Here is a 556,399-nt window from a genome sequence, read left to right as displayed (position 1 = left end):
CCAGCAATCCCATTATTTGGTATATACCCAAAGGACATAAATCATTCTACCATAGACACATAGGCACATGTATGTTCACTGCAGCACTATTCACAATAGCAAAGACATGGAATCACCCTAAATGCCCATCAATGGTAGACTGGATTAAAAAAAAAAGTGGTACATATACACAATAGAATACTATACAGCCATAAAAAAGAATGAGATCATGTCCTTTGCAGCAACATGAATGCAGCTGGAGCCCATTATCTTAAGCAAAATAACAAAGAAACAGAAAACCAAATACCACTTATAATTGGGAGCTTAATTTTGAGTACATATGGACACAAAGAAGGCAGCCTATTTGAGGGTGGAGGGTAGAAGGAGCATGATGATTGAAAAACTATGTATCTGGTACCATGCTTACTGAAACCTGGGTGATGAAATAATCTTCACACCAAACCCTTGCAACACAGTTTACCTATATGTCAATAACAAATCTGCACATGTGCCCTGAACCTAAAATAAAAGTTTAAAAGTAAACAAATAAGAAGTAAAAATAACAACCATAAAAAGGAATGAAAGCACGTCCTTTTTAGCAACATGGATGCAGCTGGAGGTTGTTATCCTAAGTGAATTAACACATTCCTATGTGGGAGCTAAACATTAGGGACTCCTGGACATAAAGATGGCAACAATAGACACTGAGGACTATTAGACACGGGCATGAGAAGGGGGGCAAGGGTTGGAAAACTGACTGTTGGATACTATGCTTAGTACCTGAGTGATGGGATCCCTCATACCTAAACCTCAGCATCATGCAATATAACCAGGAAATAAACATGCACATGTACCCCTGAATCTAAAAAAATTATGCAATATTCATACAGTGGAATGCTACTCAGTTACATAAAGAAATGAACTATGAATACATGCAGCATCATGGACAAATCTTAGAGATATTAAACTAAATGAAAGAAACCCAACAAAAAAGAGTATATAACTGTATTATTATGCTTACATGAAGTTCTAAAACAGGCAAAACTCATATTAACTACAAGGAACAGATCAGTGTCTGTCTGGGGTTCAGGGTGAATTAGGGAATTGTTTACAGGAGACAATGGAAATGTTTTATGTCTTGATGGCACACACGAATATTCTTTTGTCAAAACTCATTGGACCATACTCTTAAATTGGGTTCATTTTCTTAAATGTAAATTATACTTCAATAACAGTGAAAACACTACATACCCTACCCATACTAAGTGCTCAGAAACTATTTATTAAATTGAATCTTATTAAGGGTGACTGGCAACTGGATAATTCTGTCAGTTAACTTGCTCTTGATATTTCGATCCTGGTAATTCATTCATTCACTCATGCCTTCTTTCATTGTCAGGTGTATATTTTCTATATGACTTCTAGCTACTGTCATAGGTCCTATGAATAATTAAGACCCAGAACTCTCTCATGCTAAAAACAGAAATGGTGAGAATCGTCCAGATTCTAGATATATTTTGAAGACAGGACTGATAGGATTTGGATGGGAGTTAGGGAAATGAAGATGAGTTAAGGATGTCCCCTAAATTTTGGCTTGAGCAATGGGAAAGGTGAAATTGCATTAACTAAGATGGAGAAGGCTGCATATCAGTGGAGCAGGCTCAGGGTGGAGATCCAGATTTCAGTTTTGGTAATGGTTAAAATGAAATGTCTTTTCAGAGTCTAAATGGAGATGGAGGGTTATTCTGTAGTTCAGAAGAGAGGTCCGCTTAAGAAATATCAACTTGGGTTTTACATAAAGCCATCAGTCTAGGTGAGATCTCTTAGAAAGATGTTTCTAAGTACTAACTACTAAGCCCTGAGGCTCTACAATGTTACAAGCACAGGGAAATGAGGGATTTCAAAGGAGCATCCGGTGAGGACAGAGGAGAAGCAAGAGAAAGTGGTGACTTCGTCGAGACAGGGAGAAGAAAATGTTTCAGGGAGGTGAGCTGATCAAAAGACTGAGGGGTGAGAAAGGTAAGAAAGGAGTTGACCATAAGAATGAAGAACATGAGTGACAACAATCATTTGGGTAGGCAGAGACTGCTTAAGAGAATATTATTGAATTTACCATTTTCACTATGTCTTTTAGCATTCAATCAGGAAAATGAAACATTTAGTTGATCATCAATTAGTCTCTAAGATTTAGAATTCTCTGCCACCTTTTATATCTTAGCAGCCACACTCTTCCCTGATGCAAACACAGTTGGGGTTGTATCCCTGTGGATCCCAGTGCCTTGTTTTCAGTCTGTGTTATGGCTCACAAAACAATGCTTAACTGTGAAAATTCAATGATCAAGTAGACCAAAAAAAAAAAAAAAAAAAAAAGAGTGTAAACCACTCCTCCTTGTGCCATGTGTGCCAGGAACCAATTGCAAGTCTGCACATGAGTGGGGCCATCCAACTGTAGTGTGAGACATCTCTCCAGCACACTTAGGATAGTAATTTTAAACAATATGCCAATAATACTAGTAACATCTAAGGTGGTTATCTGATAAAAGAATTTGGCTGATAACTCATTCTTCATTTTCTCTTCCAATACTGTATCATTATCATTTTGGCTGCTTTTCTTTTCTTTTCTTTTTTTTTTTTTTTTTGAGACAGAGTTTCTCTCTCCTTGCCCAGGCTGGAGTGCAATGGCATGACCTCGGCTCTCCGCAACCTCTGCCTCCCAGGTTCACGTGGTTCTCCTGCCTTAGCTGTCCCGGGTAGCTGGGATTACAGGCATGCACCACCACACTCAGCTGATTTTATAATTTTAGTAGAGGCAGCATTTTTCCATGTTAGTCAGGCTGGTCTCAAACTCCTGACCTCAGGTGATACTCCTGCCTTGGCCTCCCAAAGTGCTAGGATTACAGGCGTCAGCCACTGTGCCCGGCCTTGGCTGGTTTTACAGCTTCTGTGTGATAGCATGATTTGCAACAGTCTCCACACAAGAAATTTAGGTTTGAATAATGCCTGTGTACTCTTGCGTTGATTTTCACCATTAGCCACAAAATTAATCAATGTTATTAAGCTTGGGGCCCTTCCAAACCTTGCCCTGTGTGTCTCTTCATTTAGCTGTTTCATTTGTATCCTTTAAATTATCCGTTGTAATCAGTGGGTAAACTAGAAAAAAAAATCTGTTTATTTTTGCAAAGCATTATTTGTTGCTTGTTCCGGAAAAAAAAGGTGACTAAATTTATCTATCTGAACAGTCTCTGGTATTATTCAAAATATTATGAAAACAGCAGCAACATCAACTCCACTTAGGACAAATACTCATGACAAAAGCGAGGTGGACTGGGAGTAGAGGGCAGGACACTACAAGACAAACAAATGTGGATCTAGCATCAGCCAAGTTTAGCTCCTCATTGCTGTGTACCCTATTAGCACCATTACATCTTCCGCTTGTTTCAAGACAGAGATTCATATGGGGGATTCTCCTTTGAGTCTTGTCCACTATTTAGGTTATAAACTTATTGTTCACTATTTAGGTTTATGACTTATGGTATTTTTGTTACTGTTTTCATCACTGTTTTTCACTTTCATGAACCGCTTGAAGCCATTGATCCTTTTTTAAAAAATGCCCCAAAATGAGACTATAACTCAGGATAGGTAGAATATAAAACAGAAATTTGACAAATGTGAAGGAGCCAGTACACAAGGGTTGTGAAAATACATTGGACCACGAGAAATGTTCTCAGGTAAGGAAATGGTGCTAAGGCAAACTGTCAAGGACTTCTGCACCAGGTATGGCCACAATGATTAAGAAGGGAAGGCCGGGCGCGGTGGCTCAGCCTGTAATCCCAGCACTTTGGGAGGCCGAGGCGGGTGGATCACGAGGTCGAGAGATCGAGACCATCCCGGTCAACATGGTGAAACCCCGTCTCTACTAAAAATACAAAAAATTAGCTGGGCATGGTGGCGTGTGCCTGTAATCCCAGCTACTCAGGAGGCTGAGGCAGGAGAATTGCCTGAACCCAGGAGGCGGAGGTTGCGGTGAGCCGAGATCGCGCCATTGCACTCCAGCCTGGGGTAACAAGAGCGAAACTCCGTCTCAAAAAAAAAAAAAAAAAAAGAAGGGAAAGGGATTTCTGTGGAAATCATAAGAAATTTCACAACTCAGATCTGTCAAATGTAGGTCAACAAAATGTTTTCATCGCATTCTCTACTAAAATTGACAAGCCACCTAGACTGATTACAAAAATGCTCTAATTGCCTACCCCTCTCTCTATCCTTGTCTTTTGCAATATGGCTTTTTCACTACCCTCATCAATAAGTAGAATCTACTTATCCTTGAATTTGACCCAGCCCAGTGATTTCTTTGCCCAGTAGAATGTGGTGAAAATGACACTTTGCTTCTGAGCCTGCGCCTCAAGAGGTCATTCTTATTTATATTCATTTTCTTAGACCCTGGGAGTCTGAGTTCAATAGCATAGACTAGCATGCTGAAGGATAAGAGGTCATGCGGAGGACAGTCAATGTATACAAAGCTGTCCTAAACCTTCCAGATCCCTGCCAACCTGCCAGCTGACCACAAACACATGAGTGAGACCAAGGGAGATCAGCCAACCCTGAGCCAGATCAGCCAAACAATCTAGTTGACTTATGGAACAATGATAAATAATTATTTTTCAAGTCACTGAGTTTTTGAGGTGATTTATTATGTAGTGCTAGTCAACTGATTCATCATCTGTCTTCTGTTTGATGGGCCACACTTTAAGAAACATCAAAGAGGCAGGAAACTTCAAGAGTATAGGGATCATGTCTACATTTCAATTTTTAGCTTTCTGATATCTAGATTAGGGCTTGGCACATCGTCAATACTCTCTAAGCACTCATTGAATTAATGAATCTATCAACTCTCTGCCATCATCTCTACTGCCATTTTACATCATGTATTCTGAACATTATCAACATCCTTTCAAACTGACATAGAGCTCATCTCTTAAGGGAGGAAGAAAATTTGAGTTAGGGCTCTAAAAACAGTATTTGCAAAAAAAGTATCAAGTTCAGAAATAGGTAAATAATTTTAGTAAACCATTCATTGTAAATGACTTCACTATCATAAAAATTGATATCCCTCTTAATGAAAGGATTTTTAACTGATATTTAAAAAATTAATTTATATTCCTTTGTCTTATTAAATGAGAAAATTTGCACATAACCCTATTTCTTTATTGATTCTTATTATTCATTTTTCATCATTATCATGAATGCTTAGGAAATATCATGGGGTCTTCAAAGTAATTATAATTTCATGTGTTACTGTGCTATTCTCTGCAGAGAAATACAGTGCTTTAAAAAAAGCTACCTACAATCTTGATTCTCTTTTTTCCATGTAGCATGACATATTCACAGATTCTGCAGATGAGGATGCTGACATCTGGGCAGAGGGGGCTGTTATTCTGCTGACCACTGCCTTCAAGTACTGAAGGGGAAATCAGGCCTCTCTTAGTAGGGGTTGGGAAGTTTCTTTTTGAAGCTATTAGGATTTTATTAGCTATAATGACTTTTTGAGTCCATTATGACTGATTTCTCTGAAAAGATAGGGGTTGTCTTGCTCACACATAGCTTTACATAGGGTATCCAATAAGGCATTTGCAAAAACAAGAGGCACATAAATAAATAGCTCCAAATCTGAGGAACTTGCGTAAAGTTTGGATTCTTGGGAGGTACCCTCATCTATCACATATAAAGAAGACCTCTTCCAATAATTAGCTGGGGCTGATGCTAGAATGATACCAGAAGTTCAGTGAGGTCTATAGACTTGCCCAAATGTTTGTTTACTCGGTTTTTATGTTTGTAATTAAATATTCAATTAGATGAGTTATTTTATCATTGCAAAGTGGTTTCTTTTATTGACTTATCCAGCAGGCATTCAGCAACATCAACTCTAGATATGAAGTAAGTAGTTGAATTAAGCAGAGTAGTTAATGACGTAGGAAGAGACACCTTTACGGTTTACTTGAAATAAATAAGGGATGTTTAGGCAAGGTAAGTAGATGCTCAGAACTGCGCAGGAGAGGAAACCAGTATCTAGAGCTCCTACAATAGATTATCTAAAATGTCCAGTTTTCAACAGCAAACTCACACCATTTAGTCCCTTTTCACACTGCTATAAAGAGCTGCCTGAGACTGGGTAATTTATAAAGGAAAGACGTTGAATTGGCTTACGGTTCAGCAAGGCTGCGGAGGCCTCAGGAAACTTTCAGCCATGGTGGAAGGTGAAGCAGAAGCAAGACACCTTCACAAGTTGGCAGGAAGGAAATGTGCAGAGCAAAGAGGGAAGAGCTCCTTACAAACCATCAGCTATTCTGAGAACTCATTCACAATCACGAGAATCAAGCACAGCAAAGGGGGAAACAGCCCGCATGATTCAATTACCTCCACCTGGTCTCTTCCCTGACACTTGGGGATTATGAGGATTGCATTTCAAGAAGAGATTTGGGTGGAGACACAAAGCCTGACCATATCAACTACCTGGAAATTCCAAATATCAAATATCTCTTCTAGGATAGCAGAAGACAACCAAATTTCCTGAAGAACTGATGAGTTTTAGGGAAACCACAGAGAAATAAGTGACTCCCATTAGCACAGAGAGGATGTAACAGAAAGAGTGTTGCTGGTTCCTGAAGTGCCCCTCATCCATTTGGGGATTATGGGAGTTGCATCCATGTGATTTGTATCTATAAAGCTGACATCGTTAGCCAGAGTAGCAGGTAACAGGTAGCCCTCGGTAGCTTACAGATGGCCCAGGAATTTTCAACCCAAACCACTATAGTGTCATTATTCAGGGAATAAGAACCAGAGGGGTCTGACCTCCTTTCCTTCCTTCTTGAGTAATTGACACTACCTGGAGTGCAGCTGGCAGCTCTGCATCCATGAGTGATTGCAGTGGAAGCTGGCTGTGAAGAACTATGCAATTTTTAGCTCTACAAGTTTAATTCCGCTTAAATTGCATCGTGGAACTGGGACATGTTTCACACATAAATACTACCTGAGACTCAAAAGTGCTTCTGGGACCTTGCCTGCATCCACACCCACTCAGTGCCCCAGAAAGCAGAGCCTGTGGGTTCCCATGTAATCTGCGTATAGTTTCCTGGCAAACGCAAGAAATGCCACATCGTTTCCCACCACTTTTAGCTCCAGCCCACACACGTGCTCATCTTTTTCACCTGAAAAACACAGGAATCGTCTACAAAAGTGGTAAATCATTCAGAACCCAAGTGTTTTCTCCTTGAATGCATTTTTGAGGTTAAGATAAAATTTCAGCTATTTTATACATTCTTACCCACAAATCTAAAACTAACAGCAACAGCCAATAATCGGGATGAAAATAAATTAAATGTCATAATCCTATAGATGTATTCTGTGATACATTTTAATACAGAATACGAACTAGATGTTTAACCTGAGTGAGAAACTGAGTATTGAGAATTTTACCGTAGGTTTTTTTAATGAATAAAATGTATCATTGACTATTAAATGGGTAAGCAGCCAGTGTTGTCATGCTATATGCACCTTCTTCCACTAGAGGGCCCCTCAACTAAATATATTGAAGGGATGTGAAATTCTTTTTTATGATGAAAAGATCAATATTCTTTTTAATCAAAAAGGCTTTTGAATCTATACCATTACAGTACATCAGTGGAAAGTTATTTCACAGAAAATTATGCAGATACTCGATTAGAGCTTTATAAGGCAGAGAACTATGAACAGAGGACAAGGTCAACAAAAAATAGAATGTACAATGCTAATGCTGAATGGAACATTTTAAAATAATAATAAAATAACTTACAAACACTCTGACCTATTTGAATATTATATTTTTAAGGGAAAGAGTCTTAGAAAAAATCCTAAACACTCTCAATTTTATAGATGGAGAAACTGAGGCTCAAGGAGGGGAAATAATTTGCCCAGGACAAGATCACCAGCTACTCTGTGTGGGCAGAGTCAGGCTCCCTAAGCCCCAGTCCCATGCTTTCTCCACTATTCTTTAATATAACAGTATTCTCTATCTCTACCTATCCACGTGTCTACCATCTACAATAAGTAATTTTACCTCTGATTCTCAAGTCCTGGGAAAAGTCCCTGTATCACCTGACTTTTGGGTAGTACTGCAGGTAGGATGGCCATTTTCTTCACTGTTAGGTGGAACTGTGTTCCTACTGCCACACACCTCTGTTCTTCCACTATGTCCCTGGCTTCTCCAAATGTCCATCAACAGAGAAGAACCAGTGAACAAAAGTGGCACATCCATACAAGGGAATAAAACTCCACAATATAAAGGCATGGTCTACTGTGAAATGCAACAACATGGATGAATCTTGAAAGCATGATGCTGGGAGAAAAGAGCCAGACATATAAGAATACATACTGCAATTCAATTTATCTAGAATCCTAGACAATGGAAATGAATCTTTTTGCCCAAAAAGAAAATCTGTGGTTGCCTGGAGCCAGGTGGAGGAAAAAAATGGATGGCAAAGGGGGCAAGAGGACACTCCTGGGGGTCTACCTTGATCATCGTGATGGTTTCACAGGCTAATACACTGCAAGAACTCATCAGATTGGACACTTTATATGGGTGCCATTTATTTTAAATAGTTTATAACAAATTTGATTTAAAGAAATAACCCCATGAGACAGGTGCTATTATAGTCGCTATTTCACAGAAAAAAAGCAACTAATAATGGAATATATTTATTAAATGGGAAAACAAGGATAATATCAACTTAATAAAGAATAATATCAACATAATAAGTCAGTTAAAATTAAATTAAATTATATAACATAACATTTGGGTTTACCAATTTTAAAGATCTCTAAATATAAAATCTCATTATCTAAAGCCATCTAGATTTTTAAAAATTAACGTATTTTAAAATTGAGGGCTAAGCACAGTAAAGTACCCAAATATTAAATGTATCCCTTGATTAATTTTTATGCATGTACACACGCATGTAACTATCATTTAGATCAAGATATTGGAACATTCTAGCAGTCAGAAGACTTCCTTAGGACCACTCCCAGTCAGTAACCACTCCCAGGAGTCATGATTCTGACCTACATCACCTTTGATTATTACTTTTATCTGTTTTTGAACTTCATCAGGTTGGACATTTTAAATGGATGCTGCTTATTTTAAATAATAAAGTTTATAACAAAGCTGATTTAAAAAAATAACCCCATGAGTCAAGTGCTATTAAATCCCTATTTTATAGAAAATAAAGCAATTAATGATGGAATATATTTATTAAATGGGAGAACAAGAATAATATCAACTTAAAAAAGAATATCAACACAATAAATCAATTAAAATTAAATTATATAACAGGATACTTGAGTTTACTGATTCTATCTGTTTGATAGCATCTTACTCACAGAACTTTTTTCAAAATTTAAGTAAGTCCTTTCAAACCCTGCTGCTGCATTATCCACTCAGTTTATGCAATATTCTAAATGTTTTGTTGCTATTTCATTACTGTTCACAACTCCTTTGCCAGGAGTAGATTCCATCTCAAGAAACCACTTTCTTTGCTCATTTATAAGAAATTACTGATTCGTTTGAGTTTGATAATGAGCTTGCAGCATTGTTGTGTTTCAAACTAATGTAATCAATTCAATTACATCATCAGGCTCCACTTCTAATTCTAGTTCTCTGGCTATTTCCACCACATCTGCACTTATTTCCTCCTCTAAAAGTTGAACCCCTCCAAGTCATCTGTAAGGGCTGGAATCAACTTCTGAATTCCTCATTATGTTGATATTTTGACCTCCTCTTATGCAGCATGAATGTTCTTAACGACATCTAGAATGGTGAGTCCTTTCTGGAAAGTTTTCAATTTACATTGCCCAGATCTGTTACAGAAATAGCAATATCCATGGCAACTATATCCTTAATGAAATGTATTTCTTAAATAATAAGACCTGAAAGTTGAAATTACTTTTTGATATAAGGGCTACAGAATGTATATTGTGTTAGCAGGCAATAAAACATTAATCTTCTTGTATATCTCCAACAGAGCTCTTGGGTGACCACACACATTGTCAATGAGCAGTAATATTTTGAAAGGAATCTTTTCTTCTGAGCAGTAGGTCTCAACAGTAGGCTTAAAATATTCAATAAACCATGCTGTAAAAAGATATGCTTTTTATACACAGGCTTTGTTTTTTTTTTATTTTTAGAACACAAGCAGGGTAAATTTAGCATAATTCATAAGGGCCTAGAATTTTTGGAATTATAAATTAGCATTAGCTTTAATTTCAAGTCACGAGCTGCAATAGACTCTAACAAGAGAGTCGGCCTATCCTTTGAAGTTTTGAAGCCAGACATTAACGTCTCTCTAGCTATAAAAGTCATAGGTGGCATCTTCCTCCAATAGAAGGCTGTTCCATCTATATTGAAAATTTGTTGTTTAGTGTACACACCTTCACCAATTACTTTAGCCAGATCTTCTGGATAACTTGCTGAAGCTTCTATATCAGCATTTGTTGCTTCACCTTGCACTTTAATATTGTGGAGGTATCTTCTTTCCTTAAATATCATGAGTGAACTTCTGCTAGCTTCAATCTTTTCTTCTACATCTTCTTTCCTTCTCTCAGCCTTTGCAGAATTGAAGAGTTAGGAACTTGTTCTGGATTAGGCTTTGGTTTAAAGCAATGTTGTGGCTGTTTTGATTTTCTATCTAGAACACTCAAACTTTCTCTATATCAGCAATAGGCTATTTCACTTTCTTATAATTTATGTATTCACTAAAGTAGGACTTCTAATTTTCATCAAGAACATTTTCTTGGAATTCAAAACTTTGCTGTTTTGTGTAAGAGGCCAATCTTCTGGCCTATCTTGGCTTTCAACATGCCTTCTTCACTAAGCTTAATCATTTTTAGCTTTTGATTTAAAGTGAGAGATGCACAACTCTTCTTTGCACTTCAACACTTAGAAGTCATTGGAGGGCTATTAATTGGCTTAATTTCAACATTGTTGTGTTTCAGAGAATAGCAAGGCCCAAGAAGAGAAGGAGATACAGGAATGGCCAGTGGATGGGACAATCAGAATACACTCAACATTTACTAAGTTCACCATCTTCTACAGGCATGATTTGTGGTACCCCAAATCAATTATAATAGTAACATCAAAGGTCTCTAATCTCAGATTAACACAACAGATGTAATAATGGAACAACTTGAAATATTGAGAGAATTACCAACATATGACACACAGATACCTGCTATGGAGCACACATTATTGGAAAAAATGGTGCTGATAAACTTGTTCAATACAGAGTTGCCAAAAACCTTCAATTTGTAAAAATTGCAATTATTTGCAAAGTGCAAGTGAAGCTTAATAAAATGTACTATGCCCGTATTTGTATTTATCTGTCAGTGCACCCAACAGCAGCATCTACCACAAATAGATGCTTTAAAAAAATGAAAAAAATAAAAACTGAAATAACTCAATTTTTAAAATCATGCTAAAATATACAACATAAAATTTACCATCTTAACCATTTTCAAGTTTACAGTTTAGTGGTAATTAAGTACATTCACATACATGCAATTATCACCACCACCCTTCTCTAGGACTCTTTCATCTTTCAAAAGGGAAACTTGTTACCCATTAAACAATCACTCCTCATTCTTTCCTCCTCACAACCCCTGGGAATAATCATTCATCTTTCATTTTGTTTGTTTGTTTGTTTGTTTTGAAACAAAGTCTCGCTCTATCACCAGGCTGGAGTGCAGTGGTGGGATCTCTGCTCACTGCAACCTCCACCTCCTGGGTTCAAGCAATTCTCCTAAGTCAGCCTCCAAAGCAGCTGGGACTACAGGCGCCTGCCACCCTGCCTGGCCAATTTTTGTAATTTTAGCAGAGACAGGGCTTCACCATATTGGCCAAGCTGGTCTCGAACTCCCAACCTTGTGATCCGCCCACCTCGACCTCCCAAAGTGCTGGGATTACAGGAGTAAGCCACCACGCCTGGCCCCTTTTCAAGTATATTAGGTTGGGGAGTAAGTCATCTTTCATTTCTATGAGTTTGATTGACTACTCCAGGTACTCCATATAAATGGAATGATACAACATTTGTTAAATAACATTTGAAATAAACACTGTTTTATTTCAACACAATGTCTTCAAGGTTCATTCATGTTGTAGCATGTGTCAGAATTTCCTTTCTTTTTAAGACTGAGTAATATTCTATAGTATGTCTACACCACATTATGTATTCATTTACTGATGGACATTTGGGTCGTTCCACGTTTCTGGCTCTTGTGAGTAATGCTGCTATGAATGTGGGTATAAATATCTGATTTAGTTTCTGCTTTCATTTCTTTGGGGTATATACCCAGAAGTGGAATTGCTGAGTCATATGTCAATCTTATCTAATTCAATTTTTTTTTAGACTTAAAAATTGTAATAATATTGTATGATTCATGATACAAAGGCTAAGAATGGGAAAAAGTACCTTATGATGATTAAAGTCAGAAAAGTGCTTACCTCTGAATGGGGAAAGGCTGTCTACATATGGACAGGAGAGAACTCTCTAGGGTGATGGAAATGCTTGACATCTTGATCTGGATAGATGTTACACATTATATATAAAGAAGCACCAATCTAGACATTTATGTTTTGCATGCCCTGCTATATGTAAATTATACCTAAAAATCCTCCATTCTCAAAGGATGTTTAACAGTGAGATTTTTAAGTGGCTTCAACTCAGAAAACTCAGTGCCATGGTAATCAGTCAGCCCTTCATTTTGGTCAGTGCCACATTCGCAGATTCAACAGATCGAAAATATTTGAGAAAAAAAACAATAAAAGTGACAATGTAATAACAATACAAATAAAAGCAATAAAACATAGCAACTATTTACACAGCATTGACCTTATGTTAAGTATTTTGAGTAATCTAGAGAGGATTTAAAGTATGCAGGAGGATATATGTAGGTTACATGCAAATACCACATCATTTTATATAACAGACTTGAGCATCTGAGGATTTTCATATCCTGGGTGGGGAGAGCCTGGAACCAATCCCTGAGGATACCAACAGACAACTGTATTTCAATTTAATTTGAATATAAATAAGTAGATATGAAATAAATTTTATACATTATACATTAAAAAATTGCTATTATCTAATTAAGTACGACACATTTTTTAACTCACCATAGCTCCAGAAGGCTTCAGATATCATGCCAGAGTATAAATGCCCTTTTATAGGCAAATGTTTGCTTTTTCCTATAATTCTATAGAAAAGGAACAAGAAAATAGACAAGGATTCCAGGATATATTTCCAATTTAAGTCACTGGAAATCTTACATAAATAACAATTGAAAAAGATCATAAATGCACATATAAAATTTATTTTTAAAACTGGGTAATCAGTGCTTAAATGAGTCAGTCACTTTTTCAGTGTGGTTATTTTTGTATTCTACAATTCCAAGCATATACATCCTTGTGGCTGAAAGAGCTTTGTGACCCCAAAGCTTATTAGGGTTGCCTGGCAAATAAATATGAAAAAATTACCTGCCCATACTTTTTCTATGAACAGCTTGTCTAACTCACAGTAAGGTCAAAACCAGAAAATTAGCAATAGTTCTTCACTCACTGCTAACCCAGCAAGATCATTCAGTCATTCTAGAAAAATGGGTGTTATTTCAGCTTCGAATATCATACAACTAGTCCATTTACCTCTCAGCACTTAATGTAGGGGAAAAAGTGAGCTAACAGAAGGAGCTGTGGTCAAAGCATAAAGGAAAAATAAGTTACAGGTTGCCCAATAAAATGATGAGAAGGAGAGTAAACTGAGATTCAACTTGGAAAATTCCATCTAGGAAAAGGAGTCAGAAAAGATTTTCTGGAAGAGAATTGGAGATTGTGTGTACAGGATCTGTCTTGTCCAACAGCTCATGAGTTCTGTGAGGCCAGAAGCATGGTCTTGTGGTATGTTAGGAAGAAATAGTGTCATTGAGGCTTGCCTGTGTGTCCCTCAAAGAGATATGCAGTGCCCAGGTAAAATGGCAGGTGCAGAAAATAGAAAGCAGGACCAATAAGAAGGCAGAGACCTTTGTGTGTAATGACCAAGATGCCCGAGTGATGTGCTTATAATGATGCAACACAGAGAAAATGGCCAGTTCTCATAAAAATTAGATTAGTTATGGATATAGAAGAATACATTATTTTGTCTAGTGGGCCAGGTCACATCAGCTGTTTGTAAAATTTTACACTGGGACTTTAATGAGCTGTCATTATCTCAAAACTGGGCTAAAACATTGGAGAACAGAAACTTCTGAGAACGAGAGTGTAGGGTCCAGCCCTACAGGGTCCTGTGAGTCCCTCCTTGCTGGTGTGGAGATGAGAAATTAGAAATAAAGACACAATACACAGAGATAGAGAAAAGAGAGTTTGGGCCCAGGGGTCCACTGCTACACAAAGCACAGAGACCAGCAGTGGCCCCAAGAGCCTGGATACTCTGACTTTTCTTGAGTACAAAGCAGGGTAAAAGGCAGGTAGGATGAGGTAATGGTGGTCAGTGATAGGGTCAGGTAAATCACGTGTCTTGGAGATGGGGGCCCAAGACTTTGAAGAAGCCAAGGCAAGGAGAAAACCTAAGGTGTCAGCACTTTTTTCGTATTTGTCAAGAAATAGCAAGGTTACTAAGATTTATGTTACTATCACTAATTCTTATCTTCTAAGAAAAAAAGGAACCAGGTGCAGAAGCAGAACTTGAAAGTAGCCATAGAATGTGACTGCTGAAGCACAGCACCACATAGAAACAGTTAAGTCCCCAGATGTCTGTGGACTTTCCTGACAGCCGTCAGGCCTGCCGCAAGAGCTTGGAGAAGCGAAGTTTTCTCCTCACTCCCCTGAGGAAGGATATGTCTTGACCATCTTGGATGTCTCCTTCCCTAGCTGGCTAAACAGCAGGTGCTTTCACAGCGCTGGTGCTGCCGCATAGCCAAGGTGTCCTCCAGCAGCCCTTATGCCAGCATGACTTAGAGCATCTTGCCTTAGGGTCACCTCTTTTCCAATGCCACTTCAGTCCCATACCTCTTGACCTGAGACTTACTAGTAAGATTAAAAATTATATGATTATATAGATGTATATATTTATGATTACATATAAATAGCTATGTGATTATATATGATCGTATATAGGGATAACTATGTAACTGTATCTCTAATTCTTTTCTAATTCTATATTTATATGAGAACATGCTGAGGCTTCAGACCCTTGCCTCAGCTTTTGCAGGGTTTCCCCCGAACACGAGAGTCCTAATTCTTCAAGGCATGTGGTCATACCAGTGTCAAGTCAACCTTCTGGTCACAGCTAGAGACTAGGTCTGCACAGCAGCTCCTGGCTGCTCTGTAGGAAACACAACATTGAATGCCTAATTGCTGCAGCTTTGCTGTTTATACTCGAATTCTAAGCTTATTTACTAATTGAAACACTTGAATTGTAAGTTCACCTCCTTCTCTTCTCTAAACCCATGGGAATAAAGCAGGCAGATGGAGGTGGGAGAAAAGCCCACTTCAGTCTTTAAATAGCTTTATAACAAATTAATGTTGAATTGTCAGAAAAGAATACTTAGTCCAGTCAGGCTGCTAAAACAAAATATCATAAATTGGGTGGTTTTCAAACAACAGAAATCGATTTCTCACAGTTCTGGAGACTGGGAAGTCCAAAATCAAGGTGTCAGCAGATTCTGAGTCTGGTGAGGGCCCCTCTCCTGGTTCACAGATGCCGTCTTCTTGCTGCATTACAGAGTAGAGGAGTGAGGGGTCTCTCCCAGGCCTCATTTATAAGGCCTCTAATTCCATTTATGAGGCCTCTGCCCTCATGACCTAATGACCTCCCAAAGGCCTTGGGTCCTAACACCATCACCTCGGGTGTTAGGATTTCAACATATGAATTTTCCAAGATGCAAACATTCAGTCCATAGCAAATATGGCTAAGCTATGTATAGGGCAGAAAGAATCATGTTGCAGTGACTGTGCTTTTTAGCTGACCTCCCTATAGTGTCACATATTCCTCAGAGGAAAAGCCAAAGTCTTCATCATGATCCACTCTCCAACCCACCACCTCAGACCTGGCCTCCTTCTCACCCCTCCCTGACTGGGCTCCAGCCACCCACCTCCATTCTGTCCTTATGGCAGAGCTGACCGCTGCCCCCTCCCCTGACCCTCAGACTCAAGGCCTTTGCCCTGGCCCTGACTCAAGGCCTTTGCCCTGGCCCTTCGTTGGCCTGCAGCTGTCTTCCCCACACAGCCACAGGGCTGAGCCACACTTCCTCCAAAACTTATCTCAGATGCCTGCTTCCTTTGCAGTGAGCCCTTCCCCTGCCACCAAATATAAAATTTCGGTACCCATCCCAGCCAACACTTCTTTCCTTCTTCTATTCTTTATTAAAAAGCCTTTAGCATTTATTACTATGGAAAATATATTATTTATTAATCAATGTGTTGTCCATCTCTCAGCATCAGAAATCAGCTCCAGCATGTAGAACATCTGCTTTCTCTCCTGATACAGGGGAGGCTCTGAATAAATATTTGTTAAATGCGTGTATGAACACTCACAAATCTACCACCGAGTTGAAAGATCAGGACAAACCCTCTAAATGACCATCCTCTATTCTACCCACTTCCCTCCCCCATCAGAGATGGTCACAAATCTAAATGTGTTTATCTCTCCCCTGCTTTCTTTATATTTTGTGTGCTTTATGATATGTTTGTATCTCTAAAAACATACTGTTTGGTTTTGCATGTTTCTGACTTTCTATAAATGGAATGAACTACATTCATTCTTTTGTGACTCAGCTTTTTCATTCAATACAGTATTTTCAAAATTCATGCATGTTGTATGTCCATGTTATGTGTAGCTTTGACCCAGTGTTCACCACTGTATAGTAGTCTGTTGTATGATTATGTCACAATTAATTTATCTGGGCATATGTGGACATTTGTAGTTTTCCTAGTTTTGGCACAAAACTTGTTGCAGTGAACATTCTTATACATGACCCTGTGCAATTGCGTATGTTTTTTAAGTTACCTATCTAGGAGCAAACTTGATATGTGGGTTGAAGTTAGTAAGTTGAGTTAGTAAGACTAAGCCATAGGTTGGCCTTAGTCTTTAATGGATAGTGTCAAATTACTTCCAAAGAGGTTGTTCCAACTTACATTCCCATCAGAACTGTATAACTGTTTTTCAGCTGTTCTACATCGTCGCAATAACTTGATGTTATCAGACTTTTAAAAATTTTGGTAATCTGTTGCCAGTAAAACAGTCTGGTCTTTTCATGTAGTTTTCTTGATTGCCAATGACCATATGAACTCCTTTTTTGGGATATTTGGATTTATTCCTCAATCAAGTGCCTTTTGACCGTTTATTTATTTACTTATTTATTTTTGAGATGGATTCTCGCTCTGTTGCCCAGGCTGGAATGCTGTGGTGAAGTCTTGGCTCACTGCAACCTCTGCCTCCCAGGTTCAAATGATTCTCCTGCATCAGCCTGCCAAGTAGTTGGGATTACAGGCACCTACCACCACATCTGGCTAATTGTTTCTATTTTTAGTAGAGACGAGATTTCACCATGGTGGCCAGGCTGGTCTCGAACTTCTGACCTCGATTTGCCAACCTCAGCCTCTCAAAGCACTAGGTTTACAGGCATGAGACACCATGCCCGGCCTGACCATTTTTTATTGGGTTGTTTTCTCCTTTTTCTTAATTTGTAAGCATCCCTTATATATTCTGGATATAAATAATTTGCCAGTTATATGTTTTGCAATATATTCTTCCAGTTAAAGGATTGGATTTTCATTTTCTTTATGTTTTCTTCCCATGAACAAAAGTTCTTAATATTGATGTAACTGTATATATAATGTTTCCATTTATGGCAGGGGTCCCCAAACCCCGGGCCACAGACTGGTACTGGTCCATAGCCTGTTAGGAATCAGCCTCACAGGAGGTGAGTGGTGAGCAGATGAGTGAAGCTTCATCTGAATTTATAGCCATTCCCCAGTGTTTGCATTACTGCCTGAACTCTGCCTCCTGTCAGATTAGTGGCAGCATTAATCTCAAAGGAGCACAAACCCTATTGTGAACTGTGCATGCAAGGGATCTAGGTTGGGTGCTACTTATGAGAATCTAAAGCCTGATGTTCTGTCACTGTCTCCCATCAGCCCCAGATGGGACCATCTAGTTGCAGGGAAGCAAGGTCAGGGCTCCCGCTGATTCTATATTATGGTGAGTTGTATAATTATTTCATCACATATTACAATATAATAATAATAATAGAAATAAAGTTCACAGTAAGTGTAATGTGCTTGTAACATCCAGAAACCGTTTTCTTGCCCTGGTCCATAGAAAAATTATCTGTCATAAAACCAGTCCCTGGTGCCAAAAAGATTGGGACCACTGTTTTAAAGTATATATATTTTTATGTCTAAAAAAAATCCTTCTAAATTTAGAAATTGTACAGATATTTGATGTTGACTTTGAATTGTTTTATAGTTCTTCCTTTTACATTTGACTCTCGAATCCACCTACAGTTAGATTACTTTAGGTATCATATGGTGTAAGGGATCCAACTTTATATGTCTAAATGGCTGTACATGCACTATTTGTTGAAAAGCCCAATCTGCTCCCACCCATTTGCATCTGCCAGTTCAATAATGTGTCATTCCTATATTTGTGTGGGTCTGTATCTATTTTGTTTCATTGCTTTCCTTGTCTGTTACTGAATATAGTTTTTAAAATTACTATATTGTGGCAAGAACACTTAACATGAGATCTCCCTTCTACACAGATGTTTAATTGCATGATACAGTACAGGCACAGTATTGTACAGCAGCTCTCTAGCATTTATCTTGGGTAACTGAAACTTCATGCCCACTGATTAGCAAATCCCCACTTTCCACAGTAGAATGGCAACCACCATTTTACTCTCTGTCAATATTGATTCTTAATTTAAAAATGAATAAATGAAACTTTTGAAAGGAAGAATACAAAACTACTTGAACAGAACAATAATACTTCTCAGGAACCAATGTTGGTTTTGTTTGTTTGTCTTTTTTTTTTGAGATAGAGTCTCACTCTGTTGCCCAGGCTGGAGTGCAGTGGCACGATCTCGGCTCACTGCAACCTCTGCATCCTGGGTTCAAGCAATTCTCCTGCCTCAGCCTCCTGAATAGCTGGGACTATAGCCGCATGCCACCATGTCCAGCTAATCTTTGTATTTTTAGTAGAGACAAAGTTTCACCATGTTGGCCAGAATGGTCTTGATCTCCTGATCTTGTGATCTGCCCTCCTTGGCCTCCCAAAGTGCTGGGATTACAGGAGTGAGCCACGACACCCAGCCAGGAAACAATGTTTACTGATGAAAGGCTAGAAGCATTTTCATTTGCACCAGATGAAGCAACGATACTTGTCATTTATTATAATTTAAATGGTTCTGAAAGTGCTAAATAATGCATCACTTCAATAACAAGCAGTTAAAACCAGCTGGAAAGAAGGAGGCAATATTCCCTTATTTCCAGATGCTATCACTATTTTATACACACACACACACACACACACACACACACACACACAGAAAACCAAGAGAGAGTTCTGTAAGGTGGTTAGTTATAAAATTTCTATGCAAAAATCAACAAACTTCATTCTACAGAAACAATTCACATCATAAAAGAAGTTCTACTCATAAAAATAAGACACAAAATATCTAGGAATCGCAATGGTAGCTAGTAACAAGTTCCTGTTGAAATGGGGACTTTTTTTTTTTAACATTATCACTTAATCTACAAGAAAAACTATGGGTTGGCATTAACATTATGACAATCATTTTGTAATAACTAAAAAAATAAAGTTTCAAAAAGCATACCAACTCACCAAAATCATTTCCAGAACACAGGGGAGTCAGGATTTGCACCAAAGGTTGTGGTCTTAATGGTTAGAGGCCACAGCTCGATCTTTAAAAAAAAAAAAAAAAGCAAAAACTATAGTACTCCACTAAAGTATCATAAAAGCACCTGCCTCAGTGGAGATATGTCTTGAAGAGGATGGCTGCACATCATGAATGGTGCCAGTTCCTATCAAATTATATTGGAATTAAATGCAAACCCAATAAAATGCTGACAGGATTTTAAAAATATGACAACTTTATTGATAAGCAATTTACATCAGGATTTTTTTCTTAGTTCACCGAGTGATTCTAAATTTTGAAATTCTAAATGTGGAAATTCTGAAAAATGGGGGTGACTTGCCCTACCTAATACCAGGCTATGCTGGGAAACCACAGCTGTTATTAAAATAATGAGGTAAAGGCATAGACATAGACCAGGGATCTCAACTGGGGACAATTTTGCTCCTCAAAGACATTTGGCAATGGCTGGAGGTATTTTTTTGTTACAACTGAGGGATGCTTAGTTGTGTGTTACCGACATCTAGCGGGTGGAGGCCAGGGATGCTGCTAAGTATCCTACAATAATGCACAGGACAGCCCCCCCATGCCCACCTGCCAATGAAGAATTAACTAGCTCAAAAATGTCAATAGTGCCAAGGCTGAGAAACTAAAACAGACAAATGAACAGCACAAAGTAGTGAATCTAGTATTAGGCCTATGCATCAATAGCAATATAAACTAATATAAAGGCATCATTAAATCAGTGGGAACTGATATATTTAAGGCAATTAGTGAAAGTTTTTTTTAAAAAATAAAGTTAATCTTAATCTCAGTTGAATGATGAGTGCTTAAAAAATCAAAAGCATCTCCACAATATAAAAACAAAAACAAACTGCAAACCACAACCTGAGAAAAATATTTGCAATATGTATGTGGATCAAAACAATTAATATCCATGATATACAAAGAGTTTTTACAAATCAATAAGGAAAAGACAAACCATCCAGATACAATAAACAGGTAAAGAGGTAAAATACACAAACAAGAAATTCAGAATATAATATATATATGAAAAATTACACATAAAATAGAATTAGAGTATTGAAAATGCAAATTAAAATGAGATATGATTTTGGCAAGAAATAAAACTTAAAGCCTACAATAACGGAAGGCACAGGCTTTTGAATCCAATTTCCTGGGAACAAATCTTACAATATCTTCTCTCACTAGCAGTCATATCTATTACCAACAACAACATAAGCCTTCTCTTCTCTAGTCTCACAGGAAAGCTAAAAAGGGCATCTACTGAAGGTGTGGTTACATAATGAATAGTCTGAATTTCTGTTGCCCACATCCTGGATAAACAGCTTTCCTTTACATAGACTGACCTTGTTTGACTGTATAAATCTCTATAAATTCAATCTTCCTGGTGAAAATTCACTAGAGGCAATATCAGGAAATTTTATTAGCTGTAATGATTTATTTAGGCCTCTACAGTGCCATTTATTTCCCAGTAGAAAAATAGTTTAGAGTATTTCAGTATTTCATTATTCACTGATTTCCTTCTAAAGTCCATTAAAAGTTTAAGTAAAAAAAAAAAAATACTGGGCTGCCAACATCCTTAACGGCTTGGGCAGTACTTACGAATATTTCTCAAGATATAGTATTTGTGCCTAACCATAATATCCTAACACATATTTTCTACATTAGAAAAAAAATCCTTCTCCATTTGCTATCCCTAAATTACCTAAAATTCATGATTGAGTAGGGTACTTGAATATATCCTTCATTACTTATCATATCTATGGGAATTCTGATTTCTAGGCAGCTTGAGGGCAACTGAAACCCAAAATCCCAGTGCAGATTTACCCAGTACTGCTTGGGTCTCCAGACATCATTTATGTGAGGTTGAAGTTGCCCAGTGGGCCAGTCCACAGAGGGCACTCACATACCATGGGGAGCCACTTGAATTTGCCACCCAATCATATTCTCCTCCAGTCTTCACAGCATATCACATCTCAAAATAGCTCAACTATGGACACCCTTGCCTTGCTTAGGTACCCATCAGTTACAGGCACCCATAAGAAGCAAGGAAGGCAGGTCTCCGGGATCTGTTCTATCTGACTCTAGGGATCTTGCTAATGCCTGCGTGCTGTGTAGAAGCAATACTTAGGAACAAAAGCGCTTAGGAAAGAAAAGACTCCTTGCAAAGAAATGGCAAGAAGGTACTTCTTTAGAATAACTTGTCCACTAAGTAAAACACCCAACAGATTTTTTTTTATTTATATAAATGTATGGGGTCCAAGTGTAATTTTGTCACATGCATGGATTGCACAGTAGTGAAGTCAAGGCTTTTAGAGTATCTATCACCTGAATAACAAACATTGTGCCCATTAAGTAATTTCTCATTGTTCACCTCCCTCCTGCTCCCTTGCTCTTTCAAGTTCCCATTTTCTATCATTCCACACTCTATGTCCATGTGTACACATTATTTATCTCTCACTTATAATATGGTATTTGTCTTTCTGTGTCTGACTTGTTTCACTTAAGAGGACCTCCAGTTCCATACATGTTGCTGCAAAAGACGCAATTTCATTCTTTTTAATGGTTGAATAGTATCTCACTGTGTCTATATACCACATTTTCTTTATCCTGTCATTCCCAACAGTATTTAAACACAAGATTGCCACCAGGTTTACATTAGTCTTTTAATGTCAATCACATTCACAAAAACGAGAATGCATCTTTAACGAACAACTCTGCAAAAGTTAAGGGTAAAGGCGTTCCTCTTAGGGAGTTGACTTACAGGACGTGCTCAAGATCTTCCACTGGTCTCCCAGCTACCTTGGAATGTGTTCCAAGTTCTGGTTTACCATTGCTTGCAAGGTTGGTCGTTTTGCTCCTTGATGTCAATCCTTCTTACTTTGCACTCTGGCTCTGGTCACGCTGCTATTTTTCAGATAAGCCGAAGAGGCTCCAACCTCAGGCAAACTTTTGCTGACTGGACAAATGAGAATGAGTTTGAAAGTCTGAGAAACAAGGACTTGCAGAGAAATAGTTGTTCCTGTGTCTTCCCATCTGGACCCCAGAGAGGTAATAAAAAAGATTCCAAGAATGACTGGGTAATGGAATCCCCCATGGGCCCTTGGGACTCACAACAGAGTTGACTTTTCTTTTGCTCAGTCAGGAACATTATTTCCTCCCCACTACCCTTCCTACTCCAATAGCCCCCTCCCCCACACACCTGGCACCACTCACCAATGGCCCACCCAGTGACACTGGCATTCAATGGGTATCTTTCTACCTGTATTGTAATTCCCCCTGAGCATGAAATTTTGCCCTTTGCTGCTGTCCTCAAGCCCTGTCTTCACTGTGCTATTTTTTTCCCCAACCTTCTTTTTTTTTAAGAGAAAAATTTTTACAGCACTGTCTTGCTATGTTGCCTAGGATGGTCTTGAGTACCTGGGCTCAAGTAATCCTCCACATCAGCCTCCTGAGTAGCTGGAACTATAGATGCAGGCCCTTGTGCCTAGCTTCAAACTTCTGTTAAGTAGTCTCTATCTGCTTAGTGAGCTATTAAGATGTCTGAATATGCCCACACATCCAGGACTTCATCAGGATGGGAGGTGCCAGGGGGTCTTTTTTTAAATATCTCAAAAAAAATTAGTTGCAGTTATATAAAAGTAGGCTACAACCTAGAGCCCTAAAATGGCAATGTCTTCTCAAATGCCATTACTTAGTGAAAGGAACCAAAAAAGGAAAGAGATAAAATTCCTGAGAATCTATGAAGATATCTTGGTCATTTGTGAGCTATGCTAAAACAGAAGAAAAAATAAAAAGTCTTAACAAATTGTTTGTGCCAACTGTTTCTTTTGTCTTATACCCAAGATAGCTTGGTAATCAATCTCTGTTTCTCAGCCTTGGCTGCACATTGGAATGACTTGAAGATCTCTAAATAAAACACTGATGCTTGGGACCCATTCCCAGGGATGCTGGTGAAATTGGGCTGGAGGATGGCCTGGGATTTTTAGTGCTTCCCAAGACAGTCTGGTGTATATCTTTATATCATCAGCTAGTATGTTTGATTAAATTATACACCTATATTAAAAGCATAAGTGGTAAATACGCTTGAGAGCACACTGATGTAGAATCACTGTGGAATCACTGCACTGCAGACACCCGTTGATCTGTTTTACAAAGAGAGTGCCGAATATCTGAGAATCCAGCCATTCTTAACATCTTCAATTGAGGATGTTAAAGTGGTTTCTTGTTTATTCTTAAAATGCCTATTTGGCAGCAGGGCATAAGGGTGGAGGGAGTGAATGGGGAAAATTATCAAGTAATGAGAAAAAAACAAATCTTGGGCATCAAGCTGTTTCTCAACATAGTTTGCTCTTCTTAAAAGTTACATTATTTTTCCCCTCAGCATTAAAAACTGTGATGCTTTATCCAAGAAATGGGAGGTTCAGTCTATTTAAGAAAAATAAATCTATTGCTAAGATCCTTCATTGGAAATAATGGAACAGACATCATCAGCGGTATTGAACATGCTTTTTTCCCCTTCAACATGAAAACGCTTCCCCTCAGAACTGGAGTTCTTTTCTTCATACAGCATGCTAAACACATATTCCGTGGCCACAATACTGTCATATTGAAAATTTCAAAATCTTTCTGAACACCGTTTCAGGATCAGAAGGCATTTTGTAGACCAACTGTTCTTTGTGCATTCAGCCATGCATGAACTGGCATTCTGCTGCCACATTTTTCAGTTGTGTCCTCACAGCCTCTTTGCTGTAAACACAGCTGGCATTGTCTGTACTGATCCCAGTATACCTCTTCCAGTTTATCTTATGGCTCACACACCAACCATAGAGCTGGGTGGAAATCTTTACTCCTTTTGGCATGGGCTTTCGACAACACAGAAGACAAAAGACCATCAAACACTTCTCCCTTGTACTGCTTTACATATCAATGGTTTTGTCCAACTGTATAAGCCTGATGGCATACACAAGTGACAGTAATTCCACATGGCATGCTAGTGATATGATGCAACATCCAGCAGCGTCATATGCAAAGACATTTAATTGATAGAGCTTATTCTGTTTTTTTTTTTTCAAAAATATTTGCTGTTGACTTTGACACTGGTGTTACAGACTCCTCTGTGATACTGTGACTTGCACCTGTTTTTGCCATAAGTGCTGCAACATTGAATGCCTACGTGTACTCTTAAATTCATCTCCTATTTATAAACCTCATGCTGAAAAGTATTATTTTCTGCTTGTTTAAAAAATGTACTTAATAAAGAGATCACCATATTTTGCTTAAAAATATAATGAGAATGTCAAAAACTTGACGCTACTGCTGGAGAAATGTTTACCCGCTACAGACCTGACAGAAGATGGAAAAAGTTTTGCTTTTCAGTTTGCTCCTCTCATGCTTTCAGATTCATTTGAGCCAGGGATGGGCTTCGGTTTATTTATGCTTCTGTGCCTGGTACTTATACTGCTGTTGTCATTTTTGATTTCCCTTCTCAGTGAACAACTTCAGAGCCACTGATTCTTTCTAGTGAATTGGAGATGCAACAAACACAGGAGTAACAAGAAATTGTGCAAATTAACAAGCTAAGTTGAAGAATAAACCCAGAAATGGTGTGAGAAGACATTAGCCGAGAAGGCTTGCTGCTAAATAAAATGTTTGCTGAGGCCAAAGGATGGATTCCATCCTCAGAGCACATGCTACCATTGTTAAGAAGAAAACAGGAGTTCCAAGGAAATCATACTAAATGTTACATTTCATATTTGTCAAGTGCATTCGAACAGCATTGTTTCATCCCTTCATTCCTCTGAAAATCCAAGCTAAATGCTTACCTCTTGATGGAATCCTCTCTGACAAGTATGGGACAGTGAACCCCATGAGGCTAGGGACCATGTTTCTTCTTTTGAACCCTGCTGCCAAACATGGGACCTGGACATGAGCAACTTTATAAATGCTTGTTTAAGTAATGAGGACATACCCCATTATCAGCCTCAGATACAGGAAGTGTTCATGATTTCTCACTTTATCATCACTTGCCACTCTCAGGCCCATAGTGCATGTTAAAAAGTACATGCAAACACCTCACATTTTTCCACCTATTCAAAGTGCACAGGGGATGATAGTAACGCCCAAGCCAAGGATGACAAATCGTTTTTGCATGTCAACAATAACTGGTTGTGACTGCCTGGATCACTGGGGTGAGAAGGATTCTAAGGTCACATTTGATTTCATTGGGAAGAGGATGTTGATCAATTAGTCATAGGGCCATTGGTTGGCAGTAAAAAACTGGTATTACATTGGCTATGTGTTTTCCATTCCCATTGTTAGTGAGTTATCTTGACAGTAAAAAGCTAAACACTTTAAATGCTGATGGTGGAACTGAAGGTGCCAGCAATAAGGTGGAGGAGCGATTGAAGATATCAGCCTTTTTTGATGGATTCTCCAAAAATCCCAAGGCTTTACCTGCCTACAGTCTGCTCCATACAGGATATTAGATGAGGCTTTGGGGACAATAACAGACAGGCCAATGGTTCCCTTATCTGGATGAACATCAGAAATACTTGTGAAATTTTCTAAAGTCAATTCCTCAGCTGAGACCTATTGGATTACATGATAGGGGCAGTATTTGGGGTTCAGTATTTTTTAAAAATTATTTGATTACTCAGATGCACATAGAAATTTGGGAAACAGTGATAGACATCTACTGGGGGGAACTGAAATCTGAATTGTTCCCAGTAAGATCACTAGGAAGCTGTATGCCAAAGCTGCTCCTTAGGGATTCTATGCAGCAATGCTAGGTAGTGTATTTCTGGACTCTGATATCCAGATATCTGGTTGTGTCTTTTTTTGTCATGTTAGCAGCCAATGATAATGATTGCCTAGACACTGTAATTCTTTAAGGTTTGAAAATAATCGTATCCTAATTATATAATTTTATTTCATGTATTAGCTAGAATACTTCTATAAAGAGGAATTTGCCTCTACTATTACTTGCCTCTTTAATAACTAATTACTGCGAGTTACAATTCATATAGGAAAGGCAGGATCAGCGACTTACCATTTACTTGCTAATTTTCAAAGTAATGAGTTTATCATCCTCCAAAGGTGATCAATAAACTTCCTGTTTTGTTTTCTAGTATTGTTTTGAACTCACGAGTAAGCAAATTTTTTAAATGTTTCCATGCATGGCCATTGCCGTATAACTGCTGTTTATTGATGCTCATAGTGTGCCATCTGCAACAAGTATGAACCTCTTTAAGTCAGCTCCTTAGTCTTTTTACATGACCCTGTAATTCTTGACAGTTTTTTTGCTTTCAGGTCAGACAAGATGTGGATCATGAGGTCAAGAGATTGAGACCATCCTGGCCAACATGGTGAAACCCTTTCTCTAGTAGAAATACAGAAATTAGCTGGGCGTGGTGGCACATGCCTGTAGTCCCAACTACACAGGAGGCTGAGGCAGAAGAATTGCTTGAGCCCAGGAGGTGGAGGTTGCAGTGAGCAGAGATCCCACCACTGCACTCCAGCCTGGTGATAGAGCCAAGACTCCATTAAAAAAATTTTTTTTAAATTGAGCCTTACACGTATGATTTGTGCACTTTCTTGTATGTTACACTTCAATAAATTTAGAAGTTTAAATTAAAGCGAACTGTGGCAGCCCTCTCCTTAGGGGCTTCCTTCCTTCCTCAGTGTAATTGAGAAGTTAGCCTTGATTACACTGAGTATATTAGTGTCATACATTTTCCAGCTCTCACTGTTTTTGCTCACCTGTGGTTCATCCACTGTCCCCATTTATCCTCCTTCCATCCTCCTCAGTGGGGTAGGAGCCTATCCTGTTGTAAATGGTAAAAATAGAAAAAGAGGATATGAAGTGTTAGAATTAAAGATGTAGGGAACCTCTGGAAACCCGAGTTACTCAGGTGACAAAAGCTAGGGAGATGGCAGGATTTTGCCCTGTTCAATGCAAGAATTTTCAGCACACCAAAGATTTATCACTCATGGATTTTTCCATAGTTACATTAAAAAATGGAAATGCATCTAACTTTTAAACCAGTTGACATAGAACTTTTTATTCCTTTTGCTATGAGGAGTGATCTAAATTTAACATGAAGAGGTGTTATAGAAACTAATCACATCAGATGTTGTCCTATAAAGTATTAATTAAGGTAATTATTCAATCCTATGGCATTCAAGTTACTATATCTCTTTTTAGCTTTCTATTTACTCCATAACACTCTCTGTACATACAAACCAATGTGATATTTTGGATAAATTGTTATGTTGATATGTTAAAATTGAAATCAATAACTGGAGAAATTCTATTTTAAAAATCATCTTTGTTGCTTGACTATAATGCCTTTGTCACTTTTTAAAAACAAAACTGATCAGTTAATTGTGTGAAATTGGTTTGTAGACAGAGCTTAAATGTTTCCCTCATATGCTTTCAGTTGCTGGTCAACCAAGGGGAAAGTTCAATTTCTAGAGAGAAATGTCTATTGATTACTACCACAACAGCAATTACATTGGGGCAGAGGCCAGTGAGTAAGACGGTAAGTTCCTATGTAACCTGATGACATATAGCTCAAGAACACCCACGGTATACGTGCTCCATGTGCTCTCACACCCTACACAGTCTGTGAGGCTAGGGCTTCTTCATCCTGGTGCTCCTCTTCTCCGTTCCACAGGTATTGTACCTGTCCCACCTGAAACATATGCCAGAAAAATACAAGGTAAACCAGCAAAGAGTTCAGGATAGCAGAATAATTTTTCTTTACTGGTTGTAATTCATATATTTGGTGAACGCAGTGAGGTGTTGTTCTTTATGTTTTATATAGACCAACATACACTTACTCCAAGAGCATCCGTCAATAACCAGGAGAGGGTGTTTTTTTTTTAAAAATGATGTTCTACCTTAATACATGTTGTCGTTGTTAAATTTCAAGATTGGTTATAAACAAGAATTTTAACCCAAGTGAGATAGTGAGAACTAAAAATTTCACTGCAAGGAGCATAGAGGTTTGATTCATGAAAAATGTGTGAAATGTACAGAGGTTTGTTGATTACTAAGCAGTCCCCGGATGACGCAGTATGCTCATTCTTCCACTAGAGGGCACTGTATAAACCTATTAAAGTCAACTAAGGCTTTCCACAATAAAAAGACAAATCAAACTTTTGGAAAATTGGAGTTTATTTGCTTCAATCAGTAAACATCATTAAAAATAAAAATATATAATTATAGCTGCATATGAATGGGGAGAATTCTGACCACACATGAAAATCCAAAGCTTCTTTTGTACTGATTGACTGAGTCATTCATTCATTCATTTATTCATTTATCCATCTATCCAGTCATTCTTGTACACATACCCTAACCTAATTTTCCTGAAGGATTTCACAATAAGACACCCCAGAAATCAGGAATGCCATCTTCATTTTACAGATGGATACACTGAGGGTTAAAAGGGAGAATAAATTTGCTCAAGTCCACTTCATTAATTGATGCTGGAGTCAGAACTAGACCCCAGATCCTCTAATTCACAATTTTATGCTCTATTCACTATATTAGATTCTAAGATATTGTGGAAGTTCAAATAGAAATAAGCTTCTGTTTCTGAGATTTCAGAAAATGTCATCTGCATTGCTCGTACAAAATATCAACATGCTCCATTTGTCTTCTGCATTTTTCTTTTTTCAAGTTTTGTGTTTTGGTTCCTTTTTTCTCTCTGTGATAACCAATGGAATTACAGTTTTTGGCCTGGAAAATTTATGGTCCTTTGTAAGTGCTGGTGGAAGAAACTTCTGTAAATAAGACAGAAAATGTTACGTATTTCCCCTGCAGCTTCAGAGAAAGAGTAAACGGCATCATGCATAATTAAAATGTTGCTGTAAGTGCTGTTTCCAAATGCTAAAAAGAGTTTGGTAAAACACCTGGACTTCAGACATTGGCGTTATGGTCTATGAATGTAGCCGTCATCTTATAAAAGCACTAATTCTGATTGGTTGACTTAAAAATGTTTTGTGTAGAAATAACATTTAAATTCCTTTCTTCTCTCCAGAAGATATAAATATGCATATATTTTCATTTTTAAGCCAGATAAGAATCACTCTCTTCTCTTTTCCAACACTTGCAATATAGTGACTTGGATAGAGTTCTTAGTTGAATAAAGAGCTTGAGAGTCTTGTCTCACGTAAATGAACTGTCCGGAAGCACTGCCTGCTGCCAAAAAGCTCTTTGAGATGAGAGATAGGAAACAATGGTGTTTTCTTTATTTTTAAGTGACACTTTTTCTTCCTTCACACAACACACTCATATTTCTAGCCTTAAGCTATTTTAAATGTTAGGTTTGCTATGGTTATTCCTAAATGATAGATTAAAGTTTGGTAAATGCATCTGTCTTCATGGTCAATGAGCACTGTTCTGCAATTGACACAGTTAGGGCCACTGGACTGTTTCTGAGAGGAGCCTGAGATGAGTGGATTAGTCATGCTCTGGTTGACTTTGTCCTACATCTACTGGGCATGGCCTTTGCTCCCTCGGTCTAGGACCCTCAAGGAAATTACTGCTCCTCTGGCTTCAGATGACAATCAATACATCCTTGAAGGACAGATGTATGTGTGCACAGATGAGTGAAATGTTAGTTCTATTCACCAGGACAATAGCTTCCAGAAAAGTAAGGTACTCTGAATTCCAAAGCGTGATTGCTTATGACAACATATGTGTGGTAAACACAGAATTTAGAAATGAAAACACACTGGTTTCTCTCTCTGTAGTTACTGTTCCCATAGGAGATCAATGTGTGGAGGACAAAGGTCTTAAGAGTAGCTGAGAAAGCTGGGTTCTTTTCTGTGCTTCTCTCACCCCTGTGCCTTCTTCTGTTACAATCCTTGTCATGCGATACTATAATCCGTGATCTCCTCTCCTGTGTCCTCTTCAATGCTGTGTATACCTTGAGAACAGGGACTATACATATATTTATTTCATATAGCCTCATTATTTAGCAAAATGCTTGGTATGTAAGGATAACTCAATAAATGTTTGTTAAATAAACGAATGGGGGGAAAGCCTATAAAAGAAAAGAGAAATATATGAGTATGTGAAGGCTAAATGTCTGCAAAACTCAAACACAGAAAATAGGCTGTATACAAAAGAAAACATTTGCCAAAAATCTTTGACCCAGCCTATGTAGACATTCAGTCTCCCTTATTAGAATGAAATCTAGTAGACTCCACTCTCCTCAGTATAAAAGTCAAATCATGTAGGGCAGAACTCATAGAAAAGCATGCTTAAAATAAAGAAACCCATCTAGTATTATAAGTACATAGTTTTGGGAAAAATGTAACACAGCACAACACAAACTACATCTATCATTTTTATTACACAATCTACAGAAAGTGAAGATTTACAAAATCATCTTGGCCAGAGGGTCTATGGAAAAAAGATTGCTTTTACCAAGTGGAGAAGACCCCAGGAGGGACATGAGAATTTTTTGTTTATCTAACACAAGCTTAGGTTTTAAATGGCTGGGAAACAATAACTTGGCACAAATTATTATTCTCCTGTTCCTAAGGCCCCCTGCTTGTTCTGAAGAGTTGCAGAGTCAGCAAAATCTGAAGGCTCTATTGAACAGGGTAATTTCTATTATTCACTGCTATCTGATGAGCCTGGGGAAATGAATAGCCATGCAACTCAACCAGGTGTAAGAATCTTCCTTTAGCTTCTGCTTTACTTCCCCAGCCCTAGGCATAGTGCAGAGGTCAGTGTTTCTTGCACAATTCGATCTTTATACAACTGTAATATTTGCCCCTTTCCTCCAGTCCTGGAGCACAAACCCTTGTAAACCTTCTCCCAGTTACTTTTCTCCTCTTAGCCTGCCATTGAGCACTCAGATTACAAGCCATTCAATATTCTATTTTACCTACAACTCTTTCAAATGTGTAAAATGCTATTACATACACAGTCCTTTAAGAAAAGAAGAAAAGGATCAGTGGTTAACTTGAGAGCAATAAGCAAGGTGTGAAAATTACCCATGCTGTAGGCTACCAGACATGTGGACATTCCCCACTGTCTAATGAACAAGAACCTGAATTTCACCAAGTCTCTCAAATGAACTACTAGTTACAGTACATATACAAGATACAGAAATACATTAAAGGATACCAGAGGAATTCCATCAGTTTTATGTGAGCATTTTTATAGGATGAGTGACCTGGTTTATTTAACAATTAGTGTGGAAGAAGTGGGAGGGGAAGCTGCTACAGACGAAGAGATTTAGGAATATGTCAATCAACCACAGTGTGTGGATCTTGCTTGGGTCCCAGTTTAAACAAACTAACTGCCAAAAGACATTTTTGAGACAATCTGGGAGATTTTAATACAACTTTAATATAAAATGATACTTTAAAATCACTATCAACTTTTCAGTTAATCTCAAATTCACTTAAAAATGGTTATCATCAATCTTTATAAAATTCATTTTGTAGTTAAAGTAAACAAGGTTATTGTTTGCCGATACATACTAAAGTATAAATGGGAGAAACAGCATTATGTCTAGGATTTGGTTTAAAACACTCCAGTAAAAACAAACAAAACAAAAATAGGGAGTGTGTTTGTGTGAACTCAAAATAGGACTGGCGATATTTGAAAATTGTTAAACTGGTTGACAGGCACCTGGGGATGCTAGTTTACTACTTTGTTCGCTGTTGTGAAGATTTAAAAGTTTCTACAAATAATTTTTTTTTTAATTTTTAAAAAGAGAGAGTGGAAAGGAGTTGACAAAAGTGATGAACTCTGATGTGGGATGGAGCAAATGAGTAGAATTTCCCATTTGACTTAGTGACTGGTAGTCATTCGAAATCTGGGTAAGAGCTGTTCTAAAGTCGGATGGGAGCAGAGAGGAGTTAGGACTGGGAAGGACTTTTTTTTTTGTTTTGTTTCTAATAGCAGGGACTTCAAATTTTAAAAACCAGATGCAATGAGAAGTTGAATATACAAAAGAAAGAAAAAGTAACCGGTAGGGCAGTGTTCCCAAGAAAGCAGGAGAGGATGGAGTCCACTGTGCAGAGGCAGGGATTAGCCTGGGAGAGAAGAGGCAGCTTCCCTATTAGAAAGAAAAAGGATAGAATGTGTGCAAAGGTAGGTAGTTGTGTATGGATCAAAATGAGTAGAGATCGTTATCTGATCATAGCATCTGTTTTCTATATAAAGTAGGAGAAGAGTTTGGGGCTGGAGAAGTCAAAAGAAACACATTTCAGGACAGTGCTGGTCACAAGATGTATCATATGATACACCTTATAATTACATCCGTCTTCTCTGTGGTATGACTATCCCAACAGCACTTCAGGTGCTCACCCAGAGAAAGGAAATCTGAATGCATTCAAGGTTAAGGTTTTGCCTAACGATTAAAAAAAAAAAGTCACTCAGCAAGCCTGAAGGGAGGCAACCATGGTCAAAGAGGACAATCCACTTGGTGAGTTTGGAGGTGAGCATTTGTGGGTGATATGATGACAAGGCATGAGAATGAGTCAATAGTCACAGAGAGTGGAGGAAGTAATGGGTAATCAGACTGGAATTCATTTTCAGCATTCATTCAGGAAGCAGAATGATTCCCTAATAGTCCTTGCCCAAGCAGTAGTAGACCAAAATTTCTATGCTACAATAATGCAGGGCACTCAGAGGGAAAGGGAATCATATATTATTTTTTTAGTGCTTCCTTAGGGAATAGCACACACAGAAAATAATGGCATCACCTTGAACTTTTGGAATTCCTTTGCCTAGATAGTTCATGCACTGTTTTTCATCCTCACACATTCTAATAATGCAAAAAAAGACAGATATTAAGAACTATCGGACAGTAAGTCTATACTTTATTAAAATAGGGTTCTTGGAAGTTAATTGACTCCCATTAGTCTTTTCAAGCCTGGAAGGAGCCAGCCTAGAGACTTCTTGGGCAAGGAGGCCACTAGTATTCAGACTGCCTAATGCCACGGCCGCCTCCCTATCTCTTCCTCCAACTGCGGACCTGCGCAGGCTCAGGACAGCTGCTCTCAGGAGGACTGCTCTCCCCTAGGGTCTGTGCTGACTCCACCACCAGCTTGCTAATGAATGCTGGACTGCGACACAATTATTCAGTATGGGTCAGTCCCTTCTACTGAGCTTACTCAGAGCCACTCTGTTCCTGGGGTGGCCTAGGTCTGAATATGTGCAACCCACTCTTGAGAGTAGACTCCACCGGATCATACCAACTGTGCTTGAACCTGCTTTCCTCCTCCCCGCCGACAATCTTCCAACCCTCACTTGCAAAATGAGTCACCCACTTGCTTCTCTGCTTTCTGCCACAATACAGGTTTATTTATGTACACTCACAGGTCCTTCCAAAGGTTCAGCTGGCAGGGAGGTGCCAAGGAGAATCAAGAAGCCCTTTGCAGAGTATCTGTCGTCATTTCTTTCTAACAATATTTATTGCAAAGGCCTATAGGCTAAACACTGGGTGTAGTGATAGAAAACAGAACAAACAAAAATATAAATTTCTCCCTTTCTCTGGCTAAGGACAACTGACTTAGAAGAAATTGAAGCAAAATAAAGAAAAAAGAAACACAATTGGCACATTTAAATATTATAATATTGTTATTGCAAGAACAAAGTGTTATTCAAGTGCTTTATAAATGAAATGCTCCCTTGAGGCTAAATACAAATTCATTATAGAGCTTTCAAGGCCTGGGGGAGAGGAATAATTCTCCTGTGGCAGTGACTTTTGGAGGTAGGGGGCTATACCCTGGCTTGTTGAACTTCAGGTCCCATTGCTAACTGATGAATACATAACAGATAACCTCCAAAATCTCTCTTATGCACACCCTGAACACCAAGGAATACCTTGAAAATACTAGTGCAATCTCATTAGTTTTTATTATTAGATAGACACATCAACCCACAAGGTTATAATCTACTATATATCATGCACTATAGTCATAATTTATCTCAGTGAGATTTAACAGCATAACAGTTTTATATAATTTTAGAACAATGATTATTCTACCTGTAAATATTCTAAATGTACTTCAAAAACTCAGCAAACCAGAGGCTCACTTTTGTCCGGTGACTTTATATACTCACCATACATTTGCATCACCTCCTCTTAGTCAGGAAAATTCCCAAACAGCTCTATTTTGTCACTGATACCCAGATTCCTACAGATCATGGGAACTATCTTTAGTCCCAGGGTTTGGTGTGTTTTTAAGGTGCATGAATGAGATGAACATTCTGCACAGAAAGGAAACAAACCTGTTCTTTTCTGAGTATTTACAAGAGTCAAGTTTGGTCTGGATGCCAGGTGGAAAGAAACATTTTTCTTCATTGCTCCTTCTAAAGAAATCCATTGAGACTGTGTATGAGATTAGCATGGTTTCAGGTTCTGGGCAATATTAGGTCCCACAATGTCCTGGCTACAGAATGTAGATCTGAAAATTTTTTAAAGAAAAAAAGGAATTTTAACATGATGCCAGGGAAGAAAAAGACACTGGTAGATCCCCCGATTTAATGAGTAATTCTTATTTTCTAACACTTCTGCAAATATAGCATTGGTTTCTTAAATTTTCCTCCTTTAATTGCAAAATTTCAAAGTCTATAAATTTTTATACTACTTGCACATTTCAAATTATCTATGGACTTAAACATCATTTATAAAATGTAAACTATGAAAAGGAAAAGGAAAAAGTAATACTTACTTATATCCATATTTCCCAGATACATCTGTCACCATTTCTGCTCCCAACTTATTCTGAGAATGTTCAAACAAATGTTTTTTCCAGATGAACTGAATACTTGTAATGTTTCCAACGTTAACATCTGCATCAATTAATTTTGTGTAAGTCATGCCTGGCTTAAGCTTTCCACTGCAAATAAAAATAAGACTTCTAAGTTTGCACTGGGTATTCACAATGCTTAATGAAAGAAAACACAACTGGGTATGTACTAAGGAAGAGACACTTGTATTTGCTAGCAATTGCTTGTAGGAGATTTATACTTTCCATGTGTATTGATCAGCATCTCAGAATAGCATGGTTCTGAAGTTTGAAAGAAGGGTATAATAAATGGAAAGCTTGGTTGGCTAGGTGGTTTTTAGAGAATACCTAAAGAGGTGTTATTGTGATTTCTCTGTAGTGAAAGACCTGGTGATGGCTTTGTAGTATCAGAAACCAGATAATACTGACACCAGTAAATCAAGAAACTGTCAATAGTGGACTAAATTTACATAAAGCTTATATATAAACCAGGAGCCTGCTCACCAATTCACAGTAGGGAAATGCCTCCCTTTGATTAACCAGAATGCTCCCATGCCCTTCTTCTGGTACCTTCTTTAACAATATAAAAATAATTCGGTAACCAAACTAGTGATCAAAAGACATTTTGTTCATCATGGCAAGAGAGAGAGGTGCTGTCTCTCTAGGCATAAGGTATGCTCCATCCAAGGCAAAGTGAGACCAATGTCATATTTCTTCTTCATCACACAAAAATTCTCCACTGTGACTTAGATTGGTCGTGGCACCCAAACCAATATCTCTTACCTCCATAAAAGCTTTCTGACTCCAGTTTCCTATAGCCATTGCTAATATTCTCCTTCTGATGAAACAGTCCCTTTTTTGGTTGTGTTGGTAACACAAATTAAGGTATAGTTTGTAAATGATTAAGTTACAATCCAATCTAAACTTGTCCCCATGTTGCTCCATACTATATCACCTTGCCTTATTTCTTCATAACTTCTAACTATTCTTCTATTAATGTATCATTTGTCTACTCAAACTCCAACATAAGCTCTGTGAAAGAAGGACCTGTGACTGTATCCCCAGCAATTAGAACAGTTCCTGGCACAGTGTAGGGACCTACATATTTGCTAAATGAATGAATGTTGCTATTCCTAGGGTCTTTCTTACTTTATTACTAGTAGAATTAATTGATTTAATGACTAGAGGCAACTTTCCTTTTGAGACAGAGTCTGACTCTGTTTCCAGGCTGGAGTGCAATGGCATGATCTTGGCTCACTGCAATCTCCATCTCCCAGGTTCAAGCAATTCTCCTGACTCAGCCTCCCAAGTAGCTGCGATTACAGGTGCATGCCACCATACCCAGCTAATTTTTGTATTTTTAGTACAGATGGGGTTTCACCATGTTGGCCAGGATTGTCTCTATCTCCTGACCTTGTGATCTGCCCCCTTGGCCTCCCAAAGTGCTGGGATTATAGGCGTGAGCCACTGCACCCAGCCAAGGGTAATTTTTCTGTTATTCCATGAACTATCTTTACCCAGTGCCCATACAATGCAGCCCTTTATGTCATTAAAAGCCCAGTTAGCTAAGATATAACCTACAGTGAAGCTGGAGGCTTTTTTTTTTTTTTTTAACACTAAGATCAGGAGTTCATGAGCAGGTATATAGGTAAACATGTGTCATGGGGGTCTATTGCACAGATTATTTCATCACTCAGATATTAATCCTAGTACCGATTAGTTATTTTTCCTGATCCTCTTCCTCCTCCCACCCTCCACCATCTGATAGGTCCCAGAGTGTGTTGTTTCCCTCTATGTGTCTGTGTATTCCCATCATTTAGCTCCTACTTATAAGTGAGAACATGTAGTATTTGGTTTTCTGTTTCTGCATGAGTTTGCTAAGGATAATGGCCTCCAGCTCCATCCATGTCCTTGAAAAGGACATGATCTCATTCTTTTTTATGGCTGCATAGTATTCCATGGTATACAGGTACCACATTTTCTTTATCTAGTCTACCACTGATGGGCATACGGGTTGATTCCACATCTTTGCTATTGTGAACAGCGCCGCAATGAACATAAGTAGGCATGTGTCTTTATAATAGAACAACTTATATTCCTTTGGGTATATAATCAGTAATGATTGCTGGGTCAAATGGTATTTCTGCCTTTAGGTCTTTGAGGCCTTTGACAAAGCCTCACCAGCATGTTATTTTTTGACATTTAATAATATTCATTCTGACTGGTGTGAGATGGTATCTCATCATAGTTTTGATTTGCATTTCTCTAATGGGCTTTTTTCATATGCTTGATGGCCATGTGTATGTCTTCTTTTGAAAAAAGTGTCTGTTGTTCTTTGTCCACTTGGCAATGTAGTTTTTTGTGGTTTTTTTTTTTTTTTTGCCTTGTAAATTTTTTAAAGTTCCTGATAGATGCAGGATATTAGACATTTGTCAGATGGATAGGTTGCAAAAACTTTCTCCCATTCTGTAAGTTGTCTATTCACTCTGTTGACAGTTTCTTTGGCTGTGCAGAAGCTCTTTAATTAGATCCCATTTGTTAATTTTTGCTTTTGTTGCAATTGCTTTTGGCATCTTCATCATGAAATCTTTGCCTGTGCCTATGTTCTGAGTGCTATTAACCTAAATTGTCTTCCAGGCATTTTTTTGTTTGTTTGTTTTTGTTTTAGATGCAGTCTCCTTCTGTTGCCAGGCTGGAGTGCAGTGGTGTGATCTCAGCTCACTGCAACCTCCACCTCCTTGGTTCAAGTGCTTCTCCTGCCTAAGCTGGGACTACATGCATGAGCCACCATGCACAGCTAATTTTTGTATTTTTAGTAGAGATGAGGTTTCACCATGTTCACACGATGGTCTTGCTCTTCTGACCTAATGATCTGCCTGCCTCAGCCTCCCAAAGTGCTGGGATTACAGGCATGAGCCACTGTGCCCAGCCATCTTCCAGGGTTTTTATAGCTCTGGGTTTACATTGAAGCCTTTAATCCATCGTGAGTTAATTCTTGTATATGGTGTAAGCAAGGAGTCCAGTTTCAGTCTTTGGCATATGGCTGGTCAGATATTCCAGCACCATTTATTGAGTAGGGAATTCTTTCCCCATTGCTTGTTTTTGTCAGGTTTGCCAAAGATCAGATAGCTGTTGGTATGCAGCCTTATTTCTGGATTCTCCATTCTGTTCCATTGGTCTATGTGACTGGTTTGGTAGCAGTACCATGCTGTTTTGGTTACTGTAGCTCTGTAGTGTTGTTTGAAGTTGGGTAGCATGATGCCTCCTGCTTTTTTCTTTTTGCCTAGGATTGCCTTGGCTATTTAGGATCTTTTTTTTTTTTTTTTTTTTTTTTTTTTTTTTGGTTCCATATGAATTTTAAAATAATTTTATCTAGCTCTGTGAAGAAACTCAATGGTAGTTTAATATAGATAACATTGAATCTATAAATTGCTTTGGGAATCAGATAGCCTATTAGAAACTCAGCAATTTTTCCAGACATGGTGGCTCATGCCTGTATTACCAGTACTTTGGGAGGCCAAGGTGGGTGGATTACTTGAGGTTAGGAGTTCAATACCAGCCTGGCAAACATGGTGAAACTCTGTCTCTACTAAAAATACAAAAATTAGCTGGGCATGGTGGTAGGTACCTGTAATCCTAGTTACCCAGAAGGCTGAAATAGGAGAATCACTTGAACCTGGGAGGCGGAGGTTGCAGTGAGCCAAGATCGCTCCACTGCACTCCAGCCTGGGTGACAGAGTGAGATTACATCTCACAAAAAAAAATAAAAGAAAAAGAAAAAGAAATTTCACAATTTATATAAACATCTTATCTGTGAGTTGCACAAATAAATATATGCTTATATTTGTATAACATTTAATGGATGGGATTAAAAATATACCTTATATACTATCAACATTTTTCCAGATCTGTCTTTTCATGTCATTGATATTGCCATTTTAAGGATATTGATTCTTCCTATCCATGAGAATGGAAAAACTGGACTTATAAAGGTTGTCTGAAGAACAGAACTAGACTAGCATAGAAATTCAGCTAGCTGACTTCATTTCAAGATGAGAAATCTGTTGTGAACTTTCAATGCTCACTTATTTTTAAAAGAGGATTGGGTAACTATGCAGCAATATTACAAACAGCTTCTTCAGCTATTACTGAAAGAAAAACAGAGATGTGGAAACGCTCTCACAAATCTTAAAAGAGGCAGAAACTGCATATTCATCACCAGCTGCCCCAGGTTAGGTGCTCTGTCCAGGCCACAAATCACACAGCTTTATCCAGTGTCCTATGAGCCTCCAAACCACAGGCACATGATTGCGCTCAGCTGCTCTCAGAGGGATGCTTGATGGAGCCATGAAGAGCAGGCAAAAACAAAACAGCAGACAGGAAAAGGTATTTGCAACAAAAGAACAGCATGGGTGAAGTCCAGAAGAAAGGTGAGGGTGGGATCTATTCAGTGCTGGGTAGTGCAAACAGTGTAACCTTGCTGAACTGAAGGTGGAACAAAGCCAAATGGTGGGAGATACGGCTAGAAGGGTGGGCTGGAGCCTGTGCGCCAACCAGGATCCAGATCATCACTTACTGAGCTTCTATTTACAGGCAGTTGCACCAAGGCAAGAAGACGTGCAGAAACTCTGCCAGTGATAAAACTGATGCATCTCTCAACTGACAAAATATCCACAAATCTCTGCTTTTCGTGCCTGTGCCCAGTGTTTGAGGATGATGGAAATTACAGAGATAAAACACCTAATCCATTCATCTGGTTGCAAAAAAGATTGCATCTAATTAGTATGTATAATGTTAATTCTGACATAAATTACAGAATAAAATAATAGACATGAAATACACAATACAAAAATGCTAAGGCTAAACAAATAAAAGATTAAGAAAATCTCAAGATAAAATAAGCCTTTAGCAAAAGATACAAAATGAACTGTTATTTTTACCTCTGACTGAATTATTTTTACCTCTTACTATTCCAACACGTGTCCTGTATCTGTGGGTAATACTTAGCTCGCTTATTAGAAATCTAGCAATTTATATAAATATCTTATTTGTTACACAAATAAAAACATAAAGCTTACATTTGTATAATATTAAATGAATGGGATTAAAAATATACCTTGAATACTGTCCAATTTTTTTACTTGCTAGATCTGTATTTTCATGTTATCACATCCTAACATTTTCTGTTTCTAGTTGAAACTGTAGAGAAAATATATATTACGATTTCTACTTTATATTTGGAAAACATGAAGTAAAAAGAAAAATCAAAGATAACATGGTACCTGTGGAATTATAGAAAAAGAGAAGACTCAACAGTTTACTGAGCCAGTCTCACTGAGTGTTACTGAGCCCTCTGCCCTATGCAAGGAGTCAGTTTCTCACTCTGCTTACCTGGTAACTGTAAACTGCCCAGTTTTCCCAAGTGTCCCGCTTACATGAAGAAATATAGTCCCTTGAGTGACTTTGCTTCCACTGAGTTTGACAAACAATTTGTGCCTCCAACCTAGATATAAGGAAACAAGAAAGAAAGGAAGAGAAAGGGTTAAAAACACATAAGAAGTATGACATCCTGGGTCCTTTAATGGAAATAAAAGTTTCAGGGTTGTATTTGAACAGTACTGTACCTATTTGTGCAAATATACAACTTTAGTTTCAGTGAATTTGGTGAAAAACTACATTCAAAAATACATATTAAGGGTCACTTTTTAATTTTCTGGAACAAATAGTTTAATATTTTTAAAACAAAATTCTTTATTTTTCCAGGCATTTTTATGACTTTTAAAAATGGAAGTCCTGTGTTTTCTTTTGTCTATTTCCTTTGTATCATGTGGCACACATATAGTATGTATACTTTCTATAGCCAAGTTTTTATTTGCCATAGTGTGACCATTAATCCAAAAAAAAATCTAGAACACCTATTGGGCAAGAAGATGTGTGCTTTTATAAACATTTAGAGGCAAAGTAAGTCATTCTTCTTCTCCTGCAGGGATATGTGTGAAGAATGCCCAGTCCACATAGCTCTAGATCAAGATAGTATCTGTCAGTAGGATAATTCCCTTGCAAATGGCCAAATGTAACTTTTTACATCAAGAACTACACAGATCTTTTATTCTGAATTTTAAAATTACTGTATGCTTAATAACAAACTGAAAAATGTAATTCTTCATATGATTATTTGAAAAGAATTGAAAGGGAAAAGAAATCTACCAGAGAGAAATTTTAATTCACTGGTTAATCATTGCCAGATAATTCCCTTTCTCTTCTTAGCTCATTCTGCTGGAATCTGGTTCCCTCTGCCATCATCTCCCTACTGAAACCACCCCAGCCAAGCTCACTAAGGTTTGAATTGTTTCTTCATTTAATGAGCCTGTGTGGGCCCTTGTCTCATTTGACCACAATACAAAGGGAATAAACAAAAGAAGACACAGGACTTTCATTCTTGAAAGTTATAAAAATATTTGGTGTGATGTATGCCTTCTCTCTTCCTCCTCATCTTTCTTTCCTTGGCTCTTTTAATGGTAACCTTTGCTGACCTTCCTTCTCTCTAACCATTCTTTAGTCTCCCTTGCAGGGGCCTCCTTCTCTGCTTTCTTTCCTTCTGTTCTGGCACATTCTTCTTGGGTAATGACATCATCCACTTTCACCACTCTGATTACAGTCTGAGTGACTCCCAAATCTCTATCTGTAGACCACATCCATTTCCAGAGGCTGAGATCCATATCTCTACCTGCCTCATAGGGCAAACACTCTTCTTAAGCCATAAAGGCAGCTCCAATATAACATGTTAGAAATCAGCCCATCATCTTGCTCCAAACTAGCTTTTCTTCCTGTGTTGTCAAGCTGAGAGAATGGCACATCATCCACAGCCAGAATTGTCCTTAACTCCTTGCTTTTCTGCCTTTTTAAATCCATTCACCTAGGTCCATTTCACTTCTACTTTCTGACTATCTTTACAACTTCTCTACTTCTATTTATCTTTCCTGAATTGTTGGAACAATGGTCTAACAGGCACCCTGCTTCCATCTTGTGACCTTCTAATCCATGCAGAAACTAAAGTGATTTTTCTAAAAAAAAAAAAAGTCCAGTAATCCTTAATATGCATTCAATGGCTTTCCATTCACCCACAGACAAAATCCAAACTCTCCACATGGTTTGCAAGGATGCAAGACCCTTCCTTCACTATCTGACCCAATTTGTCTCTCCGACTTCATCTCCTATCATTGTCCTGCTGGTCTCTACAAATCCTGGCAGGGGCTTCTTTCAGTCTCTGCTCTCTCTTACTTCCAGGAATTTACATAGGTGGTCCCTTCTGCCTAGAATAATCCTCCTTTTCTTCTCCCCCTTACTCATCCTTCAGGAGTCAGCTTAGAAATCTTTCCTCGAAAGACTCCCGGACCTTTATGCTCTGCATATATCTTGATTTTTTCCTAAGAGAAAGTCTATTACTCAGGATTGGAACTGAGATTTTACTTGCTGTCTTTCCCACTAGCCTCAACTCAATTAATGACCTCACTGTGTTGTTCTTCACTGAATTCCCAGTCTGGCCCAATGCCCAGTTATTTAGTAGACACTCAATAAAAACTGTTGAAATTTTAAAGATAAGTATCTTAAAGCATTACAACAAAAGTTAGCTATAACACTTACGGGCAAATGGTGAAAGAGACCCTGTGTTTAAAAAATAATATGATCCATTAGTCTTCATATTTTTGAGATGAAATCTATCAGCAAAATGACCCATTGTTGGGCAACCTTCTTTGGGACAAAAGAAGCAATTTCCCTGATGACAGAAAGTAAGAGGTGATTACTTAATAATTAGAAATTCTGCCCTTTAATAAACTGGTAATATAATATTTAATAATAATACATCTCCAGAATTTAAAGTATATGTATTTTATAAGTGCCTAACAGGCCACTATGTCTGGTTTCAAAAATAAAAGCAACAGAGGGAAAAAGAGAAAGTCCTTATTAGAAAAATGGGTAGACAATATGAATAGAAAATCCACCGAAGAGGAAACTCAAATAGTCAATAACTATGTAAAAAAGATGTTCAATCTTATGATTTGTCAGGAATATGTTAATTTAAAAAGGTGTAATTTCATATTCATCAGATTTGCAAACATTAAAGCAATTGGCAATACTGAATACATGTAATAGGGGAATTCTCATTCGCTTCTAATGGTAAGCTGTATTGCTCTTCACTGTATTCCCAGTCTGGAATATAATTTTTAAAATTTCAAAGATATAATCAGATCAAGTTTTTAAATTTTTAAAAGTTTGCTGTGTACACAAAAGAACAGTCCTTGAGCTGGGAGACTTCAAACTGAAAATGGTAAGAAGCCCCTGCTTACAGCAGTCACAGGATAGTTTACATAGCATAAAGGCGGAAGTATTTTGACCTTTTTTGTGATTGGCTATTATAAATGAACATTCTTCTCTAGGGCAAGTAGAGATACTTATGTTGATTTTTCGATAGCTGATTGGTTTAATTTCCCTGAATCATGTTGACAAAGAGGTAAAGCTCACGTTTTTGTGTTTCATTTATGGTTAGTGCCAGTGTTTCTGGGAAATCAGGAAGACTTGTTTTTGGCTATGTGGTTTTGGGTGGTTTTGGGTGGCTTTGGGTTATATCTAAATTGTGGCCTTCATTTTTATTTTTCTTTAGCAATTGATAGATATTTTAAACAGTGATTTGGTAATAGTAATGTCTAATAAAGAAGGAAATGCATGTATGCTTTGATAATTTCACCTCTGTTGTATGCCATGAAGGAACTCCACTCAAGTACATAAGGAGAAATACAAAGATGGCAGAGTTGGCAGACATTGCTTTTCATAACAAAACTGGAAACAATCAAAACTCACATTAGTAGGAGAATGAATCAATAAATTATGGCTGATTCCTATAAAATAAATATATTAGATCTATGTACATGAATGTGGATTTCAAATTTTTTATTGATAATATTTAATGAAAACAGTAAACCCAGAACATACTTACAACATAATAGCATTTATCTGATGTATATCAAATTCAACTCTGCCTTAGGGGAAGGAATATAAGGCACTTTGCTTCTTTAATTTTATTTGTATGTTTTAAAAATCTAAAGAAAAACGAATGAAATGTGAACATTTAAAAAATCTGGGTAGCAGTGCTTGAGAATTTGCTATTTTAGGCTTTGAACTTTTAATTTAATAAACCATGGATATTTAGGCTAGGACTACAGTATCATCCTTTTTATTTATTTACTTTTTGAGAAGGGGTCTCAATTTTTGGCCCAGGCTGGAGTGCAGTTGTTATTCAGAAGCATGATCATAGCGCACTGTAGCCTCGAATTTCTGGGCTTAAGGGATATCCTGCCTCAAGCTTCCAAGTAGCTGGTACTACAGGTGCATGCCACAGCTTGCTCTGACTTACTTTAATTTAATTGCATGACTATTTGGGTATAGAACAATAAAATATGTCAAGGAAATTGATTCATTCTATAGTTCGTAACAAAAATTAGCATCCATGAGGCATGAGCTAGCTTCTAAGGGTTCTCCAACTTGGCAAATTAACTCTGTTATCTCCAAATATACAATGACTCCAAGGGCCTGCTTCCACTAGAAGTAAATGCCAGTATTCCTTGGGTGCTCAGAGCAGCAGCCGAGGCAGGAAGAAGAGAGGGGTCGGGGAGAAGGAGGATATGTAGGAAATGCTAATGTTTGACTGTCAAGCTTTCTGAGAATGGCAAGAAACTGAGAGGATGGCCTAACCATGTCCACCTGCTAAGCTCTGTAGCAGGAGGGAAATGCCTATTCCTGTCCCAGCACAGAACTTTTTCGCAAAGTGCTATTATTTACCATAAACTTCAGCTGAATAGCCCACATTTTCTACTGTGATAAAACAGAGGATTAGGTCTCTAAAACACAAGAATGAAGATCGTTTCCACTTCCCTCTACAAAATAGATTTTCTTTCTTTTACTCAAATAAAATCAAATTTTGTATTTTGTCACATATTGATCTTTGTGGAATTCCTGTGAGCTATCTATGCCTTAGTTCTGCTCTGTATAAATAATTAAAATTTAATAAAATAATTTTCATGTTCCAAGTAAATAGTAATATGTTTGGTTGTAGCTATTGATTGGTTCAGCCTTCTTAGGGCATCTTTGAATATGACATTTAAAATATATATGCAGAAAAATTTTTGCCCTAGACTTATGCCCGTTACACAGTAGCATCTACTTACTGCATAACAAATGGCCAAAAAAGCAAAATTGTATATAGTCTTCAAAAGAGCTGAAACAACCAGAATAAAAATAGTTGGTTGAATTATTTCAACCCTCCAGCAATCCCAGCTACTGTTCAGTACTCAGCACAGAAACAATCCATTATTTCCCAAAATGGTAGGTGCATTGTTTTTGCCACCTACTCAAAGCTCTAACGTTTAGCTGGATTAATGTGTTTCAAAAAATTACTTTATAATTAAATTCCAAGCGAAATGATTTACTTACCGCTTTAAAAGATGTGTAGGATCTGCAAGGATAAGCAATAAATGCATCAGGATTAAGAATGCTTTCAGCATAAAAGTGATGACTTCGAGCATGGTTACAATCAAAGAAGGAAGCCACTTCTGTGAAAAGAATTGCCAATTAACTGATAATAATTACTGATAACTGGTAGCATGAACCATTTCTTAGATAGGGTAACTGTAAGTGGCAGTCTCTTGAGTTGGGAGGGCCAGACCTTTTATCTAGGCTTAGACATTGTACAACATTTATCAAAGTTACATGTCATTTTTTTGTACTAAAGAATTATGTGACTCAAAAGGGGCATTCAAGAGATGGAAATAAACAAAAGCAAATGTGGATGACTTTGTGCTTTGACACTAATATAGTGAGTCACTGAGTCACTTCCTAGTGATAGTAGCGGGAAGCAAACAATTTCTTAGGCAGATAGGGATGGGTCCCCAGTGAAACCTGACCTTCAAGCCCAAAACAAAGTGAAGTCTGAAAACCAAGCTGCCAGTTCCAGGTAAAGTTCCTGACCAGAGTGAGAACTTCTATTCCTGTTTGTCCAGTCTCGCCTGAACAATGTTTTGGTTTTTTTCTGAACAATGTTTTTTAATCAATCAAATGTTGCTTTTTCCAAGGCTACCTACAGTGTACACCTCCCCCATTATGAGCCTATAAAAACCCCAGACTCAGCCACACTTTGGGAACTACCTGCCTTCAGGTAGGGGCTAACCAGTTTGGGTTCCCGTCTCCACCAAGAGCTACTTTGTCACTCAATAAAACTCTTCTCTGCCTTACTCACTCTTCAGGTGTCTGTGCAACCCCATTCTTCCTGGACTTGGGACAAGAACCTGAGATCAACCAAACAGCAGGTGCCAAAAAAGCTGCTATAACACTGTGGCCCTCCCACACCACATGACAGGAAGTGGAGGTGGGGCTGAGACAGCCCAAGAGCTGAGGGCCAGAGTGGAGCAATGGGACCAAACAATCTAGGACACACTCCTGTTTGATGAACTGTGCAGATGGTAGGAACAAATAAGCTGTAACACAAATGAGCTATAATATTTCCTGGGGGCTCAGACCTCAGGGTTCCCTAAGCCAGGGCTGTAACATGCTGTAACATGCCCTTTGGGGTTCCAAGGTTCCTGGCATCTCGGAATTTTTGGGCACCACCACATTTCCCTCATCCAGAAGCTGGTGCCCAGGGCAGAAGCTGCTTGCAGTATGCCTGGTTCAGCCACAGCCTCGCATGGAACCAGTGCCTGTACTGGCTTGAAGACACTCACCCTACCATAGCAGTAGGCATCCTGGCTCACCCTTGGCAGGCATGAGATCTAGGTCAGCAGAGAAAGCTGAGCACAGGCTGCTAGCCCGAGTGGGTGGAGTGAGTCTGGTGGTGAGCCCAGCAGGCACAAGTGAAACTCAAGCAGAGGCACTGCAGGCTGTGGAGGTCTCTGGCTGGCAAAGCAGCATGGAAAAAACCCTGTCACTAGGATCTCTGACACAGTATCCCTGTGTGTATAGTATTTCTACCATAGACCAATTAAGATTCTGTCTCTCTGTTTCTGCAAGAATAACAGAACTCCCTCCTATTCAACCACCAGACAGTCAGCAATGTTAACCAGTGCTAAGTTAAAGGTGTGACAGGTGGGGAGTTTTATAAAGAATGCTAAAAATGAGTTACTTTTGTCATTATCAAGTATGACATTATTGCCATCAATAATTACAATTATTGGAATAATAATATCTAAATACATCTGCACATTCCAAAATTTTCATAGCATTCTAGTCATTTCTTCTTCCTTCTTTTTTTTAAATTTTAGAGATGGGGCCTCAATATGTTGTGCCCAAGCTGATCTTGAACTCCTGGCCTCAAGTCTCAAGTGAATCTCCTTTCTCAGCCTCTCAAAGTGCTAGGATTACAGGTGTGAGCTATTGTGCACAGCCATTTATGTTTTCTTTTACCTTACATAACAATATTTTTACTGAATGGCATGGACTATTCTTTCAATGACCTACACAGCTTAGCCTATCTTTGGGAAACTAGATTTTGATTTTGGCATATGCAGTATCATTATTCTGTAAAATCACTTCCAACAAAGGCCTCTTTCCTAGGTCCTCACCCATTTGCAGTATTATGTAACAATTTCTCTCAACATGAAGACCGTGTTTTCATAATCCGGCCCCTATACAGGCTGATCTTGTGACTTGCTTTGCCTAGTAGCAAAGAACCAAGATCAGTTCTGTGGAGAAACTGACATTGGTTAAGTTCTAAGGCCTTAAGACACCTTTCGGCATCCACTCTTACTATGTTGGAACCCAGTTGCCATATTATAAAATCCAGGCTACCTAGTTGGGGAGAGAGGTCCTAAAGGGTGATAGACCACCTAACAGTGGAGAATAAGTCCCAGGGTTCCAGATATGTAGGGTCATCTCAGACCTCCACACCCAGCTTAGCTCAGTTCAGCCCCCAATTGAATGCAATCACCTAAGTTACTCCAGCCAACACCACACAAAACAGAGTCTCAGCAGAACTCTGACTGAATTCTGACCCTCAGAATGCTGGGCCATAAAATAATTGTTCTTGTAATTGCTCATTGTAGTTTGTTACGTAATAGAGAACTGAGAGAGCATAATTTCAGAAATAATGTAATACCATCAGCATGGATTAATAATTGGCATCATCTTTTTTTATTAAACAAAGACTTCTCTTACATTAAGGCTCTGTATATCTATAGATTTATATTCACAATTAATTGTGATTTAGACAAGATGTTTCATTAGAACATAGCAAACAATTAATTTGAAAAGTAATGGTTTCTTGGTAACAAATTTAATGTAAAACAGAATATCCTGAAGTCTTAAAACCCATCCAAAGATTTAGTGTGAATGATAATTGTTCTTTTAATCCAATAAAGTTGTGGAAAATCTTAAAATATCTCAAAATGATAGTTTATGATAAATGTATGTTTTAGTTGAATTAATATTTTATAGAATTTCATGTGATCTGTGCATAACAATTAATTATGTAAAGAAGTCTTCTGATCTATAGTTTGTCCTAATAGAAAGGATTCACAGTCATAATATAGAAAATAATGAGGGAAATAAATTTTATAACATGCCTTTTTTGGATGAATTTTGCTTATCTGAGCTAGGTAAAATTGGCTTTAATTCTTATTTGTGCATCTGTAAATTAGCCAGTTGTGTGAGGTTTTTTTAAATGTAGTCATTACAAATATATACTTCTGATCAAATTTACTCTTTCAGAGCAAATATTAAAGCTTTGTAATTTATTTCTTTTTCTTTTCTTTTTTTTTTTTTTTTGAGACGGAGTTTTGCTCTTGTTACCCAGGCTGGAGTGCAATGGCGCGATCTCGGTTCACTGCAACCTCCGCCTCCTGCGCTCAGGCAATTCTCCTGCCTCAGCCTCCTGAGTAGCTGGGATTACAGGCATGTGCCACCATGCCCAGCTAATTTTTTTTTGTATTTTTAGTAGAGACGGGGTTTCACCATGTTGACCAGGATGGTCTCGATCTCTTGACCTCGTGATCCACCCACCTCGGCCTCCCAAAGTGCTGGGATTACAGGCTTGAGCCACCGCGCCCGACCTGTAATTTATTTCTAATGAAGTAGATACCTGAGTTACACTCAATACTATGATCTGTGTATCTTTCCTCTACAACAGTCAAATGAAAGAGCAAATAAGTTCAACCCCTTGATATCTTGACTATATAGGATTGAGATGTGAGATATGCAGAATCATCCAGGTATCCCTTATCCATCATACATATATATTATTATCTATTATTATATATTATGGGTAATATATTATTTATTTACATGATGAAGTATAGAGATTGGGAAGAACAAAATTCCCAAATAATAACATTTTGATGCCTTATAACTAAATGCCATACAGATATTATAATTATCATTATTGGAAACTACTATAAAAAGTTACATACTACTTGTTTAATTTGATTACAGCATCCAGAGTGATGCTTTTACAAGTAACTCAAACTATGTTTCTTCTCTGCTCAAAACCCACTCATGGCTCCTATCTCACTTGAGTAAAAGCTGAAGTCTTTTCCACTATCCATAAAGTCCTGTGTATTGCCCTCTGCCTGGTTCCATCTCCAATCTTATGCCCTACTTCTCTCCTTTTACCTAGTTTCAGCGACAACAGGCTCCTCGCTGTCATGAACCTGCCAGGCTGACTCCTGTTTTCGGCCCTTACACTTACTCTTCCCTGTCGGCCTGGAATGTCCCCTGGTGTCTATAAGAATCTCCCCTCTCTGCCCTGTGTCTATAAGACTTACCCCGGTATCTATAAGGCTAACTCCTTTAGGTCATCTCTTCAGTAAGGACTCCCTCACCACTCTATCAACAATTTTCATCTTTTATTTTTACCTTCACTGTCACCAATACATCATATTCCCCTTCCATGCTTTATTTTGTCTCCTTAGCTCTTATGCTATTTATTGGTTTCCTAACAAGTTAGAAAATTAACTCCGTCAAGGAGGGACTTCTGTCTTTTGAATTCATTTCCATATTTGCTGTTTCTAGAATAATGCCTAGCACATAGTAAATACTCACCACATATTTGTTGAGTGAATAACATACCTTCCTTATTTATATTGAGTGACTCCAATATGCTAGACATTGTATAAGACATCAGGGATACAAAGTTAACTAAGACACAGTACCTGATCTTGCCAATCATAACTGTTGGGAGAGCTTCTTATATGCAACTGTGTTTTGGGAGAAAATGTATTTTATATGTCTATTATACACAGAAGTATGTGGATCCCATCTAAGGAGAGAGCTCAGTGAATATATACCAGTAGCACTCATATTTTAGAAAGTATTTACCTTTTTTTTTTTTTTTTTTTTTTTGAGATGGAGTCTCTCTCTGTTGCCCAGGCTAGAGTGCAATGGAGAGATATCAGCTCGCTGCAACCTCTGCCTCCCGGGTTCAAGCGATTCTTCCGCCTCAGCCTCCTGAGTAGCCAGGACTACAGATGCATACTACCATGCCTGGCAAATTTTTGTATTTTTGGTAGAGACAGGGTTTCACCATATTGGTTAGGCTGGTCTTGAACCCCTGACCTCGTGATCCACCCACCTGGTCCTCCCAAAGTATTTACCTTTTTTATAAGCATTGAAGTTAAGTTTAAGTAAAGGTGTAATTAAGTCTTCACATCCTGGCATGTGCTTCCCTCCATTTGGGTAAAAGTCAAGATGACCACAAGCATCAATGGTTCCAACACCTAAAATAAATAAAATCAGGGTAAATGCCTCTAAAAAATCTCCTCTATGCTTCAATGAAGCTTCTGATTCTGTTAAAAACTTACCAAGCTCAAAGAAGATGCGAGCTGCATTTGTGTGAATAACATCAACAAAGTTGGCATCTGAGGAGTCTAGCCTGACTTCCTTTGGAGTGTTGTGGAAAAATGGCCCAGCTGGGTCCAACCCTAGAGAAAGCACAATACATATGAAACCAAGACATGTTCTATGGAAGTGCACATTCATACTGTTGTGACTTTGGAACATAGATGGTGAAAGCAAAGTGTCCTTTCCTATACTATTTCTATCAGTCAAATATCACTCAGGAAAGAGTACAGATACATAACCTAAATATATAAATACAGGATCTCTATATATCGCAATGTCAGGTTTCTACAGATAAGCAATGCTATGTTGAGACAATGCCAAAACAGCTAACAAACTAAACAAATCACAGTGGCTAGTCTAGGGTCTGTATAGGGAATACCGTATATACAATAAGGTTATGAATTACGAAGGATCGTGAAAAGCAACATCTGTAGGCAAAAAAATATATTAAATTAAATTAAAAACACAACCACTCTTCAATATGTAAAGATGAATCTACAAAGCAACGGAGTTAAAATAACAGAATCTTTGTCCTCAGCTATGGCTCACTTAGTTCTACTTTTTATTAATAGTAATACAATGGAAAGCTGGAAGCCCAGAGACATGAAGTGACTTGACAAGGTTATCATATGTTGAAAGCAAACTGGACTAAGAAGCCAGGTGTCCAGACTCTCATCCCATTGCCTCATGTTCAAATGTGTAAAATAAAGGTAAGATAGAGGGGAGTCTTTAAAACGTTATGATCTTTCACGTATCTAATCATTTCTGTATTTGACAATTATTTGTCAAGCACATAGTATGTGCCAGGAACTAGGTTCAACATTCAGATATGAAGAATAAGACCTTGGTTTGTCCTCAAGGGATTTTCCATTTGGTGGGAACGGTACTCCAATCAGTGTCCCCTGTGCAGAGGCAGTGGTGAACATAAGCGTTATCCAAGCACGGAGAAGCGACATATAACCCAGTCTTGGAGAATTAGGACATGCTTCTGCAAGAGATAAGAAACACTGCCAGGCACGGTGGCTCACGCCTGTAATCCCAGCACTTTGGGAGGCCAAGGCAGGTGGATCAGGAGGTCAGGAGTTTGAGACCAGCCTGGCCAAGATGGTGAAATCCTGTCTACTAAAAATACAAAAATTAGCTGGGCACAGTGGTGGGCACCTGTAGCCCAACGTACTCGGAAGGCTGAGGCAGGAGAATCACCTGAACCCAGGAGGCAGTGGCTGCAGTGAGCCAAGATCACTCCACTGCACTCTAGATTGGGTGACAGAGCAAGACTCTGTCTCAAAAAAGAAAAAAAGGAAAGAAAAGAAAGAAAGAAAAAAGAAACACTAGCAGAGATTTGAGGGACCAGAGGAGTTAGCCAGGGCAAAGGTAAAGTGGGCAGCATCCCAGGGGAGGAGAGAGAGAAGGTACATGCCTCCAGGTGAAAGAGCAGCATGTTTGGGAAACTGTAACTAGTTTGCTGGGGACTGGTGTGTACAGTCCTAGGATTTGGTGGAAGATGAAAGTAGTATTGGTAGCAGAAGCCAGATGTTACCTGAACCATGTCAAGGAGTTTAGACAAGATGTCATCAATGGGAAGCTGTTGCAAGTTTGTAAGCAGGGGATCTTTATGATCAGGTTTATATTTAAGCACAATCCCTTTGCTGTGATGTAAGAGGCTGGGTCCCAGAGGGGGAGGATGCAGAGCAGCACTGCCATTGACCCCCATGGAAATGCGGCATGAGCAAGGAAGGAATGTCTGTATTATCGCTCTGAGATGTGTGTTGCCTCAGGACACTTAGCTTGTCATAGGATCTGCATGTTTTTTTAATTTTTCTGACTAATAAAATCATTAAAAGAGCAATTATAGAAAAAGAAGAGGAGAGAAGAGGAGCCTAGAATGGATCCTTGAAGAACATGAACATATAGGCAAAGGCAAAAAAAAAAAAAAAAAAAAAAAAAAAAAAAAAAAAAAAAAACCAGAAATTCATGAAGTAGCCTGGAGAGAAGGAGTCAGAAAAACAAAGACAACCAAAAAGATGCAAAATCACAGAAACTAAGAGGAAGGAGTGCTTCAGCAAGGTGGGAGGGGTCCACTGGGACAAATTCTGCAGAGGAGTTAAGTAAAATACAGAGTCAAAAGGTCTAGTGGAGCTCCATAAAAAGCCACTAGTGATCTGGTAACAGTGGTTTTGAGGAAAGAAGCTAGGTAGCAGTGGGTCAAGGAGAGAATGAACTCGAAGGAAATGCAATCACTCCACATTCAGCTTTTGTGGAGCTTGGATCTGGAGGGATGCAATGGGCTAGGGCATCAGTTAGAAGGAAATAGGAGGTCAGGGAGGATGGGGTGCATTTCAGCACAGCCGTTCTGTTGACAAGATCTGAGGAAAAGTGAACAAATGACTTAAGTCCACAAAGAGGGGGTGGAACTCAGAGCACAGGTGAAAAGAAAATTAGACAAAGAGATCAATGAAGTAAAACACCATACATATGAATGAAGCATTCACACTTAAGAAAGAAAGAAGAAAAAGTATTTATCTCACAATTAATCTTCAACTCTTGGGAGAGTTTTTATTTTACTAGTGTGATGACACACAACTTTCTAATAAAGTCAGGATTCCTGGAAAGAAACATCTGAAGACAGTTGTACCTCAGGTCATATTGATTGGAGGACAAGGCAATCAGATTTAAAAAAAAAAAAAGTCTTTTCAAGAGGTAGGGAAGAGGGAACATTGGATTTGTTGTAGGAGATCTCAGGAGAAAAGTCTACAGAAGGGAAGAAACTGTGAGGTTCAACCTATTAATTTACCTTAGGGAGAGAGACATGATCCCTTACTACATGAGTGAGAACTAACCATTTGGGATCTGAGTGTGTAGTATGTGTGTATTTGGGTCTGTGTGTGTGTGTGTCAGCATAATGAGAGTAATTTTTCCTCAAATAAGGAAAGCATTAGTGGTGTTTATAAATAAAAACAAATAAAAGCAGAATCAGCTGAGTAACCACCTAACTATAGTTATTATGACAACTACTTACCATTTATACATGAATACCAAAGACACAGACACTTATACATGTCTTTGATGTGTTTATCATATTAATTTTGTTTTAACTGGTTTGCCGTATAGCTAAAATCTGTTTTTGAGGTCTCAGTTCTTCTATTACTCAAGGAACATGATTGCTCAAAGTCTAATTTCTCAGAGGAATATAGATTACAACATCCACATGATACTAATTCTTTGGACATTCAGAAAGCCTTTAAAAATCCATTTTCTATTTACCTAGCAGGATAATTCACCTGATGGGAAAAACTGGAGTTAAACAGTATCTGATTTTTTTTAAAAAAAACTTAATAAAAACAAAATCTCTTTGAATTGATTGTAACCCAGTATGAATTGTAAATGCAAGTGTATGTCCTCTCTCTTCACTCAGGCTGGGTCATCTCATAGCCTGTGTGAGGCTGTGAGGACCCATGAGGTTCCTTCTTCAAAGGATGAACTCATTTCTTCTTTTTTCTGGGCTTGAAAATTGAAAGCAAAGGGGAGTTTTTGCCACATAATGACTTCAGTGTAAAAGTTCAATTTTTATTATTCTAAATAAGAATGACGGTGGTGAAGGTGGGTGAGGGGGAGTTTGGAGCAGAGAGCTAGAAGAGAGATAGATGACTTATAGCAGGAATAAGCCTGTTACATCAACAGATTGAATAGACAAAATACTTTAATTCCAATTTGGAATTCATATATATATATATATATATATATATATATATATATAAATAAATATTTAAAACTATGTTCTATATTGGGATTTGACTTTAAAGAGTGTGTGTGTGTGTGTGTGTGTGTGTGTGAGAGAGAGAGAGAGAGAGAGAGAGAGAGAGAGAGAGAGGATATACATACACAAGCACACAGAGCACAGTAGTTTAACAAAAAGAAAATGTGCTACTGTGAGCCAAGCATGGAGTCAATGTGGTAAGGGAGGCTTTCTATTAAAAATAGTAGGCTCATATATAATTATAAGATCATGTGATATAATATTTGTGTTTTCAAATACAATAGATAGAGGCACATGTCAAAGGGTATGAGAAGCACAGAGAATTAATTCCTGCCTGAGGAAGAAACATTTGAGATGAATATTGACCAATGAACAGTGAATGCTCAGGAAGAGGTACAATAGCATGTGCAAAGGCACAGAGCATGAAAAACTATAATGAAACATGACAACTCTACATGACAAGCTAAGAGGCTTTAGGCAAGGAGACACCCTGAGAGGTTTGGAGCAGTGAAGTGACATGTCCTGCATCTAGAAAGATAAGCCTGGCAGCACTTGTAGAAGACGAGGCTAGGGCACTAGTGGGGACAAGGCCAGAGATGATAGACTGAGTGAGGACAATAACCAGGGGGTAGACAGGGAAAAAGCAGATGAAGGAGACATGGGGCTTGCTTACTGGCTGTTGGTGGGGGATACAGGGGAGAGGCCAGCCCCGCCTGTCGGTAAAGGAGTTGATGCTTTCACCCTCATCCTTCTCACACAATTGGTGCGGAAAAGAGTTTGGGGAGGAGCCATGATTAATTATTATGCCCCCAAATCCAATTCATGCTGTATACTTTACTCTGCAACTTATTTTTAGGCTTAACAGTATATCCCGGGGTAATATTAAATATAGTAATGACTGAGTAAGTGGCAGTCCAGGTGTGCTGCAGACTCCCAGGACAATCAGTGGGACTCAAACTCATTCTTTTTAAAAAGTAACTTAAAAAATATATAATAGTTGTCCATGTTTGGGGGGTACATGTGACATTTTGAGACATGTAATGATCAAATCAGGATAATTGGGATATCCCTTGCCACAATCATTCATCTTTTCTTTGTGTTGGGAACATTATAGAGCTTCTCTTCTAGCTATTTTGAAATAGGCAATACATTATTGTTAACTAGAATGTATTCCTTCTAGTTAACTGTATTTTTGTACCCATTAACGAACTTCTCTTCAGTCTCCCTTCTCTTCTTCTCTTCCCAGCCTCTCATAACCACCATTCTGCTCTTTACCTCTATGTAAAACTCATTCTTTGCATTACTGGTATAAAATCCCAAAGGATGAAATGTGTTATAATTCATTCATCCATTCAATTGTGGGTGAGGGATCACTTAGTTTCTCTTACTTTGTCACCACAGACAATGCTGCAATGAACACCCTTCAAGCATATCTGCACATTTCTGCTTTGAAGATATTTCATGTTTTATTTCATCTGAATCACATTTTGTAGCATCTTGCATTGTCTTCTACAGTATTATTTGGTGTTCAGATACCTGATACTGTGTGTAAACAAATATTTAAACATACTAAAGGCCCAAAGGCAGGGCATGCTTACCAGTTATTCTTCCAAGGCCTGGGATCCTTGACCCAGCTTCCCCAGCCAGATGAGCTCCCAAGCTGTGGCCAATCAAGTGCACTTTAGAAGGGGAATATCCAAATTTTTTCTGAAAGGATTGTTTAACAGAATAAGTATTTTTAAAACAACAGTGGAATAGCTTAAATATGATTTTAAAAAGCACGAAAAGAAAAGAGCCAACATGGTTTTCCCTTTTACACCTAAGATAGGTACTGGTAAAGTCTCAAAGTGACACCTCTGCCTACATCCTTATCCAACTGAAGGAGAATAGATGGTATTGGAAGAATGGCTTCTATAGGAGTTATTCTGCTTGTGCTAAGAGGCTATCCTGTGGTCCTTGGAAGCAGGAGAACAGCTCCAGCAACTATATTTGTGCTTCTAGCTCCATGGTGATCCTTCCTGAGACCCAGTCCTTTCAGCATGCCCACAACACGCATCAACGGCAGTTCATTCCTATACTGTTATCCACCTTGTCTGTGTCTGTACCCTCCAGGTTAAAGCAGCACTAGAAAATATATGGGATAACTTTGGTTTTAAAACAGGAGCTTTTAAGAATATTCACAAATGCAAATAATCAGTATCAAGAAAGCAAATGACCCAAATAAAAAATGGGCAAAGGATTTGAATAGTTCTTAAAAGAAGAACAGCAAACAAAAACATACAAACGGCCAACAGACTCATGAAAAAATATCAAACATCCCTAATCATCAGGGAAATGCAAATCAACATCACAATGAGATATCACCTCACATCTGTTAGAATGGCTATTATAAATAAAAGATAACAAGTGCTGTCAAAGACTTAGAGAAAAAGGAAAACTTATACACTGTTGAAGGGAATGTAAATCAGTATAGCCATTATGGAGAATCCTATGAAGTTTCCTCAAAAAACTAAAAATCAAATTACTGTATGATCTATCAATCTCACTTCTGGGAATATGTGCAAAGCCATCAAAATCATTATGTTGAAGAACAGCTATTTGTGCTTCCATTTTCATTGCAGCATTATCCACAATAGCCAAATATGGAATCAACCTGTGACCATCAATGAAATAATGGATAAAGAACATGTGGTATACCTATACAATGGAAAAAGGAAATTCTGTCATTTGTGACAACATGGATGAAGCTGGAAGACACACAAAGTGAAAGAAGCCAGGCATAGAAAGACAAACACTGCATGACCTCACTTAATATGTGGAATTTTAAAAAGTCAAACTACATAAGCAGAGGAGAAAAGTTGCTCTCAAATGTTGAGGTTGGGCTGGGTGGGGAATAGGGAGATACTGATCAATGGGAGCAAAGCTTCAGTTACATGGGAGGAATAGGTTTCTGAGATTTACTGCATAGCATAATCACTATAGTTAATAATAATGCATTGTATATTTCAAAACTGATGAATAGATTTAAAATGTTCTCATTATTAAAAATGGTTTGAGAAGTGTCAGATATCTTAATCAGATTGATGTAATAATTCTACCATGTATACGTGTATATATATTAAAACATCACAATATACCCCATAAATATGTGCAATTATTATTTGTCAATTAAAAACAAAAATTTAAATAAAAAAGAATATTCACAACATAGATTATATATCTAGAGTTTAAAAAAACTGTGATGGGGAACAAAGGAGCAAGCGTTTTAAAATGTTTTTAAATATCAGAATAAATGTAACATGAAATCTATCACCTTAACAAAATTTTAATTGTACAACCAGTTTTGCTAATTACAGGCATCATGTTGTACAGTAGATCTCTAGAATTTACTTATCTTGCGTAATTTAAATTTTATACCCATTGAATAGCAACTCTGTTTCTCTTCTCTTTTCCCCACTTCCTGAAAAGAAGCACTCCACTCTCTGCTTCTGTGAGTTCACCCATTTTAGATACCTTATATGAGTGGAATAATGCAATATTTGTCCTTCTATGACAGGCTTATTTCACTTAGCATAATGTCCTACAGGTTCATCTGTGTTGTTGCATATGACAGGATTTTCTTCTTTCTTAAAATCGAATAATATTCCATTGTATATATATACATTTTCTTCATCCATTCATTTGCTGATGGACATTTAGGTTGTTTCCATGTTTTGACTATGGTAAATAATGCTTCAATGGACATGGATGTGGAGATATCTATTCTAGATCCTAATCTCAATCTTTTGGATAAGTACCTAGAAGTGTGATTGCTGGATCATATGGTAGTTTTATCTTTATTTTTTTGAGGAATCTCCCTAGTGTTTTCCATAATGGCTGCACCATTTTACATTCCCACCAACAGTGTACAAGTTTCAATTTCTCCTAATTCTCAACATTTGCAATTTTATTTTTTTGATAATAGCCATTCTAAAAGATGTGCGGTGGTATCTCACTATGAATTTGATTTGCATGTCCCTGATGGTTGGTAATGTTCAATATTTTTTCATAAACCACTTGGTTATTTGCATCTTTTTTAAAAAAAAAGTCTATTTAAGTCTTTTGCTCATTTTAAAATCAGGTTGTCTTTTTGTTATTAAGTTGTTAGAGTTCCTTATATATTTCGGATGTTAAACCCTTATCAGATATATTGTAACATATATGGTTTGCAAATATTTTCTCCCATTCCATAGGTTGCCTTTTTACTGTGTTAATGGTTTCCTTTCATGGGCAGAAGCTTTTGAGTTTGATGCAGTCCCCTGTGTTAGTTCATTCTTGCATTGCTATAAAGAAATACCTAAAGCCGGGTAATTTATAAAGAAATGAGGTTTAGTTGGCTCATGGTTCTGCAGGCTATACACAGAGCATAATGCTTGAATCTGCTTCTGGTGAGGCCTTAGGAAGCTTAGAATCATGGGGGAAGGCAAAGGAAGAGCTGGTGTATCACACAGTGAGAGCAGGAGTAAGAGGCAAGTAGGGAGGTGTCATGCTCTTTACAACCAGATCTTGTGCAAACTAACTGAACAAGAACTCACTCATCACCAAGGTGTGGCACTAAACTATTCATGAGGGATTCATCCCCATTATCTAATGCCTCCCACTAAGTCCCATCTCCAAACTGGGGATCACATATCATGATGAGATTTGGAGGGGAAAAACATTTAAACCATATCATTCCACCCCTGGCCCCCTAGACTTCATGTCCTTTTCACATTGGAAAATACAATCATCCCTTCCCAATACTCCCCCAAAGTGTTAATCATTCTAGCATCACTCAAAGTTCAAAGTCAAAAGTCTCATCTGAGACTCAGGCCCAGTTCCTTTTACCTATGAGCCTGTAAAATAAAAAACAAGTTATTTACTTCCAAGATATAATGGTGGTACAGGGATTGGGTAAACAGTACAATTCCAGGAAAGAGAAATTGGCCAAAAGAAAGAGGTAATAGTCCCCATGCAAATGTGAATCCCAGCAGGGGAGGGATTAAATCTCAAAGCTCCAACATAATCCTTGATTCTTTTATCATTATACAATGACCTATGTCACTTCTGATACTTTCTGAGTTAAAGCACATTTTGTCAGATACAAGTACAGTCATTTGTTTTCCTACAGTTACCATTTGCATTGATTATTCTTTTCCATCTCTTCACTTTAAACTCATGTATATCTCTAAAACATAAAGTGAATCTCTTGTAGACAGCATATAGTAAAGTCTTTTGAAACTATTCAGTCCTTATACCCTTCATTCTTCTTTTTATTCCCCATCTTCCTACCCCATTCCCAAGCACCTGCTTGCCCCAGCACCAGTCCAGGCGGTAAAGTGTGGTGTTCTAGTAACTTTTGATGATATGACAGAAAGAGGTGGAGAAGAGATTCAGTTGTTCCTTTAGCCATTTTATATCTTTTGATTAGAGAGTTTAATCCATTGACAGTTAAAGTAATTATTGATGGAGAAGGACTCACTATTGTTTTTGTTTGTTTATTTTGTCTTGTTTTGAGACAGTCTGGCTCTGCCACCCAGGCTGGAGTGTAGTGTCAAGATCATTATCATAGCTCACTTCATCCTCAAACCTTTGGACTCAAAGAATCCTCCTGCCTCAGCCTCCTGAATATCTGGGACTACAGGTGCATGTTACTATACCCAGCTAATTAGAAAAAAACTTTTTTTTTTTTTTTTTTTTTTTTTTTTTTGAGATGGAATCTTGCTCTATTGTCCAGGCTGGAGTGTAATGGCATGATCTTGACTCACTGCAACCTCTGCCTCCCAGGTTTAAGCAACTGTCCTACCTTAGCCTCCCAAGTAGCTGGGATTACAGGCACCCACCAACATGCCTGTCTAATTTTTGTATTTTTAGATGGGATTTCACCATATTGGCCAGGTTGGTCTTGAACTCCTGACCTCAAGTGATCCACCTGCCTTGGTCTCCCAAAGTGCAGGGATTACAGGCATGAGCCACCATACCTGGCCCTCAAACAACAACAAAAAAACCTTTTTATACAGACAGGGTCTCACTATGTTGCCCAGACTTGTCTTGAACTCTACGCCTCAAGTGATCCTCCCATCTGAGCTTCCCAAAGTGCTGGGATTACAGGTATGAGCCACAACATCTGACCATTATTACTATTCAAAAAAATGATTTCCTACCTGTCTTATAGTTCTTTTGTTCCTCTTTTCCTCTATTGCTGTCTTTCTTTGGGTTTTGTTGATTTTTTGTATTAATATACTTTGCTTTTTAAAATCTTTAGTGTATTTTCAATAGGTACTTTCTTTGTGGTTATCACAGGGTTTACATAAAACATGTCATAGTTAGAATGGTATAATAGTGTATTTTAAGGAGATAACTTAATTTCAATTACATATCCCAAAATCTACACTTTTACTCCTTCACGTCACATACTTCATGTTACTGATGGCATAAATACATCTTTTAAAAATTGTGTATCCATTATTATATTTTTATAGTTATAGTTAATCTTAATACTTTTGTCTTTTAACTTTTATACTAGAGTTAAAAGTGATTTACCTACACATGTTACAGTATTTTGTATTTGTCTATAAGTTTACCTCTACCAGAGGCAGAGGTAATATATTTTATTTTATATTTCCACGTTGTTTCCTTTTTTGTTTCTGTTTTTGTTTTTGCTTTTGAGATAGAGTCTCATTCTGCTGCCCAGGCTAGAGTGCAGTGCAGTCTGTCACCCAGGCTGGAGTACAGTGGTTTGATCTTGGCTCACTGCAACCTCCATCTCCTAGATTCAAGCGATTCTTGTGCCTTAATCTTCCATGTAGCTGGGATTACAGGTGTGCACCACCATACCTGGCTAATTTTTTGTATTTTTAGTAGAGACAGGGTTTCACTATGTTGCCCAGGTTGGTCTCAAATTCCTGATGTCAAGTGATCTGCTTGCTTCGGCCTCCCAAAGTGCTTTGATTACAGGCATGAGCCACCACACCTAGTCTTCAGTTATATTCTTTTGCTCCAAGATTTGTTTGGTACTTTTTATTTATTTATTTTTAATCTTCTTGTTGAAATTCTCACTTTGTTCATGCAATATTCTCCTGACCTCATTTAGCATTTTTATGATGGTTATTTTGAATTGTCTGTCACGTGAATCACATATCTCTGTTTCATTAGGGTTAGTTTCTGGAGATGAATCTGTTTCTTTGGTATACATTGTTTCTTCATTTTCCTTGACTCTTTATATTGGTATCAGCACATTAAAAAAAACAAACAAAAAAAAAAAAACAGCCACCTCTGCTAGTGTTCATAGATTGTCCTTTGTGTGAGAAGATTCTGACCAATCAGCCTAGCCAACAATTCCAGGTGCTTGTCAAAGCTCTATGCTGGTCCAAACCACTATCTTTGTTCTCAGCAGCCCTCAAGCATCTAGAGTAAGCTGAGTCTCATTAGTACTTCCAAGAGAGGCAACACAGAAGTGGGTCTCTCAGACAGCCCCTGGAAAAGTTGGAACTTTTGATTTGTAGTCTAACTCTTTAAGGGATTCTACTCACTCACTTTGTCTGTACTGAGCCAGAGGAAGGGGCTATAGTGACTGCTTGAATGCCATCTTTCTTCCCATCTTTGTTTTCATTGGCCCCCAGGTACTAAAATGTTCTGGGTTCTATCAAGGCTCCAAGACATGTGAGATTGAAGTGATTACCCTGAGCAGCCCCCAGAAAAGCTGGAACATTGAGTATGAAGTTCCACTTTTTCCCTCCACAAGGTGAAGCTGGAAGCTAGGAGTTTCCTTCAGATCATACAGTGCTGGGTCAGAAGGAGTTAAGACAAGAAGGTATCTCAAATTTTCCTCCTGCCTTCAGTTAGCTGGTTTTGTATTTACCCAGGGTGTAAGAGCCTCTCAATTAGTTTCTGAATTTCTCACAAAGAAAATTTGTCTCTGTGTTACTGAATCAGTGTGCTTTTAGGAGAAAGAAGGATCCAGGTCTTCCTATTCTATTATCCTAATAATGTCACTCCTGAGCAAGCATTTTTAGTTTCACCTGTTTCAGGTTCCCATAATTATAGTGAAAATCAAGCAACTCATTTTACTTGCATACAGTTTTCATTTGATCAAATGCTTCATTTTTTCCACCAGTTATGACAGTTTTATAAGTCACAGAACAAAGAATGTTTTCTCTCTCATTTATGTATGTGAATAACTGACAATAAATGGTGCATAGTCTTTAGGATGTCCGTTCCTCTACTGCTGCCACTATTTTAAATGTCTATTTTCTTTCCTATCTCCTTATATAGGTTGGTATTTCAGATCATTTTCAGCCCTTATCCTCTTCATTCTTCTAATTTTTCTTCCCCATCTTCCTACCCCATTCCCAAGCACCTGCTTGCCCCAGAACCAGTCCACGTGGTGAAGTATGGTGGTCTAGTAACCTGCGATGAGATGACAGAAAGAGTGGTGGAGAAGAGACTCGGCTGTTCCTTTAGCTGTTCCTTTTTTTTTTTTTTTTTGAGACGGAGTTTCGCTCTTGTTACCCAGGCTGGAGTGCAATGGCGCGATCTCGGCTCACCGCAACCTCCGCCTCCTGGGCTCAGGCAATTCTCCTGCCTCAGCCTCCTGAGTAGCTGGGATTACAGGCACGTGCCACCATGCCCAGCTAATGTTTTGTATTTTTAGTAGAGACGGGGTTTCACCATGTTGACCAGGATGGTCTCGATCTCTTGATCTTGTGATCCACCCGCCTCGGCCTCCCAAAGTGCTGGGATTACAGGCTTGAGCCACCACGCCCGGCCTAGCTGTTCCTTTTTAAAGGTTGAATCCTGAATTACCCCCAGGGGCCCTGGAGCCCACTCACCCTCTTTTCCCACTCCAAAGTGGCCTGTTAAGTTCAATGAACATTTAATTCAACAAACATTTTTCCCTTCAGTTCTGCAAACACCTCCTGTCAGCTTCCTATAAACCACATTATTTATTTACTGAACATAGGAAAGACCACAGCTCAGACCCTAAGATCAATAAAGAAATTCATGAAAGCTTACAGATGGCTTTTTTTTTTTTTTCCAAAGAGGAGGTGAATCTGATTTCATCCTTTGTACACAAAGACTTTCTCTAAATATCTTGTACCCTAGTCTCCCCTGCCACAGTGGGAAGAGAAGATAGAGAAGTGTAAGGGTATAAATGAGTCTTTGGATCCCTAATTCCTTCTTCAGGATGTTTTCTGACTGCGGTCAGTGTTCAAATATCACCTAACCTTGCTGCTCATCCAGTTCATTTCTGCTCCTGCCACTCTCCATTCTATTGCCTTGCATTTTCTTCACCCAGTACTTGTTGCTAACTACATTTTCTTGTCCATTTGTTTCTGTGTGTGCCTCCCTCACCTACTGGAGTACATACTTTGTCAGAGCAGAAACACTGTCTTACTCTTAAGTCATATCTTCCATTCCCAGAATTGTGTCCAACCCACAGTAAGTACAGATTGAAATATGTATTTGTTGAATGAATGAATGAACCTTCCTTAAAAATCTGAAAGGATTATGCATCTTTAGATTTTACTACACTGCATTTTAGGGTGGGAAATTACTTTTTGGAAAGCATTTGGAGATTCATGAATGTTGCAGCATACAGGCCTAATAAATAGCAAGGTCTATTTTATTCTTTTAAGGAATATGTGGGTTAAATAGTTGTTAGGTCTGGACTGGCCTGCAGACCTAACTAATTCACAGGCACAGAATCCTCTTTTTGTGTGAAAATGTATGTCATGATCTAAACAAATAACATTGTAAGATGGTAACAGTTTATAATTCTAAGGATAGATATACAATGTGATGAAATTTATTGAGATAGTCCAACATGCTGACCAAGGCAGTGACCTTGAGGGGGCAGTTTTTAGTGATGAGCCTGTATAGACACACTGCCACCAAGTGGTACTTCAAATAACCACCTTTACTTCAAATAACCACCTTTACTTCAAATAACCTTCTTTACTACAAAGAAACTTTCTTTTCTGTTTGCCATATACAAATGCTTATTGTTTCACGGTCTGTACTTGCCTAAGCTAATAAAAAAGACATAAAATTGTCCCAACTTCTGAGTGTTACAATCCAAAACCAAATCAATATAATTTTAAAGATTTAACTCTTCTTACCATGAGAACATCAATAAAATAAGCCACCTCAGCACCAACAATACGGAGATTGTTTACAGCATGGATGTATTCCAGTGAACCGTTGATCCAGTCTAAATTAATGCAGTTTATATCTTCCACCTGGAGCAACACCTGGAACAAAGATTCATGTAAATATTCAAGAAATAAGTGTTATAAAAAACCAAAGTTCTCAACACTTGATTCCATAATAAGAAATTATACTAGTAGGTTGATATGGTTAGGCTTTGTGTCCCCACCCAAATCTTATCTTGAATTGTAATTCCATTAATCCCCATAATCTCCACATGTCAAACGAGAGACCAGGTGAAGGCAATTGAATCATGGTGGCAGTTTCCCCATGCTGTTTTTATGATAGTGAGTTCTTATGAGATATGATGGTTTTATAAGGGACTCTTCCCCTTCACTTGGCACTTCTCCTTGCCTTGTGAAGCAATATCTTCTGCCATGATGGTAAGTTTCCTGAGACCTCCCCAGCCATGCTGAGCTGTGAATCAATTAAGCCTCTTTCTTTTATAAAATACCCAGTCTAGGGCAGTTCTTTATAGCAGTATAAAAATGGGCTAATACATAGATATTAATAGAGAACCTACTACAAACTAGGCTCTGTCCTAGCCCATAGATAGATAGATAAATAGATATTAGTAATTAGTACCTATCTCATTAACAATTAAATAAATTTATATATGTAAAATATATAAATGTGTATTCAATATATATTAAATACATATATATAAATTTACTTCTTACTTAATGAGATAGGTACTAATGTTGTCTTCAGCATATGGCCTTATAAATAATTAATTGCTTATGATGTTAGCAGTCTATTAATCTTAAGTATAAGAGAGAAAGATTAATTTAGTGGAGTTAACTTGGAAATTGTTTTTCTTAAATTAAATGAGAAATTGATCACACCATTTAATCTTCTGTCAAGAGAAGAATTTATTTAAGAGTGATTATACACATTTGCTCCCCTTGTGACCTGTGGAATTTATAATAAAAATAAATGGGAAATGGATAACTCATGTGAGGCCCTGGAATGTGGATAACTGTGGATAACTAAATGGAAGATTTCCATGAATATACATCAATGCCTTGCAAAGTACATTCATGTTAAACATAAAGCTCTCATGCTAGTGTAAAAAGGAGTTTATTCACATCATACATTGCACATGTCTCTCTGCCATTTGCCATCTGTTTTCCATCCAGCTATGTTGATACGGGTGATCTTGTCTGTTCCAAAATATGAGGCTTGGATAGATAAAGAATTGACCGCACTGATCTCCTGTTTCAAGCAGAAGGAGATTAAGGAAAAATGATAACTAAAAATTATGTAATAGTTAGTAGACCTATTCTAAAGCTACTCAAAAGTCTTTTACTAAATTTGATTTTTAACAACTTTCTTTAATATACTTTTACTAAATAATTACTGCTACATATAAAAGTCCAAACATTATTATTATTATTACTTAGAGACAGGGTCTAACTCTGTTGACCACACTGAAGTGCAATGGCTCCATCATAACTCACTGCAGTTACAAATTCCTGGGCTCAAGCCATCTGCCCTTCTCAGCCTCCTGAGTAAGTAGGACTACAGACCCATGCCACCACACATGGCTAATTTTAAACAAACTTTTTTAGAGACAGGGTCTCATTATGTTGCCAAGGGTGGTCTTGAATCCTGGCCTCAAGATCTTCCTACCTCAGTCTCTTAATTTGCTGGGATTATAGGAACAAGCCACCACATCTAGCTCAAAAAATTAATGCACTTATAAAATACAGTATACAAATTCAACACAAGGAAAAAAAAATCTTTGATTTTTAAAGAAATGTTTGCAAGACAATGTTGGGAAGTTTAAATCAGAATTTCAGTAAATCTTACTTTTGTATAACATTTCTCAGTGATCAATGTAATTTCTGAGAATTAAAACATGCCTAGAAGCATGCTGAACGCATGGCAAAATGGAGGTTGTCCACTCAACTTTATGAGTAAGAAATTGAGGTTTAATCTCATCACATGAAATATAACAGCTTATTGGAGACAGTTTTATATGACTACGTAAAACATTCTTTCGTATTTCTTGTATTTTGCTGGGTTGCCTTAATAACTAAACTCTCAAAGACTTTAGGATTCTATTAAGTGATTTTGTTATAAAAAAAATAAAAGACACATGTATAAGCAATTCGATTGAAAAAAATGAATACTTAAATCAGCAAATAACAAGTCTGACAATGGTGAATCCTATAACCGGGAAGCAACACATTTAGATATTTACGAAATTCAAACAAAGAACCTATTTCTAGCTACCTGTGTTTAAAAGTAATGCAATCGATCATACAATTTGCTGGCTAGGTGATGTGCTCCAAGACTGTAAGCTAATGGCTATGAGAGTCATAAGTTGGCTTGTGTAGTAATTATAACAGCTAACACTCCTATCTATTTGCCAGGCATCGTTCTAAGCACTTTATAGAGTAGTTCATTTAACTCTCACAACACTGTGAGGGAGGTAGTAATTTTAAAAATTAAAAATGGGGACACTGAGGGGCCAAGTAACTTGCCAAAAAGTATTGCAGCTAATACATCCTGGAGCCAGGGTTCAAATCCACATGGTCTTTGAAGTTATGTGCTTAACCACTGGGGTCTCAAGTCAAGTTCTGATTATAGTGTTCTCTGCTGATAGGGCTCAAACTAGACATGAGATTTGCTGAAGTGGGCAATAAAATCAATTGTCTTCAGGCCTTCTAGGAAGCATTTCTCTGACGAATAATGCAATCCGCATACAAAAACATTCCATCTATGTATGTATCTAAGAGATCCAGATGCTCACTCATTTCAACTCTCTTAGGCCCAGCTGGAGCTCCTCAAACACCCACTATAGCCCTGTTTCTACATCAGAAAAACATTTTGGAGGAAATTTAGTCCATGTTTATTCTTTTCTCATCATGAGAATAGTTTGAATAAGTGAGACCTGGAGCAAATCTCCAAGTGACATTCTGACAGGTATTGTGGGATCTGAGCATCTCCTGTTGTCATGCTAGTATAAAAAGGAGTTTATTCAGATCATACATTGGACATGTCTCTCTGCCATTTGCCATCTGTTTTCCATCTAGGGTGATCTTGTCTGAGATCACTGAGGAGTTTAATTAAGTAGAATAGGTAGAGAAAACACTTTCATTCACTTCACATTCACTCTGTCACAACCCTGTAAAGTAGCTTTTCAATATAAACATGGGAAACTCCATACAGCATCATGGGATCAAAAGAAGACAGCTTGGATTCTGCTGCCGCAAGGATAGGAACCAGAAAATGATGTTAATACCGTACAGAAGAGGGTATTGAGAGGAAAGGTTAATTAAAGTAGCAGGGTTTATCTGGGCCTTTTAGCATTCTTTGACTGAGTAGACATGAAGCCTAAGAGGTACAAGATCAACCCATTCTGATGACTACATTTCCAGTGATATCATCTCTAGCAAGTAAAAAATAGTTACCAGTTAGGTAGGTTCTATCCTTGACTAATGCAGCAGACACAGAAACTACCAGAAGTGTGCAACACGTCCATCACCACCATGGCTGCATAAGTCACTCTAGGTTAAGGACTCATAGATTTATGGAGAAGCAGGTTGGTTTTATTCTTACAGAAAGGTAACTATAAAGATCTGTGAATTACGGAAGACCAAGTTTATTGTACCACACCACATTTGCCTTTGATAATTCCTCACTTGGAGAAGAGAGTATGTGAATTGTGTAGAGTTATTTTCATAAGTGAGTCAAATCCATATAGCATATGAGTCAGGTCTGTGGAAATCCTTATTTTAATTATACACCTTGACTCATCCTACATCATAGTTGTTAGAAAAACACTTTAACAGCAAACAATAAGCTTCTATTCATTAAAAAATCCAGATACATATCTGGTTTAATTACATATGATTCTTTCCAAATGGAGAGAAGTGGGGAAGGTGTGAAGAACATTATTTAGGGAAGTACTCACCTACAGATGGCAGATTTCAGTAAAGAGTAGTGTGTACATATGTATGTGTGTCTGGTGAGTAGGCAGCTACAAATCAGATAATATTTGTATCGTAGGAAGGCATAGAAGAGGACTGTCTTGGCTAGCAAGGCCCAGCAGTATAATGATGGGCCTGATGGAAAGTTAGCCCCAAGGTTACAGATTCAGGTAAAGACTGGAAATGATCTTCTCTGGCCCCCTTTTTTTGCTGCTCCCTAAATATAGATCCTCCACCCAGTCCTAGTCCTGCCCTCATTTCTCGCTTCTGAGATTTCATGTACTCTTCGGGTTTCATTTTTCCTTTTCCTTTTTTTTTTTTTTTTTTTTTTTTTTTGAGACAGAATCTCACTCTGTTGCCCAGTCTGGAGTGCAGTAGTGCTATCTTGGCTAACTGCAACCTCACCTCCCGGTTTCAAGCAATTCTCCTGCCTCAGCCTCCCAAGTAGCTGGGATTACAGGTGCCCGCCATCATGTCCAGCTAATTTTTGTATTTTTAGTAGATACAGGGTTTTACCATGTTGGCCAGGATAGTGCCAATCTCTTGACCTCATGATCTGCCCACTTCAGCCTCCCAAAGTGCTGGGATTACAGGTGTGAGCCACCGCACCTGGCCAGGTTTCATTTTTCTTTTTCTTTTTTTTTTTTTTTGAGACAGAGTTTCACTCTTGTTACCTAGGCTGGAGTGTGCAATGGTGCGATCTCGGCTCACTGCAACCTCCGCCTCCTGAGTTCAGGCAATTCTCCTGCCTCAGCCTCCTGAGTAGCTGGGATTACAGGCACGCGCCACCATGTCCAGCTAATTTTTTGCACCTTTAGTAGAGATGGGGTTTCACCATGTTGACCAGGATGGTCTCAATCTCTTGATCTCGTGATCCACCCGCCTCAGCCTCCCAAAGTGCTGGGATTACAGGCTTGAGCCACCGCGCCCGGCCTCAGGTTTCATTTTTCAACTCTAGATAGAAGACTTTTGAATCTCTTTCTCCTGCTCTGGACTGCCTGCTTAGCTGTCAGACTAACATCTCCAATAGCCTGCTCAAGCCTCACCTGTCCAGAATCTAACTCCTTCTCTTTTATCCTCAGTTTTTCTGCTAAGAGGGTTATCATTTTCCCAATCATTCACATGTGAAATCTCAGGATAGTTTATGATGTTATCATATTGATTTTCTATTATCATACTCACATTCATTACTCTAGTTCAGGCTGGTTTCTCATGTGTGATCCAAACTGCACTACAGTTTTCTATTTAACATTGTCAAATGGAACTTTCTGTGATGATGGAAATAGTCCATATTTGCACTGTCCAGTATGGTAGCCAGTAGCCATGTGTGGCTATTGAGCACTTGAAATGTGGCTGGTGTGGCTGATGAACTGAGTTTTTAATTTTATTTAATTGTAACTTTAATAGTCACATGTGGTTAGTGCTTACTACGTTGGGCTGCACAGTTGTCTTATATTCACTTGCTTTCAGCTTCAGACAAGAGAGCACACTTCAGCCAGAGTAAATGCCCTAAAGCATCTCTGGAAAGCTCTCAATGGGGCCTCATGGCTCACAGGATGAAGTACAAACTCCACAGGAAGGAACTATTAAATTGTTCTTCAACTACTTTTTTTAACTAACTTTACTTTTGAAGACTTCTTCTCTGCCCCCAGACTAATCCAACATGTCATTCATCAGACAGGCCTGTGGTTTCTCTCCGTTATGTTCATTCCATTTCCTTTGCTATTACCCTGCTTATCTCTGCTTGTGAGAATCTTGCTCACCCTGAAGGATACACTTCAAATACATGACCTCCTCAAAATGTTACCTGGTTGCATGACTGACCTCAAGGTGAGCTCTTCTCCACTTTGTTCCCAGAGTCTTTCAATTGCATCTTACGTCACAAACCATAATTTGTGTTGCAAGAAAGGTATTTGTTTATATGTGTCATTTCTTCTACTGTAATGAACTTAAGACTGTTCTGTTTATTCAGTTCAATAAATAATAGGCATTCTTGCTTATTCACAGTCTTACAGATGGAAAGTTCTCAATAAGTACATTGACTGAACATAATATCAAGTTTATCTCTTATGAAACAACGTAAGAGCAATCTTCATATTTAAATTTTAAACAGATAACAAAATCTGACTCATAATACTGAAAAGAAATGTTTGCCTTTAAGTCAATAGCATATGTCAGAATAGGTTACTGTATCTATGTCTTCTGTGTCCATAGCCACATCTTGTATTTTAGAATAATCCGTGTGTGAAGGCTGCAAGTTAGCTTACCTGATAGGCATTGGGACTGCGTATGGTGTAGAGCAGGAAACGAGTGTTTATCTTCTCTGGAGACCAGGGTAAACCTACCAAATCTGTTGAGAAAGTCCTGATCCATGGTAAACCATCTTTGAAACACCCTAACCTTTCATAGCAAACTTCTTTTCCTGCAGCAGAAAGGTGGAGTGTCAGTAATAGAGGAACCAAGCTTAGAGAGAGGCTGTTTCTTACTATGAGTTAAAGTAGTCTTTAATTTAGGATATTAAGCCCTTATAGGATTTATGGTTTGAAAATATTTCCTCGCATTCTATAGGGTTGCCTTTCCATTTGGTTGATTATTTCCTTTGCTGTGCAGAAGCTTTTTCGTTTAATGCAATCCCACTTGTTCATTTTACTTCTGTTGCCTGTGCTTTTGTTGTCATATTCCAAAAGAATCATCGCTACAGCCAGCGTCAAGGAGATTTTTCCTATGTTTTCTCCTAGGAGTTTTATAATTTCAAGTCTTACATTTAAGTCTTTATTCCCAGTTAATTTTGTATATGGCATAAGATGAGGGTTCAATTTCATTTTTTGTATATGGACATCCACTATTCCCAATACCATTTGTTGAAGAAGCCCATCATTTCCTCATTGGATACCCTAGGAACCGTTGTTGAAGACTAGCTGACCATAAAAAAAAAGGGCGCATAATTTTGTATATGGCATAAGGGTTCAATTTTATTCTTTTGTATGTGGATATTCAATTTTCCCAACACCATTTGTTGAAGGAGTCTATCATTTCCTCATTGTATATTCTTGGCACCCTTGTCAAATACTAGTTGACCATATACACATGGGTGTATTTCTGGACTCTCTATTCTGTTCCATTGGTTTATGTATCTGTTTTTATGTCAGTATTACACTGTCTTGATTACTATAGTTTTGTAGTAAGGATAGTTTTGAATCAGGAACTGTGCTGCTTCCAGCTTTGTTCTTTCTTAAGATTGCTTTGTTATTTGTAGTCTTTTGTGGTTCCACATTAATTTTAGGATTGTTTTCTCTACTTCTGTAAAAAAAAAAATACCTAAAGAACTCATACAACTCAATAGCCAAAAAGCAAATAACCAAATTTAAAAATAGGCAAAGGACCTGAATAAACATTTTCCTTTAGAAGATACACAAATGGTCCACGGGTATATGAAAAGATGCTTAACATCATGAATCATTATGGAAATGTAAATCAAAACCTTAATGGGATATCATCTCACACTTGTTAGGATGGTACTGGCCACATTCCAGCCCCAGCAAAGCTCAGCCAGAGGGCAGGCTTGAAGCCGAGAGATAACAGCTCAATAACCCAGCACATCCCACTCTTCACTTTGTCTCACTTCTTCCTCCAATGTGGTCAATAACACTGTATTTTTTGTTGTTGTTCCTGTTTGTTGTTTGTTTTGTTTTGTTTCCTAATTTATTGGCTTCTATTATAAATTTAAACAGTAACCTTCTATTTTCTGATCCATACATCATACTTTTTAGAACCTGACTTCCAGTTTACTAAGAGGAAGGTTTTAGTGACACTACCTCTCCCTCTCTTCTTCTCTTCCAGCTTCCAAGGACTGTTAGCTTTATAATGTTGCTTTCATACTGCCAAGACTGATACTATTCAGACTTTGCTCTATAAGCATAATTAATCCTTCTATGTTTTGTCAACAGGCTGATTCCAAAAAGTTGAAAATCAATAAACAGAATTCATATTATTATGACTAGATAAGTATTTTTGGCTTCAGCCAACTAACATGCTATAATTACATTTCCTTTTCTGCACTTACATTGTTCAGACACTCGTTCCCTTCAAAGGAGATGATTCAAATAAATTCTCTTTTCTACTATTTGAATTACTCAGGATGAGTGTCATTGTAGTTTACTCCATATTTACATCATATCTATCTTGTACTGTTTGTGTTTTCCTATATTCTCTGGTTGCCTTTTTTTTCTCTTCCTGGAAGAATGAACATGTGTCTTCATCAATATATCCCTAATATATTGCAGCTTCTTAATATTTCCCTGCCTGGAATCCATTCTGATCCTGTTCTAATTTGAACCAGTGACTTCATATTTGGATCATGGCTTTCTAAAACAGCCTTCTGTTTTTCCTAGAATGCCCAGCTGCCTTTATTTTTTGCATTCTGTTGCTTTTTTCCCTCAGGTTCTCAACCACATTATTCAGTCTATGGATTTTAAAATGAAGATTTTTATAACTAGTCCTTATTTTCTATGTGTATCACTTACCAAGGTTATCTGCCACAGTGTTCTTTTTTCCAAAAGGAAATACTCTCAGAGAATGTAAAGTTAAAGGAAAACAGATGTGATAAAGCAGACTAAACAATATTATAAGGTATTGAAGCCAATTAAGAAAAAATGGAAAGATTAACAGTTCTGTAAAAATAACATTTGCTATAAAATTAATACATTGAAATTGGGTCAATAACTTCAGTGGCCAATAATAAACGATATCATTTTAAAATTATGGTATTGAGGAACATTATGCTGCCCTTAAAATGTTTACAGAGAATTTGTAATAATACCTGTAATGGAAAAAAAAATTCAAATAAATTGCACCAAAATATTAATGGTGAATCACAGTGGTTTTTAATTTCTTATTAATACTTGTCTATACTATCAAATTTTCAATAATGAATATGAATTACCTTTATAATAAAAAAGTCACAAAAGGACAAAAAAAGTACTTATGTACCAAATTATGCCCAGTTTTTTTTTTTTTTTTTTGGTCTTACTACTACTAATAAAAATACCAAAAACAGATTTAGTCTTATGTGTCATATATAGATGAAAAGATGAAGACTTAGAAAAAGTGATGGTCTAAGTTAAATGTATTGCTATTTGTGGCAGGAAAGTAATTGAACCCTTATGCCAGTCACTCTATTACTAAGTGGAATTGGGAGGTATAGCCTAGCTTTTCCTAGGTTATGCTGTGGTAATAAACAGTGCCCCAAATCTCCTGGGCTTACAAAAACTAAGGTTTATTTCTTGCTCGTGTTGTCCTTTGGCTGCACTGGTTTTAGGTTGGCCCTATCTCTGATATACCAGTCTTCTGCATTGCAGAATTCAAGCTAAAGGAGTAGGCCCTCTTTTGAGCATGTGTCTCTTGGGGCAAAGGAAAAGGATGTAACTGTGGAACCATGCAAAGGCTCTTAAAGGTGTCTAGAATTGGAATACTCTCTTCAGTGTCATGTGGTCAAAGGTAAATGTGTATAGTGGTCTTACAGGGAGGGAGAGTCATCTGGGGAACAACAATACAATCTATCACAGAAGGGTATATAGATTTCAGTTCTTATAATTGCCACTAGTATGACAACCTTACATGTTCTACTAGAATGAAAACCTGTTGTTATTTTAATTTGCATTTTATTTAATTATCAGAAACTTTGAATATCACTTTGTGCATTTCTGGCCATTGGTACCTCTTCTGTGGATGAGATCATTGTGTCCTGTGCATATTTTTCTAAAGTTTGTTTTTGCTTATCTATTTGTAAAAACTCCTTGAAGAGTGCAGAAATTTGTCCCCTTTTAGTCAGATACCTGGCAAATATACTCAAATTTGTTGTTTATATTTTTGTTTTATTTATTTACCTTTTGCCATTTAGGAGTTTTGCATTTATGCAATTGAAATTATCAAGCTTTTGCTTAGTGGCTTTGGGATCTTGTCTTGTTTAGAAAAGCCTTACTCCAAAACTACTAACAATTACACTGTTTTCTTTCATTCTTCTATTGTTTTATCTTCTACTTTTGAATATTTACTCACCTGGGATTTATTTTGGTGTAAGGAGTAAGATTTTCATCTAGAATTTCAATTCTTCTATCATAAATTTATACAAAATCTAGTCATTTTAAGTTAGACTACATCTAAGGTTATTTCACTTTATTTATTTAAATTTGCCATCATGTTTTTCTGTTTCATTAGTTTTATTAAGCAACTGTCACGTAGGTTTATGAATTCTAGTTTTCCTGTTTGTATAATTTACTTCTACTTTTATTTTTATTACTTAAATGCTTTCTCCACCTTTACCTAATTTTTTTCCAGTTTCTTCAGTTGTTGAGTCATCATATTTTAATATATTCTCCAGTTGAAATGCTTTATTTCTCCTTTGGCCTAATAGTTCTTTAGAGAAACATTTGAAAAACAGTACATTACAGGAAGCTAGTGTTAACTGGTTAAGAAATCATGTAAATTGGCATATTAGTTAATATCTTTGTAATTTCCAATTAATATAGAAAGGAGTCATTTTTCTCTCTTACTGTGAGCAGGCTTTTCTGATGACACAGAAAAGCTGGCAATTAGGTTCGATAATGTATTCAAGAAATATTTGTTTGAGTGCCTGTTATTTGCCAGATGCTATTAGCAAAGGAATTCAGCAGTAGAAAAAACAATTGCAGCCCTCATGGAATATATAATCTAGTAGGGGACATAGAGACAGACAATAAATAAGTTTTTTAAAAAAATGGCTACGTTAAAACAGTGACAGGTGCTGAGAGGAACCTAAAGCAGGGAAGGGATGAGGGTGTGTGTGCATTTAGGTGAAGAGGGGTTTGCAGTTCAAATAGGGTGTTCAGGGAAGGCCTCACTAAAAAGATAGCAATTGATTCAGGACCTGCGGGAGTGAGGAGCAAACCACGTGGAGATGTGTGGGACAGCATTCCAGACTGAGGGAAGGAAAGTACAAGACTCTGCAAGGAAGCAGGGAGCCTATTGTGATTGAAGAATTATGAGGAGGCACCTGGACTACGGCCCAGGGAATGGAGACAGGGAGAAGACACAGCTCCACAATACCTTATTCTATAATTTCAAAATCTAAACATCTCTGTGGAAAAAATGGTTGCTTTTGGGTTTCTTCATTTATTTGTTTTCTAGTTTGCAGTAAGTAATTTGGCAGCAATAACAGACCTAAGGCTATTTACAGTCTTTATCCCATTTAATGTGGGATTAAATTATGTGGGATAATAGTCATGTATTTTACCACATAAATATTTATGTGATTAAATATGGAGTGCTCGCCCAGATTTTTCTGGAGATTATATATTACATACAGTATATTTACCATAGCACATTTCTAAAATAAAATAAAAAAAAAAAAACCCTAACATTTGGAATGTATCTGGTCCCCAGGAGTTTGAATACGGGTAGGTGGACAAGTAGCTGGGGACAATATTAGGAGGTATCAGAGGGCTAAATCATGTAGCACCCGGAAGATCACTGGGAGGACTTCGGCTTTTACTCTGAAGTGAGACGGGATGTCACTGGAGGACTCTGAGTGGAAAGTGACATGGACTGACTTAGGTTAGCTTCTGTATTGAGAATAGACTGAAGCAGGGCAAGGGAAGAGCCCAGCCAGGAGACTATTGTAACAAACTAGATAAGAGACTATGGTGGCTAAGATTAGGGAGGTAGCAGCGGAGGTGGTTACAAGTGGTCAGATTGTGCATAGATTTTGAAGGAGGATCCAGAGATGTGCTGACTAACTGGCAGTGAGGTATGACAGAAAGAAAAGTCAAGGATGATGCCAAGGTGTTTTGGCCAGAGCACCTGGAAGGCCATTAATTAAAAATTTTGAGATGAACATATTTGGGGGTAGATATTGAGAGTCCAGTTTTAGATATGCAGATTTGATATGACTTAGATACCTAAGTGGAGCTGTCTCAGTGGCAGTTGTGTATATGAGACTGGGATTCCAGGGAGAAGTTCAGCTGGAGATATCACATTTAGAAGTCATTAGCAAAAATGGTCAGTACCAGAAGACTGAAGGCAATGGACTCTGTTACAGATTTAATAGATGTGATATAGGTAATAATACAAATGAATGTAGACTCAATTGTTAAATTTATGGCAGCTGTGTAATAGATATGCGGTGTGTAGGAGAAATATATGTATTATCTAAATTTTACATAACTATGTATTTTGTCAAAATAACTTTATTAGGCAACCATTTCTCTCCTGAATTCCCTTCTTACACAGTTTAAATCCTACAGTCAATTATAACCACACCCATATACTCTCCTTGAACTTCTCTTCTTGCTTCACTTGGCTTAACCACAACTCTGGTTAAACCCAACACTTCACCTATTTCCTGCCTACACCTGTGCAGCTGAATGTGCTTGGAGGGAATCACATACCGTACTGACTATCTCACTTTTAATTTGTGGTTATTATATTAAAGCAAATCCTAAAGCTGTCTCACCATTATATCACAATTTCTTAGCCATACATTTTCCCAGGCTCCTGGGCTATTTCATTATTCTCCCCTCTACTCAAACCTCCAACATTTTTATGCCCACCAACCCTCTTGGCTAATGACCTTGTTTCCTATTTCAATAAGAAATCAGAAACAAAAAGCAGAGACCTTTACAAGTTCCCAGGATGTCTATCCAGCTACCTGCAGATACCTGCCCTTCTATTCTGCCTTCACTCTGTCCACAGGAGATGAACTGTTTTTGTTCTTCATAAAGGCAGACCTTCATCCTATTAAGACTCCATCTTCTCTCACCTACTGAGGAGTAAGGCTCAACATTACTCCCCTCTCTTTCTTCTGCTTTACCAACCTTCTTCCTCTCTAATGGATCATTCCTAGCCTTACACAAACATGCTGTTATTTCTTTCATCTTAAATTGACTTCCAGGATCTAACTCTCCTAGTTTTCCTGCCACTTCACTGAGTACTTCTTGGCAGTCTTCTTTGCTAGTTTGCCTTCATCTTCCTGATGTCTTAATGAGGAAGTCTCCTAGGACTCATAGTTCCATCTTCCTTCTCTACCTGCAGTCACTCCCTTGATGATCTTGTCTGTATTCATGACTTTAAATACCATCTCAGCAGATCAGGGTAGACTGCCTATTTCTTAATTCTGCCTTCACCAGTCTAACTGCTTTCAACACTCAATTAGGACTGTCCTAGGGCAGGAGAATCACGCAAAATAGAATATAGTTCTTGAAACCTGAAAATTAATGGTAGCTCTATCTCCTTCATTTTTTAGCCAATAGAGAAAAGCTGGTGGTCAGGGACTATAAACCACTGAACTGAAAGTCAATGTTGGCCAATTCCACCAGCTAGCACCAAGATGGTGCACAATGAATCTCTCTGTGTTTTCTTCCTCTGTGTAAATAAGAGCTAACATTTATTGATTGCTCACTACTAATATGTCCCAAATCCCATGCCAAGCATTTTATATGAATTGCTCATTAAGCACCCCTTATCCAAAATGCTTGGGACCAGAAGTATTTCACATTTTGGGTTTTGGAATGTTGGAATATATACTATCAGGTATCTTGGAAACAGGGTCCAAGTCTTAACACAAAATTCATTTATTTTTCATATATACCTTATACACATTGGCTAAAAGTAATTTTATACAGTATTTAAATAATTTTGTGCATGAAACAAAGTTTGTGTTAAGTATTTATATGTAAAATTTTCTACTTGTGGGATCATGTTAGTGCTCAAAATGTTTCAGATTTTGGAGAAGTTCAGATTTCAGATTTTTGGATTAGAGATGCTCAACTTGCATCTTATTTAATTTGCACAACTCTATAATGTTATTTTGGTTAGTGTCCTGTTTTTACAGATGAACAAACTGAGGCTAAGAAAGGTTAAGTGCTTGTTTAAAGTTAAGCAACTATCAAGCAGCAGAATGAGGACTAAAATCCAAGAAGATTCAAAATCCAAACCAGTGGTTGAATTGAATGTTAAAGACATAATGACTGTCTTCTTTCCACCATACTATCTCAACCATCTACATGATACATTACAATAAAGGGTTGATATCTTTCGACATTGAAATTATTTTATTCTAGTTTGGTGAAAACAAATCAACTACCTTTAGTGTTTGCTTATAGGTAAAATATTAAACAAGGATGGTTAAAATAGCCAAAACCACTAACTCCTTACACAGTTATGTCTAGAAAGTCCACAGTATAAAGATCAAACATGTCAATGAATATTGTGTTAATGTTTGAGAAATGTCCACAGACCAATATCCCTCTGTAAAATTGTGATTGAAATGGAAAAAATGGACATTCCAATTGATATTAATAATTAGTTAATTCATTCATTTATTATCTACTGTGAGTCAGATACATGTATTTTCTCATTTATTGCTACCTACTCATCTTAGAAATGAAGAAATTGAGACTTTAATGTCTAATCCCATATGACTAGTAAGAGGCAGAGCTAGAAGTCCAATACAAGACTGTCCAGGAACTCTTTTATATTGTTGGAAATAGATGCTTCTTTATGTTCATAAGGCTTATTCAGTATTAAGTGAGGCATTTTACATTGATAATTTTATGAGAAATAAAAATAAATACAAAGATATATAAACAGCCAATATTTCAAATATATCTGTAAAAATAAGAAACAACTTCAGAATGAAATTAGCAATGGTAATTTCTAAAGAATAAGTTCGTGTCAATTACATTTTAGATGTAAATATATTCATTATTTTTAAAGAACTTATTATAAATCATGAACCTTACCTCTTGATGTGCCAAAGAACAAGAATGCAACAATCCAAATTCCAAGCATCTAAGCTGATTTTTTAAATCACATAAAAATCTTCTTAAAGATCTTTACTTGTAAAGTCACCTCGCTGTAAAATACTAAGTGGTTTTCTTCACAATGATGCAACTCCGTGTTTAAACTCTGCATTTAGAAGAACATGTTATTCCACCTTATGCCCTGCAAAGTAAATAAAATTATCAGGGTGTGCCTTACATCTTCTGATTGGTTCTGGAAACGTCCAAGGTTTTGCTGTTTCATTATTAGTAATATTTTGGTAAAGCACAAACTGAGTCACTCTTGAAAGTTACTTTAAGGTTTCAAGACACTAGATAATAAGCATTTAAAAGTTAATATTTTTCCAAACCAGGATTAGACACTTTCAGGATTTCTTTTTCCTAACACATTTCTGTGTGTAAGCATCCCACTTAATAAAAACAGATCCTGATGAAAGATGTTCTGAGTTCGTTAAGAAGCATAGCTAATCTTTCCCTCTTACCTGTGTGGCAGTATAAAAAGGCAGTTATCATTATTGTCTTCAGAGCCTGAATCTGGGTCCAAATTCTGCCTCTGCTACTTATTAGCAGTGTGACCTTGGGCTAATAAGCCTCACTATTCCTTTCCTTACCTGTGAAATGGGGATGATCATCGTTTCTAAATCATATGCTAAATAAGATGATTTAATTATTTATTGTCTGAATAGCACCTGGTACATAGTAAGTCCTTTATTAAGTGTTAATTTTGGTTCTGTCATTTTTCAACTATGCTAATGGGTTTACACGCAAATTTATGTTCACATGTAGCTAAATACACCTTTACATGATTATACATAGGCTTCATGATATACTTTAATGTAATAGAAACTTGCCATTTTGGCTACTATGTTAACTTAAAAGTGATGAGCAATTCAATCTACAGATATTCTTAGTCAGTTTCTCAATTTTTAAATCTTCATAGAAAATAGCTAACATTATTTCTTAGTTTTTCTGAACTTTTTCTTTCTCACTATAATAATATTTAAATTCCAAAGATTTATGAGACATGGCCTTTTCATATAAACTTTGTTACATTATGCAAGAAGTAGACAAAGAAGAAATTATGAACAAGAGTACTTCCATGTCCTGGATGCTTTACTTGGTTGAAACATTTCCTGGTACCCATAGCAGCCAGTCCACACTGGCATACAGACCTGCAGTAATTAGAGAATTAACTATTCAGCAGCAACAAGCAGTGTGCCAGGCATGCTGTGAGTGCCCATATCATGGAAAAAGTACACTCTAAATGCTTCACTAGTTACAACTGGTTGTTTTTTTTCCAAGCAACACTTCAAGAATCAATGTTTTCAGCATACCTGTAAGGTAAGTATGAATAACATCTAATACATTCATCAATAGAAGCTCGCAGAAGACTGCATCTTATTTATATCTGCATCCCAAGTGACAAGCACAAAATAGATACTTAATAAGCATTTTTAAACTAAAAAGTACACAGACCTACATTGATAATAAAGGACATTTTTTAAAATCACCCCCTTTTCTATATTTTTAAAGCAATTTTTAATGAATCTCTTCTAATAAGTAGGATATTATAGAATTGTTGGGTATTTACATTTATTTTCCTCCCCCAGGTCAAACTATTCTGAGACAAGCTGGGTTTTGTTCATCTCTGGGCCCCCAGCACATAGCAATAGGTCCATTATAGCAGGCACTTGGTCAATATTTGTTGAAAGAAAAAAAATAGCATTAGATTTCATTGATCTCATATCATCCAAGGAAATTCTTACCCTAGAGAGATTATCATTCTGAGAGGTGAAGACCCATACTTTAACAATTGTATTTAACGAGGATCAGATACTAGTGAATCCATATATGCTTGCTGCAATCATTGTAGTTCTGTCTGAAAAATGTCACATAGAGAAGTTAACAATAGCTTTTAAAAGTTCATCACAAAATCCATTCTCTTTCCAAAACTCCCAGCCCTGCATTATGAATGTCTCCTGGGCCTTTCAGATACTTTATCCGAAGCATAAAGTCATCATATCCAAATCGTAAGAAACCCTTTTCTCTCCAAAGAGCTCTTCTTCATGCCTTCCCTGTTTCTGTTGTTAGAACTACTATTATTTGAGTCACGAGCTGGAAATATTCACATGATCTTTGACACCCTTAAGGTCCCTGCCACCCTCATTCTATGAGTCAAGCCAGGCCCTGCTGATCCTCCCTCAGTGGTGTCACCCTCATTCATTCCCTCTTGTCAGACTCACTGTCAACATCCACACTCAGAACTTTCTCTTTTGCCTGGAACATTGTTGCTGGCCCAGGTTTCTCTCTTCCCAATGAGGCATTGCAGACATTGTTCACAGGTAAACCATCTGGAATCACATCTCTGATCATGCTTTCCTCAAATTTCCCTCTTGAATAAAGCTCAAAGTACTTAACTCAGATCAAGGACTTGCTTGTTTTCTCCTCGGTCTACCATCTGAGCTGTAAAGTCCATGCCCTTCACATGTATTGCTCCTGTCCACCTGCTTAGTGTTTTGGGTATGCTGTTTCTTCTACTTTGATGGTGCTTCTTCATCTTTCTCTATATATCTAAAACCCCCTCATAAATTCAAGCCCCAGTTCAATGGGACAGACTCTTTTATAAATATTTTTTTCTGATTATCCTCAGTCAGATAAGATGTCTCCAGTTTCTGAATACTCACTGTATTTTGTGTTATTTTTAATATTTTATAACTTAAACAATTTCATATTCCTTTTCCCCTTGAGATGGAGTCTTGCTCTATCACCCAGGCTGGAGTGCAGTGGTGCAATATTGGCTCACTGCAAACTCTGCCTCCTGGGTTCAAGCAATTCTCCTGCCTCAGCCTCCCAAGTAGCTGGGACTACAGGTGTGCACCACACACCTGGCTAATTTTTGTATTTAGTAGAGATGGGGTTTCACCATATTGAATATTACTTATTTTTTTATCTCCTTTAGTAAATTGTAAGCTTGAAAGTCAAGAGTGTACATTTGTATGCTTGTTGGTACAGGTTTTTTTCTAAAACACAGATCTGATCATTTTCATAGGAGATAAAATCTAAACTCATTAGCATTCCTGCATGGCCTTTAGCAAACTGCCCCTACGTGCTTCTTTTACCACTTCCCGACTTCAAGCACCCTTCAAGCTGAACCACTTACAACAGCAGTCCCCAACCCTTTTGGCACCAGGAACCAGTTTTGTGGAAGATAGTTTTTCCACAGGATTGGGTGGGAGGATGGCTTTGGGATGATTCAAGCACATTACATTTATTATGTACTTTATTTCTATTATTAGTACATTGTAATATATAATGAAATAATTATAAAACTCACATTAATTCAGAATCAGTGGGAGCCCTGAGCTTGTTTTCTTACAACTAGAAGGTCCCATCTAGGGGTGATGGTGAATAGTGACAGATCATCTGGCATTAGATTCTCATAGAAAATACACAACCTAGATCCCTAACATGTGCAGTTCACAATAGGGTTTGTGCTCCTATGAGAATCTAATGTGGCATGAATCTAATGTTCTCATTGGTACCTACTCATCTTAGAAATGAAGAAATTGAGACTTTAATGTCTAATCCCATATGACTAGTAAGTGGCAGAGCTAGGAGCCCAATACAAGACTGTCCAGCAACTTATCTGACAGGAGGTGGAGCTCAGGAAGTACTGCAAGAGATGGGGAGTGGCTGTAAATACAGATGAAGCTTCACTTGCTCACCCACTGCTCACCTCCTGCTATGTAGCCCAGTTCCTAACAGGCCAGACCAGTCCCCATCCATGGTCTGAGGGTTGGGGACCCCTGACTTAGAACACTGCAAACAAACTAGTTGTGCCTATACCCCCATGCCTTAATTTGTGCCATTTCGGCAACACCTTTCCTTCCATCTCATACCAGGTAAGCTTGAGTTCATTTACTACCGACTCTGCAAAATCATCCGCAGTCCCTAAGTTGGAAATTATCACTTACCCTTGGCTCACTCACACATTAGACATATCTCTCCCTCTGATGCTACTGCATGGTAATCAGTTACATGATGGACTGTTCCAAGGGGGATTGCCTTCTTGAAATTAAGGAAACCATGCTTCATAGTCATCTTTATATCACCCAGTACCAGGTAAGGGGCCTGTCACATGGACATTTTGTACTTTTTGAACAAATGCTGTAATAAATAAATGAGTGGGAGAGAGAGAAAAAAGAAAGAAACCTAATTAAATATTAATAAACTAATCTTAATTTGGCAGAACAATTCAAATTATAAAAGTACTAGTCTGTGAGTCTAAATCTATGGGAAAGGAAGTAATCCTAAGAGTTTATTCATTTCATTTTTCATGTTTCTAGCATATCTAAGCACTTATAAAAAAATTAACTTCAGGCCTGTTTCCCTTTTTCTTAAATTGAAGGAGTATGTATTGTTCTCTCTGATATATTAAAATATTAATATATAATAAATATATAACACACATAATATATATTGTTATACCATGATATATTATATTATAATATGATTTAATATAATGTGTAACATATATTATATAATCAATATATTATGTATTTAGTATATAATATATATTAAAAGTTATTATACCCCAATATAAAAAATAAATATTCCCACAAGTAATGCCAAGTATTCAGTGTTGGAACTGACAAACATTTACCTTTAATCAGGCCAAATATTGAATTATCTCATCAGCTAGTTCAATTTTATTTATTTATCCTTTTATTTATTTATTTCCAAAATGGCTGGTTCAATTTAAAAGCATTTAAGTTTTCTGAGGAAAAAAAGACTTAAGGGTATGATACGCTTTGATTGTGTGTCCCCACTCAAATATCATGTTGAATTGTGATCCTCAGTATTAGAGGAGGGAGCTGGTGGGAGGTGACTGGATTATGGGGACAGATTTCCCCCTTATTCATTCTAATAGTGAGTAAGTTCTCATGAGATTTATCTGTTTAAAGTGTGTAATACTTCCAAATTTGCTTTCTGTCTTGTTGCATGTGAAGACGTGCTTGTCTCTCCTTCATCATTCTGACATGATTTTAAGTTTCCTGAGGCCTCTCCAGCCATGCTTCCTGTACAGCCTGTGGAACCGTGAGTCAATTAAACCCATTTTCTTCATAAATTACCCAGTTAGTTCTTTATAGCAGTGTGGGAAAAAACTAATGCAGGGTAATTTGAAGACAACTAGGTTTTCTCATTTCACGAGAGAGGGCTGAAATAGAATGACATGTTATTTCAGGTTTATTGAATACATATCCTTAAGTTCTTTACATGATAAATCACAAAATATCTTTAAAAGCACTTATTTTTCTCTGGCAGATTTTATATTTAAATTTTACATGATAGGACATGATATAGAAAAGACAATCCAATTTGTCATCTGAAGAGGGTGGCGTGAAAAAAGGGCTTTCGGAAATAAAGAGAAATAAGGGTCTTGGTCTCCACTTCTGATGCTTCCAGTACTCCCATGATCTATGACAATACACTATTTTTTAAAATTTCTTTTTAACAGACAGAGTCTCATTATATTGCCCAGTCTGGATCTGAACTCCTGGGCTGAAGCCATCCTCCCACCTCAGCATCCTGAGTTGCAGCAACTACAGGCACATGCCACCATGCCTGGCTTAGAACAAACACTCTGAGTTTTGACTCGCTTGTCTACAAAATGAGGAAGTCGAAATTGGTTGTATATCATCTTTTATGGTTGTAAAACAGTCTATGCTTTAAATTTTAAGGATCACTTTCATAGATATTCAAATAAACTTTTTTGATAATAAGAAACTGGCCAGTTTGACTTCCTACCTCACAATGAGTCTGATGCCATGACCATAAAACTACCTGAAAGTGGCATTATTTCCTGTGACCTATGCTGTTCCAGGGTTTATCACAGTCAGGTAACAACTCTTGGAATGACCCAGAAAGATGTTCCTCTCTTGGAGTAGGATATCCTTAAACAATTTTAGGAATAGAGACTGACTTGAATTGCAACTAAATTAAAGAATCAGTGTGTCTTGATGAGTAAAGTGATGATTTGTGTCCAGTAAAATCTGATACCTTGCCATTTCATGAATACCAGTTATTTTAAAGCAACAGAAACAGATCAGCTCTTTCTCACGTTGTCAAAGGGTTAATGAAAGCAATAACAAGCAGCCAAAGACCTGTAAACATCACCTTAAAGGAGGAGGTCCCACCCTTGGGCTAAGAGGCTCTTAAGAATGGAATTGGATCAGTTGACAGAAAATAAAGGGCTCAATTTAAAAAGAAATCTTCTACTAGGAAGAATGTTCCCAAACTAGAACTTACTGATTCTTTCAGTAATATTATCATAGGGACATCACTAGTTATAAACAGGGCTTTAGGGATTTAAATATAAATACCTTTAAAGATATTCTTTAAATACATTCTTCCCTCAGGGAGACTACAGTCTAGTAGAAGCTGTATGGCATATATTTCATAAATAAAGAACTCTAAAGCCAGATAGAAGGTAAAATTTATGAGCCAAGTAGAAAGGTAATAAATCCAATGTCATCGGCAATGTTCAAGGAGAAGCTGTATGACTATTTGGGATGATGTAAGAGAGATTTATTCATTGGGTAGAAAGTTAAACTATATGACCTTCAAGATTCTTTCCAACAAATGCTTTGTGGTTTCATTAAGACTATCACTACTGTAAGGATTTTTTAAAAAGGACTGTCTGATTTTTTTCTTTCATTGACATCTAAGTTTAATGTTTGTTTTTTCTTACAGAAATATAGATGTATCGTATACTATCATTTCCCAACAGTAGCTCTTAGAACAAACACTGTTAATTAATTTGGTTAAAACATGTCTGAGGATTCAATCAGGTAGAAAAAGCCAATAGAGTATATTCAAAATTGTTTCTAAAAGGCAGACACAGATTGTTTTCAATATAATCACAATAGACTTTTTTAAAGAAAATTTTAATTATTGGACTAATATAATAAACGTACATACAACTATAATTTCTATTCACTCTTCATACTATTTTAGCTCTAAGATTAATTGTTCAGAATCTTATTTCACAGTCACTCAACTTTTATTAACTTCAATATTGACGGACTTGATACAAGTTATAAAGCCTTATGTGGCATGATATATAATTAAAATACTTTGTCTCATAACTTATATTAATGGGTGCATGTCAGAGAATGCCTATTCACCTCTGAGAAGAATGTAAACCCACATTAATTAATTGATTGTGGAAAGCCTATCAGGGCCATTAACCACTTTGTCTTTGCCTTACCTAGCAAATTGCTGGCAGCCACAGGCCGAGGTTGAAAGCATGGGCACTCTAGGCTTGGCCTAATCTACTCTTATGAAGATGTCTGTTAAATATTCAGCTAGCCTACTGTGTAATTTTTTCAAGATGGAATCCCACTGGATCAGCTTAATATAAAAGAGAAAAAATGCATCAGTAGAAACTATCTTTTCCTTAAATTACCTACTAGCAACTTTGATGAGCACTTTGAAGAGTCCCAAATTTCTCCAAGTGTATTCACCAATGTTTAACTTGTTTACATAAATTAATTTTTTTTTTACTTTCAAAGTAAAGGTAATAGCAATTTTATTTCTAAATTATTGTAGTAAGGGATTCTCTCACTATTATTCCCAAATACTCATACATCATTTCAGTTGAACAGCAATGGGTATGATCTAACAGTTTTTAGAACACTGAGTTATAAATACAGACAAGTAGCAAGATCTAATTTATTGTTTAGAGGTCAGGATGCTCAAGAGTGATAAGGCTCTAGTGACTTAGTTATCCAAACTGACAAGAAGCTGCTACTAAATAAGCCAGAAAGCAAATGTAACAATGTATAAGAAAAAAATTCACTTCTGAAGAGACTCAAGATACTCTGATGCCTGGTAATTATGGTCTCTCCTAAGGCCAGATCAGTAACGTTCCTGTTGCTTGGTGACTGTCTTATCTGATCAAGGACAGCTAGTTGAATGATATTTATGGTCACTGTTACCAGTCTAGGAAAAGACAATGCATCTCTCTCCACAATAACAATATCCTTGAGGCCCTTGGTCTGGGTACTTTTTCCTCTAAACAGTGTGGGAGACACTCTGACAAATTCTTGCCCTTTGGACTCTCTATTTATAAAAATCATATAGATTATTTTCTTTAATATAGTCTTTCATCAAAGGATGACAGAGCATCATATAGAGGCTTATGTCAAGGCAGAGGTCATTCATTCAAATGCCTACAGGAGCCAGCCAGTCACATAAATGAGTGGAGCAGATTAGATGTAGTCTAGTCAAGTGCCAGTAAACAACCAAAATTATTTTATGATCTGTATGTTCTCATTTATGAGTGGCAGCTAAGCTATCAATATGCAAAGACATACAGAGTGATATAATGGACTTTGGAGACTCAGAAGGGGGAGGGTGGGAAGGGAGTATGGAATAGAAGTACTATATATTGGGTACAACATACACAACTCAGGTGACAGATGCACTGAAATATCAGAATGCAACACTATATAATTCATGCAACTCAAAACCACTTGTATGCCAAAAGCTATTGAAATTTTAAGAAATAATATATGTTTCCTGAAGAATGAAACAAGCCTATATCATAGCAAAAACATATACGACAAGAGATATTTGAAATTTTAATGTGAAAACAATATTGAAAAAATAGAAGTATTTCATTGCTGAAGTTTTCTTTCACATTTTCTTACTCCTTTTCATTGTAATCTATCATTAACATCACTGTCAGGTCATGAAAACTAAACCACAAATTCTTCAACTTGGAACAACAATTTGATTGACTTAGTTTCATGTGCAAAAACAGAGTAGACCAACATTGATGCTATTTAACATGTATAAACTCTTGTACAATCATTATTATCTAGAGATACATGTTCAACTCTTAACATGTATCTAGAGATATATTTTCAAATACAACCCAGAGTTGTATTTAGTTTTTAGTTATTCACTGCTTTTCAGTTTAAAAACTTCAATTTGTATCCTTTTGTTCATAGTATCAATAATAAACTAGAAAGGTAAACTTAAACAATGTTAGTGCATTGTCATAAGGCTGAAAATCAGAGTAACCTTTTGGAATTTTGTTTTCATCACTACATTTTTGGTAATGTAGTTCAGGCTATGACTCTCATTTCAGAAAAATGACTATAATATAGGCTAGTGAGCCAACTTATGTCTTGACAAATTAGTTTCTCTAAAGGTGTATTAGTCCATTCTCGCACTGCTAATAAAAACATACCCAAGATTAGGTAATTTATAAAGAAAAGAGGTTTAATTGACTCACAATTCCAGATGGCTGAGGAAGCCTCAGGAAACTTACAATCATGATAAAAGGCACCTCTTCACAGGCCAGTAGGAGACGGAATGAGTGTCAGCGAAATGCCAGACACTTGTAAAACCATCAGATCTCCTGAGAACTCACTCCATATCATGAGAACAGCATGGAGGAAACCACTGTCAGGATCAATTGCCTCCTACTGAGTCCCTTCCATGTCAACTGGGGATTATGGGGATTACAATTCAAGATGAGATTTGGGTGGGGACACAGACAAACCATATCAAAAAGCATTATCTGTTTGTGAATGCTTTTGCAGGGAAATATTCGAAGTCTATAGGTTCTCATTTCAGCCAAAAAAATAAAATACTTTGATTCATTTTTCATCATTAGGGATTGCTTGGGGATTTTCTCTTGAATGATATAAAAGTGTCCAGAAATATCTCACCGCATTCAACCACAGAAGGTCATGTACTACAACAGGCAACCATACATGTAATTCATAAAAAAAACCCCTGGAATATATGGATTTCAGCATGGAATTTTATTCTGTTCACACTGTCAATTACTACACATTCATAGTATATTATCTTTTAAATCCTTTGGCACAAGGCACTTTCTGGAAAATGACATAATTAGGAGACCTGAATTCTATGTCTCTTGGAAAATGTAGCCTTTTTGAATTTAGGCTTTCACATTAACACTGTCCATTGCAGGAGTTGAGTCACAGTGCTTGGTTTTGACCAATTTATGTTGCATTTTGCAAAATGTTTCTAGCAACAAAGATTAAGTCATTTGCTGAGTTCCAGTTAGGGCCTCTCACCTTCTGACACACAAAAATTGTGTCACTGATTATGTATTGCTAACTAGGTGATATTATTTATAACTGTGCTTTTATCATCTGCAGTAGAAATGCTGCAACCAATTTAATTGTTTTAATATGACTTGTCTGTAAGTCTTCAGATGTAACTTCAGTATACTGCTTAACAGTATTTCCAGTAAGAATGAAATTTACAAATGCTTATTTCAGTGTAAGACACACAATTTCTGCTGTATTCTATGATACTCTTTTACAAACTTGCTATGTGGAAATGCTTTTGATATCTGGGGATTTTTTTCACTTAATATATAACCTAATTTATATTAGCATCAGATATTTTATTCATAGTTTAAAACAATTCCTTGCTGAAATTCCATCCTTTTTTTGGTCTAAGTTCTTCATCCCTCATTTTCTCCATATCCTAGACATAGTATTATGGTTTAGTTCATAGTTGCCTCTTAAATTGTGGTTCTTTCATTACAGTCACCTTTTATTTGCATATGACACATGGAGGAATAATCTTTACTTCATCTAAGAAAGGTGCTCTTTTCCACTGTGCCTGAATCAAGCTTCTTTTCTCCACATCCAGTAGAGATATGAGTATACAGAAGCAATTCTCTATTCTAGGAGAAACAAGTGCATGGGGGAAGTGAAATCAGCCTCAGCATTACAGACAAGAGGGAGTGATGGTGCTTATGGCTAATGAGAGCAAATGAAGCATCTAAGGGAATAGCTGCTGCTGCTGCTGCTCCACATAAAAGAGATGGTGATAGTATCCATGCAGGAATGTAGTGTCAGTATTGTCAGAATTGATTTTTTTTTTTTTTTAAGAAAAGAGAAGCTAAAAATTGTTCAGTTAAAAAAAAAAAAAAAAAAAAAAAAAAAAAAAAAAACAGCCTGGATACAATGGCTCATGCCTGTAGGAAGTCAAGGTGGGCAGATTACCTGAAGTTAGAAGTTTGAGACCAGCTTGGCTAACAAGGTGAAACCCCATCTCTACTAAAAATACAAAATTAACCCGGCATGGTGGTGTGTGCCTGTAATCCCAGCTACTTGGGAGACTGAGGCAGGAAAATCACTTGAACCTGGGAGGTGGAGTTTGCAGTGAGCCAAGATCCTGCCATTGCACTCCAGCCTGGGTAAAAAGAGCAAAATTCCATCAAAATACAAAAACAAAATGAAACAAATAAACAAAAAACACTACAGATCAATAGGAGAGATAGAATAGGTTGGCAAGTTAGATTAGCCTTATTAAGTAATCAGTATGCAGTCTCTGCATTAAAATGTTCCATAATTTCATAGAACTTTACTTTTCTAAAATTATGTCAATCACTTTGAATGGAATGCTATATATTCCCCAACACTTCAAATGTTTACAAAAATTTGTATAGATGGCATAATATGAATTTATTTTTGTTATTTCAACAGGTTCTCCCTACTGGTAGAGATGTCAGTGGCACAACCCTGCATCCACCATGATAGAGATGATGTTATGTAGATGCCACCTCACCACAGATTTGGGACTTACGGATGGGCACATGACCCAAGCCAGGCCAGTCAGAATCCTACTAAGATTTTTGTTTAAACTCTTGAGGGATACTCTCTTCTCTTAAGGCTCACTACCTGAAAGTACAATGAAGTCTAGAATTGTTTATAATCATTTTTGCCAACACACAGGAATAATTTACTTTTTTTTTTTTTTTTCCTGAGACCAGAGAATAATTTACCTTGTTTTGTTTGTTTGTTTGTTTTTGTTTTTGTTTTTGTTTTTTCTTTTTTCCCTGAGCCTCTGTCACCCAGGCTGGAGTGCAGTGGCATGATCTTGGCTCACTGAAACCCCCACCTCCCAGATTCAAGCAATTCTCCTGCCTCAGCTTCCCAAGTAGCTGGGACTACAGGTGTGTGCCACTATGCCCAGCTAATTTTTGTATTTTTAGTAGAGACCAGGTTTCACCGTATTGGTCAGGCTGGTCTTGAACTCCTGACCTTGTGATCCACCTGTCTCAGCCTCCCAAAGTGCTGGGATTACAGGTGGGAGCAACCACATACAACCAATAATTTACCTTAAAATTGTGCCAACATGGAGGAAGAGAGCAAAGCCAAAAACCAGAGAAAAAGGTCATAATAACATTCAAACTGTGGAATCCAGCCATTTCTAAAGCCAGAATTTTTCTTGATCTTCCTCATTACATAAACCAATATATTTTCTTTTTGGTTTAGGCTACCTGCCCATGAGTTACACAACTCCCATCTAGATGATCAGGTCCAGTGTCATGGTATCACAGTACTTGTGTTTAAGTAACCTTTATTATACTTAATAAAGGCCCCATATCACAAGAGTACTATTCCTAATTTATGAATTAAACTATCATAGGTATATTTGTATAGGAAAAATCATAGTGTGTATAAAGTTCAGTACTATCCAAGGTTTCAGGCATCCATTGGGGGTCTTAGAATGTTTCCTTGTAGATAAGGGGGGGCTACTATATTCAGAAGCACAGAGGGTTCTACTCTACAGGTTGGGTGACCAACTCTTCCAGTTCTATTATTGACATTCTCAGTGGGTAGTCTCAAGCAACTCACTGAACTGCTCATTTTTTTCACACATAAAATGGAGAAAATATTATGTATCGAACCAACTTCATGTTTTTTGAAATATCACATGAAATAGTGAAGATGTAGAGTACATAAGCTTTTAAAATTTCTTAACAAATTTAACACATGATGAATAAAGCTTTTAGTAGTTTTCACAATGATCAATGTGTGGAAGAAATTAGCCTACTTAACAAATAGACCAAATTTGTTTTAGGAGACTAATCACTGTATTGGAACTTCTAATCTTAAAAATAAACTAGCTTAAAGGATTTCTGGGAAAAAATCAACTACAACCAGGATAACTTTTATACTATGTATTTTTCTTAATTGATAGCCTCAGATTGAACTAATTTTAAACAATTCGTGAAAATGGAAAATGATGGCATCTAAATGTTCATTGTGTAAAGACAAAGGAACTTAGTCAATCTAAGCTAAAAAATATGAAAATTTACACTTTTAGTATATTCTGCTCTAGAGAAACAGGGGTATTTCTGATTTCTGAACATCTTTTAAGTGATTTTTTTCCTTTTCATTAACCTCAAGGATAAACTTAGACTTTTAGTTAAAATAAGTACCAAATGAATAAAACAGTAATTTTTCATCAATATATAAGACATTAATCTTGAATAATAGTATTTTAAAATTTTTAAGTCTTTCATACAGCAATGAGCAGGTCTGTTTTTCACAAAATCGATGCACTCTTTAACGTGTTGCTTAGCTACTGCTGCCAAGTATTTTTTTCTGTTTTATTCTTCTTGAAAAGGAATATTATATCATATAATCTTTGGGCTTCTCTTTCCTTTCCTTAACTTCTGTTCTATCTATATAAATCTAAGAATGTACACACATATATATTTATTTTAAATAAAGAATTACATATGAAAGTGGTTTGAATTTAAATTGATTCAAATGTTTATATTATGTTTCAAATTCTCACAAATGAAAAGTTTGGGTTTATAGCCCATACTATTCAGTTATTCTGTCCACTTTTGCATTTATGTCCATATACAAAATATATAAGTAAAACATGACATAGGCTAAGCAAAGGTGATTCCATCATTTACAAAATACAGAACTGTAATAACTTCTCCCAATTATCTTCTTCTGACTCTTCCAAATCAAGTGTAGACCTAAAATGGATCAGTCTTTCCTCAACTCCATTACTGTAGAAGAATATGACTTTCCATCACTTATTTCAAAAAATAATAATGTGTTCTGGTGACCTCTCAGTTGTAAGCTCCTAAGTGGTAAAAAACAAGGTTGTGCACAAGGCTAACTCTCCTATTACACTGTGAGTTCTTCAAGGGTACAGCCTTGTTTTGCTCATCCTGTCACCTCCAGCACCTAGAACAGTGCATGAGAATGAGGAGGAGGAGCTCAGTAAGAGTGTAAAGGAATTAATGAATGATGAAAGGCCAATGGTTAAGATTCTATTTGCAGAAATGGCCAGAAATCCTCTAAGAAGGGAAATAAAGATATCACCTCATTAGCTAGAACTGCAGTGTAACCCCTAAGGAAAAAATAAGAGGAATCATTGTTACTAATTATTTTAAATACAGAAAATAATTAAGAAAAATCACCCTAAAGTTTTCATCTATCTATTGAGATCTCAAATGTTGTGTATGTATGACTGACTGTGGGATAGGATGAAAGAAATACTATGAGATTAGAAACTAAAAAAAAGTTTGCATGCCAAGGACCATTTCAACCATTTTTTGGGATTTTTGTTCCTTTTGAATTCCTGTGTTTTATATATATGGATATTCAATATTTTGGAATGAGGTAAGGTTAGAATTGTTTTCTCTCCAATGAAGGGCTACACAGAAGCACAGGCTTATCTCCCATCAATTTTTCAGACCCAAAGGTAGGATTATATTGAAAAGAAAACCGGGCCAGAAAGGGCAGATAAACTCATTTTCAGTACTCCTGATCTTCATCCTGTACTCAGATAGATGACTTGGTCTAAAATTAGCACTTTGTGATGCACTGATGAGTCTGATGTTGATCAGTATATGCCGCAGGATTTCCTTGATGACTTTCCTTTGTGCAAAAGGAATGGCATTCCCTGAGCAGTTTACAGAACACACTCGTGTATTTTAACAAGTAAGAATTTCCATCATCATCATTTCACTACAAGTAGCATCACTGAGTATTACAGCAATAATAGCAGACATTACTTAGAGCATATACCTTCTAAAATGGAACCAAGAGCTGTGTTGCCTATGTTAAAGACCTGTATGTCTCTTTCAGCATTTCATTATTTTCCATTTCTCAGATGACATAGAGCAAAATCTGATGTGAAATTACCAATAAAATATTCCTGACTGAACTCATCCCAAGTAATATTAACAGCATGTGAGTCCACACAATAACTAACACACCACAATAGCAAAGAGAATTCTCATACTAATTTTGTCCATATTACACTGGCAGAAAGCTGTAGCCCACATTCAGCAGAAGGAAGAAAATGCATGCATCAGAATACAAGGAGATGAGCTAAATCTGGCTCTGGATGCGTGGTATCTAAAGTTTTACCTATAAATAAGTGTACAATGTGTACATCTTCTTAGGAACTGCTACTTTAAATGTACCCGCCATTAGGGTGAAGACTCAGCAATATTATAATGTTCCTGACTGGATGTGAATATTCATGTAATCTTGACTATAAGATTATCTTACTCAGGGTGTCTAGACAAGGAATAGGCTTCAGGGCAGGAGAACACTGCAGTCGTTCTCAGAAATGGTCATGCCTGAGCTAGGAATACTGTAGTTCTTGCGAGTCAGTCAACAATGAACACTGTACATGGTCTATTGCACTGATCAATGCCATAGCTGATATTGTTAGAAATGGTGTAGAGAACAACAGCAACCTAGGCAGGGGACAGCTTAGAAAAGTGTCTTGGAAAGAAGTGATTCATACTATTAAGAATCCAGATCCAATAAACTGTTAATAATACAAGTTCAATAAGCAAGCTGTCAACAATTTTTCTAAAATTAATCTGAGAAACTAAGAGTTTATACATAGAAGCCAGTCTAATTCCATTTAGATTCAGACATTATGCAATTTACTTGAAAGCTTAAAAGTATATGTCTTGTTATAAGAAGAAAAAACTGAAAACCAGCCAAAGTAATGAACAAGTGAGAGCCTCACACTAGTGGGACAACCCCAGCAGCCTACACAAATCCCTTCAAAAAGGTTTCAAACCTAAAATTGCAGGAACATTTTGAGAGAAAACCAGTGACCCATCAAATAAGAACCTAAGCACCCATATTTACTGTTTACAAGCTACTCAGTTTTTACTATATTTTTGCTCAATAAATGTGAATTACTGCTGAATTATTTTACAGTTCACTAGAAAATTTTTGTTCCGTGATTTTAAATTCACCATCACAGAGATGAATTCTGGAATATCAAGCAGGTACTGAGTTGTGAATTTGTGCCAGAACATTAAAAACACAAACCGCACTTTCTTCTGCTTCACATTAAGAAATCAGTGCTGAGAAAGCAAATGCTTATCCCTAAAGGATGATGTCATCTACAAAATGCAACCCCAAAGGAAGCCCTGGAGTCTATCTCAGAGTCAAGAAAGTATAGATTTGTATCTATAATTATGTCTATACAATTTATATTGATTACAAGCTTCTTTCTGGACTATCAGAAGGATATGTGTGTTTTGGACTTAAGGACAGAGTGAAGTGATGTGAGAGGTTTAATGTGAGTGGTTGAGCCTGGGTGGGGAGAAAAGGGTGACTGGATGGATAGGACTTGACCTTTCTGACAGGAATGTCAAGGAGAATCTCAGTCTTATTCACATGGAATCAGATGTCAGTACCTTACTAGAGAGGAGGGATCCAGAAGAGAACGTCCAAGTTCAGGGATATATCCTTCAGTGGCCTGGATTTCAGGACAGGACCCAGTGTCCTCCCTCCCACCAACTAGAAAGGAGACAAGGGAGAGGCAAGAGAACAAAGCTTTAGAGATTTACAGGGAAAAACATTAAAAAACAGCAAACAAAGATACAGCAGTATAATCCATACCTTCCTACAAGAGCACAATCCAAAAGTGTGAAAAGTAAAATAATTATCTTTGGTTCTGAGCAATCAGCAAAAAATAGATCTTTATGGCACAATCATACTTGCTTGCAATTCACAGATCTCTAGATAAAATAGTGTCTGATGCTGGGTTCTAGTGAAAGAATCCATTTTTCTCAGTTGATATTTGGCAGTCAGTGAGCTAATGGGTTATCTGAATTGCCCTCACAATTGCCTCTAGGAGATGGTCAAGCAGACAACAAAAATTATCAAGTGGAAGAAGACTGGCATTGACACCATCTTTCTCATCATTCCACGTGCGCATGCATTCCATGTTAAGCATCAGAATCTGTCCAGTAAAAACAAGTGGGATGATGCCTCATTCCTACTTCAGCTCCAAACAAACTTAGCAAATTCACAAGACATTCTGAAGGCTGCTCTGCCTGTACCTATCTTTCACTCATTTTTAACAAATTGGTCTTTGAAAAGAAGCCTGGATTGGGACAAGGCCTGTTTTCTGCAACAAATATAGAGAAATTCCACTTTGAAATACACAGTACCATGTGCAGATGGGCAACAGCTCTGAAGTGGCCAACTCAAAAATGTCTTTCCAAAGCAACTCAGTAATACCAGAACCAGTAAGAGTATTTTTCAGCCTTAGCTGACTTCTGGAATTATTTGGGGAGCTTCAGTGCTTTGGTAGCAGTTTTTGTTTGCTCTTCTTGTTTCATTTCATTGTTTGTTAAAAATGTGCATGAAGATGTTTAAAGATGGAATAAAATATATAAGGATATAGATCATTAGAATGCTAACATTCACCTAACTAGAAATAGATGGGAACTTCCTCAGTTTGATAAAGAGCATTACAAAACAAGCTACAGTTAGCATCACACTTAATGGTGAAACATTAAATCTTTTTCCCATAAGATTGGAAACAGGGAAAGGATGTTTGCTCTCACCACTTGTATTCAACAGTGAACTAGGAGTTCTTGCTAGTTCACTAAGACAACAAGAAGAAACAAATGGCATCTAAATTGGAAAAGAAGTTATAAATTTGTCACTAGTTACAGATAATGTCAGTGAGTATGTAAAAAAATTCTTTGGAATTTTTCTAAAAATCTAGTAGGATTAGATTTCTACTAGAATTTAGCAAGATCACAAGGTACAAAAGCAATATTAAAAATTAAATCTATTTGTATACACTCACAATGACCAATTATAAAATTAAATTTAAAGTGAAACTATAAAGCCATCAAAATCACAAAATATTTTAGAAAACATCTTACAAAAAAGATGTGTAAGATTTCTACAAAGAAAAGTATAAAGTGTTACTAAAATTATGAAACACCTATATAAATGCAGATATGTATTATGTTCATAGATTGGAATGTCCAGTATTGACTACTGATTTTCTCCAGTTTAATCTACATACTCAATGAAATCCCTTTTAAAATACTATTAGGGCTTTTGTGAAGAAACACATATGCTGATTCTAAAATTTATATGAAAATACAAAGGATTCAGAATAGCCAAAACAGTTTCGAAAAATAGAAGACAGAGTTGGTAGAATTGCACTGCCTGATTTCAGGGCTTAGTGCTTAAGTCTACAGTAATCAAAACACCATGGTATTGACACAAAGACAGACGTATAGATCACTGGAACAGAAGAAAAAGGCAGGAAATATATATGACTAATTGATTTGTTTTACTATTACAAAAGTTTATTTTTAAAAAGTTTAATATAAAAATGTACATGACCCAATTTTTACATCAAAATAAAAGGGGCCCCTTGGAGAGGGGGCATGGATTTCCCTGCTGAACAGGCATTGTTTATATTGGTCACAAGACTTCTAACACAAGAATACTACTTCCTCATATTACTACCTTTCCAATATTGTTCGGTTGCCTGCTATTCACCATCTCCACACATTCATCTATCACTGTTCTCCAGTTAACTGGGGCCATTTTTCTTTCCAGTGTCCCACATCTCTACAGTAAGCACACTGATCATGTTGCAAGCACAGGCAAGCAGACTGGGTGGCTTCCCAGGAATCCCCCTTTCCCTGCCCTCTTGGGAGCATGACTTTAATAGCGGCAGCTATCAAGTCAGCATTTTGTTGAGTCTGATGCTCATTTTCTCTATGACTTTCACTATGACTCACTGCTTCTTGGTTCACAAACACCTGGTTAGCTATTTTCAGTAACTGTGAAATGTTCATGCCTGCAAATCCTGCCTGTTTCTGCAATTTTTGTCTAATGTCTTCTGCATACTGAATGCCTAATGGAATATTTATCATGTGTTGGTTTTCAGGGCTTTCAGGATCAAAAGGAGTATACACGCAAAATGCTTCACACAGCCTTTCGTCTGTGTTAAAAAGATACATAAGCAGCTGGTGGCAATCAGCCCAAGTGGGGTTATGAGTCTGAATAATAGTTTGCAGTAGGTCAATGAGAGCTTGTGGCTTCTCGGTATAAGATGGGTTGTTATTTTTCCAGTTGAGAAGATCAGCCAAGGTGAATGGCAGTTACGTGAAAAGATGCCTTTCTACCATATGGCCGTTTTCATCCACTCCCGTGTACCTCTGCTCTCTTCAGGGCATCTGCACTCCTGCCTTGGGTCACAGGCAGGCTGGAATGCAATGGTGCAATCATGGCTCACTGCATCCTCAACTTCCCAGGTTCAAGCCATCCTCTCACTTCAGTAGCTGGGACTACAGGTGCATGCCACCACAGTCAGTTAATTTTTTTTTTAACCTATGACTTTTTTATTGCATTTTAGGTTTGGGGGTACATGTGAAGAACATGCAAGATTATTGCATAGGTACACACATGGCAGTGTGATTTGCTGCCTTCCTCCCCGTCATCTATACCTGGAATTTCTCCCCATGCTATCTCTCCACAACTCCCCAACCCCCATTTTCCCTCCCCTATTTTCCCCCAACAGACCCCAGTGTGTAGTGCTCCCCTTCCTGTGTCCATGTGTTCTCATTGTTCAACACCCACCTAAGAGTGAGAACATGTGGTGTTTGATTTTCTGCTCTTGTGTCAGTTTGCTGAGAATGATGGTTTCCAGGTTCATCCATGTCCCTACAAAGGACACGAACTCATCGCTTTTGATGGCTGCATAATATTCCATTGTGTATATGTGCCACATTTTTCCTGTCCAGTCTATCATTGATGGGCATTTGGGTTGCTTCCAGGTCTTTGCTATTGTAAACAGTGCTGCAATGAACATTCGTGTGCATGTGTCTTTATAGTAGAACGATTTATAATCCTTTGGATATATACCCAGTAGTGGGATTGCTGGGTCAAATGGAATTTCTATTTCTAGGTCCTTAAGGAATCGCCACACTGTTTCCACAATGGTTGAATTAATTTACACTCCCACCAACAGTGTAAAAGTGTTCCTATTTCTCCACATCCTCTCCAGCATCTGTTGTCTCTGGATTTTTTAATGATCGCCATTCTAACTGGTGTGAGATGATATTTCAGTGTTGTTTTGATTTGCATTTCTCTAATGACCAGTGATTATGAGCATTTTTTCATATGTTTGTTAGCGTCATGTATGTCTTCTTTTGTAAAGTGTCTGTTCATATCTTTTGCCCACTTTTGAATGGGCTTGTTTGTTTTTTTCTTGTAAATCTGCTTTAGCTCTTTGTAAATTCTGGATATCAGCCCTTTGTCAGATGGGTAAACTGCAAAATTTTTTTCCCATTCTGTTGGTTGCTGATTCACTCTAATGACTGTTTCTTTTGCTGTCCCATTTGTCTCTTTTGGCTTTTGTTGCCAATGCTTTTGGTGTTTTGGTCATGAAGTCCTTGCCTATGCCTATGTCCTGAATGGTTTTGCCTAGATTTTCTTCTAGGGTTTTTATGGTGTTAGGTCTTATGTTTAAGTCTTTAATCCATCTGGAGTTAATTTTGGTGTAAGGTGTCAGGAAGGGGTCCAGTTTCTGCTTTCTGCACATGGCTAGCCAGTTTTCCCAACACCATTTATTGAACAGGGAATCCTTTCCCCATTGCTTGTTTTTGTCAGGTTTGTCAAAGATCAGATGGTTGTAGATACGTTGTGCAGTGGTTTGTAGTTCTCCTCGAAGAGGTCCTGTACATTCCTTGTTAGTTGTATTCCTAGGTATTTTATTCTCTTTGTAGCAATTGTGAATGGCAGTTTGTTCCTGATTTGGCTCTCTTTAAGTCTGTCATTGGTATATAGGAATGCTTGTGATTTATGCACATTGACTTTGTATCCTGAGACTTTGCTGAAGTTATTTATCAGTTTCAGGAGATTTTGGGCTGAGACGATATACAATCATGTTGTCTGCAAATAGAGACAATTTGACTTCCTCCTTTCCTATTTGAATATGTTTTATTTCTTTTTCTTGCCCGATTGCTCTGGCTAGAACTTCCAGTACTATATTGAATAGGAGTGGTGAAAGAGGGCATCCTTATCTAGTGTCAGATTTCCAAGGGAATGCTTCCAGTTTTTGCCCATTCAGTATGATATTTGCTGTTGCTTTGTCGTAAATAGCTTTTATTATTTTGAGATACGTTCCGTCAATACCTAGTTTATGGAGGGTTTTTAGCATAAAGGGCTAATGAATTTTGTCAAAGGCCTTCTCTGCATCAATTGAGATAATCATGTGGTTTTTGCCTTTGGTTCTGTTTATGTGGTGAATTACATTTATAGACTTGCATATGTTGAACCAGCCGTGCATCCCCAGGATGAAGCCTACTTGATCATGGTGGATAAGCTTTTTGATATGCTGTTGCAATTGGCTTGCCAGTATTTTATTGAAGATTTTTGCATCTATGTTCATCATGGATATTGGCCTGAAGTTTTCCTTTCTTGTTGAGTTTCGGCCAGGTTTTGGTATCAGGATGATGTTGGTCTCATAACATGATTTGGGAAGGATTCCCTATTTTTGGATTATTTGGAATAGTTTCAGAAGGAATGGTACCAGCTCCTCTTTGTATTTCTGGTAGTATTGGGCTGTGAACCTGTCTGGACCTTGGCTTTTTTGGGGTGGTAGGCTCTTAATTGCTGCCTCAACTTCAGACCTTGTTATTGGTCTATTCGGCATTTCAACTTCTTCCTGGTTTAGGCTTCGGAGGATGCAGGTGTCCAGGAATTTATCCATTTCTTCCAGGCTTACTAGTTTATGTGCATAGAGTTGTTTCTAATAATCTCTGATGATGGTTTGAACTTCTGTGATCTGTGGCGATATCCCCTTTATCATTTTTTATTGCATCAATTTAGTTACTCTCTCTTTTCTTTTTTATTAATCTGGATAGTGGTCTGTCTATTTTGTTGATCTTTTCAAAAAACCAGCTCCTGGATTTATTGATTTTTTGAAGGGGTTTGTGTCTCTATCTCCTTCAGTTCTGCTCTGATCTTAGTTATTTCTTGTCTTCTGCTAGCTTTTGAGTTTTTTATCTTGCTCCTCTAGCCCTTTCAATTTTGAAAATAGGGTGTCAATTTTAGATCTCTCCTTGCTTCTCATGTGGGCACTTACTGCTACATATTTTCCTCTAGAGACTGCTTTAAATGTGTCCCAGAGATTCTGGTATGTTGTGTCTTCATTCTGGTTGGTTTCAAAGAACATCTTTATTTCTGCCTTCATTTCATTGTTTATCCAGTCAACATTCAAGAGCAAGTTGTTCAGTTTCCATGAAGCGGTGCGGTTCTGAGTTAGTTTCTGCATTCTGAGTTCTAACTTGATTGCACTGTGGTCTGAGAGACTGTTTGTTATGATTAAAATTCTTTTACATTTGCTGAGGAGTGATTTACTTCCAATTATGTGGTCAATTTTAGAGTAGGTGTGATGTGGTGCTGAGAAGAATGTATATTCTGTGGATTTGGGGTGGAGAGTTCTATAAATACTAGGTTTGCTTGTTCCAGGCCTGAGTTTAAGTGTGGGTATCCTTGTTAATTTTCTGTCTCATTGATCTAATTTTGACAATGGATGTTAAAGTCCCCCACTATTATTGTGTAGGAGTCTAAGTCTCTTTGTAACTCATTAAGAACTTGCCTTATGTATCTGGGTGCTTCTGTATTGGGTACATATATATTTAGGATCGTTAGCTCTTCTTGTTGCATTGATCCTCTTACCATTATGTAATGTCCTTCTTTGTCTCTTTTGATCTTTGTTGCTTTAAAGTCTATTTTATCAGAGATGAGAATTGCAACTCCTGCTTTTTTTTGCTCTCCATTTGCTTGGTAAATCTTTATCCATCCCTTTATTTTGAGCCTTTGTGTATCCTTGAATGTGAGATGGGTTTCCTGGATACAGCACACTGATGGGTTTTGGTTTTTTATCCAATTTGCCTGTCTGTGTCTTTTGATTGGGGCATTTAGTCCATTTACATTTAAGGTTAATATTGTTATGTGTGAATTTGATCCTGTCATTTTGATGCTAGCTGGCTGTTTTGCCCGTTAGTTGATGCAAATTCTTCATTGTGTTCATGCTCTACCATTTGGTATGTTTTTGGAGTGGCTGGTACTGGTTGTTCCTTTCTATGTGTAGGGCCTCTTTCAGGAGCTCTTGTAAAGCAAGCCTGGTGGTGATGAAATCTCTGAGCACTTGCTTGTTCACAAAGGATTTTATTTTTCCTTCACTTATGAAGCTTAGTTTGGCTGGATATGAGACTCTGGTTTGAAAGTTCTTTTCCTTAAGGATGTTGAATATTCGCCCCCACTCTCTTCTGGCTTGTAGGGTTTCTGCTGAGAGATCTGCTGTGAGTCTGATGGGCTTCCCTTTGTGGGTAACCTGACCTTTCTCTCTGGCTGCCCTTAGCATTTTCTCCTTCATTTCAACCCCGGTGAATCTGATGATTATGTGCCTTGGGGTTGCTCTTCGTGAGGAATATCTTTGTGGTGTTCTCTGTATTTACTGGACTTGAATATTGGTCTGCCTTCCCAACTTGGGGAAGTTTTCCTGGATAATATCCTGAAGAGTATTTTCCAGCTTGGATTCATTCTTTTCGCCACATTCAGGTACACCTATCAAACGTAGATTAGGTGTTTTCACATAGTCCCACATTTCTTGGAGACTTTGTTCATTCCTTTTTACTGTTTTTTCTCTAATCTTGCCTTCTCATTTTATTTCATTGAGTTGATCTTTGACCTCTAATATCCTTTCTTCTTCTTGGTCAATTTGGCTGTTGAAACGTGTGCATGTTTTGCAAAGTTCTCGTGTTGTGCTTTTCAGCTCCATCAATTCACTTATATTCCTAAGTTGTCCATTCTCATTAGCATTTCATCAAATCTTTTTTCAAGGTTCTTAGTTTCTTTGCATTGTGTTAGAACATGTTCTTTTAGCTCACAGAAGTTTCTTATTACCCACCTTCTGAATCCTGATTCTGTCATTTCATCACACTCATTCTCCATCCAGCCTTGTTCCCTTCCTGGTGAGGAGTTGTGATCCCTTGTAGGAAGAGCAGTGTTCTGGTTTTGGGTGTTTTCATCCTTTTTGTGCTGGTTTCTTCCCGTCTTTGCAGACTTATCCACCTGTCATCTTTGTAGTTGCTGACTTTCAGATTGGGTCTCTGAGTGGACATTCTGTTTATTGATGATGAAGTTATTTCTGTTTCTTAGTTTTCCTTCTAACAGTCTGGCCCCTCTGCTGTAGGACTGCTGAGGTCCACTCCAGGCCCTGCTTGCCTGGGGATCACCTGCAACAGCTGCAGAACAGTAAGGGTTGCTACCAGTTTCTTCTTCTGCCATCTTTGTCCCAGAAGGATACCCGCCAAATGTCAGTCTGATCTCTACTTTATTAGGTGACTCTTTGGATATACAGGGGTTAGGGAGCTGCTTGAGGACACAGTCTGTCCTTTATAGGAGCTCAAGTGCTGAGCTGTGAACTCCGTTGTTCATTCAGAGCTGCTGGGAAGCTATGTTTAGGTCTGTTGCAGCAGAACTCATAAACTGCTTTTTGTTCCCAGGAGCTCTGCCTCTGGGAGTTAGGGCTTTATTTATGAGTTTCCATTGTGCTGCTGCCTTTTTTTTTTTTTTTTTTTTTTTCAGGGCTGCCCTGCCCAGCTAGGAGGCAGCCTAGTCACTGTCTGCCTGCAGAGGCTTTGCTGAGCTGCTCTGGGCTCCGCCCAGCTGCCATGTGAACTTCCCTGCAGTCCTGTTTATATGAGTGTAGTTAGAACTGCCTCAGCAGTGGTGGCCCACCTCTGCATTGGTGGACTCTCTCTGTAATGGCAGGTTGCCTTGGCAACAGTGGGTTGCCTTGGCAATGGCAGGCTGCCTCAGGAATGGCGGACTACCTCTGTAGTGGTGGAGTGCCTCAGTAATGGCGGATGCCCCTCCCCCACAGAGCTGGACCATCCCAGGTTCAGCTGTGCTTGCTGTGAAACTCTCACTCCAGAGAGTGTCTGATTGCTGTTCTTTTGTGGGGGTGGGACCAGCCAGGCCTGATCACCTGACTCCCTGCCTCAGAGCCTTTTTTTTTTTTTTTTAGTTGTATAGTCAACTCTCTCCCAGATGTTCCAGTCACCTGATAAAAAGGCACCGAGATCTGTGTGATTTCCCATGCAGTGACTCACTGCACCAGCTTAAACAGCGGTGCTGAGATTCATGACACTTTTTTTTTGCCCAGGAATCTCCTGGCCTCACTCCCTGTTCAGTCCCCTTTTTAATCAGATGAATGGGTGACTTCCTGGGGCTCCAATCGCCAGCTAAAAAGGCACCCGGACCAGTGTATTTTTTATGGAGAACCACCATGCTGGGGCGCCGGCAAAGCAGCCATGCTGGGCAAAGCAGTCGCACCGACCACAACAACTGCCCGGACCAAAACAGCTGCGTGGGCCAAAACAGCCACATTGGTGACCCGTGGGGCTCCTCCACCTGTGAATCTCCTGGTCTGTGGGCAATAAAAATCTGTCTGGAAATGCAGTGTCCACTCACCCTCTGCGCTTTCACTGGGAGCTGCAATCCTGAGCTGTTCCTAAACGGCCATCTTGGATTTTTCCTCAGTTAATTTTTAAATTGTTTTGTAGAGTTGGGGTTTTGCCATATTGTTCTGGCTGGTCTTGAACTCCTGGGCTCAAGCGATCCTCCCACTTTGACATCCCAAAGTGCTGAGATTACAGGCCTGAACCATGGTGCTCAGCTTCATTTTTGGATAAATTTCTGATTTATATGAGACCTTCATTCCCACTACACCCACTAGTCCTGGAGAGCTACCTCTTCCTTACCCCTACACTCTGTAAACAAAACAGTTAATTTTAAGCCTTCTAAATAAAGTTGAGTTTTAATTAAAGTAATTCACAATAAAACTTTACACCATTTTTTATGATAAACAGCAGAAAACAATATAATGACCCATCCTTGAGAACAAAACCTCCACAGCCAATGGAACTCAGGTGTAACAGGTGCCAGTCAGCCTTGTAGGCATGTCTCATGCTCCTGGGATGAAAAACAATGTACCCTGGACAAGAAATAAAGATGTTTAATAAACATTCATTTGACAAATAAATATATGAATGCAGTCAGGTTCTGCATTGGGGAGTATGGACATGTGTTAGTCCTTACGTTTCTTGACGGTATTTTAAACAGTTTGTTCATTCCTTCCTTCCTGAAAGCTGTATTCCTAGAATTTTTCAGTGTCATGCTCACCTGTTTTTTTTTTTCCTTATCTCTTCAGACAATATTCACAGTTCTTTGCTGGTTATTTCCTCTACTTGATTCTTTGTTTTTGGTTGTTCCTCTACAGCCTGTTACAGGCCTTCTTCTGAGTTCATTCATTCTTGCCAGGCCATTTCATATCCAAGTCTTTTTTTTTTTTTTTTTTTTTTTTTAATTTTACTTTAGGTACATACTATATCTGGCATTTCACCCCATGTTATCCTTCCCTACCCTCCTCTCCCTCCCCATTCCCCACTTTCTCTCTCCTACACCACCCCCACGACTGCCCCCAGTGTGTGATGCTCCTCTCCCTGAGTCTACATGTTCTCATTGTTCAACACCCACGCTGAGTGAGAACATGCAGTGTTTGGCTCTCTGTTCTTGTGTCAGTTTGCTGAGAAAGATGGTTTCCAGATTCATCCAAGTCCTTAAAATGGACACAAACTCATTGTTTTTTATGGTCGCATAGTATACCATGGTGTATATGTACCACATTTTTTGTCCAGTCTATCATTGATGGGCATTTGAATTGGTTCCAGGTCTTTGCTATTGTATACAGGGCTGCAATGAACATATGTGTGCATATGTCTTTATAGTAGAATGATTTATAGTTCTTTGGGTATATACCAAGTAATGGGATTGCTGGGTCAAATAGAATTTCTATTTCCAGATCCTTAAGAAATCGCCACACTGTCTTCCACAATGGTTGAACTAATTTACACTCCCACCAACTGTGTAAGAGTGTTCCTATTTTTCCACATCCTCTCCAGCATCTGTTTTCTCCAGATTTTTTAATGATCACCATTCTAACTGGTGTGAGATGATATCTCAGTGTGGTTTTGATTTGCATTTCTCTAATGACATGATGAGGAGCATTTTTTCATATGTTTCCTGGCCTCATATGTGTCTTCTTTTGAAAAGTATCTGTTCATATCCTTCACCCACTTTTGAATGGGGTTGTTTTTTTCTTGTATATCTGTTTCAGTTCTTTGTAGAGTCTGGATATTAGTCCTTTGACAGATGGGTAGATTGGAACATTTTTTCCCCATTCTGTTGGTTGCCGAATCGCTCTAATGATGGTTTCTTTTGCTGTACAGAAGCTCTAAATTTTAATTAGATCCCATTTGTCTATCTTGACTTTTATTTCCATTTCTTTGGTGTTTTAGTCATGAAGTCCTTGCCTATGCCTATGTCCTGAATGGTTTTGCCTACGTTTTCTTCTAGTGTTTTTATGGTGTTAGGTCTTATGTTTAAAGCTTTAATCCATCTGGAGTTAATTTTAGTGTAAGGTGACAGGTAGGGGTCCAATTTCTGCTTTCTGCACATGGCTAGCCAGTTTTCCCAACACCATTTATTAAACATGAAGTCCTTTCCCCATTGCTTGTTTTTGTCAGGTTTGTCAAAGATCAGATGGTTGTAGACGTGTGGTGTTTCTTCTGGGGTCTCTGTTCTGTTCCATTGGTCTATGTTTCTGTTTTGGTATCAGTACCATGTTGTTTTGATTACTGTAGTACTAGCCTTGTAGTATAGTTTGAAGTCCAGCAGTGTGATGCCTCCAGCTTTGTTCTTTTTGCTTAGGATTGTCTTGGTTATGTGGGCTCTCTTTTGGTTCCATATGAAGTTTAGTGTTTTTTTCCAGTTCCATAAAGAAGGTCATTGTTAGCTTGATGGGGATAGCATTGAATCTATAGATTACTTTGGGCAGTATGGCCATTTTCACAATATTAATTCTTCCTAACCATGAGCATGGAAGGTTTTCCATCTGTTTGTGTCCTCTCTTATTTCACTGAGCAGTGGTTTGTTGTTCTCCTTGAAGAGGTCATTTACATCCTTTGTTAGTTGCATTCCTAAGTATTTAATTCTCTTTGTAGCAATTGTGAATGGGAGTTCACTCTTGATTTGGCTCTCTGTTTGTCTGTTATTGGTATATAGGAATGCTTGTAATTTTTGCACATTGATTTTGTATCCTGAGACTTTGCTGAAGTTGCTTATCAGTTTGAGAAGATTTTGGGAAGAGATGATGGGGTCCTCTAGATACACAATCATGTTATCTGCAAATAGAGACAATTTGACTTCCTCCTTTCCTAATTGAATACCCTTTATTTCTTTTTCTTGGCCTGACTGCTCTGGCTAGAACTTCCAATACTATATTGAATAGGAGTGGTGAGAGAGGGCATCCTTGTCTAGTGCCAGATTTCAAAGGGAATTCTTCTAGTTTTTGCCTGCTCAGTATGGTATTGGCTATAGGTCTGTCATTTATAGCTTTCATCATTTTATGATATGTTCTGTTAATACCTAGTTTATTGAGAGTTTTTAGCATGAAGGGCTGTTGAATTTTATTGAAGGCCTTCTCTGCATCTATTGAGATAATTATGTGCTTTTTGTCTTTGGTTCCATTTATGTGATGGACTACATTTATGGATTTGCGTATGTTGAACCAGCCTTGCATCCCTGGGATGAAGCCTACTTGGTCGTGATGGATAAGCTTCTTGATGTGCTGTTGCAATGTTTGCCAGTATTTTATTGAAGATTTTTGTGTCAATGTTCATCATGGATGTTGGCCTAAAGTTTTCTTTTTCAGTTGAGTCTCTGCCTCATTTTGGTATCAGGATGACGTTGGTCTCATAAAATGAGTTAGGGAGGATTCCCTCCTTTTGTATTGTTTGATACAGTTTAAGAAGGAATGGAATCAGCTCCTCTTTGTACATCTGGTAGAATTCAGCTGTGAACCCATCTGGATCTGGACTTTTTTTCGTTGGTAGGCTATTGATTGCTGCCTCTACTTCAGCCCTTGGCCTATTCGGGGTTTCAACTTCCTTCTGGTTTAGTCTTGGTAGAGTACAAGTGTCTAGGCATTCATCCATTTCTTCCTAGTTTACCAGTCATTGCAAAACCAAACCAGTTGGCAAAGACCAAAAATGCAATGAAGAAAATGAGTCAACTACTGGGAAAGAAAACCAGCCAGTAACAAAATGGAAGAATCTAATTCACACATAACAATATTAACATTGAATGTAAATGGCCTAAACACCCAATCAAAAGACACAGCCTGGCAAACTGGATAAAAAGTCAAAACCCGTTGGTGTTCTGTATTTAGGAAACCCATCTCACATACAAAGATTCACATAGACTCAAAATAAAGGGATGGAAGAAGATTTACCAAGCAAATGGAGAACAAAAAGAAAGCAGGAGTTGCAATCCTAGTCTCTGATAAAATGGACTTCAAACCAACAAAGATCAAAAGAGACAAAGAATACTACATAATGGTAAAAGGATCAATCCAACAAGAAGAGCTAACTATCCTAAATATATGCGCCCCAAACACATGAGCATCCAGATACATAAAGCAAGTTCTTAATGACCTAAAATGAGATTTAGACTCCCACACAATAATAGTGGGAGACTTTAGCACTCCACTGTCAATATTAGACAGATCAACAAGACAGAAAATTAACAAGAATATCCAAGACCTGAATGCAGAGCTGGACCAAGTGGACCTAATAGACATATACAGAACGCTCCACCCCAAATCCACAAAATATACATTTTTTTCAGCACCATATTGCACTTACTCTAAAATTGACCACATCATTGGAAGTAAATCACTCCTCAGCAAATGCAAAATAACAGAAATCATAACAAACAGTCTATCAGACCACAGTGCAATCAGACTAGAACTCAGGATCAAGAAACACACTCAAACCTGCACAACCACTTGGAAACTGAACAACTTGCTTCTGAGTGTAGACTGGATAAACAATGAAATAAAGGCAGAAATAAAGATGTTCTTCGAAACCAACCAGAATGAAGACACAACTTACCAGAAATCTCCGGGACACCTTTAAAGCAGTGTTGAGAGGGAAATTTATAACAATAAATGCCCACCAGAGAAGAAAGGAAAGATAAAAAATAGACACCCTATCATCAAAATTGAAAGAGCTAGAGGAGCAAGATTTTAAAAAAACCTCAAAAGCTAGCGGAAGACAAGAAATAACTAAGATCAGAGCAGAACTGAGGGAGATAGAGACACAAAAACCCCTTCAAAAAAATCAATAAATCCAGGAGCTGGTTTTTTTAAAAGATCAACAAAATAGACAGACCACTAGCCAGATTAATAAAAAAGAATAGGGAGAAGAATCAAACAGATGCAATAAAAATCAATAAGGGGAATATCATCGCTAATCCCACAGAAATACAAACTACCATCAGAGATTACTACAAACAGCTCTATTCACATATCCAGTCTTTAATTATTGTCTACAAGTGGATAAAAAGTCCTTATTTCCAACTCAAGGCTCCATCTTGAATGACACATCATATGTCCAATTATCTCTAGGTTTCTCCATTTGGATAGCTTGCAGATACCTCATATTTATCATAATGAAATTAGAACTCTTTGCTTTCCTTTCACAGGCTACTGCTTCACAATACCTGATCTCAATGAATGGTACTGCTATGCAATCTAGTGTTCAAGCTAGAAACCTAGAAGCCATGTTTAATTCCTCTGTCTCTTTCATTTCTCCCTTCCACTTTCTTCCTTCCAGGCCATCATGAATTTCTCTTAATTCTAACAATTACATTTTCCCAAATCTGTCTTTTTCTCCCTGTCATCTCCACATAACCTTGGTCCAAGCCATTATCAATTTTCACTTCTTACTACTACAGTATCCTCTGGTATCTCTGCCTTTAGCCTTGTTCATCTTCTATTTCCTTCCCATACTGTACCCAGAATGATCCGAATATAAATATGACCATGTTTTTCCCTTACTAAAACCCTTTGTTCACTGTCCTTAAGGTAAAATCCAAACAGCCTACACAGTTTATAATGCATTCCAAGGTCTGGCCTATGTTTACTGTTTCTGCACTATATGAGTTTCAGTTCCTTGAGAACTCCTGGTAGCATCTCTTGCCTCAAGGGTTTCATAAAGGCCCTTTGTTCTTCCTGAAACAGCCACCACCTACCTCCACTCCCCCTTCATCATGCTAACTCATTTATTCTTTAGGTGTCAGCTTAAATACTACTCCCTTCAGGAATCATTCCATCCCATTTGTTCTCACAGTACCCTTTTAAAATGTGTATTATAACATTCAACACACACTTTGTAATTCCTTCCGTATTAATTTATCTTCCCCACTAAAAATCAACTTTGTTTCTACAGGGACAATGTGTATGTATATTGGACTCTACCATCTTTCTATCCTTAACACAATGACTGGTACATAATAAGAACTCAATAAACATGATCATGTACTTCATAAAGACATTTTGGTCAATGATGAACTACATATACAATGGTGGTCTCATAAAATCATAACAGCTGAAAAGTTGCTATTACCTAGTGAGGTCCTGACCAACATAACATTTTGGTGCAAGGCATTATTCACTTATTTGTCGTGATGCTGATGTGAACAAACCTGCTGCTCTACCAGTCCTAAAAAAGTATAGCAAATACAATTAGGTACAGTACATAGTACTTGATAATGATAACAAATACATCTGCTACTGGTTTATATATTTACTATAATATGCTTTTATTGTTATTTTAGAGTATACTCCATCTATTTACACATATATGAAAGTTAACTATAAAACAGCTTCAGCCACGTCCTTCAGAAGATTTTCCAGAAGAAGGCATTGTTATCATAGGCAATGATAACTCCATGAGTATTTTTGCCCCTGAAGACCTTATAGTGGACAAGATGTGAACGTGGAAGCCAGTGATACTGGTGATCCTGACATTACATAGGCCTAGGCTAATGTGTGTGTTCGTATCTTAGTTTCTAACAGAAAAAGTTTTTAAAAAATAATTAAAAAAGGATTACAGAATAAGGTTATAAAGAAATATTTTTGTATAGCTGTACAATGTGTTTGTGTTTTAAACTAAGTGTTATTTAAGAGGAAATTTTAAGAAATTAAAAAATTGATAAAGTAAAAATGTTATGGTAAGCTAAGGTTAATTATGAGAAGAAAGAAAAATATTTTTAAACAAATTAAGTATAGTCTAAGTGTACAGTGTGTTTCTAAAGTCTATATCAGTCTACAGCAATGTTGTAGGCCTTGAGATTCACTCACCACTCAGTCACAGACTCATCCAGAGCAACTTCCAGTCCCGTAAGCTCCATTCATGGTAAGTGCCCTATACAGATGTACCTTTTAAAATCTTTTATACCATATATTATGTACGTTTCCTATGTTTAGACAAATACTTTCCATTGTGTTACAGTTGCCTATAGTTTCAGTACAGTAACAAACATATTGCTCCTAGGTTTGTAGCCTAGAAGCAATAGGCTATACCACATAACCGAGGTATGTAGACACTATACCATCAAGGTTTGCATAAATATACTTTATAATGTTTGCATGCAAATGAAATTGCCTAATGGTGAGTCTCTCAGAATGTATCCCCATCATTAAGTGACCCAAGACAATATTTGTTAACTAAATGAATGAATAAATGAATTCAAGCATAAATAAAATAGTCTTTACCCTCAAGGAGCCTGAAGGAAACAGAAAGGCAAAATACTGATTATAATAAAAGAGGAATGATTTGTTGTAAAGTAGATATATGTAAAAGTTAAAAGGGAATTAAAAGATTGATTAATGCCGTCTATAGTTGAGTAAGGCACAAAAAGGCTTTACAGAGAAAATGACCCTTGAACTAAACTTTGAGAGTGCTTGGAACATAGTAAGTACTTTTACTGGTAATGCCTAACATTCCTTCTTCCTGCTTGTGGGAATAGCACTCCCATTTTCTTTTGGAAAAATACGCTTCCCCTTAGTGCACGAGGTTTGCATTAAGCTGATCTTATTTCTTGCCCCTTCCCTGTAGCCTGGCCTGGCCAGGTCAATCAGAATCCCAGAGATCATTCCAGCATAGGCACCTAGCCCAAGGCAGGACAATGAAAGTTCAGATACTTGTTAGAACTATTGAAGAAATGTGCTTTCTTTCTCTGGGGACAGTTAAACTGACACGAGAAAAGCTGCAGCTGCCAATCCCATCTTTGCCACTATGTAGGCAGAGTGTGCCTGGAGGTTAAGCCAGAGAATCAGCCTAGGATTGAAGAGAGAGACCAGTCTGATACCTTTGTTTGGATCCAACTGTGCCTAAGGTCAAGTTACAGGTTAAAAAGCCAAATCATCCTACATGATTCTAGAATTCATTCTTCCTGTCATGACAGAGTAATTGGCACTGGACTTGCTCTCACACTGAAAACGACAAGTAAATGGACATTTGTGAGGCAACTGTTTTCAAGCACTGAGGACAGGAAAGCCAGTACCGTGATCCCTAAGACAAAGAAGCCATGTGGGGTGATCCTGGGACAAGTTTCCTCCCATTGTACAGAGTGGTGAGACCTAGGCTGTTATAGGTGAGACAGGTGTTCTTCCTAAGCAGAGAAGGCAGATACGCACATTTCAGGCAGCTGAAGCAGCTGGAATTTATGGGGCAGGGTACAGAAATCATTGATAAAGACTGTCTGCTTTGACTAAGATTTGAGTCAGGCTCCTGAGCCCTTTCTGACTAAGCCTAACCTTGGGCTCCACTCTCTATTCTTGATGAATCCAGTTTGAGCAAAAATCCTGCTAAATTAAATTAGCTAAAATCTCCACTCTGACATCTGACTACCCTCAATCTTTAAGCACCCTTGCTGGGCTTCAGCAATAATCCCATCAAGTCTGTTCAGCCAGAAACCCCTATCATTGACATTTACTTTCAGCCATTTTCCATCAACTAACTCCCCCTGCCCACCACCACCACTCACACATACCCTGCTTCCTCATTATAAATCTTCACCTGCCCTTGTTGGAGTTAAAGTTGATTCTAGTATCTCCCTAATTACAAGACCTCATTGCAATGGTCCCTATACCTATGGCCATGGCAGCCCATGAATAAAGTCTGCCTCACCATCTTTAACAAGTATCATGAATTACTTTTTCTTTAACAAGAGGCTGCTACACAACAGGAGGTTGGGGTGGCAGTGAAGACTTCAGTGGGAGTGGGGAGAGAGGCATGGCTGCAGGTCCTTGACAGAGGCTGTACTAGGAGGCCTAGCCCAGATCACTTGTTGTAGGGCTGACAGCAGAATGAGAACACCAGAGGTGGTGGTGGGCTGCAATACAGTGGTTCCAGCCCAGCCAGAGTGAAGAGACCTTGCTGAACACAGCAAACATTTAGCTGAGATTCACAGAAAGGTCACAACTTGGGATAGAAACTAGCCCCCTAGAGTACGGGCCCTCCCCTAAGACTATGTTCAGAAGGAAACCAGAACTGCCCTCACAAAGAATAAAACCAAGACTAACAAGATCAAAAGGATTCTCCAGTAATCTAAATGTCTGTCAGCCAAAACTAAATGCTCTTTAAAGGAAGATATCATAATCCAAAGTCATTACAATGAATCCTCCACAATATCCAACATAAAATCATAAATACCAAGGTCTATACATACAGTGAAATACTCAGCTCAGTCAGCTGCAGGTATACACAACAACACAGCTGGATCTCACAGACATTAGTTAGGTGAAAGATGCCAGATTCGAGTATACCCTGTTTAATTCACTTACATGAAGTTTAAGCATAGGCAAAACTATAATGAAAAAAAAAATCAAAACTGGTTACCTGAGGTACTTGCTCTGGTGAGAGTGGGGAGTGGCTGCACAGAGGCATGGGAAACTTTCTGAAGTGATGAAAATGTTCTATTCTTTGGTTTGCATGGTAGTTCCATGAGTGTACACTTGTCAAAGCTCATCAAACTATCCACTGAAAATCTGTTTTATTGTATGTAATTCACATCTCAATAAAAGTGATTTACATTTAAAGAAACAAAATAGAAAGGATTTTTTATTTTTTTGAGACAGTCTTGCTCTGTCTCCCAGGCTGGAGTGCAGTGGCGCATTCTTTGTTTACTGCAACTTCTGCCTTCTGGGTTCAAGTAATTCTCCTGCCTCAGCCTCTTGAGTAGCTGGGACTACAGGTGCTCACTACCACATCTGGCTAATTTTTGTACTTTTAGTAGAAACAGGGTTTCACCATGTTGGCCAGAATGGTCTCAATATCTTGACCTCGTGATCTGCCCATCTCGGCCTCCCAAAGTGCTGGGAACAGGCGTGAGCCACCATGTGCCCGGCCTTGAGAGGACTTTTTAACTTTAAAAAATCATGTCATATTATTGGAGTTGTCAACTAAAAGGAAGAAGCTTAGGCAAAATTAACATAAGCAGAGTTTACTGGGGCCAAGCTTGAGGGCTGCACCTGGAAGCATAGATGCAAGTTGCCATGAATATACACTCTGATTAGCAACAATTACAAGTAGATATTTTGTTTTTGTATTTGAGACAGGGTCTTGCTCTGTCGCCCAGGTTGGCATGCAATGGTGTGATCATAGCTCACTGCAGCCTGGAACTCACAGGCTCAAGCTGTTCTCCCACCTTAGCCTCTGAGTAGCTGGGACTATAGGCACATACTACCACAGCTGGCTAATATTTTAATTTTGTTGTTGTTGATGTTGAGATAGGGATCTCTCCATGTTGCCTAGACTGGTCTTGAACTCTTGGGCTCAAGTGATCCTTCCACCTTAGTTTCCCAAAGTATTAGGATTATAACAGTGAGCCACTGTTCCTAGCCTACATGTAGATTTTTAAAGGGAAAAAAGAGGCAGTTCCAAAATTGTTTACCAGAAATTCACATTAAAGGAATACAATCTATTGATTGCCTATAACTTGTTCTTTGTATCACAAATTCCAGGAACAGGAAGATAATGGGTGTAGCAACTAGTTAGGAAAAAAATGACTTCAAATTATTTCCTTCAGGCATGGGGGTAGGGGTATAATTAAAGTTCTATACTCATGTCTGTCTGGGCCTACGTACTTCACAAAACTCAGTGTGCTATGGGCTATTACTCTTTTCATAGACTGATATAATCTGGTTCATATTGGTTTGAGAGAGCCAATTATTAAATTTCAGGAACCTTGCAATTCAGCTGTTAAACCACTGTTGCTTGAAACTGGCCATGGTAGGAGTCTTTTCAACACATTACAAATCATGATTCCCCCCACTCCCTGCCCCAAGAGATGGTTTACTAACAGACCACTGGATTTATATTAAAATAAGGACCGCTTTGCATGTCATGTTTAAAGTTATTGCTAATAAACAAGCTAACATTCCAAAAAAAAGTTCTATACAGATTATTTGTATTAATGAGCACCATCAGTACCTCCTTTTCTACTGCTTTTCTCTCCAGCATCCCTACTTCCAAGCAATAATTTCACCTCCTTTACCTGTTTATTTTTATTTTATTTATTTATTTTTTCTTGAGATGGAGTTTTGCTCTTGTTACCCAGGCTGGAGTGCAATGGCGCGATCTTGGCTCACCGCAGCTCACCGCAACCTCCGCCTCCTGGGTTCAGGCAATTCTCCTGCCTCAGCCTCCTGAGTAGCTGGGATTACAGGCATGTGCCACCATGCCCAGCTAATTTTTTGTATTTTTAGTAGAGACAGGGTTTCACCATGTTGACCAGGATGGTCTCAATCTCTCGACCTCGTGATTCACCTGCCTCGGCCTCCCAAAGTGCTGGGATTACAGGCTTGAGCCACCGCGCCTGGCTACCTGTTTATTTTTAAATTCGTCTTCATGTCACTAAATAACATGCTCACGCTACTACCTTTTCTTTTCAGTTTTGGCATTATCTACTGATTTCTTACTGTGAAAGATAAGAATTTAGTTTCCTTTCCCATTAAACATCTGCCACGAACACACACACTTCTCACACAACTCCATCTTTCCAATATAGTGTTATCCTTTTGATCAAATCCACAGTGTCTGCAATATTACAATGATGAAAATGAAACTGGGGCTAACGCGATTAAATCCACCAAACTTAACCTGCCTTGCTTGCTTTTAAGTGCTTACTTATGGTTGATCTTAAAAACCAGACAGCTAAAAGTCATGTAGCCAAATAACACAAAACAAAACTCCTACTAGCTTCCTTAGAGATAACACTTCTGACTGTGAGGCACTATAGCAATGGTTGCTTAAAGTCGCTTTCCAGGAACTAGTGGGCAGCTCTTGTCCAGTTCAAACCAGTTGAGACTACCAATCCTCCAATTGGACCTGCATGGGTGCCCAAAGAGTGACCTTTTGATACCAAAACTTCTCCCTCTGATCATGCTAGTGTGCCATTTTCTAAACATGTGCCTTATGAAGAGCCAGGTATCTAGATTACACTTGCGCAGAACCCTGACTACCTCACCTTCCCTACCTGCTCTTCACCTTTCCCAGTGCTTTAGACCACTCCTATATCCCGTAAGTTCCCCTAAGCCTAATTTTCAGAAAGGCAGATTTGAAATTTGTTCTTTCATCTCCTCACTCAGCAGCCTTGTGATTAAAATCTTTTCTCTTTTGCAAATCTGTCATCACAGTGATTGACTTACTGTGCACAGGAAGAATGAACCTGGTTCCGTGTCAAAAATGTTAGCAGCTGAGCCATCCTGATACTAGGATATTATGTTTCTTTTCTTGCACAACTTTTTGTTTCCTCTGGAGTTGATATTCTTATTTATTTTTTCATTTCCTTAGTTTGCTATGTACTTATAATGGACTCATACCAAAACCCTATCCCAATTGTTTAAAATTCCTCTCAATAGTTCAAACGTATCATGTATTCTAGCTATTTTATCTTCTCAAAAGCATCTCCCTTGAGGCTGCTCTTGTCTGGATTAGTTGTTCTCTAGGCTTGGTGCCAAGCTATGATTCTGGGATTTATCTGCCCCATATCTAGGAGAGTTTGATCACCTCCCTTGCTAATTGGTAAACCAATTGTTGGACTGCTCATCCTACTACTGCTGTTGGGAAGACCAAAGCTATTCTGATTCCTGGTCCTTTCGAGGCGACCTACTTTCTGAAGTTTGTAGGTTTTTTGATACAGAAGGGAAGTGCTGGGAAGGGCATGGTCCCTTCAAATGATACAAAATGGGAAGAGAAGGGCATGGTCACTGGCTAGGGCTCAACTTCCAGGCCTGTGTCCACAGACCTAAGAAGAGACAGTCATTTTTGTTTTCCTGCCCAAATGTTACATTTCCCAAGATCTCCCCTGGCCTGCCACACCCCTATCCTGTGCCTATAAAAGCCCCTAAGACCCTAGCAGGCAGACACACAAGCAGCTGGACATTGAGAGGAACATATCCTCTGAAGAAGACACAAGCAGCTGGACGTTGACAGGACATGAAGGGGAGTATACCAGCGGAAAAGCACACCAACAGATGCCCGCAGGCCACTGACCAGCAGAATGATGGGGAATTTGGCTGGGGCAGTCAGAGGAGAGACCTGATGCTGAGCAGCCTGACTCTAAGGGAAAACCAGCTCCCTCTGGCTCCCCAAACTGCTGAGAGTTACTTCCACTCAATAAAACCTTGCATTCATTCTCCAAGCCCAGGTGTGATCTGACTCTTCACCAGAAGAATCCAAGGCAGGAACCCAGGATATAGAAAGCCCTCTGTCCTTGTGACAAGGTAGAGGGTCTGATTGAGCTGGTTAACACAACTCGCCTATGGATGGTTGAACTCAAGGAGCAAAACTAAAAGAGCACACTGTAACACAGACCCACTGAGGCTTAAGCTGTAAACATTCGCTCCTAGACAATGCCATGGGGTCAGAGCCCCACAGCCTGTCCATCTGTATGCTCCCCTAGAGTACTGAAGAAATGAGTCGCACACCCATTACATGCCCTGTGAGGCAGACAAGGGTACTTTTCCCATTTCATTATCTTCCACATTTTAAATTTGTGTGATGATGTCACTTGGACAGAGAGCTAATGCATCAATGCCACTGGGCCCTTAATGGTTTCTCTGAATCTAAAAACCTGTGTCCTTTAATTATTGAAAATTTTCTTTTCTCTGCTTTTTCAGCTATCTCTTTCTAAACTAGTAGTATTCAAACAAGAACAGAATGAGCTAATTCTTTTATGTTTTTCTCCCATTTTTACTTTTATGTTTTTGCTCTACTTTGTGGGAGATTCTCTCAACTTTCTCTTACAAGTCTTTTATTGATTTTTTAAAAAAACTTCTACTAACATATTTTAATTTATTAATCACATCCTATAATGGCAAGTACCTTCTCTTATCTTTCTGAGGACATCTTATTTTTTTCTGAAGTTTTAATCTCCCTGAAAAATGTCCTTCTTCTAAATTGCTTCCCCCCCCCTTTTTTTTTTTTTTTTTTTTTTTTTGTCAGGTCTTCTTCATGTTAAAGACATGTCTTATCAATGCTGACTGCTTCTTTTTAAGAATGAGGCTACGTTAAGTGAAAAGTTCCACATGGATGGTACTTGTCAGTTCTGGGCTTCACTCTGACTGGACTGCTTCATTGAAAACTTCCTTTTCTTAAGTCTTTTCTTTTTAGCTTGTGAGCCTCTTCAGAGAAGGGTATGTCTGGAGGGCTTGTTAAAACACAGATTGCTGGGCTTTGCCCATAGAGTTTCTGATTCCGTAGGTCTGGGGTAAGACCCTAAAATCTACATTTCTAACTAGTTCCTAGATGGTTGATTTGAGAGGCCTGGAGAACATAAATTTGATTGCCCAATATGAGACCCAAGTTAAAGGGTTAGGATTACAACATTCAGAATATAAATTTTTCTTGTCTCTTTTTTTTTTTGACACAGAGTCTTGCTCTGTCACCCAGGCTGGAGTGCAGTGGCGGGATCTCAGCTCACTGCAGCGAACTCCTGGGTTCAAGCAATTCTCCTGCCTCAGCTTCCCAAGTAGCTGGGACTACAGGCATGTACCACCATGCCCAGCTATTTTTTTGTATTTTTAGTAGAGACGAGATTTCATCATGTTGGCGAGGATGGTTTTGATCTCCTGACCTGGTGATCTACCCACCTTGGCCTCCCAAAGTTCTGGTATTGCAGAGATGAGCCACCATGCCTGGCCAACTTCTTTATTTTTAATAATGATACCCCATCCTCAGCAGTATCTGCTGTTCTCTGTCCAGAGACCTTCTGTTTCATATTCCATAGAAAATAAACATAAAAATCTCCTGCCAAGGTTAGGAAGAAGCTGTTCCCCAGCTGGAGCGGGGAATAGGGTCCGAGGATCTGAATGCTTCTTAAATGTACATCCAACCGGTCCCTTGGTCTTCATTCTCACCTTCATCTTTACTTCTACTGGTACTTAGTGCTGCCACTTCCTGTGTTTTCAGGGTTCTATAGGGGCAAATCAAGATGGTTTTTCTTTTTCCCTCTGCCAGTTTGGGGATCCAAACTTTTTCAAGTTAGCTAAGTAATTTCCCACTCATCCCTCTACTACTCAGCTTTCAAAATCATATTGCTATCAACTCCTCTATATCATTTTCTCTTTGCCCTTTAGGTTTCTAGAATAAAATAATTTTACTATCATAGTAGCGGGCTTTGAGGAAAGGAATTGAGGTCAAGGTTTCTGCCACCTTCAACTAGAATTTAGAAGAGTATTTAGTGTTCAAAAAAACATGTTTCCAGATTCTGATTATATCTGAGAGTATAAAACAAATAGGATTGTCTCGAAAGAAAATTGAACCATTCCCAAAAGTTTCTCTAGGTGGGTCAGTTCAGTTGTTTTATGTTTGGCAAAATATGCCAATTATGTTTGCATAGGAAACTCTGTTTCACAGCTTGAGATTGCACCTCCACCACAGCCAAGTGTATCATGGGTCTGGGAAACAAGCCACGCATATGAAATTCTGGTGATTCAAAGCAAGAGATCAAAGCATATGAACTAGTAAGTTCATTTTGTATATAAAGAGCAACACTAAAAAAAAAACCAAAAAACTATGCTAAGGTATTTTATTCCAAACTGTCTTTGCCCAACAATAATTAAAATGATCATGATTCACTGAGCATATACTTGAGAATTATGCTACAGCTTTCACAGTTCAACAAAATGGGTTACATTTTATTTTTTTGTTACCAATTAGAAAACTGAAATACAGAAGACTTAATGGAACTATAAGTCTGCTTCATTTGAAAGCCAAGATATGACCATTTCGAATAAGGCAAAGTAATGACAAATAAACATATTAATATTAACTCTGAATGCAAAACTCAAGATGATTTCATAACACAATTTAAGCTTTTTACAGATTTGGACTTCTTTCTTCCTCCTCCTCTTTTTCTTCTCTTTCCTTTTACTTCTCCTTCTCCTCCTCTTCTGCCTCTATCTCCTTCCTTCTCCTCCTCCTCCTTTCTTTCCTTCTCCTTCTTCTCCTCCTTCTCTTCTGTTCCTCTTCCTTCTCCTTCTCTTCTCCCTCCTCCTTATTCTCTTCCTCCTCTCTTTCTTCTCTTTCTTCCCTTCTCCTTCCTTTTCCTTTTCCTCCTTCTCTTCTCCTCCTCCTCTTCTCCTTCTTCTCCTTTTCTCCTTACTTTCCCTTCTTCTCTTCTCCTCCTCCTTCTCTGCTCCCTTCTCCTCCTTTTCCTTTTCCTTCTCTTCCTCCTTCTCTTATCCTTCCTTCTCCTTCTTCTCCTCCCCCTCCTTTTACTTCTCCTCCTTTTTTCCTTCATTCTCGTCTTCCTTCTTCTTCCTTTCTCGTCTCCTTCTCTTCTCCTTTTTCCTCCTCTTTCTCTTCTCCTCCTCCTCCTTATTCCTGTTCCTCCTTCCTCCTGCTCCTTCCTCCTTTCTCCTCCTCCTCTTTTCCTTCTTTCTTCTCCTTGTTTCTTCTCCTCCTTCTTTGTCCTCCTCCCTCCTCCTTTCTTCTTCCTTTTTCTTCCTACTTCTTCTTCCTCCTTGCTCTCTTCCTCCTCCACTTCCTCCTCCTCCTTCCTCTTCCTCTTCTTCTTTTCTTCTTCCTCTTCTTCTTCGTGACTCATATAACATCTATCAGAAGAAGACTTCTACAAATACTCATTAAATGGAAGACGATTATATTTAATAGTTTGTCAGTATTGCATAAGAACAAATTCATTCAAAATTACTATAGAGAGGTAGGGTAAGTCACTAGATGGATTTCTGCCAAGGGAATCAACACCACAGAAAACCCTTCAGAGACACAGAGAAGTCGTATTATTTCACAATATCCTGTCTTTTAAAATAAAAACAGATTCTTAACATTTGAACCCACAAGATGATTTTCCCAAAGGATATTTTGAGGGTGCATATTCTTGCTTTAGTTTATAGACCACTCTGAGGTTTTGGATTCTCTAGGGAAACTTCCAAGTAAAGATTTTTCACCAGAAAGGGGATACTCAGCTAGGGAGTAATCATCATGTTTTAACATTTAAAAAGGAGAGAAACACAGCTTTACTTACAACCCAAGAGTGGAATAAATTCAGTAAAATAGATAAACAAGATGACTGAAAAGAGTGGAGGTAAAAAAAATTAAAAATCATAAAAATGTGTTTGGGAGAAGCTCAGAAAGAAAAAGAGAGACTTTAACAATTAGAAGGTAGAGAAGGAGAAGATGGGGCAGAGGAGAACAACACTAACTTAAAATGCCCCATGAAACGTTTTGTTTTTGTGATAAGTCTCTGTAGCCCCTTGCCTCCTGGTAGTGGGGAAATCACTCAATTACATCATATGTTTACTTTATTGCAGGCTTGGAGATGGGTCAGAGAATCATAAAAAGTAAAGTATCATGAACTACTATGGATTTTTTTTTCAGTAAATTTTAAAGGACTTGCTAAAAAAAAAAAAACCTAACAATATATACTGCACAATATAGGAAGACAGCTTAACCTATTTTGAAGAACACAAATATTTCATTGATGTGGTAGGCAAAATAATGTCCTTTCCTAAGATGTCTACATTCTAATCTCCAAAACTATGAGCACGTTCTATTGCATAGCAATGAAATTAAAGTTGCTCATCAGCTGACCTAGAGATGGAGAGTGTCCTGAATTAACCAAGTGGGCTCAATAATCACAAGGGTCCTTATAAATGGAAGATGGAGGCAGAAGATAAAGAATCAGAAAGATGAAACATGAGCAGAATCAGCTCTGGAAATGCATGAAGGAGCATTAGGGAGTGCTTGTAGCCTGCAGAAGCTGGAAAAGGCAAGATACAGATTCTCCCCTAGAGCTTCCAGAAGGAATCCAGTCCTGAGAACACCTTGCTTTTAGCTCAGTGAGACCCATATCAGACTTCTGGTTTTCAGAACTGTAAGATAATAAATGTGTGTTGTTTTAAGCCACTAGGTTTGTAATAACTTGTCACAACAGCAATAGGAAACTAATACAATTGCCTTTAGCAAAATTTATGGTATTAATAAATTCATTGTTGGTCTTACTCTTTAAAATAAGCCTATTCACTTAACTAAGAGTTCAAGTAAAAATAAAGTATCACACTTTTTTTCTTAGAACAAAAACTGATTCCGTTTTCTACTATTTCAAATAAGTATAGTCTAATATTCTCAGTTGAATCTAATGAGGTTTTATGAAAACAGAAATTAGAACTGAATTAAACAAGATATAACCCATTTAGCACATCATTACCATGGGAGAATAGAGTGTTATTTTAGCCAAGTCTATATGCCTCTATCTACACTTGCAGGATGAAGTTAACCAAAGCATGCTTTCCTAACAAGAACTTCTTCCACTGACCGGAATGTATGTATTAATTAATTCTGGCCATCTGTCATCAGCTATTCTTTCTAGACTCTTCCATTCTTTTTAAAATGTTCCCACACTAGTAATTATTTCTATTTCCCCTTTAACATTATCAAGATGCTACTGTGAATCTCAAATAGCAAATGGTTGTACTGCGTGCAAATTTGAATTTAAGAAGGGAGTGGAAATCCAGAATGGACATTTGAGGAAGAAATAAAGGCCGGTGCTTGGTCTTCGAAAGTTAATGTAAGTTAGGTTATTTAAATCTTAGAATATGCCTCCTCTCACCAAGGATACTGAAAAATAATTAGGTTTCAGGCCAGTCTAGAAAACCTGTTCAACCCATTAAGTATATGATGTGTAAGTTAATCATATTCATGAAATGTGTTCTATATTTATTGGGTATCTGCTATGTACAAGTTATTTTGGTGAGAAATGCAAAGATAAATGAAAAGTCTTGCCCCCATACAGTTCCCAATCCAGAGGAGATTAATAATTATACCACTGCAGGATAATACAATAATGTACATTCAGAAAAAGTTCAGTGGGGCACAGAAGACATGAATTTGCCTGGTGGTACCAGGAGACACTTGGCACTATGTGTATAAAATAGGAATGAAATGGATATTCCCATTCCAATTATTTACACACTTTCTGATAGGAAGGAATAAGTAGTGGCCTTCATTTGGGAACAATGGAGTTGAAACATCCCTGGTACCTAACAAACTTTTCATCTGTGAAAGAAATGAACTTTCAGTGCCTTTCCAAACCCAGAGAAATCAATCGCTAGGTATTCTGAATTGGGAAATATAACCTTTATTGGATAGTACTGAGTTCAGACAATCCTAGTGTCAAATTTGCTTTGAAACTGACAGTGTATTATCTTGGTAGTTTACTTAGCCTTACAACTTCTGTTTCCTTGGCTATAAAGTAGTCATCAATATTCCCATCTTTTAGGTTGATGATGAACATAAGAGACGATTTATATACAACACTTAGCATGAGAGATCAAGAATGGAATTCTGAATTTGGACTCTCTAGTACCAAACATATACATGCCAATACGTGTAGAGTGTTCACACATCAGAAAACACACAGAACTTCTCCAGAATCACTGCCAAGTTTAACTGATGCCCTTTGGAAAAATGAAGCCAAATGCAACCAAACTAATCCCACCTCTGATTTCACTGAAGAATAAATCTAGTCCTCTGTGTTCTGTCATTTTGCCATTCCTTAACAGTCTTCAAGAAGAATAATGGAAAGTTCCACAAGCACAAGAACCATGTCTTAATCACCGTTGGTCCCATATCACAACTATCATGATATGTTGTTTAGTAGGTGCTCATTTTTCACCTTAAAATGTAGTTAGCCATAGTGAAACAGTGTAAATATAAAGAGATTTTACTGATTTGAACATCATGGAGTTCACAGAAGCACAAAGAGCATATTCTTACTAATATAATTGAAAATATTTTATTTGAGAAAGAGGAAAATCATTCAAGGATAATCTGTTCATTCAAGAAATGAATTTTTTGAGTACATACTATGTGTCAGACACTGTTCTGGGCACTAGGGATATGACAATGAACAAGACACAAAAATCCCTGCCCTCATGAAGTTTACATTCTAGTCTGAAAGACAGACAGCAAATATGACAAAACTGATAAATAAGATGAGAGTAATAAGTACTAAAAAGAAAAAGCAGGAGCGGAAGACAGGAAGTATCAGAGGGCCTACCCAAGGGTGGTGGTTCATGACATTATGAGAAGAAGTCCCAGATTCCGGACCTGTTTTGAAACTAGAAACAAGATTTGCCAATGGGTTGAACATATGAAGTACCGTCAATTATTCAATGACTAGAAATTCTTAGAGTAAACAGAGAGTCCCAATTTCCCTTCATCAACAGAATTGCCCTAGGAAATAATTCAGCCACTTAACTCATTAAACAATATGAATTCTGTAGATGTTACATGATAAAGAGATGGAGCTTTTTAAATAAAGTTTTTTTTTTCATTTTCTCTTTTTTACATATATATATATATATATATATACACACCTGGATATATATATATATATATATATATATATATATATATATATACACACACACCTGGAGATATATATATATATATATATATATATATATATATATATACATACACATACCCTGGAACATATATACATATATACATACATTATGCACACACACACCCTGGAACCTAAACCTAAAGTGTTTTATATATATATATATATATATATATATATATATATATATATATATATGTGTGTGTATATATATATATGTATACACATGGCAATGTGGTTTGCTGCCTCCATCCCCCCATCACCTACATCTGGCATTCCTCCCCATGTTATCCCTCCCCAACCTCATTACCTCCCACTGTCCCTCCCCTATCACTCCCAAGAGACCCCAGTGTGTGATGCTCCCCTCCCTGGGTCCATGTGTTCTCATTATTGAACACCTGCCTATGAATGAGAACATGGCTAGCCAGTTTTCCCAACACCATTTATTAAACAGGGAATCCTTTCCCCATTGCTTGTTTCTGTCAGGTTTGTCATAGATCAGACAGTTGCAGATGTGTGGGGTTGTTTCTGATGCCTCTGTTCTGTTCCATTGGTCTATATCTCTGTTTTGGTACCAGTACCATGCTGTTTTGATTACTGTAGCCTTGGAGTATAGTTTGAAATCAGGTAGCATGATGCCTCCAGCTTTATTCTTTTTGCTTAGAATTGTCTTGGCTATGTAGGCTCTCTTTTGGTTCCATATGAAGTTTAAGGTGGTTTTTTCCAATTCTGTGAAGAGGGTCCTAGGTAGCTTGATAGGGATAGCGTTGAATCTATAAATTACTTTTGGGCAGTATGGCCATTTTCACAATATTGATTCTTCCTAACCATGAGCATGGAATGTTTTTCCATCTGTTTGTGTCCTCTCTTATTTGACTGAGCAGTGGTTTGTAGTTCTCATTGCAGAGGTCCTTTACATCCTTTGATAGTTGTATTTCTAGATATTTTATTCTCTTTGTAGCAATTGTGAATGGCAGTTCGTTCTTGATTTGGCTCTCTTTAAGTCTGTTATTGGTGTATAGCAGGGGTCCCCAAACTTTTTACACAGGGGGTCAGTTCACTGTCCCTCAGACCATTGGAGGGCCAGACTATGCAAGGTGTGACACCCTTCACAGCCAGCGCTGCTGCCTCCACTTATCCAGACAGTGGTATACAGTGTCACAGTCCCAGCACCACCTCCAGTGCTGTATACAGGGATGGCGGTGATCAGCCTGTGACACTGTGTATACAGCGTCCTGGACATCTGCAGCAGCAGTGGGCCTCTTCTGTGGGAAGCCCGCTGCTGTATGTTTCCCCTATTACAAGACACCTCCTAAAAATAAGACAGCTCCCATCTTTTGGGGGTAAAATTAATATAAGACAGGGTCTTATAATAGGGGAAACATGGTGTGTAGTAATGTGAGGGGAGACTTTTGGGCAAAGGGAGATTATAGGGGCCATTATGTTGTTGTACATTTGGGGGAGTATGGGGACCACTGTACTGTGTAGTAATGGTTATAGTGCTTTGCCTTTCTTCCTACTTCTGCTGTTATTTCACACTGCTTCCGGTGATGTGGGGTGCCACAGCCACAGACCGGATGTGTGTCATATGACATGCTTCCGGAGCCGTGACGTGTGCATCCCACATCACCAGAAGTAGTACTGTACGTAAAGCGACGCCGCGCTTTGTGGCACCGCCACATACAGTACTCCAGCATCTGCATCCTGTGCTCCTCTCGCTGACTACCAATGAAAGAGGTGCCCCTTCCTGAAGTGCGGCAGGGGCTGGATAAATGGCCTCAGGGGGCCGCATGCAGCCCACAGGCCATAGTTTGGGGACCCCTGGTGTATAGGAATGCTTGAGATTTCTGCACATTAATTTTATATCCTGAGACTTTGCTGAAGTTGCTTATCAGTTTATGGGGATTTGGGGCTGAGATAATGGGGTCTTCTAGATAATACAATCATGTCATCTGCAAATAGAGACAGTTTGACTTCCTCCTTTCCTAATTGAATACTCTTTCTTTTTTTTTTAACCCATCTTCTGAAGCCTGTTTCTGTCAATTCATCAGACTCATTCTCCACCTAGCTTTGTTCCCTTGCTGGTAAGAAGCTGTGATCCCTTGGAGGTGGAAAGGCATTCTGGTTTTGGGTGTTTTCATCCTTTTCGTGCTGGTTTCTTCCCATCTTTGTGGATTTATCTACCTGTGTTCTTTGTAGTTGGTGACTTTTGGATGGAGTTTCTAAGTGGATGTCCTTTCTGTTGATGATGAGTTCTGATTTTGTTTTCCTTCTAACAGTCAGGCCCCTCTGCTGTAGGAACTGCTGGAGGCCCACTCCAGACCCTGCTTGCCTAGGGATCACCTGCAATGGCTGCAGAACAGCAAGAGTTTCTGCCAGTTTCTTCTTATTATCTTAATCCCAAAAGGATACCTGCCAGATGTCAGCCTGAGCTCTCCTTTATGAGGCATCTCCTTGGATACACAGGAGTCACGGAACTGCTTGAGGAGACAGTCTGTCCCTTATAGGATCTCAAGTGCTGAGCTGTGAGCTCTGTTGTTCTGTTCAGAGCTGCTGGGCTGGTACGTTTAAGTCTGCTTCAGCGGAACTCATAACCATCTTTTTCCCCAGGTACTCTGTCCTGGGAAGATGGGGCTTTATTTATAAGTTCCTGATGTTCTGCTGCCTTTTTTCAGAGATCTCCTGCCCAGCAAGGAGGTAACCTAGTCATAGTCTGCCAGCAGAGGCATTGCTGAGCTGCTGTGGACTCTGTCTAGCTGCTGTGTGAATTTAGCCTAGTCACAGTCTGACAGCAGAGGCGTTGCTGAACTGCCATGGGCTCTGCTCAGCTGCTGTGTGAACTTCCTTGTGCTTTTGTTTATAGAGGTATAGTTAGAGCTGCCTCGGTAATGGTGGACTGTTTCTGTAATGGCAGACTGCCTCAGTAATGGTGGACTGCCTCGGTAATGGCAGACTGCCTTGGTAATGCAGACTGCCTCAGTAGTGGTGGACTTCCTGAGTAATAGCAGACACCCTTCCCCCCAGAGCTGGACCATCCTGGGTCCAGCTGTGCTTGCTGTGAAACTCTCAATCCAGAGTATTTCGGACTGCTGGTCTTTGTGGCGGTGGGACACGCCTAGCCAGATCACCTGGCTCCCTGTTTCAGCCCCCCTTTTTTCAGTTGAATGGGCAGCTCTGTCTCCCAGGCACTCCAGGTGCCGGTTGACACCACCCAAATTTGTGTGAGTTTTTGTGCAGAGACCTGCTGCTGGAAACTTGGTGCTTTTCAGCCTGGGAATCTCCTGGCCTGTGGGCAGTAATAACTCGTTTGGAAATGCAGTGATCACTCACCCTCTGCATTGCTCTCACTGGGAACTGCACTCCAGAGCAGTTCCTATTTGGCCATCTTGGATCCGCCCTCTTCTTTTTCTGTTTTTAAGATGGAGTCTTGCTCTGTTGCCAGGCTGGAGTGCACTGGTGTGATCTCAGCTAACTGCAACTCTACCTCCTGGGTTTAAATGATCCTCCTTCCTCAGCCTTCCTAGTAGCTGGGACTACAGGTGTGCACCACCACACTTGGCTAATTTTGCATTTTTAGTAGAGACAGGGTTTCACCGTGTTTGCCAGGATGATCTTGATTTTCTGACCTTGTGGATCTGCCTGCCTCAGCTTCCCAAAGTGCTGGGATTACAGGCGTGAGCCAGCATACCCTGCTGGGAATGCCTATTTCTTAAAGATTTTTTTTTTTTTTTTGAGACGGAGTCTTGCTCTGTCACCCAGGCTGGAGTGCAGTGGCACAATCTCAGCTCACTGCAACCTCCACCTTTCCGGTTCCAGCAATTTTCCTGCCTTAAATAAAGTTTTAAAGGAAACAAATATCTTGTGATAAAGCTGATTGGCAAGTCACTTATTAAAGATCCTAAGTAAAGTGACTTCACTTCATTTGATGGACCAATAACTCAGGAATGAATCTCTGAAAACTGAAGACTAACATTTAAAAACAAACTGAAAGTCTATTATTACGGTTTTTATTCAAAAATGAAGGAAAGGTACTGATTAAACCAATTTGGCTCCTTTAAGGTTATTAAAATAGGAAACTACTATAATATCACAAAATTTCATTTTTAGATTCCTTAGACTATTTCTCTAGGATGCATGTGATAGGGAAGAAGGAAGGAAGAAAGAAGGGAGAGAGAGCAGGAGGGAGGGAGGGGGGAGGAAGAAGGAAGGAAGGGAGGGAGGGAGGGAGGGAGGCAGGCAGGCAGGCAGGCAGGCAGGCAGGCAGAGACTTTTATAAGAATTTGTCATTCTCTTCGATGTGGTACCAGAGAAATCCAGCAGATGGCCCTCATATATTTTTCTAATATGCTGAATTTAAAACAGGATTGCTTATACTTTGTATTTCAGACCACAAAGACTGAATATATCACAGAAGCAAACACATTTCAAAATTTTCTATTACCATGGAGAGATAATGCTTTTAAGGTACTCTAATGCACATTCATAACTTGCAAGTAACTTACAATTTTCACTTCCTATTCTAGCAGGTGGTGGAAAGAAAGCATTTATAACCATTATCTGCCAATGAACAGCTTGATAATAGAAAGCTGTAAGTGACCACTGAGAGACCTACAAACTTTTCTATGATGGGATGTGGGATCTTACTTTCTTCTGGTTTATTTCCAATGTTTTTATTGGTTGTTCAACATACATAGGTTCTAATTAGCAAACATAACTACCATTTTCGAGCTAAGTAAACATGCTTAGAAAGAGTAAGAAATAAGACAGGATAATTCAACCAAGAAAGATAAACAATAAATGAATCCAGTTTCTTTAGAGAATCAATAATAAAGACTTAAATCATTAAGTAATAAATATAGGTTAAATGAACAAGTTAATCCAAACCATGTTTCAACACATTCATTAGACACTTCCTATATACCAGACAGTGTTCTAGGCACTGAGGGATAAGCAATGTGCAAAATAAGGAATACCCTGCTTTCATGGAACTTCTGCTTTAGTGGTGATAAGTAGAAAAGAAAAACAAGAAAAATGTCAGAAATTATAAGAAGTATGAAGATAATTTATAAATAGAATATGTGATAGTGTGACTGTGTGACTACTTTAGACTGATTGTTTCAAAGGAAGGCTTCTCTGAGGCAGTGATATTTCACTTCATATCTGAATGACAGAAGCTGACAGCCATACAGAGATCAGGGGGTGGAGCAACCCAGGCAGAGAGAACATAGCACATTAAATGATCCTAAGGCCAGAGCAAGTCGGGCTTATGTGGGGGGCAGAAAGATCTGTGTGGCTGGAGAGGAGTCTACAAGGAGGAGAGCTGGTATGGCACGAGTTCCGAGGGGTAGGACGGATGGAGAGATGGATAAAAGAATGGATAGAAGGAAGAATACAAGGAGAAAGGAAATGAGCAAGTGCGCTAATTTCGGGTTAATCAGAGATTCTTTTATATGTTGATCTTTCTGGATGTTTTCTATTAGTCACATTCCTGCCTCAGCAAGTACTGAAGAATAAATATAACCTTTATGATTTGATATTGTAAAAAGGTGCCAACCTTCAGGTTATCACTTTAAATATCAATGACCACAGGGTAGTGCTAAAAAAAAACTACATCTGTAGAAAGTGTAATAAAGCGGGATGAATAGGTGTTACTTTCAGGAGATTGCCAGAGGTGAATTTTCAATAATACTTGATTTGAGTATGTTTTTATTCTAATTTGCCTCTTTCTTCTCAAGGAGTGTAGAAAGATATTCCTAGTTAATTAAAGATTCATATTTGCTGATTCTGATTAATCAGTGTTTTCTGATACCAAAGGGTGATTTAAATAATTCTTAAATTTTTCTTATCTTCTAGTATTTACCTGTTGTGTAATATTTTATTGTAAGCAAGTTTTCAAGAGCAATATATATTTAAGCTATGTTAGAACTGAAACCCAAGCAATTAAACTGTAAATAAAGAGGCCCTCTGCTCTCTGTGACCTCATGCAAATCAGATCATCAATCAAAACCTCAGTTCCCCCTGAAAAGGTGGACAGCTGATTGGTCTACAACTAGAATCCTGATAAAGAGTTTTTATTTTATAGAATAAGAAGAGTTTTATAAACATAATCTTGATGTTTTACAAATTTTCATTAGCTCCAGATTGCAGAGTTGACATTATGCTGACCCTATGACTACCCTCATGTCACCCATTCCCACTCAGGAGCTTCTTTGTCCAAAGTCTACAAAAGCTGTTTCAACAACCACACCACTTAATGGAGGCTTAAATTTGTAAATACTTTCTCTCAGTAATCACAAAGCCATATCCAGAAATATCATTAGTAGTTGTATTTGCATCTATTAAATGCAGATTAAGAGGATTTTATTTTAACAAGATTTTATTTACCAACTAATTAGAATGACAATTTATTACAAGTATGAAAATAATTAACTTAGAATTATTCAAGTAGTATAGTTATGGTTGTAAGAAAAAAATAAAATCATTTTCTCCCTTTCAATGGGCCTCGTTTGGAAGAGCTACTTATATCACACATTGTTATTAATTTCACATATTCACCTATTCTTTATTTTCCCAGACATCTGAATTCTGGTGCTGTTTATTTCATAGAAGCCTTAAAAACAAAATCACTCTGTATCAAAAGCAGTTGTTTAAATCAGCATTCAATTCTGACAGTTTTGCTCTTGATACCTTTCACAGCAGCAGCTGGGAGAGTATCTTACCATCAGACATGGCTTTTTTTTTTCCTCCAATCAAAATATATATTCTACATAAGCAATGCCCTGCAAAATTTTTTCCTCATGTTTAATAAATGTGACCTTACATATAATTATCAACAAACAGATAAGATCCTGATTCTCCCTTTTAAAGCAGAGGAAGTTATTACCTTATTTCCCTCATGTGGTAGTCAATGCTGCCTTGATATTAGTCTTTTGCCAAGTGTCAGTAAAATAACAAAGCTTCTTTACTGCTATGATGATTTGACTATCAGCAAACCAAGAAAAAGCTTAACTTGAAAATATAATGTTTAGAAAGCACAAATGCAACTGACTATACATTCCAACCTCAAATATTTTCAAAGATAACTTCATCCTTTCCATTCTTACATTTAAAAAAAATCCATTGTCTTAAGATAAAAGGACCACAAAAACCCAAGACGTAATCCCTGCTTCAGGCTAATGACAAAAAATATTTTTTATTTTTAGTTCACATCCTGAAAAAAAATTCCCTTGACAGAAAATGTTCTGAACTAGATTCTGAGAGGCAAACATTTTCTTTACTAAAGTTTTTCCGGATGACAAAAGAGAAAAGAGGAGTCAAAAAAGAAATATAAAAGTTCACCTAAAATAGATCAGCTTCAAATGTTAAAATACTTTTTAGTACGTTAAACAGCTTTTAAATTTCAAATTTTATCCTATAAATACTTGAATCACAGAACACCTTACCCTGATACACCCGGAATTAAAATAGTCTCATATTTATTTCTAATCATGTCACTGAACTGCTACTGTTTCCTGGGCTACAAATAAATGATTTATTCATAACAGTGTGACAAAGTTATGTATGATTGATTGGTATAAAATAGAAAGGGACTTTGTCCTCCACAGGAGCTTTGAACAGGGGCTGTCCAGTGCAGGCTGTCTGTCTGTCTGCAGCTACCCAGCTAAATTACTGCTTGCCCTTCTGGTAATGGACTCAGTGGATTTTTCACAGCATAATCTTCATTCTACAAAAAAATTACTAATCCCAGTTGACTCTGTTTTAAGACATTTCTAGATTCCAATTCATTATAATACAATGACCTCTACCTTACCTTAGAATCTCATCATGGTTTCTCAAATTCCGAGAAAAAAAAAAAAAAAGGAGGCAGGCAATTTTTTTGTTTGTTTCTTTTACAAAAGCAACCACTACTATTGCCAAAACAATGATAGAATAGAAATCATTCTGATTGTAGATACCTTAAAAGCTTTTCTTTACTTTTCCTCCCATTTCAATAATTAGGCCAGGGAAGGAAGAAAGGAATTTCTAGGCCAGTGGTCATGCTCCACATCCTATGATTTTTGTCACTGTTTTCCCCCTAGAGTAATAGCACCATTCATCAGCAGAAAATTTCACAGCAAATTATCTATACATTTTAACACTGTCCTCAGTGAAGAACTGAGAATTAGAAAGTTGCTTCTCAAAGAACTTGTGTTACGTTATATAACTATGGTGGCAAGCCACAAATCTCAGAACAGTATCAGTGTTACTTTGGGTTAGTTTGCATTTTTATCACAACCAAGTATATGGAAAATTTAATGAATTTACTTAATGATGGACATTCGTTTAAAAACTGTCTTCTGTGTAGCCAAAATCTTACTTCCAGGGTAATTGAATTCAGTCTGAGACACATTTTTATCCAGATAAGTTCAGTTAATTTTCCTACTTAAGAGTTTTATGACTTATTACTTCTTTAAAAAAAAAACAAAAAACTAAAAACAGACTTAATCTACTGCTAATCTTTTATCTTGATGTGCAGTTGTTTCATACACTGTGATTTCTATTGACTGCTGTATTTCCTTTGTTTCAGAGAATTTCTTTTAATTACATTGATTCTAATCATTCAGTCATTTTGATTGGTATTACATGGATACTGCTTTGTATTACTCTACCATGCAGTGCTAATATAATTATTTGATTATATGAAAACAAGTTTAAATCTTAAATGATGCATTTTAAGCATTTTAAAATAATGAAAATACTGAACCTTCAGTTTTATTCTCAAATTCAATTCATCTGAATACTGATTCTATTACTGAATATTTAATCTAGATATTCTATATGACACACGTGAAAGTACAGTTGTATTGGCAGCAGTTTATTCTGCATATATGCTGTTGTGTTAGTAATTCAAATGGGTAGTTGATCTGTAGTTCACATTAATATTTCAGCTACAAAACCAATAATGAGCAAAAATTACTGGTAAGTGAAAAAGGCTTTATGTGTAAACTCTGCATATTAAATATATATAACAATAAAGATTCACAGGACTTAGAATGTGGGTAGACAAATATACTAAAATAAGACGAACTGAAGTCATGACAAATCCCAATAACCATTTCCCACTCTGCATTTGCATATAAGATAGACTGCAATTCTCTGCCACCATTAATTTGTTTCTTCCTAAGCAAAAATAATTGATTACTAATTTAGATATTTAAAAAATAAAAACAGAAATTACTTTTGAAAATTGCAAATGATTTAAACATATGGCAATTGCTATGTATCCTGAAGGAGAATGTTTCAACTTTGCTAATTTCTGAAAAATAAGGGTGTTAACATATACAAAAAAAGCTATGTCTAAATAAGGATTGCTTTGAAATATAAGACTTGCATAGGCCCTGCTCTGAGATTTAGGTAAACCCAAGTACTCTGCCTTAACATTAATAGATAAAAGGATTTCATAAATATTTGATATTAAAGGAATTCAATTAAAACCACAAAAGAAAACGTGGTTCTAAAATTAGCCTTCAGTATTTTGAAACATATCCCAATAAGTTTTCTTCCTTTTCTTAACCTACTCCAATCTAGGATCTTGTTGAATTGTTTCAATACATTTTTATTTTTATTTTTATTTTTTTTTCCATACGTATATTGGGGAACAGGTGATATTTGGTTACATGAGTAAATTCTTTAGTGGTAACTTGTGAGATTTTGGTACACCCATCACCTGAGCAGTAAACACTACACCCAATTTGTAGTAACTTAACCCTTACCCTCTTCCCTTCTTTCCCCCTGAGTTCCCAAAGTCCACTGTGTCACTCTTATGCCTTTGCATCCTCATAGCTTAGCTTCCACTCATGAGTGAGAACATACAATGTTTGGTTTTCCATTTCTGAGTTACTTCATTTAGAATAATCGTCTCCAATCTTATCCAGGTCATTGCAAATGCAATTAATTCATTCCTTTTTAGGCTAAGTATTCCGCTGAACATATATTCCACAATGTATTTATCCACTCATTGATTGATGGGCATTTGGGTTGGTTTCACGTTTTTGCAATGGCAAACTGTGCTGCTATAAATATGTGTACAAGTATCTTTTTCACACGACTTCAGGAGTCATATGAATGGAGTCATATGATTCTTGTATTAGTCAATATTCTTTTAGACAATAGACTTTCTGTCTAGTCAGAAATGGTAACAGAAGAAAGACAAGTAATTTTGGAAATTTGGTAGCAATACCAAGTATCATCCTACCCTAACTACGCTGTTTTCAGTTGCAGTGTTTCAGGCCACCAGAGAAAATGAATCTTGATGTCTGTAAGGAGATTATGTACCTCATAATCCACTGGGATTCTATCCCCATGGACAATTTATTTCATTAAAACCAACACTGGCATTAACCAGAAAATGGCTTCAGGTGCTCCAGACTTTATAGAAACAAAGGGAAAAGTAAGAAAACTTTTACAGATGAAGGTCCTCAGAGAAACTCTGTCAACAGACATTTTATGATTATAGAATAATTAAAGTGAAAGCACGCACCTTTGTTAGTGGAAGTGGCACCAACACAACTGGGCAATAAACTGAATGTTTCTTCCTATGTGTGTTTCACTGGACCTTAGGCAAGCTACAACAAAAAATGAAAAGTATAGTGTATCAGTCCATTCTTGCATTGCTATGAAGAAACACCTGAGACTGGGTAATTTATAAAGAAAACAGGTTTAATTGTTCCATGGTTCTGCAGGCTGTACAGGAAGTATAGCGACTTCTGCTTCTAGGGAGGCCTCAGAAAGTTTCCATCATGGCAGAAGACAAAGTGGGATTGAGACATTTCATATGGTGAGAGCAGGAGCAAAGTGGGAAAGTGCTATACACTAATAAACAACTAGATCTTAGAAGAACTCACTCAGCAAGGACAGTACCAAAAAGAATGGTGCTAAGTTATTCATGAGAAATCCACCCCCATGATCCAATCACTGCCTATCAGGGCCCACCTCCAACAGTGGGGATCCCAATTCAACAGGAGATTTGGGTGGGGACACAGACCCAACCCATATCATATACATTAGAAAGGATAGGTCAGCTTGAGGTTCAGAGGGATGTAAGAAGCTTGGGAGCATGGTATCTACTTCTCCTTTTCCTTCCTTTAGAAACAAAGTCAAACCACAGAGGAACTCTTAAAGTTTGAGTAACAAGACGAAAAATTATCTTAAAGGGCTAACACACCATTTCTAGATATTAACCATTTGAATATTTTAACCCCCATATTCTCCACAAGAATCTGTTGTAATGGGTACCATTCATATATTTATCACATCATATATTTATCACAGATTTGATTCAAGATGCTCTGATCAAATCTCAGATGGCTGATCAATTCTCTGTAAGTTATTTGCTTTCCTGAAGATCTTTCTGTGACAATGTCTGAAAAGAAAACAATAATTATTCATGAAGAAAACTAAATTCTTAATAAAAGAATTACATAAATTGTATCTAAATTTAACATAACAGTAATTTGGGACATTTCTCAATTATATTTTTGAAAGATTTTATAAAAAACATAAATTCGTAAAAACCCTAGAAGAAAACCTAGGCAATACCATTCAGGACATAGGCATGAGCAAAGACTTCATGACTAAAACACCAAAAGCAATGGCAACAAAAGCCAAAATAGACAAATGGCATCTAACTAAACTTAAGAGCTTCTGTACAGCAAAAGAAACTACAATCAGAGTGAAAAGGCAACCGACAGAATGGAAGAAAATTACTGCAATCTACCCATTTGACAAAGGACTAATATTCAAAGTCTACAAAGAACTTAAACAAATTTACAAGAAATAAACAAACGACCCCATCAAAAAGTGGGCAAAAGATATGAACAGACACTTCTCAAAAGAAGATATTTACACAGCCAACAAACATAAGAAAAAAAGCTCATCATCACTGGTCATCAGAGAAATGTAAATCAATACCACAGTGAGATACCATCTCACACCAGGTAGAATTGCGATCATTAAAAAATTAGTAGAACAGATGCTAAAGAGGATGTGGAGAAATAGGAACACTTTTACACTGTTGGTGGGAGTGTAAATTAGTTCAACCATTGTGGAACACAGTGTGGAGACTTCTCAAGGACCTAGAACTAGAAATACCATTTGACCCAGGAATCCCATTACTGGCTATATACCCAAAGGATTGTAAGTCATTCCATTATATAGACACATGTACACATATGTTTACTGTGGCACTGCTTGCAATAGCAAAGATTGGAACCAACCCAAATGCCCATCAATGATAGACTGGGTAAAGAAAATGTGGCACATATACACCATGGAATAATATGCAGCCATAAAAAAGGATGAGTTCATGTCCTTTGCTGGGACATGGATAAAGCTGGAAACCATCATTCTCAGCAAACTGACACAAGAACAGAAAACCAAATGCCGCATGTTCTCACTCATATGTGAAAGTTGAACAATGAGAACACATGGACACAGGGACGGCAACATCACACACCAGGGCCTGTTGGGGGATGGGGGGCTAGGGGAGGGATAACATTAGAAGAAATATCTAATATAGACGATGGCGTGATAGATGCAGCAAACCAACATGGCACATGTATATCTATGTAAAAAACCTACACATTCTGCACATGTACCACAGAACTTAAAAGCATTATATATATACATACATAAATTCAAACATAATTTATTGAAACATTTTTGAACAAGAAAATGTTTACATAAAACAAACGTGTAACAATATGCAATATATCAAATTAAAACTATATTTTAAGATAAAGCTATTCATGTCTTTCACTAAAATAGAGTATGACAATACTGTGTTCATTTTGTAAACAACCAAAGAAAGAGGTTAAAGCAATTTAAAGTGCTCCCACACAATCTGAAAATACTTCCAATAATTAAATTCAAGGTTTTTGAGATAATACAAATATGCAATAAGAAAGTTTTAGGATTAAATATAATAAAAGTATAACTTATGCCTATCGAAAATAAAAAGCTTTTAAGGCATTATGATAGTTAAATTTCCTTCAGTGCATTAATCCTCTAATAATAGTTTCAGTCAAGGAAATGTTATGAGGTCAGATCTAAAGTTTTTTTAACTTCATTTGAAATCAGACATATTCTCTTTGAATATAATTTGCTTCATGTAACAAATTATATTCAAAAATATACCTAACTCTCCAGGAACTCAAAACACTTCACAGATGTATAGCCTGATCTTTGTTATCTTCATTATTGTTTTCTGTTTTTTGCAGAGGGATGAAACACTAGTTCAGTGATTTGTACACCAGTAAAACTATTCTTGCCAGTAGGTAAAATAATGCTGAACAAAAGTTAAACAATCAACAATAACTTACCAACTCCAAAAATTCTATTTCTGTTTGAAGAGCTTCATAAACACTTTCCATGTCATCTTCTTTATAAAGTTCTAATTCTTTTTTAAGTCTATTTGAAAAGAAAATTTCACCTATTAGTTCAATAATAAACTATAATTTTATTACTGCACAGAGAGGGACAAGTTTGTAGCTTCTATAGCCAGAATTTCAAAAGTTAAAACTAAAGAATTTGGATATTTTAATTCTCTATACTTTTGCAGTAAAAATCTTCATAAAGAAATTAAGGTTGACGGACTAATACATATTTAATAATTTTGTTCGTTTTATTTTTTTGAGATGGAGTCTCGCTCTGCCACCCAGGCAAGAGTACATTGATGTGATTTTGGCTCACTGTGACCTCTGCCTCACAGGTTCAAGCAATTTTCCTGCCTCAGCCTCCTGAGTAGCTGGGATTACAGGCGCCTAGCAATACAAAAATCATACCCAGCTAATTTTTGTATTTTTAGCAGAGATGGGGTTTTGCCATGTTGGCTAGGCTGGTCTTGAACCCCTGACCTCAGATGATTCACCCACTGCAAGCTCCCAAAGTGCTGGGATTACAGGTGTGAGCCACCACACCCAGCTGACATTTAATAATCTTATCATAACTAAAAGAGGAACATCAGTTGGTGGAAAAAATATATAGTACTATGTCTTAACATTTCTGTTTTAGTGCTGGCCACTGAATGAGCTTAGTTAAAACATTTAGCTTCTCTGAGCCTCACCTGAAAATTTTTAAGTATAGAAAAAAAAATGATCCTTGAGATTTCTTTTCAATCTAAAATTAAACTATAACTTTATATGTGTATAATTAAAATATACTTTAATTTGGGAGGAGAAAGCAACATCTTTCTTTTTCCCAATTAAGTTTCTTTTCCCCATTAAGTCTTTAATCTTTTGAATATTTTGAATTTTTTTTTAACGTGAAAAAACACATAAATTTTATTAACATGCATTGAGAATCACAAAAAAAAAAATAGGTTGGTTAGAACTTAAAAGGTTAGATTCTGGTTTATTACCCTCTTAATGAAAGAAAAGGGATTTGGAATTGCTAAAGTTTATGAGAGACTGTTGTTTGAAACAATCAAACCAAAATGGAGTTTCTGGAGTTAGGTGCTATGTGATCTATCTTGAAAATGGGCCAGTTTCCCAAAAAACAGAGGAGATTCACAGCAACCAATCAAAGGGGCCCTGAACCAGCATAAGACAGTCTCCTCTGAATTATACTATAAGAAGTTAACTTTGAAATGATTCTAGAAAAATCCAATTAAATGTTTATACTGAATTTTTTTTGTATTTTTGGTTTTTCCTTTTTATCAGATTTTAAGGAACTAGAATATATGGAAATATGTGCGTATAGTAATAGAAGTGCTACTTTTGTTAAAATCAATTTATGCATACTCATCTTGGTATTGGCTCTGTCTTCAACGATAACAGTACCTCCTCTTTCCCTGGTATTAGAGTGGCACCCTTATCTTGCCTTACTTTTAGGCAGATAAAGCCTAAAAGGGTAGAGAACTCTTCCTATATCTATTGAGTTTCAATTGCCGAGATAATCCTTATGACAACGTGGCATAATTTCAGGGTAGTATATTTGGGTCCCTTCAAAGCAAGCTCAGAGAGGCAACAGAAACAGTAAGTCTTAAACAAAGAGCCAACAATTGTACTAATATTATACAAGCTTGATGATTATAAATGTAATCTGGAAATTTACTGCCAAATCAGCATGGACTTTGAGGAATTTTTTAAAAAATTATTTGATGCCTGTATTTAATGTGGAAAATAGTAAAAAATAAGTTTTCCATTTCTGGCATTATGACTAACTTTTTTTTTCTCTGAAAAGAAAACATAAACAAAAGCTAGGAGCTGTGGCTGAAGAGGTAGAAAGCCAGAGCCCGGAATTAGGCAGCTAGGAGCTAAAGCTGCCCGGAGGGGAGATAGGAGGAACAACACTGCTCTCCCAAACCTAAGCAACTCCTGGGCCAGCAACAAGGTGAGAAGAATAAATCAATTTGAACTTCTGCTGAGCCCTGACCCTCGAGGGGAAGCTGAAGGAGTTGTAAAATCAGTGACATTTCCTGGATACCAGCAAATGCAAAAGAAAATCTCTAAAGGAACCCTTAACAAATGTAGACCCACAGGACTCTCAGAGATTGAGAACAATGTGTTTGCAGCAAAAAATTGTGAAGCACCCAACAAGGAAAGCCATTATAAAGTAAAAGCAGAAATAAGATGCAATAGATTACACCCAGGTTATTCACAAAACAACGGATTAACAAAATAAGATGTCCAATGGCTAACAAAAATAGGAAACAGTATTAAATTTCATTCACAATCGGGGAAATACAAAGAAAAACACAAGGAAACACCATTAAACATTCACTAGAGTAACTAAAATGAAAGATAAGCAATACCAGGTGTTGACAAGGATATGAAGAAACTGGAACCTCCAGATCACCAGCATAGGATATTGCTTTCCATTTTGTTTGTAACCTATGTATGTCTTTATATTTAAAGTGAGTTTCTTGTGGAAACCATATAGTTATAGTTGTGTCTTACTCTTTTATCTAATGTAATAACATGTCTTTTACTTGGTATATTTAGATCAGTTTCATTTAATATAGTTATTCACATGGCTGGATTTAAAATATAAGATTTTTCTAATCATTTTCTATTTGTTCTATCTGTGCTTTGCTCTCTTTCCCTCTAGACCTGCTTTTGAACCATCTTCTTCAACTGCATTTTATCTCTTCTATTGACTTATTATTTATACTTACTGTAGTCCCCCTTTATCCAAGAGGGATACATGCTCGAATGCCCTCAGTGGACACCTGAACCTGTAGACAGTACTAATCCCTGCATATGCTACGATTTTTTCCTCTCTATATATACCTATGATAAAGTTTGATTGATAAATTAGGCACAGAAAGAGATGATCAACAATACCTAATAATAAAATAGAAAAAATTATAATATACTGTAATAAAACTTACATGATGTGGTCTCTTTCTCTCTCTCAAGATATCTTAATGCACTATAGATCTCAGGAACCTCAGCATGCAATTTTTTTCCTTCCCTTATTAAGTCAAAAACTTTTATCTTTTCACTTACAGGAAGCACTTGACACCTTCTTTTTGGCATATATGAATTGCCAGCATCACTACTTTTGTGCTTTGGGCCCATCATTAAGTGCAATAAGGGTTACCACAAAGACTGTGATAGCACAACAGTTGATATGATAATCCAGATGGCTACGAAGTAACAAGCAGACAGGTAGCATATAAAGTGCAGATACACTGGACAAAGGGATGATTTATGTCCAGGGAAGAATGGAGTAGAACTGCACAGGAGTTCATCATGCTACTCAGAATGGTGTGCAATTGAGAATTATTTATGAAAAATTTCATTTTATATTTTGGAACCATAGGTGAATGTGGGTAACTGAAACTGCAGGAAAAAACTGCAAATAAGGGGAGACTACTGTAATTTTTAAAGTTGTAATGCCTGCATTTGGATTAGTACACATCTTCAATTTATTACTGTGTACTCTCAAATAATGTAACACTGCTACACTTGTCCAGGTCGCGGTGGCTCATGCCTGTAATCCCAGAACTTTAGGATGCCAAAGCAGGCAGATTACTTGAAGCAAAGAGTTCAAGACTGGCCTGGTCAGCATGGTGAAAACCCTTCTCCACAAAAAATACAAAAATTAGCACATGCCTGTAATCCAAGATACTTGAGTGGTTGAGGCATGAGAATAGCTTGAACTCCAGAGGCAGAGGTTGCAGTGAGCCGAGATCGAGAGCCATTGCACTCCAGTCTGGGTGACAAAGATAGACTCTGTCTCAAAAAAAAATAAAATAACACTTGCTACACTTACAAGGTAAGAAACTTTAAACAATTTATTTCTAGTTTCTCCCTCCCATTTTTTGTTCGGTCATCATCATAGGTTTTTCTTTTTACATATGCTATAAACCTAGAATATATTCCTACTTTTTTGCTTTAGTCACCGTTTGTTCAGCAATTCAAAGTGTAATATAAATTCTATATTTATCTTCATTATCTTTCATTTATTTTCACATTTTTGAGTAGAGATGGGGGTCTCTCTATGTTGCCCAGGGTGGTCTCAAACTCTGGGGCTTGAACTCCTGGACTCAAGTTACCTGCCCACTTCAGCCTCTCAAAGCACTGGGATTATAGGTGTGAGCCACCATGCCTGGCCCATTTGAACCATTTCTGAAATTTTACCATTTCTTTGCATAGCTCCAAGTTTCTATCTGATATAGTCCTTCTTTCTGAAAAACATATACAGCCCTTTTTTGTAGGGTAGTCTGTTGGCAAGAAATTCAATAACTTGAGTTTGTCTAAAAATATCCGTATTTGCCTCCATTTGTGAAAGAGATTTGACTGACAATTCTGAGCTGGCAGCTTTTACTTTCCCTCTTTAGGATATCATTCCCCTGTCTTTTGGTTTGCATAATTTCTGATGAGAAGTCTTCTATAATTATTCTCTTCATTATATATAATGTGTCTTTTCTTTCTCTGTCTTCCTTCATGATTTGCTCTTTACCTTTGTTTTTCAAACAAAGGTAAGATGTGTATAGATGTTTGCTTTTTTTCTTTAATGCAGCTTGGGGCTCTCTGAGCTTCTTGTATCTGTGCTCTAAAGTATTTTGTTATTTTTGTAGAATTCTCCACTATTATTTCTGACACATGAAACAATATAATCGCGAATACATTATGCTAAATCTAAAAAGCCAGACAAAAGAGGATACGTATAATATTATTCCATTTGTATGATGTATTGGAAAAAGCAAAACTAAGAAAACAAATCGGGGCTGTGAGTGAAATACAGGCACTACGTATAAATAGGCAGGAAGGTTCATTCTAGGGTCATCAAAGTATTCTGTATCTTGATTGCAGTGGTGGTGACATAACTGAATACTTTTGCCAGTTCACTGTATTCTAAAAGGTAAATTTACTGCATGTAAGTTTTTAAAAAGTCAATAACAGAAGTCAAGTTTCCTATAAAATGACAATTAAAATTTTTTAATTAAAAATGTTTAAGTTTCCAAAAGGAAAAATCATGTTTAAAAATAACCTCTCAATACAAAAACCAAATAAGACCATCTATTAAAGGTGATGGGGATGAAGGCAGCAAATTGCACTTCCATGTGTGTACCTATGCAACAATCTTGCATGCTCTTCACATGTACCCCAAAACCTAAAATGCAATTTAAAAAATAATAAAAAAAGAAAAAAGAAAAAAACCCTATCTATTAGTTATAGATACAAACTAAGAAGAAAATAGAGAACTTCACAAAACTTGAAATTACTTGTAAGTAGGGAAATAAACTTCTAAATTCAGCTCTGAGGCCTACACCAATGCAGAAAGTGTTAAGTAACAATTCAATGGTAGAGAGAAGAAAGGAAAAAGGGGGCTTAAGGGCGATGAAACGCAGATTAAATGGCCCTCAGAAAGTGAGTCCTTCCCCATGTGGGGAAACACTGAGAAAAGGTCTGAGGCCTCAGAGTTGAGAGCCCTGGCTTCTGTAGGGTGGAAGGAGTTTGTTTAAATCAATGGCTCTCTTATCTTAGGTAAAGAGGGTTGTGGTGTTTTTTAATTTAATGATCTTTTTGTCTTTCCAGGGCATTTCATTTCCATTTCTTGATTCCTTCTTGTCTTTAAATGTTACAGCCCACGCAAAATTGTCTATTTCTCATCCACTAACCATAGCTGAAATGAAGAAAGTTTCTGTTTTGTTTTGCTGATGAGGTTTATTAAAAACTGTATTATGGACAAAAAGCAAAACCACTTTGATACGCCAGATAATCAAAAAACTACATAAATTGATCTAAAGTATAAAGATATAAGAAAAACAGTGAATTTATTCTCCCAAAGCAAGCATAACATTGATACCAGACCTGATCAATAGTGAATACTTATATACACACATACATGTCTATGAATACTAATGCAAAAATTATAAATAAAATATTAGTAAAGAGAATACAATACCACAATAAGCAAATAATATACTAAGATCTATTAGAATTTGTTCCAGGAATGAATGTATGGTTCAATATTAGAAATTCATTAATGTAATCAATCATATTAATATTTCCAAGGGGAAATATGATTATCTTCAGAAGTGCCAAAAGGCATTTAAAATATTTAAAACTTATCCCTGATAAAAACTTTCAATAAAATCAGAATTAATAGATACTATTTTTACCCAATAAAAAAATACATATGTCAATCCTAAAGTAAGCATCTCATTGCTTGGGAAATACTAAAGACAATCTCTTCAAGGTCCAGAACAAGGATGCCTATTCCCTTTACTACTTTTTAATACTAAGTTGGAAGAACTAGCCATTAAAAGTAGTCTAGAGAAAATAATTAGAGGCATAAGAGTTTGAGAGACAAAGTTATTTCAATTTTCAGGTAATATGACAATGTAACTGAAAATTCAAGCATATCATGAATAAAAAAACAACTCAAACAATAAAATAATTTGGTAAGGTGGCAAGATATAAAATTAGCATACAAAAATAGCTAGCCTTTATTTTTAATCAATAAATAACGTAACTTTCTCTTTCATAGGACATCACAAAAATATTAATTATTTCTATATTAAATCAGATTGAATATAATCCTGATAAAAATACGAGTTTGTTTCCTTGGTGCTAGGCAAATTGATCCTAAAGTTTATATGAAAAAAATAAACATTCAAGTAAGGCTCTTTAATGTTATTCTTTTTAGGAAAGCCCTGAGAAAGAAAAACAAAGAGCAGTGACTAGCCCTACCAGCCATTAAATCCTACTATTTATCTTTATAATTAAAACAGTGCAGCCCTGGCATATAAATAGAACAGTGGGATATAGTAGGAGACAGATAGAGTCAAGTATAAATGGAAATCTAGTAGATGATAGAGGTGACACCTCAAACCACTGGGGAAAAAAAGATAGACTTTTCGTTAAATTGTGCTGGAAAAACTGGATAGTCATTTGCAAATGGATGTAAATGGACTGCCAGAGCTAAAACTGAATCTACATTACACAGCATACACAAGAATATCCTTTAAATGGATCAAAGATTTAAATATAAAAAATGAAACCATACAAGGTCAAAGTGAAAGTATAGATAAATTATTTGATAAGCTGGGTGTAGGTAAAGACTTTTAAACTATGGCTCAAAACACAAATGCAATAAAAGAAAAAAGTATTAAATTCAATTATGTTTAAAAGGTTGTGTGGCAAAAACCATCATAGGTAAAGTTCAAAGATAAATAACAAACCAGAAGAAAACATTTGGCACATATGTTACAGATAAAGAACTAATCTCCATAATATATAAATAAATTTTGGCAAGAAAGACCAAAAGCCTAATAGAAAAATAGGAAAAAGTCATAGAAAGGTAGTTAAAAAAACAATTTACAAATGATCCATAAAGGCATAAAAAACACTCAACTTCACTCATAATAAAGACTTAACAATATACTACACAAGAATATTGTTTCTCATCTATTACACTGGCAAAACTTCAAAAACTTGACAACAAATTCTTCTGGCAAAATTATAGGAAAAATATGCTCAAACATTGCTAGAGAAAATTCAAAATGCTACATGTAACCTCAACGGAGGAGAACGTGGCAAGATCCAACAAAACTACATTTGCATTTTCCCTTTGACACTGCCTCTTCATATCTAGTAGGATACTATATAAATACAAAACAACATAAACTCAAAATTATTTATTGAAGCATTATTTGTAATCACAAAATATTAAAAACAACCTAAGTGTCTATTTATATGAAACTGGTTGCATAAACTACAGTACATCTATTACAGTGAAGTATTATACAGCTATGAAAATGAAAATAATCTTTTAACTAATATAAAATGAATTCCAGGATATACCGTTAAATAAAAACAGAAATATACAAAAGATTATATACAGTGTGCTAACATTTGTGAAAGAGAAAGTGATATAACAATATATAATTAATATCTAATTATATTAATTAGAATGGAAAAGAAAGACAGGAAGGATGAATCAAAAACTAGCAAAAATGGTAACCTACAGTAGTGAATGAAAATTCAGTAAGATAGAGAATGGAATGAAGCTCCTCTGGATGTAGCTTTTCATATACTTTTGCTTCTGAATTATGCTGATGTTTTACTTATTTATCAAATAAAATTCAATCAATAAAGCTGAGAAAAAGAGCTCAAAAGTTAGACAAAAAGAACACTTGAGTTAAACACAAATAGAAATGCATAAGCCTAACTGCATTTCAAACTTATTATCATAGGAAAAAGTAAAAAAGAATTAAAGTAAATTTTGAACACAATAGTCTATATACCCTCAGTGGGATGTGTAGTAAGGCATTAAGGATTAAAAAGGAGCCTTAAATTTTATTTAGTAGGCTTATCGTTAGTGGGGGCACACAGCTGGTAATTCTAAAATTATTTTGTGATATTTTGTAGGATTTAGGAAATTAATAATTACATTGATATAATTGAGAACCAGAGCTTTAACTAGAAAGAAGAAAGATGTACATACAGAACGGAGGCAGGAGAAGAAAACCTAGTCATTTGGATTTGAATTGGAGGACACTGTATAAATTTACCATTTTAAAAACGGTAATTTTAGTTCTGTCCACTTAAAGTACTTGGAAGCAATGACATCCAGTAGCAATGACCACATCTAGAACTGTGGTTTGAGTTTCTAAATACTATTGCCAACTCAAAGATAATAGGGTTTCTTGAAGAAATAACTGGTTCCAGGATTGAGGGAGGTAATATATAAGAAGAACCTGGGACACCTTCTTGCACCAGAAAGAAAGAAAGTGATTTTTAAAAAAACACACAGAAATCAATTTCAGAGGGATTGCCTCTGGCCAAATTTGGAACAGTTGGGGCATCAAAACTAATAATGACAGGAATAGATTATGACACATGTAATTTTCAAAAATGCATGAGTACATAGACAATTTTTCTAAAGGAGAAATAAAAAGGGTGGGGAAGGTGGAAAGGGGAAACAGAAACCTCTTTTTAAAAGAATTTTACCAATAAATAAATAAATAATTACATGATTAGAAATTACCATCTTGTCATCATCATTATAATAACTGATTCAGGAGGAAATCATTAGCGGACAATAAATGGTTAAGAGAAGGGTTACTGGGGAAAGAATATACACAAGGTATCAGAGAGTCACCCGATATATTACTTAGTACTACTAATGGAAAATAGTGCTTTGAGAAATCTGACAGACACGATCTTAACTAAGGGATAAAATTAACATTACCAAAAATGAAACAAACTGACATTATGCGCCTCATGATATAATGCTCTGAAAAAGACACAGTATCACATAATATTCTTGCCAAAAAAATTTAACTTGAATATAATCTCAAAGGAACAAATAGGTACAAACTGAAGAACATTCTAGAAAACAACTGGCCTTGACACCTCAGAAAAAGTGTCAATGTAATGAAAGACAAAAAAGTGTCAATGTAATGAAAGACAAAAAAGGAGAGAAATTTTCTTGACTAAAACAGCTTAAAAGAAAACATAATTTGTAATCCTCATTTGGTTCCTAGATATAAGAAGGAGAGAGAGAGGAGGAAGGGAAAAGAGACAGAAAAGAAGAGAAAAAGAAAGAAGAAAAATAACTATAATGAACACTATTAAGGTAACAAGGCAAATAAGGCAAATATTAATATAGACTATTAGATAATAGTACTGCACCAATGTTAAATTTCCTGTTAATTTTCTAATTTTGTTTTTCATCGACATAATAATTGTACATATTTTTAGGATACAGTGTGATGTTTTAATACATGTATATAATGTGCAACAGTCAAATCAGGGTATTTAGTATATCCATCACCTCATACATTTATCATTATTTTATCATAAGAACATTCAAAATCTTCTCTTGTGGCTATTTTGAAATACACAATAGAATATGGTTAACCAAGAAACAAAACTGCTGACTATGAAAAATGATTAAAATTTTCAACCACAGAAAAAGTAGAAATTCTTCAGCTAGAACAGCCTAAAGCAAACAACAAAACCCTATAAACTTGGAAAAGATATTTTTAATTCGTTAGCAGACAAAATTCACAACTATCAAAAAGACCAACTATTTAAAACTTCTGGAAATTAATATGAAAAAGATAAATGACCCAAAAAATCTAGTAAAAAAATAATTCAGTTATTTTACAGAAAAAAAAAAAAAACGTATGGGCCATAAACAGACGCAAAATATGCTCAACCACATATGTAGTCAGGACAAGGCCATTAGAGACCATGAAATACCGTCTTATGTCTGCAAGATTGGCAAAAACTAAAGTCTTTTAAAAATCACTGAAGAGGATGGAGATCAACAGGAAGTTTCATAATGTGCTAATGAGAATATAAACTGGCTTAGTCACACTGGAAAATAGTGTGTTGTCATCTTGTGAAATTCAACATTCATATACCCTACACTCAGCAATTCCAACAGGCATATATCCTGGAACAACTCTTGCATATGTGCACCAGCATGTACACAGCAGCACTGCTGGTGATAGCAAAAATCTGGAAACAAACCAAATGTCTATTAAAAAGAGAAAAAAATATGCTATATTCACACATCTACACTCACTGACATGGGTAAATCTTAGAAAAAAATTGAAAAAAATACAAATCCCAGATAGCATAATTTTTACACAACTCAAAAATAAACCAAAATAACCAATAGATTGTGCATGCATATATATGATTGATGATAAATACATGCTGTAAACTAACGTTATATAATGCAATAAAGAAAATTATATATAAGAAAATGAATCACATTATATAATGCACATTCACAAGAAAATGAAATACAATATAGGACATCAACGATATCTAGGGTAATGAAGGGAGTATGGATTAAAGGAAGAGCCATAGCTAATGCCAAGTATTGGTAATATTCTAGTTTATTTCACAGATGCTCATTTTAAGCTCATATTTAATGCACAGGTGCTCATTATATTCGTATCCTTTAGAAATTACATACAGTTTACATATATTATTTTAAGGACCACTGGGGAATAAAAACAGAGTATTTATAATAAGGGGGGGGTGGTGAAATACTCTATTCAGTCATACATCACTTAACAATGGGAATATATTGTGAGAAATACACAGTTAGGTGATTTTGTCATTGTACAAACATCATAGAGTGAACTTAGACAAATCTAGATTGGATAGCATACTACCTAAGCTATAGAGTACAGTGTATGCTCATAGGTTACAAACCTGTACCGCATGTTACCATACTGAATACTATAGGCTACTGGAACACAATGGTAAATATGTGCATATCTAAACATAGAAAAGGTGAAATTAAAAGTGCAGTATTACAATCTTATGGGGCTACTGTTAGATATGTGATATGCTGTTGACTGAAATGCCATTATACAGCACATATATATATTGAAGTTCATTGTGTTCTGTCTCAACTTTTAGGAATCTAAATAAGAAATCTAAAGGAATGCTTAATAAGAAAAGATAACAAGTTACTCATTTTAAGCATCAGATATTTACATATTCATAAAAACCCATGTAATAAATATTTTTAAAGACAAAGTGGAAACTTAAGTGGAGAGTTAAAAATATACTATGGATGCTGCTACTGAAATGTACACAAGCCTTCACTTTAATATATTTACTTTTCAAATAAAATGGTAGAGATATTCCCACCATACCATCAACACGTGCTCATCCACCTCTTCAGTTCAAATGGACTACAGGTTCTGCATGACCTCTCATGCCTATCAGAATTAGGTGGTGACCACTTACCCTTTCAGTTACCTAAAAATAAGAATGAGAGACTACTGGAATTAAGGAGGGCATTCAGAGCAAATTATAGGAAGTATTTGCCTAGTTAGCATATAATCAAGCTGTAGAATTTAGATCTGCACTTAAAGAAAAGATTGCTGTTGCTAGCTTCAAAAGAGGCCAGATGATAATGGCATGAATATTAATACATTTGCAGCTATCCAAAGCAATATAATGGTAAGTATATCTCATGCTTCAGTGCATAGACTGATTGCCTACAGGAGTCAAGAAGGACTTCCCTCATCCACTGAACTAAGGGCACTTTGCACTGGTTATTGTCACCTTTCTCTGAATCATCAAACAATGACCATGATAGGCCAACATTGCTAACTAGTTTAGCAAAACTTATGTTCCATGTTTTTTTAATAATTTCCTGCACCATTATAAATTTTTTTCACTTACCTCTCAGAGACATAGAAAACCATTAACTAACAGCATACTCAGTTTAGCCACAGAATTGTACACACTACTATTTAAAGTATAAAGGATAAACTTCACCCAAAGTCCTAGTTCTCAAATGCAATGCTGTTAAAATTTATGCATATATCATTGCAGCCTCTAGTTTTCATATAAATGATTATACAGTTTTGCTTTTGTGTGTGTATTCGAGTGTGTGCTCAATGTTATTGCATACATTTCCCCCAGTTAACTATTAACAATTAATGCTATTTAAGATAAACACGTAGTAATCCCAGTGGTTACACCATAATTAACATAATCATTTCTTATAACAGGGCATTTCAATTGTTCCTATTTTTTTCTAACATAAATCACATTACTATGAACACCATTGTGAGCATAAAGCTTCTTCTGTACTTAGCATTGCCTTCCTTAGAATAGAACTTATAAATGGAATTATTGGGTCAAACAGCATAAACATTTTAAGATGCTTATAATAATTTGTAAGTGTTAAATTTCACTCCAAATACATCTAAGCATTTATACTGCTACCAGGCATGTACAAATCATCTCCGTACCACACACTTACCAATTTTAATTATGATTATCTGATCTTTCAAAAATTTTTAGAATAAATAATATTTAGTGGTTTTAATCTATATTTCATTGATAATCAGTATAGCTGAATTACACTGTCTTACTCATTTTGGTATCTCCGGCAACTAGCATAATGTATGGTACAAAGTAGGTACTTAATGCATGTTTGATATATGCATGGATAAAAAAGCATTAATCTGATGTTTTCTAATGAATTTTTATCAGTTGATTATTTAATAAACTATTATCCTTTATCATAATGACTATAATTGTATTCCAGTTTGCCATTTAATGTTGATGACTTTTATTGACACATGAAATTTTAAATCTTACATGTTAATTTATTAATCTTGTCCTTTTTGGTTTTCTTAATCACACTTCAGTTTAATAAATAGTTATTTTTACTTTCCACTAGTTTTTCCATGGACTGATTTTTTAAATATTATTTCCCTATCTCTATATTAATTCATATAAAACATTTTAGTGGTATTTAATTTTAAAGTAATATCAGTAGTCTTTTTTTATATATAATTTATTTCTGAAAGTGGGTGTGAAAGTTATGTGTAACTGTAGAAATATCAGTTTTTCTAATTCTTCTTTCCTTCAGTCTAGGCCACCAGCAGATAGGTAAGAACCTTCACAGGTGTGTGAGGCTAGACCAGAGGAATCTGCTGAGAAAGGGCTAGAATCCCTTCCTCCAAATCCTGGGTTGGTTGGGGTAGGCATCTCCTTTCACCCCATACCTTCTGTCATCTTCCCTAACCCACATCAAACGGGGTTGATTTATAAAGATGAACATATGAAAATGAAAAAAGAAATTTGTATTATATCAAAGATGCCCAATGAATTTAGAAAATAATCACTGTAATATTTTGTATTGCTTGTATAATAAAATTTTTTCAAAATTTATGGGACAAGCTACATTTATATCAGAATATAACTTTTAAAATAATCAATCGAGTCTACCATAAAAATTTCCTCTGTATTCGCTTTGAAGCTTTAATAAGTATGGTATGTGCCAAGGATTCACAAAACAAGGGATCTCTATTAGCTTAAAGGCCACATAATCAATGCTGTAGAGACACTTCTGGTAGTGAATAAATGATGAAGTTTTACCAGAAAAGATGCAGAGTCAACAGAAATATTCAGCAAAATATATAGCTAAGAACAAACCTGGAATTAAATGGGGATTTTCATATTTTATAAATGTTAAAAGGGAGATAATATAGGTAGGGTAAAGATACACAATTGTTTGACTAATATTTTGAAGACATTGTAGAACTGAGATCTTGTTACTCTTGTCTACTTTGAGCTTTTTTTTTGCTGAAAACAAAGAGCAAAGATAATGTAGACTATTTTATAAACGGAGCCTGGATAACCATTCGTATTACTCTACCAAATGCTGCTTATTCTAAAACATGTTACAGAAAGACTCTTGCAAGTATTTAAGAATACATTTATAAAAGTGTGTCTAATTATGAACATTTAGAAACTATCTTATACATCCATTAATGGGAGACTGGTTATATAAATATAACATCTCCATATAATAGCATTAAAAAGGATGAAAATTAGTACAAACTAAAATGAAAACATCTATATTTTAATAAATAAGCAAACTTCAGACCAGTAAGTTTGATAATCAGGATTTTGCTAAACACACACAGACATACATATGTACATGTGTGTACATACACAAACAAATAAATTATGACAGGATACACATCACTTTTAACAGTAGTCATATTTGGGGTGTCAGAGCAAGGGTATGGAAAAGGAGATTTTTGACACTTCACATCTTTGGAGTGTTTGAATTTTTTATGCAATCAACATAGCCTATTCTCATAATTTAAATATATATATATTTGGTAAAATTCAAAATACATACATGTGTAAATATACATATTTATCTGTGTATCCTTGAAAGAGTTTGAAAGCATGTTAATACCATACTGAGTTTATGCCTTCTTACAAATCTGAGGACCAACAGTGTTACCTCTATGACCAACTTAACTAGATGACTTTTTCACTGAAGAGGTCACAGGACTGCTTTAGGACATGACATTAATGCATTTAGAGTCTCTCATAGCAGGTGTATATTAACTTTCATGCAGTTTACACTGCAAATATGCTCTTTGCAAAACCATATTACCTTTTGTTCTGTTCTTTTCTTTCCTTTTTTGTTGTTGTTGACCTGTTTTGTGGTGCTGAAACAAAGCCACACCATCTTTAAGTGCTCGGAATGAAAATCTCATGCTGTTGCCTATGCAGATCTATTCCCAGAACAAGCTTCCTATTGCATTAAACAAGCACAATATCAGTAACACAGGACATACAACCATTCTAGAAAGAAGTTTTGCAGTGAAAGAAAATGCCTAAAATGGCAGTAGTTCATGCCTGTAATCCTAGCACTTTGGGAAGCTGAGGCAGGCAGATCACCTGAGGTCAGGAGTTCGAGACCAGCCTGACCAACATGGAGAAATGCTGTCTCTACTAAAAATACAAAATTAGCCAGGCATGGTGGTTCATGCCTGTAATCCCAGCTACTCGGGAGACTGAGGCAGGAGAATCACTTGAACCCGAGAGGCAAAGGCTGTGGTGAGCCAAGATCATGCCATTGCATTCCAGCCTGGGCAACAAAAACAAAACTCTCTCGAAAAAAAAAAAGAAAAGAAAGAAAAGTAAATGCCTGAAATGTCTGAAGTTGTTTGTTGTGTTATTAATTGAAGTAAATTAAAAAAAAAAAAAAACATGATCAAGAATTGTGCACTTCGGTAACCTTGGTGCTGGGTAATAGTAAAAAATAATAGGTTTGTGGGTGGGTGCAGTGGCTCATGCCTGTAATATTAGCACTTTGGGAGGCTGAGGCAGGTGTATCACTTAAGGCCAGGAGTTCAAGACCAGCCTAGCCAACATGATGAAACCCTGTCTCTACTAAAAATACAAAAATTAGTCAGGTGTGGTGGCGTATGCCTGTAATTCCTTACTCTGAGATACACAGCAAGACTCTGTCTCAAATAATAAGTTTAGGGTTTTAAAGAAGCCCAATATATAACAGTCCTGCCTGAAATCTGCCCAATCAAAAAATAAGGCAGGCAGAAGGCAAGCAAAAATGTCACATTTATTACTGAGATAGTAGATACTGGAGAATGTAGATTAAATCTGTAGGCAAGGGTTTGCTAATATCAAATCCCAGAATTAGACTGATTTAACTTACATCATTAAAGGTAGCACTGGACCCCACAGGCTTTCTCTTGTGGAGTCCAGCAATGATCAAACTTAAGGGATGGAGAAGCAGACTGGAAAAACACTCTGAGGCAGGCCATGTTCCAAAGAAACAGAAAAGAAAGGGGCTGGTCTTCACATTGCCCAGTTTGCCTTTCCAAATTCACTGATCAGACTGAGTCACTCCTCTCCACATTAGGATAAGAGAATGAGGGACTAAGGGGAGGTCAGCATGGATAAAGCTTTTTCCACATTGCAGAAAAAGACAGAAAAGAAAATAATCCATTCCAAAGTGGCACTATCCTAGTGGTTAGAATACACCATGTCTTTGCAAATAGCACTGAAAATATATGAAGAATTTTAATCTTTTTGTAGTGAAAATTCAATTATATGTAGATTCAATTACTGGAACAAATATTTATTGAACACTATATGCCCTGGACTGGGCAAGATGCAAAGACTGAAAGAAAGATAAACCCGAAGTGGAGGGAGATGTGGGATTCAAAAGGGTTTAACCACTATGCTTACTGCTTTTTAAGAGTCTGATCTCTGTTACTTTTTTTCTCCTTACACTGTATGAAAAAACCAGCTCAGTCATAGTTACACACCTCTCTGGGAGGTTTCTGATGAATTAACCTAACCTATGGCTTAAGTATTAATCATAGCAATATTTTACAAGTTAGCTGCTTTAATGTGTGTTAGCTACATACTTACTCTTCAAACAAACTTTAAATAAACAAACATCTTGATATTTATAAATAAAGACCGATTATCTAAAGCAGAAACTATTAAATCATTCTGAATTTGAATCATTAAAGCACTGTGAATGTTAAGGTTACCTAAAATAGAGACCACTAAACCACTGGACTCTACCTTGAGTAGAACACTGGTTATCTATGTATAACATCAAGGTAAGAGTCCAACAAATAATCTGAATATGGTAGATTAAGTTTTAAAATATGAACCATCATCATCATAAAGAATTTCAATAATATGGATGAAATAAAACATGTACTAAAGTTGTCTAATTACTAAAACTAGAAACAATAAGCTCATAGAGATGAACTAATATTAAAGATTTCCTCTGTAATTGCTTTCTCACTGGTTAAAGTTTAACAAATGTAGAAGTCATAATAACCTTAATATAAAGCTGGTTCTCAACTGTGGGTGACTTTTCCACCTCCCCATTTTGCCAGGGGACATTTGGGAATGTCTGGAGACATTTTTGGTTGCCGTAACTGGTGAAAGCAGAGTGCTACTGTGTCTAGTGGTAGAGGACAGGATTGCTACTAAACATCTCACGATGCATAGAACAGCCCCCCCATGACAAAGAATAATCTGGCCTCAAATGTGAACAAGGCCAAGTTTGAGAAACCCTGCTATAAAAATAACATCTACTCCAGTAGAAGTCAAACCTGAGAAATTAAGAGAAATGCAACTATTATGGAATTCCATATACATTTGAACACAGAGATGAAAAAGACTATTGTAACCTAAAATTTAATAATAAAGTCAACTTAGTTTTGGTCTTCATGATGAAGCTGAATAAATATCTTATCATTTTTGGCATCATCAGCTTCTTGTTATTACACTAATTTTAAGACTGACAGTCCTCTTTCCCAAAATCTTCATACTCATTACTTTGACTTTACTCTTCATATGTGGGAAAACTTATGAAACATGCTAATTGGGAAACTAAGTACACATATCAATGAATTAAAAGTAGGAATAAATACTGACATTTAATTTAATAACTGCTAAAATGCAATGAACAGACTAAATACATGGATTGATATTTCTTTCTTTCTTTTTTTTTTTTCTGAGATGGAGTTTTGCTCTTATTGCCCAGGCTGGCATGCAATGGCTTGATCTCGGCTCAGTGCAAACTCTGCCTCCTGAGTTCAAGTGATTCTCCTGCCTCAGTCTCCTGAATAGCTGGGATTATAGCATGTGCCACCACTCCCGGCTAATTTTGTATTATTATTATTTTTTTAGTAGAGACGGGATTTCTCCATGTGGGTCAGGTTGGTCTCAAATTCATACCTCAGGTGTCTACCCGCCTGGACCTCTCAAAGTGCTGGGATTACAGGTGTGAGCCACTGCACCTGGCCTGATATTTCTATCCAAATTTCCTAAGTCATCATTTGTGAAGGAAAAAGCATTATCTAACAGACTTTGTGTGTTTAATTTTAACCCAGAGCACATTTTTATGACTAAGTGATAAGCCCACAAAACTGAAGTTCATATTGGAAGCCCTCACACTACTAACTATAATGATACTAGTGGGCATCACCATTTTTAAAAGTGTAAAAAAAAAATGTATGCATGAGCAGATTAATTAAAAACTCATTCTGCCTCACACAAATCACCCAAGAGATTGATATTTTATGCTTATAAAACAATATAAAATTAAATTGCAAATATTTTCTCACAATCTACTAAAATTATGGCCTGAGGTAATACACTGCTAATATGAAGCATGTTTTTCAGCTCTAGTGGACATATTTCCTATGTGACTTATGTGAAAGAAGGCTTCATTTGCTTCTTCACAGATCCAGTAATGAGGTTTCTTTTCTTAGATGAAACCTAGAAAGTATAGGTACTTCTTTAAAATTAAGCCAGCAAAGGTAACACTAAATTATTAATCAAAAAATTTTAAAACTTGAGCTCTTTTCTTCTTGTGTTTATGACTATGTCATTTCAAATATCATACACTCATTATCCAAATGCAAAAAGCATCTAACTATTCCATACAGAAAATACATTTTCACTTTTTAGGAACAAAACCAGAGTAACAAATATCAAGTAAAATAGCAGACTGATTTCCCTCCCTGGAATCTAGAAAGATGAAAAATAATTTCAATGATTTTCCCCTAAAAGTTAGGAATAACAGAAAAGAGAGTTGTATTATATCTTGGGATGTGAAAAATACTGAGTCTCAAGAAAAGATAAAATTAATTTCACTATTATTAATCATTGACCCAATGCATCATGAACTTATGTGTAGCACTTTCTAGCCCAAGCGTTGTCTTATTAGCATGTGACAGAAAACACAGAGAAGAAAATAGTGTCATCACCTGGAACTTTATATTAATAATTGATGGACTTAGCTTTATACCGAAATCTATTAAACTTTTACTTGATTTTTACCAAAATATAATAGGAAACTCTTACCTTAAACATTCTGCATCATTTTGAGGCTTTTCATTGATTTTTATTTTTTCTGCCTCTAGATATTTGGTAGTACAAATGGATTCATTCTCTTCATCTTCAAAAACTAAACAATTTAAAAAATAGTTTCAATATTTTGAAAATCAAACATAAAGATTATTCACTCATAAAAACAATACTCTAATTTTTGGTGCTTGCATATACAATTTATATACTAACAATTTTTATTTTCTACTTTAACAATTAAATGTATAAAAAATCTTTTAAAAATTTGTTACATTAAAAATAACAAATCTCACACTGATTAGTGTTTTATCTATTTCTTTTTATATCAATAATAGCATTATATCCCAGTTAATATATTTTAAAAGAATAATATACCCTTACAATGCATATATAACTATATTTATCAGTAAAATAAATTAACCCATGAAGGTAATACCTTTAAGTTTTCTCTGGAGAGTAAATAATTCTTCTATCAATTCATTCTTTTGTTTTTGAAGTTCATTTAACTGGCTACTATCATGTTCCATTGATTTCATTTCTAGAAACAGATACAAAAGCATCAAAAATAAAACACTCAGAAATACATTTAACCAAGGAAGTAAAAGATCGGTACACTGAAAACTATAAAACATAGATAAAAGAAACTGAAGACAACACAAATAAGTGAAAAGATATCCTTGTCTATGGAGTGGAAGAATTAATACTGTTAAAATATCCATACTACCCAAAGTAATATACTGATTCAAAGCAATCTCCATGAAAATTCCAGCAGTATTCACAGAAATAGAAAAAAATCAATCCTAAAAAGAAGTAGAAAAACAAACAAATCTATTTTAAGTATGTAGGCTTTGCCTTATATGTCAGCAATTATTAACGTTTTCTCATGTAGTAAAAATCTAAGCAGCATATGGTTAATTTTCAGCCCCAACTGGCTTCCCCTGGCCAAGTAGAAACTCTTTAAGAAACTGACCAGAACTTATTAATCACAGCTGGATACAAAAAGATAAGTTAGTAGATGATTAGTCTACCAAAAGAGAATTCAAAATATGTAATATCGCTTAGTGAAATAAAGTTCCAAATAACAAAACTATCTTTCATGACTAAAGGACATGAAAAATGACATTGCATAGTACTCATGATGTGGCTACAAGCTTTCACAATATTGCTAATATTGTTTCTTCTACCTAAAATGCGCTTCTTCCTTTTATTCTCATGACAAATCCTAATTCACCCTTTAAGACTCATCTCCTAAATTTTCAAACATTCTTTCTCTCCTGCCATAACTTCTGGTACTCTACTTACACATTTATTGGATTGTTTTATATTGTTCTACATGTCCCTGAGGAGTTTTTTAGGTTTTTGAAGTCTTTTGTTTCTCTTTGGGTTTCATTTTTTAAAGTTATCTCTAAATTCTCTGGTTTCTTCTTCTGCAGCCTCTGATCTGCTGTTAATCTCTTCCAGGAAACAGGTACCCTTCCCTTCCCTCCCATCCCCTCCCATTCCCCCCCCTTTCTTCCTTTCTTCCTTCCTTGCCTCTTCCTCCCTTCCTCTCTCTCTTGCTCCCCTTCTTTCTTTCTTTTTCCGAGACAGCGTCTTGCTTTGTCACCCAAGCTGGAGTGCAGGGGTGCAATCTCGGCTCACTGCAATTTCCAGCTCCCATTCAAGCAATTCTCTTACCTCAGCCTTCCGAGTAGCTGAGATCACAGGCGCCCACCACCACACCTGGCTAATTTTTGTATTTTTAGTAGAGATGGGGTTTCACCATGTTAGCCAGGCTAGTCTTGAACTCCTGACCTTGTGATCTGCCTGCCTTGGCCTCCCAAAGTGCTGGGGTTACAGCTTGAGTCATAGTGTCCAGTACAGATATTTTATTTTCTAACCTTTAGAGCCCCTTTGGTTCCTTTTACAGTTTTGATATTTAATTCACATACCACATAATTCATCCTTTTAGAGTGTACAATTCACTGGGCTTTAGTATTTTCACAGATATGTCCATCCAATTGCCATTATATAATTTTGGAACATTTCACTCCCCCACAAAAGAAATTCCATATCTGTTAGCAGGCAGTCCCAACTTCCTCTAGCTCTGCCAGCCCTAGGCAACCACTAATCTATTTTCTGTCTATACAGATTTGCCTATTATGGACATTTCAGAACAACAGAATCATACAATATGTAGTCTTTTGCGTCTGACTTCTACTACTTAGCGTAACGACTGCAATACTACCCATTTGGTAGCATATGTCAGTGTTTCATTTATTTGATGCCTAAATAGGATTCCACTGTATAGATATGCCCATATTTTGGTTTTAGATTCCATAGCTGATTGACATTTGGGTTGTTTCCACTTTTTCGCTACTATGAATAATGCTGCTATGAACATTCATGTACAGCCGTGTGTTGTTTGACAACAGGAATACGTTCTGAGAGATAAGTCCTTACACGACTATGTTGTGAGAACATCAAGTGTACTCACACACACTCAGATGGGACAGCCTACTGCACACACAGGCTACACTGTATAGCCTATTGCTCCTTGGTTACAAACCTATACAGCATGTTACCATACTAAACACTGTAGGCAACTGGAACACAGTAATAAGCATTTGTGTATCTAAATATATCTAAAACTAGAAAAGTACAGCAAAAATACAGTATAAAAGATAAACAATGGTACACTTGTGTAAGTTACTCCCCATGAATGGAGCTTGTAGGACTGGAAGTTGCTTTGAGTGAATCAGTGAGTGAGTGGTGAGTAAATTTGTAGGCCCACAGCATTACTCTACACTGCTGTAGACTTTAACAACACTATGCTTAGGCTACACTAGGGAGTTGGGGAGGGATAACACGGGGAGAAATGCCAGATATAGGTAATGGGGATGGAGGCAGCAAACCACATTGCCATGTATGTACCTATGCAACAATCCTGCATGTTCTCTACATGTACCCCAAAACCTAAAATGCAATAAAATACATATTTTTTTTAAAGTTTTTCTTTTTTAAATAATAAATTAACATTCGCTTACTGTAACTTCTTAAATTGACTTTTTAAAAACATTTTGACTTACAACACTTAGCTTAAAACAAAAATATACTGTACAGTTGCACAAAAATATTTTTTCCTTCTTAAACATTTTTTTGTAAAAAACTAAGACACAAATGCACACAATTAGCCTAGGCCTACACAAGGTCAGAATAATCAATACCACTATCTTTCACCCCCACATCTTGTCCTGGAAGACAAATACCTACTGGAAGGTCCTCAGAAGCAGTAACATGGATGGAGCTGCCATTTTTTTTTTTTTGAAATGGAGTCTCACTCTGTCTCCCAGGCTGGAGTGCAGTGGTGCAACCTCTCTTCCACATTGCATCACAAGCTCCTTGGAAACAGGAACTATGCCCTATTCATCTTTAAATTCCAATTTCTGTACAGTGCCTGATGTACTATATACAGTAGATACTCAATAAAGCATGTTGAACAAAACTAAAATAAATCATGCAACTGACTTTAAATGTTTATTATTCACAATGTCTTTGTCCACTAGTGCAGGTAACTGAAAGTGGACAATTCAATGAAAATATGTTTACATTTATGCTTCCGCTCCCTTAATAAACAAAAGTTTAAAATATAAATATAACTATATGCTAATACTTAATAGAGGGAATCCAGGATATGATAACATAAGTTTCAAGAAATTTTAAAAGATATATTTTATTCATTATTAATCGATTAATCAGACATTCCATAATTTAAAAGAATCTTTGTAAAACTTAGGCAAGAATGACAGAGAAATATTGGATTTAAATATTTCTGAAATATTTTTTTCTTAATCCTGACATGTTAGGCTAAATAAAAAAGATAAGTCTAAAGATTAATCCTTTAAAGAAAAAAATAAAGATGCCAATTTCTTATGAGGCTTATTGAGCAGAAAAAAAATAAGCACTGTGGCGGAAACTTTTTTCCCACTTGTTTATTGCCTGTTATTAATTTATTATTTTTATTTACAGCTTTATTGAGGTATAATTGATGTGGTAATCACTTTTTAATTTCTTCTACTGCCTTAAACCCATAATGTTCTAATCAATAGCTAGGTTTTATGGTTATAAATATTAAACCAACTAAGACAATCAAAATTAATTTACATTTTTTAATATGCGAGTTGTCTTTCTCATATGTACGCTGCCAATCGTTAAAGGATATTGCCAAGCAAATAAGTTGTGTAATACAATTTCTTATCTCACATCTAAGAAAAATAAATTCAACAACTGGGAGAAATGAGCAAGAGGAAAATTCTGAGAAAAACATTATGACAATCATTATTTTGAAGCCAAATATGATGAAGTGTTTTATCTATGAATTAGCAATGTTTAAAGTAAATATTCAGATATTTCACAAACAGATATACTGAATATCAATTATTCCATACTTCTAGTTTCTGAGGCCAAAAACCTTAAAATCAACTTTAACACTTCTCTTTCTGTCAATACTCTGCATCAAGTCCATCATGAAATCCTGCTTGCTACCTTCAAAACATACAAGAACCTGAACACCACTTACCACTTCTATGCTGCATCCCTGATCCAACTGCTCATCATCTCTCATCTGGATTACTGCCACCATCTTCTAGGTTTCCATTTCTGCTTTTACCTCCCTTAAGTTCTCAATAGCAATCAAAGTAATCCTATTCAAATGTCAGACCCCTTCGCTCCCTTTCCTTAAGTCCACCAATGGCTTTTGATCTCACTTCAGTAAAAGTCTTTAGGATGACCTATAAGGTTTTGAAAGATCTAGATTCCTGTCACCTCTCTGATCTCAAGACCTCTCCTTTACTCAAAAGGGATTAGGCTCTGCTTTTTCTCAAAAATGGGTGAGGCACAATCTCCCTTCAGGTGATTTGCGTCAACTATTCCTTCTCTGTGAAATGCTCTTCCCCAGGTATTCATTTGGTTTATTCCCTTATCTCTTTCAGGTCTTACTCAAAAACTCAGTTTATCAATGAGTCTTTCCCTGGACATCTATCTAAAACTGTACCACACACCCCACTCCAACCCCACCCCTTATCTATCTATCCTTCTTCCCTCCCTTATTTTTGTTCCACTCCCTCTCTCTCTTTCTTTCTTCTGTCTCTCATACTGGAATGTAGGCTCCACAAGGGCAGACTTTTTTTCCTTTTCTTAGTCACTACAGTAATACTAGGTCCTATAACAATGCCTGATACACAAAAAGTGCACAATAAGTATTACTGAATGAGTGAATAAACTAAGTACATTTCAGAAATACATTTGTAAGCTAAATGCAGTTCTTCTCTCTGTGAAAGTTTATACTTTAGTGGAAGAAACAGACAGGAATCAAATAATCATACAAGTGTGTAATTACAATGCTTTGAAGAAAAAGCACAGAGGGCAATGAGAGAATATAAGCAGAGGAGCTGACCTAATATGTAATTGGGAGGGTGGAGTATCATGGGAAGATTTTCCTGAGGATGTAACATTTGAGCTGAAATCAGAAGAATGACTAAGTTAACTGGATCAGCAGTACCCAACTTTTTTTGGCACCAGAGACTGTTTTTGTGGAGGACAATTTTTCGATGGCATGGGAAGAGGGGAGTGGCTTCAGGATGGTTCAATTGCATTACATTTATTGTGCACTTTATTTCTATTTTTATTACATTGTCATCTATAATGAAATAATCACACAGCTCACCATAATGCAGAATCAGTGGGAGCCCTGAGTTTGTTTGCCTGTAACTAGATGGTCCTATCTGGGGGTGATGGGTGATGGGAGGCAGTGGCAAATCATCAGGCATTAGATTCTCATAAGGAGCATGCAACCCAGATCCCCTGCATGCACAGTTCACGAGAGGGTTTACACTCCTATGAGAATCTGATCTCACTATATACCACTGCTGATCTGACAGGAGGTGAAGCTCAGGTGGTAATGTGAGTGATGGGGAGTTGCTGTGAATACAGATGAAGCTTTGCTCACCCACTGCTCACCTCCGGCTATGCAGCCTGGTTCCTAACAGGCCATGGACCAGTACTGGCCCAGGAGTTGGGGACCCCTATACTAGATAAAGGAAAAAAAGTATTCCAAACAGAACATAGTCAAAGATTCTGAGACAGGAGGAAGCAGGGCATAATCTAGGAACACAAAAGAGGGCAGCATGCCTTTCACACAAAGAAGCTGCTGGGTGAGACTGGAAGGTGGAGAAACACCAGAAACTGCAGGGATGGCAAAACATGTTGAAAAGTTTAGTTTGCTATTTAAACAGAACATAACCTAAGAGGCTTAATACAAAAGTATAGTACTAATAATATCTTTTACAAAAATGGATGTTAACATTTTGGCAACTCAAGGAAGAAGAACATAATCCAATCCTGTGGTTAAAAAACAATAAATCAGAGATGATGGCTGGCAGTGGGAAAAAAACATGGAGTAGCAGAAAATGTTTTTTAAAAAAGAATAAAAATAGCTATGAAGTTAAAAATGGAGATTATTCAAAACCCAAGGAAACTTGCTGACTAATCATAGCTATGGGCTAAAAGCTCAGTGGGCAAGGTCAGAATGAAGAAAGAAAAAGGAGAAAAGTCAAGTGTCAGAAAATAACAGATATGGTGGCACGAATTAGAAGTGAGAATGGAAGAGCAAACACTGACAGGTAAGAAGACAAATGGAAACTACACTGCTCTGGGAAGGAAACAGTTCTAATGTCTGCTTAAAATTTGAACAATTTTTTTCTCCACCACCACCACCAAGAAGAGTCACCAGAAACAATTTCACAGGGTAATTCTTTTGAACCGTGAAGGAACAGGTAACTATAGTATATACATTTTTCCAAGTAGGGAAAGAAGCAAGCTTCAGTATTCTTTTTGTAAAATCAACATAATACATACACAAAGATTAATCTCACATATACTGATGCAAAAATCTTAAAGATCATATTATTAAATAGAATTCAGTAATACATTAGAAGACTAAGTGTGCACAACTAAGCAAGGTTAGTGATAGGATATCTATAAATAAAAGTCATTAGGTTAAAGATTACAGTTAGAAAAGCATATGAACATCTCAAAAAGGAGATGTAGGGGGAGGAAGGGAAGAATGGTGGAGGATACAGCTACACATAGAAAACTCAGTGAAATCAAGTTGTATCCGCTTCAACTAATTACAATTTTGTCTTTGTTTCCCAATATATACAGCATTGGCTGATACTTTTAGAACACTGTTAAAATAGTGATGATACTGGATACCCTCCCTTATTACCAACTTTTATGGAGATACTTCTAGAGTTTCACTATTAATCATGATGCCAGATTGAAGCTCACACTCTCCTTCTCCCTTTACCTCTCCTCCACCATTCTTCCCTCCTTTCCCCTACATCTTTTTTGAGACAATCATATGCTTTTCCAACTGTAATATAGTGACATAACAAACCTTATTAACAGATATCCCATTTCTGCCCTTCCGTCTGCTCAGCTCCTTACAACTTGGCTTCTGCCCTGCTTATTACCTCAATCTGCTCCTTTTCTTGAAGGTCACCAGTCACCTCTGACTGCTGCTTCTTAGTCCTTATTCTAGTTGACTGCTCAGCAGCAATCAACATGGGTTAATCATGCCTTCAATTACTCTCTCCCTAGGTAACGTCAACTCCACTCAGCTTTCTTAGACCCTTTGCTCACTTTTTTTGTTCTTCTTGCCTTGAAAATCCTGGTGTTCTGTAGGTTTCTGCCCATTTTCTTTCAATACTTCCTCTCTAGGAGAGTCCCAAAATTTAATAGCTCCAGCCCAGAACTATCTCTGATGTCTTGACTTAAATTACAACCATCTAATTGACATCTATACTCAAGTCTCTCACTTGGCTAATCAGTATCATCCTTCAGACCTCAGTCTAAAGGCAACTTGCTCTGGGAAATCCTCCTTAACTTCCTAGTCCAGTTTAAGTTTACTTATATATGTTCTCCTATCATCTTGTGCTTCTCCTTTTGAAGCAGTCATCAATTTATTATCTCATTCATATTGTTGGGCCGAGCAAATTAATCAAAATAAAGTCCCTGCTATTAAGGAGATCAAAGTTTTATATGATGTTATAAAATACCTAAAACAGACTTTTTGAAAGAATAAAAAACAATATCAGGTATTCTGAAAACACATCTTTTTAAACCAATCCGTATTTCTGGAAAAAAGGAAACCAAACTAGAGGGCTCCTACAGTATTTGTGATATCAGGGACATTTTCTTAAACATTTCCTCTATAAAAATTTTATAGAGGAATAATTTACATAAAATATATTCATTTAGAGCAAACAATTCCATGCCTTTTGACAGTCACTGACACGTATGAAACCCCCATAAACAAGAATCATTTCTACCAACCACAAAAGATTCTTTGTGACCCTTTACAGTTCATCCATTTTGACCCAGGAAACCATTGAGCTACTTGTTATTACTATAGATTAGTTTACATATGTCTAGCTTCTTTTAATAACCACATTATTTTGAAATAGGTCCAAGTAGTGTGTCAGTAGAATTATCACTTTTATTGCTGAGTATCCCATTGCACAGATATACCATTTTTAACTATTCAATTCTTAATGGACACTTATGTTCAGTTTCTGACTACTGTGAATAAAACTGCCAAAAAGTTAGGAAATAGGTTTCACTTATCTAGAGTATCTAGTTGTGGAGTGGCTGGGTTGCATGGTAAATGTACATGTAGCTTTTTAAGAAACTGCAAAACAATTTTCTAAAGTGATTGTACTATTTATTTTACATTCCCATCACTACCATATGAGTTTCAGATGCTCCACATTCTCATCAACCCCCAGTATGGTCAGTTTTTTTAACTTTAATTAAGTGAATATACAGTGATATATCACTGTAGTTTTAGTTTGTATTTTCCAAATGACTAAAGATATTGAGTATCTTTTCACATGTTCATTGGTCATTAGTACTCTTTGGTGAAGTTCAACTTTTGCCCCTTTTACAATTGGCGTTTTTCCCTTCTTTTTTTCTATGTTGTTAGAGTTTATTATATTCTGGATAACAGTACATTGGAAGATATATTTGGTGCAAATATTCTCTCCAAGATTGTTGTCTTCTAATTTTCTTAAGTGTCTTTTCAATTTATTTTAAATCGAATCTGTTTTTCTTTTTACAGTTCATGATTCTTATGTGTCCCATCTAAGAAATCACTGCTTATCCCAAGATGGAAAATATTTTCTCCTATGTTTTCTTCTAGGAAATTCATAATTTTAGCTTTTGTTTTTAGGTGTATGCCTATTTTGAGTTAATTTATAATATGGTGTGAAGAGTTCAGGATGATTGTTTTGCAATGGATGTCCAATTCTTCTAGCACCACTGATTGAAGACTTTCCTCTTTTCACTGAACTGCCATTCCATCTTTGTTGAAAACTAGTTGACAACATGCATTTCTATTTCTGGATTAGCTTATATTCCAGCCATTTACATGCCTATTTTAAAGGCAGTGACAAGTTATCTTGATTACTGTAAAATTTTAGTAAATTTTGAAATCATGGAGTATAAATCTTTAAATTTTATTCTTTTAAAAATTGTTTTGGCTGTTCTAAGTAATTTGTGTTTCCATATACAAAGGCATTGTTTTCACAGGAGATGACAGCTCCATGTCCCTGAAGACCTTCCAGTGGGACAGGATGTAGAGGTGGAAGACAGTGATACTGATTATCCTAACTCTGTGTAGGCCTAATGTTCATGTCTGTGTTTTATTTTTAAAAAATTTTTAAGTAAAAAAAAAATTTCTAAGGTAGAAGTTATAGAATAAGTATATAAAGAAAAAAATTTTTTGTATAGCCATCCAATGTGTGTTTTAAAACTGTTATTAGAAGAGTCAAAAATAATAAAAGGTTTATAAAAGGTTTATAAAGTTAAAAAGTTACAGTAAGCTGAAGTTGTTATAGTAAGCTGAAGTTAATTTTTGTAAAAAGAAAAATTCTTTTCACAAATTTAGCATAGCCTAAATACATAGTATTTATAAAGTTTACAGTAATGCACATTAATGTTCCAGGCCTTCACATCTATACACCATTTACTTGCTGACTCACCCACAGCAACTTACAGTTCTACAAGTTCCATTCATGGTAAATGCCCTATAAAGGTGTACCACTTAAAAAAAATCTTTTATATTTTTGCTGTACCTTTTCTAGGTTTATATATATTTAGGTAGGCAAACACTTACCGTTGTTTTCCAATTGCCTACAGTCTTCAGTATAGTGTATAGTAACATTGTGTATAGGCTTATAGCCTAGGAGCAATAGACTATACCATATAGCACAGGTGGGTAATAGGTTATCCCATCCAAGTTTGTATAAGCACAGTCTATAATGTTCACACAATGATGATATTAAGAATGCATTTCTCAGAACATATCTCCAGTACTAAAGTGATACACAATTATAAATGGATTCAGATGTATCATTTTATTATTTGTTTTCTGTCTGTTCTCTGTGTTTTTGTTCATCTCCTTCCCTTTCTCACTTTCTTTCAGATTAAATTTATATTTTAGGCTGTCTTTTAATTTCTATATTGTCTTTTTAGCTATTTGTCTTTGCATTTTTTCCTTAATGGTTGTTCTGGAATGAAAATAAACAACTTTGGTAGCCTTTCTACAAGATGCCCTCCCTGCCTTCATTCTCATCATTAAGAAATGTCTTGAGGGCAAAGACAAAATGTAATATTCTTAAGAAATCATAGTCTAAAGGCTAAATACAGCATGTAATTTAAAAACCGTTTCCTAAGACCTCAGAAAAATCCAAGGTGATGCCTCAGAGAACCATTCAGTCAAACTAAGGGCCATTAAGAAGTTTAAGAATATTGTCTCAGAAGTTTTAGTGGAAGCCCAATATATAAATGGGCTTGCCTCAAAGAGATTTGTAGTTGTGGCTTTTCTCTAATGAAATGAGCCTCAGTATGATTCATGTAAGACCCACAAAGTTTTTAAGAGAACTGTATGTACATAAACACAGTGAGCTTGGACTGAAATGGACAGAGGCAGTGAAAAATAAAAAGAATGATACTCAACTTTTACAGAATGGAAGCAGGCAGAGGACAACTGCAAACACAAGCTACCTTTTATTTATTTATTTTTTTAAAGGAATGACTTAGAGAAGAGAAACAGGAGCACAGAAAGTGGTGCCAAGAGCCATGGAGAATCATTCCCAGGCAGGAGGATGACTGAATCCTAATCAAAGAACATCCAATACTTGCCTGGCTCAATTTCAAAATTGCTGTGGAACAATGACTCCTTTGTTTCTGCTTTCTGAACAGAAGTGTTGCTAATGATTATCCTAAGCCTATCTCACCATAGTATATTGGGAACATGAAGGGCAACTGTTTCTTTGGCTGAGGTCCTCAGATCAAGAGGACATGTACCCAAGGGGTGACATAAGGAACCACATCCAAGGAGCCTCATGTGCAATTGAACCTAGTTTAGTTAAGGAAATACTGGATGTTAAGCTGATGCTATAATTGAATCTCTGAAGTTTGAAAACTATGGTTTATCCTAGACTTTCCCTATTTTTGTTCACATTAAGAGCTGAAAAAGTCCTGTCACTTTTCCTAAACAACTCTTTAATTCACCCCCTCCCTCTTTTGGCAACTACTTTAATTGAGGACCTTTTCAGAGACTGAAACAACCCACATACTAGTTTTATTAGTCCATTCTTGCATTGCTATAAAGAACTATCCAAGACGGAGTAATTTATAAAGAAAAGAGATTTACTTAGCTCAGGGTTCTATAAGCTATAGAGGAAGCATGGCTGGGGAGGCCTCAGAAAACTTAAAATATTGGTGGAAGGCAAAGGAGAGGAGGAACATCTTACATGGCTGGAGCAGGAGGAAGAGAGAGAAGTGGGAGGTGCCACATACTTTTAAAGAAGCGAATCTGACAATATCACTCAATTTCACGTGAACAGCACCAAAGGGGAAACCTGCCTCCATGAGCCAATCATCTCCCACCAGGTCCAACCACCAACATTAAGGATTACAATTTGACATGAGATTTGGGTGGGGACACAAACCCAAACCTTATCACTGGTGTTCCCGAAATAAAACTCTTTCCTCTCCACTGTGTAAACTTACTTCCTAGCTTATACTGGACTGCTGGAGGATTACAGCACCAGTCCTAACTCCTACCGTAGCTTCCATCACAATGTGCTGTAAATGTCTGCTAACGTATTTGCTTCCTCCACTTTTTACTTTTATATCTTCAAGACCAAGAACAGTGCCTATCACATAACAGATATTTATTAAAAGAATAACCAAACGCTCATGTCACATGTACTTATAAATCACTTGAAACTGTTCACAATGGAAGATCTTCATTAGAACACTTAAAGTAATATAAAACAATAGCTATGAAATAACCCAATTTCACTTATGAAAAAGTAAAATTTTTGGAAAATTCATCCATTCAAAATAAGTTATTTTCATTAATACAAGACAAATGAGGTGATAATACTTATTCATACCACTTTTCAAAATGTTTGCTTGGTTTTCTAAGTCGGATATTTCAATCTTGACATTTTCTTTCATCAAAAGCTCTCTTTTCTTTGTTATTTCATACTCATTATTAAAGTCTGTAATTTCCTTAATAAATTTGTCCTCCTCCTCTATCATCTGTTTCTTTATACTCTCCTGTAAAACATAAATAAAATATCAAATATAGGTGTTAGCTGCAATAGTATTTTCCTTATTTAAGATATAACAATTTGGAATTATTAACAATGAAAGTATATAATTATACTTTCTGGTATCAAGGCAAAAATGTCTTTTCTTGTAGTAATATTAATAAAAAACTGAAGATATTATATAGTAACAACTATCTTCAGATGAAAGATTTAACCTTAAAGTTTTGGGAGAATTATTGAGGCAGATATTCTACCACTCACCATTATGTCTGTTTATTTGTAATTTAAACTTCAGAATCATATTCTATTTTATAATTATACTATGAAACTGGAGAGTAAAGTAATTAAATGGTAGAACTGAAAAGATAAAATCTACACTTAAAGGAATTATTGCCTTACAGGAAAATAAACAAACAAACAAGGATAGCCAAGAAAACCTTTTAAAATGTGGATGATGATGGCAAAATTATATATTCACTTCAAAATCAGTTATAAATAATAGTTTCATTTTATGAAATATCAATATGGCAGAGAAATAAGAATTTCCTAAAACTATGGACAATGTAAGAACCTAAACTCTTCGACAATGCTAGAATCTAAACATTAGCATATTTTTCTAAGCTATGTCAATAAATTTTGAGCCACATTTTGGAACTGGCCATTTCATTTGAAACCACCAAGACTGTTAGTTCTGACTTCAGATACGTATTTTTAATATCTTTCAATGTATTGTATTTAAAATGTCAATTAATCACAGTCGTATTTCTTTTTTTTTTAATGTCTGATCTATTTATTCAGGTACTTTAGTGACATAGTAGTAAGCCTGATTTCAGAGAAAGGATTGTATTTATAATTCTCCACAATATTTTGTTGGGTCAGAGTAAGTATAGGTGAGCAGAGCAGAGCTCTTTAACATCCAGATATATCTTTGTACATAAGAATAAAATTAAATTCAATGAATTAAAAAACACAAACCACAGATCATTATGGGATTAAGAGCTATAAAATTGGAATGTTTATGCTGTTCTTTTGCTTTGTCTTATGTATGTATATATCTTTTTCTGGTGAAGGCACTGCACAAACCACAATGTACAATCTTTTGTCCTTATGAATTTCAACTCATTTCTGTGTATCCCAGTATACTACTATTCTTCCACCTGAAATATTGAAGTTTATTTATTTATTTTTTCCCCAGGCACTTGCCCATCTGTGAATTATTTATTTATTTATTTATTTATTTTGCATTTTAGGTTTTGGGGTACATGTGAAGAACATGCAAGATTGTTGCATAGGTATACACGTGGCAGTGTGATTTGCTGCCTTCCTTCCCCTCACCTATATCTGGCATTTCTCCCCATGCCATCCCCCCCCACCAACTCCCCACCCCTTGCTGTCCCTCCCCTATTTCCCCCCAACAGATCCCAGTGTGTAGTGCTCCCTTCCCTGTGTCCATGTGTTCTCATTGTTCAACACTCACCTATGAGTGAGAACATGCAGTGCTTGATTTTCTGCTCCTGTGTCAGTTTGCTGAGAATGATGGTTTCCAGGTTCATGCATGCCCCTACAAAGGACACAAACTCATCGATTTGATGGTTGTGTAATATTCCATGGTGTATATGTGCCACATTTTCCCTGTCCAGTCTATCATTGATGGGTATTTGGGTTGGTTCCAGGTCTCTGCTATTGTAAACAGTGCTGCAATGAACATTCGTGTGCATGTGTCCCTATAGTAGAATGATTTATAATCCTTTGGATATATAGCCAGTAATAGGATTGCTGGGTCAAATGGAATTTCTATTTCTAGGTCCTTGAGGAATCGCCACACCGTCTTCCACAATGGTTGAACTAATTTACACTCCCACCAACAGTGTAAAAGTGTTTCTATTTCTCCACATCCTCTCCAGCATGTGTTGTCTCCAGATTTTTTAATGATAGCCATTCTAACTGGCGTGAGATGGTATCTCAATGTAGTTTTGATTTGCATTTCTCTAATGACCAGTGATGATGAGCATTTTTTCATATGTTTGTTTGCCTCATGTATGTCTTCTTTTGTAAAGTGTCTGTTCATATCCTTTGCCCACTTCACAGTCATATTTCTACATTGGCCCTGTTATTCAAAACTATTGCTCAGACTGTTGGCTCTGAGTTAATATAAAAAGATTAACAATATCCATCCTTTTAGCCACATCCATAAATATGCCTAAAGTGTTAAACTCTCTGCCTTTCAAAAGGATTTTATCCAAGGTCTCAATGCTTGAGCAATGCAAATCAGTTCCACTGTTTCTTTTGTGCTTATTACAACTGCAAATAATTGCTATATTACATCCCCGTCCATATACTTCTTTCAAACTATTAATAAATAGTATTAAGTACTATTTAAAACCAATTGGTAGAGTAATATCAACTGGTTTTAAATAGTACTTAGTATTAAGTACTATTTAAAACCAGTTGATATTACTCTACCAATTGGTTTTAAATAGTACTTAATACTAAGTACTATTTAAAACCAGTTGATATTACTCTACCAATTGGTTTTAAATAGTACTTAACACTTTCCTGTATCTAAGCAGTACTACCTGCTAATATGCACATGGATAATTTTCTAAAACTACACTTAAGTATATTTAAATGCTTTTTTACATAATTAGTGAAATAGATTTTTCTAGGTGGCTGGAAACTTACAAAGGTTTGAAGAAGCATATTCCTTTTGTTTGTAATTTCACTGTACTGTTTTTCTAATGCATTTTCATGAGTTTTCAAAAGTTGTAAGAGGCAGGATTTTTCAAAAAACTGTTGAACCTTCAAAGTATAAAAACAAATCAGAATGAAACAATTAATTAGACATTTTAGGATGCCTTAGGTAACAGAATAGATTTGTCTAGTAAAAAATATATTCTGTATTAACCTATAAAATGCAAAATAAAATTCATATTGAGCATCTTATTTTATATACACTAGCTTGTATTATTTTTAAGTACTTTATAGTTACAATTCTATAATCTTTTTCCCCAATAAGACTATAGGTTCCTCAAGGGCGGTGAATGTGTCTTCTTTTTCCTCTTGATACCTAGAAGAATTCTTAGCTTAGGTACTGAAGCTTTTTGAATACACACACTGAAATCTGCTTAAAGACTGTCTGTTTTAAATAACTTTCTATTTTCACAGCGTATAAGGATGATATAAATGATTAAGTCATGTACATAATTTGACTAATAAAATAATAAGATAAAATCTACAAAATAGGGGCAAAAACCCAGTCCCACGATTATAGTTGTATCAAATAAAACACGAGTCTGCTAAAGACCTTAAATGGGTTTTGAGAACTCATTTTTTATTTTAATACTTCATTTGGTTCTAAGCAGCAAAAAGTATAATAAACATTAATGTTAGACATGCAACTGTTATTTCATTTGGACCTTAAAAAATAACATCTCCTGAGAGATTAATATTGAAATGAAGTCAGGAAGCTTTAATATATAAAAGCTAAAAATGATGTTGGACTGGAAATACTGTAATTCTACTATGTTCAGTACTAGCCCTCATCTGAAAGCATCAATTCCAGTTTGGGGCTGTTCTCATCTCTATAGAGAAAAGAAAAAGGATACAAATTCAACTTAAATTGCAGAAAGTAAGATTTATGGTAGTTATAAGAACTTCCTCAAGGTGAGAGACAGGTTGTGAAATCTCTGTCCCAGAAGATACTGAATAGTAAAGAGCTTAGAAATAGTCTAGTCCAGAGGCAAAAGGGTTGGCTTAAAAGACACTTTGAAATATGGCTAAAAAGTCCTAGAAATATTGACATTAAAAAAAGTAGCTGAAATAAAACAGAAAGTATGATCTTACATTTATATAAGATCATAGCACATCTGACCATATCTTCAGTACTTGGTACTGTTTTTATCAACCCAATTTTAAGAAAGGCATTAATAGAGAAAGATTAGAGAGGTACAGTTCATATGATCAAGGGAATTAAGATAACATTTTAAAGAACAGGGAAAGAATAATGGTGCAGTTAGTATTTTTCTGTCTCAGAAGACAGAAATTAGAAAACATATGGCCAAATCTATAAAACCATATGGAAATTTATAATCAGGGTAAACTATAGAATGATCATGAATTCAACCATATTTATTCAGAATAAAAATGTTTCATGACTATTTAATACTTGTTATGTAAATGAGAATAAAATAAGGTCCAGAGAAGTTAAACACCTTAACAAAGGCTATATAACTTATTAGAGGCAAATCCAGGACTAAAATCCAGGTCTTCCGCCTTTCTTTCTTCTAAACCATGATGTTAACATGGAAATGTCAGAACTATTTCAAAGTAATGAAAAGGTAATGCTACAGATAAAAAGGTACTTCACGGTGTGATAATGAGTGGAAAATAATATACATTTAATAAACATTTAAGGAAATTACCAAATCCTAGATCCACCAGAGCTCACTGAGAAGGGTGTTTGCAGTACATACCTAACTCTGAGTTACTGTTGTGGACACTGCACAGGAATGTTCACAAAAAATACTTTAGAGACAAAATAATGCACTGGATAAATGTGGGTTTAATCTACTAAAGTATTTCAAGTATTATGCCCTTCAGAAAGCAATTTATGAATTCTAAGACTGTTGTAAAAGATCTGTGTCAAACCCAAAACCCAAAAAGGAGGAAAATACTACTTATCAAACAAATTCCTAAATGAGACTTAAGCAAATTCTCCAAATTCAGAAAAGCCTTATGTTAAGCACTCACAAATTAACGTGCTATGTTTCAGCTATCAATAACTAAGAGCTTAATTTACCACTAAGCCCATGTCTTCTTTCTTAAAAGAGAGAATAACCAATATTAAGAAGAGCTATGTATGTGACATCTTGGCACTTAACCAGAATGTTTTACCATTACCTAAAAAATGAAATTGATATACCAAAAACTAAAAAGTAGACAGCTGTTCTAAAGATTTATAAAAAGGGTATATCCATAATTTTCCTCGTCCCTAAAATTCTATGTATATCATTCATTTTAAGTTATCTGTTTATTTGTTTTTACTATGTTTATCTCTTCATTCCCTTTCTATCTTACCTTCTGTCTTTATCATTTATTCCATATTTGCCTCTTTTAATACAGATCTAAAAAGTCCCAGAGAGTCAATAACAACAGAAAGATTATGGTACATTAATCTTCAAATTTACATAGGAGCTATGGTTAAAAAATTTTAATCCAAAAAAATTTCTTGGTAAGTATGAAAAGTAGAATGATGGAGAAAGTGGCAAGAGTTTGGGAAAGTTAGTCAGGAAGGACAAGAATAGAGGCCTATAATATACTGATTTACACTGTTAAGGACATCAATAGATCAAGGTTCCAGAAGCTAGACGAGGCCTGTATTACTAATATATTGCCTTTATGTTTTACTGAAACTAAGGAAACAAAGTTTTGAATCTGCCCATTTCCTCTTTGTTAAGTATAAATTACTAACTCTTCAGAAATAAAATAGCTTTTCACAGTTACCTATTCATACAATGTTTCAGATTGTTTTTTTTGCTCTTATTGTTGTCCCAACTGATTTAAGTTATTTTTTATGTTCCTGTGTTTGAAAACCAGACTTACTGGTATGTAAAATTTAAGTAAATATTCCAAATATAGTCCTGAATGTACTGATGTGATTAAAAGATGAATAAATAATCATCAGAAAAACCTCTTACCTGTTTTTTGTTACAAAGGTAAAGAGTGGGGTTCAGAGTCGGGAAGATAATACGTAAAATATTAGACTGTGACATAAAAATATTTCTAAACATATCTCTCTGAGTCAGATTTGAATTGAGGCACAATCTTACATCTATGCAAGCTTAAACCATTTATTTTATAGTAAATAAAAACTTAAAAATCCATTGCTTCTGTGTCCTAAGTTATCCACTAAGATCCCAAAAGGATACAGATAATATGAAGAAAAGGGTAGGAAGTTCCTAATGGTAGTAATACAAATTTCTCTTTCTCATCTCTAACTGTCCTCTGACTAGAAATGAAAAAATATATTTGCATGCAGCCTTAAAGTTATAGGCCAACCACGGTGTCTCACACCTGTAATCCCAGCACTTCGGGAGGCCGAGAAGGGTGGATCACCTGGGCAGGAGTTCAAGACCAGCCTGGCCAACATGGTGAAACTCCCCCCTACTAAAAATACAAAAATTAGCCAGGTGTGGTGGCTTGCTCCTGTAATACCATCTACTCAGGAGGCTGAGGCAGGAGAATCACTTGAACCCAGGAGGCTGGGGAGGCAGTGAGACAAGATCACCTCATTGCACTCCAGCCTGGGTGACAAGAGTGAAACTTTGTCTCAAAAAAATAAAAAATTTACATTCTAGAATCAAACAGCCAAGCTTTGTCAGAAAATATTGCTGTTTCAGAAAATTCTAATTTATAGCAGTGCCAACTCCCTGGTTAATTCTGCTTCTCTCAGCAATAAAGACTGTTTTCCTTTCCTTGTTTTATTTCTCTTGGGATATTTTATTTTTTAATGGAGCTTATAGTTTTCCCAGTGAGCTGATTTATCTGGTCAACTAGGTCAGTTTCTAGCAAAGCCATGATTTGTGACTTTTCACTACTCTTGCTGCCTGGGTGCCTTTAGGTATTTTTCTGCCAGAATAACTTAAAAATTGAAAATGACTGAGAATTTAAAATTAATGTTAGGGTACAAGAAAGTAAAGTACATAGGCACTCTTTGTTGTGGCTGCTGTTGTTAAAAATAATCTCAGCCTTGAGGAACTGACATTTTGCTGATTAAATACTCTGCCCAATAGCATAATAGGCAATTTTACATTAAAAAACAACAACAACAACAACAACAAAAACCCCTAAAAGTTATGTAGAAATTTTCATATTCCTAAAATCATAACAATTTGGAAAATATATCATTGTTATGACTATATGATAAAAGACATTCTGAATACTGAGATACATTAATGGATATTGTATTGATAGCAGATATTAAGGTTTTTGTAAAAAAGATCTATCTTTATACTTTTCCAAACTACAGAGGCAAAGCTTAAATAACTTGCAATGACATAGTAATCCCCATATAGTTAGCAAGGAAGGAAATAACCACCTGACAATGGCTTATAAGGCTTTACATGATCTATACTCCCTCATTCCCTCTCCAACCATTTCTCCTATCAGTCATCTCCTCACTTGCCCCATTCCAGCCACAGTGGCTTAATATTATTATTACAGATTTATAATATATAACATTTATATACTACATACTATTGTATATAATACATATATAATAATATATTAATGCATATTAAACGTTATATATGTATAAATATATGTATTTTGAGATGGAGTCTTACTCTGTCACCCAGGCTGGAGTTCAGTGGCATGATCTTGGCTCACTGCAACCTCTGCCTCCCAGATCAAATTATTTTCCTGCCTCAGCCTTCCAAGTAGGAGGGATTACAGGGGCATGTCACCATGCCTGGATAATTTTTGTATCTTTAGTACAGACGGGGTTTCATCATGTTGGCTAGGCTGGTCTCGAACACCTGACCTCAGGTGACCCACCCGCCTCAGCCTCTCAAAGTGCTGCAATTACAGGTGCGAGCCACCGCTCCCAGCCCCATTATTACATATTAATCCAAGAAAATATACGGAGAAACAGTCAAGAAATAAAGAAGGGTTTAGTAAAGAAGCTAGTAACAAAATAAATACCAAAATCTATTCTAGTCACCAGCAATAAACAGAGAAAAACATGGAAAATATTCCAATCGTGATAGCAAAATCAAGACACACAAAATACCCAATAAACTTAAGAAATATCTGCTACCTGCATGAAAAACTTCTACTGAGGAACATAAAAGAAAATCTGAATTAACAGAAAAATATGCTATATTCTTAAATATGACCCAGAGTTACAAATGTTATCAATTCTTCATAAATTACAATATGAAATTAGTGCAATCTTAATGAAAACCCTAATGATTTTGGTTATTTTTTAATTTGACAAAATATTTTCGAATTTATCTAGAAATATAAACTGTGAGAAGAACCAAAAAAATTTTGAAAAAGAAATTACCCTTCTAGAGTCAAATTTATTTTAAACCTAATATATTTAAGCCAATAGTATATGGGTGCCAAAACCAATAGATTAATAAAATGTATAAAATATATAAAACAATTACAAATATATACACATGCACATGTATACTACTGTATCATAAAGACAGTGTTTCTGATCAATGGGAAACATGTGACATTTATTCAGGTGACAACAGTCATTTTTCTTTAAAATATTAAAGAAAAGAAAACCAGTATAAAAGTACTAGGAAAAAAAATTGTTTAAAATATTGGAATGGGACAGGCTTTCCCAAGCCTAGAATTGATCTGGAAACCAAGTAAAACATTAAAAATTCTAGCAACACAAACTCTAAACTTTTACTAGAAAATCATGTCATAAAAAGCCAAGATACAAATAATAAAGTTCGAAATAAATTATAAAGAAAGAATATCTGCAATAAAAAGCTAGATGCCAATAATAAAAGACAAGGACAGGCTAGAAATAGGTAAACATACATATAAATTTAAAATACTAGTTTAAAAATTTCAAATTAAAACTATAAAAAGATGCCATTTTTATATTTGTAAAACATTGATTTCTAGCGTATGAGTAGTAAAACTGTTAGAATAAAACTGAAACAACTTTTCTAGAGGACAATTTAAATATAATCAAAGCCTTAAAAATTACAGACCCACTGACATAGCAATTTGATTTTTAAGACGTTACCCTGAAAGCTAGGATAAATGCACAAAGATGTATATATAAGATAATCATTGCAATGACTGTAAAAATAGTAACTTATTAATACAACAGTAAATACTTATCAATAGGAAATTAGTTAAATAAAATATAACGTTTAATGAAACACTATGCCACCATTAAAATTGCTTTATATATATATATATATATATATATATATATTTACTCAGATGTCTACATTACAGTAAATAGAAAAAAGCAAATTATTTCAGAAAAATATAAGTGCATTTAAACAACTTTGAAAGAAAACCTATGAAAATGTTAACTGTGTGGTGGAATTACAGGTAATTTTTCACTCTACTTGTTGCCAATTTCTATTTTTTGAATAATTTGCAATAAACAAACACTACTTTTATAAAGAGCTAAAACAATAAAACTATTTTAATTTTGAAAAGTAATCTGCATGTTCATCAAATATAATGGTAGAAGGCCTCAGAATTTCCCAGGAATAAAACTCACTCTTCCAGTAAGAACATAATCAAGAGATCGTAGTAAAATGGGGAGGAGCAGGAGCTCAGAATGAAAAGAACATTTTAGAGTAACAATCTGATCCATTTGCTCACTGTGGTGGTCACATCTCTCCCTTCCCTTCCTGTATCTCTTGGGAGGAACATTTTTTTGCCTTGGCTAGAGTGCAATGGCACGATCTCGGCTCACAGCAACCTCCGCTACCCGGGTTCACGTGATTCCCCTGCCTCAGCCTCCCAAGTCGCGTACATCACCACACCCAGCTAATTTTTTGTATTTTTAGTAGAGACAGGGTTTCACTATGTTGGCCAGACTGGTCTCAAACTCCTGGCCTTGTGATCGGCCTGCTTTGGCCTCCCAAAGAGCTGGGATTACAGGCATGAGCAACAGCACCCAGCCAGAGGAGCTTTTAACCAGAAGAAATTAGACTCTATTTGAAACCACTCATCTGAATAAAGAACACTGAGATATCAACTTATCTTGAAATATTAATTCAGGCAATAACAATCTATTAGACCATATATGCAGCAAAGCTTACATGAGAAATTCTTCCTATGAGCATCAGATCACAGGCACAGCTGTAAGTTGCCAGTTGCCTTTTTGATCCTTTCTGCTCACCTTTTCAGAACTCACCTCCTGTTCCAAAGTCCACAGCAACCTAAATCTACTCTTCTCAAAATAACCCCTATACTGCAAAATTATTCTTCCTCTTTTTCTCAAATAAAACTCCTATTCCTCCAAAGCTGCTCATCTCAGCGAGATAGTAATCTGATTAGGGAAAAGACCAGCAAAGCACAAATACTGATTAGTCAAGAACATTGTGTAATGATACTTCTTAATCTGAAAGACTCTTCCTGGGGAGCTACTTTAAAGTAAGATAACTTCTGTGTTATTTGAGAACTCGGGTAGCAGTATCTTACCTTACCTATCACCACACACCTTAGTCAGGATATGAAACAAAGGGATGCTGAGGTAGTGTTTATTCATGCACTGCTTTTAATGGAGGAACTATAAAATATCACACATTCTTTAAAACATGTATCTTCCCCATCAATAAGAAAGCTTGGCACATGTGCAAGAAATAATCATATCTCAGTCAAGTAAAGCTATACTACAAGAACACTAAAAATGGGGCTGGGGATACTCACATCAGTTTGTCAACCAGCTTTAGCTCTAGGAATTCTACCAGTATTTAAGAAAATGAGAACAGGACAAAAAACAACTTATATATTGTATTTAGAGGCAAATTGCAGGTCTGAACAAACCTCACAGAATAACAACATGAACCCTGAAAAATACTGTTAAGAGAAGAGAAAAAGAGAATCAACAGATTACAGTGAAGAGCACAGGATGAAAAAAATTGTAATCAATTACTTAATGTTCTTAAGAGGATGCAAACAAAGACATGTCCACTAGAAAATAACAGCAAGGAAGGGCATAGGAGAAAAAGATAAAAACAAAACAGGCCAGGCACTGTGGCTCATGCCTGTAATCCCAACATTTTGGGAGACCAAGGCTGGCAGATCGTGAGGTCAGGAGTTCGAGAACAGCCTGACCAACATGGTGAAACTCCGTATCTACTAAAAATACAAAAACGTAGTAGGGCGTGGTGGCACACACAGGAGGCTGAGGTGGGAAAACCACCTGAACCTGGGAGGCAGAGTATGCAGTGAGCAGAGATTGTGCCACTGCACTCCAGCCTGGGTGACACAGAGAGACTGTCTAAAAAAAAAAAAAAAAAAAAAAAAACAAGCTGAGATTTTTAAAAAGGCAGAAAATTAAAGTGTTTACAAAAGAGAAGAAAACACATAATCTAAATTTGCAGAGAGCATTAAATAACTAAAATAATGCTAGAAAAGATATAATTAGGGATATAAAGTATACAAAGTTTTCCCAGGCTTCTGAGGATTTGATACGGAGAATAAAGGTCTTCTAAATTATAAGAAGTGGATGTACTGAAAACAAACTCTATAAAATAACAGCTGAGGTTAAAATGAAAGGCTCACCCTTGTTCCAGAAAAAAATTAATAGATATATCTGTGCCAAATTTGGAATTATAGACTTTAAAATAATAAAAGCAACCAGGGAAGAAAAACAAAACCTAACAGGTTACCTTAAAAAGGGATTTTTAAAAACCAGGTTGACTTCAATATTTCTCTTCTGCATTAATAAATTTCAGAAGATGATAGTGCTAGATCCACAAAATTGTCTTAAAAATAGGTTTGACTCAATAATTCTATACAGACAAGTTTCCATGCAAGTGTGACTATAACAAAAATTTCAGATATTAATAGGTTAGAAGATCTATCATTCACAAAATCCTCCTACAAAATTAAACAATTACACAGACTCATCAAAAAACAAAAAAATACAAATAAATAAAAACAAAAAAATACAAATAAATAAACAAGAATGACAATTTGAAGCATTGAAGGAGTTTATAGTGCAGAATTACGGTTAATTCTTTCTACTCTACTCCAAACACAGATAAATGCTAGACAAAATCCATCTACGTTTACAATATTTCATTTACATACCTAAGCAAAAAGGAAGAAAGGGAAATCTTCATGCAAGAAACAAAGAGACAGCTCAGGTTAAGGATGGTGTGCTAAAATTCGAGCCCACAGGAGCATCTTACAAAAAGGATACAGTAATGAGGCTTTAAGTGCCCACATAAGAACAAAAATCACAGGCAAAGAGAGCCAGGGTTGGACTCGCATTGTCAGGAATTGAGAAATATCTATGCCAATTTTGAAAGATGGGTAAGAAAACTCTACCTGTTGCCCTAGAGATGTGGGGTATAAGTGAGCTATATCCCATTGAGCCGTGAGTGGAAAAGGAGTCATGTCCTGAGAATCTGAACTCTGAGCCTAATCTGTGGATGGCTGTGAGATTCAAAATCTCTTATCCATACAGTACAGAAATCACGAGCTCAGAATTTAACATAAAAACTGGTCCAGAACATGGGAAATCTGTGAGGCCCTGGCAGCAGGGGTGAAACTGCTTCTTAGGGACATCTTTTCTATCAAACGAATGTGTTGAACTGCCAGGAAAGATAAGGTCTGCTAAAGATAAGTTCAGTAAAATAAAATCAATAAAAAACCTTAAAAGTTCATAAGAAAATCTACCACCATGTAAGAAAGGCATCAAATCAAACAAGAAGAATTCAAAGCAGAGGAAACAGAAAATGGATAATTCTATGAGAAAAAGTTTAAATTAATTTATTTATTCACCAAATGTTTGTTTAATAACTACTAGTATTCAGGCACTGTTCTAGATGCTGGGAATAACAGCAGTGAACAAAATAGATTAATTTCTATCCCTTGTGGAGTTTACACTCCACTGAAGGGAGACAAATAATAAACAGGTCAATATGAAATATGCCAAGAGGTGGTATCACACAGCATAGAGACAGAGAGAGATGGTAATGCTATTTTATTTAGGGAAATCAGGAAGGGGCCTCTACAGAAACAGTGGTCTCAAATGTTTGGGTCTTTTCACCTCTTCATAGTCTAAAAAATTATTAAGAATTTCTCTTTGTTTGATTGTTTTCTTGAGTTATATCTAGTAATATTTTCTATATCAAAATTAAAACTGAAAAATTTTCAAACACTAATTTATGAATAACAACAATAATCCTATTGCACTTTAAAGATCACATTTGTATTTTAAAATGACTTTCCAAAACAAAAATAAATTTTAAAAAGGAGCTGCATACAGACTTTTTACAAATCTCATTAACACCTGGTTTAACAAAAAACAGCTGGAACCAGATGTGGTGTTTCATGCCTGTAATTTCAGAACTCTGAGAGACTGAAGTGGGAGCAGCACTTGAGGCCAAAAGTTTAAGATCAGTCTAGGCAACACAGCAAGATCCTGTCTCTAAAAAATAATTTTTTTCAATTAGCCAGGCAGGGTGGCACAAGCCTGTAGTCCCAGTTACTCAGGAGGCTGAAGCAGAAGGAATACTTGAGGCCAGGAGTTAGCTGTTATTGTGCCACTGAGCTCCAACCTGAGTGACAGAGTGAGACCCTATGTTGTAAAAATAAATAAATAAAAATTAAAAATTAAAAAGACTATAGCTGAACTCTCATTTCTGCTTCTATTCAATCTTTTGTATTGCTTTTCAGTTGGAGAATATGGAACGCACAGGTATGTAGTTGGAAATGATTGTGCATATTCTTCCTTGATACTACATCAAAATTCACCATGTGGTAATTCCTTAAAGATTAGTTGCACTGTGGAATCTGAAACCATTTTAATGAACTTTTCATTTTAATGAACTTTTCATTATTTTATTTTAAAATAAAATCTTTTGGTTTATCTTGCATTTTAAGTCTCTCTGTCATCCATGCAGTTTTGTAACTTTATACATTACTTACTGCTTCCCTGAATTACGTAGATCCTCCAAATGTTGATATATTTCATAATATGCTTTCAAAAGTAACAATCTGAAACATTTTGAAACATAATGTTTCAAAAGTACCATTCCTATTCATTAATATCACTAACGAACTCACCAGAAAAATCTTTTAAGTACCAGGATGCTGCCAAGCTATGGTAACAGATAGATAGTAATCCTCCAAAATTCTAATTTTTGTTTGAAAGCTTGTATACTATCATTCGCAAAATAAGGAGAAGAATGCCAGATGTTTGCCTTTCCATTTTAGGCTTACTTCATTTATTTTTGAGAGAATTTTGCCAAACACCCAAATCTAAACAACTATAATTTGACTGTCAGTTATCTAAGTAAAAATGGTGTTTCAGAAAAAGAATAGCTAGCTCATACTGCATCTCAAACAACTGCACACATGCTCTCACCTGAAACAGTCATACTTCAGAATATAAAAGTACTTTAGGTGTACTTCCCATGGAATTGTACACAATGTTAAAAACACACATACTCAATGATCAGTTTCAATAATATTAACATTTTTGACACTACAATCAAAGCATTAAGTAAAACCAGAGGTTTTTGTTTTCTTACTGAGAATGCATGGCAGCGTAGAATACAATGACTACTAGTACAGTATGGTGCCAGTGCCTTGATTTGTGTTAAGGTGCTAACAGTGTTACTCACCACTGCTTTTGCACTGTCCATGTGCGCATTAGCACAGTGAAAATGGCACATGGTGCCTTTGTATAATATTATCATGAAAATAGCTTCACCTTACAAACTCCCTAAAAGTGTCCTGGGGACTCCTTTGAATTCAGAGATCACACTTTAAGAATAATGCTCCAGGGTGACAACTGAGACCTAGGCTAACAACCATCAAGATTTGCATGGGACCATCCTAGTGTTAGCACTAAAAATCTCACATGATTCTACTGGGAGAGCTCTAAATGAAGTGAGTATGCATGACAGAATAACAGCTGTGGGAATCAGCATTTCAATTAGAGGAAACAGCAAGTGCAAAGGCCCTGGGGTCAAAGAATGATTGGCATATACCTATATTTTAAAAAGCCCAGTACAATGGTTCACACACCTAAAACCCTGACTGTCCTCAAACTGCTGAGCTACTGGACAATGTCTAATAAAATACTCAAAGGACACTCAGTGACCTCTTTTGCCTGTTTCCAAGTTTTGGATAATTATTCATGACAAATGTGATAAGCTTTCTTTATAGAATTTCATAGAAAAAAATGGAAGCAAGTTTTTTTCTTTAAATGAGAACATCAAAAATTTTGAGTTTACAGATAGGTTTACACAGTTGAAGTTGCTTGATGTCAATCCTGTAATTCAGGAAGGAAGGTGTCATATAATTTATTTGCCAAGTGTTCATAGTGTGATTTAGCAGTTGCTCAATGAATGTTTGTTGAATGAATAATTGTCAACAATAAAATTAATTTTAGGTGGGGTCTAAATTTTTCGATTAAGTATAAAGAAAGAAAAAAGCTCTCCAATTACAAAACTCCATTTCAGTACTATAAATGATAGTAATTTGTGATTTTGTTCTTTCTCTAATTAGGTAACACAGTACCAAAGGACATGACTTTGCCTGCTGTTCTGGGAGGTTTCCTAAATTTACCAATCAAAAAAAAAAAAAAAAAAAAAGAGGCCGGGTGCAGTGGCTCACGCCTGTAATCCCATCCCAGCACTTTGGGAGGCCGAGACGGGTGGATCACGAGGTGAAGAGATTGAGACCATCCTGGTCAACATGGTGAAACCCTGTCTCTACTAAAAATACAAAAAATCAGCTGGGCATGGTGACATGTGCCTGTAATCCCAGCTACTCAGGAGGGTGAGGCAGGAGAATTGCCTGAACCCAGGAGGCGGTGGTTGCAGTGAGCTGAGATCGCGCCATTGCACTCCAGTCTGGGTAACAAGAGCGAAACTCCGTCTCAAAAAAAAAAAAAAAAAAAAGAACACTTACATATTGAGGTAAAAAAGTAAATGGAGCCACCTTAAGTTACTTTTTTATTTCAAGATAATTTTCCTTTACAAATTCATGAAACATTATTTTATTATTGTTATGGTGTTTATACAACAAGTTAAAATTGGAAACAGAAAAAAATAAAATATTCACAAAATAGCCTCAGATTGTCCTCCATTTACTCCCTCTTAGGGAATACGGCATTATATTGGGTTTAATGTAATATGTTTATAAAAATTAAATGTCAAAATTATAATTATATGCCATTTTTAAAACCTCTTTTTAGATGTTTAAAAGAAACTACCAATGTTCTTTGAGTCCTTAATTTTGGTTTGCCTGTCATCAATACTACACAACTTTTCCTCGACTATCAGAAGTTTTAGGTATATTGGTAAGCATGAATGCAAATCCTGGGCATGTTCTCATTTTCCTGTTTTCATATTACCAAATCCAACCAGGCATAGTGTAGCTGTCCATTTCATAAAGTACTAATACTATATAACTTGAGACTTTTGCAACCATATATTTTAAAAGACTCATTGAGCCCTGCAAGGCAAATGCTATCATTCAAGTTCTAATTACATGCTATCCGGGTTTTACAGAAAAGAAAAAATGAATACTGTACTTCCCAAATACATTTATTGACCAGAAGCAACATCCAAAATAAATGCCCCCAAAATTTTCTGAATGTATCACTGTACCGTAGCTCAAGTACTGCTGTATTCAAATTAAGTTCTACTAATAATTTTTCCTTGTGCTGCTGCCATTTGATAAATGGGTCAATAAATGCCAAGTCAAATATTCAAGTAAATATATTTTCATTGTTATTGGCAGACATATAATTAACTCAGAATAAAAGAAACAAGAAATCAATTTAGGATTACATCTTCAGTTCTTCCCATTAGTCATTTGCATTATAATTGTGGTTCCACTTCTAAAATCTTTATGCACATATACATACCATCTTGACTATAATTATAAATCAAACTATTCAATTATAAATTGGTATTGTATGAACTGTGAGCCTCATATGTTAATTTTGTTAGATACAAATGTATTATTACCCACATATATGAGCCGTTTAAAAAGCAATGCATGCTTATGAACCTATATTAGAAATTTCAACAAATGTTTCTAAACAACGGTAGGCATTTTCTCTGAATGATAGCTACAAATTATATTTTAAAAGACTCTCCCTATTATCTATCAAACTATTAGTACTAATTAATTCTTCCAACACACTACTGTATATGATATACTAAGTGTTAGATAACAAGCAGTGGGAATAAAAGATGGATAAGGAAAAAATTCCAGATATGTTGCTCACAAAATAGTAGGGGATGCAAACACAAATACAAGTATGTATCATTTTACCAAGATGTGTACGGGAAGGCTTTATCGGTGATGTTTGAGCAACACCTGAAAAGAAGAGCTGATGTTCACCAGATGGAGAAATGTTCTCTGATAATTTCATTCTCAAAGACATCTGAAAATTCCCCACAGTGATAAGTTAAAATAGATGTATTTGAAGCAAACAGACTTCCTCAAACAGACTTCACATTACACATTGCTTGTTTAGTTCATCATTGGTTATTTAATAAATAATTTTGAATAACTCTGTCCCTACCCATAGCAAGGTCTTCATTGCTTTCTAATTTTTATTCCCATCTTGCCAATCAGAGGTCAGAAAGATCTTCCTAAAGCTACCTTTTTTTTTTTTTTTTTTTTTTTTTAAGATGAGGTCTCACTATGTTGCCCAGGATGGCCTTAAACTCCTGGGTTCAAACTGTCTTCTCACTTTAGCCTCCTGAGTAACTGGCACTAAAAGCATGTGCCACCAAACTGGGTTACCTAAAACCAGTTTTACTGTTCCCTGATCAGAAATTTGCAATGGTTTTCTGCTATTCCCAGATATCAGCCCTCTGGTTTGACTAGATTCCTTTAACAATATGCACTGGACTATTATTTGCCTCCTCTCTCTGTTTGGAATGCTTTTCTCCTGCTACTTCCTTCTGTTTGCCTCTTAAAAAATTCTACCCACCCTTCAAAATCCTCCTTCAAGAAGCCATCAGACTCTTTTGCTTCTATTTAAAATAACAGAACTTTACAAACGCTGCAGGAAAGAGAGAAATGCTAGTGGAAAACGTATACTTTGGATGCAAGGCATGTCTAAAATGTGGCAGAGAATTTTAAAACAAAAGGCAGGGGCTTGTTTTGAAAGTGACATACAATTGTTATATCAAAGTAGCACACAAATTATCATTCAAAATGTACACACTGCACCAACTACTTTTTAAGTAGCATAATGATTCTTCTAATGACGTGGTCTTTTAAAACCTTAACCATCCCACTAAATAAACAACGAATTCTTCGTTACCTTAGATTCTTTAGGGCAAATTCATATTGGAACTGAAGGTGTCACTGGATTCAGAACTTTAAACATCACCAGGCAACATGGAACTAAAGCCAGCACAAATGTAGTGTGCTACCTACTTGAAGGACCACTGGTTAAACAGTGAAATATCCCCCAAAAGTCAAGTGAAGGCAGGCTTTTTCAAGTAATAATTAGTATGCTCTACGTTTCAATACCTTAGATTCCAGCTTGATTTTCTCTTCATTCAGCTCCTCCGTTGCTTTCTCAATTTTTTCACGACATCTGGTTATTTCCGACCTCACTGTAACAAAAATTAAATTTTTAAACACATAGATCTTTCTAAAGTCCGACGTTGGCGGCGTTTGAGAAGCCACCGCTCAGCTCTCTTTCCCTCAGCATGGCAAGCAAGCTCCCCTAAGGGCTCCGATCACTGCCTTCGGGATTTCCTTCTGCTCCAAGCACCCAGCCCCAGAAGACCAAAGTCCCCATGCAAAAGGACAGAAATCCCCCCACCTTCTCGCATCAGACGGCGACTCTCCTCCGCTCGAAGCTCGGTGAAGATGATGTGCTGAAACAGGGACTCCAAGCTCATCTCCGGGCCTGGCTCCTGCGATCCTCTTCTCACCCTTAAATATTTTATAACCAACCCTGAGGATCCTGGAAAGCACAATCAAGAAGATGGAGTCGCCGGGCGCGGTGGCTCACGCCTGTAATCCCAGCACTTTGGGAGGCCGAGGCGGGTGGATCACGAGGTCAAGAGATCGAGACCATCCTGGTCAACATGGTGAAACCCCGTCTCTACTAAAAATACAAAAAATTAGCTGGGCATGGTGGCGCGTGCCTGTAATCCCAGCTACTCAGGAGGCTGAGGCAGGAGAATTGTCTGAACCCAGGAGGCGGAGGTTGCGGTGAGCCGAGACCGCGCCATTGCACTCCAGCCTGGGTAACAAGAGTGGAACTCCGTCTCAAAAAAACAAGAAGAAGAAGAAGAAGACGGAGTCTTCTAGAACGATTCCCAGACAGACCTGTCTCCAACTCTCAGTCGCCGGCCCAGCAACAAGATGGAGCCGACGCCGGACGGAGCCTGCGGGGTCTGAGGGTCCCGGGACGCCGGCCGCCGCCGCCGCTTCCTGCCCTCAGCCTCGGCTTCCGGTGACGGTTCACACACCGGGCGTTTCTCCCTCGCGCCCGGAGGCGGGGGGCAGGTTCCCTGGTGGAACCCGTGACGCAGGCCCCCGTCCCCCTATGGGTTTGTCTTCGCCAGACCCGGGCTTTGGAGGGCGTGTGGGCGGCAGCCCTTTCTGCAGTCAGCCTTTGAATCCCAGTCCTCTCTCATTTTAGGGATAATGTCCTCAAAGTGCTCTGTGTTTCAGCAAAACGATACTTGCCAACAAAACCGGGACCCAAAACCTTCCCCGGGCCGAGGGCGAGCGCTGCAGGTCCGGCTTCGCCTGTGAGAACCTCAACTACGGCGGCTCGTTTGGCCCAGCCTGCGGTCGGCGGGTTTGCCCTGGGCATGTGACCCCGAAGGCCGTGGGCCCGGTTGGAGCTGAGATGCTCGGTATCCAAGGCGCAAATACCCAATATGTTAAAGCACAAAGTAACGATGGTTCTAAATATAAACTTTCACAAAGTCTTTTCCTTTGACGATGGCAAAGACTGCTAGAAATGTGCAATGCCTGACATGCCGCCTTAATCATTCCTTTGTAATCAGGGCATATCTTTTTTGTCTGCTTTAAAATTAATCATTGCCTTTTGTAATCAAGCCGCAGTAATATTAACACTTCAATATCTGCGCAATATGTGTCAGAGACCAAAGTGGTTGCTAATTAAAGCTTAAACATGAAAGGCACCTTTGGGACTTTTGCGTGGGATTTTTTAAATCAAAAATTAAAATATTTTTAGTTTTAGTAGGTTGAAATACTGACATTATAATAAACATTTGACTTTCTTTTTGAATGTAAAATTGACATTGGTTGAACTTTAAAAAGTAATTTGTTGTTAGAATTTATTTAAAATTAAGTAAAATAAACGTTTGACTTTTTTTCTGAATGTAAAATTGACATTGGCTGCACTTTAAAAAGTAATTTGCTAGAATGTATTTAAAATTAAGTAAAATAAGGTAAATGTTAAGTCTGCCACCTCACAATAGGCTTAATTAATGTTTCATTAATGATGTAATCTAATCAATTATACATTTTTAACTTATTCCAAATTTCCACCTAACTTCCATCAAGCCACATATGCATAAAACTTAATTATTTGACTTTATTTTAAAAGAATAAATACTGAAAGGTATACACAGCAGAAAAGAACTGCCCATAAGCATATTATTTAGAAGTACATATTAACAGTTTACCAATTCTCTTCCAGGTAGCCTTCCTCACTCTTCACTTTTCTTTTATAAACTTGAAATCATTGTGAATCAGTAATAATAATAATTTGTTACTGATTATTTGCCAGGCACTATTTTGAACAGTCTATATCCTTTTGAGATGATTTTTGCTATTATCTTCATAGTGTAGTTGAGGAAACCGAGGCACAGAACAATTAAGTATCTTGCCATAGTTGCATACATAATATGTGGCAGTGAGAACTGAAACCAAGAAATCTGGAATCAGAAGTCATTAATTTAATTTTGGATTCTGTCTTTTTCCCTCTTATTACATTTCAGGCATTTTACCATTTCATTAAAAACTCTTCATAAATGTATTTTTATAACTTCACAATTCTCCACCATAGAGAGGCATGTGTAAAATTTAGAGATACCAAAATAAATTTGACTCATCTGTTCAAGGGTGGAAAACAAAGCTGAAATTGTGGTTTGATCCATTTCCTTTGAGCACTTGTTTAGAGGCTTATAAACTGTACCACAGCGGCCATCAAAGGAAAGGGCTTCCAGAAGATAAATTATATTACTAATTAATATCACTCCCTTCAGAATTATTTCCCACGGACTTGCACAAGGAACATCCTCACAAGGAGGCTGGTTTTCAAAAGCATGCTGCTATTTAACATTCCAATTTTATTAGTTACACTCAAATTCACATTTATTATTTAACATGCACTTTCTGTGCTGAAACTTGGCAGAGTAAAGTTTGGGCAGCCTTTGGGGAGCACAACTGCCTCGCTTACATAGGAGTATGGAAGAGAGAGCTGACGGAAATTCAAGAAAGTGGGTATGGGGGGAAATCTTCTACAATCATCTTCTTCACATAACAGAATATTTTGGTGCTTTTAAATCCAAAGTCACAATCTTCGTAGACGTATCAAACTATACACGTTAGCAATTTTAAATTTTATTTTGTTTGTTGAATCAAATATGATTCATGTGAGCTCACAACTCAAAGTTTAAGTGTTCCATAATAACAAAAGAGACATATTAAGAAAATTAAAAATATTTCTATTGTTTATCTAGGTTTATTTATACATTTTCTGTAGTGTTAAGATAGTTTTTCTTACAGATATCCATGCTCATTACATCTTATAATGTTCAGAGCAAGAGTAGCATTACTTAAATTTATGCCAGATAAAAATGGTATACAATGTGGTAAAACTTGGGCATACAGTTTTCTGAAAATGTACCTTATAAGTCTACAAAAAAAAAAAAGATTCATTCAACAACTGTTTAATGAGTTTCTGCTATTCATTCAACAGATATTATTGAGCATCTCCTATGTGCTGTATTAGAGAAATAACAAGATTTAATAAAACAGAGCTACATTAAAAAGTATTTTTTTCCCCTGGATATTTCTAACCTCACTGGAGAATTATTATATTTTTTAGCATTTTGGCAGCCATATAAACAACTGCTTTCAGATGTTTCAACAGATGTTCTTTAGAAGGAAAGCCAATTATTTGCATTATGATACACAGATATGATTCTCAGATCTAAACTTTCCATCTGTACAAGTTTCATTGAATTGCATACCTATGAATATAAGAGTTAAGATCACTCATTGTCTCTCAGCCTCAGACTTTTGTTTATAATAACAGTAGCACCTGGGTTATTGAGCCATTGATAATCACTTTGCTAGAAGGCCTTATATAAGGCTATATTGCTCTTGTGATTTAAAATGAATTTCCTCTCCTTTCCTAGATTGATGACTTCCCTAAGTTCTAAACCAGGCTTGCAAATACTCACTAGCCCAGGGCATATATATTGCAATGGAGAGAAGAAAAGTAATTCATTTATTTTATGTTTTGTCTTAGGGCATCTGCCACAAAGAAAAAAATTATGTGGGTTCAACCAAGTTTAACAACCATTTATTGAGGATCTACTAAGCGTAAAATTCTCTGCTGGATACTATGGGGGATACAAAGTTGAAAAGATACAGACCCTACCCTCCTGGAGGTGACAGTCTGTCAAATGGGACATAGCATGCACAAATAACTCCGAGGCATGCTGTGTTTAAGAGCTTCACCCTTGTGCTCTGGGAACACAGAGGAGGGAGTGAGAAGTCTGATGTAGGTGATCTAGGAAGACTATCAGTAGGATATAAAATATAAGCTGAGTTTTAAAAGAGGGTGGTTCTTCAACAAATACAAAGTCATGGAGAAAAGAAGCAGAATGTTGGTTGGGGTCAACATTTTGATGGTGTTTAACATATTTACATACACGTTGGAGGACTACATAATGTTTGTGATCAGGTAAGTGCTGTGTCAAGACTTGCTTTATGCATCCTATTCACTGTCAAAGTCCAAGGGTGCTATAACAAACAAAATGCCATAAACTAGATAGCTTAAAAACAATGGAAATGTATTACTCATAGTTCTAGGAGCTATGAAGTCCAAGATCAAGGTGCCAGCAAATTCAGTATCTGGGGAGGGCCCATTTCCTTGTCCATAGAAAGGGTCTTACTGTGTCTTCATATGGTGGGAGGAGCTAACTAGCATTCTGATGTCTCTTTTATAAGGACACCAATCCTAATCATGAGGTCCTTCCAAAAGCCCCACCTCTGAATACCATCACCTTAAGAGTTAGGATTTCAGTGTATGAATTTGGTGTGGGGTAACACAAACATTCAGGCCATAGCAGTTGCTATGAGACAATAACCGTGTGAGACTTTGACATGTATTAATTCTTTTGATTGACCCAACAACCATACGAAATTAATGCTTTTATTATTTTGGAGACTGAGGAGACATAGCCAAGTAACTTGTCCAAGGTCACATATAGTAGCTAGGAAGTAGTGGAATCAGAACTTGAATCCTGATAGTCTCTTAAGGGCCTTACCAGGTGTCCCGCTGGCAGCATGCGGCCCCCTGAGGCCATTTATCCGGCCCCCTGCCGCACTTCAGGAAGGGGCACCTCTTTCATTGGTGATCAGTGAGAGGAGCACAGTATGTGGTGGCCCTCCAACAGTCTGAGGGACAGTGAACTGGCCCCCTGTGTAAAAAGTTTGGGGACACCTTAACCACTTCACCTTACCCACTCTAAAAACTAGAGGCAGGAGAAAATAAGACTATTTAAGTAGCTGTGTTTTGTTTCAAGGGAGACATATTTTCCAAAAAATGCTTATTACTAACAAATTAATATTTTTTCTAAAGAAATTTCAGACTTCTAGAATTTGGATTAATAATGCAGAGCATTTGTAATGAATTAAAATAATATGTGATTTAAGGAAAATAATTGAGACTGGATTATGCCTTGTTATAAATGCTTATTCCACCAATCATATGTCTAATACATAAAGCTAAAAATGCAACTCATATGCAAAATATATTTGTTTTCTTATATTTATATTTGTTTCCTGGGCTGCTATAACAAAGTACCACAACTGAGTGTTTTAGAACAGAAATTTAGTCTCTCACAGCTCTGGAGACTGAAAGTCTAAAATCAAGGTGCCAGCTCAGTTCGTTCCCTGTGGGCGCTTTTAAGGAGAATCTATTCTTTGTCTTTTCCCATCTTCCAGTGCTTACTGGTCAACCCCAGCATTCTTTGGCTTATAGGTACATCACTCCAATCTCAGCCTCTGTTGTCACTTGGAATACTCCCTGTGTGTTTCTGTCTCTTTCTCATTTCTCCTCTTTTTGTAAGGACAACAGTCATATTGAAAAAGGGCCTAAACTACTCCAGCATGACCTCATGATAATTAATTACATCTGCAAATGATCCTGTTTCCAAATACAGCCATGTTTGGATGTACTGGGACTGTTGAAGTTAAGACTTCAACATTTCTTTTGGGGGGACATAAGTCAATTCATAACCGACCTTAAAAGATAAGTTGTGGGAAATACTTATGATTTAAAAAAAAATAAGCAAGACTGATTTATTTCTCTTATGGTCAAAGCATTTTTAGTGATTTATGGGACTTTAGAAAAAATCTTGCCCCATCCATTTCTTTTATAGGTGTTAACATAAGACCAGGGAGGTTGATAAATTTCCCCAGTGTTATACATGCAGTTAATATCAGAGCTAGGTCTAGAACCCCCACCAGTATTTTTTCTGTTCCAATGAAAGATCTTTTTTGCTCACCAGTGGCTTTGAATGACTTCAATTAAAGTAACTCCTCTTTAATCTGTTTTCTATGGTGAACTTTCTTATAAGAGTTTGAAGTAACAGTATAACAACCACAGTAAAGGGCCGGCCTGGAGCAATTCACCCTCTGTAGGGACCTTTCCTCATTAAGGGGATTAGAGAGATGATAATACTACTAGACAGACAGAGATATTGAGAAACACACATGTATGCATACATATATACATACAATCATGTATGATAAAATACTATATATAAATGTAAATGCTTAAAAGCATCCATTTTTATCTTCAGTATTATGCTTCTACAATAAAAATGAAGGTAAACTGTCAATTCCTAATCATTGATTGATTAAGAAATGCAATCTATTTTGGATCATGAAATACATTGCATGAAGAAATTATATTCACTTTAAGAATCATTAAATATCAAAATCTTTGGAAGAAAAATCTACAGTGTACCTGATGAACTTGGATTTTTACATTGTCAGAGCTCAGAGCCCAGCACAGAGGTCAAGAAGGCTATCTCAGGTATGGTAGCCAAGGGAGTAGATCGTCAGCCCCAGAAAACAAAAATAAAACAGAGTTTGGAAAACAAAATTCTCTGCCATGTATAATTCATGTGTTTATTCAATAAATATGTATTGGGTATATACTATATGTACAGCAAGTAAGAATTGGCATTACGAATATTAATAAGACAAGGGGCTTAAAATCTAGTTGTTATCAAGTTGTAGTTTACATGACAATAAAGTGGTTTTAGATGATTACATAAGAATAATTAAAAGATAATTTTAAAACAGTTTTTATTTCTTACCAGTTACTTATTTTAGTCATTAAATAAGAAATGACATTTAGTCATTATCTGTCTATGTAATTAATACATAGTTACTTACCCACTAAATAATTGACTCTTAGTTGTTGAGTGGGTCTAAACTTAAACCAACAGTTAGCGTATTCTATTATGTCCAATCATGTGTTACTATTTCTATGAATGAAGATTTCTTCTATTAATTTCAGTGAATTAGTCATACCAACTATTTGGATATTTGGGATAAGCTGTAATATTCCTACTACTTTCTATGAGTTATTTACAGTGACTGGAAAGTTTGAAAAGAATTTAATGTACATATACACATATATGCATAGACGGAGTGATCCATAATTCTGTTTTTTAAAACATTCTGCTAAATTGCTCATTTATCAGGATGAAACTACTTTATGCTGTCAATGTTTGAAATGACTTTCGTGGCCTTAGTACAATAGTATTACGTTATAAAAACCAGACACTGCCATTATTTTCCCTCCAGGATGTCATAGACAGTTCAAAATGTTTTATCATAGTTTACATGGCTCATAAACCTTATCTTTTATTTGACATTGCAGGTGTGCTGCTAATAGAATGTAGAAAACCCCTTAAGAAGCTTAAAGGTAATAATTAATTAGCATTTAGATAAAAGAGCTCACTAAGAAACATTTTAAACAGAAAATAAGCTGATTATTTCATAGGTAATAGGAAGCAGTTCTGGAAAAGAATTAAATGGAATGAATAAAAAGTGGAAGGAAATTATCTGAAGACATGTAAGGAAATATTGCAAAATCCTAGAATTATTGAAGACGTGTATATGTCATCATCTGAAATTTGCCCACCTTATAATTTTGTGCTTGTTATATCTCATTATTCTACTGAAAAATTGTGTACACGCACAGTTTCTTAAGCCATTAAACAGTCTACCCTTTAGTATTTCCTTTTTCAAGGTGTTAACACAGAAAAAAAGCAGGAAATGGGCTGAGATCCCACACTCTTTTGTGCCTTAGCCTCAAGTGAATAAATGCAAGCATTGTGTATGCAGGATCCAAACACTCATAAAAAAGATACATGGTGATATTCTTAGAAGAAATTAATAATACCTAAGAGAACTTGTCAGAAAAATGTCCTAAAGATGATTTTATTTTGGTAATTGTTGCATTTTAAATGCTTTCATTTTCTTTTGTGATGTCTTTCATCTTACTTACAGATGCTATTACTCATAAAATATGATACTTTGGTCCAGAAGGCCATAACTGTAAATAAGACATAATATTCTCATCTAGGAGTAGATAAGGGGATTCAAATCTCCTGCTTCACCGTGTAAGCTGATTACCGCAGAGGTCAGAAAGCTAGTTTCCACGTCCTTTAAGTGCCAGCTGTGATATTTAATGTAACCAACCAGATACCCTTTCTTTCTTTTTTTCACTCCCAGCACCTGATTGGCAGCCTGTCTCAGTAGTTTATAAAATGGACTGGGAATTACGTGTGCTAACAGTTGTGTTAGGGCTTGAGGGTGAGTCTGTAAGGAGTGACCACAAACATCACGTAGTGTTTATTGAAGATCTACTGTGTACTGGGTCCTGTGCCACAACAATGAACAGGAAAATGAACTCTCAGAACTCAAAGAGCATGCAGGGGCAATAGGAAACAAAGCATAGTAGTCCATTCTCATGCTGCTAGTAGTAACATACCTGAGACTGGGTAATTTATAAGGAAAGAGGTTTAATTAACTCACATCACACAGTTCAGCATGTCTGGAGAGGCCTCAGGAAACTTACAATCATGGTGGAAGGGGAAGCAAACACATCCTTCTTCATACAGTGGCAGGGAGAAGAAGATTGAGTGCCCAGCCTAGGGGAAATCGCCTTATAAAACCATCAGATCTGCTGAGAACTCACTATCTTGAGAATAACATGAGAGTAACCACCCCCATGATTCAATTTTCTCAACCTGGTCCCTCCATGACCCATGGGGATTGTGGGAACTTATCCCCATGGATCATGGAGGGGGAAACCTCATGTCTCCAAACCTCATTAAATCAGTTACATGGGCATTTAATTGCAGAGGACATTCAAATTGTCATCTTGATAATTGAAGATGAGATTTGGGTGGGGACACAGCTAAACCACATCATTCTGCTTCTGGCCCCTCCCAAATCTCATGTCCTCATATTCATTAATTCACACTCATTAATTCCATACAAGTGGAGTAAGTGTAGGCATAAATGTAACAGCATAGAACAGAGACCTGCTGTGAATGATGTGAACAACACACGTATGCTTCACAGTCTCTCAGGCTGGAAGAACTGGTATCTGCAGAACAGAGAGGAAGCCAGTGGAATTGGGGCACAGATAGAGTTGTCAAAGGGGTCAAATCATGCAGGGTCTTGAAGGCAAAGAAAGGAGTTTGGATTTTATTCAAATGCAGTAAAAGGCCATAAAAGGGTTATGTGGGAGGAATGGCTACGTTTTAAGAATAAGATGACCACTGTGCACTGCTCCCTTGGTGGAAGAGTGGCTACACATCACAGTGGACTGGCTAGAGTGTGTCCACCTGGTTGCAGGGCTCATTTGACTGTTAACTAGCTAAGTGACCTAGAACAAGTCATTGACTCTCTTTCTCTTTTATTTCACTTGTTTTCAAATGGGGATGGGAGAGGCAGAGTAAAAGAAAGGAAGTAAATGGGAAGGAGGAAAAAAAATAACAATACTTACAAATGGAAATTTCGGATAGTAAATTGGAAAAAAAAGAATTTAGTAATATAACCAATAAAATAAAACAAAACTAAGAATTTTGTAATAAAATCCCTTAAGCAAGAAGGAGTCATCTCACCTCACTCTCTGTAAAAGCCGCAGACAGGAAACAGAAAAGAATCTAGAAATGTATCAGGAACTGGAAACCATCATTGTCAGCAAACTGACACAAGAGCATAAAATCAAACACCGCATGTTCTCACTCATAGGCAGGTGTTGAACAATGAGAATACATGGACACAGGGAGGGGAACACTACACACTGGGGTCTGTTGGGGGGAAATAGGGGAGGAACAGCGGGGGCTGAGGAGTTGGGGAGAGATAGCATGGGGAGAAATGCCAGATATAGGTGAAAGGGAGGAAGGCAGCAAATCACACTGCCACATGTGTACCTATGCAATAATCTTGCATGTTCGTCACATGTACCCCAAAACCTAAAATGCAATAAAAAAATATACACACACACACACACAAAAAAGAAAGAAATGTATCAGGATCACTGCCTTCGATGAGAACACAGGGACACAGGGAGGGAAGCATCACATACTGGGGTCTGTTAGGGGGGCAAGGGAGGGACAGTGGTGGGGTGGGGAGGTCGGGGAGGGATAACACGGGGAGAAATGCCAGATGTAGGTGATGAGGGGATAGAGGCAGCAAACCACATTGCCATGTGTGTACCTATGCAACGATCCTGCATGATCTGCACATGTAACCCACAACCTAAAGTACAATAATTTTAAAAAAGAATCAATATTAGGGTCTTAGGAAAGAAAAATTCAAGATTTATACCGGAATTCTGTTTTTTAGATTTCATCGTGTGTAAGTGTGTACACAGTAGAAATTCACTGTACACACATTCTGCCTATAAATATATTGAAATGCTCCCACACAGGTTGACAAATAATTGCTTCCCAGTCCTCCAAGGCCAACCTCATCACTCTGGCTGTTCTACTTCCACCACCAGGCAGAATTACCCTGACACCTAACTGGCTAATGTCTGGCTTAGCAAAAGGCTTCTGCTCAGTGTCAGTTTTGACTGCTTAGTGTCTAGGTCTATAGATGTATTAGCATTTTATGGCTGCTGTAACAAATCACCATGTTAATGACTTAAAATAATACAAATTTGCCATCTCATAGTTTGGCAGGTCAGAAGTCTGAAATAGGTCTTAGTAGGCTAAAATCAAGCTGCTTCTATTCTTTCCGGAGGCTGTGGGGGACAATTCCTTTCCTTGCCTTCTCTAGACTACAAAAGCTGCTCGCATCCCTTAGCTCCCGGCCTCTTCCTTCTTCTTTAAGCCAGCAATGTAGTATCCTCGAATCTCTCTGCTGCTCTGACATTCACACTTCCCTCTTAGAAAGACCCTCATGATCTCATTGGGCCACTCAGATTATCCAGGATAATCTCGCCATCTCAAAATTCTAAATTTAATCACATATTCGAAGTCCTTTTTTGCCATATAAGGTGACATATTCACATTTTCCAGGGATTAAGATGCAGATATCTTTGGGAATCTTTATTCTGTCTACCACAGTGGTTACACACTTTAAATATTGTATCTGAGTATATACAGTAAATTACATGGAATTTTCTTAAAAGTGTGTCACAGTCAAAAGGTGAGATATGAAAGGAATCTGAGTCATATAGAAAAAAAAAATAGGTCCATGTCTCAAGAACTTTCTGAAACACTATAGATCTTTAATTCCCTCCTCTACTTTAGTAGCTACCAGTACCAAATGGATGAAATAGTTCAAAAGAAAAAGGAGCTGGGGCAAGGCAGAAAGAGGAAGAAGGAATGGAAGTATTGCTTTTAAGTTCCAATCTTCTGTCAGGACTCCAGAGAAGAGGACAGAGGATAGATCCTGGTGAGGACAAGAAGGGACTCCAGAATCTATCCAAACAATCCCAGCAAGGACAAGAAAAGATTCCAGAAACTGATAGTGATTTCTTACTAGGTAATCACTAAACCTTCGGGAGTCAATTTTCTCCTAATCTAGACTATTAAAGGAAAATAATGTAAAAAAATGATCAAAGGAAATAATGACAATTTGAATGTTCTCTGCAATTAAATGCCCATGGGATTGATTTAATGAGGTTTGGAGACAGCTAATCTATCATAGTTTATCAGCTCTTGGAGGGCAGGAGCCATATCTGATGGGTCTTTGTATATCAAACAGTGGTGTGTATGTAATGGGAGTAAATATCCTGAAATAAAATCTAGGAGCCACAATTAAATGTTAGCTTCATGAAGTTGGTCTTGGGCACACTACTAATTCCCAGCCCCTAAACAGTGTCAGGGAAAGAGCACTTGCCCAGTGACTCTGCGTCGAATGAATGAATAAAGGAAAATGAATATATGCAAGGGTTGGCATGAACAATAGTTTTTGGTTTAAACAATGAATATTTAAGTGTTCATTTTAATAACTAGAAAATGCTGGAAACCAAACTGAATTCAGTGTATTGGCAATTTGGTATGTTGTATCAAATCCTAAGTGATCAAAAGAATTTAAAAGTCTATATTCCTCTCTGTAAATAAGATTGCCAAGACTTAGCAAATAAAAATATAGAATTTCCAGTTAAATTTGAATGTCACGTATACAATGAAAAATTTTTTTGTGTAAGTTTGTCCCAAATACTGCATGGCAACCTATCTATAATGTTGTATTGTACTGTATTTTAGATAAATTATAATTTGGTAAAGATATTATGTTTGTAATGATGGCATTCTTAAGGAAGATAAAAGAAGTGCTTTTACTAGCTTGTGTTCAAGGTGAGGGTAGGAGACGGTGGAGACCTGCTGTGTTGTATTGTGTCGTTTTAAAAGCTTGCTTTTCTATGAGCCAGGGCTCATGGAGGAGGACTGAAATTTAGCTTGTCATAAATTCTGCACAGCTACCAGCAAACAGTAATCAGCAAGGATAAAATATGAAGGGAAGGTCAGTGAGGCAGGTAAGAGCTGATGCATCCGTATTACCTAAAACACACACAACTCCACGAAGCAGGACTGGAAACATGAGCAAGGGAGGAAGACAAGAATTATCCCATGAGAACAGTGCTAGATTTTCTGTAGGAAAAACAAAAAAAACCCTTGTCAGTCCCAACAGCTACTTTAATTTTATGTGCATGTTGTGCTAGCTTAGTCCATAAAACAGAGTTGAGCATGTTCTATGTACTTTGCAGTTTCTCTTCATAATACCCTGTTGCTGGCAAAGTAATCCACTATTTTTCCTAGGAAAGACATGGTATTGCTGTGTTTATTTGTGCCTGATCCAAAGAACCACTATTGATGCCTTTTTTTCTATTAGGCATTTACACGCTACCTGGTTGTTAGGCCTGAAAATACCAGATGGAGCTTGGGAGCAGAGCAGACACTGTTGTCATAGAAACGAGATGCTATCCCAACTCTATGCAGCTACCATCTTTTTTAAAAAATTTTTTTCCACTGTGAGGCTTTCTGATAGGAGCAAATGCTGATAAAATTCCCCAACCTGCAACCCCCCCACCACTTATACATCCCACCCGCCTTGGAATACAGGCACCATTAGTACATCCTTCAGCTTATTGAGAGCCTAAAATTACAGGAAAATGATTTGATATCTAGGTCTTTTAGTCAGGGTGTAACGGATAAGCCCAGACTTTGACATCATCTTCTTCCCTTAAACTGGGATGATGCATTTGTCCTGTCCCAAGATGAGACAATATACTTTGTAGCCACGGGAGCCTCAGCTTTGACATTGCTGGAAATGCAATCTAAGTGTTTGTAATCACTGTGCAGTGTCAGTACTCAGCGGGAGAGAGGGAAATGACCTCTACTGATTCTCCAGATTCCCCACAGTGGCTAGCAGAATGCTGATCACACAGGATGGCTATGATGAATTCTGTGGCTTGATGTTCAAACTTGAGGGATGCAGTTATTGGCCATGGTCCCACACTGCTGCCCGGCCTCTTCTGGTAGCTATGGCATTCCCAGGGGAGTGTAACACTGGAAGTGCTCAACACAAATAGCAAGAAGGGGTGGCAAAATTTCCAGCAGGCAAAGCTGCTTTTGTGTCCCTCCACAGTTGGGAAGAGGTTAAATTCTAGGGCCTTAAATCTCTGGCTTAAAGAATTGTGTTTAGCAATAAAGGGATATTAAAATTGATATAATTTTGGCAATGGTTCATGTCTTAGTTTCCTATTGTTGATGTCACAGACTGCTACACACCCAGGGCTTAAAACAACACACATTTATTCTCTTACAGTTCTAAAGGTAAGAAGTTCAAAATCAGTTTCACTGGGCTAACATCAAGATATCAGCAGGGCTGCTTCCTGCTGGAGGCTCTGGAAGAGAATCTTTTTCCTTGTCTTTTCCTGCTCTTGAGTTCACCTACCTTGATTGGCTCATAGGCTCTTTCTCCATCTTCAAAGCCAACTTCATAGCATCCTGCATCTCTCATCACTTCACCTTCTTCTTCCACAGTCAAATCTCTCTCTGCCTCCCTCTTTCACATTTTGATTACTTTTAGGGCCCACCACGATAATCCAGGGTAACCCCTCCACCCCAAGATTCTTCATGTAATCACATCTGCAACCTTGCTTTTGCCATGTAAAGTATTTTGCCATTCACAGGAATTAGAACACAGGTATCTTTGGAGACCATTGTTCAGCCTACAACAGTTCCCAAACCTGGATGATCGCCACTTGGAAAGCTTTTCAAAAATAGATTACCCAGCCCTGCATGAGATTCATCCTATTAGAATTTCTTAGGATGATGGGGGACCTGGGAATCTCTGCTTGTAAGACTCCTGGGAGATTCTGTGGAAAACCTTTGTTAAGAGCTTTTTCAGGCTCCTTCCCAAACAGGTGCAGGGATGATTTAGTAACATTGTGATTTTGTTCTGTGTATCATGTTGAGGGTCAGTGAGTGTGTAGGGGAGGTTTTAAAAAGGCATTTATTTAGAAGCTTGGAAGGTCATACCACCACCCTCTGAGGTTTACGACACTCCCACAGAATAGCTTTGGCAAATGACTCTGTCACGTGAACTGAGCCTAGCAACCCTTCAATTTAATGGTAAGGATACCAAAATTGTTTGCTAATGCCTCCCTAGACCTTCAACCATATGAAATATGTATCTTGATAGCTGGGATCAGCTGGCATTTCTTTTCCTCATGGAGACTTTTCCAAATATGCTTTGGAACATTCTCCTTCGTAGATGCTTCCCTGTCGCTCTCAGAGCCCTTGAAGTTGCCTATTTTGCCTACTTCAAGAAAAATGGCTGTGACAGAGGAAAAAACCCATACAGTATCTTTAGAAAAACTGTAAATATTTTATCATTTCTTACTAAACATACATTATTTACTCTATAATGTAAATATTTTATGGCCTGCAACTGGCAATTTTGGAATATACTGGTAAGTTTGGAGAATTGCGGTTCAGTTAAAAATCCTACACCGCACACCAGCTCATATTTAAGTTACACAACTCTTTAAAAAGCATTTATCTCTCAGAATTGGGGGGTAATAAAATCTATTTTTCAAAGAAGACTTAAGGACCAAACTGAGAACCTGAGACAGCACATTTGTGTGAAAAGCGAAAGTTGGAGGCTGCAACAGCCCAGGATTTCCATCCTCTGTGGGATGGCAACAAGATACAATTACCCATGCTCAAGAGTCTAATTTCATCCAGTGACGGGAAGGGACAAACATGCCCATAACCAGCCCATTAGAGAAAAGGAGTTTTACCACACATAAAAAGGCCGAAAAGCTTCCCCAGCATTAGGAAAAGCACATGGAATTGTGCATAGGACAAGAAAATTATTTCATAAAATAAAATGGCCATATATCAGACCATTTAAACCAGGTTTTCAAATATAGACCTCAAGTGTTTGGAGAATGTTTTTCTGTTTTAATTCCAGTGACTCTCTAATACAGAGGTCATAGAAGCTGCCATCATTCTAAATTACAGCCCATTTCAGAGGTTGGCTGTAATCCAAGAGGTTGCATTATTCCAAATTGCCTGTCAAAAACTGTCAAAACACTGCCATTATCCAAAAGTAGTCCTTTTAAATAATTTTCTCACTCTTTTCCCTGAAACTTTACTGGCATTGAGCCTCAATATCATAGCTTATAGGCATAGTAAGTGAAAGCCTTTCAAATGAAAAGTGGCCAAAAAAAAAAAAAAGAGAGAGAGAAATACCCATATTCTAGGCATATAACAACAACATACAAAATTCTAGATGGAAAATTGAGTCAAATTTGCAGATGTGGTCTGCCTCCAAAGCAATAGCCATAGCTAATCTACATGTGAAATGGTAACCAAAGAATAAAGAAAATATGAGCCCTAGCAGTGCTATTGATTTTTCACATTTAACATGTGGAAAGAATTCTATAGTTGCTAAAGTCTGTATTTTTCCTTTTTGTTCCCTCCTTCTATACCAAATTTCTAATGAAAACTGTTTTATCTTACAGTTTACTGATGTTTATTTTCTTCACATTATAAATGAAGAAGTGGACACCTGGACAGCTGCCTGATTTCCCTAAGGCTTCATGGTGAACCTGGACCTAAATCCTGCACTCTTTTCCCCCAGCTTTATTGGCATATATTAGACATATACAAATTGTGTATGTTTATGGTGAACAACATAATTGTGTTCACATTTAATAATGTGACATAACTACTACAATCAATCTTGTTGACACATCCATCACTTTCTATAGTCACCTTTTGCATGTTTATGGTCTGAACACTTAAGATTTACCTTCTAAGCAAATATTAAGAGTGTATATAGTATTATTAACTATAGTCACTGTGCTGCACCTTAGATCTCCAGAATTTATTCATCCTGTACAACTAAAATTTTGTACCCTTTGATTATCATCTTCCATTTCTGAAATGCCCAGACACTGGCAACCACCATTCTACTCTGCTTTTATGATATTGACTTTTTTAGATTCCGTATATAAGTAAGATCCTGAGGCATCTGTTTTTCTACCTTTGGCTTACTTCACTTAACATAATCTCCATCAGGCTCATTCACATTGAAGCAAATGGTAAGATTTCTTCCTTTTTAAGACTGAATAATATTCCATTTGTATATATTCTTTACCCATTCATCCATTGGTGGACACTTAGGTTTTTTCCATATCTTGACTATTGTGAATAATACTGCAAAGAACATATTGTAAATCAGTACAGACATTATGGAAAATAGGGTGGATGATCCTCAAAAAATTAAAAATAGAACTACCATATGATCCAGCAATCCCACTTCTGGGTATATATCCAGAGGAAATGAAATCAGTATCTTCCAGAGATACTTGCAGTCCTTGTACTCTTTTTAATATGCATTCCAGCTCTCTTTTTGACTTGGAAATCCATCTCCTTTATCTTCTTTTTTACATCAGGCTTAACTCCAAAATTTTATGCTACCTGGATTAGAAACATCTCCCTCAAAATGAGAAATCTTTGCCACCTACGTTTTCTCAAATATAGACCTTGATATTAAAACTTCAGTTCTACAAAGAATTTCAGTAACTATTCCACTTAAGACCATTTATCTTTCAAACAGTATAAGATAACAAAATATTATAAAGAGGCTGCTCTTATTTTGAGGAATTACAATTCAAAAAACAAATTAGGAAATCAACAGGATCATTCAGTCCTACAATCATTGTGACAGTTGTATTTGTCAACAACTATTTTTCAGAAGAAATGGAACTCAAAGAAAATGCATATCTTCCAAATTCCACCAAACAGATATGCAGAAATACTTTTTGAGACTATCAGTGGTTTATTATAAAGAAAAATTAATTCACAGGTGAAGTATTTTCACAGAAAGACAATATTTTGAACAAATGTAGCATAAAGATGCTTCAAAATAGCACTGCAGCTTCTGAGAATGCTAGTAATGTACGTAATGGTGCTTGATGTCATTAGCAAGCAACTCAAACACTTCAGCTACCAGAAAATACAAATCACAATCAGCACATTCTCAGGAGCAGTAGATCTGTCTGATCTGACTTCTGCTCCGTAGTTAACAATTTTGTTTTAATTCATAAAAAAGAAATGACTATGACCTCTAAATTGTGCAAGTGGGTTCCCAAACGATCACACTTAGGTCCAATTTCCACATTGCATGTTGCTCTATGTTCTACAGCAATCTCTATGGCTTGGAAAATGTTAAATCACTGATAAGCCATAATTAACTCGTTATCAATGAAGACAACCCCACGATCTTCCAGTGAAGGATGTAAAACTCTAAGAAATCCTCTTCCCAAACAGTACTTCATTGAATACTTTTGGTTCTTTACCATCCTGTTATTTAAAAAAAAAAAAAAAAAGTACCTGGCTAAAAACATCTGAACTTGAGAAAAATTACACAAATAAATATTCTCCAAGACATGTCTTAAAGAATACCTAACATTCCTCAAGATTTTCTCATTTTCTTTAAAAACTAAAACAGCGATTCCATGTGAACACAAGTTGGGAAACTCCATTCTTTAGTCCCCTTGGGGACTCACAATGCACATTGGTTTATTAAAGATTCTGAGACATCCTGAAATAAAGAAACCTGATTCATTCCTTTTAATATGATATTCCCAAATTCATTTGGTCACAAAGTCCTTTATTTTATGAAGCATACTTAACCGTGTTAGGATCAATGATGTTCTGCAAAATGCTATTTGTTGTTCAAACCCTGGTCTGGATTTCTGTTTAGGCAGCTACTGAGGTCTTGGTCACAGGCCAGTTAGCTTTCCTCTGGCCAGAAGCTCCAAACTGTGGGATTGTGGTCTAGGTTAGCATTCTGCTAAACTGTTGGCCACTATGGGGACAGACCATGAGTGCATGTCACTATTTTACAGATCAAGAAACTGAGGTTCTAATTTGCTCAAATGCAGAAGTGATAGAACTGGTTCTAGACTCAAAAGCCCCCACTGTTTTTTTCTTTTTTTAAATTATGCTTTAAGTTTTGGTGTACATGTGCAGAAAGTGCAGGTTTGTTAAATAGTTATACATGTGCCATGGTGGTTTGCTGCATCCATCATCCCATCATCCACATCAGGTATTTCTCCTAGTACTATCTCTCCCCTACCCCCAAACCCCCAACAGGCCCTGGTGTATGATGTTCTCCTCTCTGTAACTATGCACAATGGGTAAAAAACATGATTTCTATTCACAGTTAAATATTGGTTTCTTAGGTCAGTTTTCCATGTGACATTACAACAGTCTTTGGCTATGATTACACCAAGTTTTCCTTAAAATCATGCCATTGAGGGAATTTTCTAAATAGACAAAGAAGCTGTATGTTTTTAGGTTTCTCAGCTCAGAAAAGGCCCATGAAAAGTTTGGTTCATGAGGTTTATGAAAAGCAGCTATCTTCATAACATAAAAGTACAATGTGAAGTGCTGAAGGAGAGGCTGCAGCAAGTTATCCAGAGGATCTAGCCAAGATAATTGATGAAAGTGGCTACATTAATCAAGTGATTTTCAATGTAGACAAAACAGCCTTATATTGGATGCAGATGCCATCTAGAATTTTCATAGCTGTAGAGGAAAAGTCAATACCTGACTTCAAAGCTTTGATGGACAGACTGATTCTTGTTAGAGGTTAATGCAGCTGGCCGCTTTAAGTTGAAGCCAATGCTTACTTACCATTCCACAAATTCTAGGTCCTTTAAGAATTATGCTAAAGTAACTCTGCTTGTGCTCCTAAAATAGAAAAACAAAGCCTAGATGACAGCATATCTGTTTGTAGCATGGTTTACTGAAAATTTTAAGCCCAGTGTTGAAATCTACTCCTCAGAAAAATGATCCTTTTCAAAGTATTACTGCTCATTTTCAATGCACCTTATTACTCAAGAGCCCTGAGGGAGATGTACAAGGGGATGAATGTTGCTTTCATGCCTGATAACAAAACACCTATTCCACAGATAAAGGACTGTGTAATTTTGACTCTCGAGTCTTGTTGCTTGAGAGATACATTTTGTAAAGGTATAGCTGCCATAGAGAGTGAGTCCTCCAATGGGTTTGCGCAAAGGAAATTGAAAACCTTCCGGAAACGAATCACCATTCTAGATCCCACTAAGGACATTTGTGAATCATGAGAGGAGTAAAAATATCAACATTAACAGGAGTTTAGAAGACATTGATTCCAACATTCATGGATGACTTGAAGGGGTTGAAGACTTCAGTGGAGGAAGTCACTGTAGATATGGTAGAAAAAGCAAAGGAAGTAGAATTGGAAGTGCAGATTGAATATGGGACTAAATTATGGCAATCTTATGAGAAAACTTGAACAGATGAGGGTTTCTTCATATGCGTGAGCAAGGAACGTGGTTTCTTGAAATGAAGTCTACTCCCAGTAAAAATGCCATGAACACTGGTAAAATGACAGCAAAAGATTTAGTAGAATATTCCATAAACTTAGTTGATCAAGCAGGGGCAGAGTTTGAGACAATTGATTCCAATTTTCAAAAAAGTTTGACTGCGAGTGAAATGCTACCAAACAGTACCAAATGCTACAGAGAAATCTTCCCTGAAAGGAAGACTCAATTGATGCAGCGAAGTTCATTGCTGTCATATTTTAAGAAGTTGTCACAGCCACCCCAACTTTCAGCAACTACCACCCTGATCATTCAGCAGCTACCACCCTGATCATTCAGCAGCCATCAACATTGGAGAAATACCTTTTTTAATCAGCAAAAAAATTTTGACTCACTGAAGGCTCAGATAATTGTTAGCATTTTTTGGCAATATTTTTAAATTAAGCATTTTTTAGACATAATGCTATTGCACACTTACTAGACTACAGAATAGTATAAACATAACTTTTTTTTGAGATGGGAGTCTCACTCTGTCACTCAGGTTAGAGTACAGTAACATAATCTCAGCTCACTGCAACCTCTACCTCCTGGGTTCAATCTATTCTCCAGCCTCAGCCTCCAGAGTAGATGGGACTACAGGCGTGCACCACTATGCCTGGCTAATTTTTGTATTTTTAGTAGAGATGGGTTTTCACCATGTTGGCCAAGCTGGTCTTGAACTCCTGGCCTCAGGTGATCCGCCCACTAAACATAACTTTTATATGCACTGGGAGACCAAAAAATGTAATATGACTTGCTTTATTGAGGTGGTCTGGAATGGAATCGGCAATATCTCAGCTGTATGTGTCCATGCCATTGGTCTGCTGATTTTAAGATAAAACCGTCAGTCAGGAACTGTGGGAATCATTTTTGCATGGGTTATTCCTTTCAGTCCCCAAAACGACTTTATGCTGTAGGCACTCACATTATCCCCATCTTAAAACTGAGATTTAAAGAGGTGAAGAGACTTGCCTAAAGCAAAACAGCTTAGAAATCATGGCGCTGAAACTCAAACTGAGTTCCGTTTGGTATCTCTTCATTTGCAGTGCATTTTGTGGACTTGAAGCTGGCATTTCTCCCTCTGTCATCTTTCTGCATGCTGCCTTTCTACCAATGTCTTGTTTTCACATAAATGTATAGTCTCTTTCTTGCAAGGCAAAAATTTAATGTTATTTAAACTTCAAAGGAAGCATTGCAGCTAAAAAGCTTCCCAGACATTTGGGGAGATGGGATAATGGAGAAGAGAATATGGGGAACAATTCCTGGAGTTGCACTTAGTGAGTGTGTGTGTGTGTGTGTGTGTGTGTGTGTGTATTTTTTGAGATGGAGCCTTGCTTTGTCCCCCAGGCTAGAGTGCAGTGGCATTGATCTCAGCTCACTGCAACCTCTCCCTCCTGTGTTCAAGTGATTCTCCTGCCTCAGCCTGCTGAGTAGCTAGGAGGACTACAGGTGCACACCATCATGACTGGTTATTTTCTGTATTTTTAATAGAGACAGTGTTTCACCATGTTATTTGTATAATTGCATCATCCTACTGCAAGTATTCATTAAGCTTTCACAATGCAGTAAATGCATGTATACATATGGTTCTTGCTGAATGAACTTGCTATCTCAAGTCAAACTCCCCACTACCATTAAACAAGGAAAAGGGAAGAATGAATTGAGAGAGAGACAGAGAGAAAGACGAGAAAGCTTTTTGTTTTCCTTTCTCATATAATCTAGTTTTCCCAGTTGAATTCAGGTGTTGGGGTTTTTCTCCATTCTGTCTAAAAAATAATTTTTCCATCACTTAATATTGTGTGGTCTCTGGAATCAAGTCTCTTTCTCTTACAAAAGTGCAGCAGTGGCCAAATTTCCACAGCCAGAAGAGGAAAGATTGAGACAGTTTTCTCAATAATTGCTTCAATCCTCCCTCTGGTCTTGGAAACTTGGCCAGCAACTACTAAAAAGATGTTGGATTGATTTTCACCCCTCCTTTTTGTTACTGTTTCCTCTCCCTGAAATGCTATTCTCCTGGTTCTAAGTTGTCAAACTCCCTCTCATTCTTCAGGTCATATGCTACCTCTCCTGGGAACTTCCACCGATGTCCTGCAATCTCACTTTCCTGATAGTGTTCATTCCCTCCACCCCTGGAAAAACGAATCACCCCTCTCTCTGCTCCTTTAACACTTTGTGAGACCATTCTCATAGCAGTAATCACATTGCGTTGTAGTTAGCAATTTACTTTTCTGTGATTCCCTACATCTGTGAATTTCCTGAAGGCAGGAAATTTTTTAAAATTCATGACTATGTTCCCATCTTGCCTGGTATATAGAGATGCTCAGTGCATCTTTATTTGACAAGGTGGGTACCAGAATTGGCATATCCCAACTTAGCCAGATTCCAAGGTAAGAGAATTTTCCCTATGATGGACCTTCCTCTCTTGTCCTGCCATAACCACCAGCTTCACTGCCCCAAAGATCGGTGTCTTGTTCACATGTTGAAGCCAGGTACACACACAAGTTTGAGCAACATATTACTAGTGAGGCTGAATCTAACGCCACAGCATGAGGAAGAAACAGCCTTCTTTTCCCCATTTAGCTCCTAGTTTCCAGATTCAACTCATTTCAACTGATTTTATGGCTCTCAGCTAGGTCAGAAAACTAGGCTCAGAAAATCACATAAAACAGCGAGTCCTGATTCTTCCCAATCATTTCAATAGTTCAGGTGGAGTTTGTTTCTTGCTTGTATAAGGTAGAACACTTTCTTTTGGCCATTGCTTCCGTTGTGTGTGTAATTGGTGATGCTGCCTATCAAAATAGACTCTACTTCCCATGGGGGTGAGCACATCCAAGGCACACTAGGATATTCCACCTTGCCAGCCATAGTGATTGGCCAGAGTTAAGTATACCCAATCAGGACCAGTGGGTGTACTGCTTTGAAATTTGATATAAATTGGGAGGGGCATGGGAAAGAGACAGCCAGACAGAGACAGAGATGGTGAAATCATAAGTGCAGGACCACGCAAGCCTTTGAGTTAGGCCAAGGAGGGGGATGGAGTTGGGAGCATGTGGGTTGTGGGGAAGAAGGGGACAGGAAAATAGTACCTGTTACTGGGAGAAAGAGTACAAAGGAATGTTCTGGACTCCAGTGTATAGCTCAACATAAAGTCAGTTAGAAAGATTGTTTTAAGCCGGTTAACCCTTGCTGGAAATGCCTGAAAACAAAACTTTCCTCCAAATCTGCACCAGCTCTCAGCAGCCCTGCCTGTCAGGTGTTCTCCACATGGCTACAGCCAGTTTGGGAATGAATCCATTACAGAGGAAGCACAGCTGAGAGATGGAAAGAAACAGAAACATTCCTGATGATGTCATCTGAACCCCTAGATCCAGCCTACGTGCACTTTCTGATAAGCTGCGACAATAAATTATCTTTTTGGCCTGAGCTGGTTTGAGTTTGGTTTCTGACACTTGCAACTAGAAAAGTTCTGACCAATAGGTCTTTTCTAATACACAAATCTACTTCTTATTTCCAGGTTTGGGAAGAAGTATTTCAAGTGCAATGACACAGGACCATTGACTTAATTTTGATGTGGTACTGAACTGTTATTTGTGGGAAGATGTTACCTAACAACGATTTTGAACGAGTGGGCAGGTTGAGAGAGCTCAGATTCACACTCTATTGGAGCATATGTCTCACCTATATGTCAGAAGTTAGTCCCCAAGAAAATTTCTTGCTTGCATAAATACATTCTTGTCCCTCAAGAGTGATTGCTCTGGCCTGCTAGGATTTCCATTAAGGGATGTCACTGACTATTGATTTTGCCCAAATGTGCACTTCTTCTAATGCAAAATGAGTTTATATTCTGGCTGAACATCTTGGTACTTTTCAAACTACAATGAAGGTTCTTGGTAAAAAAGGCTCAAAGTTAATGAGATTTCATTTAGTTTGCATTGTATTTTCTATAACCTCCCCCCCAAAAAAATCCCACCCTGAAACCCTAATAATTTAAAATGACCATTGACCAGTCAAATAGTCCCCATATTTTCAATTTTCCTGTAATATATTATGTCTCTGTTGAAGTGGACTATTATAGCTGCCTGAAAAAGTATTGTCTGATGTCTGTAAGCGCAGTCAGCAATCAATAATTTGAAATTTGTACCATTTGTACCTTTAAGTCCTGGCACATAATTTTTTATTTCATTCAATCTGCTTACTGTTGAAGAAAAAGAATTTTGAACTATTGCCACAAAGCACATTTATGTGTGAAAGAGAGTTCATTTATATGGCAGGAAGTATATCATTTTGACATTTATTTTCAATATTAATTGTATATATTGATTTCATTTTTTCAGAAATTGTAAATTTATTATAAATACCACCACTGATGACCTTATTTTGGTTAGACTATTCTTCTGCAACTTGAAAAGATTTGGCATCTTCACGGCTTTTTGAATTCAGAAAGGTAACATATGCTGTAATATTAAATTAAAATTCCATAATCAGTTGTTAGTTCAAGGACAAACTCCAGCAGGAAGTGTGTTTTTTTTGTTTTTTTTTTTGTTTTTTTTTTTTTTTTGTTTTTTAAATGTTGCCTCTTAGCTGTTAGATTAAGGATGAATGACCTTTCATGATCAGCTCATATTTACTTGTCTCTCTAACTCATTTCTCGTGTTTGATCTTAGCCCAAATATAAATATAGTGTGGAAAGTTATCTTTAGCTGTTTCTACATATCACCAGTGTTTTCAGTTGGTAATCATAAGAGCAGCCTATGATTACTTTCAAAACCTTTCTCTGCCCTCATCAAATATACCGTCCTCTGCACAAACATACAGGGATAGTATTTTTTTAAAAAAAGCCTTCTTCCCTACAGGTTTGGGGTTTGAAATAGCTGAGTACTCTGAGTAATGAACCCTTACAAAGGACACATGAGTTTAGCATGCCCAAGGGAAAAAAGAAGGTCAAAGTGTTGCCACCCAAGAATCCTGGAAGTTTCTGCAAAAAGAGGAAGGAAGACCTTACACTCTTCATGAGGGATGAGATGTTCTCAGGCTTTTCAAAGGGATATAGGATTTAGGATAGGCAGGCCTGCTTGTCCCTAATAAGTCCTGCCCGAGAGAGAGAAACACCCTTCCAAAAGGATAACTACGCTTTGGGAGAGAGAATGGTAGTCTGGAGTCTGTCCTTTCACTGACTCAAAAGTACAGGTCAATCACTTTACTTTGCAGACATCATTTTTTAAAATTACATCGAGCAGTTTAGTATTCACATTTTTATTGAGAATCTAGTGTATGATGGTGTGATAGACATATGAAAGGGTCATTTGAGTTGGATCTTGAAGGATTGGTAATGATAGATGGAGAAAAGAACATGAAGCAAAGGGAATAACATAGACTAAAGGTAGAAATAGAGATACATATGCAGGAAGCATTGAAGTGAGTAGTCCAGTACATGTGACATATCAGATATATGGAGTGGAGAAGTGGAAGGTAGGACTGGAAAAGTATGTTGAAGCCAAACAGAATTCAGACTCTCCTCTAGAAACAACCAGAAGCCACTGAATGCTCTCTGGTAGGAGAGCCAGAATCCTGGTTAGAGTCTAGGAAGTTCATTCCTGCCAGGAGGGTAAAGGCCAACTGGAAGGAAAAGGCCAGGAGGAAGGGAATGAGGGCCTGATTGGAGTGGGCAGTTGGAGAAAAGGAAGGGGAGCAACAAAGGAGGTGTGGCAGAGGTGAAATTGTCAGGCTCTGCAGCTGCCTGAGTGGGGGATGCAGGAGACATGAGAGAGAGCATGCCTGTGTAATAAGAGGATGGTGGGAGGCAATGAATTAGATTCTGGACATCATGACTTAAAGTTTCTGGTGTGAGATTTACAAGAGTCTGGCAGACAGCTGGAAATTGAGGCCTGGACCTTGGAAGAGAAAATGCAGAGAAGGTAAAGATCTGGGAGCCAACTACAGAAAGGTGAGAGTTGAAGCCTTGAAAATGGATGAGATCATTAAGGAAGAACCATATGGAGGGAGAACAGTGGTTGAGCACACAGGAAGTTGAACAGGAGGGAAACAAGAAAATAAAAAAGAAGTACTCTGAAAGGCGAGGGAGTGCCAGAGAAATGCTATGTATTTCGGAGAATAAAACATAAGGAGATAGAGGGGCCAAACTTTGAGTCCAGGCTGTATGGCTCCAAAGTCTTTAAACATTACAGTATGCTATGTTTCTGAGAAAGTGCTCAATAAATGTCACTGCTATTAATGTTTTAATAAATAATACAGAAAAAGAGGACAGGTCTGGGAAAAAGAGGTGGGAGGACAGGGAACAGCTTTACTTACTTCTCAGTTTGAACTAAGGGCAGCCCAGAACCCAGCTGTGGGCCAGCTGTAATGTAATCTTTTTTGAGTATCTGCCTCCTGTCAAATGTAAAGATTGGACCTGTCACTGGCTGGGTGCGGTGGTTCACGCCTGTAATCCCAGCACTTTAGGAGGCCAAGATGGGTAGATCACCTGAGGTCAGGAGTTTGAGACCAGCCTGGCCAACATGACGAAACCCTATCTCTTACCAAAAATACAAAAATTATCCAGGTGTGCTGGCGCACCCCTGTAGTCTCAACTACTTGAGAGGCTGAGGGGGGAGAATTGCTTGAACCCTGGAGGTAGAGGTTGCAGTGAATTAAGATTGCACCACTGTACTCCAGCCTGGGTGACAGAGTAAGACTGTCTCAGAAATAAATAAATAAATATTGGACCTGTTGAGTGCTAAGGTCTCTTTCAGCATAATTTGAGGGATAATATTAGAACCTACTTTCTGAGATTGAATAAAATAAAATATACAAACTACTTAGCAAAGTGTGCGGACACAGTACACACTCAACAGATAGTGGTAGCTCTTTTTACTATGTAATGCCTCATAGTTATATAATATCTATATGGGTAGTTGAGCTCTCTGATGTTTTTGGTAGTTAACAGTGTTTGTCCTATCCAAATAGCAACTGTTTAAGTTTCAACTTACAACTGATATGATAATTAGAATATTAGATCAAACCATATGAAACTGCCATTTGGGAGATCAGAAATGGTCACGTGTTGGCAATTTCATGTGGTTCAAATTAATCAAAACAATATGTTCTTGGCAACATTGAATTAATTCAAAGGGCTGAGTAATTAACAATTGTTATACTGGGTAATCATTTCACATGGCCAATTGCTTGCTTCACAAATTGGAAAGCTTTCCCTAATTACATGTCATGTAATAATTGCATAGTATCATCGCACTCCATTCCACAGTTATGAAGCTTCCGTATTGTGCCAGGTATGGAGAGATACATGAGACCAGATGCCTGTCACAGCATGGCCTTTCTTCAGAGCAGAGTGCTCTGGTGACTGAGTTTTTACCTCAGGTTGTGTCCTTTTAAAAACAAGAAATCGGCTGGGCGCGGTGGCTCAAGCCTGTAATCCCAGCACTTTGGGAGGCCGAGGCGGGTGGATCACGAGGTCGAGAGATCAAGACCATCCTGGTCAACATGGTGAAACCCCGTCTCTACTAAAAATACAAAAAATTAGCTGGGCATGGTGGCGCGTGCCTGTAATCCTAGCTGCTTAGGAGGCTGAGGCAGGAGAGTTGCTTGAACCCAGGAGGCGGAGGTTGCGGTGAGCCGAGATTGCGCCATTGCACTCCAGCTTGGGTAACAAGAGCGAAACTCCGTCTCAAAAAAAAAAAAAAAAAAAAAAACCAAGAAACCACTGTAAGTAGATTGCTGCACATGGTCATTTTCTTAGGTTGATAATTCCCAGATTTTTTTTTAAATTCATTTTTTTTAGGCCGGGCTTGGTGGCTCATGACTGTAATCCCAGCACTTTGGGAGGCCAAGGCAGGCAGATCACAAGGTCAGGAGTTTGAGACCAGCCTGGGCAATATGGTGAAAACTCCATCTCTACTAAAAATACAGAAATCAGTCGGGTGTGGTGGTGGGCGCCTGTAATCCCAGCTACTTGGGAGGCTGAGGCAGGAGAATAGCTTGAACCCAGGAAGTGGAGGTTGCAGTGAGCTGAAATTTTGCCACTGCACTCCAGCCTGGGCAACAGAGCAAGGCTCCGCTCAAAAAAAAAATTACTTTTTTAGCAGAGCCAGTGACATACCAGGAGTGATAGCTGAGGGAGCAACAGACAGGGGAGGAAAGTTGTTGCACTGCTGGCTTCAGTCCTGGTTCCGTAAGACACAGCCCAGAACAAGCTGAAATGAAGCCTATGCATTTGATTTTGATTTGCCGACATACGCTGTGAATTCCTCCTGTCTGGACATCTCAAGTCATCCCCATAAGAAGACAGGATTTAAAAATTTATATAGCATTATCCTCACCAGAAACAATATGGTTTAAGTTACAGTATGTCAGCTGAATTTCATTTTTGCATTTGGGGAGAATCAGAGGACTGTGCAAACTCTTCTCTCTGTCTTTCCAAGTCTTCTCTCTTGACTTCTTAGCCTCTCCATTCACTGTGCTCTTTCTGTTTCCCCTAGTTTACAAAGAATTTGGCTTCCACTGAAGTTTCTCTAAAAGTAAGTGTTCCAATTAAATGTAGGCCAAAACCTGGGAATCACTGGGCCATAGAGGAAAAGGCGCAGGAAGTCAGTTCCCAAGAATCTATAGAAATAAACAGATTCGAAATTTGTCTTGAACTCCCTCCCATTAAAGCCAGTGAAGCAAGTAACTGGGGCATGATTTAGCTCTTAGAAATGGTGGATGGGAGATAAGCAGGTATATGTGAGCTTCAACATAAACAACTTTAATTGCAAGAATTTTTCTCCCCAAAATGACCACATATGAAATTATTTTCACAAAGATTATTCCAGAAGATGTTTCAAAGTCATTGAAAATAATAGTTTGAGGCTCATCTTTTGTTTTACTGGCAGCTTTGTTTAAGTTGTGCTCTTTCTCTGGAATAGAAGAGAAAGAAAGAGCCTTTTAAATTTGAGTAAAACTTCCTCTTTCTTTTTCCTCTGCATCCCTTGTCCTCTACCTCTTCCTCTCTCCTTACTTATCCCTGACGAAAGCACTGATTAGGTGTCAATCTGAGTCACTGGACTCTTCAATACACAGACTACAAAATATGTTTGTTTACTAGTCTTCTTGGATTGCATAGCTCACTCCAAGCAGTCTCTTTTCCAAGCAGTACAGGCTACTCAACTTCTCTCTGTCTGATATTTAACCTGGTTTGCCCTTCCAGATTGGAGTATTCACACTTCTGAAAAGGGCTTTTTCTGAAGAATGAACAACAAGCTTCTCGAAGCTTCCTCAAACTCCTTTCCTTTGAAAATAAATGTTTTATTGGCAATATTTTGTTTCCATATTAAAATAATTATTTTGCCACCTACCTGCTCTGACACAGAAGTGTGTTTATTTTAAGCAAATGGTAACTTATATTTGGTTATTTCCAAATTGCTCTTCCATGAATCATGTTCATTTATTTGTCCAATCATTGAATGTTTATTGAGTATCTATTTTATTATGGAGTGTTCAGTACATAATATACTGTGAATTAATCATTTCTGGGGGTTACTCAGTGCTGATGCTGCGAGCTATTCAAAAATGACTAAGAAACAGTTTCTACCTTCAAGAAACTTGTACTCTGATAAGGTAAATTAATAATTTTAATACAAGGTAGACTATGATAAATATCAGCTGAGTTAAGTGCTGTAAATATTCAGAAAAGTGTTCTCCTGAATTTCTTTGAGACTTCTGCAGTCTAAACCTTTTATCTTTGACTTGCACTTTGAAATTATGTATCATTAGACATTCTTTTCTTAATATCAGGCTTTAAAAAAGTAATTTAGTCAGAAATGACTTCCTCTACCTTCCCTCTCAAAGAACCACAACTTTCTATCAATGTGTCAAGATAACTCTTACAGCTTTGGTGAACTTTGGTAAATATGCAAGTCATTCTTAAAAGTGGAAACCCAGAAATCAATGGTAGCAAAAGGATAGATTAACAGTTGAAATTTAAAGAATGCCCTAAAAACTCAGCAATAAATTCTATCACTTAGAATTAAGAAAAAAAATTATAATGTCATCAGCTCAGGAGCCTACAGATACGTGTATAAATATTAGATAATTCTTTGATGTTCTCAGGGATCAGCACAGAGAAAAATTACTGATAAGTGATATATGTGGATTGTGTAAAACAATTAACAAAATTATATAGTACAATAATTCCTGTAAGTTTTCAATATCTAGTGCAGCACCTGGCTCACTGTAAGTAAATAGATGAATGGACACATGATATTTCTTGTACCTAACGAAGTGCCTGACATATAGGAGCCACTTAGCATATAATTGTTTTTATTTTTGTTCTGATATAGTGTTTCACTCTTGTCACCCAGGCTGGAGTGCAATGGCGCAATGTCGGCTCACTGCAACCTCCGCCTTCCAGGTCAAGTGATTCTCTTGCTTCAGCCTCCTGAGTAGATGGGACTACAGGCATGTGCCACCACACTGGTGTAATTTTTTGTATTTTTAGTAGAGATGAGGTTTCACTGTGTTAGCCAGGATGGCCTCGATCTCCTGACCTTGTGATCTGCCCTCCTCAGCCTCCCAAAGTGCTAGGATTACAGCGTGAGCCACCATGCCCAGCCCATCATTATTAAAAGAATGATTGATTAGTAATACTTGGTTTAGATATTCAACTAAGTTATGACACTTATTTGCAAACCTTGGTGCTGATGAATGTTTCCGGGGCAATTCCAATATCTCAGTATTTCAGGTGAAGTTCAAAATCCACATTTTCAGGTTTCCAGCATCAGTGCTGTTACCTCCCTTCACTTGGGCAACTCCTACACATGCTTTGAGACTCAGTTTCAATGTCAGTTTCTCAGAGAAATTTCCCTGACCCTTAGATCATCATTTATCAAAGTCTGGCTTATGACCTACCTGTATAAGATTCACCTGGGTTATTTGTAAAAGTGCAGATTCCTCAGCAAAAGAAACTGTCATCAGAGTGAACAGACGACCTACAGAATGGAAGAAAATATTTGCAATATATCAATCTGACAAAGGCCTGATATCTAGAATCTACAAGGGACTTAAACAAATTTGCAAGAAAGAAACAAACAACCCGATTAAAAAGTGGGCAATGGACATGAAGAGACATTTCTCAAAAGAAGACATTTATACAACCAATGAACATATGAACAAAAGCTCAACATCACTGATCATTACAGAAATACAAATCAAAACCACAATGAGATACCATCTCACACCAGTCAGAATGGCAATTATTAAAAAGTCAACAAACAACAGATACTGGTGAGGCTGTGGAGAAATAGGAATACTTTTACACTGTTGGTGGGAATGTAAATTAGTTCAGCCATTGTGGAAGTCACTGTGGTGATTCCTCAAAGACCTAGAACCAGAAACACCATTTGACCTAGAAATTCCATTATGGGTATATACCCAAAGGAATATAAATCATTCTACCATAAAGACACATGCATGTGTATGTTCATTGCAGCACTATTCCCAATAGCAAAGACATAGAATTAACCTAAATGCCCATCGATGATAGACTGGATAAAGAAAATATGGACATAGATACCATGAATATTATGCAGCCATAAAAAAGAATGAGATCATGCCCTTTGCAGGAACATGGATGGAGCTAGAGGCCATCATCCTTTGCAAATTAACACAGGAACAGAACACCAAAAGCTGTATGTTCTGACTTATAAATGGGAGCTAAATGATGAGAACATATGGACACATAAAGGGGAGTAACACACACTGGAGCCTGAGGGGTGGTGTTGCAGGGGTAGGGAGAGCATCAGGATAAATAGCTAATGCACGGTGGGCTTAATACCTAAGTCATGGGTTGATAGATTTCGCAAACTACCATGGCACACATTTTTCTATGCAACAAACCGCACATTCTGCACACATAACCCAGAACTTAAAATAAAATTTTAAAAATACTTACAAAAGAAAAAAAGTATAGATTCCTACTTTAACTGATATTGCTACACCCATGTTCATAGCAGCATTATTCACAGCAGTGCACATCAAGAGATGAATGGATAAAACGTGGCATATACATACAATTGAGTATTATCTAGCCTTAAAAAGGAAGGAAATTCTGATACATACTACAATATGAATGAACCTTGAGACATTATGCTGCTGGCAAGCGTGGAGATGGGGAGTTTTGTGGTGTTTCTGATTCAGAAGATGAAAAAAGTTCTAGAGATGGCTGGTGCTGATGGCTGCACAACAATGTGAGTGTATTTAATGCTGTTGAATTACACACTCAAAAATGTCTACGGGGTAAATTTTTTGTTGTCTATATTTTAGCACAATTTTAAAAAGTATACATTCCTGGCCACCCAAGCTTAGGTAATCAGAAAACTGAGAGAGAGAGAGAGAGATAGACAGACAGACAGAGACAGAGAGACAGACAGACAGACAGACACACAGAGAGAGAGGCAGACAGACAGACAGAGGCAAAGAGAGAAAGAGAGGGAGGGAGGGAAGGAGGAAGGGAGAGGGAGAGAAGGAGAGAGAAAGAAGAGGAGAGAGGGAGGGAGAGAGACAGAAAGGGAGGGAAAGAGAAAAAGAAGGAGGAAAGGAGAGGGAGAGAAAGAAGGAAGGAAGAAGGGGGAGAGGAGAGAGATCTAAGATGGCTGATCACTAACAGCTCGGGATTGTAGCTCCCACTGAAAGCGCAAAGAATGAGAGGACGCCACACCTTCACATGAATTCTTGTTGCTCACGCACCAGGAGATTCCCAGCGGAGGAGCCCCACGGGTCGCCAGCGCGACTCTTGTGACCGGCGAGGCGGTTTTGCCGGCGCCTTGGAGCGACGGTTCTTGGTGCAGAGTCGGAAAAGCACCATCAATCTTAACGCCGCTGATTTGGTCGGTGCAGTGGGTTGCTCAGATTTCGGCGTTGAGAATCAGTAAGTTGGACGTCCACTCAGAAACCTAATTACAAAGACGGTGAATTCAAAGAGCACAAATGGATAAATTTATAACGAAGGGAGGAAAACGGCCAAAAAAGGCTGAGAATGCCCAAGACCAGAACGCCTCTCCCGCAGCAGGGGATCACAGTTCCTCATCAGCAACGAAACAAGGCTTGATGGAGAACGAGTGTGTTCCAATTACAGAAGCAGGCTTCAAAATGTGGATAATGAGAAACTTCTGTGAATTAAAAGAACTTGTTTTAACCCAATCTAAAGCAACTAAGAACTTTGAAAAAAGATTCGATGAAATGTTAACAAGAATACACAATTTAGAGAGGAATATAAGTGAATTGATGGAGCTGAAAAACACAATAGGAGAACTTCGTGAAGTATGCACAAGTTTTAACAGCCGAATTGATCAAGCAGAAGAAAGGATATCAGAGGTCGAAGACCAACTCAATGAAATAAAACAAGAAGACAAGATTAGAGAAAAAAGGATAAAAAGGAACGAGCAAAGTCTCCAAGAAATATGGGACTATGTGAAAAGACCTAATCTACGCTTGATAGGTGTACCTGAATGTGATGAAGAGAATGAATCCAAGCTGGAAAATACGCTTCAGGACATTATTCAGGAAAATTTTCCCAGCCTAGTAAGGCCGGATAATATTCAACTCCAGGTAATACAGAGAACACCACAAAGATATTCCTCAAGAAGAGCAACTCCAAGGCACATAATCATCAGATTCACCAGGGTTGAAATGAAGGAGAAAATACTAAGGGCAGCCAGAGAGAAAGGTCAGGTTACCCACAAAGGGAAGCCTATCAGACTTACAGCAGATCTCTCAGCAGAAACCCTACAAGCCAGAAGAGAGTGGGGGCCAATATTCAACATCCTTAAAGAAAAGAACTTTCAACCCAGAATTTCACATCCAGCCAAACTAAGCTTCACAAGTGAAGGAAAAATAAAGTTTTTTGTGAATAAGCAAGCACTCAGAGATTTCATCACCACCAGGCCTGCTTTACAAGAGCTTCTGAAAGAACCACTACACATATGAAAGGAACAAACAGTATCAGCCTTTCTAAAAAAATTGTCAAAAAGAGCATCAATATAATGAAGAATTTACATCAACTAATGGAAAAATAGCCAGCTAATGGCAGTATTAAACTCACATATATTATTATTAATTCTAAATTTAAATTGACCAAATCCCCCAATCTAAAGACAGGCAATTTGAATAAAAAACTAAAACCCATCAGTATGCTGCATCCAGATCCATCTCACATTCAAGGATACACAAAGACTCCAAACAAGGGATGGAGAAAGATTTACCAACCAAACAGAGAGCTAAAATAAATAAATAAAAAGCAGAAGTTACAATTAAGCAACAAAGATCAAAAGAAGCAAAGAAGGACATTATATAATGATAAAAGGATCAATGCAACAACAAGAAGAGCTAAAGATCCTAAATATATACGCACCCAATACAGGAATACGCAGATATACAAGACTTATAAAGAGACTTAGACTCCCACATAATAATATTGGGAGACTTCAACATTAATATTAGACAGATCAATGAGACAGAAAATTAACGATATTCAGGACTTGAACTCAGATCTGGAACAAATAAATGTAATTAATATTTATAGAACTCTCCATTTTAAATATACAAAATATACACTCTTATCAGTACCACATCATATCAACTTAGAAGTTTAAACGAAATCTTGGTTGGCTCCTTGTTTGCTATTCTCTTCCCTCATTTTCTTTCATGTCTCCATTATTAAGGACAATTATAGGCATACCCATATTTAGACTGCATTCTAGCCCGGGCAATAAAGCAATACCCCCATTCTCTCTCCCTCTTCCTCTTTCTCTTTCTTCCTCTTCTTTAAAAAAAAAAAAAAAAAGGAAGAAGGGGGAGAGACAGAGGGAGAGGGAGAGGGAGAGGGAGAGGGGGAGAGAGAGGGAGAGAGAGAGAGAGAGAGAGAGAAAGAGAGAGAGAGAGAAAGAGAAAGAGAAGGAGAGAGAGAGAGAGAGAGAGAGAAATGGATGTATCCCCTAACAGGTAGGGATGCTGCTGGAACCTGCAAGCTCTCTGAGTGACTCTAATATAAATATTTGAGGACACTGATACATAGCACATTAGATCCCCCTGCTTCATACCTTCATAGCAATCTACACATTTACTTTGTAATCCTGCTTGTAATTCAACTGTGAGCTCCATGAGAGCAGGGGCTCTGGCTGCCTTGTTCAGTATTTCATACACAATATTTAGTACAATACCTGGCTCAGGATGGCACTTTATATATTTTTTTAATTTGAACATATATCTCATATTTTTTATTTACAAAATAAATATAATAATTCTCTTGAATGCTTGATATGAAGACTTGAGATACGGAACATAAAAGACCTTCCACTGTGCCTGACTCGTAGAGTTTAATCATTAGAAGCTTAATTATTAGTAGTAAGAGGAGGAATATAATTATTCACAGTTTAGACCAAGAGTTACAGACTTAGATGTCTATAGGCTCCAAGCAGATTACATAATTGCATTCAGCATGCTGGTTTTTTTTTTTTTTTTTTTTTTTTTTTTTTTTTGAGACGGAGTTTCGCTCTTGTTGCCCAGGCTGGAGTGCAATGGAGCGATCTCGGCTCACCGCAACCTCCGCCTCCTGGGTTCAGGCAATTCTCCTGCCTCAGCCTCCGGAGTAGCTGGGATTACAGGCACGCGCCACCATGCTCAGCTAATTTTTTGCACCATTAGTAGAGACGGGGTTTCACCATGTTGACCAGGATGGTCTCGATCTCTTGACCTCGTGATCCACCCGCCTCGGCCTCCCAAAGTGCTGGGATTACAGGCTTGAGCCACCGCGCCCGGTCAGCATGCTGGTTTTATATTATCCAATATAAAGTGGTGAGAACTGTGGTGGACTAAACTTTTATGCACCACAAAAGGGAGGTTACCACTACTTAGCCTATTGGTCCTATATGAGTACTCGGGCCCCAGGTTACCAGACCTTTTGATTTTTTCAAGAGAGGCTGGAAATATAAATTTTCATCTGAAATTTTCCAATCTGTGTAAATTGCCTTTAAAGAGAACTATATAAGCTATTTAATGGTTTTAAAAGCTCTGTGCAGGCTGGGTGTGGTGCCTCACACCTGTAATCTTAGCACTTTGGGAGCCTGAGGCAGGTGAATCACGAGGTCAAGAGATCAAGACCATCCTGGACAACATGGTGAAACCCTGTCTCTACTAAAAATTCAAAAATTAGCTGGGCGTGGTGGCACATGCCTGCAGTCCCAGCTATTTGGGAGGCTGAGGCAGGACAATCCCTTGAACCCGGGAGGCAGAGGTTGCAGTGAGCTGAGATTGCACCACTGCACTCCAGCCTAGCGACAGAGCAAGACTCCTCAAAAAAGAAAAAAAAAATCTGTGCAAACCAAACAAAACACATTTGACCATGGGCTGAGAGTTTGTAGCCCCCCATTTATTTCAAGGCTCAGAGCATTTCAGGTCCCTGGGATAGACTCTCCTTCTACTGAAAATGAAATTGAAATTGTCTCCTTTGACTGAACTCATTGCACTTCTGAGTTTAGGACACCATCTAGTTCAAACCAATCAAAACAATAGGGTGATAATGGTGTCCTTACAATTGATACGTCAAAATGTTCAGGGTTGGTGGGAGTGAGGGCCCAGGACAGATATCTGTGGATGCTCACAGCTGTGCTGACATTGCCACCAGCCTGAAAGGTGGGGCAGTAGTGGAGGATCATGTTTTATGCTCTTGTTAATTGTGTTCCACTAGATTTCTTGGCGAGCTACTTACTGCCTTTGCAATTAGGCTTTTTATCTGTACCTAGAAGGACAGAATTCATTCCAGCAGCTAGGGGGCTCTAGCAGTCCACCTTTCAGACACAAATAAATTTGCAGGTCTAAACATGAATGATTCTTTTCATTGTTATCTCTAAATATTACTAGATTAATATAATCTAAACATTTTTAAAAATCAATATGCAAAATTACTGATATTCTTGGTCAAAAATTATTTTCTTTATTTCAACTTTTTTCCTCCTTTTCATTAAAACTTCTTTTCTACATAAAATTAAGCTTCTTGATTTTCTGTTTAAATTGTTCCAAAAATCTAAATTAGAAAGTAAATTTCTATTCATGGCAGAAATTATTGACATGCCTGGTAATCATACTAAGCATTTAGGTTGGTAGATGTATTTTGACACGGAGTCTGGTTTTGTCATCCAGACTGAAGTGGTGTGATCTTGGCTCACTGCAACTTTCACCTCCCGGGCTCAAGTGATTCTTTTGCCCTAGCCTCTTGAGTGGCGCCTTACAGACAAGGCGCCTGCCAGCACAACTGGCCTATTTTTGTATTTTTAGTAAAGATGGAGTTTCACCATGTTAGCCATGCTGGTCTCGAACTCCTGACCTCACTGTTCCACTCACCTTGGCCTCCCAAAGTGCTGGGATTACAGGTGTGAGCCACCATACCCAGCTAGGTTGGTATATTTTAACCCAATATTTATCTAGCACATCAGGGTAAAACTGTTCATTGATACTGATACGATAACAAGCAAAATACATTCTCACTCCATTATATAATTTGATTACATAAAAACCAGAACAACGTTTCAGCTTTTTGGGATGCTCAACAAAAGAAGATTTAAGTGGAGCATCTGAAGTTGTATCTGCTTGGCACTCCTGCTATTTTTTCTGACATTTCTACTGTCAAGACTCTTAAAAGTAATAATTTTGCTTTAATTCCCAGTTTCTCTTTCTTGTGCCCTCCATTCTGCTCTAGGACATGTTTTGAAAGCACTTAGAGGCACTTAATGGACAGATTTAGCAAAATCTTCATCCTGTTTCCACAGCTCAGTCGCATACAAAAGACTGAATAAACTCTTTCCTCTCCTGCCTTCATCCCCTAAAAGTATTGACTGTGGTCAAGTTGGGAGGCAGAGGGAGGGAGATTTCTCTTGTGTCAAAGCTACACCAAAAAAAAATTGTGGTGTTGTTGAATTGGCTCTTTTCAGATGCTAAATGCCCACTTCCGCTTTCTTATCAGCCACTTTGGTGTAGTATTGGAAATAATATTACTTAAACAAGTACCCGCACATATTTTCAGTTTCCTGAATATCTCAAACATCACTGTCTCCCAAGTATACTGACTTCAGGAAAATAGAAAATGGATTTTCTTCCAGATCCTTTTTTCCAATTTGCAAACCCAAGAGAATTTAAGGGAAATGCAATCCACATGTTTCTGACCATTTCTACTCAAATAGCTAAAGGTTTTTTTTTTTTTTTTTTTTTTTTTTTTTTTTTAATGAAAGTGATTTGAGCTACTAGAAGGCGCTTCCAAGGTGTCCAGGCATTGGGCCAGTGTTCTGCGTATTTGGTTTTCCATCACTGTGCCACTACCATGTCATTCAGCAGTATCCATTTATCAGCAGTTAAAGGGATAAATGCTGCACAGATGTCCTGACCCATTTGGTCCTCAGCTGGCCATCATCAACTGAGACATACCTGACAAATCATCTGATCCACAAAGGTGATTCCCAGCGGAGGAGTCCCACGGGTCGCCAGTGCGACTCTTGTGACTGGCGAGGCAGTTTTGCCGGCGCCTCAGAGCCTCGATTCTTGGTGCAGTCAGAAAAGCACCATCAATCTTAACACTGCTGATTTAGTCGGCGCAGTGGGTTGCTCAGATTTCGGCGCTGAGAATCAATAAGTTGGATGTCCACTCCGAAACCCAATTACAAAGACGGTAATTATAAAGACCACAGATGGATAAATCTACAATGAAGGGAAGAAAACAGCCAAAAAAGGCTGAGAATACCCAAGATCAGAATGCCTCTCCCTTAGCAGGGGAACCTCATCAGCAACGAAACAAGGCTTGATGGAGAACGAGTGTGTTCCAATTACAGAAGCAGGCTTCAAAATGTGGATAATAAGAAACTTCTGTGAATTAAAAGAGCTTGTTCTAACACAATCTAAAGAAACTAAGACCTTTGAAAAAAAGGTTTGATGAAATGTCAACAAGAATACACAATTTAGAGAGGAAAATAAGTGAATTGATGGAGCTGAAAAACACAATACGAGAACCACGTGAAGTATGCACAAGTTTTAACAGCCGAATTGATCAAGCAGAAGAAAGGATATCAGAGGTCGAAGACCAACTCAATGAAATAAAACTAGAAGACAAGATTAGAGAAAAAAGGATAAAAAGGAACGAGCAAAGTCTCCAAGAAATATGGGACTATGTGAAAAGACCTAATCTACGCTTGATAGTTGTACCTGAATGTGATGAAGAGAATGAATCCAAGCTGGAAAATACGCTTCAGGATATTATTCAGGAAAATTTTCCCAACTTAGTAAGGCAGGATAATATTCAACTCCAGGTAATACAGAGAACACCACAAAGATATTCCTCAAGAAGAGCAACTCCAAGGCACATAATCGTCAGATTCACCAGGGTTGAAATGAAGGAGAAAACACTAAGGTTAGCCAGAGAGAAAGGTCAGGTTACCCACAAAGGGAAGCCTATCAGACTTACAGCAGATCTCTCAGCAGAAACCCTACAAGCCAGAAGAGAGTGGGGACCAATATTCAACATCCTTAAAGAAAAGAACTTTCAACCCAGAATTTCACATCCAGCCAAACTAAGCTTCACAAGTGAAGGAAAAATAAAGTTTTTTGTGAACAAGCAAGCACTCAGAGAATTCATCACCACCAGGCCTGCTTTACAAGAGCTTCTGAAAGAATCACTACACATAGAAAGGAACAAACAGTATCAGCCTTTCTAAAAAATACTAAAAAGTAAAGAACATCAATATAATTAAGAATTTACATCAACTAATGGGCAAAATAGCCAGCTAATATTAAATGGCAGTATTAAACCCACATATATCATTATTAATTCTAAATTTAAATTGACTAAATTCCCCAATTCAAAGACAGACAGGCAATTTGGACAAAAAACTAAAACCCATCGGTATGCTGCATCCAGACCCATCTCACATTCAAGGATACACAAAGACTCCAAACAAGGGATGGAGAAAGATTTACCAACCAAACAGAGAGCAAAAATAAATAAATAAAAAGCAGAAGTTACAATTTTTGCCTCTGATAAAATAGTCTTTAAAGCAACAAAGATCAAAAGAAGCAAAGAAGGACATTATATAATGATAAAATAATCAACACAACAACAAGAAGAGTTAAAGATCCTAAATATATACGCACCCAATACAGGAATACCCAGACATGCAAGACTTATAAAGAGACTTAGACTCCCACACAATAATAGTGGGAGACTTCAACATTAATATTAGACAGATCAATGAGACAGAAAATTCACAACGATATGCAGGACTTGAACTCAGATCTGGAACAAGTAAACATAATTAACATTTACAGAACTCTCCACTTTACACAAAATATACACTCTTATCAGTACCACATCATATCAACTTAGAAGTTTAAACGAAATGTTGGTTGGCTCCTTGTTTGTTATTCTCTTCCCTCATTTTCTTTCATGTCTCCATTATTAAGGACAATTATAGGCATACCCATATTTAGACTGCATTCTAGCCCGGGCAACAAAGCAATACCCCCATTCTCTCTCCCTCTTCCTCTTTCTCTTTATTCCTCTTCTTTATTCTTTTTCTTATTATTCTTTTTTTCTTTCTAAAAATAAAAAAAATAAAAAATAAAAAAAAGAAAGTGATTTGATATCTACAAAGCTTTTAAAATAAATCTTGGTTATCCTCTCTTTTTCTCTAAGAAAGAAGTTTCTTTGGATAAGATTAAATTAACATAAACCCCTGAAAATCTGACTTTGTCTTTAAATTAAAAAATCATTTCAGTAAGGGTGGGTTCTAAAGTCACTTCTAAATGTATCATGTTATCTAGCCCCTCATCTATTTTTATCATTTTCTTTTTTAATTCTTTCAGTCCTTTTCATACAGTAAATCATTCATTCAACTGAGATAAACGCCTACCTGTGCTAGGCTGTGCTAGGTGCTGGGGATACAACAAGAACATGGTAGACATGCTCCCTGTCTTCACGGAACTTAGAGCCCAGCAGAGAAGAAAGAGATTGCACAAGGGTTTGCTCATCTGTTGAGAGAATGCCAGGGATAACAAAGAAGGTCTTCCAGAGGAAGCATCCTGCATGCAGCAACCCTTAGCCAAACAAAACAGGGACCATGTCAAAAGCGAGACCAAGGGAACAGCAGGTGCAAAGCTCTGGGATGGTACACACAGAGGGTCCGTAGGGCTGGAGCTTAAGAAAATAAGCAGGGAGGGGTATAGGATGAGGCTGGGGCAGACCATGCAAGACCCTGTTTGCTCATCTGTCTCTTCGAATACAGAGCACACTCAAGGCCACTAACCGGGACAAAACAGGATCCTCCCAGCCTGACACATCTCCAGACTAGCCCTCAGTGAGCATTTCTCCCAAGCACAGAGTCTGTACTATGTTAATGTATATCCCAAAATCACCAGCAAGGCAAAGCAAAGTCCCTCTTCTGAGATTCTTTTAATTATATGTGGGTATAGAGATAGATCTTTATTATATATTCATATCTATGTATATATGCATATTAGGTTGGTGCAAAAGTAATTAAACCGCAATTAATTGTGCACCAAGCTAAGCTAATACGTGGCCATGAATGTGTGTGCACATCTTTTGCATTTTCTATCTTTTAGGCTGAGCCCTCCTCTCTTGCCACTGCCATTACATTGGCTCAGGCTTCCTTTTCTTCCCCTGCCAGATGTTGAAATGACCTCTCAGTCTTCCTATCTTTAGTCTCTCCCCTCTCCAATCTCCAAGCTGCTGCCTCTTTTTATAATGCCACTTCCCTTCTTAGAAATCCTTGAGAAGGGCATAGTGGTTCACACTTGCAATCCCAGCACTTTGGGAGGCTGAGTCAGGTGGATCACGAGGTCAGGAGTTCAAGACCAGCCTGTCCAATATGGTGAAACTCCATTTCTACTAAAAAATACAAAAATTAGCTGGGCATGATAGTGGGCACCTATAGTCCCAGCTACTTGGGAGGCTGAGGCCAGAGAATCCTTTGAACCCAGGAGGCAGAGGTTACAGTGAGCTGAGATCATGCCACTGCACTGCAGCCTGGGCAAGTGAGACTTCGTCTCAAAAAAAGAAATCCCTGAGAAGTCCTGTGTGAATCTCTGATGAATCTGCTTTGCCCAAGTACAGAATCTAGAGCAGTTTCTGGCCCAGTCCAACCTCAGCGGCCTGCCTCCCACCCATCATCTCCCAACCCTTCCCTACCTCCCACACCCTGTACTGCAGCCCCCCAACCACATGGACTTCTCTCTCTTCATCTGATAGAGGATCTCTGGTTCTATGCTGTGAAACACTGGTGCCATGGGATGTTTATGGTAATTAGGCCAGCCCCCAACAGTCAAATGGGAAATGGGGAAAATGTAATAAAATTGAATCGTGTCAACCCTCATTTGCATGTTGAAATCCTAACCCCCCAGTAACTCAGAATGTGACCTTATTCAGAAATAGGGTCTTAATAGAGGTAATCAAGTTAAAATGAAGTCATTAGGGTGGGCCCAGGTCTCATATAACTGGTGTTTTTAGAAAAAGATAAAGCTGGACGCCAAGACACACACACACACACACACACACACACACACGCACGTCAGAGTGATCATCTGCAATGATTGCCAGCAAACCACCAGGAGAGAGGCACGGAACAGATTCTCCCTTGCAGTCCTCAGAAGGAACCAACTCGACCAACACTGGCTTCCAGAACTGAAACAGTAAATTTCTGTTGTTTAAGCCATAGAGTTTACGGAGCTTTGCTATGGCAGCCCTGGGAAACGTATACAAAGTTAAACAGCTTATTTCAGAGCAAGACTTTTCAGAGTGTGTACTACGCTGATGTGCCCTAAAACTCCTAGAGAGGGGACAAAGCACCCCAAGCTTATTTGACAACATCCCCTCCCCGCTTACATCTCACAAGGATTATTATTCTAAAGAACAGACTTTGGGAAGTACTGACCCAGGGCCCTGAACTCAGCTAAGGGTTAAAGACTAGAATATGCAGTGAGGGAATGAGTAAACAGATTTACCCTAAGTTGGGCATAACTGACACCTATCTGACCTTGCCGGTACATTCTCCTCCACAAAGTGAATCTTTAATGGGTAGACTTTTAGGCTCTGTGGAAAGGTGAGTGAAGAATTCCCAGCAGAGACAGAGTTAGCATCTGCGGCAGTAAGATGCTCCACTCTTTTATCTCGAAGTATCACCATGACCAGGCATCAGTTTTATAATTTTCATGGACTCAGTGCAAAATGAAAATGCAGTATCCTTTGTTCACAGCTTATTAAGAATTTCAAAATGGTGACAGCAGAGCATGAAACCAAGCTCAGGGACCTTCCAAGTGTGGGATGCTGTGTGATGGCACAGGTCTCACGTTCTTAAAGCCAGATACGCCTTGGCCAGTCCAACATAATCCTTTACAATCTTACACCACTGTCTATTTGATGAACTATTTTAAGACTATTTCTGCTTGGGGTCCCCCAAACCACCCCAAGATTTGATGATTCTCTGGGAGGACTCAGAGAAGTTGGGGTATAGTTGCATTGATGGCTATGATTTATTATAGGGAAACGAGCAAAGCAAGCTCTGCAGAGGAAAAGGTCATGGTGCAAGGTCCAGTGAAAACCAGGTGCAAGCTTCCCAGAGTCCTCCCCAGAGGAGTCACACAGAGTGTGCTTCATTCCCCCAGCAAGGAGTTTTGACAACATGTAAACTGTTATCTACCAAGGACACTCATTAGGTATTCAGTGTCCAGAGTTTCTACTGGTGGCTAGTCATAGAGTCACCCTGTACTTGGGACATGCCCAAATTCTAATTGTGCTTGTCAATGTTGACACAAACAGGAAATAGCCATTTCAGGCACAAAACAGCTTCTCTGACACTTTCTCCTGCTCAGGCTCAGTGGATGCACTCAATCAATTCAGTTTTCATCTGTTCAACAATTTAAGGTGATTCTTCCAGAAAGCTTGCAAATTTGGCAAAGAAAGCTTTCTATGTCTGCTTCTACAATATACTTGGGCATGAAGTGGAAGTGGGAGTTCAATGCCCCTTTGTTAGAAGTGTTACCTTTAAGCATTCCGATGTTGTGAGACATGGCTCTTGCACACCAATCCAAGCCTGACCACTAGTTTCCAGAAAGGAGCGTCTTTCACGGAGCTCAGAGCTCATTCACTCTAGAGCACCGTGTACGGGGGTGCTGTAGCCCTTTCTCCTTCTAACTAAGGGGCTAGAACCTCGTTCATGGCTAAAGTGTGATTAACCAAAAATGCTTCTGCATTAATTGTCCCAAGGATTATTATGTTTTGGCAGAGGACATTAATTATACCAAAGTTTTAAAGATAGATGCTCAGCCTGCAAGGTAGGGAGTCATTTTGGTAGGACAATCCTTAGGTAAGCCCCTCAATGTGCATTCACTGTGGAACTGGAAGCACTCAACAGAAGTCTTAGTTAAGTCTGTTGAAACGCTGTAATTGATTTGACATTCTAAATTATGTCTTAGTCTTCACTGGAACTAGAGTGAGAATAACTCAGGTTAAGTCAAATGTCTACTAATATTTTGGAGAGGCAAGGAGGGAAAGGGTCTGTGATAACTCTGTAAATTATCTGGATTTCTATTTCTATAGATCATGTTTGGTTTTGATCAACCCATACATATAAGTCTACTACCTGAGAATTTCAAGAACACAGCAATTAGACAATTCAATAATTTTTTCAAAGATAAATTGTTATTTATTCAACATTTATCAATCCAATGTGCTAGCTAGGGAACATGGAATCTAAAAACCTGGCTTTTGCTTTTCAGGATATTGGGACTCCTGGACAGACAGTGTGGCACACAGAAAGGGACCCTGGACTTGGAATTTGGCTCCTTGACTAAGAATCTGCATGGCCTTGGGCAAGTAAGTAGACAACTCTGGGCTCCAGTTTCCTCATCTGTTCAGTGAAGAGAGCAACCTCTCCTTCATCACAGAGTAGGTATAAAGATCAATAATGTAATGGGATTGATATGAAAGTGGTTGATAAAGTATAAACCATCTGTGTGTGTGTGTGGAGGGGGGTGTGTGGGTGTATGTGCTCAAAGAATAAGGGAAAATGACTGCATTTAAGAAAGCCAGCACATTTAATAAATTATGGCAATAACCCAGCCCCATTATGGGGAGCAGTTACTGTCATCCTCTGCATCACTGATGGCACAATTAACTTAATTAACACATACCTCTGTGGCGAGTCTGCTGAAATAACACTTTTCCTTTTAACATACCCCAGCCTTGCCAGCAAGGCATCTCCAAGTCATGCATCTTCCAAGGAGGGAGGCCCGAGTGTCAAATGGCTTTTAGCTTGTATGCAGAAAACTGAATTCCAGAATATCCATATCACTAGCAGCTCAAATTACCTACAGAAAGAAATACTAGAAGCCTCACCAAAGTCTTGTAGGAAAGGGCAAAGACCAATGCATCCTCAAACCAAGGTGTGTCTGGGTAGATGGTTATAACTCCCCAAGGAAGCCATTCTCACCAAATCCAGAGTGACTTCTCACAGAGAGAGCATCCTCTTCTGCATAAGATTCTTATGAAAGAGGCTTGGGCCTTTGGTCTGTCATGGTGGTGACAGGGTTTTTCACAAATGAGCATGAGTTCGTGTCTAGGTGAAGAGCATGCCTATAGATTGCAGCATGCCTATAGATAGACTCCTGCTGATCACCTTGATTGAGTGCTGTTTAGGGCCGGAAAGGGGAGACCTGGGACAGCGTGACATATCCCTCTATTTCGGAGGCCTTCAATTTTGTTTAGCTCTCAGGAATGTTCCTTCTACTCTATTACTCTCTCTTTTCCCTTCTCTCAATGCCATGGATCCATTTCACTTTCCACCTTTCTTCTTACCCTCTCTGTTATTTTTATTTCCACTCATGTTGACAGTTGTTGCTACACTTCTTTACAAGACGGTTTATTTCAGATATGCAGTTCATCTCCTCAGTGAGACTGTACTTTCTTTCAGAGTCAATATCCTTCTGCATTTTTTATAGCAGCCTAACAGAGGGCTGGTCCACAATAGATATTCAATAAATACTTGTTTTTTGAATTTATTTTCCTTTAATTCTCTTTCATTAGAATCTGGGTGCACGAGTTCTACAAAGATTGTCTGCATGTATTGAAGACCCAATATAATAGTGGCTTATATATGACAAGTGTATTTGTCTCTCAAGTTATAGTATGTGACACAAGGTCCTGGGCAGGCAGGCAGCTGTGCTCCAGGCAGTCATCCTGGGACTCAGGTCCCTTCTATCTTGCTGCTCCACCATCCCTGCTGTGTTGTTTTTGCATGCCTGGTCCAATGCAGCCCAAGGACGGAGGGTGGTGGGAACGTGTAGAGGGAGAACACCTCCTCAGAGCTTCTTCGCATCCTTTCTGCCACATCTGATTCATCACATCTGGCCACATGACTATAACTGGCTGCAGCAGAGGATGGGAAAAGTAGTCTTAATATTGAGTGGCAAATGTTTAAATTAAAAAAAAATTAGAATACCATTAATAAAAATGCAGTATCTTTCAAAATTTTAAACCATGATTCACAATAATATATTTTACATAATGACTCAATATAGGCACCAAGCACATATAGAAAAATGTTATGAAACAATACTTAATGCTACTTTGAGTGATGAATTTAATATTTTTATTATTCATTTATTTATTTGAGACAGGATCTCTCTCTGTCACGGGCTGCAGTGCAGTGGTACCATCTTGGCTCACTGTAACCTCTACTTCTAGGATTCAAGTGATTCTAGTACCTCAGCCTCTTGAGTAGCTGGGTTTACAGGCACGTGCCACCATGCCTGGTTAATTTTTGTATTTTTAGTAGAGACTCAGTTTCACCATGTTGGCCAGGCTGGCCTCAAACTCCTGGCCTCAAGTGATCCGCCCACCTTGGCCTCCCAAAATGCTGGGATTACAGGTGTGAGCCACCATGCTTGGCCAACATATAATATTTTTATAGTTTATAAAATAAACGTCATTTGTGACTGACAAATGGGGATGCCTGCAATTTGAAAGGCATTACTACAAAAGGATGAAAGAGGAAATCAAGAAAGTAACCAGGGGTCTCTACCATGGGGAAGGAAGTACTTGACCATAGGCAAGATGATTTACCTGCGTTCCTTACAGTGCACATCACAGTATTAGACACTGGACAGATACAAGAAAATGAATCAACCAACCAAAGCAATCAGTCCATAAATCAAACAATCAATGAAATATTACACAGCAGAGGTAAAATCTTTACTGATAATTCAAGACAAAAAATATATATATATATATATATATATATATATATATATATATATATATATATTGAAGGCCAGAGGGACCTTTGCCAAGAGATCCTCTAGAGCAGGTGTCCCTAAACTTTTTACACAGGGGGCCAGTTCACTATCCCTCAGATCGTTGGAGGGCCGCCACATACTGTGCTCCTCTCACTGACCACCAATGAAAGAGGTGCCCCTTCCTGAAGTGCAGCGGGGGGCCGGATAAATGGCCTCAGGGGGCCGCATGCGGGCCGTAGTTTGGGGACGCCTGCTCTAGGGAAATGAGTAGAAGAAATTCTCTGTCTCTTAATATGAGCTGTGTGTAGAAAAAATATGCACAAAAACATCCATCCCATTGATCCTTCTGTACTTTAAGCTTAACAGATGATTAGATCAAAACCAAATTGATCTAACTTTAATTCTTTGTCATGGCCTCAAATTTATGAACTATGTCAAGGGAAACCTCATATATTTATTGTGATAGTGTATCTCCTAGACTTTCCTTATTAGCTTTTGTGCTGGAGCAATCTATATAACAGATTTGTCATTCCTTCTATAGATTTCAAATTTGAGGAAAACCTCATATTGTGTGATGTTTTTCCTTGACAATTTCAACTGACTTTTGTCAGATTTTTGACAGCAGAAAATAAAACCAACAACTCTAAGAACATTATACTGCCTTTGTTTTCAGAGGAATAGTTTTGGACTTTGGAGGAGTTTGAAATGACTTCTAAATGATGTCACAATAGATGCTTTAAAACAGGCCCCAATCTTTTGTGCTACAAGCACCACTGGTCTAATTAGTTCTGGCGGGGCAGGGGCGGGGGGGCATCATCATTAACTGCAAGCTAATTGTGTTATCGGGTTCATACTATAGCGCTTCCAGAGGTTTTGGTTTTGGTAAACAGTACATTTCCATGGCATTTCTTGAAAGACGCTGGGGTAAGTGGCATGACAAGAACAGTGCTGTGTTACAGAGCCTTCATTGTTGCAGAGGGGCCTCGGGGTCACTCATCCCCACGTCTTTGGTGATCTCTGCTTCTTCTCCTGCTTCATCAGCAGTTGGGAGAGGCCCCATTCCACCACTTAGACCAAATGTGCATCAGTAGAAATCAGAGGTTGTTGCTGTCTTCGAAGCTGCTAAAAGGCTTCTGAAGAAGTGACTCAGTGTTTTCAGTCTTGTTTTCATTCCACATCCCAAAGCTCATCTGGATTGGCATCTGTGTTTGCTGCCTCCAGAGAGAGAGAGGCTAATTACTGGACAAAGCTGGGGATTAAGCTTCCCTCTTGCCCTTATGAAGGAACAATCCCGTTGGAACAGGTTTAGGGTTTATTAGGAAAGTGGTGGAGAGAAAAGATATTTTCTCCATGCAGGCGTTCCCTGTCCTTCCTGGATAAAGAAGACTGAAATGTACAGGGCTTTTAATCCAATTAATCCAACACCTTTGGCAATCATGAGAAAACCCTTGCAAGTTCCCTGAAGATGGGGTATCTTTTGCCATATATTCAAGCAATAAGACATGACAGGCACTTTATTTCATCAGGGCTGCACACCTTGAATGCATTTTGTGGCATAAGGCCAAAGTACAAATGACTTCAACTCTCACGAAATGCAATATCCTTCCACTAAGGCATTAAAATCATTGCACTGGCATATTAGTACGAAGAAATAAAAATTACTTGAAAACTAAGGAGGAAGAAAGATTTCCTAAGATAGGTCCTGGGGGTCAGGCGTCCTGATTGCCAATAAGAAACTTCCGTTTGCAAAAAAATGTTCAAAAGACACTTCTTAATATAGTCAGACTGGAAAAGGGCTCTGAAATTTGAGAGCAACTGGTTCTTCCTGCATTGCCAAAGGGCAGATGTCAAAGTACTGCATCAGGAGGTGAGATCTGTGTCAGCATGCGGACCCTTATACCAGCTTTCTGGAAGTATATGATTCTTATTTTCTCATTTCCCTTAAAAGATTGCAAGAGGACCCGTGCGCTTCTAAAAAAAAGTTTTAACACTTTGGGACCAATTTGCCTTTTAAAAATTTGCCTTTGTGGATGAATGCTCCAGGGTAGTCATAATCTAGCCCTTCTAAATCCCTGCCTCCCAGCCAGAAAGAGACACACTTCTAGATGATTAGAGAACTTCAGGTGGGAACGTTACTGTGCTTCTGGCTTTATGCCTTAAAATATGACCTAAGGCAAGCTATCATTTCCCAGCAATGAAATATGTCATATGTTACTATCAAAGTGAACCAGAAAAAGAGCATTCTACTACAATAATGGATTTTGTTTAAAAAAATTCAAATGTCAAATCCCCAAAGGAATAATACATATTTGATATTATTATTGGAACAGCAATACCAGTAATTGTATGAGGTACTTATATTTTGCTTTGTTCATCCAGTAAAGGGATTTTGTGTAAACCTTTCAGTAAAATTATTGTGTCAGAGGAAAATGAGAAACAGTATTACTCATTATTCATGCAATCAATATACATTTATTGGGGGTGACTGTGTGTTGGTTATCAGTCTAAATGCTGGAGATGCCATAAAAAGAAAAAGAACTAGAACAGCTTCCTGCCTTCAAGAGGCACACATTCCAGATGAGGAAACAGATACAGCAATAACTACAATGAAATGTTACAATAGATAAGGTAGAGACTTTAAAGAGGCTGTGGAGTATATCACAGGGAATTATGAATTCTGACCAGAGGTCCATACTATCCTGATGTCCTGTTTGAGCTGAGCTGAACTGTGAAATATCAGGATGAAGCACACATTAGGCAGATGTAAATGAATAGGCAAAGGTATAGCAGTCAAAAATGCCATGGCACACTTAGGGATTGATGAGTGTTTTTTTTTTTTTTTTTTTTTTTTTTTTTTTTTTTTTTTTTTGCAACTCCATCGGTAAATCTGTCAAGCTGTCTGATGTCAAATGTTGAATTTTCATGGACTAGAATGAGTTAAAGAAATTTGAATGCTTTTTGAGCAGTAGAATTTTACAAAATGAAGGGCCAAGGAAGGCAATGAGAGAAAGAGACAAAATGCTGCATGGAATAAAACTGTCATTCTCATCATGACTCATCTGCTAACTTATGAAAATACACTTACATCAAGAAATACCAGAAAATTGCTCACTTCACATGCTTACGGGTAGATTGAACCTAATTTTATGGCATTAAAACCAATTTTCTGCTGAGAAAACATGTCACAGAGGATTACATGAACCTTTATAATTATTACTAATATTTAATACTTTGATGTCACCTTTCATCATGAGATCAGTCCCATACACACAGGAACAGATAAGCTCCAAGGAAACAGAGATAATATTAATACACTAAGTCACAATGCTTTCCTCTCTTCCATATTCCAATGGCTTTCTAGCTATGTGTTTCTCTCGCTGTTAGAAGTTAGTGGAAGTTGGCTGCGCGTGGTGGCTCATGCCCATAATTCCATCACTTTGGGGTGTCAAGGCAGGAAGATCATGAGGTCAGGAGTTTGAGACCAGTTGGCCAACATAGTGAAACCCCATCTCTACTAAAAATACAAAAAAAAAAAAAAAAAAAAAGGTGTGGTGGCGGGCACCTGTAATCCCAGCTACTGGGGAGGCTGAGACTGAATCACCTGAACCTGGGAGGCAGAGGTTGCAGTGAGCTGAAATCATGCCACTGCACTCCACGCCAGGTGACAGTTAGAGAATCCATCTAAATAATAATAATAATAATAATAAGGTAGTGGATATAGTTGTAAAGCAGTGAATGTTTAAAAAATTAGCTCCTACTACAAGAAGTCTTAGGTTACAGTACGGGCCATATCTTTCTGTTCACAGCTCTCCCTGCAAGATCAGCTTTTGACATATCAGTTCTCCTACTCCTTGGCTTCTTTGCCTGCTTATCTCATCCTGACATATCAGGAGTGGGCCGTGTCTTCATGGATTCTTTGACTTCCACAAGAGACTAACAAGGCATCATCATTTTTATCTACATCTTCATCATTGTTGTCATCATTACCCTTCCAACTACAAGCCCCCTACTGCTGCTTATGAACTAAGCACTCTATGCACTATTCTACTATTCTAAGAACTTTATATAAATAAAATAAAAATTTATTATATATATAATAAAAATTATACCATATTAGTTAATTTCATACCAATATTATAAGGTAGTGCTATCCACTAGAACTTTCTGCAATGATGGAAATGTTCTATATCTGTGTTGTCCAGTATGGTAGCCACTAGCCACATGTAGCTATCGGGCAGCTGAAATATGGTTAATGCTACTGAGGAACTACATTTTTCTTTTATTTAGTTTTAATTAATTTCACCGACATGGCCACATGGCTAGTGACTATTATATTGGACAACACAGTTAGAGCCTCTGGGGGTTTATTGTTATCTTTTTAAAACAAACCTCTGTTTTCATCATCAGCATGAAGTTAATAAGGACTAGTGTGAGTGACTGATTCTGAAATATATTCTTGAAGCTAAAAATACAGATGCTTCTTGACTTCCAATGAGGCTTATGCTCCGATAAACTCATCATAAGTTGCAAATATTGTAGGTGCATTTAATACACCTAAACTACCAAGCATAATAGCCTAGCCTAGCTTACCTTAAACATGCTCAAAACACTTACATTAGCCTGCAGTTGGGGAAAGTTATCTAACACAAAGCTATTTTATAGTAAAGTGTTGAATATCTCATGTAATTTATTGAATACTGAACTGAAAGTGAAAAACAGAATGGTTGTATGGTCCATAGTCAAAATACAGTTTCTACTGAATGTATATGGTTTTTGCACCATGGTAAAGTATAAAAATATACGTAGAAGCATCATAAGTTGAAGATCATCTGTGTTTCAAAAAGAATTCCCATATTCTACATTTGGAGAGCTTTTAGTTCACCCTTCCCCCACTCTGTTAAAATTTGATTCAAAAGAATTCTGTGGAATATATAGGGTAACATGAAGTCATTTCTAAATAAAGAACATTTACAAAAGATGTGGATGATGTCTTAAACCTCATTGTAGTCCAGTGAAGTAGTGGTTGTCAGCCAATGAGTTCCAGTGAGTACCCAATGAGTCCTTGTCAGCACTGGTAAGCACTAGTCCCTCTATTGGAAATTGAAATTCCAATTATTGATTTTTCAAAGGAAGACATTCTCCCCCACTTATGAAGTGGAACAATGAAAGAGGGCTTTCTGTTTTGGGTGACCAGGGAGAAACAGAGTCTTCACACAAAGTCTTGGTTCATATTCAGCTGTCCTCTCCCTGAAACCACATCCCCAGGATTTATCTGGTTTGTATGTGAAAATATGGGAATACGCTTCACAGCGAAGAAACTGATTGGATGACTTAATTACATTTCCGCTTAGTCCACCCTGTAACTTAGACTGTTATCACTGTTAGAGAGAGGGAACTTAAGTAGCCCTTGGTTTGAACCATCTGTCGCGAAATGTGACATATGTTTGCTTTGTTTACTCAACAACCAAGTGTAAACTGATACACTGAACTAGAGATCAGTGAATGGTGTGGCTGTGGGTGTGTTTGTGTTGGAGGAGGGGTGTCTGATGAGGGCGTCGGTCTCCTCATACCTGTCCTGGAGGAACACGCGTACTACAAACGAGGGGTGCGGATCCGTAGGATGTCCCCCCAGGGTTTGGGGCGCGCCTTGAGGCGATGACCCTCTTTGGCGACTCCACACAATGCTCAGCTCGCCCGCAAGCAGCCGCTGCAGCCTAGGGGCGCTCCTGGCTGATGTCTGGTTGAATGGAGAGCGGCCCAACCCTCCTCCTTTCTCCTCTTCTTCTCCCCGCCCTGACACCCGGGCCTCAAACTTCAAAGCCCGTGCCCTTTTCAATTAACCCCCCTGGATCAAAACCAGCCATTCTTTTCTGTCCTCCGCGGTGGCCCATTGTCTGGCGTAATAGGTTTGGAGATTTGACAGCTGGGCGCACACAGATTTGATTCAAACTCGGTCTCCCCGAGAGATGAACTTGGACATCAGCAAAGATCCCAAACACAACCCCTGAGCCATCGGACGCCCACCCAGTACTGCAGCTGGCTCCCAGACCCGGTCTCCGGACCCAGTGTAGACTTTGGTGTCCCTAGCGCCCCCCGGCGTGCAGGAAGGGGAGCGTGTGTCCGGGATGAGGGGCTGGAGGCGAGCAGCACGACTGGGAACCAGCGGTCCCAGGTGTTGGGGCGAAAGGCTGTGTACACGTTGGGCTTTTTTTTTTTTTTTTTTTTTTTTAAATTTACTCTCGAAACAGCCAAGATGGAGGTCAGCTTATAAATTTCCTAAAGCCAGGTCTCGCCGGGTTTAAATGCAGTGGGCTAGGGGCTCCGCTTTTGTCTGCTTGCCAGAGCCCAAGGAGAGAGGTCGAGACTGCGCGTGCATGCGTGCATGTGAGCGCGGGTGTGCGCGCTGGCGTGGACTAACGGGTGGGCGCATCCCGGGATCGCCGCTCCGGCGTCCTGGGTCTGAGTGTGTCTTCTACGTACCAAGTCTTGAGTCACAGCTACTAGTGACGTGGGGGGAAAACTTTGTGTTTTCGGAAGAAGGATCTGGCTCGATTGCCCTAAGAAGAAAGAGCCCTTGTGCGTTGTGCCCTTCTGTGTGTGTGTGTGTGTGTGTGTGTGTGTGTGTGAGAGAGAGAGAGAGAGAGAGAGAGAGAGAGAGAGAGAGAGAGAGAGTGTCTGGAAGTACCCGCGGCCGGCTGCAGAACGCTGCGTGTCCTGTGCGCGCGTGCGGGTTCGGGCGCGGGTCCCACCGCAAGCGATCGTGTGCAGCTGCAGCGACCGGGAGGGCGAGCTTCGGAGAGGGCTGGCGTTGCGGGGCGAGGGGAGCAGGAGCAGGCCGAGGGTCCGCTGGCTAGAATAAATCTGGCCTCGGAACACGCCATCCTCGCGTCGCTTCCAATAACCACTAATATCCCTAACGAGTATCCGAGCCTGAAGCTCTGCTCGGAAATCATCCTGACCCAGCTCGGCCTTTGGAGCTCTTAAAGATTACCGCATCTTTTTTTTTTCCCTAGCGCGGAGAAAGTGAGCCGGGAAAGGGAAGGAGGGGGCGGGGACACCACCCCCCGAAAGAATAAACAAGTAAATAAACAAACTGGCTCCTTGCCGCAGCTGGACGCGGTCGGTTGAGTCCAGGTTGGTGGCATTTGAAGAGTTTTTTCGTTCTGTTTGGGAACCCATGGCCGTTTCCCGTCCCTCATCCCCACTCCTACTTCCCCTTCCCCCTTCCACCTCTTTCGGTTTGCAGGCATCTCCCAACTTTGGAGCCCGGGGGGGGCGCTCGTGGCTCCGGGCAGCACCTGCCGGGACGCTCGGGGACTGCGGACCGGCGCGCTTGCCCGGGGTGGGGGTGCGGAAGCGCCCGAGTCCTGGGCACCGGGCGAGGGTGTGAGAGGCGCGGATGCCCGTGAGGGAGCCGAGGACGCACGGAGGGTAGGGGCGCACCAACCGGGTTTCAGCCCCAGTCCGGACATCGGTTCCCGCTGGCTTGGCGGCCTCGGGAAGGAGAAGAGTCCCGGGGAGGGGGGCGGGGTGGCCACAGGGGCTAGCGATTGGCGATCTGTGTGGGGAGGATTGGCGGCTGAGGGAGCTCACTGGCGGGCGCGAAGAGGGGGCGGCCAACTTCCCGGGAAAGGGGGCTCTTTCGGCGCCAGGGCTGGCTAGGGAGCTGCCGCCGCCGCCACTGAGGGCTCGGACTCCAGGCAGCCGCTGGCTTCGCTCACCGCGCTCGGAAAGTACCGTTTATTTATTTATTTGCTTGCGTTCAGCCTCTCGGGTTTCATCAATAGACACCCCCGTGGACTTTAAGAACCCTCTTCAGACCTCTGCAGCCCTCACCCTCATCCCCGTGTCAACGGCCCCTGGAAAACACGCACATGCACCCCGACCCGGGTGGGGGTGGGTTCTCACCCCGGCGTTGGAAAGTCCCCAAAGGAGGGAATGGGGGAGGGGAGAGGGGCAGTGGGGGGAGTCTCCGGCGCTCTCGGCTCTCCTCTCAAAGCGCGCTCTCCATTCCAGGTTGGGTCGGACCTGAACCCCTAAAAGCGGAACCGCTTCCCGCCCGCGCGCCCGCCGCCCTCCCGGAGCTGAGTCGCCCGCGGCGGTGGCGGCGCCGGAACCGGAGTTTCCTCTTTCACTGGATGGAGCTGAACTTTGGGCGGCCAGAGCAGCACAGCTGTCCGGGGATTGCTGCATGCTGAGCTCCTTCGGCAACATCCAGCAGCGACTCAGGATTTTTTTAGGGGGGTGGGGACCAGCCGCGCGCGGGCACCATGTTCCTGGCGACCCTGTACTTCGCGCTGCCTCTCCTGGGTAAGTCGAGGCCCGCCGCGGGCTTTCTTACTCGCTGAGTCTTTCATAGGGTCGCTTGCAGCAGCCCACCCCGGCCCCCGCACCAAAATTGGGGCGCGGGTGCCGTGGATGTGGGAGGAAGAAGTTTCGTTTTGGGGAGGAGGATTGCGAATCCCCGGACTAGGGAGGCGGTGGCGGCGCGGCGCTGGCCGAAGCTTTTCGGGTTTGGTTTTGGTTTCCTGTGGTTTTTAATGACCCAGCTCGGTGGGGGACTAAGTAGCCCTCCAGCCCAGGGCCCTGCACACCCAGCGAGTCCCCGGGAGCTCGCGGAGCCGCGGCGGGCAGGTGGAGTTGGGGAGCATTGGGGCCGGGAGACCAAACTTGGAAGAGAAAACTTTTCCCCGGAGTAGCTTCTGGGCGCTCCCCGCCCGGCCGACCGCTGACCACTGCTGGCCTGCTCTACGGCCGGCGCGGCGGGTTCCAGTCTACCGCCGCGCTTCTCCTCGGAAAGCCCCTGAGTTTTAGCCGGGCGGAGCGGGTGGCTGGAGCCGGGGGTGGCCCTGGAGTCCGGGTCCTCGCTCGGGCCAGGATGCCCCGGGGCGGAAGGCAGGCATGCGCGGTGGGCAGGGCAGGCTCTGGAGCAAACCCTTAAAGCCCGAGAGCTCAGCCTGCGCCACCTTTCCTCGCGGGCCGGGGAGGAGGGGAGAGGAGCTGGAGTTCCAGGGGGTGGGAAAATGGACTCCCGGATGGTCGAGAGGTGGACCCGCTCCCTGAGCAAGGCGTCCCCGCGGGCTGGTCAAGCATCCCTGACCTGGACGCGCGCCCTCGCCCGAAGCAGGGAAGTCCCGGGTCCCCGCCCGCGGCACTCAGGCTCCCTCCCCTCCACCCCGCAGACTTGCTCCTGTCGGCCGAGGTGAGCGGCGGAGACCGCCTGGACTGCGTGAAAGCCAGTGATCAGTGTCTGAAGGAGCAGAGCTGCAGCACCAAGTACCGCACGCTGAGGCAGTGCGTGGCGGGCAAGGAGACCAACTTCAGCCTGGCATCCGGTCTCGAGGCCAAGGATGAGTGCCGCAGCGCCATGGAGGCCCTGAAGCAGAAGTCGCTCTACAACTGCCGCTGCAAGCGGGGTATGAAGAAGGAGAAGAACTGCCTGCGCATTTACTGGAGCATGTACCAGAGTCTGCAGGGTACGCGCGGAACCTCCCCAGCCCACCCGGCGTCCTTCCCAGAAGGCAGGGGGCCCCTTCGTCCTCGGGCCAGCTGATCTCATTCTCCACTCACTTCTCCTCAGCTGCGGAATGAGGACCTTTCATTGGCCCCCAGGGACAATGGCAGCTGGTGTTTGTTGAGCTGATCAGCATTGTTGGGCCTGGTTGTTGGAAAACTCAGGAGGAGGTGGAGGTGGGGGGGCACCCTGGGACCCCGCTGACCTCTCTGAAACCTGGTCAGAGCATGGGAGGAGGATCCCCCTAAAGGCGCCCAAGGAACCCACAAGTTCTTTCCAAGGAAAGCCAGCCAGAGGCTTTCGCTGGCCTCAGAATAATAATAGGAGTGCTTGCCAGCGTCCCTGCATCTGGTCTGGACTTTCCCCCTGTCCCATTTCCTTTAACCTGCTCTGACATAAGATAAAGAATTATAAAAGGTCCAGGAGAATCCATTCTATCTTCACCCCATCAAACGTGATCAGAGGCAGATGTGTGAAAAACCGTTTGCCATAATCTTGGATTAGCGGAGTCTTGAACCAGCTGGTTTGGTTCAACCTTGGTTACCACAGAAGTAGCTCAGGGAGAGAAAGATCCACTTATCCCACCATCCAGTCCAATGAGAATGTTTTGGTCCTTGTAAGCCAGAGGTGGTTCGTGTCTGTAAACCTAACACAAACACTTGGTGTGTTCATTCTCGACTGAGACTCACACTGGAGATTTGTATTACACAGATGTGACCTGTCAGCTCCCACTTCCTCCAGAGCCTATCAGTGGAAGTCTCTTTCAGAGGGGCTGGTTAATAGCCATGGTACCTGCTTTCCAACTGTATGCCAGGTTTTGGGAGTAAGCAGAAATGTGGGTCTCTCCTGGGTCACCTTTCTTCTATTGGCTCCTGAAGGCAAACAGGGCTTGTGACGTCACCGGCTCTTTCCTCTCTGATTTCTATCCCTTTGCAAAGAGTGGGAGAGTTTTCTGGCAAGATTGGGCTGAGTTGTTCTCCAGTGTTTTCATGGCACTCTGGGGAGAACAAGGACAACAAAGGCAGAGAGAAGGAAAAGAAACCATAGCCAAAGGGATGCATTTAAAACCAAAGTTTTTGTTACACAATCATAACAATTAGAATTCAGATTCAGCAGCAAAAACCTGCTTGAAATATATCTGTTTTTCAGATCTGAGCCCGATCTTTCTGTTGTTTTTAGGAAATGATCTGCTGGAGGATTCCCCATATGAACCAGTTAACAGCAGATTGTCAGATATATTCCGGGTGGTCCCATTCATATCAGGTAAGCAGATTTATACTTCCACTCTGATGCCTTTGTGTGCTTGAATTCGTTGGCTTGCATTGTCTTTGGCACAGTGTTTCTGGGAAATGAGAAATAGGATGATGATAATGAAGAGGCAGAATGCCTAGAGATGATTGTATGACTTGAAAGTAATTCTAAATGAAGTAATGTGATGTGGTGGTTTGGTAGAGGTTCGAGGGAGGTGACTTGGCTGAGGTGTTTTTTTTTTTTTTTTTTTTTTCCATGTTAAAATATGATTGGCCAGCTCTTGCAGAGGGAGTGCCACTTCTGTCTGTAGGTGGCAATCGTATTCTCTTCTTGCTGCATACCTTCATGGTGCCTCCCTGGAAATGGAATCTATTCAGATTATGCCACTTACTTTACAAGAGGCCTGAAGATAATCTTAGATTGTTGAAAAATTTGGGATGAATTTACTTGTCTGCCTTTGATTTAAAAGATTAAGCTCTGCCATTTGTTAACAATTCTTTTGCTTCTATTTTTTCCTGAGCAAATGTGTGCGTTTAAAAGAGAATGTACTCCTACCCCAACAGCCCTTTTAAATGTAGTCTCACTTCCAATGGTTTGTTTTGTCTCTCTTCACAGTTCTCAGGGTGGTTTGGAAATAAACTTAGTTTTAGAATTAAGGTTTTCATAACATCTGCAATCAGACAGCCCATAAATAAGCAAGGCAGTAATTTATCTTTATGACATACAGATTCCAGACTAATGTTGTCTTTATTTACAGTTTAGACATTTTCTCAGGTATATATAGCCACCACAAATTATATATCTCTCAGTGGTTAAACGTGATGGTTAATGTTGAATTTGATTCTATGAGATTATGGTTTGTAACTGGTGAGAGTGTTCTGGTGTTCTAAATGTTTTTATGTTTTTTGTTTGCTTTTTTTTTCCCCCCCAGAAAAGCCACCGAATCAAGGGAGTGTGTAAATACTGATACTTTATTTGGGTGTATTATACATGCATTCATCCATTCCATTGAGCACCTACTATGTTCTAGCTATTGTGGTTTTGGCAGTGAGCCAGTCATCACTCTTGCCCTCATGAATCTTAGAGATAGGCAGCAACTGACATTTATTAAGCCTTTATTATTTGCCAAGAACTCTTTTGAGAGTGTTATATCACTAATTTATGTAATCATCAAATGCTTCTTAGGTATTATTATTTCCATTTTGTAGATGATTAAATTGAGGCATAGTGAAGTTAGGAAACCATCCCCGAATCATAAGGCTTAAATGGTAGAACCAGAGTTGAAACCCAGATTTGTTAGATTCTAAGCTTTTGTAACATCTACCCTTTGCTACTCAGAGTGTGGTTCTTAGATCAGCATCATTGACATTGCCAGGGAATTCATTAGAAATACAGGATTTCATTTTAACTACTGAACCAGAATACACAATTTAACAAGATCCCTGGGCTGGGTGCTTCATATGCACATGAAGCTTGAGAAGCACTCCTCTACATTATTCTGTCTTTTCCTTCAGAGGAAAAGTGTGTGTGTGTCTGTTTCAGCATAAGATGTAAGGGTACAAGTTTAGTATAAGAAGAATTCAAATGTTTCCCTGAGTAATGCTGATAATTTTCACTCCATGTCACTTCTAGTGCTTTCTGTCCCCTTGATCCAGCCAGGACAGTGGTTTAAGCAGTGGAGAGGAGATGTACAGACAAACGTTTGTGACCACCTAAGCTCTCCTGGGAGCAGTTCTGTAGAAAGTATGATGGGGTGTGGCCAACGGGGTGCCAGAGGCAAACCTGACCTTCATCCTGCTGTTGAGGGACAATGCCTCTTGCCTACTGCCTGCCCTGTGGACTCCTCGGTCTTTGTACTGATGCCTAGAAGGGTATGAATCTCTCTATGGTCATTGATAAGTGAGAAAGCAGGCAAGGAAGAAGGGTTTTAATTTCAGAATTTATGTAAGCAATGGGTTTTTTGGTTTTTTTGGAGACAAAGTCTCACTCTGTCACCCAGGGCCCAGGCTGGAGTGCAGTGGCACGATCTTGGAGCACTGCTACCTCTGCCTCCTGGGTTCAAGTGATTCTCCTGCCTCAGCCTCCAAAGTAGCGGGATTACATACATCTGCCACCATGCCTGCCTAATTTTTGTATTTTTAGTAGAGAAATACATGTCACCATCTTGGCCAGACATGTAGAGAAATACATGTCACCATCTTGAACACCTGACCTCAAGTAATCTGCCTGCTTCTGCCTCCCAAAGTGCTGGGATTACAGGCGTGAACCACTGTGCCTTGCTGCAATGGGGTTTTTAATAGCTTTAAAAAAAAACTTTTTTAAAGACAGCGTCTTGATCTGCTGCCCAGGCTAGAGTGCAGTGGCCTGATCACAGCTCACTGATGCCTTGAACTCCTGGGCTCAAACGATCCTCCTACCTTAGTCTCCCGAGTAGCTGGGACTACAGGTGTGCCACTACACTGGCTAGCAATGGAGTTTTTTTTTTTTTTTTTTTTTTTTTTTTTTTTTTTTTTTTAAGACAGAGTTTTGTTCTGTCACCAGGCTGGAGTGCAGTGGTGTGATCTTGGCTCACTGCAACCTCCACCTCCTGGGTTCAAGCAATTCTCCTGCCTCAGCCTCCCAAGTAGCTGGGACTACAGGTGTGTGCCACCATGCCCAGCTAATTTTTGTATTTTTTAGTAGAGATGGGGTTTCACCATGTTGGCCAGGATGGTCTTGACCTCTTGACCTTGTGATCCACCCACCTCAGCCTCCCAAAGTGCTAGGATTACAGGCATAAGCCACCGCCCCCCGGCCCAATGGAGTTTTTTACACTCATTTTCCCTCTCAGAGTAGCTCTTTCATTGGTATAATGAGGCAATCGGAGTAAATAATCTGCAGTCGTAACAGTCCTTGGATCTGAGGAAAGGTTGGGCTCATCTCTAGAATTCCTCCATGGTGCCCTTATATCACCGTCTCCATCCTTGCAGTCATTTCTATTCTTAAAGAGGCCTTGTCATTCTCAGATACCACTGATTTGTCTGAATTTATGAGTACTGGACCTTCTTCTGCACCGGCCGAGTTTCACTTACGCATTCCTTGGATCCCATTCTCAGGCCAGGTTTCTTTTCATAGCAAGTCTGATCTGGAGTTTGTGAGCCCTGTCCTACCTAGAACCCCCAAATCATAATGAATTGGCCAGAGCCAGAAAGACCTTGTCTAGAGCTCCATTTTCTATCTTAAGGGCATTGGCTTTAGGTTCCAGCACTAATGAGCTTTGACCTCTGACAGTGACTGTGTTCCTTAAGTGGGATAGTAAAGCCAAATGGAAGCTTGAGAGGCTTTAAGTCGTTGAATAATGCATATTATCCAGTTTGGCCTTTGTAGGATGGAAAAGGATGGAGGAAGGAGATGATAAATGTTGCTTTTCACGATTCGAATCTGAATTTTCCAGAATATCTCTTCTGTCTTGAAAATTTATCTGAGGAAACCAGGACAACATTGTCTCTGCTTTTCACAGATATGGTAGCAATCAGTTTCCATATTTGGATTTCTCTGCCCAACATGAAGAGCATGTTTATCCACATACATTAAGGGTGAGCTGAATCTTCCCACTGAACAAGACATGTTTGATATACTTGTGTTTCCATTTTCCTTGGATTCCTCAAACCCACAGTCTTTTTAGCTGTTGTTTGCTTGCTAACCACATAAAAGGCCTTACTGAGGTATTATCAGTGGCCCTTTGGGAAAAAGAAGAACAAAAACAAGGTGGAATGTACAAACCATTCTCTCTGTTTTGAAGCTTGAACTGCAGAAGGGAAACCAAGTAGCCAAGTCAGGAGAGAATTGCAGAGGGAGAGTGGAGGGCTGCTCTCCAGAAACCTGAGAATGAAAGCTTTTGGCCCCTGAGGCACGATTAAGGGCTTGAGGAGGTGCGGTTCCTGTGGGGTGAGGCTAGTGTGGTTTTAGGGGCCTGGAACATGAAGTGAGGAGGAGGACACACAGGAAAAAGTAAGCCAGTGCAAGAGGATGTCGGTGGAGGGGCGGGAAAACAGAAGAATGTCCTGGGATCCCAGAGGGCAGTGCTGTGTGGGTGCTCAGGGGCTCAGAGGCGGAAGCCTGCACGCATATTGCACTGTTTCCCGTCTGATCTCTCCCAGCCAAGCTCTCTGCTCTTGCACCTCTGTTCTGCCTCCGCTTTTCTTCCTCACAAAAGTTCAAGACACAGCGAGAAGTAAATAGCGATTTGAAAGAATGATGAACCTGTTGGCAATTTATTTTTTTTTAAATTCTTTGGAGGGGGTAGAGCAAAGCTGTGAGAAATTTTGAAAATACAGTGAGTGCCAAGAAAAGCCAGAGGATGGGGATCAGAGGGAGGTTAGAAGCACCTCTTCAGCAGCAAGGTTCAAAACTATTGATTGAGAGACGACTTTTGTAGAGAAGTAAGGAGATGCTAGGCTTTCCTTAAAATACAATCACAGTTGATGATATGGCATGCAAGAATCAAGTGGATAGATTGTAGGGAAAGAGTAATGTTAGGTTTTGAACATCCTGATTTGCTGAAAGAATATGTCTCAGCTTCTGGTTCTCCTCATTTTCCTACCAAGTCTTAGGAGTGGCTTTGACCTTTCTGGGAAGCCTGAGGATCTGCAGATTGGTTCTTCAGTAATTGGAAGTGGTTTGCTCCGGGATGAGATATGTCTAAACTCTCCTTTGAGTCTTGCCCCTTTTTTTTCTGAGTGATTCTGTGAATAATTAGCCATGTTTAGCATTTCTGTTCAAATGCACCATCATATATATATTATTATTTTAAAAAGTTATTACAAAGTTTACATGTTGGAGAAGAGCCTTGCAACATCACCTGCCTTCTTGTGAGATCATGACAAGAGAGAAAGCCTTGTAAATACCAGCTATTAGGGGTCGTGGTGGTCCTTTCCTTGCCACTTAGCTCATCATGGTGTTTCTATATTTGAGGACCCCCATTAGTTTCCTGTTATCTACTCTGGCATATGGTAAACTCCTTAGCAGGCCACTGGGGGCCCTGCTCTCCCTCTTGAAGTTCCCACACCCCCTCTCCACTGAAGCTCACCGAGCCAAATCATTCCCCAAGTATTTCATGTGCCTTCATTTTCCTGTGCCTTTGCATGTGGCCTTGCCTTTACTTGGAAAGTTTCTATCAGTTCTTCAAGATGAAGATCAAATTTCACCTCTGAAGACCTTTGCTGGAATTCCCCCAAACAGGCACTTCCACTCAGGACTCCCTCATGCTCTGTTGTGCTCTTGCCTTTATGGTAGCCATTAATCACAGCGTATTGAGAGAACTTATTTATGTGTCTGTCTTTCCCCCTGGAAAGTCGGAGACTTGCTTGCTATGCTGGGTGTCAACTCAGCACCAAGCATTCTTCTTTATCCTGAGCCGGCATTCTGTCAATCATGAGTGGTTGAATGTTAGGGAAGAAGGGTCCCTAGAGATGTAGTCCAACACTCTGTTTTATAGACTTGAAGCTCAAAGAGGGGAGGGTATTGGACAGGGTCACAGTGCTTGAGGGTAGGTGTGGGTTCCTTTGCCAGGACATGGCACTGGTGTAGGGGGAGCCAGTGTTGGCTCCTTTCTGTCTGCATACTCTCTGGACCAGCCCCATTCATTCTGGAGACCTCAGCCACCACTTACATCAATGGCTCAGAGCCTTCCTTCCTACTGCAGCCTCTCTTGAGCACTAAATCAGCATATCCAGCTGAGTCCTGAACGACTCCATCTGGCGGTATCTCAGTTAACTCAAATTCAGCATGTCGAAAACGGATCTCATCATCTCTTCTTTGCTCCTTACACCCTCTCTTCCTGGATCTCCAGTTTTATTTAATAGCATTATTGTCTACCTAGTGATCTGCACTATAAACTGTGGAGTCATCTGCATCCCTTCTACCGTCGTCACTCCTTCAGCTGGCTCTATCACCAAGTCCTGCTGAAACTACCTGCTGTCTTTTGAATTGCTCTCCTCTTTCCACACCATGGATGTAACTGTCTTATCTCTCACTTGGCCTTTGCCTGGGCTTTCCAACTGACCTCGCTAGCTTCTCCCAGTCCAACCTGACCTCCTCATTCCCAGGTCTTACACACCTTGGTGATTTCCAGGAACAGTCTGGCTTCAGTCTTCCTTCATTCTTTTACTAACTGGCTTTTGAACTTGCCCCAGCCACCATGTATCATAGACCAGACAGGTTGAAGATCTACTGTTCTACCAGCACTTTGGGCAGCTTCATCCTTCCATACCTTTGCATGTGCTGGTGCTGGGAGAAAGAACATATGCTCTGGAGTTCCACCAGCATCAACCTGAATGAATGAATCAGGCTCTGCCACTATCTTATCTTGAGCTCAGTGTGCCTTAGGTTCCATGGGTGTAAAACGGGATGACGATAATGTCTACTTGACAGGTTCTTGTGGATTAAAGATGCTATATGTAAAATATCCAGTATAGTACCTGAAACACACTTGGTCCTCATTAAGTCTCAGTCCTTTTTAAAGCTACACTAAGGCAATGTTAGCTGTTGGCTTGCTCCTGACTGAAGACTCGGAGTCTTTTCAGCAGACCCATTGCCCCATCAGAGAATGTTGAGTCAATGTCTTGCAAAGGGTAGTAAACCCAAGCCTTCAGGAAGGCTGCTTATAAACTACCTTGAACAAGCAATGAAAAATCTGTCCTCTATCCAAAAGACCCTAGAAAAAGTCCTGTCTCTTAATCACCTGTCCTGAGACTTAGCTACCCTATGGGGGACCTTATTCCTGCACTGAGTCTCTCCTTTTCCCTTGGACCCCTGTCCTTATGCTCTGTGGTCGGAAGTAAGTTGGTTGCAGCTGGTGATCACCTGGGGTCGGAGCTTTTCCTGTGAGGATTCTTGTGATCAGCCTTCCCTTCCAAGCTTGGCTGATTCCTATTCCTCTAACCTCTACCCATAAATCTTCTTTCCAGTGCCCCTCATAGCGGCAAGAATTACTGCTCCCTGAGAAGGGCACGTCTTAAACCTGGGAGATGCTTCCGTCTGCAAAGGCTCTGCTAAGTACACTTACATTTCACTTTCACAGACCACTACTTTTGGTTTTTATTCTCTCCCTCTCCTGCCCCTCAGCAATCCATTTTTATTGTAGAATAATAGGAAATTGCAAACAGGTTAAAAAAAAAGGAAAATAAATTTCTATCACCCAGAGTCCTATCACCCCAAAATAACCACTGTAAACATGCTAATAGGAGACTTTTTCAGTATTTCCTATATATGTAAATATACATAGATGTGTATGTATGTGCATGTGCATACATGTATGTTTTTAATAAAAACGGTATCATAATGTACATCTACTCTCTGATTTCCTGCTTGATTATCTGAAGAAACTGTGTTTTTCTATCTCACCACTTCCTAAAGGCATGATTTTATTATTTAGATTAAATGTCAACCTCAAGAAGGTCCATGAATAAAGCAGTAAGACATGCTAGTATCTGTACACTTGTGGCAAAGACCCAAATGTTCCAGTGAAGGCTGTGAAGGTACAGACAGCTCAACATTTTGCATAGAGTTACTGTAGGTCCTGTTACCAGAAGAAGGGAGATAAAACATCAGTGAGTGACAGGTAATTGCATGAACTGAAGATTGTTACAAGGTGCAAATTATTTATAGCCAATATGTCTGTCCTCATTCCTTCTCCTTAGTCCTCTGAAGTATTTCTTTTTGCCATCTCTTAATTTTTCTGTTGTCGGAGCTTGTTCTTTCCAAGTGATGTCTCTTTTGTTTTTTGTTCTGTGGGATGCGGTAGCAAATTCTCAGGAGGCGGTATCAAATGGAGGCTTGTTTGGTAAAAAAGTATGGTTCTAGGAGTCAGGAGATCTGTGTTTTGCTTCTAGCATCTTTTACCCCTAACTAGCTGGGTGACCTCAGGCCAGTGTCTGTGGGTCCTGAGAGTCATCTGCTACTTTTGTTATTTGAGGGCAGTGGCCTAGGGTGATCTTTAACATATTAGCTTGGTGCAAAAGTAATTGCTTCGTTTACCATTACTTTTAATATTTTCCTTCCTTTTTGAAGGTTCTTTATATGGAATCTTGTATCGTTATTCAGTTAGTTATTCTGAAACTATTTTCTTTTCTAGCATTTTCTTTATGCCAAGGAAACTTGTGATCTTGGCATATGTCTTTCATGTTAATAACCTTGATAACATATGATTTATTCAATGTATACCTTACTTAGAACTAGAATGTATTTAAGGCATCTTATTTGAATACGTGGAAGAAGGTAAAGTACAAAAGAAAATAAGTCAATGGAGAAAATGGGAAAAGAGAAAATGAGAGTGGGAAAGAGAAAATGAAGGCAGGAGCGAGCTCAGTAGACAAATACATGCTATAAGATTATATTTCAGTAAATTAAATGATCAGAAGTGCTGCTCTTGTTTCACAAAGGGATAAATAAAAACACTGGATCTGCAGATGCAGTAGGACTTTTGGAGGTCATTCTAGCCCTTTCCCTTTATTTTACTGATAAGAAAGAAGAATTCCATAAATTGTTAGGACAATGGAACATAAATTGTCTAGGACAGCGATGACAAGTAAAATGAGGTATGCATTTGTTTTTAAATGGGTATTTGAAACTCTCCATGTTCTGGGATTTCCCCACCTCAGTTCAGTTGTCTTTCACCTGTTTAAATCAAATCTTTATCCTTAGGATACCACACTTTTTGTTTCTTTGTTTCTTTTAGCATGAGAGCCACAGACATTGACTAGTTAAGGAGGTAGCTGTCCATTGTTTTGGAACAAGCGTTAATTAATAGGCCTCTGGCAACAAGAACTGGTGGCTGGAATGCTAATTTTCTTATTTCTTGGCACCCTTCAGGGTTGTCTGTAAGGAAAAGTGAGAAATTATTTGTTGCTTTAAGCCCTCTTAGCCCTCAGATTTTTTTTTTAAAAATCGTCTTTCATTCAGAATTTTTTGTTAAAGGAGCTAACCACTTCCTGTAATTTAGAGACTCCACTAGCTGGGTCAGTGATGAAAACGAATGAGTAATTTGCATAAGGGGCTAATTTATTATGTCTCCTGGGCATTTCTTTCATCTCTCTTTCCAGTTTAATTAATGTTCTAAGAGGGTCTATCACCATATCAGAAATTAGGGGTGAACACAGCTATTGTTAACCTTTATTATTACGATTTTTTTTAATCTTCTGTGATCTTTTAACCATTTTCTTTTCATGTCCAGGATTTACATAGACAGGGCTGTGGGGTATACGGAGAAATTGTAGGGGTGTGCTCTTTTACGATCTGTCTTCAAATAGTAGGCAGTTGTAAAAATAAAAATGACTCGGGATAGCTCTCCAGCCACAGGAGGATTTACAAAGCATATAGGAATGTGCAGCCATGGGGGCAGAATTGTTTCTAAATACAAGCTCTCAAAAACATCTTTATAAACACGTATGCAGACACACAGACATACATATACTTGTATATCTGCCTGCTCATACGGGCATGTTTTTATAGTGTGTTTTAAGTGTGGGTATGATAAAGTATTTTGCCTCAAAAAGATCTTCCTTGATGTGCGTTTCAGTTGGTCCTGGCTATTACAAAGGCAGCTGTGTGTGCAAGTGTCACACAGCTGAGGAAAGGCAAGAGAACAAGCAATTTCTTCGAAAATCAATTGCAATTTACTCCTGCTAAATTGGCCGAGGGTCCGCCCCATCCACACATTAGCATATGACAGACTTTTAATCATTTGGTCAAGTGGCCTATTTTTGGTCAAGCCGCAGTTCCCTTTGGAACTCTGCCCACTCCCAGAACTGTATATTCTCTGCATTGAATCCTCACTCTCTTTTAAAGTGGGGGTGAGTGAGTGAAGAGGATTCCTGCTGGGGAACTCCCTACCCTGTGTCCCCTTCCCCTGCGAGTGTCCTGCACTAAGTTGCCTGTTCACAGACTTGCTTTCTTCTGGTCCCCCACCATGCTAAAAGGTACCTGTCGTGCCCTCTGATTTCTGAGGAGGAAAGCTGGGCTCAGAGAGGTTGAGTAACTTTCTTAAGGCCACATAGCTGATACCTGGAAGAGTATCTGAAGATCCACATCTTGTTCCTGTGACTCCAAAAACTGTGCTCTTTCTACTGTTAGGTGACGAAATTTTAAGCACAAACCAGGATCCTTTATTTAGAAGGAGCTATCTACTCCCTTCTCTCCCTCCTTAATTCCCAGCTTTCTTCTTGGTCTTCCCTCCTAAAACACTATTTGACAAAGGGCCTTTAAAGTTGCAGTATACACCACTACCTATTATTTTAATATTTGGGCCTGCATTCTGATGGGTTCTTAATTGACAACCAAAATCCAGAACACGCGTGCTATTAAAACCATTCCTGCGGAACTGCAGAAATATTAACCACAGAAACAATTTCTGGATTGTATCTTTTTTCATTTCAGTGTGAGATGGAAGGCTTCTAAAGTGGAGCAGAATGCCTAGGGCCATTTTTTTGTCATGTTGTCGTATAAATAGCATTACACAGTGGTTTAAAAAAGGAATACATAGTTTAGTCCTGCTTTAAGGTGACCTAATGTGCTATTCATTTGTCTTCCACCATGCTGGTACCACTTCCCTCCAGTCCCTGTGAGCTGTGGAAGGAGCATGCCAGCTGTGCTTTCCATTGCCCTTTGCACATGATTGTTTTGTGTACAGTTAATAATGTATGAAAATAAGTATTGATTGCATTCTTTGTGGGGATAGGCCAGCAGGTTTCTTAAAGCCCATGTTTATGAAGTGTTTCATTGATCCTTGTTAGTACGAGTTCTGAATAAAACACTTGATGAAGAAGATGCTAGGAGATCCCTGAATTCCAGAGAGTTCTCAATGGAACCACTATATTCTTCTAAGCTTGGGAATGGCAAGTGGCATTTGAATGGGAAAAGGAGTGACCAGGCTGAACATAGTCCCAATTCGAAATGGTTGCCCTCCCCATGATACTTAAAGAGAAGTGAAAATAGTAGAGCAGCTGTGAGTTGCAGAGAGCTAGGTGTTTTATGTGTCATAACTTGCTTAAGCCTTCCTTGTTCAGTAGAGGTCCTCTTAGTCCTGCTTGGTTGGTGGATAAAGGAACTGGGGCTCGAATGAGAAACTTGTCTTGATGACACACACCTAAGTGGCGGTGGAGCCAGGATTCTCATCCAGGAAGCCTGGCTTCGGAACTCATGCAGCAGCTTCCATTTACATATATATATAACATGTATGGAAGAAATATCCCATGAAAGCCAAGTGCACGAACTGCATAAAGGATTATTAGCTATTTTTTACTGAGTATATGTATGTGGGTATATGATATATATCATATATGTAACATATTTAACATTACATATTATATATGTTACATATATTGATACTTATTTTACAATGAAGAGAAGAAGAGATAAGTTTTTATGGTCTATCAGTTTTCAGTTTTTCATTTCTGCCAAATTCATTCATCAGATATTTATTAGGAACTTACCATGAGCACAGTAGGAGGCCGAGGTGATTCAGAGGTAAATAGGAATTGTCCTCTAAGAATCCCCTTTTTTGCTTTAGAGATAGATATACACAAGATAAATTATGATGAATAAGTAGAGTGCTGCAGAAAGCTCAAATGCGGTCCTAAGGTGGAATAACGGACTGGGTAGTATTGTGGGTCAGAGTAGCCTTGCAAAAGGGGACTTTTAAGCTGGGGTTCATGGAATGGATAGGAGTTTGCTGAGTACAGCTGACTGGGGAGAGCATTCTAGGCAGAGGCAACAGCCTGGGCAAAGGCATAGTGTGTCTGGGTTTGCCACGGCTGGAGCAGCAGGTATGAGGAGTGGTGTGAGGAGAGCTGGGCAGAGGTAGGTTTGCCACACTCAGGAGCTTGGGTTTTGTCATAGTAGAAGATGGGGAAGAGAGATGGCTAATTTGTCTTAGCATTGCTGAAATTTTTGGATAGAATCACATGAAATTGCCATTTTAGTAGGTCAACATGGCAGAATAGCAATGATTTCAGACAGTTCAGCTTAATAGAGTTTTGTGTCATACAAGCACACAGAGGAGCTCTGAATGCTTCTAGACCAGAGAAGGACATAAGACCTGCTGTGGGTGAGTAACCCCTCTTCACAGAAGATGCCTTCTGGGAAAACAAAAAATGAAGCTAGGAGCACTGCACTATTAGCCTCAGCTCCAGGTAGAAATGGAGCAAGAGCATGTGTGGGTCAAGTTCCAGCTCTTTCCTTCGAGATGTACCTTCTTGAGGAGAAAGCATGCACAGGCTCAGAAGGCAAAGGCCAAGTACACAGAGCCCACTAGGGCAGGGAAGACAAAGGAGCAGGAGTCCCTGAGGCTGGCTGACTGCGTCTCTCTGGGTGGTCCTGGGAAGGTATGTGTGTGTGTGGGAGCGGGTGAAGGGGTATAGGTAAACAGAAAGACAGCAGAGTAGACAGGGGCCAGCAGGAATCTATGCAGAAAGCTGGGTCATCCTGAAGGGCCTTGGCTGCTAGGAGGCATTTTGGCTTGTGGTAGGAGAAAGGTGGTCTCTGACAACTGCTCATTGGGACCCCTGTGGATGCTGAGTGCCATGGCTGGTGATAGGAAGCCTCCCCTGGTGGGCAGTGGACAGTCTGCATCCCTGAGAGGATGGCTCCCCATCTGCCTTTCTGCAGGGCCTGAGCCCCAACCCCAGCACTGCCCTTTGTCCTGGGCTCAGGCTGGACTTCTGCTCCCTCACTCGGGGGTGGTGGCTCAGGTGTGAGTGCTTGGCTTCCTAGGCAGTGCTGCCTCCTGCCTGGGAGGGATGGTTCTATCCAGCCTTTCTTGGACCTCTGGAACCCTGCTGGGTAGCACCTGCTTGTAGGACCTGAGGTATGGGCTTGTTTCTTCATTTATTTTGTATTTACCACTTTCTTCCTCTGACTCCCCAGTCTTCTGCCTCGCCTAGCTGTTTTCTGTGTCAAATTCTCAACTTGATTCAGAACATTTCACAAGAGAATGTCTGACTGAAAACTCAAAGGTTCTAAGTTAAGAGAGTTGTGATCACTGAAAGCAGTGCCCACTCACCCCAGGGAGCACATGCTTGAGGGGAGAGGATGGGGAGAAAGGGAGGGAGGGCCAGGAGTGTCTGTGCAGCCCACAGAGCTGGCTCCTAAGAAGATACTGACCCTTCTCTGTGTGTCTTACTCTGCACCCACACTGTGCTCTGACATTGTTTTAATGACATCAATGGAGCTGAGATGGGGAGAGGTGGTGCTGCCCTTTTCAGCTTCTGGTGATCCCTGGGAGGAAGGGCAGCATGTTCCTAGGGCAGGACCTACCAGGTGGACCCTCTGCATTCATTCCAGAGATTGGGCTGGGAACGGAGAGGGGCAGGGGATGAGGTCCTGATGATCCCAGAAAATATATGTGCTAAAGAATAGCACAGTGGCAATCAGCAAAAGCCTTGGAGTTAAGCACCCCCGAGTTTGAATTCCATGTTCCAGCACTTAGTAGCTGTGAGACCACAGGTAAATAGTTGCTTACAACGTTCTAGGTCCTGTAGGTGTAAATGGGGCTAATAATAGTATCCAGTTCATAGGGTTGCTAGAAGTAACACTTAAAGAATGTTTCATGCATTTTTGGCACTCCTGAACTGTGCAGGAAACAGGGGTGGGTGGGTAGGTGACTGCCAGCACCTTCCTTTCCTATGCACGCTCACTCTCTTTCTCCTCCTCCATTTATTAGCATGAAATGGGAATAGTAAATGATGTGAGTGCACGCAGATCTATTCTGCTTTGAAAAGAAAAGAAACACCAATAGCCATACCCGAAATTACAATTACCAGTCAGTCCAAAACATTGATTTTCTACTCTACAAATAAGCAGTAACTGAGGTTTTTTGCGAACTTACTGTGCGCCAGGGAATGTGCTAGCTGCTGGGGAGATGGTGGTGAGCCAGAACATGCAGAGCAGAGTGCAATGCCTTGTAAAGGGAGGGGAGAAGGAGAGAGGAAGAGAACGAGGATGCAGGAAGGAAAGTTCTGGAAGGGAATGGCAGAGACCAGAATGCAGGGATGTGGGGAGTGCATTCCAGTTGAGCTAACACACGTCAGTGGAAAAGGAAAGAGCATGTGCTTAGTCAACACAGAAAATTAATACTGAATATGCTAGCCCTGTGTTGAGTGGATGTGTACATGGTGGAAACCTGGAGTTTTTTTCCTGATGATTCTCAAGAATATTTTAAAAATGCAATGTTTGCAAACAAAGCAGAAGTAGTTGAAGCATTGTTTTTTATTAGCAGTAGAAGGTTCACTGGGTATGGATATCTTTTCCTTCTTGCTTTCCAAATTGTAATTTTAAAAGATGAGGCATTTCATATTCAAGAGTTTCCTTTGAAATAAATTATTCATTTCTACTCAGTTTCAGAAACAATGAACATAATACTTAATGCATCACAATTAAACGGGTGTAGCTTCATATAAAATTATGTTCTGTGCATTTTGGTGGCAAACAGAGCAGCGTATCCTATATCTTGTCGACATGTGTTCCTCATAAGCAAAATATAAAGAAGCCGAAGCCCAGAAATGTGTTTTCTTTCCTCTCGCGGTGGAGGAGGGGTAACTTTAGACCCAGGCAGCCTTGCTTTTGACATTCCACAGCTGTTGGTGGCTTTTTCAGTCTGCAGAGAAAGTGAACTTACTTCAAGTATCTTGTACATGGGGTCAGGCGAGGGTCAGAATTCTTGAGCACCATGCATTTATCTCAGTCCCCTTTGTCTGGGTTTGAGATCCCTTTAGAATCCTCTCGTGGAAGAGCATTGCCTGGAAATGACTTCCTTTGGGGTTTGGTGGCAGCTGTTTTTTGTTATTGTTTGTTTGTTTTTGTTTTTAATGCTGACTGGTTGGTCGTGTGGAGGTTTTCTGAGGATCTGGCCCTGAGATCTTCTTCTGGTGACAAGGTTCCTCCTTAGGAAAATAGGCATTGCCAGCAAGGATGAAGGTTTCCATGGACGTCCTCTTCAGGCTTGAAGATTTAGCGGTAGCGGTTTCCAGGAGCATTTTTTTGGGATGCCTCTGACTCAAGTCCCAGCCATGAGGTCAGAGTCAAAGCTGGCTGTGGTTGCCAAAGAACAGTTGTCAAAGACCATTAATTGTGAAATGTCTGCTGCGCGCCCATCAGTAGGGTAGGAGGTACTTGCTTTCTTTTTCTATTGTATTTTTATTTTTATTTATTTATTTATTTTTTTTGTAGAGTCAGGGTCTCACTATGTTGCCCAGGATGGTCTCAAACTACTGGCTTAAGCAATCCTTTTGCCTGGGCCTCTCAAAGTGCTGGGATTACAGGCATGAGCAACCATGCTAAACAGGAGATGCTTTCATAGGTTTTTTTTAAAAAAAAAAAAAAAAAAAAGACTGAGTCTTGCTCTGTCACCCAGGCTGGAATGCAGTGGCATGATCTTGGCTCACTACAGCTTCTGCCTCCCAGGTGCACAAGATTCTCCTGCCTCAGCCTCCTGAGTAGCTGGGATTAGACACTCTCTACTAAGTCTGGCTAATTTTTCTATTTTTAGTAGAGATGGGGTTTCACCAGGTTGGCCAGACTGGTCTCAAACTCCTGACCTCAGGTGATCAGTCTGCTTTGGCATCCCAAAGTGCTGGGATGACAGGCAATGAGCCACTGCACCTGGCTTTACATAAGAGGAAACCAAACCTCAGAGAAGTTAAGTACCCTGCCTCAGGCCACACAGCTAGTTGGTGTCAAATCCTGGATTCAAGTCAAGTTTGTCCAGCTGCACAGGCCTAGCCCCTTGCAAGCTATCCCCCTTGTTGCCTTCCTGATTGTCAACAAAAGTAGCTAGATGCGAGATGGATCCTCAGCTACCTCTGGTTGGAGCCCTGGTTTATATATGAACAGAAAAAAACTACATGTTTCTTATTTTAGAGAGGTTTAGGAAGAAGGCCCTAGACTTCACCAGAAGTTTTCCTGGTTGCCTCCTTGTCCCCTTGACCCTGGTTTTTGTTCTTCTTCTTTTTTTTGGTGAGACAGAATCTTACTCTGTTGCCCAGGCTGCAGTGTGGTGGTATGATCTCGGCTCGCTGCATCCTCTGCTCCCAGGTTCACGCAATTCTCCTGCCTTAGCCTCCCGAGTAGCTGGGATTACAGGTGTTTGCCACCACACCGGGCTAATTTTTGTATTTTTAGTAGATGGGGTTTCACCATATTGCCCAAGCTGGTTTTGAAATCCTGACCTCAAATGATCCACCGATCTTGGCTTCCTAAAATGCTGGGATTACAGGTGTGAGCCACCCCGACTGGCCTTGACCCTGGTTTCTGTCTGGTGCCTGTCCTGGCTGACTGGACTCACTGCAGAGCCCTCCAGGGATCCTGGTGCTCTGCGTTTCCACCTGGGTGCCCATGACCTGCAGTTCTGCAGTTTCTGTGGCGTCTCTTGCTCTGGTGTTTCCTATGTGGCAGAGGCCCCCTGGGAACTGGTGGATGAACTCTGGTTTTTGCGAGGCCCTCCTTTAGAATAGGTCCATCCAACTGCATGCTGGGTAGTCCCACTTAGATATACTGGCCATAACTCAAACCTGGACTGTATTGAACTTGCCTTCTTTTTTAAACCCATGGACTGAGGAAGAGACATACTAGAATCTTAGGGAGATATTTTTAAATTTTGGGGGAGAGCAGTGCTATAGTAGAAAGGATGTGAAGTTGGAGTCAGACTAAGTGTGCATCCTGACTTCATCCTTTCATAACTTAGGCAAGCCATTTAATACCTTGAAGCTTCAGTTCCCTGATTTGTTAAATGTAGACAGTATCTGCTGTGCGGTGTCATTGTGAGGACTGGATCTGTTGTGAGACAGCATGTTGAAGCCTATCACCCAGTCACGGTGATAGAAGTTCTTAAAGACAAGAATGTTCACTGGCCTTGAGACATTGTTTAGCACCCAGGAAGGGCAGGTAGTCCTTGTGCTGGTCCTTCCAGCTTTCAGGGTGTGAGGGTGTGTTTCAGACTTCGTGGCTGCTCTCCGGAGATCACTCAGTACATTCATACTTGGCACCCTGAGATGCATGACCACAGATAGCATGGTTTGCCTATAAGACAAAGCAGCCCCACCATGCAGTAGGCACCAGCTGTATACCTCTCTTGGTATCATCTGCAGCCTTGCCTTAGGATTACTACATTTCCCCACACTTTCCGGCAGCCTGGCAGAGCTGACATAGGCGCACCTGAGTGTAAGGGCAGCCATTGACCTGTTCCTCCACGTCCTTGCCCTTCATTAAGAGAAAGTACAGTTGACGTAGATAGAAACAGCCTCTCAGAAATGGCTCTTATGCAGATCCGGCTTGCTGCTCATATTGTGGGTGAGCCTTGGAGGCTGAGGGAAGGCAAGTGCTTGTGGGTTCCTAGGCAGAGTGAGTACCCTGCTTTGAATGTAGAATTTTGCTATTAAGAGCAGAACAAAACAGCTTTTTAGATAAGCACTCTGACGTGGGCCAGAAATGCCTGGCAAATATTTGTCCTAGATGTAAAACATTCACAAAGTCAAATGTTGTTTAGAGAACCCTAAAATAGAAAATTTATACTCAGGATTTTATATTTGGTAATTGTTAAAAAAAAAAAACAAACTATTGTTGTCTGTGTCCTCTAAGCTGGCTTTTACAACGTGGGATGACGACAAAGCCTCCCCTGCCCGCCCTCCTGCCCGTTTCTGCTCCTCTGCCCTCACTTGGTCAGCCTCACGTCTGCATTTCCAGACCCTTTTCAGACGTGTACCTCCTCTGCCCATCCAGGTGACTGGTGTGTTTTGCTTGGTAAGCCCCGATGCATCTCACCTGCTTTTCCTCTTGAGTGGGATGATGGAATTGGCAGATTTGCCACCCCACCAGCTCCCAGGAGTAAAGAAACTCTACTGGCTGAAGTGTTTAAACTCCTAGAGGGCTGGCTTGGACTTGAGATATTCTTTGTATGTGTCAGACACCTGAGTTAGTCTCTGAATGTCCCATTAGACATTTTTTTGCTAGACTCTTCTGTTCTTCTCTGGCAAAGCAGAGTGTTTGGAGCATCCCAGTGGTTCTAGTGTGGCAACCTCACACATTTTGTACGTCAGCGTCTCGTGAGGGAGGTGTATGATATTCTGAGACACCCACCCCTACCCTTACCCCAGATGTGCTGTCTTGGGTGAAAACTGCTGTGCTATGGTGGATGATTTCCCTGGGAACTTCTGACTCTGACCTGCCATGTGGTCTTCAGAGCTTGGACAAGGATCTTTGGATGACTTCTTCCTTCAGTCCATCAACAAATATCTACTGAGCCAACTTTTGTGGGCTGGGCATTGTGCTATGGTCCTGGGGACATGGGCATGGACAGGACAGATGAATTCAGGACTAGAGGAAAGCTGTAATATAAGAAATACATTTTCAAAGCATACATCTGAAGTGCAACAGGGCAAAGCTGGCCCCTCCAAGTCCCACTCAAGCACAAAGTCTCTGGTTCAGGTGCTGTTTTGCTCGTGTCTCAGAATTCTGGGATAGTGAAACGCAGCCACAGATACTGGGCATTGTATCATGAAACTCATGAAACTTGTTGTCTAGTAGAGGAGATGTATGAATTAAAATGCACATGTTTTGATGGCAGTCAGTACTCTGAAGAACACTGACCAGTATGATAGGAAACAGAGGGCAGAAGGGAACCCCTTCACACGTGGAAGTCAGAATGCGCCTCTCTACAGAGGTGACTTTGAGCTGGGACCTAAATGACAAGGGTGAACTGGCCATGTGGCAGAGCTCCAAGGACCCCATGTGGGCCAAGCCTGGTACATTCCCCAGAAACAGTGGGGCTAGGGAGGTGGGAGCCTGGTCCCTTTTTACCCGTAATTATCTCCTCCTCCTGCCCTGGGCAGGGGGCCAGCAATGGGATTAGGCCACCACCAGGGCTCAGGAGGGAGCTATGGCCAGGGATGCTGAGAACACCAGGAAGCTTCAGGGCTGTGGAACCTGCTCTTTGGGTGGTGAGACTTCTGTACTATACCCAGAAAAGTATCTGTGGCTGCGTTTCACTATCCCAGAATTCTGAGACACGAGCAAAACAGCACCTGAACCAGAGACTTTGTGCTTGAGTGGGACTTGGAGGGGCCAGCTTTGCCCTGTTGCACTTCAGATGTATGCTTTGAAAATGTATTTCTTAAATTACAGCTTTCCTCTAGTGCTGGGCTTATGTTTTGTATTGATTTATCTCATGCTTTTAAAAAGATAACACAGAGGAAGATAATTGTAGAATATTGATGTTGAGTCTTTTGTGATCATCAAGTTCATCATCAAGTCCTTACTTGATGGATGGATAACAGAATTAAAGACCAGAATGGTTGAGAGCTGTACTAGGAGACAAAATGGGCCTGGAGTGGGGACCCAGCACACTGTGTCCTGTCTCCTCAGTTGACATATTTAGCGTCCACATAGGACAGGCCTGAAGAATAGCAACGCCCCAGGAGATGAAGGTTCAATCCCTGCATGCATCTGTACTATCTTTGGAGAAATTCTTAAAGAATCAGGTCCTTGCCCACTTTTCTGGCCTCATCGGGCCCCATTCCACATGAAGGATGACAGATATGAAGACACTCTGCCTTTCTCCTGCCTAGCACATACATCCCACTTGGTCTGCCTTTGAAGCCTTTGCTCTCGCCTTCCCTGTCATCTGGAATGTTCTTCATGATCTTCACTTACCTGGCTCCTTCTTGTCATTTTCAACCCAGAGGTCTTCCATAAAAAGAAGACCACTTTGTTAAATATCACTCCCTCCTCATTCACTCTTTATTACATTTTCCTGTTTCAGTATCTGCACAGACCCTACCACTGTCCTCAGCTATGTTGTAGATTTACTTGTTTCTTGTGTCTGTTTTTTTAACTAAAAATGTTAGTTTGTGTACAAGCAAGGACCCCATCCGGCTTGTTCAATTCTCTGTACTTGGGTAGTTGTCTCAAGAAAACTACATAGTAGGTGCTGAGTAGATATTTGTTGAATATATGAATGAATGAATGAATGAATGAACACATACATAGTAAGTGGGAGCTAGGTAGGTAGAAGATGCTTACTAAATAGCTATTTAGTGCCCAGTGCTTAGTTGAAGCAGGGCAGAGGTGTACAGGTCATGACATGAGGGAGCCTACGGTCTTGCCAGGGAGGTGTACCTGTCAGACCTTTCTTTCATGAATGAAAGAAAACTCACCTCAAGCAGACTTGGATGATAAAGAGAATTTGCCAGCAGTTAGGACTTATCAGAAGGCCAGAAGTAGGACAGGCTTCTGGTAAGTTGCTGTCACCAGGGCCGTGCCTCCTGGACCTCTAGTTCTTGGATGTGCTCTTTGTGTTGGGGAATCATCTGCAGTACCAACAGGGTGGGACCTCCTGACAGCACCACGTTCGTCCCTTGTGTTCAGTAATAGACCCAAGCAATTGCAGGCTAATTGTCTCACATACACCATCCTGGACTCAGTACTTGGCTGTAGAATGGTGACCAAAGACACTCTGCCTTTCTCCCCCCTAGCACACACATCCTGCTCGCTCTGCCTCAAAGCCTTTACTGTCACCTTCCCCGTTGTCTAGAATGTTCTTCATGATCTTCACTTACCTGGTTCCTCTTTGTCATTTTTAACCCAGTATACTAGACTCAAGTATTTTTATAGTGCCTTCTGTGGGCCAAAGTCAGATTGGCCCCTGCCCACCTGGAGCTTATAGTCTAGCAGAGAGGAGGGACACAAATACATAGAAAATCCAAGTGTAAAAAGTGATCCCAAGGAGAAACAGGTGGCGCTCTGAGCACCGGTGATGAGGCTCAGGGTGGGAAGAATGTTCCAGCAAAGGAAAGGCCAAGGTCGTGTGGGGCGAGGGAGCAGGCCAGAGAGCCAGTTTGAAATGAGACCAGATGTGTCATTGTGAGCTGGTTAGGAACTGGGGGAGGGAGTGGGGCCGTGTGGCAGCCCAGGAGCTGGCCTGAAGACTCAGCCTGGACGCCTAAATCTTAGAATTCACCGTGGCAGGAACTGCAGGGCGTGTGTGGTTTTCTCAGTGCATTGTCGTCATTGTCACATTTGAGAAGGACCAAATACACCCATCTGGGGAAAAGAGGCTCCTGGAGCATTAGTGCTAGAGATGTAATTTGCTGGCTTTTCAAACAGCTCCCATTCTCTTAGGCCAGCTCTTTCATCATCCCCACCAGCCTCAGTTTTCTCAACTGTGAACAGGGGGTATGGACTTATTAGCAGGCTTACAGGAGCTGACACCTAACAAAATGCTTTGCAAACTCCATAGCTGAAAAACAAGTCACTTTTGGTTGTTTCGATTTTTCTTCAACTGTGGGAAGAGATTGGATTCAAGACAATTAGAAACAATGAGCCCTAGCACTTTGGAACTGGGAGGAGCCTGAGGGACCTTCTGGCAAAACTGCAGAAGGTGAGTTGTGACTCCTTGCCGGACCTGTTGGAAATTTGAGGTTGTCTGGAGATCAGCCACTTCTCCTCCCCAGAGCATCCCCTTTGTGCCACTTGAGGCTCCAGGGAAAAAGAATAGTGCTTCCCTTCCCACCTGATTGCAGCGAGCCTGGCATGGTGAAGGTGCAGCTCAGGTCTGGTGGGCGTAGGCCACTATGAGACTTGACCCAGCCTCATAGCAAGGGGCAGGCAAAGCCCCATGAGCCGGTGATCTCCAGCTCTGAGGCTGCTCCCTCGCTCTCCCCTTTTGCCCTTGTCACACCCAGGCCACATTCTGGAAGACGTGCAGGGCCACAGATCTGGTTGGTTTCAGCCTGTAGAACACACAGTCGGCTCCCCAGTTGGCGACCATAATTCTCCACAGTTTGCGGGGAATTATGGACTTATGTCAAATACACAAAAAGTCAAGAGGATAGCAAACCCTGGTGTACCCACCACCCAGAATGAACCAGTGTGACCGTTTACATTTTAAAATCATATCATTTAAAAAAAGAAACTATTATAGGGAAAGTTGAAGTCTACTTAAAATATCATTGCATAAGTGATTCATTCTACAAGTATTTTCACAGTGCCTTCTGTGGGCTGAGTATATTGGAGATACGATAGGGAAGCAGGCATTAAAAGCCTTTGTCCTCAAGGAGCCTGCAGTCTGTATAGGGGGAGACAGATAATACATGAATATATAATGAAGGCAAATAGAGGAGGGTGGGGATGGAGAGTGATGGGGGTGGGTACCATTTTGGATAGAGGAAGTCTTCTCTGCTGAGACATTTGACACAGTGAAATAAAGGTCCCAAGCCTTGTGAAGTCTGGGAAAGTGCCTTTGACATGGAGGTACCAGTCATGCCCAGCCTCAGAGGTGGGAAGAGGCTGGTGCATCCAAGGAGCAAGCTTAGCAGTGGAAATGCACCCCAGTGAGTGAGGGCTGGGAGAGCCAGTCAGGGGCCCCAACACGTGGCTGCAGGGCCTTAGAGACCACAGGTTAAGGATTCTGGGGTTTGTTCAAAAACTGATGAGAAGCTTTGAAGGACTGGGGGGTTTTGAAGAAGATAATGCTGTGATCTCACTTAGGTTTTAGAAGTTTTACAATCTTACGTTTTACAATCTCTTAATTGTAAATGGGCAAGAGGAGAAACAGGAAGTCTTTGTAGCATCATCTCTAGAGCTGATAGGGGCTTGCACTTGGGTTAGTGATGAGAAGCAGTTAGATTCGGGGGACCCACAGGTCATACTGATGGATTGGGGACAGGGAGTGAGAGAAGGAGAGAAACCAGGGATGGCTTGTAGGAATTTTGATGTTGTCAACTAGCTGGGTGAATGACAGTGCCATTTTCTGAGATGGGGCATGGGTGGGGGACCAGTGCTATTTTTGCATACAGGAGTGTGGACTTAAGAGTTCCATTTCTGACATGTTGAAATACCTTTGGAAATCTGAACATCTTTGCCTCTCCAGAGCTATTGTTCATGCTATCCCCATTTTACATTTTACCATATGTGCTTCCATGAACAATATTCCACTCTTGATGGGCATTCCTTGTTTTTGAAATTATGAATAATACTGCTGATTTTATTCTGGTTTCTCTGTGCATATTGAGGAAATTGATAATTAGAAATAGGACTGCTGGGTTATGAGGGACGCACATTTTATTTTTTTGGTAACAGCTTTATTGAGATATAATTCACATATCATACAAAGGGATAGGCATTTTTACCTTGTTTTTAAAGCCTTCAAAATTCACTTTTGCTTTGAAGTAGTCAAGGCATCTTTTAATTTACTAATTGCTTTTTTGCTTTTAATTTACTATTTTCATTTATTAGCCTATTTCTTACGTCTCTGTGTTGTCTTTTTTGCTGATGCATATCTTTTAATTATCCAATGACTATGCACAGTAATCAGTCTTTTTCCTTTCCTTTTCATTTTTTTCTAATTACTAGACTATATTTTTCAGAACAGTTTTATATCTACAGAAAAATTGAGCAGATAGCACAAAGTGTTCCCATATACCTCTGCCCCAACAATTTCTATTATTGTCATTATTCCACTTTATTATTATTATCATTTGAGATGGAATCTTGCTCTTGTTCCCCAGGCTGGAGTGCAATAGCGCAACCTCATCTCACTGTAACTTCTGCCACTGGGCTCAGGCGATTCTCCTGCCTCAGCCTCCTAAGTAGCTGGAATTACAAGCACCTGCCACCACACCTGGCTAATTTTTTGTATTTTTAGTAGAAATGGGGTTTTACCATGTTGGCCAAGCTGGTCTCAAACTCTTGACCTCAAGTGATCCACACGCCTCGGCCTCCCAAAATGCTGGGATTATAGGCATGAGCCACCACGCCCAGTTTCTCCTATTATTAACATGTCTCTTTAGTATTGTGCATTTGTTGCAATTAATGAGTCAATCATGATACATTATCATTAACCAAAGTTCGTGGTTTACAGTAGTGTTCCCTCTTTATGTTAAACAGTTCTATGGTATCCATGTACAGTGCCATGTATTCACCATTATAGTATCACACAGAAGACTGTCACTGCCCTAAAACCTCCTGGGCTTCCCCTATTTATACCTCCTCTTCTCCTAAGCCTCTGGCAGCCACTGATCTTTTTCCTGTCTCCATAGTTTTCTTTTTCCAGAATGTGATGTGGTTGGAATCATACAGCCATGTGGACTGGTTTCTTTTGCTTAGTAATATGCACTTAAGGTTTCTCTATTTGTGGCTTGATAGTTCACTTTTTTCAGCTGCTGAATAACTGTTCCATTGCATGTTCCATTGTTTATCCATTCACTTACTGAAGGATGTCTTATTTCCAGTTTTGGCTGTTGTTTGTTTTATTACGAATAAAGCTATAGACATTTGTGTTCTATTTTCTTGTGTGGATCTAAGTCTTCAACTTAGTTGGATAAGTACCTAGGAGTGTGATTGCTGGATCATATTTAAAGTCTGTGTTTAGCTTTGTTAAACTGGTCTAAACCATCTTGCAAAGTGGCTGTACCATTTTGCATTCCCACTAGCCTTGAGGGAAAGTCCCTGGTGCTCTCTGCCCTCATCAGCATTTGGTATTGTCAGGTTTTTGGATTTTAGCCATTTTAATAGATGTGTAGGGGTATCTCATGGTTGTTTTTGTTTTGCTTTATAGCTTCCTCATGGCATATGGTGTTGAACATCTTTTCATATGCTTATTTGCCATCTGTGTCTCTTCTTTGGTGAGATGTCTGTTCAGATCTCTTACTTATTTTAAAAATTGAGTTGTTTTCTTATTGTCATGTTTTAAGAGTTCTTTGTATATTTTGGATACAAACTCATTTTTGGATACGTATTTCACTGGGTGTTTTCAGCTTGGAAATGTCTTTGTTTAGTCTTAATACTTGTATAATTATTTACTTGGGTATAATAGTCTAGTTTGGCAATTATTTCCTTTTAGCATTTTTACAATATTATTCCACTGCCAGCTGATGTCTGTGGTTGCTGATGGAGTCTAGAATGTCTAACTGTTGTTTCTTTAAGCTTTCTTCTTAGCTTTCTTTCTCATACTTTAAGGTTTCCCTGTTGGCTTTTGTTTACTGATTTCACTGGTGTTTAGGTGTGATTTTTAAAAAAATTCCTCCTTTTTGGCATTAGGTCTGATTTTTTTTTTTTTTCTGTGTGAATACGTGTGTTTTCATTCAGTTCTCGAAAATGCAATTATCCTCTTCTAATACTTCGCTATTCTTTCACTTTTCCTTTTGAACTTTTATTAGACAAAGCTTCTTCCTCTTTCCTCTATTTCTCTCAACTTTGGCATCTGATTTTCAGTTTCTTTATTTCTCTGACATACATTTGGGGTCAAGTGTTCAGGTCTCTCATCCTAGTCATTAATCCTCTCTCCTTCTATGTTTCATTGAACCCATATGTTGAGTTTTTAAAATTTTAACACCTATATATTTTAGTTTTAGAATTCCTATATATATTTTTAAAATTTTTCTTTTTTTTTTTTTTTGATGAGATGAGTTCTTGTAATTTCTATTCCTTCTCTATCTCACTGAAGATATTTACTATAAGGCATTATTTCAGATTAATCTGTAATAGATCTGTAATAGATCAATAGATCTGTAATAGATCAGTCTGAAAGATTCTCCTATATCTTGTTCATATAGGCTCTGTCATGACTATTTTTTTCTTGTGTGTTTTATTATTTCAACTGTAAGTTCCTCTTTAGTAACAGTGATCTTCTCTAGCAGTCCTACATAGGGTCTTTAAGGCAACCTTACGCAGTCATCTGTATTTTCTTTGCCAGGGCTTTCAGGTTTCATGAGGGCTGGGCTATTTGTAAGTTAATTCCTCACTCCATGGAGGAATATCTTTGGAACTCTACTCTTACAAGATTCATGTTTCTTTCTGTTTCTTGTCTCCAGGCCAGTGAGCAGAGATACTCTGGGCCTGCTTTCAAGATAGGTGTCTTCTGGGCTGCTAGTTTTATGCAGGGAGCTCTGTGAGAGTTTCCTTGACCAGGACCTGTGGCTGTAGTGCCTGCTCTCTCTCAAGGCCTTATGGCAGGGGTTCTCAAGACAGGCTGTACATTGGAATCAACTGGAAGCTCTAGTGCTCTGATACCTGAACCCCACCCCGAGAGATTTTTTTTTTTAAAGCTTCTAGATGTTTCTAAACAAATATGCAGCCCAGGTTGAAAATTATTGCCTTATAGACATGTGCCTAGTTTCCCAGTTTTTTGTTTTTTGTGTTTTTGTTTTTGCTTTCAAAAAAAAACAAAAACAAAAACAAAAACAAAAACCTTTTTGTTATATCAGATTTACTATTCTATTTTTTCTCTCCTTTTTTTTTTTTGGAGTGGGAGGGTTGGGGGAAGGTTGTCTATATACCTGTATCACTTCAGGTTATCCTACTGACCAGAAATGAGAACTACCAAATTTTACCCTTGGATAAAAGGATTCAAACAGAAGGTTTCTAGATGCCTTCCTGAGTTATTGAATTCTTCCTGTGATTTTTAATTTCTCTGTAAAAGATAACTCTTTTTTTTTGGCATTTTCCCTTCCCCCTTCATTTCTTTCAGCATGGGTGCTTATCAAATATCTTTAATTAAAATGAATTTATAGTTTGGGGCTGCATTTGAGTCAATGGCATTCTCTGCTTCTCCTTTGTGATACAAATACTTGAATATATTCTATAGTTGGAGGATATATTCAAAAATAAGTTAAATTTGAGAGGCATAAATGTAGTAAGATTTTAAATGCAATGTAAGAAATGACAAAATTTTTTTCCTTGATGGAGATAAAGTAGGTCATTCAAAAGTGAAACTGAAAAGAAGTGATATTTGGAAGGGAGGTCGTTTTTCTAGTTGATTTAAGAAAACATATTAGATGGATAAACTTTGCCGAGGCAGGCAGATCACCTGAGATCAGGAGTTCAAGACCAGCCTGGCCAACATAGTGAAACCCATCTCAACTAAAAATAAAAACAATTAGCTGGGTGTGGTGACAGGCACATGTAGTCCCAGGTACTTGGGAGGCTGGGGCAGGAGAATCGCTTGAACCTGGGAGTTGGAGGTTACAGTGAGCCGAGATGGTACCACTGCTCTCTATCCTGGGTGACACTGAGACTTTGTCTAAAAAAAAAATCTGTTTTTGTGGGTACCCCTCTTCTCAAAATCAAAATAGGGCAATTTTAAGGAAATGATTTAGTGTCTGCAGTTTAGTTTTTTGGGAACAAATCATTACCTGCTTATGTGACTTTTTATGGAATGTTGCATTTAAAAAGATGTATCTCTGCTTATGGTCACATTTCCAAGACAGGCTTCCAAAACTTTAAACTTGGCGCTGGTCTATGCTGAGTTACATCTGCACATAATTGTAACCATAGACACCTGTGTCCCTAAGTATGTGCATCCGCAAATAATTGTGCCTTCAATTGCCACTGCACAGGGTTTTAGACTGTATCTAAACAAGAATAGTGGAGAGATGAAGCAGTAATCTGAATAATTCAAGCCAAAAAAAAATAAGAATGCCCCATATTATATCTTCAGTTTTCTGGATATTTCAGTTGAGGGGATGTTTTGATTAAAATCATTTGGGTAACTGCCTGAGTTTTCTACTTCACATTGTATGTGTAAACACAGCTGTTTTATGATTGACAACTTTAAAAAAAATAGCTCCCTTTTTGAAATGACCATTTTTTTCAAGATCACAACTCTTGCTTAGGGTTTGTGTATGTAAGCTCACTCTTGGGTCCTTGGCTATTATGTGCTGCCTTCTAGTGAGAATGGCTGGGTAGCAAGTTGGTTCTCCTGTTCTTAGTGTTGAAACTTCCTTCTGGATCTAGTGATATTTCTAGCTAGCCTGCAGAACAAATACAGCAGCAGTCCAGCCAATGCAACCCAATCCGGTACATAACAGCAAAAGCATCAGTCTCCACCTGTGCCTGAAAATCACAAGTAGCATGGCAAATGTTTCCATGTTTAAAAAAATACCGAATTTGACCATCCTATCAGTTCCAGATGAACCTTTGTTTCTTGCCAAAGTGGAACCTCAGCCAGTGCATTTTGTTTCCATTCCCAAACTCATCTACGTCATGTGGCAATACGTATTAATGCTACTACTTGGATCACATGAGGATGCTCAAGTCGGGAAGGAAGACAGTGCAGAGACAGTCAGCCGAGAGGCTTCTGAGAGCATGCATTTTTATGTCGGAATGAAGGAAGAAGCACAGGACTGTGAAACTGTGTGGTTGAGATTTGTTTTGACAGGCTTGGTTCTCCAAAGCCTCTCTTTTTTTCTCAGTTGCTTCCAGGAAATTTGAAATGCTTGCAAGATAGTTGGATGAAAGTATGGGGACCATGAACTTCTTGTTGACAGGTTCTTGGACATGTGTGAATTGGTTTTCTCCCCATGTTGTTGATTTTAAAAGTTCTTTAAGCTCTGGCAAAAGACACTATCACTTCAATATCTGAGAGCACTGGCTTGCAAAAACACACATGTTTTAGAAACATAATGTATTAGGAAATTCAGAATTATCCACTATGTAAAAATAGGTGAATCTTAAATAAGGGCTTATTTTCGAGTATTGAGATTTGTCTATTATGCACTTTAGTACGGTGGTTGAGAGCTGAAGGTCTGGAGCAGATGATTTGGTTTCTGATGTCATCTCCGCAAGTCGTAGCTGGGTAACTCTAAGCCTCTGTTTCATTCTCTGTAAAATGGGATGATTGTATCTGCACCTACTTGATAGGATCGTTTTGAAGATTAAAATTCTTCGTATCATCCCTCACATAGAGTGAACACCCTGTGTTAGCTGCTCTTCATTCGTTTATTCCTTTCAGTCTGCAGATGTGTGTGGAGACAGCCCACTCTCTGCCAAGCACTGCGTGGAATGCCAGGTTGCTAAGATGCCTACGGTTTAGCTTTCCTCCTTCATCAAGCAGTTGAGGGGTGGGTGAATGGGTTAGAGACTGTGATGCCATGTTGGAGGGCAGATCATTCCAGGATTCCTTAGACAGAATCCTTTCTAGTCATTTCCCACATATTTGAGGGCCTTCATTTCACTCTGCTCAAGTAAAAAGTTGAAAATGATTCATTTTCTCTTTGGATTCTTTGGTTTTTGGGAAATGGTGGAACTCACACCCTTCAAAAGAAATCCATTTCTAGAAAATGCTTCTTTGTGAATGCCATTTTGTTAACAGCTTATGAGAAAGAAAATAGTGGGTGCCAAGGATTCAGTCTTCATTTTTAGGGCATAGGGAGATGGGTGGGGCGCTAGCTGAGCTGCAGGAAGGGTTAAGCTAGGATGAAGCTCAGCTTTGGAGCATGGCATCAAGAAGTCTTTTCCTCCAGCAAGGACCCAAGCTGTGGAGTAGTTGGGTCACTATAATGGGGGTAAGAGGCGGGTGCCTTAGGTCAGCCTATGGAATGACAGTGGGGGCTTTGTCCTGAAGATTTAAGATTATACCAGCTGCTTCCTAAAGCTCAGCAGTCACTTGAATTTTCTTGGTGGCTTCATGAACCAGATACGGAATTTGAAAATGCGGTGGTTTCCGTTTTTAAAGTAATATATCATAGAGAAATCGACGAGCACCTGCTTGTAGATATCCTTCCTCCCTCAGTGAATTGCTGTGATTTCCCGGATCCAGTTAAGCTCTGAGGGACATGTTGTGACCTTTCAGTCTGATGAACCTCGACTCGTGTAACAAGAAGCCATGTTAACAGGGCACTATTGTGAACATGTTCAAAATTGCTTTGACAGTTTTGCTCAAATTTAACTCTCAAAAATTTTGGTAAATTCTAGGAGACTTAGCTATCAGCTTAAGGCTTTTGTTGTTAAATTTTTTAAAAACCCAAGTATCAATTATCTTTTAATGAAGATTAGCAACCTCCTTTTGTTGAAGATGATACGTGTCTATCATATGATAAATAATAATTTTAATTATTACTGTGGCATGGGAAACTACTTTTTAAAAAGAATTTCATTTTAAATGTATGACAGATGAAATGAGTAGGATGTACTGAAAGGAATTCATGGTTATGTTTTTATCTTTCATCCTATCTGGCTTTCTTTATTTAATTGAATGTTATTGTTTTGGACCTTATAATATTTGCTGTGGGTAGAATAACAATAATTCATTAGGTTCGCTGCCTCTGCGTGAGATCAATAACAAAATTTCCATTATTTATTTTCCCAAAAGACCTTTAGACACTGCACTTCCAGCATGGTATAAAGGAAAGGGATTTTATAATGATTTACTTTAAAAAGATTTTTACTTCTGATATATATCTGGCAAATACCCACTGGAATTTCACTGTGATAATAATAATTATAAAACAAAAATGTCAAGGAATTTTTCCATCGTGATCTACATTTTAGACTGTATTTGAGAAATACAAGTCATGCATTTGCCTAACTGTTGAGATACCGACTTTAACAGAATTTATCAACATGATGTGTTAGGAAGAACCATAAATATAAACGTTTTAAAGGGAAACTGAAAAATTAAGATGAGATTTTTGTTCGTTAATTGGCTAGCTGATGTCTTTTCTCTCTCTCTCTCTGGTCACCTTGGTAAAAATACATGTTTGCTTCCAATATAGCTGGACATGGTTGATGATACCCTTGCTTTGAGATTTCTGTTTCACATATTTCAGTGTGAACCCAGCCGAGGGAACTGAAAAACAAATATACAAGCTTTAAAAATTTCTCACTTTAGGGGAATTGTAAATACTATACTAATCCTATAGCTAATAAGCCAGCCTTCAACATGGGCAAAAATTATCGATTTTTTTTTTGGCATTGTAGCATTTAAAAAAAAAAATCACCATTTGTTTTGCATGTCAATAGTTGAAAGTTAAATATGGAGGAAGAGATTTAAATATTCTGTCTTGGAAAAATCTGTAATGTCCCATAGATTTTAGATTAAATGGATGAGATTAGAATAATTGCAGAGGACGTTATTCCTTCATTGAGCAGATTACAACCAATTAAGTTGTAATTCTGAGCCCTCGTTAAATAAATATTGCTTATTATCCATCATGACAGCAAAATATCAGAGGAAGACAGGTGTGCATTTTCTGATCAGTCCCTTGCTCTCCAGAAATTCCATATATATGGATCATTCACAGACAATGTGGACAGGGAATGGTGTATATTGCATGTGTAAATATATGTGACATGCACGTTCTGAGTTGTTTTAAGTCTGGCCCTTCAGAAAGCAGGCCTTCCATGTCTTTTGAGGGATCTTGCAGGCTGAATGCAGATGGTAAAGTCTGCAGTGTTCTTCTAACACTTAGAAGTCAGATGAAGTAAACCTTTCTGATACCTTGGGGGGTCCCTGGGAGGTTACCTGGTGGGCAGCGTTCCCCAGGGCCTGCCACATTGAAATACATGAGTTTCCTGTTGTCAAATGCTGAACCTTCCTGGCAGCTGTGCACAGAAGAGCTTGTGAAGAAATCAGCTGGGTTTGCATGCACTTAATGTTGTATATAATTCCGGTGTTAAATTTATTGGAAGGCTGAGCCTAATGTAAAACACAGAGTAAAAACGAGGCTCCATGTGTCAGCTTTATGGCACATTTGGAAGGAGTTGAAGGTTTTCAGGATGTCTGCCTGGTCGAGGAAGAGCCGTGCTGCAAGCCCCCAAGAAAGGAGGGAGTTGGCTGTCTAATCAGCCCTGACGCTCAGCTTGGATGTGTCCCTGGGATGGCTGGGGATGGAAGCACAGGTGCTATTTGCCCCTAGGAATCCTTTTCTCCACTTCCTTATGACCTTTTTGTGCAGAGCTTTGGGGCTGTTGGCCAGCAAAGGCAAAGCTTGCGTACATTCTAGGATGTCCTTTTTCCAGGGCTTAGTTGGGATTAATTAAGTGTGGGTAATCAGGCAGGACCCAGGTCTTTGCAGGCTGCCGAATGGCTGTAAACATCTTTGCTCTACTGCTTTGATAATATACAGGGGGTAAGTGCCTGTGGACGTAGCTATCTAGAGAGGAAGAACAGGAAGTATAGAAGAAAGAGAGCTAGAGTCCTTCTTGCTTCTTGTCTTTTTTTTTTTTCTTTTAGTTTATTGGTTCATTAATCTATTCAAGTATGTACTCAATGTCTGCTGCATAACAGGCATCGTGCCAGGCAGTAAATATAGCAAATTGCTTAAGAGCTTCAGCTGGAATCTAACCAACTTCAGTCTCAATCCTTCCTCTGCCACATACCAGCTGTGTGACTTTGCACAAATCACTTAACTTCTCTGAGCCTCATTTTTCTCATCTGTAAACTATAATAACAGAAGCATCCATGGGTTCATCATCAAGAGGTGTGGTTAAATGTTTTATGGTTCAACCACGAGCAGAATACTACACAGGTGTGTAAAGGTGTGAAATAGCTGTCTATGTAAAGACTTTCAAGACAAGTGAACATTTCAAAGTGCAGAGCAGTTTGTATAGCTTGCTACCTTTTGGAAATTAAAAAGAGGCTTTATATATACACAAAGAAGCTGTGGATGGATACATAAGACACTAATAATAATGCTAATTGTATGTGAAGGCAGTGTGGAAACTTGGCATATGTATAGTAATACATATATTACTTCCTATAAAATAATAATAGTACAGTCTTGCAAGTTTGTTATGAGTATTCAATGAGATAATGCACTTAAAGTGCTTATCTGAAGACCTGGCTCAAAATAAGTACTCAGGTTATATTTTTGCTATTATTGTTTTGGTGGTAGTAGTGAAACAAAGTTGCATATAAGAAGTAACCTTTTAGATCAAGGAGAGAAAATTAACGAGGATATCCAGGACTTGAACTCAGACCTGGAACAAGTCAACTTAATAAACATTTACAGAACTCTCCACCCCAAATCCACAAAACATACATTCTTCTCAGTACCACATCACACCTACTCTAAAAGTGACTACGTAATTGGAAGTAAATCACTCCTCAGTAATTACATAGCATTTCACAGGTTTAAATGAAATACTGGTTGGCTGCTTGTGTGTTATTTTCCTCCCTTATTCCTTCCTGTCTCCATTGTTAAGCACAATTATTGGCATAAAAGAGGTCTTTAATACCCATTTGTAGACTGCATTCTAGCCTGGGCAATAAAGCAAGACTCCCGTTCTCTCTCCCTCTTTCTCTTCCTCTTTCTTTCTCTCTTTCGTTTTCTTTTCCTTTCCTTTCCTTTCTTTTCCCTTTCCCTTTCCTTTCCTTCCCCCCTCTTTCTTTCTCTCTCTCTCTTTCTTCCTTTTTTCAAAAAAAAAAAAAAAAAAAAAGAAGTAACTTTTTCCTGTTTAGTGGAGAAGACAGATAATCACAGGATGTCACCAAGGTGGTTGCAGAGGAAGGTACAAAATGCTGGGGAAACCCAGATGAGGTTGTACTCCAGCTTTTGCGGGGAAGACAGGGAATCTTTCTGAGGGGTGGTGATGAGACTGTACCTTATGCTTTCTGTTCTTCTTCAACTCTTATTCTTGGTTGAATGAATATGTCCTTTAATCCTCACAGTTGCTCCTTCTCTCGTGTGGAGACACATGGCATATGTTGGATTTGTATATACGTTAGGGGTTTATTCAGTATTTTTCATCAGTTGCCTACTTCTAACCTTTTTCTTTTTTTCTGGATCTGTGTTTTCTCAGATTACCTGCTTCCTGGGAGGCAGGGACCATATTAATTTAGTTCTTATTCACAGTGTTTTGTTCTTTCTGGGCGATTTTTATAAATATGGAACTTTCCTCCTTTTGCATCTGAGAAAGCTTTGGTAATCTTTTTGAGCATGGAGGGGAAATTTTCTACCTCAGGCACCTTTCTCTGCTGAAGGGGAGTCATTGTTTCCAGTTCTGTGGTTCCTGGCAGAGGCATTGTCTTCAGGGCCTGTAGGAAGTGATGTGGGCAGAGCAGAGTTGGCGAGGCCTGGGAGGTGGTGCAGGTGCCCCTTGGGCACCATGGACTGGGGCTGTTATCCTCAGATGACACTGGGGGTTGTCCATATTCATGGCCGGTTGGTTATGTGCCTGTAGCAATTGCCAAAGCAAAGGTGAATTTTGGTCAGAACAGAGATGGCACCTTTGTTTTTCTCATCCTTGAATTATTCTCCTGTCTTTGTGCTGAGGGTAGTGACAAAGCTCACAGAGACAGGTCGTGTCTTAGTTCGCTCAGGCTGCCACAGCAAAGTACCATAAACTGGGTGGCTAAAACAACGGAAAATTATTTCTCATAGTTTTGGAGGCTGGAAGTCCAAGACCAGTGTGCCAGCAAGGTGAATTGCATTCTGAGGCCTTTCCTACAAGATGGCGGCCACCATCTTGCTGTGTGCTCACCATGACATCTTCTTCATGTGGACTTAGAAAATTGAGAGACAAGTCAAGCTCTCTGGTATCTCTTCTTATAAGGACACCAATCCCATCTTGATAGCCGTCCCCTTACGACCCCAAGGCTCCACTTCCAAATACCACCACATTGGGGTTAGGGCTTCAACATATGGCTTAAAAAAGGAAATACAGACCTCTAGTCCATAACAGGAGGGATGGACATTTGTCAGCTTTGGGGAGGGGCAGTTGGCTGGAGTTGAATTATGGTGGACCACCTCCCACACTCTCAACCCAATTTGGGGTAGCCATAGGCAGAATCTTCCAGGGGTGGGGGTGAGTGGCGGTGGTGGGTGGTGATGGTGGGTGATTTCTTGGTGCTTGGAGGTGCAGCAGCTTTGGTGCAAGACTTTAGCAGGGTATTTGGATTTCTAATCAAACATTGTCAACACCATTTTATTCATCATTAGGCAAAGAGGGAATAGGCACACCAAGATTCATTTCCTGTGGAAAGAAACTCATGGGTCAGAAAACCAAACCTTAACAGCCTAGGAATACTCTAGCTAACCATAAGTTTCAGGAAAACCACAGTGGCCATTTTGGCCACATGCGTCTTCCCTCTGACTGGCCTTGGCAAACCAGTCCAGGGATATCACTGGGTTTGGTTGCTCACTGAGGGAGGCATAGATATTCCTGACTCAGTTGATTTGGTGCTGTGCTAGTCCATTCTCATAGTGCTAATAAAAACCTAACCTGAGACTGGGTAATTTATAAAGGAAAGAGGTGTAATTGACTCATAGTTCAACATGGCTTGGGAGGCCTCAGGAAACTTACAATCATGGAGGAAAGGGGAAGCAAGTGTGTTCTTCACATGGCGGCAGCAAGGAGAAGTACTGAGCAAAAGGGGGAAAAGCCTCTTATAAAACCATCAGATCTCATGAGAACTCACTATCATGAGAATAGCATGAGGGTACCACCCCATGATTAAATTACCTCCCATTGGGTCCCTCCCACGAAATGTGGAGATTATGAGAACTACAGTCCAAGATGAGATTTGGGTGGGGACACAGCCATACTGTATAACTATATCAGGTGCTCACGTATTGAGAGTGTCCTAGTTCTGCTCCAGATTAGTGGCACAGGTCTATGTTCCACCCCAGGGCTCTGTGCAGTAGCCCTGAGTAGTACAGTTTTGAGTGTATGTAATGCAATTTACATTATAGAATGTTCATATATACTAGAGAAACATTAAGAGGCCAAATGTGCTGCCGAAGGCCATGGAGTGATCAACCAGAGGGCCATGACTAGGTTTACAGGCCCGTGTCTATGATGAGTTGGATAAATTGGATCCAAATGAATGGACCTTCTTTGAGAGAGGTCTCTTTTGCTGTGTATCCTCAGTTTAAGCTATATTCCTTAGATTCAGAAACACCTGTTCCAGGTGAAGAACACTAGCTGCATGTTTAGGATTCTAGGCCTTATTTCCCCACACCAGCTGAAGCTGGTTTCTTCTTTTTACTTGTCCCTTCATTTCCCTGGATCCCCAAGATGCTGTCCAGTTAAGAGTAGGTTTGACCTAAGCCAGATGAGAATTGAAAAGGTTTCCATATCTAGTTTTTCCAGGGACTTTAAAAGTTTCACTTAAGGGGAAAAAAAGGCAAACTGTTTTAAGTACTTTCCTTAAAAAGGTAACAACAACAAAGACAGTTGAATTGTCTGAGCTCTGTTCTGGTTTAGCACAAAAAGCCTGCATTCATCCGGATTGTAAGCATAAGTACAGTTCAGCCTTCTCCCAAAGAGTAGAGAGTTTTTTTTTTTTGAGACGGAGTTTCGCTCTTGTTACCCAGGCTGGAGTGCAATGGCACGATCTCGGCTCACCGCAACCTCCGCCTCCTGGGTTCAGGCAATTCTCCTGCCTCAGCCTCCTGAGTAGCTGGAATTACAGGCACGTGCCACCATGCCCAGCTAATTTTTTGTATTTTTAGTAGAGACGGGGTTTCACCATGTTCACCAGGATGGTCTCGATTTCTCGACCTCGTGATCCACCCGCCTCGGCCTCCCAAAGTGCTGGGACTACAGGCTTGAGCCACCGCGCCCGGCCGAGTAGAGAGTTTTAAAGTGCTCATTTAACCCAGGGGCTGAGGAAAGTGAAAAAAAGGAATCATATCCAAAAATGAATCGATATGCAGCTGCTGGTTCCTGATATCCCTGGCAAGAAGCGTCGATTATAGTAAATGACAGAGTCTTCCCCAAAGCCATGTTAAGCGGATCTAAGGAAAATCATTTATTTTTTTCCCTTTTATATAAGATGGGCCTTTAGACAAAATTTGTGTTGGAGGAAAAATGGAAAATCAAGTGTGTTTGTGTTTGTTAAAAGAAATGAGGCAAAGTATTTAGTTCACCCACTTTTGAAAGAGTAAACCAGTTGAGCAGAACAGATGACCTTGAAAGTGGAAGACACTGACAGATGGGGAGCACCTGATGAGTCTGGTGAGCAATGCAGGGAGCTGGGACAGATGACTGAGGGAAATAGGCAGGCTCTGCCTCCAGGGAGCTTCTGATCTACCAGGGAACAGGGAGAGTGCGTTGGGGAGAGGGCCGTGAACTGTGGGTGCTCAAAACAAGGGTATTTGCATCCAGGCTGGACCAGGCCAAGCTGCAACAGTATCTGTCCAGGGTGTCTGTGCAGGAAATCATAAACTCGATTGCTCTGAGATGCTGGGAATTAATCCTGATAACTCCCTAAGGCAGGGAATCCTTATATTTTAATATGCTTACACATTTCCAAGTGTACGCACAAAGCTGATTAACTCAATTAAAAATAAGCATTTTTTTTCCCCTTTTTGAGATGAAGTCTCACTCTGTTACCCAGGCTGGAGTGCTGTGGCACAATCTTGGCTCATTGCAACCTCTGCCTCCCAGGTTCAAGGGATTCTCCTGCCTCAGCCTCCTGAGTAGCTGGGATTACAGGTGCACACCACTACACTCAGCTAATTTTTTGTAGTTTTAGTAGAGACAGGGTTTTTCCATGTTGGCCAGGCTGGTCTCAAACTCTTGACCTCAAGTGATCTGCCTTCCTCGGCCTTCTAAAGTGCTGGGATTACAGGCATGAGCCACTGTGCCTGGCAAGCATACCTTTTAAATAACAAGAAAGAAGTAAAGGCGGCTTGTTAGAATCCCGATTTAGGCCTGAGCTTAAAATAACTTGTTCATGGGCCTGAACTAGCAATCTATATTTAATTAAAGGTCAGAGATCTCTGTGGCCCCTGTTAAGGGTTCACAAAGCAGAAAAACACGTGAGAAGTGGGCTTCTCTGCGTTTATCTCTGAATGGGCTTATCAAAGATGGGGCCTCAGCCTGGCCAGCTGCTTAGCTGGAGACCCTGGCAAGATCTGAGGCTTTGGAGCCCTGGAATTGGAGGTTATCACATAACTGTTCTGATTACTTTTTAACACCTCTGAGGGGTTTAATCATTAAAATATGTTCTACTTCAGAAAACTTCAGAACAAGCTGTAAAAAGTAATTTGCAATTCTTTTCTCTATCTATGCTGAATGTGGTGTTTAATTACTCCATAATAGCTTTTTGTTCTGGTGATTTGTTACAAAAACAGACAAGTCCTTTATCATCATTAAACACCAGGATTAGTATTATTTTTTGGTATTAGGAATCATTAAAATATCTTAAGACATTCAAAGAAAAATGGCCGAGAACTTTTTTTTTTAGGTATAAAAATTTAAACATGCTGCCTTGATATTTACAATAAATGGATTCATTCAAATGGTGTATATTTAAATAGAAGTCAAGGCACTAAAATACTCATCCTTTAAGATCACTCAACAGCTATCTGAGATAAGATTCTGGAGGGATGCCAAATTATACCTTGTAATACATATTCTCTGGGAGGATGAAATCACTGGTGTTTTTGCTCACATTAATTCTGAATAGTATGGAATATGTTTAATTTCTAATGTGTTTTAGTAGGTTTCAGAGTCCAACTATCCAGGTATGGATGGTTTGACATATAAGGGCAGCACTCTTACCTGAAACTCTCAATAGTTTGAATGATCAGATTACTTGTTGGAGAGAAGAGAAGGTAAGCCACTGACGAAGGAAAAGATCAGTTTGCCCTCTCCTTCCTTTCTCTCTTCTTTGCCCTTTCCGTACTGGGCTCTTAATTTGATCCCAGGAATAACATCTACTTGTTCACTTTAGACAGGGTCATATTTTAAAGAGATTCTTCTGCAATAGGTCCATTTGCAGAAGGAAGTGCAGTTGATTCACAACTTGGTTGAATTCGTTTTAAATAAGCTTGTGTGCCCAGGTCTTGATTTAGGTGTTGTGGAAATGTGAAGTAATGCCTGTCACAGAGCATTAGCTTTTATATTGTAGTTAGAATTTAAATTTATGGTGTATTACAACAGATTATTTTTCTTCACTAAGCAGGAGAGTACAGAAAAGGCTGGCAGCTGTTTTTAGTTAAAACAAAAGACAAAGGTCTAGAATTTGGGAAAAGGAAAAGGAGAATCCTTTTTAAGACTGAGAATGGAAAGCATTATTTAATCTAAATCTAAGGTAGAATTCAGGGAAAAAAAAAGTTTTACCTTGGATTTACGTAACATAGGCACACTTCAAAAAATGTTTTATATCGATTTAGAATGTGAATTCAAAATGAGATTCAAGTAATTTTAGGAGTACTTATCCCCATGCCTTATATAATATAAGGTCACTTTTCTGTCTTGTGTATACATTTATGACTTGGAATCATAACATTTTAAAGGAAGAGATGATTTGAGCCACTATTTAGTTTAACCTTATCATGTAAGGCATGAGGAAACTGAGGCTCAGGAAATGTGTATAACTGAATTCATGTCACAGAGCCAGCCTAGAAACCTAGGCTGTCTGTCAGACCTGGCTGACTCCTGGGACAAAGTCATTAGGACAGGTCTCGTGCTTGGTTGGTTGTCTTCTCATGGACGCATCTGCCCTTGCCAATACCTGCATCTTTTTCAGGAATTGGCTTAAAACCCAGCTGTGAACATTTCACTTCTCTGCTAAGAAGTGTTCATGATCCCTCATGACATGATTTTAAAATATGTAGTAATATTTTAAAAATAGAAAATAAAATCTCAACTTTCCTTAACATGATATTCAAAGTCCTTTTCCCCATCAGTGAGCTAGTCCAGTCCTACCCACCTTTCCAGGTTCCTCCTGACACTCTTCACTCCTAAGAACACTGGGATGCTCCACCCATCTAGAAATGTTCTGTTTTTCCGCAGCCCCATGTTTTCCTTCTGCTTCTACTTTGAGTGTTCCTCCTCTCTGAACCTTGCTGAAATAATTGCTGTGGCTGCTACTTATTTCCATAGAAGTATGCTTGTTGATAGCTTGGGAAAAGTACTTACTCTTTTTCTTGTGTTAGGTTGTGTGTATGTGTCCACATGTGCCTAGTTTCTTTAATAAAAGGGGCCACTGACCTGTTTATATGTATGGCCTCTGTCTAATAGTTGCTCAATAAATACTTTCAGAGTTGAAACCAGTCTTATTTATGTCATCAAGAACTCTTCCCTACACTAGCTGGAGAAGGTAGAGTTCTATGGAGGATTGACTTGTAACAGCCTTTATATATGTGTGTGTTTTCACTGTAGCATTTTTCCAGGAACTTGCAAGGAGCAGATAATTTCCATCTTGGAAAGCCACTGAACATAGTGAGAAGAGCTTGACCTTTGGTATGAGAGAGACTAATTTGGAATCCAGTTCCTCCATTTGCTATCTCTGTGATCTTGAACAAATTGTCAGTGTCAGGTTCCTCAGCTCTAAAATGAGATAACAGTACTCATCTTTCAGGGATAGCATGAGAATTACATCAGAAAATACATAGGAGGTGCTTGAAATAGAACAGGCACTAACACCATCATAATGTATCAGGTATCCTTTTAGTTAGAAACCATACTTTAGAGAGGTTTCCAAGTCCTCAGTGTAAAGTTTATTCTCTGAAGGTTTATCGCTGAGTTAAAAACGAGGAAACTGAGGCCAGCACAAGAAAATTAGATGCCAATTCCAATTTATTTAGCTCCCGGGCGAGGTTCTGTGGTCCCAGGAAGAGGGACCAGGGAAGTCACCCTGCTTCCTCTCAGGAATGGGGTTTTATAGGGAGTGAAGGCGTTCGACTGGATTTGGAAAAACAGGATGTGGACAGCGGGAGCTGCTATTGGTAGGTAGGTGGGACTTCCGGTGAGTGGGCTAAGTGCTGAGTGCAGAGGGGATTTCCAAGGCAGAGCTAGATGATTGACATAATGTTAATTTTCAAGGGGGAAGGGAGATAGGTGTGTCCGAACTCCTGGAGAGGCAACCAGCCTTACACTCAGAGTACCCTGTTTCCTTTTTGATGATGCACTTTGGGTTGATGAGATTAAACACTGCCGAGACCTCCAGAAAGTGGTCAAATGGGTGGGTGATTATGCTCTCGGATGGATACTTTGGTAAAATAGAAAAGGGTAAAAAGAAGCTCCTTGGGAAGCCTCAATCAAAGACACAGCAGGGATTTGGTTAGGGAAACCCATGGAGAGGGCAACTTCCCAAGGGGTAACTGATAGGAATACATGAAACTGTAGAACAGCCTCCTTTCCAACACGATTTCTTGTACCAAGTGAGAGCTGGTTAAAATAAACTTATCATCTCATCTGTCAGGTAAAAGGAAGGAGAAGGATGCCCAGCCATCCCTTCCACCACCCTGCCTTCCATCATAGACTGAGCCCCAACAGTGTAACATATTTGCTTAAAATGTGAATGTTTTAGGGGAAGGACAGTCCTGTGGCTGACTGTCCATATGGAAGCAACATAGGTCTGTGTTTTAACCTAGTAGGGGAGCCACCTCCTCATCTTCATGTGCTCCAAATACCTGTTCTTCACAGAACATCATGCTGTTCCTAAGGAGGGGTGGAAAGGGTTGCACTCTTAGGAATAAGATGCTGGGAACACTACCCTTCCATTCCCTAATCTCCTTCCACCTGAGAAGAATTCTTTCTGATGCTATTGTTGGTATCAGGTGAACCCCAGATGAAGGAGGACCGAGGATTCTGTAGGGACTACAAGAAAAAAATAAAAAACAGAATTTCTATGGCCCAGTGCTTTGATGCAATTTGTACTTGCAATCTCATTTTAGGCTGGGCCATTCTATAGAAATACCTGAGTTTTCTTTTGGATAAGATTGACTAGTTAGTTCAGCTGGCTGTTTTCACTGTGTATTCACTTTCCTTGTCACTTGCCCTCATTGCCTGGCCACCCCACTGTTTGGTTGTGTATAACCAGTGTATTAATTTCCTATTGCTTCTGCAACAAATTACTCTAAATGTAGTGGCTTAAGCAATACACATTATTAGTGTGCCATTCTGTAGGCCAGAGGTCCAACATGGGTCTCACTGGACTAAACTCGAGGAGTCAGCGTCAGCAGGACTGTGTTCCTTCTGGAGACCCTGGTGGAGAATCTGTTCCCTTGCCTTTTCTGTCTTCTAAAGGCCACCTGCCTTTCTTGACTTGTGACTTCCCTCCCCATCTTCAAAGTCAGTAACACATCATCTCTCTGACCCTTTTTTCACCATTATAATTCTCTGGGGGAAGATTCTCCAACTTTAGGGATTCATATGATTAGGCTGGACCCACCTGAATAATTCAGGAAAACCTCCTCAGCTCCAGATCCTTAATTTAAGCTCCAGATCCTTAATTTAATCACATATGCAAAGTTGCATTTGCCATGTAAAGTAACCTATTCACAGATTCTGGGGATTAGAATATGGGCATCTTGGGTGATGGGCATTGGTCTGCCCACCATAGCCAGAAATAGAGAGTGGGTTGGACCTCCTGGCCATCTTTTGGAGCAATACTGGCTGTCTTCCTAGGCATCTCCAGCTGGAAGATGATGAAGAAACCTTTAAACATCTTTATCAGAGGCCTCCAGACTTTTGGTGGTTTGCAGTGACATTTTCATCATAATTCCCTTAACTTTCCAAATCACACCATGTGGGCTTGCTAAGCCAGCCAATTGCTTACTGACTACCAGGCCCCAGAGATAATGGGAGTGGTGGGAGGAGAGTGGAAAATGAGAGCTTTGATTACCCAGGCCCTGAACAAGTCCATCTCGAAATAGCCATGTTACAGCCAGTTCTTTTGAAACTCGAAGTCAGGTACATTTTGTAACAACTGCTATAATTTGAAGATGCCTCAAGCCACAAACTGGCTCCAGAAATGAGCTTTGTTCTTTACAGCACACTTTGCTCAAAACATAGGCACTTTAAAATAACTTGATAGCCTCTAACTGAGGAACATTCTGGAGGGCAGAGATTGTGGTATATTCATCTATGTATATGCCCAGTAACGAGCAGGTTGCATGGCCCATTCTAAGTGCCAGCATGAGCATGATACTTGGTACACTCTCTCATTTATGAGCACATGGAGAAAATGGATCTGATGTGACAGGAGATGGAATTAAGTTCTATTTCCCACCTGGATCCACTGTGTGTCCAGAAGAGATTAAGAACTCTTAGATATCTTGTCGCTGTTTCCGTAACGTACAGAACAGAGACAAGCTAATGAGACTGCTTTCTACTTCAGTTTACTGGAGATACTGAACACAAGTAGGTACAGGAATTTAAGATTGTCTCATTTGAGAAGGCAGGAGGCTAGCTTATATATCTTTTTAAAAAATCTCTGTAGCCTTCCATTCCCGCAGCACCCAGCAGGGAGTAGTGTTTGTAGAAGGAAATAGTGACAGTATAGGCCTGTGCTTATGAAAGGCATTAGCTTTGGGATCAGGCAAATCCAAGCTTGAATCATGGCTGTATCACTTGCCAGCACTATGACTCTGGCCACATTACTTCACCTCCACATCTTCTTTCTTAACTCCAAAGAGTAAGATTGAGAAAGGCAGTAAACATAGTTCCTTGGGTATTGGCTGGCTACCGAAGCAACCAGATGGTTTGGTCGGGGTTCTTGGCCCAGCTACTTAATGATAACAGTTTGATCCCTAGAGCCTGCATCTGAGGTCCATTTCTGTTTCCTCTCTTTGGATACAGACATACCTGTGGATTCTTTGTAAGATTCCAGCTGAGCCAGAGGTTTAGCGTCTGCTGCTGTCCTATAGGCCCTGTTTGCCTTGCCCTGGACATGTTGCTCAAAGAGTAATTTAGAGCAGGGGTTCCCAACCCTGAACAGTAGTAACAGGGCTGCACAGCAGGAGGTGAGTAGTGGGCAAGTGAGTGAAGCTTCATCTGTATTGACAGCAGCTCCCCATTGCTCACATTACTGCCTGAGCTCCACCTCCTGCCAGATAAGTGGCAACATTAGATTCTCATAGGAGTGCAAACCCTTTTGTGAACTGCATGTGAGAGGGATCTATGTTGCATGCTCCTTATGAGAATCTAATGCCTGATGATCTGCCACTGTCTCCCATCACCTCCAGGTGGGACTATCTAGTTGCAGGGAAACAAGGTCAAGGCTCCCACTGATTTTGTAATACATTATGATGAGTTTCATAATTATTTTATTATCTGTAAAAATGTGATAATAACAGAAATAAAGTACACAATAAATGTAATGCACTTTATCTTCCAGAACCACGCCCCCCAACTCACACACCCTCTTCCTCAGAAAAATTGTCTTCCATGAAACCAATTCCTGTGCCAAAAAAGCTGAGGACTTCTGATCTAGGGAAGGAGAAGCAAAAGCCCTCTAAACCATACAGAGTTCACAAATGTGGAGCTAAAGGGGGAAGTCCTCACAGGTGGCTTGCAAAGCCCCTTCTTGATGAAATCCTTTTTAGAAGAACTTTACTTTCTGTGAATAGTGGTCTATCATCTCAGCCTGATTTTTCATCCTTTTCAAAAGGCAACCCTTTGATCATGACTCTTCAAGGGTACAAGCGAAGTTTTCTGGGACTGCCTTATTTGGGAGACATTTGTGCTTTGTAAAGACTTGGGGCATGCCAGTATTTAAAAGGCCACGCAGACCATCTTCCACTCTAGTTCAAGGAACCAGTTGGCAGAGGGCAGCAAACAAGGGACCGTTTATGCCTCCATAGTTACAGAGCAGGGGGGTATTTTATAACTGCTGAGTGGACTTCAAAGTTAATTACGATTGAGAGGTCTGAATAAAAACCCCTATTTATTTATTTATTTTTAAAGATCAGTACTAGATCTGAAAGTACTTTAAAGATTAATACTAGACCAACACTATCCAAGAGAAACATAATGTGAGCCACATTTTTAATTGAACATTTTCCATTACTACGTTCAAAAAATAGCAATAGCACAAGTGAAATTAATTTTAATGATAGTATTTCATTTTGACTGGGCACAGTGACTCACACCTGTAATCCCAGTACTTTGGGAGGCTGAGGTGGGTGGATCACTTGAAGCCAGGAGTTCAAGACCAGCCTGGCCAACATGGTGAAGCCGCATCTCTAGTAAGAATACAAAACTAGCTGGGCGTGGTGGCGCATACCTCTAATCCCAGCTGCTTGGGAGGCTGAGGCAGGAGAATTGCTTGAACTCAGGAGGAAAAAGTTGCAGTTTGCTGAGATCACATCACTGTACTCCAGCCTGGGCAACAGAGTGAGACTCTATCTCAACAAAATAATAAAAATTTTGTCCATCTCATTCAAAGAATCATTTTAGCATGTAATTCAATATGAAAAATTATTAACAAGCAATTTTACCTTTTTTGGTGACCCAAATTTTTGAAATCTGGTGTCTAATTTTTACTTAGATCATATTACAATTCCTAGTCACCACTTTTCAAAGGCTGAGTGGGCACTCATGGCTAGGGACTACTGTATTGAACAGCACAGATACTCATGGAGGCACCAGGAGGAGAGGAGATGCTGTCTTTCATCTGAATATAATTTTCTCTAGCTGTAGCATCTATCCTCTGATAATACTTAATTTCAGTTGAGTGCAGTGACTCACACCTGTAATCCCAGCCCTTTGGGAGGCTGAGGCGGGTGGATCACTTGAAGCCAGGGGTTTGAGACTAGCCTGGCCAACATGGTGAAACTCCATCTCTACTAATAATATAAAATTAGCTACTACAAATACAAAAATACAAAATTAGCTGGGCGTGGTGGTGCACACCTCTTGAGATGTGTTCATAGGTTAAAGAGCTGGATGCGTTTGTGAGACTGGCTTGCCTAGCTGTGGCTAAGAGAGGCAGAGGTTTTTATTCCTAGTTGTTTGAAGTGTATTCACTACTTAAGACTTCACACACTGTACAATTTACCCATTTAAAGTATTCGGTTAATGAATTTAGCATGTTCAGAGTTTTCTATTCATCATATTGTCAATTTTGGGGTGTTTTCATTACCCCCTTAAAAATTTGGCACATCCTTGGCTGTCACCCCCTAATCCCCTCCAGCTTTAAGCAACCATTTACTCTATTTTCTGTCTCTTGATTTGCCCATTTTGGATATTTCATATAAATTGAACCATACAATATATGGTCTTTTTGTGTCTGGCTTCTTTCACTTAGGATCGTGCTTTCAAGGTTCATCCATGTTGTAGCATGTATCAGTACTTCATTTCTTTTTATTGCCAAATATTATTTCATTGTGTGGATGTGCTACATTTTATTTATTCATTCATCAGTTGATGGACATTTGTATTATTTCCACTTTTTGGCTATTATGACTAATTGCTTCTATGAACTCTTGTGTACAAGTTTTTGTGTGGACATGTTTCATTTCTCTTGGGTATATAACTAGGAGTGGAATTGCTGGATCATATGACAAACTCTGTATGTAACCAGTTGGGGACCTGCCAGACTGTTTTCCAAAGTGGTTATACCATCTGACGTTCCCATCAGCAGTGTACAAGTCTTCCAGTTTCTCTACATAATCACTAGCACTTGTTACTATCTTTTTGAGTATAGCCATCTCTCTTTGTTTGTGCCTCTCTAACAAAAATACTTGAGGCTGGGTAATTTACAAAGAACAGAGATTTATTTCCTCACAGTTCTGGAGTCTGAGAAGTCCAAGATCAAGGCGCCAGCAGGTTCGATTGCCTGGTGAGGGGTGCTCTGTTTCCACAATGGCACCTTGTGGCTATATTCTCCTGAGGGAAGGAATGCTGTGTCAACTGTGAAGCTTGAGGAAATATAATGTATAAAGCACAATTAACACTTTTTAAGCTCTGTAAAATACTGGAATCTTTTTTTTCAGGGAACGCCTGGCAAGCCTGCCACCCAAATCCTTCATAAAAATGACATTTACATTTCATGATTGTGTTGAGCCAGTGAATGATATCATACAGATTTAAAAGAATCTTAAACTGCCAAGGGAACTTTCCCTTCTGTTTTGCAAAGGCACTCAGTGGGGTATGAGCTGTGGTAATCACATTTATTGCTTGCTGACTGTTCTTCACAAGGATGGAAACGTTTGTGCTGGTGGTCGTCCCTGTGCATTGCTGTGGAGGTTTCTGCAAGGTGTTCTCCGCTCTCTGGTTACTCTTCGTTTCTGAAATGCTTGGCTTCAATGGAGAGGAGCCCAGCCCAGTATGTGATCCTTCCATGCACAGCTATGACATGGGATGATGGAGAGAGAGGAGCCACATAGGCTACCTAAGCCTGTGAGTGGGTGACTCTGGAAAATGTACTACCTTCTGGCAGAAAGGCCCGTGCTCTGAAAGATTCATGAAGTACCTGAAGTTCACAGTTAATTACTTGCTTCCAACTACCTCTGAAAAATACTAGCACTTACGTGATATAGAGTGTAAGGTAATACGTCTAGTTTTAGTGTTTGTTCACATGGTAAACATTGATCCTGCTTTCAGAGAAACAAATATGACTAGGAGAATATGAGTGTTCTATTGCGAGAGATATTTTCTCATATTTTTTTTTTCCTGAATGATGACATTCCATGATGAGGGCTAGTGGGCAGAGGGAGTAGGCTGTGATATTTTGCTGCGCACCTCTGATTTCTTAGTTTTGAGTTTTAGAATCCAAGCAAGTATAGCCATTCTTTGGTATCCACGGGAGATTGATTCCAGGACCCCTTATATAAAATGGTGTGGGATTTGTATTTAATTACTTGCATATTCACATCGTTCTGTATACAATTAATTTAAATCATCTGTAGGCTACTTATCATACCTGATACAACATAAATACTATGTAAATGTTGTTATACGGTATTGTTTTTTTAGTTTATTATTTTATTGTATTATTAATTTTACTTTTTATTTGTCTCAAATATTTTCAATCCATGATTGGTTAAATCTGTGGATGCAAAACCTGTGGATATGGAAGGCTGACTGTATATTTTATTCATCACAACAAGCACCGTTGCCAGCATGCCAAAGAATTTGATCTCGATGATATCCTGAAACTTGATTTCTTATGAATCTCTGTCCGATTGCCTGCTTCTGTGAAGTGCCTTCTATGTGCCAGACACTGTATGAAGTCTTTATGAGCTTGATTTCCTGTAATCTTTACAACAGCCCCATATCACTGTTGCCCCAGTGTATTAGATGGTGGTGTTGGGGTTTAGAGCAGAAAGATTGCTTTCCCAGTGGCAGAGCCAGGATCAAAATGCAAGCCTTGACTGGGAACAGTGGTTCATGTCTATAATCCCAGCACTTTGGGAGGTTGAGGGGGGCGGATCACCTGAGGTCAAGAGTTGGTGACCAGCCTGGCCAACACGGTGAAACCTCCTCTCTACTAAAAATAGAAAAATTAGCCGGGCATGGTGGCAGACATCTGTAATCCCAGCTACTTGGGAAGCTGAGGCTGGAGAATCGCTTGAACCTGGAAGTCGGAGGTTCCAGTGAGCCGAGATGGTGCAACTGCACTCCAGCCTGGGAGACAAAGCGAGATTCCAAAAAAAGCAAGCCATCTGGCTGCAGTGCCCATGTGTGTGCATTGCCTGCACTGCATTACCTCTTACCTGTCTCCTCCCTCTTCTACCACCTCTTAGACCCTCCTTTTTGTGAACTGAAGTAGGATGGCCCTGGATTAGGGCAGCAGCATAGATCTTTGTGGTTTGGTCATATTTCCTTGTTCTCCCCTCCCTTACTCTCTCCTTGGAATTCTCATTTTTTAATCCAGCGGGACATCCTTTCCCCATGTCCTTACCTCACTTTAGCAATCACCATAAACCTACTAAAACAGTTGCAATTTTTAGAAGGAGAATTTGTAAAGTTTTAAAAAAGTAAATGTGTATCAAGGCAGTTTCTGCAATTAAATCCAAAATCCACAGATAGTAAAGTTACAGAAAAAATGTAACTGGGGATCTAGAAACATGGGGATTATTATATTAAAATATTATGAACACATATATTAAAATATTATGAACCATTGTGCTTTAGAACTGGAAGAGACTTTAGAGATCATCTAGTACAAATCATTTTGCAAATGAAGAACAGAATCCCAGAGAAGGTGAGTGGCTTTGCCTGCAGTGCAAACGAGAACCCAGATGTTTAGACAACTGTGTTTGGAGACTTCTTACAATGTAAAGCTTGATATCCCGGGGCTCACTTTCAGTATTTTACCAGTGGTGGTTTTATGTCATTGCTAATCACAGCTATAAGGTAATTTCTTCTGGAAGATGGACCATCTCTTCAGCCCTTTGCATATATGGATGCTTATTTGTGACTCTAATTAATGCTTCAATTAATACCCAATGATATAAGTTTAGGGAAATTAGAGCAATGTTACTTGTCAATGTCTTTTGTTTAGGCTCTTAATGTGGCTTCTTCTGATTTCTCAGTTAGCTGATTCAAAATAATTCAGAGAAGGTCATATATGCGGCTCTTTTCAAAGAAAAACACTGGTTGCTAGAGGGATCGAGTTTAATATAGTTTCATATAGAGATTTTAATAATGCAGTCTAAAATATTTGTACATGAATTCATTAAGCCCAGATTAGTCTTCTTATAATTACTCAAAAAGTAATTCAATTTCAGAGAAAACATTTTAAATGGATATAAAATACACTGTGAGCTGGGAAGCCATACTGTTCGACTTTATCAGCTCTATAAAGTACTAGCAGACTCGCACATAACTTTCATAGTATACAGAATGCAATCATAAAAAGTATTATTCCTAAATCTATGTTTTTATGTTCTTTCAGTAGTTAAGAGCTTTATCCCTCTGTGCTAGGAGTGAGTTATACTAGGGATAGGATGTCGTAAAAATGGTAGGGGCTCACCAGCTCATGGCTCTTGCTCTGTCTTTCCAAGTCAGTGCAGGCTGATGGGTTACAAGCACACAGCCCAAGATTGATGTTGATAGCACATTCCCTAGAAAATGTAGCAGAAAGATTTTTCAGGGCTTAAATTTTTTTTTTCCCTTATCCACAAATAAAAGACATTTACTGAGCGCTGTGTGCCTTCGGAGGTACAGCAGTGACAGGCAAAGTATTGGTCTTCGTTTCTAACATGATAAAAGGTGAAGGGAGGCCAGAAGCAAGGAATGTGAGAGTCTTCTCCCGCCTACATCCAAAACAAGACAGAGAAGAAAAGGGAGAGTGAGATAAAAGATCTTGCAGCATTAAAGAGCGGTTGTCACTTTTGCTTCAAGGGCTGGAGATGCGGAGTGAGGCCTTCCGGTTAGTCCTTAAAGCTATTACCCAGGCTCACCCAGGCTCTGTTCAGTTTGAGCAACCTCAGTGTGCCTGGAGGAAGTGGGAGGGTCATGGTATTGGCCGTGTGACTACACGGTTGCCTGAGCCGTCTGGCTTTGGAGACACAGAAAACTAATCACAGCCCCTATGTGGTGCCACTGAGGCTGAGTGTGGACTCTGGAGGAGCTCTGGACTCGGGCCATGCTCCGGGAGAGACAGACCTGCACCTGGGCAGGAAGGGGCTCTGCTTAATTGTTGTGCTCAAACTTTATTTAATAAAGCTGTCCAACCCTTTTCTCAGGCAAATGCTCCATAGAACCCCATTCAGGGAACAAGAACGGTTCTCTTTGCCGAGCTAATAGTAAATTCAGCTCCTACCTCTTCTAACCCTTACCCACCAGGGAGTGTGTCTTGAAATACTGACCAAAGCCCACAGCAGGGCTGACTGAGCCCCTAAATGGTGGTCTTGAGAAACAAAGACAAGTGTGCAGAGGAGACAGGCAGTGTTAAAGGAATAAGTGGTACCTGAAACAAAGGTCAGGGCTTGGGTTTTTCTGGCACCTCTGGGTTCTACCCACAACCTCTTAGATCGCTGGTGTTTGAAGGTAGGATGTCATTGGATCACTGATGTCAAGCCTTAAAAATCATTCATTCATAGGTAATATCTGAGAATTGTTTTGGGGCTTCTGAATGACATATAGCTACAGGGTGACAAGAAGGAATTAGAAGGATCATTTTATTTTCATGAATTTTCCTCTCATGATTCCTTTGAAGTCCTATGCAAGTCACAGAGCTTTGCCAAATAGTAGACAATCAATAAATGATTTTGAATAATAATACTATAATTTATAGAAGACTTTCTGGGTATCAGTCTTTGTGTTCTCTTGTAGGCAATCTCTCATTTAGTATCCATAGCAATTTGTGAGACAGCACAAAAATGACCTGTTGTTACTGTCATGCTGCTGATGAGAAAGTCAAGGCTTGGGGAGATCAAATAATTTGCCCAAGATCACACAGGCAGATATAGGACCAGCTCTGACTTCAGAACCTGAGTTTTTATGACCCTTTCTCTATTGCTTATTATTATAACATTGACTTTCACCTATTGAACATGTAGCATAAACCAGCCACCATGTGCTAAGTGCTTTACATATGTGCTTTTGACTGTCCTCATAGGCTTTCTGCAAGATACATTTTATTACCCTCATTTTGCAAGTGAGGAAATGAAGATTCATAGAGTTTAAGTAGCTAGGCCAAGATGCCTAGGATGCTGGTCTTTGCCAGGATTTAACCGAATATTATTTGGCAGCAAAGCACTTGTGCTCTGTGCTGATTAAATGATCCCACTTGATCCTCATGATATTCCTATGATAGGGAAAACGTTTATTCCTACTGTTGCCGTTTTATGGATGGGAATGTAAGCAACAATATGTCGAGTGATTACTTTGGGTGTCTACTTGGTAAGGGGTTGGGACTTGATCCCAGACCACTGAGATCCAGTGGCCATAATCCTGTGGTGGCACGGCACTGGGTCATATAAGGACTAATCCTGTCACCTTTGGAGAGCCCACATGCAGGTTTGGACCTGGGCTTTGTCAATTGAAAGTAGAGCTTCCCTGGAGTGCCGTTGAGTGAGTACTCAACAAATAGGGAGGCATTGATGGGCCCCACTGTTCAACATAAAAAGAAAAAATTCACTCCATTCACAGAGATTTACAGAAGAAATGGACTGACTGAATTCTTGTTACTCTTCGTATTTAGGTACAGAGCTTGCTGGTTTTTAAAACTTGGTGAGGGGGGCAGCTCAGCTGATTGTGAAACTGACTTTGGTTAATGGTGAACGTGACTCCATTGAAGAAAGCAGTGTTCATTCCAGCTGTTCCCTCCTTCAGCCCTGGTTAGTTGGGTCCCAGTAAAACTCACAGCACTTTACTGTAAAAGCACTTGTACTTGAAAGAGAATTTTCTTTCTGTAGCTCAAACCACAGGAGGACTCACAAGACAGCTGTCTCCCCAGGTGAGACTTCTTAAATGGGAGTTAAGTGCATGCATTTTCAAGAAACTAAACTCCCCTCATATATAATTTAACCTAGAAAAGAAAGCAAAATTGAGAGAGTAGTATGATTACATTGTTTGAGAACTAGTAACTTTACCTCCCCCAGTTTTATGGAAGTCATGCACAGTTTCACCGTTTGCCATACCTTTAATGCTGTGGGGTGTGGGCTAAGTGTGATATTGTAATAATAGTGAGGGTTTCGCTAACCACAGTTATGGACTATGGATTGAAATAGTAAATTATTCCTAGCAGACTGAATGGGCAATAAGACTGCCATCCAGTTCTCCTCATAAAACAAAGCAATAGATAAATAAAGCGGAACCAACTCACTTAACCTGCATGGCTCTGTGCACTGCTAATTATTAACCCAGGCACAAGAAAGGGGTTCACCCAGAGTGTAGTTAAGTCATTTTTAATAGAGGTAAACACTAGTCATGTGGATGAGTAGCACTCAAGAAAGTTTAATCAGCAATGTTTAGGAATCACCCAGCCGAATTGCCATAACTTAATAATAATAAATAATCGAGTCTTTTTATGGCCCCTGTCTCTGGAGGACTTAGTGCATTAAAGATCTCTAGGGTGTGAATCTCTTAGTAGCTGTGGGGGAAGGGGCAAGTATCCTTGATGCTCCTTCCTAACTGAAGAAATTGGACAGCAGGGCTAAGAAAGGCAATCTGAGTTCCTTCTTTCTTATTTTCTTCTTCCCACATCTGAATCACCAACTTATACACGCCCTTTCATCTATCTATAGGACCAGAATGGCTCCAGGGGCTGGTGGGGCAGGGGCAGGGGGCGGGCAAGAGAACAGGCTTTCCTTTGTTCACGTGAATGATTGGGGTTGGGGTTTTTTCCCTTGGGAAGTGAGTATGAGCAGAGCTTTGTCTGAAGGAGTTTATTTCCTCTGTACAAGTGTCCCTGGTGTCCTTTGGGCTCAACCTGATTGTGGCTAAGGCGGTCACTGGCAATTCACCACTCCATACTGGCATGATTTCCAATTCCTGCGAGAGTAGAAAAGATGGCCCCGAGTCTTATTCTGAAAGTAATTCCCCACAGCAAGGGATGGAATGGGAAAGCATTTGTATAAATCATGTATCTTTACCTTCTCAGCACCATGACAGGGGTGTTAGAATATGCCTGGTTTTCAACAAGGAAACCTGAGCTCAGCAGGTGTAATGGATTGACTCCTGACTTTGCGATTGGTTAGACTGAAAGGAGAATATCACAGTCAAATTGGAGGCCTTTTGATTTTTATAAGTGGCTACTCCCTATAGTTTAGAAGATGGGGGTGGTGGACAGGAACACCAGGGTAGCAAATGGTAAGAATATTTCAATAGCTAATATCCTCTGACAACCACAGTTTGGGAGAGGAAGTTAAAATGTAGCCAACAGTACAGAAACCACCTTTTCCATTATTTCCCGTTCTTCTGTCCACGAATCATTTGTGCCTGAGCCAGAATCGCTGTTTCATTCTGGAAAAGTGAAATTTTAAAGAGGGTATCCAAACCATTATTAGGGCAAAAAGATAAATAATAAGAAGAATGGAATGATTTATACCCCAGACCACAAAATACATCAATTCTGAATGTTAAATTATAAGATAATTCATGTGCAAAATTGTTGCAATACTTATACTAGTGTTTATTAAAATTTACATTTGAATAACAAGGTGTAAAATGTAAATGAAACTGAAAACAGTTTTTGGAAAAAACATAAAATAGCTTCTATTAATTTTTTAGAATAGAGGATACAAATAGTTACGCTGTGCATATTTGTCTGCTAAAGCGTGAAACATACAATGGAATTGGAGGGCATAAGGACACTAAATCCATGCCTGAATTTCCATCCTCCCTGTCCACTGATACTTTTCAGTGATTCTAATCAGTACTGAATTTCTAAGGAAGTGCTCCTTGTCAAAACCACGCAGAGGAGGTTGAAGATTCTGGACGGATGTCGAGACCGAATCCGTATTTCAAAGACTAATCTTATTTCACTGATGTTTTCAGGGTTGGAGATTTTTGTCTCTATTCATTAGAGAGGAATGATAAATCTCTAATTTGTACTTTGCTAATAATACTGATGAGCTTTTGTGCTTCATTAAGGTTAAATGAATCTCATGTAGTCCTGGCTCAGCCTTTAACTCCATGTGTGATCTTGAGAAAAATCTCTGCATTGTCTGGGACTCAGTTTCTTCATCTGTAAAATGAGGGGGTTGGATCAGATGAGTGCTAAGACAGACCAGCCCTCTTTCCCTCCCTTATAGGTGGGAGATTGCCATTCCAGGCAGGTAGGACCCACAAAGGTGATTAAGACACATTGCTCTTGTCTTCAGGAGCTCATGGTCTACATAAATGACTCATTATCATATGAGCAATAATTGCAACATGCACAAATTACTCTAGGAGCACAGAAGCGGAAACAGTGAATTCCCTCTCTGGGGGAATAAACTTCACAGTGGCTGTGACATTTGAAGGCTGAGTAGAAGGGCTCCTCCAGGTGTGCTAGCTGGTCAAAGGGTGGGTTGTGCAGATTGTGGGTTCCAGGAAGCAAACACATGTGAAAGTGGTGTATTTAGGGAGCTGCACACGGTTCTCACAGTCTCTGGGCAGTGGTATCCCACACACTACTGGATCAGAATTTGTACTAATGGTAAATTACTGAGGTTAGAGACTATCATATAGAGTGTATAAATTAGAGTCAAAGTTTCCTATAATGGCACTGATAGGACCCATTTACATCCCAGTTGGGTTCGTTGCGTATAAAAGAAATGGTGGTATTTTTACCAATTCCCTGGGAATTAGGAGCCTGGAATCTGTTTTACTTGTACCACAACCACTGGTCTCAGTGTGCCCTTGGGAGTATGAATTACTCCCTATGGGGGTCATGTGTGCCCAAGAGGAGTGAAACTGCCACCACAGATCTTCTCTTCTTGCAATCTGTTAACCTATGAGGTGCGTGTCTTAGCCACACCGTTGATGGACACTTGGTTCTTTGTGACTTTGTAGGAGCTGATGTTTCTGTGATGACAGAGAGCAAAATTAGATAATTAGGTACTGATGATATAGTTTCTACTTAGTTTTTTTTTTTTTTTTTTTTTTTTTTTTAAGGTGGAGTCTTGCTCTGTCACCAGGCTGGAGTGCAGTGGCATGATCTTGGCTCACTGCAACCTCTGCCTCCCAGGTTCAAGTGACTCTCCTGCCTCAGCCTCCTGAGTAGCTGGGACTACAGGGGTGTACCGCCATGCCCTGTTAATTTTTGTATTTTTAGTAGAAATGGGGTTTCACCATGTTAGCCAAGATGGTCTTGATCTCTAGACCTCGTGATCAGACTGCCTTGGCCTCCCAAAGTGCTGGCATTACTGGTATGAGCCACCATGCCCAGCCCCTATTTAGTTTTTAAGAGGAAAATAACTTTAGTTTTAAAATTTGGGTTGTAAATATAAGGCGTGTTCATTGCTAAAAATTAAATTAATACAGAAATGCTCTGATAAAATTTAAAAAGGTGACCCTGAATTCTATCTCCTGAAAATAAGCAATATTTCTGTGACCACTGTCACAGATCTCTCTAAATACATGTACATAATTGGACTCAGGATTATATGTGCCATATTGCTATCTGATATTTTCATTCAGAAGTAATCAAGGTATTTAAATAGACATTTAAAACAGCTGCACAATAATCTATTGTGTGAGATACATTATTTTTGGCTTGATTCCTTATTGCTAAACAATTAAGTAATATCGAGTGTTTTGCCAGTATAAATAATGCCATGATGAACATCCTTGTAGTTTTCTCTTACACATTTAGTTATCTCATTAGATTAAAAGCCTAGAAGTGGTATTGTTGGGCCAAGGAATGCATGTTTATTTTTTTTATATCTATCGTCAAACTATCTTCTAGAAGTTTCATTCCTTTTTACAATCCTACCATCAAAGCAGAAACTGGCTCATGTCTGAGTGGTGCTATCTGTATCTCTGCTGGTGCTCTTTTGCCTTTAAGTTACTGAGTGGGAAAGCATGAGAAGTGAGAGTACTTTTGGAGTGAGTGGGAGGTGGTATAAGCAGGGTGAACCTAAATCCACGTGGGAGATGTCAAAAAGTACTTGGCATTTGTGCATGTATTTACAAAAAGATATGTTCAAAAATGTTCATCACAATTCCTAATTGCCAACCACTGATAACAACCCAATGTCCACCAACATTTGGGTGGGGAAATGAATTGTAGTAAAATCCGACAGTGAAATACTACACAGTGAGAATGAATGAGCTACCATGTGCTACAGATGGATGACTCCAAAAGAAGCCAGATAGAGCCCGGGCACAGTATCTCACACTATAATCCCAGCACTTTAGGAGGCTGAGGTGGGTGGTTCACGAGGTTGGGAGTTTGAGACCAGCCTGGTTAATATGGCAAAACCCTATCTCTACTAAAAATACAAAAATTAGCCAGGCATGGTAGCATGTGTCTGTAATCCCAGCTATTCAGGAGACTGAGGCAGAAGAATCACTTGAACCTGGGAGCCAGAGGTTGCAGTGAGCTAAGATTGTGCCACTGCACTTCAGTCTGGGCAATAGAATGAGAATTCGACTCAAAAAAAAAAAAAAGTCAGAAAAGAATTCATATTGTATCAGTCTATTTACATACAGTTCAAAACGAGGCAATTGAATTGATGGTGGGAGTGGTATTTAGTGGGTGCTTGTTTTTTTTGTTTTTTTTTTTTTTTTTTTTTTTCGGTAGATGTGTTTCCTGGTGCCAGAGTACTTGGCATTTAGGGCATTTAGTAGCCTTTCAATATTTGTTGAAAAACATACATTATTTTTTTTTAACCTTTCTTACAGTATTTGACCATGCTTGTTCCTCTGTGACCTTGAATAAGTTACTTAACTTTCTGGAGCCTCAGTTTCCCCATCTATAAAATGAGAAGTATAATAGAACTTACTTATAAAATTGTTGTGAAAATAATATTAATATAAATAATAGATGCCTATTTTTCTGTGTTTACTGTGTACTTGGCACTGGCCTAAGCCTTAAAATGTGTGACATAATTTGTTTAATTTTTTCAATACTATGATCTGTTTTGTGGTTTAGGGAACTGTAAGTTACAGAGTTAGTAAGTGTGAGGCCAGGATTGAAAGGCAAGCAGACTCATTCTGGAGCTGGAGCTCTTAAGCACTGCCTCCTGAATTAAAGGAAATATCACGCATAGAGTGCTTAGCAAAGTCGGCATATGTTATCACATTGTCCTTTTCAACATTGTTATTAATATTTTCTTCTCCTCTCTCTCTCCCCTTTCCCCTCCCTTATGTTTCTTCTCTCTTGGCAGATGTTTTTCAGCAAGGTAAGTTCACTGTCTCCTGCCTGCTTTTTCATTGGCTGTGCTCTTTGAGGAATATGGGTATGGTCTATATGCAGAGGGTTATGGGGATTCCCATTCTCCATGGACATGTCATGTGGACCTTCAGGGACACCATGAGGACAGTGGCTTAAAGTGCCATCAGCCTCCCTGGGCCTCTGCTGTCTGGCCTCTGCTTCTTCCTCTGAACCATGCTTGGGGGTAGGATGTGGACTGGACAACTGGGTAGGGACGCTTGGAGAGGGGTCTGTAGCTGGGATCTGGAAGGAGGGAGGGGTGCTGTGGGCCTGGTGAGGACCAAGACTCTGTAGGGGAGTCTGGGGAAAGGAGCCCCTGTTCCTCGGGGCTCCTGCCTCAGTATCAGCTGCTGCTCCTTATACCAGTACCAGTGGAGATCTCTTGGCCAAACAATCATGCCATTGTTGGAGAGGTGTGGTCAAGGCCACGGCTGGCTGGCCACTTCATGTCTTTCAACCTCGCCAGCTGGCTCTGACTGAGACAGGGCCAGGTGAGGGTATACAGTGTGGTCTGTTTTACTAGGCAAGGTCATGTGCTGTGGGGAGCTGGAGATGAAATTCTAACCCCACATTGGCCCATGTTTTAGTCCCCACTTAGGATGCAGAGCCATTGTGCTCTGGGGTGCAGCAGGAGACTCATGGGTCATAGCCTCCTCAAACCTTCTGGATACACGTTAAGGGGGAATTGCCTTTTTATCACAGCTTGACACTACTGGGTAAAAGTAGCAGGGCATCACTGTTTGTAGTCAAGCTGGGAAATACGTTGGTAGCACACATCTGCTGTGTCTTTCTGGAATCTAAGGCTGGCTTTGAATGAAAGAGACTGGTTTAAAAATAAATCCAGGCATTCCGTAAATAGCTTCCAAATAATCTTACAGGCTTGGTATTTTCACAACTGTTATTTCACCCCAAACATGCAGCATGTGTTATGGAGAATATCTGCTTTCTCTGATAGAGGTGCAGTTGTGGATAACAATGAGGGTACTGTTATATTGTCTTCTAAGAGTCTGGAGTCATAGACTTACTTTTATAAATAATTCATAAATCCCAACAAGCCATAAGTAATAAGTTCCATTTGGCTAGAGACTAAGAGATGAGCAAAATTGAAAAGGTGTCGTGACTGTTCGTGTAATGAAAGTGCTGCTGTCAGGGCCTGTTGCTGCAGTGAGTTTTCTTCCTTGACAAATTGGGGGGTCAGTGGGGCACTCTAGGCAGATAATTTTTTTTTTCTGTGAACTAGAATATAAGCAACCCCACACTGAATTGCATTTTTCCTCTTGAAACACAAAACATTTGAGTTTGGAAAGTCTTTCTGGAACCTGTGTATAGAGATACCTGAAGAATGGGGAGAAGAGAGGAGAGACTGGTATCAGATCTGGCTTTTCTACACACAATGGTGATCGTTCATTGTGGTTGTAATTGGCAGAAAAAAATGGCTTACCAGACTGCCTCTGTCAAGTTTGCTTTCTTTTTTAATCAGTCATGCCATTCGATTGATGGGATTTGCCTGTCAGTAACAATGATATGCAGAGCAAAAGTTATAATCATCTACAAATCACTGGCTAGCGAGACTTAATAACATCTGCCAGAGATGGAAGCTGCTAGTTACCCACTGCTCTGTGTGTCGGTGGGCGGCAGCTCCCTTATAAGATATTACTCGGATTTCAAATGGAAGGAACTGAACTCGCTTTTGTGAATTATTTACAAAGCTCTGGCCTTATTGGACCATTTCATCTGGAGACACATTCTCTGAAATAATGGCAAAGAGCTCACTCTCTTGTACCCCTTTCTTACCTTTGTTTCTGGCCATTCTGCTTATGAAAATATTGCTCCATAAAATGCGCAGCCAGTGACAGTCACATCAGCTCTGTGTCTTACAGACGGAATCTCAAATCATGATTTCCACAAGGTCTTCTGTGGTTGAAACTCAGGGCCAGAATTGTACCATTAAGTTGAAACATGGGGATGACAAATTGTGCTAGAAATCAACAAGCAGAAAACCACGTGGCTTCAAATGAACAGATGCCATGGTGTCGTCTGAGGCCCGTGCACTCGGTGGCAACGTTGAATGGCCCTGCCTTCCTGGACATGCCATGGGCATCCAGACCCTGCTTGCTTTGACTTGGCCAAGGAGTCATGGGCAGTTGCGGGAAGCACTACCTGATAAATGTGTGCTGCTGGCAGTGGGGGAGGGAGGACTCTGCCCAGTGGAGTCCCTGCCTGTTTGGGCTGCTGTGCACTGTGACAGGCAGAAGAGGGAAGCAGGCTCGCAGTTGACAACATCAGACATTCTCAGAGGAAACAGAAGTTATTTCCTCTGGATTGCATTATCTTGTATTTCACTACAGATCAATCTTGTTATGGTAGGTGACAGCACAGCAGATACTGCTGGGTTTTTCTCTGCTGTATCCGTGGCATGTGCACGTGGGAGTATGTTTCTACCCTGCTCTTGTGCCATTTTATAGCTTCTTTCTGTTCTTTCATCTGTAAATGTCACTTGCTGTGATGCTTAGACCACAAAGTCTGAGGATAGTCAAGGACCAGCGGGCCTGCAGCTGGGCCTTTCTGCTTACGAGTTCCAAGGCCACCAGGCCGTGTTTTCAAGGAGCCTTAATTGACCTACATTCCCTGTTGTCCACAGAGACATTGGGTGGCTCTCAGGAATTCCAAAGTGCCATAGAATTGCTCTTCACAACTTCAAATGCAATTGAGAATTTTGTATGTGCATGTGTGTCTAGAATCTTGAGTTTTAGAGCACTTTAATAACAATCGTTTACTAATGATGAAGTCAGGACCACAGAGACACACATGCACGCCTCATTTGAAGTTACTGAAGCACCTTTTGAATGCTCATTCGTTGCCTCAACCTTGATTCTGAAATCGAACAGAAACTGAGCAAGCCGCTTGGAAATCATAGCAGTACCGCTCAACAGAGCATTTTAAAGCATAAGTGGGCACAGTATAAAGATTTCACCATTTAGCTAATTCTCTCTGTGCTGTCAACTGAAGTCCCTTAAAGACTCTGAGCCCAGAGAGGCATAGCCTTTCCTCCCGCCAAGTTCTCATCTGGAGCCAGGATCTTGTTAATGGAGAGATTTTTCTTCCAGCTCCAGTAATGTGCGATACCCCTCAAGCACAGTGCATGACATGTTTATTCTGCAGCTGGTGCATATGTGAAGGGCACTTTCTAGACCTTGAGAATAAGTGAAAGACAGCAAAGTTTTTGTAGAACTTATAGTCTAGCTTAGGGGGCATTCTGTAGCCAAGTTTACAAATAAACAAGGTATATTCAAACAAGGATGAATGAAGAAAATATCTCAGGGTGATGTGCTAGTGGCTAGGAGGGCCACTCACTGTAGGAGGAGTGGCCAGAGAATGACAAGTAGGACCAGTTATTGAAGTATCTGGAGGAAGGACAGAAGGATTTACAAGGGAAAAGCCTTTAGATGTTCCAGGCTCAGAAGAAAGCCTGGGATGTGTCTGAATCTTGTGAGTGAAGGAGAAAGTTGTGTGAAATGAACAAGAACAGGACAGGCATCTGGGAAGCTACGGGAAAGGGAATTGGAGTTGGGTTTTAAGCAGGAGAAAGGCATGGTCTTATTCACATTTAAAAATGACCACTCTGGATGCTGTGAAAATGCAGAAAAACAGTGCATGAGAAGTGTAAACCAGGTCCAGGGCCGAGTGCTGAGTGGGAGCCTCTAACTACCGTTCTTTGTGTGTCTCTGCTCTCTCAGGCAGTGGGAACAGGCAGCCCCATTCCCAGCCAGCTTGCCTCTGCTGAGTGCCCACTTTCTGCTCACTTTGCCAGAAGAGGGTCTTGGGCCCTTGGCTTACATCTGCTCTCTTTAAGGCTGGCAAATTATGCTCATCAAGACATCATTAAAATATTCCTGTATGTGTCTTCAGATTTTAAAGAGCCACTTTTCTGCAATAGATACATACATGTGTGTATCATATGTATTACATATATATGAGACAAATATATATGTATATCATATATATTTTTTAGCTTCAGCTGAGTATAATGCAGAGGAAAGACAGCAAATTCCAAGGGCTCCAGGACCACTGGCAACAAAGAAAGGGTTTTTTTTTTTGTGTGTGGGGCTGTGGCCCTCTGAACACCACATACCCATTTGCCATGGGCAGCTACTCCCCAGCTCTGCAGAGTGAGTTCAGGCAGGAATTTGGACCTACAATTGCCACATAGCCAGGATTTTCAAGAGAAGCCAGGAATCTGGGATGGTGTGCCAAATCTTACAATGTTTAAGCTTTTAATTAAAGGTTAAACAAACAAACTGAACTCATCTATGGCCAGAATTGCCTCTGATCTCAGATTGCTGGCCAGTAATTAGGAGACTTTAGTTTTTCTGCAGCAGGGTTGCTGCCTTTGCAGGGAAAGTTTGGGCCAGATGCTTTGGTCTCTGGCCTCAGTTTTCTCATCTGTAAAATGAGAGATTTAGAGAGATCCCTAACCCTGCTTGTCTTTCCGTAGATGATCTATCTTGAGAAGTTTTAAGTGGACTTGAGTTAATAAAGTACAGAAATATCCCTTGTGTAGATTTTGTCTATTCACTAGATAACCTGGGTGAAAGCAGAGGCTTCCCCCACGTTGGTAAATTAAGGTTAAAAGAATGTGGTTTCAGAAGTGTAACCTGCTCACATGGCCGTTTTGAAACATCAGCGCTTTCCCACATGGATAAATGCTGAAATCCACAATGGATGGCCTTGCTTTTTATTAATTTGAAGAGAACAATAAATCATAGTTTGGGTTCTGGCATCGGAGCCAAGCTTGTTAATTGTTGGGGTGGGCTTGTGGTGACAGGCCCACTGCCATTTATAAGGAGCTTGGCTTGTGCTCTTTTGCATATTTTAAACTTACGGGTCAAACTGCTGGGGCTTCGTGCTAGGTTTTCCCAGCCACTTCTGTAAACCAATCTATTATAAAGCCGCAGCCCCTTAGCCATGAATTATGCTCCCCTGATAATGTTTTACATTGTGAAAGATTGTTTTCTTTATGAGTGTGGGATTTGAGTGAATAAATGAATTCTATTTTTACATTTTCAGGTAAACATTTTAAGTTGTTACGTGATATCAAAGTAGGAAGTGAGAAAAATGCATGAACACTTTTATGGTAGAAAGTGGTTGGTTCCCCAGTCACACTCCTCTGTGCAAATGTTTCAGCAGAATCAGTAGACTATTCGAAGTCCTGTAGGAAATGCATCCATCTTTGCGGCACAAACTGAACAACATTACCATTTAATTTTGCATAGATTCACTTTGTGTATGTGTGTGATATATGAGGAAAATGATAACCAGATTTAAATAATCACATTCTCTGAGATGCTTTATCACATTCCACGGGGGCTGTGTGAGGCTGCCTCTTCCCTGCCAGATGACCTTGGGGTGGAGCTTTCCTCGTGACAGATTCATTGTTTTTCCTCGATCTGAGAGCATGAGTTTGGGGTGAGGTTTCAGAGGGTCTCCCCGCTAACTTGTCTTTCAAAATTCCTGATGAGGAAAGAAGGAAATTTTTAGATTATTCTTTTGAGGTCGTTGCTATTAAAAGAAGAGAAGTTTGTCCTTTTAATTTTTTTTTTTTTTTTTTTTTTTTTTTGAGATGGAGTCTAGCTCTGTCACCAGGCTGGAGTGCAGTGGAGTGATCTTGGCTCACTGCAATCTCTGCCTCCTGGGTTCAAATGATTCTCCTCCCTCAGCCTCCCAAGTAGCTGGGATTGCAGGCATGTGCTGCCACGCCCAGTTAATTTCTGTATTTTTAGTAGAAGCAGGGTTTCACTTTGTTGGCCAGGATGGTCTCGATCTCCTGACCTCATGATCCACCCACTTTGGCCTTCCAAAGTGCTAGAATTACAGACATAAGACATAGCACCTGGCCCCTTTTAAAATTTTATTGGGATAATAATATACTAGCATTTGTGTGCCCCTGTATCCCAGACATTGAGCTACATACTTTGCACACATTTTCTCACTGAATCTACCCCCAAAACTTTACAAGGTACAGTCATGTTCTGCATAACAATGGTTTAATCAATGATGGCAGATATGATGGTGGTCCCATAGAATTATAATACTGGATTTTTGCTATAACTTTCCTATGGTTTTTATATATACTTAGATTCTTACCACTGTGTTATAATTGCCTACAATATTCAGTGTGGTAATGTGCTGTACAGGTATGTAGTCCAGGAACAGTATGCTATACCATATAGTCTCGGTGTGTAGTAGGCAACATTGCCTAGATTTGCGTAGGTATACTATGACATTCACACAAAGAAGGTCATTGACTAATGAGGCATTTCTCAGAACATATCCCCATCATTAAGTGACACATGATTATAGTTATAACTAATAATCCAGTTTCACAGAGGAGAAAATGAAGGCACAGTATAGAATTGGCCTAATTATGGTTAAAGAGCTAGTGAGTGGTAGAGCCAGGATTATTTTTTAATTGTTAGACGTTGTTTTATAGAAAGCTTGAAAAACACACACAAAAAATTATGAAGATAGTAAAGAGAGTTTCCATATACCCTATACTCAGTTTCCCCTGTCATTCACATCTTACGTTAGTCTGGTATATTGGTTATGATATGGACACTTTATTACTAATGTCCGTAGTTTATTCAGATCTTCTTAGTTTTTTATTCTGACATCCTTTTTTTCTGCTCCGAAATTCCATCCAGGATCCCCTTATCACATTTAGTTATTGTCTCCTTAGGTTCCTCTTGGCTGTGACAGTGTCTTAGTCTCTTCCTGCTGCTGTAACAAAATACCTAGTAGATTGGATAATTTATAAACAACAGAAATGTATTGCTCACAGTTCTGGAGGCTGGGGAGTTCAAGATTAAGGTGTCTGGTGAGGGCTTGTTCTCTGCTTTGTAGATAGCACCTTCTAGCTATGCCCTCACATGGCAAAAGGGCAAAATGGTGACCCCAAACCTGTTTTAAAGGGCACCAACCCCATTTGTGAGGGCAGAGCCCTTATAACCTCATCACATCCTAAAACTACTTCTATTAATACTATCACACTAGGGATTAACTTTCAACATGTGAATGGGGTAGAAGGAGACTAACATTCAGAACACAGTAGACAGTTTCTTAGACTTTCCTTGTTTTCAAATGACCTTGAGAGTTTTAAGGAGTGCTGGTCCGATATATTGTAGATGCTTGTCTTGGAATTTGTCTGATTTTTTTTTTTTAAGAGACAAGGTCTCACTCTGTTGTTCAGGATGGAGTGCAGTGGTGCAACCATAGCTCACTGCAACCTTCAACTCCTGGACTCACGTGATCCTCCTGCCTCGGCCTCATGAGTAGCTGGGACTACAGGCATGCACCACCATGCCTGGCTAAATTTTCAACACTTTTTTTTTTTTTTGTAGAGACAGAGGCCTCACTATCACTCAGGCTGGAGTATAGTGCATAATCATAGCTCGCTGTACTCCTGGTTTCAAGTGATCCTTCCACTTCAGCCTCCCAAAGTGTTGGGATTACAAGCATGATCCACTGTACCTGGCCTGATGTTTTTCTTATTGATCACCCTGGGTTATGTGTCTTTGTGAGTAATATCACAGAGGCAAAGTACCATTTTTGTCACATCATGTCAAGGGCACATACTATCAACGTGATTTCTGACAGCTGATGTTGATCACTTGGCTGAAAGAGTGTGTGTCCAGTTTCTCCACTGGTGTGGTTACTTTCCTCCTCCTTACCATACTGTACGCTGAAGGAAATCTATGCACAGCCTACCTTTAAGGAGTAAGGAGTTACGCTCCACCTCACTAAGGGTCATGTATCTACATAAATTATTCTTCTGCACTGCAGACTTGCCTCTTATCCCTCATTTATTAATTTATTCAATACCTTACATCAATATGAACCCATAAATATTTATGTTATGCTTTGAGTTACACTCTATTACTTTTTATTTTGTTGCTCAAATTGTTCCCGCTTTTGCCACTGGGAGCTCTTGCAGCTGGGTCTGTGCCCCTTTGACATATTCCTTATCAAAAGTAACTTTTGAGCACTTCTGTAATATTTATGGCACTAGAAGATGTTCCAGGCTAACCATTTATATTTCCTACCACAATCCTATCATCAATAGGATTGTACAATCATTTGTCCAAGGAGTCCTGGTTCTGATCATTGAAGAATGATACAAGAAACCAAGACCTGGGTGCTAGGTATGCTTATTGCTACTAGGTTGTTCTTTCTTTTAGGCCCTCCTAACTGATGGAGCAAATAAATATATGTGTGTACACTGACCTGTGTATTTCTACATCTGTAAATATTTGTATATGTAACCAGGTGTGTAAATACTAAATTAAGCATGAGTTCTGCCTGATGTGTTCAACTCTAACCCATCACAACATGGATTATTCTAGCCTCCTCTCATTGCTTCTTTGTAAATTGCCACTCCCACGGTGAGACATCTGGACCAGAATTTTGAACCCAGGTAGACTGACTTCAGGTCCTGCAATCTGTTTTCTTGACACCTAGAGAAGCACTTTCATCTATCCCCAGTGGGAAAGAGTCAAAGATCCTTGACCCTTTCCAAGGCCAGACATGACTGCTTAGATGTAGAAGGACAAGTTTATTGCATGCCTTTTTGCTTCTATGCCAGACGCAGGCCTTTTCAGCCAATTCTAGCTTTGCTACCTTCTCAGTGGGTTTACCTTATCTAGAGCAGAGGCCAGTTGCATAGTATCTTGTTTCCATGCAAAGGCATTTGTACTTTTCCCATAGCCTAGGCAAGCCAGGGACAAAACAACAGAACTGTTTATAATATTCCAGCTTTTGAGTGCTTAAACCCTCTGTACCTTCCCTAATTGATTGAGTGCTTAAACGCTCTTTACCTTTCCTAATTGAGATTGTTGCTCATTGGGGACCAGGATAGAGCCATCTTTTAAGTCTCTGAGTTTGTCCTGAAGCTAGATTATGAGGCTTCTGGGACTCTTCTGCTTGTGCAGGAGGGTGGTCCTGTGCATGGATGGTTGAGCATGTTTGTCTGTTTGGGCTGGCACCCAGGTGCCAACTTCCCCCAGCTGCCTCTCTGATGCCCCTTCCCAGATGCCTGTGCTGCACAGTCCCTCCAGCCAGAGCTGCTATTATCTGGAGACCCTCTGTGAAGGCCGCGTCTATCAGCTGGCTGTCAGGGGTGCCTGTGAAGACATGCAGAACCTATTTTCTGATTCTTTCTGCTGCCTCTGGCGCACCTGGTTCCCTTCAGCCCAGCAGTCAGAGAGTGGGGACTGCTTGAACCCCTGATGTCTGGGAGCCCCACTCCCATTGTTTTGGGGGTCTGGCTTGCTGGAAGTCACAGAGCATTACAAACGACTGTAGTTGATTCATATGAATTTTTGTTTGTTGCTGAAGCTATCTTTAAGGATGAATTTTGTAAGTCGATAGAAATGTGTGCTTTATAGTTGACAGTAGGTTTGATGACATGTTCTGCTGATGGCTGGGTGTGACCACTCATTGACAAGTGGCTTTCTCCTAGGGAATACTGGGCCAGACCTCCTTGAGCCCTGGCACCTGCCTTCATTTCTAGCACCCCTCCCTCACCTCACCCCATTCATCCCCATAAGCCTTCACCAGATTGACCCCTGTTCTTCAAAATGCTTATCCACACCTGCCCCTATGCCTTTGGATGGATTGATTCCTCTGCCTGAAGTGCTTTTAACTCTTTTCAGCACTCCACCCTCAGATAAGTAGCCAGGGTCTGCTATCAAGGGGGGTGGCCCAGCTGGGGATGTAACGTGATTTGGATTTGTGTCCTCCCCTAAATACCAAACCTCATGTTGAATTGGAGGAAGGGCCTTGTGGGAGGTGATTAAATCATAAAGGTGGATTTTCACATTGCTGTTCTTATGATAGTGAGTGAGTTCTCACGAGACCTAATGATTTAAAATTATGTGCCATGTCCCCCTTAGCTCACTCTCTTTCTCTCTCCTGCTCCACCATGGTAAGACAGGCTTGCTTCCTCTTCCACCATGATTGTAAGTTTCCTAAGGCTTTCCAGCCATGCTTCCTGTTAAGCCTGTGAGTCAATGAAAGTCTTTTCTTCATCAAGTACCCAGTCTCAGTTAGATCTTTATAGCAGCGTGAGAATGGACCAGTACAGGGTGCTTGTATCCGGTGTGTGTGGGGAGAGGCAGACTCATTTCCACATAGTCCTCTAATGTCTTATTAAGACCATTTTCACAGCCACTGTGGTATGTTCTCTTGAAATCTTTGAGAAGGTGCCACCCAATGCTCCTTATAGATATGCCACTGCTTTTGCTTATTCTTCAAAACTCAGCCCAAAGCCTTTCTCCTGGAAGTGAGGTAGCCTCTGACTCACCCCACTCCCCAAGTGGGAATTCTGCCCTCCCCTCTGGTGTTGGCATTGCCACCTACCTCCCCACACTCTATTGGCACTTTTCTCCCAGTCTCAGAATGGTCCGTCTACACATCTGGCTTCCTACACCAGATTGAGCTCCTAGAGAGGATGGAACTTGTCTTTTATTTTGAATCCCTGGTATCCAGTGTAGTGCTGAGTGCAAAGTAGGGGCTCATTAGATGTTTGATGACCGAAAATGGAAAAGATGGCTGGGTACGGTGGGTCATGCCTGTAATCCCAGCACATTGGGAGGCTAGGGCAGGTGGATCATGAGGTCAGGAGGTTGAGACCATCCTGACTAACATGGTGAAAATCCATCTCTACTAAATATACAAAAAATTAGTTGGGCATGGTGGCACGTAGTCCCAGATACTTAGGAGGTTGAGGCAGGAGAATCGCTTGAACCTGGGAGGCAGAGGTTGCAGTGGGCCAAGATAATGTCATTGCACTCCAGTCTGGGTGACAGCGTGAGACTCTGTCTCATAAAAAAAAAGAAAATGGAAAAGATGACAAGGCTCAGAGGAATCGGTGTTTTGTGTGGGCTGAGTGTATGCACGTGCTTCTTGTATGTTTGTATTTGACAGCCTAGGTCCTTTTATGAAGGTGAAGCAGAACTCTGTGTAAGTGATGGTCATGTTTGCAGTGAATTCAAATCTTACCTTATTCTTGAATCCAAAAGTCTTTCTCCATTTTGGTCCCTCACAGCCATTTTTTGGAGTGGGTTAACAGAGGCCGGGGGGTAGTATTTGGACCTAGAATGAATCAGCAGACTTGCCCAGGTCTGTACAAGGCATTAACAGGGACCCCAGACGACTTAGCTCTGTTTTCTAAGAACCAACAGTGTCACTGGAGACCCAAGGCTGGTTGGTCTGTGGGTACCGTCCTTTTCCAGTGCAGGAGGATGCTTTAGAGATAGGTGTTCCTGAAGGAGAGGCAGCTACAAGAATGGTTTGGGAGATGGTTTGAAGGAAGCTGAATGTCTAATTGGGCAGGATAAGGGCAGGAGGAGGATAGTCTGTTGGTGGTGGAGACTGAAACAAGTCCTGTGTTGTGTTTATGGGATGTTGAGAGGGCAGCAAAGCTGGCAGACTCTGGATTGGGATTGGATGGAGCCAGTTATGGAGCCTTTGCAACATGCTCACTCCAAAAACAAACAAACAAACAAACAAAAAAACCCTCTATTTTCTTGTGCTCCCTAACACTCTCAGTATGATTGAAGAGATTTTGTCTACCAAATGAGTAGTAGTGGCTATTGAGTTTTCCCATTTATGTTACTAATTTTATTACTCCTTTCGTTACTCAAAGAGTACCTGTCAGCGACTCAGCTTCCCAATCAGCATGAGTATTAGACCCTTGTGTTGGTGAAATTCCAGCTTCTTAAGAGGAAAAAAAATGATATTGTAAATAGCTTGAACAATGATTTTCTTGGTTACTTAAAAATCTAGGCAGCAGAGTTTAGACTTGTTCTACAAAACCCAAGGAAGCCACTGTAGCTCTTTAAGCAGAGAAATAATATACACTGTCAGCACACCGTAAAACTGCTTATATTGTATGTTGGGTGGCAGAAGGTAATGGTGGTTTCTACTGACTGACTGACTTAGTGTGTGCCAGGCATGTCACTGAGTGCTCCACATGTGTTAACTCACTTTCTCCCCAGAATGACCCTGGTATGAACTAATTGTTTTTGTTTCCACCAAAGTCATGTGTTGAAATCCTAACCCTAATATGTGCCTTAGAAAGTGAGACCTTTGGGGTTAATTAGGTCATAGGATAGAGCTTTCATGAAATGGGATAAACACCCTTATGAAAAAAGACTAGAGTGCTTCGGCTTTCTGCTCTTTGTCACATGAGGACACAGGAAGAAAGCCGGAAGAAAGCCGCCATCTGGAAGCCAGGAAGAGAGTTCTTACCAAGATTTCCACCATGTTGGCACCAGAATCTTGGACTTCTAGTCTCCAGAACTGTGAGAAATAATTATTTGTTCCTAAATAAATGTTTATGGTTTCTGATATTTTACTAGAGCAGATCAAGCTAACTAAGAGAAACCCCATAAGGGTTACATACTCACTAATTTCCATGTCTATCCCCAGGTCTTAGATGTTGAAATAGATACCCAAATCATAGGTAGAAATTAGGAAGCAAAACTTTGCTGAAGGTCTTCTTTCAGCAAAGGACTGAATCTGAGTTCAGACCCAGGAATCTGAATCCTTCCTTCAGTGAAGGACTGAATCTGAGTTCAGACCCAGGAAATTGGTCTGAATTTTTAATGACTACATTACCCAGTTATCTTGGAAGGACCAGTAAACTGGGTGGGGCTTGCCACTGGATCCAGATAGACAGTGCCATAATCAGGCCAGAGAGCTCACCCAGACCCCAGAGAAATGAAAGCATGTGTCTGAGAAAGAGACTTGTGTGCAAATCTTCATAGCTGCCTTATTCATAATAGCCTCAATCTGGAAATAGTCCAGGTGTCCCTCAGTAGGAGAAAGGACAGACTGTGATATACTCATCAAATGGAACACTGCTTAAAAGGAGCAAAGGAGCATAGGTTACACACAACAACATGATTAATTTTTTAATCGTGTTCATTTTTTAATGTTTTGCTCCTATAAAAAGGAGCAAAGGTTATACACAACAACACGATTAATTCAGAAACATTACATGCAGTGAAGGCAGTCCTTCGTAAAAGAGGGCAACAGTCTATATGGTTCCATTCATGTGAAATTCTTTAAACTATGATGAAAAAAACATTGTTTGCTTCTGGGAAAATGAAAGTAGAGATTGACTTGAAAGGCAAGAGGAAATCTTATGGGATGATGGTAGTGTTTTCTATCTCAGTAGGTTTGGGCTATACAGGTGTATGCATTTGTCAGAACTCAGTGTATATACATTTAAAATTTGTACATTTTCCTCTATGTAAATTTCACCTTAAAAGGAAAAAAATGAAACAAATACCAAACTCTGGTGAACGATGTGTTCACTGATGTATTTAGGGACAAGGGTACTGGTATCTGCCATTCATTTTGAAATGCATATGAAATAAGATGTATTTACTGCTGGATGGATGGAGAGGTGGATAGATGGATACATTTGTGGTAAAGCAAGTACAGAACAACATTAGCGGTAGAGTCTAGGGAGTAGGTTTATGAGTGTTCATTGTAAAATTCATTCGATTTCCTACAGATTTGAAAATTGTATAATAAAATGTTGAGGAAAAAGAGATCCCACTCAGTTGGAGTCCTTTAGATAAAGAGAGATTATATGGCCTCCATAGCCATAAATGCGGAGATCTGTCAGAGGTGGACCACCCCAGAGGAGGAGGCAGAGTTCTGGGTCTGTCTGCAGAGCTTCAGGTGAGAAGGAGGCTTAGGGCCAAAATGCCTGAGGGATAGCTGCAGAGCAGGCACTGGCCTTAGATGCTGCAGTTACTTAGGATGCTATAATAAAGGGTCACAAATTAGGTGGTGTAAAGTGACAGAAATCTACTCCCTCACTGTCCTGGAGGCTGGAAGTCTGAAATCAAGGTTTCAGCAGGGCCGTGCTCTTTCTGAAGGCTCTAGAAGAGGACGTGTCCTGGCTACTTACAGCTCCTGGGCGTTCTCAGCAGTCCTGAGTGTTTCTTGACCTGTAGCTGCATCACTCTCATCTCTGCCCCCATCATCCCGTGGCCTGTGTCTCTGTGTGTCTTCTCCTTTTCTTATGAAGATACCAGTCAGTTGGGATTTAGGGCTTACCCTAATCCATCATGACCTCATTTTAATTTAATTACCTCTGCAAAGACCCTATTTCCAAATAATGTCACATTCTGGGGTTCAGAGGCGACACGAATTTTGGAGAACTACTCAACCACTACAGATGGATGACCAGCCAACCTGGGTGGCCCAGGATAAAAGAGAAGCTTCAAGGGAGGACTGGGGCAAGAAAGAGAGTCCAGGGCTGGCAGACAGGGAGGACACCCTGAGGAAGGTAGAAAAGAAAACCAGGTTACATATGGCCATGGAAGGAAACCAGGGCTTGGGCGAGAAAAAAACAAGGCAAGTAGGTTTGCAGGAAAGGGCTGTGTCTCAACCTGGGCCTCTCTATCCATTTATCTCCTGCATATCTTAAAGAATTAAAATGTAAATCTCGGAAATTAAATCCATGGGTACAGAATAAATAGAGGAGGCTTTTACAGAACAGACAAAGCTGTTCTTTTTCCTTATTAAACAGCCATGGGTGGGAAAGCACGTCTGTATGCACAGGTTTTATTTGAGATGGATTAAGGTTCGTGATGAGTGAATCTCTGAAGGATTGCAGGTGCAGTTCTCATAAGCCTGCAAAAGTTCAGCTCCTTATCTGAGGCTTATCCAAACCTGACGAAACCTTTTAGGCCAGCGTGGAGGTTTGGGATTTCCAGCAGCTGAAAGTTAATATCCTGCATCAGGAAACCACCTGTATCATGTGAGGGCCTAGTGGAGAGAGGTCTATAAATTAATGCAGACTCTGATCAGAGGCCTGCTTGGACCACCCACTCCCTTTGGTGGATGGATTACAAGTTCAGCCCTTTTAGCCCTTGTGGAGGAGGAGTTAATGCATCCTAGTTCTTGGGATCTCTTACCACATTCAGTTCTCACATCAGCTTATAGGATCTGGCCCCGTGACCTGCTGCTGCTGTTGCTGCACTGGCCTTCCTGCAGTGTGACTCCCTCACCTGCTCACTCACTTCCTCGGGCTCCATCTGGCCTCTGGGACCCATTTTCCAAGCCCACACATGCCTCAGCACTCTGGACCAATCTGCCTGTAGCTGGCTACTCTTTATTAGGCAGTCACCTCCTCAGAGATGCTTCCTGTGGCCATCATGGCTAAAGTATACCCTCAGCACACCACCCCAGAACTCTACCCCATGTCACTTTTTAATTTCTTTGTAGCACTTGTAGTGGATTGAATTGTGTCCCCCACAAGATTCATGTCCACCTGGAATCTCACAATGTGATTTCATTTGGAAATAGGGCTGGTCAATGTCTTAGTTAATCTGAAACCCTGTGTGTGTGTGTAATACATACATACACACAGATATACACACACATAAAGATACATGAGTGCATACACACATACATACATATATAAACCATATACACAGACATATATATAAATGATATACACACATGCATTCCAAACTATAATAAAATACCATAAGTTGAGTAGCTTATAAATAACTGAGCTTTATTTCTGATGGCTCTAGAGGCTGGGAGGTCCAAAATCAAAGTGTTAGCAGATTCCATGTTTGGTAAGGACTTAATTTCTGGTTCATAGGTGGCACCTTCTGGCTGTGTCCTTACATGGTAGAGGGGGCAAAGCAGGTCTCTGTGCCTTTTTGTAGCCCTAAGGGCCCTAATCTCATTCTTTAGGGCTCTGCCTCCATGACCTAATCACTTCCCAAAGCCCCCACCTCCTAATACAATTGCCTTGGTGATTTGGTTTCAACCTGTGAATTTTGGGGAGACACAAACATTCAGACCCTAGCAATGAAGGATCTTGAGAGGAAATCATCCTGGATTTAGGGTAGGCCACAAATCCAATGACTGGTAGTTCTTATAAGAAGAGGAGGGCCGAGCACAGTGGCTCATGCCTGTAATTACAGCACTTTGGGAGGCCAAGGTGGGCGGATCATCTGAGGTTGGGAATTCAAGACCAGCCTGACTATCATGGAGAAACCTCGTTTCTACTGAAAATACAAAATTAGCCAGGTGTGGTGCCACATGCACATAATCCAAGCTACTCGGGAGGCTGAAGCAGGAGAATCACTTGAACCGGTGAGGTGGAGGTTATAATGAGCCACGATCGCGCCATTGCACTCCAGCCTGGGCAACAAGAGCAACACTCATCAAAAAGAGAAAAAAAAGAGGAGAGGACACAGAGAAGGCCACATGAAGACAGAGGCAGAGACTGGAGGTGTGCTGCCGCTAGAAGCAGAAAGAAGCAAAGAAGAGTGACTTCAGAGAAACCTTTAGCAAGGCCCTCCTGACACCTTAATTTTGATCTTCTAGACTTCAGAACTGTGAAGAAAAAAAAAAAACAAACCCAAAACCATAAATACACACACACACACACACACACACTCTCTCTCTCTCTCTCTCCCTCTCGCTCGCTCTCTCTCTCTGAATTTGTGGTAATTTGTTGCAGTAGTACTAGTAAGCAAATACAGTATTCAACAGTGTTCAAAGTCCCTTTAGTTACAATACAAGCTACGGAAGTGCAGGGCCCTGGCTGTGATATTCGTCCCCACATCCCAGTGTCCAGAACAGGCCCAGGTGTTATTGAATCAGGTATGTTGAGCCTTAAGAGTGTTCAATAAGTATTTGTCAAAATAATTAATCCTGTGAAATAGGATTTGTTGTCTCCATCTCTGCTTGATGAAACATGCATTTGAAGAGGTTTAGTAACTCACCCCAAATCAAACACTTGGCAGAGCCAGGATTCAAATTCAGACTTTCCGTTCAAGTTGTGGTGCATTTATTCATTCTACTGCCTTATAACAGCTTTTTTTTTTTTTTAAAAAAAAATTAACCTTAATATCTTTAAAACAGGTTTTCTAATATTCTCTCTTATTGCATGTATTGATTGTATGAGGATGAATCTGGCCCTTGGAAATAAGCTAAAGGTTATTCAAAGTTCATTTTGCTAAATAAAGTGAGTAAATCATCACGTTTGGTACTGCTAACCTAGATAGGAAATAGGGTTTGACATTAGGGATAGCAGACTGGGATTTCTTGTGTCAACCCTACCAGACTATGAACTTCCTGTGGGCAGGACCCAGCTAGTCAGATTTTCATATTTTCCAGGGCCTGGAACACAGGCCTGGAACACAGCAGGTATTTAATGGATTGCCTGACAGTGGGGCAATTCTGAAAAATAACTTGCTATAGAGTTTAGAAAAATGAAGATTGCTTTGAAGACACATATCAGCATTACATTCTGTTAAAGGAGGTCCTTGCTCTGTGGCCATGACTTGCCTGTTTATGTAATGAGCCATATACTAAATCCTTGTTGTCAGAGCCCTGACTTTGTTTTTCATAGGCATTAAAGTGTGATTGTCCTAAAAACTAGAAGAAGTATAGATACAAAGTAGAAAATGCACGCCATTGCATTTTCTGAATACCAGACTGGTATTCAGAGGGCATGGGGACAGTTTTGGTGCCATATCTAATCACAGTGTGACATCAGGAAAGTCACTTTTGATGCTTGAGTGTTCTCATCTGCAAAATGAGGGATTGGATATCTTCTTGAAGACTCATCCTGTACAGCCTCTTATTCTATGAGATTATGACTTCTAGTTGCCTCTGCATTGACCTTGTGTCTTTCCCCTCCCCATTTATATCTTCCCTCTTAACTGGATTTTAAGACTCTCCTTCGCCCCTGTGTCCCCGATGCTGCCTTCTGCTCAGGAGGAGCACTTAATAATGACGGCCTGGGGAGCTGAGGATGGCGTATGGATTTAACCTCACTCCGGACCAAGTGCTAGTGCCTCCGAGACTGTGCGGTGGTTTTGGAACTGCTGAGGACTGTGTCATTTCTGTGAACATACTTCACGTTTGAGGTAGTGATGTGCTGGTTTCCAAAAAAGTCAATCAGAGCTGTGGAGGAAGATTCTGAAAGCTTATTCAAAACACTTCCAAGCCACATGTTTTTATCCATGGCTGTCTTTGTGTCGGCAGAGGTTCTCAGTGTGGAGAGACTCAGCAGATAGCACACCTCTCCTTCAGAGGCTGTAATGCTTGTCTCTTTGTCCTCACCACCCCATCCAATCCTCTTAGACTTCAAAGCTAGTGTGTAGACAGAATAATGGCCTTCCAAGGTGTTTTCCTCTGAATCCCTGAAGTTATGTTGCATAGGAAAAGAGACTTTGTGGATGTAAATTAAGAACTTTTAGATGGGGCGATTATGCTGGATTATCTGGGAAGGCCCGGTGTAATCACAAAGGCCCTTATCTGAGAGAGACAGAAGGAGCAGAGTCAGAGAAGGAAATGTGATGATGGATGATGGTAGCAAAGGTGAGACAGAGAAAGAGGGAAAGAGAGCCTTGCAGATGCTACACTGTTGGCCTTGAAGATGGAGGAAGGAGCCGTGAGCCCTGGGATGCAGGAGGCTGTGAGAAGCTGGGAAAGGCAAGGGAAAGGATTCCCTCAGAGATCATCTAGAAGTCATACAGCCTTGTGACACCTTGAGTTTAGGACTTCTGCTCTCTAAAACAGCAAGATAATAAATGGGTGTGGTTTTAAACTATCAAATTTCTAGTAATTTGTTATAGCAGCAATAGGAAGCTAATACAGATAGGGACGGCTTTACTATTAGATTAAAAATACTGAAGTAAGGAGGGCTTCTTGGGCACGATGATTATGCTTTCATTCATCCAATTAATATTTATAGGGAATCTATTTTGTGCCAGGCAATGTGTAAGGCACAAAGTGGTGTGCTGAATTAAAAAAAAAATTAGGCCAGGTGTGGTGGCTCACACCTGTAATCCCAGGACTTTGGGAGGCTGAGGTGGGCAGATCGCTTGAGGGCAGGATTTGGAAACCAGCCTGGGCAACATAGCAAGACCCACCTCCACTAAAACTAAAAAAAATTAGCCGGCCATGGTGGTGGTAGTCCCAGCTACTTGGGAGGCTGAGGTGGGAGGATCACTTGACCCCATGAGTTCAAGGCTGCAGTGAGCTATGATCATGCCATCGTACTCCAGGCTGGGTGAGAATGAGACCCTGTCTTAAAAAAAATATTAGAGATACACCTGGCCTTCAAAGGAGCTTACAGTTCTGTAAGGAAGATAATACAAGGACAAGAATAGTACAACAAGGTTGAAAATGGTTTGTGCACAAATGAGGGGCAGGGGCAGGGCAGCCAAGCAGCTGCTTAGGGGCATCCATCTGTAAGGGCAGCAAAAACATCATCAAATAGGCTTCAAGAACACTATACACTTTCTATTTGAAAAGACTGTATGATATGTATGAAAAAATAACTTGACAAGCAGTTTTGAATAAGAAGTAAAATGCTAAGGATCTGTTTTTCTTGGTGAAGCTTAGGGTTTGCAGGTATGGACCTGAGCTGAATTGCTGGGAACCAGGAAGGAAAATGTGAGTGCCCCGATGCTGGTCCCTTTTATGTTTCCTTGACTTAGCAGTCAGTCTGCCTTCTGCAACAGACCCCCAGGCCATGGACTCATGTTGGTCGTGGCCTGTTAGAAACCAGGCTACATAGCAGGAGGTGAGCAACCAGCAAAGGAGCATTACCACCTGAGCTTTGCCTCCTGTCAGATCAGCAGTGGCAATAGATTCTTATAGGAAGATGAACCCTATTGCGAACTGCACATGTGAGGGATCTAGGTTGCATGCTTCTTATGAGAATTGTCTGATTATCTGAGGTGGAACAGTTTCATCCCGAAATGATACCTTTGCCCCTTGTGTGGAAAAGTTGTCTTCTACAAAACCCATCTCTGATGCTAAAAAGGTTGGTGACCACTGCTCTGTAAGAATGAAGGCTGTGAGTTGGAAGGACACGGAATTAGTAGTCTGGCATGCTGTGTGTCTCAGTCTGGCTGTGAAAGTATAACAAAAAAGATGGTAGTAAGTTAACAGGGCAATTTGAAACAGAGGGGTTCTTTCTGAATGTATTAAAGAAAGCTCAGTGGGGGAGGTTTTTCCTACACTTGGCCAAGAAGGAAAAGAAAACATTACTTTAGTGCAGGGCTTGGCAAACTATGGCCCAAATGCTGACCGACTGTTTTTGTCAATAAAATTTTATTGAAACACAGCTACACCTGTTCATTTACATATTGTTTCTGGCTACTTTCGCACTACTGTGGCAGAATTGAATGGTTTCTACAAAGGCTGTCCGACCTGCATGATGAACAACGAAAGCATTTATTTCCTGGCCCTTCATAGAAAACGCCAGGGAAACATCTCTTATTACTTGTCTGACTTCTGTGTGTTCGTAGCAGGTTTTTAATCAGAAGTCATAAAGAGTGGAAATTTCAGAAATGGTTCTCAGTCTGTGTGGGGAATTAAGATGAAGATATTGATGATGAAATGAGCTGACTAATGGCTCAAAGGTGCTCCTAAATGCTGATGTATCTTTTTAATTCAGGCATATAGCAAACACTTATTGATGCCCTGCTATGAGTGAATCAGTAAACCAAGGGATGAATCATCCAAAAAAATTAAAGTTGCTCAGTGGGTTTGTTTCTTCCCTAATTATAGAGCATTGGTAATCCATAGATGTAGGGTAATTCTATATCAACCACAATGCTTAATTATTCAGAAGCCCAGCTCTTGATCTAGCTAAATATTGTGTACTTAGTTGCATAGTGACAAAATCTATACCAGAAATTTTAATTAACCTTTCAAACTCCCTTTCGATTTCTTCAGGATAAATTAGAAAACGTAGAGTGTCTACTAGGTTTATCTGCAGACAGGGGTAGTTTACAGTTGACCCAGCAAGGTGCGAGGAGACAGGAATGATTTGTTGGAAGTGGCTGTGTTTGCTTGACTATCTGGTGGGGAAAAATTCAAGCATTATTTTTAGATATTCTGTTCTCATTTATCAGTCAACTTTGGCAATGTCGATTTACCTAACAGACTCAATTTGTAAATAGTAAAACAAATTCATGGGATATTTAGAAACTACTTTCTGCATATGCAACAGGTCAAGAGACCACAAATTATTAGTAACTCACCAGCTATCCTAAGGCTCTTCATTTAAGGTTTCATCATGAGCCACCTTTTTATAGAAGGTTGACTCTCCTTGACTCAGGTCCAGGGCTGGTGCAGGTTATCTGGGGAGGCATGGTGGTCTGGAAGTAGGTCTAAATGCATGAGTACCCCCTTCAAAGTTGGGTTAGAGAGGGTCTGAATCCCTCTGTCTGTCTTCTCAGGTAAGAGGACATAGAATTTTCTCAACAAAAGCAAGATTTGTGTCTCTTAGGAGACCAGTTCTTCTCTGCTGGCTACATCAGAAAATACAACACAGATGTGATTGATGGTGAGGGATTAGTGACATTTCCGTGAACTTGGGACTTGATGAAATGCTTTATCTTTTATTCCCAAAGTATGGTTTTATTCACCTCATCTCCCCAAAGCGTGTTTGGTTTTATTTCCCTTTGAATGGTAAAGGATATGTTAATAGCTTTTTAAGAATCAACTCAAAAACCCCAAAGTCTCAAAAACCCTTTCTGTTTCCTTTCCTTCCCCAAACTTTAATAGTCCCTGGAGTGGGTGTGAAGGTGGCAGGAGTCTTTTGTATTTTCCAAACCTGCTGTTTGCAGAAGTGGCTGTTATGACTGCAGCAACATAATTGCTCTTAAAATGCCTCAATAATAAAAAAAAATCTATTTTTATTTTGTAATCTTGAGGCTCCTTGGCTTCCATTTTTCCAGGCCACTTTAGCAACTTCTGAAAATTAGCCTGACAAATACAGTTTCCCAGCTTGACCAAGGAATAGTTCTTTGTCAGGGGAGTTGGCTGTGTGTGTGGAGGGGCCTGGGAGAGATGGAGGGGGTGGGAGTTGTAGAAAGCTGGTGGGGATTTGATTCTTAGATGGCAGCTGTTTCTGCCTTCTCTTGATCACTTCAAAGGAAGCAGAAAGTACAGAAAATGCACGTTCTGACACCCCCCGGGACTGCCTCTGTTTCCCCGTCCTTGGTTGAAAATGAAAGGGAAACATCTCTGATTCCTTTTCCATCCTTGATGCCCATAACTGCTTGCAGGGATGGGGTTTCCAGCACTGTAAAGGGTCCAGCCCCATATTCCCATTGAATTGTCTTTGCTTTTCTGGAACCATGCTTTTAGAAGGATGTGCTCAGGTTGACATCGGATGGGCAGGGACTGCTCGGCTTTGAGAGAGGGGATTGCCCCAGGGGCGAAGGTGCTCTAGGCAGCCTCTTTCAATTCTCAGAGTCTGCAGTTTGACTCTGGATTCAGCCACCAAACAAAGCCAGCTCTGTGTTTGCCTTGGACAATTCATTCACCCTTCACTAGGTCATGAATTGTGTTGATGTGATTTGGAATGAGCCTAAAAGTGGGAGCTTTTGGGGAGAACCATTCAAATGGGTTTTCTGACAGTGAGAGAGGTTTGTGGAATGCCCCTAATATCCGGGGCTCCCCAGCACCCTATGCTACCCCCTTTCTGCAAGCAAGAGGCTCACATACATACCTGTGCACACCCAAGCAGCAAACCCAAACTCTTGGTCTCTGGTAGGAATGAACATTTATTTGTGTGCATTCAGGTAGATACTCCTGGCCCACAGGGACAAGGAATGGGTGGTGCCCGTTCAAAGCTGAGGCATTGATATCAGAGCAGGCAAAAAGCCCCAAACCACTAAGAAATTAAATTGCTCCTTAAGTCACGGACAGGGACAAAAGAAATGTTTGATTTTGACTACGTAGTATTAGCCAGACCATTGCTAACCTACTTTTAACTGAAAACTCACTCAGACTTGCTCACGCTGCCCAGATCCCCGAATAACCAGGCCTTTATTTTTCTTTTACATGCTTTAGCTCACTTTAAAATGTTTTGAGGATATTTGGAGACTTGAGGAGAGAGTCTGGTTAAAGCCTTGTGTTTTTTTTTCCTATGGCAATTTCTAAGTCACCCTTTCTTGCAGACTGAAAAGGTATTGTTACAATTAAGTCAGTCTGTGTGATGCTGTACTGTGTAGAGCATCAATTGTTCACAATGTGCTGAGAAGTTTATTGCCTGGTGCCAAAAAAAGTCACTCTGATTTCATTTTCAAAAGTTGAATTTAAAACTCAGAATCTACTTTCTTTGTAATTATGCTTCTTATTTGGCAACATATGGTGAAAATGTATACGGCCTATCAATGTGAAAGAACAGAGCCTAGGCTGTAGCCTTTTATGGTGATTACATCTACCTGTATGGGGGCTTTATATACTTACAGTTTGAATCATTTATAGATGCACACTCAACAGAGTTCTAGCATAACTAGTACTGTGGGTTTTTTTTGCTGACTAAATGATAGGCAAAGCAATTTCCAACAAATGTCTCCCAGTAGGCTGTCATCATAGAAGGCTTGTAATACTGCTTTTTAACCTTAGCATTGGCAGCTATCCAGAAATTATTGCATTGATACCAAACTGCCTTGCACCAGGCAGTTGCCCTTTTCTCCATGGGAACCCGGTGAACTCTCAAGGAGGTGCCTGCTCCCCTCCCCTCGGGCTTTCTTGTTTTTTTATTTCGGGGAGATCTTTTACCTGTTCTTGTTCAGCTGTAGGTAGCCAAGCACATTGGAAGTTTAAAAATACAGCAAAATAATTCTCTGGATTGCGTGATTATGCCTTTAATGCATTCAGTTAACATCTGGAGCTTTGTCACCAAATAAATGACACAGATTGATGCACAAAGAGGAAAGGCTTTGTTCTCCACCCCTCTTAGACAAGGACAGATCTGATCTAGGTTTCTTCTTTCTCCTTCTCTTATTTTCCTTGCTTTCTCTTTTAGAACCTCTTGGAAATGGCTTTGGGGGATTGGTAGATCATGAGTCTGGGGTTTGGGGAAGGATTTGTTGAGACTTCTGGGCAAGGACTTGAATGAAGCAAATGTCCTGCAGTTGTCTCAAAGAGGAGATGGAGGGTGAAATCCTGGCAGCATTCTTCAGGCTTCTGCAGGACCTTTACTTTCTGGGCCTGTAACTTTAGGGGAGCTCTGAGGAAGGCCAGGTACCCAGGATTCCCTTCCTTCTCCTGTCTGGCTTGGGATGGAGGCTGACTTCTTGAGAGCCCTTTATACTCTTTGTGAATTTCAGCAAGTGAAGTACACAGATCCATTCTCATGTCCAGGTAGTGAGAGGAGCCATCTGGTGACTACTGACCTCTAGAAGTTTGATTTCAAACACCCTGTAAGTATTGAGTATACCCTCTCTGTGCTATGTTGAGAACTGAGCACTTGAAAGATTGGCTTTATGAGTGCAGGGGAATCACCAGCAGTTGGCACAGGGCTTATTGAAGAGAAATGCAATGTGTTGAATGAATGATGCCTTCTCAGTGGAAGAATGCCGTTGTACCCAGTGCCATGTTGGCTGTGGGCGTGGCTCATGAAGCATTCCCCAGCTGCCTCCCAATTGCTATGCTTTGGTTTTCTCCTGAGTTCTGGTCCTCCTCTCTGCCTTGCCTGGGGCTCTCATCAGGTCAGAAATGCCTCCCTCGGGAGCATTTGTCTTCTCATAGAGAGCTTTGACCATCTTCACCTTCATCAGGAAAAGAGACCTTAAAAAAAAGCCCTGGCCTAATGCATTTGCCTTGACCTTCTATAATGATGAGTGCTATAAATGGAGAAATAGATAACTATTATATATCCATGGTTCAAAGAAAATTCTGTCTTTGGCTAAGGAAAAAGCATTGTACTGGATAACATTGGAAATATAAACTGTAATAGAAAATGAAACTCAGAGCATTGAATAAAATTGTGGAAGTCAGTGGTTTTCAACCTCCTTCTCTTATTTTCATTGCTTAAAAGATGTTTCATCAATAATATGCATGACTGAATGAATGAATTTTAGAACCGGTTTATGTGATAATTCTGCTATGATGGACACTTAGAATTAAACTTAAGAAAGTTCATTTTTCTAGTGACAAATGTAAATGTTGCACCAGTGTGAAACGTGTTTGGAGCATAGCTGGAGTGGAGGTGGTGGGGGCATCAGAAAAGGAGGGAAGAAGGTATAAGCATCACTTCTCTAAGACAGGTGGGAAGAGCAACGTATGTGAATACACCAAAGAGCATGCTGGGGCTCAGGGGACGCTATTCCTCAGGTAAACGGGATATGTTGGTCAAGGAAGTTCCTTGCAAATAGTGTTTCTTGAGTTACGATTTGGATGAACAAAGGCACTATGGCATTAGGTGTCACCTGATAAGATCTGCCCTCCAAAATGGTTGCCCTTTGTGGGGGAAGAGGATGTATTCCACCTGTAAGTCTATGAAGAGGCATAACCACTTCTCTGCCTGCAGATGATTCATTATCTGGCCCAGAAAGCATGCTGCAATCACTTGCCCACTATTTTTTTTTAAGAGACAAGGTTTCCCTGTGTTGGCCAGGATGGCCTGGAATTCCTGGCCTCAAGCAATCCTCTTGGCTCAGCCTCCCAAAGTGCTGGGATTATAGGTGTGAGCCACTGTGCACCATGCCTAACCCCCACCCTTATTTTTCTTAAATTGTAATAAATACTGTAGATAATATAATATTTACATTCCCCCCCTTTAAAAAAAAAAGAGTGTCACTCTGTCACCCAGACTGGAGTGCAGTGGTGCTATCTTGGCTCACTACAACCTCTGCTTCCCAGGTTCAAGCAATTCTCGTGCCTCAGCCTCCCAATTAGCTGGAAATATAGGTGTGCACCACACGCCTGGCTAATTTTTTTGTATTTTTAATAGGGTTTCACCATGTTGGTCAAGCTGGTCTCAAACTCGTTACCTCGAATGATCCACCTGCCTTGACCTCCCAAAGAGTTGGGATTACAGGTGTGAGCCACTGCGCCCGGCCCAACATTTACCATTTTAATACTTTCACGAGTGGACAATTCAATGACATTAAGTATATTCATGCTATTGTGCAGCCATCACCACCATCCATCTCCAGGACTTTTTCATCATCCCAAACTGAAACTCTATGGATACATTAAACAGAAAACCTTCATTCTCCCGTCTACCCGGACCCTGGCAACCACTGTTCTACTTTCTATTTCCATGAATTGGACTGTTCTAGATACCTCTCTAAGTTGATTAGTAAACTGTTTGTCCTTTTGTGTTCAGCCTGTTCCACTCTTGCCCACCTTTTTGAAGACAGCTGGGAGACTTCATGTCAGGGAGCAGGGACACAGGTCCTCATTCCTTGGAACCCTCAGCTCCCACGGGCATCTCTGCATGGGGCTGACTCCCCATCCCACAGATCTCGGCTTAAATATTGCTGCTGCAGAGAGGTCCCTCCCCCAACCATTCCATCTGAACAAGTCCGCCTCTCTCTTCTGCTGCTCCCTGCATCCTGCTTGCTCCTTCATTTCCTTTGTCCCATTGTGTATTATATATAGGTTATGGTTTTCTCCTGATTGTCTGACTGGGCACCCAGGTTATAAGATCTGAGAGGCCTGGGATGTCTACTGTCTAGATTCATACCTGCCAGTTACATTCAGTGCCTGTCATGCAGTCAGTACTTAGTAAGTACCTGCAGGGTCCGGGAGTGGGGGAAGAATGCATCTCTGTCTCCGATCCTGGCCGGGGTTGTGCTTTGGGGGCCTCAGAGGTCAATGCAAACGTACTGCTGCCTTCTTGCTAGAATCCTCACTGCCTTCGTCTAGATTTTCCATGGGAGATGTTGAGATTTCAACAGTTAGATTTCAACTGCTCCCTTCTTGTAGCCTGACAAAGGTCTGGATGCTGTTTTTGTGCCCTTCTGTGGACGGGTGTTCAGGGAAGGTAAATGAATTTTAGTATCAACCGAAATAAAACACAGTTAAAAGCTAAAACCTGCTATAGAAAAGTCAACCCTTGCGTTCTTGGGCCAGATAAAATGGCTTTTGGGTGAATTCCTTCATCGGATTATCCATGCCACTAACTCCTAGATTATTGTTAATTTGGCTTTGTTAACATTAAAAATAAGGTAGCAGTTCTCAGGCCTGGGGAATTAGAACATAACTCCTTGAATAAGACTGAGGTCTTAGACTGTTAGTTTTAGAAGGGGCTTCACTGAGTACCTTGTCCAACTTACTGTATGAAGGAGAAAATTGCAGGCAGATGACATCAGGGGCCACCCAGGGTCCTCCAGAGATGCTGGCCGAGCAGACACTGGAACCGAGGGCTCCAGCCTAATGACCTCAAATGGACATTTTTGAATGAAAAAATAATAGACAAATACGAAGAATTCACAGAATATTTGCATTCAGGAGGAGTTAAACCTTTTTCTAGAATACTTGGTGCTTTTATTAACTAATGCAAGTATTCCAGTCATTGTTTTTTTTCTACTTTGTTGCCTTTAAAACCCTGTCTTCCATTCAAATGTAATGCTTTGATCATTTAAATAGCACAGTTATCTGAACATAACTGTGAAAAACCTCAAGTTACTCCTTCATTGAGTTTTAACATTAAAATTCCCAGGAACATTAGTGGTTTTTGGGAAAGGGACAGAGCATGACCCTGTGTGAACAGGTCACCTTCCAGTTTTCACCGTAACAGCTTGAAGGGGCACTAGCTTGAGCTGAGGTGCAAGAGGCACTTGACGTTTGCTTCAGGCTCACAAGGGCTGGGCTATGAGTTGTAGTGAACATTGTTCTGTTTTGGGGGAGAAAGTCCTATTCCTTATAAATACAGTTCTCTCATTTGTCAAGAAAATCTTATTTGTTTTATGTTATGTTCACCGGAAATGTAATAGGAGTTTAATTGTGATTAATTAAGCAGATGATAAATTTTACTCAAAATGAACGTTCAGCATCTCCTGCTGCCCCCTGGGTGTAGACAGAATGCCGAGGTAATTGGATGGGAAATAATATGGCATTAAACATGGGATATATATATATATATATATATATATATATATATATATATATATATTTAAGAACCTTTCCTCTGCCTTATGCAGATAGAGAGAGACTGGCCTTTCAGAATTGTATGATGTCACAGACAGATGTGGAAACCAATCAGTTGTGCCTGCCACATGCCTTCATTTTGTAAGTGTGCCCACTCAAGTGATTGTTGGCAAAACCTTGCTTAGTGGTGCATCAGTCATTAGGCTCTGCCACCACCTCAGCATGAAGTAATGTGGCTTTTCTTTCTTGTCGCTTAGTTCCCTGGGGAGGTTGCATTGAGGAGTTACATTTCATCACTGGTGAAATACAAATTTGTTTGGAAAAAGCAAGATTGTCTGGGACTGTGTTAGCCACATTAACCCCCAGAAGCACCTCTCCTTCCTGGGGACTGTCACCGGTTTAATGAAGCCTAGCACCATGTCCAGTGAGCACCAGGGCCTCTCCTCCCTGTGCTGCCACTTCTGGGCCCTGCACTGAGGGTCTGGGCAAACCACAGAATAGCTGCTGGGGGCTGGTCCTGTGTGCCAAAGCTCTGGGAAGAAATTCCTCTTGGTCCTTGCTCTTCCACCTACTGATCCCCACCTCCCCCAAAATAATAAAATTAAATTAAAAAGATAAAAAGTACAGCTTTCCTAGAGATGTACCAGACTCCAGGTCTGCATATCGGCTTGGGGTACACCAGAGTCCATGCCTAGATAGCAATCCAGTTCTGTGGGACATTGTGTGTGGCACAATTATAATTAAAACAGTGACAATAATGATGGCACCTAGCCTTTATTGCCCTGCTGGTGTTCAGCAGACTCTGAGATTAGAATTCCTGTGCCAATGATTTATTAAGGAAGTGCTCCCTGAAGAAACTAATAAGGGAGTGTGGGGGTGGAGGAGCAGGTCAGGGAGGGGGAGAAGCCACACATGGGAGCAGATTCAAATGAGGCCCCATCTGATCCTAGGAGGGCCTCCAGAGCATAAATAATCCCTGAGACGTGTCCTGCCCAGAAGCAAAGAGCTGGACTTCTGAATCTGATACTAGTCAGTCATTGGTTATGGGGGCACCTGGCCTCAGTGGGGCGTGGGAGGTGTAAACAGGCTGAGCAGCTTGATGCCAGGGGTACACCTTTGAGGGCCACAGGTATAGGCTCTGAGCAGCAACACCCATGGAAGCTGGCGAGTGGGGACAAAGGAGGTCCTTGGGGATGGGGTGTGTCTATCATCACAATTAATATTGGGCAGCACTATTATTAGCCTGTTTTACAGATCATCAGTCCAGCACCTCTGTGCATCAAATACACAGCTCCTCCAATGCCTGCAGATTTCATAAACCAGGTGAGGAAACTGAGGCTGTGAGAGGTTAGGTAAGGCATCCAAGATCACAAAGTTAGGAAGCAGCAGAGCTGGGATTTAAACCCAGGTCCTCTCTCCTGGCAGTTTCTCTCTGTCTGCCTCCCTAGCCGACTCATTCACATACCACCATGCTCGATGTTACACTGCAGTAATGACAGCCCTTCACTAGAACAAGGTTCTTTCCTTACATTCAGAACAGCTAAGCTCTGCAGGCTTTAAAAGCCTCAAGGAAAAAAAAATACTTTTCAATAGAAAAACATACCGAAAAGCTTGTATTTTGAAGCATGGAGGTGCTGGATTGATGATACCACCTCTGGAGCTACATTAGGGGCTATAAAAGGCCTGTGGCCTGCACTGCCCTGCAGCTGGACAGTGTCTGTTGGGGACATATGGACTCTTGGTGAGAGCTGTCCCACCAGGGAGACTCTACCCAGGGCTCTGGTTAAACAGCCAGGAACCTGGGTGACCAATGGGACCAATTTTCCCGGGACCTCCTGCTTTGAGAACTGGAACTAACCTCATGCCCAAGCAGAGAAATTGCCCTGGGAGGGGCCCCAGATCTCTGCTTTGACCTTCTAATGAGACAGGTTAAATAGACCCTGAGCAGCTGGCCGGGAGGCCCACCTGTAATGTTACCTCCTGTTAAGATCAGAGCTGGTGAGCGAAGCAGCTTTTTCTGGTGACCTGATGTCACCCTTGGCTTATTGGAACTTGGTTTAGGGCTGTACCCAGGGCTGCAGGTCCCTGCCAGGCCTCATGAAGGAAGATGTGTTGCTCCTCTGGGGAAGCACAGTCATTAGTCATCGCATGGAGAGAATCTCTGGGAACTGGGAAGGCTGATGGATGCTGGCATGTGGGCCCAGGAATAAGGCTGTCAGCTGCCCTCCTCCAAGCTGTGTGGATTTCTCCACTGGCAGCTGGCCAGGAAGTGACTGGCCTGGGCAGCCCATGGCATTTGAGGGCTCCCCTATGCCATCTGAGGACTTTGGGGAGCAGCTCCTTCGATGCCTAGAGATTTCATAAACCAGTTGCTAGAGGGTCAGGAAAGCTGCCTGTCTGAGTCAGTCTTGACTGTGTAGGGACAATCACAGGGTCTTTTCCTATGCATTTCATGAACAACTGGGCTGATGCAAAAGCAAATGGCTTTATTCAAAGACTTCTAGAGGGGGTGGGTACCACATTTTGTGAAAATGTTCCATGCAGCCTTGGGAAGCACTTCCAGCAGCTGGCGCCCTGGAGTGCTCCCAAGCAGTGTGGTACAGGGTAGCTGGCCGAGGCAGTGACCTTCACCTAGTAAATACCAATGAAGGCAGTGGAATGATGCGAAGAACATTCATTTGGGGAGCTGGAGACCTGCCCCAGGTCTGATAGTGAGACTGAAGCATGTCCCTGGGGATAAGGAGAGGGACTAGACACTCTCTCAGCCTTCAGGAGCTCGGACAGAAGTTGGGATCGGTAAGTGGGCAGAGATGTGGTCCTGCTGTTACAGGGAAGCCTGGGAGCAAGGTGCTGGATGTAAGAGTAGGTGAGTGAGCAAGAGGCAGAGAAGGAGGAGGAAGCAAAAGAAGAGAAAGGGCCAAGTGTCCCATCCTGCCAGAGTCTGGGACCTTTCTGGAGAGGAGGGGGCTGGGGAAAGGGAGAACCAGCGGTGCTGTTCTATACCCTCCCCATGCCATGCCTTGTTCTTCATCCATCAGGATCTGTCTTCTTGTTGCCTAAAACTACTCAGGGAGGGGAGTGGGGCCATGATTTCAGGCCAACCAGGTTTCACATTCACATAACTTGGTCTTGATTTTGAGCAGTGAACCTCCCTGAGCCTGAGATTCCCCATGGGATGAGTATAATAGAGGGACGCTCATGGGCCTGTGGAGATGATTCCCTGACAAACACATTTAAAGTCTTAGTGAGGATGGGCTGTTAGAATTGGGTTGGACCCACTTGTGGTAAGCTCCCTGAACAGGAGGTGATTTCCAGTGTGGGGTGCTGTCTTTACTCACCAAGTCTTGTCTGACTGGGGAGAATCAACCTGGAACCCCAGGCCCTGGGGGAAAACCTCCTAATGTTTCTAGAGTACATGGAGGAATGATGAAAAATGAAATTGATCAACACATGCTGTACTTGTTCCCTCTGAGGAAAAGAATACATGCTTCCCTTTAAGACTCAAGACTTGGGAAAAGTTATGAAGGCAAAGAGAAATGAAGAGGGCAAAATGTGTCCTTCCAGCCACATATTTGGGAAGGCCCTTGGGTGGCCTTGATTCCAAAAGGTCAGTTGCAGTGTGCCAAGTCATGACAGACTCCTGGGCTGCCTTTGGCTAGATGGATGCATGGGGAAACTGGCATCTGGAGATAGATGTCTTCCTGGAGCGCTTAGCTCTGGCTAATACTTGAAGGTGGATGTCACTGTTTGATATCTTAGTGACTGTAACTTTCAGGCCTAGGCTTTGCTCACTTCCTGCTGCCCATCTAAGAATGGACCTGGGCATCTCTTGGAACTGGCAAAGAGAGTCAAGTGTGTTGCATTTATCTCCTTTTCTGATATTTGGGAATGGGATTAGTCAAGTTTCTAGCACTCCTATAAATCTGACACAAAGCAGATGGCAGTTGATTGGCATCTGTGTCCCTGAGCTGCTTTTGGGTCATTTCTGATTCAGAAGATGGGAACAGCTTGATCTGGCTGAAACCAGTCTTAGCATCTAGGGAGTTCCTGAATGTAGTTCCGTGAATGCTACTGGCCACAGTATCAGGGGATCTCCAGATCTGTTTATTCTGCAACTTTCACAAGTGTTTGTTTAGGCTTTTGACTTCTGGGGGCTGGGGATATGGAAGAGAGTGATTACAGAAAGAGTGATGTTCAGTCCAAGCTCTGACACTTAAAACATTTGGTCTTAACGAAATATGCAAGACATGTTTTCTTTGTATGGTTTCTGGACAAAATATAGTACCAGCAAGTTAGTTGTGTTAATTATGATTAATGTTATTATTAGGTCAGTTAGTCATTCCTCTTGGTTTATGGAATACCATCATCATTGCACTCTGCAAGGGACAGTCCTTTTCGTTGGTTTATCTGGAATTTTCTCCCTGCATGCCCCATCTCTGCCCTCTCCACTTTTGCCTTCCCCATCTCTGTCCTTCTCACCGTCCCCAGCCCCGACTTACATGTGTTAAATATGTGTTCTTTAATATATATGCATCCTTGAGCAAGATACTCATGTGCCCATTTTAAAAAATAATGCAAATGATATTTCACTTCAGAACTTGCTTAGTTTCTTTCTATTTTTACTCAAAACAAAAAAATCAACTCATGTTTTTGTGTATATAGCTAGTTCACTGCCTCTGTTGTAGGAGGTTTTTGATAAATTCTTAAAAGGAAAAATGAATAGCCCAATGAGATATTATTGTGACTATTTTATAGATAACCAAGAAGCTCAGACGTCCAGCATGAGGACGCATGTTGAGATGGATGGTAGGGCTAGACCTTCCTCCTGACTCCTGGCCCAGGGCCCTTTCCATTGTGAGGCCAGCACATGGTGACTTGTGTCTGTTAAGAGTCTGACTTTGGTGGTCCTGTGGTTGCATCTTTTTCAACTCCTTGGAGCAGAGGCTGAGTGCCTGGGCCTTTGGGCTCTCCTTGCCCAGTTCTCTTACTCTGCACACATGACTGACTACAAGCTTTCTATACCCATTTCCTGATCTTTGCTTCTCAACAAGAGATAGCAGTACCTCCCATACACCAGGGCAAAAAATAATATCACAAGCACCTTATTATACCAATAGGCATAACAATAAATTTGTATAGGTATAAGAATAATATCTTTGCACCTGGGATCCCAGAAATGGAGTCCAGTAGGCTTATTTCAGTTTGTTATCGTCATTCACCTTACTGTAACTTCGTGGGGTGATTTAGAAGGAGGGAAAAGATTGAGCTTCTGAACCCAATGCCTTTTCTTGCTAAAATTATGGATCCATAAAAGGCTTATAGAAAGTATTCAGAAATGGAACAAAGATCTTATACAAAGGATGCTGTCTAGAAAAAGAGACTGCAGACACAGCTTATAGAAGGATGTAGAAAGAACACTATTTGGAGGGGTGGTGGAGGGGTGGCAGAAACCCAGAAAGCATGGAACTTCCAAGTGGAGTGAAGAGCTCCAACCCCAGACTAAAAACCCAAAAAGAGCACTTAAAAACAAACCATAAAAGAAAGGATTGAAGGAACCTAGAAATAGACAAAGAGAGTCCCGTGATTGGCCATGGATGGGTGTAATCTAGGAAGTGAGGTTGGAATAACTAGTTGTTGAGAAAAAGTTATGAAGTTGGTGACAGAGTTGGTAGTGACTGGATATTGAGTGAAGGTTGATACATAACTTTAATTATATCATTCTGTTATTTGTACTCTGTTAGCATCCTTTTTATTTAGTAACTGAATAATGAGCAAGAGAGTTGATATTGATGAAGACCTTCAAGGCACAATATTTATCATGGGACCCAACTTTCCTGGAATGTGTCAGGGAGCATAGATTCACAAAAGAAAATTTTATATTTGTGAGGACAGTATAAGTATTTGGCTTTTATTTATGTCCTCACACGCTACCCAAATAGGTTTTCTGTCCAGTGTGCCAGAATTTATGCTGCAGAGTCTTATTACAATATTGTAAATTGAGCTATGTCTGAATTTTCCTTTGGAAATACCATTATTTTTTCTGAATGTTCACCTCAGCCAGGTGCTTTAAAACCTTTGAGTCAAAAAGGTGGTGTCTGAATTAATTATGTATTTGTTCAGAAAGAAATATTTGCTGACTGGCATGGATTGGATTAATGATTATTAAGGAATCTAATTCATTTGATAAATTGTGGATTGCCAGAGATACAAAATTTTCAGTACGGGAAACAAAATATCTCCTTTGCCAGGTCTTGCTAGGTGGGTGACACCAAGCATCCCTGTTTCATTTCCAAGGAATGGTGTGCAGGGCCAGCCTCTCTGGGCCCATGAACCTGGACACTCTAGAACTTGCAACCTGCCTTTCTGTAAGCACAAAATGTGTACACAGATATACGGTGTCTCCTCACTTCCAAACCTCTGCTGACCCTTCAGAGCCTTCAGGAATTGGACAGTTAATCTCTAGCCACCATTTAGAGGTTTTCCTAGTTCTGTCTTCGTGTGAAGGGGCCTTTCCAAGCCCTCTCTTCCTATCAAAAACCTATTTATTATTCTCTGCCCATCTCTGTGTCCCAAACCACTCAACCCAAAAGGCCCACCCTATCTTCTGCCTCCAGCGTCCAGCTCGGGTGTCTGTGTAAACAAAAGGGAGCATATTGAGATGGTGAAGAGGATGGATTCTGGAACCAGGATGCCCAGGTTCAAATCCTGGCACTACCACCTACCAGCTATGAGACCTTGGGCTAGTCACTTCTTTGTACTTCAGTTTTCTTGTTGTAATAAGACTCTGGAGCATAAATTCTGGCACACTGGACAGAAAACGTATTTGTGTAGCATGTGAGGACATAAATAAAAGCCAAATACTTATACTGTCCTCACAAATGTGAAAGTTTCTTTTGTGAATCCATGCTCCTTGACACATGGTGATTAAAATAGTGAAGAAAGTGCTTGCATCATAGAGTTTGTATGAAGAGTCAATTAGTTACCATTTTTAAGGTGCTTAGATCACTGTCTTTCAGACAGCAGGTTTAATGTATGAAATAAAATCCAGAGAACGTAGCCATTTGGTGCTGACGCTGTGACTGGCTGCGTTTTGGGATGTATTTGGTTTTCTCATCTGGACTGTAAGTTGCTGAGGGGCTCAGCCTCTGCTTCTGCTGTGTAACTCCCTCTGCATGAACACTACATCATGTGGACCAGCAGTAGGTAAGCAGGGGAGCAGATGGGATCCAACCATGTTGTAGGTGCCTGGCTGGGGAAGAGCCCCAGGTTCCTGCAAACAGGTGCTTTCTACCACAAGACAGAGTCCTTCAGTGCACACCAGGACTTCAGAGGACTGACTGAGGTTCTTCTCTTAGTGCCCTGGAGGAGATGACCTCATCAGAGAAGGACCCTAAAAGAGAATGAGAGAGAAGGTCCTCAGTCTGCAGAAGAGACAAGATGGCATTTTTCTGTTATTAGAGTACTGCTCTTCCTTGTGGAGGATGTTTCTCTAGCCTCTCTCAGGGCTCCCTCGGTTTGAGTGTTGCAGACCCTTGCAAAGAGACACACCATGGGTGACCCCAGTCAGATCAGAGTTGGGATTCATCTCTGCCTTCTTCTGGGCATCCACTGCACAGTGTTCTCCTCTTCTAGAACTCTTAGTGCAGTGGTTCATTGGACATGAATGTGTTTTCTGGACCCAATTTTGAAAGCTTGAATTGCATACCTAAACTTCTGCTCTAGATTTCTGAAGTGGTGCCCTCATGAAGTACCTGCTTTGTAATACACAGAAAAGTGTAACTCAGTGTGTTCTTAAGGAGCTTGACATCAGGCCAAGGGACATTTAAATAATAAGAAACTCAAGACATAGTTAATTAACAGTACAGGACAGTACAGACAGGACATACTACAGGAGTTTGAAGGGAGTAAAAGTCCCTGCTGGCCCCTTGCAGGCTGGCAGGCTCCAGGGAAGGGCTCTTGGCACAGCTGGGATGCCTGTGTCTAGGGGATGCAAAACAAATAGTTCCTAATTCTGCTTTATTTGAAAACTTCACAGTTTCCCAGTTGGGAAGAAGCCAAGTCCAAACAAGATCTGCATGCAGTTCAGCCTTAGGAACATGACAGACACAACTGGCCTCTGCTTTACAAAGTGTGCATTTTTTTTTTTTTAAGATGGAGTCTCACTGTGTTGCCCATGCTGGAGTGCAGTGGTGTAATCTTGGCTCACTGTAACCTCCATCTCCCGGTTTCAAGCAGTCTCCTACCTCAGCCTCCTGAGTAGCTGGGACTATAGGCGCATGCCATCATGCCCAGCTAATTTTTGTATTTTTAGTAGAGATGAGGTTTCACCATGTTGGCCAAGATGGTCTCAATCTCTTGACCTTGTGATCCACCTGTCTCAGCCTCGCAAAGTGCTGGGATTACAGGTGTGAGCCACTGCGCCCGGCTGAAACTGCATTTTATACTAATTTTATATGTCCACTGTGTATACTCAGAGAAAGATACCAAAGTACAGGTTTTGAAAATGCCACTGTAGCAGTCACTGCTGGACTCTGCCTTTAGTGGATAAGGCAGAGTTAGCTTAGGGACCTGGGGTCTCTAGGGGATCTGCTTCTGGCCTTGAGTTGGTACCGTGACCCTGGCTCTTCGGTGGACAGTTTCATGACACATTCCCCTTCCAGCTCAGGAGTTGGGACAGTTGGCTTTGTCCTCAATGGGATGAAATGTACAAGTGTGTACACTTTGTCAGTAGGGAGAACTAGCAGGGATGGGGCAAGTTTTTTTATTATTAAGTTATAGGAGGCTGGATGTGGTGGCTCAGGCCTGTAATCCCAGCACTTTGGGAGGCTGAGGTGGGTGGAGCACAAGGTCAAGAGATTGAGACCATCCTGGCCAATCTAGTGAGAACCTGTCTCTATTTAAAATACAAAAATTAGCTGGGCATGGTGGCGCACACCTGTAGTCCCAGCCACTCAGGAGGCTGAGGCAGGAGAATTGTTTGAAACCGGAAGGCAGAGGTTGCAGTGAGCTGAGATGGCGCTGCTACACTCCAGCCTGGCGACAGAGCGAGACTCTGTCTAAAAAAAAAAAAAACAAAAAGTTACAGGGATATTTCTTGGATATTCAGGAAGTAATTTTATGTTTCTTCTGCATGTATTTCATTTTCCCAGCTAATTGCCATCTCCTTGATGGTGCCTCCTGGTCCTTTGGAGAACAGAAGTAGAGAATCTTTGCTTCCTTTCCCCATTCTTTATACGCTTATCTGCTCCTAGGGTTTCAATCGTCCACCTTGTTATGACAACAGCCAGCACTACCCCAAACCCTCCTCCCAAGCTTCAGTTCCTTATTTCTAATGCTTTTCTCTGAGCCTCCAGGTTCATGAGCACCTCAACCCCAAGGCCTGCCCTGTGGCCGTGTTTTCTTTTGCAGATGGTGATGCCACCTTGGCCTGAGCCTGTTCTGCCATTCCTGTGTCTGTCCTCTTAGCCCAGGGCTTCATTATTTTGCCTAGAACATTGTGTAAGCCTCCTAATGGGTCATTTCCTCTCTGTCTCCCACATTCTGTCTTCTACACTGTGGCTAAGGTTGCCTTTCTAATTCATAGATGTGTTCCTGCCACTGGCTAGTCAGAGGACCCGGGGTGACTCCTCACTGTCTGAGTAGGAGGCCTGCATTTCTTATTGGAGCCTGTGATATCCATCATAGTCAGGCCTCCACCTTTCTTCACAGCCTCATTTTCTGTCCTGTCCTCTGTGCTCTGGACACACCTAACTTTTTACCTGGTCCTAAACAAGCCAGATAAACTATAGCCCCTGTGTTTTTGTTCCCGCTCTCCACAGGTCTGTGTCTCCCTTGTTTACCTAATGAAGGCCAGTTCATTCTTCAAAACCGGCTTGAAAGGTCCTTCTCTGTGAAGCCATGTGCCTGGACCACTGTTGCACTGTAGCATCTGCCACTGCCATACCGCATGGTGATCCTTGCTTGTCTATTTGTTCATGGAAATAAGTCAACTTCCTGAGGACTGTCACGGAGCCTTAGCTTTTTAACTCCAATGCCTTGTCCATGGTAGCCCAACATTGCTGGTTGTGAGGAAGGATGGAAAGAAGGAAAGAAGGAAGGAAAGAAAGATGGAGGCAGGAAGACAGGGAAGGAAGGAAGGAAGGAGGGAAGGAAGGACAGAGGGAAGGAAGGAGGGAAGGAAGGAGGGAAGGAAGAAAGGAAGGAGGGAAGGAGGGAAGGAAGGAAGGAGGGAGGGAAGAAAGGAAGGAGGGAAGGAAAGAAGGAGGGAAGGAGGGAGGGAAGGAAGGAAGGAGAGAAGGAAGGAAGGAAAAGGATGTGTTAGGTCATTCTTGTGTTGATATAAGAAACATGTGAGGTTGGGTAATTTATAAAGAAAAGAGATTTACATGGTCTGGGAGCTGGACGGGAGCATGGTGCTGGGCATCTGTTTGGTTTCTGTGAGGCCTCGGGAAGCTTGCAGTCATGGCAGAAGGTAAAGCGGGGGTGGCATTTGACATGGCAAGAGCCTGAGCAAGAGACAGAGTGCTGAAGGAAGATGCCACACATTCTGAAACAACCAGATCTCCTAAGAACACCATTGCAAAGACAACATGAAGCCATGAGGGATCTGCCCCGAGGACCCAAACACTTCCCAGCAGGCTGCAGCTCCAGCACTGGGGATTACACCTCAACATGGGATATGGCAAGGATGTCCAAACTATATCAGGGAGTGAAAGATGGAAGCGAGGAATCGGGGAATGCCTTTGACAGTCCTAAGGTGTTCTCCATGCAGGCACTTCTGTTCCACCTTTCCAATGTCTAAACATGTCACATACTTTTTTCAGAGCACTGACACATAGTAGGCTCTTAGTAAATATGGGCAGATAGACACATTTGTGAAAAATGTCACAAATGTGACATTCATAGCTTTAAAATCCCTGGGCTATAAAAACATAGCTGATACTCTTTCTGCTTATAAGTTAATGATTCTGTTATGTCATCTTTTCAAAACAATACTGCATTTGCTGCATTGTTTGTGGTGGAAACAGTTGGCCTGCATCAGACATTAGTAGCCTCTATTTTTTTTAATCCACTTAGGAAAAAGCTAAAGACAGATCATTTGGTAAGCAGCTGGGAACTCCATCTCACATGCGGACCTGCTTTTTGACTTCATGCTTAGGCCCTGCAAAGTTGAAATTAGTAAGTCCCTTTGGAAGATAAGGCAATACACATAAAAGGAGAATAACCAAGAGTTTCATTTCTTCCTGAATTTGAAAAGCAGTGCAACTGAATGCTGTGTTTCCTTTTATTGCCATATTGACGTTTACCTTTTGTAACTATGGTCATGGAGCAGTCCCTTGGTGAGGGATGGGAGGACACGCTTTCCCCATGATAGGGCAATGCCAAACAAAGGGACCCTGAAGACTGACTTTTCTGCAGCTTTGAATTTAGCTCATGAAGCAAAGCTAGCAAGGAAATTCCGGATGAGGTTCCCAGGCGAGGATTGTAATGAGCGTAAAATCAACTAACATTAATCTCGCCCTTTAATGATCTATGCATGGTAATCTAACATTGCATTTTTTTCCTCCTTCTTCTGTCCTTGGCGGAAGGCAGCCTGCTGAGCTCCTGCTTGCTCAGGCTTCCTGATAAATGTCAAGCCATCTCTTGGAGCTGGCACATAGTTAGACAGCTAAGAAGTAACGTATTTCCTCCAAGTCATCCTCTTTCCCAAGGATATGGCACCATGTTGAGGGTAAAGCAGTCCACACTAGGCACAGTAAGCATTCCACACTAGGCACAAAGCAAACACTATTAACTGGAGGAAATCTGACATTTCTGCAGGCTGCTGCGGCGTTCCTATTTTATTTGCTTCCCTTGGGGTCTGACTGTATCCCTCCTGTTCCTGGTGACGTGGCCAGGTGAAGCTTAAATGCTGTGTACAGGGTTTCTAACAGGTTGCAGAAGAAAGAAGCCCCAACACGGGGTGTGCCCGAGTGAGATTGCATGTTGAGTACTAAGATAGAGGGAGCAAGAACTGTGCACCTGCCCCTTTAAATTGATGAGGACGGCGAATTTGCAGGCAGGGATTCACGGTGGGCCTTTCTTATCAGTTATAAGGAATGGTGGTGCAAATCTTTTGGAAAAAATACAATAAATCCATAGCTCACTCAGAGCCATTCTATATTATATTTTGCTTTCAACGTTGAGAGAGAAAAATCATGTTTTAAAGCTTATTAAAATGTTACCCATATAGATAGTTTTAAAAGATAATTTATGTTAGCACTGGTGCATAACCTTTTAAATTAATAATTCAGAACTGTGACTGGAGGTTTTAGAAATCTCTAGTAGTATATTATCTGACTGTTCCACTGAGAAATTAGCACTTATGGACTTAGGTATAAAATTGAAAAATCTAACCCATTTGGTAGGCTGTTCTCAGCTATGAGAGCCTGAGAGCCTTCTTAAATGAAAGCCTATTAGTGTGAGAATTCTGATTTCTAGAATCAAATCTGTTTTAGGTCATTATGGAGTTTTATAAAGAAGGGCCTCTGCTGCCTAACAACACATTGAAGTCTTAAAAGTAGGCAGACTATTGATTTTTAGCAAGAGTTTTACTGCCCCAGACACTGAAGAATGATTCTCATGACTAAAATTTATAGGTTATTAAGGAGAAGAATGCAGGGAAAAGACTAGTTGGAAGATTCACAAAATTAGCTCATTTTGTTCGTTAGATTCCACTTAGCAATCTTTTCTGAAATATAGACATATCTGAATCTGAAAAGTGTTACTTGGTTATATGGCAAATTTATATAGGCCAAAAATATACTGGAATCATATTTTAGCTCACAAGGACACAATCACTTTTTGTAGTAGGTTTGCAGAGAAAGGGCAAAGCTTTTTTTTTTTTTTTTTTTTTTTGAGAAGTTCTAATTTGTTGAAAAGATCAGGGTTGGCAGACCTAGCCACTGGCTGACTTTTTTTTTTTTTTTTTTTTTTTTTTAACCTGGAAAAAGAAAACCTGTTCAGCCCAACTAAACAGACATATATCAGAAAACTTGCTCTAGTTTGGGTTGGTACTGAAGGCCATGATTCTGTTCTGTTTTGTTTTAAATCAGTTTCTAGGCCTCAGTTTAGAATAGAAGAGCCTCTCTGAATCTCTTGGGAGTTGTAGTCTCTCTTGTGCCCTTCTGAAACAATGAATAGAGTTATTAAAAAGGCATATGGTGAAAGCAGTAGGTATACTCTTCATCATACATGGGCTAAAATATGAAGTGTACCATATTCCAGAGGCAATGTGATATAGGAGAAATGGTCGAACTAGGAAAATGAGAAGAGGGCATGTTGCCTCAGCCCCCACCGCAGGTGTGACGCTGGACACTTCATGCTTCCTTGTCTTTATCTGTAAAAGGAAAGCCATGTCATACCCCCATCAAGCCCCCAATCAGCACAGCCTCGGGACTGTCATCCAGCCTTTCCCATACAGGGATGGCAGGCAGCACGAGCTCAGCCACCAGGAAAAGCAGTGGTCCCACAGCACTGGTCCCGGTTCTGGGGTATGCCCAGTATCCCATGGCTGCTCAGGTCAGGACGAGATGGAATCATCTGTGTGGAAGTGCTTTTAAATGTCTATTGATGTAAGAAACTTAACATATAGCAATTTCTAATTTAAAAAAGGAATACTTGAATTCAATACCAGGCACATAGAATATGTACCACAAATGTGTGTGTTATGAGTGGAGAATTTCTGTATCCAGATTAGTGTTGTCTCCTTCAAAGCAGACCCCTGCGCGAAGCCCATTCAGGATGATTTCATGTCAGTTTTAGATCCTCACACCTCTGGGTGTCTGCAGCAGTTTCGCAAGGGGCTCTTGGCTTCTGACTATGCCTTTTCTTAGACCTACCTCCTCATGACTTCCAGAGATGTCCCAAAGTGCAAACTGAGCCAGCGGGTCTGTCACACTGTGAGGTGCTGGGGTGTGAGCACTCTCAGGTGGTGACTGCCCTGCTCCATGAGGATAAGGCCCCCATACTTTGGCCTGGACTCGTAGCCCTATATCTGCTGAATCCTGCTGACCCTCCACCCTTCCCCTTACACATGCTCATCTTGGAGGAAGAGTTCTCAGGGCTGAGGGTAAACACAGTGGAAGGGCTTGATATGTAGTGTATCCTTGGGACAAGGGAAGCATTCAGAATGGAGCTTTTGGGATCCGAGTGATTACAGGAGAGGGAAGAAGAAAAACCACCAAGCTGGGCATGCAGTGATTGCATCGGGGGTTCCTTTGCTGCACTTCCCTCTGCTGCTACCACAATGATACCAGCAGAGTGACCTCTCATGAAGACTTCTCTTTAATTATGAGCAGGAGTGACTCAGTAGGTAGAAGCCGTCACAACCTCGGCATTCCTACATGAATTCCCCACATGTGCCCTGCCTGGCCACCTCCTGCTTTCATACCTGCTTACCCTTTGGCCTTGCCCTCCTTCTCCTAACCCTCTGCTCCCTAACCCATTCTTCCTCCAAGAAGGGACTCAAAGTGCCATTTCCTCTTGGGAGCCTTTGCATCCCCTCTTCTGCCTGAATCCGGAGTTCCTCATCATCTCTCATTGACAACTTACTATTTGTACAGTAATTTTAGTCTCTATTTCTGCCTTCCTTAATGGACTCTGCACCCACTGAGAGTAGGGTTCCTGGACCTTCATTGCTCCCTCATGCCACTTCAATGGGGAACAGATCATAGGCTCTTGGTAAATATTTCCTGAGTAGGTGGGTATATGTAAGCTCCCTTGTCTTCCCTCTAACGTCTAGTGTGTCAGTTGTTGTGAGCAAATGGCACAGCAAAGGGATTAGGAATTGTATATTCTATTAATATTCGTAAGTAATCCTGGCTGCTGCTCGTCTTCCAGTAAAGCTCCAAAGGCTTTGTAAAGATGATAGAATTGGGAACATTTAACCAGGTCTCAGCTTCTGAAGAGTTCTCAGGGCTGAGGGTAAACAGTGGAAGGGCTTGATATGTAGTGTATCCTTGGGACAAGGGAAGCATTCAGAATGAAGCTTTTGGGATCCAAGTGATTACAGGAGAGGGAAGAAGAAAAACCATCAAGCTGGGCATGCAGTGATTGCATCAGGGGCTAAACAGAGTTCCTTTGCTGCACTTCCCTCTGCTGCTACCACACTGATACCAGCAGAGTGACCTCTCATGAGGACTCCTCTTTAATTGTGAGCAAGAGTGACTCAGTAGGTAGAAGCCTTCAGAACCTCGGAGACCAGGGGAGATGGGAGATGAAACCAATGACTCCGTGATCTGAGCAGAAGTAACATTCAAGAAAGCCACTGCCACGATGTGCTTGTGTCTCAGCAGCTGCTAACAGTCACCATTCCAGCTGTGTGTGTGCTGTTTCAGGAAGCCTAATAAATCTAGTGATTTAATTATGCTAAATTACTTAATCAGAGAAATTTTATGCTACAAATTATTACTTTAATAAACCAGAGAGAATAAAGAAAAATTTCTTGAATATCTTTGCCAAATCAGTCTAGGCATCCATTTTCAATTTAATAACTAATAGCAGAGGAGATTGAAATAGATGTTATTACAGATTTTTACAAGGCAAAATATATTTAAGCAGGATCAGAAGGTTAATTAAAATTATAGTTGGGTCTTGTCATTACCAAGCTACTCTTTTTCTTTGGTACAGTTGCTCTGAGTTTAGTGTCTGTTTGATAAAAATGCTTAAAATGGAATCCTGATTTAAAAGAGAAATACACTTCGTATTATTTCTGAGCCTGATCTCATGTACCTACGTCGGAAATAAATGCATAATTAACCCTTTTTCATGATAAATTAACATTCATTTTCCTAGGATTAGTCGGAAATAGCATAATCCAGGGCAGGGTTTGCTTTCATTCTAACAGTCCCCTGGGACCTCTAACACTCTTAAAGGATTAGTAAAGCCTGTGATTCATTGTGTGTCTATGTACATGAAAATAGGATGCAGTTCCTGACTGTCGGAGAGAGAGGTTCTCCTAATTGACAGCTTTTATAAGTAAACGTAGAAAGATTAGCCTGCAAATACTGTGAGGGTGACTTTGGAGACCTGGATGGGATGTGTTAGCAAAAGGATGTGTCCTGTGAATACTGAAAATTCCAAATGCATTCTACCAGGATTTTTAGACAGGAGGTTATAGCAGCTGTTGAAATCAAGGCCCCTGGAGAACAGATAAGCTTTCAGGGGAAGTTCTTTGTCTGGTCTAAACTCTTGGGGTTTTCTTGCTTATCTGAGCCACTTTTATGAACCAGTAGGTTTACATTTACATAAACCGTGTGGTTTGTTTTATTTGATTTATTAAGATCAGATTGAAAAAAGCAGAGGCCTATTGGAGAATTGAATCTGAGCTTCCCTGAATTTTTAACTCAAAATTCCCAAAGCCTTAATGAACATGAATAAATTTCCATGAAAAGTCGTGGGGTAGGGAGCCTGTATTTTAAATGCTTAAAGGGGAAAAAGGGAGTGCAAAGAGACTTCTGCTCCATTACTCAGTAATAAATAGGATATAAGTTTCCTTTGGTTTGGTACAAAAGACAGAAATTTAGAAGAGCAAATTGAAATACAATCTGTTAAGTAGGTATGACACCAGGTCACATTACAGGTATTTTACATGAATTATCTCAGTAGAGAACTTGAAAGTAAAGTGAAGACATTTGTGAGCAGTGTAACCTGGAGAGAGGATGGAGTTGAACACCCCACTTTTTTTTTCAATGCCACATACCTAGTAGATGTTAATTTTTAAAGCATCTCCTTGGATTTGTCCTTTTAGTCAATTCATATCAAGACAGGCTCAGTTGTCACATAGCAGGTAACCATGGTGGTGACTCTCTTCCTGTCCTAAACTTCCATGGAGCTCATACGAGGTCTTTGATTAGCAATTGAGACAGGAGAGTTCCCTTGACCCCCTGGTGGGACTTGCAACAAGAGTGGCACCTTTGCTCTTTGCTTAGTTGCCCCTGGTGATCAAACCCCTTGTGGGAGGGGGAGCATGCACTTGAGTGGGTGCAGGAGCTGGGGAGAGTGTCTTTGGGCACTGACAAGAACAAACCCCTTATGAGGCCACAGCAATGTCTAGGGGTTGCCTGCAGCCTCTGGAGTCTCAGAGGGTGTGTGTTACAATCAGTGCTCTTTTAGCATTTGCTGTCTGCGGATGGTTAAGTGTTAAACAGCAGAGTGGAGAGTCACTGTGACAGCCTCTTGTATCTGCACCTGGATCCTTGTCCAGTGCCCAAGAGGAATGAGGTCATGTGGACCTGAAGGATGGTGACTGTGGAGATTTTATTGAATGGTGGAAGTGGCTTTCAGTGGGATGGGGAGGTGGAAAGGGAATGGAGTTGGAAGATAATCTTCTCCTGGAGTTTGGCCAGGGACAGAACTCCTTTCCAACTGACCCTGGCCAAACTCTCTGACTGTAGTCTCTGACATCCAGCTGCCTCTTCTCTTGACCTTTGGACACCTCCTCTTCTCTCCTTCTCTGCCATATCACTCTGCTCCTCTGCCAGTGGAGCTTTGGGTTTTTATGGGCACGGGATATGGGGCATCGTGGGCCAAAAGGCAACATTTGGGCAGGAAAACATGGATATGAAGTTCTTGTTTAGGGCCACAGGTCCAGCTTGAGGGTAGAGCCCTCGCCAGGGACCCCACCATCTTCTGCATAGTATTTTTCTGCCTCCTGTCCATATCAAAATGATTAGGATCAGCTTCGGGGGAAGGTACTTTTTAGTTTAGGTTTTAACATTTAAGATCTAGCATTGCCTTTGGAAGGCAAAAAGTGAATTCTATTCTCAGGGACACTGGATGAGTTTGTGAGATTCTTATCCCATGAAGACAGTGGCCCCCCTTGGCAAGAGGCCCTGGAGTTAATCCTGTGTCCTGGAGTTGGAGGCAGCATTCAGGGGTGATGAGGGAAATCAGTGGGAGGTGACAGTGGGAATGGGGCCCAGCCCACTCTCCCTGCTGCAGAGAAGCTTCCCAGGGACAGGGTGTACTTAACTGCCCTATTTGGAACCCATGTCTAAATATCACTCAAGGTTTTGTTTTCAAAAATAAGCTATTAAAGTTATCTGAAGTACTGAGAAATTGTTTACATAGCAGAGTCATTGTGGGTTTTATATTTGAAAGAAAATCTGGTACTAGTGTAATCTGCATGCTGGATGCGGATGTCTTCAAGAAACAGTTGGATCAAATAAAACTAATGATGAATAAAACAACCTTAGCAGCAGACAATACATATGAAATATTCAGCAGAGCTCACAGCCTCTGCTGGACAGATGGTGGGAAGGGAAAGCTCTGTGGGGTCCCCAACAGAATTTCTTGCTCAGCCCTCTCAGGCTGGCCCTTTGTCCCCACTGGCCATGGTCCACCTGAATGTTTGGAACTTGAGTGTTAATTGAACAGGCCAGCACAATGCCCTTCCTCCTGAGGCCTGATGAGCAAGTGGAGTGAGGCCAGGCCTGCAGAGTGACACAACAGCAGGTAGATAGTTGCAGAAGGACATAGCTGACCCGGAAGGACTCTGGTCCAGGGCCAGCCAGCGTGGGAACTGTTTTATACATGCCATGGAAACTCACATGTTTTGATCACATGGAAAACTGCAGGAGCTGAGATTTTAGTGCATCCATCATCAGAGCAGGGTACACTGTAGCCAATATGTGGTCTTTATCCCTCATCCTCCCAAACTTCCCCACCGAGTCTCCAAAGTCCGTTATATGGACTCTTAACAATTAAAGAATTTCATGAATCAGGACTGAATTTTGCACTTCACGTGAAGGCTGACTCTCATGAGTATTTCATAGCAGGGGTTCTATGAGGATCACGGATGTGAAGCAGCATTCCTCAGGTTGTAGCCTGGATCCCAGGGGTGAGCATTTTAATCAAGCATTCCAAGTGACCAGGCAACTTGAGATGATGTAAGTTGGAGCTTGGAGACCTCTATTTTAAAAGTCCGGCTCTCTGGACTGTTCTGCATAGTTAAAACTGAGACCTTTGGTCTTATGCTTGTGCCAAATGAGAGTCTAATGCAGAAACTGGGAAGGAAAAAAAAAAGGACGTTGATTACAACTAATTTTGAAAACAAATTCATTCAGCGTTCTGCAGACATTACCTACCGGGCATTGGGCCCAATCCACAGGGATTTTAACGGGATTCAGATAGTCTTCACCTTCCATAAGCTTAGGATCTGGTCAGAGAGTGGTGAAACTAGGGATCACCATCAAGGAGAAAGTAAGAGGCTTATGCCAGACCGTGTGTTAGAGCTGTTCCAAGGAGAAAATATGGAGGGGCAAAGGGAAGGCCTAATGGAGCCCCATCTGCAATGCTGGGTAGGATTTAAATCATTGTTGAAGGGAGGATAAGTTTGAGTCCTGGAAAGTATTCATTTGGGTAAAGCTTTTGGAACTGTTGGCAGATTAGGAAAATCTTGAAAGTCGGATGTTGGGGAGCAAATTCCTCTGCTATTTAAAGATTAAAGAAAATATGACTTGAGAAGACACATTTGGATTTGAGGTTAAGAAAACTGTTGGGATCCTTCAAGGGAGGGAATTCCATGTTTTGGCTGGAATCAGAGTTTAAGGAGTGGAAGGAATTGGCAGGGAGGAAAGGAGACTGAAGTGCACTGGAGGCTCCTTCCTTCCTGTTTTCAGGGGGTGGTAGTGCGATGGGGTGGCATTCACAGCAAGACTGAGGCTCAGGATCACATAGTAGAGGTTGTGGGGGCCAGAGGGGGAAGGTGTTTCTGGGAAAAGAAGATCCGACTGTGTTTATGCCCAGAAGAAAACATTGTAGAGAGAGATTTGTTGAAGATCCACGAGAGAAGTGAAGTGGTCCCACAGAACGGTTGTAGGTCCAGGAGCAGCCGTGTGGTGGATTTAAATAGCCACAAGGTAAATTAGCTCAGCTGTTGTAGAAGACAGTGTGACGATTCTTCAAAGAACTAAAGATAAAAATGCCATTTGATTCAGCACTCCCACTACTGGGTATGTACCCAAAGGAATAAAATCATTCTACCATAAAGACACGTGCATGTTCATTGCAGCACTATTGGCAATAGCAAAGAGATGGAATCACCCCAAATGCCCATCAGTGAAAGACTGGATAAAGAAAGTGTGGTATACAAACACTGTGGAATACTATACAGCCATAAACAAGACAGAGATAATGTGCTTTGCAGGGGCACAGATGGAGCTGGAGGCCATTATCCTTAGCAAACTAACACAGGAACAGAAAACCAAATACTGCATGTTCTCACTGATAAGTGGGAGCTAAATGAAAAGAACACATAGACACCTAGAGGGGAATGACACACACTGGGGCCTTTCAGAGGGTGGAGGGTGAGAAGAGGGAGAGATCAGGGAAAACAACCAATGGATACTAGCTTTAATGCCTGGGTGATGAAATAATCTGCACAGCAAACCCTCAGGACACAAGTTTATGTAACAAGCCTGCATTTGTACCCGTGAACTTAAAAGTAAAAAAATAGAATAAAATAAAAATAAATCACCACAAGGTCCTGTTTTGCTCTTCCCCAATCCCTTCTTTCTGTCTCTCTTTCCCTCATGAGAGAGAATGTGAGTTTCTGTCTTCTGAGTGTGTGTGTGTGTGTGTGTGTGTGTGTGTGCGCGCACACACGCGCGCGCGAGAGAGAGAGAGAGAGAGAGAGAGAGAGAGAGAGAGAGAGAGACCAAGCCAGAACAACTAGAAACCTCATAAGTACACAGTGAGAGCCAGAGTTTCTTGAGTTTAGAGAGTAGCAGCAGTCCACCAGGTTGATTTCTGATTAGAAGTGATTTCAGGGACCAAGGAAAATGCTGGTTTTTGGCCATGATTGGGTAGCTGATCTAAATTACCAAGTGAGAGAGCAGGAAATAAGTCTCATGTGAGTTATAGCCTGGTCCTGTGCTTGAATAAGAGTTTTTCCCTTGGACAGCCTCAGTTTTATAAGGGGAGAAACGGACCCAACATTTCAAACATACTGAAGTGACTTCTTCTTATCCACAGTAGAAGGAGGATAGATGAGAGATGGAGACAAAAATGTTGCCACACAGTCTCTGTGTGGCTGTTGTTTTGAGCACTCCTGAGCTGTGTTTGGGAACTAGGATGTGCTAAAGGCAGAATGAGACTTAAGATAGAATTGCTGAAGGCACTGAGACTCTGCTTTATTCAGAATTCAGCTCAGACTCAGAGATTTCAGAACCAACCCAAAGCGCTTAGAAGCTCTGTTGTTTCCAGAGAATACAAAGTCTGAAGGATAGTTCTAAAATTCAATAACACGTTATTAGGAACCGTCTGTCCCTTGCAAGGTGGAATGAGAAGGCACAATATTGGAAAAGAGTGCTGGTTACATACTTTAAAAGAACAACAGTTATTATGAGAAACGTATTTTAAAAATCATATAAATGGTTTCTCAGGTAGAGGACAAAATGCCTGTGATACTTTGCAGTAGCCTCTCCAGTTGGGAAGAGAGTAAGAAAACAAGGGCTGGTTTCAGAGGAATAGCAGGATCTGGCAGGGCTTAAAGTCCACTAAAGGCAACACTGGGTTGCTGCTAAAGAGAAGTAAAGACCTTATTTTTCAAGTTCAAATCGTAGGTGACTTTAATAGTATGAATTCTGTCAAGTAGTCCACAGAATAAATTTGCACACAGTTTAACATAACACGAGTACATTAAATAGGATCTGGCATTAAAAGACCCAACACTGATTGAGAATCCGAAAATAAATGCCCACATTCTCCCCAGAAGACCATTCACCCTGAGGCCTTGGGCATTAATTTAACTGAATGAGGAAGCCACTGGGGCAGCTGCCCAGAGCTTATTTGATTTGTGAATAAACAATGCCTTCATTTCAAATGCTGTTCACTCTTACCCAAACCAAAGCAGGACCAAGAGCACAAAAGAGACTAATTGGTTACACAAAAACTACTGAAAAACAAAACAATCTGAGATTTTGGGGGTCAGTGTTGGATTGGATTTTTTTTTTTTTTTTTTAAGGAAAATGCAGAACTTGGAAGGTACTTTTGGTATTTAAGCTCCATGAATGGTAGGATACTGCAGGTTATGTCTCGCTGTTAATTCATACAGAACATTCAGACATGCAGCAATGAGGATTGGGGTAGGAAGGCCATCCAATAGACTGGAGTCTAGTTTGTGGGCTTGTCAGCCTGAGTTAGCCAGCATTCCATCTGTGGCAAGCAAGGCCCATGTGACATCGGAGAAGGGCTGACAAGAGTGGCTGTCCCTTGCTGGTTCCCTTAAGTATCTCCTCACCTTCTGCCACAGGCCTCCTTGGGACTGGGAATGGTGTCAGCATAAAGGAGGCACCACGTGGTTTGATGGGAGAATTTATGAAGCATGTCCAGCAAGGACTTACTGCCATTGCACAAAGTTTGGTGGCATTCCATGTCTAACATCTCCCTGGTGCTGGGAGAGACAGATCAAAGTTGGGGATGTAGCCCCTTGGAGGTTGACTCAAGTTAGAACCCCTCAATGAGTGGAACAACAGGGATGCAATATGTGGCCAGCATTTGCAGAGAGTGTGACCTTACTGCTCATCCAGATCCCCTCCCTTCGTGGCTCACAAACTTACCGTGTGTGTTCCACTCAGAAAAGGGAAGCTGAAGACCGGGCCGTGCAGGCAGGGAGTGTGTGCTCTGGGTCTGTAGCCCTGCAGCAGGCCACCCCATGCTGGGGGTGGGGGGTGACGGCGGCCTGGTGGGAAAGGTGAAGTCATGCTTCCAATGAGCAAGTTGTATTTATGCATGAGTTCGCGTGAATGTCAAGATGCTGCTTGGAGTTTGCACTTAGCAACTGACAGTCCAAGATGAAATGCGCCTTGAAGGCACCACGGTGACGCCGGAAATCTGAGTCTGTGGATAAATTGCTTCCCAACAACATCTTCAACGTGTTGAGAACAAAATGGCTTGTCTGCAATGTTGAGCTATGCTTTGGCCTCTGGTGTTTCTCCAGTAAGTACTGGCATGTAGGCACTTGGTACGGACAGAAATGAGAAAGGAAATGTTGGCATGAGCACTCATGAGTTTCTTTCCTCCCCACATCATATATGTTAATGGAGCATGGGGTTATGCCCTACCCATAGATTTTTATGGTATTTTCTTTCCTTAGAGCCAGAGAATAACTAGAGGTGTTTAGTGACCTTCTTTATGAACAGGTTCCTCTTATGGGTCATTACATCGATTTTCCTCAACCAGGCTTGGGGTGATTAAGAGTGAGGCAGGTGGCCTTTCCCACACTGTGGACCAGGGGTCGCCTGCCAGCAGCAGCATGTGACATTAAAATGGTTAGCAGCACATGTGACCGTGACAGAGAATGAGGTGCCGGCTTCCCATCCTGTTTTGCATGCAGGTATATGCATAGACAGTCGACTGAAGCCCAAATCTGTCCTTGTGACTCAAGTCGTATTGCGCATTCCGCCAAAAGCATGCGCAGCTCTTGCAAGGAATTTTTTCTAAGTCAAAGTCCTTTTATTTTCTTTCTTTCAAACTGAGGTATCATCTACATACCATAGTATCCACCCTTTAAAGTGTTTTTTTGTGTATATTCAGAAGGTTGCACAACCATCACAACATAAGAGTTCTTTGGAATAACATATAATTGTCTTTTAAACAATCTGGTTTTTGTTGTTATTTGTTTGTTTGTTTTGAGACAGAGTCTCACACTGTCACCAGGTGCCAGGCTGGAGTACAGTGGCGTGATCTTGGCTTACTGCAACCTCCACCTCCCGGGTTGAAGCAATTCTCCTGCCTCCGTCTCCTGAGTAGCTGGGACTACAGGCACATACCACCACGCCCAGCTAATTTTTGTGTTTTTAGTAGAGACAGAGTATAACCATGTTGGCCAGGATGGTCTCGATCTGTCGACCTCGTATTCCGCCCTCCTCTGCCTCCCAAAGTGCTGGGATTACAGGCGTGAGCCACCGTGCTCAGCCTCAATCTGTTTTGTTAGTGGAAAGTTTTCAACATGAATTTTTGGCCACAAGCTCCTCCATTAAGTACAGTGTCCGAGTGCATGTGTTTGTGCACACACATGCCTGTGCATTCACATGCTCTAGAGCCTCTGCAGATGAACCTCTTTGGAATGGGCTGTGAGGCCTGATCACAGGAGCTTGGCAAGAAGGGACCCCAGAGCCAGCTGAGGGTGGGAAGTCCTGCCAAGGATGCAAGTACTGCTGGAAGAGGTGGTCATGGAGGCCCCACTCCTCTGGCCACCCCATGACCACCGTTAACATGGCTTCATCCTGTGGAGAGATACATCCCCTGGACTCTGAGACTAGTTAATGCGCTTGTGGGTCCTTTCTGATCTCTGGTCTCTTTCTCCTGGACTCTGACCACTGACTCTTCTCCAGCTTGATGATGCCTGCTTAGATCCATGATATGGGTCAAATCAGGCCTGGCTTGGCTGCCTCCAGGTCCAGCTACTGCTGGTGCATGCAGTGTTTGTGCCTTTTAGATTCTGGGAGAGCTGATGAAACATGATGTGGGCTGCACTTGGGATAATTCCAGCAAACAAAGTCAGGAAAGAGAATGTTGTTCAGAAAGCTTGAGCCTGAAAAAGAGCTGGCAAATAGAAAACACTCCGGAAGAGTATCCTTTTCTCAGCCAAGGGGTTATTATCTGAGATTGGAGCCTGAAATAATTCTAAATGTTATAAACGGCTGTAAATGCTGCTTCTTGTGTATACGGCCAAGTGGCCCATTTGCACATTGGCCTATAATTTTTGTTTTGGACAAATTGTAGTAAAATCGTATATAGGTATATTCATCTGTTTTCATGCTGCTGATAAAGACATAGCTAAGAGTTAGTAATTTATAAAGGAAAGTGATATAATGGACAGACAGTTCCACATGGCTGGGGGAAGCCTCGCAATCATGGCAGATGAAGAACAAAGAGATGTCTTACATGGTGGCAGGCAAGAGAATTTGTGCAGGGAACTCCCATTTGTATCTCATGAGACTTATTCACTACCAAGAGAACAGTATGGGGGAAATCGCACCCATGATTCAGTTATCTCCACCTGGCCCCGCCGTTGACATGTTGGTAATTATTACAATTCAAGGTGAGATTTGGGTGGGGACACAGCCAAGCCATATCAATAGGTTATACATTTTCATGCCAAGGTTGTAAGAAGTTTCCTATGCTCTTTTTATTATGGAAATGCTGCTGCTTCCAAATTGGTTCTTGAAGAACATGGTGGACCTCATGATCAATGAGAATCTCCACATTTGGGAGTTAGAAAGTGAGGATCTTGGAAAAACATGGCATATCAAATATTGTGTGTTGGGGCAGAAGCACTGAGCTGGAGAACTGACCTTCTAGTGACCATACTGAGAAAGCCTAGAGTTTCAGAAAATCGTGGAGAGTATTTCCCAGACTGTGCTTAAAGATGCCTGTCCCACCCTTCCTCTCTAGCCAGTCACCCTCACAGATGAAGCTCGGCAGCAGGGTGCTCACCTCTCATCTCCTGGCTGGCAACCCAACTCTGATTTCCACACCTGAGTTCTGCCTCTCAGGCTCCTCCTCCAGGTTGGAAGCCATCTAGTCTCTCTGGCTACATGAGACCATCTTGCCCAGAATTCTCCTGAGAAAAGAGTATGTCCTGGTTTCTACTTTTGCATGGATTTCCTTTGAGGAGTTGAGCAGTAAATTAAGATCCTGTAATCCACAAATTAATAATGTATTGTTGTTATTGACAGGTGCCCTCCTTCCTAAGTAGTTGAGGAACCCACACTAGCTTGCATGGAATTGGATGTGGCATGTGAGTGGATATCCAGATGTATTCATGGCTGTGTGCCTGGTGGTCCCCGCCACTTGGGGGTTGTCTAAATGCATGATTTGTTAAAGGTAATACATCCTTTTGTGAAACTTATATTGCCCATTAATTGGTCATTGATCTCCAACCCATTTAGGACAGTTATTCTTGCAGATAATTGTGTGCCTTTGTCATGTTGTATAACACTGGGTCTTAGTTTATTGCTTGTGGATTATGGTTTCATCCCAGGCACTTGAATGATGTCTGATGATTTCTTACTGACATTCATTCAGCAAATATTCCTTGAGCATCAACTGTGAGTGAGATGAAATACCAAGGACGTGAATACACAGAGATGGATAAGTGATGTTTGCTGCCTTCGGGGCATTTTCTGACTGATTGCAGAAACAAGACATACATCGAAATAACTATTATGGGAAAGTGCTAAGCACCCTTCTTTTGTCATGTTGGTGAGAATGTAAAATGGTTATACGAGTTTTGGAGTGTAATTTGACAATAACTTTTGAAATTAAAACTATCTTCCCTTTGACTCTGTAGTACTCTTTCTAGGAATTTAGTGTACAGAAATGTGGTACATAAAGACATAAATTCCAGAATGTTTCCTGCCACATTATTTGTAACAACTAATAATAAAAACTAAAAGACGAAAACCAAAAGGTGTTTATATCCTGCAGTAGGAGACTGGGGAATAAATGGCAGTTCTCGTAGTGGATTCAAGTGAAGCTGATAGCACGGATGAGGCTGTTTTATATGTTGGTCAGGAAAAATATCCCTGATACATTGGTTAGTAAAAAAAGGTAGATTTCATGTGATTCCATTTTTGTAAAGAAAAGAGCTTCCATATATTGGAATCCTTATGGTTCAGATATCAGTGGGAAGTGGGATGAATGACCATTTTATGTGATTGACAAGCTGTGGAATGGCAGGTGATCTTCAGGTTTTGTTTTCTGAATTGACGTAGGGGCAGCTCTGGTGGGTGGGAGGGTAGGGAGGATCTGCTATCCCTTGGAACCTCTGCGTGTGGTCACCTGTGGCCTGCATGCTGCAGTGCCTCCTGCTTCAGCCTCCCGTGCAGCCACAGTCTCTCACTTTGCTTGTCCGTGGAGGGGTGTGAACCTAGCAAAAGCAGTGCAGGGTGTAGCACAAAGTCTGCCGGCTTGTTTCTGGCCAGCCCTCCACATTCACAGCCAGACCCAGGGCCCAGGAAACACTGAACTTTATACTTTGAAATGAGAGCCTTGCTGTGGGGAGGGTTCCCTGACACCAAGCTGTGTGTGTGCCATCAGATCAGTACTTCCCCTGTTCTGTGACATGTCCTGTGAAGTAACAGTGGGGCACACAGCATAGTGCATGGTGTGGTCTGCATGAGAACCTATTACGCTGCAGCATATAAAGGCTCTGACACGTTCTGAAGTAATGAAAAGTGCTCAGCTTTCTTTAAACCGGAATGGCCCAGTGACTCTTTATTCGGTTCCAAGGGACACACTTGGGAACTGCTGGGTGAGGGGAGAGATGAGAGTAGAGCGAGCTTGGTCAGAGTGGGGTCCTGGTTACACTGCCCTCCTCAGAGAGGTAGGGTAGAAGGTAACTAAAGTTGCCTACTGCGGATCCTGATTTTAGTAACTCTGAGGCCAGGTGAGAAACTGCTTTGTTTTTTGGTCCTCCCTCATTGATTTTGGTCCTTAGTTGGATTGTCCATAGTTGAATATAGCCAGGATTCATGGTGGCATTTTTAACTTATGTGGCTGTATCACGCCTGATGTCTTAGAATGGCAATGCACCATTTCTTTCCAATGCAAAGCCTTTGCCTTGGAGGATGGGATGCCCCTGCATTTGGTGAGAACCAGGGTGTCCAGTCTGTGCACCATGATTGGAAGGACCGTGTTCATGGTCACGGGGGCTGAGACTGTGTTGAGGCCTCCGCACTGCTGGCAGAGCTGTCCCTGTCCCCTGTAAGCTTGCCTTGGCACCCACTGCCTTTGCAGCCAGGGTGACCACCTCTGGTATTGGGATTCAGCTTTCTGCAGAACACCTCATTGTTTTGCTCACTGTGAGTGCCTCTTGCAGTGGGGAGAATCTCCCTGACTTCCTTGTTTGTGGTGGTGGCTTTCAGCATCCTGCTGGGCAGTGGCTAGACATCACTGTTCCCAGGCTGATCCTGTCCTCCCAGCACTGCTGGCTTTTTCTCTGAAATAATGGTGTCCCTTCCTGTGGACGGGCCTTACTCCACACTCCACGGCCTTCCCCTCCTCCTATCCTGCTATTGGAGGCTTGAAGTATAACTCTAGGTTGCATAGAGCAATCTCTTTGGGGCTACAGTTTTCTCATGAATAAAATGGGGAAGCCACCTTTCTAACCATTCCTAAGGGTTTTTTTTTCCTAAATCATTCATTCATTCAATTAATAAGTATCTTTTGAGCTAGGCATTATGCCTATCCACAGTGCCACCCTTTATGGAGCTTACAATCTATTTTTAATTGTATATTTTCTCTATGTACCTGGTAATCCAGAAAGCAGGGAAACCTTCAGTTACGGGGTAACTCTCACTAAATTGTCTTCTGGGCAGCTTACTAACCTGGAATAATGATTCCACTTTCCAGACACATGGCCATTTACTCTTTTCAGAGAACATCTTCCTTCCTTTGCTGGTGAGGGGAAGTGATCTGATGGGAGTTTCGCATCAACACAGTTCAGGGACTATCCCTGAGGAAGTAGGAATGACAAGCCTTGTAGCACTTCGACTAGATCGTGAGAATAACCTAGAGATCAGGAACCTTCCGATAAGGAAGGCTTCCTGACCCACCAGGCTTACAGAGTGAGCAATGGAGGACTCCTGTGTGTTCACATTGCAGTGTTTGTGCAATGCCAGGGGACCATCAGAGCATCTAAGAGATGCTCCCTTCACCCCGTCACCATCTCTGAGGTTCAGGACAACAAATTGGACAGGGAACTCCCTTCCTTCTTTCATTCTTCTCTCAGGCTGCCATTCACTTTATACAGTGCTGGAAATAGAAAGCTTACTAAGGGAATTCTATAACAAGGAACTCCCAGTTTCACATTCAATTCATGTGAACAGATACTGTGACAAATACCACTGACCATGTGATGGTGTTGTGCACAGGAGAAGTGGGAGGAGGAGTCTCATGGGAGCAGAAGGCGGACTGGTGAGGATAGGCAGGGGATGCTTCTTTCTTCAAGGATGAATAGGAAATTACCTGGAAACGCTCAAGGCATAGGGACGGCATATTCGGAAGCATGAAAGCTTGAATGAGCAGAACGCTAGCCCTTCTGAGGGGCTGAAAGGCACAGATTTCTGGGCACTGAGGCGGGTAGGATGGTGCCTTTCACTGCCAGTCACTGGACTGCTGGTGTGCTGGGTATGCCCTGGCATTGCCAGGCAGATGGTTCCGCAAGGTACAGTCAACAGCGTGTCCGCCCCTTCTGAACATTTGATACCCAGATCTAGCAGTTTTTGAGTATTGGGCCCTTAAGAGAAGTCATTAGAATTCTACTTTGGCCTCTACATTGAAGACAATTTGATTTCAAGTCAGCCAGCAGCATTTCCTCAATAAATGACTTCCAAATGTTCTACTTCCAGACTTCACTGTCCACTCACAAATGGCACCCAGAGAGCTGATGCCAGAGGAAATATTTGGATTAGCCTTTCCTTTAACTTCTTCATGTTTAAAAAGCACCTTTTCACTGGGTTCCCACATTATTCCTTGTATCTGGAGAGCAGTGCGGGTTGCAGCTGAGTCCATTGTTGTCTGATCATTTGAAGACAGCTCTATTGCTAAACTCTGCAAAGGAGTTATTTCTGCAGTTGAGAGTAGCTAGTTATAATTAGCTGGCATTGGCAATGTTAAATTTATAAATGAGGGCACCCCTTTGCAAAGCGTTGAGGGTGGAGATAATGAACCCTCCCCCTAGTTTGGAAACACAATGGGCACAGCTCAAATTAAAGAACAAAGGGAAACAGTGTAAAGCTTGCAGTGAAATACCATCTCTAATTGGGTTTTCCTTCCACAATAGCGCAGATTAAATGCAGAGTATCAACTTAACCTTTCCGTTTGCCGCTTTTTCTAGCCAAAAACAGACGGTTAACATGATTTATATTTTTGTTCTTATTGTAGATCATCACCATTTAATTGGAATCAGATTATTTGTAAACAACCTGGAGTTGAGGTGTTTGTTTTATCACTGAATAAGATAAATAAAGAATGAGTGGGGATGGATGACATGTTTGACTGAACCAGAAACACATTGCATGGGCAATGTTGGGACCAAACAGATTTTTGAAGCAGTTCTAGTTGTATTCCAGAATTCAGGCCCCCACACTGTTGTGGGTACATGAAAGGTTTGTAAAAGCATGGAAATATCATTTGTTCCCTGAATGAAAAATGCAACATAAAATTCTGTTTAAATGCTTCACAAAACTGAAGAAAATCATTTAAACCCATAACTTCATTTGAAATGCCTCCTAATGACCTGTCATTTCCTCCTTTTGAAATGATCCTATTACATTAATCAGATTGATGTAGTGGTGATAGATTATTCTCATTCAAAGGAATATTCTTGTGTCGTCCTTCCCAATCTACCATCTAGAATTTCTAACCAGGAAGAGTTCAGAAAGCTATAGCTCTGTTCCCTGCTTTTAGGAGCACACAGTTTTGCTTGATTTGATTGGAGTTTTCTTTGTGTTGCCTCCTTTTGGTGGCTAAAGAGGCCCCTTTGTGAATGGAAATGGGCATCTCCTTCAGTACCTGCTCCAAGTGAGGCTGATTTACATGGGCCACTCAGGCCTGCATGAGACGGATCATGGCCTTCTTTGTTTTTCAGCGTTTGCTGTTGGTGGCGGTGCTGGAGAATCTGTTCTGTGAGAGGGCTTCTCCCTGTCTAACTGGCCAGATTTGTAAAGCAGAGTTGGTTTTACAACCATCTATTTTTCACCAAGCCCATAAACGTCTACGTCTCTGGCACTGCCTGTGGCCCCGGCATGCGTCCAGAGTGATGATTTGGTAGCACAGAGAGGGGCTGTTTACACCCCAACAGCCAAAACTTCCATTTTTCATGAGGCACTAGGAGAATAATTATGCTCCTCCTCACCTTCCTCAGCATTGTTTTCCAAGCTTTGCCTTTGTTAACATGTTTCGCTGAATCTGACTGTGCTTGAAGGATAAAAGGTGCTCGGAAAAATTGGTGAATTTTTCAGCAATACGTACAATGGTATTTTATAATTTAAAAAAATTCCATTAATATGTGTCATTTCCGGGCTGTGGGAGACAAGCTGTTGCCTTCCTTGAGGCCTCCTCTAGCTGCTTACAGGTAACTTGCAGCAAATCATTTTCATCTTGGGACCTTTCATCAACATCCCATGAGGAAAAACAGGTGACAGGTGGCGTCTGCTGCTTGCCTCTTCCCTCCCTCCGCTAGAGGGGGAAAGATTTAGAGGGAGGGTATGTGACTGTGTTTGGAATGGTGCTGCCAGTTGCTAACAGGATGTGAGAGCCCAAGAGACTGGATGAAGTAATTTTGCTCTGCCAGTCATTAGCTTTGTGACCTTGGCAAGTTATTTTGCCTGTTTTAAATCTATTCCACCCCCCACTTTTTTTTGAGACAGAATTTCGCTCTTGTTGCCCAGTCTGGAGGGCAGTGGTGCGATCTTGGCCCACTGCAACCTCCACCTCCCAGGTTCAAGCGATTCTCCTACCTCAGCCTCCTGAGTAGCTGAGATTACAGGCATGCACCAGTATGCCTGACTAATTTTGTATTTTTAATAGAGACAGGGTTTCTCCATGTTGGTCAGGCTATCTTGAACTCCTGACCTCGGGTGATCCGCCCACCTTGGCCTCCCAAAATGCTAGGATTGCAGGCGTGAGACATTGCGCCTGGCCTCCCTATTTTTACTATGGGAATTATAATACATAATGGTAGGATTATTGTGAGTCTTAAGTGAGATGAAGTTCTTGACACATTAGAGTTCTGGGAAGCTATTCACAGTATCATTATTTTTAAATGGGGCTAAAAATGGCAAGAATTTTTGCTTTACTATTAATATATGTGGTACATAAATACCCTCCTCCTGAAAGTAGGTAAGGTCTCAAGCAGTCCATTGTATTTTCCGAGGAAGCCCTAGCAGGGTTCCTTTGAGTAGGAGCTTCCGTGTATAAAATCATCTCCACTGATGAGTCAGCAGTGGCCAAGAGCACAGTGGCACAGAGACCTCAAAGCTGGAAGGTCCACTCTGACCAGGACCTGGTCTTATGTACAGGCAGATCCTCATTCCTCTCTGTGCCAGCCTAGAATCTGGTATACTGTAGGTGCTCAACAAGGGCTTGTTATAAAGGCATTAGGTGTCACTATTTTTAAAGTTAACTTCTATTGCCATTCACAGAATAGTGAAAAGATTGTAACTATACAGGTAGATGCAGTTTTGCAAAGGGAACACAGCTATTGAAGCCCACCCAGTCAAGAAAATAAAGCACTACCAGGATCCCGAAGCCCCCTCCTAACTCCTTCTAGTCACTTTCCCCACAAAGGTAGCCACCATTCTGCCTTCTATCAGCATAGATTAAGTTTGCCTGTTTGAACTTTATGTAAATGGAATAATAAAATCCGTACTTTTTGAGACTTGCTTCTTTTGTTCAATGTGAGTTCATAGGACTCAGCCATGTTGTTGCATGTAGCAATAGTTTCTGTTTTTGAGACAGAGTCTCACTCTGTCACCCAGGCTGGAGTGCAGTGGTACTATCTTGATTCACTGCAACCTCCACCTCCCAGGTTCAAGTGATGCTCCTGCCTCAGCCTCCCAAGTAGCTGGGACTACAGGTGCATACCACCACACCAGCTAATTTTTTTTCCTGTATTTTTAGTAGAAATGGGGTTTCATTGTGTTAGCCAGGATGGTCTCAATCTCCTGACCTTGTGGTCTGCCTGCCTCTGCCTCCCAAAGTGCTGGGATTATAGGTGTGAGCTACTGTGCCCGACAACATGTAGCAATAGTTTGTTAATTGTAATTGCGGTATATTTTTCTATCATATGACTGCATTGCAGTTTATCCTTTCTACAGTTGAATATTTGGTCAGATCCAGCTTGGGGCTATAAATCATGCAGCAGTGAAAATCTCATTTGTGTCTTTTGGTGAACATATATACACATTCCTGTTGAGTACAATTGCTAGGTCGTAAGAGAATGCTTATATTCAGCTTTAGTACTGCCAAACAGTTTAGACTTCCGAAGTGGTTCTACCAATTGACACCCCCACCAGCAGATTGTACGAGTGATGAACGGATGCACTCATGTTTGTTTTTGTCTCTTCATTTTAGCCATCTTGGTGGGTGTGTAGTGGTATCTCACTATGGTTTTATTTTGCATTTCCCTGATGACTAATGATGTTAAGCACCTTTCTGTCTGTTTCTTTGTCCATTTAAATGTTCTCTTTTGTGAAATGAATGTTTGAGTGCTTTGTCTGTTAGTTTTTTACTGGGTTACTTGTCTTTTCTGATCGATTTATAGACTGCTTATAGAATCTGGATATAAGTCCTTTATCAGATAACTGAATTACAAGTATTTCCTCCTTTGCGGTAGCTTGCCTTTTACTTTTCAAATGGTATCATTTGATGAACAGAAGTGTGTCTACTTAATGCACTCCAATTTGTCAGTTTTCCCTTATGCTAGGCATTCTTTGTGTTTGTTGAAGAAATCTTTGCCTACTCCAAGTCATTAATACAGTTTCTCATGTCTTAGAAGCTATATTGTTTATTTCCACACTTGGTCAAGCCACTACTTTTTAAAGAGTTCTCAAATCAATGGAAACTAGCCAAAAAGTGATGTTTTTAGGTGATGGCAGTTTAAAATAGCAGATAGCATTTAACCTGTCAGGAACTCTGGGTTGTTTAAGTGGGATGTAGTTGACAAAACCGGTTGCTCTGCCAAGGCTTGACCCTGACCAGGTAACCATGGTAAGTTGATCACTTTTCACATGTATTCTAGTCCTCATGTGTACAAACCTACTCCTGCTCTAGAAATTCCAGAAGGATGTGTAAAGAGAGGAAGGATGGTGAAATGGTAACCCTGGGCGCTCTGGGAAATGCATCATTCTTTGTTTAGCAGTCAGAGTGTGGTTTATTCTGTCTCTGCATCATTTGAGAACATTTGTATCCAACTTCTAAAACCACTCTCCTGGCTCTAGAACTTCATAGATGACTGGCTTTGTAGTGTTAAACAAATCCTTTAACTACCCAAGCCAATTTCTTGATCTGTAAAACTGGGATAATAAGGAGGACCCCTCGGAGTATTCATTTGTTGGATGGGTGAATGGATGGATGGATATGTAGATGATGCATGGTTGGATGAATGGTTGGTTGCACTAACCATTAAATAAGACCAGGTTTATAGCACACTTAGTCCAGTTCTGACACATAGTTCAATAAAAGCACTTGCCTTCTACATTCTTCTTAATAAGCAGTAATTACTTGCTGAATACTAAAATGTCATTGGCTTAGCAAACCTAGTGTAGCAGATACTAAAAGAAACCTAAATTGTTTTAAGAGGTTCACAGTACATCTTTGCCTGGTGATCATGGTCACAAATGTGTGTGAGTTTGAAACATCATCAAAACAAAAGATATTTAAATTGGATATTTAAATTGGAGCATACCCAGCTGCTGCTGAGGACGTGTGATGTGGTTTGGATGTTTGTTCCCTCTGAATCTCATGTTGAAATGTGATTTTCAATATGGGAGGTGGGGCCTGGTGGGAGGTGATTGGATCAGGGGGACACATCTCTCATGAATGGTTTAGCAGTATCCCCTTTGGTGATGAGTGAGTTGTTGCTCAGTATATATGAGATCTGGTTGTTTAAGTGTCTGGTACCTGCCCCCTGCTGGGCCCTTGCCCCTACTCCCACCGTGTGACACCACCCGCTCCCCTTTGCCTTCCGCCATGACTGTAAGCTTCCTGAGCCCAGTGTCAGATATTTCTTTATAGCAACACAAGACCAGACTGACATAGTGTGCATATGCTTCCCGGTGAATGTTTCTAAAAGGTTGCGAGGATGGTGCTGTGTGATTCCACAGTGCGGGGTACTGGCTTACTGCAATACATTTCAAACTCATGCTCCTGTTTCCTCTCTGGTCCACTTTTCCTCACCACACCCATCCATTTAAATTATCTCTTGAAAACATGAATCGTGATTTCCTACTGCACTTAGAATCATATCCAAACTGGTTTCCCCGCAGATGAACCAGTGCCTAATCTTGTCCCAGTCAGCCTTTGGTTTCCCACCTGGTTTCCTACCACTGCCCATTCACACGCTGTGCTCCAGACACAGCAGTCTCCTTCCTCATGTCTCCAAATCACCAAGCTTTTCCCTCCCCTAGGGCTTGCCTCAACTCTCCTCACCTCTCAGGGAGCTCTTCCCTGGTTACTCTCCCTAAAGTGGAGTGGAAAAGTTGACTCCTTGTTTTATATTATTCCCTCCATAAAATGAATCTTGTTTATTTATTTGCTTGTTTGCCTAGATTCTTTTTTCTACTGATATCTAAACTGTATGCCTCATTTCAGGAATACAGTAGATGCTCACTAAACAAAGAAATGAATGGCCATTGGCTATCCTTAAGGTCAGTGGTCTGCCAGGTCTTGACCGTGTGGTGCATATCCTTCTGCTTCCTTCCCTTGCTAACCACCAGTTCCTGGTGCCCCCTTCTATGCCATTTGCAATTCCACATGGGCTTTCCCTCTTCCCCCCATTTTGCCACGGGAGCTTACAGCTTCTTAGCTCCCTAGCATATCTACGTTTTCATTCAAGTCTCTCCTTAAATTCCATTTTATCCAATGACTGAAGTTACTGCTCTAGTCTCAAGTTAATGATCATTGGCCACCTCCCGGCAAGAGAAGAGTCAGTATTTTGTGATATAGTAGGGTACCCCCCATTTGGCCTTCTAACAGGTGTGGGGGTTCCTGACATCTCTGCCAGAGGCTTCCTCATGTCACCAATTCAGTAACATAAATTGCCAAAGTGTCCCCTCAGAATGTTTCTTAGTCACTGGTTTCTTAATTGTGGCTAACAAAAACTAACCTAACTTGCTTCATTCACAGAGAGGAATAAGAACTCAGGCATGTCTCTGGAAACCTAGGATCGGAAAGCATATCTGGAGCTGGTACAGATGCTCGCCTTGATACCTGTTCCAACTATAGGCAGTTCACAGAGAATAGCAGCACCAGGTTTCTGGGAGACAGTATTCTGTTGATCCAGGTGGTGAGCCCCAGGTTAGTCAGATGTGGCTCATGGGAAAGACTCCCAGGGGATGCTCATTAACCTTTTTACTCATTTAGGGAAAAAAAAGTGGAGCTAACTGCCAGTGCTCATTTAATTTGACATAAACATGCTCTTTGAGGCTGAAGCAAATCTGACTGATTTTCAATGTGAAAATAAAATATAAAAACTGTTCTTGGAGTTACTTCTAAACAGAACTCACATCAGAATCATCTGAATTGTCTATTTCAGAAAAAATCAGATTCATCAAATGAATCTTTGGCCAGCAACTGTTCAGGAACAATGTTACACCACATGTAGGAATTATACATTTTTTTAGGATTTGACATTTTTCCACAATCGAGAATTACTATATTTTGTAAATGGAAATGTCACTACTAAAAACAGAATGCTATAAATAAAATGATGTGTTTTTTGTTTCCAAAATCAATACACTAGAGTGATGTGAAAATAATAAAACCAAGATATTTCATGGCAAAGTTATCTCAGGGTAAACACTGCAGCCACAAGTGCCACTGGTGAATATTCTTGGGGCAGACCGAAAAATAGTTGCATGGGAAACCATTCTTAGAATGGTTGTTCAGACACCCAGAGGAGCATGTCCTATAAATCCCTCAAAACATTTCCATGATTCCCACCTAAGAGATCACATACTGGCCAGGAACTGCAGCAGGAAAGGATGACCAGCCTGATCTGGGAAGGTTCCTGAAGGAAATGAAGTAGGGCCAGAGTTTTCTTTAAGGAGGAGCAGTGGGACAGCAAGGACATTAGCTAGAGGAAGCTGAGTTATCAGGGTAGAAAGAGGAGGTGCCATCTGGACTCAGAGGGCCACTATTGGGATGACTTGAAGGATGGTGGTGGTGGGAGCAGAGGAGTAACTAAACATTCAGGAATGCAGCAGACCCAGAGGTTAGGTCTGGTGTCCATCTGCCTGAAACCAAATCCCAGCCCTACCATGTAGCCTTTCTGGGCTTCCACTTCCTTGCTTTGAAAATGGAGGAACAGTGTCAAAAGAAGAGTCCATGAAGAATGGTGAGTTAGTACTATGTTGAACACACAGTAAGCCATCAGCAACGACTAACTAATGATTAAGCTCTAGAAGAATATAACTGCATCTGCCTTCCAGGGATTCTTTGTGGAGTGCTTAGAACATGCTAAGGAGGAGAGTTTCTGCATGAATCTCTCCCAGTCCCTGAGACCTTGATTTCAAGCTTTAAAATGATAGTGGTCTTGTTTTTAATGATAATGATTTGATAATAGGAAGCCACACTCATATCCTACCCAGCCTGAGGAATTAAGGGACTGATACTTGTTTTTCCATAACTAAAATGTACATAGGAGGGAAAGTCCTACATCAATTCCTTCATTTATGTCCTCAATTAAATCGTTGGAATCTGTATCATTAAGATAGACTGAGTCCATTAGGTAGATAGGCAGGTGAAATCTACCTGAACGTATTCAAGATGCTTGGAAATTATTCATCAGTAATGATACATTGACGAAAGAATAGACTTTATATTTCTAAAATCATAGGTGTCTTCCTGCAGGGGGGAATGTGTCTTCTTCCTCCAGTGTGTAGTGAGCAGTTTGCCTGCACACAGCTTCACACCCCTTCAGCTATGTGTTCCCTTTGATCCCTAGCTTATTAAAAAATGCAAATCCAAATTGTATCTTATTAATATGAGCTTTTGTGTTAAAGCTGTGGGGGGCTAAAAATCTCTGTTTCTCTAACATGTTTGGATTTTTAATGTGCAAAGAGCTTGATTTTCTGCAGGCCATATTCTCTAATCAACTGTTATCATGAAAGATGTTTTATTGTGCTGCTATTTCTTGCTTTCTTGGAATTCAAGGAGATAAAGAGTAATGACGTCATTGTTATACCCTAAATATTCTTGAGCATGTTGCAATCTTTAATAATTGGCTGCAACATCTCCTGTTTTTACAGGAGCATCCTGGAAGCATATTTTAAAGATATGTCTAATGTTGGAGGTAGTCGATCCAGAGAACTTGCTGCTCGTTGCCACAGGCTTGTGGGGAATATGGGAGGTGACGGTGCCCAGCGGTCTCTTGCCGGAATGTGTGTAGCAGTCCTTAGACCCAGTGCGCTCTTGTTATTAGAACAATTTCTTTCCTTTAAAAAATAAGGCATTTGAAATTTAATTTGAATCAAGTTAAAAACTGATCCCATTAGAATACAGCTGCGTTTTTCTCACTTGTCCCATTTCTAATTCAGCCAGCTCCTTATTCTCTCATCCTTCTCTTTTCTTCATGCCCTGGAATAAGCTTCTTCCTTGTGTTTAATGATTATTTTTCTTAAGATCAAAGCCAATTACTTCAAAAAAGCCATCACATGGAAATGATCATTTTATATTTATGAGGCTGTCCATATGTACCCTCTAGTGAAGCTCATTTTGGAACCATCTTTTGAGCATAGGAGTCCAGGCAGGGTGGAAGAAACAAGTGACTGGTGAATGATATAACTAACAACAACCAAGACTATTAGTGCCTGCTAGGTGCTAGGCATATGTTATCTCATTTAATCCTTAAAACAACCCTCTAAGGTTTGTACTGTTATTACCATATCCCCATTTCACAGATGAGGAAATGGAGGCACAGAAGTGAAATGACTTGTCCACAGTTGCATGACCACAGGGGTCAGAAGTGAAGTACAGCCACAGGAGTCCCGCTGAGAGTCTGTATCCTTAATCACTGCATACCATGTATGTTTGACTGTCACTAGAGTGACTGTGCTGTTAGCTGGCCAGCTGCTTTCCCTCACCTTTAAATTAGAATATTGGACTGGATATCTCTGAGGTCACATTTGGCCTTAAAATTTTGTAATTCTTAGTAACTATTTTAAAATGTTGTAAGGTGAAACCAGAAGACAAAAGACAAAATTCTCAAAACAGTCCCTACCACGCACATACACACACACACTCACATACACACGTACACACATGCACACGTGTGAACACACACACAGACATGTTCTTTGCTATCATTCTAGATAGAACCACAGTGAAAAGAATCTCAACTGTCACATCCTACTGTCTTTCATTTTAGGCAGAAAATGTTACAACTTGTATTCCAAAAAAGGCTATCTTCGGCTTTTCGACAGCTCCGCTGGGTTCCCCAGGAAGCGGATCTCTGGAAGAGGAGCCTGCATGAGATTTGCGAGTGCGAACAGTGGAGGGTCTATTTTTAACCTGAGACCTTTGGCAGAGTCGCTGCCTCCTCTGTTGTCTCCAGTTCTAGGAAAGCAGATTTCACCTCCGCTCTCATTCACAGAGATGGCTCTGTGGTTCATAAAGGAAATTTTCTCTTGGTTGCTGTCGAAGTGTTTTACAAAAGAAGTTTGATGTGCTCTGTGTGAGGATGGCAGGTGGCGGCTTTCTGTGTCATTCTTTGACATGTATCAGCTGACGTGAAGTGACATGTGGTGACAGAGTCATGCTAGGCGCGAGTGCTTTCTTTTTTCTTGATAAAACAGGTAGCCCTTTCTGTGGAGAGTCAAGAGCTGGGGCATAAGCTGTTTTCTTCCGAAAAAACAAGACTCATCACCATGCGTGTTTTTAGATGTGATGGTGCGGTGTGAACCACCTGCTCCAACCAGTTGTGCAGATGGGCTTGACCTTTGATGACTGACAGCTGCCACGGGATCCTCAGGCTGTTCCTCCTATCACTCCCATTCCCCTAGTGCCAGATGGCTCTCTCAAAGCCATTTCTGCAGAACCCCCACCAGCTGTTCCACAGGAGATTTCAGGACACAAGCACACTCAGCTTGTTCTCTGTTTCTGTCTCTGTCTGTATCTCTGTTTCTATCTCTACCTCTTAATGGAACATTTCAAATATGCAAACAAGTATAAATCATAATAATAGAAATGTATATACAAGCCCACCTTTATTAAATCTTAGCATTTTGACATATTTGCATCTGTATTCTCTCTCTCTCTCTCTCTCACACACACACACACACACACACACACACACACACATAAATAAATCACTATAGATCCTTTTTCATCCCATGATCCCCAGTGGTGGATTTACTATGAAGCTAATGAAGTTTAAGATTGTAGCATCTTCTGTCCACAAGCCCTAGGAGAGGCTCTTGCAATGCATTTACATGAATATATGTTTTTGTAAAAATCTGTAAAATCTGCAAAAGTAAGAGACTTTAGCTGCAAATGGTGAACACTCTTTTCACTCTGAGCTTTATTCCATCCACGTTCCCTCCTGTCTAGTAGGATTGGACAGGTGTCAGATACGTGAGCATCTGGCTAAGGGGCAGTTGATGTTGGGGATACATTTGGTTTGGGTTTAGCAGGATAGATTTATAGGGTTCCCAGTTACTTCTATGTATTGTTAAGGTATTGCTAGATGTCCCTGTGGAGTGACGAATGACTTCCAGGAATACTCCCACTGTCTACGTTCTGGCTTACCAGCAACATGACATGGAGGAACAGGAGTAGAGGTCATACAGGGATGTGAATGTGTCCTGGGGTGCCCACACTTGATGCTTGAGGAGCAGAGTTTGAAATGTATAGAGCCATTAGTTTGTTATGGAAAAACATCAAATCATTAAAACAGGTCAAATTACCAGCAAATGATTCTAGTCTCATTGACAATTACTCAAACTAATATGGTTCTCCTATTAAGAATATACTTGATGATGTAGCATATACAGTTATAAACACATCGTATTTTTCTGTTTAAAGTTCTCTGTACTTTTTCTTAAAGAGAGTCCCCTAAATTGTGAATGCTCTCTTCCTTCAAAACCTGGGATCCACTCAGATAGTGAATTCTGTTTCCCTCCTAATTTGTTGGTGTTCATCATTCTCTTGAATGTTTTAATACCTTCATATGTATGAAAAAGATAAAGTTGTCATGTATACTTACATATGTGTATAAAAATGTTTATAAATAATACTTATTTGTACATATTTATATACAAATGTAATAGGGTGTGTGTGTGTGTGTGTGTGTGTGTGTGTGTGTGTGTGTATGTACTTTCTTTCTAGGTTTTTATTCCTTTTATAAAGTTACCATTTGGTACAAATACTTCCACAACTTGCCTCCTTTCCAAACATCATTTTGAGATTTATCCCTCTTGATGATATACTATAACTCTTGTTCATTCATTTTCATTGCCATTTGTGGTATTTCATAGTGTGAATATACCATATTTCATTTGTCCTTTCTTCCATCAGTGGGCATTTGGGTTATAATAGTGACTAATTGGAAGTAAACAACATACAGTAAAAATCTTGTACACATGTGTGAAAAGTTCTCTATAGCTGTTGCCTTTGAATTTTTTTTCTCAGGTATTCTCTAAGAGAATTTTGGAAAACTGCCTCCTCATACATTTTTACATTAACTTATAAAATGTTTTAACATAAGTTTATGTAGTTGGAAAGGATGTAATTTGCATATTATAATACAGATATTTAAAGATAAAACTAAAGCTCACCCTTATCAATGCAACCACTGAAATGAAAATAGTGTAATGATTTGACTTTCACTAGCATCCATTTAAGTAATACACTACTAAGCTTTTCCTTAATACTTAAGTTCCGTTTGTTCTGTGAATTTGAAATCCTATTCTACTGTCCTCAGAATTTTCTCTTAATGTAACATATTTTTATGCTTGACAGTCCTTTTTATTGATTAATTCCTCGTATTTCTCTTTCATATTGATTCATAGGAGTTCTACTGTGAGTCCATCTATCTTTTTCTAGTGTGTGGCTGATCTTTTTACTTTGTCTTTGGAGTTTTTTGTTGTTGTTGTAAGTTTTTAATTTTTTTTTTTTTTTAGACAGAGTCTCTCTCTGTCACCCAGGCTGGAGTGCAGTGGCGCAGTCTCGGCTCACTGCAACCTCTGCTTCCTGTGTTCAAGTGATTCTCCCATCTCAGCCTCCCTAGTAGCTGGGATTACAGGTGTGTGCCACAATACCCAGCTAATTTTTGTATTTTTAGTAGACATGGGGTTTTGCCATGTTGACCAGGCTGGACTCAAACTCCTGACCTCAGGTGATCTGTCTGCCTTGGCTTCCCAAAGTGCTGGGATTACAGGCATGAGCCACCACCCCCAACCAAGTTTCTAATCTTAAGGTGGTTAATTTATCAGTCTTTTCTTTATGGTGTGGAGGTATTATACGTCTTGTTTAAAAATTGCTTTCCTATCTCAAAATTGTAATTGCCTGTGTTTTCTTCTAAAAGTTTTAACATTTTGTTTTTCACGTTTCAATGAATTTACTCATAATTTATTTTCATGTGTGGATACCTTAGAAATCTAATTTTATCTTTTTTCAAGAGAATACTGGTTGTTTTGCAGGGCTGTTTTAAAGTAGTTCATTCATTGCCAACTGATAGTATTTGTCAATTCATACATAGAGATTATGAATATTATATATATATATATATATATATATATATAATTCCTTGAGTATATTTGCTTCTTTAGTTTTTAACAAGAAAGAGCTACATTTTGCTTACCTGACATTATCTTGAATCCCTTGTAGATAACTAGCATGGCATTTATACCATATCATTTGTTTAGTTAATATTCACTAGCTTGAATTGAATTTGAATGTGTAGTTTGGAATACCAGGGTCAAAATGTATATGGCCTGGCATGTTAGTAAACACTATGAATGAATGAACGAGTTAATGTGCTGGAATTATTGAAACATACTTGTTATAACTTAGATTATTATCTTATCACATGCTTTTATATATAAAAATTTATCTTTATCTCATTAATGAGCTATGTAGCTTTCTACGAAGTCATTTTCTTTTAGCAGTACAATATTTCTTAAAACATGGTCTAGCAGAATCAGATGCAAAGTGTGTTAAAATGCAGATTTCAAGGTCTCACCTCAGATCCACTCACTAAATCAGTCTATGTGGGAGTCAGATGCAAGCTCCCCAGGGGACTGTTAGGCTCAAAAAAATTTAAACATCACTAGTTTAATGGGATGTCATTCAGAGCCTCTATTCAGATGTTCTACCAAACCAAGCAGTGACAAAGAACATTTAGGCCAGCCCACCTCTTTTAGCAAAGCCGTCAACATTTGCAGGTCCTAACACATTAGAGTGGAGAGAACACTGGCCTAGGATCAGGATACTTGAGGCTTATATTACAGCCCCCTTCTAAGGTTGCTGATAACTTCATCGTGTGACCTCCTGCAAATTCCTTCGTTCTCTGTATGTTAATTTCCCATCTGTGACTCTTCCAGCTTGTTAGAGAGTTGAAGTTAAATTTGCCATGTTCATTGCAGGGGAGAGAGAGTATTGAACTAGGACAAGGAACCCTGCCAGCTGGTATCTTTTTCTCTCTCCATAAATCTAAATAACATTCAGGTAGCAGTTGCAGTGTATGGGTATTTTGTCATCGGCTTAGAGCAAAATGACCCTTTCAGAAATTTGGCCTGAGGTCCTAGCATGGCAACTGCCATTGCTGCTGCTTGTTGGTTGTCTTGCACACTTAGACAGTTGTTTATGCAGACTGTCTGGGGGTTAGGGGACCCAACATCCTATGCTAAAGACAACTAAGGACTTTTATTTAAACCAACCTCTGTAGTAGAGTGTTCAAGCCTTCTAGGTACTTTTTTTTTTTAATTAAAAAAAAAAAAAAAACATTGAACATTGAACTGACAGTTCCAATTTGTTTGAGAAGTGCTCTGCCCAGCATCCTAAAACTCAGCTTCAGGAACTGGTTCATCACAAGTCTCTGAAATACTCCAGCTTTCCCTCTTTGTAGTAATTCAATTTGAATAAATGTACACTTGGAGTATATGAACCGTACAACTGGTTTTAAGTAGGGACAGAGCTGAGATCATCCCCACCTCCGTCCTGTATGGCACAATCATTTTTTTATTTCATTCTGTTCAGCACTGGCAGCAATTAAAGCTCCCAAAATATGAAGTGTTTTCATCAAGTAAGGCATTAAAAATATTGGCCTGTCAGAACGGGAAGTGGACTTGTGCTTTACTGCAACTATTCTTCAGCTCCAATAGGGCATGAAGTGGTGAATAGCATTCATTTCATGCAGTAGAAAAATAAGGCCAATTTCAGCTTTAATCTTTATTATGAAGAGTCTAGTCCCTGTCGGAATGTAATGAGTGGATGCACCCCATTTAGCTTAAAGTAACAGATCTATATAGAGTTGTTAATTTGTAGATAAATATGGGTTTTCTACTGTTGATGTTTCTTGATCTACACAAAGTGGTTATATTAATACCAAAACATTATTAATCAATAGTGTGCTCTTTAAAAATACATCAGTTAGACTACCCAATTACCTTTAAGTATATATCAAAGGGCACAAAGCAATCTGACGTACATGCAAAGTCCATTAGAAGTTACCAGGCATATTAATTAAAATTTTTAGTTACAATGAGCCCTACAGTGTGGAGACACTTTGCTGCTTTTGGTAATAAATAGTTACTGGCTAATTGAAAAGCTGAAATTTGCAAATAACATTTTGGAGCACAGAAAGGTCTTGGGATTTTTGTTAAAATGAAATTCACAGATGACTTTATTTTACTTGAATCCAACTTATAAAAGGGATTTAACTCAGAACTGTGAATTGAAAGATGCATAAGGCTTTTCTCCTATTTGTTGAAGGGGAGATGGGAATTCTCATATTTTGAAATTAAACATTGTCAGAGCGGAAGTGGCTTTCAAAGAGTGCAGGCAAAACCTTCTTTGAGATTAAAACACAACACACAAAAATACCGAGATACATGTGACAAACACAGCCCTTTTTCCCTCCTGCCTCAGGGCGGGGCATTGTAGTTGTGACAAATACCCACAATGAGTAGTCCTGCACTGCTGGTCTGTGACCATTCAGCAACCATTCATACTAATAGAAGGCTCTAAATTTGTGCCCAGAGGTAAGTAATCTTTTGTGTGATCATCTAACAATAGCAATAAGCTTTCCTTCCATACTTCAATTCTCATTGCTAACAGCCCAGTTACATATATCTTGTCTAAGAAAATCCATCTAACCAACTTATTTACCAGCCTGGCACCCAGCATTCACAGATGTTCTTAGAGCTTAAAAAAAAAAAAGAGGACAGAAGTCCAAAATCTGTGAATGCTGTTTCCCCATGTCTCCCCCAAACCCCTTGCTTTCTGTTCCTGTACTTACTCATTACCAGGAGACACAGCATATTCTCTCAAGGTACAGGGATGCGATTTATAGTACTAGGCTCACTAAACAAAACTCTCAACTAAGACCTGGATGCCCTGAGGAGCTTGCTATAATGATACTGGACTCTGAAGCCGTTTACATTTCTAATTGGGTTACTTTGTCAGAAAGTGGCAGCCTCATTACATGTAAAGGAGGTGGCCAAGAAGAAACATACCTGGGACCCACATTTAAATATCACGTACCTGCATTGTTCATTTTGGAATATACTGTCCCCCTCTACCTTGGTATCTGTCACTGGGCCATTATCCAGCACAAGCCATTTACTGAATCGTGTGAAGTGTAACTGATTGTCATTCAATGCTAGTGAAATCTTCACATGAACATTAGTCACTGTTTTAGACATGTTAGCTTCAAGTGGAAGCAGTCAATTATAGACTAGAGGTTTTATGGCTACATTATTACCATCATACTATTAGGTTTTCAGCAGTAGTATTCTGTTTGATCGATCTGTGCCAGGACATTGATGGATAGCTTTGTTCTTCAAATGTCAAATATGTGGGACTTCTGTACTTTATGTATTTACTGACACACTAATCTCCTATAGATACCTTTTCCCCCTCTGCAGTGTTCAGCTTCAGCAGGTGATTGTGATTCCTTTCCTTAGAAGACCATGTAGAGCTTGTAATCACATTTATAATTTCCTTTCTATTCTCTCTCAAATGCAGAAGCACTCCTGAGTTATTGACACTTTAAAGAAGTCTTTAGCACACAAAGAGGACCTCTTGCTGGTGTCAAGAAATAGATTTAGACATTTGCTTTTTTATTCTTCTTTCTAACATGCAGACTCTATACCAGCAATGAATTACCCATTTCAGAGAATATGTTAGATTTCCAGAATTTTGGCTTTCTGTGAAATTATGCTATTTCACCTGTCTTTTCTAATGCCACATTTAATTTTCATTTTTTTACAAATGTATTTATAAGCCACATCTTTGAACTGTATACACTTCAACCAACACCATTTCAATCCCCAAACATCACTAACTATGGTCATACTTATTCTATCAAATAGAACTTCTCATGTGCAGTCCTTGAAGGGTTTGCAGAAGACTCTAAGGGATGGATTTCCTTTTAATTAAAACTAACAGCTTGTAAATCTGCCATTGAAGATCACCTGTTTCACTTAACAGATCAAATAGAAACTTTGAGAAAACCATGCCCTCCACCAAAAAGCCACTAGACTTCCTTCTTTTTTATTTAATATAAGAACATCCTGGAAGGCTCACTATAGTCCTTGGAAATGTCAGTTTCCTTCCTGAGTCAAGCCAGTCCCCACTTCCACCTTCAGGCTCCTACCTTAGGAACTGTATTTTCCCCTATTTCCTTCCTTAGGTCTCTCTCAGTTCTCTTGGGTCAGTCCATTAGCTAGTGCCATGGGAAGAAGATGACCCAATCTTTCCTGGCACTGGTGGCAGCTCTAGACACACCAGGAGAAATTTGCAGGAGCCATTTTTTGAAGGCCAAGCGGTAAAAGGCTGATTAATACCTGTGTTGGCAATATCATGGTAAGAATGCTTAAATCACAGAAATCTGGCTTCATATGAGTCTTAAAGTGAGACTTCCTGTGTCTTAAAATGGGACTTCCTGCAATACAGAAGCCTCAGCCATTTAGTGCTAGGGCAGGGACCCAGGCTGTCCTCCGATGGAGCGGGAATCCACTGCTGCTCTCAGCCCTCTATCTCTTCCCCACTGAAGGGCAGCATGGCTGGCCATTCTGAAACCAACAGTCCTCATTCCTCTCATCCCTGAATGCCCCAGCCAAAGGGCAACCCTTTCCCTCTGGCATGTCCCGGGGTGCTGCAAGAAGCCTTAGCAGCTGGACTGAGCCCAGGCACTGATGCTGAATGTGATTCTGATCTCTCCAGGCATAAAGTGGAGGGAATCATCTTGACCCCAACACTCACATTCGGCTTCAGCCTCACCCATGCTTAAATGGAACCATTCAAACAAGCAGTTCTCACAAAAACTAGCTAGGGTGGAAGTCCAAAGCTCTATTAGAAAAGGCACGCTTCAAAGCCTGGAGGAGTCCTCGTTAAAACACATGCGATTTACCTAAACCGTATACCTACTTTTTACTGAACTAATAGCTAGGTGGAAATGTCAATTCTGGATTCTGGGCTTGTTCTCATTTAGCCCTGAGATCTTAATTGATGTGGTACCCATGGAATCAGGGACACAACAACCCCGAAACCGACATGTCTGTGTGAAAACCTCAGAATGCCACATTCTATTAGGTTCGTGCAAAAGTAATGGCAAAAACCACAATTACTTTTGCCCCAACCTATAGAAGCAGCCTGAGAGTGTTGGATTACTCACCTGCTTCTACCTGACTCACCAAACTCTCAGCCACATTTGATGGACAGGAGCCAGGTGGGAGAGGACCTCCTGTGGAGAGGTGGCTTGGTGCCCAACACCACAAGAATATTGCTCAATTTACTGTGCAGTTTCTGTGGGCGATAAGAGTGGCTGATTAAGCTTCAGAGACACAATGGAGGTCCTGACTAAGGAATTTTAATGTAAAGATTCCAGGGCTTAAACTTCATTCTTGAGCTAACTGGTGTCGTCCTTCCAGTGGGGATCTAACAAGAGTTATTATACCAGGGCTCAGAAGAGTAAATGTGTGAATGCATTTGGAACCAATTTAAAGCTTGAAACAAAATGAGCAGGAAGACTTGCCAACACTCCATTAAAATAAAACACGAAGGCTCACTGAGGCATGCAGCTGGGCTGCCAGTTCTGCTGTTTTTCCTTCGTCTCAGGCTCATGAGAGGCCGTGGGGGGGGGTGTGGGGAGTTGTGGCAACGGAGGTGTGTGTGTTGGGGGGTCCTACTATCTTACTTTGTTTTAATCTACCTTGGAAGTATATGTGCTAGGTGCCCCTGGTAAATCTAGTCTAGCCTTAATTATGAAGTCACACATTGAAACATGGGCAAAGAAAACCTTCTGATCAACAAGCTCTTCATGGAATGAGGTCTGAATATACTATCCACTGGCAGACAGCTCTTAAAGACCACTGGGCCAGGTGCGGTGGCTCATGCCTCTAATCCCAGTATTTGGGTTGGCAGAGGCAGGTGGATCACTAGTTCAGGAACCATTCAGTTGGTTCAGGAGTTCAGGAGGGTGGATCACTTGTTCAGAAAATCTAGACTGTCTAGATCTGGCCATAGTGAAACCCTGTCTCTACTAAAATACAAAAAAATTAACCAGGTGTGGTGGCACATGCCTATAGTCCCAGCTACTCAGGTGGCTGAGGCAGGGGAATTGCTTGAACCCAGGAGGTGGAGGTTGCAGTGAGCTGAGATCATGCCACTGCACTCCAGCCTGGTGGCAGAGCAAGACCCCATCTAAAAAAAAAAAAAAAAAAAAGAAGAAAAAAGACCACATTCCTGAAAACCAACTAGAAAGCCAGGATTTCGTGAAAAATTAAAAGCGCAGATGGGTATACACATTTTCAGGCCAGGCGCAGTGGCTCGTGTCTGTAATCCTAGCACTTTGGGAGGCTGCGGCAAGTGGATAATGAAGTCAGGAGATTGAGACTGTCCTGGCTAACATGGTGAAACCCTGTGTCTCTGCTAAAAAGACAAAAAAACTTAGCCAGGCATGGTTGTGCACACTTGTAGTCCCAGCTACCCAGGAGGCTGAGGCAGGAGACTTGCTTGAACCCAGGAGGCCTTGGAGGTTGCAGTGAGCCAAGATCGTGCCACTGCACTCCAGCCTGGGCAACAGAGTGAGACTCTCGCTCCAAAAACAAACCAACCAACCCATTTTCAGATGGTGGCCAGGCTTGGTCACTGCTTGAGGGAAACAAATTCTGGAACATTTAAAACCTGTTTATGTGAATGAGAAATAATGTACTAATAGGTGACCCAAAAGCTCTTAAGCAAACAAAGTTTTAACCCAACTGGACAGGAAGCACCTTCATGAATGAAGCAAAGCATCATTAAAAAATATATACATACATCCCAGAATTCACATATCTGACTATTAAAATGAACATTTCTTCTCCCCTGGTCCTCTCAAGTGCAGCTCCATTTACTCTAGACTTTCTGCCCAGCTCCTGGCTCTCTCCTGACAAACTGGCCGCGCTTTTGGCTACTGTCTTTTAAGAACCCGGTAAATACGAAGGGCTGCAGTGATTATTCCTGCAGCTTTTGTTTATCTTTCCAGAAGAAACAATTGAGCTGTAGCAGATGAGTGATGGTTGTAGGGCTGTGGTGAAGGTAAAAGCCACTGCAGGTGGAGTGGCTTAATGGGGTATTAATTGGGAAGCAGGTGAAGGCAAATAGGTAGCACAGCAGGTATGTAAATAGGCTCGTGGGAGGAAAGGCATTGAATTTTATGCTCTTTAACTAAAAATAAAGACCTGATATTTAGCTTATCTTTGCTGAAATCCACACTGTGTGAGGGCCCTGACAACCGCCGACATCATCAATGATTCATTATTATCTCAGCATCATCTAGGCTACTTAATAGGATCTTCAGCCTCTTCATTTTTCATTGTTTCAGTGATTCTTTGGCTTTAGAATGCATGCTTTTCCTTCTCTCTATGCATATCGAGGCCAAAATAATTTCTGTAGATTGTGTAGTAGATGTGACATTTGGACCTGTAGCCTGCCTTCTGGTGCCATCTTTTTACTCTACCTGTTTGGAGGAACAGAGCAAATGAACAATGTGACTGTGGCTAATCAGCCTACCAAGAACACATCCATTCAAATGAATATTTTCCTTCCAAGTAGACCCCTTGAGAAGTGAAACACTTATTCCTAGACCATCTTTAGCTCAATCCCTTTTTGGGAAAGCCCGTGATTATTTTCAAAGCTGACGTGTCAGTCACCCATGTGAAAAAATCCTTACACATATTCATTCCTTATTTTCTACTCCTAAGCATTGTCCACATCACGGCCTCCTTTATTCATCACACTTAGTGCTAAATGACATTTGGCTTTTAATGTCCATCTTCAATGCCGAGGACTCGATGTTGCTTAGGGATTCCAAAGAACATGCCACAGGCTCCCAGGAAAGAGTTCCGTGAAATGTCCCAAGTGCTGGCAGCCTCTTTGGGACGAATATTGTCAAGCTACTCGGCATGGCACACACAGAGAGGATCTGAAAGCTGGATACGCTAGTTTACAAGTGCAGACACATCATTTTAAGAATACCTTTTTATTTAATAGCAACTTAGAAATTTGTTAAACAAATCACTCAGTATTTCTCTTCCAATTAGTCCTCTCCATGGCAATACATTGGTGGAAAGTGGAGGGGGAAGGGGGGGTTGGATTCTTTGTAACTCGGCTGGCTCACATTTGTTGTTTTCTCTAGAGAGAAGCAGCATTGGTTTTGAAGACATGTTTAGCCTTTTACTGTTGAAATAGCTAAATATCAGTGGAGCTTGCACAGGCTAAATATTAGTGGAGCTATAGTTTGTACCCCATAAAATGAATTAGGTTTATATTATCATGCAGATCTTTTCCTGTAGTTGAAGTACTCATTAATTTTACTGCTAATGAGATGTTAGCAATTAAATACCTTTAATTAATGAAAATCAGACAAAAGCAAGGGCTGCTCTCTGTGCCTTCATGAAAACAGGAGAAATGTTTGTAGATCTCATTGCGAATTTTGTCTGTAGAAGGACTACAAATCTAAGCTATTTTTTTTCTGGTCCAGAAAAAGTCATTAAAAGATTTCACTTTTAGAAAATTAAAGGAGTAGACATTTTTGGATGTTATAAAGATGATCTGAGATTAGAAAAAAAAAATCCATAACTGAGAGCCAAGTCCTACATGTAACAGCAAATTTCATATTTGAAGATGCAACAGGATTGAGTACAATTAATAGTTCTGTAGCTGTTGTAGAGTTCTGGGGTGGGCCCTGAACACATAATTAGATTATTAAAAATGGCCTGTCTTAAGCTGACTATTACTAAATTGAAATCCAATTATGCTTTTATGATTTTGCTGAAAAATATTTAGCTGTTTTGCTTGAGTCCTCCTAGAAGATCATTTCCTCCTTGCATCACCATTTGTACATGTCACAGTACATTTTCCAAACAAATCTGACCTCAATTATCTTGGAATCAATCTTACATTAGATAAAATATGTTTTAATGAGTGTTTTTATGCCTAATGTTATAATTGCGCCTCTCCGTACTTGAGGAATTAAAAGATGGTGATAGAAGTCTTTGGAAAATATCTTTTTAATGGGAGTCATGCATATTTTAGAAATAACTAAATTGTGCCATCTTAATACACAGAAAGGCACTATTCTCAAATATGTGCCTGAATGTGCTGCGAGACAAACTTGGTTCAGTTTTCGGTAATTGGCAATGGAACTGTAATAAAGCAGTTGTTTGCGAAGAGATGGGCTCGGAAATTTCGTGCACTCCTGCAGTGTGGATTTAAATGCTAAGTTAAATATTTATGAACCCGAGATTTTTTATAATTGATCATTGTATGATTTATACACCGTAATTATAATTAGGTTGAAAGAGATTTTAAAAAGCCAGTTTCCGGGTAGCCAAGGCCATTAAATAACACTAAGCTGCCAAAACAAAAATTAGGTGGGAACCCAGCCACCAAGTTCTAAGTGCCTGTCCCTCCATCTGATGTGCAATGAGGCACTGCACCTTACCAGGCATCTCACCTGAAGCACTGACTCCAGCCTCACCTGCGACCATTTTTCATGACTTTGTTTCAAACCTAGTTGAACATAAACAAGTAGAACTTCAGAAAATCCAATGTATAACAAAAGGAAAAGGTGGAGGAGGTTGGAAAGGTTAATTAAAAATGTAATGATCCCATTTGCTGGGACAGCAGTATTAATCATTGTGCAGCAGCAAGCATGTGGCTCACACACCACTTACGGGAGACATCCAATTTTTTAAGGTTTTGCACAGCAGAGGGTGCGGGCAGGCGGCAGTACGTGCATTAAGGAAATGGAAGCTCTAATGGATAAGGCTAGTCCATGACTTGTGTTAACATGGGGAACTATCTTCACTAGACCGAAGAATTATTTCCAAACTTACAGGTATTCAAAATAATTCAGTCATGGTGAGCCCCAGAGAATGTAGTTGTATAAGGTATGAAAAAACAGAACTAGGAGGAATTTCATCATCATGTAATACGATATGTCTGAAACAGTGTACGAACAACCAGATGGGCTCCAAATAGCCAACATGTGCCTTTTAAATGTAATTTTTAGCACCCCAGCTGGAAAAGGCCAAGATCTCAAAGGGTCAGTTACAAGGGTCACAACCTCTATGATCAAATTTGCCGTACGATCCGTGTGGATATCAGAAGACCAGACTGTTGTTGTGAGCTTCCAGAAAAGTTTGCCTACACCTGTGAAGATCTGGCATCTTTTACCCATTTTTTAATTTTCTGGGACAACACATTAGAGGGAGTCTATTAGAAAAACAGTAGTTATGATAACATAGCAATTAATCAAGTCAGAAAGAAAAAGAGGAAACAAGTTGTGAATTCAATTCTGCAGCCTTAAAATGAAAGGCAGAAAGATACCCAGAAATTGGCAAGCATTTACAAAGAAACCTTCTTTTACTGTGTCTTGTGAATTTTTGCTTAACAAATCACATCTCATGCAGGCCATGCAGCTTTTAATATATTTACTGTTTTATTCTACTTCATAATCTATAGAACTAGATTTCTAGTTGCTTGCATCTGTGTTTCATCCTGGTGTTTGCCAATAACGGTGGCATTTTCTAAGAGTAAATAATGAGGGCTGCTGGCCACAGTGATAGCCTCTTACTTGGGACAGTGTGAGGATTGTATTTCGGATAAAGGCAGTTCCTTGCTCCAGAGGAATTTAGAATATGAAAGCTTCTCCCATTACATAATTCATCCCTGACACTTCCACATCTCACTGTGTTGGAAGGATCTTTTGCATTTGCTCTCCCTGCAGGTCAGGGCTGAAATCATTGTTCCATACTCTCCTTTGGAGCAGCAGACCGCTGAGAGGCCAGTGCCTTCAAGTGCATAGAAGCTCTGGCTGGAGTTCTACATTCTGTCCCTCATCAGTACATTTTATTCTAAATATTTGATGTTATAGTCAGAAAAGGCAAATTACATTAGAACTATCAAATTAAAGATCCTTATGGCTTGAAGAGACCTTACATATATCATCTCACAAATAGGGAGACTGAAGCCCACGAGAGGAAAGCTGACTTGTACAAAAATGCTCAGATGATTGGACCACATTTAAAACCCATATGCCCCTCATTCCCAATCTGTGGCTCCATCAGCAGCACCTAACCCTTTTTAATCCAGGTTTTGGGATCTCGTCCTTGGGTTACCATGAATGTTATACCTCCCATGCCCAAGAAAACAAGAAACAAGTCATCACCAGATGTGATCACAGCCAGAGAAGCTTAGAATGACGGTAGAGAAAGAAATACATAACCTGCAAAGTAACAACATGGCTGTGTGGAATTTGAGATGAAAATCTGGCTAAATGGCATTCTCCATAATACAGAGCCGAGGCTGGAGAGGAGCATGTTAGCTGAGCACAACCCACTCGCATATGCACTCCCCCAAGAAACAAGGATTTCTAGTAAACAGCGTTCATTTTGAGAATACTTCCCATTCAGACAGCATCCCAGACATTCTACCAAGTTAAAGAATGAATAACAGCAGATGGAGGGAGAGATTAAAGGGGGAGGGGAGGGGGAAAGCAACATTTTAATGCTGAGCTCTAAAATGAGCTGTGGAGGGGATGGCAGTTAGAGTTATGGTAAAGCTGTTGAGAAGCCTTCCCACGCAGACGAGAAGGCGCTCGTGCCCAGACCGTAAAACACAGGCGGGCTCCTGATCCTCCGTGCGGTGTGTGAGCTGATGGAGGGCTGGCTTTGACTCCAAGGGTGTAAATTGAATCGTTCTCCCCTCTCCTCCCTGTGCCCTCAAGTCATTGAGGCAGTATTTTCGTGCACTGGGGGATACATTCAATAGATAGAGAGGATCTATCTTTGTACCAGGTGAAAACTCAACCCTAATTTATATATACTGTGATTTCAGCAGTGTTTATTTTGAACTTCATTGCAGTAAGATACGCAGCATCAGGGCCCCGGTGAGAGCTGGAAGTGGTTTTGTAAGGGTCTAAGTTAGCAGGCGAAAGGAGGGGAGGGGCCAAGTGATTTCCCATGTGCTGTGCGCAATTGCCCATGTGAAACTTTTTGAAAAGAGTAATGATCAGGCATGCATTTATTTTTTCCAATATTATGAACACTTTCAAACATACAGAAGGGTAGGAAAAAATTATGGTTAATGTGTACCCAGCACCTGGATTCCATATTCACATTTGAATGTGGTTGCTTTATGAGAGCCCATCCATCCATCCTCTGAATTTTTAAAATGCATTTGTCAATATACTGCCCCTAAATGCTTCAGCACACATATCACTAACCAGTGTTCAATACTTGTTTAGGCTATTTATTCTCTTTTCTTTTTTTTTCTTTGGTGACATGGTCTCACTCTTGTCACCCAGGCTAGAGTGCAGTGGTGTGGATCATGGCTCACTGCAGCTTTGACCTTCTGGGCTGAAGTAATCCTCCCACCTCAGTCTCCTGAGTAGGACTATAGGCACATGCCACCATGCCTGGGTGATTTTTAAATTATTTTGTAGAGTTAGTGCCTCCTTATATTGCTCAACTGGTCTTGATCTTTTGGTCTCAAGCAATCCTCCCATCTCAGCCTCCCAAAGTGCTGGGATTACAAGCACGAGCCACTGTGCATGGCCTTTTTTTGCCTTTTTAGGTGATATTTACATAGGCATAGACCTTAGCATACTATGCTCTGAGTTTTGGCCCAAACTGTGCAACACAAGCCCTTATCAAAGTAGAGAATATTACCATCACCCCCAGAAAGTCATCTCTTATTCCTTCCTAGCCAATCCTCACCTCTGTTCCCTGGAAGCAGCCAGTCTTTTAATTTTTTAAAATCATATATTAGTTTTGCCTATTCTAGAACCACATATGTAGAGAATCAGACTGTGTACTTCTGTGTGTAGTCTTTTATTTTTTTCATTCAGCAGAGTGTTTTTGAGATCCATCCATGCTATTTTGTGTATCAATAGTTCATCTATTCTTATTTCCGAGTAGTAGTCCATGTGGATAACTATGGATAGACCATGGTTTGTTAAGCCATTTACCTATTGATGGATGTATGGGCTGTCTCCAGGTTGATTATTATCAATATACTGGTATAATATTCTTGTCCAGGACTTTTGTGGACATAGGTTCACAGTTATGTTGGATAAGAATTTAAAAGGAGAATTTCTGGGTTATAGGGTAACTGTATGTTTAGTTTTATAAAAAGCTACCCAGCATTTTTCCAAAGTAGTTGAAAAATTTTCCATTCCCATCAACAATGTATGAAATTCTAGGAACATCACATTTAAAAAAATAACATTGATGTTGTCAAATTTTAACCATTGTGGTGAGTGTATCGTGTATCTCACTGTGGTTTTATTTTGTGTTTCTCTGATAGCTAATGATGCTGAACACTTTTCAGATGCTGCTGCACTATTCATTTATCTTACTCTGTGAAGTGTCTGTTCAAATATTTGGCTCATTTTTAATTGGGTTGCTTTCTTATATCAAAGTTTGGGCATTTTAAATATATTTTAGAAACCAGTCCTTTGTCAGATTATGTTTTGTGAATATTTTCTCCCAGTCTGTGGTTTGTCTATTCATTTTCTTAGCAGTGTCTTTTTGTGACCAGAAGTTCTTAATTTTGATGAACTCTAACTTACCAACTTTTTTTTTCTTTTGTAGTTATATCCTTCTGTGGTCCTGTCTCAGAAATGTTTGTCTATCTCCAAGATTATCTTACATTTTTCTAAAAGCTTTATGATATTAGCTATTATATTTAAGTATGTGATCCATATTACATTAGTTTTTGCATATGGTGTAAAGTAGGGATTGAGATTTTTTGTTTGTATTTGTTTTTTTTCTTTTAAAATTATTATCCAATTATTCCAATACCATTCGTTGAAAAGACTTTCTTCCCCCATTGGATTTCTTCAATGTTCCTTTCAAAAAAAAAAAGCAAATGACTGTAGGTGTGTGGGATATTTATGCATTCTGTCTTCTTTTCCATTGTTCAATTTGTCTATGCCTATACCATAACACACTGTCTTGATAATTTCAGCTTCATAGTAAACCTTGAGAAGAGTTAGTGTAAATCCTTCGTTTTCCTTGTTCCAATTGCTTTAGTTATTCTGGGTCCTTTGCATTTCCATATAAGCTTTAGAATCTGCTTGCCGGCCAGGCGCGGTGGCTCAAGCCTGTAATCCCAGCACTTTGGGAGGCCGAGACGGGTGGATCACAAGGTCAAGAGATCGAGACCATCTTGGTCAACATGGTGAAACCCCGTCTCTACTAAAAATACAAAAAATTAGCTGGGCATGGTGGCGCGTGCCTGTAGTCCTAGCTACTCAGGAGGTTGAGGCAGGAGAATTGCCTGAACCCAGGAGGTGGAGATTGCAGTGAGCCGAGATCGTGCCATTGCACTCCAGCCTGGGTAACAAGAGTGAAACTCCGTCTCAAAAAAAAAAAAAAAAAAAAAAAAAAAAAAGAATCTGCTTGTCAATTTAAAAACATACAATTTGGAGATAATTGTGTATAAGCTTATATACAAGCTTAAAAATTGACCTAGTGCATACTTTCTTTGTTATTATAATATTAGTGGCCTTTTAAAAATTGTTAAAACTATATAAGCTATTAAGTTTTAATAGTATTGAGTTTTAACAATTATAACAGTATTGAGTATTTTGATCCATGAACATGGTATGTATTTCCATTATCAGGTCTCCAATTTTTATTAGCAGTGTTTTTAGTTTTCAGTATAGAGGTCTTGTATGTCTTTTGTTAAATTCATTTTAGGTGCTTTTTTTTTTTAATTCATTGATCCTGCTCTAAATAAGAAAGTGATTGATATGCTAATTAGCTTGATCTAGTAATTCCACAACGTTAAATGTATATCAGCATCACATTTTACTTCATTAATTTACATAATTATTTGCTAATTACCAATAAAATTTTAAAATATGAAGCTTGTAAACTCAAAAAAATTCTAGTCTGATTTGACCATTACACATTTTATGTATTAATAAAAAATGCCTTATAAATATGTACAAACACTATCAATAAAAATGGTACATATTTTTCAAAGTACAATTAATTTTTGTGTATTAACTTTGTATCCTGTGACTTATTATTTCTAGTAGTTGTTTTATAGAGTCTTTAGAGATGTCTGGGACATCCAATACAACATTGACTGCAAGCAGTAAGAAGGGCATCCTTTGTTCTTAATCTTAGTCAGTATTTTACCATGAAAGATGACTTCAGTTATAGGTTTTCCATAGCTTCTCTGTATCGGATCGAGGAGATTCTTTTCTATTCTTTATTTGCTGAACTTTTTTTCTATTGCAGATGAGTATTTAAATTTATTGTATGTTTTTTCTTTGTCTATTGAAATAATTATAATTATATGGTTTTCATACTGTATTCTGTTAGTGTGGTGAGTTACATATATTTTTAAACATTAAACTACCCTTGCATTCTTGTGATAAACCCAAGTTGGTCATGATGCATTAGTCTTTTAAGATATTGCTAAATGACATTTACTAAAATCTGGGGAATATTGTTGCATCTGTATTTGTAAGCAACATTAGTCTATTATTTTCTTCTTTTGTCTTTGTTCAGTTCTGGTATTTGGGTAATGCTGACCTCAAATGTCAAGTTGGGAAGGGTTATGAAAATATTTTGTGTGAATGAGAGTCTGAAACAAAGAGGAAGTCACATGTTCACCTGTGAGCTAGAAATTAATTAACAGTTCTTTTTCCCCTTTGAATGTGACAGATTGTGTATTCTGGAATCTGTCATGGGCTCTGAAATAATAGAAGGAGATGGTGCTCTGGCAAGAGTTATACATAGATGAAAATAGAATCAGTAGAAAGTGATGCTAAGTCACACCCACTGGTATATGAAGTAAACTTTGGGGAGCTGGTTTAGACATAAAGTGATTCACCCTGTTCCAACTTTGTACAAAGCCTTTTTTTTTAAAAGAAATATTTTCTGATAACATTAAGAAGAAAAATTTAATAGCATGTATAGTTTTAACAACTTTAAAAAGGCATTATTATAACAAAGAAGGTATATACACTAGGCCAATTTTTTAAACCTCTATATAAGCTTGTGGACTACTTACAGAGAAAAATTAATTTCCTAGATGTTACGTGTTGACTTTCATTATTTTTATGTTTTTTTTGAAATTCATAAACATAAAACTGTAAGCTCTTAGTCTTGGCTTTTACACAACTATGAAAACAACACGCATAAATACGAACAGAACTTTGAAAACTATGAAATGCAGGCTAATAACATTAATTTAGTGTAAGGGATGATACTATTTTGCTGAAACTAAATTGGTGCTTACAATCTGAATGTAGTACTTGGCTTCTGCATGGGTTCTTTTGAGTTTGGCAGGCCTAGGCCTTTATTACTGGGTGCCATGCATTGACTTCATTCTTCAGGCATTTTTCTGCATTTGAACTGTTTGTTCATATATTCCTGGCCACTTCCTTTAAGTATTAATCTAGCTCTGTGCCTCTGTTCTTTCCCTTTTAGCTAGAGATTATAAAGTGCCATTCAACATCAATCCACATGTAAATGCAGCTAGTGAAATTGTGTACCAGTACCCAGCCTTAAAAGTCTGATCCAGAATATATCATATTAATTTGTTTTAGATTATCATCAAAAATGGCTAATTTAGAAATCTAGAGAACTGTCAACCTTTCAGAATATAAATCACTGCCCTTGGGCTCAATAGCACAATATTAGAAGTCTCAAAAGAGGAGAAGGCTGGAAGTGTCACCAAGGCCCAGAGGCCCTGGTAGCCCTGTCAGGGCACACAGTGAATATTTCACTCCTGAGTCCTGAGAAGCCTGAGTGTGGAAGCAGAGGAGCAAGAGAGGAGTGGGCATAGGAAGAGATAGATGGAGAAACAGGATCAGGTGTGCTTATTAAAGCCGGGATGGATGTGCAGCTGCCAACTTCCTGTACTACGCACCCAAGAAGGGCTCATGTCTTGCTTATTGAATTCTACAGCAAATTTCTTGGACTCAGATGTCACAGGAAAGCACATGAACCTGGAGCACAATAAAACCTGACTTGTGGTGCCAGGGTATAATGATGTAATTTCAGATATTTACACATGGGTTTTCTGAAAGCAAGACACATCCTCAGTAGAACAGGGAGAGTTGTTCTTTTCCTAAAATGTTGGAGTTGCTTTGTGTGCCCTTTATTTATTTATGTAAAATGTTTTTAATTGAAGGAAGAACAATTTGCATTCAATCTACCCTCTTAACAAAGTTTTAAGTGTACAATACAATACTGATAACCATTCGCACAGTGTTGAAGAGCAGATCTCTAGAATTTATTTGTCTTGCGTGACTGAAACTTTACTCCTCATTTTTTTTCATTTTCTTCTCCAGCCCCTGGCAACCATCATTCCACTCTCTGCTTCTATGAGTTTGACTATTTTAGATTCCTCCTGTAAGTGGAATCAGACAGTATTTGTCCTTCTGTGACTGGTTTATTTCACTTAGCATAATGTCCTCAGGGTTTATCCATGTTGTCACGCATTGCAGGATTTCCTTCTTTTCTAAGGTTGAATAATATATCGTGTGCCCTTTAGACATGCAGCAAATGCACTGCCCTATCTTTCAGTCCTACCCAACCCAATTGTGCCTTCTCTCTTGTTAATTCTTTAGCCTTTTGTCATTTCCTAAATGCCCTTGTCAACTGGGGGCACAGAGGCAGAATGAAAAGTGGTCATAGAATCCATGGAGGGGCTGAGGCCCGAAGAGGAACTGGGGGTGGTGTCTCATCCCACAGCTGCACAGTGATTGTCCAACAGCTCCCTGCCCACTCCAGAGAATTGCTACTACACCTCATCATCAGTACTCCATGGTATAGCCAGCTTATACGTCGTTTCTGGAAGGTTTTTCCATCACTTCCTTCTCTCTGCAGAAACACCCCTCTATTTGGGATAGGGCTGACTTCCTGTTTCCATTCATCCTTTAACTTTGCGGTTGGACTTGGCCTTAGTCTGCCTGCCCAGCCCCAAGTGGGCCCCACCTCCACCATGCTCTCTCTGCAGACAGCACAGGGCAGGTGGTGTGGACAGCACAGGCTTCTCTGGCAGTGTGAGTGCACAGGGCTTGGGCGGAAGGCAGCATTTGCTCTGTGAGCTTCCTGGAACCCATTGAAATTCTATCCAAAATACAAGCTGAATTTTTCTAATCTAGAACCTCAGTACTCATAGAGCCCACGTGTTGTCTATGCTGAGTTAAGTGGTAATTGAGGTTTGCAGATTTTTATGTGATTCATTCTGGTTTTCTTCCAACGTCCTGCGAACTAAAACTTAAATATAGCTTCGTTGTGGTTGCTTCTTCCTATTTAGAGAATCTGGCATAATATTTTGTCTTCTGGGCTCAAATAACCATGTAATTACTCTGTAATCATATAGTAATTAGCATGTACTGTATACATTTATTACATAATTATATTCTTAGAGGATTGTATGGCAATTATGCTTGCATTCAGCGTATCATTTTATGTACTACGTCATGAACAAGTATATAATTTGTTGTTTTTCTCTTTTATTCTAATTTCAGTTTGCTAACCAGGGGCTGGAAGCTTATTCTCCTGTTGCCTTGTTTGCATATAGTCAGGCAGGTGCCTGAGCTCTTTTGGCCTCACCTAGCGCCTCCCAATTCTATGTCTATAGGAATATTAAGGGCTTTTGTGCTGCTGTAGACTCCTGGCATTTGTACTGCTAGCATTTTCTCTTTGTCATGAAGTCATTAAGTTATTGGCTTCAAAACTCATTAAGTTCTAGAGCCGCTGGCAATGCCAGGTAAATGGCAAGATCTCAATTAAAACAGAGTAGGAGAGAACGCCCCAGAACTGAGCACTGAGACCGTGCCTGTCTTTCTCTTCATTTGCAGTGGAGCACTTTCCCAAAGGGAACAACTGCCTGGATGCAGCCAAGGCCTGCAACCTCGATGACATTTGCAAGAAGTACAGATCGGCATACATCACCCCGTGTACCACTAGCGTGTCCAACGATGTCTGCAACCGTCGCAAGTGCCACAAGGCACTCCGGCAGTTCTTTGACAAGGTCCCGGCCAAGCACAGCTACGGAATGCTCTTCTGTTCCTGCCGGGACATCGCCTGCACAGAGCGGAGACGACAGACCATCGTGCCTGTGTGCTCCTATGAAGAGAGGGAGAAACCCAACTGTCTGAACTTGCAGGACACCTGCAAGACAAATTACATCTGCAGGTAAGCAGGTCCTGGCAGGCGGTGATTAATGAGATGACAGGAAAAGTCTTGGTGGCTGCTTCGGCTGCCAAGCTCCCTTTTCTGTGCTTCTACCAAGGCAGAGGAGGGAGGGGAGCCCAGTTTGTTTGAATGGATTGGGGAAAATCTGACCTCTGTGTCTGACATGGGGTTCTTCAGAAGCTGTTCAGGCCTCTGTGCTGGAGAACGTTCCTACCTTTAACTCGGAAATGCTTTGAGGGATGCTGCAATGAGGTAAAACACCTCTGCGTTTCCTGGACACCTCTCAGGCGAGAGGGTCACCTGGGGTGAGGTAATCTGAAGGCACATGCCTGCTCCTCAAGTCCTGAGGGGCTGCCAGGGATTAAGTCGAGGGAAGTGTGCTGGAGCTTTGGTGGCTCTTGACCTACAGGGGCAGAAACCTGGAAGAGACCAGTGAGAGGGTTTGTGCAGTGTCCAGCCTTGGGGAGAACTTTGAATGCGTGGGTTCGTTCTGGACTGTTCTGTGGTTCTAAAAAGGGCACCCTCCCACTCCGCTCACCTCCCAAATCTCAGCCTCCATCAGAAACCTGCTGAGCCTGGACCATGTTGTTGAAAACATTCACTTCCTTTGCTTTTTGGCCATTTCTGAATTTACTTTGATAGCTGAAGAAGTCCATGAATACATTTTCTGTGTTTAAACAAACAAAAAAATGGCCGAGCATGGTGGCTCATGCCTGTAATCCCAGCAATTCGGGATGCCGAGGTGGGTGGATCACCTGAGGTCAGGAGTTTGAGACCAGCCTGGTCAACATGGCAAAACCCTTTCTCTACTCAAAATACAAAAAAATTATCTGGGCATGGTGGTGGGCGCCTGTAATACCAGCTACTTGGGAGACTGAGACAGGAGAATCCCTGGAACCTGGGAGGTGGAAGTTGCAGTGAGGTGAGATCATGCCACTGCACTCCAGTCTGGGTGACAAGAGTGAAAGAAACTCCATCTCAAAAAAAAAAAAAAAAAAAAAGAAAAAAAAAAAGAAAAAGAAAGAAAGGAAAACCATAGGCCAGGTATAGTGGCTCATGCCTGTAATCCCATAGGCCGGGCGTGGTGGCTCACACCTGTAGTCCCAACACTTTGGGAGTCCAAGGCAGAAAGATTGCTTGAGGTCAGGAGTTCGAGACCAGCCTGGCCAACATGGTAAAACCCCATCTCTACTAAAAATACAAAAATTAACCAGGCATAGTAGGTCATGCCTTTAGTCCCAGCTACACAGGAGGCTGAGACAGGAGAATTGCTTGAACCTGGGAAGTGAAGGTTGCAGCAAGCAGTGATCGCACCACTGCACTACAGCCTGGGTGAAAGAGTGAGACCCTGTCTCAAACAAACAAACCAACAAACACAGACCACAAACAGCAATATAGATGTAGGTAGAGTGAAAAGAGAAAGTTACCCTTTACTCTGTTCTGACTCATTCCCAAGCTTCAGATAGTCACTGTTAACCATTTCACGTGTGCCCTTCAAGAACTTACGGTTCAATTCAGTTGCCGATCAAAGCAAGTAGATTTGGGGTATCATATTGAAAAACAACTGTACTTTGCCCCAGGTAGAAGCCCTCAATATATGCTAAGCCAATGGACAAGCAGGTGGAGGAATGACCATGTGCTTGATTCCTTACTGGCTCCCCATTTCTAAACAGCCAAAGACAGAAAAAAAAATGTCTGAGATGTTGAAGATTCTGAATTTCTGGTCAATTTCAGTTTTTTATTCTGATAGAATGGGAACCCACTCTTTCCTTAAACCAGCTGTAATAATCACCAAAGAAAAGTAAAAGTCCTCATATAACCCTCTCATGCTGAAGATTTTCTGGGAGTAATGCTTCTCCTTTCTAAAAAAAAAGAGTTGGAAGCAAGTGACCTGCTGTATGAGAAAGGACTCGGATGACCAAGTGTCTTATGAACTGGGTTTGCATTTTGGGAAGAAGCAGGTGTTCCAGCAATGCAACACAAGGGCTTTTCCTCACTTCCAAGCCCCTGGTTCATTGAGGCCCTCTTAGCTGTGGGCTAGGAGCAGGGATGGGTGTGCTAGAAGGGTCCTGAGAAAGAGGCGGAGCCTCACCAGTCAGTTAGGCTGGAGATGAATGAGATGAATGCAGCCTGGAAGCTGCAGGGAGCTGTGCTTAGGATGCAGGGATGGGATGAAGGAGAGATTCTGAAGATCTCTGGATGTGAAACCCCAATTCTTGGGCCCCTTTAGTCTCTAAGCAGAAGGGATCCCCCTTCCATGAGCAGGACTGGATTTCTAGGGTCTTACTTGGCTTAATGCCAGACAGCTCCTTCCTGTCTCTATAATAAGATGTGATCCTGTCCCCTGATGGATCCAAGCCAGGACACCTGGTCTTTTGGTCCTGCCTCATGATGGGAAGCTGTATGGAGAAGAAATGGAGCTGTGGATGAGTCTTTCATCTATTGAATGATGGCTGGGAGGTGGGAGAGGTGGTGCTGATGGAGACTTTCCTTCTTGTTTTCCCAAGTGGCCAGAGAAGGTCTGGAACCTCCCCTACAAACACTGGAAGTCCCTATTGAGCAGATAGTTTGTGATCTCTGGCTCGTTCATGAGAGTTCATTAAATCAGATTGCTTTCCTGCTAAGCTGTAGTGAGAATAGTTGGGAGTTGAGAACTTACAGGGCTCTAGGGGAGGCGATGGGAGGAACCTGCAGGTTGCAGGATGGTTTAGGTGCTGTCTGGGGCCTCAGACTGAGGAAGGAACAAGTTCCATGAACTGTTTGCAATATCTCTGATATCAGGGAGTGGACTCAGCTGACGGCACAGAAATGTACAACGGGAAACAGTCCTTGCCTTTATATTGGCTTTGCCTGATCTTCCTGGAGAGGATAGCAGCCACCACGCAGTGGGATGAAGAATCCCTGGGCTGGAAGTGGGACTAGGGGTGCGTTTGTGCTGCTGCCGCATTTCTGGCTCTGGGAAGAACTCAGAGGCTATTTGGGAATCCAAATCTAGACTATCCTGGGGCCCTAGTGAAATTTGTCTCAGTGTGATTGATGACTTTTATACACTGTCTTGAGCCTTGGAAAGGTGAATCTGTGACTTCCCTGGTATTACCCATTGTCAAGCGATTTAGCCTATAATTTCTTTCCAGAGCCTGGATTTATTACTCATGATTACCCCCTCCCTGTCAGAGGTGGTAAATGTAATTTGAGCTGCTAGGTTGGCTAGCAGTGTTTGCTTTCATCAGATTTTATTGCTCTTGTCTTTAATTTTATGCCCTTTATCCCATCCCTTCTCAATCCATCTCTGTGAGGCTGTTGCTCTTCTACCCACAGTAGCAGCTGGTACCAGCTGGAGCTGGGGGTTCTTTGGGTCTCACATTACAGTTGCTATAACCCTAACCCCATCTCTGATGTGATGACTTGAGGTCTCATTTGAATAGCCCCAAAGGAAAGGGATGGCAAGAGGGAGACTTGCTTCCTAAAAACCATATTCTTGGAAAGTTCACATTTTCATATGCTCCATTTCCATCTTAACATCAGCAACCATCAAAGAGCTGTTCAAGCTCATTAAAAGCTCCCTGAATTTAATATTTTCCAACTCAGGGCCTACAGGTTTCCTTCCCCGGGGTCCAACAGTGCCTCTGCACAGAACCTGTCTCTCTTCCGCCTTATGCCTTCAAACAGATGAGAAGTAACATTAGCTTTTCTGTTTGACTTTGTTTTCCTTTTTCCTTTTCCCTTTTAGGGAAGCTGACAGATTCCTTTCCCCTTGAGGTGGTTGGGGAGAGTCAGAGCCTGACTGTTTGGGCCTCCAAGCTTGTCTACAGAAAAGCAAATGCAGAGGTATTATAAGGATGTGATGGAATTTCAAAGCCTCACATTCTTCCCCCAAAGCAGTGTCTCCCCTGCCAATTTTCCTCTGGTTGCTTTTCTCAGTGCCTGAAAGGATGTCAGGATTGGTTTGGGTTGAACAGAAACATAACCTTTTATTCCTGATGCAAATCTGTATAATTTAAACTTATATCTTCCCTCCTGCCTGAGTACTGGCTCAGGGTGCCACAAATATGCTTCTATCTCTTTATTGTTGTAATTAATTGCTCAAGTACCTTAGCAATTCTTCATTACCAGGCGGTCCAGCACCTTCTCCTTGGGCATGCTCCCTAATGTTTTCATCTGAGAACCACAGAGGTAGACTCCAAAACCCCATCTGCTTCCAGTGTCAAGCAAAGAGGGAACCCCAGCCGGCTAAGCAGCCCACTTGCCTGTGGCTTTAGCTGCTACCACATGGGGTCGCTGTTGAGAAAAAAACTCAGGGTGCGCTTGGTGGTTTGGTGGCCTTGCCCTTCTGGGGCATTCTGCACGTGCAGCTGCATCCTTGGGCGCCTGAGTGACAACACCTAGTTTATACTCATGTATGCAGCTTTTTTTTCCAAAGCATGACATTTTGCTCTGGGGAGCTACATCCTAAGGGGTTCCAGTCAGCTCCAACTCTCCACCTTGAACACCAGTAGCCCAGGCTGTACGTTTTCTGGCAGTGTGTTACTAGGTAGAATTGAATGGGTCTCTTCTTTCTTTTATTTGATTATTATTTTTAATAATCAAATTATTCAAATTGATCCCAGGGATCTAGGACCCAATAATCAAAGTCTTGCTCTGTTACTCAGGCTAGAGTACAGTGTTGCAGTCAAGGCTCTCTGTAGCCTCTAACTCCTGGGTCCCAGTGATCCCCTCATCTCAGCCTCACATGTACCTGGGACTACAGGTACATACCACCATGCCTGGCTAATTCAACTATTTATTTAATTTTAGAGACAGGGTCTTGCTAATGTTACCCAGGCTGCTGTTGGGCACCCGGCCTGGACTGATCCTCCTGCCTCAGCCTTTTGAGTAGCTGGAAATTGAATGCTATATTTCCATTCCTATTTCCCAACAGTGCTGGATCAAGAGTATCTCACTGCTTTTAGAAAGATTCTGGTAATGCTAAAACTCAAAAGGAAATGGGTCAGGGGCTCTATGCCCTTGGCCCCCAACGTTCTCTTGACTCTCCTGGAGATATGATACAGTTGTTCTTTCTAGTGTCCAACTCTCTGTCCCTGTAGTCTCCAAGAGTGGTGGCTTTGACGAGATCACTATATATGGTTCTATTTCCCAGCTATCGAGGACTCTATAGTGGTATCCTGGAGGCCTGGGGGATTTTTAGCAGACCTAAGAAGGCCTCCCTTGGCACAGCTTCAGGAGAACAGTACATGCAGTTTCCAAAATTCTGCCCTCACCAGCATAGCATTTGCCACGTTGGGGGTGACCTCATGACACTTAGAGGAAATGTAATGTTGTTAGTTTGTCAACTAGGGCAACTGGGGAGACGTGTCATAAAACCAGGCAGCGAATTTCTGCTCCAGTAATTTATTTGGTCTGACAGTGTTAGTGTACCTTTAAGAGGTGAGAAATGTGTTTCATTTGCCTGGAATGAGACCCCCTTCACACAGTAAACTGTAGATTTTCGAGATCAAGGACATCCTCTACTGTTTGGGCTTAAATTCTTGAGTCAAAACCTGGATTCCACATCCTCATATCCAGGCTCGCCTTAACACATAGCAAGTTCAGGAGAAAATGGCTCAGAGGATAATTAATGCCTAAAACTAGATGGGTAGATTAATTTGGCACTTAATTTTATTTTACGCTGATTCATTCACAAATGGAAATCAGCAATTAGACAATGCAAACTTTTGAACCATGGAAAGAAAGGTTCGGGAATATGAGAAAATACAAGTAAAACATTTTCCAGTTCATTTGAGCAGTTTTCATTTCAAATGATTACATGGGTGTCTTTAGCAATGCATTCGGAGTGCCGAATGGCTCGTTTTTAATATGTCCCAACGGTGCAAGCCGCCTGCCACCCTGTCTGCTCCGGAGGCCCTGGACTCCTATGTGCCTCCAGCAGATGCATCAAGACCCTGAGATAAGAGCAAGCAGGTTCTCTAACATCTGCTGCCACCCGCCTTGATCCTTTTTAACTCCATCCCGTAGGGAGGAGTACCTTTCTGCTGGCTCTTCCAGCCTTCCCCCTCTGCCTGTGCCACATCCTGATGTGTGGCCCATCAGCTCCACTCAGCAGTGGCAGAGCTCCATCAACTCGGGCTCTCAGAGGTAACCTGAGCCGTGAACCAGGCAGGAGCCAGCTGTGACCTGCCCCATCTCACCTTCTATCTCATTCCTTATCTCTGTTGGCAGAGGTGGGTGTGAAGCCATTTGTCTGGCCCTGCTGGAGCCTGTCCCTGTGTAGTGTTACTCCCCATTCTCCCTCTCACCAGCCGGTCCCCTTCCTGCATCTGCCCAAGCTCAGGGTCTCTGCCTCGTTTTCCTCGCCACATCTTCTTTCACGTGCCCAAGTCCTCCCAAAGTCACTCTTGCCACCCTTTGCTCAGAGACAGAAGGAAGCAGGGAGTCCTTTTCTTTGTATTTGCATAATGTGTTGATTCTTGGGTCTGTGTGGACAGATAAACTCTTGGCACCAGACCATCTTTTATTGTCTTTGAGTGTGAATGCGGATGGAAAAGGAATGGAATGGAATCTATGCAGGAGGCCCAAACCAAGGGCCCATATTTCTTTGGGGAAGGAGTGTCACAGTGGAGGGTCTCAGGAGCCATGTTCAGATCAGGCTTTGGTGGCCAAGGAGCAGGGAAGTGAAGCAGAAGGAGGGGAGCTCAGCTTGGAAGGGATACAGTGGTTGGGTGGGAAGTAGGGTCCTTGGGGACCATCATGGCAGCAGAGGGAGAAAACTCAGTGTGATATAAAGGCAAGATATTGGGGCCTCCTGTGTCAGAGGGGTATTGGATTTTATCCATAAAAGGTTTGGGAAACAGCATCAGAGAGGTCCCAGGTGGAAGCAGCATGGAGAGAGGGTTGGAGTGGTAGAGATAGTGGCTGGGGTCAAGTTAGGAAGCTCTTGCAGTTGACCCGTGAGAAGTGATAAGCACAGTGGCCTGTGAGAACAGGACAGGAATTTGGGAGACCCACTGGATACCATGGAGGGTACTGACTAAATATTTGCTGAATGAATAAACTTAAAACATGGCTAGATCTCAGAGAAGGGGCTGGGATACAGGAGTAGGATTACAGTCATCCACATAGAGGTTGTTATTAAAGATGCTTGGTAAGATTTGTTCTCCAGAGAAAGTGGGTGAGCAGAGAAATGGGCCAAAGGCTGAACCTTGGGAGCACCAGGTATATGATGGAGGTGTCTGAAGAGGACTTAGAAGATGGATAGTTGGAGAACCAAGTAAAGGGCCCTGCAAAGCCAAAAGGGAACAGAATCTTAAGAAGAAAAGGGAGATGGTTATTGGTGTCAATCACTCAGAGAGCAGAGGATAACTCAGAGGGACACAATTTAGTACATAGGAAGTATATCCCTCCATCTGTTTCTCTGCCCATTTCTCTCTCCTTCCATTTATCCATTCAGTTATCCATTCATCCACCTGTCCATCCATCATCCATCTGTTCATCCCTTCTTTCCTGTCTCCATCAATCTATCCCTCCTTCCATCCTCCATCCCATCATCTATCCATTCATTCATTCATCCATCCATTCACCCATTTATCTATCCACCCATCCATCCATCCATCCATCCATCCATCTACCCAGCCACCCACACACCCACCCACCCATCCATCCATCCATCCATCCATCCATCCATCCATCCATCCACCCATCCACCCACCCACCCACCCACCCATCTACCCATCCATCCACCCATCCACCCACCCCACTCATCCACCCACCCATCCATCCATCCATCCATCCACCCACCCACCCACGCACCCACCAATCCATCCATCCATCCATCCATCTGGTCCACACTTACTGTGCCAGGAATTAAAGCCTGATCTCTGACCTACAGTGCAGAGAGGAAGGCAACACATAAACAGTCAGTACAGCATGGTTTGGCAGTCTCTGGCAGGAAGGGACAAAGTGCTGCTGGAGGTGAGAACAGCCAGCTTAGTGTGGTGTTAGCAAGGCTTCCTGGAGAAGCCACCATCTCAGCTGGACTGGCCAATGACTGGCATGGAAGAGAGTCACAAGACAAAGGCCAAGGGCTGTGGGTTTGAGGAAGGCACAGGAGATAAATAATCAAAACAACAACAACAATGCATTCACTGGGTGCTGATGATGATCAGCACTGAGGTACACACCTCACAAACGTGATCTCTCATCAGCCCAGCCACCCTGCGAGGGGATGATCAGTGGAATGACCAGCCTAAGGGTCACCCTGCTCCCACACAGAGGACTTAGGAATCAGCTCAGTCTTCCTAACTCTGAAACCTGGTTTCTGTCACTATTTCCAGATGACTGTCTTTCATAACAGGAATACAATGTTCTCACAGTGTTCAGCCTTACTACCTTTAGTTCCAGACAGCCAGAATGATAATTCTGGCCAGGCTCTGAATCCAGACATTCTTTATGGCTCAGTAACTAAGACGGCATCAGTGTTAAAGACAGTTTTTAAAGAGAGGTAGAATATCATGTCCGTCAGAGGCTCTTAGCATCGTTTAAAAACTAAACACTACTCAGGTAATACAAGCTCATGAAGTTCTTTATCTAATTTCCTTTTGAACACTCATTGCTTGTTATAGAGTGGTTTCTCTGTGACAGCTTACCAATTTCAAAAGAGTCATTTCTACAAATAGGAAAAAAATACCCTTCCAGACCACTCTGGCTTTACTATTAATATTATTAGCTCAATTATTTAGTCTAGGTACATTTATTGAGCACACTCTGCTGGACAGTCAGGGGCCTGGGTGTGTGGGTGTGAGTGGTGTGCCCCTCCCAGGTATGCACACTCACCTGGCTGGATTCTTTAACTCCCTGCTGAGCCATCACTGGTGGTCAGTGTCCTCGACCCTCACCTACCCGAAGGCAGTGGATGTCAGGGACCTGGTTGTATCTCTCAGAGCAGATGAATTATTTGCTGTCACAGAGCGACAACTGGCTCTAAATAATCCATGGTTATGTCACCAGTTTAGGGTCATCCAGGTGTTTCACCTTCCTGCCTTCTCCCTGGCCTGTGGCCATCACGTTAATTATCAGGAAGCCCTCCATTTTGCAGATTGCATCTTGAGAGTACAGTGCTGTGCCTGTAATCCCGACTACTCTGGAGACTGAGGCCAGAGAATCGCTGGAACCTGGAGGTGCAGGTTACACTGAGCCGAGATTGTGCCACTGCACTGCAGCCTGGGCAACAAGAGCAAAACTCCATCTCAAAACAGAAAAGGAAAAAAAAGTACAGTGCTGGCGAAAGGTGTGGTGGATGTAAGACCTCTGGATCTTTCCCAGATGTGAAGAAGAGGAGGTGGGCCGAGGGACTCAAAGGGGCTCTATGGATCCCTGGACTTCAGACCACCTTGTTCAACAGCTGGTGGCTAAGGAAGACCTCCCCTCTACTGCTCCGCGCAGCTTGTCTCTCTTCAAAGAGGCCCCTTCTGCTCTGCCCGCCAGCCATCTCCTGCTAGCTCCCATGAAGTTCACAGGCATAGTACACCAGCTGCAGGCCACCCAAGCCCAGGCCTGACCTAACCCAACCAGATACATGTCATGATCTTTTTTTTTTTTTTTTTTTTTTTTTTCTAATTCTCGGGGAAGGAGATGTTTTCATTTTCTACAGCTCTTTTTTTCAAAGGTGTTTCATCCACAGAGCAACAGATGGGGTGCACAAAAATGGGGAGAAGGGAGACATCAATAGCCTGTGACCCAGAGTAGTCTCATCTTTGTGCGGGGAGGTCTGCCCCCTTAGTTACAGCCTGGCTGTATTTAAGGAGCGGAGCATGCCCTGTGTTTAATTAGCATTCAGTGATTTAAGGAGGACTCCATGGGGGGCAGGGCTGGACTGGGCAGTGCGACACCAGGCCACCTCCTCCAATGCGTGGGCTCATCTCACCCCAGGAGCCTGACCTGCCAGGACCCTCTGCGATGCTGCTAGGAAGGTCCTCTGGAAGTCACCTCTTCCCCCAGCCTTCTCACCTCCCAGGCCAGCGTGGGCCTGGTTCTCACACCTAGAGTCCTGATCCGCCCAGGGAGACTCCAGACTCCCCCACACCCATCCCATACATTACCCCAAGTGAGGTATCCTGCAGTCACACCAGCATTTACATTTCTACAGGGCATTTCCAACTCAGTGAATGGGAAATTGCTCATAATTTCCAAAGGCAATTAATTATGCAGAAAATTTTGCATCCAAGAAAAACAAGAATTTAAAAGAACCATCAATGTGAAAAAGTACCATACCATGCTGGAGTCTTGGGATATTTTTTTCCCTTCCCCAATAGCTGTCAGGGTAAATATTTGCGAGTTAGGCGGACCTGGGCTTGCATTGTGGTTTTGTTAGTTCTGTGACTTCGGCCTCTGGAGGCCTCAGTTTCCCATCCATAAATGGAGATAATTACTCCATCTTCCCAGGGCTGCAGTGAGAACTAAATGAGATATTTTTGTGCAAGTACATCAGCATGTGCCTGCCATCTAACCCAGAAAACTCTCAATAAATATGTCCTTCTTTCTCTTACCCTACAAGTTTTTATCAGGGAGGACAAAGTTTATAATTCCAAATGTTATGCCCCCCAGAACAGACAGAGATCTTTGGATTAGGATTTGTCAGCCTGTGTGGTGGTATGTGCCTGTAGTCTCAGCTGCTCAGGAGGCTGAGGTGGATCACTTGTGTCCAGGAGTTCACGTCCAGCCTGGACTACACAGTGAGACCCTGTCTCTAAAAAAAAGTAATAAAAATTAGGGTTTATGAGGGGGCAGATTCCCATTACTCTACCCTCCTCTGCACCCACAGCACTAAGCGTCATGTGGAAATGCCACATGGCTAAGCTTGATAATCACCCTCTTTCAGCCTTTGTACCATTAGGGAAAATGGAGGGGCGGAGGCGGGGGCACACAGAGTCTAGAGGTGTTTGGAGCATGTGTCATCTCAAGAACACTTCTGTCCAGAATATCCAATTATTGGCACACAAAGATACACAGTAAGATGTGAGCGGAGCTGGCCCCGAGACTGCTGGGCACAGAGTGGGGAGATTCACTATTGTCTGGACTGAATAGGTGGTGGGAGCCTTCTGGCAGCCTCTTGGGCACGTGCTTCTTCTGTGACCTGGAGTAACTGTGAATAAGGGGCTCTCAGAGGTGCTTGTGTCTGACTCAGTGACACGAGGGATCCAGCAAAGGGCAGCCACTGACTCGGAGAGACTGAATCTGAATCCCCTCCCTCTGGATGTCTCTATATTGTGAATCATCCCATCTTCCCCTTAGGAAGCAAGCCACAACTCGGGGCAGAGTGGCTTGTCATATGGGACTCGGGAGCTTGGAATGTGCAGAGCTGGGGACATGGTTGTAGGAATGAGTGGATAATGGTGATGGTGTTGCGGGTGATGACGAGGCGAGCAACACTTACTTGACATTTACTGTGTGCCGGGCCCTGGGCTGAGCTCTTTGCAGCAACCCCAAAAGTGGGGGCTGTCATTATCCTCTCCCTCACTGGATGAGGAGGTGAAATCTTGAACAATTTCCAGTCACCGAAGTGGTGCTGCTGGAACCAAAGGCCAATTAATTATGCAGCAGGTGCAGTCTGCTCTCCCAGTTCACAGTCAAGCAACCCAGAGGGTCTGTGGGGCTGCGGAGCCCATACTGCCGTGTGCTGTGCTGCCCGTTTCTGTACACAGTGCGCCTGTCTGTCTTGTAAACCTCCCACCTAACTTCCAGAGACACCCAGGGAGAGTGGAATTGGACACCAGGGGTGACTTTACTTTTTACTTATTTGTTTTAAAACAAAAATTTTAAAATAAGGGACCTTTGGATCTTATCAAGATAGGGCTTAAATTCTCCTTGGCAAACATAGTTCATTTATCATTAAAACAGCAGTTTTCAAGCGTTTTGGTTTCTGGAAAATTACTGAGGACCTCAATGGGCTTTGTTTATGTGGGCTAAATCTACAGGTACTTACCATACGGGATCGAAGGTGAAGAGAGGTTTACATATTTATTACTTCATTTAAAAATAACATCAAGTAGCTCCTTAAATATTACTGTAAATAACAGAACATACTTTTATTAATGATCACTGTTTTTCCAGAACAAAAAAACAATAGGGAGTAGTGTGGCATTGTTTTTACATTTTTACAAATTTAGCATCTGGCTGGAAGTGGCTAGGAGAGAGAGAAAGGTCATTAAGGTCTTAGTATGACTTGGAAAATAGTTTTGGTTTCACTGACCCCCTAACAAGCTTCTCTGAGACTGTCAGGATCCCTGGACCTCGCTTTGAGACCTGCTGTGCTAGATGGAGCAGAGTAATCTTGGGCTGGAGACCTGTGTGTGCATCAGTGCTCCTGAGATCTCCTTGAACCAAGACAGCCTGGAGTGTTTGCCTGCCTGTGGCCAGCTCGTTCAGCCACAGTGGGTCAGGATGCAGAGGCTGTGGGATGTCTGCCTGAGCCCAGCGCTGGAGCCTCTCCAGGTGGAAATGGGTTGAGTAATTAGAGAACCCTGTAGCACCTACCATCAGCTGTGCAGTTGCTCCGGGGCCGCTTGGCAGGCTGCGGTGCTGAGCCCAGCTTGATCTCTTGCTCTGAGAGATGCCCTCCTGACAGCTCCTTTGTAGATGGTTCCCCTCTTTTCTAGCATGCCAAAGGATTTCACCATCATATTCAGCTCGGTCAGACAGAACTCTAGGATGCTGTGTATAAACCCTTTGTGTCCAGAAAGGCTTGGTGGAGCTTTTCTCTTACCAAGTAGGGGTTTAGGGAGGGTGCCACTGGTCAACCTCTGGTCCTTAGAATGCTGGCTGGTGCCTTGATGTGGGATCTCAGGGGCAGCCCCGCCCCCATTCTTCCTGATCCATAATCATTGCCACAGGGAGGACTAAACGATGACAATGATGTGTCCCTGGGCTAACCCTTAGAATGGGAAAAGGCGGGAAGCTGGAAGTTTCAGGTGCCTGGGAGTGTCCAGCAGTTGGAATTCCGGTTGAAGAGTTAGCTGGCTCCATCTAACAGCTTGGAGAGGGAATGCCACCTCTCCAAGAACGTTCAATCCAGGAGCTTGACACTGTCCCAGGGAACCTTTCCATGGAAATAAGACAAAAGCGAAGGGGGAAACAGCTCTTTCACACTCAGAAATTCAAGCTGAAACATGTTTAGCTACAAATACGGCATTATGGCTTGAGAACATTTGCTTTTTGCCTTTTGGACTGTGGTGGTATGTCATTGCTGGTGGTTGTTTTGTTCACTGGTTCAATAGCACTAGACTTCCAGGTGTTCTGTAGGACCCCAAGGGCCAGGGATGAGGGAGGTGCCTGTGTGCATAGAGTGCACGTGCAGGGACAGTCACCAGTGCTGTGCCAGCCCAGGCTTTCGAGGAAGGGTGGGCTCAGGGACTTCTCAGAGGTGCTGTTGCTCTGGGGCAGTGGATCTCCAGCTTATGCCTATGTTGGGTTTGGTTTTCTTTTCATGAGGTCTAGGATACGGCCTGAGAATTTGCATTTCTAAAGCATTCCCAGTGCTGCTGCTGGTGGTCTGGGTTCACCATTCCTTGCTGCCTTAGATAATGTTGGCCAGGTGATCTAGACTGATGGCCTCACCCTGCTCCCAGCTGGGTCTGCAAAACTGAAAATGAGAATGAGTAGGCACCAGATGGGCATAGGCTTAGGAGAGGACACAGGAGAGGGCGCCCCTGCTGTGGCTGGGTGTGGGTTGGCAGCCCAGGTCAGGTATGGGGCACAGAGGGCACATTGTATCCCAGGAAGTCAGAGCCGCGGGCAGAGAGAGCACATAGAAAGCTTCCATGCTGCACTAAAGTTGGGCTCTATTTGGAAGGCTGCAGGGACCGCTGGAACGGCTCTATTGCCTGCTGACACAAAGGATACTGAGACATGCTGAGGGTATCTCTAGTCACTGTCTGGGCTGGCCCCATTACAGTTGGGACCTTGCCCTCACTGTGCATGAGAAAGTAGACAGTGTGTTGTCTCTAGGCTGACCTTGGCCTTGGGTTGGAATCCATTTGGCTGGGTTATACCAGAAAATGCAAAGCAAAACAGAGGGTTTTAAGGTAATTAAATCCTCCATCTAAAATGGTCTTTGGAGCAGTCTTTGGCCTGAGCTAGTCAAATAAGGAAGCTGCCGTGTTTATGCTGCTCTTCTTGTCACTTTTTGCATGTGGAAGCATCTTTGGTTGTCAGGAGGGAATGTGAGATGGACAGAGTTGATCCTCAGTACCTGCAGTGGAGCTAGGAGGCAGATTACTCAAGCAAGCACACATATGTGTTCAAGATGCAAAAGTACTGATTCTATGAACCAAGGTTGCTATGAACCCCGGCCTGTACAAGTACATGGTACATCTCACCGCTCCATTCACAGATGGGTCATAGAGCAAGGGTAGGTGGTGGATGCAGGTGGTAGGTTTTGGATTCCCTGTTCTAAAGGGACCGCACCTCCTTCATCTTTGTTCCTGTTCCATCACGGCCACCGACTTTTACACAGCATCTTACATTGTGGGTGGTTAGTGATTGTGGTAATTGAATGGTTGGTTGCCTTTCTTGAACCCTGAGCAGTTTGTGCCAGACATGTGCTAGGTCCCAGGCTACGAAGCTGAAGATGAACAATCTGTCCTAGGTTCCTGGATGCTGAGCTATTTTGAGTCCATCCTGGAAGCCTTGGGCTGAGGACTCTCCCTCTAGGTGGCTCCCCAGTATTCCCAGGCTTAGAGAAAGCAGGAAGGGGTATATAAGAGATGCCATCAAATATTGCCTGTGCGTGGGATTTTATTACCAATCCATGGAGGAGAGCATCCTCTCCTACTGGTGGGCAGGAGCCCTGATGTCAGACCAAATCCCAGCTACCCTGCAGGCATGTTTCATATCTCTGTATCTCAGTCTCCCTGCATATAAAATGCAGACACCAACAGCACCTCCTCCACAGGCAGTGGTGAGGATTAAAGGACAGCCTGGTGCCTGGCACAGAGTTCAGTGCCCAGTGAAGTTCCTTGTCCTTATGGGCAACAGAGGGTACTGACCTCACGTGCATCCAGAACTTAGCTGAAGTCTCATCCACCTGCTAGGTCAGCTTCCCTGGCCAAGGATTCCAGAGTCCACCTGGTTCCTCTGCACCTGTCCCCTCCTGGGAAGGAGGCAACACCTGCTGCATCCTGTCTCTCAGGGCTGTGGTTGGAGAGAGAGGCAGCGGGCACGGGAAGCACCTTGAGTGTGGTAACAGCAATATTCACGGCTAGCACTTCACTGAGCATTGAACTTTGTGCCAGGCATTGGGCTACAGGCTCTAATCCTCACCCCTGCCATGGAGGAGGTGGTGGTAGTGTCTGTGTTTTATACAAGGGGAGACTGAGATGCAGGGAGACCAGACACCCCTACAGGGCAGTTGGGATTTGGTCTGACATCGGGGCTCGTGCCAACCACCTCTGGGAAGGTTCTGCATGCATGTCTGCTCTTCCAGGGCAGACCCCCATGGGCTGGCCAGGCCAGCCCCTACTGGGTTGCTTCTGTCTCCAGCCTCAGAAATGGTCCCTGCTTTGAAGGAAAGCTGCCTAAAGATGTGGGGTTCTCCCTGTGGGCCTGGGGAACCCTACTTCCCAGTGTGTGGGGAAGACTTTTGTGCCCTCACTGCTTGACTTCTGGGTGCCCTCTGGGGGAGCACAGTCTGGGAATGGGGTACTCAGAGAGGCAAGGCCTGGGACCAAATGATTTCCCCACACAGCTGTGTCGCAGGATTGCATTTGAGCCTTACTGAACAGTAACAACAGATAATATTTTTTTTTATGTTTTTAAGCTACAAGCACTATTAACCAAAAAGAATGCCCACTAATTCTGTCATTCTTTTATTGGGCCTAGTAAAGATCACATATCCACCTAAATCAGATTTGGGCTTCTGCAGTGCACAATTCACATTACAATGGCAGCCAAAGTCCAAGAACTAAAATGAAAAGAGGGGACATTAATTCTTCTTTCAGTGCCGTGTGGGTGTGGGTGAGCTCAAGAAATTGTGGCTTCTTTCCAAAACCTGGCTCTGACTCTTGCCCGCTCCATGACTTTGGGTTGGTCTTGGACCTCTCTGGGACCCTGTATCCTCAACTGTAAAATAAGGCAAACCTGCCTAGTTCGGTTACTGCACAAGAATGACACAAGTTTTTAAAGCACTGGGCACAGTGACAGGTTCTGTGTCAATGTAGTTGGAGCATTTAGAGTTGGGCTGCTCTTTCTCCTCATCTGCACCTGTTAATGTTGCTGAACCTCCAGCACCAAGTGTCCGTGATGATGTTGATCTGTAAGTGATTAGAGCCTTACTCTCTGGCAGTCAGATTGGTTCATACATTAACTCATTCATTCAACATTATTTAAGAAATACCTGCTCTGTGCCAGGCAGAATTCTAGGTGCTCTCCTTCTCTGCCTGGTGTAGGCAAAACCATCAGCAATGTGAAGATAGAGAATAAAAAGTGATGGAGATGAGGTGTGGGCAGCAAGGCTGAAGCTGGCACCCTGCTTGGGGCACAGAGCCAGTGAGGGGACTTGCTGGGAGACCTTTGAGATCACTGTGAATGGGTAAACATAAGCCTTGGGATTACTTGGCTGGGAGATGTGGGCGGGCCAGTTTATTAGAAAATAGCTTAGGTGGATCCTAGAAATCAGCTCCTTTGCCCCCTAAAAAAAGGAGAAATGTTAAAAATGCAGCTCTGAGAGCTTTAGGTAACATGTAGAAAATGGAGTTGGGGTGGGGGTGCTGTTGACAAGAGGATGCTAAGCGTGAGAATGGGTTACTAAGAGGAGTTACAAAATTTCCCACAAGGGGGGAATTATCACCCGGTGGCAATGGAGTGATTGATTCTTTTGACGTCTAATGCCACAATTCCCTGTCTCCTGAGCAATAGTGATATTCTCAATGCACTATCTAGGAAGGGAGATATTAGGAACTAGTTGTTTGCTAAGCTCAAAGTCTCTGTTGACCTTAAAACAACTTCCCTGGAAGAAAAATGACCTAGTGTATATTTACTATCGAATATAATTTTCCTTAGGAAGTCTGCAAGCCTATTAAAGATTAATAGGGAATCTCATTTTCATATGTCTCTGTTTAAAGCAAACTTGGGCAAGTGTCGGTTGTTGGCCATGCAGAAATCTATTCATCCTCCCCACCCCTGCTTCCCTCCCAGGGCACTCAGGAACTAGGCTTCTTTAATGAGTGGAAGGTAAATTAACATTCCACAGAGCACAACTTGGGGCTCATGTATACAGAGGTATGTAGCATTTGTCTTTTGGGGACTGGGGAAAGAGGGGGAGTTTCACAAATTACTAAAGTCAAGAGAGCCCATGCTGTTTTAATTTTGCATATTCTGGGAACCTTCAATGAAGCAAAGTTTGACTGAAGAAGACCAGGTAGTGTTAGGGATACTTCCTAGAATTTACCTGGGTCTTTCTCCTAAGCTGATAGAGTTCAGTTCCTCTGACTATAAACATCAATATGCTGCAGTGCCTAACTCAACACTTCCTTCATGAAGGCCCAGACGGTACCTCCTTAAATGAACACAGGCCTGAGGCGTCAATCACCAGACCAGTAGCGGGCCCACAGGTGGTGGCCTGTAGAATTGCTTAGCCCTGTTTAGGGATTACTATTCCATTGCTCTATAAAAGGCATTGCTCTACTTGAAGGTGTTTGAAGTCTCACAGGAGAAACCTCTCTTTGGTCTTAGTGGTGGCAATAAAGCTGATATTCATCATGACTTTCCTGAACACATGCAGGCCTTGAACAAGTGGATCAATGCCCTTAGGACAAAGCACATTTAACCTGAATATATTAGGTGCGTTAGGCCATTCTTGCATTGCTATAAAGAAATACCTGAGGCTGGGTAATTTATAAAGAAAAGGGGTTTAATTGGCTCATGGTTCTGCAGGTTGTATGGGAAGTGTGGTGCTGGCATGTGCTTAGCTTCTGCAGAGGCCTCAGGAAGCTTATAGTCATGGCAGAAGGCAAAGGGGGTGCCATTGTTCCACGTGGCAAGAGCCAGAGCAAGAGAGAGAGTGGAGGAAGAGGTGCCACACACTTTCAAATAACTGAACTCCCGAGAACACTGTCATGAGGACAGCACCAAGCCATGAGGGATCTGCCTCTGTGACTCAGACATGTCCCCACAGGCCCCACCTCCAACACTGGGAGTCCCATCTCAGCATGAGATTTTGAGGGGACATCCAAACTATATCAGGTGGTGAAAGATGGAAGACAGGAACAAGCGGATTTCTTGGAAAGGCTTAAAATATTCCTCATGCAGACATGTCACATGGTCAGAGCAGAAGCAAGAGAAAGTGGAGGGAGAAGCCACACACTATTTAAGGACCAGATCTCACAGAAACCCACTTGCTATCCAAGAAGATGGTGCTAAGCCATTCATGAGATGTCTGTCCCCATGATCCAGTCACCTCCTACCAGGCCCTACCTCCAACATTGGGGATCACACTTCAGTGTGAGATTTGGGTGGGGACACACATCCAAAGGATATCACTAGGCTTCAGAGAAGTTAAAATACCTGCCCAGAACGTCATGGCTAGTAAGCAATTGAACCGAAATTGAAGGCCTAGGGCAGGCGTCCCCAAACTACGACCCACGGGCTGCATGCGGCCCCCTGAGGCCATTTATCTGGCCCCCGCCGCACTTCAGGAAGGGGCACCTCTTTCTTTGGTGGTCAGTGAGAGGATCACAGTATGTGGCGGCCCTCCAATGGTCTGAGGGACAGTGAACTGGCCCCCTGTGTAAAAAGTTTGGGGACGCCTGGCCTAGGGCATCTTCAAGTTCTGTATTAAAAACCCCTGCCGTATACTGCTTTTTAGTAGTCTTTTAGTTTTCTATTACTGCTATAACAAATTACCACAAACTTGGTGGCTTTAAACAACACACAATTATTCTCTTACAGACTTATGTAGGATCAGAAGTCTGACACGGGTCTCACTGGGCTGAAATCAAGGTGTCAGCAGGGCTGAGTTTGTTTTCTGCAGACTGCAGGGGAGAATCCATTTCTTTGCCTTTCCCGATTCATGCTTGTGGTCACTTCCTCCATTTTCAGAACCAGCAAAGGCCAGTTGAGTCTCATACGACATCACTATGACACTGTCATCTGCCTCCCTCTTTCACTTTTAGAGACTCTTATGATTCTACTGGTCCTACCAGGAAAATCCAGAATTCTCCCCCTACCTCATGACCATAATTACCTCTGCAAAATCCATTTTGGCATGTGCGGTAATGTTCTCAGGTTCCAGGAATTCAGGTCTGGATGTCTTTGAGAGCCTACCCAAAGGTAGGCATTCTGCCTGCCACAAGCAGTTTTTCTTCTGAGGATCTATCTTTTTTTTTTTTTTTTTTTTTTTTTTTAAGACGGAGTCTTGCTCTGTTGCCCAGGCTGTGGTGTAGTGGCACGATCTCGGCTCGCAGCATCCTCCGCCACCCAGATTCAAGCTATTCCCCTGCCTCAGCCTCCTGAGCAGCTGGGACTGCAGGTGCGCACCACCAGGCCCGGCTAATTTTTTTGTATTTTTAGTAGAGACGGGGTTTAACCATGTCGGCCAGGATAGTCTCTATCTCCTGACCTCATGATCTGCCCTCCTCGGCCTCTCAAATTAATTTGGGGGTATCATGAGCTAGTTGTAAAATGGTTATCTTAACTCCCTTCCCAGTAGTTGCTGGAAATCTCCAAATATGTAGGTTTCATCCAGTCACAGGCATGTTTGCATTTTGTACCAGCTGAACCACTGCCTCTATCTTACCTTTCTGTGGCCCCTAATTCTCTCACTAATTTTTATGTTTATTCTGCTGCCTCACAGTTACATCTGAATGCACTTCAAAATTCCTTCTGAAGATAGGGTGTGTGTAAATAATTAAATGAAGCCATGGTGGGTGACCTTTGCTGCCCAGGGTTCCTGAGCAGTTGACCAAGAACTTCTTAAGAGTTCCAGAATAAATACCAGGCAACTTCAGGCATTTACTCCTGAAGGTGGAGGTGGTACCAAATTCTGCACGAAGCAAGCTCACACTGTGTTGGTCTTGAGGTTTAAGGTGTGGTTCTACTCATAAAAGATTTGTTGAACATCTAGATTTCTATTTCTCCTTGTGGCCAGAAGCCGCAAAACTGATTTCTAAAGTTGGCCTGCAGAAATATAAAAGACTTATTGGATAAAGTTTACTCTTAAAGAGTTTTAACATATTTGTCACCTGCAGTTATTCCAGCAGACAGCTATTGAATATCTGAGCACTTTATGATCATTTCACCATCCAGAGAACTTTCAATTTCTTTTCTTCTTCAATTTCTTCCCTTAAAAACAAGTACCACCAAAGCTAAAGCTAGGTTTTCTGCATGAATAGTATGGATAGCATAGTATGGGTAATATAAAACAAATTTATTTGACTTGATGGTGCAGCACAGGGTTGTTTGAGATCTTTCTGTGCTCCCATTACTACTTAGAGTTTGCTTATTCCATGACCATCAGTGTGTGCATTGGGAGAAATAGGTTGAGGATTCCCAGCCAAAGGCAGCTCAGAGACATCTGATCTGAGGCTGCTGAAAGCCTCTTCAAGGTTGGAATGGATTTTCTTGCCAACTACCATGGCATGCCTTTCAAATTTGCCAGGTAGAGAGTACCTGTCAGACCCTGTCAACTGCTCTGTCGATGTTGACTGATGGCTGTCAAAGTTCATATAAGGTGGATTTGGGAGGGATGCCAAAATTGATAAGATGCCAACCTAGATGTTCCTCAGGGGGCTGCTGCAATCAGAAAAGCTAAGGAAGAATCACCTCTGTGCCTGACAGCCTGCTTTCACTGAACCATCAACCTGCAGAGATACCCAAGGCAGGACACAGGGACTGAATCAATGTGGGACTCCATCTGCATCACCGGAACTCCTTTCTTAGTTGGTGAAGCTTTGCCAGAGCCCCTGTGAGTCAGGCTCAGAGTGCAGTGATGGCAGCCTCCATGGCCCATGTGCTGGGGCGGGGGGGGAAACCTGCAAGGAGAACCCTTGCAGCCAAGAGCTGCCCAGGAGCCTGGCCAAAGAGGCAGAGGAGCAACAGTGATCAGGGAAGCCCCAGGTATCAGGACGAGGCTGCAGGGATTTGAGGTGAACAGGAATTGATCTGTACTTGGCCACCAGGACCTTCCTGTCCCGGGAAACAGAGGCATTAGGAAAGGCTTGAAGGCTGCTTGGTACTGTTTCTCACCAACATGTGGCCACAGTCTTGCTAAATTACCATGAGCACATCAGTTTGGCCAGGCTTTAATAATCACACTACCAGTGGGAACCTGCATTAAGGAGCTGATGAACGCAAGATGTTCAGAGCTTTGCGCATCTGCACCTGGGGCATGTGGACCTGCCCCAGGGCCTTTGTGTCTCCACACCGAGTCCCAGGCAGGAGGAGAATCTCGGCTCAGCTCCCCACTTTGCATCCTGCTTCTAGGCAAATACTAGGTGTTTGCTCCAGGAAGCCAGATACACAGCACAGAGAGCAACAGTGACACAAAATAACACCCCCTGCAAAATGTATTTAATACGGGCCCTGGTTTCCTGAAGGATGCTTTCCAGATGTGTTACAGCAGACTGTGGGAGAATAGGGACTAAGGTAATTTTCTAAAAACAGAAAGAGGAAAAATCTGTTTTGTGTCACTATACCAGACAATTACCATTCCAGTGTTCTAGCTTTGTCATTCCTGGTCTAATATTAGCAGCATGTTTTTCTAATTGTTTTTATTCCATAAAAGGTATTAGCAGTTTAACAAACTTAATGATATGTAGTCAATTTAAAAATGTATCTTTTTCCTCTAAGTCTCTGAGAAAAAGTAGCTTTCAAGTGCCTTTATTTTATGAGGTCATGTAATGGAAAGGCTTTAAGTAACACCACAGATTCCTGGCTTCAGATCTCTCACATTTGTTTTGGTCAAAGTTGATGCCTTTAGTTACATAGATGTAGCTTGTCTAATTATGTAATATAAGGGCCAAGAAAAGATACACTAAGACACAGTGTGTGTTTCTCTTTATTGAGCTTGTTGTGTGTATTTGCAGTAAAGGCTGAACATTAGAATGAACCAGGAATTGGGAGAAAATATAAAGGGATAGAAGAAAAATTTTATCGGGCAACTGGCATATTCTGGGTTCTGGGTGAGGAGCTTTATGTAATTGTCATTTAAGTCTCACAGCAGCCATTTAAAGTGCCTGTACATAGCATCTGATATGGCACCATAGCACTGGTGTCATTTTCCAGGTAAGGAAACTGAGACTTGCGGAAGTTGAATAATTTGCTAAGATGTAAGAGGCTGCGTGAAAAGTGGAGCTGAGATTAGAAACAAGATTGTGTCACTCCCAAGCCTGTGCACCTTCTTATCTATCACATGTTCCTTCCTCTAACTGGCCCACTGAGAAAGCTTTCAGAAACTAAATGGTTTGAACTGAAAGCCAAGACTTTGAAGCTGTCATGTCCATGTTGGGTTTAAAGAAGAACTCCAGTGACTTACACAAGCAGACTGATACCGGGATCCTGTCCCAGAGTTCTGGGTTTCTGTTGAGTGGTAGATATGGTTTGGCTGTGTCCCCACCCAAATCTCATCTTGAATTGTAGCTCCCATAATTCCCATGTGTTGTGGGAGGGACCTAGTGGGAAATAATTGAATCATGGAGGCAGTTCCCCCATCCTGTTCTCATGGTAGTAACTAAGTCTCATGAAATCTGATAGTTTTATAGTGGGAAACCCCTTTTGCTTGGTTCTCATCCTTTCTTGCCTGCCACTATGTAAGCTGTGTCTTTTGCCTTCTGCCATGATTGTGAGACCTCCCCAGCCATGTGGAACTGTGAATGCATTAAACCTCTTTTTCTTTGTAAATTACCCAGTCTCAGGTATGTCTTTATCAGCAGCCTAAAAATGGACTAATACAGTGGTGAAGCCCTGCAGTGCTGTGCAGTCCTTGGTGGGGTACAACAGACTCCTTTATAAAGAGGGGCCTAATTCACTGACAGACTTACTACCTTATCCCATCTGCATCCTCTGGCCCCTGCTGTGCTCCTGCAATACATACAAAGTGCCTGCCACATCTCTAAAGCCAGTGGAATGTTAGAACGATGTTGACGATGGTGGCAGGGGAAAGCAGGCATACACTTGATGACTGTAATACAATCCCAGAGAAATTAAAGTCAGCCCTCACACTTCTCCCCTCCAGAGCCATTATGGGTGATCTGCAGCTCCTGTTCCAGCGAATGCCATCTGTGGCCACTCGCCATGTGACTCTGAGCAAGGCTTAACCTTTTTGGTCCTCAGCTGTCTTATATGTGAGATGAGGGATCCACTGGAAAAATCTTGTTCTCAAGACTTGAAGGAAACCAAATGTCTTGACACTGAAATCATGAGTAACGGTAGGATGGAATATGGGTAAGAATAATAATGCTATGAAAACAAGTGTGTCAGGGACTGTCCGGGACAGATAGGCACGTCTGCCGGGGGTCTCTCGACCTGCAAGAGGGTCCCAATACCTGGAAGAGGGAGTGCGCCTGCAAAAATAATAAAGACAGAGAGAGAGAGAAAGCAAGGCATCTGGAGGGCTGATAGGCTGTGCCTAAACAGCATATTTTATTTTTCAAAGGCCAGGAATAAATACACTTTCTTGGCTCTGGTTTACGTCATAGCAAGAGGAAATGCAAATGTATACCTTACATGGCCTATAGAATAGAGAAGTCAGATACACAGTGGTTGCAAGAGGAAATGCAAATCTATACCTTACATGGCCTATATGATAGAGAAATCAGATATGCAATCAGTGGTTGTAACAGAATTTCCTGTGATCACAAAGCTTGTTTACATCCAGACATTATTCTTTATGGCTGCAGGTATCTCTGGTTTGATCTTGTTTTAGAACTGAGATGTGAAAAGGTTTTCTGGTCTTCCTCATCAGAATATCTTTTAACCGGATTCTCCTTTGTCTGCTCCTGACTCAGCTTATCTCAACTTCCCCATTCAGGAGTCTCTGAGTCAGAAATCAAAGCCATCCCTTATGGTGGTATTTGCTTTGCAAATATCGACAGTTAAACCATTATCTAGGGTACAAGGCAGTCAGGTAAGTAAAGAAAAGGTTTAAACTTATTTTTAAAGACAGTCATAAAAAAGTTAAAAGCAGGAACCAGTTACTGGCAGGGGGTCACTCGGTCTAGCAGCACTGCATAGTTTTAGGCCCAAACGATATTGTGGTTGATATTAGAAACTGATCATTCATCTTTCAGATCCTCTTTCCGGATAGCTCGACTGCCTCCAGTAGGAAACTGTTTGGGATCAAACTCACCGTATAGTGAGACTCACGCCTTTTGGGGGTCTCACACGGGAATGTTCCCCACACAAGTGGGTTTTCCACCCCTCTATGCTGCTTTGAGCATCCCACAGACCATATTTCTGAGGTGGAAGGGAAAGCTAGGAGCTTAAATATGAAGCAGCACACTCAGGAACTTTGATTCATTAGTGTTGGAGCCTGGATTCCATTCAAGATCTTACAATTCTTAGTCCAGGGCTCAATTCCACCAACGACATGGCTTATATCCAAGGATGGGATTTGTTCTGGAAGAACATTTAGAGGATTATGATAATCCAGGATGAGTTAAATTGGGCATTACTGGTATGTTTTTACCTGTTTTCCATAATGCTACTTTCCTAAAACTGTTGCAGAGAAAGTAGGTAAATAACTTTCCCCCCACTGTCAGCAGACCATCTGCTGTTTGAGACGAGTCTCCTAGATATTATTATTATTTTTTATTTCCAGTTAGCAGTGTGTTTCCTTTAATATGATGCTTTCTGCATAATGAGCTCTGATTGTTTTCCTGCGGCCATCTTGGTATTTTGTCTGCCTTTTCCTTTCTTTAAGGTGGGAGATTTTCTCTTACTGATAGCGATACATTTCTACATTAGCACCTATTCATTTCCTTTTCATTTTCTCAGAGAAAAACAATCAGAGCTGATCATTGCTGTCGTCATGGAGATTTCATGTGTTCAGAAGAAATCCAGTTGAGGAGTTTCTTTGTTAATCCCATACGGGACACTTAAGCTTTCTTGTTTGGATCCCAGCAGCCCAAGCAGGGAAGCTATTGACATTGATTACAGTGTAATTCATAAACCAGGGCAGGCAGGGGGAAGTGTGTGCAAAAGGAGCTGTCCTGGGGCCCTGGAGCTGTGCAAACCGTAGGTGCTCAGGCAGCAGTTGGTGACTGGACAGAAGAGGCGGCCAGAGCTCTAAAAACATGCTAGCATCTTGGCTGTCCACAGCATCATGAACTCAACACAGCCACCGCCAGCCTCACTATCTTCCCGGCAAACCTGTTTTCCCCCATCTTTACCACCAGGACCCCACTGTCTGTCCTTGTCCCAATTCTGTTTGTCTGAAGTCTTGACTTTCATTCTATTGATATCCACATCTCTGAGCATCCTCCTTTCTTTCTCCTCTTCCAGCCCTTGGTTCTTTGCTCTGGTTCATGGCTGCGGTCTCGTACAGAAGCATCCCTTCCCCTCCTGGCCACTTTCTTGCTCTTCCCATTGCTGCTGAAACAGTGAGACCACAGAGTAGGTCTGAAGCATGTCTTTGCTCAACAATGGTGAGATGGAAGAGTCTTCCTAATATGCAAATTTGATGATGTTACTTCTTGGCTTAAAATCCCTCAGTGGCTCCCCCTGCTTTTAAGATAAAAATACAAACCCTTGGGTTATTCAAAGGCTTTTCAAGATCTCATCAGCATCTTTTCCCATCACTACCCATTTGCATCTTGTGGCCTGGCCATCTGCATGAGTGACCAGTGACATTCCACACGATGCATCTGTTAAAGGTAGCGGTTGAGAGTGCTCTCTGGCTCTGGCATCAGATTGAATGTGGTCATGTTCCAGCTCCATCACAGAGCTCTACTACCTAGAGGGAGTTGCTTAAAGGCTCTGTGCCTCAGTTTCCTCATCTGTAAAATGGGCCTGTTAGTATCACCTAATAAGGTTGTTGTGAGAATGCAGTGTGAATACATGTCAAGTAGTTAAATCACTACCTACCATGTACAAATACTTGGTAGTTGTTATGCTGGTCTTACTATGGGTGTGATTACTTTATCTTTTGCTGCTTCCTTCTGTCTGGAATACCCTGTTACACCTTTACCTGACAAAGCCTACCCTTCCTTCAAGTCTCAGTCCCAATATCACAGCCTCTTGGAAACTAGCTTCTGCAGCTGTGTGATAGTAAAGCTTTAGGTGGTAGAGTCAGAATGCATGGCTTTAAATCCTCATTCTGCTACTGTTTTATTCTAATCTACCCTCACTAAGCCTTGGTTTCCTTGTCTGTAGAATTAGGATAATAAATAATAATATCTGTTATTTTGCTGTCATAAAAGAATAAAAGTTTATAAAAATATACCTAACATGTACTCAACACTTCATTCATGTTGTCTTGTTTTTGTTAGCAGTCATTCATTCTTACCTTTTATCGAGAACAAAGCACTGTATTATAACAATCTTTTTACTTGTTTTTCTTGGCATCTAGATTGCGTGTTATATCAGTTCAAGGACAGGGTCTTTTTCATCATTATATCATGGCACTTGACACATCACTCAGTGGGTTGGACAGGAATCCAGCAGTTTTTTCAATACATGGGACTATTTCCATGCATAATTTTAGGATACGTTAGAGGATTGTGATGGTAGGAGAAGATGATGTTGGGAAGGAAGGATGTCTTGGGATGGAGGAGTGGAGCTGTTTTCTTTCTTTGGAAAATACTGAAGACCAGAGGTTAATTGCAACTGCCCCATTTCATTTGGCACAAGGGTGAATGGGGATGGGAAGGGAAGCCTGTCTCGGAAGGGCTGGGACTCAACCAGAGACATGATGCATGTTTTATCACTGGGATTTACTAACATCATACTGGTTCTTAAATAGAGTTGTGCAGTAAATATTTAACAACCAGTGCTCCGAGAACAACACAAAGCCCTGATTTATAGTGTTTGCTGAGTACTGTGGTGTCAATACCCCTACCATGGCCACTTTCAAGCCACCACCACAATGTTATTAACCAACCTGCAAAATTCCTGAAACGGTATCAATTCACCAGTGATGAGCTGGCCCCAACATAGCGCTGTACAAAATTCTTGCTTCAGTGTTCCCATCTGTAACATGTGAATTCTATAATGTAAGCATCCTCTCTCCAAGTATAGCTGCCAGGGAGAAGTGGTCATATGTGATAAAACGTGGAAATGTCAGTGTTTTAACAATGCCACATGCACTTACCCTTACACTGAAACTCTCTTCCCGTCCACTGGCTTCGTGACATAGGGCCAGGATATGTGCCGATGATCTCTCAAAAAGCAGCCTGTCCAGAGTTCTGCTCTGAGCAGTATATTTTGTTTTATCCTCCCAATAGGGGCTATGCTTTCTGTAGCAGACTGACTCAATTAGCCTTTCATTCCAGCGTCCAATTGTCAGTCAATTCTGAGGTTGTTAAGCAAAATGAGTCTGGTGGCATTAGTCTCTCACCGAAGGACAGTAATCCTCATCACAGTTGTTGTTCAGTTAATAGTCTGCTGGAGAGACTGTGAGAAACCGGAGCTGTGGAGACGGGGCGACCTTTCTTCCATCTCTGGAGGACAGGCCGGGAGCGTGGGGCCGCCAGGTCAGAGAGCCATTCAGCAGCCAGGTTGCGTGCAGAACCAGAGCCCCAGCTGCCTGAACCTGCAGTTGGCCTTTGCAAAGTTAGAAACCCAGTGCCACCAGATCATTAACTTTCATGACCAGGAAAATTCTTTTGAAATTAACACTCAATCCAAGCTGGATGCCATTGGAGCCAGTTGAGTAAACCCGAGCCATCTTTAGGGATTTCCTCTGAAAAATAAATCCTTTAACCAGGCTACAGAAAATAGGCAGGTTTTATATCTTTCAGTGTGTTCAATTAAAGTCAGGAAACACCCGTGAGGCATGGACTGTGGTTGCCACTCAGGCGCGCACACATGCACAAGCCACAGCCACATTCGGGATTTTACCAATGCGCTTAGCTTCGGCACATGGCCTTGTTTGGGGAGCCTTATACAGGCGCTCTCTGAGGAATACAGGTGCTGTACAAGGAAAATAAAGCGGACTTCCAGCATCTGCGCCAGGGATTCACAGAGCCAGCCCTCCAGAACATAGAGAGCACACAAAATGGGCTCAGAGAGGGAAGTTTGAGCAAGCCTTGTTCACAAGGGTTCAAGAAGAGAACCAACCCCACACAAACACGCCTTTGCAGCGTACTGCAGACTTGGATAATTTCATCAGGCCTTTGAATGTTTGAATGCCCTTTCCAGTTAAAATTGCAGGAGAGGGATGCCTAACGCACTTCCCGTGGGCTTCTTAGAAACTTTGTGATCCCCACACATCCTACCTGTCTTGCTTGGGGAGCCTTATACAGGGGCTGTTACTTAGATGGCACACTTACTCAACTGGTGGAAAGAAGTGAAACAGCCCTGGGTATGTCGACAGCCAATTCTGAGGTGAGCTAAAGACAGAAGAAAAATGAGACAGCCTCTCATTTTCTCCCATAATCGCCAGATAATTTAAATTATTGTGAAGTCCATTGTGTTCTTCCATAGAAACAGAGCAGTTGTCTGCCAAGATGACCTCAGAGGTGGCCCAGCTCTCATTCAGGATTTCTCCAACAATATCCTCTTCAGACTAAAAAACAGCCAGTTGGCTGCAAAGAGCCCTCTTCCTCCCCACACCAGCATGTCTGTGGCTTCGTCCCTTTCTGGGCTTCTGGGTGGACTGCGCCGGCCCCTGGAGAGATTCCTGTGTGCAGGCAGCTGCCACATATTGCAGTGGCCCCTCCAGGCACAGCTTTGACCATAGGCGCATCCGCCCAGAGCAAGCCTCCTCTCTGTCCCTCTTGCCTTCCCCTTTGGTTCCCCAAAGGCAGGCTCCTCCTCAGTGCCACTCAGCTGGAATAAATCACTGCCCCCTGGGCTGGTGGATGAGAGGTGACTTACAAGACAGAAACATACATTCACAAAGCCAGTAGGAATTACAGGAGCAGATGGGCTGTAGGATCCTATTTTGATGCCAGGGACATGTTTCTGTATAAAGTAAATATTTTCCCAGTGTGGATCTCCGGTGAGTGTGTGAAGCATATTTCTTAAAGATGCAAATAAGTCTAGTCAGAAATAAATATTGAATGGAAACTTCAAAGCCTCTAGATTCCTCCAGTTAGAGGCCCTGAAGACTTCTCTCTGATAAGCAGAGACGCACAGGTGGACGAGGGCTGGGGGAGGGGACATTTGGAGGTTGCATAAGAAAGGATGCCAACAGTTCCATAGCTCACGTTTTCTGTATATTTTGTTGGGTGTGTGTGTGTGTGTGCAGAAAAAGGCATATCAACAAAGGAATAAAGGAAACATGTCTGTCCAGAGGCTTAGGATGTTTTAAAGCACATTTCCACCCCTCCCCTTTTTTCCTATTGTAGATCTCGCCTTGCGGATTTTTTTACCAACTGCCAGCCAGAGTCAAGGTCTGTCAGCAGCTGTCTAAAGGAAAACTACGCTGACTGCCTCCTCGCCTACTCGGGGCTTATTGGTAAGGAGAAGCAGGATGGGAGTGTGGCTTGCAAATACCCACGCTCTGTCCATTGCAGCCTGCTGATGTCTGCAGAAGTGAAAATCTCCCAGTAACCTCTGGGCCGGGGTTTGAATGTTAAATCCTTGAGGACATGCCCATAAAAGAAAAATGAAGAAGTAGAAAAGAAAAAGAAATGGGATAATGGATGCGTGAAAGGCACAGGCAGGAAGCAGGGATTATTAGGAGTGGGGAGACTGCAAGTGTGCAGACGGGCAAGGCGTCTCAGCTGGGAAACTGACCACGTAGAACGAAAGCAGAGGGAATAAAAGCTTGGTTATGGAAGAAGAAAGCAAGTCAAACAAAGTTAATTGAATTAGGGAACTTTGGAGAAAGGGAAGTCATTCAGGCTGGGGAAATCAAAAAGGCTGTTTCCCAGAAATGGCCCTTTGGAAAGAAAACCCCTAAATACTGGGGTCCTGCTTGCCATTAATGGTCTTGGTAATTCAACTCCCAGTGTACAGAGTGTGATTTAGGCTACATTTTTTTTTTCCTGAAAACAGACATAGCAGAAACATTATTTTCTGTCTGTCAAGACCCAAGGCTTTAGAAGAACCATGTTCTCAGCATTCAGAGCAGTGTGATTACACAGGACCACCATGAGAGTCAGAAGGGAAGCAGACTTGGACCCCTGGATGCACGGAACCAGCAGGGGGAAAGACAGGCATCCCAGTATGAGGGACAGCAGAAGCTTTGGTGGCAGGGCTCATCTCCACTGGCATTTGAGAAGGAACACGCAGTGAAGCCTGTGGAAGGGTGAGGAAAATCACAGTTGTCAGAAGCACAGTGGCTCAGCCAGGGTGTGTGTTCCTGCTGGCTGTCTGTGTCTGGGTCACACATGTCACCAGCAGGAAGAACCTCCCCCCCGAGAATGATAGCAGAGACTCTATTGTTTGTCACCAGAGCATCTTCAGCAGGTGGCTTTGGGAAAATCAACAATGGTACTTAATTCAGGGACAGCACAGGTTCCTGGCACATTCTTTACTCCCAACTTTTTGGAAGGATACCTGCCCTCCCTGGGTAATAGCTTTCCCCAGGTCTCTGAGTATTTTCTATATTTATCGATCGGGCCAATGAGAGTACCTTCCTTAAGCCAGTACTCCAAACTTACATTCGCTCCTTTTCCCAAGTAAGTTAATGTCTACTACGGATTACTTATCAACTATGGAATTGCAGAAATCACAACAGTCAAGGCATTCTTATTGTAAAAAGTGTTTTAAAAATACAGAGAAGCTCACAGAAGAAAATGTTAAGTATTTCCAACTCAACTCTAGCTGCATCTGCTAACAGTGTCTACGTCTTATGGATATAAGACATAAGGTGGTCAGTAATCCACAGGATGTATTTGGTTCACAAACAGAAAAGCAGTTTTTTTTCCAAGCTCCTTGGAGTCAACAGATATAATCCCTGTTAACACTTCAGTCAGTGCCCTTCCCAGGTGTACCTTCTCCTTAACCCCTTTGGGAGGGGACAAGGCCAGGTACTGCCAGCATTTCCATGAAGTTATTCCTAGGCTGGCAAACAGTTACACACCCAAGGATGATGAACGGAGGACCCAACGGCAGAGGCAATGCATTGCGTAGACCAAAATGTATTTCTCTGTTGGGTCTGCATCTCTCTCTCCAACTTCTTTCTAGACAAGGTGTATTCCTACTTCTACCATATCTGTCAGGAGCGCACCATGGCACCAGGCATCCAGGGGCCTTAACCTCCTCCTTTAGTGCTTAGAGTGCCTGTTCCTTTCTCAACCAAAGTTAGGAGCCCCCTCTATGCAGTAGGTTAAAATGTTCATCCCAAGCTATAATGTGATATTGCAATATTATTTGGTTTAAGTCAGTAAAGAATATAGGGCAAAGACAGTATGCCCTTGACTCAGAGAAGTTTAGAAAAAAAAAAAATATATATATATATATATATATATATATATATTTGAGATGGAGTCTTGCTCTGTCACCAGGATGGAATGCAGTGGTGCAATCTTGGCTCACTGCAACCTCCTCCTCCTGGGTTCAAGAGATTCTCCTGCCTCAGCCTCCCCAGTAGCTGCTACTACAGGTATGTGCCACCACACCCAGATAATTTTTGTATTTTTTAATAGAGACAGGATTTCACCATGTTGGCCAGGATGGTCTCCATCTCTTGACCTTGTGATTCACCTGCCTCGGCCTTCCAAAGTGCTGGGATTACAGGCGTGAGCCACCACGCCCAGCCCAAAATTATTTTTCTGTTTGTGATCCAAATACATCCTGCAGACCTATTACTTCTTATGCCCAGAAAATATATAAAAACAAAAGCCTTTTTGTCATCAGTGGGCATTGTCTGGTGTCAGCCACCCAGGAGAAGACATTTGGTTTGGATTAAGTATAAATGCTTTGGGTGTTTATGCCAGTTTAGAACTCATCAGAAATATCATGACCCAGAAGATGTAGGCAGGAGGGACCACCCAGCATTTCTTTGAGCACCACTGAGAGTCCGGAGGCAATACTCTAGGAGCTGTTGGCTTAGATAATTTCCATTGTTTGTTTCCAGTTCTTTCACAACATTGAAGATTTTATTTAAATCAGTTGAGAAGGCCCCATATATACATATATACACTCGGTGCAGGGTAACTGCTAGAAAGCTTTGAGCTTCCCTGTGTCACTCTAAAGAAATCATTTCCTTCTGGGGGAAGTGGATTCAAAGTCCTAAACAAAATGTTTCAAGGTATGTAAACCCGGTTCTATCTATTTATGAAGATTAATGACATTTTCAAGAAAATGCAAGGGATTTGGCAACTCATGCGTTCTCTAAGTTCATACTTTCCTACTCTACGACATCCACACCATTTGGCAGGAAAGGATACCCTAAGTGCAGCTCAAGAAGTTTTGTTATAATTTTCAGAGTAAACGTGTAAATTACTTTATGTGATCAAGATAAATTGCCGAGAAAATGCACTGCTTAACATAATTTCCCTCTCAGCAAACACAATGTTTGTAATTATCCACGGTATATCCACCATCAGAGGAATATTGGTTTCTTTTTAGGCTATGGAAAAGTATCATTGTACAACAATAAAATGCCTTGTTTTTATTCTTTTAGGCACAGTCATGACCCCCAACTACATAGACTCCAATAGCCTCAGCGTGGCTCCGTGGTGTGACTGCAGCAACAGTGGGAATGACCTAGAAGAGTGCTTAAAATTTTTGAATTTCTTCAAGGACAATACATGTCTCAGTGAGTTTTTAAAAAATAAGACACAAACGAGCAAACACATTTTCCTCTCGGAGCTCCAGCTGTACCTTTTGTTTCTTGTGTCTGCTTCCTCTGTCTGTCTTTTTCCCTTTCTTCTTAGTCACTGATGGTAAATCCAGTTCCTTTTGTGGCCACCCATGTAATGCAGCAGGGAACCCAACAAGTGATGAACTGGGTGCTGCCAGGACTGTGAATCCAAAGGCCTGAGAGAGTAAGAGACTCAAATAACTGAGGGTACATTATGTGGGAAAGAACACCTCTACCCTCAGATCAAATTTTGATCTTGGCAGCCAGCGGACAGTCTGTTCCAAAGGTTCTTGAAACCTGGGCGGAATATACAATGCGAGAAGCTCAGACAAATTAGATGGGGATAGGCCTCCAAGGACTCTCTGAGAAAAATTAGAATGTTAACATCAATAGCCCCTTGGATGCTCTGGGCTGGCTCAGAAGAGAAGCAACAATTCTTGAGTGGTATAAACTGGCGATGCAGGCAGGAGGCTTGGGATGCCCGTTATCTCTGGAGGCAAGATAAACGCTGGGGAAGAGGGAGGGGGGCTCCTGCTTGGAAGCAGAATCAGTTCTTATTGCAGTGTCCTTTAGGCAGTTTGGAAACATGTTTCCCAAAGGGACAGGGATAGAGAGACATGGACGGATGTGAACAATGGGCATTCATCAGACTCCAAAAGCACAGTACCAGGACTCATGTATATCCACACAGATGCGCACTCCCTAGGTGACGATGCAGCTGAGATACTTGAAAATTTCAACCCACTCTTGTAACACCCGCCATTTATTGGGTATCTTCTGTGTGTTCAAACTCACTCTGCAGCAAGTGTAAAATGTACATTCTCATTGACGATAATCTTCACGAGAATCCTTATAGACATAGGTGGTTTTATCCTGCCATACAGCTGAGTAAAGCCTGGTAATTCACACAGGCCATGCACGCCAGAGTTAGGATCTGAAGTGCAAATCCTTTTGCAGCCCCCTCTGTCCTCAGGGCTTTGTTCACCCTGATGTTGAAGGGCCTGTGGGATGAGAAAATAGGCCTGAAGTTCAGGAACCAGGTCAGTCTGACTTCCTGATGTGAGGGGTGGACTAAGTTTCTAGGAATCAAGGCTTAGCCACCCACCCCTCTGAGAGTCCTGTCTTCAAGTGGCAATTTCTCCATGATGCCTGGCTGGCAGCTAATAATTTACTATGCACACACATATGCAAAAGCTTTTGAGGATTACTCTAAAATTTCCTCATCATTTCCTTTGTTGAAAGGAAAAATCTAAGTCATTTGCTTACTAGGCACTTCAGATAATGTGGCTGTCATCAATTGGTTTGGTCCTGTTAAAAATAAAACAAGCTTTTGGATTCTTAAGTGAAATTCACCCCCAAGAAAGTAGTTTCAAGTATGGAGACATTCACTAAGATATTGGGGCATATCAAGGAATCACAACTTGGACCTTTTGTTTGGTCTTGACCGAGTGTGTGTGTGTGTGTGTGTGTGTATGTGTGTGTGTGTTTCCTCTTTTTCACATCCTGCAGTCTTCTGGCAGAATGCAAGTTTTAACTAAGATAAAGCAATGACAATGGAGGAAAGTCAGTGTTAAGAAAAGATTTTTCTCATACTGGCTGGACAACTTCTCCGTCACAGAGAAATTAAAGTTGTCCCTGCCTTATAACGTTTTTGGTGAAGGAGAGAGTCATCTGGGTATCTCATTGGTAATGACTCTTCAATAAAAATAAATGCACTTGGTCTGCATGAGGGGCCAAAGCCAACCAGAATTTTTCGCAGTCATTCCATTTCCACTGTGACTAGATGGGACACAGAGCCCCAAAGACTCAGGGCCATCAGTTCAATCTCTTGCAACTAGAAGGAATTGCAATTTGTAGATCCCAACCCAAATGTAGAAACTTAATTCTGCTCCCTTAAGATTAAGCCAAACCTCTCCCAGACTCCTCAATCATGAACGCAACTCTAGCCAATTGTTTATTTCTAAATAACTGTTTGAAAGAAGAAACAGTTGTTTCAAGCCACGTGCATGACGGATGTACGGCGAAGAGAAATGGGATGGTGGTGAGGTTAGATATCAGTGGCCTTCACTCATGTCTTTATTCAGATGACACCTTCACCAGGAGGGCCTTCCTAGATCAGTTTTTCTAGGTACCAACTCCTCTCCCCACTCAGTGCTTCTGGTGCTCCCTCACTTCATTTTCTCCAACCATTGCTCACTACTTAACCTATTATATATTTCACTTATTTACCTGCAAAACCAGAATGTGACTTGCATGAAGCATGAACTTTTATCTTTTGTTGCTGTTGTTGTTCACTACTACGTGCCCTATGCATAGTTCAGTGCCTGGCACTTAGTAGATATTATATTAACATTTGAATGAATGAGCAATTGAACAACTGAACCACTGCTGTGGCAAGGCAAACATACTGGGAAAGCACAGGTAGTTGCAAGAAACTGAGTCTCTTGAATCTTCATGTTTTAAGCAAAAGCAAGCGTAGCGGTGGTGGTGGTTCTGGGCATTTAAGGGAACTGGTCACTGTGCACCTCTTTCTCTGCCTCACACTCTCCAGTTAAGCCATGGAATATAGCTGGGAGCATAAAAAGCATTTAGATTAATTTGAAGCTGTTTCTTACAGCCCCAGAAAATGTAAAGGTGCAGAAAACAAGCTTCGAATTTGCTGAACTTAAAGGATAACACTTTTAGAACAAAATGTCACTTCTAAGAGGAAGATTAGCCTTAAATTATTCTGTCTTGTATATTGAAAAATGCCAACTAAGAGTCATATATTAACAATTTGCACATTCAGGTCCCAAATGCAGGAGTTTGGTTTTTTTTATACAATGAATATGAAATAAAAAAAAATCCTAAATCCAGGCCAAATCCCTGAAGACCTGATTAGAAACTGTTTTTTATTCATTTTGGGGAGGGAAACAACACAACCAATTTACTCTTGCCATAAAAACAATCTAATCCTATGAAATTGTAATAAGATTTTAAAGTTTTACATTTTAAACTTTTCACTTAAGAAGGGCTGCTCCTACCTAATTATGTAGATTTTGTTTGGAAGACTGGAGCAGAAAGGGAAAAAATAAGCTTAAATTTTCACTAGTTATTTAGATTGGAGTTAGATTTTTTTTTTCTTTTTAAGGAACAGATTGCATTTTGCCTGCCATATTAATGGGAATGCCATTGAATTGCCTAAATCTTATGATTAGGATTTTTTAAAGCACTAATTAGTTTGCTTTTAATAAAGAATATTGACAGAGCACAAGAATTTTCTTGGAAAATGGGACAGTTATGATCCCAAGTAACAGGGCTGAGGCTGGGTTTCAAAGGGCTTGACTGATGAGTATTTCAGGGCAAGGATCTTGCTCAGCACCTGGCACATAAATAGGAACACAACAAATAGTTGTTGTGTTCTGAGCATCGCTAAGTGTCCAGCTCAGAGTTTAATGACTGAATTGATTTTTGAGCACCTGACCCTAAAGACTGGCTTTCAGCATGTATAGGGCAAATGGATAGATGGGTTTTGTTCAGAGAAGTCCAATGCTATAATCAGAATTTCTAGTGTGCCTCTCTGGCTGTGTATATCCTGTCTGTTACATTTGCTGCTTGACTTTGAAATTGGATTTCCTCCTGTTTTACTGCAGAAAATGCAATTCAAGCCTTTGGCAATGGCTCTGATGTGACCGTGTGGCAGCCAGCCCTCCCAGTACAGACCACCACTGCCACTACCACCACTGCCTTCCGGGTCAAGAACAAGCCACTGGGGCCAGCAGGGTCTGAGAATGAAATTCCCACTCATCTTTTACCACCATGTGCAAATTTACAGGTAAGAACTGCGTCCAGATTCCTTGTTGGGGCTCCCTTCCCAGAGGGAGGATCACAGGCAGACTCACTTTCTGAAATGTATTCAGAGATAGATGATGAATGCTGCTCAGGTTTGAGTCTTAAAACTGCATTTTAAACACAAGCAATGAATATTGTGACATGTCATATAGTGGAGAAAAAGTCAGACTATGGAACCAACTCTCATTTACTGGGAGTATGGCTTGTATCTGGCCTTACTTTCTTCGCCTGTAAAATGAGGGCTCTGGGGAGAGTTGCATCTGTGAAGTTTTTGTGCGTGGGGTTGTCAAGTTGGCTTGTTTACATATTTATTATGCTGGTTCTGTGTTTGCTACAAAGCAGCAGCATAATGAAAAGAAAGGAGCTCTTGAGTTTGTCATCATCACACGACGTGGAGTGTTTAACTGTCTCTAAAGGTAAACCAGAGACAGAGATGCGGTTAACTCCCATGTGGAGTGCTTGATGTGGTGGTTCTTCAGAAGCAAAAGCAAGTGTTCTTTGGCAGTGGGAGGAGCAGTGAGGAGGCGCAGGCTGCCCTGCAAACTCCCGCATGTGGATACGGTCCAGTGAGAATGGTTAAGAACATTCTTTGTGGTTAATCCAGGTCTGTGAGGGCAGAAACACAGCAAGATACAAGTGGTGATTGCCTGCCTTCAGTCAAAAGCAGAGTGTTGATCCTGCCTCTTTATTGTTTTTTCATAGTAATGAGTACTCAGCTATTTGGCAGGACATTTTATTTGTATGTTCACAGGGTACCCTCACATTCTTTACCCCTTTGGGTGTTATCCTCCTGACGGCTGCAGGAGAGATGCTATCACTCTAGTACTGTAGCTTCTTTTGTTTGAGGACACAAGGGCTCAGAGAGGGAATCACTCTTGCTCAAGTCTGCAGAGCTAATGGATCACAGAGCCAGCACTAGGAATCCAGGAACCTCATTCTTTCCATGATTTTCCCTGTGTTTTAGAGGTCATGGTGACCACATGGTGACTTCTGCCTCCTGCTGTGCTGGAGAAGGGGATGTTAGGTGGTGTATGTGCCAAGCACCACGCTGTCACCTCATGCTCATCACTGGAGCACAGTTAGGCCCCTGGTCCCCATCAGGGGTCAACCTTGCTATTATTCTCATAAGATGCCCTCTTTTGCCAATACCACCTTGACCCACAACCCACTTTATTCCCTAGAAAGTGTCAGAAACATGTTTTGAGTTGCTTGGTATCTCGAGATCTCTCTGCATCTTGGATGTCTTCCATGCCATTCATCTGAGCTTGGGTCTCTGTCCTCTGTTCTTCTGGTTCTCCACCCCAGACATATAGTCTCAGAGACACTCTCATACACAAAACACTAAGGAGAGCCCAATAAGGAAACCACACATTCTAAGGTCAACCAGATATTATTCATACTTCTACTCCCTCCAAAGCACTGTGCAGATAAAGCCAGAACTGGGAGGAGCTTTGGGAAATACTATGGCATGGAACTGCTCCATCGTCTGTAGTGAGGCCCTGAGTTTCAGAGCAGGGAAGTGATATATTTGAGTCCTACAGCGAGTTGAAGGCAGGCCTAGAGCCAGGCAGAGAATAGGGTCTCTTCTCCATCTCAAGAAGGTGCTCCATACTCTGCTTTCTCCTAGGTCAGCTTTCCATGCTTTTGGGGCCCATTCAGATTCTGGTATCAGTGAAGACAAGTAGCCAGATGAGGGGGAGGATCCTATTATCATAAGGTGGTCACGGGAGGCCAGTGGTGGTTTCTGGAAAGAAAAGGCAAGCTCTGGCTACAACAAAACCAGCTTCTTTTCTGCCCATGTCTCTGTGCACAGAGGGTGACTGCAGAGGCAGCCTTCAGTGTTCAGCCTGTTGATTAAATCCCTTCTCTGTTTTAGAAACTTTGTGGAAACGAGCATTCAAAAACAAAGGTTCCCTTGTCAGTAAACTTAAAATAGTGGGCAAGATGCAACTTGTCAACATTTTTGGAAGTTAATGGGCAAAATCTCAGAATAGTCACCATTGGAAACTCCATGAGGTTGGAGTTTCCCCCATGATAGGTGAGGGTCCTGTCAGCCACAGGAGGTGTTCTCTGCTTCCCCCCAGATCTTAGCTCCTGACTTGGTCTCCTTGTGGTACAGTACAGTATGTGGCTTGGTCACACTGACAGCCAAAGCTTTTCCCTCAACACAGATCTGTCCGAACACCTTTCTCCGCAAGGAAGATCTGTACTGCCTCAGGGTTGCCCTGGCAACTCAGGGAACACAGGAGCTCTATCCCCCAGAAACCATGTCTTTCCTTTCCTGTTAGTGATAGCCAACTCTGCTTTCTAAACAGAAGGACAAAAGTAAAATTGGGAGTTCATGACAAGCTTGGCCAACATGGTAAAACCCTGTCTGTACTAAAAGTACAAAAATTAGCTGGGCGTGGTGGTGCATGCCTGTAATCTCAGCTACTCAGGTGGCTGAGGTATGAGAATCCCTTGGACCCTGGAGATGGAGGTTGTGGTGAGCTGAAATCCTGCCGTGGCACTCCAGCCTGTGCGACAGAGCAAGACTCTGTCTCAAAACAAAAACAGAAAACAAAAAGTAAAACTAAAGCATGATGTTTCTCTCTGGGCTGCCATTTAACTCCTTCGTAGAGGGAAGCATGAAAGTGTGGGGCCGTCGAGGAATGAGGGGTGGCTATGGCTACACCTCTCTTCCCTGTGATACACAGTCTCCACATACCCTGGAGCTAAACAGCATTTCTCTCCCAGGGAGTACTTAGGGTTCCGTGGAACCTCACTTTGACTCCTAAGATGATGTCTTGCATGAATCCCCTTTTGCACACATGAGTAAGAGAATAAGGGGTAAGGGCAGGGAAGGCAGCCAAGCCCATGTCAGACCCTGCTCTTGCCCTCACCGGTAATGGTAGCCTCTGTGAGCCAGCTAACCTCTCTGAGCCTGGGCTTCCTCATCTGCAAAGCACATGTATGGCTTAGCTACTGGAGTTGAGAGGATTAAGTAGGGCAGAGTGAATGTTCCAGAATGGTGCTTTATGAATGTCACATGTGATGTGATGTCTGATTCCAAGTCAGTGACCACTTGGTCCCTTTACAACAGATGGAAGGTGGTGCTGTGCTTCCTTGGGGGCAGGGTATTGGGTATGTGCTAGGAAACATTAGTGGGAGGTTACACTAACAAGTGTGTAGTTTATGTTTCAAAACCTTCTGTGTGCTTCGCCCTCTGCACTCCTCATGGCAGTCCCATGAGTCAGGTGTGGCAGGCATTCTTGCCTTTTATAAATCGGGCAACTGAGGCAGGGAGAGGCTTGTGACTTACCTAGAATCACACAGTAATTCTCTAGTGGGCTAGGATTTCTAACTTTGAGGCCAGGGCACTGTTGCCTTGTTCCATGACCCTTGGACAAATGGGACTCTTTCTCTGGATTAAGAATAGACAGTGAGGAAGAAGGAAAGAACAAGAAAGGAGAATCTGGTTTCAAGAGAACCTCATGTCCTAGTTCCTCCTGAGGTTCACTGATGCAAATGAGGGGAACAGATGCAGAGCTCCCACTTCAGACTGGGTTTCTTTCTTCATGCCTCAATTCCAGGAGACAGCACTGAGTAGAGGAAGGACTGAAAGTTTTCCAGTAACATTTTTGCAGCTTGCTGATTTTCTAGGGTGATCTCTATGAAGAATGGTTGAAAGGATCGTCTGAGGCTAGAGGATCAGGGGGATGAGAGAATGATGAGTGAAGGGCCTTCATCCCAAGAACGTGGTCCCTCCAGCTGATTTAGGACTCTTGCCCAGGCGGAGGACTCCCAAGAGACTCATTCTCCCCATCTGTCCCTCCTTTGCCTGCCTGGCTGTCTCCAGATGAATTACCATTTGCCGGGGAGTGGGGAGGGGGTCCTAGAAATATCTTAGAATGGCGTTTGTCCCAGCCACATGTGTCATTACTCAGAATAGAACTGACTTTAACCAGCTTGGGATCCATTGGTAACAGATTCAGAGAAAGTCAACTATCTTTGGCAGCTCTAAAGTTCACTTCCCTTGAGAAGCGCCCTCTTGTAATATTTTTAAATATACAATAATATGAGAAAACTCTTGGGGACTTGAGTTTTAGTCTTAACATTTGAGATAGATTTCCCCCTTGGAAGGGAAGAAACACGAATAAACATTTTCCAAAGTCTGCTCCAAAGTGTAATTATCAACAAACCAAATGCAGTTCTGCTTGGGGAAAATAGGTGACGATGGATATGGTGAATATAGGACTCATCAATGTTCCTATGAAAGGCTTTGCTTTAAAAAAGGCAAGTGGATTGATTAGTATAAAATGTTACAGAAACGTCCAAGTGCTAACCCCCTGAGGTGATAAAATACCGGGTTTTGGGTAACCCGCCAAGCTCCCATGTCAGAATTAATTGGCAGTCATATTAGTGACAAGCATGACACAGGCTGTGCTATTGTTGGCCTGTACCTTCAACTTGTTCAAAATGCTCACATGGAAAACAAAGAAACATTGATAATCCTACCAATTACTTCATATTCCGTGCACTCTCAGAATGGTCTGGTAGCTGGAGAAAGCTCAGGATATTTAGATCAAATGGACTGTGTGTGCGTGTCACTTACTTAAAGTAAATATCTTTAGAGCATTAGAAAAATTTTCTATTTTGCATCACTGTACACTGCTTAACTGGTAGCTTACAGTGAAGACATCTTAATGAGGTGTTTGTTGATGTCTGGTTGCTGTGGTCAAATAGAGTAACCAAGATTGGGAGCTCCAGCCTTGGGACTCAGGCCTCCTGAGAAGGTTTCATTGCCTCTGCTTCTCTTCAGCCCCTTGCCCCTGGAAATGCTGTGACAGACCATGGGGTACACAGGGTAGGTGCAGGATAGATGTGGGCAGTTGCCAGGGCCTTCAGTAAACGGCACAAACCATATTCAACGTCAGGGATTATTGTGTGTGTGTGTGTGTGTGTGTGTGTGTGTGTGTGTGTGTGTGTATCACATAATATACAGCTGTGGGTGAGATGTGGAAGACTAGCGTGACGGAGCTCATTCTGGTGGGACTTTTAAAACAGTCTTCTAGAAAGGAACGCAAAGCAGCTTTCTCAGTCATGAAAGAGATCAAGGGTCCATGTGGATAACCTTTGAAAACATGCTTCTTGTTAAAATCAACAATGCAGAAGGCAGTCGATCTGCCCCCATCACACCACCAGTTGGTGCCTGGTCTTATCTGGCCCTCAGACCATGCTAGCCCCAAGGGATTCACAGTAGAGACACTGTGAGCCACTCTTTGAGTGGGGTGGGGCAGAGGCCTTTAGGTGGACATCTGTCTGGAGCAGAGAACCTGCCACATTCACTGGATTTCAGCCTAGGCCCCCAGCCTCCCAGCAAAGCCTCAGCACATTTCCTCTCCCCGGAGTCATGTCAGGCTTAGAAAACAGGCACTTGTAGGATGCAGCCTAATGTTTGCAGAGTGGCAGGAGGGATGGAGGGCGGACCTAATCTGTTTAACTCCTATCCATTCTGTATTAGAATATTGAAAATAATCTATATTTAGATGTCCCACTCAATCCTCTCCCCATGGCCCCAGTACCTCCTCAGATCCAAAGTCCATTTGTTCCGGATGGGGCCAGACCAGACCAGAAATGATTTCAAAACTCTTCTTCATGGGGGCAAACCCCCAAAGTCTAGATGCAATGGGAAGGTAATTATCCAAACCTACCAAATACCCAGGACTCTACTGGCTGTGACCAAGTGAAAATTTTAAGTGTCGAGTTTTAAAAGGAAAGCTGCCAATGGGTGTTCTGTAAATCATTTGTGCCAGCAGACTGACCCCATTATGTCAGCTAATCCTGGAAATACAGGAGGTAAATTTCAATCTTCTAGCATGGAGCACTTAATCAATATTCTAAATGTTTTTCTTGCAATTTATGCTAGCAGAGCAATGGGGTGCTTTGGCGGCCCGTTAATCTTCCACCAGAGACGAGGTGCTTGAGAGCCAGTCCAGGGTGCTGGGATTTTGCACAGGGTGATAGACCAGGAGGAGGGCAGGCCTGGGAAGATAGAAGTGAGGAAGGAGAGGGGCTTATTTCCACACCAGACTCCTGGCTCCGGGAAGGAGCTTCACCCCCTTTCCTTACCCGACTGTGGAAAGTTGGGTGGAGCCACCTTGAGAACATTTTCTCAGCACTTTCTTTTTCACGTGTGGTTGACAGCCTAAGAATTGGTTTTCTGGGAAAAGCTTGAGCTTTGGAGTTAGTTGGCTCTGAGTGAGAATCCTGGCTTACTTCCTGTGGCTCCGTGACTATCTTGTGGTTTTTATCCTGAATCCCTGCTGCAAAACATCACTGAGCTCTTGGTTTTTTGTGAGGCTAAAGAACAATGCAAGTGTGTAAAGAGCCAGGGACAAGAAGGGGCAGACCCTTGGCACTGGGGGAAGCAGCATCCACTGCTGGCATGGTTGGTGAGATGCCTTAGGGATTTTAACACAGGACGCTGGGGCTGGAAAGGAAGAGCTGCTCTCAGGAGCTGGGGGCCACGGAGGAAGAAAGATGGAACTCTTTAGATTGTGCTTTCTTAATTAATAAGAAGGGTTTGAACTGAATGATACCCTGCCAGTTGTAAGATGTGGTCTTGGTAGAAAGTCCCAGGGAGGAGGGGAAGGGGGAGAATGATCTTTGGATGCCAGGCCAAGAAGGAAGGGAAACCAAAATTAGTCAAACACGGACTAGGTCTTGAGGGATTAGAACTGATCCAAATTCCATCTCTCTGCGGGACTCCTGGGAGCTTCATCTGAGTAATCTGCTTCTTGGAGCTGCCACTCTAGTCAGATCTTGGTCCAGCCTGGTGACCAGAGTGGGACTAGCTGCCAGCGGCCCTGCCACATCTCTTTAACCAGGGGAGACATTGGGAAGAGGTGACGTAGTTGTTAATAGGAAACATTCTTGGTTGCAGAAAAGACAGGATTTGAGTAGTCCTGCCTCTTCGCCTCAAAGCCCAGGACTTAGCAGTCTTTGCCATGTCTGCACTCCACTGATCCTATTATTTGCTTAATCTTTACCTTTAAATTCAGTTACGAGCTATACTTATTTATATGCATGCTGCTGCCTTTGAGACTCATCTGAAGCTGTTCTAACATGTGAAAGCATGAGTTCAATGTGCTTTCTCTATGTTAAAATCCAATATATAAATATTAAAATTAAAACCATTAAATAGTTTGCATGCTACCTAAAATCATGTCCTGTATCACCAGTAGTGCCCAAGTCCCACTTTGGAAAACCTTATAATCCATCGAATCCTGTGACAGATCTCAGAACAATTTGCTTTGATAACAGGTCATCCCAGCTTTTTCTAGCCAGGCATTAATAAAACAAATGCATACGCAGTGCCTCCCCAGAGGAATCCTCACAGTAACCTAAGAAGGTCAGTTCTATTATCATTCCCATTTTTCAGACGAGAGACCTGAGGCACAGAGAGCTGTGATCAGGAGAAGAGTAAGAGCAAAGCAGCATTCCTCCCCACCACCCCCCCACTATAAATGGCTACACTGTATTACCAAAACCAGAGCCCTTTAAACATTGTATTTCTGGGAAACATTGTGTTTCTGGGTAACATTATTCATCACTATAGATTAAATCAGTCCCTAAATTCTTGTTGAACATCTGGCAGACTGAAGTGTCAGATTGGTTCACAAATGAGCATAGAGAAAAGTAATGATGCCTATTCTGACACCAACTGGTAGACTGCAGTACAACTCAATTCCTAGCTAACTGCTCAGGGTTAGTATCAGACTCCGCAGGTTACGGGCATGGTTCCCAACAAGACAGCCCTTACTTCAGATGCCCGCCACACTTTGGGGTTCCCAGGCCACCTGCACTTCTGACCAACTAGTTACAAATTCAGGGGTTCCCATGGCCCTCTCAAGTTCATCTCACTAGGATGATTCACAGAAATCTGGAAAGTGCTGCAAGATTTAGGATTACAGCTTTATTATCAGGGTACAAATCAGAACCAGCGAGATGAAGAGATACCTAGGGCAAGGTCTTGGAGGTTCTCCAGTGGAGAGCTACTCTGCCTTCTCCCTCCAGATTATGGCATGTCACCTTCTTGCTGCATCAATGTATTTACTGCCCAGGAGGCTCCAGGAGCTGTCTCCAAAGTTTTGTTTGGGTTTTATTAGGTAGACAGGATTGATTCATTGACCACATGATTGGCAGTTTTCAGCCTTCCTCCCCACACTGTGGGGATCAGGAGGTCAGATTGACCTACTGTGGCTCAGAGTCCCAACCCTGTGACCCATGGTTGGTCTTTGTGGTAACCTGACCTAATCTTGAGTCATCCCATTACTGAGCCACTCAGGTGTGATCCGAAGAACTCATGAATAACAAAGACACTCCTTAGCACTGGAAAAATTCCAAGGATTTAGAAGTTATCACTTAGGAACCAAAGACAAAAGCCAGTCAAATTCTTAATTACACAACAATGCCTCATCAGACTTGGTTGGTTGTTTTAAAATATAATTTTAATTCTAGAGATGCAATGTGAAGCTCCTTCTTTTATTTTTAAAAATTTTATTTCCATAGGTTTTTGGGAAACAGGTTGTATTTGGTTTACATGAGCAAATTCTTTACTGGTGATTTGTGAGATTTTGGCACACCCGTCACCCAAGCAGTATACACTAAACCCAATTTGTAGCACTGTGAAACTTCTCTTAAGGAAGTTGGGGTTGAAATTCTGCACTCTACACTTACTAGCCATTAAACTTTGGGCAAATTATCTTTTCTGCCCCAGTTTCCTCATCTTTAACATGGAGATGGCAGAAGAGCTTCCTGGAATGTTTGTGGATTAAATGTGTTTCTGCATGTAAAGCATGCTTACAATGGTGCCCAGCTCAAAGATGATGGTACTGTGCAAGTTTTTATTAGTTGTAAGTTTCAGGGAGCTTTTGGCCCAGCACTTGGATATCACTGGCCCCCTTTGACCTGCCTTCAGGATCAGAGAAGTGCCCTGAAGGAGCAGGTTGAATAATGAGACTCAGGAGGCACTACTTTATGGGGCCCGTTTTCCAGCGGGCTTTCTGGTCTTTGTGGCCTGTGGAGCTCTGTGCCTGTGAAGTGGAACTTGTTATGGATAAGACAAACGACGAGGCCTTGTTAGAGTGAGGGTTTTGAAATGGAGTTTGAAGATAGATGCTTCTCCATGGGAAGTCACTTTCTTCCCCTGGTATTCTTTGCTGAAGGTGGGCTGCACGCCCTATGTAACCCTGTCAGTTTCAGTGAGGAGGATTGTTTAGTCACCTCTTGGCTATGAGTTGAATGGTTCCTCGAGGCCAGGCTTCCTCGACACCAGGCTTCCTCGACGTTGGCACTAGTGACATTTTGGTCGGGATAATTGTTGCAGGGGGCTGTCCTGTGCATTGTAGGGTATTATTTAGCAGCATCCCTGGACACTACCTTCCAAATGCCAGTTGTGTCTTTCCTCAACTATGACAGCCCAAAATGTCCTTTCAACATTGCCAATGTCTTCAGGGGACAGAAGTACACCTGCTTGACAATCACTGCCCGAAGTGAAGGGTGCCTCAGAGAACCCCTTTTCCTTTATACTAAAAAGGAAAATGGGGGTGTTTGAGAATCCTCATGTTTCTTCCTCCTTACATGGCAAGAAGCATCAGGAGATATAAGTGTAAACTGGTGCATTGGACGGAATCTTTCCTAGGTAGTGCAGGCAGGGACAAGGAAAGGAAGCTGTGGTTGCGATTTATCAGTCCATTTGGGCTGTCGTAACAAAATACTGTCAACTGGGTGGCTTAATCAACAGAAATTTATTTCTCATAGCTCTGGAGGCTGGAAAGTTCAAGAGCAAGGTGTGGGCAGATTGAGTTCCCAGTGAGGTCTATCTTCCAGGTTGCAGATGGCCGCCTTCCTGCTGTATCTTCACATGAGGGAGAGAAAGAGCTCTGGCATCTCATCCTCACACCATCACCTTCTGGTGTTTTTAAACATCCAGTGCCCTGGATGATTACCATGCAGGGAACATCTCAAAGGAGACTTTTGCCCAACAACCATAGTGGATAGAAGTGTTGTGCCAAACCATGGTCAGGTTTCTCACACATGGCTTTGAGGATGGAGGAGCTTGAGGAGGAGAGGGATTGAATGGGATTAGAAAACTAGCACCAAACGTGTTAACACTGATCCCTTAGCACAGGCATGGAATCTAAATGACTGTGGCAACGTGGTTACCATTGCCTGGGCCTTTTATCTAAGAGAATGGTCTTGGGGCTGCCTGTTATTTGTGGTGTTTGGTTTATGATCTTTGTGACGTTTTCATAATCTCTGTGTGATACAGACTGATTTCTAGCACCCACTGTTGTTTTTGTCACATAGAAAAAATCCAAACCTTGGCTATATCCAGTGTTTTCTCTGTGTAATGGTCTGTTGCTCTGGCTGAGTTTATTTCTCCACTCTGGGAGGAATGAGCTGTTGGGGAGTCTTCCCTTAGCAGAAGTATGAAGCTTCAGGGCCTCCCACCCACACTACTTTCTTCTGGGCCCTCCTGGAAGCTTCATTGCAGAACTCTGGACCAGGCTGCCAAGTTGTTTCAGGCCCTGTGTGGTGAATCTGCTACTCCCAGTGTGGACAGGCTACCAGTGACCTCCTAGGACTTCATATTCTGGGCTCCAACTACTATCAGAGGAGCTTAAGGGGGAAGCTGCATCCCAGAATCCACCCATGCCAGCCTTAGGAGGAAAGAGGCTGTTGTAAAAACACCTTTTATAATAACTGCTTATAGAGCATTTTCAAAGCCCTTCAGCCAAGAAAGTACTTGAATTCAGAGCTCAAAATTGGGTGTTACTCTGTTAAGGCTGCCATACGAGCCAGCATACTGAACTACATTTTCAATTGTATATTCAACTCAATTGGAAATGGACATGTTCAGGGTATAACTGGTACAAAAAATAGGAATTAAATCTTGGGGGCCAGTCCTCATGATAGGTATGTATGTGTGGCACACTACATCATAGATGTCATACATGTAAGTGGCAGCTACTCAGTAACTAAGCATTTTGCATTTTAAACACCTTACTCATGGGGAGACGTTAAGGGAAAACAGTGCTGTTACCCCAAGCCTTTTCTTAATCCATGGGGCCCTACTAAGTGTCCCTTGGGCAGACATTAACATAGGAGGCTGACTCTGAGTCCTGTGATTGCACCGACTTGGCAAAAGGCACCTCCCATGGAGGACAAGCTGTCCCACCCAGCCTGCAGACATCAGGTGCTAGGCTGTGTTGCTGAAGCAGCTGTTATCAGATTGCCAGTTTCTGCAAACTTAATTCAAAAAATGATTTCTTTGTGATTGGCATGTTTGCATTGTAGCAAACTTTGGTTCAACATATTGTTAGAATACATAATACTGTAATTTAAGATTATTTTATCAGCAGTAAAGGGTTTTATAATTCATTTTAAAAGTTGTAATGGGCTTGAGCATCTTCAGTATAGTTTAATAATACAGCATTTTATAGCTGGCTGTAAAATTTCAGATTACGGTTTTAGCAATTGTGCAATTCTATTTTATAGTTTAATAATTGTTCAAATGAAGGAGAGTGTAAAGTTCCTAAAAACCAATTTAATGACTTAGAAAAATGGCTTTTATCAAAATCTATTGCACACCTTTAATGAACCCAGATGTCACCTTTTCAACAAAGGCAGGTCATGGGATCTATTTTTCTCTACAACAATGTAGCCAGATGCCCTCTCAATTAAGCACACACAGTGCGGTATCTCTAAATTAGAATTTTTCTCTTTTTAAAAACTCTTGTATCCCTAATCTCCTATAGCTAGAATAAGCCTATTTTCCAAGCACTAGGTGAACTCCAACTTAAACAGGTGATAAATTGGTTCTCTCCAGAGAAGATTTTCATTTTACAGATGGCCTCTTGATCACACTGCCTGAACCCCAGCTCCTAACTCTTACAAAGTCTCTTATGAATGCCTCCAAATAACTCATAGTTTACTATTCTATAAAGTGAATGGCAGAAAGGGAGCCCTACATGGTAATTTCATTATATATTATCATTATGAGTAATAAAAGTGTTGTCATATATTATAGCATCCTGGAGAAGGCACGGTCTCGTTGTCATCGGAATTAGAGTTCATGTTATTTATATTTCTGGAATTTGCTACGGGTATGTTTTCAGGCAACAAAAGCCAGTGAAAGAGGTGGCCCTGGGCCAGGCACACAAACACAGTTATCATGTAGCTTAGGGAGCACACCATGGGGCATTAAGTCCCAGGACCCGTGAACGCAGTGTGGTTACTGAGCCAAACAGCTCTGGCTCAGAGCCCTGTTTCTGCTACACAGAAATGGAAAAGGTCAATGGAAGTCACATGTGGCTGGGCCGTTTCCTCTCTGAGGTGCAGTCTGGTGGCCTGGGGTTCACAGCCCATTACCATTCTGTGCTATAAGCAGTGGTACCTTTATGTGAACCAAGGGCAGGGTGATTTTGAACTCTCCACCTGGCAAATACTTTGAGAAGAGGGCACCTGCAGCACCTAAGAGCCCCTTTCTTCTATCACCCTGAAATAACACAGGCCTCCTTTTTTTGTTTCTCATTCAGTTCTCTAGTTGTCTCATCAGTCTTTGTCAGCTTTGCTCCAGGGTGTTTCTGTGGAAATTTGTCATTCCTTGAGGCCAATGTAAGGCTGTCTGTGCCAGCCATTTGGGTATCTTCTGGCAGGTTTCAGTCAGCGCAGCAAAGATCCCATAGCTGGAAGACATTCTTGCTACCCAGACAGGCATTAGCTCTGGGCTTCAGCTGTTGTCTCCTCTTATTCCTCACCCCAGAACACCCCAGTGCTATGTTATAGTGCCCCAGTACTATGTTAGTACTATGTAAGGGACAGCACTTAATGATTTTGTGGTCCCGTGGAAAGTGGAGGCAATACCATCATCCTTTAACTCCAGTCTGACACTCACTTTAAGATAATAGGGCTCAAGCCAAATCCCTCATTGATTGTACCGATGCTTGACAAGTGATCATGCACACAGTAGGCCAAGTACAGGGTGGTTAGTTTGCAAAGTTGCTTTTTTAAGAAAAGGAGGCTATTGTACTTAGGAGAAGATACTGAAGGGCCAGGCCTCTTGCTACAATAAAAATCAAACCCTTCTGAGGGCAAAGCTGGAGAGTAGCTTAATCTTTTTGGTCCTTAGATTTATCATCTGCAATATGAGAATGATAAATGCTATTGCCTAGGAGTGTTGTAATTATTAAACAAATTAAAATCCTTCATCACAGTAACTCAGCCTCCAGGACAGTGACTATTGATATCATTATTTTATTCTCCTGGATGGTCTTTGCTGATGATGACATAGGGGGAGCCTGTGCTGAGGTGGCATCTGATCTGGTAAAGGTGGCACCTTTACCCCAAAATTCATCTGAGAAATGAACTTGAGCATCATATAGGTGTGCGACCTTGCAGAAATAGACCAATTGTTTGATCACACATTTATGATGTCTTCTTCTCTTAAGCACTCTTTTTTTTAAACCACTATTTGCAAAAAATGACTTAGAGTGGGGATGGGAAGATAAGATCCTCCTCAGTGCACTGTGGGAAAAGCCATTAGCCCACCTGCACCTGTGGTCCAGAGGGCAGTGAGGCCAGCCCATCAGAAGGACAGTAATTCAACCCTTGGACAACTGCTTAACCCAATTGCTGGGTAATAAACCTGCTTAATAAAAAGGAATAGGACGTCTGCACCATCTTGGCTATAAATATGCTCTCTTGTTCTGGGTAACCTATGAGAATATCTCTGAGCACACTTAGATCACATACTATAAATAAATCCGATTTCTTATATCCCCTACTGACCTTTTATCCTTAGAACTTCTAGCCAACTGTGCTCTGGTGAATAACAGGTTCTTGAACCATGGAACACCCTTATGTGGAAGCCAACAGCCCTGGTTCTCTTATTGGGTAAAATTCAACCAAGAGCATCCCTCCCCTTTGCCCCTATATTTTAAACCCAAGAAAATGAGACTGCCTCGAGAGGAAACTCAAGACAGTGGGCACTGAGTCAACATTTGGGGAGTTTTCCCCAGAGTGGCGGTCCCCGGCCTGCCCCTCTGCTGCAGGCAGAGGCACTCACCACTGGCGTCCTGGAGTAGCAGAAACCACCTGGTCTGGCTTGGCCTGTGACTTCCTACACAAGGCGCATTTGCAGAAGTTGCTCCTGGTTTCTGGGGTCAAGCTTGGGAGGACACCCATAGGCTCTGTATTCCTGAGAGACAGCTCAGGCAGACTCTAGATTCTGTGCTGCCTGAGCTGTCTCTGAACATGCTGGCTGTGTGAGTCCAGGCTTATGAATGCACCTCTCAGAACCTTCCTCAGCTCTGTCAGCAGGATAATGAGCTATTTCTGAGAGTTGATGTAAGACAGGGGAGATAATAGGCAGTGTGTCTAGTTAGCATGGAGTCGCTATGCATTGATTTTTAGAGTCAGAGTGTCTGGGTTCAGATCTCAGTGCAGCCTCTTCCAGCTGTGGAAACTTGAGCAAGTCATACCTCTCAGAACCCCTGTTCCGAACCCATACAAAAAGGGAGTGCACTGCTCAGAAAGTTGTTTTGACCAGTGGGTGCATTTGGTAAAAGACAGGTGGGTTCGTCATCAGTGAAGGCTATTTGTGATAGTAATGATTGCAGTCATCATTATTTATCTACATGGTTTTCCTATGCTTTCTAGAATATTTTTCTCTGTTTAACTAAAAGCACATACTTTTAAAATTTTCTTAAAGGTTTTTTGCTTTTGCCTTGTTTTTTTGCAACACTAACCATGCTCCATCTTCTAAACCAGAGGATGAACAAAAGCCCCCAGTCCGTTATATCTCCAAACCGTGGTGTTTTATATCAAACCTTAGTTACCAGCATAAGTCACAGAGCCATTATGGGGCCGCACTCAGCTGCACATAAATGCACAGGAGAATGAGAGGCTTAATAAATATTATCTGATGGTGATGAGGACGCGTGTCTGATGAGATAGGCTTCATGCACTTCTCATCAGGGACAACAATGAATCTTTTCTGTTGCTCTTGCACATTTGCATTTCCAACTGCACATTCTGAGAAAACAAATGTTTCATTTTAGGGCCGTCCCTCCTAGTTGCCTTTATACCGTTAATGCTGAATGTTCGCTATACAAAACAGCCGCCCTCACCCCAAACCAAAACGTTTTTCACACATTTCTGTCATTATCTTCTTGTTAATTGCACACAGTTTTCCCAAATACAGCTCATAATTGCTTCTTGTCTGAATATTTTACTAATCAAGCAAATTAACCATGAATGAAAACAAATAGTTCTCTAACGTATTTCTGCAACCTGTGGTTGCCCCAACGTGGGGAAAAGCAAAAAAGATGTAAGGTGATCCTGTGAAGTTATGAAAAGGAGTAGTAAGCCCAGCTAGGGCACCCTGTGAAGCTCCATGCTGTAGACAGAGTCTGCACACAGCACTCCTTGCCATCTTGCCATTAGTGTTAAATTACAAGTGCAAAGCTGCAGGCATCCTTTCATGGTGCACTGCAGACTGACAGGGAAGCCTGAGGGAATGCTTAGCTAATGGAGGACTGTTGATATATCTTACTGGATTTTGTCTCTTTCATTGCATTCATGTTTAAATCCAAGGAATCACAGATGATCATAAGCCAGTTCTTTTCAATACAGTGTTCACAAGACCAATTAGCATGAAGTTTTGCATTTTCCCCACCTTTGCCTCGATCCAAGAATGACCATCAACCACAGAGAGGCTAAGAGATTGTTCACGGCCACTTGAATTTTCAAAGGACTTCCATCTAGAGTATCACATTAGATTTTCACAACCTTACAATTTAGACAGTGGGGTAGGGATTATTGAAACCATGGATGATGGTTGGAAAGCCAGGACTAGGAACCTTGTAACCTCTACTCTTTTTACCATACCATAGCAATCAAGCCAGTCCAGGAACAAGTGTGAAATTGTAGCAGAAGTTCTCTTAACTGACACTCATTTAGCCAGCTCACCATAGAAGCCAACCTGTCCCTTCCCCTGCAAACATACTCGCTGATGCACAAGACCCACTGCATGGGGGCCACACTAATGGGCTTCTCTCCTTCTGCCCACAAGTACCCCTCACTCTCTCCAGTTGGGATGCAGCCTTAACAAACATCAGATATATTTGTTCTCATGCCTTTTTGTGCTGGTCGTAGTTGGTATTTTTGCTTACATCATTTGCTAAATATTACATAAATCACTGAAATAGGAGCACAAAAAAGGGATAATTGCTTCAGTGTAAATTAAGTTGAATATATCTAAAAAGGAAAATTCTTTAAAAAAAAAAGGCGCAAAAAAAAGCAAGAGTTGCAATTCTAGTCTCTGATAAAATAGACTTTAAACCAACAAAGATCAAAAGAGACAAAGAAGGACATTACATAATGGTAAAAGGATTAATGCAACAAGAAGAGCTAATAATCCCAAATATATACGCAGCCAATACAGGAGCACCCAGATATATAAAGCAAGTTCTTAATGGCTTACAAAGAGACTTAGACTCCCACACAATAATAGTGGGAGACTTAAACACCCCACTGTCAATATTAGACAGATCAATGAGACAGAAAATTAACAAGGATACCCAGGACTTGAACTCAGACCTGGAATAAACAAACCTAATAGACATTTACAGAACTTTCCACCCCAAATCCACAGAATATACATTCTCCTCAGCACCACATCACACCTACTCTAAAATTGACCACATAATTGGAAGTAAATCACTCCTCAGCAAAGGCAAAAGAACAGAAATCATAACAAACAGTCTCTCAGACCACACTGCAATCAAGTTAAAACTCAGAATTGAGAAACTAACTCAGAACTGCAGAGCTTCTTGGAAACTGAGCAACTGGCTCTTGAATGTTGACTGGATAAACAGTGTAATGAAGGCAGAAATATAGATGTTCCTCGAAACCAACGAGAACGAAGACACAATGTACCAGAATCTCTGGGACACATTTAAAGCAGTGTCTAGAGGAAAATATATAGCAATGAGTGCCCACATGAGAAGCAAGGAAAGATCTAAAATTGACACCCTATCATCAAAATTGAAAGAGCTAGAGGATCAAGATTTAAAAAAACTCAAAAGCTAGCAGAAGATAAGAAATACCTAAGATCTAAGATCAGAGCAGAACTGAAGGAGATACACAAAAACTCCTTCAAAAAAATCAATAATCCAGGAGCTGGTTTTTTGAAAAGATCAACAAAATAGACCACTAACCAGATTAATAAAAAAGAAAAGAGAGAGTAGTAGATGCAATAAACGATAAAGGGGATATCACCACAGATTCCAGAGAAATACAAATCATCATCAGAGATTATTACAAACAGCTCTATGCACATAAACTAGTAAACCTGGAAGAAATGGATAAATTCCTGTACCTTTGCATCCTCCTAAGCCTAAACCAGGAAGAAGTCGAAACCCTGAATAGACCAATAACAAGGGCTGAAGTTGAGGCAGGAATTAATAGCCTACCACCCAAAAAAAGCCCAGGTCCATATGGTTTCACAGCCAAATTCTACCAGACATACAAAGAGGAGCTGGTACCACTCCTTCTGAAACTATTCCAAACAATCCAAAAAGAGGGAATCCTTCCCAAAATCATCCTGATACCAAAACTCATTAGAGACTCAGCAAGAAAAGAACCACTTGAGGCCAATATCCATGATGAACATAGGTGCAAAAATCTTCAATAAAATACTGGCAAACGGACTGCAACAGCACATTAAAAAGCTTACCCACCATGATCAAGTAGGTTTCATCCCAGGGATGCAAGGCTGGTTCAAAATATGCAAGTCTATAACTGTAATTCACCACATAAACAGAAACAAAGACAAAAACCACATGATTATCTCAATAGATGCAGAGAAGGCCTTTGACAAAATTCAACAGCCCTTTATGCTAAAAATCCTCAATAAACTAGGTATTGATGAAATGTATCTCAAAATAATAAAAGCTATTTATGACAAACTCACAGCCAATATCATACTGAATGGGCAAAAACTGGAAGCATTCCCTTTGAAATCCAGCCCTAAGCAAGGATGCCCTCTCTCACCGCTTCTATTCAATATAGTCTTGGAAGTTTTAGCCAGAGTAATCAGGCAAGAAAAAGAAATAAAGGATATTCAGTTAGGAAAGGAGGAGGTCAAATTTTCTCTATTTGCAGATGACATGATGGTATATTTAGAAGACCGCATCATCTCAGCCCAAAATCTCCTGAAACTGATAAGCAACTTCTGCAAAGTCTCAGGATACAAAATCAGTGTGCAAAAATCACAAGCATTCCTATACACCAATATCAGACTTAAAGAGAGCCAAATCAAGAACGAACTGCCATTCACAATTGCTATAAAGAGAATAAAATACCTAGGAATACAACTAACAAAGAATGTAAAGGACCTCTGCAAGGAGAACTACAAACCACTGCTCAATGAAATAAGAGAGGACACAAACAGATGGAAAAACATTCCATGCTCATGGTTAGGAAGAATTAATATTGTGCAAATGGCCATACTGCCCAAAGTAATTTACAAATTCAACACTATCCCCATCAAGCTACCTATGACCCTCTTCACAGAACTGGAGAAAAAACACCTTAAACTTCATATGGAACCAAAAAATAGCCTGCATAGCCAAGTCAATTCTAAGCAAAAAGAACAAAGCTGGAGGCATCATACTACCAGACTTCAAACTATAGTACAAGGCTACAGAAATCAAAACAGCATGGTACTGGTACCAAAACAAAGATATAGACCAATGGAACAGAACAGAGGCCTTGGAGGCAGGACCACACATCTACAACCATCTGATCTTTGAGAGACCTGACAAAAACAAGCAATGGGAAAAGGACTCCATGTTTAATCAATGGTCTTGGGAAAACTGGCTAGCCATGAGCAGAAAGCAGAAACTGGACCCCTTCCTGACACCTTACACTAAAATTAACTACAGATGGATTAAAGACTTAAACATGAGACCTAACACCATAAAAACCCTAGAAGAAAACGTAGGCAAAACCATTCAGGACATAGGCATAGGCAAGGACTTCATGACCAAAACACCAAAAGCATTGGCAACAAAAGCCAAAATAGACAAATGGGACCTAATCAAACTCCACAGCTTCTGCACAGCAAAAGAAACAGTCATTAGAGTGAATCGGCAACCAACAGAATGGGAAAAATTTTTTGCAATCTACCCATCTGACAAAGGGCTAATATCCAGAATCTCCAAAAACTAAAACAGATTTACAAGAAAAAAACAAGCCCATTCAAAAGTAGGTAAAGGATATGGACAGATACTTTACAAAAGAAGACATATACAAGGCCAACAAACATATGAAAAGATGCTCATCATCACTGGTCATTAGAGAAATTCAAATCAAAACTAATAGAATGGCAATCATTAAAAAATCTGTAGACAACAGATGCTGGAGAGGATGTGGAGAAAAAGGAACACTTTTACACTGTTGGTGGGAGTGTAAATTAGTTCAACCATTGTGGAAGACAGTGTGGCGATTCCTCAAGGACCTAGACATAAAAATCCCATTTGACCCAGCAATCCCATTACTGGGTATATATCCAAAGGATTATAAATTGTTCTACTATAAGGACTCACGCACATGAATGTTCGTTGCAGCACTGTTTACAATAGCAAAGACTTGGAACCAATCCAAATGCCTATCGATGATAGACTGGACAGGGAAAATGTGGCACATATACACCATGGAATACTGCACGGCCATAAAAAACAATGAGTTGATGTCCTTTGTAGGGACATGGATGAACCTGGAAACCATCATTCTCAGTAAACTGACACAACAGCAGAAAATCAAATACCACATGTTCTCACTCATAGGCAGGTGTTGAACAATGAGAATACATGGACACAGGGAGGGGAGCATCACACACTGGGATCTGTTGGGGGGAAATAGGGGAGGGACAGCGTGGGGTGGGGAATTGGAGAAAGATAGCATGGGGAGAAATACCAGATACAGGTGATGAGGAGGAAGGCAGCAAATCACTGCCATGTGTGTACCTATGCAACAATCTTGCATGTTCTTCACATGTACCCCAGAACCTAAAATGCAATTAAAGGAAAGCCTTTGGATTAGGTGTGGGTGAGACAACTGTAAAAGACTGAGGGCAATTATAAAAACGCAGGAATATTATACCAAGATTCTTCTGCGGGTGTGAAACATCACTCCTGTTTTAAGGAAACTGAAATCAGGAACTGTAGACCAGGAATTATAGGCATAACTTATGCAAAACATAAGCCAGGGAACTCCAGTAGTCTCTTTAAAAAATAATAATAAAAGAATAAAGGTGGATCCAAGATGGCCAAATAGACACAACTCCAGCACACAACACTCTGCCGGAGAGATGCAGAAATCCAGAGATCTCCTAGCTCCAACTGAGGTAACAGGTGCATTTCAACAGGTACGATCCGATGGTGAGCAGAGCCCACTCAGGGCAGACGGAGGCAGGGAGTTGTGCTGCTACACCCAGAAAGTGCATCTGACAGGTGAGTCGGAGGCTTTCCCTCTGGCGCTCTGGTCCAGATACAGCACTTCCCCCAAAGCCTCAGCCATATACAGAACAGTGAATCTTTGCCAGTCAGGCACTGGAAATTACAAGCATGGAGTTGAGTAATAATCCAGGACAGTGTCCCGGATCGGCACACAGACCTAAACAGACACATGAGCCCAAAAGGCGGTCAGGAGAGCCTGCAGACTGCACTGTCGCCCCCTTCCCCCACCCAGAGAGAGCTGGAACTGTAAGCGGGAGCAGCTGGGCGGGCCCCTGCCCCATGACCAGAGAGAGATGAATCTGAAAGGGGGAGACAGCTGGGTGTGGCTGGATGGGTCCCTACCCTCTCCCACAAACCCCAGGGAGCTGAAGCTCTGACTCTAGTGGGTTGCACAGCCAGTGCTACACTCTGAGCTGAAAACTGAATGATCCAGCCCAGTGGAGGAAAGGCACAACCCACCATTAGAGAGATGGGACTGGGCTACATGTTTTAACAAAAATATAAAGGAAGCCTATGTAGCAACTGGACGACGTTCTTGACAACCCAGCAGTGCCTACAGGTCAGCGGAAGAGGCAGACCTAATCTTCCAGTAGAAACAAAAAAGACACAGGAATCTTCCTTAGTAACCTGAAGGAGTCCCTAGAAACCCAGTAGTGCCTCCACAGGCACACAAGCGACCTCATCAAGCAGCTCCCTGACACCACAGCCAGGCAAATCCACAAAGATAATAATAATAAAAAAAAAACAGCTCAAAAAAAGATGAAACCATCAAAGACCAGAACACCTCTTCTCCTTCAAGGGATCACAACTCCTCAGCAAGACAGGATCACAACATGACCGAGAAGGAGTGCAACAAATTGACAGAACCAGGCTTTAGAAGGTGAATAATAACAAACCTTTTTGAGCTAAAGGAACACGTTCTAACTCAATGCAAAGAAACCAAAAACCTTGAAAAAAGGTTAGACGAAATGCGAACTAGAATAACCAGCTTAGAGAAGAACATAAACGATGTGATGGAGTTGAAAACCACATCATGAGAACTACATGAAGCAAACACAAGTTTTAATAGCCAAACCGATCAAGCAGAAGAAAGGATATCAGAGATTGAAGATCAACTCAATGAAATAAAAAGAGAAGGCAAGACAAGAAAAGAAGAGTGAAAAGAAATGAACAAAGCTTCCAAGAAATATGGGATTGTGGAATAGGCCTAATCTACACTTGACCGGTGTACCTAAATGTGATGGGGAGAATGAATCCAAGCTGGAAAACAAGCTTCAGGATAGTATCCAGGAGAACTTCCCAAGCCTAGCAAGGCAGTCCAAATGTCAAATTCAAGAAATACAGAGAACTCCACAAAGATATTCCTCAAGAATAGCAACCCCAAGGCACATACATGATCATCAAATTCACCAGGGTTGAAATGTAGGAAAAAATGCTGAGGGCTGCCAGAAAGAAAGGTCAGGTTACCCACTGAGGGAAGCCAATCAGACTCACAGCGGATCTCTAGGCAGAAACCCTACAAGCCAGAAGAGAATGGGGGCCAATATTCAATGTCCCTAAAGCAAGGAACTTTCAACCCAGAATCTCATATCCAGCCAAACTAAGCTTTGTAAGTCAAGGAGAAATAAAATCCTTTACAGACAAGCAATTACTGAGAGATTTTGTCACCACTAGACCTGCCCTACAAGAAGCTCCTGAAAGAAACCCTAAGCACAGAAAGGAACAAGTACCAGTCACTACAAAAACAAACTAGTTAGCAAAGACCAAAAATGCAATGAAGAAATGAGTCAACTAACGGGGAAGAAAACCAGCCAGTAACAAAATGGCAGGTTCAAATTCACACATAACTATATTAACATTGAATGTAAACAGCCCAAACGCCCCAATCAAAAGACAAAGACTGGCAAACTGGATTAAAAAGTCAAAACCCATCGGTGTATTGTATTCAGGAAACCCATCTCACATACAAAGACACACATAGACTCAAAATAAAGGGATGGAAGAAGATTTGCCAAGCAAATGGAGAACAAAAAAAAGCAGGGGTTGCAATCCTAGTCTCTAAAATGGACTTCGAACCAACAAAGATCAAAGGAGACAAAGAAGGACACTACATAATGGTAAAAGGATCAATCCAACAAGAAGAGCTAACTATCCTAAATATATACGCCCCAAACACATGAGCATCCAGATACATAAAGCAAGTTCTTAATGACCTAAAACGAGATTTTTGACTCCCACACAATAATAACGAGAGACTTCAACAATCCAGTGTCAATATTAGATTAATGAGACAGAAAATTAACAAGGATATCCGGGACTTGAATGCAGAGCTGGACCAAGCAGATATAGTAGACATATACAGAACGCTTCACCCCAGATCCACAGAATATACATTTTTCTCAGCATCACATTGCACTTACTCTAAGATTGACCACATCATTAGAAGCAAATCACTTCTCAGCAAATGCAAAAGCATGAAAATCATAACAAACGGTCTATCAGGCCACAGCACAATCAGACTAGAACTCAGGATTAAGAAACACACTGAATCCCGTGCGACCACTTGGAAACTGAACAACTTCCTTCTGAGTGTCGACTGGATAAACAATGAAATGAAGGCAGAAATAAAGATGTTCTCCAAAATTAATCAGAATGAAGACACAACTTACTGGAATCGCTGGGACACCTTTAAAGCAGTGTTGAGAGGGAAATTTATAGCAATAAAGGCCCACATGAGAAACAAGGAAAGGTCTAAAATTGACCCCTATCATCAAAATTGAAAGAGCTGGAAGAGGAATATCAAAAAAATTCAAAAGCTAGCAGAAGACAAGAAATAACTAAGATCAGAGCAAAACTAAAGGAGATAGAGATACAAAAAAACCTTCAAAAAATCAATAAATCCAGGAGCTGGTTTTTTGAAAAGATCAACAAAATAGACCACTAGCCAGATTAATAAAAAAGGGAGAAGAATCAAATAGATGCAATAAAAAATGATAAAGGAGATATCACCACTGATCCCACAGAAATACAAACTACCATTAGAGATTACTACAAACAGCTCTATTCACATAAACCAGTAAACTAGGAAGAAATGGACAAATTTCTAGACACCTGTACTCTACAAGGACTAAACCAGGAGTAAGTTGAAACCCTGAATAGACCAATAACAAGGGCTGAATTAGAGGCACCAATCAACAGCCTACCAACCAAAAAAAGTCCAGGTCCAGACAGGTTCACAGCTGAATTCTACCAGATGTACAAAGAGGAGCTGGTTCCATTCCTTCTGAAACTATATCAAACAATACAAAAGGAGGGAATCCTCCCTAACTCATTTTATGAGACCAGCATCATCCTGGTGCCAAAAACAGGCAGAGACTCAACTAAAAAAGAAAACTTTGGGCCAATATCCATGATGAACATCGAAGTAAAAATCTTCAATAAAATACTGGCAAACATATTGCAACAGCACATCAAGAAGCTTATCAATCACGATCAAGTAGGCTTCATCCCAGGGATGCATGGCTGCTTTAATATATGCAAATCCATAAATGTAATTCATCACATAAACAGAATCAAAGACAGAAACCACATGATTATCTCAATAGATGCAGAGAAGACCTTTGACAAAATTCAACAGTGCTTTATGCTAAAAACTCTCAATGAACTAGGTATTGATGGAACATATCATAAAATGATAAAAGCTATATATGACAAACCTACAGCCAATATCATACTGAACGGGCAAAAGCATAAAGAATTCCCTTTGAAATCAGGCACTAGACAAGGATGTCCTCTCTCACCACTCCTATTCAATATAGTATTGGAAGTTCTAGCCAGAGCAATCAGGCAAGAAAAAGAAATAAAGGGTATTCAATTAGGAAAGGAGGAAGTCAAACTGCCTCTATTTGCAGATGATATGATTGTATATCTATAAGACCCCATCATGTCAGCCCAAAATCTTCTCAAACTGATAAGCAACTTCAGCAAAGTTTCAGGATACAAAACCAATGTACAGAAATCAAGCATTCCTATATACCAATAACAGACAAGCAGTCAAATCAAGAGCAAACTGCCATTCACAATTGCTACAAAGAGAATAAAATACCTAGGAATACAACTAACAAAGAATGTAAAGGACCTCTGCAAGGAGAACTACAAACCACTGCTCAATGAAATAAGAGAGGACACAAACATGGAAAAACATTCCATGGTCATGGTTAGGAAGAATTAATATAATGAAAATGTCCATACTGTCCAAAGTAATCCATAGATTCAATGCTATTCCCATCAAGCTACCAATGACCTTCTTCACAGAACTGGAAAAACCACTTTAAACTTCATATGGAATCACAAGAGAGCCCACATAGCCAAGATGATCCTAAGTAAAAAGAACAAAGCTAGAGGCATCACACTGCCAGACTTCAAACTATACTACAAGGCTACAGTAATCAAAACAGCATGGTACTGGAACCAAAGCAGAGATATAGACCAATGGAACAGAACAGAGACCCCAGAATAAACACCACACATCCATAATCATCTGATCTTTGACAGACCTGACAAAAACAAGCAATGGGGAAAGGACTTCATGTTTAATCAATGGTGTTGGGAAAACTGGCTAGCAATGTGCAGAAAGCAGAAATTGGACCCCTACCTGTCACCTTACACTAAAATTAACTCCAGATGGATTAAAGATGTAAACATAAAACCTAACACCATAAAAACCCTAGAAGAAAACGTAGGCAAAACCATTCAGGACATAGGCAGAGTCAAGGACTTCATGACTAAAACACCAAAAGCAATGGCAATGAAAGCCAAGATAGACAAATAGGATCTAATTAAAATTCGGAGCTTCTCTACAGCAAAAGAAACCATCATTAGAGCAAATCAGCAACCAACAGAATGGGAAAAAATTTTCCAATTTACCCATCTGACAAAGAACTAATATCCAGTATCTACAGAGAACTAAAACAGATATACAAGAAAAATAAAAACTCATTCAAAAGTGGGCAAAGGATATGAACACTTTTCAAAAGAAGACATATATGAGGCCAACAAACATATGAAAAAATGCTTATCATCACTGGTCATTAGAGAAATGCAAATCAAAACTACATTGAGATACCACTCATGCCAGTTAGAATGGTGATCATTAAAAAATCTGGAGACAACAGATGCTGGAGAGGATGTGGAGAAATAGGAACACTCTTAAACAGTTGGTGGGAGTGTAAATTAGTTCGACCATTATGGAAGACAGTGTGGCGATTTCTCAAGGATCTAGAAATAGAAATTCCATTTGACCCAGCAATCCCATTACTGGATATATACCTGAAAAATTATAAATTATTCTACTATAAAGACACACGCACATGTACGTTAATTGCAGCCCTATGTACAATAGCAAAGACCTGGAACCAACCAAAATGCCCGTCAATGATAGACTGGACAAAGAAAATGTGGTACATAAACACCATGGAATACTACACAGCCATAAAAAAAAATAAAAAAAAAAAATAAAAAAACGATGAGTTTGTGTCCTTTGTAGGGACTTGGATGAATCTGGAAACCATCATTCTCAGCAAACTGACACAAGAACAGAAAGCCAAACACTGCATTTTCTTACAGGTGGGTGTTGAACAATGAGAACACATGGACTCAGGGAGAGGAGCATCACACACTGGGGACAATTGGCGGGGGTAGGGGACAGACAGCAGCAGGTGGGGAGGGAGGGGAGGGTGGGGAGGGAGGGGAGGGAGGGGAGGGATAACATGGGGAGAAATGCCAGATACAGTATGCACCTGAAGTAAAATTTAAAAAAAAAAATCTGTGAATTAAAAAAAAAAAAAAATGGTCCTGGTCACATAATCCAGAAATCAGTAAAAGAATGATATTCAAGATATTAAAGGGTCATACAGATGTACCATTTTTAAGTGATTTTACTCTTTCACTGAATTTCCCAATTGACCACCTATGGGCCCAGTCCCCAGTCAGGTCAAAGAGGGTTTCTGATGTAGGCTTGGCACTAAGCTCAAACTAAATTGTGCAATTCAACTCTGACTGCCCCATAGGTGCCAGGAATCTAAGACTCAATGCTAGAGCCTGTCTGTCAGCTTCAAAGCTAGGATCCCCACACCCAAATACACACATCAAGAATCTGGCTTTATTTCAACTCACTATGCACCCATTATTGGAGGCTTCACTTAAACGTAGCCCAACCTGTCTGATCTATGCTTCTTCCAAGTAAGAAAGTATAACTGCAGGTTCCTCATCCTGCAACTCGACCTGTCCAGACTAACTAAAATTGGCACCCCTGGGCATTCCTGAATTGAGTGAAATATCTTTACAAGGCCTTCTGAGAGCTTAACGTAATGAAAGCCTCTGGCTGAGGTTCAGGCAGCACAGAGACAAAGAGCCTTTGCAGGGAGCAGGTAGAGGAGACTAGACAGTCACAGGCTCAGTGGTAGAAAAACCACCCAGAGCTACTCCAGCCCCTTCTCAGAAGGATGGTTGCCCAAGCTCACCCTGGCTACCCTCACAGCCCCTGGTTTTCTTCGTGGCCTGGGCCAGGGTCCGTGGAGCTTGGCAGAATTAAGCTTGGAGAAAATGAATCCTTGCTGAGCTCAGACTCTGGAAGAAAAACATCCAAGCCCACAGACGCAGGGCAGGCTTTATGTGTCCACTTGTTTTACGCATCTGACTTTACTGCACATTATTTAGACCAGTGGTTGCAAATTATTGTTACCAAGTTTAGGAAAAGCAAACCTCCAGGAAGATGAGTTTCAAAATAGACCGAGGCAGGCGTTTTAGAAAGGCTGGCCAGCCAGGCACAGTGGCTCATGCCTGTAATCCCAGCACTTTGGGAGGCCAAGGTGACAGAATGAGGTCAGGAGTTTGAGACTAGCCTGACCAACGTCATGAAACACCATCTCTACTAAAAATACAAAAAAATTAAGCAAGAATAGTAACACATGCCTATAATCCCAGCTACTTGGGAGGCAGAAGCAGGAGAATTGCTTGAACCTGGGAAGTTGAGGTTGCAGTGAGCTGAGATTGGACCATTGCACTCCAGTCTGGGCAATAAGAGCAAAATTCCATCTCAAAAAAAAAAAAAAAAAAAAAAAAAAAAAAAAAAAAAATGGCTAGCCAACTGCTTGGGGCCAGACCAGCCATAAAACTTCTCCCAGCTCTCCCAGAAGTTAACAGAAAAGCCCCCCCCCCCCAAAAAAAAAAATCCAGACCACTGGGTGGGCCTCCGTTACTTAACTTGGATTCACTGGCAAGCAGCTTCTTTTTTTCTTTTTATATGCAGAAATTATTTTGGCCAAATCAATATCAAGTATACAATAGAATTGTTACATAGTGAGTATAAGCAGGTTCCTCTGCTCAGTTAACTTTCTCAGTCAGGTACACACTCCTTCCCACGGCTTTTCTTACAAGGGAACATAAAATATGTAGATTTAAATTGAGAAATGGCTTTGAGTTCTGGACTTTTGCTTCTGGACTGTTTTGGGAAGAACTCATACAGTGGTTTTCCCTAGCGAAGGTCCAGTTTGTGCTGCAGAAAAGACTGGTATGCTAATAAACCAGTATTGACAAGTGTGATAAATGCAGCTAGGTACTTAGTGAGTGCTGGAGAGCAAAGTTGATTGCATTTTACAGTCTGTGTATTTCTCTGTTTATTGCTTGTATTCTGTCATTAAGCAAACAGGTTCCTAATATAGCAAATCTCTCTAATCAGTAAAGCAAGGAAGAAAAGAACCAGAGCACCATTAATTATGACTATTTGGCTACAGACTGGACAGTCTGTTGCTATTGGATTGGGCAGCTTCCCCTGGTTTGATTTTCTGGAGGTAGAGCAGAAACTGGCTTTTCTTATGTGTGGAGGAGAACAGAGAAATGTTCCATGCCCTGCTGGCTGACAGCTGCCTAAAATCCAGAGATTAAATACTGGCTTCTCTACAGAAATGGAGTCCTGGGGCAGCAAAGGCCAGGCTCCAGGCGAGTGCGCTTTTAAGTCTTCAGTTCCATAATCAGAGTGAGCATGCAACTCACAAACCTGACCTGTCCCCAGAGCTTGAGGAGAGCCTGCTGCAGGCAGAACCCACGTGGGGACTGGGCTGAGAGCTATAAATGATGTGTGCCTCTCTGCATTCTGCACAGGAAAGCTGCCGGCACCATGGCAGGCTTTCCAAATGCTAATCACTGGGGTAAAAAGCAGGAGAGGCACCACTCTGACTCCAGGTAACAGAGGTTAACAGCATCTAATGCATTTATTAACCCTCTGGTGCCAGAGACTGGCACAGTCTGGCCCCCCACAATTATAGTGTCCTGGAAATTCATTTATGCAACGTGCCTGGACTTGGGGATTACCACTAGTGATTCTTTTATAATATGAGAGCAACAGCTGCTGGAGAGGCAGGGCTTCATGTGCCTAAAGAACAGGTTTGCCTGCTTTTCTAGAAAGTAGGGAAGGTGCTTGGTTTGGGGACAGGTTTCTCTAGGATGGTTTTCATCCTCCCATTCTCAAGATGAAAATCTCAAGGTACTAGGTTTCAGTGGTGATGTTTCACTTAGCTCAGAGTCAGGCAGCTTCCCCTAAACCTCATAACTGTAAATTAGATGTTAAGAAACACCCTTTCATAAAATGGATTAAATATTTCATTTTTCAACATACTGTAAGAATAGTTCGAATTGATTTTTTGAAAAGTGAAATGTATTTTCTCTTCTTAATCTCTTTTTAAAAGACATACTGTGTTAAAATCACAAACTCTTAAGTCATGGTGTCTGCATAGGTACCAGCTGGCTGAGCTCTGTGTCAGGTATCTGCATTTCTCATAATCATCAGGGCTGCAGGGCTCCCTGAAGGGCCCCTGAACCCTGTGCCAGCCCTTCTATTATTGCATCCTTGGTTTTACCAGTTGGTAACTCAGGGATTTTAAAAAAAGTGCTCTTCCAGTTTCTAATTTACCTTATTCCTTACAAAGTCTCGGGAGGTTTTTTTTTTTTTTTTTTTTTTTAATTTTCCTGGGACATCCCGATTTTCAGCAATTGAGACAGCATTTAAAGTGCGTACTTTTTTGTGATAGTTGAAAGCGGGGGACACCCTGTAATTTTATCCATTTGCATTTATCATACCTGACTAGTAAGACAGTGATAGCTTGATGATGTTTTCAGAAATGCTCAGGATAAAAGCCTTTAAAATGTGGAAGTAACAGGTTTCTCAGGCTTCCAAAGTGGGTTGTAAGACCCAGATTTTCATAAGTAGACTCTGGATCTGCAGAAGCAGATTTCTGGAAAATTCAAGTAGTTCACACTGGATAGAGAATGCATAAGCATGTAACTAGGCAGACGTTCAGAGGTCTCCATCCCAGGATCTGACCCATTCTCTGTGGCACACCCATTGTGAGAAGTATTGGACTCCCAGCCTGATGTCTGTTGTTGACCCCATCCAGTCTAGACAGCTGCCACACTGGCCCTCATCTCATTTGGTGGGAAATTTAAATAGATCTCAAACCCATATGCAATCCTTTGATTCTGCTATTCAGACTCAGAGACCTGACAGTGGCCCATGCCAGGTTTAGGTGGAACTCCAGAACCTCTCTCCTGAGTCTCTGTTTCTGTAGGGCTTTCCCGAGCACCCAGACCGCTCTGCAGCAAGCTTATTAATACCCAGTGTAAGCAGAGTCTTTAGAGGCCTGTGTGTGCAGAGTCTTTAAAGGCCTGTGTGTGGACTGCTAAGCGCCTCCCTCTGTGGGTTGGGAAGATGTTTAACGGGAGAGATGCCGTTTTCTCAGGGCGTCCCCTGTAGGGATCTGGCTGCATAATCTTACTTGGACTCAGCAGTTCCTCCAGTTATGCCAACCCGAATGGTCCTCCAGGCAAGATGAGCTTGAGAGGTGCTGCTTCCAGCTTTAGCCAATGGGACTGCACAGAGACAAGACCAGAAACTGACCATTTCCTTTATACAGAGGCCACTGGGATACCCACTTTGGGGGAATAAGCACTTAGAGACTTCACAGACTTGGAGCTGATCTAAATGCATTTTTCCTCTGTAACTGAAGTTATGCCTGCTATTTCCAGATAGAAGACAAGATCCTCGGAGTTTACAGCCATGCCTGTCTCTTGGTTGAAAGCTTATAAATTCTGTGTATAGCGTGAAACCCTCCGTGACTAATGAGGGTCAGAAATCTACCTCTGCAGATAGAGTCCACTTAAGAAAACCTGTTAAGATCGAGGCCTTTTCTAGTCCACTGATGAAAGCCTCTTTCTAATTATTTAATAATGGTAGGATTATACTCCTGCAGTATAGCTAATGAGTGTCTCAGATTGTGTATACAGTGGATTCAACACTGTCTGCTAGTGCTAATCATACCAAACAAAGTAGGAAGGAGGCCTTCGGAGCCCTTGGAACTATTAGAAGCTACTGAGGCCTAGGACATGGAGGTGCAGCTTAGCTGTGACCACAAGCACAGAAAGAACTTGAGGGTGTCATGTGTCCCAGTCTAGAAATCATGCTGCCTTCTCTGTGCAATTCAGTAAATTTGTTAGTTATGCAAGGGCCCTTAGCAAGGGTTTATGTCTTTTGTAGATTATGGCCTAGAAAAGGCAGAATGTGATGTTTTAGGGCCGTTTTGGTGTCTGGGAACAATTCCAAACTGGAACAGAAATAAAACATGTAAAGCACTACACATTACTCTCTGTAGGTGACAATACAGTGGACCAGATTTGTTATTAATATAGATTAGAAGTAGCCTTTTGAATCAGGTTCAATTCCTCTTCCAATTTCCCCTCTGCTCTTCTTATACATAACATTTAGTGACCTTTGAACAGCCCCTGGATGCTTCACAGTGTCTTATTCTTGATGCCTGTTTAAAGGTTTCTATTTCATATTCACAGCTGGCATATGCAAATATAGGTAAAGATTATGATGCCTCCCAAGTAGCATTATGGTCAATAAATTACTCCTTGGGTGAACATGCTATCATTTCAGCCTAGCATGTCTTCCGGGAGTTGCAAAAGTCACAACAGGCAGCCTGCCAGTGCCATCCACACAGAGCTGGTGCCCGGGTCCTCCTTTATTCAAGTAACGCTTAACCAGGGGCTCAGCCTGTTGACAAATGAGCTCGCTCTGTTGCTGCCAAAGAGCTCCTATTGCTGGGGATGAGGAAGGAGCATCATGGGAGTTCTTTGTGTGGATTTTGGGGAGAAACACTGTGATGCAGGAGATAGCACATTTTCATTTAGGAATTGAAGAGACTGGGTCTGCATCCTGACTCTTAAGTAAATTGCTGTATGACCTTGGATTAGTCACTTAACTTCTCTGAGCTCTGTTTTCCTTTGTAAAATGAGTGGGTTGTACCAGGGTCAGTAGTTTTCACAAGCGTTTTCACTGTAATTATTTGAGCAATAAGACCTTTCCTATAATGAAATTATCAGGTAGAAATCCAGTGGAGGTTTGTTCCAGTTGAGGAGAAACAGGCCGCTCAATGCCTTCACAGCCCAGTCCCCTTGCAACTGCTCGGGAAGCCATTTTAAAATGGCTGGATTGAGGATCCGTAATGCTCTGCGTGATTCTTTGAGGATACCCATCCCTGCCCTGTGCCTTATCCCCCTAACAGTGACTGGCAAGTGGTTTCCTCACTAGAGAGGAGCCCCGTGAACCCAAGGACCAGGTCCTTTTGTGTTCATTACCATATATCCAGCATTGGTAAACAGTAGCGTCTGTTGACTGGAGTAACAAATAATGAACAAGCAAGCAAGCCCAGGAAGACCTCTGTCTGTATGACCCATAAATGCAGATGCTTATTGCAGTATCTTTACCTAGAAGGGCGTACTTCCCCAAAATTTAAGAAACAAGGGATTACTTCAAAACGTTTTTTTTAGTAACCTAGACCTGAACTGCTCCTTCAGAAGCCACTAGGCTTTGAAATGGGGCAAGTCTGAATTGAGATGTGCCATGCCAAACACACCAGGTTTTGAAGACTTAGTATGGACAAAAAAATGTAATGTATCTTATTAATATTGAGTACATTTTGAAATGATAATATATTGCATTAAATAAAATATATTATTAAAATTAACTTCACCTGATATCTCTTTCTTACATGGCTACTAGAAAATGTTCAGTTATATATGGAGCTCACAGCTGTGGCTCACATATGTATCAGAGAGCATTGCCCTAGATAGCTGATTAGGATCATCAGTAATTACTCTCCTGTATTATGTTTGAACATTTTTTCCTTGTCTCTCTCCAGGCACAGAAGCTGAAATCCAATGTGTCGGGCAATACACACCTCTGTATTTCCAATGTAAGTATGTTTCTTTTGGAGGCTTTGTGTATTTATAGAAACATAGCTTTTGGGCCTCTGGGACAGGGTCCAAAGACCAGAAGATATCTAGTCCACAACAAATCTAAGCCACACTCCATGACCATCTGTCCTTTGAGCAAGGTGAAGAGTTTGAATTCCAGTTCACAAAGCTGGAAGTAAGCCTGGGACCCAGGATCTTTGTCCCAGGATTAATACAAGTGTCCCAGGGCCCTTAGCCTCTCTGTGATCACAGTCATATATAAACATCCTGCGCAGAGGTCACACATAGCAAATCTCACTGCTCATCAGATGTTCTCTCTCTGTGGTGCCTCTGACCTCCACAGCCCCCCATGGGGAGATGAGAGCAGGTACATTACTCTCCACAATTTACAGATGAGGAGACCAAGAATTCTGCTGTGGTAGACCCTGATTCCTTGTGGAAGGGGGTGGCATTATGGGATTAAGCAGGTACTGGTGCTAGGGATGGAGGAATCTATCCTGGGGAAGGACAGCTGTGCTGGCTGGGAATCCAGAAGCCAGAGTTCTGGTTTGGTTCTCCCAGCAGTGAGAAGAGCAAGCTCTTGCTCTCTCCAGCTCCTCATCTATAAAATCTGGGATTGAACTGGCTTATGTAGGGAGAGGCTGCTCTGCCGGTTTTGAATGCTGTCTGTGACCTATCTCTACACAAACTGTCACTTGATTGGGCAAGTTTCCTGAGATGACCCTGCTGCCCTCCTTCCCTGGTAGGTAGAGAGAGTGAGCATTCCTCTTCAGCCAGTGGCAGAAAGAGAAGAGTTCCATGTTGCACAGAGCTAACATTTAGCTGTGTAGCATGGAACCCTTGAGAGAGGGGTAAAGAATGGCACGGGTACCTGAACTCAGATATCTTCTCCTAGAATGCATTTAATAATCCTTAATGGAAGAGCAAACAGTAAGCACTGGCCAGTTTCTCAAAAGTATCTGGTTCTCACCCAGGTTCATGGTTTCTTCCCATAAAATTACAAGTTGGTGAATTTAAGTCTCAGTGGTAAAATCTTGGGTCAGCTTTGGTGAGTGGGTCAGCCAGTGGGGAGTCAGAGGGTGAGAGAGCGTAAAGTATACTGTGGTAGAATGAAGACATGCAGTGGATGATAATGAAACCATTCTTTCTCACAGGGTAATTATGAAAAAGAAGGTCTCGGTGCTTCCAGCCACATAACCACAAAATCAATGGCTGCTCCGCCAAGCTGTGGTCTGAACCCACTGCTGGTTCTGGTGGTAACCGCTCTGTCCACCCTATTATCTTTATCTTTAGCAGAAACATCGTTGCTGCATTAAAAGAAAACCAATATGGACATGTAAAAAGACAAAAACCAAGTTATCTGTTTCCTGTTCTCTTGTATAGCTGAAATTCCAGTTTTAGGAGCTCAGTTAAGAAACAGTTCCATCCAACTGGAACTTTTTTTTTTCTTTTAAGAAAGCTTCTTGTGATCCTTCAGGGCTTCTGTGAAAAACCTGATACAGTGCTCCATTCCAAACTCAGAAGGCTTTGGGATATGCTGTATTTTAAAGGGACAGTTTGTAAATGGGGCTGTAAAGCAAACTGGGGCTCTGTTTTTGATGATGACGACAATGATGATGAAGATGATTTTAACAGTTTTACTTCTGGTCTTTCCTAGCTAGAGAAGGAGTTAATATTTCTAAGGTACCTCCCGTATCTCATGTAATGACATTGATTTCTAATGACATAAATTTCAGCCTGATATTGATGCCAAGCTTTTTTTTTTTTTTGCCACAAAGAAGATTCTTATGAAGAATGGACTTTGTGGAAACAGCTGGTACTGATGTTCACCTTTCTATATGTACTAGCATTTTCCACGCCAATGTTTACATGCTGTAAACAGTTCTGCACTCTTGTACAAAACAACAACAACAACAACAACAACACCTGTCGCATCCAAACATAGTATCTGTCTTTTAGTCAAAATAGAGAGTGGGGAATGAGTGTGCCGTCTCAGTACCTCAACCCCTGAACGACACTCTCCTAATCCTAAGCCTTACCTGAGTGAGAAGCCCTTAACCTAACGAGAGTCCAATATAACTGAAATGTCACTCTAATACTCTTTACACTTATGAGGTTATATGTAGAAAAAAAAATTTACTACTAAACGATTTCAGCTATTGGCTTTCTATATTTTGAAAGTAATGATACTGTCTCATTTTTTACTGATGGTTTAATACAAAACACACGGGACTTGTTTCCCCTCATAAGTAGTGTTCACTCCAATATTCACTTCGCAAACACAGCTCTTCAAAAGCAGACTCTGAGAAGCCTCGTGCGTTAGCAGAAAGTTCCGCATCACGTGACTGTGGACAGGCAGGAGGAAACAGAGCAGACAAGCGCATTGTCTTTTATCATTTCTTGAAGCGCAAGCCTGCATATCTGAGAGGGAACTGGTGGCTGCTTGTCAATGTTCTGCAGCGTCTTGTGGCACCCTTGTCACGGTACAGTCCAGTACATTGGTTTTCAGGTTATCTGACAAAGGCAGCTTTGATTGGGACATGGGGGCAGAGGCAGGCTGCCGTTTCTTTGGCAGCACATCCATGCCAGGATGCACAGTTATTTTCCTAAGGATTGTCTTTACGCCTGACTGCAATGTCTTGGCCACCATTTAGAGCAGTTTGGTCTGAAGGTTCAAGATCTGCTTGCCTCTTGTTTTGTGTCCTCCGAGACAGACTGCAGCTGACCATGTTAAAAAAGAAGGAAGGTTTGTGGCTCAAAAGGGTTGACATTAGGTTTGGTGAGATGAGTTGGTTGGCACAGGTCAGCAGAACAGGATCCTGGTGATAGGAAATCTGGCTTTGCTAACTGCATACCATCTTCCATTATTCACTTTACTAACTAAATAGACCCTCAAGTGCACTTTCGAAGCCTGGTTTAGATGGTGAGATTCCGAATCTACTGTGACTGAGTACTGGTGGCCACATTTCTCCAACATTAAGTAAAGAAGAGGAGATTCCACCTTAATAAAGTGCTGGTGAGCACTGGCTTTCTTCCCACATTGGTAGAGAAGATGGAGGAGGAAACCAGGGTGCACATTTCCATAGATCCCCTTCGCCTGCTGTTGTTTACCTTGTAAGATTATTCAAATCACTGAGGGGAAAGGGAAATCTATGAAATCTAAAATAAAGTCATAGTCTTTTGGTGTTCAAAGTACATTTCTATCTAAATGTTAATCGACAAAAATGTACAGTATTCAGTACTGACTTTTTTCGCTTCAAAATATTTTCAAGGGAAATTCAGCAGATACCCAACTGTATTTGATTAGTTAAAAGTTCTATAAAGACTCTTACTTTGAATAAACACATTAAATGTGTCAAAATATTTGGAATGCCAGCTATCTATGAGCGGATATCTCTTACAGAGCATATTTTGTTTTCATTAAGGTATCTCTGTATATCTACACTGGACTAATTGCATATGGGTGTGATTCTATGTGATCCACTGTAGAAAACTATTGATTACTTCTGCGTTAACAGCAGGTCTAATTAGCTTCAGATGACCAAAGAGGAAATGGGTGTTTCAGTGCTAACAAGGGCACCCTTCATTGAAGAATGCAAGGGTATGCAACATAAATTAAATTTTGAAAAGCTTCATCTGTCACCAATGAAGATCTCCTTTTTCTTCAGCGATAAAAGCATATTCCAGTTACCAAATCCTCAATTTGAAAATGAGTTGCTGATTAAATAAATAGGGGGAAGCATCTTGTTCAGGGACAACACGTTGGAAAGATTCTTACAAAAGCAAGCCAAGCAAAGTTTCTGCCATTCAGTGTGATCTTGGTTTGACACAGTGACCCTGAAAATTTGTCCCAGAACTGGAGTGCAACGATTCAAATCATTTACCTATCTCATTTCTTCTTGGCATGCTTAAAAGCAAAAATGATTCATGACTTCCTGTCCTTCAGTCTGAGAATTTGGAGTGCCACAGAATACAGGGGTTATCTGCTGAGGTTTGGGTGTCTGGCAGGAAGTATCTCATTGCAGTTGATTGTGATGACACAAAACAGTAACTAAGGTCCATGCAGACCATGACTCCCTGATGATGTCAAGCCATGCCCTACTTATTTCAGAGAGAAAGAGAGGGGCTAAAAATGCAGTATTGCCGCACTAATTAGAAGCACATTCATTCCACTTTGAATATCTTTGACCGATATGTTTGAGTATCTTTTGAATAGAGCACATGAAGAAAGAAGGGCACAATGTAGAGAAGGAATTGAGAATGCCAGTTACAGATTTATTTTTCCATACCTGATTTTTTTCAAGTCTCTAATTTTAAAAAAGTGTAAGTTGAGATTAACATAGGTTATTTTTTATGAAGTATAGCAAACGATCTAGAATGTGATAGGAATGTGGTTTCCATTTCATTTTTTTAAACACACGTTTATGCTATAGTAAGAATTTGAGAAGTTGTGTCTTCGAGTTCCTCAAACACAAGACAGGGCACCCCCAGAGCTGCCCCAGACTTTGATTTGGTCTATATTCAGATGGTTCCTGTCTCACATACACTCTGAGGATGAGTGCTTCCGGCTGCTGCCCATCTCCCTCTTGCCTTCTTGTCTCTAAATCAGACATTCCCAAGCACTCCATCTGCTGTACTAGGAGAGTGGGAGAGCCGAAGCATTTTGGAGTCCCTATAAAGTGCCTGGGAAAAGAGATGGAAGAGCAGTGGGAGTTTACATAATTAGCAAATTCTTTTCCCAGAATCCAGCATAAATGTATTTCTGTTGTTATTATTTACAAAGTTGTGGCCTTAGAGGAGCTGTCTTTTGGAAAATAAGTTTTCATTCATGCAGTTAGACATGCACGATGTATTTGAATCAATAAACTGTGAACCAGAAAAGGGCTGCTTGAATGAATTCACATGTTCTAATTCTCATTCAAGGCTGTTGATGATCTCCTGGATTCATACCCCATTGATCTGTGTTACTCTTGCCTCTGCTCTTTGATAAAGCAAATTAGACCATGTGAGACCCATCTTTTCAAGAATGACCTAAAAATGATGGCAACAGGCAGGAGTGAATGCCCGCTGGCCTGGGCACAGTGACAGTCCCATCTGAACTTGGAGAGTTGAAGAGATAAGGCAAAATCAAGGTGCAACAGTGGGGTATGTTCCAAGGGTCAATGGATCAGAGAGTCCACTAATGTTCCTAACAAAACAACCAGAGTTCCTTGAATCAGGCAGAAGTTCTTTAGCGACTGGAAGCCAGAGCTATTAATGATATCTGAATGATAGAGGAAGGAATTTCTTATTAGAAATTCTAAAATAAAACAAGTGGGGATTTGGTTGGGTACCCCTAAACTATACTTTTGTCTCATCCCTAAGATAGATATCTCAAATGTGTATCTAACAGCTTTTGACCTTGACACAGCTCTGCTTCTCAAGTGACCATTTGTTTTAACTCTGTTGTCTAGAATTCTTTGTGGGGGCTGGACCTCTGAAAAAGATTCTCACTGCAGAGGCCTTAAATCTGTGGGATTTTGCCACTCCCTCTGTCCTGGGATGTATTCTGTAGGACATTTCATTTATATCAGGACATTGGCTGATTCCGTTCTCTTTCATCGTTATTATTCAGGCCTTCCTCCATCACCTTGTCCTTTATTGCCTAAGTATTGCCCCTCCCGATTCTTCATCCTAATTACTCTAAATTTAGTTCAACCCCAATTAATTTTTGTTCCAATAAATATCTTTTCAGACAGAGAAGCCTCTCTCAGGAGTCAGGTGATCCGAAGATGATGCTAATCCCCAAATAAGAAGTTCTTCTAGCTAACTCCTCTCTGAGCTCCCTCTTCTTAGCTTTGGGATTGGGGATGGTCTTATCCTTGCCAGGCATTCCTCTGTTGCTCCCAGTGTCTCTGATGAGCTTCTCCTCCCCCAGAGAAAATGCAGGGGTGGTTTTTCAGCAGAATGTGCCACCTGCACTTCTGATTGTTCTAAGACCCAGCCCAGAGGGGTGGAGAAGGCACACAAACCCTATTCCAATAAACTGCCTGCAGAGAACCACAGCCTGCTAATAGTCGTTGAGGTCTCAGCCCCCTAAGGTCTCCAAGCTCATTTGACCAGCGCAGCTGTGACTTCGGCTGTCTGCCTCTGGCAGGTGCCAATAACAGCATCTTGTCCCACTGCCACGGGGAGTTAATTTTTGCTCCAGGGCAGCTGCCAAGCCCAGCACGAGCATCAATAGAAGGTTTTCTCTGATTTTCTTCTTTTCATCTCAAGCTAGGCTTTCTTACCAATCCCCAATTTTGTTTTGTAAGGCACCAGGAGACTGGCCCGAGATCTTTGGCTTCTTCCTTAGTTTGGATACCTCTTGCTGCTCATAATCAGGCTTCTTCAGCAGAAAGCATGACCCGTTGTAGGTACTTAGAAACTGGCTGAATGACCTTGTCATTTAAGGGCTTTATCCTGTCAGATAGTAGCAAGAACTGGCCTGTTGGCATCATATTCCTGGCATTGGGCTGTACTGACACTGAACATGTCCTCCTGAGAGTTTTGGGGGTGACCTGGAAGAAAGGGTCGGAGAAAGTATTGGGATCCAAGTGACTTTGAATCTTCCCACTGTGTTTCTTGCTGAGAAACACAGACTAGCACCTGTCCCAGCAGGCTCACCATATCTGCCAGAAAGGACAAAGCCCAAAATGGTGGTAGACTTTGTGGGAAATTAGCCAGTTAGTCCTCTGAGATTTTAATCTGCTTCAAGCACAGGATGCTGACAAGAAAGGTAGACCACTCCCCCGATCCCAGACGAATGCCAGGAATGACAACTTCTCCATCAGTATCCTGAGAAGCAGAGTCAAATGCTTATCAAGTCAGCACGTTTATTGAGTGAGTACTCTGATGGAAGGAACCAGCATTTGGAGCTGAACTTGAGAACACAGGATCCTCTGACAGCAGCTTAGGGAAACACCCATTCCTTCCAGACTGGCAGAATCCTTCCATTTCACGTCCTTCAGAGACACTGTATTCTTCTTATAAATAGTTCATGAAACTTTCTCAGTCTCGCTGTCCCAGGAGTTAAGTCCTCGGCCACGTGCACACAATGGCAAATCCAGCTCTTCCATGATAGAGAAGGTAAAACACCCACCTCTGAGCCTGAAAGGCCACCTCTGAGCACTTAGGCTGCCACTCCTCTGGGCCTCAGATGCCATGAGCATGGCCAGGTAGGCACAGAGGTAAGGCAGTCACAACTGTCAGGTACCGGCCATGGTGCAGGTGGGAATAAGGGATACCAGAGCTACTTGAGCTGAAGAAAGCAAACAGTCAGCAGTGCTCAAAGGAGCAAAACTGCGAATGTGCACGATGACCCCAACGCCTACAAGCAAAACACAGATCCTAAGACTAGAGTGAAGTAGGAAGAAGAATTAGAAAATCCAGTGGGTGTCCTGAGTATAGGGAACCAGGGCTGCTGAAAATCAGTAAAGGTCGATTACCTGGGGCCAGACGGGGTGACAGTGGCAGAGCAGGTGAAGGTACTCTGGCCTTCTCAGTTCGCTGGCACATTAATAAAGCTTGGTCTTTCATTCTCATTCATTCTCTCTCTCTCTGTCACAATGATTGAAGGGCTGTATGCTCCAGCATTATCTTCTTGGTGCGCCAAGCATGCGTGATCTGGAATTCGGGTTTTCATTTTTTAGCTGTAGCTGAAGGCATTTCTCAAATGTGGAAAAAGAGAATGGAAGCCACAGAACCAAATCAGTTGGCCCTGCCGTGTTTGGCTGTGATCTTACTCTCATCAGACATTTCTGATGTGCATTTCTGGATTCAGAAAGAGCTGATTGTCCTCCAAGGGTTGAAAAAACAGTTTAGGAAACCTGAATCCAGGGCCTTACAGTTCTCCTCATTATCTATCTTCTTCTCCCTTCCCTCGCTAAGGGAGTGGGGGAATCACTGTTCACTGCAGTTTGCTTTAAAGAGTTTTCCCATCTCGTGTGCATTATCCCTTGATATTGAAATTATTTTCTCAGTTTAATCCAACTCCTGCTGAGAAGCTGTGAGAGATTTAGGTTTGTGGGATTTTTTTCTTGTACTCTTTTGGATGGTGTTGCATTTTTCACTCTTAACCCAAGGGTATGTTTCAGCTTATGTTTGCTCTGTTTCATGCAGGTTTATAGTATGGTAGAATAGAAGGAGGCTTCTGATGTTTAGGGTATTTTTAGAATTCATTCTGAGTGAGGGGTTCAGACACCCAGTCTCCTCAGAACGTGGGTGAGGGGTAGCCTCCACTTAGGCTTCGGGCAAGTCTCCATGTTCTATTGTGTGTTTACCGAGCTTCCCACTGGTAGAAGATGACACATTTGTCCCATTGTTCTGTGTATCTGCTTTCCAGAGGACACCGGGACATTCTCCTGGGGTCACTCCCACAAGGCTTCCTCACACAGCTGTTTTGCAACAGCCTTTATTGCCAACACCCATGGAAGAACATCTCCTGCAGAAGTACAAGTTTTGCAATTTGGACTTTGGAAGTGGTTTTGTGATGTTCGAATTTTCTGTTAGCCTATTGCTCAAGCACTACAGAATGTACATAGTCCCTTTGGCCATCCTTCCACCCTAGGATATCCTAATAAACATTGTTTTCTTTTTTTAAAAAAAATAATCGTGGTGTCTGTCTTTTTCTTTTATCCCATCACTGGAAAATGCTCTGGAAATTTGCAAATATAGAGAAATCTCCAATGTCAAGACACTGGAGTTTCTTCACAGCGGATCATAAGGACTAAGTATGGCTGCCACAGAAACTTCCAGATCATGGTTTCCAAACCATGGTACTGTCGACACTCAGTGCCCGATAATTATATTTGGAGTGGATGGGCTTGTCAGATCCTATACATTGTTGATGGGTAGCAGCATCGTTCGGTAGCCCCCTATCCACACTTGTGGTCAAAGCTATCTCTAGACATTGCCAGTGTCCTCTGAGCCTAGGCAAAATCACCCTTGGTTGAGAGCCACTATATCATATTCAACCTTTTGCTCATTTCTGAGCAACAAAAGGCAGCAGGGTGTAGTGTAGGAGCCGCATCTGACATTTATTTTATGTTCTCAGAATGCAATTTTAGAATTAGAGAATAGGGTTGGTGTATAGTTACCATCATATTTGTATTGAATGATTTATATAGACTTATAAATAGTAAGTATTTTGATAAAAGATAAAGACTTAGAATGAGGTGATGGTTCTTGTTTCCAGCATCTAGCTCAGTGCCTGGCCAAGAAGAATCACTTAAAATCACATGAGGCCAGATTTGATTCCTCTAAATTAGGATCATGAAGGTGGCTGCTCAAAATATGACTCCCCCATTTCCCTGAGGAAGTTGTCATCTCTGGCATCCTATGACTGCCAGGAACTTTTAAGGCAAAATGTTAAGACATAAAACATAGTAATTAATATTGCCACTGTTGTTTGCTTCAGTATGCAACTAGCAGTCCCTGAAACTGCAAGAAGACCTTGCCTGCTCTGAGACAGAAGCCTGTATTTCACTTGGGATTCTGTAGGACACACTTTTGTCCTATTGTGATTTTTCTGGGCTTTCCTATTGTCTTGCTTCCTGGCTCTGCTTTCAAATGGCCAAGTTTAGAATGATTCCCCAGAATCCCCAAGTTGGTTTGGATGAAAAGTTTGTGTGAACATTTGGACCTTGGCCTGGTGTTTTAAAGGTATAACAAAAGCCCAGATTCCAGCAGCTCACCTAGCTCTGGGCTTCTCAGGACAGCCTTTGTAGAAATCCCCAAGTTCATTCGCGGGGAAATGAACCCCAGCTGTCAGCACAGATGGCACGGGGCCCGTGGGGATGGGCAGGACTAGAACGCTCCCAGAATCATCAAGCAGAAGTGGGAGACAGAGCTGCAGCCAGCGCCCTGGGGACCTGCAGAGTCCTCCTGCCACCATCCCTTCATATTCTAATCATCTTCAGAATGCAACCAAATCCCCAGGATGCAGGTGATAGAAAATTTAGGAGCTGGAACAAGAAATGACTAATAAAACCCTGCGAGAAATGCCCAGAAAGTGAATAAAATCTGTGACAGAAACAAGATACAAGACTGCTTGTGTTTGGTGACATAAATAAAACATAAACAAGAACACAGCGATGTGAAGATATGAGCAGGGATATCCATAAAAGTCCCATAAACTGGCAGTGCTGGCTGCCCCGATGGGTTTTAGCCTCATGAAGATGTCTACCACCCAGGCTGGTAGGCAGAGAATTCACTGTGTTTAAAAGATAAGATGAGCTTTTGGCCTAAGAATACTTTGGGTGGTTATATAAATAAGGTCAATCTTTTAAGAAAAAAGCAAAACTGTTTGACAATATGTATCAGAGTTTAAAATTCACATCTCCTTTGAACCAGCAATAGCGCTGCAAGGAATTTACCCTGCATTCTTATACAGGGTGTGTCAAGATGCATCTGATAATATTTTTACCACAGAATAATTTCTAACAACAAACTACTTGAAACAATCTGAATGTCCATCAGTAGTGAGCGGGTTAAAGACCTTACAGCACATTTAGATGAGGGAATGTTCAGCAACTATTTTTTTAAAAAGTCGATGTACATCCACACTAAACCAAAAGGGGTCTATAGTGTATTAAGTGAAATGGCAAGGTACAGGACAGTGAAAAATACTGTCCTACTTGTATAGAGTTTAAAAAGACAGATGGTAGACAATTATTGATGATAGAGATAGATGATTGACAAGGAGAGAGGAATGATACAGATGTATCATAGATGTAAGTAGATATAGGTAGACAGGTATAGATAGATTGATGGTTGATAAACAGATGATAGCTAGATGTAGATAGATCAATTGATATATAGATGACACAGGTAGACAGTAGATGCTTGGTAGATATAGAGAGGTAGATATGGATAGCTATAAATGATAGATGACAGATAACTAATGCAGATATGAATAGGTAGATTAATAGATGATAGATAATACATCTCTACAGATAGGTAATTGATAAATAGATGATAGCTAGGAAGATAATAAACATGAATATTCTCTGGATATAGTTCTTACGTAGTTTTTACTCAATCCATATATTATTTGTACCCACTGTTTTTAGAGAATAAAAAGTAAAGGAAGGACAAGCGGTGCAACTCCTGGAACCCAGCTCAGATTCTCAGCCTTGCTCTTTGGAGGAAAGAGGCTGACACAGCCCTGGCTCAGAGCGCTCCCAGAGCTCGAGTTCCCTGCTGCCGCCAGCAAAGCCCTGCACAGCCTAAGCAGCATGAGTGGCTGCCCCCACCAGCACCTCCTGCAAGATTAATTGCTGCAATTTAGGGAAGAGGCACCTTAGGGGCACCTGCTGTGCAGTGTGTTGCATAGGAGGGTTTTGAAATAACTCCTCTCCCTGTGGTTGGCAATGCAAGGGTGAGTCATTTCCGTGAGGGCCTTCCCAGCTCAAGGGGAGGCCGGGTCAGCATCTCCAAGAATGAACCCCACCCTGCAGATGATACTCTCAGAAGGCTCGTGATAGTAACAGCTGTCAGTTACTGGTGCTCACCACGCTCCAAGCCCGGGGATGGATGGGCTCTGTGCACATGATCTCATTCAGTTCTCACAGCAACTCTGAGATCAAATTAATTTCGTTTTGCAATTGAAGAGACTGAGGCTCAGAGAGAGCAAATGACTGATGCAAAGGCACATAGCCAGGGTGGAACTCACATTCTGTTTTCTGATGCTAGGGCCCATTTAGACATCCTTCTCTGCTCTCAGGCCTGTGGGGAGAAAGTCTCCTGGCATCTGAGCAGGAAAGCTCGCAGGTACACCCGCACCCCACGTCCCCTCCATCCACACTTGGGGCCATGTTCTGAGAACAGCCCAAGTCAGCATAATGCAGCTTGAGTTTGTCTTCAAAAGATAATTAGATTACCTCCCTTGCCTTAAGAAAAAGAACAGCAGATTAAAAAAGAAATATGACAAGCCATCTGAGTGCCAGGACTGCTCCCCTGAGACACACACTTCCATTTCAGTCCCTCATTCCAGATATGAAACCAATTAAAGTACTTGCAACGTATACAGTTAACACCAAGTGACAAAAGCCTACCTAAGTGTTGTAAAGACCTCGTTTACCCACAGGCTGTGTCCAGAGAAACCTAGCTGGCCTGGTATCCTGCAAGTTAGGAAGTATGTGACCCAGCTCTGACTTCTGGGAGTGCTCAGCTGCCTTCCTCAGAATCCCCCTCCAGCTGTTACCCTCTGTGCCTCTTCTGTCTTCAGTCTGGTGATGGTAGACAAGGGGAGATGGTGGGGGCAGGGCCTGAATTTCTGACCCCTGGCAGGGTGGCTGGCTCAGGAAAATCTTTTTTCCCTAGTCCCTGTCTAGTTCTTGACCTCTCACACTCCTGTCCACACCTAGACAACCTGTTGGGGAAAGAGCACTGGGCTTGACGGTCCTCACCTTGAGGTCCCCCACAGAATGGCAGAAGCAGTTTCCTTTGCCTCAGCACGCTGGGACAAGGGCATCTCCCTTTGAAGTGAGCAGACCAAGAAATTCAGCTTTTAGAAAGCGACTTCAAAAACTAGGACCCAAAGTGAGAAGAAAATAAAAACCAGACAATAAGAAAAACGTGGCTCCTGGGATGCATCGTCCTGGTCTAAGTTTACTTCCCTTCCAGGCAATGGAAAATGAATCTCCAGCCCTGCTGGTCGGGAAGGACCAATATCAGAATAGGAGAGCAGCCACATTCTGACATAAACCTCATTTGTTTTCCTTCTCCCAAAACATTTCTGTCACTGGAGGATGCTTCAAGTGCTCAGATGGTGTCGCCAAGCTTGGGAGCATTTTCAAGTCCACAGAGCACCTGCACAGGCAGTCATTTTCTCCCTGAACACCCCCACTGGCAGGAGGGGAGCTGGTTGATGATCCCCATTCCAGGATGCGTCTGACCAGTGGCAGAGGGGACCTTGCAGCCCAGCAGTCCTTCCCCCAGCCCCCTTCCCCTGTGGCACGACCTCCCCTCCAGCTGCCTGTCTTCTTTCCTGGCATCTTCTCACTCATGCCAGAATGGCAAATTATTTAACTTTACTATCCACCTCTGCAGAGCACACCTGTACAGTCTACTCTATTTTTCTATTCTACTGAGTTTTTCAAGGCAGTTTGTACAGGATATCACATGTTCCTTGAATAACTTCTGCTATCATTCAGACAATAGCCAACTTCAGGTGCATATCCTGGGGTTGCCAGAGATCTCACTGCATGCTGTTCACTTGCTCTGGGGCCTCAGCCGTGGCGGATCATCAAAGGGAACAGATGGGTAGAGTGGTGGTTTCCTCACTGAACGCTTAAATGGCTCAAGGTTGCAAACCCAGGTATGGAGGCCAGGGCAATGACTGGGGTTGCCAGTACTGGCCCTGGTGGAGCCAATGACCTCCAGGTGCTAGGTGAACAGGGAGCCCCTACATCTGGTTGCACTTCACCTGCACAACTAACACCAAGCCAGCAAAGCCTAGATTTCTCAGACACTGTCTGGTACCTCCAGATCTGTTCACAGGCCCCTGCTCTCTCCCAACCCACCTCCCCCCATACAGTCCTTTTCTGTTTGGGTCTCTGCCTTGTCTCTATCTCTTCACATCTGGAGCCAAAGACTTGTTTCCAGAGGGCCCTCTCCTTTCATGGGTGGTTCCTCGTCTAAGCATGATGATTACATTGGGTCTTCCGGGCAGTCTGTGAGGCAGGTGCTGCAGTCTCCATTTTGCCAATGAGGAAGTAGAGGTTAAGTAACTTGGCAAAGTCCTATGAATCAGAGGGGACCATGGGGTTTAAATCCAGGCAGCCCGATTCAAGGGTCTGCTTTGCAACCTCTATGTCATCCTGTGACAGCCTGAAGAGGTTTCCTGCAAATTGCATCATTTTCAAAGCCACAAAAGGAAAAAATCTTTAGGGAAACATGAGGTGTGACATTGGTCATCCTCTAGAACGGTGAATAACCAATGCAGGTGTTTGGATTTCTTCTTAATTTGGAATTTACTAGGAGTGAAACAGAACTTCCTTAGGTGGTCATTTCATTGGCAGCAGTTTAAAAGTCTGACTCCAGACTTGGCCTGTCAGTCTCATACACAGTTCCACTGCTTGAAGGTAAAAAAGTAAACAACAGTCACTCCAAGGCAGTACTGCAGCAGTCAAGTGCATGTGGTTCCTTTGCAGAGCAGGGCTACACCGAGGGAGCAGCAGATCCCAGGAGCATAGAGAGAATCCCACAGCTGCCTTGTTAAAATCAGGATGCCTATGACCTCCCCAGTCCCCAGCCTTAGGTTTCATCATTCAGGTTGACTTGCTCCTCTCCCTCCCTGCCTGCATCTGATTGGCCAGCAAGCCTCTACCCTCCCTCTGTCCCTGAACCTCCACCCATGGGCTCTCCCCTGCGAAAGTATCTGGCCTTTCCTCTCCACACGGATCCTCTCAAACTCTACTGTCACCAGGCCCTCAAGGCCCCTCAGGTTCTCTATTTTCACTCCTACTTTACCTTGCACCCAAATAAGCAGCTCTCCTCACTACCTTCTCCACTGCCCCATCCATTCACCTCCCGCCCTCACCGACCCATCCCTCAGCTCCTCTGGGAAGCCTTCTAAGCCACTCCAGTTGACAATGAATTTTCCATCTTTGGAATGCCCAGCTTTCATGGCCCACCTCACTGGCTCCTATGCTCCCATGTGACCTGGCAGGTCTGTGACCATGAGCCTCCCCTCCCCAGCAAGGCTAGAAATGTTACTGGTCGATGGTGTCCAGGTGCTTAGCACTTTGAACAAAGAATTGGACAAAACACACAGAGCAAGGAAAGAATGAAGCAATAAAAGCAGAGATTTATAGAAAATGAAAACACACTCCACAGGGTGAGAATAGGCCTGAGCAAGCAGCTCAAGGGCCCAGTTACAGAATTTCTGGAGTTTAAGTACCCTCTGGAGGTTTCCTATTGGTTTCTTGGTGTGCACCCTATGTAAGTGAAGTTATGGCATATGCAATCAGTCTGATTGGTTGCAAAAAGTGACCAATCAGAGGCTAAAGTGAAGTTACAAAGTTATACTCCTATGCAAATGAAGACTTGACCTGTAACCAACCTGACTGGTTGTGGGAGGGGACCAATCAGAGGTACTTTCAATTTTTTATCTGCCATGCAGAAAAAAAGCAGGGTTACAAAGGGAGTAGCCCCTGGTCCTTTTGTTACTTGAATGTGGAAAGTGGGAGTTTTCCTTTTGATTTATTTCTAGGAAGTCAGCCTGAATCGGCTTTAGATTCTCTGCCCTCCAGACCCTATTCCCCTGCCTCAGAGACACCCCCAGAAAGAAAGGACAGACTTCTCTGTGTGTGCCCAGTACACAAACTCTGAAGACACAGATTCTGGAGATGAAGTGACTTGACTTTTCTGAGCCTCAGTTTCCCCCATTTTGTCAACTGGAGTAAATAATAGAACCTGCCTCAGGGAGTTGCGAAGTTACTGTGTTGGTAACAGCTGCTATTGTAAAGAAGATGACAACAAAAACTAACAGTAAAACTGAAGGTGACCTAACAATGGTGTCACTAACAGTAAAACTGAAGGTGATGCTGGGACCCAGGAGGGCATTTAGGGCCTTTTCATTTTTTGAGACCAGGTCTCACTCTCTCTTCCAGGCTGGAGTGCAGTGACACTCTTTGCTCACTGCAATCCCTGCCGCCCAGGCTCAAGTGATCCTCCTGCCTCAGCCTCCTGATTAGCTGGGGCTACAGGTGCATGCCACACACACAGTTAATTTTTGCATGTTTTGTAGAGATGGGGTTTTGCCATGTTGGTCAGACTGGTCTTGAACTCCTGGGCTCATGCAATCCACCCACCTCGGCCTCCCAAAGTGCTGGGATTACAGGTGTGAGCTACTGTGCCTGGCCATTGACTTATTCTTGAAAGAATAGATGAACTGGGTTTTCCCCAGGCTCATCCCTTTCTCCATTAGCAAGTTCACTGGAGGCCTATCCTGGGATGAATTCTATCTTTGGGAAACAGAGAAATATGATTCCTACCCTTGTCGAAGTTTATGCACTTTTGGTCCTTCCCTCTGTTCAGACCTCGAAGAATTCAGACTTTTCAGGGACTGGAGAAAGCCTCTCACTCTAGGGAGCCCATTCCATCTGATCTGCTTCTGGGACATACAGCAGAGCCTGTGACATCCCAAAAGACATCTGGTTCTTCTAATACACAATAACAATCTTGTGGGAGTAAGATTCTCCTGAGTTACAATGCCTCATGTACCCTCGTTTATTGATTTTGTTAGGAAAGGCTGAAGTCTTCAAAAGATTGCCAACTGCCTGCTACCATCTACTAAATTCTTGCAAGACAGGATTTAGTAACTCATAATGCCTCAGCGTGTTTACCCAGCCAGTTAAATGACATTGCTTCAGCATTTGGTAGAGAAGAGCCATTTCTGCATCTACTCACATCCTGTCACTTAATTGTCATTGTATAGGAGTTCATTAACATTCCCTTAATTTGCTATGAAGAGTTGAAAGGCTTTCAAATCTAGTCAAATTCAAAACCAGTTTATTTGCCTTTTATGATGATGGAAATGATGTGCACTGTAAATAACCTTATGTTCAACACTCAGCAATATTAATTTCACTTGATTTCATGACTTAAGGTCAAATATGTTAATCAAAGTTGCTGTCATTAACACAGTTTCCTTTTCTATTAAGCGATTATGATCACTTACTATTAATGAGTCATGAAGTTTTAATAAATTTTTGCTGGTGTGAAATTACAAAGCAGTAATTATGACACATACTGTATGGATGGCTTGTTCCTCGATGTAAATTTGGCCCAGTGTTGGTAAAATACAACAGAATTGCAAATAATTAATTAGTTGCCGCCATGGCATCAAAAGAAGCCTTTACCATGAAAGCAAATGAATGAAAAATGAAGAGCCTTTTGTTTTTATTAGTTAACTGTTAGGCAGTGAGACCTGGGCACTCAAAAAGGCCTGATCCCTCAAAAATGACATTTTGACTTAAGCCAGAGGAGAAATATCTGCAAGAATTCTTTTGGGTTGAAGTCAATTTTTCTGGCATGGGGCTGATTGTATGACAGCATGGGGCAGGAGGAGGATTTTGAAATAAAATTAAATTTTGATGCGGATGGGTTGATGGGAATGGTACCAAAGAATTAGTGTCTCAAGGCTGAGAGCACTCCTGTGAGCCCAGGAGAGAAACGGAGGCCTCAAGGATTTACCACCTGCACTGAGAGTTCACTGCAGAACACACGATAGTCCCCAGAGGATTGTGTTACAATGAAGGTTCCTGGGCACTTCCCCCAGAAATGTTGGTCCATTGAGTCTGGATTAGGGCCTAGGTGTCTGCACATACTTAGGACAATTCTGATACAGGTCGTCTCTTGTCCACTCTTTGAGAAATAATAATCTAGATGTCCTAAACCACAATTCTGCAATGCTATAGAGGAGTCAGAATTCTTACTGCAAACACTAATGTACCAGGCCCCATATTAAGCACAAGATTGTAAATTTTCTACATTGTTTACGATCGAGTAAGAAAGGGATGATATATATACAAATAACAAATATATCATCATCAAAGATTTTCTGAACATTTGCTTGCAGAGCGCCACACACAGAGCTGAGTATTTTATATTCACGATCAGATTTTACCTTACCACAACCCCATTTTTCAAATGTGAAAACTGAGTCACAGAGACATGATATAACTTGGCCAAGATCACACAGCCAGCAAGTGTCAATGCCAAGCTACGAAATGGGCTCTATTAGGCAGGCAGTAGGCAGCAACTGGACATGTTTAGATAGGGGAGAAACACAACCAGAAGGGTTAGGAACGTTTCCTGGGACTGCACTATGAAGCAGGGACTGGTGTGGATGCAGGTGAACCCCCTGGGTAGCAGTTTCGGTTGTCCAGGGCAGTGGTTTACAAACTGCTCCCTGGAGCCTTGGAGGCATTGGGGTGTGTCCCAGGGTCAGTGCTGAGGTGGGGGTTTAAGTAGAGTTCCTTATCCTTTTGCTGTCCCCTTGACACCCCCATTCACATTTTATATCTGCTGTTGGAGAATGTTATCATGACAAAATGTCTGAAAACCCCTGGCTTAGGGCAAGCAAGGAAAGGGGCAGAAGGTGGAAGTGTGGGCCCGGAGATACTTCCATGATGGGACAGGTGGGGGCCATGAGACTGAGTTGGAAGTTGGCCCCGGGTTGTTTAACCTGCTGGCACAGGGCTTGGTGAGACAGTACATCTGGAAGTCAAGAGACAAGTCCGGAGTTCGGGGGTGGAAGATCTGATATTTATTTTGGAGTCATCTGTGGCCAGGGAATTTATTCTAGAAGGAACATAGCCAGGAAGTTTCTGAGTGAGGCTGAGAAAGACCCAAGTGCCTGCCCTGTTCTGGGTACTGTGCCAGGGACAGTAAACACCTATTACTAGCCCAACGAAGTCTGCATTCCTAGGGCGGCTGCTGTGCCCACCTGGCAGAGAAGGCTTACTGAGTTGCAGCAGAGAAGGTTGCACCATCAACACAGCAGCTACGCTCACTGAGCACCCACATGTGCCAGGCACTTGAAATATCATCTTATTTACTCGTCAGGACAGTCCAGGAGGAAGACACAGTTATTTCCTCTATTTTAAAGATGAGACTAATAAACGTATCTCATGTGGGTAAGTGAGATTCCAAAGCTTGTGTTCGTTTCTCTCCACCTGTGATGACATTGATAAGACCAGAATCTATCTTAAGAATTGAACAAAAAAAGACAGGGCAGCTTCCGTTACACAACGTAACCCAGACAGATGGGACCTGCCAGTTATGCTAATTCACAACTATGCAGCTGAGCCTTGCAAACACTTTTCAAAACCAGCTCCAGCTTGGGGTCACCCCTCCCGCAAGGAGAGGCAGTTTGTCTAAATACAAAAATAGATGAAAAGGGTTCAAGAAGCAGAACTCCCACTCAAGGTGGTCAAAGTAAGAGGGAAGGGATATAAAATGTGTCAGAAACTGGGTAAGGCATTTCCTATTGCCTATCAAACACCTTATCATACCAAATAGGTTATCCAGGAAAGATTTATTTCCCTTAACCATTGGACTTGTCAACATGAAGCCATGAGTCTTCCAAGAGTTTTCTGTCATTCCTCACTAACCAGTCTCAGACCTCACAACCAGGACCACAGTGCCCCTGCCCCATGGTGCTCCATCTGAAGTCTTGTCCTGGTTTGCCAAGATCAGCGTGGGAGCCAAGCCATAGTGGCAAATGCTACTGTCTATGTTCTTGACACATAGGGTCATCACCCTTATTCTTAGCAAGACTAGTGTCATCTAGCCTTTATTTTTTTATCCACCTTTACCTGGGCAGGAGGCAAAAACTGACTTGAAGACAAGGTAAGGCCAATGTGAAAACAAAAATAAGGTTGCAGTAATCTGTAAATAGCTCCAAGGAAACATGTTTCCAAAGAGAAAGAGAGAGAGAAGCTGAGATGGCCCATTGCCCAGATTCCAGAGTAGGACTGCCTGTGATGTGGGAATCACCCCTCTCTGGCCACAGGAAAGCTTGGCTCAAGTATGTAGCAACTCACCCCCTAGGTACTATCGTAGAATAGCCACTGGTTTTACTTTAGATGGTGAAAACAAGAATGAGTATCTAATTTTTGTTGCACACTAACTGTGTACCAAGAACTCTGCTCAGTGCTTCTGGGTGCATCTCCTCTGAGGCAAGATGCATCAGCAGGGCCCAGGTAGATCCACGTTTCTCAGAATGAGAAGACCACACAGGTCTCAATATCACAGTATCTGTTGGGTTTGTCAGTCCTGGAAGTCTCCAGGGCTCCAGGACACAACATTAACAGTGATTCTTTCCAGATGGCAGGACCATGGGTGACTTCTCTCTACTTTTTCATAAATTTTAAATGTTCAATATGGAACAATTAGTTTACACATGAAAAGCACGTCAAACTCTACTTTTTAAAAGGGTGCCAATCTATCAATTTGTCAGCAATACTAAGGACAACCAAGGAGAGTCAGGCTTTGCTACCGACGGGAACCACTGAACAACTACTAAGAAAAGGGCCCCAGGTCTTACAGCGTACCTGGAACAATCGCTCAGGAGTTGCCGTGTTCTCTTTCAGCTGCTTTCCTATTCCATCTATCAGTCTATTGTCTTATTTATTTAGTTAATTCTTGCTTGGTTCCTGTATTAGTCTGTTTTCACACTGCTATTAAGAACTTGTTGCGACTGAGTAATTTATGATGAAAAGAAGTTTAATTGACTCACAGTTCCACATGGCTGGGAGGCCTCAGGAAACTTACAATCATGATGGAAAGTGGAGGGGAACCAGGCACAGTCTTCACACCTCAGAGCAGGAGAGAGAGCAAGTGAGAAAGGAAGTGCCACACTTTTAAATCATCAGGTCAGATCAGATCTTGTGAGAAGTCACTCACTATGATGAGAGGAGCATAGGGGAAACAGCCCCCATGATCCAATCACCTTCTACCACGTCCTTCCCTTGACACATGGAGATTACAATTTGAAAAGAGACTTGTGCAGGACACAGAGCCAAACCATATCCGTTCCAGAAAGGATACTGACAGCTTCCACACAATTTAGTCAGATAAAAACTTGAAGTAGATGAGAAACAAGAGGTAAAGCATGTAGACTGAGCACAAGGACCACACAAGACCTGATCACTTTCAGCTGGGCCATAAACATGGCTGCAGCTGACAACAGTAAAGAAAGGAACACTAAAGTTACACTGATGGAGAGCACTCCTGAAATCAAGAGAGAGCTTTTTAGAAGGAACATGACTATTCCTGGGACTATGATGGGAAAGTATTTGTTGCAGAGTGTCTGGTAAAAATGACACTCAGTAACATAAGAATGATCAATGTCCTCAACAACATCCCTACTTTAACTCAGCCATGCTTCTCAGGGGGATTTTCTTACAGAAACAGACCAAAGGCATCACTGCAACACACTGTTTAAGAAAGGAAATTCTAATGGGCCACGCAATTGGGTCCAAGACCTTTATTCACTAACAGTCCGAATTAGTGCAGATTTTTAGGGTATCTTGAGCAATTGTGCCCCAGGAGTTATGCAAACGTTTATTTTAAATTTTACTTTAACATCTTTTAAATACCATATTTCAAATTATATCCTAAATATAATCAAATTGCCTCCACTCAAATGTGCTGTATAATAAATTCTAATATTTTGGAAGCTACTAAATTCATGAATCATGCATCTGGGTTGATGTGTTCTTTTGTGGCCCTGACAGTGAAGCCCTTACCATATGGTTAAATTGAAGAGTTTTCTGAGATGCTCAGGTACACTGTGGAAGAGATAAATATTGCCAAGTGTACCCTCTTATCTATGTGAATTGTGGCATTCTTAACCCACATGAACAAAACCTAATGTAGTTACAAATTAGATGGGACGGTGGATGTCGGAACGTGCTATCTCCTTAACTCTCAATTTCAGTTTTGAAGTCATTAAAACAACCTCTTTGACTAGGAAGACATGATAACTAAATGCTATGTGGTTCTTGGATCCTGAAACCAAAAAGGAACATTAATGGAAATACTAGTAAAATCTAAATAACACTTTAGTTAATTGTATTATAATAATATTAATGCCAGATTTGAAAGTGTACCAGTTATAGAAGATGTCAACATTGAAAGAACTGGGTAAAGAAAATGCTTCTCTGTAAATATCTTTGCAAATCTAAATTATTTCAAAATAAAAGAATTTTAAAAATTTAAACAATCTCACTGTTTTCATGTGTTAACTTTGTAAAAGCATATTATACATCTGAGTTACCAATATGGTTATACATTACAATGCCATGTGCCTCTGTTTTATATATTGATGATCCATATAAGATTTCATCTGAAGAAAGGATTCTGTGATATAAATTTTTTAAATTATCCTTCCCCCTTACCAATAATTTAGTCCACAAGACATTAGAGGGAATTGAGCAAGGAAGGTGAGCTCGCCGGTGTGGTGGGGGAGCCTGGGTAGTAAAGGACGTGGGCAGGGTGTCAAATGCCAACCGGAGCAAGGAGGATGTCCAAACAGGGAAGTGGCTTTGTGCATGGAGTCAGGTCCAAGGCAGGAAGAAAGGCTCCCCAGTGCAGAATGTCAGAACCTGAAAGGAGAAAGGAGGGCTTCCACATGCAGAGGTGGCTCAGAATGGAGAGTCAGTGCTCAAGAGGGTTGAGCAAGACATCCATGCAGGCAGGCAGGATGCGGGTGCAGCCTGGTGTGGGGAGGCAGAGGCCACACAGAGCAAGGAGAGCTTCTGTGTAAGGGTGCAGCCAGCGTGGGGAGTCAGAGCCTATTCAGGGTGACCAGGGTCACCCCAATGGAAGACTTTTGCATGGCAGGTGCCATGGCAAGGGTGCCAAAACTTGAGGGCATTTGGAGAGGAGGCCATGTTCAGGACAGGGGTACAGTAGGCATCAGTGATGGGAGACTGGCTGCCTACAAGTTACTGGTCAAATAAGTTGATATACTAAGAATAGTAAGAGTCAAGTTTCTTATTGTCAGAGAATTACTAATAAACAGAGGGAGAAAATTAGAAGGAAATTTGTGGTATTGCATCGGAATTGAAAGTATCACTGTAAACTCTTGGTTTTTAGCATACAGATATTGAAATAAATAGAAGTGTAAATATGCATGTGTCTGTATTATGCACACATATAATCCCTTCCTCTGTCCATGAGAAGGCTGGGAACAGCTATGTCCCAACAGCCGTGAATACACCTAGTGGCCAGACCTCAGTTTTGAAACACCATCCTCCATTCCAAGAAACCAAGGATCCCTGGAGAAACAGCTGATTGTAGAGCTGAAAATGCAAGGAGCCTGGAATATTTTATCATGTCAAAAGTAAGGAAATACCCAAAGAATGATGGGAAAGTGTCAAATGAAAGGGTAACCACTGATACCACCTGGGAAAATTCGGATATCAAAATATATAAATAGAAATAAAATAGGAAACTATGGGCCAATGCTGATATAATTACAGGAATAAATTCAAAGTTTGATAAGGAATGAGTGTTTACATAGTCTCAGGAATCTCTCCGTAAATTCATACTTTTTAATTACAAGCAAGAGTCAAGAGAGTAACTTTATAGTAGAGAAGCTTGACAGATACCTTAATCTAGTGATTAAATTTAACATCATTAGAAACAGGAGATGTCAACATTGGGTGTCACCTGACTGGAGGCTGAGTAAGAACTCATTGTCACTTACGTCACTTTCCCAATGAAGATGTATCACCTAAATCTAATCATAAGGAAATATCAACAAACCCAAATTAAGATATATTCCACAAAATATCTGACCTGTAATTTTCAGAAGCTTCATGGTCATAAAAGTTTCAGAAAGACTAAGGGAAAAGACACTAAAATGACAGGACAACAAAATGCGACACATGTTCCCGAACAGAATCTTTCTGCATAAAATACATCACTGGAACAGTTCACAAAATGTGAATGAGGCCGGAGGATTACATGGTAGAAATTTAGCAGCACCAACTTTCTTATATTGTTGGTTATATTGCCATAATGTGGAAGAATGTCGTGACGTGTAGGAGATACCCACAGACGGTATCCAGGGGTGATGGAGTATTCTTGTCAGCAATTTATTCTCAACTCTTCAGGACCAAAACAATGTATTTGCCAAACTTTTCAGTAGGCTTGAAATTGGTTTGAAATTATTAAGGTAGCACAACAGAAAAGATACATGTCAAGGCCCCAAACCTACAAAAGGAAGTCACCCAATCTCTACCTAGAGATGACCATCTGAGTGGACATATTGCAGAATGAATAATAAATTGGAGCACACCCCAAAAGATCTTCTCTTACAGACATATAGAGATTGATGAGTTTCATGTCATAGAGCATAATTATGATAATTTTATCTGAAAACATTTTTGTAGTAAGAGAACTATACATCCACCTTATCCATAGGAACACACCACTGAAAGGCTGATGGTTCCACCTACACTAGCTACATGCCAAAACTGATGCCAAGAGGACTGAATGAGGTGAACTGCTGAAGTAGTGTGTTGACTATAACGTGATTATTAATGAGTTTTGATTCTGGCAATAATTAAATAGCAGGGCCAGTTGTTTATGAGATTAATTAGATGAGATCATCTGAATCCATTAATCCAAGTAAGTGCTGAGCATGGTGAATGGTAAGGAGTACATGAACACCATTGTCATAACTATCATCCTCATTATGATTATGATTACTGTTACTGGCCATTCCCTGCTAGTAACAGCAAACTATCTCCATGGCATATTTTTTTACTCTTCATCACAGGTGGGCATACTCCATGCTCATTCAAAAGTAGCATGCAATCACCAAGAAACAAGTTAACAACTCTTTCTTCAATTTTCAAAATCATTAACTGATCAGCCCAGCAAGGCTTTGTGCTGAGACGGTGATTTACATGGGGTTATCCCAGTGCATGCCTCAGTAACTGGGGGACTACATTAAGTTCACACACGTTGGCCTATAATTGGTTCCAGCCAGAGAGTCAAAGGCAAAGGAAAGGTCTGGGGAAACAGCAATCTAATAGTGCTTTTAGTTTATTTCTCCATCTGCAACTCCTGTAAAACACTGACCTAAGAAATTCAGGCTAGCTGTGTACTGGGGATAAGACAGTTAGAGTCTTAAATGGCACACCCAATAAACTAATTTGTTTGTAACTGGGAAAAGAACAAAAAAGTAACTCAATATCTATGCCAGTGAAATAATAAACTAGGTACCTTAACCAATTTTCTCACTGAAAATAACTAAAAATGCTGGCAGAAAGGATAAACACGTTCTGAAGTGCATTGAAGAGCTGCCAAGAAAATAATAAACACTAAGGAAAAAAGTGAAGTGAGGGTATGAACCCAAGAATTAGACAGAAAATGGACCAGGGGGCATTTGCAGAACCAGGAATATTGAGCTTACAGTTTTATAGCCTCACAAGGAACCAGAGACAAAATTTAAGGTCCACCTGGGAAGAGAAAGTCAAATAAGAAACCTTAACTAATAATTTTCCTCCAGCAGGGTTTTCAGAGTAGAATGGATTAGATGTAAGCTCACTACCTCTTTACCACCAGTGGGACTACCAGAAATGTTACCATTCTTGAACTTGAAAACAGAGAAAAAGTGGAAAATAGTCCCTGAGAACTAGTACCTACAGGCTGGCCCTCACTTGGATTTGCAGCCTAAATTCTTATGACCTGGGAGTCTGAAAATTCTGAAACCAACAATTCAAGTGGTCCTAAAGTAGTAGTGATCTCAGACATCCAGCAGAAGCTAAATTAAATCCTCTCTGAAGAAACCCACCTTCATCTCACAGACAATGAATTGCCACACACACAGAGTTCCAAGGAAAATAAGCAATTCTTGCTCAGCCCATGGGGAAATAAAGAGCCATAAATAAGGATCCGCAAAGTCAAAAATCAGTAACTATGATTTCAGATCCTGAAATGATCACCCACAGAACATAAAATCATTGTTCATAGAAGTTAAAGATAAACTTGAATATAAGCAGAGACAAAGAAACCAACACAAATATAAAACTTTGTAAATATGAAAACTGTAAACTAATAAAGCTGAAGAGAGGGGTAGTGAAGAAATTATCCCACCTGCAGTTCAGAGATGACAAAGGTTTGGAATACACAAATGAAACATGAAGAAACAGGAAATGTGGATTAAAAAGTTTAACATAAGCCTAAAGTAATGGTGCTCAACCGGGGCAACTTTGCCTTCCAGGAGACATTTGGCAATGTCTGGAGACATTTTTGGTTGTCACAACTGGCAAGGGTGGTGGGTGTGTGCTACCAGCATCCAGTGAATAGAGGCCAGGAATGTTGCTAAACTTTCTACAATGTTTGGATAGGTCTGCACAAACACAAATTATGTCAATAGTGCTGAGGCTGAAAAACTGGGATCCACATGGAGTTCGGGTATCAGAGGTTAGTGAAAATGGGTTAAAAAGTATTATCTGAAGAGGTGAAAAAATCAACTGCAATGAATTCTCTACACACACACACACACACACACACACACACACACACACACACTTTTATACGTCGAAAGGAAAGAGCAAATGTTTTAAGAGCCAGAGTACATTAGGGGTCATTATATCATTCCATATTCTTTAAAATTTTCCATATTAAGAAGTTAAAAATTTTTTTATAAACCAGCCAAATAACAAAGACAGATAAAAAACGGAGAGCTAACTTTTCAACAGCAAAAATGAAAACTAAAATACAATAGGATGATATTGTCAATGTACTCAGAGAAAGATTACTGTCAACTAGAATTTTATACCTAGTGAAAATAAATTTCAAGATTGAGGAAAAAAGCACTTTCAAACAAAAATGTAGTTTTTGACCATAGACCTTTAATAAAGGAAATTTTGAAGGATATACTGAAGGAAGAAGGTAAGAGATTTCACATAGGTCTCAGATGCAAGAAGAAATAGAGGGAAAATGGTGATTATTCAAAATGACAATAATAATAATAATGCCCTAAGGGTTAAATTGTCACTAAATATTTACCTGAAAAAAGCTTGTGTATAAAGCACTGCACCAGACAAATGCATAATATATATTCTTTTCAAATGCACATGAAACACTTAAAAATTTGATCACATACTCAGCATAAATAGGGTAAGATACATTGTAGTTTCAGGACAGTATCAACTTACATCTCCTGCTATCATAAATAGAGATCTAAAGACACATCATAGATAAAATATTAAAATAAAAGCAGAAAAAGAAAAGAGAATCGTTACATATAAAGGAACCTCAATGAGATTAATGGCTAATTTCTCATCAGAAATAATGGGGGTTAGAAGTCTGTGGTATGACATATTCAAAAGGCTGAAAAAATTTTAAATTGTCAAAGATTTTATGTCTAGTAAAATTAGCAAAAATTAGGGGTGAAGGCATTCCTAGATAAATAAAAATGGAGATAATTTGTTGCTAGCAGAACTGCCTTACAAGAAATGCTGAAGTTAGTTCTTCAACTTTGCTGAGAGCAAGTGACCTCAGATGGTAATTAAAATCTATGTGAAAAAAAAAAAGAGTGCCAATAAAGGTGATTATGAATGTAATTATAAAATACAGTATAACTGTATCTACTTTCTCCATTCTATTATTGACTAATATAAAATGTACTTATATAAAACATGTACATAATTGCATTGTTGGTGCTACAAAGTAAAGAAATGTAAAGTATTTGACAGTAACAGCTCAAAGAAGTAGGTGGAAACAAAGCTGCATCCGAGTTAGAAAATGACAGCAGGGAGTCAAATCCACCAGGAAAAAGAAAGAGAATCAGAAACAGTAAATAAGAAGGTTAATATAACCAACTCTGTGCGTGCGTGTGTGTGTGTGTGTGTGTGTATTTGTGCTCCACTCTTAAAGAACATATTATGAAATTATAAAATTATTACAGTGTACTGTTGGGTTTGTAAGACAGACATAATATGCATAATAATAATGGTACAAAAAGCAGAAGAATGAATAGAGCTATCTAGGAGCAACACTTCTGTATCTCATTGGAATTTAGTTAGTATATTTATGACACAGATTATGAAAAAAACGTATATTGCAAGACCTAAACAAACCACTAATAAAATACCCTTTAAAATATAGTAAAGTAAATCATAAAATGAGTTAAGATTATACACTAGAAAATATTCACTTAATGCAAAAGAAATCAGAAAGGTGGAACAGAGGAATAAAAAAGACATAAGACATTAAGACATATAGAAACAGATATTTAAATGGCAGATATGTATCCAATTATATCAACAGTAACATTAAATGAAAATAGACCAAAAAATTGAATCCAAGGGCAGAGGTTGTCAGACTGGATAAAACAAACAAGATTTAACTATTTGCTGTCTACCTACAAAAGACACTTTTTAGGTTCAAAGAGACAAAGAGATGGAAAGTTAAAGGACAGTAAAAAAGATACAATGCAGACTGCAACGCCAGCAAAGCTGGGGTTGCTATACTGTTAGGAGGCAAAGTAGAATTTAAGACAAAAAATGTTACTAGTTTAAAGAGGGGCGTTTTAGAATGTGAAAAAGTCAATCCATTAGGATTATATAAGAATTATAAATAAGGCTGTTGCAGTGGCTCATGCCTGTAATTCTAGCACTTTGGGTGGATCATGAAGTAAGGAGTTCAAGACCAGCCTGGCTAAAAAGGTGAAATCCCATCTCTACTGAAAATGCAAAAATTAGCTGGGTGTGGTGGCGGGCATCTGTAATCTCAGCTACTCGGGAGGCTGAGGCAGAGACCTGAACCCAGGAGGCAGAGGCTGCAGTGAGCCAAGATTGCACCACTGCACTCCAGCCTGGGTGACAGAGCAAGACTCTGTCTCAAAAAAAAAAAAAAGTAATTATAAATACATATGCGCTTAACAACAAAGCCCCAAAATACCTGTAGCAAAAACTGATAATAAGAAAGAAAGAACAGACAATTCAGCAACAATAGCCGAAGACTTTATTACCCCATTTTCAATAATGGATAACATCTAGGCATAGTATCAATGGAAAAACAGAAGATTTGAACAACACTGTAAATAAAATTTTAGATATAAAAGGCATCTGTAGGATATTCTAACCAAAAATAGCAGAACATAATTTTTTATCTCAAATGCACATAGAACATTCTTCAGGATAGATCATAAGCCCTGATATAAAACAATAATCAATTAATTTAAAATGATTGCAATCACATAAAATATGTTCTCTGACCACAATGGAATGCAATAAAAAAAATAAATTCAGGAAATTGATGAGTATGCAAAAATCAAACAACACACTCCTAAACAATTGATCTAAGAAACCACAAAAGAAATTTGAAAATTCTTGGACATGAATGAAAATGAAAACACAACATACTGAAATTTATGGGATGCAGCTAACTCAGTGTTCAGAGGAAAATTTATAGCTGTAAAATGCCTATATTAAAAAAGGAGAAGGACTTCAAATCAATTATCTAACTTACTACCCTAAGACATTAGAAAAAGAGCCAAATAAACTGATAGCAAACAAGAGGGAAGAAATAATAAAGATTAGAGTGAAAACTAATAAATATTTTGGAGTTACTTTTCTATTTAAAGCCTTTCTGTGTCTCCTCAGTACTTTTAGGATAAAATCCAAATTCCCAGGTCATTCCAATCTCTTCAAAATCTGACCTCTGCCGACCTCACTGACATTATCTCCCATCATTCCCCACTTTTATCCTGGGACTCAGCCATCCTGAGTGAGTTATGAGCCATCTTTCAGATACTGTATATTTAAGTGCAGTGGTTAAGTATAATTTCTGAAGAAATGAGGAGTGATTGCTAATGGATACAAAATTTCTTTTTGGAGGTAACAAAATGTTCTACAAGTGATTGTCGTGGTGGTTGAACAACTTTGTGAACACACTAAAAATCACTGAATTATACACTTAAAATGAGTGAATTGTATGTATAATGAGGGATGTGGCAGCAGATCCAGAACGGAACCACACAGTCCACAGGAATGAACTGCCAGAAGATGACTAGCTGGAGAGCCATAAGGCTCCTTCCCATGTTCTCAGAGCACTGTCTTCAGGGGCGACATAGAGGGGACGTCCACATCAGGTATACTTCAGGAGGCAACTAACTTTCCTGTAAGAGCAGGTCCCATTGGGCAGGTCTGGTTCTTCCCCAGTGTATTCCTCATTGTGGCTAGTTGAAATAATTACCAAATTAATGCAATGCCCGGTTAGATTTGAGGACTCCTGGGGAAACTGCCTCCTGCTACACAAACAGACCTTCCCTAATAACTTTCCAACCTGAGCCTCACCATAGCTCACATTTGAACACATGCTATGTGCTCCACACTATCTTAAGATATTTATAAATATCAACTCATGCAATCCTCAAAATAACTCTAGGAGCTAGTTATTATTCTGATCTCATTTACGCATGAGGAAATTGAGGCACAAAGAAGAAAAGTAACATGCCCGTAGCTAAGAAGTGGTGAATCTGAGATCTATACCTAGACACGCTAACTGTTTTTACCTCTTCACAGTGCCTGCAATTTTACTATTCAAGATTGTGTTTTCAGATTCCTCTCCCTAAGGTTTTTATTTATTTATTTTTTAATCTTAGCAATATTCCTAAATACTGACATAATAAATTGTCACCTATTCGGGTTCACTTTTTTTAAAAAAAATATGGAGTCTCGCTCTGTCACCCAGGTTGGAGTGTAGTGATGTGATCTCAGCTCAGTGCAACCTCTGCCTCCAGGATTCAAGCAATTCTCCTGCCTCAGCCTCCAGAGTAGCTGGGATTACAGGCATGCACCACCGCACCAAGCTGATTTTTTTTTTTTTTTTTTTTTTTTTTTTTGTTGTTGTTGTTGTTGTTGTAGAGATGGGATCTCACCACATTGGCTAGACTTGTCTCAAACTCCTGATGACAAGTGATCCACCTAACTGGGCCTCCCAAAGTGCTGGGATTAAAAGCGTGAGCCACTGTGCCCAGCCCAGATTTACCTCTTTTTGTTTTCCAATGACCATGTCATTCAAGAAGTGCCAGGGAGAGTGTGGGCAAGGGACCCCTGGCACAGTTAGTGGCATCTTAAGGTGGACTGAGCCAGAGGGTAATCATAAAATTCAGTCTTTAGGGGACAGGCAGCAGTCAGAAGGATTGTATCAGTTCTGAGCTTTAAAGGTTAGGGCAGGTTCAGCCTACGGTTTGGTAGGGTAGATTAAATGCAAACATGGCCCCAGCCTGCCATGCCTCCCAGGTATGTCCTTTGTAAAATGACTGTGTAGCTCCTTCCTCAAGAAATGGCATCTACTTCTTCATGAGAGCTGGTCTCGTGATGCACTTTAGCCAGCAGAGCTTTGTAGCTCAAAGTTCGGAGCCCAGGCTTTCAGAGGCCTCCAGTGCCGCAGCACTCAGCTGGATCCCTGCCAACTGCCCCACAAATACCGTCAGCTGGCCTGATGGGGGATGAGATATCATGTAGAGTAAAGCTCAGTTGTTCCTGCTGAGGCCATTCTAGACCAGCAAGACCCCAGCTGGCCTATCAGCTGACTGCATGAGCTAGCCCACCCAAGACCACAGAAGCATCCAGTTGAGGCCAGTCCAAATTACTGACTACTAATGGTAATTGTTTTCTGCCATCATGTAGGGTGTGGTTTGTAACACAGCAACATTTAATTCCATTGGTGAGGAACAAGGTTTGGAAACCAGCATATGCAGGCACAGGACAGGAAGAGAGGCACTGGCTGAGTGAGGCTTCATTGAAGACTGAGGACCCATAGGGTCCTCAGCCCCTGCAATGTCAGGTTCAGTGGGGGAGCATTAGGAGGGAAAATCCTCAGAGTCTGGGGTCACCTTTCTTCCAACTGGGTGGACTGCAAGGATACAAGAGCCTTTCCAAGGTGCACAAGAACAGCTCTCATGCTGGTCTGGAATTGTCAGGAAATAGAGAACTTAGGGCAGGGAAGTGGGAGGATGTGGATCGGGTGGCAGAAGAAGATGAACTGGCAAAGACTGAAGCAATTCCTGCTTTCCAGCTGTGCTGCCGGCAGACTCATATCAGATTAACCTCCGCCCCCCACCCAACTCCAACCCGGGCTGGAGGACCTGCTGGATACGCTACGTGGAGGCTGCAGAGAGCCAGGGGCCAGGGATGCCACCAGTCATGCATTCAAGGGCACTTTTCCTGAAACTAGTGGAATGGAACTGTGCTGCTAATAATCAGCAAGATCAAAGAAGGAGGGCTGCCCTGTGCAGGTGCTCTTCTGAAGTGCCATCTGTTGGCCCTGGCTTTTCTTATCAGAGCACAACATTCCAATGAAAAGGATTACAAAGAAAAAGTGGAACTTGTTTTTGATCTAATGCAAGCAGCAGGTGGGGTCTGTCAGGAGTTCTGGTAAGCCCTGGTGAGAAGGGGAAAGGACAGGCCAGGCTTCTCACTTGTCCCCAGACAATGGCAACTGGGGACAGGGGAGGGACAGTGGGCTTAGTCAACCTTCATGGGCACCAGCCGCAACTTCCCAGTTCTTCCAAATGCCCCTGTGGACAGCAAGCCCCCTAGGGCTTCATTTCTATCCTTTGTAACTCTGCCCACTCCCAGACACCAAGAAACCCACATCAACAAAATTAACTCAGTATTCACCCATCCTGGAGTCAGAATGAATTAGAATCTTGACCCAACCGGATATTAGCTGAGAGACACTGGGCAGGTTGCTTCTCAGGTTCTGTTTCCCTTATCCAAAAGGGCTTGAAGATGGCAGCCCCTCCACCTCCTGGGGCTGTGGTGAGAAGGTGACATGTTCAGCACAGGATCCAGCACAGAGTAAACCCACCCTTAGTAAGTATCCTTGTGATTGTCATCATTCAAACACTCACTGAACATCTGCAGAGGGCCAGGAGTTGGGGGTTGGGGCACATCAGAGGTGGTTCCTACTCCTGAAGGACTTAACAGAACAAATTAACGATTTACAAAGCAGACAAGAGCACCTTACCCTCAGAGAACCCCAGAATGGTAACCAGGCAAGGGGCTCCCTAATTCCTGGGGCAGAAAGAGCAGATGCAGCCCTTCTATGAGGCCATCTCTGTCTCTCCCCTGCCTCTCACTGTTCATCCCCTAAGAGTTGAAAAGTGGCAGAAACATCATCTCTACAAATTAAAATTGCCCAAGTACAGTATAAAGTTTCCTGCTCATTATACCCAGGGAAGCAGGTCCCAGCTGGACTTCTCCAACAGAGAGGAAGCTTCCCAAAACATCCAGAAGATTCAGCTGCTGAGGATGAGGCTATTAGGGGCAGACAGAGGCAACAGACAATTCCAGAGGCCTGGGGAGGTCTATTAGAGAAGCTGCTTCTCAAATGTGAATGTGCTCAGGAAGCACCTGGAGCTCTTCTTAAAAGGCAGATGCTGAGCTAGTAGGTCTTGGCAGTACCTGAGAACCTGCATTTCCAACAGGCTCCCCTGTGAGATCAGTGCTGCAGCTCTGGGGACCACACTTTGAGAAGCAAGTGTTTATCTAATCTAGGCCACAGGAGAATCACCTGAGAACTTTTTTAACAGCTTTATTTGGGCATAATTTATTACACACAGTAAGTACAAAGATACATAATATGCCATTCATCTACTTAAAGTGTATGACTCAATAGGTTTTAGTAGATTCACAGTTGTACATCCATTACCATAACTTATTTTAGAACCAATCTTTGGTTGGGCCAAGATTCTAACCCAGTCTGTCTGACTACACTGGTTAGGTGAATATTGGGTTAATTTTGTTGATTTGGATTTCTTGGTGTCTGGGAGTGGGTGGAGTTATAAAGGAGAGGTGTGAAGCCCTACAGGCCTGCTGTCCACAATGGTATTCAAGAGAACTGGGAAGCTAAAGCTGGTACACACGAAGGTTGGCTAAGCCCACCCGCCATCACCCATCCCCAGCTGCCACTGTGTGGTGACAAATGAGAAGCCTGGCCTGTCCTTCCCCCTACTCATCAGGGCTTCTCAGAACACCTGACAGATCCCACCTGCTTGCATCTACACATCAAGATCCAAAGAGTATCAGTACCAGGGAATATTTCTCTAGATGAAACAAATAGTCTTACGTTCAGAGCAATTTTAAGCCACTGCCACAGCCATCCTCTGGTACACTCCAAAATAAACTACCGTTTTTGTTCAAACATCTCCTTCCAATTCTCTTTCAGCTCTTGGTGGTCACTATGTTCTGTCTCTATAGATTTTCCTGTTCTGAACACTTCACATAAATGAATAATACACTATGTGCCCTTCCTGTTTTGTGTTTTTTGCTTAGCATAATGATTTCAAAGATGCATTCGTATTTTAGCATGGATCAGTACTGCAACCCTTTTTATTGCCAAATAATAATCCATTGTATGGATATAACATGTTTTACTTAACCCTTTATCAGTCGATGGACATTTGTGCTGTGTGAACACACACACACAGAGCACATGTGATAGTCCATTGTATGGATATAACACGTTTTACTTATCCCTTTATCAGTCGATGGATATTTGTGCTGTGTGAACACACACACACAGAGCAAATGTGATAGTCCATTGTATGGATATACCATGTTTTACTTATCCCTTTATCAGTCAATGGACATTTGTGCTTTTTAAACACACACACATGGAACACATGTGATTTGGGAGGCTTTGCAAGTTTAAAATCTAAAGAGTAAGGCCAGCAGGCCAGAGACCCAGGAAAGAGTTTCCATTTCAGTCCAAAGGCCATCTGCTTATACAATTCCTTTTAGCTTCAAGAAGTCAGTCTTATTCTATTAAGTCCTTCAACTGATTGGATGAGGCCCACCCACATTATGGAGGGTAATCTGCTTTACTTAAAGGCCACCAATTAAATTAGTCTCATCCAAATAACACCTTCACAGAAGCATCTAGATTAATGGTTGACCAAACATCTGGGTACTGTGGCCCAGACACATTGGCACATGAAATTAACCAATACAGGTCACCCATTCATTATGAGATAACAATGACAAACCCCTTACTGTGAACTCCCCCAGGCACTGGGGATACTGAAATGAAGATGGCCCCCACCCTCAGGAAGGGCAGAGTATAAAATGGGGACACTCATAGAGCCCACCTCACAGGCAGATCATGAGGAATAATGGAAAAATAATGCATGTGTGGCAACCAGCACCATGCCTGGCATCAGTAGATGTCCAGAGCAGCATCTATATATCAAGACCCAAAGAATATCAGTACCAGGTGGTATTCTCTAGATGATACAAGTAGTCTTACATGCAGAGCAATTTCATACACTAAGCCACTGCCACAGCCATCCCCTAGTGCAGTGTAAGACACCCTCACCCGAGGGAGATTTACTGCCATAAAAAATATTGCCCTGCTGGCCAGGAAAGCCGCAGTGCCTGCTGTACCCGTCGGAGGCCTGCTGCCCACGGCCACACACACCAATCTAAGCAGGATTATTAAAGCATAAATTCCTATCGCTTGTCTCCCTCTCACTGGGCTGAAGCATCACCATGTTCATTAACGGGAAATGTGAGGTTATATAATGTAATTTTTATAACTCTCCAAGGATAGTGCGGGTCATACATTAGGCTGAGATTTCAACCTTTAAAGATAAGGGGAATGTCATTTTTATTAAAAAAGACCACAAACCATAATGAGAATTATTACCCCAAATAGCCAAAATAACCCAGAATCCATAGAAAGGAGTGCTGATAATTCTAATACTGTGGTCTCTGAAGCAAGTGTGCAAATTAAGCAGCTCAAGGGCATTTGCCAGGGCTGCCTAAACAGCACCGGCCCCACACCTAGACAGAGGGAGGTGTGGCGCCATGAAACCTGATGCCCACTGGTCAGGGACTGCTCAGGCTCCATCTGCATTCCCTGCCTGGGCTGGGGAGGGGTAAAGCCTGTGGCTGCCCTGGTTATCCTCACCCTGGAAGACCTGGGCTGGCACCAAGGAGCACTCAGCATGAGAAACCCAGGTGGCTCAGGAGAGAAGGCTGGGCCTCTGTGACCACTCTAGACCTCCATGTTTGGGTGCTGGACTTCTCTCCCTCCCCTAGACACTCCTCTCAGCCCTCGGTGAGCTGCCAGAGCCAATGGTCGTGCTTCAGGGTCAAATCAAAGTGCTCTAGGGTTCAAAGCCACCCCATAGACATGGAGTCCGCAGCATCAGCAAAAGTCACCAGCATTTGCTCTGTCTGCCATATGTTTAAGGGATCCCAGAATAGCTTTACAAGGGCTGGGTGCAGAGGCTCATTCCTGGAACTCCAGTGCTTCAGGAGGCCAAGGCAAGAGTATCACTTGAGACCAGGAGTTTGAGATCAGCCTGGGCAATATAGTGAGACCCAATTTCAACAAAAAATTAGCCAGAAGTGGTGGTGTATGCCTGTAGTCTCAGCTACTCTGAAGGCTGAGGTGGGAGGATTGCCTGAGTCCAGTAATTCAAGGCTGCAGTGAGCTATGATCATGCCACTGCACTCCAGTCTAGGCAACAGAGAAGAAAGGAGAGGAGAGAGGAGAAGAGAGTGGAGGGGAGGGGAGGGGAAAGGAGAAGGAAAAAAGAAAAGGAATAGGCTTAATGGTGCATTAGCTGTGTAGAGTACTGGCCATGGATGACCAAGATGTTCTTGACTATATGGCTTCAAGAGATTTGAGAAAACACTGAAGAGTCAAAAGTTTTGACCTGCTAATGCAATGGCTGGTACCCCTAGTAAGCCCAGTCTCACTAGGCCCGCATACGGGCTACATGCCCCACCATGCTCAGGATAGAAGTGTTCCTACCTGGGCTGCTTCCCTCATTGACTCTTCCTGTCTCCTGACCTCTATCCTGCAAACACGGATTGGGAACTTCTGGAGTCTGGCTATTTACCCACGTATCCCTTTGCTCTAGGTCCTCCTTGGTCCTCCGCCTACCTGTCTTTGAAGCTGCCCTACTCTGTGAGTGAAATCTCATCCTGGATAGTTCCCACTGCCTGCCCTTCCCCTTCTCTAAACTTTCCTGCAGCTCGGCCTGGGGGGTGAGGTTGCTGTGCTGCCCATGGCTTAGCCCATTGGCCAGATGTTGAGGACAGACACATAGGACTCAGACCAGTGCCTAGCATCATGGAGAACGTCTGAGTCACTCCATCAGAATCCATCGCAGTTGCACAAATAGGAAGTGAGGAAGCAAGCTAAGCTCCTTCAGATTCATTTTCCACATGTCCAATTATGCTGGAGACAGTAATGACCCATCTACTCTCAAGCTCAGGGAGAAGTTCAAGAGAAGAAGAAGGGATGAAAATCTGAAGACACACAGGCCCAGTTCAGAGTGCACCTCCAGCCCCTCACCCTCACCACCAGGAGTGGCTCAGGTAGGAAGTTCTGCTTCAGCTAATCTAACTCTTTCTTGTTGCCGTTTAAGCCAATTTCCTAGGCAGCGTGATGCACTTTTCATCAAGGACTCATGGGTGGCAATTATCTTTGAGAGTGGCTATTACGGGCAAGCTTAGTGGATGACAGCCTTTTAAGTTTTCAGAAATGTGTGTCTTTATTCTATGCCATATGGACTTCCTGCTTTGTTGTGCTGCATATTTAAAAACTCATCTTCTAGCTTATCTATTTGAAATACAATTTAATTCATTGGAACAGTCAGGACATCAAATAAAACCATGTTTTATTTGCTTGAGCAAGGAAGACTGACACTCCAACCTCAGAGCAAGCCTCACTGAAGAATGTTCCAAAGCTTCACTTCTCTAACTCCCTAAAATCCTGAACTCCTGAGATTTCTGATGAAATACAGAAGCAGATGTTTATAATCAGGTTGATTTAACCTTAAAAATATGTTTTAAAAAATTGTTCAGTTTTACAGAAGTTTGTAATCAGGTATCCTAAGTTGGAACATGTTTCCTTAAGACAGCATGTGCAATTTCAATCATATCCTCTTATGTACAATTTTAAAAGTCATCCTTAGAGAATGATCATAGCTGTGATTTTGGTAGCTCCTTGTAAAGAGCTCTAGACCCTTGAACCTATACCTTGTGGAAATAAATATTGAAGGAGATGCTGGTATTAAGCAGAGCCTCATGTTATCTTTACAAAATACCTATAGTAAACCCAAGTGTTAAAAAAAAAAAGTGCTCAAAACCTTAACACAGATCTGGATTGAATACTGAAATAAGAGTTGAACAACAAGAACACATGGACACAGGGAGGGAAATGTCACATACCAGGGCCTGTCAGGGGGTGGAGGGCCAGGAAAGGGATAGCATTGGGAGAAATACCTAATGTAGATGATGGGCGGGTGGGCACGGCAAACCACCATGGCATGTGCATAACTTTGTAACAAACCTGCACATTCTGTACATGTATCCCGGAACTTAAAGCATAATAAATAATATTTAAAACACTAAAAAAAGACAAAAAGGAAGAAGTGTCTCCTCCATCCCCCATTTAGTAAGGGAGGCATTTTTCTATGTGGTTTGATTTAGGATGATATTAATTTTTTATAAAATGTGCATACAGAACGTTCTCTCTTCCTATAACCTTCCAGTTCTCATTAGTGTTGGGTATGAGTAAAATACTTAAGGTTTAAAATATCCCTTTGAGGAAGAAGGACAGACAGCTCTTTGCCGATCTGTATCAACCCTTAGCTTACAATTGCAAAACAAGGAAAATATAGACATTTCAAAACAAGCTGTGGGGTTTTGCCAAGGCAGACTCTCCATTTCTGGATGCCAGATCCAACAGACTTTCAGAACAAGGTGCTGTGCTATAAACCGTGGGGCCCCAGTAGGGATGATGACCTCCTTATAAGGGAAGGTCTTTTTAGGGTCATGGAGAAGTGCCGTGGATCATGGAGAGATGACCTGAGTCACTGTGATGGCAGGGGAGGGGCTGGGGAGTGGCTTTGGAACCCCAATTCTGGGACTTGTGGATCACAAAATGTTCCCTAGTTGAAGAGCCAAAAACACACGTATCTGCAGCTTCTGTGAATGACTGATCCATTCTCCTAATGGTTCCATGGGAACAAAATGCCCATGGAACAGTGGCAGAAAGAAAATTAATTCTAGGCAGGAAACCACTGAGAATCTCAAAGGGTTGAGGCAAAGAACGGAAATTGGTTATTTTTCTAATGGGGCAAGGAAGTATTTTTCATTCAGTTATGATTGATAAAACAGACAACCTAATTGTTATTAAAAATCAAAGGATTAACTGCCCTCTGGAAAGGCACAATTGCCAAGCTTCAGATCTGAACAAAACAGTTTGGTCTTCATCATTTCAACTGGCATGTGCTTAACTTTAGTTACAATTTTTTCAAAATATGTGTACTATCTGGATTATTATTTTAATTTTCAATGCTTTTTCTATCCTCAGAATGAGCACAAAATCAATGGATATGAGAATCCAAAATTCACTACAAAACCCCTTGAAAAACTTGATGCATTTTATGTTTGTCAACTCTCTAATAACTAAATCTATTTGTTAATAAAAATAGAATAATATTAAAAATCATTTTATACCAAAAGATTCCATTATTTCCTCTCAGACTCACCCCCTTTCATTCTACTTTATTGTCTTTATTATAATAAGCACCGGAAGATAGAAGATGTGAAAGCAAGAAATCCTGGTTCCAGGGAGGCAATTGTATTTCCAAGCACAAGAATTGATCATCCACTTTTCCTATTCATGCTGTTCAAACTCATATTGGTCTTTCTAATTTTAACAGCAAAAGTCAGCTTGGAAAGAATGATTTTGTGCATATTTTCACAATATGTTAACAATTCCAACAGTGAGCAGTCAATAGTTATAGCATACATCATAATCATTGAGACTGCATTAAGATGAGATAATTATGAATGGAAAAAATATATCTTATTTCTGTCTAATAGCATCTCTGGATGATGAGAATAGGACCTTGCTCGTGAGAACACATGTTTCGTAATTGAGCTCTCATTTTGAAGATTAATTGTTCAGTGACAGCTGTCTGAGACACAGTCCCTTATCACTGATGGAAAATGTCCCCTCTGAGTCTGTCCTTCTGGAGTCCTAGGCTGGGTTGACAGTAGAGGAAAACTGAAAAGCTCAGGACTGTGGTTTTATAAGGGTCTTCAGTCATGGTTCTGCCTCAAATAGATCAATCCTTCTTTAGAACGTCAGTCTCCCACAAGACATAGGGCTGTGATCCCCCAAAGAGTGCTTTATATCCCAAAAATGGCAGGCAAATTCATTTTAGGGGAGATAGATATGGAATTTATTTTAATCACTATGCAGTTACTTTCTTGTGCATTATTAAACATATAATTAGTACATCCAAATGTAATTTCAGAGGTAGGATTACTTAAAATGAAGCAAAGTAACAGAAATCAGTGTATTTAGGTACCTGTAAAGAATAACAATAAGTACAGTTGCCCTTGGTATATGCAGGGTATTTGTTCCAGGTCCTATGTAAATACCCAAATATGTGCATCTTCAAGCATGGCAATCAGCCCAGTGAGCCTGCATATGCCAAAGTTGGTCTTCAGTATACACGGATTTTGCCTCCCCTGATTATTGTATTTGAAAAAAATCCACATATAAGTGGACCTGTGCAATTCACACCCATATTGTTCAAGGGTCAGCTGTAAATTACAGTGCAGACATTGCTCCAATACGGCAGGAGACATGAAGATATCTTAAAAATGACTGAAGTTTGAAAACCAAGCTGTGAAATTTTATCTCTTCCTACACAGACAAGACAGAAACCCTGACTCTTTTCACTGGAAGAAAGGTCCAGAATGAGGGGAGGGGTTTTGCTTTTTTTTGTTTTTTTGAGATGGAGTCTCATTCTTACCCAGGCTGGAGTGTTCAGTGGCATGATCTCGGGTCACTACAACCTCCACCTCCCAGGTTCAAGTGCTTCTGTCTCAGCCTCCTGAGTAGCTGGGACTACAGGTGTGTGCCACTACACCTAGCTAACTTTTATATTTTTAGTAGAAACAGGTTTTACCATATTGGCCAGGCTCTTCTCAAACTCCTGATCTTGTGATCTGCACACCTCAGCCTCCTGAAGTGCTGGGATTACAGTGGTAAGGGGGTTTTGATTGTATATGTCCAACACTCAAATTGCATTCAGATACAGCAATGCTCTCTAATGGGCTGAAAAAACAACACCAGTTCATGTTCCCAGGGTTCTCCATAGGTAGTCCTCAAAATTACAATACAGCCTTCAACTTTGACACAGAAATAAGAAAAGTAGAAGCTAAACAATGTGCCCATCTTTGAATTCTATGCCTTAAAAGTCTCCCAAGTCCTGCTTTTAAGAATCCTGCTGATACGGTTTGGGTGATATGGTCCCCACCCAAATCTCATCTTGAAATGTAGTTCCCATAATTCCCAGGTGTTGTTGGGGAGACCCAGTGGGAGATAAAAGAATCATGGGGGTGGTTTTCCCCATACTGTTCTCATGGTAGTAAGTCTCATGAGATCTGATGATTCTATAAGGGGTTTCTCCTTTCTCTCATCTTTCATTCTCTCTTGCCTGCTGCCATGTAAGACTTGCTTTTGCTTTCTACCATGATTGTGAGGCCTCCCCAGTCATGCAGAACTGTGAGTCCATTAAATCTCTTTTTCTTTATAAATTCCCAAGTCTTGGGTGTGTCTTTATCAGTAGTGTGAAAATGGACTAATACATCTGTTGTCTTAGATCCAAAGACTTAGAATTACAGAAATCACTGAGATATACAACCACCACCACCACCACATCTGCACTGTCCAGAGTCAGGTCCTGTTCCAAGATCTTGACCCAAATTATCCCATTTCAGCCTCTAATACTCCTGGGGGAGGAATCATGATCTCCGTTTTATAAATGAAGCAACTGAGATGTGAAGAACTAACAGCTAGCACAAGAAGAACCTAGATTTGGATCCAGGTCCAGAAACTGACCTCTTATCTGTGACAAATATGATACTGCCTTGAACTTTCTATCACTCAGTGCATTCCCATCATCAATTGCTCTGGACTATGGAGATTCACAACAAAGACAAAGTCCAGAGAGACTGAGCCAGGAACATGAAAGTTGCTGTGACATCACCTCTTCACCCAGTTGCTTGCTCCCTCTCCTGAAGGTTGTGGCTGTAACATGCCATCTATTTTTGAGAAGAGAGTAAGGGTGCTATCACCATAAAGTGAGATGCTTGTAAGAAACTGATAGGTAGTTGTTTTCTTTCATTTTTACTTAAATTTCTGGTAGGAAAGAAATGTAATGTTGGGTGATAGCATGGTAGAAAATAGTCTGATCACTATGTCTCACTAAATGAAACACTTTAGCCTTTTCTTTTTTCAAACTTGATCTTCTCTCCCAGGCTCCATCACTTCAAGATCAGATATGCCTTGTGAGAAAACATGATTGAAGAGCGTCTACTCATCATTTCTCAGCCTTCTTTGGTTTTTCCCAAAGAGAGCGCCTGTTAGGATACACAGAGGTGATTTTTCAAATGTACTGTCAAATTGCCCATGAGAACAACTCCTCTTCTCAAGGTCAAATTAGTCTTTGAAGAATATTTGGGATCACTAAAGGAGAATTACTTTTAGGCATCTTAATGATAGGCAATAGTGTAAGAACTCCAATCCTTCTTAGGGTTATTATGAGAATTAATCAAATGCTAAACTCAGAAAATGAGAAAAATACACACTGTGTGAAGAAAGACACACATTATTTGAGATGGGCAGGGAGTGGGTGTGGATGCTTTTGCTTTTGTGGCAATGCCACTTCATGCCAAATTTCTGACGTGCATGTGGGGAAGCTGCTAGGTCAAAGGTGCTGAGTGCGTTTTACAGTGACAATAAACCCTGCTAAGTTAGGTTGCGAGAAACACATGTATTTAACTTGGGAATAAGACAGAAAGCCATCAAACACTGGAAGTGCCAACTCCTTCTCCACGTCTTAACAAAGGCAAGAAAAGCACACTTAACACTTGAAAAAAGCAAACTGTGTAGTTAAACAACCTCAGAGACATCCCCAAAACCAAACCACTCAAAAATTCAACCAAACAGCTTTTGACACTGGCATTTTCTCTTTCTCTTCTATTATTTCCTTCTCTTCTATTATCTCTGTGATAGGCCAGCACCAACCAATGGCAAACCCAGAACCACCATCTCCAACTCCAACTGGGATTTCAGGGACATCCAGCAGGATAGGCCAAAGTGAAGGGCATAGCCAAGTTCATGGCTCTAATGCTGACTGACACCTATAGACCAGTCATTAAAAGCTCCTATCCCATTCACAATGGAGTTTCAGGACAACAAAAATTATTAGCATCCACGTTCTCTAAGTCATGAACTGGAACATTCGAAGAGCCATCACTAACCCCCCTGTGTACTCTGTGTGCTGAGAGCTTACCAGAGCCATTGCGTCCACTTCAAGAATGACTAATGTTGACTGAGTACCTACTGTGTGCCAGGCCTCATGTTTACAACTCTGCTATGACTTCTTTTTGACAGTGAAGATTCTCATTTTGCAGTTGAAAAAAACTGAGGTTGGGAGAGGTCCACCTGGCCGAAAGACACATAGATAGCCCAGGCCTGGCCCCTGGGTGAGGCTGCAGACTGCAGAACTCATGTTGTCAATCCTGGCTAGTTCAAGTCCAGCTGAAACTGGGCCTCTGAAGTTGATGCTGACAGCCACCACTGTGCTGCACCAGGCCCTTGAGAGGGACCCACGCTAAGGGTAAAGCTGCCCTGAAAAGCATGCCTTTTCATTCATTCATTCTGCAAATATATGAGTACCTCCCATGATCCAGACCTGTTTTGGACACTCCAACAAAGCAGAGAACAAAAGAGGTCAACTCTGTAAGTTAAGGAGCTTCTATTCTAGTGAGGGGTGGCAGACATACCCATAAACGAATAGGAACTTAGGTGGTTAGTATTAAGGAAGAATGAAACAGAGTGTGTGTGTTGGAAGGGTGTTATTTCATACAAAATGGCCAGGGAAGTCCTCTCTGATGAGGACTGAGTAGAGACCTGGAGAAAGCAAGGTAGGGAATCAGGCAGATAACCGAGAGCAGAGGATTCCAGACAGTGGGGACAGTGAGGGAAGCCTCTGAGCATGGGTGTGCTTGGTGGAACATCAGGAAAGAATGACTGGGGTTAGGGGAGAGGGGCCAGCGGGACTCTGACAGCCACTCATTCAGTGGAACACACACCGAAAACCTACTCTGAGATGCCGGTCCCAGGGGAGACACGAAGAAGCAATCCCAGCCTTCAAGGAGGTGATAATCCCAGTGGTGATTCAGGATACAGAAACCCAAAAGAATTACTTGGAGAACAAGAGAGAAGGAGCAAAATGAGCCACAAGGGGAATGTCGGGGAGTCAGGAGAGATCTCTGTGGCCTGGGAGCATCTGAGAAGGCATGAGAGGTGCAAATGTCTCTTGGCCTTCAAGGATGGCAGGATTCAAAAAGGTAGGGGAATGGCGAAGATTATTTATCCCACAGCACAGTGCTGGGGACATAGCAGATACTCAGTGAATCCTGGTGGCACAGGCAATAAATTATCAATGAATAAGGAAGCAGTGGGAGGTAAAACCGAAGTCTAATTGAGATCAGACCTTAGAAATAGCTGAATATCACCCTACAGCACTTCATAGAGAATTAGTAGGGTGTTTCCCACATGTTCTCACTTATAAGTGAGAGCTGAACAATGAGGACACGTGGAGGGAAACAGCACACACGGAATCCTGTCTGAAGGGTTGGGGGATGTGGGAGCATCAGGAAAAACAGCTAATGCATGAAGGACTTAATACCTAGGTAATGGGTTGGTAGGCACAGCAAATCACCATGGCACACATTTACCTATGTAGCAAACCTGCACATGTATCCCAGAACTTTTAAAATAAATATTAAAAAAAAAAGAATTAGTGGTTTATGTTTATTCCCACTTTAAGAACAATTGTAAATGTACTATGTAAAATAAAACCTTATTTTTCATAATCGACCACTTTGGAATGCATTGTATGGGCTTAGCTAGAGCTAAGAAGATACATAGTACATGAGTTTAAATTTTTCTTTCACTGGCTTTGGCACCATTGAGGCTGACATTAACAAGACTGGTCTATAAAAGCTTGTCATCAAGTTGTATTTTTCACAAAGAGATGGGAGGCCAGGCAGAGTCTAAATCTCCTGAAGGAGAAACTCAAAAATTCACAGATAATTGCTTCAGTACTCCCAGATTCTTGCTAATGTTAGGGATGCATGCCAATGTAGATTTAAAGTGCTGATTGGCTTGTTTTGTTGGGAGATGTCTGAAGAATTTTCACACAGCCCTATTGCACAAAGCACTTGAAGGAGACTAGTAAATAACGTCACATTGGATGGGGAAATTTTGTTGTTGTGAAAAAAGTCTCAGGGTAGGTGAGCTGTTCCATTTTCCCTCAATAACCAGGGCAACATGTACACTTCAAAAATGGACTATCCACGTCCAACTGTCAGGAGAATCGGTTTTGGTGTAAAATTGCAATTTGAACTGAAGACCAACATCTTGCATGCCATATTAAATAAAACATCACATAAACCTTAGAAGAAGTACGATGGAGGGGAACAAAGTTTGCAAAAATTTAGCAGAGTCACAGATGCCAGTGAAACCCAAGACGGAAGCTAACTTCCCAAGACACTGTATTATGGACTATTGCTTCTAAAAATGAATGCATGAACAAGTCGAATTAAGCCACCATAGAGCTAGGAACTATTACAGGAAAAAGTGATTTGTTTATTTGATCAACAGAACTCTCTAACAGCAGCATCTGCACTGCAAGAGGTAATTCACAATCAACACCGCTTGGCACCATTGCTGAATTTATTACGAATTTTAAAAGTATCAACTTTGTCAGCTTCTTATGAGAAAACAAAGCTGGAGTTCCAAATTTCCAGCTAGTGAGGGAGGGTGATCATGACAGCTCAGGGAGAATTAGTGAGGAAGGGCACAGAAGTTGCTTTAATCCCCGCTTCAGATACACGGGCTTCCTCTGCCAGAGTTTACCTAACCCAAGCCCACCCTGGCAGGCTATGCACACCATCCCCCAACACGGTTGCATGGGTGCAGATGGAAGCGGGAGAAGTTTTCTAGTGTCTTACTTGAATCCTACACACTGTTTCCTAAGCAGCCAGTCAAGATGTGGGCACTTCTTATTCCCTGTTGTGCACCACTGCCCCGGCCACAGCACAAGGACACCTGGAAGTGAAGGTTCCCAGGTGATGGAAAGCTAGGCCTGCCTTGGAAGGATTAAGCAACTTCTATTTTTTCAAAATGTGCATAAAAAGGCCAGTCATTGGACACCTCCCCGTACCTCCTCAGGGCAATGACTCAAGCCCTGAAGCTGGGAGAGACAAGTTTGATGGATTTTCAGGAGATGAGAACAGGAGCTGCTGTGATCGATCCCCCAGAACCACGCATCGTGTGGGATGGAAATGGGCATATTTCCTGTGCTCTGATGAGGATTTTATCTTTTCAGGTCCAGGAAGAGGAAGAGAAGCTTGACTGATCTTTCTGATGACTACATTATTAAAACTTTCTATATCTCACCATTCCGTTTCTTTCTCACAGTCTAGTGACCTTTGTTATGAGATGGCGAAGAGAGAGCCTCCTTGCCTTAAGCTTATGATCCATTGCCTCGATTTAGTATTCTATTTACTCAAAAACATATCTATGGCTCAGAACCTCTGGCAATATGTTGGAAATACAGATGGGAAAAATATGACTCTTATCAGCTTAAGTGTTCAGTTTAAAAAATAGCCCAGAGCATTATCTAGCAGAAAATATGAGACAATGTATACAATGCGTTGTATCCCAGGCAAAAAGGTTAAGAAAATGGGAAGGTGGCCAGGTATGGGGCTGCTATGTTTACCAAGGACACAGGTAAAGTCCAAATCATGAGGGTACCATATTGAAGGCAAGGATTGAGCCCACGTGGGTATATCTTTATTTCCCAATTCTTCCCTCCTTGATGCGGTTTTCCCATTTACATACTGGCTTTGATGAATTATAATAATGGCTCTGAATGGTATAAGAGTGCTTGCAACATATATTTATAGCAGACTAATTTATTCATCACCCAGTCTCCAGGGAAGAGGGCTTGACCGATGGTGTATAAATCTGCATATATGAACAAGCAGCTTTCTTCCTCCTTCTAATGGAAAAGAAGCATGCATTTCCATAACTGACATATGGACTCTGAAGTCCCAGGTAGAGAAGAGCAACTTGAAAGTCCCTCCTCCTCATAAGAATATCTTCTGTGAAATCTAAAACTTGGAAATGTGTGACTTTCTAGTCAGTTTAGTTGAACTTCTGGTGACCTCAGAGAGAGAGAGAGAGGCAGCAGGCCCCGATCATCATAACATTCAGGTCTAAGGGAATCGTGGTCTTCAGGGGCAGCCATGAGGAAATGAAACCAAAGACTCAAAACTCCTGGAGGTTGTCAAGCTTCTGTTTAACATCAGCTCTGACAAGCAGGTCTCATGTTCTTCAATGCCTGCAGTAGGAGGTGCTGTGAAAACAGAACTTCACGCTTTTATCTTTGCCCTCTTGGTGATTAAAGTGTTCAAGAAAAATTTACTGAGGTTTTCCTTGGTGGTTTGTATTTATCTGAATTAAGATTCCACAAAGAGCTAGGGAAAGACTTTTTTTCTCAGACTTCCTATATTTATCTCTTTGTTTTTATTAGTTTGTTTTTAATTGGCTGGCCAACTATCCAAATCACGTTAAGATCTAAGAAGCAAGCAGTAGTCAAGAATAACCAGACCATTTTTGGCAAACATGAGCACTATTCCAAATTCAAGGCAAGTTCACAAGCCAGCTTAAAGATCAAAAAAGAAAGAAGTTAGTTCTAAGTACCAGGAGCTCTAAAAAGTGACGGTATGAAAACAAAAATGTGGCATGCAAACTAATCACTGTCCAGGGTTTGTAGTAAACCTGCACTCCATCTAAAATACTGGGTGACATCAGGACCAGTTTGGAATATTGAGCTGGAACTCCATGCCTAGACCTGAAGCCTTTGCTATGAACATTCCTTCGACAGATAAGGATAATATCTGAGACCAGAGGTTCATCTAGCCTTACCACCAAGATTGTAGTTAAATCTAAGGCCAGCGAGTCCTTCAGAAGAAAAGCACATCTGACATTAAAACCTCTTCACACAGTGGATGCATTTGAGGTGCTGCATTGAGAGATGGAGTTCAGTTTCCCTCCACTGATTTTCTAGTCCAGTTAAGTTGAACTTCCATGACCTGTGACTGCTTAACCAACAGAAAGTGTGGAGGTGAAGCTGAAGCTCCTGAGCCCTTTCTAGCCTTTAAAGGGCTGAAATCTTCAGATTCTTTCCTCCTGCAATGTGTGTGCAGCCCAGCTACCCAGCTGGAGAGAACATGCAGAAAGACTGTGCAGAGAGACAGGCCCTGAGATCACACAGAGAGGGAAAGAGGCTGAAACATCCCAGCATCTGAGGTGGCCTCCAGACAACTCCAGCACTGTTTTACTTCAACCAGCAGAAAGACCCAAGTAAGATCAAAATAACTGTCAGGTTAAACCTAATCTAACCACAGACCTGTACAATATAAGAAAATGTCTATTGTTTTAAACAGCGAAACTTTGGGGTAAATGGTTATATAACAGTGAATAACTAAAATAGAAAATCATCTGAATGTATTTTCATCCATGTATTGATGTATTCATCTATCTGTCCATTTGACAAATACTTGCTTGAGTCTCTGCAATAAACCAGACTCTCGGCTAGTTGCTTCAGGGACGTGACATATCTGGTTTTTTCTCCCTTGGAGCCTCCAGTATCAGAGACAACAATGAAACAAAGACAACCTTCAAACAAAGAATTATAGTCATGACGGATGGAACAGAGGGTTAGGGCCAGGATGCTATGATTGGAGTACAAAAAATCCGGCACCAAACAATTTGTAAAATACGCAATGTCTGGCATCCACTCACAAATTACCAAGAATGTGAAAAATTAGAAAAAAGTAACTCATAATGAGGGAAAACACCAACAATGAACAGACTCAGAAATGAGAGATGACTAAGTCAAAAGGCAAGAACATTAAAACAGCTATAATTATATTCTTTGCCAAGGCAAGACATGTAATTATGGAAGGATAAAGAAAAGATCCAAACTAAGCTTCTAGAGATGAAAACTGCCACTAGATGGAAAACACACTAGATAGTATTAACAGCAGGTTAGATGCACTTGACGATAGAGCAATTGGAAATACACAAAATCAAGCACAGAAAGAGGAGAAAAGATTAAAAACAAAACAAATGCAGTCATCTGTGGAACAACATCAAATTCTCTGGGTTAGGGGAGATGGATAAAATATTTGAAAAAATAATAACCAGTTTTCCCTGAACATGATGACAACTATAAATCCACAGATCCAAGATGCATAGGAAACCCCAAGCCCAAGAAATACGCAGATGATCTTTGACTTACAGTGGGGTTATGTCCTGATAAACCCATCCTGATTTGCAAATATTGTAAATAAAAAATGCATTTGATACACCTAAGCTACCAAATATCACAGCTAGCCTAGCCTACCTTAAACATGCTCAAAATATTTACATGAGCTTACAGTTGGGCAGAATCATCTAATTCAAAGTCTGTTTTATAATAAAGTATTGGATATCTCATGTATTGAATACCATACTCAAGGTGAAAATCAGAATGACCTTACGGGTACTCAAAGCATGGTTTTTACTAAATGTGTATTGCTTTTGCACTGTCATAAAGTTAAAAACTCGTAAGTCAACCCAGCATAAGTCAGGGACCCATCTGTATATAAAAATATATACAAACACATTTCATAATCATGTTGTTTAAAATAACTTATAACAAGAAAAATCTTAAAACCAGCCAGAAAAAAAAAAACATTATGTACAGAAAAATAAAACTAAGACTGAGGGCAAATTTCTTGTCTAAGTAATGCAAGTCAGAAGATTAGCGGATTCACATCTTTAAAGTCCTGGGAGAGGCCAGGCACAGTGGCTCATGCCTGTAATCCAGCACTTTGGGAGGCTGAGGTGGCATATCATGAGGTCAAGAGATCGAGACCATCCTGGCCAGAATAGTGAAACCCTGTCTCTACTAAAATATAAAAATTAGCTGGACATGGTGGCACATGTCTGTAGTCCCAGCTACTTGGGAGGCTGAGGCAGGAGAATTTCTTGAACCTGGAAGGTGGCAGTTGCAGTGAGCCGAGATTGTGTCACTGCACTCTAGCCTGGTACCTGACGACAGAGCGAGACTCTGTCTCAAAAAAAAAAAAAAAAAAAAAAAAGTCCTGGGAGAAGAGTGAGTGGAAGGAACAACCTCCTTACTAGTTCTATGGCCAGCCATCATTCAGAGATGAGGATGAGAAGCTGAGTCAGCTTTTTATCTCACATTTTCTGGCTTCATGATTTTATTTGGTTGTCCAGAATTGACAAGTTGATTCTAAAATATTCATAGAAATGCTAAGGACCTAGACAAATCAAAATGACTTTGAGCAAGAACAAAGCTGGAGGACACACACTAAATTATTTCAAGACTTATTATAAAGTTACAATAATTACAACAGTGTGGTACTGATATAAGAGTTAAAAAGAAATTATTTAGGCAGATAGTAAGGGTAAGAAAGTCCTTGGTAAGGTTTCCCTTTTAATAAAAGGCAACCCCAAATTATTTCTTTCCTAACAAAAAGCGGCCTGTAAAATCTAGCTGCAGACACTGATAAGCAAGCTAGAAGCGTGCACGGGTGAATGCCTGCAGGTATGAAAATAGGAAAAGGCTACATGGGGGCACGTTCAACATGGCAGCCCCATCTTCCCTTTTGTCAACCAAAGGAAATTAAAGGAAATTTTTTATAATGTATACAATAAGAAATAGACAACATGGTACCAGCCAGGTGGAAAGCTCATTTCCATCATAAAAGATCAGAGTGGGGTGGGCAGCTTCTTCCCATGCTATGTAAACATCATACCTGGTCTAACCAATCTTTGGGTCCTATGTAAATCAGACACCGTCTCCTCAAGCCGGTCTATAAAATCCCATGCACTTCACCACAGGACCAGAAGACCCACTTGGGAACCCCTCTCTCTCTCTGCAGGAGACAGAGCTTTTCTCTTTGTCTCTGTTAAACCTCTCTCTCTATTAAACCTCTACTCTTAAACTCACTTATGTGTCTGCATCCTTGATTTCTTTGGTGCGAGATGACAAACCCTGGATATTTACCCCAGACGATGACATTGCTTCAGTACTGGTGTAAAATGGAAATACAGATCAATGTAACAGGATACAGTTTAATTGAAAAACACTTTATGGCTAAAAAATTCTAACGATCATGTGAACCTTCAAAAAGTTGTAATCTTTTTGCTAGTGGAGGATCCTGCCTTGATCCTAGCCACCCTAACCTTCAGCAACTACTACCTTGATCAGTCAGCAGCCCTCAACTGCTGACTGATCAAGGTAGTAGTTGCTGAAGGTTAGGATGGCTATGACAACTTCTTAAGATAAGACAACAGTGAAGTTTCTGCATCAATTGACTCTTCCCTTTAAAAAATTTTTGTCTTTAGCATGCCATGCTATTTGATAGCATTTTACCCACCATGGAACGTCTTTGAAAATTTGTGCCAATCCTTTCAAACTCTGCTCCATTATCAACTAAGTTTATGTAATATTCCAAATATTACATAAACTTGCTGTCCTTTCAACAATGTTTATAGGCTCTTCACTAGGAGTTAATTTCATTTCAAGAAAACTTATTTTTTGCTCATTTATAAGAAGCAACTCCTCATCCATTAAAGTTTTATCATGAGAGTGAAGCAATTCAGTCATATCAGGCTTCACTTCTAATTCTAGTTGTCTTGCTACTATTTCCACTACGTCTGCAATTACCTTCGGGTCTTGAACTCCTCCAAGTCATTCATAAGGGTTGGAATTAACTTCTTCCAAACTCCTGCTAATGTTGATATTTCAACCTCCTTTCATGAATCACAAATTTTATCAACGGCATCTAGAATAGTAAATCTTTCCTAGAAGGTTTTAAATTTACCCAGATCCATCAGAGGACTCACTAGCTATGGCAGCTATAGCCATATGAAATATACTTCTCTTGAGACAGGGTCTGGCTCTATTACCCATGCTGGAATAGAGTGGCAAAATCATGGCTCACTGCAGCCTCAAATTCCTGGGCTCAAATGATCCTCCTGCCTCAGCCTCCCAAGTATCTGGGACTATAGGCTCACACCACTATGTCTGGCTAATTTTAAAAATTTGTCTTTATGTTTTTTAGAGAGAGGGTCTCATTATGGTGCTCAGGCTGATCTTGAGCTCCTAGCCTCATGCAGTCCTCCTGCCTCAGCCTCCCAAAGTGATAGGGTTACAGGTATGAGCAACCATGCCCTGCCAATAATCATTTCTTAAATAACAAAACCTGAAAGTCCAAATTACTCCTTAATCCATGAGCTGCAGAATGGATATTGTGTTAACAGGCATAAAAACAATATTAATTTTCTTGTACATCTCCATCAGAGTTCTTGGTTGGCTAAGTGCATTGTCAATGAACAGAAATATTTTGAAAGGCAACCTTTCTTCTGAGCAGTAGTTCTCAACAGTAGGCTCAAAATATTCAGGAAACCATACTATAAACAGGTGTGTTGTTATCCAGGTTTTGTTGTTCCCGTTATAGAGCACAGGCAGAGTAGATTTCGTAAAACCAGTAAGGACCCTAGGAGTTTTGGAATGGTAAACGAATATTGGCTTCAATTTAAAGTCACCAGCTGCATTTGCTTGTAACAAGAGAGTAGCTTGTCCTTTGAAGATTTAAAGCTAGACATTGACTTCCCTTTTCTATGAAAGTCCTAGATGGCATCTTCTTCCAACAGAAGGTTGTTTTTAGTTTGCATTGAAAATCTATTCTTTGGTGTAGGCATTTCATCAATTATCTTAGTTAGGTCTTCTGGATAACTTGATGTAGCTTCTACATCAGCACTTGCTGCTTCCCCTTGCCCTTCAATGTTATGAGGAGGATGTCCTTTCTTAAACCTCATAAACCAACCTCTGCTAGCTTAAAACTTTTATACTGTATCTTTATTACCTGTTTTAGCCTTCATAGAATTGAAAAGAGTTAGAGCCTTGCTCTGGATTAGGCTTTGGCTTAAGAGAATGTTGTGGCTGGTTTGATCTTTCCAAACCACTTTACATCAGCAATTAAGTCATTTTGCCTCTTATCATTCATATGTTCACTGGAGTAGCACTTTTAATTTCCTTCAAGAACTTCTACTTTGAATTTACAACTTGCCTAACTGCTGCAAGAGGCCTAGAATTTGGCCTACTTCAGCATTCGACACACCTTCCTCACTAAGCTTAATCATTTCTAGCTTTTGATTTAAAGTGAGAGATATGTGACTCTTCCCTTCATTTGAATACTTAGAAGCCATTATAGCATTGTTAGTTGACTCAATTTCAATATTGTTGTGTCACAGGGAATAGAGGAGTCTGAGGAGAGGGAGAGACACAGGTTGGTCAGTACAGCAGTCAGAACACAGGCAACATTTATCTATTAAGTTTGTTATTTTATATGGGCATGGTTTGTGGCACCCTAAAACTATTACAATAGCAAAATTGAAGATCACTGATCACAAATAACCATAGCAGATATAATTGTCATGAAAATGTTTGAAATATTGCTAAAATTACCAAAATATGACACAGAGACACAAAGTGAGTACATGCTGTAGGAAAAAATGGCACCCATAGGTTTGTTCAATGCAAGGTTACTACAAACCTTTAATTTTTAGAAAAGGCAGTATCTGTGATGTTCAATACAGCAAAGCACAATAAAATGAGTATATAAAATGTCTGTATGTTTCACCACAACAAGAAAAGGAAAAAGCTATTAATATAAGATATCCCTTGCAGTGCTACGTGTAATAGAAAAGCGACCAGAAACAATCTAAGTACCTATGGATTGGGGGCTGGTATAAAAATTATAGCACATTTAAAAAATGGAGCCATTAAAAATAATTAGATGGCTGTCTATATATGGGAGATGATCCCCAAAGCTTATTTGTAAATTAGACATAAGCAAGACACAGAACAGTGTGTGCTCCCAGTTGTGTAAATAAAAATGAAGAAGGGTTTAGGATTATGCACATACATCCAGACATCCAGACACACGCAGTTTCATATGCATAGAGTATTTCTGGAAAGATATATAAAGAACTGGCACCAACAGTTGCCTCTGGAAAGGGTGAGAGAGACACCTTTTTATTCTCTGAATTTTTACCATGAGCATGCATAACTTTTTCATCTTAAAAAGTTGTTAAAACAACTGGTCACCTACGCACTATAAGATTTCATCCTTTTACAGCTTCCTGGGAACATTGCTCCCACACTGAGCTCCTCCCTCTTTGGTAACTTATCCAGCTTATTCCTCACTTCAAAGCCTCTCCTCGAATCTGCTGCCTCCTCTAGAGATCCTTTCTCCCTTCTTCCTCCTCCTAATGAGCCTCTGGAAATGGCGGTGATGCCTGCCATCCCTGCTTCCTCACCTGCCAATCACTCCTCGGTCTTCTGCCCTCTCTCTCTCCCTGGTTGCTGTCACTCCACACCCTGAAACTGCTGCCTTCATGTCTAACACAAATGCTTTCCTCACTGCTGCTTTTCCTCACTGACCTCCTGGCAGTATTCAATAATGTGATCCACTTCCCCTTCCCCAAATTCTATCTTCTTCCCTCCCCAAACCATAACACTGTAAGTCTAAGAGCAGCTTGATCACCACCACCCTATCCTTGGTACTACACAACACCTGGCACACAGCAGGAGCTCAATACGTGTTTCCTGAATGAACCGGCCCTCCCCACCCCCTTGTCACCTACTCCTTTTCTTCCGCAGACTCCACTTTCTCTCTAACTGTGCACGTTCCTCAATGCTCACACTTTGCCTTTCTGCTGTTTCCTCTGTTGACACAGCGTACACCTTTTCCACACCCAGCCATGGACATGATAGTCCCATATGTTGCTTCCTCTCTAACTCCTACCTCCAAGGCTTTGTAGAAAACATTCCTTGGATGGCATACTTCCAATTCAGAGTCAGGAGCTTGTCCAAACTCATCTGCTCCTCCAAACTGGTCACCTCTCCACTTTTCAGGAATTTGTGACTGTTAATTCTCACTTATTCTTCTATGCAGTTGATAAGGTTGACTGGCTCTTCCTAGAAATGTGGCTTCCCCTTCCTCACCCACCTCACCCCACTGCTGCAACCCTGATACAAGCTTGAGCCTCTCAAACCCAGTGCCCAACTTGCTGTCCTGTTTTTTATCTCTTGCCTTATCAATACATCCTTCACACAGCCATCAGATTACTACTCTAAAGCCTTTTTCTCAGCCACAACTAAAAATTAAGCTACTCCCTTAAAAATGGCTAATTCTGTTATGTGTTGCTCTCTTTCACCTATCAAGACCTTGTCTATGTCCAATTCTTATCCCATCTTCTCCTGGAAGCTTCACTGATGGTCAATGGTGCTTTCCTTGGCTCAGTTCCCAGGAGACTCCATCTGCAGGGCTTCCTCTAGTCCTCAGTGAAACTGCTCTTGAAGAATGGTATCTTCTGAGCTTGTCTAGATCCGCTCTCTAGATGGTGAACTCTTGCTCGAGAATACTTTGTTCTGTTTCCTTTCCACCATCTCCTGCCCATCCTATGCCTCACTCATACTCAGAGCATGGTTACAAGACAGCGACAAAGTGACCAGATGACAACAGTGAGACCATTTGCTCACTTCTCCATTCACACTGGCCACTGTGCTGTGCAAATGAGCATGAGCTGATAATATCAGAAGACTGGCCTGAGCTTTCATATCCAGGAGGAAAAATATTTTATAATGTCACATATGGTCTTCATGTTTTTGTCCAGTGGAAGATTTCTCTTTCAGTCTAAACCCCAAAATGTCTTCAATATGTCCCACCATTCATGGCATTGGGCCATGTAAAGAAAACAAAGGCAACTCAAGGGGACCTAGGTAGAGTCGTGCATCAAGCCAAGAGAGTGAGAAGCTGTTCCTGGGGTAATGAGACAATCACGCAGTGGCACTGTGGCAGGGTTTTTTGAGAAAAACTCAGTTTCTTGTGCAATTAAATTGGTCATTCTGTACTTAAATTTGAGCAAGTTCAAACACAGAGACTGAGTATCAGCTGCTTAGTAAGATGAAGTAAAATCTGAGTGTTAGGTAGGAAAACTAAGCACAGATTGATGCATACAGAGAGAATCTGAGAACTCGGACAATACCTCAAAAGATGTACCAGGATTTGACCATAACTCTCTTCTCTTTTAGGCCATTTTTGTTAAAAAAGTATTTACTAATTCTTTAGTGAAATGAACTAGAAATTAATCAGACTCTCGCTAAATACTACTGCTAGTAACAATAATAAGGAGAAGGAGAAAGAAGAGGAGAAATTAAAAAAAGGAGGAAGAGAAATAGGAGGAAAGAGGAGGAGGATGAGGAAGGGGAAGGGAGAGGAAAAGAAACAGGATGAGGGGAGGTGGAGGAAAGAGACGTCAAACAAAAAAGACATAGTAGTTGTAGTAAATATTATAATTGACTATGATAAAATATATATAGTTTTTCCTCCACACTGGGGTTTCAGTTGTTCTCAACTAATCTGTTGGGCTGTCTTTATAAAGCCTCCAGTAAAGGAACATTTCTACTTGCTGTTACAGATAAGTATCTGAACTGGGCAGACCCTGTCTGACTTTGCAGTCAAAATTATAGTGCCCAGAGCAGATAATCGCAGGGAAGCAGTCAATTCCCCTACAGAATTGTGTCTTAACAGAGCTGATTTCTCTGTGGATAAGTGTAACTCAGGCTAGAAGCTAGTGGCTCCAGAATATAATGGATCATTCCTGTAGTCAGAGACCTATGTCATGGGTATTACAATGCCCATCCTGTGCAACTATTATGAAGACTAGAGAAAATGAACATAGCTGCTTGGCACATGGTACAAGCTTAATCAATGGTGGAGATGATAATGACAATGAAGATTACAGGGACTTGGCACCGGAATGATAAGGGCCTTTGTGGCCTTGGACCCTGGAGAAATGGCCCAGCTCTTGGCTCTGAGCGGTTTGGCCAGGCCTTCCTCATGCCCTGGGGCCAGGACCAAACTACAGAAAGCATATTCCATAGGGAGGGGGTCTGCCTCAATCTTCTTCCCTCACATCCAGGGGCTGCATGTTGGTGCCATTGTGGATGGAGACATGGGGGCTGGACCAAGCTTGCGACACAATTATAGCCCACACAAATGAGTGGAAAACTAAATTCAAAGAAATGCAGAAGAAATACAAATACTGTGAAAAATATTGTAACTCCCAGGGCTTGGCTTCTGTCTTAGAAACATGAACACACACACACACACACACACACACACACACACACACACACACAGTGATTATGCCAGAATGATCGTTCCTAACACCCCTTTTCCCTTCAGTAAAGAAGAACTGCAGGCCATACATTTCTCTAGCTGAGTTACTGATTTTTGAAGAGAGCAGTACGACAAAGGGAGGGCCTGATCAGGACTGAGGTGATCAGACATGTGGTGGAGGTACAAAATGCGGTGAGCCTAGAAGGAAGAAAGCCAGGTATCAGCTGAACAGACCAAGTGGCCCTTTCCATCCAAGCCAACAGGAGCCACCTCTGACTTGGCCCTCTCCTCTTCCCTAATTCAGGTTTAAAAACATCTCACTGTGACCAGAAAGAAGCATGTGCTGTACCCGCTAATGCTGCCTGTAACAGAAACCAACTCTTGACTTCTTTTTTCCAGTTCTGAACAATAAAGAGCAGTTAGGGGGCCAAGCACTCTGTGCAATCCTGCCAACTGCCCTAGAAGGTAGGGCATCACTATTGTCCTCATCTTTCAGGTGACACAAACCTACTTAGAGAAGTTAAGCCATCTACCCAAAGTCCACACATGCTAAGTGGCAAAGCCAGAATTTGTAACAAAGATGACTGGAGGTGAAGTCCCAGCCTGTCACCCCTAGGCTGTGCTGGATTCAAGCAATGTCTCCGAGAGCTGTGGTCACACTGGCCGAGTCCTCAGCATCTCCCTGTATGGAGAGGCTGCCACCTGACCACATGTCATGTGCCCAAGGCCTTCCCTGGGCTGCAGGAAAGTTGACTCAGCATTGGGAGTGTATGTCCTGCCTTAATTTATCTGGCACTAGAGATGCTAATGCTTCCAGCCCAGATTATAGTTTCCTCTGTCCCCTGTCTGTGATTAAATCATGGCATCTTCTGTGTCTTGTCTCCTTTGGAACTATTTTGGCAACTCTAGTCAGCAAGCCCCATCACCTTATTCATTTCTCCTAGTAATTAAATCCAGGGACATGTTGTCTACATCTCATGCTGACTCAGTACAATCCTCCTTCAACCCTCACATAGCTGTTCTGAACAATGGGTGGGTGAAGTCATGTATTAGTCCCTTTTTCACACTACTATTAAGAAATATGAAACTGGGGTAATTTTAAAGGAAAGAGGTTTAATTGACTCACAGTTCCTCATGGCAGAGGAAGCCCCAGGAAACTTACAATCATGGTGGAAGGGGAAGCAGGCATGTCTTACATGGTGAAAGGCAAGAGAGAGTGAGTGAGCAGGGAAAACTACCTTATAAAACCATCAGATCTGGTGAGAATGCACTCATTATCATGAGAACAGTATGGGGAAACCACCCCATGATCCAATCACCTCCCTCCCTCGACACATGGGGATTATAATTCAAGATGAGATGTGGGTGGGGTCACACAGCAAAACCATATCAGGTCTGTTAACTTAGACATGGGCACCCCACATGGGAGCCACCAACCACATGTGGCTCAAGAGCACTTGCAATGTGGCTAAGCTGACTTGAGATGTGCTATCAGTAATAAATGCACTGAAGTTTCCAGACTTCCTATAAAAAATTAAAATATCTCATTATTGTGTTTAAATTTATTTCATGTTGAAATATTTTAAATATATTGTGTTGCACATTTTATTAAAATAATGTCATGTGTTTCTTTTTTTACCTTTTTATACAGCTGTGAAAATATTCCAATTTCATATGTTGTTGACATTAATTTTCAACAGGACAGCTCTGACTTTGGCCTTGCCATCTCTACCATCCCCCTATGAGTCCTGGCTCCCGGTCTCTGCCAGGTGAGCAAGTAAAGACCTGAATCAGTTGTGACAGCCTTGCCCTCTACCCCGAGAGCTCAAGGGGACAGACGGCTCAAGGTGACAGGCCCCTAGGGCCAAGAAGTTAACCTAAAATACATTTAAGGAGCAGCTTCCAGGTCCACTTGGCTTATGGTCCTTCTGGAAGCTGTTTTCTCAGTGCTCAGAGCCAGAGGGGAGACAGGGGCAGGGCAGCATCTGGTTAAAAACTAGAAAAATCCACATGAGGCTCTTACAAACTTGGTCTCTGAAGGAATTTTGAATAATGAACAAGGGAAATAAAAACTTAATTTTCAAAAATAAAAAAACAGAGAGAGACAAATTAAACTAAATTGAGAAAAAATAACTTCTCGGGGCCGTCAAACACCAGAAGTGAATTTGCGAAAACATATTATTCTCGTTTCAGGGGGTTACCAGATAGATTGATTTGGTGATAAGGGGCTCTGAAAGCTATTTTCTCAGCTTCAGCAGAAGTTAACCACCTCAGAATGCCTCAGTATTTAGCTCTGCAGCTGACAGCAACCATGTCGGGGAAAAGCAAGATAAATGAATGAACATACTGGATCAGAGCCCCTAGCAATCTGTATAGCTCTGTCCCCCGTGGCCACGATTAACATCGAGGCCACTTTAGAAGTCTCACATTGTTATTCCGGGAACAGGACGGCAGCCAAAGTTCAGTGACATGGAACCTGTTGTCAACAGCCCTACAAATGGCCAGGAAACTTTTAATTGGTTTTTTAGCCAGGCAGACAAAGGGGGAAATGGGGAGTAGGGGTGGTAGGGGAAGAGGCTCTTTTTCTAATGTTTGGCTGTAAGCAACTTAGAGCCTCCAGGCTCCAACCCCCAAAACATACACACAGTTTTCACTCGTTTTTGCTCTGGGTGCAAAGCAAAGCAAAATCGTTTATTTATGTTTCTCACCGTGAGACTGAGCCAATGACACACTTGTAAACATTTGTTCTTGCAGGGAAAAAGAGAAACCTAATTTCCTGTGTGACACTTGTACAACCCCACCGTGTTTGGATATTTTTGAGACAAGCAATAAAGGCTCTATCTTCAAAGACTGGTTTGTTCCTGCTGTTTCTGAAAATAAAGGTGCTCTCAAAAACATGTCTAGAAAATGCTCCCAAATTCCAGGTGGTGCTTCCATTCTCTCTTCTCTTCCCCTGCTCAGCTTCCCTGAGTAAATTACTAATTTCCCATCACACCCCAAACCACAGATATATAATATTGCTATTCCAGCCACCAGGGAGAGGGAAATACCTTTTATTAAAAGCTGATAAACTGGAGTGACAGACTGGAAGGCCTTGATGGGATTCCAAAGTCAGAGTGTGTTCCTGGCCCAGTCATCCTGTCGGCCCAGGAAGGTTGTCATTCTGACGTCTGTCTGACCTCCAGAATATATCAGAGCAAAATTCACTCAGCTCCATCCTCCATCAATCAACAAACTTATACGGAGTGACAACTGTGTGCTGTTCTCCTGGAAGAAGACACTGAAAAAGCCAGCCAACCTCCTATGGTGGGGTGGGCTGGGCAAGGTGTGCAGGCTGGGGCCTCGGGGAGACTTGGACACCAAGAGCTCCCAGCTCAGGCTGGGTCAAGAAGTGCTGAGATTTTTACAATATAGTTGATGCTGGTAGACAAAACACACCCACACACACACACACAAACACACACACACACAACCTCCTCCATCAGCCCGTGGCTGGCTCTACTCTCTTGCTTGGAATGAAACTACACTTAGTCATAAATTTTAGCAACAGTAAAATGCAGGGGTCATGTGTATAGTGTTCAGAGCCAGACAGGCCTAGGATTAAATGCTAGCTCCTGAGGATATTGACCATGTGACCTCAAGTCATTTGTTAACCTCTCTGAGCTCAATTGTCCTCATCTACAAAATGAAAATAATACCTGTGATTATTGCTATGCTGCAGTGCTGTCCAACAGGAACAGACTGAAAGCCATCAATATAAACCATGTATGTAATTTAAAAATTTCTAGTAACTATATTTTAGAAAGTAAAAATAAAACAGGTGAAATTAAATTACATTTGTATCTAACTAAATAGATCCAGAATGCAGCCTTTCAAGTCTTTGAAATACAGTGTCTATTTTATACTGAAAGTGGATTTCAATTCAGATTCACCAGTAGTCACAAGTGATTAGTGGCTACCATGTTGGACAGCTCAGCTCTGGGGCTTAAATGAGTTAAGTCAGCACACACTCAGATGCATAGAGAATGTTCAGCAAATGCTAGTCACTACGACTGTTATTAACACAACTGCTTAGGGAAATGTGGATGAGGAAATCAGAACTTTCTTCCATCATGGCTACACCGAGTTAAAGCTTGTTCATTCACAAGTCAGCCAACAAGGGCTCATGTGGCATATCTAATGTCCTTTTCACCTGGCTAGGTCTTACAGGGTGAAATATACCCATAACCAATAAATCCATCATTCCTGCCTCCAAGAAACTTGCAGATTAGCTGATGATAGGAGTTAAAGTATTATAGAAATGGGATTAAAGATTAAAAAAAATAGAGCTAGACAGGGAAAGGGACTAATTTAAGGAAGCCAGAAAGGGCCAGGGCCAATGATCTTCATGTATGAAACAGTTCATTAAGTGCTTGTTCAAAGGCTTAGGGCTGTGAGTCAGAAAGAATAAAGTCAGATAGGGCTGTAAGACTCTGGAAAATTTCACCCCTGAGGCATGAGGAGAAGGGTAAGCGTGCTGGGAAAAGTTACTTATGTTGAGAACACATGGATTCTCCTCTCATCAAAACTCACCTATCCCAGCCTCATACTGGGGCATGTCCTTGGCAATGTATGATGAAGGACCAAATTACTTTAGCAACTATCCCACATATAAGAACATATATTTTCCCTCTCCACAAACATGACAGCCAATTAATTAGCCCCAAATCCTACCATGTTAATGAGAATCCTGTCCCTGTTACAGATCTGTGGGTAATATGTCTGGGGTGAGGGAGAGGCTATAATCCTGTACCATGGTCTGCTACTCTGAGAGGCCCAGGTAGGTCAGTAGGCAGGCATCTTGCTCCATACCTGGAAGTTTAAGTACCACCTTCAATGGGGGTCAATGCTCTCATGAATTCCTGTAAGTTCTGAAGAGCAACCAGCTACAAAGACCAGGCAAATGTGAACAGACACAGCCAGCACAAGAAGAGAGTGTAAACCATTTGTGGCACTACCTGGTAAGGGTGTATTCTGCCAACCAGCAAGTCCTTATATGTGCACAGCATTTTGTAAATTGCAAAGGATTTTATTTGATCCCAAAAAACAACTTGTTTGACAACAGCGCAGGTAATATGAGGACCTTTTAAACTCCCATATCTTCTGGCTCTGACTTCCAGTCTACTAGCCATGAGTCAAACACAGACAAGATTTTTTTCTTTTTTTGAGTCAGATTTGGGACACCAGATCTGATTTTTTATACAAAACCCTCAAAGTATACATGTGAAATTATATTGAATTATACATATAATAAGCTTTACTGAAGAGTGAGAATGATGTAAAATCAGGACTTTCCTATAATAGCCAGGCAGCAAGACCTGTTCAGGATGCCACAGGGCAGTAGATAACCATGTGCCTGACTCATCCGCCCAGAAAGTAGCACTGACTAAGAGTCAGGTGACCTCATAACTAGGGATAAATACGTTAAAAGGTGATTCTCCTGAGCCAAGGTCAAGGTAACCATTGTGAGAAGCTCAGACAGACCCAAATTCTTGGGGAGAGGTCTTCAAAAGCCCCTTTGTGACAGATCTGCAGGCCTACCCTGCCCTCCCTCCTCTTCTCGTCTCTCCCTATTTGTCAATTAAAGGGAAGAGGCTAAGACAGGAATAAGGACCTCAGAACAGTGAGGTCTCCTTTTGAAGTCAACAGATTAAACAGAAAAACCAGAGGAACCTAAGCAGAAGTGCTGTCCAGTCACCACCTCCCCTCACTGGAGAGTGCATAGTGGCCTCAAGAGCTCAGCAGCAAAGTTCAGGCTAGACTCTAGATGATGATAACCAAGGGGTCCTGAGAGATCCCTGCTCAGAGGCCAAATCACTTTTCCAGCAAATGTTGTGCTCTAAGCAAGAGCAGGCTCCTGAGTGACTGGATGTATGGCTGCTCTGGCCCAGGCTGAGTGACTTGAGTTGCCTGGCATGTCGACCATGTCTAACCTGCAGCTCCTAAACAACTATGAAACCCAGTCCTTCTCACCCTCTCTGACTCTTCCTATGCATTGACTGTCCCACCCAATAGAATTTACTGGACATCAACCATGGGGGCCCAGAATTGTGTTCCCAGAACTTCTGGGCTCATTTCTTCCCCATCTCTTCTTATACCAAACACATTGCACAATACCAACAAATAGATTTCCTAAAATACCTTTGTTTTGCAACTATGAAGTTCAAATTTTTCCTATGCTCTGCTGTAAGAGTTCTTTAAATACTAGAATTCCTTTTTCAAACAACTTCCTGTAGAATCCCAATAGATGATGAACTTGTAACTTGAATCTCCACCCTTGTGCTCAATTCTCTTGCACATTTCCCTCATGGGCTGACCTCTCCTAGCCACAGGGGCTTTGATCCTATATAATGGGCTAGGTGGGTGACAGATGCAATGACAACTCTATCACCTACAAAATCAGCCCTGGCCTACTCTCTTGTGTCCTGGAGCTTGTGTAACAAACAACACAAACTAAACAACTTAACAGATACATGTTGGAGGCCAGCAGCCTGAAGTATCAGCAGAGTGATGCCTCCTCTGAAGACTCTTGTCCTAGTTTCTGGTAGTTCCTTGGCTTGTGGCAACATAACTGTAATCTCCACATGGTGTTCTACCTGTGTGTATGTCTCATTTCTGTCTCCACATTTCCCCTTTTCAGGTAGAAGCCAATCATATTGGAATGGAACCTACCCTAACAATCTGACCTTAACTTGATTACCTCTGTCAGAGGTGTTTAAACCAGAGCAAGTCCATCTTGAATAGGGTCTGGGTAAAATAAGGCTAAGACATGCTGGGCTGCATTCTAAGAAAGTTAAGGGATTCTAAGTCACAGGATAAGATAGGAAGTCAGCACAAGATAAAGGTCATGAAGACCTTGCTGGCAAAATGGGTTGCAGTAAAGAATCCAGCCAAAACCCACCAAAACCAAGATGGCAATGAGAGTGACCTCTGGTTGTCCTCACTGTTACACTCTTATCAGCGCCATGACAGTTTACAAATACCATGGCAACATCAGGAAGTTACACTATATGGTCTAAAAAGGGATTATATGCTAAACAATAATCCCATGTTTAGCATATAATCAAAAAATAACCATAAATACGGGCAACCAGCAGTCCTTGGGGCTGCTCTGTCTATGGAGCAGCCATTCTTTATCTCTTTACTTTCTTTTTTTTTTTTTTTTGAGACGGAGTTTCGCTCTTGTTACCCAGGCTGGAGTGCAATGGCTCACCACAACCTCCGCCTCCTGGGTTAAAGCAATTCTCCTGCCTCAGCCTCCTGAGTAGCTGGGATTACAGGCACATGCCACTATGCCCAGCTAATGTTTTATATTTTTAGTAGAGACGGGGTTTCACCATGTTCACCAGGATGGTCTCGATCTCTCGACCTCGGGATCCACCCGCCTCGGCCTCCCAAAGTGCTGGGATTACAGGCTTGAGCCACCGCACCCGGCCTTCTCTTTACTTTCTTAATAAACTTGCCTTCACTTTACTCTATGGATTTGCCTTGAATTCTTTCTTGTACAAGATCCAACAACCCTTTCTTGAGGTCTGAATTGGGATCCCTTTCCAGTAACATCTTTCTGGCAACCATAAAAAGGACAATACTGAGAAAATCCCCAACCCAAAAGCAAACTTTGGGTAAGTGGTGGGGTCTGGTAACACCTTTGTAAAACCCACGTTTTTTATTGCATTTTAGGTTTTGGGGTACATGTGAAGAACATGCAAGATTGTTGCATAGGTACACACATGGCAGTGTGGTTTTCTGCCTTCCATCCCCTTGCCTGTATCTGTCATTTCTCCCCATGCTATCTCTTCCCACCTCCCCACCCTCCGTCCCTCCCCCATTTCCCCCCAATGGACCCCAGTGTGTAGTGCTCCCCTCCCTGTGTCCATGTGTTCTCATTGTTCAACACCCGCCTATGAGTGAGAATATGCGGTGTTTGATTTTCTGCTCTTGTGTCAGTTTGCTGAGAATGATGGTTTCCAGGTTCATCCATGTCCCTACAAAGGACGTGAACTCATCAGACCTAACACCATAAAAACCCTAGAAGAAAATCTAGGCAAAACCATTCAGGACATAGGCGTAGGCAAGGACTTCATGACCAAAACGCCAAAAGCAATGGCAACAAAAGCCAAAATAGACAAATGGGACCTAATCAAACTCCTCAGCTTCTGCACGGCAAAAGAAACAGTCAGTAGAGTGAATCGGCAACCAACAGAATGGGAAAAAAATTTTGCAGTCTACCCATCTGACAAGGGGCTGATATCCAGAATCTACAAAGAACTAAAGCAGATCTACAAGAAAAAAACAAACAAGCCCATTCAAAAATGGGCGAAGGATATGAACAGATACTTTACAAAAGAAGACATACCGGAGGCCAACAAACATATGAAAAAATGCTTATCATCACTGGTCATTAGAGAAATGCAGATCAAAATCACATTGAGATACCATCTCACACCAGTTAGAATGGCGATCATTAAAAAATCTGGAAACAACAGATGCTGGAGAGGATGTGGACAAATAGGAACACTTTTACACTGTTGGTGGGAATGTAAATTAATTCAACCATTGTGGAAGACAGTGTGGCGATTCCTCAAGGACCTAAAAATAGAAATCCCATTTGACCCAGCAATCCCATTAATGGGTATATATCCAAAGGATTATAAATCATTCTCCTATAAGGACACATGCACACGAATGTTCATAGCAGCACTGTTTACAATAGCAAAGATCTGGAACAAACCCAAATGCCCAACGATGATAGACTGGATAGGGAAAATGTGGTACATATACACCATGGAATAAAAACCCTATTTCTAAATTAGGTCCTATTTGAAAGTATGAGAGGTTAGGAATTCAACATACCTTTTAGAGGACATAATTTAATCAATAATGTCTACCCAGAAGCATCTATGCATCTGCCCCTACCCCAACCCAGGCCAACTTCCCTCTTTGCTCCCAAAGCAGTTTTTAGCTTCTTAAAGCCACAGCTTGAATCTCAAGCATTTCCATTTCAGAAGAGGGTTCAGTCTTTGACATTTCCATAACTAAGGGCTCCAGTTTCGTGTTTTTCCCAAAACAAAGAAACCATAAGCCCATCACCACTTCTCACAAGATGGTAAGTTTTGGCTTTTTAAAGGTGAATTGGGCGTCCTTGGTTGCTTTTTAGCTTTAGCTCAATAAGATTTCAATAATTTTAATGTCTGTGTTTCTGCTTAGGTATCATGCAACATTAATATAAATTTCCTTCATGAGTTCAAATGATTAAATGTTTGTGAATATAATGAAGTCAGTCAATGAGAATAATGAACCTAAAACTTTGAAATCTGTGTATATGGAAAAAAATGGTAATCTATCAGCCTCGGCAAGAAGTTTATTTGTATATGTGGTTTAAATTGCACAAAATGGAAAAAAAAAGTCTTGATTCACTCCAGTCAAACTGGGACCATTTACAGTTTAATAGCACATACTGCAATCTCAGAAGAGCCTTCCATTAAACAGCTATGACCAGAGTTTTATTCAGAGAGTTGATCTAGTAGCACAAGTTACCACTGGAGGTCAACAATGTGCTATAATTTAGTGTAAATCAAATTTGTGTGTGCCGGTGTAATTGTATTACTGTATAAAATATGTAATTTGGAAAATTAAATTTAAATTATTTACAGAACTCCTGAAGTGCCTCTGTGGTGCTCCGGGCTTCTTTGGAAGAGCATAATTAGAACATCTCTGACCTACTCAGTCAGATCCAAGTTCCTCTGAGTGTTACCGTCCCCCAACATGCAGTAGGCATGTCTAGCTTCAGGCAGACCAACTTCTTAAGGCTTCTGGTTCAAGTTCAGTGTTGAGTCTTTTTCATGTGTTTTTTTTACTCTGTCACTATCTCAGCCCCACCTACATTCCCAACTCTTACTTGACTTTTGAGTCCTTTTTACTTTTCAGGCTCAAATCACCTGTCCACTTACTACTCCGTCAGACATCTGCTGGAAATTGTGATGTACACAGTGTGGTTATAAAGACAATCAGACCACAGTGCTATCCTGTAGAGTTCCGGGGCAGGAACAGAGGAGACACAAATGTGAACAGGACATTAGAATATAGTGAGGTTGCTGGGGGAATGGAGGGATGTGCAGGCATCTGCAGGATGACAGAGGAGCAAGGAATTCACTTGGAGGCCTCCAGTATACACTGGTTTCTGTCATTTCTGAACATAAGGTTGCTGCCAATTTTCATTTTATTGTGCATGAATGTGTTCATAGGCATTGGCTCTATTTCCCCAATCTCAATTCCATTAGAGACAAGCTGCAAACACCTTTGCTTGTCCCTCAGTGCCAGGCACAAGGAAAGGCATGTAAGTGTTCAGGAAATGTATGTTGGTTGGTCCACAAAATAAATAAAATGATAAGTGTAGATGGGGTCAGAGAAGAGAAGATTGTAGGCAGAAAAGTGTCCAGGGATGCCCATAAGGCTCTGCAGTATAACACAGAAGGTCACATTATCCCTGCCATCATGGCATCCTGCAGGGACCATATGGTTATGCATTTAGCCCTGGCCCCAGTGATGATGTGGCCTTGTTCTGGCAGCTTTCTGCTCTCACTCTCTCTGGAACTGCAAAGTAAGATTTTGTACCTTCAGAGCAGATGTGACTGGTCAAGCCAAAGCTAGTGGTGTTTTGCTAGAGGATTAACAAAAGCTCTGATTTATAACACTTGCCAATTGCTGTAGTGTAAATATTCCCATCATGGTTAATTTCAAGCTACCAACGTGGCTTCACTGAACAGGGAGTTGAGAAGAAATGTATACAATTGGCCATTATGAGCTAGCTCAGACAGAACATTGCTTGAAGTTATTGTTTCATGCAAGGGCTCTCATTCAAGGATGGCTCCTATAATCAAATAGGACATTCTGTCTTCATTTCTATTTCACTGTCAAAAATAGAATATACAAGAGCTTATTCATAGTACAAGAAAGAAAGACAGTTGAATGTCTCCCTTCCTTCTAACTGTCTGTTTTGATGAGTAAATAATGATTGACTGGCTTACAGATGAGTCAGATCAAAACCAAGAACAAGATGCTATGGTTTGCAGGACTCTGAAGGTTCTGGCTCCTGAGTGTCTCATTACATTTGCATTCCAGAAAGAAAGCCCATCTTAAGATCCTATGCAATATTTCTAAAAGTATGGTCGGCACACCAGCCTGTGGAGCTGTGAAAGTGATTTTAGTCCCATCCAAACACCACTCTCAGATTGCAGTATGATAGCTCTGTGGTAAGACCCATGAATGAGCACTAAGGTATAAGAACTACTATTCTACAAAAGATTTTGGAGACAGATGCAAGACTGCTCAGGCAACAACTTACTATGGGCCAGTCCCTGTTCTGGGCGCAGGTGAAACAGTGACAAACAAACCAGATGGTGACCTTAAAATGTAAAGGGGAGGTTTCCCCTTTTCTACTTACCTCCCACCCTTCCTTCCTCTACCTGCTTATCCCATCTATTCTTATTGTAGGATCCTTCCTCCCAAGATAATAGCTGGTCTACCTTCCCAAGCTGTAGGACTAGTCCTGGTTTATGTGGCCCCTTGGAGCTAAGATCCTGCCCAGGGGAGGGAGCAGAGAGTGTGCACAGCCCATTGGACCCTGTATCATCTTATTGTAGGTATTAGATGTGGCCTTGTTCTGGCAGCTTTCTCAGGAATCTCAGACTCCAGAATACTAGAACATTTCAGAGACACACACCTTGGAAAAGAATAGAGCTTTATGAATACCCATTCATCCAACAAAAAGGAGTGTTCTCTCAGAAAGATCCTGTTACCCCAAAGCCTCAGTGTCCCAACTCTTACTAAGTCAGTACAGCTCTTTTATTAGCTTCATCATTTTCCCTTCTCAAGGTCACCAGTTTCCACTCACTGGGAGTAGCTTAATGGGCTGACAGAAGTTCAAAGGGATAGAGGTCTCTTGGCTATGCTTTAGTATCAAATTTATGAATGCTGCATGTCAGTAACAGTTGTTGTTTTGACTGATTAGCCAGCCTGCAAGAGCAATGAGTAAAAGTGACTTCCATGAGATATTTATTCAAACTTCTCTTCCAATTCCTGAGCCATGTCTGCAGTGACTTTGAAATGCAGATGGTGGACATTATTGTTCTGCATCCAGATTCTCTCCTTAGCGAGCCTGGTAGATTTGCTTTTCCGGCCATGGAGGAAGAAACACTTCTCTAAAGTGCATGCATTTAAAGCCCATCTGTTGGAGTCCTCCTCTGACAAGCATCATGGGTGTAGACACTCCCAATATGTCTGTCTTTGCCACTGCCTGGTCCCAAATTCATGAATGGGGTTCATTGCTTACCTCTTGTAATTAAACTCTGTCTCATTGGAAGAAAAACCCAGCTAGCAACAGTGCCGTTTGTGTATCTGCAGGCAGCAAACATTACACCTATTAAAAGTACATGCACCAAGTTTATTTTTCCGTGATTAACTCTTCAGGTTTCTAAAGCCAGACAGCTGGGTGAGCAAACAACTGAGCCTGTGGACCCAACTGGGCCATTTGGTGTAACTGAGGGTCAGTGAGCAATGGATAAAATGTATCACGTAGAAGGGCTTTTTCGCTGAGTGCTTGCCCAAGAGAGCACTTTCCTCCTCAGCAGCTGAGTGGACTGGTATGAAGAGCCCCCTTCTTTCAGAAGCAGGCGACTACAGCTCCCTTCTGCCTGTAATGGCCTCTGTTTTCCCCTCCCTATTGGCAATTAATACTGATGCCATACTGGTTTTTAGAAGGTGCCGTTTTCCTTAAGTGGGCTCCATCTGTGAACTTTGCTGAGTTCTGGCACCCTTCATGGGGGCTGGGAATTGCACCAGGCTTGGCCATTAACTTTCTTGTTGGCAATTTCTGCTCTCTGCTGTTCTGCAGAATTATATATGTGATAGGAAATACAAGCACACATGGCCCTACTCCAGAACTTGGTTCTCAGTGGTTTGGACACTGTATTAATCCATTCTCACGTTGCTCTAAAGAACTGTCCAAGTCAGGGTAAATAATAAAGAAAAGAGGTTTAGTTGACTCACAGTCCTGCAGGGTTGGAGAGGCCTCAGGAAACTCGCAATCCTGACAGAAGGGGAAGCAAACATGTCCTTCCTCACATGGTGGCAGGAAGGAGAAGAATGAGAACTGAGCAAAGGCGGAAGCCCCTTATCAAACCATCAGATCTTGTGAGATTATGAGAATAGCTTGGGAAAAACCTACCCCATGATTCAATTATCTCCCACTGGGTCTCTCCCACAACACGTGGGGATTATAGGAACCACAATTCAAGATGAGATGTGGATGGGGACACAGCCAACCGTATCAGACACATTTGCTATCCTGGTTTGTGGATGCTGGTCTGTTTCTAGATGATGCTCTAAGTGGAATCTCTTGGCTTGTGGAATCTTAAGAGCAGAACATATGGGGTATAGGTGAGAGGAGGGGAAGAGAAGCAGACTATTCAAAATGTGGATGCTCATTACTTGAGGTCAACACCTGCAAATTATGTTTTGGATGAAGTTTAAAATTGAGTCTTTAGTGGAAGTGTTCACTTCCTTAAATTCTCTGGGCTAACATGCCTGTGGTTGTGGGCACCCTGTTCTTCTATCTTGCTAGCCATTTCTTCTCAATCTTTATCCAAAGACTCTCCTGTTACTACCTTGGTAGCACAGTTACCCACTGTGGTCTGAAAGTGTTCCTCCAGAATTCATGTCCCCTTTTTGGTGGTGATGTTAAAAAATGGAGCCTTTTGGGAAGTGATTAAGTCACAAGGGCTCCAGCCTTATGAATGAAATTAGTGCCCTTATAAAAGGGGTTTAAAGGTGCCCCTTTCCACCTTGTGAGGATGAGCTTAGAAGATACCACATTTGACAGCCCTTATCTGACACCAAAGCCACTGGCAACTTCATCTTGGACTTCTCAGCGTCCAGAACAGGGAGCAATAAATTTCTCTTGTTTAGAAATTACCCAGTCTGAAGTATTTTGTTATAGCAACGAGAATGGACTGAGACACTGCCTAAAACTGAGTGCACAAAAATCATTCTGTATTTAAACCAGAGTGAAGATCTCTCAAGAGTGCTTTCTCTTGGTGACCCACAAGATTCATCAGGACATACATGCTCTGGGTAGATTGGCTGACTTCCAGACATTTGTTCCATCCCTGCCTCAAACCCCATTCCAGATGACTGGTCCAAGACAGTCATGCTATTGACTGGTTCAAGAACAGATTTGCAGCCCAATCACAGACAACAAAATTTGAGAGGAAGAGAAAGTTTCTAAGAAGCAGTTTCTTCCTTACATTCATCCACATTTCCACACTGGTCAGGCAAGACATCCCCGCGAATCTACATTTTTTAGTCTGATTCTTTCCTGAGCTCCAACTCTCTGTATCTAGCTGCCCATGGGAATCCCAGTGCAGGGAAGTGCCATGAGCAAAGCCCTGGATGAGCATCCAGGAGAACTGTCATTTCCTGACCTCCAAAACTGTGTACTTGTCGGGTTGTTCCACATGACTCATGCTAGGTAAGATTTTTACAACCAAATTTGACTCCTACCTTCTGAATCCTCAGCCCCTAAAGCAATTAGCTGCTCCCTCTGCCTACCAACTCTGTTGGTTAATACCATCCTATTCCTCCTTTAACCAGGCTGCAAATCTCAGGTTTACCTTCTATTCTACCTTTCATTTATTCTACCATATTCAACCAGTTATCCAATCAGTGCTTTTTCTCATAATTCAGTCTCGCTCCTGACCCTGCCTGTGGGATCTGCCTCCTTGAGTATAAGGAGGATAATTATATTAGCTCCAGATTCCAGGTGCTTAGTATAGTCTCTTTCCTCTGAATTGATCTACCACGTGGATATCACATAGTTTCTAAACGTACTGATTTAACTCCCTCTGCTCTCTGTTCAGAATCATGAAAAGGGAACTGATTGTCTTTAGAATAATTACACAACTTTGGCCCACTATTCGTGGATCTGCATGATCTAGCACTAAATTAAATTTTCAGCCTTATTACTCGCTATACTCCTGTTTTCTTGATGCATATTTTACATAGCTTGGATTGAGTTAAATAGTATCCTCCCCCCACAAAATTTATTTCTACCTGGAACCTCAGAATGTTGCCTTATTTGAACATAGGGTCTTTAAAAATGTAATTAGTTAAGATGAGGCCACACTGGATTATGGTGAGTCCTAATCCAATGACTGATATATTTACAAGAAAGCCATGTGGAGACACAGATACACACAGAAGGAAACACTATGTGCAAATGGAAGCAGAAGTCAAAATTATGCTTCCGCAAGCCAAAGAACACTAAGGACTGCTGGAAACCACCAGAAGCTAGAATAAGCAAGAAAGAATCCTCCCCCACAGGCTTCAGAGAGATTACGGCCCTGCCGACACCTTGATTTTGCACTTCTAGATTCCACAACTATATGGCTAGTGTTCTAGGCTAAGTTGCTATTATTTCAAGTCAGTCAGACTGTCATGGCAGCCCCAGGAAACCAACACAGGGCCTTTCTGCAAACTATTCTGTTTGTCCCATCTCCCTGCTTTGGTCCACGTGTCCAAAAAGCCCTTCTCTCACCTCTTGTGCTTTGACATCTGTAGATTTATAGGAATTCATCTGGTAAGTTCCCATAAGCAGGCTTGCAAGGCCTAGAAGGGAATCTCTGCCCACTTTTCTCATGCACACTTTGCATGATGGTTTTCCAAGTTGTCTCCCCCTTGACTGGGAATCAGACAACCCTAACCGGTGCTTTCTCTTTGGCACCCTGCCCCCCAGTGCAAAAGGCCATGGCCAATAGCAGGATCTCAGATGTTAAGAGAAAGATGAAAAGAATAAATGAGTGAATGTACTCCTTTATAAAAGTTTGTACTGGGCTTCTTTTTGTGGAAAAGGGAATGGCATATATGTGAGGGAGTTAGGAGGGCTATGCCCATTTGTTTATTCTTCCAGGTAAACCTTAAGGTAATTTTTTCAAACTCATAAAAAATATACAAGGACTTCATAATAATTCCTGTCTTTACATTATATATTCAAGTATTCTTTTTCTTTTTATTAAATTGTCTAAACAGCTTTGAGGTATAATTAACACATAAACTATACTTTTTTTTTTTTTTTTTTTTTTTTTTTTTAAGATAGGGTCTCACTTCCTTTCCCCAGGTTGGAGTGCAGTGGCATGATCCCAGCTCACTGAAGCCTCAACTTCCCAGGCTCAGGTGATTCTCCCATCCTAGCCTTCTGAGTAGCTTGAACTACAGGGGCACCCAACCACATGCAGCTAATTTTTTTGTATTTTTAGTAGTGATGGGGTTTTGTCATGTTGCCCAGCCTGCCTTCTGTCACCATGAGCTTGACCACCACAGGTACTTCATATACACAGAACCACACAATGTTTGAAATTTTGTGACTGTCTTGTTTCACTTAGTATAATGTCCTCAGGGTTTATTCATGTTTTAGCCTGTGTCAGAATGTCCTTCCTTTTCATGGCTGCTTTTCCCACAAGATCTGATGGTTTTATAAATGGCAGTTTTCCCTGTGCTTGTGCCCTCTCCCTCCCCCTCTCTCTCCTGCTGCCATGTAAGATGTGCTTCCTTCCCCTTTGCCTTCTGCCATGACCGTAAGTTTTCTGAGGCCTCCTAGCCAGGCTTCCAGTTAACTCTGTGGAACTGTGAGTCAATTAAACCTCTTTCCTTTATAAATTACCCAGTCTCAGGTATTTTCTATAGCAGTCTAAAAATGAACTAATACAAGTAACATCTCATTGAGGTTCAAGTTGCATTTTCCTATTGACTAATAATGTCAAACATCTTTTAATCTTTATCTGCCATCTGTATGTCATCTTTGGTAAAGCATCTGTTTAAATCTTTTGCCCTTTTAACTGGGTTATTTGCTTTTTGTATTGAGTTTTAACATTTCTTTATACAATCTGGATAAAAGTCCTATAACACATAGAATATTTTCTACCACTTTGTATGTGTCCTTTCATTCTCTTTACAGTGTATTTTGAAGAGCAGTATTTAATTTTTATGGAGTCCTATTTATCAGCTTTTGCTTTCATGGCTCATCTTTTCAGTGATCCATATAACTCTGTATAACCAAGGTCACAATCATTTGCTTCTGTGTTTAATTCTGGAAGTTTTATAGTTTTACATTTCAATCTGTGATCCAACATGAGTTAATTTTTTGCATAGTGTGAGGTAGGGATTGATATTTATATTTTTGCATGTGACTATCAAATTGTTTCTGCAACATTTGTTAAAAAGACTACTCTTTTTCCACTGAATTGTCTTTGTATCTTTGTCAAAAATCAATTGACCATATATATGTGGGTCTTTTCCTGGACTCCTTTTTCTGTTTTATGGATGCATTTGTCTATCTTTACACCAATACCATACCATCTTGGTGAAGTCCTGAACACAGACAGTATAGGTCTTCTTTGTTATTTTTTAGGTTTTTTTTTTTTTTTTTTTCCTTTTTCCAATTCTAAGGTCCTTTGAATTTCCTTGTGTATTTTAGGATCAGCTTGCCAACTGAGTTAGTTTTCTATTGTTTCTATAACAAATTATCCCAAACTTAGCAGCTTATAACAACCTAAGTTTATTATCTTACAGTTCTGCAGAAGCTTGACATGTACTGAGCTAAAATCAAAGTGTCAGCCAGGCTGTGTTCCTTGCTGGAGGCTCTAGGGAATGCTCTGCTTCTAGGATCATGCAAGCTGCTGGTGGAATCCCACTCCTTACATTAGGATGAAGCTCCCCATTGCCTTGTTGGCTGCCATCTGGAGGCTGCCCTTAGCTTCTTTATGCCTCTCTCGTTCTTTCCACATGGGCCTCTACATTTCAGAGCCAGCAATGGTACATGGAAGCTTTCTTACATCTGGAATCTCTCTGACTTTTCCTTTAACCATCTCTTTCTACTGCTGCCTCCTTTTTCAGTTCAAGACAGTTATTTGCTTTTAAGGACACATGTGATTAATTTAGATGGACATGCAGCTGGAGAATAGGGTTTGGAGACAGGGAATATAAGAACTTCTTAGAACTAAATCAAATGGAAACACTTCAGCTATAACAGGAAATATCCTCTCCATTTACATAGGGCATATGCCAAGTAAATGACTTTGTAACTTTACTTCATCCTCTTCATTTACATAAGGCATACCAAGTAACCAATGGAAACTTATATAACTCGAATAGTCTATCTGCTAAATAAATTACATGTAATTAAAAAGAAACAAACAAATGAAAAGCTTTCTTCCTAAGTGAGCATTGGCAGTTTGTGTCTTTCAAGACATTTTTCTGTTCATCCAAGGTGTTACATTTATTGGCAGAAATTTGTTTCAAAATATTATTTTTCCTTGTAATATCTAGTAGGATCTGTGATAATATCATCTCTCTCATTCCTGATATTGCCAATTTGTGTTCTCTCTCTAAATGGAAACCTGTAGAGGATATTTAAATTGCAAAAAAATTCTCTAACAAGGCTCCTGAATCCCTATGCTCAGGCCTGCTCCCCTCCTGTGCAGTGCACTTTTATTTTCAATAAATCTCTGTTTTTGTCGCTTCTTTCCTTGCTTTGTTTGTTGGTTTTGCCCAATTCTTTGTCCAAGATGCCAAGAACCTAGACACCCTCCACCAGCAACAGGTCTACCTGAATAATCCTGGATAATTTCCCTACGTCAAGACCTATAACCTTAATTACACGTAAAAAAAAAAAAAGTCCCTATTGGCATGCAACATAACTTATTCATCCAGGGATTAGGGCATGGACATTGTTGAGGGGCTATTCTGCCTATTCAATTAAAAAGAAAATCCTGCTAAGATTTTGATTAGAATTGCATGAATCTATATTTCAATTTGGGGAGAATTGACTTCTTAATGACACTGAGTCATCTGATTCATTAACAAAGTATCCTTCTCCATTTATTTAGGATTTAATTCTCTCATCAATTTTTATATTTTCAGTATACAGGTCTCACACAGCTTTTGGTAAGATTTATCCCTAAGTGTTTCATGTTTTGATGCTGTTATTAAGTGGTATTTTATTGTAATTTTAATGATTTGTTCCTAGTAATGAAAATCTAATCAATACTTTATATTGATCTTGCCTCTTGCAAACTTGCTATACTCATTAATTCTAGCAGTATTTTTTGTTGTTGTTTTTTTTGTTTGTTTGTTTCTGTTTCTGGTAGATTTCTTAAGCAGATAATTATATCGACTGAGAATAAAGTCTATGAATAAAGACAGTTTCATTGCTTCATTTCTAATCTGAATACCTTTTATACTCTACCTTTCTTGTGTTATTGCACTGGCTAGAACCTCCAGTATAAGGTTGAATAGAAGTAATGAAAGCAGCCATCTTTGCCTTGTTCAGGAGTTAGGGGCAAAACAACCGTTCTGTCACCATTTAGTGTGATGCTATCTTAGGTTTTTCGCAGATGCCCTATTATTCTTAGTTCACTGACATCTTTTACTACTGGATTTTGACAAATGCCTCTTTATTTGCATCCACTGAGAGGATTATATAGTTTTCCTTTTAAGTCTGTTAGTATTGTGAATTAAACGGATTGATTTTCAAATCTTTCTAGTATAAATCTCATTTGCCATGATGTATTTTTTAATATACTATTTAATTATATTTGTTAGAGTTTTGTTAAGAGCTTTTGCTTATATGTTCATAGGGGATATTGGTCTGTAGTTTTCTTGCAATGTCTTTGTCTAATTTTGGTATCATAGCAATGGTGGTCTTACACAATGATTTGGGAAGTAGTTCCTCCTCTTTTATTACCTGGAAGAGTTTGCACAGAATTAATATCATTTTTCCTTAAATGTTTGGTTATAATTCATTAGTGAAGTAATCTGGGCCTGAAGCTTTTTATTTACTTTTATTACAAATTTATTTAATAGATATAGGACTATTCGGGTTATGTATTTCTTCTTGAGTGAGCATTGGTAGTTTGTGTCTTTCAAGAAATTTTTCTGTCATTTATTGGCAGAAATGTGTTTCCTAATATTCTCTCACTTATCCTTGTAATATCTAGTAGGATCTGTGGCAATATCATCTCTCTCATTCCTGATAATGGTAATATGATGCTCTCAAAGAACTAGATTTTGATTTAATTGGCTTTACTGTGTTTCTGTTTCCTATCTCATATACTTTCACTCTGATCCAAATATTACTTCATTTCTTCTGCTTATTTTTGTTCAGTTTGCTATTATTTTTCTAGTTTTTTAAGGTGGAAACTGAGGTCATTTATTTTAGACTTTACTCTTTTTTTCTGTAAGCATCTCATGCTAAAAATGACCCTTTCAATAATGCTTTAGTTGCATTCCACAGATTTTGTTTTCATTTCTACTCTCTTCAAAGTATTTTCTACCTTCTATTTGATTTATTCTTTGTTCTATATGATATTTAGAGGTGTATGATTTAGTTTCCAAATATTTGGGAATTTTCTAAATTTCTTTTTATAATCAATTTCTAATTTAATTTCATTGTGATCAGAGAAATACTTTGTGTGGTTTGAATCCTTTTGTATTTATTGAGACTTGTTTGGTAACGCAGAATGAAATCTATCTTGGTAAATGTTCCATGCATATTTGAAAATAATTTGTATATTCCTATTTGGGGCTCAACTGTCCTATAAATGTCAACTGGGTCAAGTTAGGTGATATTGTTGTTTGTCTTTTATATATTAATTAATTTTCTGGATTTTTTTTCCTTCTTCTAACAATTAGAGAGGGTTGATAAAATCTCTGCTGATAACTGTGGATATGTCTCTTCCTCTTTGCAGTTCTTTGGAGTAAGGGGAGTATGGAGGTCAGGAGGTTAAGCACTACCCCTGGCCAAGAGCTAAGAACAAAGCATCACATTTGAACATGGCACAGAAGGGCAGTAGTTTGAGAAAAAAAATGGGAATGCAAATACAAAGAAGGGGCCCTGTTACAGTGGCCAGGATAGAGAGAATGTCTCTTCCAGAAAGAAAGATGCTCAGATGGGCTGACCTCTTGGCTAACTTCCTCTAACACAGAGGTTCTCAGACAAGGGTATGAATCAGAATCACTTGCAGGCTTGTTTAAACTGATTGCTGGGCCCCACTCTTAGAGCTTCTGGTTCAGTGAATTTGATTTACTTGTGATGCTGGTCCGGGAACCACCCTTTGAGAATCACTGCTCTCATGCAACCGCTCTGCCTTCACTTTGATTCTTACACCTGCTCCCCTCTGTCTTGGACTGTCCTCTACTCCTACAGCCACCCAGCCCTGGTTAGTACTTCATCAACTTCCCCAATTCTTCATAACCAGGTTAGTTGCCTCCTCTAGGTAGTTCTAAAGCCTCCATATACATCTTTGTCACATTCTGCAGTGATTGCTATCACCTGCCATCTGTCCTCTCCCCACAAGGCTGTCAGATCCCTGGAACAAGGGCTTTGTCTGGCTTGTTCACCATCATACTCCCAGAGTGAAGCACATGCTCAAATATTCAGTGCACAAATGATGTGTAATTCCCCAGAGTTTTAGTGGTCACACAATGCCTTACCTGAGCTTTCCATAAATTCTGTGAAGCAAGTAGGAATTATAATGTCGACACTATAAGATATCTGGGAATGGACCCAGAGTCTCTGGAGACCTTTCTTTCCTTCTTGGGTGTGAGACTTGGGCAAGAAATATATAGAACCAGAGTGGAGGTTTGCAATAATTTCAAATGTGCCTTCTCTTCGCAATTTCTTCCTGGAACACACACATCACGAGTCACAGGGTGCTGTGGCTCCCTCTCAGAGAAGCTGTTTCTGTCATTTCTTAGCCCTTCAGAGCAGCATCTGCTTTGTGTCGGCAGCAGCAGCCGGGTCTAAAGATGAATGATCCAGGTTCTGCCTTGATGGATAACTGTCCCCAACAAATTGGCATATGATCTACAGAGATCTTCTTTAGAAAATGTGACAAATGGTGACAGATGAGGAAGGTGAGCTGTACTTCTGTTACCAGACATACCAGCTCTGAAGACACTTCCGCAGTGGATGAAAAATCACCCACCAAAGATTTAGATGGGAAAAAAACAACACCCACTTCAAGTCATGAAATTAGGATCACTATGAATTTGAATAATTCTGCACTTCTCAGAGATGCCTCCACTCCATATTTTTTAATTACCCAGGGAGATAGTCTGGAGGGGGAGTAACATTCCCATTATTCTCATGCACAAACTGAGGCTGGAAGAGGTTCACTGTCAATCCCAAGGTCACAGGAAGCAGAGCCAGGGCCGCAGCCCATCCTTTGAGATCCCCCATCCAGGGCTCTCCTTAGCCACTAACAAGGCAGTGGGATGGGGACAATGCTGACATTTATTTTGCTACAAAGAGGTAAAGGAAAGGCTGACTGGTAAGGAATGTTTGTGTACACATGTTTTATTCCTGAGGCTGATTTATGGGAGAAAAACATTGTGGGAAGGCATCTGGTTAGAGCTGAGAATAAAAGAGAATCGTGTTTTTTGTCATTTCAGGTACTCAGGCATGCCACATTGCCCAGCAAGCCAGAGGTGTGTGGCAGGCGGGTGGTCTCTGCTGAGTGCCTTTGATGTGGCTTTGTTCCCACTGTAAAGGGACCTTGTGGAAGCCGTTCATCCACTCTCAGACTGAATTGCGGCATGTATCGCTTTAGGGGACAAAACTGGGGACCATGTACCAGCCTCGGGCCAATTAAGCCTAAAACGAATTCTTAGGCTGCCAGAGCAGAGATTACACTTGAAGTGCCGTGGACTCCAACCCACGCTGTAAAGCCTGGACGTGCCCCAGTAATTGGGCTGATGCACCAGCTCCGTCAAAGGCTTCCCTAATGACCAGTGGTGCTGGCTGCTTGTTTAGGCTCATTTAAAAGTGAAACTGGTAGAAAATGCAGTCAGGGAGCCCACAAGCCTGCCCCCACACTCACTCCCCCAGAAGCCATTTGCTGGATGCACACTCTGGAGTTTTCTATCAAATCTAGGGGCATGGGTAGAGGAGCAGAGATGAAAGGTCAAAGAAGCCAGAGTTATTAAAGCAAGGGCTGAGAAGGTTTCCAGTATGAACAGCAGCCTCAAATCAGGTGGGAAAAAAACCATGGATTTTTTCATCAAGAAAATACAAGCTCAGCATTGAAGAGGAAACAATTATTCATAAAGTCCACACGTTGTAAATGCACGACCCCTTGTCCCATTGGGGAGAGATTCCAAATGGCTAATAGCTTCAGGATGATTAATTTGGGCTAGATTAACTTAGCGTTATAAATGGATCAAATTCACACAGTTTAGAGGTTACAAATTTTCCCTTCCCTGCAGAGCATTTTCATACACAGAAATAAGAAAATGAGACTTAAGAAGGAGAGAACCTCATCTGCTGGATTCCACAGACGTTTTCTGAGTGCCTGCAACATGCCGATGTGGAATATGTCTACCCCAGGAAGATATAATCTCCTAGGGGTTTGCTCCTTGGACAGGAGACAGACAGTGACCAAGTGTCTGGATTGGAGGAATCCTAACAGTCATCACGGTCTCAACAGCTGCACATCAAAATACACAGGCTGGCCGGGCACGGTGGTTCATGCCTGTAATCCCAGCACTTTGGGAGGCTCAGGTGGGTGGATCGGTTGAGCCCAGGAGTTTGAGACCAGCCTGGTCAACATGGCGAAACCCTGTCTCTACTAAAAATACAAAAATTAGCTGGGCATGATGGTACGTGCCTGTAATCCCAGCCACTCAGGAGGCTGAGGGAAGAGAATAACTTGAACCGAGTAGGAGGAGGTTGTAGTGAGCCAAGTTCCTGCCTCTGCACTCCTGCCTGAGCCACAGAGCAAGACTTTGTCCCAAAAAACAAAACAAACAAAAGCACAGGCTGCCTCTCCCTCTGAGCCAACCAAATCTGAGGCTGGTACCAGACATGTGTGTTGTTAAAAAGCTCCCCAGGTGAATCGGCTGGAAGCCAGTCTAGTCTAATTCTCCCACTGTCCTGATGAAACTGAGGCCCAGATTAGTGATGGACCATGCCTGGAGTGACTTGCAGCCCTGCTGGCATGGGGAATCCATAGCTCCCAGCATCCCCAGCAATGCTTTCTCCTGGACCTTCTGGCCACTCACTGGTCATCAGAAAGATTATGTCCACAGAGGCGTGCCCTGGCCAAGGGTAACAATAATTCCAACTGGGCAGATCTGGAAATGTTTCTTGGCAGAGGTTGGTTCTGTGCTGAGCCTTGACAAATGGGCAGTGATAACAACAACTTGTTGTTACTAACAACACCTGCCCATCCAGCCCCCACCCTCGGTCGGAATCCCCCTCCCCAACATCCCTGCCAACACATCTGCTGACAGGTGGCTCTCTTCCTCCGATTAGACAGAGATAACCTTCTTAATAGAAAAACACCTTCTGGAAATCAAGAAGGAAACCAAACACAACCACTCAACTAGAAAATGGACAAAATACATGACCAGATACATCACAGAAAAAGAAATGCTAATGACTTGTGCACCTGGTACACTCGTGAATGAGAGAAAGATTGACATCATACTGGGGAAACCTCTTCTTACCTGATAGACCAGGAAAAATCCTAGACCCTGAAAGCAGTTGGGGAACCTGTGGCAAAATGGACATTTGAGGGCATTTTTTTTTTTTTTTTTTTTTTAGACAGGGTTTGCTCTGTTGCTCAGGCTGGAGTACAATGGTGCAATTATAGCTCACTGCAGCCTCAAAATCCTGGGTTCAAGTGATCCTCCTGCCTCCTGGGTTTAAGTGATCCTCCCCAGTAGCTGTGATTACAGGTATGTACCATACTCGGCTACTGTTTTCGTTTTTTGTAGAGACAGGGATCTCACTATGGTGCTTAGGTTGGTCTTGAACTCCTGGCTTCAAGCAATCCTCTCACCTCAGCCTCCCAAAGTGCTGGGATTATAGGCATGAGCCACCATGCCCATCCCGAGTGCATTTTTTATGGGAGTACAAAATGGCATAATCCATGTGTAGTCAATCTGGCAACATCTACTAAAATCGCAATATTGTTTAACTTATGATTTAGCAATCCCACTTTTGGGCCCGAATCTTTCTAATCTCCACCCCGTCCAAACACATACAAAATCACGTAAGTACAGCCAAGGCAATGGGTCTGTGGCAAGCCAGAGTTGGGCAATGAAGCATTGTTTGTAGTCACAAAAGACTGAAAACAGCTAAAGAATTTGTCTATGGAGAATAATGGAATCATGGCACGTTTGCCCAGTGACTCTACCACACTGCTAAGGAAGAATCAAGAATCTCACATGGCGAGACCTCCAGGACGTGTTTTAAGAAAAGAAAGAAAAGAACATGTGTGAAACAGTGCAAAATGCATGCTACATTTTTACATAAAAAGGAGGAAGATAATACGTTTTTGTGTTGGCTTGTGTTTGCATGAGGAAGCACTCTTAGAATTCTCAATAAATTAATAAAAGTGAATGTGGGTGCGGTAGATCCCCTGTGAGAGACAAAGCAGGTGTGAGCACAATTTGTCTGTATAACCTTCCTATGTCCTCTTTGATTTTTATTTTTTTCATTCTGTGTATGTGGGAACTGTGACAAAATTAAATGGAATGTTAACAAGTTCTTCCACACATTTGGTCCAAATGTCCACCTGTGCCCCCAACTTCTGGCCCGGCCCTGCTCCGGCACTGAGCACTGCACCCATGGCCCTTCAGAACCTGGGGAGATGTTAGGTTCCCTTTTCAACCAACTGAGCTAATTGGCCACAAGTTAGCGTCCCTCTTCAAAGCCTTCCTCACCTCCCTGACCAATTCAAGCAAAGAGGGCCTCTTCCTTACCTACTGGGTGTCCTCAGGGAATTACAGGTGTTTGCATCCACTTGCCTTTATAATGCTAAGGCTCTTCCTTGACTTGGACCCTGTAAGCATCATTAAAGAACCACCCTAGGAGCCAATATTTACAGAGCCTTTGCTATGTGTTGGGACCACTGTGAGCACTCACAGTATCACCTCATTTTATCTTTGCTGCAGTCCTGTGGAGTAAGTATTATGGATATACCCATTTTGCAGAAGAGACAATTGAGGCCAGGAGAGCCCAATCTGTTGTCTGCGGACACACAGCCATCTCTCCCCCAAGGCAGGGCTCCTGGATGCCATCTCTGCTGTCACAGTAACCTTCAAACCTCCTGCATCAAAATGAATGATACTAAAAAATAAATAGCAGCCAGTTCCTGCCAAAAGTAACTATTCACCAAGCTCAGTGCTCAACACATGTGTTCTTTTCTGTCGTCCTTAGAACAAACCTGAGCAGTGAATGATGCAGTCTCCCTTGTATAGCGGTAGGAACCCAGGCCCAGAGAGGTTAAGAAATATGCTGTGGGCCGGGCGCAGTGGCTCAAGCCTGTAATCCCAGCACTTTGGGAGGCTGAGGTGGGTGGATCACGAGGTCAAGAGATCGAGACCATCCTGGTCAACATGGTGAAACCCCGCCTCCACTAAAAATACAAAAAAAAAAATTAGCTGGGCATGGTGGCGCATGCCTGTAATCCCAGCTACTCAGGAGGCTGAGGCAGGAGAATTGCTTGAACCCAGGAGGCGGAGGTTGCAGTGAGCCAAGATCGCGCCATTGCACTCCAGCCTGGGTAACAAGAGCGAGAGCGAAATCCGTCTCAAAAAAAAAAAAAAAAAAAAAAAAGAAAAGAAAAAAGAAAAAAAAGAAATATGCCGTGGTCCCACAGGCTAGTGAGAGCAGAAGCTGCCTGGAATAATCAGTCTGACCTGGTGCCGTCCCCCACCCCCAATTCCAATGTACTTCTGGTTTCTCCTTCCATACTCCAGTTCACGATACTTGATAGGATTATGGGCCTTTCTCCAAGTGTCATCTGCCCCCAACCTGGGTCATCTCCCCACACCTAGTGAATTCTCAGCACACAGGGGGGCAATCCGAGGTCTGTGCCCCTTCTTGCTACCTCTTAATCACCACTCTTTTACTGCCTCCCTGATGCCCGCCTCCAGTGCTGGGAGGTGAGACAGGAGGGAAAGAAGGAAGAAATCTCTTTTGGCTACTTGCCATGTCTTAGACGGCTGCAGGGGTCGGGGGTGGGAAGGACTGAGTTTAAAGGGTCACCTCTCCTCTGGGACCTTCATCTTCCCTGCATCTTGTCACAGCAACCGGGAGTGGCCCCTACCAAGGCAGACCCCAGGGCAGAATTGGGATCAATTGACTTTTGAGCTGGCCTGTTGTGCCCACAGTTTTCCATGGCTGGCTAAGGTTTTATGGTTGTTTTATTGCTCAGGACATTAAAGTGCTTATCCACAGAGCCCGGCTGGGGCAGCCCTAGTGCAGGCAGGGCTCATTTCTTCTTTCTTTTTCCATTTACCGTCAATGTTTTAAATTGCAGAGGACACATAAGGACTATTAGGACTGAAAATCAGAAGGGACATAATGCTAGTCTTCCTCAGGATCTGGTACTGTCAAAGCCAGAGCCACACAGCAGCTCCAAGCCCATGAGAGCAGAAAAAAACCTGGGGACGTGGAGTCAGCTTTATGAAATAAAATTCAAGAAAAAGCCCAGAGTTAAGTGAAAACCGGATTTGTTAGAATTCACGGGGAAAGAAAAAGAAGTTGTCACAGGAACAAACTTTTTTTTTTTATATAACTCAAAATTTGCCAAGTGTGCGGAGCTCAGTGTCTGATTATCATCCACAGGGAATTTCAAAATCAGGGGAAAATAATGCACCAAGGAAAAATTGCTGGATCAGGGAAATGTGGCGGGGAAGCCGCAGAGCTGCTGGGAAAGTGTCAGGGATCAGAATATCATTTGAATAGCTCCAGGAAAATCTCAGAGGGAAAGATTCCTTCATTGGCACATGCCTCCCGCCTTACTCCATCTCTCCTGTGGCATTGGGTGTGGGTGTAGCTCAGCAGCCCAGCTGTGTGAGGGGAGGGCATCTTCCCCTGTGATGGGCAGCCCAAGGGAAGGATGCACACACTGAAGTCTGCAGTGAAGTCACTGGTTCCACCCAAGTCACGGGAGCTCATTGCTCACAAAAGCCCTCCCAGCTAGGGATCAGATGCCACCCTAGCCACACACTTAGGAACCCTGAGAGAGCCCTGCAGCTCTGTAAACCTGATTCATCTGTTAAGATTCCTTGGCTGGGTGATGGCTCATGCCTGAGAGGCTGAGGTGAGTGGATCATTTGAGGTCAGGAGTTTGAGACCATCTTGACCTACATAGTGAAACCTCGTCTCTACTAAAATACAAAAATTAGCTGGGTATGGTGGCAGGTGCCTGTAATCCCAGCTACTCGGGAGGCTGAGGCAGGAGAAGCACTTGGACTCAGGAGGCAAAGATAGCAGTGTGCTGAGATTGCACCACTGTACTCCAGCCTGGGCGACAAAGCAAGACTCTGTTTGCAAAATAAATAAATAAATAAATAAATAAAAAGATTCCTTACAAGCAATCTCTCTCTGCTGGGCAGAGGAAAAGAGGAAATGAGGAAGCCCTTGACCTAATACCTGTCCCTTCCAGGAATTCAGTGTCCATCAGTTCATAATTCATTCCTTGTCAATAATTTAACTGTCTTTATTTCACTCATAGAACCCTGAAGTGCATTCTAACCACAAAGTTGCCAAATAAAAAAGTTGAATTGATAGAAAACTAAGAAATAAACCAAACCTTATACAAAATCCTGCCTCCCAAAACACTGCCAAAATATTAGGTAGTAGATGAGGTGGCTTCAAACTTCTTCATTCTTCTGAATTATTTTCTGACTTCAGCCTGTCTTTTCTGTGTGTCTGAAATAAATATATCACTGTGCATAAAAATAATAAGAAGTGCTTCGGTTTGTTGAATGCTGCCCAAGCTATGGATCCCCAAGCCCTGTGAGTTGCCCACCAGTTACCGATGGAGAAACAGGATGGCCAAAATGTGGAGTTTCACTGCCTCACCCACTGTGAGGAAATCAGCAGCCCAGATTCACAGCCGGTTTTGCAGCGGTCCCTCTGCCTGACAAATGCTCTGGTCTCCCTGAGCAGAGTCATCTTACAAGGATGGAGGAGGGAGAGAGAGAGAGAGAGAGAGAGAGAGAGAGAGAGAGAGAGAGTGTGTGTGAGAGTGTGTTGGGGGGGAGGATGGTGGATTCTTTTCTCTTTCCCAGTAGCACCTACTTAACACATCTTTAACAATAGCACCTCACAGCTGGTTTCCAAAAGACAGGGTGAAATTGATCACATTGTTGCATCTTCAAATCTCTGTTGACAGATCATTAAATACTTAATCTGGGGTGAATTAGAGATGTTCTAAACAAATAAAAACCAAATCTGACTCCAGAGTGACAAGATACCCTCACGCATGGAGGGGACATTGTATTCTGTTGTTTATTTTTAATGTTTGACTTACTAGATAGAAAGCACAGCCCTTGTGGGTGTCTCCAGGGCTTTGGGGGATTCTCCGCATTCCTAATCCCCGCCCCCCACCAGCCTTCCTGAGATTCAGCACCCCCACCCCCAACAAGGCCAAGGCCCAGCCCCGAGCCTGCCCAGGTCTAGGGAAGCTGCTTTTGTGCCCAGTGTCTGAAGGCTGGCTTCCACAAGGGCCTTTGAAAGCCCTCAAGCTGAGACGCACTCAGAGCGGCTTGAGACTGCTTCACAGTAAGGGTTTATAAAGCCCTTTTCCCAGAGAGAGGCACAGCCTGAGAAGTGTTTCCAAAATTGGTGCAATTTGGGACAGTGCAATGTTTAGTCTAACAGGCCCCGCTTCTCATGGGTCTGCTTCCAAAAGTAGGGAAGATCTGGCTGCCTCTAAAAGGGCCTGCTGTAGGCTTTCTCTCCCTGGAGCTCCACATTCTTCCACGGTAGACAGGATCCTTAGAAAGAACTGCAAGGCCCTTCCCCTACAGCCGCCATGGTGGCCCCAAGCCCTCTGATCTCTCCGCAGAGTGGAGGGAGGACACTCAGACCCGTCAGGGAACCAGGAGGCAGCGAAGGTCAGGCGAGGAAGCAGAGCTAAGTCCCCACCCACAGCAGAGACTGGGAGCCCAGGGACCTGCCTAAACCCCAGGCCTGCCCCTGCCCAGGCAGCTTCCTGACTTTAAAAGGAATTAGCCAGGGGCAAGAACAAACTGAGGGCTGGAGTCTCCTACAGTCTGTCAACAAGAATTTTTGGAGCACCCACTAGCATGTCAGGGACCTTTCCAGGTACTGGCGATAGCGAGGAACACAGAGGCCCTGTCTTGATGGAAGAAGACTGAATACTTCAACTCGTAAGATAAATGAACACCATTTAAATGAGAACAGGCAGAGGCGTGCAGAGCTTGCTATAGCAAAAGAGTCAACCACCGACACTGGTGTTTGGCAGAAGCTCCAAGGCAAGCAGGGGAGTGGGAAGGCTTCAGCAGAGAAGAGGGAGGCTTCAGGCATGCTGGGATCGCACTGCTGGTATGGGGAAGCTGCAGGCACTTAGAAGAGACATCTTACGCAACTGATTAGGGGTGTCTGTTGGGCTGTCTCTGGTTGGTCCTGAGTTGAAGTTTGCACTCACAGACCAAGTCCTGCCCAGCCTGGGTAGGTTGCCACAGAGACTGTGGGCCAGAGTGCTATTGTCATGTATGGTCTGGCCACTGTCCGTTTGCATATTCGGTCTCTTAGGAATCAATGTCTAATGATGGGACCATGATAAGATGCTACTACACACCAGTCAGAATGGCTAAACAAACACACTGAAACAACAGCAAGTGCTGACAAGCAGCAGGCGGAGCAACTGCAGCTGGCATCTGTTGCTGGTGGGAAAGTCAAATGGTATCACCACCCTGGAAAAAAGGTCATCAGAACCCAACTATACCTTTCCTAGATATCCACCCAAGAGAAATGAGGACATACATGTACACAAAAACTCGATCACAAGGGGAAGCAGCTTTATGCATATTCGCACAAAACTAGAAACAACCCAAAGGGGCAGGAGGTATTAGGCTGATACAAAAGTAATTGTGGGTTTTTTTGCCATCAAAAGTAAGGGCAAATACTGCAATTACCTTTGCACCAGTCCAGTGAAAGCCTCTGGATTCCCAGGCTCCTGGCTCCACAGCCCCACTCCCTTGAAAACGCCGAAGGAAGCTTGCAGCCCCTCTGTCCCCAGGTCTCCACCTCTGCCTCTGCCCGCTCCCACAGCTCTTCTATTGCCTGTAGTTTCTGCCCAGCCCTGCGCCATAGACCACCTCTGACTGCACTGCACTGGAGCCTCTCCAAGGGCTTTTTCCAGCAGCCTGGCCTGGCCCCTGCTCCTGCTGCAATGTTCCTCCTCTATTTCATACCTTCCTTTCATTTCAAACATCTGTCTCTCCACTGGCCACTCTCAAACTGGTCCCGCTTCCTGCCTATCAGCTGCCTTGCATTTCCTTCTGCCGGGAAGGCACTCCTTGAAGCCTCACATTTAAGAGTTTGAAAGCCAAGCCAGGTGTTTTTCCTGGTATCCCCCTCTGTGACGGGCATCCACTCAACCCACACTGGATACCTCGACCCTCCCATGCACTCTTGCACTGAAAAGTTCCAGTGTCACCTCAACTGGCCTCTGGGCATCTCTGGTCTAGAGCCTAGCTCCTTCCTGTCATTCCCGCTGTCATTGCCTGGCCTCTGGCTGTGACCTCCTCTGCCCTCACTGGAGTCTCTCTGCCTCTCTTTTCTTTTCCATCCCCCTCCTCCATGCTACTCGGACAATCTTTCCAAAGCTGATATCCACGATCAGGGCCTCTCTTATAAGCTCCAACTGCTCCCCAACTGCAGGAGCGAAGCACCCACCACCACATCAGACTCTTTTTCTGGGGTGGGGTGATCATGGAATTGATCATCTTAACCAGTCTACTTCTGAGCACAGAGGGTGCTATTAGAAGTCATGCTGTGACGATGGGCATGCATTGGGACTTGTGGGCTCCTGGTTCTGGCTCATTTCCAGCCCCATCTCCCACCTCTAGCCTTATCGTGATGCTCACAGGATCATCTCATCAGACAAATGAAACCTCAGGCCAGCATTGTTGCCCATGGGCTGTGTTTTCCCTTTTGTCTAAAATTACATCCTTCCTCCCCAGCTAAATTCAACATCGCTTCTCACTCAGACCCAGCTCTCTCCCCACTTGTCTGGAAAAGTCTGGGAAAACTGTCAAAGTGCCCTCAAAATCCATCCTGCTCCCTCTGGCTCTGCACTGATGAGAGCTCCAACCCTGAAGACTGGCAGAGAAAGTGGCAATCTTGGTCAATTGCATAAGATTCATCTCCGTTTTCAAATCCATGAAATGGGTATAACTGCAGTGTATGTGCTGTTCTCATCCAGGCTGCTGTGGGCACTGAATAAGGAATAGGAGGGAGTCACCCAGTGCTGTGCCTGATGGACGGGAGCATTTGGGTCCTCAGTCTGATTGTTTTCTCATGGTACTGTAGACAGCAGATACCTTCATTAAAAAGTAAAAAATGTCTGGGCACAGCGGCTCAAGTCTATAATCCCAGCATTTTGGGAGGCCCAGCTGGGCAGATCACTTGAGGTAAGCAGTTTGAGACCAGCCTGGCCAAGATGGCAAAACACCGTCTCTAAAAAACAAAATGAAACAAAACATAAAAACAAGGCTGTGCACAGCAGCTCATGCCTGTAATCCCAGCACTTTGGGAGATCAAGGCTGGTGGATCATGAGGTCAGGAGATCGAGACCATCTGGCCAACACAGTAAAACCCTATCTCTACAAAAATACAAAAACATTAGCCATATGTGGTGGTGTGTGCCTGTAATCCCAGCTACTTGGGAGGCTGAGGCAGGGGAATCACTTGAACCTGGGAGGTGGAGGTTGCAGTGAGCCGAGATCACGCCACTGCACTCCAGCCTGGCAACAGAGCAAGACTCCCTCTCAAAAAAAAAAAAATTAGTTGGGCATGGTGGTGTGTTCCTGTAATCCTAGCTACTGGGAAGGCTGAGGCACGAGAATTGCTTGAACCCAGGAGGCAGAGGTTGCAGTGAGCAAAGATTGCACCACTGCACTCTAGCCTGGGCAACAGAGTGAGGCTCCATCTCAAACAAACAAACAAACGAAAAAGCAGCAGCATAAAGTCATGGTTTTCTCTTTTCTACCACCCTGGGTAAAGTCCTGACTCCTCAGTAAGTGCCCAAAAACCATCTGAATAATGGCCGACACAGGAGGAAGGAGGAAAGATGGCAGGCATCTGAGCGATTCAGAGGCGTGCTCCAGGGCCAAGCAGAGTAATTAGCTACTGCTTTGTAAGGGTCCCGGGGAGGAGCCAGGCTCCTAGGAAGGCCTGGGAGAAAGGGTAGCCCAGCTGATGCAGACTTGGATGAAAAGTCTCGCAGGATCACTCCAGCCCAGGCGACAGAGCCATCACCTCCTCTGAGTCCTCTTCCAAGTGTTGTGGCTGGATGTACTGTGAGCTCATTAGTAGGAGGTTCCTGTCATTGGTCTTTAATAATTGAGTGTTTCCCCATCTCCTGGCACATCTTGTGCACGTGTTAAAATCCCATTGAACACCACGCTTTGTTGCTCTGCTCCGCAGCAGCCTGTGCCAGTGAGCCGGAGTGAGCAGAACTCATGAGCATTTCCTAGCAACTCCTGCCTCCCCAAGTCCATTGCATCTTAGTGGGTTACCAGGTGTCCAGTGGATCAGGCCAGTTCAGAGACTGGCATCTTGAGAGTCTTACATCACCAAGGATCATGTAAACCTCCTAACCCAAAAGAAAGGAAAAAGAGAGAGTGCACGGAGCTTTAAATAGAAGCAAACGCTGTTTGCTATTTTGCTAAAGCTGGAACAAGGGGGCTTCTTTCATGGAGGATAAAAGACTAAAAATCAATGGCAAGGTTGTCTGAAGACTCAGGTTTCATCTCATTTCAAGGGGGAAAAAAGCCAACAGGAATCAGTTATTCCAGTCCTTCTCTATTAGATTTAGTTCAAAGATATCACTTGTGTTGGCAGTCAAGTGGTATGGGCTATTTATCTGAAGGGTACTTGATGATCCGTTTGTTTATTGATTTAGTTAAGCAGGTATGGGTAACCTTGTTTACTTGGAAGAAAAAGAGGTCTTGTGTTCTGTGAGAAAGAAACTGTGTATGGGTTAAAAAGAGTTCTGTTAACATAAATTAGAAAGTTGGAGTAGAATAACAAAACTCAGCACTGTCTAAGCTCTCAGTCAATTCTGAAGAATCCAGAATGTTGTGTCAAAATGATTGTTTGCAAAGAGGGGGAGATGTTCTCATAAAACCCAGAGGCAGAGAAAAATGAACCCAAGTGTCTGGAAGTGATGGGTAGTCGGGGAGCTGGAGAGAGAAAGGTCCACGTGTTTTGTGTTTGATGCCGGCAGATTTGAAACCTTGTCAGGAATACGGGGAGGGAGTTGGAGATTCAACCAGAAAGACGGCGTTTTATCCTCAGGCAAGCGATATGTTAGTGTGTACAAAAGAGGGAGCGTGCTTGAGGAAAACCAGGCGCCTTCTAAAGAGTCAGGTGTTTCAGGGAACAATGGATTTCTGGTTGCTTACAAAACTCTAGGACAAGGAGCTACACACGGACATAGTTATATGTTAGTTCTTCAGACATGAGCAGATAATCTTACAAACAAATGTGTAGCTATGAAAGGCAGTCACAGCACATGAGCAGCAGGCTTTCTCGGAAGAAAACCATTTACAAAGCTACTCTCCAATCTTGCTCTCTTCTGGAGCCTTGCAGGGGAGTTTTCCTGTTTGGCCGGAGGGTGAAGGCTGCAGTTATCATGGCTATCATGTCGAGGAGTGGCCCTTGCACATGGCAGCGCAC

The 556,399-nt window shown here is 40.7% G+C and overlaps 3 protein-coding genes across 5 annotated transcripts; 1 reads left to right on the top strand and 2 right to left on the bottom strand.

The window, feature by feature from the left end:
• Positions 1 to 34,548: 34,548 nt before the first annotated feature.
• On the bottom strand, positions 34,549 to 80,515 carry PNLIPRP3 (pancreatic lipase related protein 3). Its single transcript, XM_003922173.2, has 12 exons — positions 80,301 to 80,515; positions 71,793 to 71,947; positions 66,683 to 66,802; positions 65,500 to 65,631; positions 56,959 to 57,067; positions 51,564 to 51,683; positions 51,357 to 51,479; positions 46,210 to 46,328; positions 43,366 to 43,498; positions 41,113 to 41,224; positions 35,665 to 35,832; positions 34,549 to 35,397 (listed from the first exon to the last, which is right to left on the bottom strand). The coding sequence occupies exons 1-12, from the start codon at positions 80,347 to 80,349 to the stop codon at positions 35,334 to 35,336; spliced, it is 1,404 nt and encodes a 467-aa protein (XP_003922222.1). The 5' UTR covers positions 80,350 to 80,515; the 3' UTR covers positions 34,549 to 35,333.
• Positions 80,516 to 137,035: 56,520 nt separating this feature from the next.
• Positions 137,036 to 191,109, bottom strand: CCDC172 (coiled-coil domain containing 172). The gene is made up of 9 exons (XM_003922174.2): positions 190,960 to 191,109; positions 190,207 to 190,350; positions 189,909 to 189,994; positions 174,354 to 174,470; positions 171,513 to 171,678; positions 159,446 to 159,547; positions 159,007 to 159,109; positions 139,717 to 139,804; positions 137,036 to 137,759 (listed from the first exon to the last, which is right to left on the bottom strand). The coding sequence occupies exons 1-9, from the start codon at positions 191,027 to 191,029 to the stop codon at positions 137,724 to 137,726; spliced, it is 912 nt and encodes a 303-aa protein (XP_003922223.1). The 5' UTR covers positions 191,030 to 191,109; the 3' UTR covers positions 137,036 to 137,723.
• Positions 191,110 to 244,714: 53,605 nt separating this feature from the next.
• Positions 244,715 to 465,974, top strand: GFRA1 (GDNF family receptor alpha 1). Of its 3 annotated transcripts, none has more exons than XM_039465278.2 (11): positions 244,715 to 244,839; positions 245,425 to 245,718; positions 246,591 to 246,884; positions 248,102 to 248,185; positions 305,365 to 305,379; positions 394,681 to 395,017; positions 424,507 to 424,616; positions 427,734 to 427,868; positions 431,546 to 431,727; positions 464,569 to 464,622; positions 465,778 to 465,974. In XM_039465278.2, the coding sequence occupies exons 2-11, from the start codon at positions 245,679 to 245,681 to the stop codon at positions 465,937 to 465,939; spliced, it is 1,413 nt and encodes a 470-aa protein (XP_039321212.1). In that variant the 5' UTR covers positions 244,715 to 244,839; positions 245,425 to 245,678; the 3' UTR covers positions 465,940 to 465,974. The 3 variants fall into 3 exon arrangements, with proteins under 3 accessions (XP_039321212.1, XP_010330966.1, XP_039321213.1); XM_010332664.3 differs by lacking the exon at positions 244,715 to 244,839 and adding an exon at positions 245,045 to 245,141; XM_039465279.2 differs by lacking the exons at positions 244,715 to 244,839; positions 305,365 to 305,379 and adding an exon at positions 245,046 to 245,141.
• The last annotated feature ends 90,425 nt before the right edge of the window (positions 465,975 to 556,399 follow it).

Source organism: Saimiri boliviensis, chromosome 12, assembly GCF_048565385.1.
Source record: "Saimiri boliviensis isolate mSaiBol1 chromosome 12, mSaiBol1.pri, whole genome shotgun sequence".
Taxonomy (NCBI): Eukaryota; Metazoa; Chordata; class Mammalia; order Primates; family Cebidae; genus Saimiri; species Saimiri boliviensis.
This window is presented reverse-complemented; position numbering and strand designations above follow the sequence as displayed.

Coding starts and splice junctions, on each gene's coding strand:
- PNLIPRP3 (XM_003922173.2), bottom strand. CDS start 80,349: ATGCTTGGAATTTGGATTGTTGCATTCTTGTTCTTTGGCACATCAAGA. Junction 66,803..71,792: donor GCAGTCCCAATGCCTATCAG/GTAAGCTAACTT, acceptor TGCTTGAAACAG/GAGATCAGTGCGGTCAATTC. Junction 57,068..65,499: donor ATTTTATTGATGTTCTCATG/GTAAGAAGAGTT, acceptor CAATCCTTTCAG/AAAAAATTTGGATATTCCCC.
- CCDC172 (XM_003922174.2), bottom strand. CDS start 191,029: ATGAGAGAGGACTGGGATTCAAAGGCTGACTGCAGAAAGGGCTGCCGC. Junction 159,548..171,512: donor AGCAAACATTTTGAAAAGTG/GTATGAATAAGT, acceptor ATCTGTTTCTAG/AAATGAAATCAATGGAACAT. Junction 139,805..159,006: donor AATGATGCAGAATGTTTAAG/GTAAGAGTTTCC, acceptor CTTTTCAAATAG/ACTTAAAAAAGAATTAGAAC.
- GFRA1 (XM_039465278.2), top strand. CDS start 245,679: ATGTTCCTGGCGACCCTGTACTTCGCGCTGCCTCTCCTGG. Junction 395,018..424,506: donor AAGACAAATTACATCTGCAG/GTAAGCAGGTCC, acceptor TTCCTATTGTAG/ATCTCGCCTTGCGGATTTTT. Junction 464,623..465,777: donor CACACCTCTGTATTTCCAAT/GTAAGTATGTTT, acceptor TCTTTCTCACAG/GGTAATTATGAAAAAGAAGG.